Source organism: Anas acuta, chromosome 3, assembly GCF_963932015.1.
Source record: "Anas acuta chromosome 3, bAnaAcu1.1, whole genome shotgun sequence".
Classification (NCBI taxonomy): domain Eukaryota; kingdom Metazoa; phylum Chordata; class Aves; order Anseriformes; family Anatidae; genus Anas; species Anas acuta.
In genome coordinates this window covers 29,138,631-29,708,445 of record NC_088981.1, presented here as the reverse complement: position 1 = coordinate 29,708,445, position 569,815 = coordinate 29,138,631, and the positions used below count along the sequence as shown (strand labels likewise).

General features: G+C 38.6%; 6 protein-coding genes and 2 long non-coding RNA genes across 25 annotated transcripts; 5 read left to right on the top strand and 3 right to left on the bottom strand.

Moving 5' to 3' along the window:
* Window positions 1–18,885: 18,885 nt before the first annotated feature.
* Window positions 18,886–65,814, top strand: AHCTF1 (AT-hook containing transcription factor 1). Of its 2 annotated transcripts, none has more exons than XM_068676378.1 (36): window positions 18,886–19,016; window positions 24,933–25,059; window positions 26,249–26,502; window positions 29,677–29,857; window positions 30,626–30,833; window positions 31,994–32,110; window positions 33,374–33,458; window positions 37,889–38,039; window positions 38,598–38,730; window positions 38,819–39,000; window positions 39,465–39,526; window positions 40,440–40,568; window positions 42,052–42,142; window positions 42,233–42,322; window positions 42,490–42,630; window positions 43,361–43,465; window positions 44,001–44,094; window positions 45,374–45,497; window positions 45,615–45,671; window positions 46,784–46,930; window positions 47,667–47,854; window positions 48,023–48,167; window positions 48,261–48,392; window positions 49,988–50,135; window positions 50,222–50,372; window positions 50,921–51,031; window positions 51,638–51,833; window positions 52,886–53,089; window positions 54,370–54,796; window positions 56,583–56,685; window positions 57,547–57,653; window positions 58,267–58,445; window positions 59,845–61,684; window positions 62,467–62,600; window positions 63,067–63,173; window positions 63,798–65,814. In XM_068676378.1, exons 2-36 carry the CDS (start codon window positions 24,939–24,941, stop codon window positions 63,988–63,990), a joined length of 6,837 nt encoding a protein of 2,278 aa, XP_068532479.1. In that variant the 5' UTR covers window positions 18,886–19,016; window positions 24,933–24,938; the 3' UTR covers window positions 63,991–65,814. The 2 variants fall into 2 exon arrangements, with proteins under 2 accessions (XP_068532479.1, XP_068532478.1); XM_068676377.1 differs by lacking the exon at window positions 18,886–19,016 and adding an exon at window positions 19,060–19,195.
* Window positions 65,815–75,652: 9,838 nt separating this feature from the next.
* Window positions 75,653–92,179, top strand: LOC137852931 (kinesin-like protein KIF28). Its single transcript, XM_068675085.1, has 14 exons — window positions 75,653–75,793; window positions 76,924–78,584; window positions 79,520–79,574; window positions 79,957–80,080; window positions 81,103–81,247; window positions 83,346–83,464; window positions 84,197–84,304; window positions 86,034–86,308; window positions 87,215–87,349; window positions 87,985–88,151; window positions 88,508–88,614; window positions 89,432–89,582; window positions 89,818–90,143; window positions 92,021–92,179. Exons 2-14 carry the CDS (start codon window positions 78,467–78,469, stop codon window positions 92,177–92,179), a joined length of 1,989 nt encoding a protein of 662 aa, XP_068531186.1. The 5' UTR covers window positions 75,653–75,793; window positions 76,924–78,466.
* On the bottom strand, window positions 91,981–101,244 carry SCCPDH (saccharopine dehydrogenase (putative)). The gene is made up of 12 exons (XM_068676384.1): window positions 100,944–101,244; window positions 100,696–100,808; window positions 100,117–100,197; window positions 99,455–99,584; window positions 97,907–97,956; window positions 97,245–97,375; window positions 96,619–96,736; window positions 95,364–95,483; window positions 95,204–95,260; window positions 94,573–94,684; window positions 93,949–94,030; window positions 91,981–93,480 (listed from the first exon to the last, which is right to left on the bottom strand). Exons 1-12 carry the CDS (start codon window positions 101,158–101,160, stop codon window positions 93,375–93,377), a joined length of 1,317 nt encoding a protein of 438 aa, XP_068532485.1. The 5' UTR covers window positions 101,161–101,244; the 3' UTR covers window positions 91,981–93,374.
* A 334-nt stretch (window positions 101,245–101,578) lies between these two features.
* On the bottom strand, window positions 101,579–117,816 carry LOC137853703 (uncharacterized). 10 transcript variants are annotated; one of them, XR_011094670.1, is made up of 6 exons: window positions 112,491–117,816; window positions 111,861–111,948; window positions 111,599–111,737; window positions 110,358–110,528; window positions 103,018–103,167; window positions 101,579–101,822 (listed from the first exon to the last, which is right to left on the bottom strand). It is a non-coding gene; the product is annotated as an uncharacterized lncRNA (long non-coding RNA). The 10 variants fall into 10 exon arrangements; XR_011094672.1 differs by having other exon boundaries at window positions 111,599–111,948; window positions 112,491–112,556; window positions 112,648–117,816; XR_011094671.1 differs by adding an exon at window positions 106,846–106,929 and having other exon boundaries at window positions 111,599–117,816.
* Window positions 117,817–122,875: 5,059 nt separating this feature from the next.
* CNST (consortin, connexin sorting protein) lies at window positions 122,876–176,206 on the bottom strand. 4 transcript variants are annotated; one of them, XM_068676381.1, is made up of 12 exons: window positions 176,053–176,206; window positions 174,852–174,954; window positions 161,098–161,535; window positions 154,250–154,455; window positions 150,904–150,934; window positions 148,364–148,450; window positions 147,789–147,903; window positions 145,594–145,615; window positions 145,323–145,419; window positions 140,037–140,914; window positions 131,334–131,469; window positions 122,876–127,159 (listed from the first exon to the last, which is right to left on the bottom strand). In XM_068676381.1, exons 3-12 carry the CDS (start codon window positions 161,483–161,485, stop codon window positions 126,954–126,956), a joined length of 2,166 nt encoding a protein of 721 aa, XP_068532482.1. In that variant the 5' UTR covers window positions 161,486–161,535; window positions 174,852–174,954; window positions 176,053–176,206; the 3' UTR covers window positions 122,876–126,953. The 4 variants fall into 4 exon arrangements, with proteins under 4 accessions (XP_068532482.1, XP_068532481.1, XP_068532483.1 ...); XM_068676380.1 differs by lacking the exons at window positions 174,852–174,954; window positions 176,053–176,206 and adding an exon at window positions 170,037–170,130; XM_068676382.1 differs by lacking the exons at window positions 174,852–174,954; window positions 176,053–176,206 and adding an exon at window positions 164,710–164,732.
* Window positions 176,207–176,303: 97 nt separating this feature from the next.
* Window positions 176,304–185,501, top strand: TFB2M (transcription factor B2, mitochondrial). Its single transcript, XM_068676391.1, has 8 exons — window positions 176,304–176,649; window positions 177,158–177,246; window positions 178,152–178,305; window positions 178,704–178,852; window positions 180,249–180,338; window positions 181,408–181,470; window positions 182,209–182,360; window positions 183,806–185,501. The coding sequence occupies exons 1-8, from the start codon at window positions 176,346–176,348 to the stop codon at window positions 183,990–183,992; spliced, it is 1,188 nt and encodes a 395-aa protein (XP_068532492.1). The 5' UTR covers window positions 176,304–176,345; the 3' UTR covers window positions 183,993–185,501.
* A 7,073-nt stretch (window positions 185,502–192,574) lies between these two features.
* SMYD3 (SET and MYND domain containing 3) lies at window positions 192,575–569,335 on the top strand. Of its 5 annotated transcripts, XM_068676385.1 has the most exons (13): window positions 192,588–192,809; window positions 220,717–220,780; window positions 229,181–229,288; window positions 230,427–230,484; window positions 235,052–235,188; window positions 485,582–485,649; window positions 487,896–487,998; window positions 495,801–495,911; window positions 510,979–511,041; window positions 517,199–517,286; window positions 520,817–520,991; window positions 561,750–561,858; window positions 568,413–569,335. In XM_068676385.1, exons 1-13 carry the CDS (start codon window positions 192,643–192,645, stop codon window positions 568,512–568,514), a joined length of 1,353 nt encoding a protein of 450 aa, XP_068532486.1. In that variant the 5' UTR covers window positions 192,588–192,642; the 3' UTR covers window positions 568,515–569,335. The 5 variants fall into 5 exon arrangements, with proteins under 5 accessions (XP_068532489.1, XP_068532488.1, XP_068532486.1 ...); XM_068676388.1 differs by lacking the exons at window positions 561,750–561,858; window positions 568,413–569,335 and adding an exon at window positions 522,409–522,539 and having other exon boundaries at window positions 192,575–192,809; XM_068676386.1 differs by lacking the exon at window positions 510,979–511,041 and having other exon boundaries at window positions 192,590–192,809.
* Window positions 323,615–383,319, top strand: LOC137853705 (uncharacterized). Its single transcript, XR_011094675.1, has 4 exons — window positions 323,615–323,748; window positions 369,637–369,674; window positions 380,483–380,516; window positions 381,788–383,319. It is a non-coding gene; the product is annotated as an uncharacterized lncRNA (long non-coding RNA).
* Window positions 569,336–569,815: the final 480 nt, after the last annotated feature.

The following is a 569,815-nucleotide window of genomic DNA, read 5'->3' as shown; positions in this document are numbered from 1 at the left end:
GGTGATCTTTAAGGTCCCTGCCAACCTAAATCGTTCCGTGGTTCTGTGATTACTGTGGATCAGGGGCCAGCAGAGGCTGGGCTCCACTGCACTGATCCCTGTACAGCACACAGCAGAGACAGACACTCCTCACGCCTGTGAGACAGAGCTGTGCAGGCAAAGGTGAGGGCAGGATGAAGTAACGTACAAGCAGAACTGTTGTGGCTATGAATTTCACATCAGCACAACAAACATATTTTCCTTTTGTGTCCTTATTTAAATCTGCTGTGTGGAAACGCATGGGGAAGGGGACTGTAGCCTTGAGGCTCTTGTGCCAGCTTTGATGTCTGGATGGCTCCTCCCTGCATTTCCTCTTTCCCCTAAACCTCAAAGTGGTGAGAGAGCAAAAGGGCCATGGGTGCCCGTTCCCTAACTGCTGTCTCCTCCATCTATTTTTGAGTTTGGAGATTGAGTAGTGATCAAGCTTTGCCTCACTTTTTGCACCAGAACAGTGTTTTATGCAGACTCCTTCATCCCTCTTACCTACCCCTCCTCTTAGAACAGGATTATTCCCTGAATTTATTATCTCTTGCTCTGCTCCATCACTTTGAAATGTCTTTACCCACACCCTGCTGGGTTCCTGTCACCCTGGTCCAACATTCAGCCTAGGTTTAACTTCATCTTGCTACTCTACCTACACGAGCTTGTCCCATCCATACCTAAGGAAGGTCAATAAAAGGGCCATTTTCTCAACAGGATTTAAATATTTCCACAATATTTCCAGTTGGATCCTTGCTACCTGCACTGCTGTCCCCAGGCCCAGACACCCATTGGGGTGGGAGAACTGGCAATGCTCCACAATGGGAGCTGGCCCACCAGTGGCCATCTGCAGGCTGGGGCCCCATCAGCCCAGCACTCCGTGGCATTTTTGGAGATCAGAAGTGATGCACGTGTGCTTTAAACCACCCACAAGCAATGGTTGATGTTAGTAGTGATAGAGAGGAGGGACGGGCTGTCCTCACATGGAGCTCCCCAGTGGGGCTGGTGGGGGGCATGATGCTCCCCATACATTTCTTTCATCCCATATTTGTTATAAGGAGAAATACATTCAGCTCGTCTCCAGGAGAAAAACATTGTGGACATTTTCATATTCCCCTGCTCAAGCCTCTGGAGGTTATGTGCACATATTATGATTACAGAGTTGACTATAAAGTATTTTGAAAACCAGCACTTTTCTGACTTTCTTTGCAATGCCCTTTTGTTCTGCCAAAAGCTAACACAAGTGTCCTCTGCTGGTAAGCATTTACAATAATAGCTCATTCCTTTCCTCCTCCTTTTGCAATAATATTTTTCTGTTTGGTTTCCTCCCATCATTCATATGGAAGTTTTCATTTCTGTTTGAGGAACAACTCCGTTTCAGTGCAGCTCCCCTGGAGAGGGCCTTCCCGAGGACAGCTCTTGAGTGTTGCAGACCTGTCGTACGCGGAGCCGATCGCCCAGCCTTTGTCCATGCTGGCAGACTGCTGGGAAAACAAATCCTTTGTTCCTAGGACTCTTGTTAATTTAATTATTTTTGTATTGTTCAAATGCTGTCTTCAGAATCTGACTTTCTGTAAACATGCACGATACCGCTCTGGTAATACACAAGTGGCTTCCCCACACATCTGACAGTTTCCTCTGTGAAACACATTTTCTGCACCCAAGTGATCAGACAGACCACTTATTGATACCGTAATTTAGATATCTAATCTCTTCTGACAACTGAAAACAGAGTTGAAACGCTGTTCACGGGGAGGCAAAGAGGAGAACAATGGCACTTGCCATTTCTTATTCCCATCTCCCTGTGCCACACACACTCCAGGCTTTGCCTGGTTTCCGTCCATGGTTCAGATGAGGGGTCACCAAAGACAATAGAAAACTGGCTCCAGGCAACACAGAGCTTTTGTTGCTATTGTTTTAAAGAGCATATTTTACACAATACATTTACTCAAAAGGCAGAGCCCCCAGTTTTGGCCCTTGAACGATTGTCTTGAAGAAAAGTGCTCATCTGGGAGCCGCACTTCTGCTCCCATTACTCTCCCAGAACACGAAGCTTCTTAGGCTTGGCCAGAAGTTCTGCATGTTTCTGCAGAAATATCAAGCCGTGATGTGTCCTGGAATCACAAATACCAAGGGACCCTCACAGATAGGTAGAGTGCTCTAATGGCTTGCACTCAAGATATCTGTTTGTACTCTTGACATTGTCACTGATTCACTGAGGAACTTCAGCAAGTTATTCACCACTTTTTGGGTTGTTTTATTGCTTGTCCCTGGAAATGGTCTTGAGGGCCAGGATTAATTCCTATTTTATGTGTTTTATAGTACTTGGCAAAATAGGCCATTAGATACCAATGTAGCACAAATAAGATACAGCCTGCTGCATATTCTTGGGACACAGGGTTATTATAGTATTGCAAAATATTCTGAAGATATATAAGATGTCCAACTGGTGCACTGATATGTATCTTGAAATATTCTAATAAGGACAAAGGCTAACACATGTCACCCATTGAACCTCAGGATCACCTGCTGACAGCAGAGAGATTGCCTGCTTGCATTTGAATCAGTTGTTTAATTAAAAAAGTTTTTAATGCAAATCACCATAATCATTTAAATCTGAGCGTAGTCCTGGAAGCCTCGTATCCTCTCATCTGCCACCTCTGGGGTCCTCCTGAATAGGCCTCATGTCTCAGAGCTGGCTTTCTAGGGACTTCTCCTCTCAAACCCAAACACTGCTATCCCTGCAGGAGTAATGTGATCTAGGAAACACAAACATCTGACATTAATTCAGGGCCAGAGCCTGCCAGATACGTTCCTCATGAGCTGTACCATACACTGTGAATAAAGGCATTGATGGCCACTGAGCTGCTTGTGTGGTTTTCTACAGAGGTGGCAGGTTTGGGCTCTGTGGTACCAAAGTCAGGCATCAAGAAATGCCTAATGGTAACACTTGAAAGGGTAAAGGAAGATATTCAGGCCTGGTTCTGGCTTATGCTACCACAAGTTACAAGTGCCTGTTCTATGCCATAGTGCTGTGAAAGACTGAGGTATAGATACAACCCTGTCTTTAAGAGCTGCACGTTTGAAAAGTAAAAGAAAAGGACACAGATTTCAAAGGCGCATTAGATGAGTTCCTTTGCATATTCAGAAGAGAACAGACTCAGAGCTGAACTGATGCAGTGTCTGGAACAATTCCACCACCAGGCCTTTCTGCTGGGTGCCAGCGGCCTCCTGCAGAGGCAATGCAGACTTCAGCTCCTTCAGACTGTGAGTCACGGCACCCTAGCGGGAAGCCTGCAATCCCACTAAGGATGTAGGGATGCTAGAAGTACCTGCAGTGAGCCCGCATCCATTTATTAATGACATTGGCCTCGTTTATGGCCAAATGGGAGACAGCTGCGTTTTGGCAGTGCGACATGCAGTGTCATTCCCAGAACCAGGGTTATCCCATCTGAACACCTCTCACATCCCCTCCAGCACCACAGGCACCTGCCAGTTTACTTGCCTAAATTTCCCAAATTTTCGTGAATGGAGAGACAGGTAGTGTGCTGTACCTTCCATAATTCATATGCAGCATAGGAAAAGCAATGTCTGTTTTGGCTGAATTTTTCGTGTTGCAGCCATGAGGAAAGGCCCATCATGATATGTAGACACGTTACATGGTGCCTGGTAAAAGATGGGCATCTTGCAGAGGGGTTAATTTTAGTGGGTTCACAGCAGCCTCAATCAGGCCTGAGCCAAATTTGGGAGGAGGGGCCTTGCCCTGCCTCAGGTGTTGAGAGAAGGAGCAGTTCCACAAGCCCCTGCATCCCCTTGCTGATCCCACCAGACCTCGGGAGTGAGACTCCCCCTGCCCACGGAGCGCTTGGTTTCCCACCTGCGAAGGGGAATTCATCCCCCCTGGTGTCCCCTGTGGAGTCTTCATCCTCATCCTCCCTGGTCACATCCCAGCCACAGCTCTGGATGCTACACCAGAGAAAAGGCCCCTCTTCCTCTCACCTAGCGTGGCTCGGTACCTGCGAGCAGCCCCAGGAACATTTGTTTCCTCTGATGGAAATTCCAGAAACAAAGCCAGTCCCCCCCAGCAAGAGAGCAGCTTGCAGATGATTTGGAAACCTGCCTGAGCCAAATCAGCATCACTGCTATTTGACCAGAAAAAATCAGGTTTCAGACCTCTGCAGGAACAGAAAGCTTGTCCTTTTAGCAGTCACACACTTGGACAGTGTTTATGTAGAAGAAACCAAGAAAGCATTCACAGTAGATTTCTAGAGATGTGGGAAGCTGGCTCTGTCAGCCCTATGGAACAGACAATTTTAAAATACCAGCAACTACCACTCATGATAAAAAGCTGCTTTAAAACGCATTTGCATCAATGGAGCCTCCTAATCTAAACCCTCTGCTTCCTCGGCTGGGAATTCAGAGCTAGCCCTGTGGTAGGAGGTAGGAAGCGCACATTTCAGCACTGAACGTACTAATCCTGCCTTCTGTGCAGCGGGGTGAAACTTTATCATCACGCGTCCTGGCAGCCTCACACAGTAAGAAATGTTTCTGAGGGTGTTAGCTGAGCTGTGTCAGGCAGACAGCCTTCTTACGTGTGATACAACTTTGGCTTCAGAGCCAGCAAGCTACAAGCCAGAGCCCTGGTGGTTACTAGCATATCACAGACAAAGCCATAAACAGCAAAATGTGGGGACTATCCCACAGCTGAAATGGATGCCCTGGAGCTGTGGTAATGGCATTGGACTGAAGTCAGGCTTGGCAACTGGTGCTTCACAATACATCAGATGGCAAAATCCTCCCTGATTTCAGCAAGGCTTTGGTTTCAGCCGCATTTTCTCCCTTCATATATATTAGTGGCCTGTATCCAGTGATTTTCAACACTGTTCCTATCCAGCATCCAGCCATGTGTTAGCCACAGCAGCTCAGGCAAGCTTTCTTTTCATAAAGTAGTATTTCTGTTTTCCCTTGCTTCTGACTGAGATGCCATTTCACAGGTATTTTCAGAATTTCTTCTCTCCCTGTGTCTCAGTCTCTCCACGCATCTCTCCACCAGCAGGTCATGGGGGAGGTGAGCACAAGGACGGGACACCTTCCTTGTACCCGTTGTTATGGGGCAAAAGGGTCATCTCCCTGAAAGACTGTTCTTGCAATCTAAGCATATTCTGGTTATATATATCTAATCAGTCATTAATTTGTAACTGATATCGAGTGAATCCAATCCACAACTTCTGGCCAAGCCCTGGCTTCACAGTGCAGCTGGTGCTGTAGCACTGCGTTTCCTTGGATTTTCTTGCTCTGAGCCCATCTTATCTGAGGTCTACTGACACTGCGTCACTGCTGTTGCTCAGAGAACATGATGAGCCTTCTCCAGCCATTCCCACTCCCCTGGGCAAAGCAGGGATTGGGAACTGAGTAAATGGGAATTTGAGTAAAACAAACGAACGGTTTTGATTATGCCCGAATTAGTAGGGTAATTAATGTGTTATACAGGGAGACGGATGTTAAGAGCAGCGACGGGTCTGCCAGGGCTGACTAACACAGGACGGCAGTTTTTACATGGATGTTTCTGACAAGGGCAGCACACTTCCCTACCCAACACACTTTTGTTTGGGGTTTTCTGCCATGCTGAAACTCTGAGAGGAAAAACAGCCAAGGAGGGATGAGTCACGGCCGTGCCGGAGGCCTGGCGACGACTTGGAGGTGGAGCTGGCTCACAGGCCCCGCGTGGCCGACTCAGGCAGCACTGGAGCTGGAGAGTTTCCCAGGAAGCCCTCCTCACTCACAACTGCAAAAAAAGATTTAGTGACTTCTTCTTGACATCCTTTAGCACTTTCTCTGCCAAACAAGTCCTAAATGTTCACCTTTTTCAGTCGGATTTAATCATCCCTTAGCGTGAGTGTTCAGACTTCTTCACAGGATCATAGAAGAGGGCTTAACCTCTGCCTTTATGCGATGGCACCAGGGCCTGCTGAAAATGCCCGGCCTGACATATCCTACAACTATATGTACTTTGGTTCACGTCTATATTGCACTGGGGACTCATCATAGTGCTATGATTGATTAATGAGCCCACATTTTTCCTGAAAAAGTCAAATTTCAGCCCCAGCTGTGGAGATCTGGTGGTGCAGGGGTGAGCGGGACGGTGAGTTAGAGGCCAGGAGAAGGGGTGTGAGCTGGTAAGCACAGCCCCCAGCTACACGCCAGGGGAGATACCTAATGGGCAAGGACACAGCTGTGACCACCCTTGACACCTGCTCAAGGTGGGACTGAGGAGTTGTGGAGGTTTCACCCAGCCTGGAGAACTGCTCAGCTTTAGCAATTTATCCTCACAAGAAGGAGGTCTCAATACCATCCTCCAGCCAGAGCTGTTGTAGGGAAGCTGTTGTGGGAAGCAGGTGCACCGTTCCTCTCCTGGGGCGAGTGAAATGTCCTCCTTGTCCTACTGGAGATAGTCCTTCTGTATGAAAACATGCCACCCAGCTGCTACCAGAGGAAATGCAGAAAGTCCTCAGAAACATATCCGGAAGATGTCAGACTCCTTCCTGCACCCAGTATATGCAGCTGAGATAGGACACAGATTTTTTCCCCCTCTTCCTTGAGTTGAGGGTGATAACAGAAAACATGATACTTTATCCTGAGTGGAAAAGGGAAAAGAAAAGTTGTTTGGGGCCTGTTCCTCTCTGAGGAGCAGACTAAGGCAGCCAGCCTGAGTAACATCTCATCAAGAGCACATTTTCCGAACAGGACAGCCAAGCTGGGTAAGGGCTACATGTTACCAGCTCCTGATGCTGGGTTTGAATCCTTTTGGTATTTTCTCTTCTTTTCCTTCACTGGGAGGATTTCTCAATCACAGCAAAGTGTGTTTGGTGATGTTTTTGTCCCTCAGCCTGAAGAGATGTTGACAGACTCATTTCCTACTAACTGCAATTCTGCAATTGCTTAACATAAAGTGTTGTCATGAGTTTCTCATATTGAGCATTACGAGCTCCTAACCTCTCATTCAAATGATCTGTTGAAAATATCATGATTGTTTTATTGCTATAACCACAAACATTAAATGCTGCGCATGTTTTAGGCCAAAAAATAAAAAATAATAAAAATAATAATAAAAAAAATTCTTCCTTGAAGTTACCATGAATAAATTGCATCTTTCAATTTGAGAATGTGTTCACACATGTAGGGAATTAATTATTTCCAGATAAATTCACTTATTTTCAGTAAATGACTGTTATTTTGACTTGCACCAACAGTTGTTAATAAGGCAAGATGAGGGAGAGAGAGAAAGAGAGAGAGAGAGCGAGAGGAACACGTGTCTCTACCAGCTGTTGTTTCACTCTTTCCAAAAAGCATGAAGAAGTTGTTGGCAGTCATTACAAAAAGATTTTCTTTCCTCCTTTTCAAGCACAAGTATAACAGCTGTTGCCTCTGGCAAGTGTAATTTTTGCCTGATTAATGCTCATCCCATACAGTATTTTTATAAAAGACCAAACAAGAAAACAAAAAAAATGGTGAAAACTGCAATGAATCAAACTCAGTTCACAAGCTTGGAATACCCGAATAAGAAAAAGAGCACTTCAGCCACTTGAAGACATCTCACAAATTCAGAAGGAAGGGCAAAAACAAACAAAATAAATCCTGCAGGATGCTGCTTCTGATTTCCTACCAGATTGTTTCCGTTGCTGTATCAACAACTGCACTTCTTTTCCCACTTGGCTGCAAGTCACTTTCTTGATAGAAACTTTACTTATTTGTTCTACATTTAGATTTGAGAAAATGCCCATCCCGTGGCAGCTAAACAGCACAGTAGGGCTGTCCTGTGCATGGCTGGTGGTGGCAAACACTTGCAACCTCAGTCTATTTCGGAAATACAGCATCTCCTCAACTGAGCTGAAGAAGTAGATGAAAACACATGATTTTGGTAGTCAGCACAGCTTTTTTTTATAATTGTTATTTCTTATAAATTGTAATTTCTTATAATTGTAATTTCTTATAAATGTCATGGCCACAAGTGCAGTCTCCTCACTGGAAGCTCTGTTAAGGCAGCCTGGATAGGACGGCACCCAGCAGCACCTACAGTGCTAGCCCCACAGGGCAGCGAAATCTTTGCTGAGCAAACTCCCCATCCCTGTCACTATCTATCACAGGGAAAAGTCACCTTCTCAGTACAAGAAACCCCCCCGGCTCCAATTTTTCTTTATTTTTTTTTTCAGCCAAGCTGCTCAATTGCCTTCTTCAGCACTATCTTAGCGATATAGTTTAGTGGAGGACTGTTAGTGTTAGGTCAGAGGTAGGACTCAATGATCTTGAGGTCTCTTCCAACCTAGACAATTCTGTGATTCTGTGATTCTGTGATCTCCAACTCTCCTCAGTTGACCAAGGGATTTTAACAATGTATGTAACCCCTGCTGTTTGGTTCCTTGTTTCTCTCCTTTTCCTTATGAGGATCTCACCTTTGTCCCTGAGTTTGTCTCACTGGTACTTTGCATTGTATCTTGGCAATGCCCTAAAACGCTGCAGGCTGTGGTGAAACAATTTGGATCAGCTCATTGCAAAATAGTCTTAAAAGAGATTGACTATGATAAAGGGCTTTGAATTCCCTTATTAATAATGCAGAAGGTTAACCACAACAGAAATCCTAAGTAGATACTCCTAAGTACATTCAGAGGGATCAGGTTTATCAATCTCCAGGGTTATGTTTCTTGATTACAGTAGTATTTTTTTCTGGCAGGCAAAACAGACAAGGCAGTCAAAAGCAAATTCTAGACCTAATCCTCCTTCACGGGGAGCTGATTTCATTTCATAAAGGGGAAGCTGCAAAGCAGCTAGGATCTATCACATACACTAAGAAATAAAACGCTTTGTGCTTCTTTGGGATGGATCACATTCACTCAGAAAGGCGGGGGTTTGGGAGGAGGACTCCCACTCCTATGATTTAATTCCAGTTGAAGTGAGAGGAGCTCTACTAGCATGCATACTGTAGCAGTGTCATTTGTCATCCCACCAAAAGTCATGATCTTTGCGTGTATATGACTAGGTAAAATCCAGAATTTGTTCTCATGCAGAAAGGGGCATTAGAATACTGAATTTGTGTCTTAGAGTTCGAAAATCTATGCAACTTTATTTTTCAAAGCCAAGACCCAGTCACAGTGCTTATTTTTAGGTATAATTCTTTACTGCAATCAATGGCAAATTTGGACTAGAAGTCAATGGTGCCATCTGGCCCTTAGATGGATCCTTGTACATTGTTAGCTTTGCAAAATTAAAGGAAGGTGATGTTGATCATCCAGAAAGAGCAGCTGCTGTTGGAGCTGTTCCTTGGATAGAGTGCTAGTCAGCTGCGAGCTAGCAATTCCTCCAACACATATTTAATCTAGCAGACTAATTTTTTGAGCACATTTCTTAAGAGGCAGCAGCCACTGCAATGAACAAACACACAGACCCACCTGCTGCCTACTTTTGAACAAGTCTACTCGAACCGGTGATGGCAGGGACTGGGGTACCTGGCCAATGCTTCTGGCTCAGCGCTTGATCTGCTGGGTGAATTTTAGCACGGTGTTTCTTATTACAGCTGTTTCCCTTCCAGTTTGTCAAGTTGCAAGTGGTCTGTGAGACAGGCTAAGTATAATCCTATCATTGTGTGAAGCCTCACAAAACAGGACTCTGTTCTCAGCCAGCACATCTAGGCCAAACTTGTTGACCCTGAATTTTTTTATGTGGGTACGTCCGAAAGGAAGAGGAGCTTAGCAGTCTGTCCCGCAGAGGCAGGGGCATGCTGAAGGGACAGGGAGACTGCACAGAAACCTGGGGGCAGGTTTTTTTTCACTGAGCAGGTGCTACACCTAAGTCCCCTCCTCAGGCAGCCCCCGGGACCCTTATACAAAGAAGCAACACTCAGCACAGCGCTGCCGTCCCTGCCAGTGTGGGGAGCTGTCCCAGCCATAGCAGGGGCATGGTCACAGCACAAAGCACCCCACAGGTGAGGGCAGGAGGGCAAAATATGGGGGCTGGCCTCCGCAGCCTCCCATGGAGCCTGGCTGGGCATTGCCCCGTGTCTGAAGGCTACCTGGGGAGACCCTCGACCTGGTGGCACCCAGATAATTTCCACGACGCCACTTCCAGAACACGCTTTCTATCTTTGAAATGGTGGAGTGAGAGAAGCTGAAAGGACTATTTATTCACAGTAAATCTTTGTTCCAGCAGCTAATGAGCAGATTCAGCAGACTGAGTGATGTCTCCTCCTCCAAATTGCTCACACCAGAGGTCACAGTGGCTCGCTCAAGGGCACCGGCTTTGTGTTCACTGTCTGTGTTTGCAAGAGGATGGATAACCTTTATTTTTCAGCATACGTGGGTCATACCCAACAAGGTGCTGATCACTTTCTGCAAGGCGCTGAGCACCCATTGATAAATAAGGTGTCTGAGTACCTCTTGGGAGGTGATCAGCATCTGGCACGATCAAAGGCTGCAGGGCTGAGCTGCCCAGACAGCCCACACAGCAATAAATTAGAGCCTGTAGTTGCTGTGTTGGCAAATGTATTCATCGCTCACGCTCAGCAGTGCTGCTCACACAGCTGGGCACATTGACATGAAAGCTTACCTGTACAGGAAAATCACTTGCACTCTCAGACATTTTCAGGAAGCAGTCTGTTGTGGATGGTTTGAGGAAACACGGATATCCTGTGCTCCCCTGCGTGCTGCTATGAGGAACTTCTATTATTTGCTTTGTCTGCTGAGGGAGAAACTGCTGGATATTGCACGCTTTTTGAAAAATCTCTACTTGACAGTCATTTCAACATATGTCCATGTTCCCTATGAAAAGCAGCCAGTATGATTTATTTTCCTTTTTCAGCTTGTGGTTTCCAGCCTTCAGATTTTTGCTACAAAAGTTTGGATTTGATTGCTTGCAAGTTTTCTAATTTACACCTTCTGGTATTTTGGCCTAAAGCTGCGCATGGAGATGGTAACCACCAAAGAAAATGCCCAATATCAACCATCTCAAATTGATTTCTTCCCAGCTCAAGCTGTGGTAAATCAGGGCATTCCAAGTTTGAACACTGTATAAACAACCTTACACATACTGTATTTGCACTGTGATAATGAACTGTAGACAGCAGAGCGACTTCGGTGCCAACGAGAGAACAAAACCCCTTCTTAATTATCGCAGTGTTTTTATTTTAGATCTCAGAAAACATCTGCAGGCTAGTTTGCAGCACCTCAGCACAGAAGCCCCCTTCTCAGTTCCAGTGCACTGCCTGTTGCTATTGTGCTGCATAAACTGAATTAAAAAAACCCTCTACACCAGAAATCACAGAGAAAATGTATTTCACAGTTAGATTTTCAGGATTTTTTTTTCTTTTTCCGCACAAGCCCAGTCTTGCTTTGTTTCAGTGTGAACAATGATGAAGGTTTGACAGAGCTGCAAGAGAGACCAGAAATGCAATCTCAAACCTGAACAAATTCTCTTGTCGGGAAGATCTTGATTTAGGAAGTAATGACCACTGGGATTTCCCAGCAAAACCATGGGCATAAAACCCCTTACACTTGAACAGCACGATTAATTCAGCCACACTGCACACGTGCTATGCAGGATCTTCTATTCCTTTCCTGTGCATAAGAGCATCTATTATCGACACCGCAAAGTACAAACCCCACTTTTTTCAAGCTGTCAAGCTGTGCAATGCAGACGAAGTGCTGCTGCCGGCATGTGAACACTTTGCAGGGAGGTGGGTCCTTCCATTGTGTGACCTTCGCGCCACATAAAACGGGACATCATTTAGCAAAAGGGGTGGGCAAGTGAAAGGCTGGTGGAGAACTCAGGAACTTCTTGTGCAGTCAACTGAATGCAAGCTGCAAAGAAAGAAACACATGCTGGGAATTACCTGGGGTAAGGTGCAGCCACGCTGGCACATCTTACCTGTCGCTTGTTTTGATCAGTTGGTCATTTTAGACACAGTTTAAGCAATCGCCTGCCTCCCAGCCTCTGGTGGCTATCTACAAGCGAAGCCCCTTCCCTGCACTTTGCCTAGGTTCCCTCTAATGCCGGAGGAGAGACCCAAGGCACCCCTGCTGACCCCAACGGGTGCTGTGGGATCCACGAAGCCTCCCAGAGTATGTGCTCTAGCCTTTGGCGACTGGGAGCCCAGGTGACTTCTGGCATTTCTTGGAGCTGACATGGCACAAGGCCCAGGGCTGTAAGGAACGGGAATCTGCCTTACGGATCAGTCAGCACAGCTGGAGAAAAATAGGCTTTTTGGCACGCTTAACCTAGATCCTCATCCTTCACACAGCTAAAGGTGCACAAGATAAATCCTGTCATAATGACCAGGTTGCTTCTAGGGGTAATCATCTCCCTCACAGGTAGATTTGTATTCCTTCTGGGCCTCACTATTGACAGAGCTATATGCATTTTGGCTTAACATGGAGGTTATTTATTGCCCTGTGCAGAAAGACGTACTTGAGGTGAAAAAACTTTGTGTGGGCAATGTAAAATACCTGAAATCCCTCATTCCCACTTCCAAGTGACTCCTTTTTGTAAATTTTAAATAAGTGACATGGTGTCCAGATGTTATTGAAAGAAAACTAGTCAAGCTACCGGCATTGCTCAGAGGCTGAAGCCAGAGCTCCCAGCACTGGTCCCTCACTGCAGCTCAGCCACGGCACGTAAGGCACACCACACTGCAGAGTGAAGATGAGTCTGCTCAGCACCACCACTCGCATATGACCGGCTCACTGCAGCCCTTTCCCCATGACCACGCACACGGAGAGAGACAGGATCGGGCCCAGACAGCATTCCCCAGGGGGAATCCTGACTCCATGACAAGGCAGCCGGGAATACCTCTGGCCATCAGGAGGCAACATTTTTTACAGAGGAAACAGAAGTGCGACCCGTGCAGAATGTGCTGCTGAGGGAAGCAATCTTCAAGGTCTCCTAAGGTTTGCTTTTCTGCTTGAACTAAAATGCAGACACTTCTCTTGTTCTTTTTTTAATGGCTACACAGTGCCTTACAACTGCAGTTCCAGCCCTGTTTAATTTTCCCTTTCCCTCGGAAATTCTGGAGTGCCTCTCATTATATTAAATTACTGCCGCTCCAGTGGAGAACAGAAGAGATGCTGTTATACTATTTTTGGTTCATTAAGTTTCTAATCACTTTGGGTTTGATATTCAAAAGCACTAATTAATGCTTTTAATGTGTAATGGTAGCAATGCACTACAATTGAATTAATACTGTTTTCAATGAAAAATATAAAATATTTATTCCCAATGAAACATACAGTAGAATTAAAGGTTGAGAAGCTCTATAAATTATATAAGAGTAAAAATTGTACAGAACTAATTGCTATTATCTCACAACCAGGCAATCTGAATCCAGAAAGTTAAATGCAGATTAGTCTTTTAAAAACCCTAAAGCAGACTAAATGGAGACAATCTCCATTGTTGAAACAATGAAATTCTCAGTTCACAATGAAACTCCTCAAAAAAAAAAAAAAAAAAAAAAAAAAAAAGTCCTGTCTGCTGTGTCAACACAGTACCACTGAGGTATTTTAATATTTGGCCTTAAAGCCAGGATATGTTTTACAAATAGTATCCTCCTATGTAATTACTGAAGGGCAGATTTAAACTGTATTTAATTCCTGTTTTTAAACTAGTATCCTTGTAATTACATGCTTGGATAAGTATAACCACCTTTCTGAACATCCTGTGTTTACAAATAATCCTGGGTTTGGAAATAATTGCTACATCTCCAGAGCATTTTCTTTTTTTTTTTTTCCACCTTAAGTCCCTGATGTATTCTTCCAGTCCAAAGAGGGTTTTAACACAGACAATGAGGGGCATGAGGCAGCAGAGGGTGGGCGCCCGCCTCACCTGCGGTCGGTGTGGAGGGAAGGCCATGCAGCCCCTGCTGCTTTTGAGGAGCCTGAGCCCCATGGCCAGCTCGAGCCCTTTGCCTGCCTTTTCCTCCCCAGCTCTGCTGGCCTCAGTGCACTGTGGGCCCCATTTGATGTGTTGGGGCCCCATCCTGGGTGTTTGGGCCCCATTCCATGTGTTGGGGCCCCAATCCAGGTGTTAGGGCCCTGTTCAGGAGCTGCTGTGCTGATGCAGGAGTGGCCTGCTCGTTCCCTACACAACCCTGGCAATTATATTTGGCCTGGCTAAATTGACCTAGCTAAATAAGATTACCTCTGAAATATAGCTTGTCCAATAGGCTTTAAACAATTTTAACTGCACGCAACCTGATGACATCTTGCTGGCCACGCAGCCTGGCTTTTCCAGCTTGGCCGAACAACGTCAATCTGCACACAGTTCCAGCTGCTGCTTCTCCCCCTCTTCCCTACATCTTCCTTCTTCATTTGCACAGGATCCTGCTGCTTTCTTCCAGTGTTTTGACTTTGGACCCCCCCCCATCTCACATCCACTCCCATTTTCCCCCTGCAATTCTTTGCTCCTGTCACAGATGCTGAGCTGTTTTTGTCCTTGCCTCCCCTGCTTGCTCCTGGTTCCACCCTCCTTCTCCTCCTGAATTGCCTCCCTCTCATTTTCTCTCTTTAATCTCTCACCCCTCTCTGGCTCCTCAGCATTTCAATGAATGTATGTGTTAATCCTCTTCATTGCTTACAAACGCCTCCCCCCCAGCCACAACCACAAATCTTCACACATCTTGTTTCAACCACCACGCACCTCTCTTCTCCTCACGCTGCAGGCTGACAGAAAGCCTGTTTCCAGAGGATCCCAGAGCCCTCATGAGGCTTGTTCCCTCTTGCCCGGCCTCTGCCCCACACTCAGTTAATGTTGCTGGTGGTGGACCTCGAGTGACCTCTCCACCAGCTCCGACTCTGCCCTGAGCCTCCCTTCTCTTGCCAGGTGCTCCCCACATGGCGACCATGCTTCCCTCCCCGATACGTAATTCTGTCTGTCATGGCTCTGCCCTCCCTTCCCTGTCAGTCTCCTCTCCATCAGCACGTCCCACCAGCTAGGCCACAGAGTGGGTTGTATACAGCTCTGGACTTGTCCTCTTCTTCTACGCTTTATCTGCAGGTAATCTCAACCACAAACATAAACTTGACTGCTGAGCAACTTAAAGATCTAGAGCTCTGTTCTGGCCAGTCGCTCAAGGTGAGGTTAATCTCACCAAAAACAAAAGGGCAGAGTGCTGGTGTCTGCAAAAGCCATGCAGACTCCCTTCACAGCAAAGTGATCACCATCTTACCCTATCGGAGGCACCTGAAGCAGGTCAGATGCATGGCACACAGGAAAATCCTGTTTCCCTCCCCTACCTGAAAAGGGAGTAGCTCTGATGCTGATGGTCAAGAAGATTCCCAGGCCTTCTTTAACACAGCCTCTCTGGTGCTGGTCTAGGTGAGCCTTGCCATCAGCTGAAACCCAAGCATGGCTACAACAGACCACTTTATCATGGTACTCCTCAGCTATGCAGGCCAACAGCTTTACATGCCTATAGCCGGGGGCATCTTTGGTCCAGACCTCTCCCTGTGACCTTTTTCAGGCCCGTATCCAGGCCTCGCAAGGTTGTTCGCTGCAAAAAGTTCTGACAGGAAGCCTTTCTGTCTCCATCCATAGAGTTAAGAATCTCATCCAAGCTGTTACCACTTCGAACTGTGCTTAGTGCAAAAGTGCTTTTCCTTCCCTGAACAAATGCAGTTTTGTCCTGCACATCATCACGCTTCCACAAAGAACACTTGTCTGGCTGGTCTTCTGGGTGCTGCTAGACCTTTCTTTGCATTTATCCCTAATGAAGTGAGAGCTGCTTCTTCTCATTTCCAAGGCCTTTCTTAGTCATCTCAGCTCTGCCTGTCTCATGCATAGCCTCTCATGAAGAACAAAGAACCAGTCCTGACATCACCCATCACTCTGTGATACAACCACCTTGCTATGCTCTCATACACTGCTGTACAGCCTTCACAATGTCCAGCATGTTTGGGACAAGCTATCTGCACACATCTGCGAGAACACTGCATCTACAAATTCTCCTTTTCCTCACTGCCCACAAAAACACACGACAAGGGTCACATTTTTGTACTGGCACACACCATCCTGCAGGTTCCTCATATTGTCCATCACACAAGCTCCTGCGCTGCATCAGGAGCTGGACTCTCCCATGCTACTTCAGTGACTGGCATAGGGAGGTCCTTGTCCACAACCCGTGCTCTTATGTGTCACAAATTAATATATCTGAAATGGCATCAGCAGCCACTGAGTCATGATTTTCATTTGCATGACAATATAAAAAACTGAGTCTTAACCTTAAGAGGTGCAGCTGTAATTTAGAGATAATTGATGCTGTTAATAGTGTGGGAAGCTGGGAGAAACTGAGTGTATTTGACACTCCTTTGGTGATCCTGCCACTTCTTGGTAGCACTGCAGATTTGGTTATTAATACCTGAAAATGTCTGTTTTAAAAGAAAAGTGTTTTGACCATGATAGCATACCTACACTCCAAAGGATAGCATTAGCCTTGCTCTTTTTCCTTCTTATTTGCTTTCCATCCTTTCAGTGAATAACCTTAATTTTATGTTGACCATCTTGTTTTTTAGCATATGTTTTCATATTAAAAATAAGAGGACAAGTGCAGCTAAATAGCCTACTTCTTTGAAGCCCAGACGGACTGAGGGCGAGGAGGCAGTAAACAGACCAATTTAGGAAACTGGCAGGTGCTTCCTCTCCTGGAAAAGAGGAGGTGAAGAAAGAGGTGGGTGTCTGCAAGTCTTCTTTGAATCACACGCCTGGGTTGGTTGCAAAGACATATTTGAGAGTGTTTGGTGGAAGTGTTTTACAGGGAGGGTTTTTTCTGCTGAATTTGGTGTTGTCCTTAAAGAAACTCTAACGGGGAGTCCTTGCTGTGATGGGAAACAGATTAGTCCTGACAAGAAGCTATTCTTCTGAAAGAAGACATTGGAGTCTCAGGTAGGATTATTCAGTGTTAGTTACCTGGTTGTTTTTTGTCAGTCTGCCTTTCTGAGTGTGTATTTTTCTGTTTAAACATTCATCTCAAAGTTCTGCTGCTTTGCTTCAAAATCCATTGTGGATGTGCTAAAGAGGTCTGGAATATAAGAACTGACTCGTATCCTGATTTTCACTCTAATTTTTTTTAGGGTATTTTAGGACATGCACGTAGGAGTATGAGAGAAAAGGTGGGTATTAAACTGCTAGAGTGACACTTAATAGCTCTGGTATTTTCTGGACAATTTGTAGAATGTAATGGAAATGATCTTGAATGCAATGTGCAATGAATCTCTTTGTGAAGGTTACTATGTGGGCTGGAGCAAAAATAGCTTGAAAGTGAAAAATCTGTTAAAATGCCAAAGATCAAAATTCCATCTTTCTGATTTTATAGTTGAAAACAGAAGACTTAGTCCAGTAGTTTAAACTGAGGGATGAAAAGAAATTATGCTACAGGTACTCCTGTGAGTTCCGTAAGCTTCGCGTAAACTCTCACAACAGCAAAACACCTGAATAAAAGAAATTAGCTGGTTTTTATTTAAGTGTGTTAGTGACTGCATTAGGCTCTGTTGAAGCTGGGAGAGTTAATGGATTTCTTTTATTTAGCATGAATATAGGAAAAAATGGCCTCCTTTAGTAGCTGAAACAAAAGTATTACCATATATTGAACAGCCATGCGCAGATTGATTAAAAACTGTCTTCTACATGTTGACAGAGATTTGAATACACATGGAAAAGAGAACAAAACATGTTGTGCTAGGCTACTTTGAAAAAAAAGGAGGAGGGGAGTGTGGAAGCAATTACTGGGTGGGAAAGGGGCTGAAAATATCTTCAGTCATCTAATTCTTACGCAGTACAAGAAAGGAGGAGCTTGCTCATTCTTTGTACAGGAAGTGTTGCACAAGAGATACCTCAATTTATTATCACCTTCTCATCCTAAGTGAAACGACATCCAGAACATCAGGAGCTATGCACTAGGATTCACTGAACAGTAATTTATAAGTACAGATGCTTTTCTAATGTTGCTGATGTTCTCCCTCCATGAGGCAGAACCTGAAAGAGTAAGTATCTTGCCAAGGTGATGGTGATGTATAGCTTGCGTTCTGAAGTAGATGGGAAAAAGGTCATAAATCCGTTTGACAAGTCAACACAAAGAACTATCGTTGTGGTTGTAAGGAATAGTTTTATGTAAGTACCTCCAGCTGCCCTCACTCCAGGGGTGAATGTGTGGGACAGTTGTGTTCTACCTCTAGAGAAATGTTAATTTGTATTGCCCCTTGGGTATTTTTTTATGCTAAAACTTCAGGGTAGTGTCTAGAATGAATACATGTTAATATATGTTTAATTTACAGTATTATTTCATTGAAGTATAACTATGCTTCTGCTTCCTTGCTGTGTGGACCTCTGCAGTCAAACAGAACCAATTAATGCAATAAACTAGAAACCAAGGATCGAGTATGCCTGGAAGGTTGTTTATTTATAAAATATACAAAGTCGTCTCCTCTGTGGCACTTGGCGTGTATCACACACAACTGCTCCTGGCGACACCCCATTCGGGGTGCCTTTGCTTGTGTTTCAGCATGCAGCGAGCAGCCTCACAGGCACCTCGCATGGAGCCTCCCTGAGCCCCAGCTGCGTGTCCTCTGGGGCGGGCAGGCCCCAGCTGCCGCCATGTGGCGTTGGGTGTGCGGTGGGACAGCTCTGGCCCCTCAGGGTGGTGCCGCCCCTCCTGCCCCTCCCCGGCCATGGGGCTGCCCGCCAGGCCCCGAGCCAAGATGGTGCCTCTCCCCGCGCCGCGCCAGCATAGGCGCCAACCCTCCAAGAACTACATCTCCCAGCGTGCCCCGCGGCGGAAGGGCCGTGAGGAGCGGAAGCGGCGTGCCGCGCGGCACGCTGGGACACGTAGTCCCGCCGAGGCGCGATCCCGCGAATTTGAAAATTCCCGCGGCGGCGGCAGCAGCAGCAGCACCGCGGCAGGAGCAGGAGCAGCGGCAACTCTCGCGAGACCTCCGCCCGCCGGCCCCCGCGCGGTGTGAGCGGGCGAGGTGGGTGCCGCGCGCGCGGGAGGAGGAGGTGAAGGTGGGGGGGGGGGGGGAGGGGGCGGGGCGCGCGCGGCTGCGCAGGCCCCGATCGCGGCGCGGCGCGGAGCGGCCGGGCCCGGTGCGGGCGGGCGGGCGGAGGGAGGCGGCTGCAACCGCTGCGGGAGATGCCGCCGGCCTCACCGGCACGTACCGGGCGGGGGGGGGCACGGCGGGAGGGAGAAGGGAACGGAGGGGAAGGGAAGGGGGGGGGGAGGGGGGCGGCGGCCGCGCATCGGGCGCTCCCCTCGGCGGCTGCAGGCCCGGCCCCGAGCCCCTTACGTAAGGGCCCGCGGGCGGCGGCGCCGCGGCCCGGCCCGGCCCGGCCCAAGCCCCGCACGTGGCCCGGCTGAGGCCTGGGCAGCGCCGCCGGGGGCGGGCACGGCCCGAGGGGGGGCGGGGGGCGGCTTCCCCGCAGCCCCCGAGCGCGCCCCGCGGCTCCCTGCCCCCGCCTGGCTTCATTTCCCTCTCTGTTTGCCCTTTTTGGGCTTTTTTTTTTGCTGGTCCTGACCCGGCGTGGTGCTCAGCGTGTGCCTGCCGCGCTGAGCCCCTGCATCACCCTTGCATGCTGCTGCCTTAACCATAAATACTCCATGTCTTCAATCAGCCCGGTCCGGAGGCGCTGCTGGTAGGGAAGGAGGAGCGTGGCGGCTGGCTCCCGGCTCTCAACTCCGTTACGGTGGTTTGTAAAATACCCCGAAACCCAGGGGCTTGGTGAGGAGTCCTGAGCCCTGCCCGTAGCGCAGCGTGCTCATTCAGGTGCCGTGTTCACCCCGTGGCTGTGGGTGTTCGTGGCGGTCCCGGCGGGCGGCTGTCACGTGCTGGGGCACACGGCGCTCTGCTGAGGACAGCTCCTCGTGCGCTGGCTGCATCGACTCGTTGTGCTGCATTCATCTGCTCGGGGATTGCTTTTTTCACGCAGCGCAGTGAACTTAATCAGGCTCCTATTAATTTCCTGCCTTCTACCTAGTAAGCTGTCAGATGCAGTTTTCGCAAAATAATGGTGACAAGCGGTTGCTGGCGTGGTGCTGTGCTGCCCGTGTGGAGAACAGAGTGCTCAAACTGGGAGGGCACTCACCGAAAGCCTGGGCCTGTCTGTCTGTGTTTCAGATGTTTTTGCCATTCAGCTCATCCTGTTGCCCCCTGTGAAAGCGCCGGGAAGGATGTATGTTACGGTGGCGTGCCAGGAGGCTGGAAATGCCTGGTTGACTACTGGCTGTCTGTTAGGAGGCTTGTGTGTGCTCTGTGCTGCTAACACCTGCTTCTGCCCGCCCTTGGCGTACCAAGTAATGTAAAAAAGACCATAATTTTAGAACTGACTGCAGGAACTTCTGCTGGCGTAGCTGTGTTAGCCAGGGCCTGCCCCTCTTGGGTAAAAGCATAGCTAAAAGCATAACCTCGTGTTAGAGGTTAACCATAGGAGGTAGCTGGGTGAACTGGCTCCTGTGTTGGGTTCTGATCTGGTTTGGTTTCGCTTGTTCTTTGATTTAAAGGGAAACCAAATACGTGGTTTGTGTCAGGTATTGGGTTGTAGCTATTGGGGATTGTTTGGATAGAGAGCTGCAACTCTTTTTCTCCTCACTCTTCGCACTGTGGATCTGTGTTTCTCAGCGAGCTTGTGGCGCATCCGCACAGCCTCTGACTGATGAAACCTGTAGGCTGTGCTTGGGGGAAGCGGTCTAGAATTATGATGTGGATGAGTATAATGAGCAGTGGCTCTAGACTGAAGTTCAGGTCATGGTTTAAGTGTGGAGCTTTTGCTTATGACATTAGGGGGAAGTTTCTCTGCGCAGCTAGGAAAGAAAGTACCCTGTGGTGCTCACTAAATCCTCTCTTCAGGAGTAAATCACGGCAAAGTGCTAATTCACTGCACCTGACTACCAAAGTGCTGTAAGTGTCATCGTCTTCTGCTCTTCCTCCGGTGCCTGTGAGTTGCTTCCTGTTTTTTTCCACTGAAAATGTCATGGAAGTAGTCAATAATAGCTCTTGAAGTTCTGTAATTGTCAACTTCACCTGTTAGTCAACAGAGTGTACGCTGCTCATCTCAAAAGAGCTAGCTTTGTCTTTCACCTTCTCTTCCTTGGCTTCTTCCCACTCTTTGTCCTTTTTCTGTAGAAAATGTGCCTGGAATGATGTCGTGCAATGCTGTTTGTTCTCTGATCACTGAATAATACTTTGCTGAAATCAGTTTAGCTTCCCCATCTGCTGAATGAGAGTGATGCTTGTCACCTGGAGCCTTCTCAGTGAGGTAGTCTCTAGATGAAACAGGGAGTTAAAAGTTGGCTGTGTCTTGGGCAGTGACCTTTCTAAAAGTGAAGTTGATTTCAGCTCCTTGAAACTGAGCGTGGAGTTTCACACGTGCAGAAGCCAGCACAACGGCTGGCTGCCGTAAAATGGGGAAGGCCTCGCTCCCTCTGCGGATTTGCAGTGTGTTGGCCTGCCTCTTCCTTGTGTTGACTTTAGTGCTCGCTAGCTCTATCTGCAAGCCAGTTTAACTCTCTAACCTGGCAGAAAGCTGCTGGCTTTTCGGGGTTAGTTTCCTGCCTGCTTAGGGAGTTGGCTTGGCTCGCAGAGCAGTCGGAGAGGCTTGCCAGTCAGTGCGGGGTGAGCCGCAGGGATGCGGTGGGGTGAACATGAGTGCATGGAGAGGCAGGAGGCAGCAGCCAGGTCTCTCTTCTGGTGCCGGTGAATTCACCATGTTTTGTGAAATCACACCTGCTTGTGACTGGCCATGCTTTGGGCTTTTTCTTCAGCAAGCAGACACCATTTTCTTTGTCTTCGAAAGTGGTTTTCATGCACTTCGGTCAGTTAAAACTGACATCCCAGAACTCTGACTTGGCTGTCTGTGGTTCTTCTTGAACATGTGGTTTCTCATGTTTTTCTTTTGGAGTCTGTTCATCCAAAAATGGGCCATCATTCAGGGTTTTTTGACACATTCATGTCTTTGGGAATAATTCATGATGTGTGAAGTTTTAAGCACCCGGGGTGGAAGAGGAGTTGGCAGTGTGTACACAGAGCGCTTTGGTGTAGGATGCAGCTGGAAGGTCGGATGCCGATTTTACTCCTGAATGTGGAGTAAGCCTGTGGCATTTCACAATAATCTGGTTTCCAACAGACAGGAGGAATACAAATGTAATCGCTGACATTGTCTTCAGAGAGAGCAGAAACGCAGTCAGTTTTGGATGTACTTCTGAACAGGAGAGGCTTTGTGCCTTTAACCTATCTCTGTCCTAGTCACAGGGTTCTTGTGAGCAAATATTTTTCCACTGTTGTGATTTCCCAGCAGTCGTTGGTTTAACTTATCAGAATGATGGAAGTAAACCATGCTAATAACCTGATCACTATACATACTGTTCATAATTTATCATGGAGTTTATCTTCCCAGTTCCATATTGCCAGGCCAGATGTCTAGGAAAAAAAAAGTCATAAATTCATGTTGGCTTCCTAGAGGAGACATAGGCATGCCTGGTGCTGTAGCATTTTTTTTCATGCTTGTATATGCATTTAAAATAGCTGCAGCATGATTAAATGTAAGGTTACAAGAATGCTCCAGGTGTTGAAGTATTTGGTGTTCCTGAGGGGTGGCACTGGACTGACACAGGTGAGGGGACTGCGGGCAGGGCAGTGCTGTGTCAAACTGGGAGCTTCCCACCGGAGAAGAGGAGTCCACTTGGCTTTGGTTCAGGGTGGTGGCTGTGGGGCTCGTTTGTTCTTTGAAATTGCATCTCCCCACTGGATTATCTTAAAATACAGTTTGCAGTTTGGCCACACAGAGCTCAGGCCTTTTCTCTGTGCTCTTGGCCTCTCCAGGTGGGCAGTGGCAAAGGCAGGAGGGCTGAGGGTGTGCGGTTGGGAATGCCACCTGCCTGCCCTAGTGGGAGGGAGACACCTCGGTTCTTCAACACAGAACCATCGTGCGACTATTGCAAAATACCATCTTAGTAATCATGGAGTGCTTGTCGCACAAACGCATTTTTCAGAAGCATTCGTGCTTATTTATAGAGAAGATTTATGGTTTTATTCCCCATGATCGTGTTCTTTTCTGAATTGCATGCTGCTTTCTACACTTCCTTCGTACGTGCTGTCAAAATCAGTGCTCTCCCTTAGCGGAGCATCAACTGGGTGAACATTTTAAAACAGGCTACGTCAGGGTTTTTGAAGTAGTATTTAAAACAAAATGTAGTGCTTTTATTAATGATCTGGGTGATGAGGCAGAGCGTACCTTCAGCAAATAACTCTTCCGTCAAGCCATCAGCAGCTTACTTTTAACGAAACAGTGAATTAGACTGTGAAGCAGTTGCCATGTGCAAAATACCCAAGAAGTTATTTCTGGTAGTGGTAGGTCTTTGGCCTGGTCAGAATGCAGAACCTTACCTGATTCCTAGCAGAACATCTCGGATAGAAGTCACTGGGACCCTGGACAGAGACTACGTGTTTCAGATCCTTTTTCTTCCCTCTATCTCCTTGTCTTACATGTCTTCTAAAAAAGATAACAATTGCTGACAGAAAAAGAACCCAAGTAATAAGAACACATTATATCCTATTACATGAGAAGCATTTTGGGTGGGTTTTCTTACTTTTTTTTTTTTTTTTTTTTTTTTTTAAGTTAATGACATAGTCTACTTTTGGTATCTATTTTATCTGCTGCTTCCATCTGTTCTGTTTATCTCCTTCTGCATGTGCTCTGCTGAGTAGTCTTTCTTTGTTCATTCCATAGTATATCCCCATTACTTTATCCTGCATTTGTCTTGAATATGATTTTTCTGCTTGGTTGCCTTCTTTCTCTGCTCTTTCAGATGTATCAGTTGGCTGTCCTGTTGTTCCTCTCTTGAAATTTCTTCTCCTGATTATATTCTCAGGTCATTTCTACTTGTTCAGCATCACAGAGTTGCAAAGGAACCTATGAAAGCAGTTGAATATTGATGGAAATTAAAAAGATGCTATTCAGAAGCCCAGAATACCTATTAGTATTTGGCATTATGGGTTACTCATGCAACATGTTCAGTCACTCATTTATGAGTAAACTAAGGCAGACTGCTGGTTGAAATACGGAGCATTTCACTGTCTGGAGCACCTCTATGCAGTGCAAAAGTTCATCCTGTTGGCATTGCTAAATGATGCTAACTATGTAAAGGGGGCCTAACGGAAAGATGGGGAGAGACTTCTTAGCAGCGGTTGTAGTGACAGGAGAAGGGGGTTTAAACTAAAAGAGGGGAGATTTGGATTAGATATAAGGAAGAAATTCTTTACTCCTGCAATACTGGCTTTGCCAGAAACTGTTGTTTTTTTTTTTTCAAAATGTTACCTTCTTCACGTGGGGGCTCTGAATACCGGCAGAAGATACAGCAACACGTTCTCAAATGCGTGAGGCTTGTGACTTTATATAGAGTCGATTCCAGTGCCCAGGTCTTGGAGAATAATCCTCCACAGAAGGATAATTCATAAAAATTATGTTTGTTTATCTTGTCATTTCCCCTTAATATTCTGTAATTCGTCTGTTATTCCCAGAGCCTGGTCTTCAAAACTAGCTGTGACTTACGCTGTAAGAGAAATAAGTTATTTTTCTAAAACCCTGTCTTACTCTGCAGTGAGTAGACTTGAGCTGTGTGTATTGTTTTGCTGCTATTTATCTGTCCATACCTGTGCATTGCTTTTTTACTGAAACTTCTCATAGGCATTAGAAAAGCAAATGGTTGTCACTTTGCTCTTTTGTAAGGTCAAAAACTGAATGCCTTTTTTTCCGAATGCCTTTCCCCCCCTCTTGCTTATAAGAACTACACGTGATGTAAAAGAGATTATTTGATGTATATTGATGAAAATTCTGTGAATCTCAAAAATATATGTCTGACACGAGTATTTTTGCATTTCTTTATTTCTTTACAGTGAAGAATGCAAGACCTAACGGCTCAGGTAACAAGCAGTCTGCTGCAGTTTCCTGAGGTGACTATTCAAGCACTTGGGGAAGATGAGATAACCCTAGATTCTGTGCTGTGTGGGAAGTTTTCTGGAGGTGAGCATTACCCTTTAAAATGTTATTGTTGTACAAAGTCATTATTTTCTGGAGGTTACCTGAAACATAGGGTCATAGAATCAACTGCTTTAGATTGGTTCTATTGAGATGCATCAGGCTTAGAGAAGATAAAAAAAGATGTCTTGGTTATTTAAAATGCTAATATTAGAATGAACTTTGAAATCACAACAATCCTCACTGAAGGCTGAAATAATCTTGTGCTATTAAAGTCATTTACTTAAACATGCTGAATCAGTGAGCTTTCCTCAATTTTTAATTAACTAAAGAACAGTTTTTCAAGTAATAGTGTTGTCTTGGGCTATATTTATTTGCACCAGCACAAGCTATATGACCATCGTGATACCACATGTGAGAATAGTTTTACAATGTTAGAGACAAAAAAGAAAAAAAAATATTTTCCAAACTGAGTAAAACAAAGTGGCTAAGAATATTAGGCACTGCAGCCATTATTTCCAAACTCCTGAATAGGATGCAGATGAATATCCAGTGAGAGTTTCTGAAGTGGCTAAGCTGATTAGATAGTTTTTCTTTCTGTGTGATCAGAAAGTAGAGCTGGGTGCCTGTCTGGATTTCCAGGCTTCTGTTAAGACCAGGTAGAATCCACCTACCTGGCTGTAAATGCAGTAATTGAGTTAATACTTCTTTGAGTTTGAGGTAGTTCTGTGACACAAAAACTCTAAATCCCTCGGTAATCACAGGTAAGATTTGTAATTTACTAATGCATTTACCATCATTTTAAGATAATTTCTTCTCAAAATCCAAATCCATACCCAAAGCAGGGATATGTCAAGTAAAATTAATAAACCGGAATGAATTTTACAGTTGAAATGTACTCGAAGAATTGAATATCCTTATGTATTCAGATGCTTTTTTAGCAAAATCAAGCCAAATATGGCATACAGACTGGATCAATATATTGCAATCGTTGCCCCCAACAATTAAAATCATTCAGTATATGGATGACAAGTGCAAATGCCAAGTAATAAGGTTGTAAATTTTAAGGTGGGCTGCTTGAGGATTTCAACGTGTCTTTTTAAATAGTTGACCAAAATTAAGTAAGTTAGTCTTACTCTGTTAGGTACTTTTATTGGGGGAAGGGGGCGATGACTTTTAAGTTGCTTTCAGTCCTCTGCTGGAAATTTTGAGTCAGCTTTCTTTTCTCTTCCAGGACGAAATGGCCAGGCGTGGTTGGCATGTGGTCCTCAACTTGAGGTAGTGAACTCTGTGACAGGAGAGAGGCTCTCTGCATATCGTTTCAGTGGAGTGAATGACCAGCCTCCCACTGTTCGCGTGGTAAAGGAGTTCTCCTGGCAGAAGAGAGCTGGGCTGTTGGTTGGATTGGAAGAAGCAGAGGGAAGTGTTCTCTGTCTGTATGACCTTGGAATATCAAGAGTGGTTAAAGCAGTTGTTCTTCCAGGAAGGGTATGTACTTGTTAATCAGAGAAGCAAAGCTTTTATCTTACTATGTGCTGTTTCAGGAAAAGCTTTGGAGCATCTCTTTGTAGGATGTATTTTATTCTATGCTGTATTAACATACTGTAACTTCAGAGCATCCAGTCAAGAGAATCGTGATGTAAAAGGAGGGGCCTAACAATACCATTGTCTTGAGAATTATACCGGTAGTAAAATGGGTTTGTTATCTAATTCTCCAAGTTCAAAAAAAGGCATTGATTTTTTTTTTTTTCTCCTCGTCAGGCTGAAAAAGAAAAAAGTGCTTTGAAGTGTCTGTAGTACATGTTTCCTAAGTGGTTAATTTCTGTCAGAAGTACTGTCGTTAAAGTATCTCAGACTTCCATAGCTGTTGTGCAGTGAATGATTTAGACATTTCAAGTTGAAGTTTTATATCTTACATCTAAATAGAATGAGCTGGGAATAGAAAAATGAAAATAGGTTAAGAAGGATCATTGTCACATATTTAATCTGTGTGTATGGAAGTCATTTGAATATAGTTACAACTATCAGTTGTAGGAAGGAGTTTTGCCGTGGCACAGCAAACTGTTCAGGAGAAGATGTGAGGAATCTTGCAGGGGGAAGTTGGCTGTTTTGTGATAAGGGTTATGAATTTTGGGATAAAGCCAAAGCTTATCTGAATTTTTGCTGTTCTGCCCTAAATGTTTTTGATTACAAGCATGTTTGGTCTGTTGCTTTCACTTTGGTTCCTATCTTGTTGCTATTAGATTAATTACATCAACATAGACAGGGCACAGGTATTACTAATTGGAGCATAAAGTTCTTACGTTGTGTGTAGGAGCAAAGGTAAGCAGAAACAAGTAGATAAAGCTTGCACTTGACTATTCTCCATTTGTTTTGGATTTCATTATTCTGTAATTCATACTGGCACGTATGTAATGTATAACCTGATTTAATCTGCCGAAATGATTCTTCCACACTGATTATTTTTAAAAGTAAAATGCAAATCTATTCTTAGTATCACTTTCTGCAGTTTGAGTTGTTGCTTTTTTATGGCTTTAATGAGCACATTAATTTATGGACTGTTTTTACTGTGGGTATATCTTCTGTAGCCAGATATAGAGGTTAACTAGCTTACAGTAACTCTGGTCTGAGGTGTTCACCCATTGATGTATCCATACAGCGTAGTTATAGTGACTGTATAGCTGACTTTTAGTGCAAGAGTAGATTGGCCATTCAGAAAGGAAAGGATTCAAAAAACTTGTAAACTTAGAAAAAAAATGCCTTTTTGTTTTGTGGGAGCGAGCATCTCTAATTGCTTCTGGACATCCATGCAAAATGTAGCAGAAAAATTAAAAATGTTACTGCAACCTATTTGAATTAGGTTCCAGTAAAAGCAAATTTGAACTAAAACATTAAATTGTTTTACAGTGCTTGTATGTTTCAGAACTATTGAATAGTATTTTCACAAATTTTCCTGGTTTGTGTGAGGCAGAAGGGTAGCATTGAGATTCAGTGAGCTGAGAGGAGTTGTCTTTGTTCATTCCCAGAATGAGCTGGCAGTGGGCTAGGAGGATATGAAGACAGTGCAGAGAACAGTGGAAAAACGTGCTGTTTCAGGAGCTTTTACATAGAAAATTGATGTGTTAGAACCCAGAAATATTTTTTGCAAAAGTTGAAGATTCATTTGGAGCCAGTAGTACAATGACAATAATGGTCAAAGAAAAATTAGAAGTAACACGTGAACGTTGGGTAGTGCTGCAGTGAGGTGTGTACTGTACTTGTGCTCTCCTCATCACAGTCATCAAGATGCACAGCAAAAAATTTGAATACTCAAAATGCTTTTGGTACTGCTTTGAGTAGCAGGGAAGATTGGAGATTTAATTTGATTCATAGGAAAATGAAACAAAATGCAGGTCTGTAAATAGCTGCAGATACTTCTATGATTAGAAGTGTTGTGACAGCTGAAAGGTAAATTCTGTAGTGGATTGTTGGGCACTGTGGTCATAACAAATATGGGAGAGGAGAAGACTTTGAGGCTTCAGGGTTTAGTTAGTTTTTCCAACACTGGAAAAAATATATAGGAAGAGACTACCTTGTGATGGACACTTCTTTCAGTTTGATGTGACATTGTTGACGTAAAGCTTCCTGTTTTCATTCTGTTGTATTTTGCAAGAAGCTAAATGACAGCCTACATTCTTTCCTTGTATAGCTTTGCTGCAGGAGTTTTCAGGTGTTTGTATCTCTGGTATAGCAGTGAGTGCTGTCCCAGGAGGTGTTGCAGGTGCTGAAGGGTCTTAATTTTAAAGTAAAACAGCATGCAGACTGCCTTACAGCAGCCAGATGGCTTTTGAAGATCTCCAAAGAAGGAGACTACAACCTCTCTGGGCAACCTGTGCCAACACTCCTTCAGGGATCAACAGATCCCTAAAGATGTTTAACAGGGCTGGGCCCACTGTTGACCTGTGAGGTACACCACTTGATACTGGCCTCCAACTCGATGTTGTGCCATGGGTCACCACCCTCTGGGCTCAGCCCTTCAGCTGGTTTTTGATCTGCCTCACTGTCTGCTCGCCCAGCCCATGTAACAACTGTTTGTCTGCAAAGATCCTACAGTAGACAGTGTCAAAGGCCTTACAGAAGTCCCGGCAGACAATATCCACTGCTCTCCCATTGTTAACTGGTATAGTCATTTCGTCACAGAAGTTTATCATGTTGATTCTCTTTGGTCAGTCCATGTTGACTTCTGATGTCAACTATGAAGGCATAGACTATATCCCAGTGCTGATAGGCTGTGAGCACTGGGAGAACTAGATTTTTGCCTTATGTAAGGCTGTTAAATGCAGTAAAGTTTCTTCTGTAATTAATTTTAAAAATTTCCTTAGTTATTTCTAAGTAGGAAAGAGAAGATGGTAAGCTGTAATAACAGAGTGTACCACATAAGTTGGAGTTTATTGGATTAAATAACTGTAGGAAATACTGTAAATGAGAGGCAGTAGCTGATTTTTGTACAGGACTGATTTTTTTTTTTTTAATTGAAATAATTGAAAACAATGCTTTGCTTTCAAGTGTTGTGCATTTATGTCATAGTGAGTGTTTCTGATGCCCTAATTTTGGTTTCCTTGTTGAATGATTTTTATTTAGCTTGTCAGACTGGTTAAATGTTAACTTATGCTTTTCCTGTAGGTAACTGGTATAGAACCCATAATTAATCATGGAGGAGCCAGTGTGAGCACTCAGCACCTACACCAGAGTCTGCGATGGCTCTTTGGAGTGGCAGCAGTGGTTACAGATGTTGGACATGTACTTCTGGTTGATCTTTGTTTGGATGATTTATCTTGTAGTCAGAATGAAGTAGAAGCATCTGGTAAGCTTGCATTTTTTTTCAACTTGAAACACCCATTTTAAATGTAAGAAAGACTTATGTCTTTTAAGTAAACAATATAGATCCAATTTTGAATATACTAGCATACAGACTACTGATTGCAGATGGTGGTTTGGTATCATGAAGTCCTGAACTGGTTAAAGATGGGAGTGGCTTAATGCTCTTTCTAAAGTTAAAATGCCCACCGTCTTCCACCAAGATCAATTCTTGCCAGTGAGGTATAGGAACTTTACTATCTGAGCCAGTGCAGCTGTCTGATGGGAAGTTGTCAGAAGCACTCTTTTTACTGGGAATGATATTTTGCTTCTATTAACGAATATGGGGGCAAATTGTAGGCATATTTTTAAGATTAAATCCAACTTACCAAACGTCATGCATTTGGACGACTGAAATACTTGATTTACCTATTCAGTTTTCGTATGCTGTTCCGTTATTACAACAGTAGCTTCAGGAGTTGATATCCTTCAGAGAGCTTCATCACAAGACCCATGCTCCTGATGTACAGAGTTCAAGAAAAAATTCTTTCTGGTTATACTTCTACCTGATTTTGAAATACAAGTGAGAATTTCAATCGAGTTAGAGTTCTTTGAATACATATGAAATGACAATAGCAAATTACTGTTGCATAAATGGGTATTTGGCCTTGGATGGTAAAACTAGATTATCAGTGTTGTCACGTCAGTGTTTAACATGCATGCTAAGTGAAATAACACATTCTTTTATCATGTGATTTTTTTTGTATGTGTGTAGACCTAGAAGTTGTCACTGGAATTCCTGCTGAAGTTCCACAAAGAAGAGAAGCTGTGACCAGAGAGGGGCGACATCTCTGTTTTCAAGTACAAAATCCATCAGGAACAGCAATAACAACCCTGTGCTACATAAGCAGAAGCAATCTGCTTGCTGTGGGTTTTTCAGATGGCTACCTGTCACTATGGAATATGAAAACTTTGAAGAAGGAGTAAGTAGGCTTGTATGCTTGCAGGAGGGTTCAAAGAGCTCAATTCTTGACTTAAGGAAATATGTTAAATTAAAGAAACTTTTTTCAGGGACTGAAATTCTTTAGAATAATCCTGGAATGCTTAGAAAATCTCTTTTGAACTACAAATTCATACATGGGATAAGTTGACCACCTTCTCCCCAGTGGCCTATGTTTTACTTATTGTGCCTCTGGATTGAGGAATTGTGGAAAGCATTCTTGTTTGGGTTATGTTAGGCCATTGAGATGTGACAGAGCTGATTTTTCTAAGACAGTGCATTTTTCAGAACTAGTTACTGCAAGTAGGGCATAAATTGCAAGGCTGAAATATGTTAATAATAATTTTTTTTTTGTTACGATATTCTCTAAAGAGTCTAGGGTGAGACTATTGAGACATGAAAAATCGGTAGCTGACCTGTGCTTGAATATTTCTTTCTTTCTATGTTTCAGCCTTCTCTGATACAGGTGATTGGCCTCTATCAAGAAAAGGATGCATGCGAATGAAAGCTTGCTTAGAATGCTTAGAGACTAGAAAAAGGGGCCCATAAATTTATGGGTGATAGAAAAGTTAAGGGATAATTTCAAAGAGGAATCTCTCTTGAAATACTTGACCAGGTTTAGAAAGGGATTCACTTAAATAAATCTGCAGTGACTAACCAGAAATTATTGGATACGTAAATAGACAGTGGCGAAATAACTAGTTAGCAAGAATAGATTATGAAGTTACATACAAAATTCAGAAGTCTGGAAGAAGAATGCTTTTCTGCATAGTCCAAGTAAAGAAACAAGAAGCTACTTCTGTTTGGCACTGTTTTGAATTTGTTAAAAAGAACTTTAAGTTCTAAATTTAAGTAAGATACAAAAGTAGGAATCGTCTCTTGCCCAGCAATTGAAGTAATTGTTTGGGAGAAGCTAGTTTGAATTATCTTATGCAAAGGTAGTAAACACAGGTTATTACATTTGATAGACAATCTCCTTACCTCTTGAGTAGTCCTTGAAAAGTGGTCACTTCCTTGAATCACTTGTTCAAGATGCAAGTATGAGAGTAAGCATGTGGGTACTCTTCTGAGAAGATGCTTCTACTCTTCTGCAAACTTGGCCGGTAGACTTACCTCCTTTATTTTTATTCTTTAAACCTGTAGGTACCACTCTCAACTTGAAGGAGGAAGAATTCCTGTATATGCTGTTACTTTCCAGGAACCTGAAAATGATCCTCGCAATTGTTGCTACTTGTGGGCTGTTCAATCTACCCAAGAAAGGTAAATTAAAGTATATATTCTATATTTCACTGAATTAAGTTAAAATATGCTCACTTTGTGTAAATATCCAGGGTTTTCTCAAGTACAGAAGGTGTTAAGCTTACAATGCCGTTTTTATAGTTTTTAACAAATGTGAAGACGGAACTACTAGTTAAAATAATGATGACCTCAGAAATCCTTTTATTATAGAATAAATTTCTTCTTTCATTTGTAGTTTGAAACTTCTGAGAAGTCAGTCGATGAGAATGAATAAACATTGACTATCATGTTGTAGTCTTTTTCTTGAGTTTGGGATTTCACTAGGAGTGTAATGTCATTATACTTGAGCACTAGTAAATCTGTCATTTTCTTTACGTACTTTCTCTTAGTTTTGACTGTTGATGTTTCTTGCATTTATTGAAATTGCTGTTGTAGAATTGTGTGTCTGTATTTTTAGAGAGTTCTCTGGAAGCCTTGGGTTCATGCAGTTCCTACTTTGCTCAGAGTTTCAGAAAGAAGGTGAAACAGTAGTGGCTATATTTTTGTGCTTGCATGCATAATTATTTCCTTTTGTTCCTTGATGACTGCTTTATGATTTGTTTGATACTCACAGTGTGGTATTAAAAGCAGTTTAGGCTGCAAATCTAGAACACTAAATGTGCCGATACAACAGCCTGCTGTCCCTAAAGGAGGAGAATCACAGTATTGCTGATGACCGTCTGCCAGTTTTAGCATTCTTTGGAACCTCCATGAGTTAGTTCAGCTCATCTGGCAGAATACCATCCCTGTTCAGCAGAAAAGTAAATGGTTTCCTGCTGGGCTAATGAAGCAAACCAGTGTGTGGAAGGGTGCAGTATATGCAAGAGAGGGACTGAAATTTTGTGATAGGGGAGAGGAGAGATCTCCCTCTTTCACCATTAGTCAGCTATTTTGTCAACTCAGCTGTTCACAGAGTTGCAATCTTTTAAAGTTTAAATTGAAAGCAGTTTGGCTTGAGAACTCTTCGCTGTGAAGAACTATTTCCAACATATTTTAGTATATACAACATATTGAAGCTTTCAAATTACATGGTTAGCATTTACTGCTGTGGAGCTATTAGTGTCCAAATTTCCTCCTTTATGTTTTAGCAGCTAAATGTGACCTATTGTCATGTTAGGGAAGTGGTGTTTTTCTTTTCTGCCAGAGCACACTATTATGAAAACTTTGGTCTAGGTCTGATAAAGATGACAACGAGGACTATAAAGCAGCTTTCTAATCAAATTTCATAATTTGTACCTTTTTCAGTGAAGGTGATGTTTTGAGTTTACATCTGCTGCAGTTAGCGTTTGGTGACAGAAAACGGTTGGCATCAGGACAAGTCATGTATGAGGTAAGATACGTGTGCATGTGAAAATACAACCACAGCAATTTTCTCTAAGGGGAGTATCAATTAAGTTGGCAGGGTAACACCATCAAAATTCAGAGCTGCCTGAAACAATCATCTTCAGCTTATTCCTCTTGGTCATGACCTTTGTCCGGGCATTTTGAAAACAAGTCATATGATTTTAAACTCTGATGTCATGTGTTCAAACTAGATTCATTTGCTAAGAGCTCCTGTAAACTCAATTTCCAAAGAGGAAACAGGTTTTACAAATAAAATTATCCTTAACCAAAACATCAAATTAATGGGGTGTAGTAAGAGAAGAAGGGCTTTGAGTAGCTTTGTTTGTTTAGCCAAACTGCAGACTTGAATAAGCTTCTCTGTCTGTAACCCTTTTTAAAAATACAGTTGTGTATCTTTCTTTCCTGATCTTTTGTTTTATATTGTTGTTTTTCTTTTGTATTTTGTCAGCCAGACTGTAAAGAGAATGCATCTATAGTGTCTTAAGTATTGATCCTGAAGCATAGTAGCTATTAAGATCCTTCTTTATACATCTTGATTGGCTTTCCTGTTAAATCTATTCTTAAAGCCAGCAGAATATGTGAATACAGTAAGCAGTGGTATGATTTGGTCAAAAGAGTATACATGAATTGTTAAAACTGGCTCCAAAAATAATGTGTTTAAAATATAGGTGAGGTATTGGATACTGATGCTGGTTAAATCTAACAGATATAAATAAGTTTAATCTGTTTGATGACTGTCTCTAGCAAAACATAATTCTGTATGCTTGAATCTCTTCCAAAATTCCTTTAAGTCAAGTCATCTTAGTTGGAGCAATTCTTTCCTCCTATTTTGTTGTTTGTTTGTTTTTTTTTAAATTGAATATCCTCAGTAGTTATGATCAACAGTTATGATTCTTGTGTCATGGTACTCTGTTTTTATAGGGACTGTTCCCTTTGATTGTTTAGAACAAAGGCAAAAATTTGAGTATAAATTCTGACCTTTTTCCTTATATACAGCAAAGCTCCTTCCTCATTTGTAAATGTTGCTTTTTGAATAAGTTAAATTTAGGTGATTGGGAAAGGTGGTGTTTCTTTAAAAAGCATTACCTATCACGCTGGTAAGATATAAATATCTCCAAGTGATTCACTAGGTTCTAAATATGGATACCATCTCTTTATTTTTGTGTGTGTTTTCTGTTGTTACGATATTAATATACCTTGCTTTAGAGGAACAGCACACCCTTCCTGGGTTTTTAGTTTTTAAAAAGGCTTTTGCTACAGTTCACTTCTGCGTTTCTTGCAGTGCTCTAAGAACTTTGTCAGGTTGATAGGACAAAGCTTCTTTAATCTTTGTCTGTTTCAATTTTTTTGTACTTCTTTGTTCTTTATACTCTTTTAAATGTTATTTTTAACTTCAGCCTTGGCAGTGGCAGAGGTTGTACCATGTTGCATGTGCTTCTTTGGAAAAAAAAAAAAAGTCTACATCCATCACTTCTGTGGTAACCAAGTTCTATCTCAACACTTTAATGTTAGAACATGGGTCCTTTTACTATTGAGCAGTTTTTTGTCTTGGTCACCTTACTTGCCTGAACAAGACATGACAAGTGTCAATTTTTAGCTCAGAAGTTCAGCAGATTTTAAAAATGGATTCAGTTGCAATTCCAGCTGATACTTTTAAAAAAAAAAAAAAAAAAAAAAGGCAGAGTGATAACATAAGGTGCTTGTGACCCCAGAGAACTGTGGTGCAGTCAAAGAATTTAAGACACTTAACCTTCTACAGACCTTGCAACCAGTAATTCATTCATATTCTTCTAAGAGGTATCAGGTACTGTTCTCTGGATTTGAGATATTCTACCCCTATGCTGTTTCTGCTTCCCATAAGTGTTGTGGAAATGTGAAACTGGCACCAGTCTTACAAGTTGATTAAAGAGAGAATTAAACAGCTGGACATGCTGGGGAGAAAAGATATCTGACTTCTTCAGCTGGCTTCCATATGAGCCACTTACACATACAGCTTCATACCAAGACGTGATAACACATACTGTCAACAAATTAAAAAAGATTGAGACATGTCAGGACAAGGAGGTGTGCTCTGCAGTTGACATGAGGGAAACATGTAGTGTCACTTTAGCTGGTACTAGAGCTCTCAGTGGGTTTCTGAAGGTCTTAATACTTAAATATGCCTACGCAGCTGTCTGAATCAAATTTCCTGTTCATCTTCAGGGGCAGAAGGTATAAAAATTGTTCCAATTTGCCAGGTGAAGTTTGAGTAAATAGAAAAATACTATTGGCCTTTGGCCATTGAGTTGAGTTTATAGAAGCATGAAAGATTTCTTTCCTATATCAGTTTCCTATATTGCTTAACATAGATTTGCTTTCCTCAATGGAAAAATTAGCATGCGCTCTTATGCGTCAGGAGTTTTCTAGGGCAGGAATTGTTTGACTTCCACCCCCCCACACTCTCTCCCAAGTTGGTGAGGAACTGGCCTTTATGAAGTTACTCAATGTCAAGTAGGAAAGGTATACACATATTCAGTGATATTTTTCTGTGCTGAGTTAAAATAATTATAATTTCATAAACTAAAAGGTCTGTGACCTTTTGATCCTTTTCCTTATGCCTCAAGATCTGAAATCTCAAGTCAAAGGGAGTAGTACCTTTTAACCTGGCTGCATAGGTTGGCTTCTTGAATGATGCGGAAAAGCTATAATCAAAATCATCTGGACTTCTTGAATAGCAGTTTCCTTTAAAACATCCAGATACATATGCGGAACGGTATGAAAAGGGCTTGGACCTACGCACAATGATAATTCTTTAATGCAGTTGGATTCATTTAGCAGCGCTTTCTGGTTACCACTCACAGTTGTGTCCTCCAGTTGCCTCCAGGTGGCCCTGCTTGATCAGGGATTTGGACCAGATGACCTCCAGAGGGCCCTTCCAACCAGCAGAATTGTCCAGCAGTTAAAATTCATCTCTAGCAGGTTTATTTAGCTTTATTAGTTTATTGGATGAAACAAACTTTAGGAATGGTGGACTTTTTTTTTTTTTTTCAGGGAAACGTTTTATTAAAAATTGTTTGGATAGTTTCCCTCCATAATAGAAGTGAGATTTAATTAGGCTTTGTGCTAGTTTTTCAGGGGGACCTTCTACATTTTTCTCATCTGTCTATGTGTGTCTGTTATTTCTGAAGTTACTTGATAGAATGGACTGTGCATACTTCAGGGTAAACTTCAGCATTTTTCTCTGAAGTAATGAAAGACTTTTTTTTAAGCCAGTCTTGATATTTATTTGTAGTTTTTCTTCAGAGAGAAAATTGGCCTCTTCTGAGGCTAGATGAATTAGATGTGCCATGTGAGACTGTATTGTTTTGTTCCAGCTCATTTCAGAGTTCTTAAAGCTTAGGAAACTTGGGTAGAATCTGGTAGAATTGATTTTGGGATTGGTTTGTTTGTTTAGGTTTTAGGGTTGTTTTTGTGTTTCGGCATTCCTTATTTATTTGTGGTGGTGGTTTTTTGTTTTGAGGTTGTGGAGCTCTTGCTTGTCCACAATACGCAAATTGATGTGTTTTATGGCAGACTGATTAAACCAATGCTGCATTTGGAAAGGCAGTATTTCAGTTAATGCTTACTTTAAAAAATGATGCTATTGGAAACTGCAGCAGGACTGTGTTGAACCTCTGAATATGTCTAAGTAGTTTGCCCATTCTGAAGTAATTTGTGATCCCAGATGTGTTGTTCATGTCTACCCCATTTTGTCTCTGTTTTCCTGTTCTGCTGTTGGCTGTACTTGGTGAAGGAACCAAGGAATATTTCATCCATTAGTCTGACAAGATTAGAGGAGGAGCTAGTAGAAGCTTATATGGCCTGATAGAAGATTGTTAATCAGTAAGAAATTTCTCATAGCTACTCCAGAGGGATGTGTGTTCACTCTAGTGGTGTGCTTATAGTTAATATCTTTGTTATCACTATATCTCTGGTGTGCTTGTAGTTAATATCTTAATAATAAATAAAGAACTTCAGCTGCTGTGATGCCATTACTTCTCTAATTTCGTGGGTTCTGTAATCAAGACATGGAGCAAAGAGCTCTGTTTGCATCTGTATTGCATTATTGCAGGAATCTATTTGTAGATACGTATTTCGATCTGTAACAAACCCTTGTTTGGAAGAAATTCTGCAAAACATTTTTAGAACTGAATAATGTTAGAGAAATGTTGTGCTTTGAAAACGGGGAAAGTATTATCAGTTTTACCCGCTGTGATTTTACTTTTTTTAAAATTTGCTTGCAGATCAGATGTAATTTCTATTTACTATTGGAAATAATCTAGGGGGAAATACACATCATCACATCTGTATTACATTTAGATATGTACAGTTGATTTAGGTGTAATGTTTGTTTTCATTTCAAAATGACCTTTTCTCTCTTCTCTTATTCCTCCCCAGGGCTTTGAATATTGTGATGAAAGGTACAGTTTAGATCTCACAGGTGGAGCCTTTCCCTTGAGAGGACAGAGCAGCAATACTAAATTACTCAGCTGTCAGACTGTAGAGAAATTTCGCAACCATGTTGACAGAGAGGATAGCATTAATGAAGGTTTGTTGTGATGTCCATGTTTGGTTATTCCAAAAGGAATGGTTTTGGAATGTGAACAATGAATGTTCTGTACCCACGGTCTGAAAGTTAAATATCTGTATAGAATAGCCTGTTTGGCTTATCTAAAAAGAAAAATGGGATCCTTAAGTTACATTTAAAGATGGAAATGGACAGTGCAATGAAGAGATCTGGTATTGAGTAAATTGCGTAAAGTCAGAAATTGTGCATTTCTTTTTTAGAAAAATATTTGACATAGCCTTTTTTAAAATTTGCGTTTTTAAAACTTAGCCATTTTTAAAACTTAAAAAGTAATTTGGACATTGCATATTAAAGCACTATGCTGGTCTTTGCAGTTACAAAACGAGGAAACTGCAAACGAGCAGTATGAGTAATCTATCACAGAGATACGTGCTATCCTACCAATTTTTTTTATTCTTAGTAGGTGTTGTCTTTCATGAGTGATACAGAAGAATTAAAATGAAATGGAAAGTGATGCTTTAAAAGTATCAAAATTATACTATTTTCTACTACTGAGACACAATTTCTTGTCTTTTACAGTAATATCTCCTGACACCAGTGTATCAATCTTCAGCTGGCAAGTGAATACATATGGTCAGGGAAAGCCATCTACTTATTTGGGTGTGTTTGACATTAATCGCTGGTATCATGCTCAAATGCCAGATTCACTAAGGTAGATTTTTATTAAGTTGTTTTCAGTGTCCTTACAAATAACTTAATTTGAATGTTGGTATTGAAATTATATATTTGCTTCCTTAAAGGCCAGAAGAATTCCTTTATAATTGCCCCTATTTTGCCTTATGGTCATTGGATACTGTAATAAGTATGACTTCTCCAAACCGCATTTTGGATATTCTGGTACACGAGCGGAGTTTAAGTCGTGGAGTTCCTCCTTCTTATCCACCGCCTGAGCAGTTTTTTAATCCAAGTACCTATAACTTTGGTAGGTATTTCACTGTTTTTAATAAGGATAAGTTTAAGAATTGAGGTCAAATGTCATTTACTGGTTCTCTTGTTCAATGTTTGTCACTTAAAAATCAACAATAAAAACATAAACCCAACCTGTGATTATGCTGTACCAACAAGGTACTTAATATCATGAAACACGCCAGAGACATTGTGGGGTTTCTGTGCTTATATAACATAGCCTGTGAATTAGTGATGATTATAAAATCACATTACTTTAAGCTGAAGGTCTTCAACCTCAATAACACTAGAGATAAAATCTATACGTGCAGTAATTATATTTTTAAATGTTTGTAAATGAACTGGCAAAAAAAAAAAAAGGGAAAAAAAATTGGGGGGTACTCACATATTTCCAGATATATTTCTGTGTTAAAAATGTAAACTGGCTGTAATGAAATGGTGAGAGTATAGAATTTTAACAAACGTTCTTTGTTTCTGCAGATGGTACGTGCTTGCTGAACTCTGGAGTTGTTCACATGACTTGCACTGGCTTCCAGAAGGAGGTGATCTTTTATTTTATCTTCATTGAGAATGTCAAGAAGCGTGCATTTACTGTTTTCTATTGCGCTGTTTTCACCATCAGGCCATTTTGTGGTTATTCTGCCCACCCCACCCGCTCACAGAATTGCAGCTGCATCCTGCCAGTTTTAAGCAAATGGTTATGTTTTAGGTCCACTGTGGGGACTGAAAACTACCATTGACTACTTGTGAGCATGATGAAGGATTGGATGTCCAGAAAGGAAAAGAAAGTTGTTCTTAAGAACAAGAACAACAATCCTGTAAAAGTCAGGGAAAGCTGTTGCTTCTTGATTGATACATCATACAGTCAGGGTTTTCATCTGTGATGGGAAGAAAAAAAAGTTAAGATGAAATGTCTTTTTTTTCCTTCCAAACTTGGGCAAGTAATAACTTCTGAGCCACCACACAAATTGTAACAAGTCATTTTTTTCAGCTCGCTAAGTATTTCCAACATGAGTAGCTACATATCTCATTGAACACAAGTAAATATTTAAGAACTAAAGAACACCGTCCCACAGAACTGCTTGATCAGCTTCAGCACAAACAACTATGGAAAGGATCTTCCAAAATGTGGTTTAAAAATGTGTTAGTTTTCATTTATATAGGATGTATTTTGCTGCAGTGATTAAGGAAAAGGAAAGGTCAACCTAAAGAAGCTAGAAAATACCTAGATAAAATACTGTAAGGGCTGATTCGTGTTGAACAGGATTTTTATAAGCTGTAACTTAGTTTGGCTTCCATCTTTAAGACTACGTAGTAATACTTTGATCGCTAAAGCATGTTACTGATGCAACCTTCTGGGTAGTTGTCAAAACTTTTTTTTTCAATGATTATTTAGAACCTTCATGGTTAAATTACAAGGATGTCTTAATCTGTAATTTTTTATTGATGTTTCAGACCTTGAATTTTTTAAAGAAATCTGGTCCTTCAATAAGTGAAGCCATTTGTGATAGCTACAATAGGTGTCTTATAGCTGGCTTGTTGTCTCCAAGACTAGTTGATGTCCAGCCATCCAGTCTGAGTCAGGTGAGTGCTTATCAGGAATCAGGGGTGGGAGGAAGACCTGTGCGGTGCCAGGAGTTGGACTTGGTGATCCTTATGGGTCCCTTCCAAATCGGGGTACTCTATGATTCATGTTGTCTGACAGGGCTGTGGAAACTCTAAGACCTGATAACTTGACATCCACTGCTTTTTATCTGCTTTATCCCACTGCAATATTTGCAGCCCCCTCTTTCATAGATTTTCCATTTGCAGTACACCAACCGTTCTGTCATCTAAAGTGTTTCATGACAAAGGGAGCTGTTGTGATAAACAGGCAGGGGAGAGCAGTCCTCCTACTGCCCTCATGTACTAGTCTCTTGGATTCTTCACTGGATTTGGGGAAGTATGTTGGGGCAAGAAACAATTTTAAACAGTCTGACAGCTGAAGGAAATTTCTTGTCAAGTTGGCCTGGCCATTAGACTGCTTATTTTGCAAGCATGATGCATAGTCTTAAATTCAAAATTGATGCTTTGATGTCAACTATCAATTGGAAATAAGTTGGGGATTTTTTTAATCATTGTTGGATTGTGAAAATACCACTCAGACTTGTGGATGTGAGCAGGGATTTCTTTTGGTTATTAGTTAAGACGAATTTCAGGATTATGGTCAAGAAGCTTGGTTTAGAGTTTTCTTTACCACCGTAAGTATTCTTTGTTGTGTTTCCTTGTCTGAAACAATTCCAATAAAAATATGGAAATGTCCCATGTTTATTCTGATGCGCAGAGATTGCTTTGATCATAATGATTTTATCTAGAAGAGAAGCATAGTTTTGACTGTGTTCTAAAAAAATAAATAACAAAATCACAAACGAAGAGTAAATTCAGTAAAATGATACGAAGGATCGTTTTGCTTGAAGTATCAGAGCACTAGCTGCAGTAAACTACCCTTTAATATTTTATTTCTGTGCATAGTTGTTACCCTCCTAAATGATTACCACTACGTTATAATGCAATTTTTGAGCAGTTTAAAATAAAATCTAAATCTCTTAAAATTTACAGTTCACTTTGTTTCTATAATTTTAGAAAATTATAGCTTAATGTTCTGATGTTGAAGCTGCCTCATGTCTTCCCAGTCTAGAAAGCAGCTTGACCTTAGCTTCACTGCTTCTAGTGCAAACATTGCATATTAATGCATTCCTGATGCAAAACTTGCATGCACAAAATGCGTAATGGATATTAGCAGAGGATGTTACCAAAAATAGTTAATTGGAGTTCAGTAAAGACTATAATGCAGAGGCATGCAATTAGAGGTTAGAATTAGTAAGTTAAAATATCAGAGGAAAAGTTAATGTGTTCCTCAAACCAACAAGACTGATTAGAATTAAGAAAAGGGATATGGAATTAGTTGAGTATGCATGAAAAGACTTTTTGGTGTCTATATGAGTTTACACTTAGAAACACTTATTATTGATGGTTCAGACATCACAACTGTGTAAGATGATCATTTTATTTTGCCTGTTGCATTTAGGAGGAGCAGTTAGAAGCTGTATTGTCAGCTGCTGTCCAGACAAGTTCTTTAGAACTTCTGACTGGATGCATTAAACATTGGACATCTGAAGGTAATACATCTTATGTTGACTTTGTTTTATATTTTTGAGTTTTAAGTTGTTCGTTCATTCATTCCTTTTTGTTCTTTTTGTTTTTTAAAGAGCAGCCAAGTTCTGCTGCTAGTTTACGGTTTGTTCTTGAGTGGACGTGGAACAAAGTGATTTATACAAAAGATGAATTGGACCAAATCTGTGAGTATTACTGTAGTCATTTTGCAATCATAAAATTACCCTTTGAAATTAAGCATATTAAATAATCTGACTCTACATGATATTGTACACAGTACTTTAATTGTACTTTGAAATTCTTGTTTGGAATTACACTATAGACTAATGATTTTATATTTATTCTTGGAAAGGTGTTCCACTGTTCGATGGCTCCTGCAACTTCATTGACCCACAAACAATACAGTCTCTTCAGCACTGCCAGTTGGTTTTGAACAACCTTAGCACAGTCTTGAATTGTTTCCTAGCAGAAGCACAAGAGCTTACTGAAAAAGGTTTGTGACAGTATTACTAATTCTTTCATATCTTCTATTGTGAAGTTCAGATTCTCATTCAGGGTGACACTTGGGTTGTAGTTGTGGAAACACGAGTTTTTGTTGGTTTGATGCTCAGAAGACAAGTTTAAGTAGGAGAAGAGCTATGAGTGAGAAATTGTGACTATTGCTTAATATGCATCTGTTCAGGGAAATGCTTTGTTCTGGAGTTTCGTGCAAGTGAGTAAGGGAGGTTACATTCAGCAAGAAGCTTTGTAAGCAACTAGACTGAAACTGCAACAATTATATATGGTAATGCTTAAAATTATTCTCTTTAGTTCTAAGCTAGCAACTCAGTTGAATACAAATACTGCATTACAAATTATAAAAGAAGCAAAAATGAGTAACTTGCTAAAAGAAAAGTTGCTTAAGTTTCTGCAGTTTTTTATATTACAAACTGTTTGTGGCATATTGAAAAAATAAAGCTCTTTTTGCCATACTAAAAATCACTTCTGTATGAAAAACAGATGTCTTAAGAGTGTATTCAGTAGTTCAGACTCTATTTTAATTTTTTTTTTTAATTTTAACCTTTTAGTAAATCTCTTGCTTTGCAGAGTTATTTTCTGTTGTGATTGTTTTTTTCTTCAAATGAGAAAGTGATACAGAGATTTCTACCACATTGTTTTGCTGCTTTCCACTTAGTATTGTGGAGTTTGTTTAAAAAAAGTTTGTTCTTTTTTTTTTTTTTAAGGTGTTACAGACTTGACAAACAAGCAGATGGTAACTAGCCTCATTTCTTTGTATGCACAAGTAATCATCTGGTTCTGTCGATCCAGTCTCCTACCAGAGGGTTTAGGTAAGCTTCAACTGTAATTCATTTGTAACAAGGAAACTGTCCAGTGATTCCTGTAAACATGTTTTTAGCCATAGTCTTGTAAATGTTTCATCAATAACAGTGTTGTTTCCATGATAGTGTATGCTGAAGTTCTGTTGGTGAAATAGAGATTTCAGTGTTTTTTCAAATGTGTTTTGTAGAATAATGCAGCCAGTTTCTTTCCTGCGTGTTCTTTAAAAATAGCAATAAGCTTTTGACTTTAGGGAGGTAATTTGGATCAGTAACATGAAATACCTAGTATTTTAAACATTTTTTTTAATAGGTGGTTTTACTGTTACAGTACGTGTTCTGAATTTTATATCAACGGTAAACTTCAAGTGACAGTGGAGGCAAGAAGGAATTGTCTTGTGCCTTCTGTTCTAGTAAAGGCAGAAACAAAGTTAGTTTCTTTCAAAGCTGAAGGCTTGCTTATGCTTCTTGATGTTTAGCTTTTATGACCTTCTGTTTAAATTTAATACAATACTACTTTAACTTGCTCTTGCTTTACTGCCTGTAGATGATGATATGCACTTGTCTAGACCTTTCTACAATTACCCTCTGATTCAGAGCTACTATACTGGTCATCGACAGAAACTTGAGCGTTTATCAAGGTAAGGTTTACCAGAGAATTCTGGAACACTTCCACTGAAAATTCAGAAGTTAGTGAATAGCTTTGATATCAACAGTTGTATTTGCTGTGCTTAATGCATTTGTCAGCAATACTCAATTCTGTGATGCACGTGTTCTGTTGAATACAGAGGTTACTTTCCTGTGCTAAAATGTGTGTGTGTGTATACTTCTGCTTAGTACCAGTCCTTGTTTTTTTTTTTATAGTTTAAGGGAAAATGATGAGGCAATAGTTATGTTTATTGTTCTTGTCATTTTTTTATAAATGTCAACCACAAAACACAATACTCACAAAACAATTATTTTGGACATAGAATAAAGCGTGTTTTTTGAAAATAAATTTTAAAAAAAATTCTGTTTCTGACTGGTAATAGATGGTAATAATTGTATTGGCCTAAGTCTCCTACTCACAAGTAAAGCACACATTTGTGTGCTTTAGTAAGATTGCCAACTACAAGTAATTTTGACTTACCTAGCATAGTACTGGCTATTGGATAAAAATCACTTTTTTTTTTTTGCTTTTGGTCATTGGGGAAATTAAATGGCAGAAACAGTCAGTAGAAGACTGGTGGTCTATGGGACAATGTAATTTTAAAAAGTTCAGACATACATAACTGTAATGGTATGTCTATAGAAACATAAATGCTGCTTATGATGGTACTAAAATTTACCTGTATGTCCAGCTTTCTGAAAATAACAGTGTATTGTAGGATGGCTTGGGGACCTTAAACATCATCTAACTCCAACCCTCATTTTTCAGTAATAAAAGTGAGATACTGAAAACAAAATGTGAAATTTCCATTAAGTTGTGTATCAGTTGCTATACTGGAACACTCAATTTGAGGTATTATATTGCTCTTAAGAAGTTGTGGTGTTTTGATGCTGCTAAATTTCTTCTGTTAGTATAAGAATGATTATTTTTGGCACTTAAAAAACATTGTTTACAGTTCCTTTAGTATGGTAAGTAACACAGCCTGAAACAGCCTCATTGCAGTTTTTAGTGTAATAGAACAACTTTTAAGATTCTCATTTTCAACTCCTATAATAATTGAATAGAACTTAATGAACAGTTGAAATGAGAATGAAGGTCGTTCATTCTCAAATGACTCACGTATTTGCATGTATATTTCAAGTGATATTCACAGCTTTGTATGTATGTCTTCTTTCTTTGCTTTAGAAGAGTTGGCTGTTGTTTTTTTTTTCTTAAACTGAAACAGAATTAGTGTTTTACTCTGTCCAAATCCTTGTTGCTTTTTGTTCCAGAGGAAAATGGGATTCTGACTGCTTGATGATTGATGCAATGGTTTCCCAGTTAGGAGAACAAGTTGAGAAACTGTGGCGGAGGGATGAAGGAGGAACTGGGAGATACCCACCTGTTAGTTTACACGTGAGTGTTATGCTCCTTTAAAAAACAAAAAGCAAAAAAGCAAACGAGCAAATGACTTATGGAGAATTGGAGGGTTTTTTTTGTTTTTTTTTTTAAACTTTAAATTTCTCATTTCAGGCACTGCTGGATCTCTATTTGTTAGAAAACATTGAAGAAAATGACAAACATGCAATTGTATCCTTTTTATTTATTTCTATTTTGTTTTCAATATGTGCACATAAATATACTTAAATGTTACATGGGTGCCTAATAGAACTTACACTTCAAACACAGTGCAAGTGTGAAAAAATTCAGTTCAGAATTAAGTGGTAATCAGAAGCATTGTTTTACTTCTCTGTACTGTGGATTTTTTTATGCTTTGTTGCAAAGTCTTTTCTGGTATGGGCAAACAGGTGAACTAAAGAATTTTAAAGATAATAAGAAAAACATAGTTTTTCTGGAAATGTAAATGCATTTTTTTAAAGCAGCTGTATCTGTAGTAAATGGCAGTTTCCTAGTATGATGCACAAAAAGTGCTGCTTCAGAGGAAAAGGAAATGTAACAGAAGCTTATCAGTACCTTTTTTTTTTTCCCACCAGCACAGCTAACAGTGATTGCTTTTGTTCTGTTCTAAGTGCAGGCACACAGAATAATAAACAGAGAGAAGCGAAAAGCCAATGTGCAGAAACTTAATATTTAAGCTGCTGAAATATACAGAATTGCTTTCTTGCCTAAGCAAACGGAGAGGGGAGCCAAGAGAGTTCACGTGTTTTAAAAGCTGTTGTACCTTACAGCTGACTTAGAGTATGTTCCTAAAAACATGTTAGAAAGAGAGAATGGCATTACCAAAGAATCATGCTATTTTAAATTCAGATTTTTTTTCACTGAGAGCTAATACATTTTGTAAGGATTTACTTTGTTTTTGCATACTCTGGAAACGAGGAAATAAACCAGCACCAGGGAATTTGTAAGCCTTGAGTGTTTCAATGTTTTGAATGCCCATCTGGTAGCTCTTCTGACTAAACAGTGGTCTGAGTTTAAAACTGAGATATTTAAATATCTAAAGTTAACTTTTTTTGAATACCTTACAGAAATTTCTTCCTGGTTATGTACTCAGGATGCAATTTTATGGTTTAGTATTTGGCTTTCTTTGGTTTATAATAGCTTAAAATGGCAAGACTAATCCATTACTATTTTTCTGCTTTCTAATACTCTTACATTCTCATTCATTACAATCTTTTTAAGTATAATGGGATAAATTTTTAATCTCAGAAATATATTTGCCTTAATCAGATACTTGATATCAGACAATTTACTTGCTGCTAGATATCATGCATTCCATTCCGAATAAAACAGAAACTTCAATTGACTCCTTCCCAACTGTTTTTGCTATCCCCTGGGGTCTCGTTAGGCTTATTCAAGGTTTTTGGCTTCTGGATCACAATGATTATGAAGTAAGTATGTTACAGTTTGATTAGGCATACATTACAGTACAAAGCTGTAAACTAAAAAGATTTTTTTTAATTGGTGCTGAGCTCATTAACAGTTGATAAAGGACCAGAAGCTCTATTGTAATATTGTTACGATGCCTTCAGCAATAAATTATGCTTTGAAATTTGGTTTTTATTACTTTGATGGGAAATTGATTACAGAAGAAATCAACATTAATAATGCTTGTTGTTTAAATTTTCAAAGCCATTTGTTTAAGTCATTTTTAGCTGTTGAACAGTTTCTCAAAAACAATGTTTTGGGTATTTGAAATACTAAAACTGTGATCATAATAGTACAATTCAAGGCAGAAGATTGCAAAGGTGACTTTTGAACCTTATTCATGTTCTTTCTGGTGCTGAAGTTTGTTCTTCGCTTTTAATTGTGTTAATATAATCTGGGAGAATAACTTGTCTATTCAATAATGTAGTCATCAAATTTCTGTATACAAATATTACTTTTTATTAACCTAGAAATGTACAAGTTAAAGTTCTTTTAAAACAGTTCTGGATGGCTAACATTTTCTTGTGTGCAAATGCTTAAACATTCTTATTTATATTTCCTGTATCAAATATTTCATTAGTACTAGTACATTTAAAATTATCTAATACACGTTCACTATTATTTAGGAAGCTTTTGAGTGCTTTTATTGCAGAAGTGATTATTATCTATCTTAATAAACCTAATTTCTAACTTTTACAGAATTCATTGGCCCTTCTGTTTCATCCAGCTACAATCAAAACTGTGTCATGGCAACATATGAGAATTATTCAATCGCTCATGTGCCAAGGAGAGCATAGGCGAGCCCTCAAATACATGCAGATGATGAAGCCATCAGTCTCAAGCAGTAGTGAAGTGCAGCTTTTTGTCACTGTGTTGTTGTCCAATAGGTAAAGAAATATACCCCACGATGTTAGTATTCAAGGGTGGTGAAAGGTGGAGAACTACTGATGTAAATCACTGTCACTTCAGTTTCCTTTAAGTGTTCAGTACCCAGTTTTCAGACATCTTTTGGATTATATGATTAATACTCTTTCTATGTTATAAATTAATAACAGGTGCATGGTGGAAGCTTGGAGTCTGTTGCAGCAACATAGCACTAAGTTAAATGTAGAAGAGCTGTTAAGACACATGTATGAACTCTGTCAGGAGATGGGACTAATGCAAGATTTACTGAAGCTCCCTTTTACAGATAGTGAACAAGTAAGTGTGGACAAGAAAGAAGTCTTAATTACATCTTGGAAATGATAAGAGGCAGAATCATAATAGTTTTCTGAAATGTGTTATTTCTCATAGGAGTGTTTGGAGAAGTTTTTGCAGACCAATGGTGGTGTACAAAATCACGAATTTCTTTTAGTTCACCATCTGCAACGTGCCAACTATATCCCAGCACTACAGTTGAATCAGTCAATGAAAGTTAATCTTATGGTAAGCATAAATGTTCTGTCCAGGGGTGCAAGTTTCTGTAAGGCATTACTATTTTTGATGGTACTTCATAAAAACCTTGTTTTTTTATTGTTCAAATATGGTTTAAGTGTTTCTTATACCATTCTTTTGAAATACTAGGAATAAGTTTCTACACCTTAAGTTGCAGCTGAACCTAAAGGTTAAACAAAATCTTCCACCTAGTCAGAGCTATTTTGTGAACTTATAAATTGTTAGAGACCAGTTGACTCCACTTAAAAGCTTGAATCTGAGGAATCTACCTTTTGTAACATAAAGCTGTAAATTCAAAATTTCACTGTAGTCCTGCATTACAAAAATAAATTTTTACCTAATTCCTAACAGTCTAAAGCAAATTATTTTTGCTAAAGAAAAGTGTCTTTCAGTGTAAATGGTCTGGGTAAGACAAGAATACAGAAAATGCTTAAGCTTAAATAGTGTGTACACAGTGTATATGTAAGCTTAAATACTGTTTGTTCAACATCAAGGGATTTTAACCCCTTGAAGAACTCCAGCTCCAGAAACTAATGAATGAATTCTGTATGATTACACTGAATTAACATGCTTGCAAAGTATTCAAGGACACGAGCAAATTACTGTGAGATGCTATAGAGCATGGTCTTTGTTTGGTTTGAACTGTTTTTTGTATGCATGTTGCTACTACAGTAAATATCAGCCAGTCTTGCCACTTAGTTGTTCAGATATGTATGTTATATACATACTAACATAATATATACATATTAACATATTAATAACATAGGTTATTAGAAGTTGCTTTGATCCTTTCTGTGGAATGAAGAATATGTTGTATGTCGTCTCTTGCATCTTCCATGCAACTTTGTTTTTCTGAGAGCAGCCTGGATGCATATCCAGATGTAAAATTTTATTATTTTTTTTAACTTTCCAGTATGAGCTCTGTGATTCCACAATTTCCATTTTACCTCCAGTATGAGAAAAAAAAAATCAATTTTTATCTACTTTCTGTTTCTTAAAATAACTCAACATTTCACATGTCTATGTGAACTTCTCTTACAAATCGATGCGTTTGTTTTCCAGGGCCTTAATTTTGCAATGTATCAAATCTATTAGATGGTATTGGAAGTTTTAGGTCCTGCATTTGAAAACTTACCTGTCTGGAAGATGTGTATAGGTAGCTTTTTCTTACCTGTTTGAATATTCAAATTATTTTGTCTAACATAATTTGCAGGTGCCTTGTATATAAGGACATCTCAACCCTTGGTTTTTCAGAAAACCAAGGTCCATTGTTACTCTTTGGTAAGCTATTTGAGAGTGGGAATTGCAGGTGACAACATGCGTAGCAGATTGAGTTTGTACAGAGTTCCAGAACTCCTTCAACTTAAGGTTGTAGGCTTTGGAAGTCTTCCGTCTGCTTGCTAAAAATATTAGGCGGAATTGGTGTTTGCTGTTGGGTAGAACTTGCTGTTACATGCAGTGGATGTATTTTTAATGTGTCTTTAGAGGAAATGTATTCAGTAATTAGAATAGCACAGATTACAATGAACTTTTTGTAATTAGTTAACTTTTTATAAACTTTTTCCTTTATTCTTTTAATTTATCAGCATGATTGCGATTCTCGCTTGAAAGAGAGAGCGGTTACCAGAAATTCTATATTAGACCAATATGGCAAGATCCTTCCTAGAGTTCAAAGGAAGCTGGCTATGGAGAGAGCCAAGCCTTACCATTTGCCTTCTTCAGTCTTAAGAGAAGGTAAGTTTTGGGGGGAAAGTTTAATGGACAACTTACCACCACTTGGATTACATAAGGCTAATATTTTTTCCCCTCTTACTTTACAGTATCAAGACCAAAGCCATTATCAACAGTAGCAAAAAAAGCTAATGCAGAAAGTGTGCATACAAGAGCAACTTTCATCAGTGATGTGTTCTCCAAAATTGGAGAAGTATGGGTAGGAAATGAGCAGAAAAACAGTTTTGCACAAGACGATAGGTAAGAAGCGTTTTAACAAAGTTAAGTCTTCAGATAGGTGTTTGGATAGAGATTTAAAAAAAATGTTTGTGTTTTGTTTTCTTGGTGTTTGAGAAAGTGGACCTTGAATAAAGCTTTGTTTGGCTGCTTTGCATATTTAAAGTAGAGTAATTATTATTAAATGCGAGAAATAATATTTTGAGAAAGTTTTCTGTTAATAATCTTACTTATGCAAATACGTATTTTTATGGTGTTAAATGTGTTTACGGAATTTAAGATAACTGAAACTAAAACTTTGCCATCAGTCTGTTGTGTACAAATTTTGATAGATGCTGTTGTGTGATCAAGTACCACTCTTACCACTTTGTGTCTGGTTTCTGTTTTAGTTTCTGTTTTAGTTTCAGCTTTTTAACTTAGAAATAGGTAGAATTACAAACAACAAAAAGGGTCTAGTAGTAATACTAATAATAATGATTTTCTTGTAGGTGATATCAGAATTCAAGTTTATTTCACCATACGTTTGTACTGCAGGTGAATGAAAGTCAATCATGTTTTCCTTTTAATTCCAGTCCTAGAGTTACAGAACCACCAGTCATAATGAATCAACCTCTCCCTGATGCAGAGTTGCCTGAGGCATTTATTGGGACACCAATTACAAAATTTTCACAAAAATGTTCCAGGTAAAGTAGATCCACAGAGAGAATGTTCCAAAGATAAGGGGGAGGGAATATTATTTTGTGTGGCTTTTGTCTTAATACTGTAGAAAATAAGTAATACTTATTTTTGTCCTACGGAATTACTAGTTGGTACTAAATGTAGTTAGTAATACTACATTTAAATTATCTTGAGAAATAAGATGCTTCTCATTTGTTCTTGTGTTTTCAGAGTGTTCTGTTTTCAAATTGTTCAATAGACAGAAAACCAAAAATCAACATAAGGGTGCAACTAAGTGGAGAATTTGAATTGGTCCCAGCATTGAAATGCAGATTAATTCTTTTGACATGAGAATTATGCTACTTATGTAAAATCGGATTACTCTTGCCTCAGAGGCAGTAATTTAGGAAATAAAATACAAAATGTAAACAAATAGTTAATAAATAAATAAATAAATAAATAAAAATGCCTGTAGCTTGGACCTGAGCTTGATACCCTCACTGCTGCAGTAATGTATACACATTTTTTGTCCATTGTATGTTTTAGTTATGTATCATCTCAGCTGTTTTGAACACAACGTAATTTTGTTTCTATTTATTAACTTTCTTACTTTTAATTGTGTATCTTAACAGATTGCTGGATTCGGTGGTTCGCCCTGTTCCTTCATGTTCTCCATCACAGGATGATAGCTGGCAGTCACCATGCCTACCTTCTACTTCACACATGGCATCCAGCCCATTGAAATCAAACATACGTGGTTCTATCCCACAAAGAAGAATTGCAAGAGCATCAGAACTGGGTTTACTAGAGACTCCTCTTGTGGTTAAGGTTTGTGTTTTAAGAAAACAGTAAGAACCAGTGAACCAAACCAAAGCCTGTAAGATTTAAAATGAAACCGCAGTATTTAACACAAACAACATGGGTTTCAAATCTTAATTTGCATGTGGTTACTATATATACGGTGCCTTTGGAAGCAGTGCATTGGTAAGTCCTGAAAAGGAAATTTAAAATTGGACATTTAATTCTGATTTAATTGTAGAATACACGTTGTCCAATAACTCATGGAATATGCTTGTTTTCATTGCCATGGAACAAAGTTAAAACGGGACTTCTCAAAGTACTTAACATGCAGTTTGCAGCATAATCATCTCATTATTTAAGCATTTAATATCTCTGTCTGACTTGTGTATATATAGAAGCAAGAATGTATACACTTCAGTTTATTAAGTGTTAAGTGAGTAACAGCTGTGGTTATCTGCAGGTGTCGTGTCAAATTCAGTGATCGTTTGTTGCAATAACTAATAATAATTTCTACAGCAATGTACTGTATTTTCATTCACTGCCATCAAACTGCATATTTTGTAAGAAAATAACATTTGGCATATCTTCTTGGGATGTTTTTTTTTCCTTTGCCTACCTGAACAAAATAGTTGTTACTCTGAATTATAAACTTTTTACTAAGTTTTGTTCATATTGTTAAGCTATTTTCAGTATCCTTAACTTTTAAACTTTTAATTTCTGAAAAATCTTTTTTATGAGCTGGAATAAGAAGAACCGAATGCTCTAGATAAATTGGTAATTTTACAGCTGACATTGCAGCTTAATTTCATGAAATTAATTTGAAAAATAACATTTTGTTTACATTTTTAAAACAAGAAGAAAAATGGGGAAAAAAGGCAGGCAAAAGAGGCATAGAAAGCATTGTTTATCATTATGGTTTTCATACATTTGGAAAAAGAGAGCATTGTAAAGGCTAAATTTTGTCCTCTATGCTGTTACAAATCGCGTTTGTAGTTGAAATGAATGTTTTTGGCAAGTGAAGTCTTCTCTTTTAAAGATGTAACTAGTTTTAAAATAAATATTTTTATATCTTTTCATAGAGAGCTAAAGTTTTGGTGACATCTGCTGCTGCTCCTGGTTTTCCTGGGTTTACTCCTCAGTCTATTTTGAGATCCAGCCTTCGCACCACACCCCTAGCAACTCCCTCTGCATCTCCAGGGCGATCAGTTACTCCTCCTTTACGAGCAAAGGAACTTAGAATATCTTTCAGAGAAGAGAACTCAAATGTAAAATGGACTGTTGGGGTAAGCTGGGCTGCAGTTAATGATTTTTACAGTTAAAGGCTTTACAGACTCTGGTTTGATTTTCATATTCATTAAGTATTTTTATTTTATTAAAATAAATTTATTATTTCATATTTATTAAAAGATTTGCCAAAACTTATTATAATGAGAATTGGAATTGCAAGTCATAAGGCATATTTGCATTTGTTCAAAAAAGGTTGTGTTAGACCTGCGGGCATGTGATGTTTCAGGAGCATATTTTGTAATAAAGATCAGTGGCGTTGATGGTTCTTAGGTGTTGTTAAGAGCTGTGGTTGTTCCAAATTGCTAATTCAACTTCCTGCTGTATCTCATTGAATAATGATGTGGCAGAAAAGTAGTGAACATAGACTCAGCTGGTTGTTCTGAAGTGACAGATATTTTTTAAGCTTTGTGAATTAAACACCTTTGAAAGCAGTAGAAGCCATGAGCTGCATTTACTTCCAGTCTGCCTTTTTGAGAGTCTGTGTTTACTTAAGATAAAAATTGACTCCTGATGAAAAGAGCTGTATTGTCTGTTGTTCAGGCCTAAAGTTCTTAGTTTTGTTTCTTGGTTTGTACCAGGGATAGCATTCATGTAGCTGTCAAATGAAACTTCTTCATCTGAGAAGTTGCCCTGTTCTACTCCTCCCACAGTCTTACTCTGTTGCTTTGATTCCCTGATCCAGCTCATCATGCTGTTTCAGAAGTGATGTATCAGTCAGGAACATGTGCTAGTATGAATGAACTTTCCATACATGTATTAGTACAACTTGTCACTGCAATCAGCGCTTTATTATCTTTTATTAAGCCTTTTATTAGAATACCTGAGTATTCTCTGCTATGAAGAGAGATTCGGTTGTAACAAGTTCTCTTTCCTATATAAAGTTTTACTAATTGCAGACAGTGGCCAGTTTAATTTACTTGTTCCATGCTGTAGGCATACTGTACTCTGAAATAGGTTGGTAGTGCATACAAGTTGAAACAGCAAGCAGTGAAAAGAAATCTTGAGATAGAATTTTTAATTAAGTTCCCTCTTTTTGAGAAAAGAGTAGCGAAACAGTGAGCAGACTTGACACTAGAAGCAAGCACTAACAAGACATAGTTTTAATTCTCTAAGGTCATGGAAACTGAGTCAGCAGTCAAAAGCATGGTAAATTTGTGCACTTGGCTTTAAAAGCTATGATAGGTAGTGCTAGAATGAGAAATAGTTTTGCAGTACCTTGCTTAAGGTGACAGTTGTAAAACTTAACCAGACATTGTTACTTTTTTTTTTTTTTAAGGTAACAGAAGATGATAAAGCACAGTCTGGAGCTTCATCTGAGCATCATCGTAGATTGGTGGAGGATGCTTGGTCTGAGTGTAGAGAGAAAACTCCTCTGTTTACTCTGAGGAATCCTGAGGATGGTCATGCTGAAATGGAAGAGTCTTTAGAAAGCACACCTGGAGGTGGTTTGGAGAAAATGGATGTCAGTAAAGAAAATAGTAATGTCTCTGCCAGGTCAGACCAAACTACGTTGGAATATCATGATGCAAAATCACCTGGTGATTTTGAAGATGATGTCATTTTTATAGCTGCTAAACCAGCTAATTCTTTCACCGAAGAAACTGCTGATTTTCAAGAACCAGAGAGAGAGGACCGTGGAATGGGTGAAGATAAACCTTTCCAGATAGAACAAACAGATTCATCAGAACCAAGAAAAGAAGCTGGTGTGTTCCATCATATGCTAACTTAAGTTTTTGAATTAATTTTTCAAATGTCTTCAAAAGGTTAAATTACTGACGAGTGCAAGAGTTGGTACTGATGAGGGTTCACAAGTGTCCTAGGTACTTTCTTGTCCTAGGCTTTTAAAATTACCTCTTCATTATGAGTCATTTTCCAGATATCCTTGACTTTAAGAATGCATTATTGATTTGACTGGCATTTCTTCTGTGTAGTTGCAGCTAAGAGGCAGTAGTGATTTGAGGGATCAAAGTTGAAAATTCAGGCTTTTGGCTCTGTCATAGAGGTACTTAAAGGTTTATTTGTTCTTGTTTTACAGAAATCTTAGTGTAAAATGTATGTTGACTAGATATTTACCACCTCAATAGTCCTCAGTTTCCTTTTGGAAATGAATCTGTCTGCTTTTCATTACAGTTGTTCTTACTCATTTTACTGGCACAACAGCTTAGCTTATATAGCCTTTTCCAGACCTGTTTCAGTTGGTCTTCAGTAATTCATCTCAGTTCACCTCATTCAAGCAAGTACCAGGATACTTAGGATGCATTTATATGAAACAGGCCTGCTGGTAGGTGAAAAGGGGTGTAACGCACAAGCTGGCGAGCAGTGGTGAAGAGCTGAAAGTGGTAGCATTTTTCATTTTTGTGGGAACAGGAAGATGATGTGCAAACACAGCTGAAGTCAATATTTCACAATTGGGTCAGTCCATTCAACTCTAAAAAAAAGTTGCTATATGAGTGTCAGACTATTGTGTCTGAGCTTTTGAAACAGCTCATAGCAGTGAGTGCGTATACTCAAGTATGGGTGCATGGTATGTAGCCCAATTGAGTTCTAAATTTGACATGATCCTGGGGAGAGATTGCTGCTGTCAGAGTTCTTGAGTTCATTTTCTTTGTGAATAAAAGGACTGCACATACATAGGTAGAAGGGATTCTTCTGAATATTTCTAGTAAGATAGGTCAAAATGTCCTCTCGTATTTTGTCTTGTATGTGGACAAGAAACCACAGGTGCTTTTCATTAAAAATATTAGTAAGGTACTAATCATTAAAGAATAACCCTGTAAAGAGGCTTTGTCATTGCTGGACTGTGGTAGAAACAGTTCTGTACAATTTCAGTCCTTTGGAAGCATTAGAGCATAGCTCTCTTTTGACCAGAGCTGGCAAAATTATCCCAGTCTTGCATACAGTCTGCAGAGGTGATCACTGGATCTGGAGGAAGCAGGCAATAAAAATAAGAAAAGGAGGATGTGTCTGAAATTGAAGCTGTCAAGGTAAAAACATGAGCAAGCATTTGGGTTTAAACAACACCAGTTATTTATTAGAAGGAAAACTCAAGAAATTGCCTTAGATGCATTCTTGTAAAAGAGAGGAAGTACAGTCAAGAAATGAGTAAGCATTGCTGAAATTAGATGAATATCCAAAGAGAAATAAGAAAATTGACTTACTAATTCTAAGAACAAAAGATGTTTTCTCAAGTGTGTATGTCATTTGGCCAGTAATAATGTATCAAGTTCAGTTTGTAATCAAAATATCCGTTTGCCTTTTTGTTTTCTTGACTGAGATAATGCAGCAGGCTATTCCAGTTTTACTGTAAAAAATTCAGGCCTATGGATTTGAAGACTTGGTAGCATTATTTTGTTACATCACTGTCCGAGGTAAAACGTATAAAAGGCTCCCTTTAATTCATACGAACATTTTAAAAGTAATTAAGTGAAATAGGAAAGTCATCTATCTGTTTTATCTATTATTTATCTGTTTTTTTATCTATTTTTCTAGGATATTTGGAAGAATCAACTACTGAATGTCCTACCTTTCCTGAGGATGGTAAATTTGTGTTTAAAGCTGCTGAGGCTGCTGCTTCTTGGACTGCAAATGAAGGGTAAGTTTATAAAATGCATCTTTGGGTTTGTGCAACTGCTGACCTTCCTGTGCTTTAAAACTATGATGTTGGTATTGGCTATTCCCTATGTTCTTATGCATAATGGTTTTCCTATTCCTTTCTATCTATGAATATAAATAGTTTGGCACAAATATAACCCATATTGACTAGCTGTCATCCTTTCTTCTCAAATGGTTGTGGACCCCAAAGTATTTTGATAAAGACTTTTTTCAATGGGCCACACAAATCTTTTTACACTTTGAGGATAGATAGCGTGAACGTACTGTCCTGCTTTTGTCTGAAAACTGTGTAGCTAAAAAATTACACCTAAGACTCCTGTAGCTTTAGCAGGTTTATTTTGGAGTTTGAATTCTTTCTGGCATTTGTACACTTAACAGTACAAAGAAAAGAGAACTTAATTAGCATCTACTTGTTTATAGAAAGGGAAGCAGTTTTTTCACCTGCACAACTGTTTCTTAAAGAGATGAAACGGGAATGTTAGTAATGAAAGAGCCCTTAATTTCATGTGGTAACTTACGCTGGTACAAACCTGTTCAGGTTGTTCTAAGCTTCCAATATAGCAGTTGCGTTCTTTCTACAGAAAGCAAATTATTTACTAAAACTTCATTCTTATGGAACTAGTGTTATGTAGCTGGGAAGAATATTAAGAATATAATTCATTGCCTAAAATGAGTCACAAATTGGGTGTAGGTAAGTTGGGTAAGGAATTTCTAGTTTTAATCAATTCATTCAGTTTTTAAACTTGAAGACTTTACAGTGAGGGAATGTTTTTGTAAACCTCTTAAAGGTATCTTTTGAAGCTTAACAGTGAATTCCTCTCTTTTTTCTCTGTCTATGAAGTGAGACAAACCACCAAGAGCCTAAAATGGCCTCTACATCAGAAGAAAGAGACATACTGCCTGTAGTAAATCCCCAGCTTTCTGAATCCCCGGAGGCAGACAACGAATGTATGTATAGTGTGTTGGAGATGTTATGTGAGTTAATGTGACTAACCTCCTGAAGTTAAATGAGCATTTTGTCATACTGCTATGTGTCTCTAACTGAAATATTAGTAGGATATTATTGCTATTTTTTGTTAACCCATACAGAGAAGACATTCCTCAAAGGAAGTCCACGTAGAGAATGTGTGGTGAATGTTCCTTTTGATCTTCAGAAAATTGGTAAAATTTAAAATATTAGAAGGAAAGCTTCATATTTCTTTTAATGTTGTACCCCATTTTTATATTGTTTGTAATGAGGTCTGCTACTCAATTTACTATTTTAAACAATGATGCATCCTCAATATGAAGGCCGTGAAGCATAGCTAGCTGTCAAGGTACCTTTTCAGCCAACCTTTCTTCTGTTCTTTTTCTCTATGGCAGCTGACTTCCCTTCCTACTTTTTCTTTTTTTTTTTTTTTAATTTATTGTGAGACTACCTCCTAGTTTTTGGAGAAAGCCCAATACACGTGGTAGGATGGTGAACTGTATTGTTTGTTACTGGTCCCTTTGTTACTTCCTGTTGCTTAAACCTGTGCCATTCATTCAATGGTTAAGTTTAAACGATGTAAATCTCTTTCAGCTGTGATAAGTATCCTTGACAGTGAGGATGTGGTCAGTACCCATTCAGAAAATCGTCTTGAAGGAAAGTATGTGGATTTACCTGAAGAACGTAACCTAGACGAAATTGAAGAAAATCTTCCCTTTGCGCATGAAGAAATGCATGTTTCTAATAATCTTCCGAAAACTGAAGAAATTCACGTAAGTGAATTAGTTTCTCATTTTCTACAAAATAGAAAATTCAGCAAATTTCAGGACAGTCTTGTCTTAGAGTTAAAAGGTACACAAGAACATCTCAGCTTCTTGAGCTTGCTAACACAGGTTAACCTCACTATGTAAGGGTGGACAACTTTTTTTCCTCTTGTATTTTCTGTATGTATAACACAGAAGACAACCTGTCAAGATTTGGGTCACTGAGATCTCCAACAACTAAAAAAAAAAACAAAAAAACCCTAAACCCTGCATTCATTTGATTTACTATAGCTTAAATGTTTTTAGGTGACTTCTAATATATATATATTTTTAAAGAAAACATGAAAAGTTGGGGAAGCTGGGGAGGGCAGTTTTTTCAATACAGCATAACACTTAGCAAATGACAAAATTATTAGGTTAGGGTAACCTAACTCATTTTCAGAGCGACTTAGGTGCTTATATCCTTTACTAGTTTTTTCTTGCTAACATAATTCATTACTGTGAATTGTGTTTTAATTTCATTTTCAATATTTTTTCAGCTACTTCAAAGATTTTTTTTGTAAAAGCACACATTTTTTAACATCTTAAAATGTTGTTAAATACGAAATTTAAAAGGTTGCTCACATGGACTGAAAACTAGAACTAAGGTTTCTACAGTTATCCCTGATTTTTCCTGTTTTCCTCACCTTACTGGAGCTGATTTGTTATTTGGATACAGGTGCATGTCTTCAAAGTGCCATACGGAATACACTGTCAATTTCCTTTAGGATATTCTCTTATGTTTTGTGCTCAACATAAAAGATCAAGTATCTCACATGGATCTAGAAGGAAAGAATAACCATCCAGTACAGGGAACTACAAAAAATAAGACTAATTTACATCACGTGTTATTTCACCAAATCCAAGTGATTCCTTGAAGTGCAGTATTGAGTTTGCCTGCTGTGATATCTAGCCCATTTGACTAAATGTTGAATTGTTGCAGGCACAACTGTCAGGGCAAACTTAAAACTTTGGGGGGTGTAATTGTATCTTACTGTGTTGGATGCAGTCAGTCACTGTGGATGTGTAGTCAGCCCAAAAAGTACTATAGTGTGATGGTTACTGCCGGTTGTGTGTACAGCTTGTATTGTAAAACTGCTCCCCTTGTTCATGGGTGGTAGCAAATCATTAGTCATAAACCAAAATATCAGAAATGGAGCGTGTGATTGAATACACTGAATATTCTGTTCTCGGTTCCTCAAATGTACAAACCTCATCTGTAGTAGAGAGTACACTATTTGTTTTTAACTTTACATTCAGTGGTGATCTAAAAGGAAAAGCAGCATTTTACTGTCCTTAATTTCATCTGTCTCAGTTTGAAGCTAATCTGGTAATCATTAATGCATTAACATACTTTTTTTTAACTTAGGTTCTGGAAGATGATGCAGTTAACGCGCAAGCCTCAGAAGAAGCACCTGAAATGTCTCCATGTAGCGAACTACGTCCATCAGGCAATCTTCAATACAGCTATGATACTATAGAGCAGCAGTTTGCATGTGATTTGCCTGATAATAAGGATGATGAATGTGATGCAGCTGAAGGAGATGGAGAGCTTTTTATATCTCAGAGTAATTTTACTTTAGTGTTGGAAGGAGAAGAAGGTGAAGGAGAGATGGGAGACCCTGAATTAGTAGATACTTCTAAACCAGCTGTTAACACAACAGATGAAAAACCCATGAACAGTTTTGGAAATACTGAAAATGAAGAACATGTTACAAACTCAGTGTCTACTGTGACTAGTGACCAGGAATCTCAAAATATTGCCGAGTCACTCCCATATGTGCCTGAACCCATTAAGGTAGCTATTGCTGAGAACTTACTGGATGTAATCAAAGACACAAGAAGTAAAGAATTTACATCCGAAGTTGTAGAACAATCTATTCATGAAAGCATAGGTAAAAAGGTAACTAGAATGCAAAGGTCAAAATCTTCCTTAACAACTGTGCCAGAAGGAGTGGAAGATGAAACCAGCATACATCAAGTAGAGTATGTTGTCACTCCAAGATCACGCCCAAGGAGACAACTGAATAGAAGTTTAGTTATTCCATCATCAGATGATCAGCAGCTACTAAAAACAGACAAACCAGTTCTATTTGGACTGTCTCCTAGGAGAAGTACCAGGCGAACAAAAGAAGCACCTGAGACTTCTAGTCTTCTAAGAGTAGAAAATACTCAAGATGAGCAAATACCTGTAACCCCTGTTACCCCGAGGAGAGGTAGGAAGCCCAAACAGACTAATTTAGAAAAAGTAGAGAGCAGCCAATCTGATGGACAGACATTGTCCAGCAGTACACAGTCCATAGCCACTACTCCAAGAAGAGGATTAAGGAGAGTAAAGGAAGCTGCATCTGAACTCTTGGAAGAGGCTAAAGAGGAAACTTCTCTTGCTGAAGGTAGCATTATTACTTCTGCTACTTCTAGAAGGACTAGAGGAGGAAAACGTTCAGCAGGAGATCAAGAAACTGGCCAGACTGGCACTGATCTTAGGATAAAAACAGCAGTCAGTCCCAGTAGAAGTATAAGAAAATTAAAAAGCAGTAATTCACAACCTATTGAAAATACTGTCGTGGAGCAAGAGGTGCAGCCTAGTGATCAACTTCTTTTACCTGTGCCAACGAAAAGAGGCAGAAGAAGAAAAACGAGTTCATCGGATCTTTCAGAAAATTCTGACCTTGATCTGTCAAAATCATCAGTTCCTCAAACAGAACTCAAACTTCCTGTGACTCCTAGAAGAAGTGTTAGGAAGCTGGTACGGAATCTCTCAGCAGACATTGAATCTGCCTCTACTCAGGAAGACATACCTTCAGGTGAGAAAGTGGAAGTCGTTGATACTCCTAGGAGAAGAGCAAGAAGGGTTACACATGCTAAACCAGAAAAAACAGATGCTCCTGAGAGAACACCTGAGCAGCCAAATGAACAATCAACCACACCCAGGACTGCAGTAAGGACAGGGGGTCGGGGCAGAAAGAGGCAATTGCCATCGATATTGGAGGAGAGCACGGGGGAAGAAGCCTTCCCCCAAGGACCCGATGGCAGTCCTTTGCTGCTCACGGATGTAAACACATCAGGATATGATGAAGCATCAAGAACTCTAACAGATCGTATTACAAGATCCCGTAAAACTAGTGTACATCAGAAACTGTCTGTTGAGGAAAATGAATCCTTCCTTTTTTCTCCTCCTCTCACAAAGCTGTCAAAGAAAGTTAAAGGTAGGTGCAGCATGTTCCTATGCAAAACAGGGTGTGTTGCTGTCTTGTAAATGACATAAAACAGACTGTTTTATGACCCAAAGTATGGCTTTTAGTATTGTAAATAATCTAACTTTACAAAAGTAAAAATTTGGAAATTCATCTTTTTGGCTGAACTCTGCATGCTTGGCTGGCCAGTTGTGGGGGAAGCAAATGACAAGGCTGAAACATTTCAAATAGACTGAAATAAAATTTTACCCGATTTTTTTTTTTGTCATGACCTTAATTCCTATCAACTTAGAAGTCTAGGGGAACATCTTTTCAGACAATTGTCATCCATTCCCCCACATTGCAGAAATAAAGGAGGCATCCAAATTTTGTTCGGGTTTTAATGTAAAATGAGCTGCATCTTGTAACACGCTAGACAGCTGATTAATTATGTGATTGTTTCTTTTTGGCATATGCTTTGCTAGTGAAGTTACTGCATACAGAGTTCTTTATGTTAGACAACATGATTAATTTTTTTTGGAAATCTGTGAGGACACTTGATGCTGATTGAGCAAAAACATCTTTGACTACGTAGGTACAAGTAAAATCACTGCTCTAGTTCGTTGTTTCACAATTCACTAAAAAATGATGGATCCTAAGAGGCAGTTATGAAGAAGTACCTCCACACTGAGTGTTTATAAACTTGATTGGACCCTTTATTTTAGGAAGCTATTGTACTCTTTATTATCAGCTCTAATGTAACATCACTGTACTTTATAACGTGCATGCATGTTAACAATTCATTATCATTTTAGCTGGAAAAGCAGACCATCCTGTGCAGCTTAAGGATTTAGACCCGGACTTGTCTTCTCAATTTGTCTTTTCACCCCCTCTTTTGAGGTCAAGGAGAAAAAATGTCTCTAGTATTTCCCGAATTGTGAAAGAACCGGTAAGTAAAAACTGTACTTGTCTCATATTTTTGACTTCTACTCTGTATCTCTTTTTGAAATCATACTTCTCAATGCCTAGTCTTTTTCCTTGGAAGTATATCTAAAAAGAGTTTTAAATCAGTCAGCTAGCAAAAGAAGTTTGTTGCTTTAAGAAAATTAGCTACAAAAGTCAATTTTGAATCTATGTAAGTTGAGAACCAGTAAGTGTTGCCCTGCCTTTAACAAAAGACCAAGTGTCTTTCTTTATCTTTAAACTTAGGTGGTGTGTTATTTGTTAATTTCCAAATTTGAACTTTTAGGATGATACAGTAATTTGAGATGGAAGTTTTTTGTTTTGTTTTTTTTAGAGGTGCTTATGGAAATCATAGTTTTATTATGATTTCTTATTGAAAGAAACATTCATTTGTATTTTGTAGAAGTGTAAGAATGCGTGCATGTGAGTAACATTTTTTTGCCATAACATAGGAGCTTCCATCTAAAGAAGAGGAGGATACCAAATCCATAGAGTCTGTGGGAAAACAAAAATCGAAGAGGGGTAGAACTGCAAAATCAAAAGCGAACAAAACAAGCAAGTATGAAACTCTTTTAAAATACTTAGGTTTATTTCTTGTGGTAGTCATTCTGTTAATAGTCACCTAACTTGAAACATCCCACTTGGCTATGTAGCAGTCCAGAGCAGTCCAGCTCACTGGTCTGATAGACACATTTTTCCCCATTTAGTGATTGAGTTTTCTATTGCTAGCAGAAGAAGGGGATAGAAAACGGTGAAAGGTTACTCCTGTGTTTACTCGATGGTGATGTGCTCTTAATTCATCTTATTCCATCTAAAGAAACCACAGCCTTAAGGTCTTTAGTTCTTTACACAAGGCAGGAGGGGGTCAGACAATGAATAAAGAGAAGGTCTTGTTTCTGGACCTGTGTTCTGGTTCTTTCTGGAAAATAGTTAATTTGAGGACATTTGCCTCTTAGAGCTTGCAGGGGCCTTAAAATCTCATCTGAATAATGACTGGGAGTGCAGAAATTAAAGAAATTAAAAGAAATGAAAGCAAAAAGTTAATTTATGTACCTTCTCTGCCTCATTGCCGTGTAAAAAGAAGCCCATAAATTAATTTGTTGGCATTGATTTTATAATTCTACTTTTTTTCCCCTCTACTAACTATTGTTGATAATCAATTTGACACTTGCTGCTTTCACAGAACCACAAGAAAGGAAGGTTCTTGGTCACCTCCACCAGTAGAAATACAGTTCATTTCTCCTTTTACAAGTCCAGTGGATGGAAAGAAAAGCAAACAGAAAGAAACCACAGATGCGACAGAGAAGAATCTACGTAAGAACAAAAAAAGACTGTCTAATTTTCCAAAGCCAGTTGTGCGCCGGAAGATGCTGTAACTGTTTTTTAAGTTTGTAATGTACACCACTGTTTGTAAAGTCATCAAAATTGTGTGGATTAGTAAAAATAAAAAATAATCATCTAATTTGGAAGAGATAATTTATATAAATTATTGTAAAATTTCATAAACAAATGGTCTTCAATAAGTAACTCCATATGGAGTGTGATTTCCTCAGTCAATGCAGTTTTCTATTTTATATTAAGACTTCATACATTTATATAATATGTAAATACAGCTTATTTTAGGAATGTTAAATAAAAATGTATACTTCACAATATGCTTACTGTCTGATAGCTTTTTAAGGGAATAGTGGGTTGAATGGCCTGTATCTCTCAAATTTTAATGTTGGTTTGCAAAAGTTGTTAATATTGAAAAATGAGGCCAAAAGTTTTTAAAAGTTTGCTTAGAACTACTATAACAAACACTTAAAATGTACTAGTTTAAATTTTATAGATGATGTTTGACTTTCTGGCACAAATAATTGGGCTCATGAATACAAACTGGTAATTACTTACATTCACGGTTAAGTTGTACTGTATTGAAGTCAGAATGTAAACAATTGTATTTTAAGCTGTGCAATATTTTTTTTGTATTTGTCTTAAATTTGGGAAAAGCTGCTCTTCAGTTTATAAAACTAGATCACATCTCAGATGTTTCAGTATTTTTTACAATTTGTTATCAGCAAAAAACTACAGAGTTTGATGCTTACAATAGCATATCAAATTTAGAGGGATATTGCCCACATAATTTTGGCTCAAATTTCAAAATATTTTCATAAGATTGATACGAATACAACTATAATTGAAATAATTACTGCCTGTAAACATTTTGCAATATTTGAAGTCTACATATCACAGCACTGAAATGAAAGCTTGATGGTAAAGCTAACTTAAAAGTCTGAAGGTACCAAAATGTACAGAAATCTTAGTTACAAACCATATTTTTGAATAATGATCTCATTAATAATCTTGGCCTATGGAGTAAATGTCCCTATAAAATTTCAATTTGTAAGAATAGATGAAAAAGACTATTCTTTTAAAAGCAAACATGGAAGTACTATTTTGATGTGCGGTCTTTTAGACAATGGATTATTTTTATGTATGTTAATTTATATATGGATGCAACTTTGAAGACTACCAAATGGTGGAACCTGACATTAAACTTTTTGATTAGTAAAAACTGCTACAATTACTTTAAGAAATAATTTATTGGTTAACTAACACCTTGTACATAATGAATGAATGTATTAATAATAGACTAAGCTTGTAAAAAGTGTCTTTTGGGGCCATGATTTTTCTATCTCAGAGCAGGATGTTCTAGAAAAGTAGCTGCATGCACTTTAATTTTCTTCCTCTTGGGAGTATTCATGACTGAATGAAAGTTTATAAAAATGCCAAATGTTGACAGCGTCAAAGTGGCAGTTCGAGTGAGACCTTTCAGTCAGGTTAGTAGTTATTTACTCAATACTTTTTAATTTGAGTTCCAATATATATAACCTTAAAGAGGAAAAAGGGGGTGGGGAGCAGGAGGGTTCTAGCAATATTTTTTTAATGCACATTGTACAGACATGCATTGAGTAGCTAAGAAAATGGGGTAAAAGATCAAACTTCAATAACTGGTGGGGAGGGGGAACACGACCTCAAACCTGAATATATGTTTTGTGTGTGTTGTGCACAGAAGTGTAATGTGTTTGGATTCTTGATCAAACAATTAGCTGTCATGCTAGTGAAGATTGTTTAATAGGATTTTAACATGAGTCTGTCCTTTATACTTACAAAGTATTTTTGTATGAAAATAGAAGAAAACATATTAGCTAATTGTATTGATTGTAGTCATTTTTAGCCTCTCATTTTATAACCTCAGCTGAATTGCCCTCATTTGGCAGTGTTTTGGAAAAAAAAAAAAAAAAAAAAAAAGCAATAGTAATACAAGGAAATCGGCATGGGGTTTAATAACTTCAACTTTTGTAATAGCCCAGTAATCTTTATTATAAAGGAGCTTTAATTCTATTAAATGCTAAATGTTTTTCTCCATTGTTATTTAGTTGTTTACATTCAGTGCACATTTCTTGAATGCTGACCTGTATCCCCAAGGAGTGTAAAAAGAATGGGAGAGTAACCATAACACATTAACAAGGAATGGGATTTCAGAAAGGTGAAGGAAATGGAAGCAGAAATGGGCATTGGGAATGTTTTTGTTAGAGCCTGAGAAACTGAACAGAAGTAAGCCTAACGGGAAGAAAGAAGATGGCAATGTGAGGAGGGATGAGTTTATAATGAAGTGGAGAAAATAGATTGTACTTGGTTTATTTGGTGCAGGCTTGCTACCAGTATGTGGGGGGAAAAAAAAAAAAGTGAAAAACATTTCTGTAAGGGAGAGGAAGATCCAGTCCATGGGCAATGCTTTTCAATGAGGAGGCTGAATTGGGAAGGAGGCTGCGATTTTTAAATTTGTTAAAATGGCTTGGGAGCAAGTGGCTGAGCAGGCTAGGGGTCCTCTTGGACAACTGTAGGCCTCTGCAAGCACGTGTCTGAGAGGAAGGTGTAACAGCTATGGTTCCAGAGAAGGACGTGAGGGGCCTGTGAAGGAAAGAGCTGTGATGCAGCATCATGGTGGGGGTGCACACAGAAGGCCGTAGTGGTAGTTCTCTTTGAGAAACAGCACAGGAAAACTTTTTGTGAGCAAGATCAACATTTCTTAGGGACGCTTCCATGCAGTTTATCACTAAATAGAGCAATTATGAAGTCCTTCCATGGGAAATTGAATTGGTTGAGGGTTGTTCTCTTTGTTTTTCTCCCCTTAAGGAATTGCTGGGATTTCTCGTACAGACTGCTAAAAGCTGAAGCCAAATCCCATGTCTGTACCTTTTGGGGCCTTAACCTTAAGGAAAATTCTAGTGGAACATTGCCTTAGGATAGTAGGCTCTCACCTTGCAGAAAATAGAATAATATATGTAATGGCAGATTTTATTTCCAGGAAACATAGTAGGAGATATTCATGAAGGGAAAATGAATACTAATAAGCCTAAAAGCTATTGTCTCAAAAGGGCATTTGACAGGATGTTTCAGTACAGATGTTTCCTTGAGTTCCCAGATAACTGGCAAAAATGTAAGACTTTTAAAGTATTTAGAAGCCAAAGGTGATGAAAGTATTCATTCTGGGTTATAATACAAAGGAGAAATACAGCAAATCACTTTTGATAGCCACTTAGCACTTTAATCATTAACTGATTCACATTGACTTAATTTATTTGAATTAATATTCCTACATGCCCAGTGTGCAAATAAGGTCACAGATAACTATATAGCTTAAGCTCTCATCAGAAATTTCTCTCATGGAAGACCGCTTTCAGGGTTGGTTGGCACAATACATTTGTTTGCTGTGATTTCATCAGTTCACATGTAACTTATCATAAATAGCTGAAGTTGCTGATTTACAGTCTTGGTTCCATCTTCTGGTGAGGAGAAAAGCTGCAGGCAGAAGCAAACCCATAGTTTTTCATGAGGAGTTAGACTAGTACATTACAAATACTGCCTAGGTCAATCTAACAATACTGTGAAATAACGCAAAGCGTTACTCATCTGTCAGCACGTCAGGTCTCACTTGGCTTCCTGTCAGGTCGCGTGGCTCAAGAGCAGACTTACTCCACCAGAACTACCAGTACATTGTACATTGCTATTGAACTTATTTTAAATCCACACTAAACCATGATTTTTTTAGTGAATAACTGCTTGTATTTTGATACTACAATTATAATTTCAATACAGAGAGAGAAAGATGCAGGAAGTAGGTGTGTGATTTCTATGAACTCCAACAGCACGAGCATATATGATCCTAGGAATCCAGGGCACATGAAAACCTTTACTTTCGATCTGGCATACTGGTCTCACAGTGGCTTTCTAAAGGATGAGAATGGCACGTTCATCTCAGCAGGATCCAACAGTTATGCTGGCCAGGTAAGTAGCAGCAATTGTAACTAATACACAGTTGTAGACTAGTCAGTTCATTTGTCTTTGTTATTAACACTCATGTCAATGGGATGAACTGACTGATGGCATCTTGTTTGCTGGTTTGAAGCATCATCTACATTTTGTCTATGTTAGTCTTAGTTTCTTAGAACTTCTCAGTTCTGTTTCTTAGTTCTGTTTCTTAGAACAGTCTTTCTAAGTAAGTTTGCAAATCCTGATTCTTCATTTAAACTGCTAGTGAGGGCACTCTGACGTGGCAGTAGTGCTTCTGTATGTATTTGCCTGTTCATCTTTCAAGATGATTTATTTGATCATTTTTTTTAGAGAGAGGTATTTCGTGATCTTGGTCAAGGAGTGCTGGAAAGTGCATGGCAAGGTTATAATGCTACTCTCCTAGCCTACGGTCAGACTGGCTCGGGGAAGAGCTATTCCATGATCGGGTATGGTGCAAACAGAGGACTGGTTCCCAGTGTGTGCGAAGAGCTCTTCAAAGCAATCCAGAGTCAGGAAAAGAACAAGCAGTACCAGGTGGGATTAGCAACAAACTGTCATTTATTTCCAAGATCTTTCCAGATTGTACTGTGAAGACTTTCTTTAATTCAAATTAGAAAAATTAGAAACTGTGAATATATGGAGCAAATGACTATACAAACCATAGTAGGTCTTATAAGTGTTGAATAAAAAGTTGATGGAATAGAGCTAGAATTACAGATGATCCCTAAAAAATGAGGATTTCTGTCACAGGTGTAACTGAAAGTAAGCTGATTTTAATTTTAGTTATGCTTCCTAACCTCGCTCTCTTACAGGGTGCTTGTGAGAAAATCTTTCCAACATGTCTAGTAAAGAAAATCAGTGTTTTCTTCTGTATACCTGTTAAAGAGTTTTATAATGTTGTATCTCTTCTTTAGAATAGGAAAGATGTTTTTAGCCTTGTACTACAGCATCTGTAGCTGCTGGGTGCTCCCACTCCATCTACATCCTTTTCCACTTGTAGTCCAAGTAACTTTCAGGCAGCAACACTTGGCACATTCCAGCACTGCTGTAGGCATTACACTTCCCTTGCATTCAGCGGTGCCTTCTGTCTACAAAAGTGCCAGCCTGATGACCAAGGGCTACCTGTGACTCAGTCCTGTGTTACTTCCCTTAAGAAAAGACCACTTTCTATTCCGTAGCCAGTCTCCACAACTCCATCCCATAGGTCTGCGTTTTGTGAATGTTCTGTGATATCATCCATTGTGTACCTCTGTGATAAGAAATAAAAAAAAGTGAAAACGCCTTCCTTCCCGGTTCATTAGATCAACCTGCTGATCAACCTAGACCAATCCTATTTGGAGTTGTTACTGCTATTAATGACAGCAATGCGGCTCCTCCTGGCAGCTCCCAGGAGTCTGGGCTTCTGGAGCCCAGCCCAGCATCATTCCCCAGACCCATTGTCTCTGTCCCGAGGACCTTTCCCATTTGCAGGTTCAGCCTCTAAGAAGGCTGTATGTTCATCACACACACTCATACATTTGTAGCTCCTCCAAAATCAGCACAGCCCCAAGTCCAGCTAGCAGGTTGTGCCTGGAGATGGAGCTCCTGCACTCTGAGACTTTCTGGAGAGTTTCCTCCTCCCCCCTGGTTACCCCACCATGGAGCTGGCTCACAAATGCCACGTGCATGCCCACACACCTATGGTTATGGCACACAAGCACCCTGCCCCCTCTGGTTGCTGCCACCAGCACATAGGCCCTGGGGCCATGCCCCCCCGGTCCATCTGCAGGCACGTAGGCCCTCACTGCTTCCCCTGTTGCCTCCACAGGCACGTGGGCCTCTGTCACCCGTGCCCAATTTTGTTTGCTGATGCTCAGCTTGCTCAGTTGCCAGCCCCAAGGGCAACAAGGCCCACTGAGCCATGGTCCCACCAGGTCCCCATGCTGGAGCCATCACTTGCTGTGGTTGCTGGTGCCTCAGGTACAGGGGTCGCTGCCACCTGAGGTCTGACTCCAGTCACGGGATCTTAGACCTTGCAGCACTCAGTGCGTGGGGCAGTGAGGGAATTTACACAGCTAGGTTGTTAAGGAAGGGTTCAATAAGACAGGACAGGCTGCAGTGGTCAGACACAGGATTCAGGCAGACAGACATGCTGACAGGCAGCATTTTGTACACAGCCAGCCCCTTTCATCCTTCCCTCTGACTGTTCCTCCCTCATCCAGTCTTCCCCTTGTTTCCCCCCCACTTGATCTCTTCCTTAAAAGTTCCTTAGGTCCCCTCCTTCAAGGATGCAAAATACGTGCACCTTGCGTCCCTTTTCTTACCAACTGCAAAATCCGGGCTGGCCCTCCTCAGGGCTGTGCTTGCAGTTTCTTAATGCCCCCTCAGTCAGTCTCCAAAGAGTTTGGGTCTTTGCTGTTGCTTCTGTTACTGCTTCTTGGGGCTTGGCAGCCTTGTGCCTCTGCCTGCTCTGCTTACTGCTTCCCTGGTGCTTGCTGCTGCCTGTAAATGGAAAAGGTCTGTGATCTGACTACTGTGATGTAGCAGGTGCTCTCGTGCTACGTGTGCCCTTACACAGGTAATTTGTGTATGGTCACTGATGTTCACTCAGAAATCAGCAATAGGAAAATAGGATTTTTCTTTGTTAAAATAGTCTTGAAAAGAAATACTGGTTGAATCGTCCTGCTAGCTAGCAGTGCTATTAAAAATTAACATTTGTTCTTCTTGACTTTTCTACAATGCTGTCTAGCTGCTTAATAATTTTTAATACGTTTTATTGAAATATACCTCACGATGTAATCTCTATAGAGAGCAATAAAGTCTATGCATACAAGGGTAGGTTAAGGAAATGCTGGAGAGGAAACAGTTGTGATAAAGCAGTATGGATCTGATAAATAAATGCTTCAATTGAACTTATGTAATGGGTTGTGATGAAATGAAGATTTGATCTGTGGCACCTGTGCTATTTTTACAGTGGGATGACTCCATTGCAAGGATTTTTTTTTTTTTTTCAAATGCATTTTTTCTTCTCGTTACTTCTTGTTTTTACAGATTACTTTCAGTATGCTGGAAATTTATAACGAACAGGTAATGATCTCGTTTTGTTTCAGTATTAACAAATTTTAGTTTTCTATGTACGTTTCTTGATTTTCTGCACGCTGTAATTTGAAAATAAGCCTTTTTGTTCTCCCAACATGACCCTCCTGGGTGTGTTGGCTGACAAGTGTAGTCAATATCTGGACCAAGAAGAATATTTTTGCTACTTGAACTAAATGAAAGTCTGGTAGCAAAAGTCTGCTCAGGTTCATAAACTGCTTTGTTATGCTGCTGCCACAGTGGGACAGGAAGAGTCAGATTAAAACTAGGCTCTTGAAACAGTGCTGTCTTTGGGAAAAGCTGTCATACTGAGAGCCCATGTCTCCCTTTGCAGTGACAGGTCAAGAAGGATCTGTGCCCCAAGCCCCAGCAGTGGTTTGGGCAGGAGCCTCAGCTGGCCACCGCAGCCACCTTCCAGCATCACAGCCAGCTGTTCTGCACACCACTGGCCAAATTGTTTCATCCTCTGTAGTGCTTTTCTGCTTTAAGTGGCTTTTTGGGGAAAAGAGCGATTAAGATAAGATTTTTACTTTGTTTTCCTTTTGCTGTTGATGTTATCTCCACGTCCTGGCAGACATAGGAGGCATTACTAATTGCAAATGGCTAAGCTGTTTCTCTTAAGCTGGGAGGGACTTCTGAAGATGGTATAAGTCTCAATGAATTATTTCCCTTCCCTTCCCTTTCCCTTCATTAGTTTTGAGCCACGTGGCCAATTTCAGTCAAATTTGATGTAGTGTACAGGAAGGAGAGTGGAAAAACGAATGCACAGGAAAACAAACATTATTAGCTTTAGCAGCTTAATAAGCCTTTTAAAACTAATAATGTCATAATTTTACCAGCATCTTTAAGTCTACAGATATGAACTTTCAACGTAGATTAAATTTAACTGGAAAGTGGAACTCTCTGGGAATAAGTTTCTAAACACAGTAAAGTCAGAATAGCTGCCACATGATGAGCTGTAGTTTGTCTTTTTTATTATTCTGTCCTTATTAAGAATAGTATTTTTTTTTTTTTTTTTTTTTTTTTTTTTTTAGTAACATATTCTAACTACAAATCTCTCTCCACAGGTAATAGACTTATTGTCTAAGACCAGGAAGCCCAGTGGGCTCAAGATTAGAGAAGATCGGCACCAAGGTTTTTATGTGGACGGTTTGAAGTTGGTGCCTTGTGATAATTACGCACAGATTGAGAGGTTAATGGATCAAGGGAATAAGATGAGAACAACAGCTACAACCACCATGAATGCCAGCAGCAGTCGATCCCACATGGTCGTCACAATCCAATTCAAACAGGTGCAGTGTGCAGACGCTGTTTGCACTGTGTTTCTTACCACCTCCGGGCAGAGCCAGCAGGTGGGGAACACACCAGGTTTCCTCACCCCCAGGCTGCAGGGCCAGCCTTGTCAGGTTTTGGCACTCACACCTTGTCACACCGCTGCTCTTCGGGCCTAGATCACAGTAGTCAGAGATATCCTAAACCATGGCCTGTTTGCAGATAGGCTCACTATTTAAGGTTCTCTACATCCTAAATGCATTTCCCGGATACTACAAGCGGTCTTTAGAAGCATCTGGCTGATGTCCAGAAATAACCTGGGATTTCCACCCCATTTTCCATGGGTGCAAGGGATGAGTCGTATTGCCTGCTGCTTAATTGTGGGAGACAGCAGGTCTTTTTGTTTCAGGCACACCTTTACAGCTCTCACATGTCAAGTAATTCTTAATATATAAAATGTTCCACTATTGGTAAATATCACAAAATATTTACTCTGAATTTCTGCACAGTGTTCCATTTTCTGTATCTTAATACTACCCAAACCATTTATTTGGTAACATTTCCTTATATTGACACCATACCTTCACAGATTTTTCTAGATGAAGCAATCACCAAGCAATCAGTTATAAATCTGGTGGACTTGGCAGGAAGTGAAAGGCAAAAATCATCAGGATCTGAAAAAGATAGACTGAAGGAAGGAACACGTGTAAACCTAAGCCTAACCACGCTTGGAAATGTCATCAGGTAATTATTATTACATTTTTTTTTTAATATTTGTGAAGTAAAAAACAAATTTCTACATTTGAAAAACAACCTCTTAATTCACGTCTTCCTTGCAGTGTGGTTTAGTAAAAGTACTTATTAATTAAAGTCTCACTGTGTTCCTGAGATGTACATAAGCACATGAAAACAAAAAATATTAATTTTTCCTGGCTCCATATGTTGTGAGTGCTTGGACTGCCTGCTCATCTTTCGAAGCAGTGGCAGGCTGTGCAGCAGGGCTGAGGTGAGGCAGCTTCACAGGGCTGTTGCTTGGTGCATCAGACATCCAGGCCTTTCTGAAGAACTTGAACTGAGCCATTCAAAACTTTCCTTTCAGTCTGAAAACCTTGACAGCAAATTATTTAGGTGGTGCATGAAGGAGGACTTTTTGTGTTCCCATAATGAATATATTGAAGTTATCTAATCTGTCTCTCTCTTTTTTTTTTTTTTATTTTTTTTTCCTAAGCTTGCTTTATCATATTTGTACTTATGTTGTTCACCCCTTTTCACTTCACTTTGTTTTCCCGCAGTGCTCTGGCTGAGGCAGCTACGGGGAAGAAAGTGCTGCATATCCCGTACAGGGACTCCGTGCTGACTAAACTCCTGCAATCTGCTCTGGGAGGGAACAGCAAGACAATCATGGTAAATTGATTCTTGAATTTAAAACTCCTCGGTTTACCCATTGAAATAGAATTGTGTGGCTCCAACATTGGTGAAAATGGGCGTAATTTTGTGTTGAGATCGCTTCCTATCTACCATAAAGGTGAAAGCACTTCTGCCACTACTACCAGAACATAGGTATTATTCAAATGGACAGCACTTGTGGTTATCAAATGCAAATGGCACAAAATGTGAAAAATCTAATGCAGACACATGCAGAAAACAATTTTTTTTTAAATATAAAAAATATATAGATATATGTAGCTGTGAAACTCATAGCCACCTGTGTAATATAAAAGTCGTGTTCTTTATGTAAAACTAGGCTGTATAATGATTTTTTTTCCTGATTTCTGAGATCATTGTGCTGTGGATCAGATATTGCCTTCCTAAGTAGGAAAATCTCCTACAGGCTCTTTTCTTTGTATTAGGTGAATTGTGTGTTCCAGCATCTTTGATGACTTTTTTTAAAAGTACCATTAAATTAAAGATGGGAAAATATGAATAGCAAATGTGCAATTGTGTTAAATGCTTATAGTCTTAAAACAGTTTACCTGAGTTTCTTCAAATACTAGCTTTCTTAAATCATTGATGATGATGTGAACAAAGTTCAGGACATATTTTACAACTGTTACTTGTTGAAGAACCATCGATTTTTTATTTTTATTTTTTACTGATGCTAGGATAAGCATTAGTATTACTAATACTACCTGTATCTGCTCATCTTTCTTTCTCATTTCTTATAATAGTGTTAAAAAGTGTACATTCACAGCCAAAAGTGTTTAAGACTATTTTAAAAAATCTTATTCAAAATCTATTATCAGTAAATATTTTTTGTGTGTTTACAGATTGCAGCTGTCAGTCCAGCAGACATCTGTTATGAAGAAACTTTGTCAACATTACGGTATGCTGAAAGGTATACTTCTATAATTTTTTCCTTTCTGGTCTAGGTGCAAATTGCAGGCAGATGCTGGGCAACATGAGAAAAAATACCAATTCTAAGTGATCAGCAGCTCAGGATGAAGGAAAAGTTAATCTGTGAATAAGCAAGAGCGGCGTAGTAAGAGTTTATTCTTATTCGTGAATGGCTTATATTTTTAAAAAACTGAATTGTTTGGCAAGGGAACTATTTTTCCCTGGGTCTCTCTTCTGAAGGAGAAGGCTCCTGCTCTCCTCCTTCGCTTTCTCAGGCTCAGGAGAGATAATCTCTCACTTTGTAGTCCTTTCACTGGGGAAGTCCTTTCACTGTTAATCCCCGTATCAATTCCTTCTTACTCCAGCTCCCACAAGAAAAGGTCAGGCAGTTACACGTCCCTTATCCCGAAGCAGACCGTGGCTCAGGGACATTGCATCTGCAGCATCCTGGCTGCCGGCAGGTGTCAGGAGCAGGAGATTTAATGTTCTCAGCACCAGTTCAGTTCTGCAAGGAGCTGAATTGCTTTCATGTGCTGATGAGTGCCATGCATCTGAGCCAGCTCCTTGTGGGAGCAGCTGGAGTCCACCTGTGTATTTGCCAGCAGACCTGTGGTGCCCGTGTTTACTGGGAAAGAAGTCCCTCTTTGGGGTATCCTGTCCCTCATTGCCCCACACACTGGAGGCACTGCAGCTGTGGCAGTGGGTGCAGGTTAGGGTAAGATGGAAAAGATGGGCAAAATCAAACTGGGCTGTGATTGCTGTAGCAGTACAAGAGTACAAGAGAGGACATCAAATGCTTTCAGCCCTGGGGCAAAGTTTCTGCAGGATTTTTTTTTTTTTTTTTTTTTAACTTCTGAAGTTTCAGAGCTGCATGGGATATTTCTGAATAGGGAAAAGAACAAAAGAGGAAAAAAAAGTAGTCATGTCTGACAGAAAATCTTGTCCATTGCTGAGATGGTGTTACAGCTTTTTTTTTTTTTTTTTTTTTCCTTTTATGTGTTTTCATATTGAAAAGGACAAAAAAGATCAGGAACAAAGCAGTGGTAAATGCAAGTCCTGCTGAGAAGCTTATACGAGAACTCAAAGCTGAAAATAACAAGCTGTTGTCCAGACTGGCTGGGCCCGGGAGCACAGGGAGATCAATAGCTGATGAAACACGTATGTATTTCAGCATAAATGAATAACAAGTAGATTTGGAGTTTCCAAAACATTATCAGGAGGCCTTTTTGGTAGTCTGTGACATTGGAGCAGTACGATGGAAATGCAGCTGAGCTATGTCCACAGGTGAATTTCTTACAAAGTGGGTGGCAGGGGTAATCAAGGCATTGTATAAAATATTGACCCTGGTACACCAGTCCCAAGTATTTCAAAATCACAAGCTCTTGTGGGAGGAAGAGAGGACGGAGGAGTGTTGGAGACCTGCAGTAACCCTGCCCAGCCCTGACGGGAGCACGTGGGTGCTCAGGACTCCATCTGCCCCTGAGATGAGGAATGCAAGAACTGAGACTACTGGGAACGTTGTCCCAGATGGGCAGCCCCACAAGGTGGATGTTCTTCCTTCATTGCCAGCTCACCCTCTGCTTTATTTAGACACTTAAGCATTGCTGTGTTTCTGTCTGTTGATATGTGTGTAGTATCTGATAGTAGTGAATTGGGATTTTTTTCTTTTTTTTTTCCCCCCCCAGATATTTTCAAAACAGATGCTGCTTTTAAAAAGTTAAAAAAAAAAAAAAAAAAAGGCACTTTGAGAAACAGTTTTTGTTTCATTTATGCATTTGCAGCATTGGTCTGGGCAAATCTGGTCGCTCAGTCAGACCCCTTATCAAGTGTTGATGGTTTGCTCAAGGTAAAAGATCAAAGCAAGTCTAAGTAAGGACACAGCAGGCAGGAGTGAAAAAATATTTACACTTTAAGGAATATTATAACAAGATGAGTGTGGACAAACATCAGAGCTGAAGGAAGAGGTAGAAACGTGCAATTGGCTAGTATTTGCATATTCCTTTGAAGAGGATTCAGCCGAGTCAACTCTTGTGCACGTACTGGGCACAGAATATTTTAGTGATCCCCTGTTGGTTAGAAGAGGAGAAGGAAAACTACAGCTTAATTTCCAGTTCAGGATGGGGATAGCAAACCCCATGCCACCTTACAAGGTTCGGGGAGTAAGGGCTTGCTCTGCAAGAGGCCAGGCCACTTCCCAGTGTGCTGCCACCGTGCTGCCAGTCCTCATCTCTCTGGGGCTTGCTGTTTCACAGGTGTATGCCCTGGATAACGCTGTCTCTCTTCAGCAGAGCTGCGACTGCTGGCCGAGAGCGAGGGGTGGATGCGGAGCACGCAGGAGGCGTGGGAGGCTCGCCTGGAGGAAGCCCGGCAGGAGTGGGAGCAGCAGTACGCTGCCGTCACCCAGGCCAGTCTCCCAGCAGTGGGCATCGTGGTTGAGCCCAGATGCCTCAACCTCTGCTCTTTGAGTCTGATGTTTTCCCTTTCTTGCAATCTTTAAGATTCGTTGCTTGCACGCATCTCTGACAGCAGTTCCCTGACACAACACTCACAGGGCTTTTAAGCTTGGGTGAAGTGGTGATAATGCAGTCCTCTGTTAAGGGTCCACAATGTCATACTGATTCTCGCTTGAGTTTAGATAACAGAATATTCTGTCTGCTTCTACCGTCAATGTATATTATAGTTTCTTGGATTTATTTTGTGGCTATAAGAAATTATTACTGAAATAAAACGTTTTTTTTTTTTTTTTTTTTTCCTTTTAGTTTTGGGCATGTTTCTGAAAGCAACCCACGCTGACATGAATTCTGTAGCCAGACAGAAGCCTTTCAGTAGGAGGCTGTGGCATGTAAAAGCCAGGGAGTCAGGGAGGGGCTGCTGCGGGAGAAGAGGACCTAGCGGTGCTGTGATTAACAACTTGTTCAGCACCTTTTGCAGAAAGGCTGTACGCAGCTCTCCTCCCTGCTGCTCTTCACGAGCCATTCCTGCACTCCTTGCAGGTAGCTGCCACCCAATAACAGCAAGGGGAAGCCCAGATTGCAGCTATCATACTTGTATGCTATCAGTGCTATATTGAAAAGCATTCATCTGTGTGTGTAGATAGCACACGTAAGTAAAGGCATCTGGGGAATTGTTTCCCATTTCTCCAGTCAATCCTACTCTGTTCCCTGCTGTTGGTTCCCAGTCTGCTTTGTCAGACTGCTTCTAGCTGCGTGGAGTAAAGTCTCTGCTCAGACCATGCCTCAGTCTTTGGGACCCCAGTGCTGACAAGATTGCTGTTATTTTGCTGTAACAAATAATACCTATAATAGCATAAGCTGTTCATTTTTGCAGAAAGCAGCTCTGGGGATAATTCCAAACGAATAGTTCTTTCTTAGTATTTTGTTGCATGGAATAGAGCTGAGTTTTGCTAAGACATGAGTTATGAGCTTCATGCACAAAATTGAATGCAGTTCCTCGTATTAATCTCACTGAAGGTTATGTGGAGGTTAACATCATCCTGAGATGCGTGATTTGAAATTGTAACTGAAACATTAAACCAAACCTTTTTTCATCACTTTTTTTTTCAAATCATCTGCAGAGTTCCCATGCATTTCTGATAAACCAGAATGCATTTTTAGAAATTGGAGACTGTGAATGTGTTTCAGAATGCAATCTCCTGTTGAGCATTTGGCATTTTGATTTTTTTTTTTTTTTTAGGATGTTCTTATGCAAACTGCTGTATGGTCATGATCTATCTTGTACACACACACACACAAAACAAACAAACAAACAAACAAACAAACAACAAACACCTCTTTGTATAATATTAGCTGTTATTTCAGGCATCCCACTGAAATGACATATTTCTCAATTCTTGCTCAGGAGAGGCGGATGATGGAAACGTTCCCTTATCTCCTGAATATCAATGAAGATCCACAGCTCTCATGGGTTCTCAAGCATTTCATTCAGGATGGTAAATATATTTTAAAGTCCTGAAGACAACATATAAATAGTGCTTTCTGTAATTTAACACTGACATATCAGAACTGCTGTTGCACTAGGTTGCTCAGCCATGTGAGTCATGATTACCTTATTTTTTTTCCTTAAGCACTTACCCACTTTTACCACTTTTAAACGTGCTCCTCTTGTTTGAGATCAGAGTAGGCTGAAGAATTATACTGTGAGAGTTGTTTCTATTGCAAAAAATGCTAAGATACAATGGAATAATAAGTCACATGCAATAGAAAAAGAAGTCATAAGAAATACCCAGGTCTTCTGTCAGCCATTTCTTCCCTGAAAATTGTTGGCTTGAAAATGTGAACTCTTGCAAGCTGATGATCTCACACTATCCACATTCCTCCTTACTGCCTGAACATCTCACCCCTCCTCTGCAGGTTGTGCTTTGCTGGTTTTCCACCACTGACTGACTGAGTGCTGCAATTAACAGAAATGGGAATAGAGTTGTAGATCTGGTACCCTGTTGCACACAGGTTATTTACTCTGGATGATTTTCTCTGCCATCTACTTGCTGGTAATGGATCCCCGGACTTTCTGGGGTCTCCCACATACAGTTCGAATTATTTATGTGTGCAATCCCAGAGGCCACACAGAATAAATCCTTTTTGTTTCTCAGGATCCAGAGTCCTGTCTTTCTAAAGAGAAAGTAACTGATTATATTGTCATTTTCAAGTAGCAGCACTAATGTGAAAGGCTAGTGCTAAGCTGTACTGTGGGGTTTAGCTGCCCGGCACGGTAAAGCCACCACATAAGCAGAGCTCAACATAGTGATTCAAAGGAGAAAAAGTAAAAAGTAATGCAAAAACTTTAGCACTGTATACCTGTTGGTGTGCAAAGCACATATAATTTATACAGGAAAATGCCTATTTATTTATTTATTTATTTTTAAAGGTACTTGTGATGTTGGTCAATCAACCTCAAATGCTATAGTCCTAAGAGGTCTGGGGTAAGTACATCAATTTGTAGAAAACAAGATGTCTGCTTTTTTGATCTTCATGTTGTTTGGAGTTGTTTAATTTTAATTAGTTTTCAATTAAAGGAATTGCATAAACTGCATAAACACGGGTTATGATTATTTTGAGCTTTTTATGGTATCTGCTAAGGGAAAGGTTAAAAAGTATAACTGATAAGCTTTTACGTTTCTAGAAACTGCCATTCTGGTAGTGGCATAAACTTGAAGTCAGACTGTGGCAACTGCCTCTTGAATGGCACCCTAAACTTAATGAATGGCAGCTTAAACTTGTCTTTGAAATTATGATTTAATGTTCTATGATGGTTCTCAAATTAAAAACAAAAAGTGAATCACAAGAAAATTGAACATCTTTCAGCATTTCGGACAAACACGCTACGTTTACGAATGCTGATGGCAAAGTTACCCTAGCACCACGAGATATGTGCAAGGTCGTTGTGAATGGTGTGCCCATCACAGGGAAAACAAAGCTGCAGCACTTGGTGAGTATTTTCTTGGAGCATAAAACAAAACCCTGAAAGAAAAAAAACATTCTAAATCTTCAGTTTGCTCACTGTGTCCTCAGGCAGAATCTTGTGTCTAAGGGAAAACAAATTTGATATAATGTATTTTTTTTGTAATGTAATGTATTGTCATGTAATTAATAATAATAAAAAAATCCATCCATCTAAAGGAGCAAGCTCCTACCCCAGATTTTGACCCCACAGCTGGGCTCAAAATCTCTGTTCAGCCTCAGAATGATTTGTAGTACAGATGTGGATAACCTGTGTGCCTTTATTACTGAAATGTTAAGCAATTGGTTCTGTTTTTATCCAGTTAGCCCAAAATAATGCATGTGAGTCTGTACTGGGAATACAACGGGCCAGAATTAAAGGACACCAAATGAATCTTAGCAAGGTCCATGTTTGTCCCAAACAAAGGTGTAGTTAATCAGTCCTTCTTGCCAGAAGACACTGGGGAAATGATAACTGCATTACTTTGCTTCAGAGAGGATGTAGATTTTTCTTTCACGAAGGAGAAATCCACTGAGGGACGCAATGTAGAGGGATCACTTCCCAGAAAAGCAGCAGCTCTGCAGTTTGCCTGGAATGTGTACTCCTCCTTGGAAATCTGTCCCTGAGGGACAGCACCGCAGATGGGATACTGGGATGGATGGGTCTTTTTTCTGAGCCAGTGTGTCTGCTTTTATATTCTGGTATTGAGCAGGTTTCTCTTCCTGACAGATGAGGCAAAACTGATCTGGTGATCAGCTTCTCCTCATGCTGGCTGCTGTGCCAATGGCAGCGGTGATTTTCAGGTCTCTCAGCTGCAACTACCGTGGTGGGTTTAGGTCACCCTTTGTCAACTCCCTCCTTGTCCATGGGAGCACACAGGTCCTCTCCTCTCAAGCACTTCTCTTTAAAGTCTTGCCAGCTTGTGTAGTGTTTGCAAACACTTCACCCTTTGGTGACCCTTGCCATGCTGTACCCATGACTTCAGCAGCATCCTGTGTCTAACCTTTCAGGATCGTGTTATTTTGGGATCAAACAGTGCTTACCTGTATGTTGGGCCACCTGCAGAACGAACAGAGGAGGACCTTAGCCGATATGACTACGACTTCTTTCAGTCTGAGTTGGCAGCAGCAGAAGGTTTCAGTGTGGATAAACTTGGTAAGCACCACTGCTTGGGCACTGGGTGATGCTTTTCTGTTGGGACTGATGTTTTGTCACACCCTGAATCATATGCACACACCTTCCAAATCTGCCTTATTCTTTTGCAGTTCGCACGTTGTTCTTGCTGGGGGTTGGAGGCTGTGCAGTTCCTTATGAGAAAGCAGCCATGAGTCAGAAAAATTGCTTCATATCTATCTAATACTATAGAAAGAGAAATGCTTTTTAATTTTTTGAAATTACTATATGAGTTAATGTGCTATTTCAAGAAACCAAGGGTGTGTCTGTTAGCTGTTATATATGTCAGCTTACTTATACTGCCATGTTGATAAACAGTAAAATGTGCGTTTGCTCTGCGTCTCAGATTGAGCAGCCTGACAGCTGAAGGTCTGGATAATTATTTTGGGTTGTATTACACACAGATCCAATTCTTACCATAGTTTCCTTTTTATTTTTTTTTTTTTATTTTTATTTCTTTAGTGCTAGAACTGCTTCTTATATTTAAAAAAAAAAAAAAAAAAGTGAGCAGTACTGATGAGATTACATGAGATCAGATTACTTTTAATAATGCAGGAGCACTCCAGATGAGAAGGTGGCTCAGGACTGCACGCTGCACAGCACACGCAGTCAGCGCTGCCTTCCACAGCACATTTTATTGTCTGAGTAGCTTCTCCCAGAGAAGGCTCTTCCAGGCAGGATCACCAGATGTACACTGAAATAGTCTTTCCCTTTGTTTTTAACATTGCTCCATTAACTCTCTATGCTGGATTTTTTGTTGGATGTGTGATCGCATTAGGTAATAGTACAAAATATAATGTTAAATATTCTTTTGCTGTCATCCAAACCACTCCCCTTGCTCCCCTAAAATTTGCTCCTTTTTAATTTTTTTCATCTACTTATATTTTTCTCTTTGTACATTGGAGAAATGCTACCCTCCAGTACTTTTATTAAAATTACTTTTTTTTTGAAGTTCACTTTCCTGACATTTTTTAATGTGATCAGTCCAGTGAGCAAAATGTTTAGTTGGTAAATATAACATAGACAATCCTGGGTCCTGGGAATATGTCATGTAGATCTTTTGCTTTCAGATACTTATTATTCGTAAAGAACTTGGGGGTTTGTGCATTGTTTTTGAATTGTGTGCTAATCTGCAAGGCCATTTTGAGTTCCTAAATGGCCCTGACAGTTTCATCTTTTGAATCACTCTATCCCTCTAGAAATGTTCACTAATTTACAGAATGGCAGAGCGGTGACTGTAATCACACCACTGCCTTCAGGCATTTGTCTGAGGTCCAGCTGATCACCTGCGGCGAGCATCTCAGGGAGTGCTGAGGGCACCCAGAGGACTGGGCCTACAGGCCTGAACCTCGGTAGCATTGCCTCACTCCTGTGGGGAGGGATGCAGCGAATATGCACCTCAGCACTTGTGTGTAAAGAGCTGTTCTGGTACCCAAGCACACATTCTCTGTCTTAATAAATACATAAATAAATAAAATTATTCAGCTGACGTTCAGTTGCATCACCAAAATCTGTAGGTGTTCGGAACGGGCTGAGCCAGTTCTCCAAATATACCTAATTGTGTCTGCTTCAAATCCAGATGTTATGTCCATGTTTTTTCATCCTGGATTGCCCTGCAAAACCTGAATTCCTAAGAAATTGCAGTCCCCACCTGCAGACAGCAGGGAATTAATGACTGAACAGTGAAACTCTGTTCTAAGGAGTACCACAGTGGACTCTGACATCGAGTCCTGTAACAGTTTGGGGGAAATCCTTCACACATCAGACAGGACAGAAGCTCCCTGCTTGACATCCACTTTCTAATCTGATCAATTTGTCAGTCCGATTTTGAAAGAAAGGTGAAGTAGGCTGCTGTGAGCAAAGCATGTGTTTCTGCTGCTGTTCTTCCTGTGCTGCCCTCTCCCATGGGATGAGAGCAGGTTGCGTGCCGCCCACCCAGCTCAGAGCAGGAGAGCGGCAAGGGCCAGAAGCATTAAATCGTATTTTGGCAGTCAATGAGTACCCCCCTAAAGCTACCCACAGGTCAGGTGGCAGCCTGTTTACCCCTTCTCTTTGCCCCCTGGCACACCGCTTCGGGAAGGCGCTGCGGGCAGCGGGGAGGGCAGAGCAGACCCCAGCGTCCTGGCGGCGTTCCACGATTACATCAAGTTGATGCCGCTGGTGGCGGAGGCGAATCAGATGAGCCAGGAGCTGAAGAAGGTGAGTAAGGTTTCCCCAACTTCTGCGGGTTGGACTCGTTTGGTACATTTTTGAGTGTAAATAGAAATAACTGTAAGAGCATTTGCCAGTGCTCTCACTCTTCCTAGCGCCCCACTCCTTTTGCTTTCCCCAGTCTCCCTCACCATCCGGCAGGCAGAGAGAAGAGGAGATGGGGGGAACGTGAATTTGGGAATGTGAGCCACAAACGGAGTATCAGGGTAGTTGCACTGTATAAATACACAAACAGTGGCTGCCATGGTGTTTTCAAGGGGATGAAAAGTCCAAGAAAGGAGAATTCCTCCTCAGCCAAGTTCCATAATTTAGGAATAATGAGATAGATTTCCCTTGGATCAAGATGCGATTTCCCAGCATTTTAACTAACTAACTTCTGGAGAAGTTTCCTGAAGGAAAAATGGAAATAAACTTGTTAGGATAAGGATTCTCCTTTCTCTGTGCACCCTGGTGGGAGAGTATGGTGCCAGTATGGTGACAGTGAGGTATGTAAAGGAAGCCTCATTCTTTCCAAAATTTGAAATATTGGGAATGTCAAGTCCTAGACACTGCAGGAAGATTGCTATGAGAATTTCTTCTATAAGCAGGTTCATATATATATATATATATATACACACACATATCTATATAATTTTTCCTCTTATATGAAAATATTGCCAAATTATGTAGCAAAAGGTGTCTTGGATTGGAATGTGTTTAAGAAACTTTATTAATTAATAGGAGCTCAAATTTGAACTGAAGGTGAAGAACCTAGCCTTATCGGACTCCAGAGGCCATGACCTACAAAAGGAAATAACAGTAAAAGTGACACATGCAACGACAAATCAGGTAAGAAGGGCTCACGTGTTAACAGCAGGCTTTAGGAGAAGATAAGAAAGATGCAGGCCGTGTGCTCATTCTCAAGCCAGACATGTTGAATCCTTGCAATGGCTGTCTCTGCTGTGTCTTAACAGACCCGCGCCCTTCTTTTACTCTTCCACTCTTCGATGCCATTTTTGTGTGCCTCCTTACATGAAATGCACTCCTAGCCCATGGATCTGTTCACCTCTAAAAAGGAACCCATGTGCTGCTTGTTCACAGGACGGCCATGCTCCTGGGTAGCTTCTGGCACGGACAGGAGATCCTTGAGGTGTATTCTTTCTGCCCCTTGAGGACTGTGTGTGCCTTAGCATTTGGGTGCAGTTAGCTACCTTCAGACACATTCTGTCACTGAACATCACAGCAGGGATGCACCTGGTGAAGTAAAGCAGGCGTGTGTGATGTCAACAAGTGCAGGGGGAGGCTGCCGGAGAACCTCTCTGCAACAAGTCAGCTTCAGTCGCATGTGGTGGCTCCGTCACTGACACCTCCTTAGGTGCTGCTGCTCCCTTGCAGCTGATCTCTGGCTGCTTAGCAACAAAGCTTCGCCTTTTAAATAATGGAGGAGAGATCTTTAGCTCTCCCTTCCGAAACCAGAGATTTTTCTACAACTGCTTGTTACCATTGTATTTGAAATATTTGAGAGTGCTACTGTTGGACAAAGAAAAATGATTTTACATTTTCACTTCATATATTTAATAGTGCCGTTTAGACACACTCTAATTTGTAAATTGTTGGTTTACAGGAGCACTTTATGATGTAATTTATCCTCATTTTGCCATCATTGATGTCCATTAGTCTTTGAAACCATTGCAGCTGCAACCTAAGATGCCATTATATTTTTTTGTGAAAGCGTTTCCATTTGTTCTTGTATAAATCTGGCATGTGCAAAGCTTAGGCCATAGATATGAGCCCCTTATGTGCTCTTTAAAAACAGTGATGGAACCAGGAGAAGGAACCTCAGGAACCAACCAGAGTAATTTCTTTAGATTTAGTGGTATTTTCTCAGCTGCTGGTTGTAATAACAAATTATATTAAAGCTGAAAACAGTGGAAACTAAGATCAAAGGAAGACTATCGTAATGCAGAAGAAGCAAATTAATAAGCAATATTGGGCTGGGATGAAATGAAGGAATGAAAGTGAAAGGTAGTTGTGTTCTAATAAATCCCTTGAATCCCCATTCTGCCTGATCTTTCTTAGGAGCAGTCTTAAGCCTCACGCTTCTTTGTTACAGGTGAATGCTCCAAACACCAGTCAGTAACACAAACCTTCTCTTTCTATTGTGTTTGTATAAACTTTGAGATAGCTTAGTCAGAATAGTTTATTGTATATTTTAAATATGAAATTCTAAGAGCTGCAAATTATTTCAGTTGATATGAAAGGCTGAAAGAACTGAATTTCATTTGTTTTAGAGAAGAGGTGACCACATCAGCCTGCACATAAAGGATTGTTGTAAAGAGGATGATGACCAGTAATCCTCCACAGCCCCTTAAGAAATAAGTCAACAGTCTTTATCGAAAAGGAAGTTAAAATTAAAGTATATCTCTCCGGCAGGTTGTGCAGCACAGGGTAGTTTTTTCAGTAATTTCAGAGGTGACTCCAAGTTTATTCGACCATTCCTCACGATGGAGAGGTGCTTTACTGTTCTCCTTGTCCGTGATTGCCCAACTTCATCACTTCTCCTTTGCCTCCTCCATAGGTGTGGGTATGGTCGAAGGCCAAGTTCATTAATAGGAAGTTCCTAATGGAGGAACTTTACCAGCGTTTTCTGGAAGGGGAGAACACGGACGTGAACCAGGACAGCGATCCGTTCTGGGACCCGGTGGAGGTTGTCCATGTGGGATCTGCTCACGTTTGGCTGCAGGCACTGGCGTACTGCATGAAGCTGGAGGAGCAGACCGAGCTGCTGAACTCCGAAGGGCTGGAGGAAGCTGTCCTGCTGATCGACCTGTCTCCATGCTCCAGCGATGGGAGGTAAATATCCACTGCCTCTGTACTGGAGAGCTGTCAGTCGTTCCTTGTCAAAGGAACTGGGGAGCTTCACCTGTTGAAATGTGTGACTGGGAGTGAAGGCTGGCCGTACTGAGCAAAATGTGGGAGACATTCAGAGATCTCACTGCTGAAACTGGGAGTGGGCATCAGCTCCAGATTATTAGACAACACCAAGGGGCAGTCCGTCCCCACTTCTGCCTGTGCTAGAGTCCTCTGGAGGGAGGGCCCCAGAACTGTTTTTCGCACTCTCAGCCCTGCTGACTGACAGCTCTGTCCCTGTCCCCAGCTGGAGCTGGCAGCTCACAGAGGGACAGTCAGAGCTGAGCAGTCTTCTTCCTTCAGTTTCTGCAACGGGGTCGATATATCAGCAGTTCCTGCGCCTGTTCCTCAGGCCCTTTCTTTATACCTGCAGATCTTTGTAGGCTGGAAGTATCACAGTAAGTTTCTTTTAGCTGAGTAATGTTGCCATCAACATAGATAGAAGCTTCTTCATCTGATGGAGAAAATAATTATACTGCAAAATGGATTCAGGTTAGTCCTTCTCTGTTTTGAATGGTTCCTGCATCCGTATTGTCTTTCTGGACTCCTTTGTTTTCTCTTTCAAGCATAGCTGTTTTCTGTATACTAACATATGATAATGAAGGTCACATAGCCTCTGTCCTCACTTGGGGATGTGCAGAGGAAGAAAAAACTAAAACCAGCACACTAGTTGTCACATAAAACTGTCATTTCATTTGCCAGTAATTATTAATTATCAAAATGTTTAAGTCACACAAACAGCAGCTCTCCTCTCTGATCCCAGCGTCCTCCTCATTTCTGTTATCACCCTGTGATGATGTTGATTGAGGACCAGGGTCAAATTTGCATCGCTGTTCTTTCTGTTTGCAGACTCTTTGGGGAGGACGATATGGTCATTGATCCGCTGGAGCTGCTGGGGCGAAGGGTTGATTTCCAGATTCACGTTGCAGAGTGCCTTGGTGTCAAATGGTTGCGGGATGCTGCGGGAAGAGGCATTCAGATAGGGTATTGTGTTGCACCAACTCCCTGCTTCCTCAGAACAAGCCTGTTTTGTGCTCCTGGTGAAACTTAGAGCAGGTTTAGCCTTGCTTCTGTGGAAGTCATGAGCCTGCATAAACCATTATCTCTTTTGCTGGGGCCTTTAAGCTGCAGCAAGAATTTAACCTTGGATCTCTGAAACTGCAGAGAGATATGCAGTGTTGGCCTAAAAATATCCCTCCCATTTTTAAAAGGTCCGTGTTGAGCAAGGATTTACATGACTTCATTTGTTATCCTCAAAGATACGGGTGGAGCTGGAGAAATGCCCCATGGATTACTGAATAGGCAGAAAGCTGGAAGTCTCAGAATAAAAAATGGAGTTATGAATATTTTAAAGCTTTTTGTGCGTATTTGACAGCTTCCCACACTGCTGCTGTCAACAGAATAAGTACTAAAAATTAATAAAGTACAGTAATATTTTCACATGTCCTGTGGGTGCTGAATGACTGCATAAAGCACTTTATTGAGCAGGAAAGAACAGCTGACCTTGAAATGCTGCAGTATTTGTTTCTGCTCAACTTTTGTGTGTGTTTAAATAGAGACATTTTCAGAGACTGAATTGGCTTTTAATTATTTTTTACGCTTGCGTTTTTTGTCTTTAGGTATAGAGTTTATGATCTTCCACGGTCTTTATACACAAAACCTGTCTGGAAAAATGTGAATCCGAAGATAGAAGAAACAGTCCATTTCTCAGCTCTAAATGCATCCTATGAATTTTTGAATTATTTACAGAAAAATGCTTTAATTGTTGATTTGTGGGGACTTCAAGGTATTTCTTCCTGAAATTTTCACTTTTGAAAGTCTTATATTACATATTTTATGTTCTTCTTCAGTGATGGTTGGTAGATAGAATCAAACTGTATTGTCCATCATTACGGAAACAAAAACATTCAGAATGTGAAAAACAGTTAGTGGTTTCATGGTATAATTTTAAAATGAGCATGCTGGCTCTCAGCTTGGTTGAAGTGCTAAGGAAAAGGCTATTTCTGCCTTGAATTCAGAGTTTAAAAATAGGCTGTGTTTGTTTTCACCTTAAGTAATGTACACAGTGTACAATAAGGGCACCAGTAGCAAAGAGCAGTGATGGCTGAGTCCTGACCATACTTTGCCTTTCCTTTGCTGCAGAAGGTTGCGTGGAGATGGACTACTCCCTGGATGGTCTTTTGCTCACAAGTGAGGGCACTGTTGTGGTTGATAATCACAAAGCTTTGACTGCAAGCAATGCTGGTCTGGTAAGTGAACATGGATTACCGATAACTACATTCCGACAAACCCACTTGATTTTCATGGGAATATGTAATGAGCGAAGGCTGCAGGGAAACGTCGAATTAAGCACAGTGCTGCATCTGAGCCCAAAGCACTCCTTGTGTACTGCTCTGAAGCACTGTAATGGATGACAGAGCCTGGCTGGGGTGTAACACAGCTGCAGGATGCAAGTGCTGAGCAGCTCTGTACACATTTGCTGGAGCACCACAGTGAGGTGCTTCCATTGTAAATGTTTCTTGACCTTGGCAGCTTATTTAATTACATTAGAGAGTAAAAGATTATAAAAGCAATGAAAGCAGTTAAGTGATTTCTACAGGTGCATGTGTGCTCACACACATTTCAGTACAATTGTTTTATATATATATATATGTATATATTTCTGTATGTGTCTAAATACATGTACAGCTCTGTGTATGCATGCATATACACACATACGGAAAGAGATAGTAAAGCTAAAGCACTGCCCCTGATACTTGCAGAAATTCTCTTACCACTTTTGCTGATGAAATACCATGACAACAGGCCGGCGAACATTGGCTTGGCAGCTGGGGAAATAATAAATGAATGTTTGTTTAAAGGACTAATAAAACTGTAAGGAAAGAAAAAATATCCATCTGAAGCCATAGAAAAGTTTGTTTTCAAAATTCAATAACATGAAGAATGTAACGGTTCCATTTCCCCATTGGGAATATCCATTTATCTGCTTAGAAGTGTTTTTCATAGATGGGAATCAGTAAGGATTCGGTGATAATTATCTGAACTGCAGTTTTGTAACAAATACAGGATGCAGGTAACGAGGTGCCTGAACTGTACCGGAAGCTGCTGCAGATGGAACAAGAGACAGAGCTGCTGAGAGAGGTCAACAGAGCTTTAAGAGAAGAAAACGTCCTTCTTAAAGACAAACTAAAGAAATGGGACACAGGACACCACGAAAGTCAGTGCTCATCACAAACTGTCTCAGTATCTCATGCTTTTGCTACAGTTCTCCCTTACCAGTACTGCCCTAGGACATAGGCTCTACAGAAAGTTAATTTATATCCCCCTGACTTTTTCTCCTCTGACAAAGGGAATTAGCCTGCCATTTCCAATGACAATAAATTCAAGATAGATATATATATATTTAATTTTTTTTAGTTTATTAATAAAAAAAAATGTCTCTTGCATTTTAGAGAAGAAAGCTGAGTCACCTACCAAGGCAATGAAGATCATGAAACAGCCTTTGGGAGAAACTGAAGAGATGTGCAGCCATCGGACCAGCTGCGATGCAGAATTTGCTAAGGCCCTTAAAATCTTCTATCAAAACATGAATGTGGTCAGACAGCAATTCCTCCAGCTGAAGCAGTCCAGGCCACCGGTAGGTAAAGTTTTTACAATTTTTTACGAAGTTTTTGCAAGTTTAAGCATCAGAGGCCACTTTTCTAAGGAATTTTGTCCTAGCTTTAGGAATCTGAAACTGGAGGTTTCAGAACTGGAGATTCATGGAATCACAGGATGGGTATGGCTGGGCTACAGTTGGTTTCTTATCATGGAGTTTTCCAGGTGTTTCGCATGGGACCAGAGGTACTGCCAAGACCTGCAGACTGTGTGCAGTCAGACATGCCAAGTTTGAACACTAGAGTTCAACAGCCTCACTCAGGTGGGCATGTTGCTACAGAAGTGCCTGCTTATCAGGGAAGCCATACTTTAACCAGGCCTGTTGTTAGGTATTTGGCTGGATGTCTACATAGTGCTTCATGGGAGTTAGCTTGTCATCATCTTCTTTATACGGTTTCTTCAGGATGTCTCTTTTTTTTTTTTTTTTTTTTTTTAATTTACATAAGAAGTTGTACTTCAGGCTCTGACAACTTTAAGTAAGCAGTAACTCTTCAGCACAAAACTACCCTCTAGAACACAAGTCAGATTTGTCAGGAGTGTGATGCAAATGGGCTTTTAGACGTGGTTGGCTTGGTATTCAGGAAGTCTTCTAGATTGCTTGGCAACGTAGCCATTTTTTACTGAAGCTGGCAAGGAGACTTGATGGCATATGTAGGCTTTCATGGTGCGACCTTTTCATGAGGGCTCTAGCTCTTCCTGTTACTGCTCAATAGCCCAATTTCTTGCCAGCAACACTGAACACTTTTGATTTTTTCTGACTCTGTGTAACCTTAAGTTATACAGGGTAAGCAAGTCTCCTCAACTGGTTTATCATTTTCCTGTTTTCAGTGTTTACGGTTTTTCTGCAGGGAAAAAGTTAGAAACATATAAACATCATTTTGTTTTGGCTTCTTATGTATTTGGCCTAAAATGCAGCTCATAGTTGGAGTGCTGTCCCCAGCCTCTAGCAGACATTTGAAACAGCCTGTATTCAGTACTGTAAATCTGCATATGTAAAAGCAGGCTTGGACATTTGTTTCTTTAGGAAGCATTTATAAAGACCTTCTAGGCTGTAGGGCTGTTGTGAACTGTTACTGCCTAGGTCAGGGAGAAAAGCATCAATAACCTAATGTAATTCCTTTCCACTATCTCAGCTGAAGAAAAGGCTGCTCTTTGTATGGTTGGGAGCAGGGAACAAAACAAACTCTAACACGGCCCCGTATTTAATATTGTAAGTGCAGCAGTTCTAGCATCCGAGTTAAGAGTAGCCCAACAAATACTTCAGGCCCAACTGTATTAAAGAACTGTGTATTATGTTTCCTGTGCAGATGGAAGTTGGTAGCTGTTTACTGTTTCCTCTTACGCTGGCCTAATCCTTAGCCTACAGAACCATAATGCATTTTTAGTATAACTGTTGTGGGGATGCAGATCCAAGTTTTAATTCTCAGAATAAGAGACTAATTATAAAGCAAATGTAGTTCTCCCGATCTTGGTATTTGTTTTCTGAAATTGAAGAACTAAACTGTCTATCAACAAAGGTATGAGATGCTTACAGGCTATACATTTCTAAAACCCGCTGCTTAATTTCTGGTTATCCCGTAGCATGATGATTGGTGGTTATCTCAAGGACAAAAGATGCTGTCAAATCACAAGATCTCTTTTGTGCATACATGAAAAATTCATTGCCACTTAGTTAAAGGTAGCTGTGAAGTAAGCTGTGGTTTGTGCCCAGTCTTACGCCCTCAGATGTTGGTGCAATTCATCTGGCCTGGAGGAAGAGCAGAGCTGCCTTCCCAAGCACATCCTTCCTGTTGTGATGCATGTTATTCTCCTTGGCAAAAGAACATAAAATTATGACACTAATTTTAGTTTTTGAGGCTGTGGTTTATTCTAGCCTCCCCTTTTATTCAGTTACTGCTGTAGTTAAACCCATGAGACCTTCAGGTATTCTTTGCTGTTTAAGTAAAAAAATGACATGGTTGTTCAGCCCAACTCATTTATTTTATTATGTTTTAGCAGGAAGATAATTTGCAGGTACTGCGTCTTTTTACAGAGAGACAATCACAGATGATAAGTGATTTTGGAAAACAACTTGAGTCAACCATTTACAAGCTGAAAAGTGATGTTGCTCTTATAGTTAAGAAGAAGCGGGAATACACAGCACATAGCAAATCTTGAGGATTCCCTCCAAGGAAGGCATCGAAGTGCAAAGTGAGTTTTCAGTTTGTCTGTAAGTTCTATCACAAGCATTTTATATACACCATAGTTTAAAGCTAATGTTATACCCATTCCCTCAGCTTTGTTTATGATATCAGCCTCTAAAAATCGCTCATTGCAAATCTGTTTCACACTAAGACAAGAAATGAAGTTTTTCAGAAATACTATGTTCATCTGTAGCAATGCTCTGATCTCAGCAAGCTGTAACAGTGGGAAAAAAAGCTGTTATATTACTAAATGCAGATGTATTAGAAAAAAAAAATCGTTTGCTAGATGTATTATCATTCAACCACAGAGACACCTGAAAGGTAACTTAATATTTACAAACAAATACGGCATTTGTTTCAACAGTTTAGAAGTAGTTTAACTTCCTACAGTTACTATACTGACAAGGCTGCTACATAGTCACTTTGTAAATGCATTGTTTTTGACACTGCTTTGTGTACTGCATGTATTATACTAGAATGACTTGTTCTCAGTTGAAAGGATGAAATGGCAACTGGTCTTCAGCTAGCTCTATATTACAACATGGGTTTTCTCTTTTTTAGTATGCCTCGCAACAGGCAAGCTGGTAGGACTGAAAGTCAACACTATGTGTCTACTTAAGTACAGTCAACTGATCTTCATAATAACCCACCAAAAGGACAAAACTACTCCTTAAACCTTAAAAAAAAAAAGACTACTCGGATTTGACTATGGGTACTAAGCCTTTAAAAATAAGAACACCAAAAGGTAACCATGCCTATCCCAAACAGGCATGAGGAATAACTAGTGGTTTTGTCTGCTAAGGCACTTGGTATCCAGGGCCTGCCTGCTTCAAATAGTTGTGGTGAGAAGGTTGTGGTTAATTGCAGATTGAATTATGTAGTAACTTAAAATTTAGGCTGCTGTTCTCCTACTTAAGGTGAAAAAGATTAAACAATGTTCTAGAACTAGTACCCAATAAATTACTGATTTAATACATTCATGAATTAAAATCAGTATCCTGTGTGGTTTTTTTTCACTATAGCATTTGTTATTATACTTTTTAGCATATTTTTTCTGCTGTAAACAACAGCACAATGAAACTTTTTTATGCTCAGGCTTCTACAGCCAAATGAACTTTATTGGAATTAGACACAGGTAAGATGTTAGTTCATACAGTTATGTCTTGATGTCAGACTTCAGGCTGGCTAATGACAGAGAACTCAACACCACGACTGTTGAGGCGCTCAATCAGCTTTGTTTTAGAGAAAGCAGCTCCTGGAGAATACACACCACCTCTGTTAACAAGAATTGAAAGAGGAAAAACATTAGTGGTACAGTGACCAAATACTGTCTTTATCTGAAGTAAAAAATATGTTTCCCTGGCTAGGAAAGAAAAAGCCACTTTGTGCCAGATGGAGCATGTGAGCAAGCTGGTTACATTTAGAGGCTCATTTCTGCATGTAGCAAACTCAATAAAAATTTTCCATAGCTGAAAATATAGATACTGGTGCAGTGGATACTGCAAAAACATAACTAAAACCTGTAATTACATCCTTTCAAGATGAAAGGCAGATGAAGAGTAAGTGACTTTACCATGATAAACTATCTCCCTCGCATAACAAGGATCATGTTTAATAGCACTGCCATTTGAGTGAGGTAAGAATGCAATCGACAGGGTTATAGAGAATCTGTATTTTCAAAGAGAAACATGCATACAATAGCTGTAATGGAAATCAGTATGTTCTGCATAGGAAAATACTCACTGTTTAGGCAGGTAAGCTGTATCTTCCAGAAGAGCTAAGGCTGCTTGAACCATCGCAATTGGAGTTGCAACATAGCCTGGTTCTGATGAAAACCAAACATACAGGGTGTTGAAACACAAAATTCACGTTTCTAATTTTAATCTTTTTTACGTCATACTGAAGAATAATCAAACAAACAAAAAGCTTTCTCCATTTAAGATTAGTTTTTTTTTTTTGAAGTGGTTATCATCCTAAATAGATAAAAGTCCTTAAGAACTAAGGTGAACAGAGATCTGCCTCAAATATAAGCCTATAACCACACAACAACTGTGAGTTATCACCGCTAAGTGACAACAAGCTCTTCACTATAGCAAGAGCTTTGCTTATCTGTGCTTAAAAGACTTTTTGATGTGATGCTGTCAGTATCTGGCTACATATATTGTTATTTGAAGTAGCAACAGCTCATTAACTCCCTTCTGAATGTACATTCTTGCTGTCTCCAAAACTGTTCAAAAAGCAGGTTACAATGCATGCTGGTACGTAAGATAATAGTCCGTAAAGGCTGCGGGTTTAGTAGATGGTAGTGGAACCATAACCGTGTATCAGGGTAGGAAATGTGATGCAGTTAGCTGCTAACATACGTACCCGGTCCTTTCACTTGAGTGCAAATCTTTACATTTGGTTTGCCGTTCGCTGGATTCTGCCCCTCACTGTAACCCTCGCCAAAAAAGGTCATTGTGAAGGAGGTTTCATCCATCTGTAGTGGACAAGGCATGAAGCGTGGTCACCAAAACAGTAACTCACTTCTTTAAACAAACAGAAGTAGTAAATGCAAGCGTTACGCCAAATGCTGTGATACATCTAAACATGAAAGCAGTAATTCTGAGTCATTGCTAAAAAGGTACAATCCCAGTTACATAATCATTTAACTTTACTGGAACAGTTAGTTACAGCCCTAAAGTCCAATTATTCTTTCATTGCGTTTGGGCTTGAGTTTTTGCTACTTGATCTATCATCACTCTTGACATCTATGTTGTGAGCCATTCATGTGAATACATCAGACCTAGAACTATGATCCACTTTTTCTTGTATCAGTTCCACATACTTTTAATGACTTAATAACAGAAGGCATCATTACTTAAATATTCACAGGTATACGCAGTGTGCATTTAAAAATTATTTATTTCTTGGAGACTAAGTGGTAGACCACAGCTTACTATTCTACCATTACCCCAACAAACTTCTTCAATAACTAGAATGGAAAGCAGTCAGTTACCTGTTTCTGGGTTGGTCCTTTCTTTGTGAAACGTCCAGCAGAGAAAAATTCCGGATACTATATAAATGAGAGGGAAAAGGAAAACAACACAAACAACTCACATTAACGTAAAGTAAAAAAGCCTCCAAGCACTTAATTCTTTTGTGTTTTGAACACTTACTTTTGTCAGAAGTTTTCTTCCAAAGCTAAATTTCACAAGAAGAAGAAATAAAATGCCCGCAATCATCAGCTTCACAACAGAGCTAAGACCGCCTATATTCACATAAGCACCATACTGTACCTAAGACAAAAACATATTTTCAGTGGTAGAATTTACATCAAAATTTTCTAGTAGATTCATTTTTAAAAATGCAGGATGCAAGTTTTTAATACAACATAGAGCTATTCACAGTAGACTTTAAACAGCTGAGTTCTAAACAACTCCTTGAATAACACTTGACTTTATAATTCATTATGAGAAAGCAATGTAACTACAGAATGGAGATGGAGAGAGTATGGTAAACAACAGTGGAAAACTTAAAAGTTGTTTTCTCGTATTTGATTTCAGGCTTCTTTCCCAAGATACTCCTTTCCTTCTTGCTGTGTTTTAATTTAAGAGAAACCAAGGCCTTGCATTACAATTCTGGAATAGCAACAACAAAACCTTCTTATTAATAGTTCCAAGTATATTTTTAGAGCACTGTCTCCTTCAACCCTAACTGATGCCAGCGATTCTGCACAGCTGTTATATCATCTGTTAGTGCTGGTCTCCTCTCAGGGAACCATGGAAAACAGTAACTATATATCCTTCTCACCACCAACACACTTCATGTTGCCTTCACTCTGTTCCCCAAAGACTGAAGCATAAAAGAAGTTTCCAAATACAAATGAGCAGCATATAATTTATCTATGACAAAGTTTAGTACATGATACCAACCTGTCTATTGTTACATAGACTACATTTATGATGCCTTGAAAATTTTCGTTGATATAACAAAAAAGCCTCTGCACAGGTGCAAAACTGCCTTTACAGTTTCCTAAAAGCATGAAGCCCACTTTTCAAACACTTCTGTAACCCAAAGCCAAACCCAAAATTTCTTACAAACACATACCCAGAAATCAGACAGCATAAAAACCCTACAAGACTCTCAGAACTATTCTTTCTAGGAGCAGAAAGCAAGCTCATCAGACAGGATATCACACAGTATGAAACAGGCCTGGGCATGCAGAAGAACCTGGACCATGTAAGGTCAAGCAGCTTCCAAAAGATAATCAAGAGAACAAGCCTCTTTCTTTACACAAGCAAAAGCTCATTATTATTTATATAACTGCAGAAACCCTGGAACACAGATCTACATAAAGAACTATTATTACATATAGGAGGGATTTGCTGTAAAATAAAATAAAGACATACTACACTAGTAGCAGTGACTTACCGGTGTTTCCTGCAGCTGTGTGTGCAAATAACGCTGAGACCGTTTCACAACAGAAACATCAGATCCCATGAATGGAATAGCATACTGTTTGAATTCCTGACTGTAGAACACAAATCCTCTGCAAATGGAAAAAACATTCACAAAAAAAAACACATTCAAAACTTCATGCAAACAAAGAAATCAATCATAGCAGTGCTATCAATACTGTCTTTCTTTCAAGCATTTTTATGACATTATCTCTTTTCACTGAAACTAATTCAATGATTCAAATTTATCCTTGGCTCAACTTGAAATTCCATGAACTATGGTCAGGATAAATATGATAATCAAAATAATATTCTCATATTTGTTTTTTCCATTCTACATTCATCACTTCTGAAATAAAAGTTTGCCGTGCCACTAAGTCTTTTAGAACACACTAACTGAGAGACATGGTAAATGCTAACATTATTTTTCAGTGAAGTATGAACATATCTTCAATTTTACCAGACAAGTGTGTGCATGTGTAGATTTTCCTGAAGTCTTAAATGTATATTTTTAGCATTTAATAATATGCTAACATTCTATAAAAATAAATCCTGGAACTGTTAGAAAACAGCTTGTTTCACATTTTAAGCTTTTTATACCTTCTCTTAAGTTTTGCACCAACTACAGGAACAGGGGCATATCCTATCTTTTTTCGAAGCTTCTTCAGGTTGTCTTGATCTGCGAGGCCATAAACAGCAGACTTCCAAGTCCCATCATGTATACAAGCACCCTGGTAAAATACCATGAAACAATAATTAATGCAGTTAAGGCTTTAAATATTATTTTAACGATGACTTCGGAATTATTACGTTACAAAATTATTACACAAAGGTATTCTGATTACATGCACTATCAAGTATCTCAAAACAACCCCAATGAATAGCAACAAAAAAATAGCCAAAATATTAGGATTACTGGCAACACGCTTACATATCCACTACAGTTTGTGTACAAGTGCTTACCACATCTCTGTGCAAATCAACTGCAAAACCTAAATATTTCTTGAAACTGCTTAATACAACAAATTTTCTGTCAGCCCATGCAAGCAAACCTTACAAAAGGGTAAGTATCCTTGGCATACTTTTTAATTAGCTTCTAAAGAATAAAATATTATATTATATAATATATATTAGCTTCTAAAGAATACAGACTCATTGTGAAGGAACTGGCACAGCTTGTTCTGCATTAACGTAACAACAGTTACTCAAACCGGCTACGCTGATGTCATCACAAGTTCCCATGATGGTATAAAGCAACTAACCTCAGGTCCAGATTTCACATTCAGGAAACTTTCGACAGCAGTTAAGGTACCTTGAAAAGAGGAGAAAACATTAATTACTTGGGATATACACTCAGGTTAATTCACATAGCCAGAGGACACTCTGGCAGCCTCAAATGGCAGATTACTGACATCGCTAGCGGACAGGACAGAGACACATCTTTATCTCAAAGTAAACTAAGATTAAGATCTGGAGCTTTTTTTGTTAGCAAATAATAATTTCATACACAAAGTACTTCAGTAACGGTCATTAAACTTATCTTGAGTCATTAAATGCTACAGTTGTTTTATCTAGTTAATAAGATCATGTAAATAATAAATCAAAAGAGGAAAAGAATATTAAAAGCCATATTTAGATTTCCCTAAAGTTTTGAGATAAAGGACAACATCGGCTGTGAAACATAGATGAATTAAGAGAGCTTGGTAGCTCTTATTACAAAAAAAAAAATAAATAAATTTAAAAAAAAGAGCAGAAACACTCAACATATTCTAAAACAAAGTTTGCTTAGTTGTGGTGAACAGCAAAAGAAAACAACTCCAAATTCCGCTTTGTTTTACTTTGCTCAGTTCCTTCTGAGCTTATAAACTGTTCCTGTAAGGGCAGATTTAAACATAACGAGCAACTGGATAGACAGGTGATAATACCAGAAAGTCAAAATAGGAAGAGATAAAAGACATCTTTATTCAAAACAAGTATCAGACATCAAATTATAAGCTTATGAACAACCAGATACTCATTTTCATGCCTCTCCTTCTCTCTCTCTAATCAGATCCTTTTATAGATTTAGTTTTATTAAACTGAAAGTTGATGACATGTTCCAATATCAAGCATGTAATAGCAATTTTAATAGAATATTAGAGGCAAAACATTTGGATTCTCTTACTGGCCCTTCCAGTTACAAAGTCAGAATTGATGAGTAAAGTACCCTTGTGTGGGATTAGGATCAAGAACTCCTTGCAGAGAATTAAATCATTTTACATCTTTTCTCAAAATATATTTATATTTATTTATATTTATATATTCTCTGAGTTACTGTCCAGCTGCTCTTGACATAAAAGGCACTGTAAGACACTACTGTCTGTACAACAGCTGCTCAGTACTGGAGGTGGAGAAACAAAACCTATGAAACCTGATCCTCCACTGATTTGCAGTCCCTTCCCTACAGCCATCCTGTCCCCACCGTCTCTTCCGTACAATACTCTCACTGCACAAGAGAAGTATGCTGCAGCTTGCCCACGGATGCCCACACACTGGCTGAGCAGTCCACTTGCAACAAACAAACCTCTCAGTGAGCAGCATCACCTTGAATCTCACCTCTACCTGAACACCAATTTGCTTGAATCTAATGGAACGTGATTTAGATTTTCTTTTTTATCTGTCTACCAGATTTGGTTGAAATTAGTTAGCTGGTAAAGGCAGACAAAAAGACAAACTGAAGAAAGCTTGCCACAAGCATTTGTTTTAGGAAACCAGATGAAAAGCATAATCTGTGTGTCTTTTTCAGCATAAAGTCATGTTAAGAAAGTCACCTTTCAACTTGTCTCTGGTGTACAGTACTCCCATATCAGCTGGTATAGAGTCAAAGCCACAGCTTCCAATGACATATACTCCCTTCTCAGCGGCTTTTTCATTGTATTTCAGGTACATTCCTTCCAGAAACTAAAACACAATCAGAACAGATATTTTAGGCAGATACCATATTTGGCAATATCCAGTATTGACCATCAGTACTTTATTCTCAAATCACAGCAGCCTACATACTTCAAATTAGTTATATTTATATCATTATATACATTATATTTATTATATAAATTATTTATATACATCTTTAAGACAGATGTGTATCATTTGTCTTTTATGGTATGAAAATGTCACAGCAGTGGGGGAAAAAAAAAAAAAAAAAGAAAAAGTGATCTATCCAAAATTCCTACCTTGAATCACAACTGAGACATAAAGAGAATTTAAAAATGTTGGATTTCCAGAAAGAACCTGGGGGGCTCTTGTCTAAGAGTGAGAAAACTATACAAATACTACACGTTCACACATACTAAAGTTAATGCATCTTCAAACTGCACATCAGGAGGCAGAACTTGTCTGCACGTTCAAAAACGCTAGCAGAAACATAAAACTTCCTAACCAAATACTTTAAGAGAGCCTTAAGGTAAGGTAGCATTTTTCAGATGTCACGTACCTGGGGCTCTCCACTGATGTCAATGCAGCTCGCACCATTTTCAACACAAGCTTTCACGACGGGCTCTCCAAAAAATCTATACTGTAGAAGGAAACAAACAGCACACGTAACAAAATAACCCCCCCACACAACTCACCCAACCTGCTTCATCTAGTGTGTATCTACCAGATAAGGAAGCGCTTAATAGCTATTGATTTTTCTAAGTGGGGCAAATGCAATAGTCTTGCCTTCTGGGGGGAGGTGAGGGCTGGTGCAGCAGAGCAAACTTCATCACTGATAAAGGAGATTGCTGCACAAACCACTCCACCATATCCCTCTCCAAAGATAAGATCGCCAAAGCTGGTTTAATATCTTCTTATCTCAATGTATGCTTTTTGCATTTGCATTACCTGCATATTCTCTGCTTAACTAACTCCGCAGGCCCTGCCATTATCTAACTTCCAGCTCGCGTACTTTGATCTGCTCTGAACGAGCCGGAACCATCGTCGGCCAGGGCCTCGGCACAGAGCTCCGCGGGTTTCTCTTCCAACCCTTCTTTTTAAAAAAAGGGGCGAGGAGGCGCGGCGGGGGAGCACTCACCGGGCCCACGCAGTTGAGCACCAGCCGCGTCTGCCTCGCCATGGCGGCCAGCGAGCTCGGGTCGCCCACATCGCACAGCAGCACGCCGACCTCCGGCCCCAGCGCCGCCTTCCCTGCGCACCGGAGAGGCCGTCACCGCCGGCACCGCGGCCACGGGGCCCTCCCCGAGCCCCTCGGCCGCTCCCAGCGGAGGAGCCGCCGCCGCCCCCCCCCGCCCCCAGCCCCCGGCCCCAAGCCGCGGCGCGTACCCAGCCTCTCGGCCGCCTGCTCCAGCACCTCCTGCAGCTTGGTGCGGCTCCGCCCGGCCACGGCCCAGCGCAGGGCGCCGCGCAGCTCCCCGCTGCTGGCCGCCCGCGCCACCTCCTCCACCACGAACTGCCCGGTGAAGCCGCTGGCGCCGAACACCACCAGCTCGTACTGACGCTGCTCCCCCGCCCCGCCGCCGCTGCTGCCGCCCGCCGCCATGTCGAGGGCAGCGCCCGAGCCCCAACCCCAGCCGCCGCTCTGCGGGGCCGCTCCGCGCCTGGCAGCGGCCGGCACCGCCTGGCGCCGCCCCCGCCCCGCCCGCTGGGCGGCCGTTAGGGCCGGTACCCAACCCGCGCGGGCTGAGGGGGCGAGGGGCGTTTGGTGCCCTGGTGGCCCCCTCGGGGGGTGGGGGGAGTGGAAGCGCAGCGGGGTGCGGCTGAGGAGGCTTAGGGACCAGGGGGTTAAGCAGAGATGGCTGTGGAGAGGCTGCTCTCTCCTTACCAGCATGGCACTGCTATGAGGGATCAATGTCTGTCAGTTCAGGTCGCGAGGATGGACTAGGGGCTGCTACTAATCGAAAAGAAAAGCTTAAATCCTCGCCAGTAGAATAAAATGCTCAGTTGTGGCGGTGGCGCAGCCAGATTTTCAGTGCTTCCCACGGCCAGGCTGCTTGCCTGCATCCCAGAGGCTCCCAGGCAGGGCTGCCATACCTGAACCACCACTGATGGATGCCTGTCGAGCCTGTTTTTAAACCTCTAGTGACAGCAGCTTTCACAACTCTCCTCAGGCAGTATCCTCCGGCACTGTCGTCCTTACCGCTGGAGACTCAAGGCTAGATTGCCACACGATGCAGGTTCAGCTCTGTACTCTTTCTCCTCTTCCTAGAGTACATTGACGAAAGATTGGATTCCCAAGGAATATATAGGAAAACAAACGAACGAACAAACACCAACAACAACTCCACAAAGCTGGAAATTTTCTTGTATCTCTTCAGCGTTCACAAGACTAAAGAACACCAATTCTTTTTAATCGTTCCTCACAGGTCATTTCACACATCCATCTTTCCTGTAGTTTTCTGAATCTCCCCTAGCTGGTTTACATTTTTCTTGAAATTTGGGTCCACTGCTAAGTCTCATATTCACTTTACCAATGCTAAATCGATTGGAAAGGTTATGGGATGTGCCAGAATTGATCCCTGTCTCTACATGCCCAAACATCTGTCTTTTTTGTGGAAGTGTCCCACTGCTGATGCACATTCAGCTCATGATCTGTACTGCCTCACAGGCTCTTTCAGATCACCACTGCCTAGCCCATCTTCTCCCATCTCGGATGGGAAGATTGATGTCCTTCCTGAACACATTTTAAACGTGCCATCTCCAGAGGCATGTGAGATCCTCACCTCCTAGCTCAACCCCTTGAGTTGTGCTGATGCAATTATTTGTAGGCCTACACTATCAACTGTGTCAGTGAAACAACTCGGTAACAAAAAACAAAGAGTGGGGGAGGGAAGGACAAAGACAGGTTTTGTTCTTTTTTAATTTTGTTGATATGATTTACAGAGCAACCCTGCAAAACCAGTTCCTTGTGCTTGAGGTCACTGAACATCTCATTAGGCAAGCTGGTCTCTTACTACCATCTCATCCTTCCTACGCACCGGGATAGTTTCCAGCTGTGCTCATAATACTGTTGAGCTGTAAGGAGTGTGCACACTGCAGAGGGATTCTGACATAGTTTACAGGGCTGGCTGGGATCTTCCATGTGCTTTCTTCAGCCCTCTGCTCTGGAAGCTTGCCTTTACTGCTCTCTTGCCTTTTCTCCCTCATCCCTCTCCATCATCCCTTTTTTGATATCTCATCCCCTGTCACTTCCAGAAAGCAAAGCAATTTAAAAATTACTACTCGGACCAGACCACTTGTGAGGGATCAGGACAGCACAAGCTTTGTAGGCCGTACATATTTGATAAGGCCTGCATTGCATTGTTAGGCAATGACTTGGCAAGCGCAGGCTTGTATGCAGTGCTGAGAATCCTCTCTCCTCTGAGGGACTGAAATTTTACACCAAATCAGGCAGACTTACCTTGTTTAGCAAGCTGCAACCCTCAAGATTTCATCTCTTATTTCAAGTCAGCTATATTTCTTTAAAACACGTCTACTGGAGCAAAATAATTCATGTAAATTGCAGCTTACACAAGCAAGAAATCAGACTTTTAGAGCTGTAGAGGGACACCTGAAAAACAACGAGAGAGACAACAAAACACAAGGCATTATTTTTTTTCTTACACAAAATATCATTATGACAGCTCAAACTCATTTTTTCTTGAGATGGATGTGCAGTTGGCAAGTGGAAGATTCCTCTGTTTGTAGTCATCTCCAGTTTCGCTCCAGCTCGCATGGGTAAAAAAAATAAAATACCCAAAGTCTCTAATCCAGTCTACAATCCTGCCCTTGGAACCGAAAAGTAGACAGGTAGGTTTCAAAACAGCAAACATCAAGGGAGGAATGTCAAGGTTCTGATTTTAGATGGAAGGCTTACAGCAGTCTTGACTAAAGGTAAAGGTTAACCTGTCTCCCTAGTTAGTGTCGCCAACGCAGGACTACAAAAATTATTCTGTGGGAAAGCCGTAGGATGATTTACAGTTTTCCCTTGTCCAATAAGATGACAAGAAATGCCAGATCTGCTGCCAGCTGCAGCTCTCCAAGGGAGGTTCCCACCTGGATCAGCTTCAGAAGCTCACAAAAGAGACATTCTATTTCTCTTAAAATCTCGTGTTTTCAGATTTGAAGGTGCTTCTCTCTTTGATAGATGTCTGTACACAGATATTTAAAGATTTCAGTACTTTATTTAAAGCCTTTTTTAACCAGACTACCTCAGTCTAAAATAACTTTGATTGCTAAAGGGCCCTGCTAGTTTTTTTTAGGACCATGAAGCACACATGCACAATGCACACAAACCGTATCTTTTCAAATTCTTTAAGTAAAAAGGGGCTTGTCCCTTCTCTTTTTCCACCTAGAACCTCCAGCAGGATCTGACGAATCTGCATGGGCACTTATGACAGCACTTGCCTGTCCCTTCGTTTGGTACTGCTGGCATCCTGAGGAAGTCCCTCCGGTCAGTATTTATACTCCTTGGGCAACAATCTTTGAGGTAATTTTCTATTTTTAAATACTGTTATAACTTTAGGGTATTCTTTGTTTATTAGAGTGGAAGATGAAGATGTCGTTCCATGACTACTTTTTAATTAAAATAATAATAAGGTAGCAGAAAGAATGCAATATGCTATCTATTGCACAACACTGTATAAAGGTGATTTTGAAAAAAATACATCATGATAATTGTCTTGTACCCCAAAGAATAAACTAAGCTCTCTGAGTTGCGTCATTACAAGAGTTACTACAGGACACAAGAAAATAGAGCGTAAGATTAGGCTGAGAAGTTGGGAAATAATGCTAGCTAATAAGGCAAGGAAAATTCACTGCAGAGTTTGAAAAATTCTGTGGGTGAGTATAAAAGGAATAAAAAAAGAAAGGCGGGCATCTAGGTACCAGCTACAGTTACTCAGCACTGTAAGACTGTGAGAACAAATGTTCCTGGAACAAAGCCTGCAGTTCTCAGTGCTGCAGTATATCTTACCCTTAATTTATGCAGAATATGACTTTATAATTAAGATGCAGTAGGCCCCCAAAAGCCACACCATACAGAACTTTAGAATTTGTAATAAACAAAACCATTCAGACTAGGACAATAAAAAAAAAAAAAAAGCTTAAAATTAAAATCTGCATTTCCTAAATTCAGTTCAACAAGGAGTTGCTTTCTACGTGCAACAGTTTGATAATGTTTTATTTACAGAAAAGCACATTTTATGGAATTAACGAAAAAACAAAATGAAGAGCACAAAGTAGAATGGATGCAAATACTGAAATTCAAAAATATGAAGGCAAGCCAAGTACTGTAAATTGTTTCACACTTTGTAAAACTAGTATATATAATATATATATTCAACCAAACATATATTCAGCCAAATAATAATAACTGAACAAAGTTATTTCTGCCTACTTTGCTTGTTTCTAAATCTAGAGACTAAAAAAGAGCAGATGGTAGCTTATGACATCTGCAAATCCCCTCTTTTTCTTGTTTGTAAGCTGTATATACATTCCCATTCAAACACAACTCTAAGCAATCTTTTAAAAGAAGCAATAAAGGCACCTCTTGACCTGCAGAGGTAAAGCAGAAGTCAAAGGTTTTGATTACCACTGGAGTTCAATACCTTTATTCAGTACATCCTGCAGATCTTAGTTCTCAGACTGAACTTGAAACATTTATGGGTGTGAAAAGATTGATAAACCTACAGTATTTCAGTAACACTCCAGCTTTCTTTGATGGAGACCAAACAAGAAAGTGTAGGAGAAGGACACTGTTTTCTCATGACGCTAAATAATAACCAATCTTGCACCAGAAAACTCCACAATAAAAATGGCCACACAGTAAATTGGAGATAAAGAGTTAAAAGACAGTGCTCTTGATGGGTCGTGCAGGGCTGTGCCCTATCTGACATCTCACCAGTCATTTTGATGACAACAATTGAACATTTGCAAAGTGGCCATAAGGTAAGCACTTAAAATTTCTCCCCCAGATGCACAGAAATAATTCACAGGCAGCTAAGAAATTAGAAAGTGACAAGATTCAGAAAATGCAAACTAATCTATAGTGGAGAATCAATCTACATTTCAGACTTTCAGGGGAAGGTTAAAACCTGGAAGGCAGTTATGCTGAAAGAGACAGAGGGATGAAAGCTTTGCCTGATGAATAGCAAATGTGGAAGATATTAGCTATGTAGAAGCATGAGATTGCAGAGGAGGAAATAGAAAGCTGTCATCATTTGAAAGTCTCATTTAAAACACTGAATCCGGTTCAGCCACTTCACTACAATGAAAAGACCGACAAATAGCAGACAGCTCCAAGAAAATAATTTGGAAAATAATGAATTATCCAGGAGTAAGATGGAGACACCTACTAAGAAAAATCAAAAGCACCAAATGTATAGTATTAAACTAAAAATAGCTACAGAGGCAGGATAACACTTTGCAAATATCTGAGGATGTAAATTCTAGGGGCGGTGTGAAGGACTTGGAGTACAAAAGAGCTGTGCACCCAAGTAGACATGGCTGACAGAGTGACCAGCACAACTCATTCCTCACAGCAAGATTCTCCAGTTTTACAGATCGGCAGAAACACAGCCCCTTATTTTTTACCACACTTATAAATCACAGCTCAGCTAAACAGGTGTTACTGTTCTCAAGAGCCTTGTAGCTCTCCTTGAGTTTATACCATATTCCTCCAGCATTTGACCTCCACAGACCATGCTTTTTCCCAGTATTAGCTCGATCGGCTCCTGCATGAGGCAACCTGTCTTCTGCACCCATTCCTTTTACCTGAAGGGCTACAATAGTCAGTCCTCCACAAAACTCTCATCTTTGTCCCAGAAGCTACAGCTGCTCAGTACAACGCACACAGGCCCTCTCACATTTTTCAAGCAGAACACACAGTTATTCCTTCTAAGCCTATAGCAGCTTTTATGCCTTTGCCCTGTCATAGCTTCCCTTGAAGCCAGCCCTGCTCACTAACGGTACTTCCTTATTAGCCGTCAGAGACTGAAGAGAAGGCAAGGGGAGAAGAAACGTTGCAGTGGTGGAATTTTTCTCCCTCTTGCTCACACAGAAGAGAGCACAGCATTTTGTTTCATGCAGCTACTCTCGCTCTGCTCTGATGTTCTGTGCAGGAGAGTAGCTGCAGAGTTTTGGGGGTGAGAGCAGAATGCCAAATGCCCTGTGGTCTCAGCCACCATACCCTGCAGAGATATTTCTGTGCTGAAACAGGGGTGGGAAGCAGCACTTCAAAGCTGAGTACCTTCTTCTGTGTCTTCCATGAAGCTGCTGTTAAATAGCCCCTGGCCAAACTTCTCACAGGAGAGCTCCAATGTCCTTTAGGTGCCTGTAACATGGACAAAGGCAGGATGTCTTTCATCTTCCTCATAGAAAAGGTCCTAATGGGTTTCTGGTGCCTGTAATGTTAGAATGGAGCACAATTTCCAAAATCTGCAGCCCAGAAATACAAGGTTTTCTAAGAGTTGCCACAAGAATGATAAACTATATCCTTTTGTTCATTCGGTGGAAAGCAGGTTAGCTTTCAGACCACTGTCTTGCCACAGGACTGAGTTCAGAGTTAGTAGTCATCACACGTAGCATTTACTGAGAGGACGGAAAGAACAACAACAGCATGTAATGCAGAGCCAGCAAATTCCCCTCGTTTTATGGAGCTGGCCTGTGCAGCAGCGTGCAGGGCCAGCGACTGAACTTTGAGAAACAGTAAAGAACCAAGTGGGCCTACAGCGCAGGGAATATCTGCAGTGCAGCACGTTTTGCCATATTCCTGACGTACCTCCAGCACCCCCAGGTGACTGAATGCAAAGCCTGAGTAGATCCCAGCACTGGTTTGTGTCACAGCGGAGCCTCACTTACCAACACAGCGACAATCCTCTCCCCCTCTTCTGAATTTCTGGGATAGCATCGAGATGTCATACCCAGACTGAGAATCAGTTTATTTAAGGCTTTACTTCAGTAGTACTATCTCACTTGTCACCTAACAAAGCTTGCTCGATTCATGCAAAATAATGAGCTGACCATATTCATTTTCTCTATGCAGCTGAACATGTGCAGGGTGGGAAAAGGCAAGAGGCCCCAGTCTGATATTATGTGGCCTCCTTCTATAAATCACAGTGCCAAAGACTGCCCAAGGTGGTTTAGATGATTTGCCTAACTCATACTAGTGTTTTAGTGCTCTCTGGCAAAGAGGCTTTCAAGGTGTGGCACACAAACCATTTTTACAAGTGTTTTTTAAAGGAAAAAAAAACAACACACACATCTTTTGTGGCTCCAGCAGCAGATTGAAAGCCTGCAGTGTGCCAACTCCTATCTGAAGGAGAACAAATACTGCCACGTGAACAGCTACTGCGTGAGGGGAGGACAGTGACTGCCTGATGGCTGATAACTATCTGGCCACCAGAGAAGCATGTTTATAATGGTCTTTACTCATCAATTGCTTCCTGAACATTAGGTAAACACTTTCACAACAGCAATTACAGCCAGTCATAGAACCGCACCACTACAACTGCTCCTCTCAGACTGCCTGCACAGGTGGTGCCTGAACCTGCGCTTGCAGCTCAGGATGGTGGAGCAAGAAAAGATAAGGGGAGAGGTTAAAATAAAAGCAGAGGCAGAGGGCATTGGTGAAACCTGATGTGCTTTAGGTGGGTGAGTGGATGAGGTTGGGGACAGGCGGTAGGTGGGCAGAGGCAAAAGGTTTAGATCTTGGTGAGGTGAATTGCACAGACAGGAAAGTAGCGGCTCTGAGGTGGATGCATGGGGTTTTTGGGAGTGGGACATGCAGCAGTATGCACATCTGAAGAGGTAATGAAGGGGAAGGAACACACGAGGAGGTGGAGGGGAGGCAGGCAGGAATGGCAACACACTGCTTCTGACCCACCTTTATGGTCTGGAAAAACATTTTCCAGTAGTATCTACTGATGCTGACACTCAAATTAAAGTTTGAGACCTCCGTGCCCCAGTTCAGTCCTAATTTACAAATCAGCTATGTCTTAAAGCTCAGTTTGCTTTTCATGATGCAGAGTCTGTAGTTGCCCACACAGAAACTATCTCAACAGGAAAGATTTACCGACAACACGCAAGTAACAGACTGGGGTAGAGCAGCTCCTCCCTGGGCTCAGAAGCGATGTCTGAGCTCCCTCTAGCGACTTGTGCTGGTTTTCCACACTCAAAGATCACTACCAGATTCTATACACCTTTGGAGCGAATAGCTCAATTAAAACCCAAAGAGTTTTAAAACAAATAAACGGAGAAAAGGTCTTTGTATCTGCCTGGTACAGTTCATATCAATTCCACCTCACAAAGATAAGTTTGTCTTTTCAGAAGTTGCCAGAAAAGTAAAGCAGAACATAAACAGATTGCATGGCATTAGAGACAAGTTGAAACTGGACTGTTTCCAAAGCTCTTGCAAAACAAAAACAGCAAGCTTGTATAACTTTCTACTTTAGGTAACAGAAATATCTTCTGAAGTAGCATTTCTAGAAAGGGGAGTAGAAGAGGGCTTTTGCCGTCATGAATCTGAAAACAACCATCATAAACAAGGCTGGCATATAAATCGGTTCCCTTGCTATCTTACAGAATAAACATATGGGTGAATCACAACTTTAAAAAAAATCAGACTGCTCAATTTTCTACATGATGCATGGGCTCTGAGACACGGCCACTGCAATCCTAAAAAGGAGAGAGAACAACTCATTTAAGTGTCAGGATCTGGGGTCCTTTCCCAGTCACATCCTCTTTGCAAACTTTGAAAAAAAAAAAAAAAAAAAAAAAAAGAGTTTAAATCATTCAATTTTTAAAACAAACAAAAAAGGCTTTAAAACTAAAACAAACATTTTACAAAAGTTTCTCTGTCTCATTGGAAATGTGTCTTGAGACACATATGTTAATCCTGATGGCATTTCTCTGCCTGTCAGTTTAATTATGGATTCCTGGAATGAGGGATGGAAAGGAACTTTTTGTATGCAATGAGCTTCAGCTACAGAGGCTGGGAACTGTTGCCTCAGCTCCTGCATAACACCGCATCTACCTGTGCTTTTCCCCACAATGGGTGGAAAAAAGGAATATTTCAAACAAAATAAGCCTGAACTATCTAGTGGTCAGTATAAGCATGTCCTCCAGCTCTCCTGCTGTTTTGCCATGGGGTTGTTCGCTGTTTACTTCACCTGTCACTGACGTGGTGCAGAGTCTAGCATAGGGGAGCCCTCATCTCAGTTTAACCTGTCCTGCAGGCACTACTGCTACAGCAAGCTGTGGGCATCAGCATTGTTGTTTCCTGATATTGCTGTTCTTTGGTTTGTTATCAGTTCTGCTACGCTTATGGGACCGTATTTTTGTGTACTGTTGAGCCACAACCACAAATTAACTTCTGTTCATATATTTGTCTTCTGTCTCTGCCACCAAATAATTCCCTACCTCCAAGATAAATGCCACTAACAACCTTCTACAGTCCTATCCCCTTCTGGCTACAGCAGAGCAGTAATCCCCTCACAGCTCCTGTCTTCACACTGCTCTACCTGCTCTCTTTCCTGACTTCTCAAATCCAGGTGCAAATTTAGGAGGGGGCATGACAGCAGCCACGAAGTTGTTCAGAGCAGGGTGAGAGGCTGTTAGCCCATCTGCCAGGGGAGAGTGCAAGCTGTAGGGGAATTTAACTTGCCCAAATGAGGAAGAGAATGAAGAGCTGGAGCTTTACATTTAATGTTACAGAGCAGCAATGTTTCCCTGCCCATTACATCATGCTCATCATTAACTCACCAGCAGGAGGATTGTTCCTTTGTTTTTACAAGAGATCTCAGGTGGAGGGGAAGCACCCAACGGCTGGTACAGGGGAACAGCCTCTTCACCTCCTCAGCCAGTAAACTGGAGCAAGATGCTCAGACTCTGTACTGGAGGAAGCACATAATGCTGAAACCATTCTGCATGGGGCTATGAAAACATAAAAGAGGCATAAAACCAAGTTAACAGCAGCATGTCAAGGCCTTGTTAAAGAGTGGAAACAAAGCAAGTGCTGACGTAGCACCACCAAAGGCTCTGTAACAGACCAGGAGACAGAGTGTTGTTGCATTTCATTATCTGCCTAACAGCAATACCTCCCAGCAGAAGAAAGGTTATTTTTAATGATCACTCACTCATGTCCTATAACAGTTCCATGGCCTTGGCAAGCACAAAGAGCTCCAATTGTCCTTTTTTTTGCCCAACCCTCTTTCCCCACACCCCCCTTTTTTGTTTAACATACAACTTGATGCTTTTTTTTTTTTTTAATGAAAAATGACTAATCTATATAGGAACAGATCCCATAGGTGAAGCTGAAACTAGGACATTTTAGCTTAAAAATAACTCATTAGGATTTAGGCACATGAGGTCACCTCTGAAAACAGGCCGTAGATACTCTCTGCACGTCACAATTACCAGTCAAAAACAGATGCTAAACTTGCATGTCTGGTTCAGAGTGTTACAGATAACCTGAAATTTACTCTCAAGCATTAACGAGCTAAATTGGTGAGCATGTTGTTTTGCACTGAAAACCTGGAGCAGAGAAATCGCTCAGCATCGCTTAGACCCAAGGGATGGACTTGTGCTATTATCAGCTACCACATCCACGTGACATGGGCTTGGGGTTATCATCAACGCTCACATCCTTTCCCGTATCCATACATGCCCCATCTGGACACATGCAGAGGGAACCGTGGGCTGTGCCTGGGTGCAGCTGTGCTGCAGCAGCAGCCACCAGCCTGTGCTGCAGCCCCAGCAGTGCCCGAGCAGCCCACGGCACCGACAGGCAGCACTGCACAGCTGTGGACCCCTGCTCAGCTGGGCATGAAGAGGTGCTTGGTTAGCTTGGTAACCTTGGTTAGGGCTGGTGTCCAGCACTAGGGTCAGGACCGTGGAGCTGTTGTCATCTCTTTTGGTGTAAGCAGGGAGGGAATAGGAAAAATCCAAAGGGCAAAGTGAGCAAGAGGTTCTATTTTTGAAGCAGCAGTCTGGGAAAAACGTACTGGACAGAGGTCATCATCTGCTTCTAAATAAATGATCCGGGTGCCATCTCTGAGATGACAGTTGGCTTCTTTTTGTAGGAGTTCTCAGTACTCATCCCTCTCAAAGCAGCAGCCCACACTTGTGCCCTGTTTTTTCTCTCTTGGAAGTACAGTAGAGAAGAGAAAATGCAAAAATAATAATTTCTGCCAAAAATAGGACTGAAGAAGAATGTACATGCAACAAGATCAAACACAATGAGAAGGCACTGCTATTGTAGCTGACCTCTTGCTTACACAAGATTGTCCCTAGCTCTTCACTCTGCCTCCTGCCAGTTCCTAGGTGCCATCAGACATCAAAAATACTGTTGGACCTGGGATAAAACAAGAAGGATTGCAAAAACAATGCTCTCAGGAGGCTTTCAGCTCTGATCACTTTTCCAAGAAGCACCTGATTGCTTCAGCACCTGAAATCTCAGCTAACATTGTGTAATTGCTTAGCAGCAGATAAGGATTCTGGATGGCAAAAGGATATCCCTCAACAGCCCCTCCCAATAAAGCCCACAAAGAGCTGCTCTCTCATTCCAACCCAAAAGTGGTAGCTGTAGTTTTCCGTTCTATTCCCTCCCGCTCCCCTGGGCCCTTTTGCTTTCTCCCAGGCCAAGCTGGCTTCCCCAGTAAGCTCAGCTGCCTCTCCCCACGTCCCCACAGCTCCCGAGGGCAGCCAGGCAGGACAGCCCAGGGCCCCGCTGGCTGGGGATGGCACAAAGGTCTCCACGGCTTCTTTCGCAACACATGCTCTAGAGGGAAAACAGCAGAAATGTTTATAGTGAACATGTTATTACAGACCTCATCCTTAATCACTGAGCAGCTCCCGGAATGCTGCTCTGCTGATTTTGCCACCCCAGAAACCTACCGGAGGCACTTTGGGAATTTGTCCAAGCCTCCTCCAAACTTCTGGCCAAGCAGCAGCACCTTGAACCTGCATCCAAATCACAAGTGTAGTCAAGGACAGCTGAAGTTACCTTAAGTCCACTGGAATCTGTAACTAGTAACAATTTGGTTTTCCTTACCTACAGCAGAGGTTTATGCTGCCCCACCTGCCCAGGAAATTAGTCACTCATTGATGGAGCCAGGGCAAATTCCCATTATAGGTGGAACCAAAAAAAGTCATAGCCATCTCACTCACAGCTGCAACCTCTTATTCAAGGTAGGCTGGATCCAGGTCCTCCCCAGAAACCTGCTAGAAGTCAGACAAATTGCTTTGGGAGAAGCTTTGAGAAAAGTGATTGCACCTTCCAGGACTGCCAAAGTGAGAGCAAGCAAACAGCAGTCACCGGCAGGGTGGGCAGGGTGGGCAGGGAAGGATCACTCAGATAACTCAGATAACCTGTTTTTCTGTCTTCCACTTTTTAAAAGGGACATTCATTCTGCTCGGTGTAGCAGAACCAATTACACAACATAGGTTTCAAATCCCTAATTACAGTGGATGCTTTTGCCTCAATATTGCTGGAGGGAAAGATTCATGCAATGAAGCCGCGGTATCTGTGACAACAACATCATGTGCCATGCTGATCAAAAACTGGTTCACTGCTGAATTTCAGTGTCACCCTTCCTAGCGGTAATTATGCCTCACAATTAAAAGGGAATCATCAAGACTGTGTACTGACAAAATATTTTCATATGAAACAAGGAACTCACTAAGTAAAATACAACATTTATTAATAATCTGTAACACGTTTTCAAAAAGTTTAATTATTTTAAGGGCCAAAGGATAAAACTTCTGTGATAATGAATAGTCTAATCTTTTACAACTGGAACTAGGTCAACAACAAATTAAATTACCCAGCCAGCATGAAAAAGATGAATTGCACCAAAATTAAAAGATGCTATTAAAATAGATTTCCAGCCTCTCTTGCTAACCCACCTCAAAGCAAAAAAAAAAAAAAAAAAAAAAAAAAAAGAGAGAGAAAACAAAACAAAACAAAACCAAACAACCAATCAAAACAAAAACAAAAACAAACCACCAAAAAAAACAGTAATATCAGGATGTCAGTATCATGAAATGGAATTAGGAAATATCATGCTGCTTTCTAGTTTCTGAACTACAGTGTTATAGTAATCAAAGGGAGAAAATTTACTCCAGGATAGCAAGATGGAGAAAAAAAAGGAAAGTTAAAGCAGCAGGGTATGGAATTCTTTCAGTACGTCTTTTACTGAAAACATGTGAGATTGCTTGAAATTACTTCACGTTGGTATCAAACCATAGCAATAAGATCTTTTTCTCTATCTTAGCCCTTTTTTTTTTTTTTTTTTTTTTTTTTTTTTTTTTATGAGTGTGTCAAAGCATTTTTCTGGTCATAGTTAGGTGTCAAATCTATTGGAAAATAAATTCCTCTGTAGGAGTGCACTGCAGTGGTGGTAGTGAGATGAAACCCTTGTGCCCCAGCATGTCTCATTCAAGTATGGGTCAGAAATGCAGAGCTTGAGGAGCACGGCTGCTCTTGCAGTGTTATTCACTGTAGGTAAGTGCAATGTACCTGAGAGGTGGGAAAAGGGCGAGCAGAGTCTCTGTGTACTCTGCTTTACAGAGATGTAGACATATATAAGGACTGAAACACATACAGAAGCCCCATGGTATGATGTACAGAAGCCTCTTTATCTGCCAAGCTGTATGTCAGACACCTCATGTACTTTAAGCACTAATTATAATAGTAATAAAATTCATACCTCCAAGATTAGAAGATCATCAATAACAAATCCACTGAGACTTCCTGTATGAGAACAGTTGCGAGAACAGCAAAATCTGGCTCTGCTCTAGCTAGAAATGATGTTGCGACAGTGTCAAAAGTCTTTTTTTCCTTCTTTTCTATGATTTTATTTTGGGATAAAATAGCTTAGTGTTCCAAGTGTTATGTTTTGGCTTGAACTGCATATTTTAAAGCAATGCAGCTCTGCTGCAGCTTCTCTGAAAAGCACTATTTAATAACATTGTAAAGTCAATGACTCAAATCCCAGAAATATCCCTGCTTGTACTTTGTGATTTGGGCTTTTGGTTCCTAAGTATTATGATATTATCTTTAATCACATTAGCATATCCTGTTGTCTCTAAGGATTCCTGTTCACGCAGTCACTGGGAAGCTATTCAGTGTTCTTTTCACCTTCCCTACTCAATGCCTGGCTTCAGGTCTCAGAGTGCCTCCTCCCCACCAGGGTCTGCTTATGAAACTGTTCACTCAAAGTGATTCATTAGCACTCGTCTTACTGCAGTGCTTGAAGCCCTTCTTTTAACTAACTGAGATATTACCTTAAAAAGGATGCAAAGAATAGAAGTCTTGATCTCCGCCAATGAGTTTGCATAATATTTTGAGAGAAGGCTGCTCTACAATGCACATTAAACTAGTGCAAGTTGGAACAAATACAGGTATCATGTATAGACCATTAATTTCTTGTTTTGGAGATGACTCTAAACTTCCAATTCTCAAACAATGGAAATTTGCAGTATACCTAAATCAAACTCTTACTGAAGAGGAAAACTCAAAAGGAAGCAAATAACCTCCTTAACGATAATATCCTGTTGACATTAAAAAGCAAGGCTAGGCTATCAGTAATTTTCTTTAAAACAAAACAAAACAAAACAAACAAACAAAAAAATGCTTCTCACAGTAACAGAAGCATCAGGCGTCTGTGATTTTTCTTTTTCTTTTTAAACCAATGAGATAGTTGAGATAAAGAGGCAATGAGAAACAAGAAATAGCCTGAAGAAAGGACAATAGCTACATGCCTGCCTCCTTCCCCTCTCCCCTCATCACATTTTGAATAAATTGGCAGCAATTGTGAGTATTTCCTCACAAGGAAAATCCCAGTCATACGACCTACTTTCGTCTAATTACATGACCTACTCATCCTCGCCTCTTCCTCTAATGAAGGTGGTTGGTTTTTTTTAAACCATTTTCTTACCCAGGTCTTGGAAATCATAGCAAGTGCTGAAAAGCAGCACCTCGGTGGGGTGTGCGCAGATAAGTACCTCAGCTCATGAAGATGACAGTGAATTTTAATATGCAACTGGGACTGATAGGATTATTCACCTGCCATGATCATTTCTGGCTTGCCAAGGTGCCATATGAATGGGCAAGATTAAATGCTGGCTTCTCTCATCAACCAAAGAGTAGGATATGCATGGGTCCGAAACATGAGCACACAGAAGTGCCTTGTCTACATCCTGTGACTATATTCTTTCTCTGTTTTGGTAAAACACTGTGATGGCATTGCTCTTCTCTGCCACCACCTAGATTCATATGTAGAAGGAAATGGACAAAAGCTATAACCTCAGCCTCCTGCAAAAATAAAACACAAGGAGGTCACTTATAAATGGGGTAATACACAGAAACAGCAGGCAAGATGCCTGAATCTTTCTGCAGCTACGGGCAGTTTCACATCTATGACAGAGGGGTGCTGATGGAGGTGGCTGTGCTGGAGAAGAGAAACTCACTGCTTGCTCTCTGAAGAAAGACCCAGCTGTCATTAGTGCACGTGGGGCACTACATACAGCAAAGCTGCAACTTTCAAACGATACCATAATAAGCGACACTAAAACAAGAAATAATAATAAAAAACCTCCAACACTTCTGGAGATATATTCAACCAATTATAAAAATTATGCCATGATGTTTTGCAGAACAGTTTGCATAATAGATGAGACTTTAATAAAACAAGTTGTTTCAGTAACTGATTTCTTACCTGTTCCAATTTGAAAATATGCTGACTGAAATAATACTGAAGCTGCTTATTTGCATAATTTACGCCTAACTGCTCAAAACTGTTGGTTTCAAAGTCTTCAAACCCCAAAACATCAGCTACACCAATGGGCAAACACTGAAGGACGAAGATGTAGAAATCTAGTCAAGCAATCTGGCATACAGTGACTTAACCCTCAACAGCTAATTATTACCAAAGGTGCTGTAGTGTATGCTAAGAGATTTTGAATACCTGTAGCATATACTAATAGATTTTGAATATATAGCAGATATGCTTATTATGAAAACAGAGATAGGTAAATATTGCAATGAAATTTGCCACTGACTTCAGAGGAATAGTAAGTTTTCCTGTGTTTGGGCCAGAAGCCATACCTTAGCTTGTCTTGCCTTTTCCTTTATGTTAGCTGCTCTATGTCACCTTCAGTGTTTCCAGCAAATAGCTTATGATGACCCGGAGAATTTAAATCACTAAATATACCTAAATGACTAAATCCCCGCTAATACTGTTACTAACAGTAACACAGCAGCGAAAAGCCTAACCCATATAAGTGCTAATAGCATTGGGAACAGACTTTTTCAGATTCTCTCTCAAAGGCTCTAGTATGAACACTTTCAAAAATGACCTGGTCACATTGTCCACAGGCTGCTTATTTTTCAGATAACCACTGGTAATATTGAGACTGTTAAAAGCTTTGCCCCATGGCAAGTGTGAAGGACTGACAGGTCTGGGTACTGCAGATACCAGCTATTGAAATCCATCAAGCAAATGCTTTTACCCCTCACTCCCATAGGAAAATGCTAATTTGCAAAAGCATTTTATAGTTCTATACTCTTCCTCTCAGGTAGCTTAAAATAGCTGTAAAATCTCACATTATAGTCATTACAATGCTAACCAAAAAAATCACAAAAAATAAAAACAGATACAATTTCTACATCTGGCAGCACAGGACAAAAAAATGGCAGGGATACTAAAGTGTATCTTTGCATTTTTTAATACTTTTTTTTTTTTTTTTTCCTGAAGCAGCTATTGTATTCATAGAAAACCTGAAAAAGAAAGAGAGAAACAAGAATGGGTTTCTTTCTTTGTTTCTTCTCTCTTCCCCGCCTTTTTTTACCCTCTCAGATGCGGGGTTCTTTGCAAATTTACCTTGCATTGTCACAAGTAACACTTCAGACAGAGGTGTGACAAGCAAGTTGCTGATATTGCTCAAAACATTTTACTTACAAGCTTACCATGATTCTGCTCACTGCTGTATTTCCACAGAGAGCATCAGACAGTATTTCTCCCCATTACTTTGGGGAGTACTGAAACACAGGAGGATTAACTGATGTGCTTAAGACCGTGTAAGAAATCTGTGGGATAGCAGGCAATTCCCAAGTTCCAGCTTTGGTTTTATCACTTAATCATCTCTTTCTCTGAGCTACAGGAAACTGTGTCACAGCACATCAGAAAGTACATTTTTCTGATGTGTATATATATATATATATATATGCTGTAAGATTGTTTCTTCAAATCTCCTAAAATCCTTTGTTGTATTCCAGCTCACAAATTGATCACTTGAACCACTTCCATCTCAGTTGTGCTCCAATTGTTCATTTATAGCATTCTCCCTAATTTTTCAGGTTAGATAACTTAAATAGGACACTGTGGGTAAGTTGTAAATGTGCTTTATAAATAGCGCAGCACTCACAGATATATACAATATATCCCCCTTATAATGAAGTCAGCATCTTATCAGATATCTTCACTGACACTGAAAGAAAGAGTGGCAACTCAGTTGCTGGAGTTAGTGATGTCCACTTGTGTCAAGATGGTCGAGATGTTCAGATGGGTCTCACAGCTCACCACTGATACCTGGAAGGAGCCTAAAGGAAAATACTTCACACAGAAGGACAAGGTGCTAGTCAGGAAAACAACATGCAAAAAAATTAACACAGTAACACATAAGGCATCATGTAGCTTTTCAAACAGTGGTAGCTTCCTGAAGCAAATGCTAAGTTGCTTTCCTCACAGCAGTGTTTTTGGATATGCTGTGAAAATGGTCCCATCCTTTTTCAGCCACAGACAATTTTTTCCTGGCTGTATCAAAAAAGTACAGAGCCAAATGGTTAACGGGAATGTCACTTAGAGGCAGGAATGAAGGTTTGAGGAAAATAAAACAATAATGTAAAGAAAGCTGAAAAGCAACTGCTGGTTGCTGAAAAACAAACTGGTTTGCCGTGTAACCCTACAGGTCAGGACGACAGCCAGAAAAAAAAAAAAAAAAGGAATTTTAAACTCACCCTGTCACTGCACTGCTGTAACCCACTGAACTGTATTTGGACTCATGACTGTGAAGCTAAGTGCTCTGTGAAAAGAAGTGCCATAGAACATAGCCTTGTTTCTTTAAAAACTATTTCAAGCCTGCCCTTCTTACATTTGAATGATCTCAAAATCCTGAGGGACTCTTGGCATCACTGCCTCCACTGAAATCTTTTTTTTTTTTTTTTTTTTTGTGGCTTCCTCATGCCTTTGTTGCAGGATCCTCAGGCCTTCAGTCCCTTACACTACGTATTTCTTCATAAAGGAGATTAGCAAGTTTGGGTTCTTAAAATATTTTTGGTAATTTTGGCAATTGCTTTCAAAGACCTCAGAAAAGACCACGGGACAGACTGCGCACTCTCCTCTGTGCTGGACAAACACAAGCTTGGGCTCAATCCTGAAGGACACTGCTTGCTCTCCTGCTAGCAGGACATTTGACTTATGGGCATTTGGCTCCCCCAGAGGGAATTAGGTGGCAAAGAGCATCTCCTCCAGGCCTGCACGGATTACTTGTTACTGAGACCAACCATCTACCTGATCACGGGCTGTGGGGAGTGCAGGACAGACAGGCTGTTGAGCTTCCAGCTAAAACCCTACAGGTCTTTATGGCCAACACGTGGCTGTTCTGTTTGCTTTTAGGAGACGTGCAGCCGCTGGGCTTCTCTGCAGGAAAATGAGCAAAGTTTGCTTTGCAAGACGACTTGCCTCCCTGGCTGCTCTCAGCTGAGACATCACAGCTGAGAAAAGCACCAGCACAAAGAAGAACAAAGTGCCAGGCTGGGCTGGCAGTGTGGGTGGGCTGTGCAAGGCTTGTTCTGCAGTACAAAAGTCTGCCAGTTCTCTGAAAATATTGCTTCAACATCCTACTGCATGAGCCGATATAGATGGTTCTTTCTGATGGAGCTCTCTCTTGAGTCACTTACTGCTAATGGCCATCTATTTTGCCATTGTAGGTAAATTGTGGGCAGCAGTGAATTAGCTCAGGAAGGCAATACCCTATTTATAGAAAAATCTAAGAGACAGTACATTTTGAATTTTAAAAAAAGGTTTACCATTGCTTAATTCTCCTCTTTGCCTTCAACTAGGGAAGAGCTTTAATAATACAAAAATTGAAAAGAAAAGAAGGTTATTAAAGGCATTTTGAGAGATGCCAAGAACATTTGAAATTATTTCCATCTATCACATTTGCAGACAGTGATGACAACATCCACTTTATGGTCAAACCATTTCCGTGCCACCTCACAAGAACTTCATTTCTGCTGGAGGCAGCATCAGGTGACCACTGCTTCTTTCCCCATTGCTGGTTCTTCAGTAATGATTTTCCCTCTTGGCACAGTGGTAGGTATTGTATGAAGCCTAACAGAACTGAGATTGTGGCTTGATTTTTTTTTTAAATAGATTTCTCAACTGGGCCTGCTCTGCCGAGCATTGTTATGTCCCTGCAGTTACCAGCGCATGAATAGCAAGGGTCAGATAGCAAAAGACAAAAGGACTACAGACAGCTTGAGGCTCATTTTGTGATTACAGCAGTTGAAATTATGTGTTCCCAGGTGGTCTGTTGATAGAATTTGTTCTAATACATGTAAACAGCAACCCGCTACCATGGGTATGATGATATCAAGCACTAAAATACACTAGAACAGCATTTGGATGTATTGCTATATACCAGAAAGGAAATTCATCTCCTGAATCAATTTTATTCCTTACAATCATAACAAAACTTAGGAGAATTTAAAAAAAATATCTTGAAACAAAGTCCTCAAAGCTGTGTGAAGTTGAGGCTAATGTGAACAACAGGGTACTCATCTATCTTCCCTAATCCATGTTGTCCTAGTGGGCCCAGGACCAGGCAAGAGATCAGAAGGCAGGATTTATAAACTCTGATCCTGCGTTGTTTGTCTGCTACGTGACCTTGTACAGACCACTTAAATTCCTCCTAGGGAGTCCTTCAAAGAAGCCAGCGATATTTTAACCATTAGTCACTCTCTTCCCTGTCTTCATTAAATTACAGTGCCTTTTTTTTGTTTGTTTGTTTGTTTGTTTTTTTTTTGTTTCTATAAAATCTGGTTGAAAAAAAAAAACACCACCACTGGTAGATGTCATTATCCAAAATATTTTTCATCTTTTACCAATACATTTTTTGATCCTCTTTCAAATGTCTTTATTAAGTTTTCTGCAGCCCTTTGCCTATAACATTTGTACATTCTGGAGAAGTTCCTCCCTTATTTACCAACTTGTACTTAAAGATTCAGATCTTTGGATTAGGAATGCCATTAGGAATTCTCAGTGTATAGTTTTTGTTTTGTTTTGTTTTTTTCTTTGTACCTTTTTCAAATCTACCTTTACCTACTACTTGCAGTGGGACATTTTGGAGCAACACTGCTAACTTCTACTATGGTAGATGCTGACATTTTGTCTTACTGAAACTCACGGATCTTCAATGATTTAAACCTTTTGCTCTCTTTTCTCTGCCCTTTCTACAGTGTGCTGAATTCAGCTAGCACAGAAAAGTCATATCAAAATATCCTTGCTAATCCTGTAGCCTCACAGGGCTCATATTGCTAAACTTCTAGCACAGACCTGCTTTCACCGCCAGTTGCAATGTAACAAAGACTTTCTCATGAAAGCCATGCTGAGGACAGCTGAACAAGTACCGACCAGCTGCAGGGGTGTGCTGCAGGAAATGCTGCAGGAAACGCTGCATTGCCTCTGCTTCCATGGATTATCGATAGCAATTGTGAAATCAAGTAGTGTTGCGGCAAAACTGTGAAAAACAGTGACGTTTTCTCATTGCAGTACTAGGCACGTGGCACTTCCTGAAGCAAAAACGAAACATACAGTTCTCACTCTGAGAGTTGTTTTTGATAACAGCTTTAAAGATGGTAAGTCTGGAAGCACAATAGTGGGGCTTAACTTCGTTTTCAAGGCTGCACGATGAAATAGGACACAACCATTAACTGCAATGTGACAAAAGTGTTACTGGAAAACTTCCCCAAGAGCCTAGCTCTAGTCCTACATCGGGGCCTATTTTGGCTCAAAGATGACACTTCCATGCAGTTTCTTGGCTGAAAGAAAATGCGGAGAGCTGACTGACCTACTGTCATGTGAAGCTGGATTCAAGCTTGTTTTCAACAAAATGCAGCTCAACAATTTTAGATTAATGGAGGACTTAGGTCTGATTATTAGCTGTGCCTTTGAAACTTTGGGTCTGCTTCAGTACTGCCTTTTTTCACTTTTAATTTTAGTCTGTTTGTCATTAACAGCAAGCTCAAGATGCCTAAGGGCAGAATCAGACCTTTGGCTGAAATTCCATGATACAATTCTGTAACAGCTTAGCCATCGCAGAGCTACTCTTTAAAACAAAGCAGGCATCTACTCCCCATCATCACTTCCTTCATGAGACGAACACGATTCTTGTACAATGTTGGGTACAATGAACTCTAGGCTCTTATTAAGCCAGAGAAGAATTACAATGCTATTTAATCCAAAATAATAAAAACCCATAAATAATAAAAAAGAGCTTCAAAGAAGCCATGTCTAAAGATCATTAGATCTTTAGAGTTGGAGTTAAATGTCTCTTTAGAGACATGAAATACTTTAAGCTTACGAAATATTTTATATACAAAATATAAAACACAAAGATGACAAAACCAGAACAAGATTAACAAAACCAACTCATTTCATCTTAGGATTTCACTAGTTTTTCAGCCAGTCTGAGATCCTGGGTGGCCTCATTTGGTGGCTCTTGGGGGAAGAGCCAAGGCAGGGGGATGCTGCTAGACGCAGCGCTGGCATGCTCCTGTTCAAATTGGAGGCATCTGGGTTGGGCTGGGCAGAGTTGGAGTTGATTTGGTTTTGTTCAGTTGAACTCAAAGAGCAGACTGGCCTGTGATCTCTAAGCAAGTGACCCACCCTAGGGTTTCTGAAACTTACCATCCAATACTTTCTTTTGGAGCAACACAGTAAGGAAACATTTCAGCACTTTAAACACCGTTGCCTAGAGAATTCATGCTCTGTGAGGAGGCTGGGTTTTCATTTAGCTATTAAAACAAAGAAAAACCAACCAACCAACCCATGAAACTTACATTACACTAAAAAACAAACCTCATGCATTTTATCCTCATTTACCCTTCTGGTTTGGGTTTGATCATAAAATTCTCCTTGGTGATACTACTTGAACTTCACAGAACATCTTCTCAGTGTTTTCTTATACTTAGAAATAACAGTACCCAAAAAGGTTCATATATTTTCTTTGGGACATCTTTTATTTTTATTTTTTTTTGCTACAGTACTTAAATTACAAGCTTGGGTGATGGTTTCAAACAATTATTTACTCCTTTTGCTAAAAGTAGCTAAAGTTAAATTTGTTACAAATGGTTATTAATCCTTTCAGATGGTCTTGGTTTTACATTATGGTACAAAGTAGGCAAAGATATTTTCCTGGGAGGGTAGCATCCCCTTTGGTTGTTGAGTGGAATAGTGCCCAATCACACAAAAACTTGGACTTCCAACCTACTCTGCTCATTTGATGTTTCAAGCTTGCCCTTTCCTCCCAGAGAACTCTAACAAGAGTTTCCCCTTTGGTTAGGCTACTTCCCACTGTGTGAGACCAGTGCTACGCATTTTCCAAGCATGAGAGCAAAGATACCGGACGAATCTTAAAACACGGGCTGCGTCTAGATTACAAACTTCTCCTGGAGCATCTGGGCTGTGAAAACGCTTCCTTACTGACACTGCTTGAAAACGAGCCTGTGGTACAGCGTGGCTATGCTGCTGCACAGTGCTTTTCTTGGTGTGCTTCAAGGTATTTGGGGTGAGGGTGCTAATTATGTCATTAGAAAGCTCTTTTTGGCAGCTTATGCTGAATGGGCATGAAGAGCCTTGTCGGTTTTGCTCTGTCATGAGAACCTCTCTACAGTAACGACACTCACTGAGTGAACTGGAAGGTGGGGTTTCTGGTAGAGTGCGGCAGGTGATTAAATGCCCACAACTTCCATTTTGAAGGTGAGCTTCCACCCTGACATCCCAGTCATCTCTTAAGATGCCAAGTACTGAACCATTCCCTGAATTTTCCTACTGGCTACAAATGTTTTTACACTGGCAAAATGTTTCCCCTACTGCCAAGCAGAACCATACAGACAGTGGCAGGGAAGGCAAGAGAGGAAATGAAAACTTACACACAAAGGGCTTTACAAATGCACAAAGGGAAGAAAAAGCCTTTTCTCCCCTCCTTGCTTCCTACTTCAGGCTTAGCTGCAGCTCAGCACTATTTTACCACAAAACCCTCAGACGAGGATAACTGTTCAAATCAACTTTCAGCTCGGATTTCCCTAAGATCCCGACCCCTCAGGCTGCCCAGGTGGCAGCAATGTCACCAGCAATCGAGAGGGTACAGAACACATGGGAAGGCCAACACAAAGCCAACCCGCACACTTTGGTGTTCAAACAAAGCACGTCTTTTGCGTTGGTAGCTGCAAGTCTGATAACATAGTACAGACCATGCAAACTGCGTGTACCAGCAGGATTGTCAGGCGAAGCAAGAGTTAGTACTATCCGCTTCTTATAAAGGAATGCCAATGGAAATTAGATCCAGATTCAAGTCCTCAACTGCAACTGAGGAGTGAAGAGCTCAGATGAGGAGCTGGGCAGCCTGTGTGAGTGTGTTCCTTCTGCTCCCTCAAATCTTGAGACTCCTTGCAGGAGTGGTACCTTGGCATAGGCCAGGAAGGCAGGAGACATGCTCCACGCTACAGCACCAGTGTAAGATAGCTGAGCTACAGAGAACATCTGGGAACTCGTTTTTTCTCAGGTGCGTGTCATAAAGTGGTGTGCTACCCCTTCACGGTCTTCTTGTAGGCAGTTCTGCTGATGTTAGTGAATCTTTGCACTGGGAATATAACACAAAGCTGCCATACCAGGATTTGGACTGTGGATTTTAAACTGAACTGCTTATTAAAAATTGCTTTGACTTTAAATAGATTTACAGTTTTAAATAAAATAATTATTTTAAAATAGTTCTAATTAAACAAACGTAGAAGATCTTCGATCCTCATATCTCATATATTTTTGAATAAATAGTTCTATATATACCTCTTGATCTTTTTGGTGATGAAGTGCACAAAAACAGATTTTTAAGCTGAAATCAACAGTTGTCTTTTAGGAACAAACTTAATATCCTGAAACACTCAATGCAAAGTTACAGAAATGCAAAATATATTTTAACTACACAATCACTATAAATACATATTTTAACCAAATGCATGCTTTTTAATTACTCTGAGTAAATTACCAAAAAAAAAAAAAGAAGAAAATTAAGTTTTTCTTTAAAATAAAAACTAAATAAATACATAAACCGGAAATTAAAATAATACACTGAACCAGCCAGTAACACTTTAAAATACAAAAGCATCTCTCCCTTTCTCCCTTAGATTAGTCCAGCTTTATAATGCTCTGAGAATAACCAACAAAAAATATGCTAAACTACCGTTCATAAGTTTCATTGTGAAAGCAAAAGTTTTCATTAATTTGGGTATTTTAGATCTGCTACTTTAATATAGAGCTGCACATGAGGCTTCCTAAGGTATGGATAAACTAAGCCTCAGCAGTGAGAACTGAAAAAGAAATCATACATGCAGTTTATTCTAGGAAAAAAACATGATTTTAACTTTCACTTTAAAAACCCATTAAGTATAACAGTGCGTTAGGATCAATCAAGCTCACTAGAGGGACATCGGCTTGCAAATGGCAGAAAGCATGATTGTTTCATGTTATAACTCTGAGCAATACCGTAAAGATTTCACTTTGTAGTAGTTTACAAAATAATATCCTAAACCTGAAGGAACTGCATCATACAACATTAATAAGCTGGAGATGGGAGCGGAGCGGAGTGAAGCAGACCCCTCAAAACTGCTGTTTCCTGAGGTGTGAAGGACTCCTTTCACACACCACCATCGGCATCATGCTCTGCGCGAGAACAGCTGCCACATTTTGACCATAGCGTGGGCCAAAGGCCTGTGTCACTAATTCTGACCTTTGCCGTCATGTCAGTGTTTCTCTCACATACCACACAGAAAGGGCTGAGCACCAGGTGATAGAAATACCCATTTAAAACGACTCTTTTACTGATTTAAAGCTGGTAGAAAAAGAGAGCAGATTTTACAATACAAGTCTCAGATCTGGAGGGCAAATAGATGCAAATGTGCTTTCTCTGCTGGAATGAGTGCCCTGGACTACCAACATACTGTGGATCTCAAGCAAGCCTCTGAATTTCTTCTTTTGTTGGATCAGTCCCACTGTATGTAAATGCTCACTCAATGAGAGAGGCTGCAGCCACACAGTTCAGTGATCCTGTGTGCTCCTCCGGGCTGCAGGAGAATCAGACATGAGCCCTAATTGCAATAAATATTCACAGACAAAGGCAAGGATCGTTATTCCCCGTTTACGGAGGAGAAACTGAGGCACAAAGTGATTACCGTAAGTCAGCGACGTAGCTGGACAGAAAACCCAGTTAGCCCAACACCTACTACCAGGTCCTTTAAAACTGGCCAAAGCCACGCTACCATAACATGAATAATTTACTAAACATCTTGCTCCTGTTTCTGCATTTAGTGAGACCGATGATTTCTTTTTTATCCTCCTGCTTCTGAAACAGCCCACACAATACCGGGAGTAAAGTTCCAGGAAGTTTTGTGAAATCTGCCAGCAGATTTATCCCACTCATGATATTCACCATAATCTATAATATACAGGGTCAGCCTGCTTTCACCAAATGAGGGCTCTGTGAATGCTGCTGCACTCTTCTCACTCCACCCAAATTATTACATGGCTCACCAGGAGAATTAAAATGGAGAAAAATAGTAAGACGTAGAAGAAAAATAATGTTTTCGTAAAACACAGACTTATTGCATGATAGCTGGAGGCAACACCTTTGCACAAACAGCTGTAAATCAAAGCTGTCCTTTAACTAAGCTTCCAGAGATTGCTTACACAAGGTGTGGCAATGAGAGAGTATATAGAAGACAGTTAATTTTCTTCTTTCTTCTTCACTTGCTCAAGTTATCGAAAAGCTGCTTGTCTAATCTTAAAAGGGTGAAGAGAATGACTTCTTATTCTCCCATACCACGCTGCTACAGCTTAAGATGTGAACATTTTGCCACCTGAATGCTAAACTAGGATTTTTCTCAATTTCTAAGTAAAAGTGTAAGTACATCATCACATACACCTGCAGGTGGCAAGTGTTACCAAGAACTTGAAATCACAGTTTTTGTTTCTACCAATGATCAGTGGTAAGCTCTCAACGTGCTGTCTCTGTTCATTTCAACTAGGAGAAGGCTATCCAGTGTTTTAGTTCTTCCACACGCTGCAATATCAGGGTATAATAGAAATCCATGTTGGCTGCGAAATCTGTACACACCGGGGAGTCCATGTCACCAAAGGTGCAGTACAGCGCAGTTCCTCCAATGCTCAGGAAAACAGTTGCTATGCACAGCAGGATCAGCAAAATACAGGAGCCACCAGCTACTTCATCTGTAAATAGAAGAGCAGAAAAGTTGTATGAAGAACCATACAAAGCAACAGGAACATTTGTGAGAAAACCTGAGATTCTTTTTGGAAACCATAAATAATTATACAGTGCCTTTCCTGCAACCTGGGTCCCTGTCCTTGACAGGATCATTTGTGGAGTCAGTCCACATGGAAGTACAACAGTCTTAAATATGAGAATGTCAGAGAACCAAAGCCTTCCTTCATGGAAATATCTGAAATGAGATTAAAGCTTTGAAAATGCAACAATTGTAAACGTTCTCCCTTCATTTGTACTGCCACTGACTGTGAGATGGTGAACTGCTCATGTTTACTCTCACATTTTGACTAAAAGGATAGAGACAAAAACTTCAGGGTAAGCTATCGTCAAGGGTTAGTTACATCTCCATTATTCTGTGGTAACTCTTTGCATGACTGTTTATTCCCATAAAGAGGCTACAGATGTGCTGCTACACCCTCACAACCTCACTTATCCATGCTAAGCTGTTCACACAAACAACATCTACATTTTCTGTCACACTGAAGAGGCTCTAAGAACATTTCTGAACTCCTTCCACCCTACCTCTAGGAGGAGATACAGGAAAAATTCAAGGTTTTTTTTTGTTTTTTTTAAATCTGATTTAAAGTAATAATAATAAAAAGCAAGCTTCCTTATGAATCACTAAGTCCTGGGAAAAAAAATGGAACCAAACAAAAGGAAAATACTGGATTTTCACTTAAAGCATGAATTGTTTCTAAATAATTTCAAGAAAAAGATGCAATAAACTCCTTTTTGGGCAGTAAATGGATTTTCTTTTCAGTGTGTGGGAAACATCATGAAGCATTAAAATTCTGCTCAGTTTCTCCAGCAGACTGTACTGAAGTATTATGAAACTATGCCAGTATTGCGGAACAGAATTTGGCTTTACTTAAAATGATGGCAAAACAGTAACATATTAAAGGCTCTCACAGTCTGGAACACTTCACAAAAAATTAAAGAAGGGAAAAACGCGAGTTGTGTCTGAAATGACTCAAGAGCGCTAGAGTGCCTCAGCTATTAGGGACCACTTACACCAGATAGCCTTTTCTCACTCCAACTTTCTTAGGGCTGCAAAGAGCATTTGGGTCATCTCGGAGAGCTCTGATTGCAAAATACTTTTGTGGAACTCATCACCACATTAATGATACTAAAAGTTCAATATCTCGATGCCTTTAAAATTATCTGCCACTTGATCAAGCAATCCTTTAGGACTAAAATATCACTAATTTATATGAGTATAGTGAGAATGACAAAAAGGTAGAGACTGGCAGAAAGGTAAGAAAGGGTTACAATGATATAAATTCATGAGATTCCTTGAAGGGCGTGTGTGTGTGTAAGTGTATGTATGTATAAGCATACATATACATATATATATATATAGTATAGGCACAGAGGCATGTATTTATAATTATGAAATTTAAAATTATAGCATTTCAGTAATATGCTGTAGGAATTGGCAACAGCGACAGTGCAATATTTACTGAATAACCAAGTTCAGTGAATAGAGGAAAATTCCTGGAGTCAGAGATAACAAAGAAAAAAAATTAATATTTCAACAACTTAAAAGTTCATTGGTGAACCAGGAATGATAAATATTCATTTCATAGAATTTAATCACAGTATGGGCACCAACCGTGCTACACCCAAGAAAAGCAGCCGCATACATTGGCAATGTTTATGGGTCAAATCAGATTGTTTCAGCTACCTGCTCTGACCTTCTGCACAACATGAGTCACATAATGTGAAAAAAAGTGTTTGGTTCATGAATCAAGCTACAACTTCTGATGTTGACAAACATAACTAATGCAATGAGTATCTGCTTATATATATACGTATATTGCATGTAAATACATGAAAAATACATGTAGCTACAGTTCATCTCGATTTACATATTTGAATTGACAATTGTCCTCAGAGGTTGTTTCAAGTGTTAATTGCATTGCTAAAAATTGAAGTAAAATTACTATGGCACTTACAAACTCTGCTCATGGGCAAGCAGCTCACTAAGTAAGTAATGCATTAGTTAAAATCAAAAATGCTAGTCCTTATTCCAAGCAGTTTAGATGCAAGAATTAGACAAGGCAACAGACAGACCCAAAAAAGGGAAGGCAATGAGGCAACATGGATCACAACACAAAGCATTAACACGGCCCACTAATAAAGCTTCAATTCTTTTTCCTTCTACACATCTTACTCTTGCATGTTAAAAGATTCTGGGGATACCAAAATAACAAGCTCATAAATTCCCACACTATATTAAAGAATATAGTGGGACGTACCTAGCAATCTCCTTCCAGGCAGAAAACGTGATGTTCACTCCAAAAGAGGCAACTAAGCAACTAATGGACTCACTGTATATATTATTTTAAGATTCTAACTGCTTGCTTGGTTGATTTCTGCCAAGCAATGTTACCTGATTTTTTTTTCCTTTCTGTATTTTTTCTCTACATAGTAATACCTACAAGACAATATCGCTGGATAACTTTTTAGTAGTAATTCATACCAGTTTAATTCTGCAGTTAGTGTTATTTTTCCCTCTCCTTCCCCCAGTTCTCAATACGCTTTCACTTAGCTAATCATTAAGAGGAGATGCTGAGCATTACAACACTCAGAGAGGAGAATTAATAAATGTTAATTTGGAGGAACAATAGAAACCAAAGGCATATGAAAACCATTATTTCTTGAGTCCCCACATGCTTAGTTTTTTAGACTCTTCTCTAGGTCTATTTGTTCCATTTTACTTCACAAAAAGCAGACAATGTTGTGTGTGTGAAATGAAACATCTTTCCATTACATCCAGTGGCCAGTTTTCAACTTCTGGAGAACATCAGGCCTAAGAGGGATCTTTTCTACACTTGTTCCCAACCGTCCTATCAAGCAAATCTGAACATACCAGAGAAGGAACCTCCCATTATTGATCAAGCGTCTGCACTCCATTTAAGTTTAGCAGAACTGAAAGGCCTAAGAAAGTCTTCTATCAACCAAAGAAACTGCTTTCACCTCAAACACAACTTACACTGATTTAGGATGTTTGGAAATTCTGCAGTACCAATATTCACCCTCAGTACCCCAAAACAGCTTTCAGTCTCTCCGCTCCAGGGCATACCTAACTACTCTTAGTTTCAGAGTGGGAGCTATACTAGGAAAAGTCAGCACTGGCTGGTGAAAACAGTCAAACTTCCTCTCCTGAAATCTGTAGTCACAGCGAGAAGAGCCAAGTCTGTCTACCTGTGCCACTAGCAATAACCATTACCCAACAATTACCACTTCAAAGGGGAGAAAAAACGTTAAATTGCTGCTTCATTACTATACATTCATTAGGGTTTCTTTTGTTGGTTTAAGTGATCTTGGCAAATAAAAGTTATATCTAGTCTCAAAGGACAAAACAATGAGATGTAATTCCTTCAAAGTACGAAAAGTGAGTTTTTGGGCTATGTAAAAAAAAAACAACAAAAAAAACAACAACAAAAAACACAGACATTCACTTGCCTGTTCTGTTTAAAGACAGAATTTCTGCAGAAGCCGGTATTTCAAGGCTTCTGGAGTAACAACAATAAACTATGCTAAAGAAAAGGATACCAACATAATATATTGTATTTCTTGTGAGACTATTTAACCCATCAAAAAGACAAGGCATTTAGCCAAATTCTAGCAAGTTTAGCTAGCAAATTCATACAGATGTTTAATTATAAAGCAGGACTAAAATCTAATGCTCTTCAATCCCATGGTCTAATAGAGAAGGCTGGGAAGCTATCTGTGGACAAAACACAGAAGACCTGTTCCTTTTGCATTCCTCTTCATCTACATGGATTAGATTCAGGTAGAAAACCTACACCTACCGCCCCTAAGCACTAAGCATTCCTGAAAGGAGATTACATGTCCCTCACAAATCATTCAGCTAGAGGAAAAAGCTGTGACTTAGTTCCAAATGAGTTTAAAACAGAAATGTATCTGTTGTATCCTTCCTTCTGTATTCTTGATAACCACACCCGCTACAAAATAAGCTTTGATCAATCACCTTTAACTTTTACTTGACTACGTTTTAAAAAGCCAAGGTACTACATAAAATGAATGTCCACTTTGCTCTTGTGAACAAAAAGATCATCACATGCATGCCATGAATTAACAGCGTTAAAATACCTTGATCAAAAGTGTCGTCCATTTCTTGGAATCGGACTCTTCTCTTTGTTTGCCTTTGCTGGACTTGAGCAATTGCTTTTCCTTCTCTGTCATCTCTTTTCTTCAGTATGGACACTAATCCTTCTGCTGGGGCAATCTATCAGGAAAGATTATCAAAATCATTTGAAAGTGATTGGTACAACGTGAGAAATCCAAGCATGAGATCTATGTAACAAAACCTTTAAGGAGTAAATGAGATAAAGAGATAAATGGTTTCCACGCCACATTTCTTAAACATTACAGCACTTGTGAAAACCCCTTATTGAATGCATTCGTTTCTTAATATGCAGGATAGCTTCAGCATCGTTCTGCTGTGTAGTAGCTGAGTAAGATGACAATTTGTGTCTTTAATCGCAATCAAAGTTAACATGCATTGTTTGGATCCTACTGAGTATTCATTGCATCAGCTCCTTTCTAAACTCATATTAGTAAATCACATGGGTTGAGGCAGTAGTGAGAAGGCTTCCAGTCACAAACACTATCGTCAAGGACAATAAGAGGTCAATGACATTGCTGCTGCCTCTCCAAAGACATAATCCTGCAGAGACTATAAAAATACTCACTGCGAGATTAATTTTTCAGTGTTGTGATTGGTTGCCTAGGGAAGACGACAAGCTAGAGTGGGGACAAAAAAAGAGAAAACACCAGGGGAAAAAGAAGTCTTCTTGCTTCTGGATAGATGAGAGCTCCACACTGTAATAAGCTCTCAGGATAAAGTAGGAATTCAAAAACCATTCCTACAAGTTGATCACCCAAACAACTTGCACAGTGATACGTTCAACAAGTCACTTTCCTTTCCTTTCCTGTATCATTTGACTTAGCTGCAATATATTTTGACTACTTTTCTTTCTACAAAGCCATGTTAGGATGTTAGACTAACCAGCTTTGTAATTTCCTAGTGATTACAGAAAAGAAAGTAGGAGAAACATGAGGAGCAGAATGCATAATGGAGATGTGAGAATGCTGTCATGAAATGGTGCTGAGCCAAATGGATGGGCACTAATCAGCATAGGTGTTTGACTGTTGAAACAGGTCACAACAGTTTCAATCTTCCCCAGCAATATTTTCATCAGTTAAAAACCATAAAACACACACCTTTGTAAAATTATCTCCATCAAGAAAATAATTTTTCTTAATTACATATCAGAAAATGTTTTTGCTTGTTATGGCAAATCTACCATGCACCTAGATCCTACCATTCAAAAGCACCAACCAGTTTTCTGAAGTCACAGAAAAGAGGAGAGAAAACACTTGGAGTTGAAAGAGTAAAGTAGGGGACAGCATTAATACAAACAAAGGTACCCAGAACAGGTGCAGCACTTTACACATTACATTCAGCTATACCATTTACCTCCAATTTCTGCCAGCCATGGATGCAATTACACAAAAGAAAAGATCTTCAATGAAGTGGTACTTGCGTGAGAAGGATGCAGGAACGTTGTACATCTTAGTTCATACACATTGAAAGTGGATGTGACTGTATTTGTAGGATATATTACTTGGATGTATTATATCAAAAACAAAGCTAAAATTGCCAGAGCAGCAGTATATATGTGAAACTAGATAGGAAGAGTCACCTGATTAAACCCTGCACCTGGCTTTCAGGATCGTATGCCAAATGTGATAACCCACTGGCAGAATGTGCTTTAGAAAACTCACAGGGTTCAAGAACATGCTGATATTTCACAGGTGTAGCAATCTACATGCTAACGGTAACATTCAGTGAAACTACGTGTAAGACTCACTGCTTGTGGGCTTTTAAATTCTCTTCTCTTTAAAGCAGCTGGCGTTTTTCTTTCATTACTTTAACAAGAACTTTAGCTGTTTGAAGTTGTTATAAATATAACAGCTTAAGCAATGAAGAAAATCTATGGATGATACTAAGGTTTGACACAAGTATTATCTAAGTATTACCTAAGAAAAACAGATACATGCAAATCCCATTCCTTAGCTCTGTAGTCACCATGCTCTTTTTTTTTTTTAAATCTTGAGATCATCTTTACCTGAAAAAGTCTTATCCATTTCTTCATAAATTTGAGTAGCCCCTTCTAAAACCTGTCTTGTTGATCCGCAATAACCTTTGTTAAACTGAAAGGTAATCTGTATAAATTTGTGCTACAGATGAGAAAATATCACATTTGCAACTGATTTTGCAGCTCACCTGAGACATGACCCCAAATAGCTATAATTTTCACAAAAACAAAGTGAAAAAACAGACTACTTTCCAGACAACATAGCTGCAGACAACTGCCTGCCAACCACCCCATGATCTAACTAAATTGGAAGACCATGCATAAAAGCTCATTTATATTGCAATTATAAGAGCTGTAGAAAACCAGAAAACAAGTGACATTGTAACTTACGGTCCTAAACTTGCTCATACCACAAGCTTATGTAATGCATCGATGCATGCTATAATCAGAGATGGTGTGCTGCACACAGACAATGGAGAGCACAATCCAATAGGCACGGCACCAACTGTGTCATTTGGCATTTGCAACATTTCAACCGGTAAATGTGGCAATTAAATTTGCATGTCTCTGCTCTGGCAGTACTTTATACCCCTCAATTGTTGCCCTCAGCAACAAACAGGGCTGGCCATTGTGGATTTATGTCTACAGCATAACAAAATTTTCCCCAAAACACAGCTGAGAGGATAAGATTGACATACTCCCCTTTTGATATTCACTTTCACTTTTGATTATCTACTTAAGAGCTTGAATGGTTTATTTAACGAAACAAGGCAAGGAAGTACGTATGAAGTAGTGAAAGTGTGGAGGTGGTGGGAAGAAATTGTTTAAGTCGGTATGTGGAGGCACAAACCAAGTGGCAACAACAGCCTGCAAGCTCCTCATCACATCAGACAAGTGCACCGGGGTTAAGTGTCTACTGGTGATGTTAAATTAGCCTTGCAGAGCTGCCACGAAAATTTATCAGGCCAGCCAGAAAATAAATACTTATCCTTCCATGTTGTGACAAGGGAGGGGGATTGTGTAGGCGCGTATTAATTTGACTCATTTATTTGGGAGGGCGAGATGACATTATGTCCTTTAAAAGAGTGGATTATTTTAAGCTTCTACGTACGGCATCACTTTTGTAAAGAGGATCAATGGATCGTCCTGAGCCACCCACGCAGCAGGCGAGCTATTGGTGGCTATGTCTGCTCGAGCAGCTGGGACTGCGCGTGTGGGGAACATCACCTGGGGCAGGCCGGGCCCTGTCAGCCTGGCCTAACAGCAGCACGGGGCAGGCCTTCCCGGAGTGAGATGTTGGCTCCTGCCATCTGAATGGCTGTGGCACAAGCTCCGTCTCCTCCAAGCCTAAAAGCTGAGGGCTGTGCCTGATGGGATTACCTGGAAATGTGTTTCAGTGATTACAGTTACGTAAAAAGCTTGCGCAGGGAAGTCTTGCTACAACGAGGTTTGAGGTTCGCTTACTTTTGCTGTCGGCATACCCAACTGTTGCAGGATTACTTCTAAATGCAAGAGACCTAACTGATGCAGCATGAGTTTCTCTACTCTAAACACCTTCTTTTGCTTAAAAGGGGTGAGCAAGGTCTTTTGATTTTGCAATATAATCAGCATAGCTAACGTCATTCTCCTGGCCCAGCAAATGCCAACAGATCAGATTTTTAAGGCTCTCCGACCAGAATATCTTCTTTGCATGACATACGCACATACCTGGAATATTTCATCTGCCTGTCGCCAGACTTGGAATCAAGGTTTTCTTTTTGCTCTGCAAAGCACCTACAGAAGTATGCCTCCTACCCAGGGTACAGTTTATTATTAAAATGCAAACGCAAATACAAAGATACGGAATTCTGCATGAAGCAACTTTTACACCTTTTTTCCTACGATGTTCTCAACTGCAGCTGAAAATTACCTAACACACATCACAATATTTTATTTTTCTTATTTTCAGTCATTAATATGTTATTACTGAACTTCAGATCTTCACATAAGAATAGTGTCCCTCTTGCTACTGACAAAGTCTCACTCAATTTAACCAACTGTAAACACAATATTTTTTTCTGCACCTTTCTTTTAGAAAGATTTCAAAGCAATATACAAGCAGATTATATTAGATCCATCTCCCATTAATTAAATAGCCATGGAAAGTGGTATGACAGGGACTTAACGGCCATGCAAGACTACAAGTATTCCATCCCAGTGTTTGAGGCAGGAGGAATTTAACAAGGCAGAAAACATTATTTAAATTGGAGTCTAACTAGGGGACTGTGGTTAATACAGCTAACCACAAGTCAAGCCTTTGCTTGACTTGAACCACAAGAGGAAAATGTAGGCCTGCAGCAGGCGGCACAGCCAACAGCTCTGTTACATAAAAAGCTACATAAAGGACACTATTGAAACACAGGACCTTTTCTTAATTCTAAGCTAAATAATTAATACAAGATGCTGTTGGACTTTGTGTAACTGAACTCACTCTGCTCTGCTGGCCTTTTGTAACAACCACCCAGAAACTGCAAATGGCATGCAGGTGTATGGTGGCACATCGACCAGCAGGCAGCAAGGAAAGCAGCAGTGACTACTGATTTACTCAAACTGCCAAATATTTCAGCTCTTCTCTTTTTACCAGTAGTAACAGAAAGTGATCCTGCTTCACACAGAAAAGTTTTAAACTCTTTTTTTTTTGGGGGGGGGTAAGGTTTAATATACAGACTGCAAAAGAAGCAAGTAGATAAATAAATAAATCTCTAATTAAACTCTCTTCCTCTTCTCCTTGTTTAAAACAGCATGTGCTGGTAAACTATTTAAAAAGCTTCTTACATTATGCTTATTTTCTCCAAATATGATACACATACTTTTATAAATATGACACACAAAACTATAAAAGTAAGGCCCTGAACTTTGAACTCTGACAGAAAGTCAGATTACCCTTGCCTCTTGCAATCAGTCACAGCATGCAGAAGTAAATAAACCCCCAAAACTGGAGGCATGGAAGCAAAGTTCACTCTGTGAAGTATTTTGGTCTAAATGCAGAGAACTACTCAAGGAGGAGTTTTGTTTGTATATTCTTCTGTGGGATTTATTCCTGATTCAGTGACTTGGCAGAAGCATCCAATTTATTTCTAGCAATACCAGGCTCTTAAAGCAGTCACACATAGCTCTACAACAAACTGACAAAAGGCAAAACAGCCCTGGCCTAACCTATAAGAAGCAGGCCAAACTCTGCTAATAAAATACATTACGTGCAGGAATACAATGATACATTAGATATATGAATAATCTGACTTTGAAAAGGAGCTAACTAATCAGATTCAGCATTCATACCACAATTAAGCTCTAACCATTTTTCTGTTAATGTGCTTACCATGCAAGCATTGGGGCTCTATTAAACAGAAAGAACCAAATACCTCCTGCTCCTCAGACACCACATAAGCATTTCATGCAGAAATGTAATTCTCACAGACTCAAAACTACAGGACCCAAGCTGTACAAGAGGACAGGGGATCTCAGCAAGGCACTGTCTCCACACTTCCTTTCTGGAGACTTCATTTCTGCAATCAAATCAGCTGCTAGTCAGTACATACTCAGTAATTTTTTAAAGTCTTGGTGTACAAAAAATGCCATCTAGAAGCTACTACTTTATGCTGTGGTAAGGAGTCTCACTACTTTTCCTTTCAGAAAGAAATTTCAAATGGTAATTTGCCATTGAGAAAAACATCAAGATTTTATTCGTTTCCCTAATCATCTTGCAGAAAAAGCTGTATTTCATATGGCAAAATGCACCTTACGTTACTGAAGTTACAATCTGACTGCTGGTACGTCATTTGATTCACATAGAAATGACAGCAACGAGATCCAAGAAGAGGTTATACTCTTGCGAATTCTGTTGCTCCCAGCTGCTGACTGTGCCCCAAAGCTCTTTGCTAGCTGTATGAATGTAGTTTCTATATAATGACAGTGATTTTCCATCATTTGCACATTGCTGTGTATGGTTTGTACTAGTGAAGAAATATGCAGTGTAACTCCAATATGTAAAATGCTATTTCATTTTTTGTAGTTATTTAACGGCAGAGTCATAATATAGGAGATTTTCGGTCTTTAATTAATTATTGTAAATGGTAGCTGAAAAGCAAATGACATAAAATATCCAAATTAGAGAACTACTTGAGGTGACTACTCAATATGGGGCCAAAAATCCCTTCCTACCTGTAAATGCATATACAACACTTACTGTGCCCCATTTGCAATAAATTAGTATTACACCTGCACTGCTCTATCATATGATTTTTGTGCCTAGGTTATTTCAAAACAGTCATTACTTCTACCCTCTTCTAACTTATTTGTTATAATTTTGTAAATACTTGCTCCAGGAAAAGTTTTTATCACATCCAAGTTAATTTTTTAATTGTCACTGTGGTACGTTTCATGTAAGGATTTGTTGATGTTACACATGTGGCTACCAATGGATTTTCTAGGTATTTCTTTCATAACCATTGTATGAAAACATTGTAATCTACTAGATGGCCACAACCTGAACAACAGAAATTCAAAGGTGGAAAATGAAGACAACAAAGAAATGTTAAAGCTGGATGCAAAATCAGTCTGCTTGTTGTCAGTGGAATCTTTGGCACTAAAAACAAAACCACTTAAAGTAAATGCTGATAGTTTCTCAGAGGTCCCAAACCCTCTGGTGCCTTTCAGAGAAGCTGTAGGTGCTCACCACTTCTGAAATGCAACCCCTAAGGTAATGACAGGTGATAAGATTAACTGGAATAACAAAATATAAATGTATAATCAAACAACATAGGCTGCTGTGCCTGTATTGTAACTCACCCTGCTGCACCTAGCGATTTCAGGTATTGTAAAACACCTCAGAGGCTGTGTATTGTGGGTTTTAATCAGTGTTGAAATGAACCCTTCTTTGCTTTTCCCTGATTTATCCCCCCTGCCTCACACACAAATCCAGCCTCTTGCTAAGAAAGACTGGAGAAGACTCCACCAGTGCCAGCCACCATTATGCCTTATACGGCAGGGAAAATGCTGTGCAAAGGCTCAAGGTACTTTTTACCTCTCCAGAGACTCCTCTCTGCTATCAGAGTACTGGCAGTCCTAGCAGCAGGGCAGTGAATTAGAAATGACACTAGATTCTCAGTAAAGCATCAGTGTCATCAATTGCTGGGCCAATCAATACAAGCATAACTTTTCTAACAGTATCGATATGCTGCTTCCTATCCAATCCTCTAAAAGGCAAATGGCACAACACACCACTTTAAAAATAGCTGCTGTAGGGTTAATTTCGGATTTTTCTACATGAACCAGAACAGTTCTCTTCTGTGGCTTAAAATGTTGAACTTCATTGGGCTCAAAAGAAATCTCATCCCGAGGGATGGTATTTAAACTGCTCTTTTGTTATACATCCACATGGGCTTAGCACAGACTGTCAATAAAATAATCTTTTTTGAAGCCAGTGAATATAAGCCAATGGATTTAGTGCAAGAGTTTGATAACACATAATGAACATGTATTGGGGGTTCCCACATGTCACATGTTGTGAAGAGCTCATTTACAGCCACTGCTGGATCCAAAAAAGCTGAAGTAAACGCAGCTTTGTGTATGCATGGCCCTCAGTCACAGGATGTGGTATGCTTCCTGACATCCCACAGAAAGAAAAGGTGTTTTAGGGGTGATCAGGATGCCTGGTGCTGAAAGGGAGACAAAGCTGTTTAGGTCTCTGTTTCCAGCATGGAGAATTTACCAAAGATATAACAACATCAGCATGGACCTCTGGTATTTAGTTTCCTGCTTGGCTGCAGTCCCTGAGCGATCGTGGGTTCTTGGTCTCCATGCATTAGCTTCTGATCTATAGAGAAGTACTGTTACTGTATTGCTAAGGGATGCTGTATTGTTAAATGCATTAAAAATAGAGACAAACTAACACGATACCATCTTACAAGCCCACCCCTTCCAGCATCTGGAATCACATCATTTCACAATAATCTCATATTTACATTTAAAGGAAAAGCTTTTAAGGTCCCACAGAAGCAAATGCACCAAAACCAGTAGACAAACATAGCAAACAAGTAATCATACACTTTGTGAACCAGTCCTGAAGCAATAAAACTTCTGTATTTCAGAAGAACATTTTAGCTTAGGTAGCACTCATCCTTGTTGGGACCTATCAGAAGTGCAAAAGAAAGGGGGGTTGAGGCTAAGAAGCTTTTTCTTACTTTTGATTCAGTGACAAAACTTCCTATGCTTGACAAAATTAGAAGCCCATACAAGCATATACAGAGTTTACTATGTATGAAGCTCTTCTCAAATATAAGGAGTAGGAAAGAAAATCAAATTTCATTCTATGAATAGAAACCAACCATATGATACATCATTGGCATTATGTAGATCTTTTCAATAAAATCATAATTTAACAGGAATTGTCAGCTTATGTAAAAAAGACAAATGAGTTCACACTAATATGCAGAAATCAATATAGGTTTTAGAAGCACAGAGCAACACTTTGCAAGAAGGACACAAAGAGATAAAAGGGAACTTTTTTCTGAATTAAGACAACTAAATAAATGTAGGTTTCTTTTCAGAGTAAAAAAAAATGACAAGTATTTAACGCACTTTGAAGTTGGCAATGACTAAAATATTTTAACTAAGGTAACATGGACGGTTTTATAGGATTCACATTATTTACCTCTGCAATCTCTATCCTTCTTGCAAGTTCATCAAGAGAAGAAAAGCTGTCATCTAGTGATAAAGCTTCCAGTGAGTTGTAAGATGCTTGTTCAGGTGAAATATCTGGAACCGTGTCAAAATCCTCTTGGTTTGCTAAGCTTGCAAATGATTCTTCAGTGTCTATTATGTTACCATTTAAAAGTCTGAGAAGAAAATCTTCTTGTTCTTCATTTTTTACCTTCTCCTCCTGTCCTGCTGCTCTCTGCATTTCCTTGCATACTCGTGAAAGGGCAGTACTCTCATGCTCAGACACTTTATGACTTCCAGAGCACACGTTCGATGCAGTTCTGTCCTGGGGAGATTTTTCATCATCATGATCGGGCTGTTTCTGCTGCTGGTTTAAAGCACTATTTCCGAGCTGGCCACTAGCAGTTTCTGAAGAACTAGCAACATGTTTTGATCTGAGAAGATTTTTATCAGCTTGTACATCTTTATCAGTAGAAACCGAATCAGTAGGCATATAATCAGCATCTGTTAAAACCACAGCATCTACCATTGGCCCAGGAGAGATTTTCACTCCAGGCTCCCCAGCTGTCTCTTTTATTTTTTCTGCATCCTTAGAGAGCTGCCTTTCTCTCAGCTGCGAACTGTTATCTTTACCGGCATCCCCTGATGATAAACAGCCCGAAGAAGGCCTGCCCACTGTCCCTGTGGACTGGGTGTGTGGCTCCGATGTTGATTCAGCACTGCAGTGCTGCTCCTCCATGTGGTCCTTTCCTGCTGCTACTGAAAGGCTTGCTGTCTCGCTCTGTCTCTCAGTTTTGTTTTCACCTGGAGGACGAATGCTCAGCTGTTTATCTTCTTTCTTTGGTCCAATGCCAGGACAAGTTTCAGTACCTAAGCGCAACAGGAAAACAGTTCCAGTGTTTTTAAATGATTTAAAGCACCAGCAGAGGAGAGAGAGAATATATTATCATTTGATAACATTGGAAGCTAATGCTTTAAAACGTGCTCCCGTATCGGGAGGTACTTAATGCTCCAGGCAGAATGAAAGCTTTGTTAGTCTCAAGTAGTCTGAAAAGCTGACTCCTGATTTAACACAGTGTTTACACACATTCTTGCAGGCTAAGCACATGATACTGTGCTCTCCTGAAGAGAAACAGACTTACCCCCATGCTTCAAGCAAAATATGTATTCAAGTGTCTTTCTGAACAGCTACATTCCTTCTAAAACGTATTTTATATGACTGCACATTATGGAGGCCTGAAGTACAGATACATGCACTTGACTATTAAAAAAATGTATTTTGATGCTGGTGTATCTAGCGCACAAGATCTCTGTATTTGCTTGAAAAGAACTGAAATTATACTGATTTAATACATTTTAAATTAAATTCTTTTAAGTGGGTAACTAGCTCCTTTAGTTAACGGTAAATTAAAAATCTAATTATGATATTTTACATAGCAGACTGCATAATGATTTACTTTTTGGAATTGAAAGTTAGTTTACATATTAAGAATGCAGCTGGATTCGTTTTATTTCTGTATTCATATTCACAATACAATTAGAGACGGATTTTTCTGATCTGAAATTTCAGAGAGAACTCAGAGGAATTCTGCATAGTTTGTGAATTCACCTACTACTGACATGATCTGCTAATGAAAGAGTAGACGGTTACCCTAAATTGCCAATAAAATTACGAGACATTAAACATTATGAGAAGCTCAAAGCCAGATCTTGCCCTTAAGGCTTATGAAGAGAGAAAAGGAGTATTCAGCATTAGAATACCAAAGCAAGCTAACTATAACAGAAACTCACTTTTGCTCCATAACTTTAATAAAAACTAAGTTAAGACAATGCTACAGTAGGACTACTGTTACAGTAATAGTAGTAACTCCAAACAACAAATTCATACCTCCAGAAAATGCTTGTTTGCATTTTTTGGGTCACAGCCAAAAGCAGAAAATCTCATGAATATATTAACAAAGAGATCAAACACTGCCCTGATTAACTGTACACATCCTGACAAGATGGACTGAAGATATTACCATATCTCTATGATAATCTTATCCTCCCTCACCTGTTAAAACACTTTAAATCTGAGCGATTTCCTCTACTTGTTATATGAAACAGGGTCACATTCTTGTGCCTTTTAGGAAATAGTCACATTATTTCAGTTTATGGCACAATTTTATTAAATTCTAAACTATTTCCATAGTGAAGTACAAGGCAGCATAGAAAAGATAGGCTTGAGAATTGAAGAAGAATATCCAGCCGTTTCAAAATGCAGACAAAAAGAACAACATTAATGGTTGAGAGGGTATGGGGAACCTAACTTATGAATGAAGAAATGGGTACGAGACTGGGACTTCTTGAAAACTAGATACAGATGAGTAGATAGCCCAAGGGATTTGTAACGTGATATTGAGCCCTTCACATATAGGTCATGAGTTCAAACACAGCCTGGATTACTGGGGCAAGATTTTGTTACCATCTGTCAGTTTCCCCCAGTGGGTACATCCACATTACAGCAGGCATCTTTGTTGGTAGCCCCAACTGCAATATCAAAGATTAAATGGGAACGGAAATTAAATCAAATTCTTTACCAAGAGAGATGGCCCTTGAGCTCAGGCTTCTATTGCTAAGAAAGTAATAAACGATGCCAGCACTGTTATCTGTCTGTGAGGTACAGGAACTGAGAGGTAACAATCACCATTACACTGCACATCACATTTTCAGCAGCTTTCAGTACGTTCTGTACACGTACTTCAAAACACCTGATTTAGACAACTCATGCCCGCTACATACTCAAGGCAAGCTGAGACAAACACTTGAAGACTTACATTACAGAAGATGCTTTTTCCTACCAAGTTAAATGAAGATGTACCCACCAAGGTAGCAGCAATTTTTATCTGTCGGAGATGTAACAAAGTGTCTACAGAAAATCTTCTAGCAGCAAAGCACTTAGAGCAATTTAAGATTTTTCCCCCCTAAACAGTTACTATTAAATTGCCACCAGCTTTGTTCATCGCAGAAACCTGTAGTCACTTCATTCTGTTACCCCAAAGCAGTCTAGCAGGGAGTGCTGAGAACGCGATGGCATTCTTCCAGTGGACAATTCATACTTGCCCAGTCTTTGTCCCTGTCCATTTAAAAACAAATCCTTTTTGGCTTAAAAGAAAACAGGGTATAAGAAGTTTCTCGACACCTTGAAAATAAGGTTTTATGTACACACTGCAAAATTATGCAAAGTGTTTTATTAAATTCATCATTTCACTAGAGAATATTTCATAAAACACACAAACATGATTATCTTTAATTAACACTACGGTTTTCAGTTAGAAACCAAATAAATTAATGGATATAGTATGCATCAATTCTCATCCTTCAATGCATACACATAGCTTTAAGGGCCCAATTTTTCTGTCGGTAGAATCAAAGATAAAATCTGCCAGGGAGGAAAGTGTAACAGAACACGAATTCACATGAAGGACAGTCTTCAAACTACTTGTGCATTTCCTTTTACTGTCATACTGTAAGTCACACCTTTACTACCAGCAGCTGAGTTCAGTAGTTCTCCCTTTCATATTGGCAGATACATTTCTACGTAGGATGTTGGGAGAAAAAAAGAAGAAAAAAAAAAAGGTTCTTTCTGATGTAGGAAAAAAACTGACAAAAACAGAATATAAGCATTGTAAGCTCACAGTGAGAAGGCCCATGAATTTGGGCTCATGCTGAACAGGTTAGGTCAGGAGTCATAGCTTCCTCAAGAACATACTAATTTGTGAAAATCATCTCTTGTAAATCTTAAGCATTTAATCTTGAGGTAGGCTTGAAATACCCCTATCTTTGTACTGACAAAGTATTCAGCACTGATGGAAAATTCTCAGCAGGACAGCTTTATAATGGAACACAGAGTTTTATTAATTTACAAACACTTCACGGAAAACCAAAGGTTTTGATGACATTTTGACAAGAGTTACATTAAGAGAAAGACACGAAAAAATCCATTTGCACCATTAATTACTTTCACACTGATTTTAATATTTCTAGATGTTGTATCTTAACATTTACAAAAAATGCTACTTAATTCAGAAGTTTCAAAAGGTCAGAATTTCTGCTCTCCAGAAAGCTTTTGCTCCCACTTGGAATAAAAATGATGTAATTATATGTACCTTCCTTTTTTTGTTGTTTTTTTTGTTTTTTTAAACCATCCGAAACCAAAAGGACATTCAGTTCTTTTGATCTGCTTTCTGAGCTGTCAAGCATGTTTGCTCCATGTTTTCAATGTTTTGTTTTCAGATAGGTTGCCGCGATAACGAAAGATCAGTATAGTGGTCATGGTAAAGAAAGGATGAAGATGAGGAGAGTCCGCACACCTAGAGAATTATCATTTTGCTATTCTGTATTTTCATTAACTCCAAGTTCTGAACATCCAGGCTGATAGGCATTTGTTGGACAGCTTAGGTTGAAGGGGACTTCTGGAGGTCACCTAGGCCAACCCCCATCTCGTGAGAAATTCTGTCTGTTTTTGAGGAAAGGTCCTCAAGTTCAAGCTGTTTTTGGCAACTGGACTGCAGCATAAAGAGAACATTTTTGCTCAAAGAGAGAAAGATAAAGCACAGCCTAGTAGCCTAATGATGCTGTTTCCCTCTCTGTCTCCATTTTAACAATTCATTAAATGGCAAATGTTTCATAAGACCCCAATGATTCTAACATATTTCTCAAATAAAGCAGCTGCTCCCCAAGGCAGGAGGATGAAAATGACATAAAAGTACATCCCAAAAAAATTAACAGAACTATAGTTTTCTCTTTAAGAAACCCAAAAGGCTCCTCAATTTTCTGTGCTGTTATAGAAATATATAGCCCCAAATCAGTGTAGCATATATAATTAAACTAGTTAATAATATTTTTAAGTATACTGATTGGCCACTATTTGTATAATTATTATTATCTATCATCAGATTGTACACCATATAGTTTTACATGTCTAGTTTTACACAGTTTTGTACCTTATGGAGGCTGCTGTAAACACATGCTCACATTCTCATTCAAAAGTAACTCTTTTGATGTGGTCTAGAATTGCTAATTACAATTCTGAGTATCAATGACTAATTACAATTGCATAACATGTCCATTGCAGAATTATTTTTGAAAAAAATAATAAAATGCAAAAATGGATGAATCTGTGGGAATCCAACTGCAGCTTCAAGTGAAAGAGCTTCATAATTTTTATAGGAATACGTCATTACAGGACAATATTTCAAACAAATGCACGTACACGTACATACATACACACACATACCTGATTTAAAAGCAGTAGCTTCTCTTTTCTTTGAATCCTCTGATCCCTTTAACTGGAGCAAGCAACCACTTTCCCATGTAATTTCTGCAGCTACTGGCTGTAAAATATGATAGCATTTCCTGTCATTTTTGAACTGGAATACTGTGACTTTTTGAGACATTCAAGCTTCAAGTGGCTCTGTACTAAACTGTAAAAACTATGTCTAATAATATTAGTAGTATATTTATTAGCAGTCTTTGGCAAAGCAAAATTCACATAAATGGCTCCTTACCTTGTTTTTGGGTGCCTGTGGCCTGCAGCAGTAAAGAAAAAAAGAATAAATTAAACTACTCAGCAACAACATTCTTCATAAAAAATGTCACTGAAATCCTATTAGCCTTTTCTCTGCTCTAATATTAGCACAGAACTTTTCTAACATTGAAACAGCACCAGCATGCTAAGACAATTTCAAACACAGATCCGTACCATATGTAAATATAATCAAAAGACCAATTAGCCCAAACACTGCCCCACCTATTTAAGAAAGCAGTTAAAAGATAAGTTACTGCAGCATATCAAGCAATCTAAATTCCTGTACAACTTTTTGCTAAAAGAGAGCGTTGCCAACTTTCAAAATCACGTAAGGACACAGGATCTAGTGATATTAAAAATACTGATTGCTATAACAGAGGTTGAGGAAGGGAAAAAAAACACAACAAACACCACCACCTTTCTTGCCTCTCCTTAGACTATTTACACTGGGACATATTTTCTGGCTACTGTAAGATAGAATAGCTCCTACTGACTCCACTGGGATTCGCAGGTGATTCAGCATTGCTAATACTGTGGACTTTGCAAGCTGTGTAAACATTCATGCACAATGTGTACCTTGCTTTCAACTTAAAAAGCAAAAAGCTCATATTTTCCAAGACCCTGTCTTAAAGTATTAGTTTAATTGCAAAATAAATTGAGCATAAATCTTAGAAAAAAAATATATCAAGTAGACTTTTGCCTAGAGAGTTCTGGAAAAGTAATAATTTTCTATACAGAGAACTAATAATGGCAAATGAACAGAATCCTCATTTTTTATCAAGTTGCAGGAATGATTTACATAACTGAATTTTTATTATTTTAAAGTGAGGCTGCATAAAGTGAGTTGGAAGAAGAAAGCAAAGTTATTCTCAACAAAGTGAGAATTCAGTGCCTAGGGAGGTGCTGCTAGTTGTGGCATATAAATTGTAATAGTCTTGAATACTAATCTTCATGTGAGCTTGCAAAGTCACGTATATAAAATGTAGCTTAAGGAACCCTGCAGGCACACAAAGTAGAATCTTGCAGCAGCAGCAGGCTCTGGGAATAAACTTGCAGCTACAGTGCCAGAGCTGCCTCTACCTCCCATGGAAATGCAGGCTTATGCTTTCTGGGGATTCCCCCCAAATACATTCAGACTACAACAAACAACCTCAGCCTGGACTCTGATGATTGGCCTGGGTGTTCTTCAACTTCTGTATTGTCATCCACAGAAAAAACGTGGAAGCTACATCATACTCTGTGAACAACGGGAATATTTTTGTTTTTGTTACATCTAACTGACTAAGCCAAAGCAAACATATTTGAAAAAAAATTCTGTCTCCATCTGATAGAGAACATCTTTTGGATGATGATTTTTTCAGTGGTAGCTAGTATCCTTTTTTTTTACCAGTCCCTTAAAAGGCCTAGTAGGTAAGACATTCACCCATGAAATAACAGATCTTCACCTTCCTGATGGGTCTCTTATCCCTTATCTAGAAGTGCACCCCAGGCACTATTCAAAAGTTTGCTATATTGTGATAAAATTGTTTGCGAGGCTGCTGGATCAGGCAAAGCAGGTACAAACAAAGATTTCTTAACTTTTCCAAAGACTGTCACACTAGTCAAGTACAGAATTTCTGCTTCATAGTGTTTAAGCAACCCATAGGAAATCAACAGAAGGTAACAAGAATGACTCAAAGCATTAGTGATTGTCCTAAAATGTCAAAGATTGTCAAATACGGTCCTATTGAGTAGTTGTGAGTACTGGAGTTTGAGGTGTTAGGCAATTGTATTTAAAAACAATGATTATAATAGTAGGTATAGGCACAAGCACCATCATCAGATCTGCAGTCTGTCTCTTCCTAAATTAACATTTCTCAGTTTTTACTTTGGCTGAAAATACAAACTAACTCAACACTCCGTTTTTGGCAAAGTAATGACTTGCAGAAAACAGTCCAGATCTAGTCCCTGTACATTCCTCAAATCGTATGAGAGCACTGTGAAAACTGATGGTAACTGAAACATGTCGATTGCATATCAGGAACAGCAACCACTTCATAAGCACATTCACTGAAGTCAATGGGATACAGATTTTATTTTGGGATTGACTTTTTAAAAACAACCATAGCACTAATTAGACAACAGCTGCACTGGCATATTAGTACTGTAAAAGTAATGATGTTTTCTTTTACTTACTGTTGATGTGAAGAACAAACTTTAGTAAGCTTTTCCAGCTCTTCACTACTCAGTTCTTTAGCTGAATTCCTCGGCGTTCTAACAGGGCTAGAAACTGCTGTTTTCCATTTTCTTTCTAAATTAAACCAAAATATTTTATGCAAAGTACTATAAAAGTTAAATTTGCTTAACATAAAACATGCATGCTAAATTAATTCATAGAGAAATATTAACAGCTCCTCTGCACACGCTCTACAGTCTTGTTTCAGACTGTGTAAAAAGCATCACATTTTGTCACAACGTGCTTCATTTTCGTAATATCATATTAATCAACCTTAAAACAAAAATAACCCCCAAACAACTGTTGATCAAAATCTCAATTGACAGAATAAAGGATAATAAACTATTTGCGCTTTCTTCATGATATGTGCAAAAAGGAATCCAAAGAAGGATTGCTTTTCTCATAACAAGAGAAATTCTGATATAAATTATACTTTTGTTGTTTCACAGTTTTAAGCTGTAAAAATGCAAGCTCTATTAATTAGAAAGATAAATCAAACTCTTCCTTCTACTACATTAGTTTAGCCTGTACTTACCCCACTGTTCCTGTATGGAAGAAAGATTAGCAAGCAGCTGCTCATGATACAATCGTTCAAGCTGAATGAACTTCATTGCCTTCTCATCTTAATGGAAGGTTAAAGAAGAAAGCACACGTATACAAACATATTATGAATTATTTGTATTTGACACTGTATTTGAAAGGACAGTCATTATGTACCTGAAATTTGACATTATTGAATCAAACTGAGTAATAGTATCTAGATTTCTACGCAAAGAAGAAAACAATAGCAGACATGAATACAACAAACGAGAACCAAATACATGTAAGTTCCAAAAATGAAAACCCTATTCTCTTCAGCTGTTACCTATACCCATGTCTTGTGGCCAACAAGTTGTTCTAGAAAAGAAGTGAGCAAAATGTTACTATGCTGACAAATGTTTTCAGAAAATAAAATCTGTGGGAAATGAAAAGCAAAACCATTGCACAAATCCTAGTATGCCTCTCTCAAGATATTCAATTGTATGTCAATAAACATAAACATAAATACAGCTCCTTCTTATTGATCAGCTGGTGACAGTATTAAAAAAAAACACAAAACCAAAAACTTTCCCAACTCAGACTCTACAAAGACACCAACCCTCTTTCGAACAACTGCATTTAACACTGTTGGACAGCTGAGACACATTTTTTCTTTTTTCTGAAGATTCTCTTTACTTTTCTTCCACATGAAGAACTCTTTACCCTCCCTTCAAGGTTATCAATGTATTCAGAAAGGTATACTGATAGTTTTCTAATTCGCAATAGTTTAGGACAATTCTAGTTCCAGCAGTGATCAGTTGTTAGTTGTTTTGTTTAAAGCCACGTTTTGTCAGCTATTTCAAATTTAATTCTACAGTACACAAGGATAGCAGTAGTCTGAAGTTCACAGTAATATAGTAAAAAATTCCATTATTCATTCTCATTAAAATACTAAAGTAACCATTGTGAATACACCATCAGTACTTGTTATTTTTGTTAGCTTATGCAACACACACATAGCATGGCTTATAAATGACAATATTAATGGAAGGAATATTCCCTGCCTTCAAGATGTCTGTTATTAGAAACAGTATTACAGATCAGAGAGAGAGCCTTAGAGGAGATCACAGCAACAAACCCTGAATTATTGTTAAATACGCAGTTCTACACTGGATGAATTAAAATGCCCATCATGGATAATTGATACTATGCAACATGATGAAGTAAGTTCTTTATTAACCTCAGGAAATTGATGGCTGCAAGTACAGATGAGATATCCTTCATAAATATGCATTATATCATGGTGTTGAATTCCACACATCAGGTGTATACTGCATTTTAAATTTACTGTATTTTTCCATTAAGAGCGGTAATTTCTCTACAGAATTTTTCAATTTTTCTAAGTTGCATTACATATATACATTTTTTTTTTCTGATGGATGTTTTCTAAGATAGTGATGAGTATTTCACTTAATATATTCCTTTTAAAATATTGTTACAGTTGTTTCTCTGTTTTTGTACTACAGCCTAACATATTTTGGCTAGATTTCAAGGATATCTTTCCGAGCTTCTTTTGCTTTGTTATTTAATCATTATAATTGCCCAGTTGCTTCATTTTGTTTGTTTTTACAAAGGTAACAAATTACACAATAAAGAAATAATCTTGTTTTTCTTAATCTTGTATGCACAGATTTTTTTGAATTTATGATGCACCTTAGTGCATATATACCTTAAGGGCTTACCACTTGCCTCTTCTTTTTATAGGCTGAAAATTTTTCTTCAGGAGCAAACAGAGAAAAACTCAGTACAGGTTTTCTAAAAATATTATTTCACTTTAATGTAAATATTATTACCCTCTCCCAGAAATACTGAAATATATCGGAGTAACTATTAGCAGTTCAACTATTGGAACTTGCTGATCAAACTTGTTTGCATTATCTATGAAGAAATCAAAATAATCTTAGCTGTTCCCAGAAGCAATTACCCACAGTTTCCTGTGACAAGGTTCTCAAACTACTTCGATGTGACTTGGACTAAACAGCATTTGACAAAAACATGCTGCTATTGTATGCAAGTTACTGATCTCCCTTAGCTCAGTGATTGGTATTTTTATTCTAATCTAGACACTAATAGCACCTATTCTAATCAACTGTTGTGATAATTTTGTTCTTGCAACGATAGTGCCCTATTTGATATAAGAGAATATAAACGCTATCTGGATTGGACATATTCCCAGTTACTAGTACTTAAAACAAAACTTATCCTATAAAACAGATGTCCTTTGGAAACATTTCCTTACTTCCTTGTTTGTGCACAACTGCTAATGATTGTATCAGCACAGGTTTTGAAAGTGGATTTATTACTTAACTCATATTCCAGATGCCTGATTAAGAAGGACTTGCTAACATATTATATATTCACTCATGGGTAAATTAGGGCTCTTATTTCTTTCTACACCTGTCCCACAACCTGTGAGTCAATTGTAAAGTATGTCTTTTATGTTTTATCATGACAGATTATTTAAATACCACATAATTTTTACAAGTGAAAGGATACATTCCTCCTCTTGAAAATAGGTCTCAGCTATCTGCAAAGAAAAAAAGCAGAAAAATTAGCATTCTCTATTTTTATGAAAGTGGTAAGGATGTAATAAGAACTTTTTACCATAGTTTTTAAACATCTGTTTTGTAGGTTTGTATTTAGTTTCAATAGAACACAAGTGTTCAGACTAAATGCATGTATTCTTATTCTAGGAAAGATGTTTAAAAAAAGTGTCAAACAACAAAGAAATTTTAAGTCTACTCACACAAATTAATTTGCCCAAACATTAGTTGGACTTTATCTTGTTACAACAACAAATGTTTATTTCAGCATTTTTTGTTTTAATTATCATATTAGAAAGTTTTAAGATAACCTAGAACAGAGGCACTGTATTTAATGATATGAGATGGGTCAAAGAGTTTGAGTTCTATTATTGACCATTGCTTCCTTATGTTTGACAGAAGGGATATTGTTGAGCTCTCCTGAGCATTACAATGCAATGAAATCAAATAGAGAAGTATAGGCTTACTGACAGATGACAGAAGAACAATCTTTGGATCAAAGAAACTGAAAATATCACCTATTGCAAGATCAGAGACATACCAACAGGCTTCCTGTTTACAGTATTTCACATTTAAGCATTGGAAATTCATGAGATAAACATAAAAGGACTGATTATTTTTCTCCCCCATGTTACTCCTATTCTGCCAACAGAATCCAGACACCACCATTGCAGCAACCTTCTGCCACTTTCTTTCATGAAGCTTCTGTTCTGTATTAAAAAGATCTAAGGACCTTCTGCTCCATGTCAGTTCACTAAGCCTAGCATCTTGATATCTGAAGCTCTTGAACAACAGAGCAAGAAGTCGTGTAGTTAACCCAGATGGCAGCCGTTTGATATGCACTGTAGTTGTTATGACACAGAACAAATCTGAGGCTTTTCCTCCTTAAATTGACATTTCTGTAATGGAACAATTAAAATCGGATTCATAACAAGACAGCTCTGCCAAAAAGAAGACCACTGGAAAGAAAAAAATAAAAACCAACAAAACCCTAAAAAAAAAATCACAATTTTCAAGACTTGTTCACCTACACGGACATTGAATTTATACAGATATGTCAAAACAAAGAAATACCATGTAGCTGACACAAGAAAAAATCAAGTGGCCCCTAGTGCATTATTTAGACCTTAAAGTGCTAAGGGAGTTTAATATGAGAAAAAAAGATTGTACCAAAGCAGCTACTAAGGTCCAAACATGAGATACTACTTTGAAATAACACATCAAAGAACATACGAAATACTTAAAATCTAAGTCAGTCTCTAACACTTGTAGCTTAAAAAAAACCTGTAAACTGACATTAAATTCTATAACAGCCATCAGCTTAGCCAATGGCTAGGAATTGAAAAAGAGATCTCTGTGGCCAAGCATTCAAGATCTCTATCTGTGAAATCTTAAAATAAACTTCACCTTGGTTGCGTAATTTTGCAACTTTGATCTTTAATAGATCGCCACAAAAAGGAACAGTAAATATATGCTTACCAAGGCATTACTTATATTTACACTAAGGAGGACTAAATGGCAAAGGCACCACTTTATAATAGAGTCCAGGCAACCAGATGAAAGAAAGCAGTGTCCAAAGACATTCGGAAAAATAAGAGTGTTTTTAAGCAGAACCTAAATTTTGCTTTGTCTCTGAGTTGTTGATGGAGAACACTACAGAAAAGATAGAGCTGATATTCCAGAAAGGAAAAGGTTTAAAGCTATATAGGGAAACTAAGCTGGTAACTGAAACGTATTTCTTTCCATTCCTCTCTTGACAAATCATCTTTGAGATATGCAACAGCAAAAAACTTACTTGTGCTTGCCAGAAAACTGGGTAGACTTTCCAAGAAAGCTGATGAACACTGATGGATTTGTTCATAAATGGAATAAAACAACAAAAAATATAAACCTCAAAATTAAAAACATGTCTTTCACACATTCCAATACAATACGCTGATATGTGTTAGGAAAAAAGAGAAGGTGTGTGGTTAACATGTTTGAGCCTAGAAACTCAGATTTTGTTTTCAGTTCTGTCACAGTTCCTGTATGACTTTGAAAAGGTTGTTCCCTTTAGGGTTTGGCTTCCTCATCTACGAAGCTGTGAACAGATTTCATCTCCATTGTGGTCAGTGACACTCCTTAATGTTTGTGAAGTGTTTTGAAATTCTTGCCCTAACTGTATTGTTTTCCAAAGGAGACCTTTCTACTGACTCATGGACAAACACCAAATTAAACATGGCTACAAGTACAAATGGTTTACCCTAATGCTAAGTTTCAAATAAGTTAAGGAACAACATAAAATCACGTAAACACAAAAATTAAAAAACAAAACAAAACAAATGCCCTGTATCAAATGTGAAGTATCTAGAAATTGTGATATGAAAGGGAAGACTCTCATATCACCTCTTACACACATCAAAGAGAACAAGGATGCAGGAGCGTCATCAAAGTGAAGAAGCTTAAGATATTACAGTCATCCAATTTTCTGCAATAAGGATCACGAAACTAAGTCAAAACAGACACTGTATCACATCTCTCTCTAGCCTGGGAGAGGTTATAGCCAAACCAAATGTTGTCCAGTCCATTCTCAGTCTGACAGAATCAAACTATGTATTAACAATGACACATACTCATTTTGCACCATGATCTTCCAAAAGAAAAACATACTTTGCCAGTTAGTAAAAAAAAAAAAAAAAAAAAAAAAAAAAAAAAAAAAAAAAATTGCTTTCCAAATCACACAGTATTTAGTATTTCCATTGGTGTTGCACATGTGGTGACTGTGCGATAAAGAGTAGATACTAAGGAACCGTGAATCTCAGCATTCATGCATGTCTGCAATGGTTAAAATAATTACCGATATAAAATATAATTTAAACATCATCAGTCTTCTATTTACACCAGTGTCCTACAAAATGTATTTTAGGTATTTTGAAGAGTTATTTTTCTAAATCTTTTCCTAAAAATTTCCCTAAAAAAAAACTTTCCTAAATCTTCCTGACCCACTCCAGGACTTCAGTGTCTGGGAAAAAAAAAATAACATTGTCAAAAAATCTTCTATAGACAAGCAAGTCTGTTCTAAAGTGTGTAAGACTTACCCTTGAGTTTCAATTAACTGCGGAATATACTTTCAAGGTAATTTATCATTTCACATATATTAGAAGAGGAGATATCTGCCATGACCCTCTGTTATATATAGAAACTTCAAACTATTCTGTCCAGATACGAACATTGATATATGTTGAATTAATGCGTCTTTCTCTTAATGAGATAAAGTCTCAAATCACAAAGCTGCGTGCAACAACCCAAAGTGATAGTACCTGATGGAGACACAGGGGCAGTATCTTTGAATCCATCTGCTCAACCTCTTCACGGAGCAAAGAGAAAAGGGACTGCAACGTTTGGTTTTGTTCTTTTTGGTGAGAATGTTCATTTGCTTCAACAGCACCTTCAGCATGCACTGAATCTGTACGTGTAACAAGAGCATTTTCCTCCTTGATTGCTGTGGTTCCCACTGAAGGAACTCCTTTAAAAAGAACAAGTATTTAGGTTAGGAATTCAAAATGTCAAGTTGCATTTTTAGGAAATTTCAATACAATAGCTGTGAATAAAAAGCTAGGATCTTAAATAACAGTTCTGCAAATAAATAAAATATTGGCCTTGTCAAAGCTAGCTGCAATAGGTCTGTCTTGCTGTCAGCTCACCTACCTGAAAAGACAGACACACAACAGCTGTTCTTGTACACTACTATCTGGGATCCAACTTTAACTTCGGATGAAAAAACACCTAGCCTAAACTGTTTGATAGTGATTAAAGGAGACCAGGATGACCTAAAAAAAAAAGTGTTGTGGCTGACGTTACATTTTTTGCAACACAGTTTTTTTTTGCTCCGATGGGACAAAAGAAGAACGAATGAACGGCAGGCAGCAGGTAGGCAGGGAGCAGTTTGTGTGATGAGCAGGGGTTCAGGTGGTGGCCACCTGAGCCAGGGGTGTGCCTGTGAGTTGGCTGGGACCAACAGAGGATGCACAGAGTGGCCGTCCTGGGTAGGCCAGGAGAATGTGAATGAGGTTCTTGGTCGGTCCCTTCATGCCTGCTAAGGAGCTTGTAGAGGAGAAGCCCCAAGGAAGGAAAGGTTCCTGCTGGGAAAGTGAATTTAACCTCCCTCAGATGATAACACGGCATCTCCTCATGGTTATGACAGGATCTTAAAGGACAGAATCAAGTAGATGATGACAGTGGGAATTCTACTGTGGGAGACAGAAACACAGGAGGATCGTACTGCTGGGTGAAAAGGAAAACACCCCCAAGTAGCCAGGCTATTTATTTGGGAGTCCAGGCGATGAACTACTAGCCATGATCCCTGTTGGTACCAATGACACAAGGAAACGCAAACTGAATTGAACCACCAGAACTTCCTGATAGGCCGAAAACCAGGACCTCCATGGCACACTCCCTCCCAGTTCACTGTTGCCTGCCTATTTTTAGAGAAGCAAAAAAGGTGGGCATGCAGGTGAAAGACTGGCATGGTGAACGACCATGTATTTTAACAGAGTAAAAATACTACATGTAAAAATTTTCTGGGTGCAAATCCCTGTTTTCTTCTAGAAATGAAAAGTGGCCAGCACATGGGAGGAGAGGTTCTTGAAGGACTGGAAGCAAAGGTAGGGCCTGATGCTTCCTTTTGAAAATGGAAAAAAGTCAGTGGTGGGATACTCCAGGGTGACAGGGACTATCATGGACCATTTTTAACTCAGTATCTTCACTTCCTTCTCCAAGTCAAAGACGGTCGATGAAATCCCAAACTGTGCAAATGATACTAACGTCTTTGGAACCAAGGTGAAGAAGTTCAAAAGGACCTCAAAAACTTGAGCAGGCAAGAAGGTGGCAGATGAGATGCAGTGTAGGTAAAAGTAATAATTCTACGAGAATTATCTAAACTATTGCCTGTAAAATTCCAGTTTCATAACCAGATGAAAAAAAGTCAGGAAAGACCTTGGAGTCACTGTTGGCAGCTCTGTGGAATCATCAGCCGATGTGCAGCATGTGCCAAAAGAAAAACCAACAAAACGTTGGACACAACCAGAGAGGCTGCAGAGAACAAAACACAAGATACGATTTTGCTGACTTGCACTGCCAGCATTTTGGCAGCACAGTTCCCATCTCTTATCTCAAGACAGGTACACAGGATTAACAGCAAGTACAGAGAACAACTGAAATGATCAAAACTGAGTAAATTAGGAGTTAGGGTGCATTAGGAAAAACTATTACATCTGGACTCTTCACCTAGGAGAAAAGAAAAGAAAGACTGGTGGGGACACGATAGATACTTGTGAGGTAGAGAAGGTGGGACAAGCTGAATGGACTATCTTGTGGTGATTAAACCAGCACATGAGAGCAGGTGCTTACCCAGAATCAACTAGAGTTGATTTCTCCAATTCATGAACAATTTATATTAAAAAAAAATCTGTCCTATAAATGTATCAAATTCAGTGCATTTTTATGAAAAGAAAATGTGTAACAAATATAACAAATAAGTAAAGAAAAAAGAAAAAAAATAATGCCACTCACAGCTCCATAGATATTTTTAGTCACCAAATATGTTTGTGAAATTAAAAATTTATTGAAGTTATCTTCCCGATTAGTTAGACAACATATAAAATGCATCCTGCATAGATGATACCAAGACGCCAAGAAGTGCACAATAAGAACTTTTATTAACTCAAGTTATGATGAGTATGTTATTCCTGAACTACACCCATTTTCTGGAAATCACGTTATCAGTTAAAAGCAGGATGCATGGGGACACTGTGTCAAGCTAACCTACTCCCAGCAATAAGCATCTCTTCTTGGAACCATCACTCTGGTGCTGTTTCAGCAGCTTGAGCACTCAGCTGTTTCAGACTCCCTTGTGTTCACTGAAACCCTTCAGTGATGATTCAGGTTGGAGATTTAGGGCTTAAGAAAGGCACTGACTTGTCTGCTGAAGGCTCTACCGTTCTATTTTTGGTTATTTACAAACTCTTTATTGTAAACTATCCAGGTCAGGAGCACTAATAATCTCTGTGGGTGGCTGTTTCTGCAGGGCTTATTGCCAGACAAAATACGGGTGTAATTTAATAGTGCTTTTTCAATATTAATGTACATCTCTGCTCTTCAAGTATTTATTTGCACTTACTGTGGGCCAAAAGCAACAGGAGGCATAAATGGATGCAAGATGCAAACAAGAAGGTGTTTTTAGTGATGGAATGAAGGCTGTATTTAAAGAGACAAGTGTCTGTTCAGCACATGGTCATGAAATAAGAAGAGGTCCAAGTATTTTAGCAAACCTTTCTCTGGAAAAAAAAGTCACTTCAAACTGCATTTGATTAAGGAGTTAATAAACACCCGTCACATCAAAACACGAAACACTCACAATGGCAACCATCACAAAAAACAACTTCAGTTTAATGTTATTTTGGTACCGCTGCTCTAATACATAGTTGATACACTGCATATTGTTCCTATATATAGTTGAGCTGTCACCCACCAGGAATCCAATTCTGCCCTCAACTTACTACACTGAAGTTGAAACAACACATTGGAGCCATTCAGGATCATTCAAAACCCAGGACAGCATTTGTGCCTTGGTAACTACAAAACCAAGAATGTTTCTCGTGGCAACAGCACTTAGGAATATAATTTTATCATAAAAGTTTTATGGGACAAGATCCCACTTTATCTATGTATTCTCCACATTCTTAAAAAGGACACACACCACCACTTCTTCATCGAACTCAATCTTACTGTCTAAAGCAGATTTGAAAAAAAAAAAAAAAAAAAAAAAACATGACAAAAGGCAGTTATCTTACGTATATGTCTGATATATAAAGAAGCAAAGATTTTTTTTTCCCGCTTTGCAAAACATAAACACTGAAAAGCTCACTCTTCCATTCTAGAGAGGAACCAAATCCTTTGTGAAAAGGAATGTGGAGAAAAACAAACCAACCAAAAAAACACGACCAAACAGAAGATACCACCTCTTCAGTGGTGAGAGCACTCATTTGGAATATGGCAAATACCTAAGTTGAAGTCCCTGACCTGCCAGACTCGTGAAGTTTTAACTGACATCTTCTGTGCCCAACTGGGAGTGCCAACAATTCCTAAGACAAGGGGAGATGCAAACTTTCTCATAAGTTTTCTAAAAGTTCACCGAAGCAGCCCCGTGTCTGAACAAAATTCCAACTTCGACCGACCTTCTGAATGGAAATAACAAATGCATTCTTCCATGTCTCACTTATGCTTTTGTCAGTACTTCCAGTATATGAAATCAAGATGTTCTTCCCACCTGCTTGGAAATGTCAGATGTGCAAGTATGTAGTATTTGCTACCAATTCAAGCTATCAAAATAAACTTACAGATACTGTCCTCTATTTTTCAATTCAACTTTAATTTTCGTATTTGATAACATCAGTTTTGTCTCTCAACAGTAACAGAAGTTTCTAGTACAGAACATTATTTATTTTTTTAAAAGCATTTTTGGTACTCTGGTTCAGACTGAGTCATTCGAGAACCATAAAAAAATACCACCACCACCACCCCCTGTAGTATTTTGAAAATACCTAATTTTTAAGAGATTATTATTATATTTTTTAAGACAAGAGTATCGGGGGGAACATTGTTAAAGATCAAACTACAGCAGAGCAAGCCCAAAATCTTGTTTAGCACAGCAAACAGGTAAAATGACTCTGCTTGGCTGTCCATAAAATGTGACCAGTTTATGTTCATGTGTTTAATTTGCTGCAACACCAAATCCATCCCAACCGCTTCACTTTCTCTCCCGTCTTTATGCTACTTCATGAAATAAGTTGAATAATTACAGGAAAACTGTGTGTTGCAGAATTTAACACCAGGAAAAGCAATCAAGTGCAAGACACCATGCTACTATCTTCATGAATTACACAGTGTGATTCTACAATATGAAGTTACCAATTATGCCAGGGATGACCTTTCAGAAAAAGACTAAATTATTTGCAGGGAACAGGGATAATTTGAGATCCGCATTTATAAAAATACATTGAGGCAGATGATGCTCCATGAATCACCATCTCTATCACACTCCAGCAAGTACGATTCACTACAAGGAATCCAAGGATGAATAATCATCAAGGTTTAAATTGGTCCATTTATAGTTACATCACATCTTTGATCGCCAGTGGCCTCCTTATCAGATATATTTGTTCAAAGCTATTATTAGTGTACAAAAAGAATGGGAGAAACAACTCAAGTCAGGCGGCAAATTCACTGGAAACCATTGGGTTCTGTCAATCCTCACCCAGGGAGCTCCTGAATGGGCAATTTCGGGTGGCATGGAGAAGACACTATCAAACACCTCTCCTCACCTTCTCCTTGTAACTCTTATTTAGCAATCCTCTACTGACCACTGTGAGAGGCAGGACATTCAACAAGATGGATCTTCAACTGCTACAGTAAATCCTGCATCTCTGCCACTGATTGTAGAAGCTAGGATAATTGTAGCTCCTACAGCTCCTACACGTTGCAAATATATACAGAAACATAACAGTCAAATACTTGTAGTTGTTTACACCTCATAAGAAAATATTTAGACGGTTTCAAACACTCTGCAAGTGGCAGTACTCGCTCTTTCTTCTGAAGTAAAAATATGTGTTCAGAGTGGGATAGTGACTTCTCTAGTGATCGCCAATCTTCTGCGAGCAAGTCCCGAAAAAATAGAAGGTAGGTTTCCGTACTCCAAGTTCACTCCCTTAGATACCAGCAAGTGACTAGATACAGACGTGTTATTTAAGTCAAACATCAGCTTTTCCAGATTTTTTAACACTTAACAGCGACAGGAACAGGTTTGCTTATATAAGAAGAGAGGACGATTCGTAACACTCTTCTATATCTATGAGTCAAAGCCAGCTCATCCATGATTTTTCAATAGTTAAAAATAAAAATTAAAAAATATCACTGTAATACATGTCCTGCAAGTATTCAGTCTGAGATTCTAACTGGATTGTGTAACTCTCTGCTGTCACCCATTCAGTGATTTTCCTCTGTTTGATTATTCTCTCTCTGAATTGGTGTAACGCACAGAAAGCTGGTTTGGTTCTTTATGTAGAGGGACACTAGAGGAATACTCAAGAAATAGTTAAAATAGCTGGTGTTAAAAATGAAAAAGGAAGGTTCTCACTAAAATAAAGACATCTGCAACATCAAGAAATTGTGACAGTCACTGCACTGTGTGAAAACAGGAGAACCACCATGTGATGATAACTACAAAGCTTAATGGAAATTAACCCAGAGTCAATGGGAAACAAGATGTAATTTTGTATTTTGATCTTCCTACTGTAACGATCCAGGTTTTTATTAATAAAGTAGTTAGCGTTTGTTCACAGGGATTCTATTTTTATTCCCAACAAAACTCCTTAAACTTTGCAGGCAGGATATTCTTCCCATTTGTGGTATTCTGCATCTCTAGGTTTTTCAGGAAGTTGTCTTTATTTCAGCTTTCTGCCTTAGAACTCACATCTACTGTGCACAGCTGTTTCTGTGGTACTTCTGCATCTGGTGATTGCATTTATCATCAAGAATACAAGCTAGCAGAAAGAGAATATGGGCAAAGCATAACTTTCAGTGTTTGGATAAATTTATTTATTTCTCCCTCTCACCATACTTCAGACACTTCTGTCCACAGATCTATATTACATTTCATTTCTTTTTTTTTTTTTTTTTTTTTTTTATTCCACTACTAGTCCTCAATTACTTCTTCCAATCCCTCTTTACTCATACCAGGATGTCAAATCTTGACTCTATATCAAGACACCAAAATCTTGCACTTCAACACCTAAAATAAACCAAAACATACTGCCTGAATTTCTGGCCATTATGATTTGGAAGTCAGCCCAGTTTCCATACTGAAACTCTGCACCTCCCTCTACTCATCCTTCGTTAGTGTGTTCCATGTGTTACATAGCTCACTAATTCAAATACAGACAATGAAAACTTCTAGAACTGAATCTGATTTGGTACTATTAACATATTTTAGTGAAACATGAAAATAATTACTGTGGCACCTACAATATAACTTGCTTACCACTTCACGGATTAAAACTACAATTTTATTATTTTAAGTAAACAGAATAAAAACATGTTTTTTAGAAAGTACCTTTAGATTTTTTTCCGGAGCTTCTTTTGCTTCTTGGACTTCTTTTTCCACCTTGCTGCTTTTCTATAACAGGCTTTTCCTCCAGCTGGGGGTCCATACGGACTTTTACAGATGTCCTTTCAGTCTCCCTTTCCTTACAGCTTGGGGTACAGTCTCCACTGTCCATATTCTCATTATTGTTGATGCTGTCCTGCTCACCTTTGTCCTGCCTTCCCATAGCAGTTCTACTACTGGTCAGAACCTCATTCCCGTCATTGTCAAGTTGATTTTCATTTTCATCAGGTGAAGAAACCAAATACGAAGCCAAACTTTCCACCCTATAGTCATCCTGAAGATTGTCTTTGGAGTCTATTTGTAGATCATTTGGTGGAAATTCTCTGTCATCCATTAGAGCGTTACTTGTTGAACCACTTAATCCCCCTCCAGATATTTTTAGACCTAAAATATAAAACCAGAAGCAGCATTTATAATACATATTATGACAGATGAATAAGCTTGTGCTTAATTCCAGAAAATAAAGAATCACATTAGCTAAGTCATATAGTTTAAAGGTATGGGGAAATTGTTTCCCATAGTTGCCCCATTATAAGTTTCCAACCCATTACTCCATTGTAAGTTCTAAAACAAAGCGTAACTACATACTAAAAGCTATCTGTGAACTTGTGCTTTTATCCAGTTACAGTTGGTTCCAGTTAAATGGCCAGTAGCACAGCTGATCTTCACAACAGTGCTCACAGTGCTATAACTGAGACAACAAGGAAAACACAAAGATAAACAAAAGCCACCACCTCCGTTTAAACCCATGGCTAAAATAAAAGCGTTCTTATTGCGTAAGATCATAGTTTGCCTGAAAAAAACACAACACACAAACCAAGACAGGAAGGAATGGAAGCAGAACTTTCATTTCTGTCAGTCACAGTACCACGGCAAACATGCAGATAGGTTAACTCTTTTACAAGAATTAGATGCCAGTAAAACCTGTTTATTGACTCAAATTGTCACTTTATTTTGAAGAGAACATCCAACGTGTCTTCAGTACACACACAAGCAGATGGTTTGTTAATAAAAAAAACTAATCCACCACCTACTCTCAATGGGGGTCAATTTTCCCTTTTAGTGAACATGCAGCTCTAATCAATGCTGCAATTAGGCACATACTTACAGGAAAAAAGGATAAGTCTTAGTAGCAGAGTTATGTGGAACCTAACAGAGGACTGTAATTTTGTTTGTTGCTTTCCTCAGCTTTTGGAAGCACAGCACTACTGCTGGTTTAACTTAGCAACTATATAGATGAAATATAATTCCATTACATACATCTAATTAGATTCATCTCACATATTTTAAATAGGAAATCCAAAAAATGGCAAGCACTCTTACATTGCAGAAGAGCTTTGACAAGCTTCCTAAGGCAGCTTCCTATCCTTTCCTTCAAAGGAAAAGGCATTTTAGGAAACCTGTTTCACCAAACTTTCCTTGAATTTCTTCCCCAATACATACAATTGATATAACTAAAATACATGCTTACTAGATATGCAAGATACCATTTCATTTTACGCGCTAGAATAATTCAAATTGCAGAAAAATGAAAAGATACCTTAGAGGATAAGCATTCCTATACAACCTTTACAGTTGCTAAAAGGACTGGAAGGAAGAAAATTTCACTCATCTTAGAGAAGGACTAGAAGAAGGATTCACGGAGCTACAGGCTGCTTGCCCTCACCTCGATCCCTGGAAGATGACGTAGCAAGTAATCCCGGAAACCATTTTCAAACATGTGAAGGACAAGAAGGTCACTGAGAGTACTCAGTATGGATTTATGACAGGTAAATAGCACTTAACCAACTTACTGGCCTCCAATGACATGACTGGTTCAGCGGCTGAGGAGAACGGTGTATGGTGTTTACCTTGACTTTAGTAAGGCTTTTGACACTGTCTCGTGTAACTCCCTTATAGACAAGCGTTCAAAGTATGGGCTACATAAACAGTGAGGTGAACTGAACACTGGCTGGATGGCTGAGCCCTGAGGGCTGTGATCAGCCAAATAAAGTTCAGCTGGAGGCCTGTCACGAGCCGTGTATCCTCAGGAGTTGACAGTGAGGCCAGTACTATCCTTTAATGACTATTCATTGAGTACTATTCATTAACTTCATTAATGACCTGGGTGACAAGTCAACTGGTGGTAAGCTTGCGGATGATACACCAGAGGGTTGTGCTGCCATTCACAGGGACCTCAACATGCTGGAGGGAATGGGCTGACAGGAACTCCATGCACTTCAGCAAAGGAAAATGCAAAGTCCTGCACCTGGGAGGGAATAGTCCCATGTGCTGATACAGACCAAGGGCTACCCCGCTGGAAAGCAGCCCCACAGAAATGTCACCAGGGCTTCTGGTGGGCAGCAATGGACCATGAACCAACAACGTGCATTCATGGCGAAGGAGGCCAATGGCATCTTGGGCCACATTAGGACAAGCAGGTCAAGGGAGGTGATCCTTCCTCCCTACTCAGTGCTAGTGACACAAACCTGGAGTGCTGGGTACAGTTCAGGGCCCTATGGAAGAAATATAAGGACATACTGAAGCAGTTCCAGGACAGGACCAAAGAGATGATTAAGGGACAGGAATATCCATCAGAGGAGGTGAGGCTGAGGGAGCTGTGACTGTTCAGCCTGAAGGCTCAGGGGAGATTTTATCAACATATGTAAATGTGACAGGAGGAAGTAAAGACGAGTCAGTTTCTTCTCAGTGGTATCTAATGAAAGGACAAGAGGCAATGGACACAAGCTATGTATAAGGAACACTTTTTGAACACAAAGGGAAGCTTCACCTGTATGTACAATTGAGAACTGGAACAGCTGCCCAGAACAGGCTGTAGAGCTGCCGTTCTTGGAGATATTCAAAACCCAGCCGCACACAGTCCTGAGCAACCCACTCCATCTGACCTTGCTTTAAGTCAGGATGGGGCATGGACTAGAAAATCTCCAGAGATCCCTTCCAACCTTACCCATCCTACGATTCTGTGGCTGTGAACGGTGGGATCATTATTAAGATAAAGGCCACATCACGAAGCGAAAGCTCCTGTATCTGCTTTTTGTACAAGGCATACAATAATTGTTAATTAAAATGCTCATATTGAAAATCAAATTCACTAATTCTGAGGGGGAAAAGAGGTATGACTCTTATGTTCCTTTCACCAACGACTCACTCAGACGCTGTTCTGAAGCCAAATGTGTATGCAGAGCTGATCTAAGGAAATGGAAAGAAGGTGTCAATTCTAAAGTTTTCTTCAACTTTTGTCCATTTTTAGGCTTTGCAGGGAACAAAAGGGAAGGGCACAAGACTGCAGAGGTGGAGAGGCCAGCAGAGACGCTACCCGTGCCCACATGCACTCCGGCTACTGCAACTGCTGTTAGCCATCTATGCTGGCTAGTTGTTGGGCATACAGCCAGCAGAGATTCTAGCATTAACTCTTCCTAATTGTCCACCTCTCTTTCATCACTGCTTCAGAGAGGGCTCACAGGCTGTAGTCACTCTCCATGACTGCCCTTTATACTTGTCCTAAAATTATTTCTGCTACTATTCCTGAAAAGTTTATTTATAAAGCACTATCCTTACCGCAACATCAATTTTGCCAAGCTAACAGGTGCCAGGAAGTGCACAAACATCACTTGGATAGTCTGCCCCTTAGCAGCACGAGTTTACTTCTCCACTCGGGTGTTCCTGGGTCACTCCACCGAGCACTGCTCTACTGGTTCTACAGGAGTGGCGAGACACCGGCAGCTTCCCCTGCCCTCAGATACCACTGCAACCCGCGCGTGCTCTGTAAAGGAAACTGGAAAGGGAGAGTTACGGTGACGGTGTGCCAGGTGCCCGGGGGTCTCCAAGCAGGATGTTTTAGGAGTTCCCGGTAAGCACATGGAGATGATGAGCCATAGCCAGCTGGGCAATGCAGAAGCAAACTCAGGACAACGCAGTTTCTGCTTGCTACCCAAAGGACTTGTTAGCCATTTCCAGCCATACCAGTCCAGCTAAGAAGTACTGCCTGCCCTTTAGCATACATGCACCTTAAAAAAAAAAAAAAAAAACACTCAATCTAGAAGACTAATGAATTGTACAAAGTGGGAAAGACGTAAATTGTGTCTTCCTCTGGCAACCAAACAAGAGAAATGGCTTTCCTTGAGCATAAGACAAATAAGGGATCTCAAGAGGAGATGGTTCTGCAGAACCTATCTGTTCATTAGAAGGATGCTCCTTATTCCAGCTCCTTGCCTTCAAGGAGAGTTAAACATGAAATGAAAAAAGTTAACAGGACGACAGACAGCAAGAATCAGAACTAGAACATATTCTTTACAGACATCAATACAATAATAACAATTTATAGATGGTAACTGTTCTAAATTGTTGAAAAAAAATCCCAAATACCACGTTAAAGGTTTACTTCTTACTCATCCCAGCAGATGAAATACTAACTATTGCTGCCCTTCCCAGCTCAAGGATTAAATGGGACCTCAGATAAAACAGGATAAAGCAAATTGCCCAAAGCCAATGAGGAATTAGCTTTTACAGCAATAATTAAAAACCAGGATGTCCTACCACTGCTCTTTTGCTCCTATCAGTAGACAACAGCTTATCCTTCCAAGAGCTAACACATGGAAAACAGAGAACTGAATGTATCTGAACAAGATGTTTCCTATTAGATTGTGCAAAATGAGGAAAAGATGCTTTTGACAAGTGACATTTTATATAGAGGAAGCTAACTTTTTGATAGAAAATATTAAGTCATTTCCTTTCAACACAATATATGTGGCTATAATGATAGTCTCTCTCTAGCTGAGAGGCTGGAGAGCCTTTGCAGCTCATCCTGATAAACTTTTCCTGGCTTACAGTCTGAAATTCAGTATTTCTCCAAACAAAAGTAGCCTTTAAATCTACTCCTTTCTACAACCCTTGTGACTCAGAGGATGAAAATCCCAAAAGAGCTAGTTCAAAGAATTTAGAATAGTCTTGCTCTTGATATTTTAACAGGATTTTCCCTCCCTGCTGCCCCCCTCCCCTCCATGTTTTCAATATTGCGGTTAATCCTTTTGACGCTGCCAAGACACCAGGAAGTCACAGAAGCACAGCTAAATCCAGTGAGAATGAACTTGAGCTCTGCCTACAAAACACAACTAGAAACACATATTTATAAACAAAACTGGAATTAAGCCCACTAGTGATTTGAGCTATATTTAAAACACCACTCTCATGCAGTTATTCTATTTACTCTTTTGCCATTGAAATGAATTGTATGCAAAAACATACGAAGAAAAAAAACCACGTTTGCTTCTTTCCAGGCACATCCTTCCTCCTTTCGTTATTTGTCCAAAATTGACATAAAAGCCAACACTGAGCAGAATTGTGCAGACCTGAATTAAAACGAGATGATGAATGGAAGTGCTTCAGTTTCAATTGCCACACAGATTAATCCAACTGGCATATAAAATCATGGTGATTATAGTACAAATAAAAATAGGATGGAAAATACTTGCCAAGTGGCTAAAAGTAAGTCTGAACTGAAAAAATTAGTTGGGTTTGTTTGAATACGGACAGCACGTATGTTACAGAAATACCCTGACACTCGCTTCTACTTGAAGTAAATCAGTATCAATTTTAAAAAGTCCATGCTCTTCAGTGTTCTCTTTCATGTAGTTCATATAATTTCAACAACTTGTTTAGTTGCTTGTTTTCGTATGTGCATACAGTCATTTTCTTCCATCAGTCCTTACTAAGGAAACGTTACCTTAAACAAAGCCGTTGGGATTGAACACTGAAAAAAAGAAAGAACCAGGATCTTTAACCAGGATCTTTCCTGACCTGGCACAGCCAAAATTTGAAAAGGGAATTAATGAAAAAAAAGAAAAAAAAAAAAAGAAAAAAAAAAGAGCCTCATATAGAAATTCAGCTCCTCCATCCTGAAAAGCTAATGGTTTTTGTGAATGCTTACTGAATACATTGCATAGTACTTCATTTACTGATCTCAAATATCTCACAGATATTCCTGAGATAATGTAACAGGTGTTAAAGGCACAGGAGGATTCATTGCACCCTACCAGACACTAATCAATTACAGATGTGTATTTTTCTTTTGTGGACAATACACACACACACTGTATGCAAACAAGAACCTAGAAAGGTTAAGAGTTGTAGAGGGGAAGGAACAGTGCTGCATGTGGTAACAGTTGCTCAGCCTAGAAAAGGTTGCCAAACGAACAAGCCAGCTGTCAAGAGATGTGGAATTGCCATCTTTTTAAAGAAGAAATTTAGCAACTTTTAATTTTAAAGACTGGTAAAAAGTAGATAGCACCTAGGATTAAGGGAACTTTTTTTTTTTTTTTTTTTTGTTTGTTTGTTTGTTTTTTAATGTTGTGTGACTTTTGTCCCTTTTATATATATTTAGTATTTTTAATATAAACATCATCTATGACAACTAATCCTAGAAAAAAAAAGCGCTGATACTGTTAAGAGGAAACAGGATTTTTTTAAACAATACATATTATACACATATTAGGGAGTTGTGGCTTTTGTTGCTAGATAGAAAAAGAAAAAAGGAAAAGAGCTGAAACTGGATAATTTGAAGAATGACAAAACCTTACATGCATATTTCTTTGAAGAAAAAACAAATCTGATGATCTTTCTGATAGCCAGAGTGAAGATACATTATAGAACATTTAAATATTAGTATCTCGTTTCATATTTATAAATAAATACAAAGCAATGTGAAAACTATAACGGCCTTTCAAAATGAAAATGTGCACTGCAAATTGTTATTATTGCAACTTAATTTCTGCATACGAGAAAGATCATTGATCTTATTTAACGAACAATTACATTTACTTCCAAAATGAAGGTGCAATGATGGAAAAACTCTAGACAACAGAGCAACTAGTTCTTTTGAGAAAGTGCAAGAGCAATTTCTCTACAACTGCTGGCTTTTTCCATTGATCTGGAACCCAAGACATCCCTGAAGAAATGTGGAATATTATCACCAGATGGCTTCAGAGTGTCCTCATTTTATCACAGCCAAGAATAACAGGGGAAGTATCAGATGCTGGAAATGTACTTGACCATCACACGATTTGCTGCAGATGGAAAGAGACAGCAGACAACGAGGGTAGGCATTTCATTCAGCTGTAATTGTCTCATAAAGCCAGACTACTTCTAGCTAGCAGAATCCTGCTCTGCACTTGTTTTATGTGCAACACATAATGGTAAGAATCCTGCTGTCCTAAAGGAGGGGAACAAATCCGGACATACTTCTGTTTCCCAGCCTGACGCCCCTGCAGAAAAAACCTGCCATGCTGTGAGCACGGACTCGGTAGCAGTTTATCGCTTCACAAGGCAGCCTTATGTACAATCCCATTACTGGACAGCCTCACTACGAGAGAATCTCATTAACGTCCTTCTGCCTGTTCAGTTTGCCCAGTGTCCTGCTTTGAAATAATGTACTAGACGAAAAAAAAAAAAAAATCTTCCTACATGTTTTCTGCTTCCACGTCAGACATGTGGTTCAGGAGGTCTCTCTCTTCAGACATGTTAAGTCTGGTACCTCCAAGAGATACAGAAGCAGGAGTGGTTTATCTAATTACACTGAATTTACAAAACATCTGAGCATGAACAGCTTGGTGATTTGGCACTTTCCGACACTGAAGTGGTATTTCTCAAGTGACAGTGGCATTTAGCAGCATGACGATCTCTTACATTTATAAACAGCAGGAATGGTGAGGTTTTGAGAGGAAGTTCCACATGCTATTTTCAACTGCGAAGCTCCCCAATCATTCCGCTTATTCACAGCTTTCGTAAACAATGATAAACATACGCTGCCAGGCATAATCTACTCTTCCACATTTACCATTACTATAAAAACATGGTTCAGACACCAGCCAAACACAAGAGGTTTGTCTGGGAACAAATAATATCTGTTATTAGAACATACGACAGTTTAGATGAAAATTTCATACAAACAAGCTCTCGTTCAGCACTCAAAATGCAGTGATCAGCCTTGTAGGTCTCTGAAAACTTTCAGGTTCCAAGCTAGGACAAACCTCACGCTTGTGTACATTGAATGGTATGAGAATAAAATGGGACCTCATCATTTGATGGGTTAATTTTTTAGCTTCTCTGCAGCAAAATACCCAAACATATCTCAGGTAGGGGATGTAAGGCAGGGAACAGTCTGTGGTAGGAGGATGGAGAACCCTCATCACTGCAGCACCTGGTAAAACACTGGTCAGAAGTAACCTATATGTAACTGCTCCTGCCTTAGGATAAAGGAATGTCCTTTGAAACCTTAAGAGCAGAAGTAATTTGCCTTTTTTCATTTTTGTATTTTCCTTCTAGTTGAACAACTCCCAGATTGCTGTTACTCGTCCGAATATGTGCACAAGTTTGATTACCAAGCTTAAAAAAATTGGAACTTCCCATTAGACGAGTTTGTGCATCTTTCTCATCTGAGTAAAACTCGTTACAAATACAGTACTAGCCAAAAAAGAAGCAAACACAGAGAGCTTCACACATACCTGCCTAACAATCACCAACCAGCATTTTCTATCAAACAGTTCTGAACAAGAAGTTTTGGTTACCTAGCAAAAGGCCAACTAAGAGTTATCCTAAGATCTTCCTAGGATGGGTACTTTTTTCTTGTTTAAAACAAAAACAAGAGCACAACCTAACTGAAAACTGACTAACTCAACTTACTCTTATCTAAATCTTTGCTTTACCAGGACCTAAGAAAGCTGCTACACCCTATCACCTCAAAAAAGGCAGCCAAAAAAAAAAATAAAAATCACACAAAGATCTAAACTGTCCCACTATCTCAGGTAACAACTTTAAACATGCACAAAAAAGGCAGAAATGACAGAACACAGTCCTTCAAAATAGAGGTGCAAGAAGAACTGGGTTATTACCTAAAAATTGCCCATCTCGGGAAGCAAGAGTGTTCAAGACTTTCTGTGAGTTGAATTTCATGCTGAAGTTAAATTCCATAATTTTCACCTGAGGAATGAGCAAGTTTTATAGCCCTGACCAACATGAAGATAACTGGCATGGTTAAAATATTTAATTAGGTCCTAAATCACATCAAGGCCAGAATGGAAAACTTGTCCATAAAATCTGTGAAACAAGTCTCGTCTGCAAGTGTTACATGCTTGTGGCTTCTTTGTTATCAAACCTGCAGGCCCAACTGAAGGCTAATTAAGATCAGAGCTAATTGTAAGAGCTTCAATAGCTCTCGTCATTAGAAGCTAAGAGCACCCAGCAGCTCTAACAAACTGTTGCATCAGTCTGTTTTCTGTTTGAGGGAGGAAGGATGGTTCAGCTGCTGCATAGTTCAGCGTCAGATAGGAGCGAGTGAGATCAAACCCTTTCTTTGCTCTGAACCTCTCACATGAGCTGGTCACACTCCCGCTCCTACATTCTCTTTAATGCATTTCTGAACTGGAAATTACTGATTTATTTCACAGGGGTATAGCAAAGATTAATACATTTAAAAAGATTGTAAAGTAGATCTTTTAGTAAAGGGCATAAGTATGGTAAAGAGATACAAAACACACATTTAACACTCAAATTTCTTTCCCTTAAATGCACACAAGAACTTGATCATGTATTAACTTGTAGCATATGTTAAACAAATCATAACCCCCAAAATCACTTGCTGGTGTAACTTGATTGAAATTAACGAAGCTGCAACCACCTAGCTCAGTGGTGAATTTAGCCTTGATGGCATCTTGGGTCCTCCCCTCTCCAAGGGGAAGTTATTAAGTTAACTCAATTCAGCTCTAATTGTGTAAATAGATGCTGGCTATAAGAGCCATCTCTAATAATTTGCACATGCTTTTGGAGATCTTGGAGAGGTTTTCTGAAACACTCAGCTTTCAGCTTTTCTATTAGAATTTGGATGCAAGTTTGTAATACATCAATATGTCAACAGTCAGAAATTTGTTTTAAATCACTTTTTCAGAAAATACTAGTTATCAAGACTGTTTTAAGTAGCAGTTTCCATTAAAAAACACACATGTATTTCCATTAGAAAGTCACAAATGACACAAATATTAATAAAACATAGCGTCAGTACTGTAAGAAGACAAAAACTCATTTCATTTAAAAACCAAACCCAGATAGTTTATATGGTACCATGTCAGGAAGAGAGTTACAACTGAAAGAGGCATTGTGCGATTGCTATTTCATCCTTGTACTAATGATGTCACGTTTCAGCACTAAAAGATTTTTAATAGTCACTCTTGAGAAAACAGAAATCCAGATATGAAACTTAGCAACCGCCACAACAGTGGAGTAAGGGTAATTTTATACACCAGCAGTAATAAAATCTTGCTGGGATCAAATGTGTAAGCTTTGCAATGTGAATGTCACTTTCTTTTTTAAATACACAAATGAAAAAAGATGGCAAAATATTACTGAACAACTTACAAACTTGTAAGTTGCAGGACAGGTGTCCTCCAATACGTTTATTTTGATGTAAGTGACTAAAACACAATTAACAAACAAACACCAGAAATGTGATGCCCTTACTTATTAATGTTGGTCTAAAATGATAGACCACCATAATCTTATTTCAAGACTGCGAGAGTATGATTCTAAAATTCTGTGTTTCAGTCAGTAGGACAGAACCCCCAAAACGTATATTACCAATTTCAACATTGTTTCAATGACATATTCCTCAAGTGAGCCGTGAGCCTAAAAATCTTCCTAACAGATGGTGATATTGCAAAGATAAATATCCAGATTATTCATTTACTTATTTAAAATCCCAAAGTTATTTTGAATTAATCTCAATTTGCCCAGTAGTATAATATTTAAAAAAAAAAAAAACAAAAACACACAAACAACAAAAAACACACACACACACAAACAAACCATAAAACCTAATCCACAGACAGAGAAAAGCAGTGTTAAAACTCAGATTGCAAGGTTACACATTAGCCATCCAGTTTGGAGAGAGGGCACAGCTTATTGGAACAACCACAGAAAAAAACTTCATGTTCCTAGGCAACTCTATTCCTAACAAAATCAAACGTGTAACCCACCAAAGTTTGTATACAGAAATACTTGACAATAACACCATTCATCCTCTACACTCCCCTTGTAAGTCAGCAATGTATTTTCAAAGACATCACAGTTAAACAATAAGAAGATAAATAAGTTTAGAAAAAGAATGAAAAAGATGTTAACATGAAAAACCCTTGAGCAAGACTGCATTGCCAGAGTATTCAAAATAGACTTATGAAAACATACACACACAAACAGGGGTGAGTGAATCTGAGAGTGTGCAGAATGTGCCGATGTGTATGTATCAAAATTCAATGAAGAGGAATTCTGAGAGAAGTAAACAGAAGACGCGCTTATTGGAATGTTTTACTGCTGTCTACAAAGGTTTTAATAGCACTTTTTTGCATGCGCACAAAAAAATATTTGCAGTACTTTTACTGCTGCTGAAAGATGCCAGATTGATAGCCCTAGGGACTGAGTTTCGCTGTATACACAGACAGATATAGCACAGAGTGAGAAGGTTGTACCCCTGCCAAAACGCTTTACAATACACAGCTTATGCAACAGTCTTCACACCACAGAACCCTTGCTTCTCCTCTGAAAATGTTAAAAAATATTGCTGCTTAGTGTTCATTATAAGGCAAAATAAGATGGGGACACTGCTATTAACATCTGCAGGGCCAGAATTCAAGCCATCAGCTCATTTTAAACGTTTATTTTTGTGCTGAATGGCTCTGTTGTTAGCTGTGAACTTTGCTGCGCTGTTTGACAGGCTGGAAAGTCAAACTGCACCTGGTATGAAAACAGTTTAGTATTAAATAGAATGTTATTACAGCAGAAAAGAATGCAAAGGAAGAGTGGCTTAACAAAGTTTTTTCAAATAAGCTTATGGTCACATACATGAGCATACACCTAGTGCTCAGAAATGACCTCAAAGAACACAGCACTTAATAGCTTCACCTAACTGGCGCTCTCCAGTGATCTGCACATTTGATCTAGGGCATTTTTAAAAGACAATAATTTCCAATTAATAAGGTTTTAAGCGTTGCTAATACTAGGCTGGAAGCTACACTGTCATATGGAGCAGGCAGGCTTCCAAGGAACCTTGGACTCCTGCTTTCCTTACTACTAATAGTTTAGCCAAACACCAAAAAAAAAAACAAAAAAAAAAAACAAGAACAAATCCCCTGAATCCAAGAGCCTACCTGTTTTTCACCATCAACAGATTACACATAAAATCAAGGTTTATAGAGCACAATGGGTCTAAATGCAATTTACTGACCTCATTATAAGGAATGATTTTCATTTAGCAGGAAGATTTCTGATACAACCACAGGATTGTAACTACTCTGCATCTCAAATCAGATTGTGGCACAGGATTAAAAGCTACTTTAGCCCTTGGGACTTCTATTGTGTGCTTATATGGGCTTGCAACAGAGGGACAGTGTAACAGGGGAATAGGACAAAACAATGAGGCTACTCAATGATTTAAAAAAAAAAAAAATCTTCCTACGGGACTACTTCCAAACTTTTGATCATATTTTGCCACCTTCTGAGTGTAAACACTTACAGAGCTTTTGAGGAAATCTCTTATTGCTCTTCTCCTTGGTCACAGTATTACAACAAGATTAATGAAACACACTGAATAAAACTCAAGTGCAAACAGTGACTCTGTGACATTCTGCATCTCAGCAAGGCACAGAACGGTTTCTGTCAATTCAACCATACAGCAAGTTACTTCCTTTTCATACTACTGAAGAGAACATATTTAAGGGATTCTTCCACCTTATTTTCTGAACATCAGTTCTATTGCAGGCCTTTCTTTAAAATTAGCACCAGAGGCACTGTTTGGTAACAGGTGAGCTTTTCAATATATGCATAATTTAAGTAAGGAACAATCAACATTGACAATAGATTCTAAGATCAAATTTTCCAATGATGCAATTGGAAATGCAAATATGATATGGTGAATAAAACAGAAAGATAAAGAGTTTCTAAAACAATGCTAGCAAACTTAATCTGTATTCTAAGCCAAAGAGGAGCATCTAATGACAAGTATCACTACCAAGACAAGAAAAATTAAGATCTTGAAAATTTCTATTCACATACCTTTCGTTTATGTGCAAGACAGAAATTCTACTGAATTTGTACAGAAAATGAAGTATGGGCGTACAGTTTGAAAAATGGAGATCAAGATATACATACTATGACAACTTTCCCCTTCAGAAATGCTTGTTAAAATTTCCTGTTACTAAGTGGGTAATACTACAAGACTAACTCTTCAAAATTAATTTAAAAAATAAGCTTTACACGGAACAAAACGAAAGTAAACGCAAAAGATATTTAGAACTGTTGAGAAGAAAAGCATCCCTTTATTCATCTTCTTAACCCATACAAGCAATGAGCTCTTTCGGTTTAAGCACAGGCTGGAATCCTTCTGATTCCTTCTCTGTTTCAAAAAACTGTAATTAGAAGGAAACAACTTCAGAGCACCCAACAAGGAACTTAAATTGCAAAGACATGCCTATACAAGGTAAGACTGTAAGTTCAAATATTTGTTTGTGATAATAGCCGGATTAAAAAATATATGCCATGTGATCAGTTGTTAGCTTATAAATAGCCCCAAGTTGACTGTTCAAACGTCCCTGGGATATACATTACTGGATTAAACAATTTTCTGCATTGTAATTTCTAAATGAAAAACATACAAAACTTACCATTTTCCTAAGGTTTCAACACGGATAACAACCAGGTCAGAAAGAGGTAGTCAGGTAGTCCCTTACGTGTGCAAAATTCAGTATATGAATATAGGGCAGGCTCCTTCATTAGGGGGAAAGAAAAATAAATAAATTAGAGAAGCATAAATGTATCCTATAGATAGATAGATCTATATAGATCTAAAGTTCAATGTAGGTACGTCCTATGCTGAAGTTAAAAATAATATAATATGAAAATGCAAATAAAAAACACACGTCATTTCTAGTGTATGAAGAGTGTCAGGGCATAGCTCTGGGTCTTACCTAGCAAGCGTTCTGGAGAATAATCTCAGTTACTCTGAATAGCCCATGCAGCGATGACCCTAAAATCCTGAGAGCTGAGAATCACAGAATCATCCAGGCTGGGGAAGACCTTCAGGATCATCAAGCCCAGCCCTCACCCAACACTACCAAGTTCTGTCACCAAGCCATGTCCCTAAGCACCACATCCACTCCTCTCTTAAATACCTCCAGAGATGGCCACTCCACCACCTCACTGGGCAGCTTGTTCTGATGCTTGGCCACCTTTTTGGCGAAGACATTCTTCCTGATATCCAACCTAAAGCTCCCCTGGCACAACTTGAGACCCTTTCCTTGTGGCTCATCACTTGAGATAAAAGGGACCGACCCCCTCCTCACTGCAAGCTCCTTTCAGGCAGCTGTAGAGCGCAACAAGACCTCTTCTTAGAGCAACATTTTCCAAAATCCTTTGCTTATCCTTACAGTTTATGGAACACAAGGCGGTGACAGAGTGACCGTGCCTAAGATGTCTGTGGCCACAGCACGGACTTCAGCACGGGATGCTGAAATAGGGCATTGCCCAACGCTTCGCCTAGGAAAACCGAGCTCCTTTTGATGTGCCCAAAGACCTACAAATTACCGAATTAGCAGCCTAATTAGCGAGAGGAGGAGGAAAAAAAATAAAAAAAGAGCTATGAAAAACGCGAAGTCCGGCTTAAAACCGGACCGAGCTCTACCCCAGCGCCCTGCCCACCCGGCAGCGAGGGGGAGCCCGGCTCCCGGCTCCCGGCCAGCCCCGCTATGGGGGCGCCGCGGCGGTACCGGGGCAGGGGCAGGGGCAGCGCCCGGTGCCGGCGGGGGAGCAGCGGGAGGGCGCCTCCTGCTCCTGCTCCTGCCGCCGGGAGCGAGCCCCGGCACTCACCTGGGCTCCGTCGCGGCTCAGACACCCGCGGAGGGCAGCGGGGAGGCGCGGGGAGAGGCGGGCATGGCGCGGGCACGGCGCGGGGACGCGGCGGTACCGGGGTGGGGGGGGGGGGGTCTCGGTGCGCCGGGCGCCGCTGCGGGGCTGGCACCATAGAGAGGGCACCATAGAGAGCTCCAGCCCCGCCGCCGCCAGGGCGGAAGAGCGCTCGAGAGGCGCCGTGCCGAGGCGGAAGTGACGCCGCCCGTTGCTAAGGAGCCGGCGCGGCCGGCGCTGGGCAGCGGCGCGGCGCCATGCGGCCGGCGCGGGCCCCGCCGGGCTGCGGCCGGCTCCTGGCGGCGGGGCTGCGGCCGCTGCTGGGCTGCCCGCGGCCGGTGCCGCCGCCGCCGCCGCCGGGCCGGGGCGTCGCGGGGCGGTGGCCGAGCCCCGGGCTGCGGGTGCCGGAGGCGGCGGAGGCGGAGCGGCTGGTGCAGGAGGCCCGGCGGGCGGGAGGGCCGCTCCGCCGCTTCATCGCCTGCCCGCGGCTGGCCCGCACCGTGCAGCGCTGCCTCGGGGCTGCGCGCGGCCCCCAGCCCGTCGTGCTGGAGTGCGGCCCCGGTGAGTCGGCTCCCGGCCCGCCCCGCCCCGCCGCGCCGTGACCTTGCGGGGACGGCGGGGCCGCCCGCGGTGAGGGGCCTGGGGTTTGGAGGCGGGCTTGGTCGCTGCCGCTAACGGCAGGCATAGGGGTGCGGGCCCTTCAGACGGCTGCCGCTCGTAATTGCTTAATGCTTGTGTGCCACGCTCCGTGGAGGGTGTGCTACCTGTAGGGGTAATGTGGGTAAGGTTCCAAAGGCTGCTTCATTTGGCAGCAGAAAAAGCGGGGAAGGTATTTGAGATACAACTAATGGCCCTCTGCATCAAACTGTAACACTGTGCTTACTGCAACTCACTCAGTAATCTAAGGGACACTGTGCAAATTTGTTTTCAAACTGTTATTTTGAAACAAGCGACATGAGTTACCTCCTTTTTGAAAGTGCTATACCCCAACTGTTGTGCTGGAAAAATCACTCAAGGGAAATTGGTTTTAAAAATGCGTATTTCCCCCCCTCCCCCCTCCTCTTTACAGGGCCTGGAATCTTGACCCGGACTCTACTCAATGCAGGTGTTAGAGTGGTAGCTCTAGAAAGTCACCCAGCTTTCCTTCCAAACTTACAGGTACGCTTTTGGTTTGGTAGCATGTTTCTAAAATTTTAATTAAGAGGAAAATGAGACATTAATTACAAAATACATAGTAACTGTGGGATCAAAAAGGAATTAGCCAGTCATTGTTACTTACAACATCTGAAATAATGCTTAATAATAGTAAGTATTGTTTGGTTTTACACTGAACAGTCAGCAGCAGCCTGACTATTTTATAACCAATTAATTTGACATCTTGAGTATGTGCAAATTCAAGTTCATAGTTTCATATATAAATTTTTGAGGCTAGTATTAAGCAGAGTCATTGTAATTGTGTATGTTTAGGCAGGATGTCCACGTGTAGCTTCCAAAAACCTGTAAAGATCCTCTTGGTTATTCTTATTGTCTCACGGTATTAGTTAATCTATTGTCTTGTGGCTGGCTGGCAATATGAAGACCAACAGGTGTTAACTCTTGTGTTCACCTTAACACTGTGTGCTTTCAGAGGTGGTCAGACAGAGCCTTAGAAGTTGCACAGAAGGCAGGTGTTACAGTAAAGCAGAGATTAGGAGCTTAAGACTCTAACCTCTTTAAAAATGTGCATAAAAGGCATGTTTTGTGCCTAAGTCTCTCATTCGCTGTGTATATGAAGAATTTCAGCTGGAAATTACTAAATGTAGTGGTTTGCTCAGTTTAATATGTATTTTTTTTATTTTTTTCAAAACACTGCAGAACATACTACTAGTATGGGGAGGGGTTTAAAGCTCCAGCCGAGCAGCACAGAAACGCCTTGCATAATAAAGGAAGTTATTTTTCCTGTCAGTTATAAGACCCAACTCTGAAGTCTGTCTTTTTCTAGTGCTTGAACAACTTCATGTCTTGGTTGAGTGTTTTGTAAGGCAGTTTACTGCATTCTTCAACTGAAACTTAATTTGGTTCAGTCCTTAGAGAACAGCCTGGATGGACAATTAAAGGTGATTTATGGTGACTTCTTCAGACTGGATCCTTTGGTCACTGGAACAGTGAAACCGCCTGCTGTGTGTTCTGACAAGCTTTTTGAAGCCATGGGTGTAGCAGCAGTTCCTTGGAGAGCAGGTATGTGTATGAGATTGCACATGTTATAAACACATTTGAAGGCTGCATGGGCGGTTTGGAAAAATCTTTGGGTCTTGAGGTGTATGCTCTATCTTAATACATGTATTGCATTCATGGGTATCATTTGATCATTTCCTAAATTTCAGCTTTATTTAGGTAGATCCGTAATAGCTCCAAAAAATGGCAATATGAAATCTCAGCTATTTGCTTATTGTAATAAAGGCTTAGTCTAATGCAAACAAGGCTTAGCTTTGAATAAAGCTTGAATTTTATTCATTCTTGAATAAAATGAGCTGACTTTTTTTCTTATTTGTTTGTAAACTACACGTTAGCATTAATGAGATTTTCCAGTACATATTGCAAAATTTTAAAGTTACTTTTGCACACTATTGAAACAGATGTACCTGTGAAAATTTTTGGAATCTTGCCACAAAAAAAGGAAAGGAACACACTTTGGAGGCTGCTTTTTATCCTGTATGAATGCAGTTCCATATTCAGATATGGAAGAGTAGAGCTCAACATCTTTATAAGTGAAAAAGAGTACAAGGTATGTGCAAGAGATCTTGAAGGTAGTAGAGAATAAGTAGTGCTTCACAGTTCACCCAAACAGTTACATTGCATAGTTAGTCTTTTTGCTAGTGATTTTTTTTTTTCTGGACAGAATTTTAAAATCTTACAACTTCTGATGTGCTTAAATGCTGTAACATGCTTTTGCAACAAAATCAGTTCCTAACTGCAGGTCAGTGAAGAGGGAATTGACAAGTTCTCTTAAAGAGTATTCAGTTACTAAATTGCATGCTCGATTTTATGCACTTGTCCACTTGAGCAAACTTTGCATGCAGTTCTGGAAAAAAATATTGAGACAAAATATGAGTAAATTATACGCCTTTTTATTAAAGTTCTGTATGCTGAGGGACAGAACAGCTTTCTGGACTATGTGCTCCTAATTTGTGCTGTCTCAAACTTTTAGAATTGTACTTTTAGTTCAAGGCTACTTTTTTCTTTTTTTTTTTTTTTGAAACTGAGATTTGTAAAGGTACTAACCTTGAGTTACTCAAGGTAAGGAAAGACTTCCAGGTGTGCCAACACAAGCTGTGTTCTGTCACCCTACTGGAAAAAATTAAAGTCTATGTATGTTCTCTTGCAAAATGATAGGCTGGATACCTATGTATCTGCTTGTTACATTTTTACTGGCTAGACGTTTGAACAAAGAGAGGGCAGCATAGTCATTTTAGTGTAATTTTTAATTAACGTTTCTGTGTTTATTGTGAATCCTCTTAAATGAGTATTGTGTACCAAAGTAAAAGTAATTGGGACTGTTTTTCAGTGGGCACTGTTAATTCCTAAATCTATGATAAGTTAAATCTTCATTTTGTGACTTCTTTGCTCTGTTTGCACATAACTGTGTACGGGGGTTTCTTTTTGTTTTGTTTTGTTTCACTGAGTTGTCTAATGTGTAATACTGTAACATCAGGAGGATGACTGCAAGGTGCTGAATGTTCAGGGAGATGGTTGGCTTACTCTGTGTGTCTTAATGGGAATATTCTCTTATCAGTGGGGAAGAACTTAGGCTATGAACTCTACCCACATTACAGTTTTAAAACAAAATGTGATCAATCTTTCTCTATTGTGTGAAACTTTTCTCTGCCTTAAAAGGGGCCTGAAAGTGTAAGCTGAAGATTCCTACTCAGTTATCCAAATAATCGCTGCAAAACAATACTTAGATTGCCATAACGTCTTCTAATTGCATTTTCTAATAAGCGTACTAAAATGACAGAAACTGGGGGTGTAATGTAACTTAGTCTTGGAATTTCAGACTTAACAGGTGGTAAGAAATTCATAGTTAAGTTTATAAGGATTTTCTTAGATAAAGAAGCAGTCTTGTTTTTTTTGTTTTTTTTGTTTTTTTCAACAAAGATGTTTCTGCTTTGACATTTTGTTAGGTATTAACAGCAAAGCCTGGGGAATCGAGGGCTTATCAAGCACTTTCTGTGCTTTGCCAAGTAGGATGTGAAATTCAGCTACTGCATATGGTAAGTTTGTTGTACCAAATGACACGGTCTCATGCTATAAATGTGCATATACAAAAGGGTTTGTACTGGTTTTGCTATTGTAATCAAATTGGAAGGTAATTTGATGTTGAAATTAGTAGAGCACTACTGAAAACTTCTGGATATGGACAAGTCTTTTCTGTCTTGCTAGGTGTTGTGTGAGATTTAGGCTGCTCTTCCAATCTGTCAGAGTCTGCTCTTTATGTCCTCTGTGTTTTGGCATCATGTGTGCTTTCACCTTCCTGAGCAATTTTCAGTAGAAATACTTTTTCAGTTTTAGTGCTTCTACTTGCAAAGCAAGCCTGCTTCTCATGCTAGTCAAGAATCATCTTATCTTGTCAAATGCGCTACGTTTTAAAAAGTTTTTTGAAGTTGTTCATTAGCTTCCACTCGCTTTACTCTTTTAAGATTTTGTTTGTTTGTGCCCTATTTTTTCTAGGAGCTTCTTTCATAGTTTAAATGCTATGCTGATCTAAAATCGTAAGTTTCATTATCTGTTGTCCTCCAAATGGCTTGTAACATGAGGTATAGAGAGGACATTTCTAAATATGATGAGGTTGAAGAATACGATGATGCTCAAGGAACAATTATATAGGCATGGCCTGGTCATACACTGCCTGCCTTGCATCTGCTTGTAGCTGCTTCTTGGAGTCAAGTTGTTGGGCTGGTGAGACTTCTATTCAGACTCAGTACAGCAGATCTTATGGTCAGGTGTTTCTTTTCAGTTTTTAGCTTTGGTTCAAATTTTCAATTTGAAACCAATGAGCAGTCCCAGTTATGCATGGTAATATATTCAAAAGCTATTTGATTATAGTTTTAGCAGTGCTACTCAGATACTTTGTCAGGAGCATGGCTAAATAGCATTTTCCGTCTTGCCTTTTTGTGTATGTTACTTGAACTTATATATACATATATATTACTAATGTATTTACATGGTTTTAAAACAAAGTTTAGAATGGAGTATGCTTTGAATTTGATAGGATTGATGGTAAATGTTTTTCTAAATTCTAACAAAGCACTTCATTTCTGTAATGTTCGCTTCTTCTCATAGGAGCCCTGGTCATCCTTTGTAACTAATTTGAAAAACAAGGGACTGGCAGTTTCAAAGAGCATGGTAAGATCATTTTCTTCTTTCAGAGATGCAGCTAAGCCCCTTTAATTAAAGATTAAAAATAACTTTATAACAGTGTTCACACATGTATCTTTTGGCTGTGAATAGTGCATTTTTTTTTAAGTGTTCCAATTAAAACTCATGGGCAGCATGTAGAAGATGAAGAGGGTGAAGGATTGCTCCAATCTTAAAAACTGAGATAAACTAGTGTCTATATGATGAGGAAAAAAATACAGTAAATAAATATCATGAGGACATGTGAACAGGTAAAATCTTATTTAAATTTAATGTCAGGGTCACATCTACCAGCTTGAATACAAAAGCTGTTACCATGATTAATAACATAGTCAGTATGCTGCTGGTTTTGATCAAAGTGGTTGTTCACATGTCCAATGTACATTCTGTGTGCTAGTTAAGTGCTGGAAGTCTGGATCTCAAAGCCTGTATTGTCTATTTCAACTAAGAAAACACAATCTTAAAAAATTAAAATTATGTCATAGTGTATCTGCTTGATTTCCTATTTCGTTTCCTGTTTAAAAAAATAAAAAAGAAAAAAGGTAAAGCTATCTTAGTTACAGAACAAAATTTGATAGCTTCCGCTTTCAATGTCATTATCTTTTTACCTTCTAAAACTCTAAGAAGTGTTACTGCTGGCCCAGTTGAAATGCTTTCTCTTAGAAAAAGACAGGCAGTGTCTTAAAAATGACTAATTTTCAATGACTTATTTTGTTTTTCTTGCAGTGGCTGCCAAATGACCATTTATGTTTGGTACGACTGACTCCCCAGCGAGATCTATTTTCAGAAGGCTTGAAGCCCACAAATTCAGCTACCTTCATTTTCATGGTGAAGCAGTGTCTTGCTAAACGCAAATCTAGACTTACTGATAGATTAAAGTAAGTATGGAAGTGTTTCAAGTTTTTATATGTTTCCTAAAGAAATAAAGGGAAAATGCTGAAATACTTTCTCAGAGCAGTATTTATTTTAGATGAAATTCAGCATCTTTTTGAATTACCTATGTGTAGAAAAGAACACTTCATTTTTTCAGCCCAAGTACAATGTTTTGGGTACCTGGACTTTATCCATACAGGATAAAAACTTGAGGTTTGGCAGGAAGGTAGGCAAGTACGTAGACTTTGGAATTACAGACATTCACTGCACACCTAATGGAGGTGAGCTTGTGTACCTGCAAGAAATTTTTACTCAGTTTAGACATAACAATAAAGTCACCGAGTCTTTGCAGGTATAAAAATTAAAACGCTGCAGAAGAGTTTTGGATTATAAGAAACATCAAAGCAGTGCTAATGAAAATAGCTGAAGGTTATTGAAGGTTGAGTGGGGATGTCCTCACATGGCTTTCTGTTACTGCATTCAAAAATTAGACTTTGGACTTATTTACCAATTATGCAGCTCTCTTTAATTATTTATTCCCTTTGATATGACATTGGAGCTACTCACTTGGCAGTACGATCACTAGATTTCTGTTCCCATAAATGTGAAGTGTTTGTATTCTCTGAAGTATTGACTTCAAGTTGTTGATGAAAATAATTAACATATTTCTCATTTATTGGTAGGGGTTAATGGATGCTAATTTCCAGGGAGGAGGTGGGGGGATGTAAGGGGATGGGACACACACAAAAAAAATCCTGTGCAGAGAGCCTTAATGGATTTCTTTCTTAAAGCTCAGTGGTTTATCTAGTCTCCACTTGATCTTTCAGCCAGGAAGTGGAGCTAACCTTGAAGGCTTCTAATGTGCATCTTTTGTATATTTATATCCCCTTTTCTTGTCTGGGAAATAGTTAATGTATATGCACATTTATAAAAGGCCCAGTTTTCATAGCAGTGATGTGAATGTGGAGACAGTTTATAGATCTGTTTATATATAGAAGAAAATACCTGTGAGGTTTAAACCACGCTACCTCATGCTGTACTCAGCCATCCTCCTGAAGATGACCTTGGCTTTAATTCCCCAGGAACTGAAGAGCAACCCCCTTTTATGCAGTAATGTCGGTTGCTGACAGCTGGGATAGGGGTTTGTCTATTGTCTAGGACAGGAATGTCTATTGTTGTGCAGCTGGAGGAGGGGACCGAGGGAGCTAACCCTCTAATGGGGTGGGTTATGTGGTTTGATATCCTCTGCGTGTGTGCTGGGGGTATTATTGGGTATTTGCATGGCTTCTTAGTAGAAGTTTTTCTGTTTGTAGTATGATTGAAAATAACTTGTGTCATAGGGAGAAGTTGTTAACTTGTGGAAGCTGTGAAAGGATGAAATTGACCTTCAGATACTGTTTCTTCACAGGGAGAAATGCTCCATTATAATTTGTTTGTTTGTTTGTTTCAGTTCATGGAGCTTGGACAATAGTGGCCAATTACTGAAAGCACTAGAAATTCCAACAGATGTTGTAACAGGTAATTTATACCCAGAAGACTACAAGCGTCTTTTTGAGGCTTTGCAAAACTCTAGTGTGTTTACTGAAAGCTGGTTCCATGATGAGGTCTTGGAAAGTATAAGAAACATAAACTTATAAATTGAAAGCTGCTGTCTTTTAGAAGATCATCTTTGCTTCTGGAAGATTACTGTGATAAGAAATGATTTAAATAAAATCGAAGTATTGTTAGGGAGATGACTTCCGGTCCAAACAGGAAAGTAAACTTGGCAAGAAACTAGAGCTCTTCCATACAGCATGGAGCTGTGGGATTTACAGTGTAGGAGTTACTTGGTTACAATCGTATCCCGACTGGATAAAATCTGCGTCTTCCCCAGGAGCATGATAGTGACCTGCTGCTTTTGGATGTGCCACCTAAACTGAACTTCTTACTCCATTGCTGTATATCTACAATGTTTGAAGAAATAACAGACCAAATAACAATTTGCGTGGTTTGTATTTTAGTGCTCAGTGCTTTCAAAGTTCTTTCAGATTCCCAAAATACACAGGTCTGTACAACCACTGAATCTGTTTTATCATCTGATCTATAAACCTTGCAGGCTAAGATATTAATAAATAAAGAGTGGTGGGCTTATGAAAGGCAAGGTAATGACAGTATAATAAAACATCAACTGAATATTTTGTTTAAATAGACTGTTATATCTGTGGTTGGGGGAAAAAAATCAATTTTTTCTTTTGAAAATTTTAAGTGACAAAACACTGGGTGTTCTGTTGTAGTTTACCATATGTAAACACCTATATACGGATGAGCTTTATCTTATTTTAGGTCTGAAACTCAAGTCACCAGAACATTCAGTGTTTTTATAAACAGCTGTGAAAAAGAATCATCTTACCTGTAACCCTTGCAACATAAAATTGTTTAATGTGTATGATGTGTATATAAAACCTTATTTTAAAGAGATATGCTATTAAAATTGTCTTTTCAGTCATAGTCCTCCATACTCCAACCTGTTTCTCATTCCCCTTGTTGACTTAACATGAAACTATTCTGTTGTTGTCTGATACTGTTGGCAAGTTCTACTACTGGCTGTGTTTCTTACATTGTCTCCCCTGGGAGGCCGAGTGAATAAAATACTTTTTCAGGATGCTCTCTTCAGGATTTGGAAAACATTGGCAACTGAAACGATGCAGTCGGAGGATATTATTTCTTAAGCACATTTGGAGGTGTATATATGTGACAAACATTCATCTCTGTATTCCTCCTGCAGTTCCTGCTGCAGAAGAAAAATTGACTTGAAGCAGCCTCAGTTCATTGTTAGCCACCACTGCGCTGTTAGCTGTGTGTTTAAACTGTCTTTTTCATGGTATTACGGTGAAATTACTGGAAAGGCTGAGATTTAATTTGCATTCTGCTTCAGAGCAGCATTGCTCTTCTGGTGCGGATCTTGAAGATTTGGGGCTTTTTTTCTGTTCAGATATGTTAGTAGCTTAGGAAACTTGCATTGTAAATTAACTGTGAATGGCAAACTTGCATTAACAGAAGCAATTCCTTCTCTTCAATTCCAGTGGATGGTAACTATCTTATCTACACTTAAAAAAAAAAAAATCAGGCCAGGCAACTTTGAATTCTAATTCTTTTTTTTTTTTTTTTTTCTTTCTTGAATAAAATAACTTCATCTTACTGCAGCAAGTTATCACATACCAATATATCAGGGAAACTATTCAGTGCATGAAATATGAGATGATCCCATAATCTTCCTTAACTGCATTGCTAGTAACATTTTGAACATTAACTTAAAAAAGGAAAATTGCTCACTAGGATTTATTTTTTTATGTTGTTGGCCAATAGCATTTACTGAGCCAACGCAGAGACTTCTAAGGTAACAGTAGGCTAAGGTAGCAGTAGGAGTCTGTAAATGTATGGAATATTGTGTAACTGGGGACTTGAAATGAGGAGATGGAATGCTAACAGGAACTTTGCCATTAAGTCTTAAGTGTAAGCAGCATGTTTACATGTTCCTCCCTGACTGTTCCACAGTTTACAAGTGATATTTTCACTATGGACTTTGTAAGATTTCTGCACTTTCATTGTTGTATTCTCTTAAAAGTTCAAACTACTTATTTATATCAAGATGTGGTTTAATCCAGCCAGCTAGCCACCACACAGCTGTTTGCTCACCCTTGCCCCTCCTCAGTGGGATGGGGAAGAGAATAGGAAAAAAAGTGAAAGGTTGTGGTTTGAGATAAAGACAGTTTATCAGGACAGAAAAGAAAGGAAAATAATTATGGTAATAGTACTAGTAATAATAGCGTGCACAAAACAAATGATGCACAATGCAGTTGCTCACCACCTGCTGACCAATGCCCAACCTGTTCCTGGCATATGGTCCAACCCACCCCAGCTAGCCACCCCGTATAATTGCTCAGCATGACCCCATAATGGTATGGAATACCCCTTTGACCAGTTTGGGTCAGCTGTCCTGTTCTGTCCCTTCCCAGCTCCTGCTGCAAGCCCAGCCTGCCTGCTGGCAGGACAGTGTGAGAAGCTGAAATGTCCTTGGCTTAGTGTAAGAACTGCTCTGCAATAATTAAAACATCAGCATGGTATCAACTAAATTCTCATCCTAAATCCTAAACGCAGTACCATACCAGCTACTAGGTATGGTACTAGGAAAATTATGATAGGGATAAACTCTGAGCTGTTTTTTTCTTAGTGCATAACAGTGTTCCACCAAAAAGCAGTGTCCTAATTTCACAATCCCCTTCAGTACTCCAGTAGTTTTTATAAGGTGTGGTGGTGGAATGAAGGAAAAAGATGGTGTTGGAGGTTCTGTCAGGAATGACCTGAGGAAGTCTGACGTAGTTGTTCGATTTGCAGATTAATTCAGTTTGCATTTGAAATTTGCACTGAAATTTGTTTCACCAGAGTTTGAAGTATGTAATTTATTATCCAGTTATCAAATTAAGTGTCTAAAAAATGTTTATAAAAATAAAAGGAAAATAAGAGCCACTACTAAGTCTTGTGTACGTAGTTGTAAATGACTGCTAGTTGTGAGGGTTTTGGACATTGTGTTCTACTTTAAAATACCTTAGTGGTGCTTTGGAAAAAAAAAGGGCTTCCCTGACACCAGTGTAGAACTCTGTCTAGATCTGTATTCCACAATACATGCGTTTAACACCCTCTGTGTTATAGACTGCATAATTTAATAATTCTAGAAGCTTAAGGAACAAGAATGTTTGTCATCTTTGCAATACCCTAAGTTCCAGATTTCTGATTTCAGTCACCAGGTGGGAGATTTTCAGAAGGCAATTTGATAGATTTCAGATGTATTACCATATAACTCAGAATGACAGGAAAACAGTGAGCGTTAAAATCATAAACCTATATACTTCTTATTACAGATCAGCAGTGTTTTTTTAAGGAGTCATCAGTAATCATCAGTCGGTGCCTTAAAATTTCAGTCTTAGTAATTCTAATTTGCTGGACTTTTAAAATGATATTTCCTTCTTCGTTTTGGATACAGTTTATTTGCAAACAGTAAATTACCATGGCTTGCCAATCCAGTTTTTATTGTGTCAGTGTTATGATTACTAAGTAAAAGGTAAATATGCTGATGAGTAAAAAAGTAGGATGCTTTTTCAGAGCCTGTTTTCTAAAATGCCTGGCCTGCTACATCGATTTGAAGAAACAAGAAAATACACAGCCTTTCTCTGTAATTGATATTATCAGTGCTCTCAAAGTTCATTGTATAGAAATGAAATTCTAAAGAGTGATTTTGTGGTGTTTCTGGCTTTTATTTTAAAACGCTCCTGTTGTTCAATGATGCAGGCATTTTATGGTCAGATCCAGAAGAAAACTATGGGTATATATATATATAGATATAGATATACTGTACAAAACAGCACATTTGCCATGTTTCTCAATACATTCATGGAAAATTGACTCAAAATATCTCCAGTTATTTTTGCTTCATGTCAATGCAAAGGTAGGATCTGAAAATAGAAAAACAGTATACAAATGTAGGTTAATATTTACATTTTGATTATCATCCAAAATGCTATACAAACAGAAAACAAAACTGTAGGAGGAAATTCAGTCAACCTTTCACTTAAGACCTCAGAAGAGATCTTCACACTTTGATACAGCAGGGTTTACAGGAACTGCTTTCCTATCATGGTGGGATAGCAAAGTTTCCCATTTCTGAAAGTGCATTGCTTTGAGATGCAGTAAGCAATAAAACATATTTTGAAATTCACCCCAACACTTGAAACTGTTTCACAATTCTATTGTATTTTAAATAGTTTTGTGTTATGACACTTTATATCAGATATAAAGGACATGAATATAAAAATTACATTGGTTGATTGCAAGCTTCTTGGGGAAATTTCTTTCTTTGTTTTGCTGTCTTTGAATTTGTCATCTTTACGTTAAAGGTTGCAACATACATGCAGCGTTCTTAAGAGAAGATCCCTGGTATAGCACATTCCTTTCAATTGTTTCCAGGCTATGTTTTTTTTTTTTTTTTTTTTTTTTTGTTTACTGATTTAATTCCTGGAACTTCTAAAATATGAGCCACATCTACCAAGTGGGATTGTTGGATTGTTTAAGTATTGCCTCAATTCTTTAGATACTGGTTCCTGGAGGAGCTGCCAAGAAAAGTTTTTTTGTTTTGTTTTTTTTTTTTTTGTTTTTTCCATGTGCCATAGTAAAGCACCAATACACCAGTTTGTATATCAACAGTAACTTCAGATGTGATGAGTCTTCTGATGGCCCTCATCGTTTGTGCCATCCATTTACCCATAAAAGAAAATTGCATGACTTTGATAGTAATTGCCAAAAGCTTTGCTTCTTAACTATATGAAAATCTTAGCAAGCACAGATACAAACAGAAAGAAACTTAGTCCTTATGCCCAGTTATTGAGAAACTTTGCCCTTTGGAATCAGATCAGTTGAGTTGGGTTTTATGGTTAGTAGCTCACTTTTGATCCAGAAGAGGATCACAAGGTTTGTGACCCTGTACTGATAAACACACTAGGTGATGTGATAAGGGGTTGTTATGGCAGAATGTGCCTATTACTGCTTACCAGGCTTGTGCAGCATTGGGCATTTTAATAATTACAGCTTAGCCTTGCTGGTAATAATGACAATGTTGATAGAAATATCAACATAAAATTCCAGAAGCAGATTTTGTAATGTAGTTTAAAAAGCGTGCGTGTGATAGGAAGAAACTGAGGCTTCCTGAGGAACTTGCTGAATTAGTTCTGGCAGACTAAACACAATCTATGGGTCTGTGGATTGAAAACTCCATTTAAGCTTTGCAAGCCTTTAATTAGCAAAGCTGTACCTTTCTTCTGTAAAAACGGAGGGAATGGAAATAACAAGAGACTTTTCCAGCAAGGATAGCCAGTCAGAGGGAGATGTTTATTCATTCATGTTAGAGCCTTGCTCAATAGCTCTTGCGTCTTTCCTTGTGTATGCTGTTCTACAGGTCACTGCTAAAAATAGACACTCCGTGTCCCCAGCTGATAGATCACAAGACACAGCAAGCACAGGAAACCCGAGCGAAATGAGGAGTACCTAAGGTACAGCGAATGGAACAGCCAATTACTCATAAAGTAAGCAAGGCTTTAACACCTGATGTGTTTTATCACTGTGATCAACTACCAAACAGAGCTTCAGCACTACCTGTTTACATAAAAATTGTTGTGCAGAGTTTGGGATGAATCATAAATTTGAATGTGTTGTAAGTTACCTTACCAGGATGGCTGCTCCTGATGCGTTTCTACAGAACTGCTATTATCTTGGTCTCTGTTTCTTGGGTCTTATTTTTACAGCAATGGCAAACCAGGGTGTTCCCCTGGTTTCAGCTGCCATGTGGTAGACACATAGAAAGACTTTTATTTCTCTGCTACAAAATCACACTCTGAAGGTAAGAGGAGCCATCAGCCAGTTTGGACTTGGCAGTGATTTTGTTTGATTTTATGCAGGTCTCCAGCAAGTGATATATGAATGGACTCAGGAATATTTACCCATTTGTACCAGAACTGATTAAATTAGAAAAATCAGTTTTTAAAGAAAAGTGGGAAACGAAGGCATGCAACACTAAATATGCAGGGTTTTTAGAAGTCTGTAATAATAAAATTAAATGTTTCTTGTCAGAAATTTTCTGCAGGAGAAAACAATTTTAAGAACTGTTTGACTCATTCCTCTCTGTAAAGATGTGAGATTTTATTTTTATATATATATATGTCTTGTAATTATGCCAGGGGATCTTTTTATTTATTTATTTATTTATTTATTTATTCATATAAAGTACAATTACAACTCTTGTCTTTTGGCTAAGGAATTATGTTGACATGAGCTTCAGAGTCTTGTTCTGCCATCTGAAGGAAGTGAATGTGCAGGAAAGATTTGAAGAAGTAGAAAGCTTTTTGTGAAGCTCATTGTAAAGAATCAACAGGTACAATCTGCCTTCGTGTGAGTGGAATTTATTAGGAATTTGTGCTTAAAATGTTTCTGCAATGAGTTTTTTTTTTTTTTATTTTTAATTTTACATTTAGCATAAAATTTTAACTAGCTCAACAAGGTTACAGAGACATCTTCAAAAGGTTCCTGTGTTCATAAAAGATCTGTCTGTGCTTACAGGCTTTCAACTACTCTGATACCTTCTCCATACCTTTAGTGGTATAGATTCTGTACTAATTTATAACTTAATATTGGGCATTTTGAGCAAAATCTTGATCACAGAAAATCCAGTTTTGTGTCTTGCTGGTTGGAATGGGCATTGCGTGTAAATGAATAAAGTTCAGAATTTGATTAGCTGTCTGAGTCACTTCATTACTGCAATTATTTCTGTAAATTCATTTTGTGAAATGTGTTGTCTTGAGATGGAAAAACTAGGCTTCTACTACAATGTCTCATCTGCAGACAGTAAGGAAGTGTGACTAATTCAGCAGCATCAGCCACAATTAAGTGGTATTTCCCACAAAAGTGCCTCTACTACGTGTCTGGACAGCTGCATCTGTGCAGAATGTGTCATGCATTTCAAATAGCTTTTGGGAAGTCTGACCAGTGGATGACTTGGTCACGTAAAAGAACACATAATAAATAATGAGAATTAATTCAACTAAGTGTAGTCAAGTGCTAGATGACCATTTAGTGGAATATAAAGCCACAGTATCATTATGCTCGTTAAACATCTGAGCTGGATGTTGAACTTTTCGCCATTGCTCAAATTGCATTGAATGGCCCTGTGTAGGCAGACATCCGTGTAAACTATGGATGTAGATATCCAGAATTGTAGATACCGAAATAGATGTTGAAATACCCAACCCTATTACTGTTTTTGTTTGTATGGGTAATGCCTGCTTAGACAGTCTATAACATAGCATATACAAGAAAACAGAGAAAACTAAATAGGTGAAGGAGTAAAGCATACAAGCCAAGTGCAGAGGTAGTAGTTTGATATTTCAATGATATTTGAGAATAATTCTCAAGTATCTTGCAGTATCACTGTAATCAAACACTTGTAACAAGTTTGCTTGGCATACTTAAGTGTAGTAATGTGTGACTGTCAACCAGTTTGTTGTCAGTTCTTTTGGTAACAAAGTACAAAACTGCAGCGTTTAAGTGAATGTCTAAATGGATACATTTTTCCGTGGGAATCTTTTTTTTTTTTTTTTTCCCTGTGAGAATCTACCTTGGTTCTTCCCAGCAGCAGTGTTTTGGATATGTGCATTGCTACCTGTGACTACCCTGTTGTAGCTTGAATGAAAATATTTGAGGACTAAAATAATTGTTATTGAGAACAAAAGCGAGTGCATTTTGGAAACGGAACGCTGTTTGGCAGAATTGTTGGGCCTGTTTCTGATTTTTTTTGGCAGGACAACTTAATGCTCCTTTCCAAAACAGAAGCCCTGACTCCCTCTATAGGCACAATAAGGAAGAGCAGACTAAGCTTATCTGTAGACTTCACATATAGCAAGCATAATGTATGTTATCTCTTAAATGAATGAAAGCTGCATAGACTCAGTTGACACTGACAACCCTTTGGGTGGCAGTACAAAACGAGTTTGTTTTTCCCTATGTTGTATATTGAAGGATGCAGCAGGCTGGCTGTGGTCAAGCGCACTGGTGGCCAGGCTGGAGGAGCACTGGCTGGGGGACACGGCCCTGGGATGAGGCCTGAGGAGACCACTCTGGCAGGAGGAGGCCCAGCCCAAGCCCAGAAGTTAATTTCTCTGCTATGTGTGATGTTGTGGGTGTGCAGCCTCCCCCTGTCCTCATGCCACTTCCATTTCTGTATACATTTTTTCCACATCCTTGTCAGTGTTGAGGCTGGGTGGGCGCTGCAGTGAAACAAGAGCAGCGCAGAGTCAGGCTGATGTGGCAGTGCAAGCTTCATTACTGCTTCAGGTGTCTCCTAGGGGGGGACTGCTGGAAGTGTGGAGGCCAGAAAAGGAGCTGCAGGATTTTTCACCTCCTTGCTCATGACACTTGCAATCAGAATTTTGATTTTTATGAGTGCCTTAGTTCCATTAAAACAAAAACAAAGAGTCACTGAGAAAAAGCCCCAACCACCACACCGCCTATTTGTCATTAGCCACACGGGCTGCAATTAACGAGAGCGCTTCTAATCGCTTTGTTTAGCGCCACGAGGTGAGTCGCGACTGGGCGCCCTGTCACGGGCAGGCGCCTCCACACGCGTGCCCCCGGTTATAAGCGCTAAGATGGCGGCGCGGGCGGCGTGACGTGGCGGGAGGGGCCGCCCATTTTGTGTGTGGCGGCAGCATGGAGGCGGCGGCGCTGCTGGAGCGGTTCTGCAGCCCGGGGAAGGGCAGCGGGCTGCGCGCCCGGCGGCGGCTGCGGCCCGGCGAGCTGCTGTACCGGGCCGAGCCCTTCGCATACGTGGTCAGCAAGGAGCTGCTGGGCGGCGTGTGCGAGCGCTGCCTGCGCAGGTAGGGAGGAGCGGGGGAAGGCGGCCGCCGCCATCACTGCCCGCCCAGCGCCGCCCCTTCCGCCGCTGTGCAGGGCGGGCGGGTCGGGGAGGGCTGGGGGCAGCGCTGGGGCTGTGCAGGGAGAAGGGGGATGGCCCTGCCCGAAGCAATGTGTGGGGTGTGGGGGGATCTGTGCTGCACGTGTGTCCCCGGGTCTTTGCCAGGGGCATCTGGCGAGCCCAAGTCCCGCCGGTGGGAGGAAAGCAGCGGTGTGGCTGTGTGTGGGTACCGGAACGTGCGCTGGCAGGCAGTCAAAACTCGTCTGGGGTCACCGGGATGTTGAGAGGAAATTCAGTATTGCCAGTTTTTGCCCTGCCTCATAAGTACCTGACGCGTGGTTTTTCATGTTTCCGGGGCTTCGCTTCCTGTCCTCGCAGAGCCTCCCAGCTGCAGCTCAAAGAAGTGATGCTGTGATTGATCCCCATGTCCCTGGGGAGAAGCTTGGTGCTGCGTGCCAGGTTGCACCTGCATCCAACCTCAGGGTATTAAAAAAAAAAAAAAAACGGCATAAGATTTCTAGGTGATGTTTCTGGGAAGCCTGGCTCGTGATTTCGGGGTGCCTCAGGAGGGTGGCTGCCTGCACCTTGAGGCAATGAGGGGCAGCTGGCCTCGGGGGCAGGCTGGCACCAGCGGCTGCAGCGAAAATCCATCTCAGGTGTTATGCATTTGGATGTTTATTGTTAACAGTGGTATTAGTAGAAAGTGCAAATTAGATAAAACTTAATTTACCACGGTTCAGATTCCACTGCAAAGTGCACTTGTTGTGAAGAGTTAGTAGATCCAAACTATGCGAACAGATTTTCTTATTTATCCAATTAAAAATAGTTTCTACTTATTCAAGAGACTTCATTAAACTAATGATGTGTATTACCACACACAGTTCTTACACACGTGGAAGTTAAATAAAAATAGTCTGCACCTGCTGAAAGGGGATGTGAAATTGAACTGTGTCATGGCTCTGGCTTAAATGCAGGATGCAGCGTGATCCTTATTGAAAGCCAGCTAGGAGAAAAGCAGTTACTGCTCGTTTCCAGGGCTACAGATAGGATGCCTTGGGTGCAACTTTTCCTGCTTTTCATTCTGGTCTTTAGGGGGCAGTACAGGAACACAAATCCCCCCCCAAAAAGTCTTGCTTGAAATTGACTTAGCATTTATCCTTCTTACTGTATACGAGTGGATGTTTGAGGCTCTGTGCAATTCTGTGCTGACTTTGCCTCCCAGCTTGTGCTAGCAAGCGCTGTTGGTTGCAGCTCCTGGCTGTGTGGGAGGTGCTGGCTGGGCCAGAAGATGGGTGGCAAGGTGCAAATGTGTTTCTGGGGTGAATGCTGGGAGGCAGCAGGCTTGTGGTAGGGCCAGGGGTGTTTGCTGTGTGTCTGCCTTGCTGCGAGGCCTTGGCTGAGCCCTTTGGGGCAGGGGTGATGGCTGCTGGGGCAATCTGCTGCCTTCCTTCAGAGAGGACAGCCTGGCTGCTGCCATAGCTCCACCTGGTCCCGTCTAAATTAAAGTGAGTAGCAGTGAGAATTTAGAACAATGAAGTGATTTCATTTATTTACTTCCTACACCTGCTAGTGGAAACTGTAACATCCCCTCCTCACTTTATTGGCATGTTGGCAGTATTTGTATGGTGTGGTGAAATTTTTTTGGTCAGTGTTATTAGGTCTTTCTCATGTGCAGAGCAGGTGGCAGATAATAGTAATTATTTCCACTTTTGCAATTTCTTCTCACTCCAGAGACAGTCCTGTGTTTTCTGATGCCTATGTTCATACTAGTTTTTATAGGAGGCTGATCCGAAATGTTCTACTATGGCTGATTTAATATGATAGTGTAGTTCATTCAAATAGTATCACATTAGCAACTAAAAAATATAACGTCCTGAAGTTGGGTACGTAGTATAGATCTGATTAAAAATGTAAATTTTGATGAAGAAGTACTTGTCAGTGTTCATTTCTAGTAGAAGATACGCCCTGGGAGCACACGTGGCAGTGTTGCGTGGCCGTACCATTTTTGCCAAGGAGCATCTATCTGTAGGAATAGAGGTGATGCCTTGCTGACAGCGTGCTGTTCATGCCTTTATCCAAGTCTGACAAAATTTGGTTGTCATCTTCTTCCAACAACTGGCTGGGGAAAGCAACAGAAAAAAATCCTTTGTTTCTGTTAATTAACAACTTTCTGTATGGCTTCTTCCCATGCGCCTCTAAGGTGGGTTCAGTGTCAGAACAGCTCGGTACAGATTTCTACAGCAGGGGATTGAGTTCTGTAAAGATAGCTTAATTTCATCTGCAAACTAGGAGCCGTCATTGCGTTTTCTGTTCTGCTGGGTGTTGATAAAGATGTTGAGCGAAGCTAGTTGCCAGCAATCCCCAGAGATCTCCATCACCTTTCTCTGTTCCGGAAAGTGACTGTTAAGACCCCTTAATATATGTGGCTATCAGTCTATAAAAGGACCTTATTTCCAGTCCCTGACAACTTAGCTCTTTTTTAGCCTTTGCACAATTATGTACTTGTCAGTGCATTGATGCTCTCATTGAGCAAGCTACGAAAGGAGGCTTCCCTTTCATGGGAGCTGTGCTTTCTCTTTCCTGGCAGATCTTATTGATCTGAGAGATTAATAATCTCATTCTTCATTATATAACTTTTAAAGTTTAATGGTGAAGACTAATTTGGCCTTTTTTCTTCTGTTAGTTATTTTTAATATTCTGTTTTGCTTAACCCTATGGTTTTAAAATGTGCTTTTATGTAATTGATCTGACTAGTGGTTCCTTTACAGTCTGAATATTGCCCATTACTTCTTGGTTTAGCAAAATAAGTCTGTACTGACTTTTAACCTAGGAAAACTTAACTGCCAGGTTTGCTTGCGCACATTGATTTATCATCCCTGAGTTCAATCATGCTGTCCATTTTATTTGGTGCTGTTGCTTAGTTTGCTCAGCTTGTTAAATCTGAACATGGATTTTAAAGATGTTCCTTGTCTGCGAAGTGAATACAGAAGCGGTGTCTCGGTGCTTGGCAGAGTTTTATTCCTTTGTGTAATCAATGTCATACTGGCCATTAATCCCTGCTGATTGACTTTCCCTCAAATTACGTGGTAGGGATGGCACTGCTTGGTCTGACCCTCATATCATGCATTAAGAATGTACCCGGCCTGTTATAGAATGTGTGGGTAGTTAGGGTCTGGCGGCCGGAAGATGTCGCGATGTACGGAAAGGTGGAGCCCCTCCCTTGATGGGCAGTAGCGTGTGGCCTGTGCTGTAAGCAAGTGGAAGTGACGCTATGGGCCTCGGGTATATAAGCCCATGTGACTCGACAATAAATGCCATTTGCCATCCACCACATTGGTGTCTGTGAGCCGATGGACCGAGCGGCCTGGGTTTGGTTGCTGTGCCGTTCCTGAACCAGGTCGCCACTGCCCCCTGAAGGCAACAAGAATGGGAGTCAAAATGAGGATAAAAACCAGTTATTCCTTTTTGGTTTGATTGCTTTTTATAAAACATCAACGTGTTGCATTGTGACATGTAATGTCTTGCTTTTACAACAATTCAGTGCGAGAAAGCTTAGGTTCTGGATGACACCTGGGAACAAACAAACAAGCTTGCTGGAGTCTGTCTCAGAGGAAGCTGCAAAATAGAGAACAAAAGCCTACTCCCAAATGCTATTCTGTTTATGCCTTTACAGGAAAGTGACACTGAAGAAAAGTGAATATTTGAGTATGTTTGATGTATGACACAGACCATGAAATAAACCAAAGTGTTTCTTGTACGGTTAGGGTCAGAGGCTGTTCAGACTTTCCTTTTTCTTTTTTTAAAAGAAAGAAGGTGGCTTTGTATGACTGCAGCTTTTGTAAATAGATCTGGAGAGGAAAAAGAAGTCTAGTTCAGGACTGTTGGTAAACATGATTTGGTGCTGTGAGGTTGTTGGCAATACATTTTTTGAGATTTAAGAAGTCTGGTGTGTTTCGTCATTTGATTGTCAGAGGTTGAGATTTCCAGTAGTTCTTACAACACGTGACTTTGTGGGATGCAGAGGAGTTATAACAATGTGTATCAGGTTAGTGGTAGTCACCGTGGTCTTTCCAGACTGGAAACGGAAATAGGGTGGCTGTTAGGAGATTCATTTTTGTGCTTCCAAAGTAGGATAATCCTGGGAATTATATGCTCAGACTCAATTGAGCATTTCTGACTAATCACTTAGGAGTGGAATTGCAGGGATGTTGTCCCCTGCTCTGTCTGCTCTCATGTGGAGCAAGGGCCAAGGACGTGAAACAATTGTATGTGACATGTGAGCTATGTGATGTATCAGAACTTCAGGTTCACTGCAGATGTGTGAGGAAGCTTCACAAAGCTTGAAAAATCACACCACTGCCACCAGCACAAGCGTTTCTATCTGTAGCTGAATGACCAATGCCCCTAGAAGTAGCATTTTCCTGAGAAGCTGCTCTCCCTTCCCCTCGTCATTTTACTGCAATAGTAAAGTGACCTTACTGTCAGTGAGACCTGATTTTTTTTCCTGTCTTCATACCAACTGGAACCATAGGAGGGGGGCTTCCGTGATGCTGTCGTGTGCTGCCAAGGAAATCTGCAAGGAAGAGTGAAGAGAGTGGACCATCAAGTGTCCTTCCCTGCAGCACCTGCTTCAGAGAATGCTTTAAACTGCCTTTTCTATGTGAATAAAGCCAGCATCTGATGGAATATTTGCAGTCTCCACCAAGGTGGGGAAGATGGAAGACCTGGTATTCGTGGCAGTGTTTGTGGTAATTCTCTTGACCTATCCTGTGACTTTGTTTGCCTCCCTTGCAGCGCCCTTTGGGGTGGCCAGGGAGTTTGCTGTGTTCCTGCTAGGCATATCCTGTGGTCTGTGTTTTCCTTGTCTAACAGGTTGCTTGGTTTGTTTTTTCCTCTTTGAGGTGTGCTTTGGGAAGGTGATTGAGGTCCTGTTTGCTGTAAGCCCTCTCCTTTCCTTTTGGCAGTATTTTGGTTCTTGCTGTGCTCCTCTGTACTGCTTCGGATGCTCTGGGCATGCTTTAGGCAAGGTGGGTCCCTCCCCGTGTCCTTCCTTTCGTCCCCTGCCTTGCAGCCTCGAGGCTGCTGTTCATGCCTCCTGCTGCCAGCCTACCTTTGCCCGCCTTCATAATGTAAGAGGAGAAACTGGAAAGGCAGAGACATTACCGAAATAAATTCTCCTAGGTCAAGTGTTCATTGCAGTGTCTGTCACTTATGGAAAACCAACATTCAGGTTCAGACGTGCCTTGAAAGTCCTTACGATGTTGTGGTTCTGCGTGTATAATTTTCGTGCTTGTAGTGGTCTGTAATTTGAAAGGTATTATATCAAAATTGTTGTCTTGTCATGCTGTGACTGACAATTTAAGTTGCAGTCTTGTAAATTCATCTGAATTTAGGCTTTACTATGGATCTGCAATGCACACCTGGTATTGCTCTGCCTCCCTGCACAGTGCAGTCCATAATATTATTGTTTTAAATAATACGCTCCACAGGAATGCTCTCTGCTTGTAGCAGATGATGAAGCCACCAGAATAGGTTTGTGAATTGAATTATCTTTAGTATTCGTGTTCTTAAACTGTAATTGTGCAAGTACAGAATTAAAATGAACCCTGTAAGGGAAAACATAAATAATTAAAATATGGATAACTTCTGGCTAACGTATGTGGTGACAAAATTAGTTTCAGATACCTCCTGTCTTGTTGGTAACTAGTCTGAGATGGTCAAAGTCATACAGCTGAGGGAGCTAGAAAGGCGGAACCATAGCTTAGCAAACATAAATGCATAAATACATCTGTCAATGTCCTTCAGTCGAGGTGTTGCTGAGGGGGAGAGGGGCTGAAGTGGCCCCTGCAGGGAAGGGGAAGGTCAGGCAGTCCGGGCTTTCCCTCTGGTGGCAGCTAGCCTTCAGCCTGGTGCACTAGGAATGGAAATGAAACTATAAAAAGGGTGTGGGGGGGAATTGCCAAGCTCCTACAGGAGCATGCCTGCAAGAAAGGGGATTTTGAGGAGTGTGGGACCAGCTGGCTCTTTGTAGGGGGGAGGATGCTTTCTGCTTTGTAGCCTGGGACAGTCCTGGCTAACCGTGCCCCACAGGGAAGGTTTATTCCTTCATCCATCCTGTTGTGGTTCTGCCACGTTTTCCTCCCCCAGAAGCATTTCCTAACATTAGCTTCAACTTGGTAGAAGAAACACTGCAGACATGTGGAGTTGCTTCTTCATACAGAGAAGAGATTATTTTTGGTCAACATCTTGGCTGTGTAGGAGTGCCTTCTGTGACATGATTTCTGTGACTGATCTTACTGATTTCGGGGCCTGTGCTACCTGCTGTGATCGCAGTTCTTCCAGTGCACCTCTGTGGCTGAGCAGGTGGTTCTGCTTGGAGATCAAGACAAGATTTGGACTCATGCTCAAGGGTGTCCTGGTGACTGTAGGGTCTGTGCCAAGTGGTACAATCATAGAATGTCAATGCGTAATTCCTGTGTTAAGTCAAGCTATGATCACATGTTCATAAAGTATTTACCTTCCCCGTTTATCATCTTGATATTGAGCTCAGGGCTCATTCATTCTGTGACTAGCTCAGCTGCTCAAGCTTACACAAAATTCAAGACTGAATATTTCTTTGAAGCAAACTGTCTCCTTGACTCTTGTGTGTTGCAGTTCCCACTTCTGCTGCTGATAGGGAGGAAATTCAACCCCTGGCTTTGCTGGGGGAGGCTTGTGTGTCTGGGTGCTCCTGTGGGGTCTGTGTGTGTTGATGAAGCATTGCCCTGGAGGGGGAAAGATGCTTGTGTCTTGGGGAATGTTGAAATGTTGAGTGTGAAATAAAACTATGTATGTTTCCTGTGTAGGATCTTTGTTCAGTGGCCAGAAACTTGTGTGTTTTTTTTTTTTTTTTTTTTTTTTGTCAAGAAAAGGTTGCAAGCATCTCACTTTAGCATACAGGTTCAAACTGTAGTGCTATCCTTTTTTTTTTTTTTTGAATCCTAAATTGTTTTATAACAGTAGTACTCTTTGTTTTCTAACAGGAATGTATTTGTAAGTCCTGTTGTTTCCAAATACCTGTGGAGGGACACTACCATTGAAGGCACACTTCTAGAAGGGAATGCCACAAGTATGCAAGCTACCAATATTTAGACAAATTTTGAGAGACATAAAGGACATAAGCTTTACCCTCTGCATTTCTTTGCATCTTGCCCTTCCTCACACCCTCATCAATATATTCTTGGGGGCCCTCTATGTTGTCCTTGTAGGAGGAGTAAATGGAAGTACTGCTTTGAATGTCACTGTGCAAGAAAACTTTACTGAATATCACATGGGATGAGAAAGGTTTATGCGAGGCTGATGCCCTGCATTTAATTTCCTTTGAAAGAAGCTGAGGCTCTTTTAATCAACCTCTGGATCCAGCTATTCTAAGCATTGGTTGAGTATTGCTGTGAATCCGTACTCTGTGTAGCTCTCTTTGGGTACTGCAGTGTGTTGGCTCCAAGTCCTCCAGCTGTTGAACGTGTCTTAGTCCAGATTTCTGAAGAAGCAAAACCAGATGAGAGACGAAAAAGAACAAATTGAATTGGCACAGACAACCACTTTCTCCTCAGCTATTTAGGTTCCTAAGTGTCTGTTTTAGTAAATGAGTCTGAGTACTCAGTTATTTACAAATTGTATCCACTTGTCATATTAAAACTGTCTTATTAGTTACTAATGATGTACAGCAGACGGAATGGGTATGGAAACATTTTTTTGGAGTAGTCTGTGAAACTCTGCATGTGATGATAGATTTATCTGAAGTTTTTGCCCCGGAGGGAAAAGAGGCTGTGTGGTAATCTACATAAGAAATGCGTGGTTTCAGCTGTAAAAGAGAGCCATGAAACATATTTCATCGTAAGTAAAATCTATTACAGAATCTTGGGCTTTTTCTAAAGACTGCAGTGTTTGTTTTTTCCCCTCAAAAGTATGGAACATGATCTCTTACTCCAAGAACGTTACTCTCCAAGGCTGGGGCAATAGATGAGTTGTGCAGATCAGCACTAAAAAGCATCACGTCAGGCGTAATAATAGCAAGACAGTTATAAAGGTCTTATTTAGCATCTCCATTACAGAGGAAGTTCATCTTGTTATGTCTGCTAGATAGCCAGCATTTTGTCAGCCGTGCAGTCAGTCTGTATATTGCTCGGGTGGGGGTTCTGCTGCCCCTTAACAGCCTTTGCTGCTTTGGCAGTCATGTTCATTGCATTACACTCATTATTTGATGTGGTTAGTACCTCACTGCATTGGTCTAATCAGCCAAAACTACTTTAGGTTTTAAATGAAACTTTAAAAGGAGAGTGAACGTGCTCAGTGTTGTGCAAAAGCAATTGGGCCCCTTCAAAGCCACTGTGGAAGTTTGGGGTGGGGTTGTTTTTATTGATTTTACCTTTCTGCTGGAAAACACGACTGGAGAATCCTGTTGCAAATATATGAAATGTTACCCAGGCTGGATTCACTTCTGCTGAATTATGCTATTATGGATTAACAAATTGATTAAAAAACGAAGTGTAGAAGATGGTGTCTGCTTGTGCTGAAGTTCATATTCAACCAACTTCTCATAGGTTAGGAAGTAACTGGGATTATCGAGATCTAAGTGGCTTTATTTTTATGGTGTGTTTATTGGTGTGTTTCAGGCAAGGCTTACCCTTCTGTTCTTTAATGCCTTTATGGAAACTCCCTTTGTGATGCTAAACATCCCTGTACTCAGTTTTGTGCTTTAATCTGGAGAGACCATTGTAAGATTTCCCACTTGTAAGGATCAGTTGTCACTTTGCTCTCTTTCTGCCACCAGTCGAAGCCTTTATGGACAGCTTTCAGAGCTTGGGGTAGGTGGTTAGTCAAAGTGGTAAGTGGTAGATCTGTCTTAATTCACCTTGCTCATGTGTACAGGTGATTTTCTCAGCTGATGGGGACACTTTAATGGATGCGTGAAGAATACAGCAGATGAAGGATGACCTTGTATTTGGATACACAAGTGGAGGGTTAGAATCCATGTTTTGACACAAGCATCTTCTGTGAATTTGGATAAGGTCTTTTCATTGCTTACTAATCTGAGAGATTTGAAATTTATTGTTCACACATATACTTAGTTGCTGATAGTAGGCAAAATAGGAAAAAAAACAAAAAAAAAAAAAACAAAAAAAACCCTTGAGTTGTAAACTTCTATATCACATTAAGGGCAGTATTTGACCTGTAGTCCACTTGAGCATCTTAAACAGTGATTTTAGGCAGCAGATGGTGAATCTGCTGTAAATTTCCTAGTACTGAGAGGTGAAAGTCCAACACCAACAGGTTTATACGTACATTTAGGATTAATGGAGCTCTCTAAAATTGCCAAAATGTGTCCCTGTTATACCGGAGCTGAGAGCTTTCCTGTGTGAAACTTTATGGCCTGTGCAGTTTGCCAGATCAGAACATTATTGTGCTAAATCACGAGGGTTTCTTCCAGCTTCAAGAGCTATGAAACTTGCCTGTCCTTAGGCCAAGAAAAAAGTGCCTGTATTGAATGAGAAGCTTAACTGATACCATAGAAGAAAAGAGAAGGGGCCAATGGGATCTAAATTACAACAGACCAAAGGGAACGTCAGTGTGAAAAATTGTTTACCTGGGATGGGCTCAGTAGATGCAACGTAGAGAGCTGCCCAAAGCTGGAAGGATATCAAATGTTTCAGGAAAAAAATGATTGTAATGGAAGAACCTGTCAGGCCTTAAAAATAGTGGTCTGCCGTGGATGATACTGCAATACAAATCACTTAGCAAATCAAGGAGTATTGGTGACTGGAAGCTGAAGTAGCAGCATATGGTATGAAGGGTTGGGAAGCATGCTTCATGATTTGTGCCTGCATGTGTAGGAATCTCAGCAGAAAGACTTTGAAAGGTGGTGTGTACGAACCATGTTTTCCCTGGAGAGCGAACAGAGTAGTGAGGCTGTGGCCCCTCTACGTGGCTAATGACAGCATCTAAAATAACAAAAGGAAAGTGGAAAATGCAGCTCTAGAAAGATTTGTGCTTCCTGCCCAAGACTGGAATTTAGTGACGTTGTGAAGCATCGTAAGGAGAGGCTAGAGGCTTCCTAAATGAACAGGGTTTCTTGCTGGAAAGCTTGTATGGAACCTGATGTGGAGGGAACTGGGTGTTTGGTGGGAAGCAGGATACCAAGCCTGTGTATTTGACGGGCAGAGCTGTGGGCTGGGAACATGAAAGCGAGGTGTGTAGCTGGAGACACAGCCTGGGGCTGAGGGCACAGCAGCAGCAGGGATGTGCTGCCTGTTGGTGGAAGAGCATGTGGGTGTAATGGTCAGTGGCAATGGATGCGAGTGTTACCTGTGGTGCTGAATATTCTTTCAAACCTGAGATTTTAGCCCCTTGTGTCTGAATCTCAGGAAGAGCTGAGTTGTCAAAGGACATAGTCTGCCTTTGAACAGGTAGCTCACAGCAGTGTCAGTGTTTGGTGGGCACGAAATACAGTGGTATTTGGCTTTCTGTGGGGAGGGGGGGCTGTTGTAAGCTTTTTTCCACCAGCTTTTGTTCTTTTACAGAGTGGCTTTGGAACCGGTGAGATGATGTACACAACTCCCAACTGCTTCAGAAGTAATTGCAGAGCCAATTCTGTTGTCCTTAGAAATTACCATGGGAGTTGTGACTTTGGGAACAGACTTGGCCTGTTCAGAGAGACTGTACTGTGGACTTATTAATTTTTAATTTTCTTTTCTTCTTTTTAATGTCCCCCTTTGGAGTCTTACGAGCTGTAACTGTCTGTACACATACGAGTTTATGACCCTTGTAGTTAGGACCGCTTGTGAAGCGTGTATTTGGAGCTCGTTCTCATACATTCTTGGTTTTAACCATAAATTTCATCTGTACTGCAGAACATTTTACCAATAGCTGTTTTTATTAATTGTAAGATTGTTTGCTTTCCTGCTGGGTAGCACATAAGGATTTGGCATCCTTTTTAAAAATGTCCTTTTTTTGGGACATCTCAGTGTCAATGTATTGTGCAGATGAAGGTAACAGCATTTTAAAGTATCTATTTTATTTTCCAGGTACAAAGTCACCCAGTCTATGTTACCTTTCTCCCTTTTTTGCTATAAATTCTTCCAGGCATGAAATAGCTTGCCAGTTGTTTGTTACACAGAAGCTAATGAATGGTTATCTGTTTATCGCCGGTAATAGCATAGCTGCAAAGTGCGATGCACATGTAAGTAAGCTCATTGTGTAGAATTTCTGCTGTAAGACTATGTTAAATCAGCTATTGCAGGCCTAATCACGTCAGCCTAGTCTGTGCTTTCCATTAGGTCCCTGCAACAGAAACCACCTCACCTGCCATCCTGCCTGCTCTGGAAGCAGATGGAGCTAGAAAACTTTCCTCAGCTTACAAACGTTCCCAGTCTTGTCCCAAAGTTTCAGTAGCTTTTAACTGTGCAGGTATTTTGACTTCATCTTGTGATGGGTCCTTAATATGCATTCTAACTGGTAGAAGTAAATGATCACCAGTTTCACCCAGGCTTGTTCCTATAAAGGCAAGTTTGTCCTTGACATGTAAACAAAACATTTACTGCTGCTGGGGATGTGAGTTCCCAGTCAGAAAGAACAAAGCCTCTGTGGACTCACTCCTGCAAATACCTGCTCTCAGAACTTGTAATGAAGGCAGAGCAGAAAGTTGCATGTCTTCTAGAGTTAGTAATTTCCCAAAGCGCATTTTGTTCACTTTTGTTACATTTCTATGTGTATATCTGCTTCTTATGCCATAAAAAGTGGGAATAATTTTAACTGGAAGAAGAGTATGTTCTCCTAAGCTTACTTTATAGCTGAAATAGGAAACAGTTTTAATAGTCTAAATTGCTTTTTTTTTTTTTTTTAGAAGTTGTTTTCAAACTGTTAGCTTACATGGAAAAAGCAGTCTCGTTTTTTATTTTACAGTTACTGACAATCTATTTAACAAATAAATATGGTGTCCGTTTGGTGGAACAAGCTTGTGGGGTCAGAAGTGGAGCCCGTCCAAGGGCAAGGTGCTGCCTGCCCCAGGGGCTTGGCTTTTGGGGGGCCTGAGGCCGAAGTTATCCCTTAGGGAAGGTGGATGTGTGCCTGCTCATCCTTTAGCTAAGATGTTGTTTCCCAGTAGCTGAGAACTTTGAAGTCACCTTGCTGTAGGGAGCAGTTGTGCTGGTGAGCACGGGCAGCAGCCCAGTGGTGTGAGCAACCCTGGGGATCAGCATGGTCTGAAGACAAAGGGAAGGGGAATGCTTGGGGGAGAGGCTATTTAAAGACATTCTTTTGGGTCCTGGTATACAATAAACTCATCCGAAACTAACTTTGGTTATTGGGAGGAGAAAATATCGCCCTGTGAAATGTGATTGCTAATTTCTGTACTGGCATGCAGATGGCAGCAGTCATGCCTCTATTTCAGAAAGACTTCTTGCGTTGTTTTCAAACACAAATATTTTACTTGTGAGGAGAGGTTGACCCAGGTATGTTTTAACCTGGGAATGTAGTCAATGAAAACTTTGGATGGCTGAAATAAAAATGCAAAGAGTAGGAAAAAGTTGTTCTAATAAAAGGTCTCATTGTTGATAAAAAAGAAAATGCTTAACAAATGTGACTTTTATTTTCAGCTAATATGTTTGGAGAAAACCTGACATATAACCTTGTTTTGCCTTTGGAGTTAGCCTAACATAAGGATTTTTCAGAAAGCCTATCCTTTTAGTCTACTAAAACCACTATTCTATCTTTCTTTTTTCCCCAAAGTAACAATTTTTAGCTGCTTTTGTTTTTTTTTTTCCACTGCACTCACTTCAGTTGTTCAACATTAAGGAAGTTAATGAGTCTAAAGAGGCATAATAGTGAGCTCATTTTTTTTAATTGCATGCTTGACAAAAAGTTTTTTAAAAATTATGCCTTCTTTGTGGGTAGCCAAAGGATGGCAGTGAGCTGGACAGATTCCCCCCCTGTTTTTTTGCAGGTAGGTGCACTACCAAGCTAAGGCTGTGTCAAATTCTTCAGATGGGTACACTTAGATTCATCCTGGTACTACAACGTTTGGTAATAAACCTGTAAGATTTTTTGAAAAAAAAACAAATCCTGAATATTTGGCTTCTTGACCACTGCTGTGTCTATCTGAATGTGATTTTTGATGGGTTTATCCCACGTTCTAGATGTACCTGCTTTAGAGAAATGAGTTTTGGATTCATAGAGCTGCAGTGATGCAAGCCTGGTTGCAAGGTGCATCCTGACTCAGCGGTAGGGATGGTGGCAATAAAGATATTTACATGCTCAGTGAAGTGCATGGATTTTTCTGTAGTCTTGGGGAGATGGATTGTTCTCTGGATACAATTACAGTGTAGCTAGTGGAGAAAGGTTGTATTGGTTTAAAACAAAGCAGCACATGGGTTCTGTCATCAAGACTGGAGTCACCGTGTGTCATTGTCAGCTCAGGTAAATTTGCAAGTTGAATACTTGCACTGCAGACACATCGTTCCTGTGGGTGAGACTTCTCAAAGTTTTGCCTTCAGGTTCTGTATTGGCTTTTGAACTCCTCCAGAGTTTGTATGTTGGTATCTAGTTCATGTGTTCAAAATATCTTCATCTTGGAAACCTGATTGTCTTTGTATGGCCTCAAATAATTGGCAAAGCACACTGAAACTAGAAAATGTTGAATGGTGTTTTGATAGTCTGCCTGCCTCTCGAAGTCTGTATTATTTTGAAGTGTTTTCCTTAAGCATAAGCATTCCTATGAACAGACCCATCCTGAGATCTAAAACCTTTGTCAAAACCTCCTGAACTTTTAGTGTTATGGGTTATTTTCAGCCACTATTTTATTACCACAAAAAAGTGGATAGCTGATGTGTTTTTTGCTTGTGTTGTCCCATGTACTGCAAGTATGACATGGCTTAATAATTTAATCTGCTTATTTTCTGTGAACTTGTTCTGTTCGTTGTTTGATAACTGTTTCCAGCAGGTCTTGATCCAACTTCAGTAATTATGAAAGTAGTTTCTATACTTAAAAATTATGAAAGTGGTTCCTATATTTAAAACTACTTGGATGCTCCTTTGTGAGAAGAGCCAAACTGTAGAAATGCAGAAGCAAAATGATAATAATGGAAAAGAAATACTTCAAGTTTAATGTTTTTGCTGTACCAGTGTTCTCTCTCATGAGATGCCATATGTTATTCTTGTAAAGATTTTTGGTTGCATGTCAGTCTAAATGTCTTAAAATTTTGATCTGAACTGAATAGTGTTAAATATTTGTAGCTGAATGTTGTCCATAACAGTGAGGAAATGCAAGAAGGATCATTGTGTCCTTGACTGGGGCTTCCAGTTCTCTGAAGAAGGGTTAGCCCATGACACATTTGATTGGTTTTGCTCCTATTATGGATATTAAAATCCTGTCAAACAGATGCTTTTTGTTGTAAGTGAACTTAAAAAAATATTAGGATGACTATATTTGCCTTTTGTTGTTTATAATTTCTTGTGTGTGTGGATCCTGGTTCTTTGCAAAAGGCCAATATGTGGGGAAAACTCTTTACTTTCATCTTTCCTTGTCCATTTTCTTAAATTAGAGATTTAAAACTTCTAATTTGTGATAGAATAGGATGCAGTTGACTTCGTTTTTTCTAAGTAGCCATCACATACCATTATCTATTTTATACTACATTGAGTTAGCCTAAAATAGAATGCCTATCCATAAATCAAGCTCTTTGTTCCTGATTATTGTGGGCAGTGATGCAGGGACCGATTCTAATAGAATTTGCAGGGAAGAAGTCAATGTGTTTCTCCAGGGGTCATGGAGAATCCATAAACTCCCACGGGGCAGTTATTGAAGATGTATCTGCATGCAATAGAGCATAACAGAGCTAAAGCTTTTTACTTAGTGCTTCTTGATGGAACAATTAATTTGACAGTGGTCACCGTGCACTTTACCCTTCTTAGATGGACTTGGTTGTACAGTCTAAGAAGACACTTAAAAGCTTCAAGGTGAGTTGAAGATCACAAATCTTCCAAAAAGCTAGTTGAGTATCAATCATGGGCAATTTTGGCAAGGCGGGCAGCTGATGCGAACTCCTCTTACTCCTCTTCTTACCCCACCATCAGAGTGTTTCCAAAGAGTATTTATCAATATGGTGATAGTTGCTTTATATATAAATATCTTTTTTTTAAAACAAACAAACAAAACACACATTACCCCAGCTAACTTGAGTAGTCAGTGCTTTTTACAGTGTGTCAGTGTACAGCTGATCAGCTATGGTCTGACCTGAAACACAAAGATGATTTTAGTGTCAAAGCTCATTTACTTTTTCACTGGTCACAGTACAGCAATCCTTGCTCCAAGAAGCTCACCTGACTGTGTCATTTGTTACTCTATTACTGCCTTCATCCTGCACTGTTGTAGTCAGTGAAAATCTTGTCAAAGACTTCAGTGGTACAAGGGAAGTCCATCACTGAACAGGAGGATGGTGTTATACAGTGTGTTGTCCACTGCACTCAGAATTCATTATTGGTGTAAACTCTAGCTTTTGTTCACAGAAATCCACGGCTTTCCTCCTATTATTTGCATAGTAAATGTAAATCCAGTATCATTTATCCAGTATGTTTATCTGCAGCTGTTAACTCACCTATTAAGTATTTTCTACTAGAAAACATTGATGCATGAATGGTTTTGATACATGCATCCTAAGTATGCTTTCATAAATAGAGTTTTTGTTGTCTTAGAAAGCATGCTTGAACAGTTTTAACTGTAAATAAAGTATTTGTGAGCTTACTTGATCTCTTCAAGTCATTCAACTAAGAGTTGTCCTATTCTTAATAACATAGGATGAGCAAATTCTAGGAGTTGAAGATATCCAAGAATGAGTAATTCCATCTTAAAAACATGCTTCTCTCATACACAAATGAACTTCAGCTGCATTTTGGTTTATTTCTTTTAAAGAATTCCTGTTGAATATTATATAATGGTAGGATGCCTTATTCTGCCAGTTTATCTGTTTGCAATTAGTTTGGGATACGCTTAGTATGTTATTTTAATACTCCACAAATTAATTGTAATGATGTACTGTGTTTAGGATATGTTATTCCTGTGATGATTCTAAGATATTGAAAAATCAAGAGGAAACAAATGTCATTTTCTTTTCAAAGACAGTATCCCTGTAAAAAAAAAAAAAAAATATATATATATATATATATATATATATATATCACCTTCTATAGCATGTAAATAAGTTCATGAATTGGTTATCCATTATGTTTTTATCCTTATCTAAGGCTCTGATTTTTTTGATATCTATTCTGAAGTATTTTACCGAATCAAGGTCTCAGTTTTAGTTTTCTTCCCACACAGGTTTTTTTTGTTATGTGGTAGTTCCATTAAGTACATAATCTTTGCTTGAAAATAGTTGTAACATGTTCTTTTACTGTCATAAAAACAATTGTCTTGGCACTATCATATATTAATCTGTTTAGTATTTTCATATGATGTATACTTTGGTTTAGGGTTATGTGTTTATATATATCCAGTTTTAGCAGATGACTGCCTATTTATTTTTTTGGCAATGTCATTAATTGTTCAGAAGCCTTTTATCCCCAGATCCCATAGTTTTCAGACAAACCTTGAACATCTGTTTGTAATTCTGTCTTGAACAGTGCCAACACAAATTAGTCTTGCAAGCTCAGTTCATATTTTAGCTCAAGTTCATGAGTTTAACAAGAACAATTAATACCAAACCAATGTACTAATCTGGATTTCTACCCTGAGTTTTTGAAGGCTTTGCAAATACAAACCTTGCAGTTTCCAAGTCAGGTAGATGACTGAATTTCTACTGTCTCTGGGGTGAGACACTGCTGATGTCTACTTAACTTATGGGTTAGGATGAGGAATACAGAAAAATCATTTTAAAACTGTGTGTGTATTGGAGGGGGATTGATCCATCAGTCCTTGGCATATTGTGCTGCTTCAAAAAAATAAAAACACAAATAAAAACAAACAAAAAAACCTCCACCAAATTTATAAACTAAGAGTTCAGTCATCAGCCTTGGTTTTCTATCTTCCATGGAAGGCCTCATCTTCAGCAATGCAACAACCTGTTATCATGCTGGGAGTTTTTTTTTTATCGAATTGGATGAAACAGTCACTTCGCATCAAGTGCAAGCACATGGTCCTGAATCAGCAGATTATTCTATGTCAGCATCTTAATGTATCGTTTCCCAGTTTAAAAAGGCTTAGTTGGGAAACATCTGCCAGGTCTGCAGCACAAAATGCAGCATAAATGCAAGCTTTTCAGGTTTTGTTAAGGTTTCTCTCTGTTGTGAAGAATTCCTGCAAAATGAAACGTAGTAGATGAACATTTCAAGCAGCAAAACGAGCAAAGTGTAGAGATTACACCTGCACCTGCAGAGCTGCAGAAGGGGTGGGTGTCTGAGCTGTTGTGGGCATGCAGCTCTGAGTTTGGGCATCTTGCAGTGTGTTACTCCTGGGGTGACAGCGGGCAAGCCCAAGTGGTGATGAACTGGGTGCAGTGTGTACATGAGGTATGGGAGGAGATGGTGATAAGCAGCCAATAAGAGGTGAAAAGTTGAGGCTAGGAAGAAAGAAAACAAGGGGAGGTTGTGTATGTGGATGAAAAATATATATATGTGCATGTATACACTTGAGAAACTTTTATTTTGCAGTCTTAATGAAAGTGAAGTTTTTACAGACCAATATGATTGTGACTGATTATTCTTCCCCGTGCACTTTCTCGGCTCATTGGTTTGGGGCATGGATGACTCTAGAAACTACGGGAGGTTCATGTTTTTCAAATAGGTGCTGCTGGCACTTCTCTTACTCTGCAAAGCATAGCACTGCTGTTAATTTTAACACTATTATTTAACTTGTGCTGAAAAGCCATATCATTTCTGATCCATGTTAACAAAAACTCCAGTGCTCTTCCAGCTTTTGCCCATCACAATAAACCTTTGAAACCTTTGCTCTATCCATTTGCTAATAGGGAATAACATTTCTCATTTTCTTGTACCGTACTCTACAAAGTCTCATTCCATGGTTGTTGAACTGAAACAAATAGTCTGATTTTGCTCATGACCCATCTCTGAAGCTACAGTACAGTGATTAAAGGCTCACATTTCTTGGCCATGGAGAAAATGAGATTTAGCTGAAGACTTACAGTGATGTAAACATAAATATATGTTCCAGAAAATGCTAAAATAATAATTTTAGCTGGATAATCAAGTGAAATCCACATCATTTTATGACAAATCTACATCGTAACTCTTCATATTAGTTCAAACCTCACAGTGTCTATGCTGCTTTGAAGCTTTTTTAATACCAGTTGCAGTTTTTAAAATGGAAATGTGTCCATTGGTGTGCCAATTTGGCAGGAAAGTAAGTGACAATCTCTCATGACAAATACTATGGCTTTATAGCTCCTTCTTTTTTTCAGTATTGGCTATTCAACCTTGTTTTAAGAAACAAGAGCCATGTCTAAGTGTGTGGATGCATGTTGTATGTTGAAATTCCCAAGACCTCATTAAAAATTGATTCCATTAATGAAAATTATGGCTTCAGATTTTTAAAAAGCACTTGGTTCTTTTTCATGTTAATGCCACATCATTTTATTTTGTGAAAAACAGATCTAGAAATGGAGAAGGCATGACTTAAAAATAACTTGGGATTTTTATTAAAAATTGAACAAAATTAGCTTATTCTGATGGTTATCCTACCCAAGTTCTATCTCCATTTTTTACATTTTGAAGAGAATTTATTCCAAACAATTTTTTGCAAGTGAGAGCTGTGCTCATTCTCCTAACATGAAGAGTAGTTTCTGGGAGACACTATATTATTCTGAATCTTCCATGGTTGAAGTAATTATCTGTGTTGACTACTGCTGGTTGACTACAGTCAGAAACATAACAGTACTAATAACAGATCTAGTCTGTGAAAGAGGGTTGTCATTTGCAAGTATATCTAAGCATGTGCACACCTTTAAGTCTATCAGTGCTGCTGAAATTTTCAGAATGAATCCCAGCATTAACTGTCTTCCTAGTCAAGCTGTTATTTCTTAACAAGGAAAGCTCTCCTGAAGCTGGTGATGACTTTGAGTCCTAAAACGTACTTATGACTTTGGCCAATGTGTTTTTAAAGACCCTTCTGTTGGAAATCAACAAACTTGGAAACCATGAAGGATGTACTGCATTTCCCTATCTGACTAATTGGTATGTAGAATAGCTGGTGAGGACACTGGGGCAACTTAACCCTAGTGCTTTTAACTGTTATAAGTACCTTTTTTTTTTCTTTTTTTTTTTTCTTTTTTTTTCTGAAAATGTGTAGGCATTACTATAGCTGTGTAGGCATTTCTTTTGACTTTTTAAAATTTTTATTTAAACGGAAAACAGAAACTGGTGTAACTAATCTTTGAAACTGAAGAAATATCTATTACACTTTTAGCCATAGGATGTCACCAGAGTACAGAGAGTACTCTGTGATTAAGTATTGTGGAGTTGATTTATGACTTTCCTTGGCTGTTTATTTTGCAGTGTGAGAAATGCAGTCCTGCAGAGGCTTTCTCAGATCAGTTGTTGCAGCATCTTGACCAGTCCACCGTGGTTGTGACTCAGATTTACAGTATTGCATAAGACACAGGTTTGGGACCTAGTCCTGCTTCTGTAGGGGCATTCCCAGAGGATGGATTGGGGGCTGAAATGAGTGAGAAGTAAATGCATGTCGCTATATACTACAGCCTTGGTATTTCTGTGCTATTGTTACAGTGGACTGTTTTCTCAGAGGTCTTGGAAGCAACTTGTGTCTCTGCTGGAGTATGGTTTGATTTTTTTTTTTTTTTTGGGTGGTCCTGTGTAGAACCAGGAGTTGGACAGGTTGATCCCTGTGGGTGCTTCCATCTCAGGATGTGCTATGAGGGGAGTCAGAAGGGAAAATGCATCTGTTTCCATCCAGAATTGGTCGAAGAAAGGATTGAGGTGTGACATCATAGATTTTAAGCAGCTGATAGGAAGAAACTTTGTACAGTGCTCTCAGATCAAGTTGTTTGAATGTGGTCCCTCTGATATAAAGTGAAAATTACTGTAAGAGGTGTAAAATGAAAGAAATAAAAAAGTAGTGATATAGCAATAGTAATTGGTACTGTGCTATACATGTGGAAGTCCACTCTTTACAGGTATTTCCAAGTTACATTTTGATTTGTTCTTGGCCAGAAATTATTGACAGATAAAAACATTTTAGGGCTGATGGAAAATCAAGTGAGACTTTTCCGAGAAAAAAAAATTAAAAAAAAAATCTCCTTTTATCTAGAAAATGGACGAGAAAATCTGAAATGGGAAAGTTGTTGAAACATGAGGAAATTAGGGAAAAAATACAATCAGTGGCAAGAAAACCAAAATGTGTTAGGCTCGAGATAACAGTGACAGGGAAGTGTCTGATGAAATATAGAAGATTTGAAGAAAAGTACATGTTTAAAAAAAAAAAAAAGTTGGAAGGTGTGTATTTGTGGCAGTTTAAGAGACAATTCAGCTGAACTACAAAAGTGAATAGGCAGATACTTGTAAGTTTGTTTAGGTGTTGGTAAGTCTGCTAAAAGTTATCTTTCCTCAGGTTTTGCTAGTGCCTCTCAGTGCTATGGAACTGCTTAGGACAGCCAACAGCAGTCCTGTGAGGAGTAGTCTGTGGCTCTGACAGGCCAAGTTTAGACTTGGCATTAGCAGTGCTTTGTGTCCGTGCAGAATTGCTGCCTGAGGAAAACTTACAGGATCACAGCAAAGTCTGGGTAGGAAGGGACCTCAAAGACCAGCTGGTTCCAACACCCACCATGGGCAGGGACACCTCCCATCACCCAAGGTTGCCCAAAGCCCCATCCAGCCTGGCCTTGAGCACCTCCAGGGATGGGGCATCCACAGCTTCTCTGGGCAGCCTGTGCCAGTGCCTCGCCACCCTCAGAGTGAAGGGTTACTTCCTAATATCTAATTCTATCCTTTTTAAGTTTAAAACTGTTACTCTTTGTCCTATTACCAAGCTTCCTTACAAAGAGTCCCTCTCCTCAAGTGCCACATTGGTACAATTTCCTTGCTTGGGATATTTTAGTTCTTGTTCATCACTTTCCAGATGTGTTCCATCAGGAATGAGGGGACTTCTAGATGTATCAGTTCATATTCAGAAATGGAAAAGCAAATAAGGGGAAGATGCAAAAAAAGCCTCTAAAATGCAAAAAGCCTCTAAAAATGTGTCCCAGAAATGTAAATATGGGCAAGAAGAGAAAGATATTCTTCTGTGAGAGGGTCAGAGAGGTTTAAATTTCACTGAATCATAGATCCATATGATCCAAGAGGCAAATACTAGCTGGATGAAAATATAATGTTTCAGCGTAACCACATTGTTTTTCTCGAATGTTGACCTATGGACATTGTATTTTTCATTTTTATCAGGGAAAAAATGAAAGATGGGATGTTTTGTAATACTTGCGGCTGCGTTGGATTGTAACCACATGGTCAAGAAACGAGCCTTTAAAAGTATCGCATGTGGCTTTTCTTTTTGCATGTTTTTCAGTTGTACATACGACCTTTTGATATTGTGAAATATAATCTTGGTTTTCATCAGTTTTTGGCATTTTTATTTAATTAAAATTCCAAGGTGTAATGAAGGTACTGTGACTGAAGTTAATCAGTTTAAGCCTTAAATTGCTGAAGGCATGTTGGCGTGCCATCTGCAGGCAAATGCTAAAGATTGCCTTCATTTGAGGGAAACAGTGTCAAAGTAGCTTTGCAGGGCAAGTAGGCTTAGGAGGCAATTTGAAACAGTTTGCCTTGTGCTCTCAAAGCCAAATTTTCTTGTGTTTCTGCATCACTGCTCTCAGTTGGGGATAATCACTGTGTTTGCACGCAACTATTGATTTTTGTTGTGATAGCATTTGTTTTATTCATCTTTCCCTTTGATAAACTGGGTGCATGTGCGTGTGTGTGCATATATATGTATTTATATAAAAGGTAGAAGTTATTTGATTTTAAAGCTAGTTTGTCTTCTAGAATAAAAAGGTGCTGTTCTGGGACATACTGAATGCTTCTCCTGAATGATATGCAGGTAGGGGGAGCAGACTGGCCTTGTACTACTGAAGTTGCAACTTCTGGAGCTTTCTCTTTGTTTTTAGTAGACCTATTTTCCTGTACATTTTTCCTGTACATCCTTGAATTGGTTAGGATCAGATGTAAATAATCAATAAAGAAGTAGGATTCCAAATAAAGACGAAATTTCTTGCCTACTGAAGGTGATAACTCTAAGATATTTATTGGAAAGGACTGTATCTGAAACATGTTATCAGGTACCAGCTCAACATCAAGTTGTATAATTTTCTGTTCTTGGTTGTATCAGAATAAGTACTGTACTTCCAGTAGCTGTATTTTCAGGAAAGTACTTTTTTCTTCACTGTAACAAAAGGAGAATCTTCTACTTGTGGCTCTAGGTAACTTTTTTCAATTTCAGTGAAGAATCTTACACCATTTTGTGAGTGTTGGATATTTCAAAAGATTACATCTTTTAAAAATAGGGTAAAGTGTTCTAAAAATAACTTTTTCTTATCAATAGTTAGCAATGCTGCTACTACAGCATGAGCACAAAGACTAGCTTCTACATGACAGCAAACAAAAATCTACCCAATGGGATGTCTCAGCCATGGCTACTTCAAATCCCAAAAGAAGAAGAAAACTAAATATCCAACATAAATCAGATAAGAAAACATGATTCTGGAACAAAGAAATGATTGTAGACTACAACAGTTTTATTTGGAGAACACTTTTTAGAATTTTTGGACCAGGCATTCTTTGGAAGAATGAAGTTGCAGGAGGAGAATTAGGGGAGATAATAGCAGATGCACAGAAGCAGACAAGGAATAGTATCCGGAACACCCAGTTTGTTGAAATAATAAGACCCAGCATGTTTAAGCCAAATAAAGGTAGCATATATGTAATAAAGATGATAGTTGTAAAATCTGAACAGAACTGAGGCTCATTCTAAGCTGAAGGGTGCTCTCTCCCCTCATCTATCTGAATTATTATTAGTTTTTTTGCTTATAGAAAGTATCCAAAAACATTTCAGGGTGTTAAATACAAGGTTGGCAGTAACAAGAAATACAGAAAATAGCAGAGAATGTGAGCAATTGAGGTGGTACGTGAGACTTCAGAAGCCAAGACTTGAGCAGTGGGAAGTTTACTTGGTATGCCAAATAAGCTGTATTTTTGCTTGTGTTACTAGGTGGCTTGCACGAGAGCACAAGTGTCTGAACTTTTGCTGCAAGCCAAGTGCTTTGGTTATTCATGTTTTCTCCCTTTTCTTTCCTGGGCAAATACCACTTCTTTAGTGTGTTCAGGTGTAAAGTAGATGATCGATGTACTTGGAAATAAAAAAAAAAAAAAAAAAAAAAGTATTTTTTTGTATATGAAAGGTCTCTCTTAGATTTCACTTGAATAAATGAGTCTGGGTAGCTGTGGTGACTATATTTTAATTTAAACATCGGGCATTCTAACTACCCCTTGAAAAGCTACTTCTCCCTAGTGCTGCTTTGATGTTAAAATTAATTGATATGCTTTCTTAAGTGTGCAAGTGGGGCATTTTGTGGCATTTTTGTATGACTTTTGGGGCATGGATTTCAAAGAGTTCTTGCTCATAGTATGCATGTAGGCTCCAGGGGTGAGATGAGACCCCAGCAGCCTCGTAAGTAGGGACCACAGGGCAGAAGAGCCAGTGGCTTCTCTTCCACCAGCATGTCTGTGATGGCAGAATGGGCCTGAGGCTGGAGGGAAGGGGAAGCCGCATGAAGGTGGTGCCCTGGGCTTGGGTTGCTGCCCTTATAGCTTGCCAAGGGCTTGGATTTGGGGTGTGCCAGGGGCTTGGCAGGCTTGGGAGTGCCCAGGCACTTCCCCTGTCCAGGCTTTCCCCCAGCATGCTTTGTCCTTGTCACTGGAGCCATGCTATTAGTTTTGGCATGCTGGAGATGCCCCCACCATTGCTGGTGCCCATGTGGATGATCACCTGTGCCATACCATGACGTTACCCATCTGCTGGGAGAGGGGAGGAAGGAAAGTGGTAATTGCATTGCATGTAACCCTGCTGCTCCCGTATCTACTAAGTTAAAAATGCTGTTTGTTATTAGCATCTTTATTTTTATTTCTGGAAGACAAAAATGTACTAGTAGGATGATGAATAATGTGTTTATTGTGGGTATCGATTGCTTTCACTTTGTGATGAATCTGAAATGCACGCACTTAGAAAATCCAAGTAGGCATCATGCACTTGATGTGTTCGACTGAATCAGAGGTCCGATAATTTGTTCAGGAAATTAGCCCTACCTGACATGCATCTGAAAGAGCATCTCTTTTGTAACGTGTACTGTAGAGCAGGATTATTAACTGAAAAACAGTATCAACAACAAACACGCAGTAGGGAATTTGCATGAGATTGCCCTTTTGTCCTGCAAGCTGTGGCAGCATCAGAAGTGTGAATAAATTGTACAGCAAGGAGTGGTGAGAGTAGCCTGGTAATCAAATGTTGTGTTACATCTAACACTTGTCTGGTGAGCGGGGGCTGAAAGTCAAGTGCCTGCAATCACCAGAGAAGTGTAGATGCATTTTCATTATAAATTAAGTAGCCTAATCATGTTTGGTTGGGTTTCAGTGTTTTTTAATTATCTTAGGCTCTTCCCCAGCAAACCAAAATACTCCCATTCACTGGGGCCAGGTCGTTATTGGAGTGTGTTGATTAACTGCTCATTTGTTTCCAGCAGGGCAAGGTGTGGCATTGGTAGGGCCTCTGCAGCCTGACTCAGGTGGATCACATCAGCTGAGATGTCATCCATACCCTGGAGGTAACCTGATGTCATCTCCAGGTGGTATTTACAAGTGATGGGAAATGCACAGCTGTATTTAACAGTGACTTTGTTTCAATAAAGTCTGTAACAGATTTAGGTTGGAAATCAGGAGACATTTCTTCTTAGGAAGAGCAGTTGAGCATTGGGAAGGGTTGCCCAGGGAGGTGGTGTCATCACTGTGCCTGGGGGTGTTTAAGGAAAGGTTGGCTCTGGTGTTTAGGGACATGGTTTAGTGGGTGACAGTGGTTGTAGGGTGATGGTTGGACCAGATGGTCTTGGAGGTCTTTTCCAACCTTAATGATTTTATGTTTCTAAAATACTGAGAACTACAGGAATAAACTAGGCAAATTATCCCACTTTTTAAAGTGTTCTAGAACATATAAATCATGTATACACTATTTTTTTCTTGAATTCTTTTATTCAGGTTAAGTGTGTTAGATCACACTCCTTTTCATTTAAAATATCATGTTGCAAGACCCATGGATACTCTAAGATCTTTCTTTTAGTCTACAAGGGAGGACAGGACTGGGGGTGGGGAGAAGCAACAACTTGATCAGTAGTTGCAGCATTCAAGTCTGTAAGTGCCATCCTACATCTGAATGTCATTCAGAGAAACCCCAAAAGATGAATGGGTTGTTCATTTGTTATGCAGTGACAGCAGGGAGTCACCTTATTCAAATAATCTGGCTGGTGGTGTCAATGTGGCAAAACTCCAAGTTTCAAGTGCTGATGCCTAGATTTTTCTGCATATTTGTTTGTTACTGCAGCATTGTGAAATCTATAGGGAAAAAAGGTACAAAGGATCTAATCCTGTGAAGTACTGAAACTCCAGCAGGTGCTGAAGGAGTTCGGTGCTTTGTGGCAACAGGTCCACTAATTGTTTGACCAAACAAAGAGCAAGTAAGTGTTCATGACTTCACATCAATGATCCCAGTAAATCCTGGCGTCTTTTAGAAAAAGTATACCAAGGCAAAGCCTGTTTGCAGTTTATTAATGTTGTCAGATTTAGTCTTCTGATGGAAGGATGTGAAATCAGTAGGGGTGAGTTCTCCAGTACTTACGGACATTCATTCACTTAAGTTCTGGCTGCGAAGTTAGAATTACTCTGCTCTGGGAATCTGTGTCCTGCTGGTTGATACTCTGCCAGATTGGTACTTTAATGTGTATGTGACTGACATTGGAAATGCTGCGTTAGCTAAATCCTAACTTGCGTTTAGATGGATAGTATTTAGAATAAACAAAGGCTGCCTTAAATGTTCTGCTCAGTCATTCTGCAGCAAAAAGCAACAGTTGAAGTCTGATGGAGTCTGCTAGCATAGGTGTAAAATATTGAGTATAAAGAAGGTATCAAGGAAGAGGTTGGAAGAGCCTTTGTGCCTTTCTGTGATTCTGTAATGCTACATGAAGTAGAACTATAGAGAAAAGCAGAGGCAACCTGCGGAGTGTCAGTCATGAAGGTTACGTTCATGCAGATGGACAGCTAAACATCAAACCAAAGTTCTAGATGTTTTGTTTTCTCTTTTAATCTTGGTTGGTAGGCAGATTTTCTTAGTGACAGCATTGCCAATGATGAATCTGATTTGGAAAGTTTATTGGCAGACTTGAAAGGTAACAAAGCAAGTTAAAATTCTTGTAGCATCATCTTTCAGCGATTTGAAAGGTTTGAAAAGTGTTCGTCTATGCTGTTAATTGAAAAACATCTAGAAAGAAGGTGCGAGTGGTATCTTAAAAATGATTCTTTTTGTCCCTGATGAAATATGCTGCTCAGTATTAAAAATGTCTGTCAAAACTTGTCTTGGTGGGAATTCAGTTGCGTGTGTTGTTTGTGAGCATTTATTTATACCTGGACTGCTTCTGATATCCAAATCAATGAGTAGTTCCAAACGGCATTTCTTTTCATTTTCTGTTGTCTACAGTAATTTTTCTACTGCAGTATTTTTTTTCCCTAAATAACTCTGATATGCACTTTTAATCTGGAATGGGAAATACACTTCTCTGTCATAGGCTGGCTAAAGGTGTGTCATTGCTCAACCTTGAAAATGAAGCAGCTCTCCCTGGCTGGCAAAATGAAGATTTCAGACTTGTTTCTATCTCTGAATTGTCCTCAGGGATTGTACCTTAAAATCAAAAACCTATTATGCATGCACAGGGTTTTAGATTTGGTTTACAGGAATCTAAGAGTTGCTTAGTTTTTTTCAGTCTCCAGGACTCACTTATCAGGTGGGAAGGTAAGGGAGGCAATAGCAAACATATGCTGATATATGAAATGTTTCTATATTGCATTTAACCTCGTAGTTAACAGGAATACATACAGAATCTTGTGCAACAAAATTGTGCTTTTCATACAGTAGATATTAAAAGATTGTTACTTGATTTTAATGATCTGTACATTCAATTTTCTACAGGAAATTGAGGGTATGGGAGCATAAAAATCTGTCTTGTTTATACTGGTCTGAAATAAATCTTTTATTTACTTGAACCAGAAATAGAACCAGAAATATTTTCTTAAGACAAATTTTTGTTTACAAGTCAACCTCAATGAAGTTGTAATTTGATATCATAACTGCAGTTTCACAGTAAGGTCTTCATTAAGACAGATAATGACTCCTGCTGCAAGACCCAAGACCGTTATTTTCTACCTGTTATGCTTAACTCCAGTTATAATGTCTAGTTATACATCTACAAAGTCGAACTCGTTGGGACTGTAGCTGTATGGCACAAAAAAAGGTATGTTAGATATCTTTGCTGTGGATCCAAAGTGGCCCCAGGTATACTGAGTCCTATGTGTAAAGGATTGTGCAAATCGCTTTGTATTTAAGTGTGTCATTTCTTCTCATGCTACAATGCGTTTTAGACTACTCTTTTCTTTTGTTCCCCTTTTATTCCAGATACTTTTTTTTGCCTTGGAATATTTGAAAACTGTCAGTTATATAAGTAAGATAAATACAAATAGAGTTTTAATGTTTATAACTGATTTTCTTTTTTGTTTTTTTCAAATAGGAATGAACATCTGCACAGATGCTCTCAGTGCAAGGTTGCTAAATACTGTGGTAAATCTTGTCAGGTAAGATGAAAAATTACAGCTATAAAGCACTGAAGAAAAACAAGCATTTGAATGCTTAATTTACAGGGTCTCCATACATTTTCCACACTGTCACACCTCCAAATTTTTTTGTTTGTAGTTACAGATGGAGAGCAAACATGTCGCCTTGTTTAAATTTTCTCATAGTTACAAATATAAGACTGGCAAATACCTGATTGTAATCAGAGATAAAGAAGGAACCAAGATGAAATGTGTGGTGTTTGGCTATGCTTGGTTAGAGGGGGAGGAAGACTTCTGGTTGCAGGCTGAAGTTTCTAAGTCAGTTTTGCAGTAAAACAATCTGTATTTCAAGAATAATCTTTTCCATGATAAAGGATGCTCCCTCTTTTTTAAGAGGAAGAAAGCTGTGAGAATCTGGAGAGAAGAGAGCCTTGGGCAAAACTGTAGCTCTGAGGAGGGTATCACAAAGATGGAGCCAGGCTTTCCACAGTGATGGGTGGTGGGATGACAAGGGACAATGGAAATAAGTTGAAGGAAGACCGCTGCAGGTGCAATAAAAAGAAAAGCTTTTTAACCTTGAGGACAGCAAAGAAATATAACAGGCTGGCTAGGGTAGTTGTGCCATCTGTGTGTTTGGAGGGTCTCAAGACCCCGCTGGACAAAACTCTGAGTGGGGTCTGACCCTGGAGCTGACCCTGTTTTGTCACTTAAAATCTCCAGAGATCCCTTCCAATTGTTAATTATCCTATGATTTTATCCTATGAAACCTTTCTTAATGGTGTTCAACCCTAAAACTTGAGTTTTAATGTTTGTGTTGTTTTGTCACTGGAGCTCGTGCACGGAAGTTGGCAGGACATGGTATCAAATGGTCACACGGGTAGGTGACTGCGTAAGGTGTGATATGGTATAGAACCTGGCACCTGAGATTGAAACCCTATAGTTTGCCTTATAGAACCCTTCAGGTTTTACATCATTGCTCCTAGCATTGCGTGGTAATTTGGTTGTTTTTCCTAAATAAAGAAAAGTGAAGAAAGACAACTAATGGTTGAAATGAAGTAGTAGTGATCCTCTATCAAAGGTATAGGAATTTAACTGTCGTCATTGACCTTCAAATGATCCTTTCACATCTTATGTGCTTTGGAAGCAATTCTGCCTTAGTATGATCTGCAACGTTCTCAACAGGCCAGAAACCCCTCCTTTTTGGGATTAAAACATATGGAGGTAGAAAGGAGGAAGATATGTCATCTTGATTCATTGTACAGCAAATGCGCACAATGTACATTAGGTGCTTACTGTAGCATCCATAATAATGCCACAAGTAGATTTATTATGGAAAAATATCACTGAAGAATATAAAAGACCAGAGTTATTTGTAAGGTAAGTTCAAAACAAATGTGTGTCAGGAGAGTCTTTGAGAAATCTTCTGTTGGCAAGTCTAATGTGGAATGCAACAGCATGCAGCACTCCCTGTGCTGGCACTGACCTGCACGAGCAAACCTGCAAGGTGTAACACAGTAGCCTCTTATAGCCTAAGTTGTAATAGCAGTGAAACTAGGAAATCGGGCTTCCTTTGAGAAAATAATTACATGTATGTGAACACACTTCAAAGATTTGCACTGGATCATCTGAAGTCATCTGGGGCATCTTTGCTTTTGGCTTCCAGCTCTAGGCATCTTGTGCTTGAAGCCAGCTCCACAACTGTAGGTATTGATTTCAGTGACGCAGGCTAGAGCTCCTGTAAGTCATCTGCACTTAACATGTTATGTATTTACTGTTACATAGTATCATGTGCTATTAATATCAATACATTAATATTGAATTTATATTATATAGTGATTTCATATATTAGGTGGCAATTGAGAATAACTGTAAAAATGTTTTTTTTCTAGACAAAACGGAATTTATTGGGATTGACAGCTCAGGGCAAATGATATGAATAAAACTCAGACCAACCAAAAACTCAGACCAATCAGATCCATTTTCTCTTAAGTACTGTCCACTATATCATATTTATTTTGAAAAGCTATCTAAACTGCTCTGCAGCTCTGCTTTTATAGCAGCCCTTAGCAAAGCTTTTCTCAGCCAAGCCCAAGCTTTTGTACTCAGCCTCTGTAGATTTAGTGCAATTGCTTAATATGTTCATTTGTAATTGAACTAATTGCTGAGCAAAATAAACAGCAGGGTATTAAATCAAATTGCAGTTTTCAGATTTAAAAAGAACATTGGCAAAACAGGACAATTTTATTTTTCTAAATACAGACCAACTTAGAAATGCATATTGTACAGCTGGATTTACAATTTACACTTTAGTTGAAGAAAGATTTGATTCTGGAGTTTTCTGGTTAATACAGGAAGTCAAATAAGAAAGTAAAACTGACTTTCAAAAAAGAAAAGTCATTAATCTGAGCAGCTGAACTAGGTTTATGATAAAGGTAGATTTTGAAGGAAGCAACTACATTCAGCAGGGGATTTCAATGTTAGGATGTACCAAAATGAGCCATTTTAAAGCTCATTTAAAAGATTTTAACAGTTCATTTTAAAGATTTCTTGTAGGAATCTTCACTTGCTTAAAATATCAGGTGGTTAAGAAAGTGTCTTTGCCCTAGCATGTAAAGGAAGAAACACAGTTTTGAAAGATGCTTCACTTACCTTGCGAAGTGTTATCCTTCAAGGAGGTGTGTGGGTATGACAAGGAGTAGAGAACAAAACTACATGGGAATTGGAGTTCAAGTTGCAGAAGTCTTCATTATGTTGAAAATGAATATTTTGAGTGTATTGTGCCAAATTCAAGAAATCCCTGTTATCTCTTTTCAGGCCGGTTTGAACCTGTTTGGTTTCACTTTAATTTAAATAAATAAATAAACAAACAAAACAAATGTGGGACTGGAAGTGAACATGAGATTCTTTAGGCTGACCTGTTACACTGAATTCTCATTTCAGAATCACTTATATGTAGGTCTTTTTAATTTATTATTTTTTTTTTTCAGTTGGACCTCATTGACTTTTGCCCCTTCTTGACACTTCTCTGCTGCAGCACCTTTCCCACCTGCTGATACCTATTTTACCTAATTTACTAGCAGTGTTAGATATGTTTTGTGTCTCTCCAAACATAGTTACCACATCTGCTTCACCTTATAAGCACTGTTGTGATCTCCTCTGGCAGTGTTTATTAATTTGGTGTGTCCCATATACTGGGGACCAGTGATGTAAATGAAAATCCTCAACAAGTGGGGGAGTCACTTCAGGAAGAATTCAGAATATGCCATCATGAAATATTTTTTATGAAGTCATTTCAATAATAAGACACTTTGTAAAAATTGAACAATCCATTGGAAACTACAAATTCTGACATTTTTAATTAGCCATTACATCCCGATGGGAAAATATTCAACTTTTTTTTTTTTTTTTTGGATGAGATGTAGTCTTTAATTGCTTTCGATGAGTGCATTAATCTGCAGGCAACATTCCGCTTTTCTTTTGGTGCTGTAGAGGAGATGAGGGGAAACCTTAATTTTGTAAATAATGGCTTAGGGTCTTTCCTAGGATTAGGGACTATTTGGAGGTGGGATAGTATACCTCAGTGCAAGAACAGACATGCATCTCTGTGCTCTGAAACAGGTCAGCTGAAAGATAGGCAAGATCTTGTGGGCAGATGGAGGTGTTTGTGCCGGTGCCCTGAGCCAGCAGGAGGTGATGCTGGGGCTGCATTAAGTGACACATGGTTGTGTGCTGGTGTTTGCATATTGGTTTGGCCAGGCAGGCTCTCAGTCTGCCACCAGTAAACAGCTCTACACTGCAGTAAGTTCTGAGCAGTTTGGGCTCTCGTCCCTTCTCAGTTGAGTAAAGGCTGAGGAATTGCAGATGGGATACACTGGGCTTGAATGAGAGACACTGACCTAGGAGGGATTTTCTTTTTTAGTTTCTAAATGAAATGAAGTCTGCGGAAGGACGGCCAGGTACTGTCCTGTACTTCCCTGCAGTTTGCTTTGCTTGCTTCCTTCTGGGAGCGTTTGTTTTTGATGGGGAGGGTGGTGGTGGTGGTATATATGTCGGAAAAACTGGAAGGACTTCCCTGACAGGGAGGGAGCAGGGCCAGACCAGGTGGTCTGCAGGATAGTATTTGCACTCATGCTGTTTTGGGGATGTAAAACCCCTGCCTGAAATCCAGAACATGCAGAGTTCAGAAAACCTCCTGTGGAGAACTGTGGGACTAACATAAACCCAGCAGTAACTATCATTAGAGACTAGCTTTAAAACTAAGTCTCTCCAGGATTGCAGGTTTTCATAGTCCATATAGTTCTGTAATTTGTATCCTTGTTGTATTGGTAGTGAGAAGGAATAGCACTGCAACTCATTACACCTGATGTATTTGGAGCTTCCCCCCTAGTCAGCTGGGAAGAAGTGAGTGGCAGTCCCTGTTCCAGCAGGCTTCCTGCAGAGGAATATGATTCCTTCTTGGCATCAGTTGCAGCCAAACACTGCTTAGAAGAAAGCATCTGGTATAACCATTGTTCTCATAGGGAAATGCATCTCCAAGAAACGTGACATATTATGCTGTGTGGTACTGCATATTTTGTCTCATTAGGGCTTTATTGGTTGGGTATGCTATTAATCATTTTAATGTCACCTTTAGCATACTTGAAATTCTGTGCAGTATTTATGTAAGGAAAAAAAATGACAGATAGAGGCTTGTTCCAAAGAACAATTTTAGTTTAAGTGGTATAAAAATGCCAATATAATTATATTACAGAGAATGACGTCTGGACATTTACAAGCATGACCTTGTTTCTTCTAGACAAGAGTAATTCTATTCACCGGTAGATACTTAGCTTTTATTTGTCAGACAGTGTGCAGCACTAACTGTTTTTGGATTAATGCCTTCTTGATGTCATTTTTTTCCCCTTGTAGAGTTATGGGTAAAGGAAATGAAATCAGAAATCTCTTATGTATCTGAAGGAAATAAAAATTACAATTTATTTATTATGTGTAAGCCAAAGGTGGAGGGAAAACCCACAATGAAACAGAACAATGCTACTGGTGCTGGTCTGGTTACCTGAAACAATTACCCTGCTTCAATACAGCTTAAAAAAATATATTGCATTATATTGCATGATAGGCTTTGTAATCTTTATAACTGGAATGTCAGTGTCTACAGGTGTGATGTGGACTTGTACATTTCACTGTTGTTCCCTCTTTTTTATTGCTGAATGTATAATTGCTTTGTAGTAGATATTTTATTATTTTCCATGTGGCAGTTACCTTACAAAAGCTGGTGTTTTGAGTTTTTTTTCTTAATGCATGTCTGTGAGAAAATGTCACCTTCACAAGCTTTTGGTTATTCAGAGTTATTGTCACCTTAACAATTGTTTGCTGTGTCCTATTTTTCCAATTTGCTTTTAAAAAGGTATTAAAAAAAAAAAAAGCTCAGTGTCTTCAAACCTATACTACAAATATATGTATTAAATATTAACATAGTAAGTCTTTACATAAGATGGTCTTGAAGACGTTTTTTAAAGTATAAACAGAATTTTGAGCTTGGAAAGACAGAAGGCAGAAAATAAAAAGATGATCAGACATTGACTCTGTATTCCAGCATGAGTTTCTTTTTCCTAGAAACTCCTTGTTGCTCTTCTGCACAGACTTGGGGGGGGAGACACATTTCAATATATAGCAGCTTTGCCTTCCCTAACCTTGTCATTCCTTCTCTGCTCTGACAATATTACTCATTGTAAGCCATTCTGATAAAAGTGATCCATGAAATAAAAAAAATCAGGTCCAAGTAGTACATGCAGCTATATCCTCTTTGGTTCCTTCTATTTTGGTCAATTTTGGTTACTGCAACCATTCCTGGTCTCTGAGCTCTGGACATATCATCACTGGTCCTCCCAACAGTGGATGTTAATGCCTAACCAGGTCAGGTGGCTTTGGGAGTGTTTTTTTTTCGGCATGGGGAACTTGATCGTTGCTATAGAGCAGCTGCATCAGAACTGGGATAGCTCAGGGAGTTTTAGCCTCCTTTCTAGTTATCTCCAGTCTTGAGGAACACACAGCTCCATCTCTTCTTGCCACAATAAAATGAGAATCAGAGCCCATTTACTTACTGAATTAAAAACTCAGCTTGAATGGGGATATCAATTTAAGCTGCTGATGCTATCATTGCACAAATGAGCATGTTGCACAAAGGTAAAGAAAATTGTATAGGGGGAACATGGAAACAAAATTAGAGGTATTTCTTCTAGGTTTCTGTACAGTTTTAACATTATCTTTACATATTCACAGAATCATCTAGGTTAAAAAAGACCTCCAAGATGACCTAATCCAACCTCTGACCTAATACTAACATGTCCATATCACTAAGCTCTACAGCTAGACATCTTTTAAAGACCTCCAGGGATGGTGACTGAACCACTTCCCTGGGCAGCCCATTCCAAGGCCTAAAAACCCTTTCAGTAAAGAAGTTCTTCCCAATTTTCAATCTAAACCTCCCTTGGTGCAACTTCAGCCCATTCCCTATTTTCCTATTTCTGGGCATGTGGGAGAATAGACCAACCCCCCACCTTGCTACAGCCTCCTTTAAGGTACCTGTAGAGAGCAATAAGGTTGACCCTCCTCTTCTCCAGGCTGAACAAGCCCAGCTACCTCAGTCTCACCTTGTTAGACTTGTTCTCCTGACCCCTCACCAGCTTTGTCGCCCTTCTCTGGACCCGCTCAAGCACCTCGATGTCCTTCTTGTAGCAAGGGCCCCAAAACAGTACTTGAGGTGTGGCCTCACCAGAGCTGACTACAGGGGGACAATCACTTCCATAGCCCTGCTGGCCGCACTGCTTCTTATACAAGCCAGGATGCTGTTGGCCTTCTTGACCACCTGAGCACACTGCTGGCTCATATTCAGCTGACTGTCAACCAATACTCCCAGGTCCTTCTCTGCCTGGTAGCTCTCCAACCACTCATCTCCCAGCCTGTAGCTCTGCTTGGGGTTATTGCACCCCAGGTGCAGGACCTGGCATTTGGCCTTGTTGAACTTCATGCAGTTGATCTCAGCCCATCGGTGCAGCCTATCCAGATCCTCCTGCAGAGCCTTCCTACCCTTGAGCAGATAGACACATGCACCTAACTTGGTGTTGTCTGTGAGCTTGCTGAGGGTGCACTCGATCCCCTCATCCAGATCATCGATGAAGATATTAAAGAGGACTGGCCCCAGTGTTGAGCCCTGGGGAACGCCACTAGTGACCGGCCTCCAACTGGATTTGACTCCATTTACCACGACTCTTTGGGCCCAGCTACCCAGCCAGTTTCTAACACAACAAAGCGTATGCTAGTCCAAACCAAGAGCAGCCAGTTTCTTGAGGAGAATGCTGTGGGAAACAGTATTAAAAACCTTACTGAAGTCAAGGTAGACCACATCCACAGCCTTTCCCTCATCCACCCAGCGTGTCACTTTGTCATAGAAGGAGATCAGGTTCGTCAAGCAGGACCTGCCTTTCATTAACCCATGCTGACTGGGACTGACCACCAGCTTGCCCTGCAAATGCTGTGTGATGACTCTCAAGATAATCTGCTCCATGAGCTTCCCTGGTCCTGAGGTCGAACTAACAGGCCCACAGTTTCCCAAGTCTACCCTCTGGCCGTTCTTGTAGATGGGCATCGTGTTTGCTAGCCTCCAGTCAAGTGGGACTTCCCTTGATAGCCAGGACTGCTGATAAATGATGGAAAGCGTCTTGGCCACTTTGCCACTTCTCTCAGTACCCTCCTTTTTATGCATTAAAGAAGATAGTATTTGAACAAGTATGGTAAGAACTGTGTTGTTGGAGAGTAGCATGCAACAGACAAAGTAAGGATTGCATAGATCAAGAACTGAATGGGGAACTTGAGAATGTTTTTGTTTTTACTACTCTTATTGTTGTTAAAAGTAAAGTAAAATTCTGGGGCAGCAAAATGGCAGTCCTCTTGTGTGACCTGCACTACTGTAGCTCCAATGTCTAGTACACAATTAATCTTATGTTAAAGGAAGTAATGGCTTGATGAGGGTGTTTTGAATAGATAATCCAGCCTGTGCTTCTCTACAATTGAGTGATAGCTGCAGTCTTAGGCTGTTTTGGTACAGCATGTGTGCTGCTGTTTTTTTGGCAGTCAGCATGAGATGTTGCCTGTGGTAGCAGCTGCTAATTCAGTAGGTGTCAGTACCTGAGGAAGGGCTGCCTCCTTCCTGCCCGTGGGAGCTGAGGGGGGGTTCCTGCCCCGGCCCGATTGGCCTTGATGCTGTTCTGGTTCTGTGTCCCTGGTCCGGCCAGAGGCCAGGCTGACTATGCTTATTGCTGTGCCTGTATAAGTTCGTGTGTGCATATATAGAAGTACATAAAACAGGGTATAAGTTTTGGAAAATAACGTTTTTTTTTCTTTCTCTTTCTTAAAAAAAAATAGAAAGAAGCTTGGCTGGACCACAAGCAAGAATGCAAGTGTCTTAAGAGCATCAAGCCTAATTTTCCTCCAGACTCCGTCAGACTTGCTGGCAGGATTGTTTTTAAACTAGTAAGTGACATTTTTTTAGATGTATTCAGTGTAACAGTTCCAGATAAATACTTTTTTTCCCGTTACATTTTTAATGTAATTAAGAGATAGAAAGCCGAAGTGACTAGGATTGCTGAACAAAATTGGGCTGCATATCGCATTACAAGGCTACCGATTAACTTGCAGAAATGCTGAAAGTATCAAGAGATACTAAAATGGACATAATTAACTTTAAGATGTCTGTTTAAGAGGTCTTAAATTTAAGAGGTCTGTTTGTGAAGTTTTCTGCCTGTGAGTATGGTATCATCCTAACCTTATTTCTGTCTAGAAAGAAAGCAGAGAAGGACACACTTTTTTTTGGCTCATACTCTTGAAGATATTGGTGCTTCCATTAATTTCAGTGGGAACCTCTTCTTTTTTTTTTCCTTCTATATGGGTAGTAAGGACAGGCATGCAGTTAGCTAGTCCTTTCTTTAGGGGCACAATCCCATCCTTTTATTGTTGAGTTCTCTTAATCTTGATTTGATTTCTTTTTCTCTATACTTTTTTGGAAGCCCAGGATGTTTGACATTCCAACAATATGATTAAATTATGTGGACTAAATTTTCAGTTAGGTAATTAGGCTTATGATTGGGATGGTAAATCAAAAAGGACTTACCGCTTTTTTCTTTTATTTATTTTTTCTGACCCTGCCACGGTGCTGTCCTTGAATAAAAATGTGCACATTTGTAGTGGTCTGAGATGATAAAATGTGAGTTTAATATCTTCATTTGTACGTTGTTGGGAGGAGTGTGTGCATGTTTTTTAAAGGGCAAATATGTACCTAGCTATGCTATGCATTAATTATAGTCTCATGAAATCTGAGATTGCTAACCTCATAAATTGCTTTCAATTATAGTGTGAAAGGCCAAAGTAAATTACTAGGGGTAAGCTGCCAAAGTCAAGAAAATATATTAGTAGAAAGTGTCGTAACACCAAAAAAAAAAAAAAAGTATTTTTATGGTAGTTTACAGAAAGCATGGATTTGACCAGATTTATGTTGATGCTGTTACCCTTATCTAATTATCTTACAGGCATATCACATTGAATAATCAATTTGTAGAATGTTTTCAAGATAAAACATGCTGTGTAAGTGTTAATTATCTGTTTTTCCCTACAGCTTAGACAATCAGTATGCATTTCTGAGAGACTCTACTCTTTTTCAGATCTTCAGTCAAGTAAGTAATTGCCAACCATATTGCAGGAAATGATTCCAAATTCTGTTTTACAGAATGGCCAGCCTATCTTATTGCACCTTGCCTTCTGAAAGTCTGCTACTGTAGTATAACAGAACATGGCATGAAAAACAGAATCAAAGGAGAGCTACAGGCTGGGAGGGGAATGGTTGGAAAGCTGCCAGGCAGAGAAGGACCAGGGAGTGGTAGTTGATAGTCGGCTGAATATGAGCCAGCAGTGTGCTCAGGTGGTCAAGAAGGCCAACAGCATCCTGGCTTGTATCAGAAACACTGTGACCAGCAGGGCTAGGGAGGTGATCGTCCCCCTGTACTCGGCTCTGGTGAGGCCGCACCTCGAGTACTGTGTTCAGTTTTGGGCCCCTCTGTACAAGAAGGACGTGGAGGTGCTCGAGCGAGTCCAGAGAAGGGCGACGAAGCTGGTGAGGGGCCTGGAGAACAAGTCCTACGAGAAGCGGCTGAAGGAGCTGGGATTGTTCAGCCTGGAGAAGAGGAGGCTCAGGGGCGACCTTATCACTCTCTACAGGTACCTTAAAGGAGGCTGTAGTGAGGTGGGGGTTGACCTGTTCTCCCACGTGCCTGGTGACAGGACAAGGGGGAATGGGCTTAAGTTGCGCCAGGGGAGTTTTAGGTTGGATGTTAGGAAGAACTTCTTTACCCAAAGGGTTGTTAGACATTGGAACGAGCTGCCCAGGGAGGTGGTGGAGTCACCATCCCTTGAGGCCTTTAAAAGACATTTAGATGTAGAGCTTAGGGATATGGTTTAGTGGAGGACTGTTAGCGTTAGGTCAGAGGTTGGCCTCGAAGATCTTGAGGTCTCTTCCAACCTAGACAATTCTGTGATTCTGTGAAAGACAAAACTGCACCTGCTTAAACCTTTGTGGGGATGAATACATTGTTCAAAGATCAATGGAAAAAACATGCATGTCTTGCGCAAGCAAGATTTCTTCCACATTATTTGGCTTTAATATTTCTCCTTATTTTATCGCATATATTTTGCTGGTTTGGTTTTTAAAATTTACCAAATGTCTGTTTTTTTACATATATTTTCAACATACCTTTTTTATAATAAGGTTTTAGTTTTTCAATATTTATGGGTTAGTATATAAAGCTTCAAAATAAGTTCCAGAAAAAGGAAAGATATTTAAAACTTACAAGGGATGTGTCTGTCTTGCTCATGACTTCAGTGGAGGAAAAAAAAGATGAAATTGCGCAGATATCTTACGCAGATAAAAATATAAATAAAATAAAATTTTGCAGATATCTGTGGTTTAACAAGTTTCAGCTGCTGGGACAGGAAAAGAGGTTCATCACAATCTCTTAGCAGAGCTGTTGTTGAACTAGAAAACACTTTTTCCAGACATTGCAGTACCTAGAAGTTTGAAGACATGCAGGGGAAGAAATACATCCTTAGTTCGATCTTCTGTCTTGTTTAAAGGGATTTTGTAGATGGTAGCGTGAACTTTTTGATTATATCAATTTTTAATGTAATTCAGAGGTTTGGATTTAAAACAGCTTGAAATATTGATATAGTTAAATAGCAATAAATAAATACCATAAACTGGAAAAATGCAGTAACTACTAAGAAGTTTTATTTCTTTAGATCGTAACATTCTGTTGTCTTCTCCTAAATTGCAAGGAGAAAAGACCTTAAGGCAACAAATTGATCAGGATAAAGGGACTGCATTTCAATTAAAACAAAACAAAACAGCATTTTCTGCCATGGATATTCTAAAATTCTATAATACATTTTTTTTTGGAATTAGATAAGCATCTGATTTAAGAGCAGCCTTTCCAGGTGTTCCAATGACGTTAAAAGATGACTACTGACTTCTATACCCCATAACACAGCTGAGATCCAGAAAAAAAAACAAAAACAAAACAACAACAACAACAAAACAACTCATTTTGGTGCTATGTCTTGCCAATGGCTGGTTGGGCAGTGGTAGAGAAAGAATTGGGGTAAGAGGTTTCCTTTAAAAATTAAATACTAATAATTATATGGCAATTTCTGTAGTGCAGATTTTTGTGTAATTGGTAATTGCATAAAAACTGAGGTTTTAATAGTACAGCTGAGGAGGTGCTCTCAACTTCCTTTGACTTGGCTGGAGGCAAGGGGAATGGCGTGATACATGTCTGGAGAGAAGGCGTGAGCTGCAATGGAGAGATGGTACAAAAATCTGTAAACATGTCTAGAAGCTTCTCTTCAATCCTCATTCTAAAGGCAATGCTGCTACAGCCTGTGATACAGGTCAGATGGGCGCTCTCACCATTACTGAATGAGCTGTTCCCTAACCTTATTTTACAAGGAAGCAAATGAGAGACCCACATCTACTGTTTCATCTGCGTTTACTTAAGAGCTTTAATAACAATTTGTTTGTGATCTTCTTAACTCCAAAGTGTTTGTGACTCCTCAATAACCAAAGCTGGTACTTCACAGAATATAGTGCAAATGGATAATGACACTTGCATAATCTCATGCAAAGTTTTTGGCTAACCACTTTTGCTGATTTCACAGCTACCTTGATATAGTGAAAATAATGTCTCAACAGTTTTGCTTTTAGAATGAAAAGCAAAGTCCAAAAGAATATCGTAGCATGGTGTCACAGCCTGGAGTCACTGTAGTGCTATTTGCTGCCACTGTATCTTCAGCAAGCTTCCTATTTACTGCACTATTTACAGGTTGTTGATGATAATTTGGGATTTACTTTCCTTTGTTATTGGTAGAATGCATATGAAAGTCACAGAAGTTTTTTTCATTAGAGATCTAAGTATAAAGGAAAAAATATTTCATTGAAGGAAATCATATGAACTGGAAATACAGGTGGTGATCTCAAGCAAGCAACTTCTCGGGAAGCATCTGTATAATACAAGATTGTTTCAACGCTATCATAAATATTATGGGTAGAATTCTAATTGATTCACATTTTTGTTGTTTTTAAAATCCCAAATATACAAAAATTGTCACTACACTATCTACATGTATGTCTACTTGACAATACTACTTTTTAAGTGTTACTTTATATGGTTGGTTGATTTTCAGTGTGGGTGACCTATATGCTTTTATTCAGTTTATATGATGTTTTACACACTTAGGGATTCAATATCTGGTGAAATGTGTAACACATCTATTAAAAGCAAACAAATGAGGAACATTTGGCAGCACATAGCCCTTTATAAAGCTTTATTCCCCACTCCATAGTTCCTTCAAATTCATTGCTTTCTGAAGTGCTGATTAAGTAGGAGATTAAGTGCTGGTTCGGTTTTATTATACAATGTTTTGTTACTTGCATGGTTTCACTGGCTTGCTGTGTGTTAAGATGATTCAGAAATCAACTTGGCTTATGCTTAACTAGTTTCAGTATGCAGGAAAGTGTTTGTGTAGAGTAGTATGGGCAGATTTTTTGCTAGTTCACTTGTATCAGTATCAGGGATGCATAATTAAATGCCCATGCCTCAGTTAGAAACCATTCCACAAGCCTTCTATAGCATTTTTTTTTCCCATACCATGGTTCTGACAGCAAAAAAATGTTTCTTAGAAAAACAAAATGAAAACATTAACAAATTTTGTATTCTTTTTTTTTTTTTTTTTTTTTTTGGCCTTGGTTTCGTGATGTGTTGTGAAAACACAGGGAAGAACCTTTCTTAGTGAAAGGTTATTTCTGTTCCCAATAAAGATATATATTTAAAAAAATAATATATATATGTAAATCACTGTTATACAGAGATGAAGTTGATTCTCAGTGCATAATTATCTACTTAGACTTTTGTTATGATTGATGCTTGAATCTGTGCATTGTCCATTCTCCAGTTAGGTCTTTTGTGCTCACTGGCAGAAAAAAGGAAATGTGAACCATGTTGGTGAGGCACTGAACTTATGAGGACAGCTGAGTTTCACTTTCCATGTTATCACTGATCTGATGCATGGATGATCACTTCATTAGAAAATAAGGCACTGTTTTTTTTGCTTCAGGATTCCAGGATTCCTATCTGTGCAGCATAAATAATGGTGCTTTAATATAGGAGTGGTATTTGCTTAATATTCCTTCATATCAATTCTGTTTAGCAGCTGCTGCTGTGTATGAAACTCTGTTTGTCTCAAAAGTACTCTCCCTTTTTATCTGCTGGCATAAAGTGTTTGACACCTCTGGGAAGAATACAGTATAAAAATGTGCACTTCTGCAAGGAGGAAAGAGCTGCTGCATAACCTTTCAAATTCATTCTTAACATTATAAACCCCTAGATGCCTATTTTTTGTACCTAATGTCTTACATCTGCTTACACATCTGCTTTATCTTTTGGCTTTTGATCTTTAACTCACCATTGAATTTATGCAATTTGGTAATAGCAACATGATAAACTCTTCTTTGTGTTGATAGGTAGTTGTCAGGAAAAAAAGACAAATGTTTGCCCTCTGTCAAAATTGCCCTCTGTCAAGATTAATTCTGAGACTGGAAATGTCTAGACTATATAGCTGCCATTGTACATTTTCAAGATGTTGGCGAAAGGTTCTGTTTATGCCTTGGTGTACTTTTTTTCCTGTCCCCTTAAGATACTGAACAACTAAGTGAAGAAATGAAAGATGGCCTCAGGCACCTTGCGCACACCTTGCAACTGTATCTGAAAGCAGAGATCCAGGATGCGTCTCACTTGCCAGCTGCAATTGACTTTTTTCAGATCTTCACAAAAGTAAGTGTTAAAATGTGATTGCTTGACAACTCATAAATTATCCTTTCATTGTGTTCTTGATTTATTTTTGAGCAGCAGTTCAGTAGATGCATCCAGAATGTGATATATAGCAAAGCAAAATCAAACTATTTTTTTCTGTTCAGTCACCATTTAAGAAAAAGTGTAGGTTTTATACATGTATAACACTTCAAAATAAAAGCAGCAGCCAGATGGGGGTTCTTCTTTTCCATTTTATATTGTCATGTTAAAGTTCTTGGAAAATAAATAAGTAATGTTGCATTAAAAAAACACACAAACAATTTAAAAAAACAATTGAATTAATTAACTCAAGTAATTTTTCAATGGTGATAAAGAGCATATAGTGTCATTCGTCATCCTGGAATTTTTTTGTAAAGTGTCTTATATTTCTAGATATATTAGCAATCTGTTTTGCCATTCAGTAATATATGCTAATGGGACATGTTTATGGCAGTAGCATGTCCCACAAACTGTTATCGGGAGTCATGTGGATCATCTGTTCTAAAATGCTACATGTTAAAGTACATGAAATTCATTTCCATGATACACAATGTTTGTTTACTAAATAAATATTTTTGTGTTTTCTTGTACATATTTTATATCTTTAACTTCAGAAAGTTTGAGTTAAACAGTTGTAGTAGAAGTATACAGAGAATGCTCATAGTTTTAACTTAATCGAGCTGTTTGATTTCTAGTTGCTAAATTCTAGCATGATTTCTCAACTCAAGCACATTTCAGTAGTCTTAATGCTTTGTTACGAAAAAAATCAAACTCAGATGTTTTTCTTTGGATTTAAAGAAGAGGAAGAGCCTCTTTTAGAAAAAAATAAAATGCAATATGATTTTTTGGTCTGCTAGCACACTAGTGGAATCTTTTTTTGCTTGGGATGAAAGGATCAGATGCAATATAATCATAAGTGTTTTTTCATCCGGATTTTTTATTGTTGATTGGACTGCAGTGCGAAGTTTCAATTTTCCCGTCAAAAACACTCAGAATGAACTATACTCACTCTTGGAAGAAAAACAACAAACAAGCCAAAGCATGCACTGCTTAGTCTCCACTCAAACTGTTTTACTGTCTTGCTGTGGCACTCTGGTTCAGCCTGCACTTTGCCAGATGAAATGCTCTGTGTTAACTGATTTAGAGAATCTGTACAGCTGAAGGTAAGGCTGATTATCAGACGATCATTACTTAACTGCTTTGAACTGAGTCACAGCTTGCAAGAATGTTTCCGAGTGTTGTTGCCCTCTATTTAACAATAATTGTAAATTGGATACTGGCCATGGTTCTTTCATTGATTTCTTTTATATCATTATTGAACATATGAGATGAAATGCAATAAGTGATGCTTTGGTGGACTGTCATGATGATGGTAATTACATAATTATGACCTGTGATAAAAAAATAAGTAATTTCAGCTCATCGTTAAGCTTTTCAGTACAGAAAGTGTTACAGATTTTTTTTTTTAAGTGAAATTATTTTAGATTGAAATGAGACACCCAAAGCATTGTGAGGAGAAGGTATGAGTTCTGTTCTTTGCCTCATCCCACCTGTTCGTTGTTGGTTAATGCTCTGGCTCTAGACTTTGCTGGACCTCTCTGTACTTACTCTGCCCAACAACCCATCTACAAGAACTTTTCCCGGCAAAAGAAGTCACGTATTTGTCCTCTGTGGCAGACTCAGCAAACCAGTCTCTGACAAATACAGAGAGGGGGCAGGGCTGCACAATGCAGGAGAAAGGTTTGAACTCTTCCTTTTAATGAACTATTAATTAGTTTACCATTTTGCACATATTCTCAACCTTAGGAGAGACATTTGAAGTTGGACAGTGTGTTGGCTTTACAGGAGCAGTGTGATGGCTGCTCAATATATTGGCACACTGGTGAAAAATATGTGCAAGCTTTTAAAATGTTGATGTACATGCACGCGGAAGCATCTGCATGTGTGGTCACCTCCTCTTCCCTCCCATGTATTCTACTAAGTTGAACCAAGAGGGCATCAAGTACTGAGTGTAAGTTAGAACTTCCCAGCTCCAAATCCTGTTAGCTGGAGAACTAGAATGATCATTTAAAGTAGTAGATGATAACATTTGTCCCACTATACCTTTGCTATGATAAAGACATTGTAAACTTGGGGTATTCCACATTTTGCCTGGGACTTTGTTCCAGCCGTATTGAATGCACTCAATTGTCAAGTTGTTGCTGATTTCTTTCTGAATTCTAGAAATTCAAAGGTGCTGGAATGATTAAAGTAGGTCTCATTTCCTTCTTCCTTTGCTCATATAACTGAGCCTGTGTGGTAGTCTGCCTCAGGGAAAGGGAGAGCAATGACATAGACCTATCATGGCTGTTACTTCATATTGTTAATAATAATAAAATTGACACAAGGGAAAGAAAAATCTGACTAAGCAGGTGAGCTCATGGGAGGAAAGAGTTGTTGACTAAGTGTAACCCTGTGCTTTATGTGCAAGCAAAAATCGGCATCTTGCTTGGATTCCTGGTCAGGCACTATGCTTTTTGGAAGCTCTAATGTCACTCTCTAATTTTACATGTGGTAGTTTATAGCCTTCCCAATTTGGTTGTCAGATGAATACATTATGAAGTGTAACACTGTATTAAAATATGATTTTAATATGACCCCATCCCCACAAAGGCAGCAGCAGGAGCCAGCATTTTCTTCCACTTGTATAAAATCCTTCTTGGAAGATGAGCTGAATGTCAATGGAAAAAATACTGGGGAGTGTTTTGTCCCATTCTTCCTCCCCCAAGCTAAATAGGGATGCTTATTCCCAGCAGATAAAACTTAAGGCTTTGGAACTGTAAATGTCTGATAAAAGTCTTATGAAGACTTTTGTGGTCTCTTAAAAAAAAAAAAAAAAAAAAAAAGGACCAGCTGTGATGACTTCTGTGTGGTCACAGATACAGATACATGACTTCAAGATGTAATCTTGTTTTTTCAACCTCTTCCAACATTCTTTTCAAGTTCAGTAGGTGCCTATTCTAGCATTGAACTATTTTGGATCAGTCCTCTCATTGCATGACAAAAAAAAAAAACAAAAAACGGAAAGCAACAAAAAAAAGTCAAAGGTCATTTTTATTGTTTGATGCTGGGTCCTCAAGCAGGAAAATAAGCAACAGGCAGACAAAAGAGAAAAACCATCCTGCAGTGAGATAACTAAATTCCAGATTGTTCTTGGAAGTTCTCCAACCTGAATGAGGTCAAAGGAGTTTCACGGAAGCTCTTTTAAACAGTCTTCCTTCTCTCTTGGTCACTGCTCTTGTCTTTGTGGAAAATTAATTATAGTTTTATTCACTTTCTTGTGACATTCAGTAGACTGAGTCCCCTTGACTGCAAACTATGCAAACTTCCCATTGAAAACCAAAGAAAGCTCTGCCATTTCTTTAAGTGAGGCTAGAATTTCAGTCCAATGTATTCTTAATTTACATAAGACCTGTGGAAGATATCAGCTGTACTGGATGGGGAGGTGTTTCAGAAGGGCCATGTACCTTTCCTTTCTACAATTTTGCCCTGTTCTCGCTAGGCAGTTTGTTCATGTGTCAACTGTCCTTTGAGTTGGAGTTGGATTTTTTTCATTCTTGCTATCTGATCACTCTTTGGAAGCTCCAGTTTATTTAACATGCCATTTATCAAGGTTGTGGCTGTTTTTAAATTCTGATCCTCAGTATTAAACAGAATTATCTACAGTTAATTATGTGATAAGGTTTTCAACTCCACCGAGACTTTTTCAAATGTCAAGATAAATTTTTGACACCATAGTTTTGTGGTCTAATGGTGTTTCCATAACCTTGAGATAAAATCAGTCCTTGCTTTTTTATTCTTCAGCCTTTGCATACGTGTGTGAGGAGGTGGCCTAGAATCCTATGAGAAATTTAATGGATGAGGAATAATTTTTGGTATCCATTTATGGTTCTTTTCATAATAACAGACAGAGCCACATAAACTACTTAAGAAACTCATACATGGCATGTTGACTGTAAAACTGAGAGTGGCTCTACTGAGTGAAATCAAGCCTGAAACAATTCTTATTTTTGGGACAAAATGTAAACTTGGTGTCTTGCATAGAACAACATTAGTCAGAATATCCTGAGTTGAAAGGGACCCACAACATTGAATCCAACTCCTGGATTCCCAAAAGACTACCCAAAAATCAGACCCTGTGTCTGAGAGCATTGTCCAAATGCTTCTTGAACTCTGGTGGCTCAGTGCCATGACCACTGCCTGGGGAAGCCTGTCCCAGTACCAAACCACCCTCTAGGTGCAGAACCTTTCCCTAACCCCCAGCCTGACCCTCCCCTGTCCCAGCTCCATTTGAGTGAAGTGGGAAGAAATGTTGCAGCAGTACTCCAGAATGGGGATGATAAACACCCTGAGAGCACTTCTCTCTTTCTACTTCACCAAATAAAAATCACATCTTTACAGGAAGTGACTTTTGTCTAACATGATTTTTCAGGATTAATTATTTCCTGTTATTTCCCTATTGAGTTATGATAGGGGGAGATAATTTTCCATAGCAATTATCTTAATTTTTAGTCACAATAGTAACCTTTCAGAGCAATAGGATGTTGTACCGGAACATGAAACAAGGCTTTAACCATAGTATCTGACTTGAAATTAGAGCAACATGGTTACAATTAAAATATTAGCTTTCACTAACAAAGCTTGGAGCTCTGTAGGTAAGACTGTAATACTTCAAACTGAGGTTGTGGTGTAATTTGAGTTCCCTCATCTAATTGTTGAGTACACCTTCTGTTCTACAAACTACATCTACATATAACAAATACTGGGTGTAGGAAACAGGAAAGAATAATTACAAAACATGGAATGGCTAGGTAGAATTTGTATTGATTTATTGGGGTATGGAAGAAGAGAAAGCTTTGTTATTTAGGTGTGGGGGTACGGAAGAAAAAATTTTAAGGACTTTTTTCATCTCTGAATAAAAATCATAAGCTTCTAGAAAAGTTACTGCCTTGGGTGGACACTGAGGGGAAAAAAGGTATGTATACATCTTGTTCAGTTAACTTTTTTTCTTATGCTCAAGACAAGTAATAAAAAAACAGCCAGGAAAATAAAATGACAGGGTAAAATTTGCTATTTTGTACCTTTTTTCTTTGGTTGCCTTTTTTTTTTTTTTCCTTGCTCTGGCTTAGGTCTAGAGCTGTGATAGTGTTCTTCAGAACTGAAAAGGATCCAGGTGGTCAGGGACTTAATAACCATTGCTTTATCTAATTCTGCTCAGACCATATCCAAAAAACACAGTGCTTAAGAAGTTAATGGTCCCTGACATGTGATATACATCAGTCTCTTTTCTGGCACCCTTATGGAAGTGAACTGGAAACAGTAATGATAAAAAAAAAAAAAAAAAAAAGCTTTAGTGGAAAAACTTTAGTAATTGTGGCAATCAGAGTACATGTAAAAAAAATGTGGGGTGAGGCACCTTCCATGTTTAGAAAAAGCCAGCATGAACGAGGTCATGGAGACATTTCGTAAAGATTTGAGTAAATGAAAAACATTTACATCCTCTATCAGCAATTTTAAAAGCTTCTAATTGAGCAGGATAAGCCTGATAACTGCTTGTAAAGCTGTTGGCAGCAAACTGTTCTATCCTTGTCTTTAGGATAACCCGCAGTAGGGTTGCTTAAAGCTTTTGAGCTTGTTTGTTTTGGCTGAGAGCAAAGCTGGAGTTCTGTGTGGCCAGATTATTAATCAACTCAGACTTGTTTAATAGATGAAAAGGCTAAAAATTGATTTCCTTCCAGAATGGCGTTGGAGTAGATTGATAGTCCACTAAAAATACCATGCTCTTTGAATATAGGATGGGGAACCAAGAATTTGTGGTATTGCTGGTGACTTGCTGTTCTCTCAGCTGGTTCAGTGCTTCAGAGTCTCTGTGAAATTGAGGGTAACTTTGACAATAGTATGCTAGAGAACTAAAGAGCTGTTTCAGTCCAAATATTGACAGAAGGTGAGACACATTCTGCCCAATATCATTTAAATGACATCTCCTAAATAAATGGAGAAAGAAGCAATAGTCATACTGGGTCAGAAGCACAGTGTAATTGATTCCCTATCCTGTATTTTAGTATGGGTGGGCTGCAGTCACAAAGTGGTTGTAGCACTGATAACACTGTGAGCTGGCTTGAGATCACTTAGCTTGTACCATAGCAACCTGAATCTGACAGAGACTAATTTAGACAGTTTCTTCGCATAGCAGTGGTTATAGATATTCTTTAGTAGAAGTTGGCACTAGATTCTTGGGAGCAAAGTGCAAGAACTTTGCAATCAACAAGCTGATGATTTATCATAGTTTTCTTCCATATATCTCCCTGCATACATACCCTGGAAGTTCCAGTGCTGTTCTCCAATGCTGTAGCTAATTAGATGTTCATTTATACAAAATGAAACACGAAACTTGCAAAATTTTGTTAGTATTAACCTTAAACATGGAGTTTTACTTTATTGGTGAAAATTAACTTTTTTTTTTTTTTTTTTCCTTTTGTTCCCAAATGGTTCTGTCAGGTAAAAAACTGATTTCCCAGTTTAGAGTAGCTATCCCCACACTGCTCCTCTTAGCTGCTGCATGTTAAAAAAATGAGAGCTCTGTCTACAACAGTTTTGGAAACTTTTGAGGTTTAATCCTTTTGATTTTTTTTTTCTTCTGTGAAATGCTGGGCAACTACATTTCTTATTACATTATATAGCATCAAATGCCTGATGCAGAAAGACTTTTGAAGTTTAGTTTTTACAATTACTTCTGCATGGCATACTCAAAACTTTGTGTCTTCAATTCTGCTTCATTGTTTTCTTATAGAAAAACTGGGATTGAAGCTCCCTTCCATCTCCCATGCCACAAGAAAGTTTTTTCAGTCTGTCAGCAAACCTTGTCCTTTGCCTATATTCACAAGTGTAAGCATCTTCTTTCCTCTTGCTTTACCATCCAGGCCAAGGTTTCCCTCAGCTTTCAGAGGAAACTGGATTGGGCATCTGCTCACTGGTGGGTATTTCTACACATCACAAGGTCACTGACATCAGATGTCTGATTTACACGCTCATCGTGTAAATAAGCAGGATACAGTTTTGTGTTGCTGGTGGTGTAGGTAGAAAGAGCAGGGTCAGCCTCCTGGTTCGACACCATTTATCTTTTGCTGTGGGGGAAAAACACTTTACCTGTTTGGGCCTCTAGCCTGAGAAGACAGTAAACAGTGATGGGAGGTGCAAAAATTGTTTGCTTTCTCTGACATTAACTTCCTCTGCTGTACAGAAATTATGTAGACTAAGTAAAGCTGAAATTCTCATTCATTTTAGTCATTTTAGCCTTACTGAATACATTTATACTCAAATTACGAGGTCTGTATTGGAAACAACAACTTGCACTATGTATGTTTGTGCTGTCTAATCTTTTGAATAGTCATATTTGCTTTTATGTTTTCCAAAGTAGGTAAAAATCCACGGCTGGAAAATTAACTGGCTGGTAGTGAGAAACTTGTGTGACAGAGGAGAATCACCTTATTTTGCTTTTAATCTTCCATTGTTTTTTTCTTTTAAACTTCAGACAAACAATATCCATCATTCTGGTGATTTTTTAAGTGTTGTGAATTGGAAACAAGAATCTTGAGAGATTTCACTTCCCTAAATTTTGTTTACTGCTGCATGTGTTAAATGTATTTTATCATGTATTAAGAAGAGAAGCATGTGTATAGTTTAAGGAAAAAGTTAAATACTAGCTGAAGTAGCTCATGTTGAGAATGCAATGATAATGCTGGAATTTTTGTGGTGAATTTGTGGATTTGGACCAATGATAGACATAAATCTAACATATGTTAGACATTGGACAATTTTTGTCCAATAGTTTAGTTTTTGAAAATATTGTTATGGAATAAGAAACATAATCTTATAACCAAGACAGCAGTTTATGTCAGATTTATGTCTATCATTGGTCTAACATATTGGACAATCAGCTAGTAATTTTCAATATAATCTCCAGTTCATTTGATTGAAAAGCCACAGTTCTGAAAATAAACTCCAGTGGTAAAGTCCAGTGCAGCACTTCACCAGTTTACCCCCCACTCTTTCAGTCTGCCAGCAATGACACCCAGGACCAAAATTTGTACCACTACTAGGATGACACAAACAGACTGACCCCACAGGAGCAATTTGTGACTGATGGCAGGAAGGATCAAGAGAGAAATTTAGCTTACTGTTTTAATGTCCTTGTACCTCCTAGCTAAACATAAAAAAACTGTATTTAACCATCTCTTATAAAAAGATAATACTTGAGATGAATTAATGGCAGCTATTGAGAACTGCAGCAAGATTTGTACCATCATCTTCAGCATGTATGAACCACAAGGTATAAAAGCAAGAAGCAATTTAATTGTGTTAACTGTAATTTTGAAAAGGTTGGGTTTTTTTGTTTGTTTTTGGTTTTGTTTTTTACCTTTACACAGCTCTTTAAAAGACGTTTTGTCTTAATGAAGATGTTAGTGGGCACATTTCCTATCTTTTATTTAACTGTCCTTGCTATACCTTGTTATGGCACAAAATCAGAGAATATAAGAGCCAGGCAACAAAAAGTGTTCTGTAACAGCAGGATCTTGTACAGCAGTTCTTATTTGTAGTACCTGCCTCTTGGAAACAGCTGAATTGAGATAGATTTGATGATGTCTCACAGTGGCCCCTGCTGCTGCAGGTGGTATCAGTAGATAATGAGTCATGGTCTGTGTTACTGTGTCAGGGAGATAAAACCTGCACACAGCTACAAGATCAGGGAGATAACTTCTCCATAACTGCACAAATTGTGTAAGCGTGGAGGAACCCTGCCAAATGAAACCCTGCCAAATAGATGCAGATGTGTCTGGTGGCTCATGTATGCTAGAAGAAGTGGGACACAGCTGATGCTTCTCTGCAGAGATCCATTGGTATGGCTCTGCTGTGAGAGTGAAGCAAAAGAGCTGGCAGTATCTGGAGCTGTGGATTGTGTGCTGTCAGTAAGTATTTTTTTTGGTTTCAAAACAACCTGCTGTTTGGGAGAAGTGTAAGTACATGCACATCTGCTTTCCAAGCATGTTGTAAGTATATATGCGTTTTTGAAAGTCTTTATCTGCTAATCAAGGAATTGCACCACAAACAACAAAATAAATGTAAACCATGCTGGCAAACCTGCCCATGATAAAAGCAAAACAACTTCCTTTTTTAGTGGGTACATACTCATATGACTTATAGTAACTATTTTTGGTACTGTCTAAATATTGCCAATTCACAAGAAATTACATTCGTAAATTCAGTTTTCTTGAACTCTGTTTCTGGATGAGAGGTATGAGAGAAACATAGAGTTACATAAGAAAGGTACTGAAAGAGAAAAATGAGCCCAGTAGGCTCATTCTCAAGGAGAACATGATTTCCAATTAATATTGAGAGAACATCTGAGCGCTGTTGTTTGCTGCCAGAGCATCTCTTGATTCTCTGGGATAAGAATGCAGGTGTTTGAAGAAATTTAACAGAATTTCTCAAAATGTGAGAAAAGAACTGATGAGGGGAGAGTGGGCTGATGGGTTTTCTACACAGTTATCTAGTTTGTGTTGTATTAGGTTTTTTAGTAATCTTGGTTATTCTGTGTATATAAGAGGAGGTGGGAAGCTATGAATATATGCTATAGTATGGTTTTTAATCACTCTATTATGCTGATATACATTTGCGTTTTACTGTCAGTGTGAATCTGGAGAATTTCCCTGGGCTCCATTTTTGCTTTACTGGGATGGAGGGTAGAGGTGGTTGATAGGCAGAAATAAGATTCAGCTTATCAGATCAAGCAAACATTATATTAACCATATATTAATATATGAAGGCTTGGTAGGACTGTCAGAATTGTTATTTAGTTCAGTTAGGATTAAGTTGAAGGCAGTTCTGTAATTAGTATTATTAGTGACTAGGAATCTCCTTGGGTCTCGTTTAATAACTTGTTGTCATGTAGTAACATGTAACAAGGTGTGTAGCTGCAGTTGGACAAATTTTCTCCTGGTGTATATAATCTTTTGAGTGTCATACATCTCCTGCCATTTCAGTGGGGAGCTGTTAATTGTCATGCTCCTTTACAGCAAAAAGAGGAACGACTCTTTCAGACCAATAACATTTTCTCTATCCACCGTAACCTGTCACTGCAGCACAATTTAACAGAACTACCCCTCAGTCAGCAGGTGAGAAGCCCTGAGTATACGAATGCTGTCACCACTCTAGAATCAAAATTGCACAATGTGTCTGGAGGAAGTTCAAGAGAGAGCGGGTGGCTGTTCTAGCTCATGCAAGCAAATGACATTGATTAAATTCATGGAATGATAAACAGTGGAATTTAGAATAATGAGGTAAAATGGCTTTAATTTATTGTTCTAAGTAAAAATGAGTTCTTGGGGAAAAAAGGTACAGTAAAAGATCTGACCATGGGACCCTGCAAAGTTCATTTGGTCTTTTTAAAAGCTGTATCTAGCTTTGTTAAACAGTCAGTCTTGCTCCTCTGCCTGTAACACTAATTTTATAATAGATCTGCATGGAAAGAAAAACAATATATTTATGTACACAGTGCTTAAAATATTTTTTAAAGCTCAAAGATAACTTTTCTTAGTGATGCTTATCTACCATTCTGGCCCAGATCGTGGGCAAGCTTGCAATTCCAGTCGACTTACTTGCTCTGAATTTTCAGGGATATGGTCGATCTCTGCAATTTCTATTTTTTATTGCTCATGCTTTCAAAATTTTCTGAGAAGATTGACCTCAGCAGATAGGGTTATACCTGTATGGGCTTGTTCCTCCTCAGCCTTTTCTTGGCAAAAGGCAAGCAAGAGGGATTCCTACTAATGGTAATGCTCTAGGGCCATCTTCAGGAAGTCTCCAAACTTGGACTAAAGTTCAGAATCTGTCCTCCCTGAGGTGGGCCCTAAAGTCTCATGCGCCAAGGCATCCTGTTCTGCCATCTGCTCTGTACTTCACCACTGGGGCTCGTTCATTTTCTGCATTTACAGGTTCATTTTGTCATACTGCATGTGCTAAGTGTAGACATGGGTGGGGAGTCCACTGATGTGCCTCATGTGATGTTTGGAGGAGGTGCGGCTGTCTTGCTGGAGGGCATGACTTCCAGCCACAGCAGGGCTTCAGGGACCATGCCCTGCCTCATGCTCCCCTGTCCCAGGGCCCGGTGTCCAGGTAAGTGTGTGCCATCTGACTTGAGTATCCATTCCCACTGGGGGGCCTTATGTTGAACTGTGTTTAGGCTCCAGTAATTTGAGATTCAGTCACTGGGAGTCCCACTGTTGATTTTGTGGGATCAGGGACAATATCTGTGTGTGCTTAGTGCTGCTCAGGGACAAATGGGGAACTGAACGTGAACTCTTCAAACCCTGATTTTTGTCAGAAGCTACCTGCTTCCTCTCACGTGTTGTTCTGTCTCAGTAAGATTTTCCGCTGCATCTGCACGTTAGTTCATCTGTGTTCTGGGAGACATTACAATTCAGTTATGTTCAACACCATGTGAGAAAGTTCAGTGTGAGGACTATTCATGCTGTTTTGCTATAGGTTAGTATGAATTAATTAGCACTGCTATTATTGTAGTGTTGCTAATTAATCTTACACTGTAATCTTATCCTATAAAAAGCTTTCAATAATCACTGTCATGTGTTCCTGAAATGTGTTGTTATGCAGAAGAAAGGTAAATTAAATCAGGATTGATTGGGGTTTTCACTTTTAGCCTTAAAATTAATTAGAATGCATTTTCTAGCTAAAATAGAACTGGAATCTTATAGATCACATGACTTTTATGCATGTGGGTTATACAGAAGAGTGTAAGTGAAACTGAACTTTGAATCGCTAAGATTTTATAACTGTTACAAAGCTTGATCTCATGCCAGAGCAATTTAAAATCACTTTAAAAATATTGACATATTAGTTATGAGTTAAGGCACTCAGTATCTTAGAGAAGTGCTACTGTATTTCGGAAATTGGGATGAAAACTACTTTTTAAAACATCTCATGCAAAAACACTCTTGCTCTTTGATGCTTCCATATGGCTGTAACAAATGCTTGAGTCCTTCTTTCAAACTAGGAGGAACCTGTAATTAAAATACAGAAAGATGCACTGGAAAACAAATTGTCTTTACTTGCAGAATGCCACTGAATTTTTCCTAGCTATGAGGCTATTTTTATTTGTAGTAAAGTAAGACATGCTTGGAAATTCACAAGGCAGCTCTGATATTCTCTTGAGACATCTGTCCTCGATTAACTGTTTGAATCAGGACTGTTATGTGTATGTGTCCCGTTGCCAAGAAAGCTATCGTTGATAGCTTCTTTTGAGAAAGAAAAAGCAGCACAAGAAAATGTGCTAAATTGCATCTTCTTTCTGATGTTGAAACATTGCTCAGATTAACTCTTACGCATTTCATTTTTGAATTGTTTGTGGTTCTGACTGAGTACTTGGGAAATAAGTTTGAAGGCTTTCATGCAACAGCATAAAGGATAGAAATGTACTGTTAAAAAAAAAAAAAAAGACAAATTGAGCAACTGTGTAGAACTATTGTGGTGTCTAAGAGACACCCTGTAAACAGAATTTGGTTGTGCAGTTCTTTGCCCTAATGTTTTTTATCTATGAAAAATGATTTCAGATGTATTTGTAGGAGTTTTCAAAATAGAAGCTAATTACCTCTTATGTCTTCTAATGTGAGAAAACTTGCCTGGTATCTCATGTTTTAAGCTTCAGCAGTTATTGCCAACAGCCTACCTGTCTAAGCTCAGTATCTTTTGTATCATGACAAAATACTTTTATGAAAAATTCTTTTCAGAGGTGAATGCTTTAGGGGATTTCTGGAATTCACTTGAATATAAGGATCTGGCATTCCCTAAGCTGAAAAGGTTGTTGGAATGAAATAGTTTTTTTTTTTTCTTATTTCAAAGAAAATGGATAGTTAAAACCTTAATAGGTCAGTGGCAGTGAAATAATTAATGATTGTAAAGCAATTTTTATATTTTTCCAATGGTTCTGTCTTATACATATGTAGAGTGAAGGCTAGGATGATGATACAGATATTCTTTTAGAGTGTTGGATTTCTTACAAAAGAACTCTAAAGGACTTTAAATGAATGGGGTTTTCAGTTGAAAGACACCATCTTCACAGAACGGAAAAGGGGATATTGCAGTACTTGAAACGTCATGAAGAAGGCTCTTTTGTTGGACTTGCTCTTAAGTCTGCCTCAACTCAGCTTGGTAATACCACACTTATAGGAATGCTTCTTGTGGGAATTGCTGGCTGCAGGAAAGCATTGTTGCAATCTGCAATCAAGAGCATCTCCTATGGGCTAGGAGGAACTGGAAAGAGCAGAGAGATAATGCCAAGGTTATTTGTGCAAGATTAAAAAATAGATTATGTATACTGTTTAAATAAATGCAAAGAAAAAAATTTGCTACAGTATTGGTTCTCCTCTTACATCATTACTTGATTACCAGAAAATCCATCACGTTCATATCAGGGATGGGAAGCGGGGAGGAGTTGTTCTGCAGGCTGTGTGTGTGAGCAGAGTGAGGTGCAAGCCTTGTCCAGAGGCAGAATTAGATGTGGGCTCTGTGTGGTGGAGCCATGCTGCTGCTTGCCCACAGGGCTGGTGGCGGTGGCTGGGTTGTGCATGACAGCGTAGCAGGGTCTGGGGCTGCAGTAGTGCAGGGAGTAGAATGAGGTTTCCTTCTCTCAAACACTTTTCATTTTTAAAGATGAATGTAAATCACAGAATCACAGAATTGTAGAGGTGGAAGGGACCTCAAGTCCCTAAACCGTTCATGTTAGCATGGTTTGTAACTACTTTCTACTCTTTAGATACATGCCTCCCTTTGTGTGTCAAGAAACTGCTACATGGAGATGAAAACATATTTAAAAAAAAATCCATTCATCTTTGCTGTGGACTAACTGCTTCTTTGAAGACAGTGTAAGCAGCTTAAGTTCAGGCAGGCCATGATATGTTAATTTTTTATTTTTTTTTCAGCAAAACCCCTGGTGAATTTTAGGGCTACAGTGGTTATTTCTACACTTTAAAAAGTATGTTGTCACAGATCCATAGCACTTAATAAATCTCTTCATTCATTTCATTTAAAATGCACCATTAACTTTCAGTGGGAGATGAGGTAGAAAACAAGAAATGTCGATAATGTGACACTATCTAGGATTGACTTTTGTTTTTATTGTTTTTGTTCCTCTTGTCATTCAGAATTTCTTTGAAATCTGCTTACTTTAGCATTAGAAAACAAAGAGTAATTGCAATACAAAATTATTATAATTGGTATTTCTCAACTTTGTCAAGAAAGCTATTTGTGACTATTGGTTAATTATGGGGTTCGGATTGCACTTGGAAACCTGGATGCAGCAGATTACTGTGCACAAACAGAAAGCTGGTAGACTTCTTGGTGTTCTTCAAAGGATGTTGTTGGTGATGGTGTCTATATATTAAATAGAACCCATTTCAATAGATGAGTTTCCAACCTCGTTTGTCTTTATTAAAAAGGGAATATGTCAACTTCTTGCAGGCCAACTTGGATGGTTTTCAATAACATGAGCAGTGGTTAAATGCTTCCTTCAGAAAGCTTTGTTAAGGGAGACTTTCTTTTTTAAAAACTTATTTACACGATTGGTGTTTCCTGAAGTTTGAACTTGAGAAAATAAACTCGTATATTTGAGTCCAACCCTTTTTCTCTGATTTAATTGCTAACTGTTCTTATGGTGAGAGAGCAAGAAAGAAGGAACTAAGGGGTAGGTGGTAGGTGGCCTCCTATTCTACAGTTCTCTGGTAGACAGAGATCAGATCAGTAAGAAAAGGAGTTCCAGTCACAGGTGCATTTTATCTAGGAATCAGTATTTGGCAGTAAACAGGCTTTGCATCTTATCACAATAGCTTTAACAAAATCCATTTAAAAATAGAGTACAATTTTCCACTTACATATTTTATTTATTTATTTATTTATTTATTTATTTATTTTTACATAGTTTGGTGTTTTACATGTGGAGATCTTCCCTGGCTTGGTAACTATACCAAAGTGCAAGAGGTTTATGAGATTTGGAGACACTACAGAGTATTCTTAATTAGATTTATTCTGTAACACGCAATCTAAGATCTTTGTAAGTAGAAATAATTAACTGTGAAGCTCATGTTTGTGTGTTTCTATAACAGTAGAATTACCATGTCTATGATTTACGTTGGTTTAAACCAATAGGAGAAAAATTCATTTGTAATGTAAAGACACCACCTCTGGCTTGTGATGTCTTTGAGAAGCAAGTTGAGAAAGCCTTGGAGAGCATATCAGAAAAGTTTCGCCCTAAGTAGCAATTGTCTTATATTCATGTATTCTGCCCTTGATGTCTGCTGTTGGCCACTTTTGGAGACAGGGTAATAATGGTGTTTGAGTCTCCACTGGTAGAGACATTGGTTGTTTAGAAAACATCTCAGGCTGCTGAGCAGCTCCTGTCAGGTGAAGAGGTTCCAGCCATGAGTTCACGGTGATGATGCAGGCAACTGAGCGAGTCACCAGGCGTGGGTCTGGTGCTGTCCATGCTCTCTGGCAGCTGTGAGCATCCCTTTAAGACCCTTTAAGCAGCTGTGTTCCACCAGACCTTTAAGATGGGAAGGACTTGCAGAGGCTTAATATAGTTGAGCTGTGCTGATGGATGGCAGCTCATCGGTGAGACTGAACCCCAATCCTCACTTTCCTTGATGTGGACAAAAGAGACAGAAAAAGGGAAAGGCAGTGAGGATAATAAGATGAGTAAAGGTTTTTGTTTGGTGATTTTTCATTTATTGATTCATTTTGGTCTGTATGCACAGGATCCAAGATGCTGGGTAGCTACAGAAATGTTATGGGCTGGCAGGTCTGCAGTGACAGCTGTCACCTTGGACTTTGTGGTATCGTCGCTCTTCAAAAGTACCATCTGGTTGGTCTGATCTGAGCTCTCTGATTCATTAGTTTTCTCTAAGTTGGGTGGAGCGGTGGAGAGCCATTTCATCCTGTCTTTCTCACACTATGTTGCTGTTGTACAGTCAGTTGTATGTAAGAAGTTGAGAGATTGGAAAGTAAGGAGTGAGGGAAGAAGATAACATTTGATATGTTGTGTTTTAGACTGATGTGACTGCTGATCTGCTATTTTTAAATGCATATGGTCTTTGGTTTAGGAAATTCCTAAGCCACGGATTGGTGGATGCTGGGATGTATCAGTGGAGGCATCTCTCTGTATCCATGCTGTAATTGTGCCTTTTTGCAAAGAATCTTGCTTGGGGCAGTCAGAAACATGATTTGGTGCTGCATATGGACCTTTGGCTCAAGCTGGAATAGCTGCCCAAAAATGATGATTTAGTGATCTTTGACATAAAATAGAAACCTGATGATTCTGCCTACTTCTGAAATTAACAAAAAGCAAAGAATGATTTTCCCGTTATTAGTGAACAAAACAATGAGATCTGACTTTAAATGGCTAGTTCGTTCCACTGATTCTGGATCCAGACCCTTCTTTGCTTACAAGACAATCTTAACGTTGTCTTCTGACTGTACTGGTATACCTAGTGTGTGCTACTTGCTTTTCTGTACTTCCTACACCAAGAGATGTAAAGGAAGAGGTGCAAAGTATAATATTTAATGTTTCATTTACCTCAATTTGAAATCTGAATTGAGACTTGTTGAATCTTAGTTACAAAAATGCTGACAAGTAAATTAGCCAATAGTTCTCAGTCACTTTTTTCCACAAATCTTTTTTATTTTAAACATTACATTTTAGTAGTGTGCTAGAAAAAATTGTTGAGCACTCAAATCCTTAAATTCTGGCACTGATCTTAGGGGTATAATTAATTTAGGGTGAGAATTAAAAAGTAATAATTGTATTGGAACTTATATTTGTGGAATAAGAATTAAAACTCCTTGATAAACTAAGTTTAAATTTTGTGCATTTCAAATGCTTAAAAATCCATTTTAGATAGGTCATGTTACAATACAGGATGGATATTTAGAAAAGTGACGAGCTTATAGTGATTGCTGTAAAACTTTATTGTTATAATATGCAGTGGTAATTTTTGTACTCTGTTATGCTATCTGCATACCTTGTGAAAAATCTTTAATAGATATAAATTTTGGTAGCTCCACTGATTTCAGTGGATAACTAATAATTTGCATTTGGATCTTCTGTTGTATTTTTTTCCCTGAAACAAAATACAATAGTTGCTAGCAAGGGGACAGCTGATTAATAGCACAAGGATTTTATGGTCAGTTGGCGAGAATAACCTGCATTTTATTTTTATGTGGAGAAATGAACAACTAATTTTTTTGTACTTTTGTTGATTTCTACGAATCTTGTTCAGGCTTGCTATGGTAAGCTCGTCTCTGGCTAAGAATACAGAATGGGTGTCTAAAACACTAGTAGTTATTGTTGTATTTATAAACAAACAAGGTAATATTATACAATGAACATGATTTTTTAAATATATGTGGTCTTAAAAAAACAAGAAACCACAGTTTCTCTGTTTTTTGATGCCACATTATCTTTTTATGTCTATAACATTAGAACAACCTGTTGAACTTAACAGGGTGAAAGTGTTAAGAATATTAATACTAGTTGCCAAGTCTGGTGAATTTTTAGAAAACTGAACAAAAGTTGATGTTCAATCAGTATTTGAAAAGAGTAAGTTTAGCAAGCATCAGGTATTTTCCAATTTGTCCTGATAGTGCAGTGACAAAATAATCTCACTGTCAAATGGAAAATACTGTGTCAATCCAAGCATATGGATAGAAATGAAATCTCATCAAATCAGTCTTGATTGACCATATGGAAAATAGATTCTTGATAAACTAATGATATGTTCTTTTAATGAATTTATACCTTTGGTGGAAAAAGATGATACTGACATTGCTAAGCAAGTTTAACTTTTTTTCATCACGTCAATTAAAACAAAAAAAAACGTAGTCTCAAAACCTTGTAGAATTTTAAATGCATCTCACCTTTTATTCTGAGTGCTTATTTACTGTATAGACATGCTTTTGGGATGCCTCTCTCATAGGGATAGATTCTTGATCCTGTGCTATTTGAAACTTCTGTTAGTGCTATGGAAAATGAATAAAGCGATCACCACCTGCAAGCTGACTAAAGACTAAGGAATGGTCAGCTATTTAGAAGGACCTATATTGCTTGGACAAGTAGGTAGACCAAACTTTTTGTTTCAATACAGCCAATATTTATTGCATTGTATTGTCACTCAGTAAATCGCATCCTTAATTTTCCAAAAACCTACTTGTACTGTAACAGGAGTTGCTTATGGCATTAAAGTGACATTCATACAGGGGATTTTTATAGAGTAAGGACTAAAATCTTTTTTATTCTACTTCTGTAGTGAGAGAGAGAAACTGACATATTTTCATTTAAATGTTTCCACTTCCTTAGTTGTCTGTAAATAAAATAGTTATGGGAGCAAAAGAATGATGCAGGATTTTCTAATGGAAGGAATTATTTAAGCCAGTACACGGAAAACATTGTCTTCTGTTTTAAAAGCTAGTGTGAAAAAGAGTATTTCCTCCCTCCAGCTGACAGACTACTACAGAACTGTGCCTTATTACAGTTGAGTGTTTTCATAATGCTTGGAGGACCTTTCATGCTACTGTCTTTTAATGGAGTTTAATCACATTTTGGTTACTTTTCTTTATAACAAGGACACAGAGGTCAAAAGGAGGATAAACAAAATAGTTTTACTTTTGTGTTTAAATGCGTATTTTATATTTTAGGTCAGTTTCTTTTATTTATCCTTTGAAATGCATGATAGAACTAATTATTATTATTATCGCCACCACTATTATTATTAAGGAGAATTTAGCATTCGTGGTGGATTACCATGGGACACAGGTTAGATACAGCCTTAAAAGTCTCTAAGAATCTGACATGATGCTAGAATGGCAGCTGATTTCAAGGTAAATTGAAAACTACAGATGATTGTAGAGTTAACTAAATTATTATTTCCAAAACTAATCTGAGGTATCCCAATACTCAGAATGCATCCCAAATTCCCCTGAAAATATTTTGAATTTCCTTCACTTTTCCTTCGAAGGCAGACAAATCACTGAGTTTTCTGAGTTTCAGTAGACATTGCCAGGAAAACTGCTTGTGACAAATCCATCATATCACAAACTATGCTATCAGAATTGGGCAGATTTTTTAATTTGCTCTGTCAGAAGTGTCCTAGGCAAGATAAAAGCATTCTTGCTGATTGCTTGTGAAGCTGCAGATGAAGAGTTTGTGAGCTGTGTTAGGAAGATCTAAACGTTACGAATGTCATAGCAGGGACATATTCCTACCTAAGACGTTCTCTAGGATTTAAAGGTTTCATTTTGGGGAGTGGGAAGAAGACCAACACTGGGTGTTCATGAAGCGCAAAGGCGTTGTGGTAGCACACTGTATGTGTGTGTGTGTGTTCAGCTTTTTTCACATCACAGCGCCTGTTCTTGGGAAGAGAGCATGGAGGTGGTGGTGTCTTACAGTGGAGAACTGCAAACCAATGTTTCTGTGGGGAGGGTAGTGCAGCCTTATGGTGCACATCTTATGGTTAGTATAGAGTATGACAGAAGCCTTCCTCTCCTGTAGTTCAGGAATGAAATTATGCAGGTGGAGAGATTTGTATACAAGTGATTGTATATTGAACCTTACTGTCTCTAAAACATAACAGACCACAGAAACAGAGAGAACGCTCAAGATGGACTGGGAGGTAACTTCCCATTCCTTCCTGAGAATATTCCTGCAGTGATGGTAGTCCTATCCCAAGAGATTGCCCTGGTCTTGATATCTGGAGGTTGTGCTGCCTTATCAAGTTTCTTTACAGACAGATTAACTATTTTCTGGTTATAGTTTTCCTTGATGAATACTGTAGTGCCTTTTTATATATTTCTTTAATGTCTAATGAACTGTGTAGTCCAACGTGAAAAAACTTCTCAAAGTTGCTGAGTCCACACTAGATGTGCATTTCACTCTGCTGCTGTGTATGTGCTTTTTTCCTGTTCTTTTGAGCTGGTGCGGCACAAGAAGCACCAAAACTTCTTGGCAAAGCTGTGCCATCAGAAGGTAACATGAATAATACTGAGTATTACACAAGATAGGCTATGGAGGATGAAGTACAGCAGTCCAGTACCTCCATGATTTCTCTTTCAGAGTGTTTGAAGTGATCTTAGTTTATGTCCCAAGTCCTTGTTTTGCTTTGGCAGCTTCTCAGTGGATCGAGGAGTCAGTTCTTTAAGGTTGCACAGTGAATCATTCAGCACTGTGTGTGTGTGAATACAGATTTTTCATCCTTGTAATTTAAGGCCAAAAGAACTCAACTTCAGTTGCTGGCTTCTCTGCTATTACTTCTTGAATATAGCTTTTGGATTTGGATAGGAGAACGTACATTTTGCTCTCTTTTGTCTCTCCACAGCATGAATCCTTTGGGGGCAATCCTGGTATGCCTGAGAGATGTGAGAGGAGAAATACAGTAGGGCTTATTTCAGGTTCTTTCCATATATTTATGTATATTGTTTTCTACTGCCAGTTAAATCAGCAGGAACTGTGGAGTGACAGCATATTTTGTGCAATTAGCTTGCGAGAATTTTAATTAATTTAACTTCAGGTTTTAACAGTGAATTTTGTTTAGTTATGTATATTTTAAAGGACTTTCATAGATTTCTTGGATTTTTAGCACAGAAGATACAATTGTCAGAGAAATACCATGAATGGTATTAATCTAGACATCATTTTAAAAATGACACTAAGATTGTAATAATATTCAATGATTTCTTTATAAGTCTTCAGATAAGATTAGCTGCTGTTCACTTGCATAACTAGATAAAGATTTTGTCTAGAATGTTTTATTTGGGAAGAAATCAAATGCTGACTTTGAGTAAATGAGAACAGCTGAGACTTTCCAAAATATGTCAGTAATTTATTTTCCAGTTATTGTGATAGTAAATCATGGAGTTGTGCAAATGTAAAACTATTATAATAGGAGGTTAAAAAACTGCTAATAAAAGGATATTTAATAATTATATAAAGGCTTATTCTAAACTTCTAAAATTCTGCTTGCATAGAAAGAAGTAAATACGAATAAGTTGTACAATTTCTTGGTAGACTTGAGACTAGGAGAGAAAAAAGTTCAAAAAATACAGTAACCTCATTTCCTGTGTTTGACTGACTAAATTTATGATGAGGTTGTATTTGGAGATAAGCAACCTTTTGATGTTCTTCCTGATGGTCAAACTGTCTGGGAAAATTCTGTGTTATCATAAATTCATGTCTGTACTGTCATTCTAAGCAGACAATTTTTTTAAAAAAAAGTAGCTCTTTGACCAGATAGAAATGGAAATATTTCTAGAGGCAAGAAGGGAGCCTCAGTAAAGAATGTATGTTTGAGATTCTTCCTTTTCAAAATCTAAAAGGCAAGCATTCTGATTTTTTAGAGACACTACATCTTCATGTCATATCTGTAGGAAAACCTTGACAGTCTTGTGCAAGGATGCTTACCAGTTTTCATAACAATCCTTGTGTCCCCTGCGACATCCCATGTGAAGATGAAAATGGGGATTGGGTGACTGCAAAGCTGGCAGGCTCTGCCTTCTGTGAAGAAGTGAGTTCTGATGTCAAGGATACCTCATGGCAAACACCTGATCATTGATGCCTTTGCTTTAAAAAGGAGTGATGTTAGCTGAAGTATTACTTGTGTATTTGCAAGTAACCTAACAGTAACCTGTGAAGAGCTGTAAGAAGTAAATGCCATCTGAAAATCAATATATAGCTAGAGGCTAGTCTGCAGAGGAGTTTTATTGTGTTGCCAGCAAAATTAAACAGCAGCTGTATTCTGCACCAGCTTCAGCTTTCAGCTGGCCTCATGTGGTCTGGCTGGATTATGTTGCAGAAATTGGTTCCTGATGTGAGTCTTCGGCAAACGTAGCAGTGAACATAACTGCCTTTGTTTACAGTTTTCTTTGTATGAATAGAAGAGGAAAAAATGCTTACAACTTCTGGCTCTCCTTTTGAATACAAGTGTGTGAAAAATTAATGAAACCCATAACTGGAATCCTGTACAAACAGAAACGAAGTGTGGTTCTTCCCCTGAACAGTCATCACTTGGTTCAAACTTATGTTTCTTCTGGCTTTTTTCTCTTTATTATTCACTTACAAGTTGTTGTAAGAGTTAAATCTTGTATGTATTTCAGGTAGACATCTTAGTTTGTCTTTACAACAGCTCAATAACAGGACCATTCTTTTGAGCATTGCTTTTCACCTGGCTCTCCTGATCAGTTTACACAATTTTCAGGTATTATTTCAGTTTTGCCTTGATAGCTTTAGCCAGCTGAATCTGGTCCAACTTCTGGCTGTATCCCTGCATGAGGGCAGGAGCTCTGGTGAAGGAGGTCGATCACAGTCATGTGCTCTAAGCCTGAAGAAGTGATTGCAACCCATTGGTCTTCTGCTAGAAAGTCAAACTGAACAAAGGATTGTTTGGTAAAACTGTGGCTGGACATAATTCCTTTCAAACAAACCAAGCAGTTGCATAGTCATATTGAGCTGAGGAGTAAGCATTAAAACTTTGCACCATGCTGATGAGGGGAGCAGTTTTCTGTAGCTACCTCATGGGAATTTCCAAAAGCAAACAGATTCACCCTGTGCTGGGAGCTGTAACTTATTCTTGTTGGTTGCCACTAACTAATCCTTCTTTTAAAGTGTTGCTGCATTATATGGATGCAGATCAATTCAGTTTGTCCTTCTGAATAAATGATTGCAAATGCACTGGTACTGATGTGCTGTCTTAAATTCATCAGATCCCTGGAAGACAACTGTATAGAGGGTATTATGAAAGCCTTTGGTGGATTTCAATGTGACGTTCTGTATTTCTGTCTTTCTCAAGCAGAACCGCCTCCCTTCTCACTTCCGTGTTTCTATTTTCTGGTGAAAAAAGTTCTAATAAATTACGTTTTAGGAGTTAGGGTGTAAAAAATGGATGCTTAAAATGTGGTCAGAAGTCACAGAATGTCTAAAACAAGATGAAGTACAAAAAAGTTTATAATGCCAGTTTGATGCAGGATTTGGTCAAGTTTTGAGTTGTGACGGGGTTCTGCTGTGCTGCTCATATGCTTACTGATGGTTTTTCATGCCCTGCTTGATTACAGATTGTAGAGTTGAAGCCTGAAAATGGAAAATACTGAATTAGCCTTCCCCCAGAGTGGTACTGTTACTTTAGGCCAAGTATACAATGCAGAGTAGAGCACTGAAAGACATGGGGTGTAGTCCAAGGCATGCCATACATTTTATTAAATGCATTTCCAGCTGCTTTCGACTTTGTGTTACGGGTTTCAGTGCTCCAATTTGTTTCAAATGAAAGAGTAAACAGTTCACTATTTATAGTCACATAAAATGAACTTCTGAATTTCTTTGAAATAGGGAGACATTTCATTTAAAAAAAAGTAATCCAAATTATGGTATCGTACCTGTTGGAAATAAAATCCTAATGGTTACGAATTAAACTCATCTAAACCATGACATTTCTGCCTAGTTGGTCTTGCCAGAGAGGACTGGTAATATTTAATATTTTCCACTTTAATTTACACTTGGAGTAAAGTCCTATTTAATAGTTTTTATTCTAAAGTATATGAGATAATAACTTTGTAACCTTATCCATACCATTTAACATCTGTAAAGGTACTGTCTGTAAAGGAGGCACAAATACTGTATGCATGGAGATCCCCAAACACACTTAAACCAGGGAAACAAAGGGCAAAATTAAATAATTAGCAAGGACGTGATGATTAAATCATGTTTCTTAACTTTTCTAGAAAAGGTTATTCATCTTCAAGAACTTTTACTGTGATATAGACAGACTTTCCTAGGAAATCTGAAAATGTACTGAGTGTGACACCCAATGAAAACAAAAAAGAATCCTTGTCCCCCCCCAACTAATATTTGGAGTTCTCACTAAATACTGCATAAGTAAATACTTTCAACTTCATTCCTTCAGTCTTCTGTGCACATGTTAATGAAGGAAGGCAATATTGTGTCACAGATCACATATTGTATCGAATGTTTTTTCTGATGAATTGTCATAAATAGAAACACTTTCAGCACTACTGTGTGCTACCAGTTAAAATAATAACATCGAAATTATTTTTGTATGATTAAATATAAATGCATTTATGAGAAGTTACATAGGAAAAATGTTACATACATCAGAAGCCACATACAGTTTGTGGAAAGCAAACAATTAAAATAATAGCTTGAATTTTACACTACCTAATTCTAGAGTTCTCAACAACAGAAGTTGATTCTGCAACCTTCTGAGCTCATCAGATGGTATTTTTAAGTGTAATGACTGAAGAAGGAAAAAAAATTAAGAGTAGCCTAGCTGTGCACAACATTCCAGGTTAGGCTGCACCAATGCTAAATATAGCAGGAGAATCATGTCTTTTCACCTCATTTTGGCTATGTTGTGTCTAATGCATTCCAAAATACAGTTTGTCCTCTAGGCTTCCAGGGCATAGCGCTGGCTCATGTTGAGCCTGCTGTCGACCAGCCCTTTCTTCAAGGGCTCCTTCTCTAGCCACTCTAGCTGTTCTTACTGCTTTTTTTGATCATGCTTCAGAAAATGTGTTATTCCCAAAGTTGGATATTCCAAAGCGTGCAATGCAGTCTGTCATACAAAAATGTGAGAAAATTTGAGATACATAGGAGGAAAACAGACTGTTGAAATCAGTCCTTGGCAGACAATTGGAAGTGTTGCCTCTGTGCGGGTTCCCTGTCCTTTCCACCCCCAACATTCTTTCTATATTAAAAAAAAAAGTCTTACCTGAATTGACTTTATTTCCTGTTATGTATAAAATGTGCACTTTGATGTTTTTAGTCTAATGCAGTATGTATGTGCCATATTGATTTGTGATTCTAGCAAACATTATCAATGATTTTGATGTAGTAGAGACAGCAAACAATAGTTTGCATTCACAATGTTATTTCTAAATCTCCAACAACAAAGTGAAACTGTTGAAAAGCACATTTTTCGATTAGATTTCCAATGCATTCTCTGTAATGAGAGAATCTCAAGAGGCTTCAGGTGAAGGCAGATATTATAAAAAAGTGTGCCAGTCAGCTACCAAATGAATATTATTTTTGGATACTGATCTAATGTTGTTTAATTATATCAGAGTGGAATTGACAGTTTTCAATTATCTTGTTATAGGAATAAAACAACTTAGCTCACATGGGATTAATTATGAGAGTATATTTCTAAATGAGCCAGTACTCAAATCACTATTGTGATGTCATTTCAAGACTTCAAGTTTTTTTTCTTTTCACAGGTGACTCTAAAATCATGAAGGAAAAAGATTGATGAATTCTGTCATGGAGAACTACTTAATCTTTATTTTGCTGGTAACCTTGACTCTTAAGGACCCTCACAGGTATTAGGTTGTTCTGGGTTTGTGTTATATAAATAAAGCATCTGTCCTGGCTGTTGAGGATGCATAGCTAACCGTAAAACAGCCATGCAGTATCTTTACATCTGAAGTCTTACTGCTCTCTGAGTTTTTGAACTGTAGTTTTTGTAGGGCCACACCAGTGAGTGAGAAAGTGTTTAGTGTTTTATGATTAGACCATGTACCTAAGCCAGAAATGAAAATGATCTGAAGCATGGTGGTGCTGTCATCCTTACTGCTAAACTGATCTAGCTGTGACACACTGCCAATAGGGAGAACTAATTCTCCAAGGGGGAAGGTGCTGCTAGTGTCGGACAGTGGAAATGTCTCATCCTCCATGTACAGGTCTGTGAGATCCTGCAGAGAATCTGTAAAGGGAGAGCAAGAACATGGCCATGACTGGGCAGGATGCTTGAGCTGGAGGCATTCGTCTCTTCTAGTGATAAAACCTACCCGCAGGGCAAGTTATACCTGAAAGCATGATTCTGTGACAGTAAGCCAAACTGAAGTGGTTATACATCTGGTTTCCTTTTCTTGCCATCTTTGACTGTAGAGTTGCATCTCTTCCTTTTCTACAGTATTGGCACTCAACCAAACAGAAGACAAGGTGAGTCAGGAGTTGAGCCAGCTAAAAACTAATCCAGAGAAAGAAATCCTCATCAGCATGCATGGAAAAGCAGGTCATAGTGTTTAGCAGTCTCAAAGTCTGTGAAAGTGATAAATCAAAAGAGTAGGCAATATATTGAGAAGAGGACTGAGGTGGCCTCATAATTATAAGTTCAGGCTTTGCTGGGTGGTTCTGAATTACTGTTGTGTTTGTTTTTAGTGCATCTGTTTTTCAGTGCTTTCTGCTGTAACTAATCTGTAGGTGAGCTTTCAATAAGCTAATCGGCCTGATGTTTGTCTGAGGTTCAAATAATAGCATTCTTCCTGTTTTTTAAATTCTTTGTCAAGAAATCCTATGTTATGGAATACACAGTGATTTTAGAAGATGATTTTAGAAGACGAAGATGATTCTAAATCTCTCTTAGTAAAAGTCTCATCAAATGTACTGATACTTCTGAGTGAGAATTCGTTCTTGTTAAATCTGATTGTTTTTAAGCAAACCATACTAATTATTAATTGTGAATGAAAAACTGGTGCTTGCTGACAAGTAACTAGGATTTGAGATGTTTTTGGCAGCAGAAAGCCAGGAGAATATTTGAAAGCAATGCAAAAAATGTTAGGCTGTATTTTTTTATGAAAGGAACATTCATGCAGCTGTTTAAGATGGGACTGATAAAGTAGAACTTCGCTAGAGCATGAGATTAGACCTATCCTAAACTTGCTTTAGAGAGAGATTGAGCTGTTGATACTCTCATTTACAAAGAGAAATAATTTTTTTCATACTAAAATTAGTAGTAAATATTTAGATAAGGTACTTTCATGTTACTACTTGCCTGGATCTTCTCACGGAGTGGCAACAGCTGTAGGTAAACTTTTCTTTTGTTCCCCATCCTCGCTCTTTGACAGTAACCAAAAATTGTAAGAAAAAAAAAACATGTAAGCAAAGCCATGTGTGGGAATGTATTCTAAACAATAATACATCTGGAGACCCCCATAGTTTAATGTGTTTGCCTAGAGCCTAATTTGCTAGTACACCCTCAAATGCCAAGTATAGTAATGCTGGCAAGAATGTATACTGGTAGTTTATTGTGGTATGATATAAACAAAAGCAAATAAAAATGCTAGCTTTGTGTTCTTTCCTGAGTAGAGCATTTTGTCAGTTGAACACATCTGGTCTTTGACAAGATGTGTTTGTGTTTGCTTACCTTCTGAAAATGTGGTGTGGGCACATGCAAGTTTGGTAAGCATGCTGAGTAGACAGTTTCCTAACCTCCTGTGAAGAATGTGCTTAACTTCTTTTGGATGGAATAAAACTGAAGCAGCTTTTATCAGTGAGGAATTCTAACAAGTGATTATTGATGTGAATTGCATACTGTACTTTTAATGAAATGATTTTGTCTAATATATTGTGAATATATTGAATATATTATATTATTCAATATATTCAATACAATATATTATTGAATATATTATGAATATATATGTTCATGCAGTGTTTTTATGAAATGGTAGACCTTAAAATAAATAGGAAGACGATACATTTTGTCTCTCTCTTTTTTTTTTTTTTCCTGCAGATGATGCTATTACTCTGTATAAGAGACTACATAGAGAATAGGGCTAGAGCGCATGAAGTTTAGCAGAAGATTTGTTGACCTTGATCCTCCTACTGCTTACATGAGCAATGTCTACAATGGGACACAAGAAAGCCTTTTCTTAACCAACATGGTTCAGTAAAATATATCTGCAATATTTCCTTTAACATTTCTTGTTATGACAGTCATGAGAGATTTATGCTTCTGCATCAGCTGTTTTTCTATTCTTTTAGTTGCTGTGATTTGATTTTTCTTAAAGGAAAAAGATGCATAACTAAACATAATGATCTACATGATGAATATTTTTAATGTAACAAAGAAATTTAAATAAGACTTGACAATTTGAGTTATGATGTATGGCAAAGAGAAGGGAAAAATGCTCTAAGGGTGCCGTACTGCTCAGAGACATTCAGAGAGCTCTGCAAATCAATGCTGAGAGTGACGGGCTCATATATCAACCATGACTCTGCACCAGCTTGAATGTAATGAGAACTTCGGTAATATGGCTTTGCTATGGTTGAATGCTGCTTCTGGGTGGAATTTCATGAGCATGTTAAAAGAGAGAACAGGACTCTTCTGTCTTAGCAGACAGAGGTGATTTTAAAAATAGTAATACTTGCCCTAGAAATAAAAGTTGGGTGAACAGCAAACTGTATCTGTACAAATACATGAGAATAAGTGTATGCATTATACTTCAGCGATTTGTTTCCCACTTTTCTGTAGTGATTTTGAATTGACGCTTTCTTATCAAATAGATTTAAGGGAAAACATAAATAAAGAGGTTAAGAAAAGCATTTACTGGCAAATTATGAGAAACTTTTGAGGTTTCTATTGCAGGTTATTGGAATAATTCACTTGGTGGGAGACCTTTTAAAAGAAATGGATAAGGAAATCTTTAATATCCTTACTATTTCTGGTGCTGCTCTCTTTGTGCCTTCATTATGTTTAAAATGTGACTTATTTGACTTTCTTGTAGTTATGTGAAACTTTATTATAGCCTAGATAATGCAAAATGAAAAAAGTGTTCTCTCATCTTCTCTCATTGATAGTACAGAAAAAAAGTCTCTGATTTGGGCTATATCATCTTTTTGACAATAGTTCAACTTTTTTTTTTTGCATTAAGACATTCTTCTAGTGTAATAATACATGGCCACTTCACTCTGAAAAGGTTATAATGGCTTCTGAGAAAATATTTCTATTGTAGCAAAATGGGTTGTAATCAAATGACATTCATGTGGAGATGATAGTCCAGCAGGAGCCTCTGAAAGCCAAGAGAATTGGCTTCTGGTAATACACAAATGATGTTTAAGTCTCCATTCTCTAAGTTTTATGCTGATGTCCAAATTATGCCAGTGTTTCCAGAAAACACGCTTTTGTCAGAAGTCTAGCTATGTTTTCAAAAATTGTCAGGGGTGGGAAATCACTTGGATGAATGATCGGAGTTATGTTTTTTCAGAGGTTTTATTTATTTATTTATTTATTTATTTATTTATTTTTCTCCTGGGCTAAAATGTAGCATCCTTCCTTCTGTCCCTCTTATATGTATTTATTAATTTAAAGTTCAGATAGAGTAATCCGTGCCTATCCCTCTGTCCCTGCCACAGTGTACTGCTGCAATCTGAGATTAACTCATCAAGCACAATGTGGAGCTGAACTTTGTCCCTCACGTTAATAAATAGTCAAGTTTCTGAATTTTGAGAAAGTGAAATAAGAACAGCTTGCATCCTAATTTAAAATTAGTTTATGATGTCCTGCAAAACAGCTCTTTGAAATGATTTTTGAAAATTTATCTCAGCATTTGCAAATGATATTGTCAACTGTTTTTCATGCATTTATTTTCCCCATAATGACATTAATTTAAAAATGTGTAACAATAAAAAGAAGTTTCATTACAGCATGAACAGATGGCACTTCAGTATTGCAATGACCTTTGAATAGGAAAATATATTTTTATATGAGAATTTTCTGACTCTCCCTTAGCTTTGCAAATGGAACTATTAGGAGTCTGTGCCACAGATTGCACTGAATTGTGATCCATGACAAGATCTGATTTCAGGAAGTAATCCTAATTTAAAAATGTGTAGCAGTATGAAATCACATTTCTTTAAATCCTGTCTCATGTGATGATACCCGGGGTAAATACAGGCAGGACCTAGCATGAACACCTCCCAGTGCCAAGAGGGCTGTAAGTAAGGGAGTCGTTGGGCATTTACCCAAAGTTAACTGAGGTGCTAGTGGTTCTAAGACATGTTACAGTCTCATTTCTTAGTAATAAGCTTTTCCAGTAATAGAACTGCAGACTAGTTAGTGTCATCCTCCTGAATGGCAGGTGATTAAATGCTAGCTCCTGCAGAGTGGAACAAATCAATTAGGAGGAGGAAGGAGACATTTGGCCTTTTAGTGCTCAGTCAGGTTGATTTTCAATAATGCAGGTGGCATCTGCATGCTGGAATGATAGGCATGGAAGAAAAAACTTCAACTGCTTTGGCTCTGTTTCAGTCAAAATGCATAGGTAATTAATGGCATAAGGAGCAAACGCCTCTCCATTAGACAACTGCTCAGCACGTTAGATTAAAACATGAGTCACTGAGTAGGACAGAAATAGTCTGTGCAGAGGAAGCTAGTGGGCTTTGGCAGCTTGGATGAGGAAGGTTGTTAAAAGTTGTGACTTCAGAATTCTGAAATGAAGAATATTGAATGCGTTGCCAAAAAAACAAAAACCTTTCCAGAATGAGATTGTTCCAGCTTAAAATTAATGTTAAAATGAGGAAATCTTATGTACAGAAAATGAAGTTTATCTTTTGCTTTTGTCCTGGTTTCAGTTAGCACAGAATTAATTTTCTTCCTAGTAGCTGGTGGAATGCTGTGTTTTGGCTTGGGATGAGAAGAGTGCTGATAACACCCCGATGCTTTAATTGTTGCAGAGCAGTGCTTATACTAAGCCAAGGACATCTCAGCCTTTTGCTCTGTCCTGCCAGCGGGCAGGCTGGGGGTGCAGTAAGAGCTGGGAGGGGACAGACCCAGGACAGGTGACCCAAACTAGCCAAAGGGGTATTCCATACCATCTGACGTCATGCTAAACAATATATAGGGGTGGCTAGCCGGGGGGAGGGGGGGGCCGGACTGCTCGGGGTTAGGCTGGGCATCGGTCAGCGAGTGGTGAGCAATTGCATTGTGCATCACTTGTTTGTACATACTATTATTACTTTCCTATTATCACCATTGTATTATTATTGTTATTATTTTATTATTATTTTGTTATTATTATTTTCCTGTCTTATTAAACTGTCTTTATCTCAACTCACGGGCTTCACTTTCCATTTCTCTCCCCCGTCCCAGAGAGGGAGGGGGGAGGGTGAGCGAACGGCTGCGTGGTGTTTAGCTGCCGGCCGGGTTAAACCACGACAGCTTTTAAGAATGAATGCTCTCCACCTCATTCGTTATCCATACTTCATTCGTTTGTCAGTAGGAAATCACTATCCTGTGATAAGTGTGTGTTCCATTCCCACTGCCTGTTGGTCATTCTGAAAGCGGGTGCTTGCTTGTCAGTGCCTGAGACACAGCCCCTCATTCACCAGAAGTGCTTCTCTTTAGGCTCTGCAGTTACCTGAACAGTGGAGCCTGTCTGGAGAGGGTTGGGTTTTGTGTTGGGTTTTCTGCTTTTTCTTCCTTTACGAAGACGTTTAGACCTTACGAAGTCCTTTTCTTTCCTCAATTAACTTTTCTGCTGAAAAGTACATTGAGAGAGATTCTGACCAGTCGTTCTACAGCGAGGCTTCATTACTAGTAACTTGCACTGTCTTACTGCTACTGTGATGCTCTTGTCACAAATGGCTCTTACCTGTATATGTTAAAAACTGATGAGGAATTTCATCAGTTGCCCGGACAAGATGTGTAGCCTCTCTCCTTGGAGATCTTCAAAAGCCCCCTGGGCATGATCCTGGGCAATCTGCTCTAGGTGGCCCTGCTTGAGCAGGGAGTTGGACCAGATGACCACAGAGGCCCCTTCCAACCTCAACTGTTCTGTGATTCTGTGATTCATCCCATTGTCCTGTACCAGCCTTACTTTTAAACAGCACATGCCTGATGCTGATGATGAAATTTGAGGCTCATGCTGCATGCCTCTTCACTTCTAGCAGTGGAGGAAGCTGAACCGTCCAGCTATTGCTTGGCCTGAGTGGAAGGAAGTGCTGTTGATCCTGATGGTGCTGCTGAACCTGTAGAAGGTTTCTTGTGGTTTGGGGTGCCCTCCCAGGAAAGGGGAAGTGATAGCTGGACCAGAGGAGCTCTCCTTGTCCTTGCAGCCCAGTCCTCTTCCCAGGAGATAATTTCTCATGAGTCAGGACCTCACTGACCTACACAGAAGGCTAATACAATGTGTTGTGGGTATTTCAGCGAGAGATGGATACCACTTTACCCTTCAGTCTCCTGTGATGAAACTAAGTGTGTCAAGCCTAAACTGAACATGAATTAAGCTGCACTGAGAAAAGCTGGTGTTGGGGGGAAGAGCTGACCTATTCCCATTTGTGTTGTTTTAAGAAACACTGCTAGGGTCTGAAAGATTGCTGCTTGTCAGGAATCTATCTTTGGTTTCATCAATACGCAGTTGTTTGATTTCTAGTCCCTCATGCTTTGTGGCAGACTTGTAAGAAACTGCTGCTGCTGTGACTACTCAGAAGGAACAAAAGAAAGGGATGTTACCTAGAGTTGTACTGCAAACTTAATTTCACATAAGGACCCCCATTATGTTGTTTAAAGCTTTTATCTTCCACTGTGTGCTTTATGTTTTAATCACACCTCGTCCAATTCAGTTTTGGAGATCTGTTTATTTTATTCACCCTGGAGAAGAAGATTAATGAGCAATATAAATATTATACATAAATATACATTTCACCTGCTGTGTATGCAGTGCTGCATGCCACTGCAGTTTCTCTTTTTTTGTATCCACTGGATAACTGCCTTCTTTTCTTCTCTTCTTCCTTCCCCCTGCCAGTATAAGTCTGTTTAATCTTGTTGATACCTTCTAGGAATATTTGGCCTCTCTAAGAGTTTGTGTGTGCAGGTGTCTATACATGCACAAAATACGTGTGTAGATGTTTGTGTATATTTTAAATTAGATATGTACAGTATTTAGTATGCAGGTACAATAGTTGGCTTTGGATATGTAAATTAATTATGAAGCAGATAGTTAGTATGTGTCTTTAAGAACAGAGAACAAAACAAAAACCTACTGTATTTCTGTTCTTTTCCTACAATTACCACTGCAATAAAAATTCAAGTTCATGGAATATTTGTCACACAAACAACTGTTCCTGTAGTTATAATTCATAAATAATGGCAGCAATTAAATTCCAAATAGCCTCTTGGCAGATGCAACAAAAGGGAAAATGGTCTGGTTCCTTAATGGGGAGTCTGTTGTCCTATGAGACAAGCCTGAGAAGAGATAGCGTGCGTATGGGACTGATATGGAGGTCACATAAGGAGGACTATTTTAATTTAATTAAAAGCATAATTAATCCTACCGAGATTCTGTAACCCTCTACAGTTAGATTTTATGGACCTGCACTATTTGCAAGCCAAAAAGGAAAGGAAATTTTGACATTTAAAGATGAGAAAGTATCGCTTCTTTGCCAAGAAATTTATCTGATGGAGAAAGAATTAGCAAAATATTAAATGTCAATTTGCTGGCAAACAAAAAATGGGCAGTGTAAACCATTGCCTTTCTCAGTAAAAAGCTAATAATAAAAAGTGTTTTTTTTTTTTTTTTTTTTTTTTTTCTCCACACCAACTTGTTCAGAGTTCTGCCTCAAGGATTTTGCATAGTAGCGTTATATGCTACAGTGTTTGTAAATGGCAGCACGTTCCGGTGTTTATATAGCAGTGTGCTAAAAGCTACCTCGTTAAGCGTACATTTTGAAATTAAATGATACATTAAGAATGTAACAAAATAATGTTTGCATTTTGGTACTGCACTGTATTTTTTGTGAACCAGCCGAACAATATACTAAAGTTAACCTAATTTTAACTGAAACAATCGCTTGTGCTGAAGTGAGAATTCTTTTGCTTGATGAATCTTCATTCTATCAACTGCTAATGAGTCTCAGTTGTATTTCTCCAGCTGTGACAAGAGGAGTGGTTTGTGGTTTAGCATGGTTCAACACCTTAGCTACTGTCATGCTACTGGTTCAGCATTTCTTGTAATTGGTCTGATAGCAATGGGTCATCTGTTATGAAATAGTTGCTCATCACCTCCATCTTGCTGTAATGACATCTATTTATGTATCTACTATAAAGTTACTGGACCAGCACTTCGAGATCCTGATGGCTTATTTCAATATATAGGCATCCTGAGATGTAATGAATTTACTTCTTGAATTTCTCAGATGCAATACTTACAAGTACGTAAATCTTGAATAGATAAAGTAGGATGGTGTTCATTTGTTTTGTTGTCTCTGACTTTTTGAGGACAGCATTTACATACTTTGCTGTAATGAATAGTAAGAAAGTATTTTTTTTTACCATGAGAAAAGGTACTAGATGAGGTGGTGAAACTGGGTACATGGCAACAGCTGAGGAAAAATATGATGTGGCTCTAACGACAGAGGTGGTAAAAATAGAGAAGATGTTTATTTCTGATTTTACATAAAAGTGCAGGGATTGCTTAGCAGATTTCTGTCTTAGGCCATCCTTTCTCTTGATTTATACGGTATATAGTGTGTATTCTGTAAATGTGGTTTGAGTTATAAAAACTCAAATACCTTAATGCAAATCTAAAAATCTGTTTGAAAACTGGGAAAAGCTTAAAGACAAAAAGAACATCTTAGCAAAAATGAACTTTAGTTGTAAAATTTGTGAGAAGACTCATTTTCAAATCTATGTGCTTCCTCTGAGCTGTGTCATTTGTTCTGTCTTTATGGGTTTGGACACCTCCTTGTCCTCTCCTCCTCCTTCTCCCCGTCTTTGGCTGTCTCCATTGTTTCACAATTTATCTTTGCTGCCCAGGGAATGCAACCATCTGGGGCTTATGGCTTCATCCCGCCTTGCTGTCAAGGTCAAAATCTTTTAATTTTGCAGGTAGAGTGGCTAGCATGACCCCAGGGTCTGCTGCTGTATATTTAAATCCCGTCAGTGTTCTCTGAATGACAATGTCTTGGGTTTCTGCCTGTCAGCGCTTTTTTTTTTTTTTTTTTTTTAAGCTCTTTGGCTGTATTTTGTCTAATTTCTTTTGACAAGAACAAAACATGAGAACGTTAAACATTGCAATAGAGTATGTATTAGTATTTTCTTGTTAATAGAAAAAGCCAGTGGCATTAAGAACTTTTCACCTAAATAAAAAGAGCTTAACAACATTCTTATTACAGTTGTCAAACGGAAAAGTGTATTTACAGAATGTAAAAACAATGTAGTTTTGGAAACACAGAAGAGATTAGTTTGCCTCAGTTGCTTTATGAAGTTAATTGTTCTCTATTTTAGAGTTTCTTTGCAATTTCTTTAGCTCATTTTGGAAACATTAATTATGCTAAGGATGTCTTGTATACATTTCCATTCTTGGAAAAGTCATTGCAAAGGGGGAGAATTTTAAATATCTTTTGTGTATACAGGTTTAGGTATTTTAGCAAGAGATTGAGATTTCCTGTAGTCAGTTTTTACCAGTACAGAGCCTAAATACTTAGACTTTGTGGCTAGATTTAATCATCATTAAGCAACAAATGGAACTTCAACACAGTGTAGTAGAAATGTGAACTGAAATGTATGATCTATTGTGTGTTTTCAGTGTCACTTGAATGTTGACATTGGTCATGGTCTGTAGGAATTCACTGAAACAAATGTGGTAACAATGGATCTTGTACTAATTTAGTCACCATAATGAGATATTCTCAAAACCTATAAGGTAAGTAAATTAAGAAAGTTCTCATGGAAAGCCAGGAAGCTGCGGGCTCTCCAAACATGGCAAGTAACTCTTCAGTGATACTTGGGTGTTGAGAGGCTTGTACATCATCTGGAGCAGAACTGGAAGGTAGTTGAACTCTTAACAAGTTGGTACTGAAATATTTCATGCTGACATTTTCCCAAGACTTCTAAACTTGGTTTATGGTGAATTATTTTTAGATACCACAGATAACAAGCCAAGGAAGAATTATGAGCCTCTGAGAGCAGCTTATAGTTTCAAGTGGCTTCCAATCTGTAGTTGCTGAGAACTTTATCTGTTACCAAGTAGTAGCAAAAGAAAAATGAACCTACAGATTTTTCAGAATTGTTTTCATACGTAGGTTTCTTGTTGACATGCTATTTGAGCTGCAGCAAAGTAGTTTTTTTTATCTATTACATGCAATTGAAAATCTCCATTAGGCATTTAAATATGCCAGCTGAGTGAATGTTTTGAAAGGTGGTATGCAAATTTGCATACACTGATGTTTCTTTCACATTCTTTCTGCTGATAGTCTGGTGAATAACAGACTGCTGCGCTTGTGTAAGCTAAACAAACCACAGGAAGCAATTGTGAACTCACAGATCAGCTAAGAGAGAGATAGCAAAAAGAAGCATGCCTAACCGTCCTGAGTTTAAGAACAGGTAAAAGCATATACCAGGTAACTGATATGTCAAAGTAGTTGTCAGTATCAGAACTCACAAGAAATCTTATATCTTTTTAAATGATTTAAGTGACCCAAGGCACAACAGGTGAGAGTCTCCTAAAGAAGTTAGTAAAACTTATCAGAAATATAAGAGTTATTGGGTTTGGTCTGTTGAAGACTTGATCTTTCATATTGAAAGTAGATGTTGCAGTCACCATAACAGACCAACTCTGGAAACAACTCTGAGAAAGCTGAAAAAGATTTTCAGCAGAATCTGTAGGCATCCATAGAAAACAAATCCTACTGCTGTAATCAGTTGAGTAGCTGTGTTGACTTTTAAAGAGTATGACGTATTTATGTGGATAAGATGAATTATTTCTGGTCAAAACTGTTTGTCTGCTCAGTCCAGAATAAGATGGATTACTCATGCTGTATGTGCAAATTGTGGTTCTACCCAGTGGTCTAGACATATGGGCATTTGTGTTGACTAAGCTATCTTATCAACTCTGTCAGCAAAAAGCTTGCATTATTAATATAGCATTCCAAGTTTCTCATAATTCATCTACCTTTCTTACCATATGTAAGGATGATTTCTGCATGTTTTTTTTTAAAGAATCATTATTTATTCATCCATATTTAAGATATTACTTTATTTGAAACTGAGCTGAAGTCCACATATAAATAACCGGCAAGACCTCGATCATAAAGAGAACCAGATGCAGTGGGCCTCACGCACCCAATGGCCTTCAAACATGTGGTCTCGTACTTCTGGATAAATGCACATCACAGATTAGGCTTTCAGTACAAGTTCTGTCATTATATACCACTGGTCTGAACACAAATACAATTTACAGAACAGAACATCAAATTTCAGTTGCAAATCCTGTGTGATAACCATATTTTAAATGTATTAAAAAGGAGGGACCAAAGGGACATAGGTTGTTAAGAAACAATTCTAAGTATACTGTTTGCAAATAGTGCTGTTCCAAACATACAGTGAAGCATGCTCCCTTTGCTTAGTTTTCATGGGTACTCAAAAGTATTGAAACTGCAGAACTACTGCTGCTAATTCTTTTCTGGAAATTGTCTGACAGTCTTTAAATGTTTCCAATTCAATGTCTCATTTTTAAATGTTTCCTAAAGGTTTGACCCAGGTTTTGTCAGTTTTGACATCTGCTTTATTTTTTTATTACTTTTATTTTAAATAACCAGAATTGAGTCAACTTTGCTTGATACCCTGAATGTAGTCTTTCTGAAGAGATGCCTTTGAGCACTTTGGTACAGTATTTTGCAGGCAGTTTTGAATGTGTTTTTATAAAGCTCTCAGCTAGCCCGTATAGGAGGCTCTGTGACCAGCACTATTAGCGTGGTAATGAACCCAAGGTGTTCCCTGAGTGGAGTTGGTTAGCTGAAGCTCAGTGCTGTGCCAATCCTCGTTTCTGAGTCGGAGTATGGGCAAAGTAATCTTGCATTTGCTCTCACAGCACCATTTATTCTTTTGTGGACTATGGTTTACATATTCCAGCAAAACACTGAAGCCTATGCCCTAATGCAACTGTGTGAATAGTCAGAGGACTTGCTTCCTCAGCTAACTAGCTGAAATAGTATTTCATGTCATAAGCAGAATTAATCAACTTCTGCAATTCACAAGGTCAGTGCTCTATTAGATGAGCTTATGCTTTTTTTAAAATGTGTGTGTGATTAATAGAAGATCCAAATGACAAAGCAGAGACAAAATAAATTAAGCTTCTGTTTTTACTGTGGAATGATTTGAAATTTTAGTTGTATGTTCAGAATGTTCCTGTGTAACTTATTATTAAACTCTTCAGTGTTTACATTATTCAAAAGGAGAAATTGAGGCAGAAATTTGAGTATATTGAGAAAAAAAAAATAGAATGAGCTGTAATTCTTAACCTCTCTTAGTTGTTGGGTTACTCTTTTTTTATTATTATTATTACTTGCTTGCTCAAGATCTTAAGATGAAACTAATATATATATATATTTAAATAGTTAATCTTGCACTATGCTTTCCCCTGCTTTGACTTTTTCTTTGAACTACAGTAGTTAACTTCAGAGTGTTCCTAACTCATTTCCTCATAGCATATTATGTATTGTTCCACTTGAATGCTTGGAAATATAAAATATTTGCCTTGTAACAATGAGGTTGACATATGTCTAGAAAAATTTTACAGCTGGTGAATGACAGCAGCAAGCTTGTGTTGCTTTTAAAGAGGTTCACAGGTTTTGTCACTGTCCTCCATGAGTTTGGTTTGAGGTACTCCAAAAACCCTAGAGTATATATGCACAAAAGGCAATTGCTTCTTTGTACAATCTCTGGAAGAATTTCTTTAGACAGTCCAGTCTTCTAAAGGGGTCAGGTTGTGCCACTTCATCAAAGCAGAACATCAGTCTGAACCTCTCTGATCTTTTTAGTAGCTCTGCACACTTTGAAAACAAATGTAAAACTTTGTTTGCTGAATTACTTCAGCATTTTCTAAGGAAAACCGGGATCCTGCAGGATGCTTTGATTTGCTGTAGTTGTACAATAGTATATGGTAGTGCTAATTGTATATGATGCTGGATATGTCCAGTATCCATATATATGTCCATATGTTAATATGTCCATTAACACTATATTGTCCTGTAGTAGTATGAGCTGAATAAACACACTACATTGCATGTTGTACTGAATATACATATGTATTGGAGTGTCATACTAATTCTAAAGTGGGGAGTAGAAAATGTCTCTTGAATGAAGAAGCATGTATAATTTGTCACTTGCTAGCTGATTAACTCAGTTTTATTCACCAGGGTTATCTGTTAATTATTGAACTGTGGTTGTAATTCTGAATACTACCACTTTAAAATAAATGATTGCTTGAGATCATCCTTTCCCAAAGAAATATGATAAGACAATTTAATAAACTGTTTTATATTGAAGCATTTTTGATGTACAGGAGTGACTTCCAGTCTTGAAGAACCAGCAAAAATGTGTTATCAATTGAAGATACCAAGAAATAATTAAGTACCTGTTTAAATGTGTGTACTGGGTAGCATGCAGAAATGGTGGATGGGTATAGTTTAGTCAGAAAACATTTTTTTCTGTAAATGTTCTGTAAACTAATTGAAGTTATTTTTGAAGGTTTATTTTAATTCCAGTTGTGTACATGTAAGAAGGGAGGGAATTAATGTACGTAACTGGTGTCGGTTGTGTCTCATGGGCACAGGGAGTACCACAATTCCATGTCTGAAGTAACATTTTTCTCAGTGCTTAGGATGTTTCTTCTCTAAAAATAATATATATATATATATATATATATAATTCCTCCCCCACCCCCCCCGCATATACACCTACACTAAGCCTTGATGTGAATTGTATCTCTCAAAGAGAATAAATATAAATACACTTGAATGGAGGTGGAAGATATGCCTGGCTTTCTACAGCTAAGTTTTATTTAGAGATGTCACTAAGATGTCTAACACTGAGATAAACTGGGGTGTGTTATGTAGAATTGATATGGTTAACTGAAGCTGGTTTACCAGCCATCAACTAAAATTCAGTTAATTCCATCAGCCTCTTGTCACTTTCCCCAGGAAAAAGAGCATCAGAAGTAGTTAGCAGAAGTGAAGTTGTTAGCTACCAAAGGCCTTCACTCTTCTATTTCTGTCTGCTAAAACATTTGTCTTGCATAGCAAAACTGTATTTTAAGTTCAAAATTTGCAGACTTTTAATGCCCAAAGTGGCTGTTATTTATCTGTTCTGCTTATTTGAATGATGTAAGCCACTGAATTTCACATGGTTGGTTCTGTGTTCATCATCCTAATATTTTTTTGGCAAAAAAGAAGAGTTTGTTGTGAAGACTACATTTGCTTTTAATAAAATAAAGCATTTCAAAGCTTTGTGGTATAAAATTACAAATACAAATGAAGTATCTTGAAAAAATCCTCATTTAAGATAAGATTTCTTTTGAAGTAATTCTAATAATTTTGTAACATCTCCCTGAGTGTGTGCGCATATTAACGATCTTAAATAGCAAATAAAAGCAGGTAATGTTTCAGAATGTCCAAAGACACATGCAATAAACAGGAGATAACAAATACAAGGCCTGGCTAAAGAATTTTTTAAAGACTCATTTATAGGGTTGTGGTCATGTTTTGTAGCCTGAATCTGTGAGTGATATAAATTCCTGAGCAATTGTTAGTTATCAGGACAATGTTCCTGTTTTGCATTATCTAAAACAGGCACATATCCACAAGTGACACTTCATCAATCCCAGCTATCCAAATGTTTCAGATATATTCTCAAAGCTTTTTATAATTATACTTCACACACATGCACGTGACACTTGATCGCATATGCAATAGCTTGGTTATAGGTTACTGGGGAGATGTGTGCACATATGTCTATGATAATCTGCCCTTAGCCTGGTGGGATAAATGAGAACAGAATAAAAGGCTTCTTTGACAACACAGTTGCTCTTTCTAGTTTTCCCAAAAGTGTCATTGGAGAGTGTTAGTTTGTTTTGCCTGTTAAATTAAACTTCACCCTCCATCTTGGTATTCTCAGTATTTTCTTTCCAAGCTTATATAGCTTTGTATGTTACAATTGTGATTGTTAGAAAGGACTAAAAATATGGTACAAGTAAAAAGGGTAAATGAATTTCTGGACAGTCAATATACAGAAGAAACATACTCTGAAAATGGGGGTGCTTTTTGCCCCTATTTTCCTGACACTGTTACTTCACTGTTGTATTTCACACACAATTGCTTCATGCCATTATGCCACCCATTAATTATTTTGTCCTAAGAAGAAACATTACCTTCTAGCTCTTCTCTTGTGTAATTACTTCCATTTTCCTTCTTTCTGTTTCTGTTTTCAATTCACATCCATTTTTCTTTGGCTGGGTTTCCTAAAGAAATATGTGACTTAGTTGTACTCTACATTGTCTGTCAGATGATCTTTCTACTTTCCCCAGCAATTTTTTGAACTGCTAAGGAACACCACGTCTGTTAGAGGGACAGTTTTCAAAGCCATTCCTGCAAGTTTTATGAGAATACATCTATAAGAGAGTAGGAAAGAGACCCCGTAGTGTTTTTGTTAACAGTCATCACAATATAGTATTAGATGTAAGACAATTCAAGTAGAGAGAGATGTTATGACACCTAGACTCCTTGGCATTCACTTAGGAGTTCTGCTGTTTGTGGATTCAGTTGTTTTGTCTAATACACAGTTTTTGGTGTCAAAATATGTAAGGATGTTTTTTCACTGTGGAAACCATACTCATTATGGAAAGGTGGCCTTTTATTAGGATATTATTAGGTGACATTTATTTTGATTTTTTTAAAAGATGCACAAGCAAAAGCTGCACAGGTCTGTCTATACATACTTACATGTGTGCACAAGAAGACCTTGTGATAGCTTGATTTCTCCCTTCTGTGCTTCCCCCCGACTGTCATTTAAGGTACGAGGAATAGTGATAAAGGAATGTCAACAAAGAATAAGTGGGGGAGAAGTGCAATCAAACCTATCTCAAGAAGCACTTTCAAGACCTGTAGGAAAACACATCAGCACTTTCTCAACTTTTGCATGACTTTTCTCATGATGAGTCATTTTATTTGCATGAGACATTGAAGTCTGGGCCAGGCCCACAAAATCAGCTTTCCCTTCAAGTACGCATTTCTGATAAAATTTGTGATAGGATCCGTGTGGGGGAATTTTATTACCCTACAACATCCTTATGTGGGCATTCTATGGAAAAATCTAATTTAACAGAGGAAAAAATCTCCAAGAAAACCTGTCAGTTTTAACACTTGTTGTTAACGTTATGGTAACACCAAAAAAGTCAAGTATCTTAACCCTTAAATACTGTGACTTCAGAAATGTGGAATTGTATCTGTTAATATTTTTTAATTCATATTTGTTTATATGACACTGGTATGAAGAAATTATCCCTTTTTAAGATTGAGGAGAAAGTGTTAACTCTTATGCAGGGACAAGCTGCATAGCCACGTAATCTTAGGTGTCTGCCTTCATTTTTCCTCCCTATTCTCTGATTGCTCCGTTCTGGGTCATGTCAGAAACTAATTTTGTGAGTTCCCTGGGTTGCAAAGATTTGTACTAGGAGGTGTATTAGCATGCTTTTGGGTGCTATTAAAAAAATTGTTTCCATCCTTATAAACCTTTGAAGAAATCCAGATGTTTTCAACAACTACAAGTCATGCCAGCAGGGGTCAGTTTAGTACCAATGGAAGCTGAAACTGCCAGATTCCATACACTTGAGGAGTTAGAACAAACGAGAAGTTTGTATGATCAGACTACAAATAAACTTGGTAGCCGCTAAAACCATCTCTGGTATTCCTACTAGATTTGGAGTCCATTTCTTAAACACATATGAACAAATAAGCTTTTCTGGAGTTTCATCGTATTTCCCACAGTATTTTCAGTATTTTGTTGTCAGATTATGTGAATGGGGTATATGATGCTTTACAAATAGAATCCATATTCATTACAAAAAGGATAGGAACAATAGGTAGGGAAAAGACTGACTTCTATGATGGCTGCATTTAAACTGAAAGAAATAAAGTCTGATGCAAGTTATGTGAAAATTTTTAGGTCAAGTTCTCCAAAGGCAGAAGTACTGGTATGTGTGTAGTGGCTACCCAGCAACTGAAGTTTCATTTCCCTCCCACCTTCGTTCATCATGTAAAGAAATTTGCATAAAGAAATCTGCACTGACTTTTTTAGGGCTACCGATGAGCTTTTGAATTTCTGCCATTTTTCCTGTGATCATGAGTGACTAGCCATTCACATAGATTAATGTGCCTAACAATCAAAACCAGAAGTCAGGAGAAGGATGAAATAGGAAAAACAATAAATCTGTCATAATATGAAGATATTCCCTATTAGCTTTGTTTTACATGATGTTTCTTTTTCAGTAGGTATCTAGCTTTCCATGTTTGTTTTTGTTGTCTCTTTGATGCATGCTTAATTTGTCGAATAACTGCATAAATGCATCCCATCCATTTTTACGTTATTTTTCCACTGAAAAGTAAATTGTAGCACGTATCTTTTAGAATGTTTTAACTTTCTTGTTAGTTTAGCGGTGACATCTACAGAAATTCTTGGCTAGCATTTGATTGCTCTTTAATGAATACGTAGACAGCTCTTCCATGAATTTTAAAAATTTTGAGTGGATATTAAGAATCATGTCATCTAAGGTCAGTAGAGTTACTAAACTACTTTAAAATGATTATATTTATGGCAGTATTTATTTTCTCTGCTTTTGCATTCTGTTCTGGTTCCTAGTTGCTGTAATCAGACTAGGTCCACTATTCATTTTAGTAACATAATTGGTGCAATGTAATAACGTAATTTAAGCCAGAATTACAATAGACTGTTTTAATTAAGGTGTAGGAGACCTAATCAGAAAAAAATGAATGTGGGAAATACAATATTGACAATGTTCAAAAATAATTTTGGATTCAGACTTGTTGTCTCGTCTTTATCTTTCAAGATGTCCTAGTTTTTTCTGGGATAGTGTTAATTTTCTTCCTAGTAGCTAGTATGGTGCTGTGTTTTGGATTTATTCTATTGATAACATCCATGGAATAGTTGTTACTGAGCAGTGCTCACAAGGCTTTTCAGCTTCTTGTGCTGCCCTGCCAGCAAGAGGCTGTGGGTGTACACGAAGCCGGGAGGGGACAGAACCAGGACAGTTGATCCCAACTGGCCAAAGGGATGTCCCACACCATGTGGCATCATGTGGAACAATTAATATGGGGGAGCTGGCCAGGGAGTCAGGCTGCTGCTCCTTGGGGGCCAGCTGGGCATCAATCAGCAGGTGGTGAGCAATCATATTGTGTGTCACTTGTTTTGTATATTCTATTACTATTTTTTATTTTCCCTTCATTTTCCTGTTCTACCTCACAGAAAATCAGTTGATACAGTGATCTGTTAAAGACTTCACAGAGCAATGGGTGCTGACATATTAAAGTACTGGGATACACATTTAGCAAAAGCCATCTGGTTAGTCAGCACTAGGGGTTCTTTTATTGGGCTGATTCTGCCCAATAAAAACTCTTACATACTGTAGAAGGGGATAAAGTCCCTGTAGTGCATATAAAAGAACGAAGCTGGGGAAGACAGTCTGGGTTATTCCTGCCTTGGGTGTGACCCCTGCGACAGACAGTGCAGCAAAATGATAATCTTAAACCAGCTCCCAGAGATGGTCAACAGCACAACAGGGAGCACATGCAGCAAGTAAGGTGTTACACAGCATGACTCTGGAAACAAATAAAACAAATGACAGAAAAAAAAATCAACATTATTACCAGCAACTATTAAACTAAAATAATGCTTATAACAAATCTGTTTTAACATGCTCTGGTCTCAACCCTTCATGCTCCGCATTGGGTGCCCAAAGGAGTGCTGTGGTTTAGTCCTTTGCTCACACCCCTACAGTGAGATGGGGAAGAGAACTGGAAAAAAGGTAAAACTTGTGGGTTGAGCCACTACTTCCATTATGCACTTGCACTGAATTAAGATCATTAAGAGCTTTTTTAGACCTGCCTTTACATGCTGAGTCTTCATCATTGCTTAAGTCTAAGCAATGGGGTTATTTGTTCTCAAACATTTGTGGCTCAACACTTTATCTCCTGTGAAGGACAAAACCTTTCTTTACTTGATTGCTGGTCTCCTTTTGAATGAGCAAGATTTATGCTGTAAGGATTATTTTCTTGCCATTTCCAGACTTAGGAGAGAGTATTGCAAGTGTCTTGAACAAGCATGGCTTTGATTTAAGTAATTTTAGCACCAAGACTTCTGGACATTGTCTCCTGTTCTTCTGCTCATAGACCCCAAATGGGCCAGGGTCTCCCAGCATTTGGTGTTAGGGTGTCAGTGGAGGAAGTGTAAGGAATATCCTGGAGCATCAAAACTGCTAAGACTCTCAATTTCCTTTCCAAACCCTGCAGTTGCCGTTAGTATCTCACCCAAGAAGTAGAAATCCAGGGTGTCCCAGTTGGTGCTCTGTTGCAGAGGTTTTTGCTTTGCAGGATGTGTCAGATGTGCAGCGTGGTGCCTTCAAGATGCAGGAAATGGTTCTAGAGGAAAATATATTGCAAAATTGGCAAAACTCTCAATGATATGGAAGTAATTTACTATAATCAGCAGGTTTTCTGTAGCAATCACTTGATAATTGCATACTTTGAGACTAATAACTTGTAGTAACAAAGAGCAGGAAACCACTACGTTTGTAAGCGGAAATGTTTCTTTAAAATGTATATAAGCCCCCAGTGCATAAAGTGCCCCACAGGATGGGAGGTGGTATGTGGGAACTTCTTGTTCTGTTTGTTTTGAAATCAGCGCTAATAAGGTAGGTGGTCTGAGAAACAATTTGCAAAGGACTCTGAAGGTCAAAAGTTTCTCAGGAGTTTGGTGTTTCATTGCAAACCTTGAAAAGGAAGAATTTCTATATGAAAGAGCCTTTAGGATAACAGTGGTGTTCCAAAATATATACTGATAGGTGAATGAACTGCTGCACTAGAAAACAGAAGATAATACTTAGCACATCACAACCCTGTCCCTAGCAACACCTACACTCCCTTAGACCAATGAGCCAACTGAAAGATGGCTCATTTTAAGTGACCAATTTCTCAATCTTCTGATAATTGTTCCTTGTCAATCTAATGAGATGTTATTTCTCTGTACAAATCTTGCCACTTCAATTCAGTTTCAAATTTCATACAAGTAAAGGGTAATCTAACCAGATGCATTTATTTGGAAGCTGCGTAGAGGAAAAGGTAACTAAACTAATTAACAGAATTTTGGGGTTGATTTCAGAGTAGGGAATATCAACAAAATTCAGGATAGTGCTTATCCAAAAGGAGAAGAAAAATATAATAAAATTTATGGTATAAGAAATGAATTGAGGAAAGGATGCTGAACTTTTTGAAGTGCCAGGAGAAAGGTGAGAGTGAAAGATGAGAGGAGTAGGAATAAATAGGGAGTAGGAATGTTGAGACCTCTCTCTTCTTTCGGACCATAGTTGTTTGAACACTTTCTATAGCATAAAAGAAATGTTTTCTCTTCCTGTTTCCAGCCCATTAGGTCAGAGCAAACATTTATACCGTTGAAAGCTGGTTCTCTGATTCATGCTAAACATGTTAAAAACTTTCTTTTGCCAGGTTAGCTTTAACTTAATGCAATATGCAGTTCTTTAATCCAGTTCACTCCACGTATGTGCAAGTGCTTATGGCAGGGTAAAGGAAGAATGGCCAAAGGCATGTGATGGGATTGCTTCTTCTGGTAAGAATTCCTTATGAAATTTATTTCTTTATGAGAAATAAATTCTTCTGAGAAATACATGTTTCTTCTGGTAAGAATTCCGTATGAGTTTATGAAACTGTGGACCAAGAAAGTGTTTTAGAAAGGTGTGTTTTCAGTCTTTTCTAGAATGCTACTAATTTATTCTGAAAATCCATTAAAGGTAAGGCAGCTTATTGGAAATTTGTATGAGTGATGCATTAGAAAATCTTCCAAATGTTGCTGTGGCTTTTTTTTTTTTCTTTTGAGGGGAACGATGATGTTAAGAACTCTCACTGCCTTCAGAACAAGGTATAATGTCCTGCCAAAGTCATGTTTTGCTGTTCAGTGAGAATCGCAACTATCTGTATCATCTGTAGTACAAGATGGTTATTTGTTATTACTTCTGATGCTCTTTAAGCAATATTAGTTAAATGTATGAACAGCTATTAGTTAGACTTGTTTCATCTCTGCACTAAGAAGATGGCTAAACCATTGATTTTGAATTAAGCTTTTTTTGATTTAATGAAGAAGTTACCACTCAGATATCCTATATGCCAGCCCACATGCTTCAGAAGTGTAGCTTTAAATGATGCAGGAGTGATAGAATCTAAAACTACTTTGTGCAGCAGTTACAAAAGAGATGTTGACTGACTCTACAACCTTTGGAGTCAATTCCTTATTAAAAGAAAAACACTTTATAGTAATCTGCGCTTTGAATTGCTTTTTGCCCTCTGAAGGTTAGAATTTTTTTTGGTAAGAAGAAAGATTTCATAATATGAAGCTGTGCATGTGATGTGTTCTGCTTGTTTCTAATTTCTCATTTTGCCCTTAATGTTATTAAACAATTAGTTTTGTAATGGTTTTATTTCTAAGGCAAGAAGAAAGTGTTCTCAGTTTTCTTGCATATATAAAAGATGTGCTGTGTGATGGTGAGCAAGCTACAGGCTGTGTGGAAAAAGATGAAATTTCTTTGTGATGGAAGAGTAATCTAAATTGCATTAGAGGAGGTCTTCAGAAGAAAATCAATGGGACTCCACCTTATTACTGGTAGTAATTTGAATGACCTTGTGTTGTTGAAACTTTTTCCATATTTCGTATCAAACTAAACAAAGCAAAGTCAAATCTGTCTTAAGGGAGCTTCATTGCATTGATTGTATAACTTAATAATTTACCCAACTATATATTAAAAACAAAAAAGCAAAAAAACAGTAATAATGAGTATAAATATTCTCTGTGCATTCTCTGTGCATCAGCCTATGCAGACCAGAGATAAATCAAAGGGGTTGCTGGAAAGAATGATCTGTATGCTGGTTAATAAGAAAACACACTAAAGCGTTGTTAATCCAGTAAACTGAAGTCTTTTTAGTTCATTCTTATCCCTTTCTGCATTATGCCTATTCTCATGGCATACACTTTTCTAAGTGTAAACATTTGATTTGTTTTTACTTTTTGAACTCTTTCAGAGCAAGAAAAAAATATTACATTAAGATAGTCATTGAGATTCTGCCACTGTAAAATCTGAAAGTCCTACCTTCTGCCTATCTGGTCATTTTGGAAGAAAAGGAGCAGGACATGAATTGTTCAACTTAGTTAAAAATTGGTTTAGTTAAACTAGTGAAAAGTCTTACTGAAACACATTTAGATTTGTTTACAGGTGCCATTAGCTAAATCAATATGAACTACGTTATACTACTGTAATTCAGACCAAATTGTTTTACTTCAGCTTAACAAATCATTTTAAAACTAATTTCAGTCAGGCTGGTGCATTTGGATGCTGATGATTTACAGTATCCCAGATTTAACTTTTTATTGCAGTTGAATTCAGTGGAGAGGTATGTCAAGTAATGCAAATATCTTCATTTTCTAATAAAGTTCTTGAAGTTGAATGATCAAGTTAATTTAAAAACGAATAAATAAACAAGGGAAGGAATAGAAAAGTATCCAACAACAAATCTCATTGAACCAGTCCAAACTGCAAAAGCATAAGGATTTAGACACAAGAAGAATGTGCATGCTGTTGACTGCTTCACAGTAGCTGTCCATAAACACTCTAACCCCAAATTGCAAGAGAGTAAAGTAGTAAGCTCCTGCTCCTATACTGCCAAAATAGTGAGGGTGTTGAGGCTGAACTGGCTGATGCTCTTTCAGCTTTATTTACAAGAGCTTATTTTTGTAATGCCATCTCTAAGAAACTTAAAAAATAATAATATTGTACTTTAAAAGCATGAAGCAGATTAAAATACTTAACTGTTCTGAAAGTTACAAAGGCAGTTTAAAGAAACACTTCCTGTTACTTCTGTTGAAGGTAAGAAGTTGGCTTCATGGCATCTTTTCCTTTCCTTTCTGCTTCTGGAGATCTTGCAATGAGTATGAGGATGGATATCTGTTTGAAAGCAAGAGCCAATTAATTTAAATTTGGTGGCCATCTACAGCAGTCACCAAATTCCAAGAGTAATCAAATCTTTCTGCACTGCTAGAGGAATGCATGAGGTTTTAATAGAGAGATATTTGGACTTATTTTCACAAGCATTTGATTTAAGGGGGATTAATATCTCTCCTATGAATTAACTTGAAATCATATGGGTATCTTTGGCAAATGCATGGGTATCTGTTCCTGCTTTGAAATGGTGAGTTCTTCTTGTCACTTAGATGTTGGTGGAAGTGTGTTTAAATCATATAATTTAGGGAAACTATTTGTTTTATCCGTTTTGAATTTCCCTGTTTTGTGTGTTCTCTGAAATTGAGAATTCCTTTGTTTCAATGGGAGAAGTTGATGACTGATTTTCTAGACTATTCAGAGCATTATGTGCTTTTAGGTTTTTCTCTCTGAAGGTAACAATCTATTTTTTTTTATTCATATGGCTTAAAGTGGTATTCTTTTATTTTCTTTCTTCCAATAATTCAGTAATATCCTTCAAAATTTTTTCTGTGTGTTTTGCCATAGTATTCTTTATACATTACTGTTGGTTTTTAACCACAGCTGCTGCTGAACAGAGTTTTTTCTCTGCCATTGCTGTCTGTGGTGCAACTTTCTTGAATTGAAAGTTCAGATGGTCATTTTTCTCCCTTATCTTGTGTTCATCAACATTGAGTGTGTTTTGCTATTGCTTTGCCAGTTCATTTGCTGTGCTCTGAAGTGCCTCACTGTATCGTCTGGTACACTGCAATAACTTACCTTTCTCCAACTATTACTGCCATTTTTACTTTATCTGTTTCCCCCTTTTTTCTTTCTTTGCTGTTCAAGATCATTGTTAAGTATGCTGACGATGGAGAGCTAAAGTCTGTCTATCATCTGACCTGAAAAGGTACCACCAATGCCTTTTTCTACAGGCAGTGTTATCTCTCGTGTAGGTTTAGCATTACTTGTGTCAAAGACAAAACTTAAAGACTGACAGAATTCATTGTGCACCAAATTTATTGTCTTGTTTAAATGGTGAAATGTGTGTGAGGGCTAAAAATGTGAAAGAGAATAATGCTACCATCTTCCTCCTTTCTATTTTCAAAATGCAAAATAGGTAACTAAAATTGAAAACTTTTGCCCAAAGATTACAATTCCCAGTAAGTAATTACTGTATTACAGAATAATTTTTAAAGCTCAGTTAAAGAAAGAAAATGGGAGAGAGAGAATTGTTTTAAACAATGTCAGTTAATGAATTTGGACTTGAGGAATTGCTCTGTTTACCATGCTTAATTTCATGCATCAATTCAAAACCACCTACTTTTTGACATATCACAGTCTCTGAAGCAATTAATGGTGATATCCTAAATTACATTTGTGAATTTAGATGAAGAATAAACTGCTGGGACAGAAGATATATGAAACAACAATTAAGATCCTGCTTTTCTTTTGATATTTCTGGTTGTTGATGGGGATGGGGGCAAGACATGACCAAACCAGGATCTCTGACTGTCTGAAAGTGTGATACTTTTCTTGGTGTCATCAGTAGGCAGTGCATGTCTCTATTTACGTTTCACCTCCTTATTCTAGTATTTGCTGCACCCAGAAAATATTGTTTACAGTCCATAGATTGGTCTGCAGCCAAGGACAAAGCCAGATAAGCACAAATGCACAGGTGTTTTCTCTGTGATTCAAAGCACAACTCTGTTCAGTACATGTGCATTGCTCCATTAACTGTCTAGATTGGAGACAGGTATCCACATCAAGTAAGTTTCCTTTCAAGTTACAGTTGTGGAGAAGATTGCTGCTGCTTATATCATTAATTAGATTATTTTATAGAATTAATCTCTGCTACAGTTTGCAGAGAAGAAAACTGGTATGCAAACTGTGAGGAGGAAAAGGAATCACTAACTTATGTTTCCTAAAGTCAACTCATACCTTGATAACACACTTTATTTTATATTTTTACTATCTTTTCTCATTAGCAGTATTCATATATTCATACTTCCTATTTTTCTAATTTTCATCACTTTCTAGATCATTTGATAAACATTTGTTAAAACTTTCAGATTGATAAACTTTAGTAAATGCTTTTCTTTGAAGATCATGTAGCTTTGATGGGAGAAAATAGAAACTCTATTTCTGTAAGTAATTTTGTTAGCTATCTCAAGATCAATCGCCAGTAATCAGTGGCAGAATATCATATAAAAAGTTCTATTATATTAGAGCTACCTCTTTAGTCCATGCATTTTAGAATCAGTTATAAATTAAGTTGTTAATACGATGATACACAGATGAAAACATTATTGATTTTCTCCAAAGACTGCAACAATATTCAGTATTAAAAATTGGTTTAATACTACCTCTATAAAATCAATCTTGCATTTTGAAATTATATTGCATATGATTTTCCCTTATTTTTTAGTGTGATATTGTTGACTGTATGTTGGCTATTTCAAGATAGTTATCAAACAGTCATTTCTTCTTATAGCTGATTTAAGCTTCATTGGTAAATCACTTAAGACTCTTTTTTACTAACAATCTTCAAGGATAGAAATTCTCAAACTCCAATTGTAATCACAGATACGGTTTCTTCTGGAGTTTCTACTGATGGTGTTAAGGAAACTTGCTGTTCTTTTGTATTTATCCTACTGCTTTCCATGATGCTCTTTTGATAGTCATGTATTTTCTCTGCCATCCTAATAATTACAGAATCACACTGTGGTGTGGAATGACAGTCCTCTTCTGGAAGAGGATTCAAATGCATGGATTCCATTGATGACACCACACCTTTTTTTATATCAATTATCATGTAAAAACTTGCATGGATACAATGAAACTACAACATGACTTTTTTAATTTGTGTTCTTTATTTGAGGCTTAATTTTTCCTAGGGCAGTAGGGAAAGATTTAGGTAATTATTTGGGTATGTAATATGTCTAACCAGGTCTATCCAGGTCATGCCTGGATAGCAGATATGAATGATCAGGAGAATGACAGCATTGTCCAGAGTAGCACTAGAGGGAAACCTTGTTAAAAGGAAAAGTGTTTGGTCAGACATGCTAGACAGACTATACCATAAAATATCAATGAAGAGGTTTTCTGAAGTACTTGTTTTCCTTATCCATTGTAATGAGGTCTAGGTAGTACAGGCAAAGGTAAGCAGAGTTTCTCCTTGTTTGTATTTTGTAGCCTTTCTTTTCTGTTTTTTTTTTTTTTTGTTTGTTTGTTTGTTTGTTTTAAGTTCATGATTGAGTACCAGTTTTGCAATGGGAATGCAGTCTATGTATGTCACTGATAACAGTAGGGTGTGTATAATTCTCAACTATCCTATCATTTTAAGGCTGTTTACCTTTTGTCAAAGAGGAGTTGGTATCCAGTTTTTTGACTGTTTGAAATTATTGATACCACACTGATGACCACACTGGAGTGCTGCTTTCATGGGAAGAATCAGTCCTCTGACATCTCAAGTTGCTTACATGCATGTCTGCTGACATGTACAGAGAGAGATAAGCACAATTTTCTGAACTTGTTCATGAAGGAGATTACTGTTTGTTTTCATGAATTGCTAGGCCTGTCTACAAGCATCAATGAAAGCAGTAGTTAAAGCTAGGAGTGATAGGAAGTATACTGCAAAGCAAATTGAGAGCAGTAGCTTACCAATGCATAAAGCATCTAAGAGGACAGTGCTGGAAATTACTCTGCTTCCATAGGGTTTGCCCTATGGAAGCAGATGCCCTATGGATTTACACAAGGATTTCCCTGTGCCCCTTTGGGAACTGCTGACAAAGTGAGGGGGTAGAGGTTAGGACAAAAAAGCCGATGAGCTTTCTCTTTCCATGCCCTGATGAAGAGTGTCAGCAATGTGGTGTTTGCTATGGTGAGGATGTGGCAATCAGAATATAAGAATGGCTCAACTTGGGCAAGCCAAAATCTACCTTGACCACTCTTTAGTCTGATAGTGTTTGACTGGAAGTCAAACTTCAAGATACTTCAAGACAAATACAAAATCATCTTCCCTTCAATGTACCTTTCTAGGATACAATATATTGTAGTTTGGGTCTTTCCAAGCAGTGTTGAATCTGGATTGTTTTGTTTAATTGGCCTCAAATGACTTTTTTTTTCACTTAATTGCCTTTTTCATTTTGTTTTTATCCTTCTTTTGTACAACATCCTACAGCAAAGCAGGATGCAATTTAATTATACTTTATGTGATGTTTAATTTGGTGTGAGCATTCTGCATGATATTCTATTCTGCCTAATAGTTCTCTAATGTGAAAAAATAAGTACTTGTTCCTTGTTCATCATCCCCACCCCATGAGTCATTTTGCATCACGTCACACCAAGCTGTCTTTTTCTGAGGTGAACCTGTTGATCTTCTCTCCGTATAGAAGTCACTCCATATCTTCCACTTCTGGCATTGCTCTTCTCTATGACATTTCCAATTCTGTTACAGTGCCTTTGAATTGGGGCGACCACAGCCGCGTGTGCTTTTTGTATTGACCTTTTTCTGTTTTATTCTGTTCCACTCCCAGTAACACTTAAGATTTAATGTGGCATTTTCACCACTGTGGTATGAGAGCTTTGTGGGCATGAAGCTTTCTGCTCCTTTGCCCCTGTCTGTCTGTACCTGCTGTATTGGGCTTGCACTGCTTATAACTGTGTTAAAATATATTCAAAGATATGTTCCAGTTCAAAATTCCTCCCCTCCTATTTTTTTTTCACCTGAATCTTTCTCTTTTCTGGTTCATAATGGTTAACATCTGTGCTGTATGACTGAAGATTATGACTGGGAACAGGAGAGGAGGGAAAAGAGTTCATAAAATGCTATTGCCATCCAAATCCCTGTATTGTCAAGTGAGAGCGTATATGGACTGCAATCAGAAGGAGTGCTTAGTTGGAAAGGAATTAGTTTATGGTGGAGCATAGTGATAAACAGTACATTTTACACCTAGCCAAGGTATACTATGAAAAGCTACAGTGACTAATAAATGATAGTTACTAATAAATAATACAGTTTATCACTTATTACCTAGTTCTTTTTAACACTAGCCTGAATATTCAGTGTCAGGGTTATAAAAAGTTATGAGTCTCTAAGACTGCTGTAAAATATTCTGCTGAGCTCTAGCATCTGGCAAATGACAGAATATCATGCTGCTATAAGATCCCTAGGTCAAATCCTGAGGTGGTTCTGAGTGTGGTTACTGCCTCAACGTCAATAAAACCTTCCTGACTGATGTTGCTCATTCAGGAGTTGACCACTGCGTTGGTTAAGGATCAATATTCCTTACTCTTAGATTCCCCGGGTGGTGATAGATTTCCCATAGCTGCAGTGTATTTGTGCAAAGCCAGATGCTGTGAAGGTACTTCTTGTACTGCACGGGGCCTGAACTTCAGACTGCATGCCAGTCAGCTGCGCAACATGCAGCCTGCTATAAAATGCAAGCAGGTTTAATGGGATGTACCAGCTTTGAATGACAACTAGAAGGTAAAAATTCCTTGGATGCATTGTTCCTCCTTATGGTGGTAATTGATTGGACTTCTAAGAGAACATTATAAACAAAGGACTGCATTAAGTGGCTAAAAAAATCCACAAGTTGTTGTTGAGCAAGAGGCTTCCAGAAATGACACGGTTTGTTCTGACCACAGGAGTGAGTGTTTCTTTTGCATGTCTGCCATGGCTGTAGTGCTTCTTAATAAATCTCCATTAAATGGTTTCAAAGAGTACATTGGGTTTTAAATAATGCTTGTTGTCTTGTGTGTGGTATTCTTTCTGGTTTCCACTGCTTATATGGAATAGAAGATGAGTTAAGGGATGTGGGTTTAGGGTTTAGCTTCAGGTCAGGTTATGATTTCTCTTTGAAACGAGGGGAAGGATTTTCTTGTGAGAGGAGCACTTGGAGTGAGGTGTGATATGCCATCTTGCCCTCTCAAGTCATTTATTTGTTTTTAATGTCACTGTACTCTGTGGCTTGTGGGGGAAGGAGGTCTCCCCGAGAATGGCTATGGGAACCCTTGCTGCTACAGTGCTGCTGTGGGACGGTCTCACCTGGACAGCTGTGGATGGGCACTCCACCACTTCTGAGGTGGCTGCTGCTGTCAGGAGGTCGGAGGTGTGCTTTAGAGAAAAGCAAAGGTTTCTCCCAAGTTTTGAATACAGCTGCTTGCTCTGGTAGTCAGCTGCCTGCTGGTTTGCTGTGCTCAGTGTATTCACAATTCTGCTTGTGCATGCTAATTCCTGTGTTTTTGAGTGCATATTCAGAGTAGAAGATAGGTGGAGGAGACATAAGGTTCGTGTTTAGCTATAGAAGGTGCTAGAGAGATGGGGGAAGCTGTCTTAAACCTCATTAGGGCTTTTGCTTATTGAGAATCAGAAGCTTCTGCCTCACAGCATCCCAGCTATGTGGGGGTTCCCTCTTTGCAATGAAAGCAAAAATCTGTGGATCAGCTGATAGGTGGTATCATGTCACTGCATAGAACACAAGCAGCTACATTTGAAACAGTATTTCATTTTTCTCACCCTTCAATGCCTGGTTTTGCATGCACTTGTAGAAGAGTGTCAAGGTCCCACATAACACCAGAACAGTAAGAGGGGCATAATCAAAAGGGCTTTTCATGCCTTCTGGCAGAGTATACCCTTGTGCTGATGTGTTTTTAGTCTTGTGTTGTAATAATATCTCCATCACTGACCGTTTTTTCAAAGCACAGTGATGATGCTAAAATGTCTGGATGACCCTTAGGGTTTTGGGTTTTTGTCATCTACTCCTACTTGATTCCTTTCTGATTACTGAGATTTGATTTCTGCCTCAGTATGCTATGGATCCTACTAAAAATGGCAAAGTCTGAGCACAATGTTATAACATCTGAAAAGCTCTGTCTTTCACTGTGTAGTGAAATAGATATGAGCGCCATGATAGATGAGTGTCTTCTTAGGTTGGTTGATGAAGATCCTCTTAGCTGGAAAGGAGATGAAAATGCATCTACACCCATACACTCCCACCCTTTTGTGTACATGATTAACTTCTATTGATATATATATGATATATATACATTATATATATATATGTATATATATATATATTTGAGTTGCTATGCAATTACTCAGGTTCGGAAACAAATAGAAATTGTTCAGAAACAAATAGAAATTTCTATATAGAAGTCTTTTGGCTTTGTAGTTGAGGAGTTGGCTCAAAGAAAAATTCTGTTTGTAAAATAGAAAATCTCATTTATTCACTGACAGCTAATGATGGCATACTGAAAACCTGAAGTCTTCTAAAGCTTTGAAGGTTTTTGTGGTGCTGTTTTTTTGGCAGGAATTTTTCTTTTCTTTTTCCTTCTGTTTGTTAGTTTGGTTTTGTTCTTTGCTTTGGTGGTGGTTTGTGGTCTTTTTTTTTTTTTTTTTTTGAGACTGTCATCAGAGGAACACAGACATCATATTATAGGTAAACTAGAAAAGATAAAAGAGCATCATAGGATAACTTATGTCCAGCTCCCGGCTGGCTTCTCCTTGAGGTCAGACTGCAGTGCTCAGGGTTTTACTCAGTCAGGCCTTGAAACCTTCTTCTCTAATCCATAATCCTAAGTGAGGCTGCCATTGCAAGTTTTGATGCAAGTCTTTTATTTTCTATTTTATTTCAGGACTGCTGTCTAAATTTAGTTAGTGTAATGCTACACCAGCTGCTGTGCCTTTGTGAGTTCCTATACATTTTAATAAAGCTCTATTAACATCATTCTTAATTATGTGTAGGCAATACAAGTCAGAAGTGAAGAAAGCTTAACGTTTTCAGTGATGCCAAAAGACGTTTATCACCCTTTGTGAGTTGTATGTCTAGCCCTTACTATACTTATGGCAAAGAGATGCTATCTTGTTTACTTCTGTTGTGTGCCTGAATGCTACTCTGCTGCAGTTAAATTGAAATGAAGTTTTAGGATTGATCCCCTGCAGAGCAGCTGAGCAAGATTAATGTTAATTGATGTTTTCAGATAAGCGTCAGTGATAAATAATATACATACATTTAATTTTTAGTATGACTTAGGCTTACAGATATGGACAGATGGAAAAAAGGAACCTGAATTCTTTCTTCCCTGTAAGAAGTTCCCAGCATTTTTTCATTCATAAATTTAAATGAATGATGTCTTATTTCTGTGGATTGCTCAAGTCCCACAGAAAAATTACTTTAAAATGTATCTGAAGCTGAGAGCAAATACTAATACATAAAGCACAAAAAAATGGTGGTACTAGAGCAGTTCTGTAAGTGTGTATTATAATTGGAAATTATGAAATTAAGAACTTTGGAGTCACTAACAGAAATTTAGTTCCAACTCTAGAAAAACTGGGTAGATACAAAGCCTCTGAATACCATCAGCTGGATTTCCGGTGATTTTATTCAATTAAAAAAAAACCTGTTTTAAAGTCAGTTTTAGTGTTTATTGAATGTAGGTTACATTACAATGATTTTATTTTTTTTTTAATGGGGCTATAGATTTTTTACACTGTGTTTCTCCTTATAGCCTCACTTCCAGACATTGTGTATCTAAAATAGCATGCATATTTTTAAATATAAATGCAAGTCTGAGTTTCCAGTAGTTAGAACTATTAAAAGGCCAGGTAATTGCAACTCCTTATATTTGTTATTACTGGCAAGATTTGATTTATTAATTTTCCTTTTACATGTAGCATAGTTTATTACTGAAATGCAGATGGTAACAGCAAGCCAGATACTTTAAAACATGCTGCTATGTGGTCTAGTTAATGACTGGAAGATACTCTAAATGTATTTGTCTCAAGCAGAAATCATTCACAGAGCTGCACTACTATAGTGCATTTCTAACCTCTTGCCCCTGTATGAAGGTGTTAGGGTGAGATATATTATTTTCTTATTATATAGTAGTGATGACTTTCTGCTCATAGCAGTCTTGTACAGCTTGTGAGACTCACCCAAGCCTGTTTCTGTTTCATGTGCATCTTGGAGAGTCAAGCTCGAGTGCACAAAGCTTTCTGCGTGATGCTGCAGCAGATTTTGTGAGTCAGCAGTTTTAAACCATGTTAATGCCAAACCCATGCCAATATACAGTGCAAGGAGGTTTTAATGTTTGGCCATTTTCTGTTTAATGTGGAAATTTTGTAAACCTGACCACCTGTGATCATTTGAACATGCATTTTTCTCCCTGTTGCAGTGTTTTTCCTTCTTTATGGTTGTCCTTTTTTTTTTTTTTTCCTGCATCTTAGTGTCACTTATACTTCATGCTCCCCCATCTTGCTTTTCATGTGTAAATATAACATTAAAATGCAGAAGGCCACACAGTCTTTCCCTTTGCATTCTCTGTTTTCAGGCTTCTGCTACCCCCTAATTCTGTCTTCAGGTTTTTATTTATTTCTGCTTTATGCACTTCTGTTTCTCTCCAATTTTGTATAATTTGTGTCTTCTCAAAGCTTGCTCTTTAATGCTGATTGTCCTTGTTGTCTTGGCTGTTCCTTACCCTTCTCCCTGCTCCTACAGCCCCCCACTGCACCCTGCTTTCCCAGCTGTGTTCTCCTGCACCCCGTGGTGTTGACCTGTGTTGGTGCTGGGTGCCTTCAGCAAAGTCCTCAGCAGAAGCCGGCTCCACTGCGTTTGGACAAGTTTAGCAACCACACCTCATGGTATGAGGCCAGTGTGCATGTATCTCTTATTTTTAATGAGATTTAACAAGAGTTCAGGTGTAACAACCATGAGAGGAGGAGGCACTTCTTATTTTTTCTTACTGGAGTATCAAGGTCACCTTATCTGCTGATAATGGGAAGAATAAACCCTTAATTTATGCTTGGGTACAAGCTTCTTTGTTTTTTATTTCATCTCTCCAGTTTGTCTGGAAGTCTTCACAATCAAAGTTTAAATCAGAGTGAGGATTAAGTACCTGTGATATATTCCAATGGCCAAATGCTTTTTTTTTTTTTCTGTAACAGAATGAAAATGAAATAGAAATGGCTGGAAGAAAAAATATACTTTAGAGTTCATAACATCTCAGATGCAAAATACCTCCATACTTCTGTGTGTTGTGAGATAGGTAAGGGCTGAAGTTAAACTGCCTGCAGTCATTTTAATAAACAAAAGCATAGACAGTGCTATGAGCAATTAATGTTAATTTTGCACATCTCTACATAGCCAGGGATAAGTACTTACTAGCATAGGTATGAATCTTTTTTATGGAAAAGGAAAAAGGGCTTGAGGTAACAGAGGAGTCTGACTGGAATGTGAATGTTCAGCACAATGGAAGGGGGATAAAAGCACGAGTTCATTTGGCGGCTTCTCTTGAAGGGGATTTCAGCCTCGAATGGTCTGAAGTGAAGCAGACAGAAGAATGCTGTTAGGAGCAGTCATAATAAAGGTGATCTACAGCAGCAGTTGGTTACGAAGGAGGAGTTAAAGGAGTTAAACTTACTTAGCCTTTAGTGGCAGCTCCAGGTTGCCATTAGGATGCTGCTGCATCGTACCGAGGCAGATGGCAAAAGGAAGCGCTGGGCTCCTGGCACTGTGCGTGTGTCCTCCAGCCCAGAGCTGTCTGGGGAAGATGCAGGTTCCTGTGCAGGTATGGGAAGCATTTGAAGAGCAAAGGGTTTTGACAACCCGTTAGTGCAGTCAGCGTGGTCTGTAGTCCCCTGTAACTCCCCACTGCAGCCTCCAGGGAGAGATGCAGTAGCTGGCATGCTTTGTGGGAGCCTCCTTGATAAGTGCATTGAAACATGTAGGAAACAGAATTTTGAAATCAAACTGCTTGTTAGGTCTTATGTGTCCTTGTTATTTTGTAAAATAAGGAAGCAAATTTGAATTGCTTACAAATACCAGCACAGAATATATAGAGAGCAATCTTGTGAGGCTTACAGGCTAAGCGCCTTTTTTTTTTCTCCCCTCCTATGCTGTGAGTGCACCTTGAAATGCCATTACCTGCTCAAGCTGAGAACAACGTAATTTGTAATGTGGTACAGCTAATTTTTCATTGTGGTTCCACTGGGGCATAGTGCAAAACAATCTGGTATAGCTACAGTGGTAGAGCAGTAACCTGAATTCAGAGCAGGCAGCACTATGTCAGTTGCTGTCTCCTCTCACCTTTGGCCAATAATGAGGCTATTTGCAAAATTACTGTTAGGCTTTTAAATATATTTGATATATTCTGCTTTTCACATAGTATGCAAGCATATTCAGAAAAAAATGGAGGTTGGGTGATTACAAAAAATAAATACAAAATGGAAATTGTAGTTAGCTGACATCCGTCTTCTCCAGATCTAAAAGAAAGATAGGACCACAGAATGGTTTGGGTTCCAAGGGACCTTAAAGATTCTCTATTTCCATCCCACCTCCCACCAGACCAGGTAGTTCCTTAATTATGTTGAGGAGCCAATTCTGTGGCCAAGATAGGAAGAGAAATGTTTTCAGAGCCAACTTAGACAACTTTCTGAGATTTTTTTTTTTTCTGCCATTCGCATAACAAATTGTAGTGTGTGCAAAGGAGATGAGAAACCCCAGCTCTTTTAGGCTGTCAGTGCCAAGTGCTGTGTTGGCTTTGAGAAGAATCCAGCTTGGAACAGCTCTGAACGGGATGGCAAGCTTCTGTAGTTTGGAAGCATTAAAACACAGCTCCTGAATTAAACTTCTCCGTGAATTTTCTTCTCTTGTCTGGAAGCTCAGCTTTCAGCTTAAAAGTTTTCTTTTTCTTTTTCTTTTTCTTTTTCTTTTTCTTTTTCTTTTTCTTTTTCTTTTTCTTTTTCTTTTTCTTTTTCTTTTTCTTTTTCTTTTTCTTTTTCTTTTTCTTTTTCTTTTTCTTTTTCTTTTTCTTTTTCTTTTTCTTTCCCCAAAATATGATAGATTACACCCTGAACTCCACAGTTTCCTCTGTTGCATTTTAGGTCTCTCCCAGGTCACCTAAATGCAAAGGTGAGAGGCAGCATGCTCTGTGTCCAGAGAGCTAGTGTGGTCATTCTGCTGACCTTCCATCTGAAGGACAATTTCTTGTGTTTCTCTTGTCTTACCCAGCCTGTAATTTTCATGGAACTTGTTAAAATGTACTGCTGTTCTGTTGTCAAACTGAGCTGAAATTGGCCTGAAAATTCAGGAGTTACTTGGGGGAAATCTGATAGGCTATGTGATTGCGTAAGTATGCTTTCTTGTATCCTGGCTGCAAAAACTTCCAACCCTCAAACAACAAGGGGGGGGAAAAGCCTTAATTTACCACAAAGGTGGTTTTCAGATGTCCCTATGTGTCTGCTCTGTGCATTTGGATTCAGCAATTAAAGTATTAATGCATGTAGCAGCATCTGTATCATTAAACTACTGGTATTCTGCACTGGATTTTTCTTCCCAGCAGAGCAAATTTTGCTGTATTATATTGAGTTCCTGGAGAATCCCAGAAAGGTGACTAAAATTTTAAATCTTGCATTGCATCATAATTTCCTCCTTGTGAGACAGCCAGCAAAGCCATGCTGCAGAGGTAGATTCTATCTCCTTTCCACAGATAACAGGAAAAATACTCTTTACTGTGTAATCACAATCCTTTTACAAGGCTGCCAGAATTAGCAATTCTGATAATCCTAAGTAGCGTGCTTCCTCAACCACTGTATTTACAAATGATTTACTTATTCAAGGCTTGCCTACCTGAATCAAAAACAAGAACTCATCTCTCCTCACAGAGAAAAGGATTACAGACTCTGTAATCTCCTTCTCATATCGATTCTGCTGTTGTATGGAGACGATTACTATTTTCCTGGCTTTAATCAAGGTTGCATTATTCGTGATATCATTTGATATGCAAAAGAAACTGGAAGCTCTTAAAAATAAAAGTAATAAGGAAAAGGTAATTTCTTATTCTAAGTTTCACTCAAAAATTGAAATTAAAGTCATGTAAGTTAGCGTGCCTCGAGTGAGAATCTGTCTCATTAATATTAATCTCTGGACTCTAATGAGGACGCTAAGCTGCTATGTAATACTAAAAGGGCACAGGTGTGACATAGTCTCAGAGAAGGCAGCAGCCCTAAATCCCATATGCTATTAAACCATAAATTGCAATACGTAATTATTAGGCAATTTCTTGTCTGGTTATTGAAAGGACTGGGGTTTTGAGTGTTTATCAGTGAAAAATAAATGGTGGTAGAAGACAATTTATCATACGTGGAAGGATCACTGAAACTCCCTGTAACAGAAAAACATGATGGAGTGGAGTCTCCACTCCATGATGCCACTGTTTTATCAATATATATATTTATCAAATATATTTAGTATATTTGAAGGTTAGTTATGTTCTGCACAGCTCAAACATCTGTCATTTGGCCTATGATCGACACATAGCGCAGTTCAGTCTCAGGAAGAAACACTCAGTTTGCTGTTTTCAGCTGTACTCAGGCTTGAAGGGATGAATGGGAAAATAGACTCCATGGTTACTTTCCTGGGCAGTGTCAATGACAGCAACCTGGATGCATTTGGGGAGTGTATTTAATATGTTTGTGCTCTCAGACTTTGCAGTGATGGATTCTGTATAAATAAATAAAGACTCAGGAGATTTAGTAAGGTGCCAGAGGAAGGCGATCACAATTTGTCTTGACTACAAGCCTTCTGGAAGCAACATTCATAAACTCTGTACTAATATGTTGTCCCCTCCACCCTGAAATTAAATAAAAATTAAAGGAAAGAAAAAACTTTTTTAGGTTTATATGCCCTGTCATTTCTCTGCCTGCTAGCGTAGCTGTTGTGTTCAGTGATAGTTCTTAATGGGATGGTGGAGCAGAATTGGGGTGGGAATGTGCCACAAGTAAAAATATGATTCTGTTGTCTTGAACAGAGAACTATTTATATGGTGAACTGTACAGATGTCTTGTAACGGAAAATTACTCTTCCTTCCTGAAAAACCACTTGATAAATCACAGGCTTCTCTTTATAGTTGCTTCTCTCTTAATGTCTAGAAAATCCAAAAGTTATGCAAATGTGTAGTACTCCAATCACAGTAAACACCTGGAAAAACAGAATAAGCACTCTTAACAGATTACCTTAATATGCACTTTTTTATTCCTAACATTTGTTGAAAAGCTTATGAAATCCCAGGCAACATTTTTTTTTTTTTATTGGAAATTAGAAGTTTTCTATGTGGTTAATGAGTTTTGCAGCTTTTGTAATTGACAGAACCAACCCTTTTGAATGGTTCACTAAATGCAGCACATTAATCTATTGCTTATTATTGCTTCCTGTAACTGGCAATGGTAACATGAGTAAAAGTCAGTCCCTAGGTGTTTTGGTACGTCAGACTGGACTTAGATTTGATTTAAAAGTGGTGAACTGGCTAGGTATTCAGATGCAACAAGGACTGAGGTCCTAGCTCCTGACTATTAGTGGTCACCAATAATGCCCTGGACTGCATTAGAGTCAGGAGGCACTGCAGTGTTGCCATTCGGGATGTACTGCATGACTGGTACCTTACATATCCCTGCTCTGGTTCTGCGTTGGAATGTCGCATGTTCAGTGTCCTGTCCTGAAACACTCAGCACAGCTCTGTCTTCTGCCATGCCTTGCTCCCAGGTAGCCAAAAAGATCCGTTTATGAATATTTTAATGTGCATTTAAAACATAGTGGTTTAAAACATACAATCATTGCGTGTTTCAAGGCAAAAGTAATCCTCATTGGTGTGCTGGAGCTTAATGGTGTCGTGACGAAGGGTGGATGTACTGCTTTACTTCCATGCGGAGTTGTACCTCGAGGTCTTTTTTTCTCTGAGCTGTGGAGAGAAACTGAAGTAAAATACAGTGGAATGCTTTTTTCATGTGCTGGATTTCTGCAATTGCAAGGAGAGTCTGTTGTTATTGGTATGCCAACTATGGGTACCCCGTGTCCTTCCTTTGCCATAGCTGTTTGCCTGATATTAGCCAGGTTTAATAGGAAAGCAAAGCTTTGTAATTTGTCCGTGTTGTTGCCCCCTTCTGTGTGACCTTCTAAAACTACTGTCAAGCTCTGAATAACACCAACAGTTACGTACCTGCGTGAGCTTCCTCAGTTACGATAGCTTGGTGGGGGAGTGCCCCTCAGAGAAGAGGCCAGGGCACCAGCTGCCTATTGTACTGGAGATGCCAGTGAATCAATGTGAATGAGGCCCTCAAAACTATGCTTTGTATGGTCTATAAGCCAGAGAGTACGTTGGGCTTTCTGTCCTTGGAGGGAGGACAGACCTTGTGGATGGGTTATCTCCTCCCTGTTCAGCCAAGCCATGCAGTGTTTGAGTGGTGACTTCATTCACAAGGGTCTCCATCATGACACAGAGCTCTTCTGTGGTGGTTTAACTGTTGGTCTTGTCCTTTGCTGTTCTGAAATGGGAGTAAACCGCAGCAGATCTAGACCTGATAGACTGCTTGGTGTCCCTTGCCTGCCTTGTCCATCTCCGATTGTCTCTTGCTCAGTGGGGCTGCGTGACTTGGGCGATCCCTGCAAAAATAGCCCATGTGAGCATGTTCTACGCATTTTTCTGATCCCTTCAGTGCCACTAAAGTTTGACAAAGTTTTTATACTTAAATGTACATACATTGAAACAGCAAACAGCATTAAAAACTCATTTTTACTTGTTGAGATGTATTTCTTTTTCTTCAGTGAATATTTCATTTTAATGAGTTGTAAGCAGCTTACTGTTTGTGTTTGGGGGAAAAAAAGAATCCCCAAGAGAACAATATCAGATCATTTGTTAGGGAAAAAAAAGCTTTAATGCTTGCTAATTGCATACTTTAGAGTCTCCTGTTATTAGCATTTCTGGTTAAAGACAAGTCTTTCCCTTTAAGCTTTGCTGGAGAAACATCGAAACATCGTGTGGTTTTACTTCCTTTTATTAAAAACCAGCCCGACCAAACAAAATGCTCAAAACAAAGACCTGGTGCAAGAGAGGCAAGTGCCTCTCTCCATGCTGAGAACAAGGTGGTGCAACATCAGAAGGCGGCGAACAGTGAGGCAGTGTTGGAAGCAAAGTTAAAACTTGAAAATAGCAATCTGAAAAATGCAGTTCCTCTACCTACCCTAGAGTTCCTCTACTTACCCTAGAGTACATCTGATTAGAGAGTGTATGAACAGTGAGGTGAAATGTTAATTAAATGTCAGTAGTTTGTATTCCCCACGGCAGGTTAAGATGCTGTGTGCAGACCAGTGACATGGTAGGTGGGCAGTGCGGTTTCCCGCAGGGGGGCTAGCACAGGACCCAGGAGTGGGACAGTCACTTCGTGCTCTGCTCTGGCCATGCTTCATCCATGTCCTAGAGCCAGGCTGGCACAGCTGATGCAAAACTCTCTACTCCTTGGTTTATTGCACACCACTGAAGAAAAAGGTTGAGAGAGTAGCCTTTGCTGTCCTTGGGGCTACTGGGTGCAATGGTTCTACTCTCTTGAGGATGAGATTAAGCTCAGTGCTGCTAAAAAATAAGAGATACTGCCAGGTATGAATGGCTTCTGTAATAATCACAAATAAAACCTTTTTTTTTAAAAAAAAATAATAATAACATGGACATCAGCGTTTTGTGTATTGGCACATAAAATAAATTTCATTTAGATGAAGCACAATAGAGGAACCTGTTCATGTGGAAATCAATGGGATTTGGGCTTTCAAACTTTGATTTTCTTTTAATTATTTTTAAAAAGTATTTAATGAGTGTGGGATATCAGGTCCATGACTGATATCGTGCTTGCATCGTGTTTCTGATACTAGCCACAAGTCTTACGATTCATTGATTTCTTACCCATTTTTTTGTAAAATGGAAATAGGAGGTTGTTTCCTAAAGCAGTCTGAAATTTTTAAAATCAGATTTATTTATAGGAACTAAGTACTGAGTACTAGAATGCATTATTCTATTCCAAATTTATCATAAAGGATATTACCCTGTCATTGTTAACTGAAGATTCAGTCACACCTACAACAGCGGGAAGCATGTTCTGTTCAAAATCAATGCCAAGTGTAACTACACTAGCAAAACAAACAAGAAAAAAAAAGAAAAAGTGGTCTGCTTTTAAAATCATGGCTAGTATTTGTGAAGATGCATAAATCAACCCTCAGCAACATTGCAGATGATTCAAAATGGGGTGGATTAGTTGCGCTGCCAGTTAGAGAGACCTGACCACCAGTAGTTTCATGTGGATCGACAAAGGCAAGTGCACAGTCCTGCACCTGGGCAGGAACAACGCCAGGCACCAGAATACACAAGTGGAAAGCAGCCTTGCAGAAATGGACCTTGAGGTACTAGTGAACAGCAAACTGACCATGAGCCAGCTGTATGCTCTTGTGGCAAAGCAGGCCAACAGCATCCTGGGTTTTGTTAGGAAGAGCATTGCTGGCAGGTTGTTGGATGGGGGTTGTTCCTCTGTATGAAGCACTGGTGCTCATCTCTGTGGTTTTGTGTCCAGTTTTGGTCTCCCCAGCGTAAGAAGGATGTGTACTTACTGGAGCAGTTCCAGAGTAGGGACACAAAGGCAATGAAGGGATGGGAGCCAGTGCTGTCAGATGCTGTCAGAGCTGGCACTCATCAGCCTGGAGAAGATTCAGAAGGATCATATGAGTGCATATAAATACCTGATGGGAAGGAAGGAACAAGTAATCAAGAGCTTTTTCTCAGTAGTGCCCATTGGCAGGATGAGAGATGATGGTCACAAATAATAGTAAAAACAAACAAAACCAAAACATGCAATTCCATCTGAAGACAATAAAAATCTTTTTTCACTGTAGGGGTGATCAAACACTGGAACAGATTGCCTTTAGAGTCTGTGAAGTCTCAATCCGTCAAGATATTAAAAACCTGGCCTTAAATCAAATCAAATAAGGTTCTAAGAAAGGATGCTTGCTACAAAATGTACTGCATGTGAAACACACTGCTGAATTCATACTAGGGTCCTCCCAGTGGTGTATTACAAGCTCTACACAATTTTGTTCAGGCTGGCTGAGTTTCTTAGGAATGAGAGGCTCAGGTTTTCCACTGGTAGTGCAGGTTTGTCTGAGCTTGGTCTTCTAGATAGTGACAGCTGAAAATAAAAATCAGTGCACAGCAAATGGACAGGGAGTGCATCTCCTTTTTTTTTTTTTTAAAAAAAATATATATATATTATTATTTTTTTAATTTATTTTGACCTGTACCTGTAGATGCCCCAAATGAATCTTTGGGAAAGTCAGGCTGAAATCTGGATCAGCTCAAGTCTTCCTTCAAGTGTGGATGGTGTGTTTAATTCTTAAGGAGCTGTACAAGTAGTGGTTTCAGGTAAATTACTAGTTCTGTACATAAAAGCTTGTTCATTTCTCTTCCAAAATGAACTGTGTTATTATGATACTCTAGTTGCTCTGCTCAGTTTTTATTTTATTTTTTTTTCTTCTGATGAATAGCTACTATCAGCAGAACAACATTCTACATTAGAAGCTTATATAAACCTAAATTTTGGCCTCTTGGCCTTTAGTCATCTCCTTAATATTATCTTCTGCAGTTGTTATAATGAAAACACAGTACATGTCCAGACTTAAAAATATCCACCCAGGGAAAGATTTGCTGCAGAATGATCCTTCTACAGATTTATATCACTGTGCATACTACTAAACAAATATTTACCTTACTATGGGGTTCATTTTGAGAGCTGCTAAACACTTACTGTTTTGCAGGCCATGTGCAGGATTCAGTAATGGAGAGAAATAGAATTTCTAAGTGCTAAAATGTGTACCAGCATATACAAACCAATAACCAGCACAGTGTGATTTGAAGAAATGACTTCCCGCTATACAGTGCATGTTCTTTAAAAAGAGCAACCACTGCTTTCTAGCTCATTGTAATTCACACTGCGTCCAGCACTACTGGAAAACTAATGAAAATGCTGGGAGTACAAGGCTTTATTTTACTGTTGAGAATTCTCGGTGGTTACAATATTATGTTGTGCCTAATTCTCCTGGTATCACGTTTTTTTTAACAGTGATTTTTATTTTCAGCCCAGTGATCCATTTCATGTGTTAACCCCCTAACTCCTGAATGTACCAAGTAGCACAAAGGAGATTTCATAGCAAAATGTTTTTGCTAGATTAATTGTAAACATGAAAATTCTTCTCAAGCAGCTAGAAATCTTGTATGCATAGGCTTACTGGCATGGAAATCTGGGTAGCAGGAGCTTTTAAGTCAACCTCCAAGATCAAAGTGCTGGGATAGGAGGAGGAGGTGCTGGTTTTATTTTTTCATCCAAGACTGTGTGACATGAAACCATGCAACTGTTGCCATAGTAAAGTTATATTAAATTGACTAAAAGCCAGTCAACAGTAGTGTGCAAAAAACAAACCAAACCAAACAACCCTTCCCAAAAACAAACCCAAACAAAACATCCCCTCCCAAAAAAGAAAACCAGAAGGATAAACACTTTGTTTTCCCTCCTATAATATGGAACTGTAGGAACTCATTTTACAACTCTCTGTGACTCTTTTTAAAAAAATATGTACATGATTGCCAGCAGTGAAGTCATTGAGTGTTTCTGGGATTTGGGGTATGTTGTGTTTCAAATATAATTTTTGTTTTTCTAAAATTTATCATTCATGAAGCACCTTCAGTTGTCAACTGTATGATAAAAGAGTCGTCTCCTCCTTAGCTGAGTACTAAAATTCAGAAGATATTATCACTAGAATGTTATAAATGGTATTTTTGCACATTTCTTGAAGTTTTGGAAGAATTTACTTGCATCTTTGCTGGCTTTTGCTTTGTTATTCATGAGTAATTTAGAGTACATCTAATGAACTACATCATTTCCCTCCCTGCTGCACCCTGCATATGTGCAATTGCAGGGACTGAGTGCATGTCCCAATCTCTTTGCATCTAATTTGAGGAAGACAGGAACATGTGGTTATGAAATAAAAGAAAAGATAATTTTTGGTTGTGTTAATCTTTATATCAGAGGTATATATCTTTGGTATCTGGCCAGGGGGGCCAAGAGATTAAGAGCAAGAAAAAAGAAGCTGAAGGACGGTTGGGAGACAAGACCTGCAGAGAGTGTTCTATAAACTTGGAATGGTGCCGAGTGAGTACAAAGGTGAGAGGAAGACTACGAGCCTTCAGCATGAAAGACCCCTAGAGACCCCCAGAGGAGACTGATGCGCATGTTCCAGTAGGAGGAACTGGACCCTGGAAGCTAATTATAATAATCTGTTTTTTTAGAAGCAGTAATGAATATGTATTAGTCTAGGTGCATAAAAATCAGCTGCTTGATATAACTGGTGTGCGTCCTGGTGGAGCGGAGACTCCCGGTGCACCCAGCGCTGTTTGCTTACCTCTATTCTTTTATATTCTTTTAATAAATCCTAATTTTTATTTAATCCTAATTTGAATCCTGAGCCATTTATAACAGTATGGTTCAGGAGTTCTGTTAAAAGTGAATGATACAGTCAATATCTGCAGCATTGCTATGCTGTTCAAGAAAAAAATTCAAACCTGAGTTCTTGTGACTGGAGCACCCAGACACCAAGTGCAGAGGTTGATCCCTGTCAAGGTCCCTTTCAGAGAGATGCTCTCCTGATACCTATGTAGGTAAAGAAGAAGGATAGCAGCCTTATTACAGACCCCTTGTTTAACTTCAGAGGTTCTTAATTTCCTCTTGTTTCAGCACCTGAAATCTTTGAATTACATGTTAGGGACCTAGTGCTGCAGTGTGAGCTCAAGCATCTACTGCCATTTGAGATGGTCTTGGCCCCCAGTTGCTTGTTCCTGCCAGGTCCTGCCAGGTCCCGTGTCTGCGTTAGATCATGAGTTTGTTTTAAATGCACAGGGCATCTCACATGGCACTCAGGTAACTAAACTTGCTTTGAGCTTCTAACACCATCACAATTTGCCTTTTCAACTTTTCCAGAGAGGCAGGTGTACTTCGAAGGGTTTATTTATTTGAAGGGGCTTCAAGTGTTTATTGGCATTGTGGCCTTAGGAGAGAAGGTAAATTGGATAAGTGTTTCTTGCCCACTAAAGGCAGGGAGGTTGATGTTTCTCATAAATTTGTCAAGAAATTGTCTCCCTCTGTAGCTGTACTGTACAGACAGGCTTCTCTGTTACTGCTGAAAGTTCAGCCATGTTAGGGGGTTTGACCATAGCCTTTGTTTTGGAGGGAAGGTGGTAACTTTTGTGCCTAGGACAATACCCATGATATTCTCAGGTGCCTAGATGGGATTTATTTATTTATTTATTTATTTATTTTTAAATGAGCACTCCAGCAATCCCCTTCTTAACTTAATAGGGGTCTGAGAAATCACAGTTACTCTCTGTTTTGGCAGGGAAATTATGCAGGTACTGATAGCCACTGTTTTTGTGACAGGGCCAAGTGTCTTAAATTAGAAGCAACAATCCAAAGTCTCTGACTGGAATTGGCCCCAGCACCTTGAGTTTGACCTGATGCTCCAAAGGGAGCAGACTTCAAGAATAGATTGTTGTGTTGGAAGCTTACAATCCACACAAAAAATGAGAAATGATGAATAAAAGAAAAATAATAATTGAAATGGGTCTGGGGAAAAAGGGAAGGACTGAAGGCTAGAAGACTAGCCCACCTTCTCCTTCAGGGTCTGCTGTGATACATGATATTGGTCAGTGTGTCTGCCCTCCCCTTTTCCCTTAATTTAAATTATTAATTTATTTAGTTAAATTATTTAATATTCCCCCAATAATTATTTTTCCTCTAATTAAATTATCCTTATCTCAACCCATGAGGTTTTTTTTTTTTCTTCTTCCCCTCCTCTTCTGAGGAAGGGGAGTGAGGGAGAGGTTGCGGTGGCATTCACCTACCTAGCAAAGTAAAACCACTGCAGTGTAAAACAGTGGTAGCAAGGCCCTAGTCGATCCTTGAGGAAAGTGTGAAAAAGCATGGTTGAAAATTTAACTAATGGACAAAGGACCTCACTGTCATTACCTAACTGGGGAGCAAAGCATCAGGGAATAAGAGAGAGGTGAGGAGGGGCCAGAGAGCAAGCACCTTGATGGTCCAGTCAAGGAGCCTTTGTCAGAGTGAAGAAGGGAAACCAAGGTGATCCCAAAGAGAAGGGTGGCCTAGTCACGGCGATGGGACTATAATCCCCTGTATCACCATATGGGAGAGGATATGAAGAAGGAGCAACTGCATTTGTCAAAGGAAAAGCTAGCTCTTGCAGCCTGATTTTTATACCTAACAAAAAGAGGAAACTTTCTTGTTGCTGAAGTCTGCATGCACAGATAAGGTTTCTGCAGTGAAAGTATTTGAATATGCTTAGAAAAATGGTCGACCTGAGCATGTTTCCATTTCAGTTGAATTTGAAGCTAATATCAAGTAAATAACACTGACGTTTTTTCTTCTGCTTTGCTAGAGAAATCAGAGCTGTGGCTGCTCAGATGTCCCCTTTCTCCAGGTGCTGACGTTCTTCTGCGTTCTCTGAAAGCATGTTATCATGCTGAAGTGTTCAGTTTCTTTTAAAAAGGAGTGTGAACTCTTCACGTGTCTTTCTCCCTCATATAAAAATAATATTTCGGTAATCAGGACTCTCGTTAAAGAGGTCTAGTCCAGATGAAACACTTGTTATCTGCAGAGTACATTGAATAAAACCTGAAGACTTCATGTAACATTTAAACATGTGCAATAAAATGCACGTACAATATAGTGTTTTCTAGGTACTCCAGATGATTGCCAGTAATTAATTGGCCTTTCTTCCTTGTACAACATAGTGATCTCATGAGTGAATACATTTAATGTTTTGTCTTTACAAACCGTGATTTTCAATTTTATTTTCTTTCTTTCTTTCCCACCACTTATTTTCCAATTAGGAAAGGGAAAAAGGGAAGCCCAGGAATTTCTGCCTTTAGGGAAAGCTCATTGTGAGTGAGCAGGTACAGTTCTTCCAAAATAAATGAATTCTTCTGTGACTTCTAAAATAATTGCATGCACCAGCATTACAGTAGATCTTTCTTCTGCAAAACATAGTTGGAACAGAGTTCAACATCAGTGGTACATAGTGGTATGGCACTGTCCCATTCCTTCATACTGCTGCATTCTAATACACCAAGTGACTCTTATTTACACCGTTTGCCTAAGCAGTTGTTGAAGAAACATCTGATAGCTAAATTGTACTGACTTTATCTCTATTGATTAACAAGCGTTTATTGTGATGTCTATTGACTACTTCTGTGGACTGGAGTTTTTAAGGGGTTATTTTATTTTATGGCATCCTCTATAACTGGTGAGAAAAAGCCCTCTGTGTTTAAAATAAGTTCATCCATTATTTTTCATTGTCTGTCCTATTGCAGCCATTACCTTAGATCACGTAGATATAGTAGAAACAATATTTATGGGAAACAGTTCAATCTCATCCATTAAAAGAAAACCTTTCCAGATTCTACCCCATGAAAAGACAAGATTGTTGTCCTTTAAAGGAGACAAAAGGAGAAAAAAGGCATACCCACAAACAAATTGTGTTTTTACATAAAGGAAGTAAATAACAGAAAAGAAAAAAACAGAAAAGACTTTTCTTGGTTCTTTTGGTACCTTCCTAACCTTTTAGTTGAGGTTACATGGTATTGTCTTCATAAGTAAATCTCACTGGATTCATCCCTCATATTCTGGCCCTGTGTTTGGAGAGAAAACCCAAACATTAAAAAGAAATAGATATCCATTTCCTGTGGTTATGAGTGAGATTTATATTGTGGGTGATAAAAAGCAGGGGAGGTACAATCTGTTCCTTCATCAGAAGAGATGATCAGCGACAAATTTCTTGAGGGTTTTCCTCATCTGTAGGTGTTGCAGAGAAAGCAGACCCTGCTAAACCCAGTACACGGGTCAGAAGTTTCTCTTGGTCTGAGAGTTGATAATGAGAATACATTTCACCCTCTAGAGATAACCAAAGTAGGAGGAGTCAACTGACTGAACTGACTGCCTGTTACATAATTTTGCTTTAAACACAGACATTTAAAGCTTTCTGCCATGTAAATTAGAATTTCTGTTTATGGGATTGCATTTTCACTGAATATTTTTCTTATTAAAAATGCAGAGAGCCTAAAAGCCTCATTTCACACAGCACCTAGAAAGAAGTGTTATGCTGTTAGGAAAAGAAATGCTGTTTCACAAATGCACTTCAGCTTTGTAGTGTCTTTCTGCATGCACTGTTTCATTCATTGCAAGAGTATGATTCGTACCGACTTTCTCTTCTTATGAGACAAAAAAGGAAAGAAAAACTCAGAAAAACTCTTTTTTTTTTTTTTTTTTTTTTTTTTTTGCCTGGAGAAAGAATATCCATCGGTGGGAATTTCAGACAATAAAGGTAAAAAATGAGATACCTGTCTCTCTGATCTGCCTACACTTATGTGAAACTTGGCTAATGGCAGTATAGTTCTTGATCACTGAGTGAAGGGCTTACATTTTGAAAGGCAACTTTTGCCAGGAAAGATGGAAGTTGAAATGGGATTTTGTCTCCTTTATAAAATGCTTTTGTGCCATTAGCTCAAAAGCTTTATATGATAGATGAGCCACATATGTTATTACTGGAAAGAAACACTTGCCAAAGCTTACCGAAAACTCTCATAAACACCCCATATGGAGAAATGCTACAATAGTAACTCTCTCAGACCAGCAAGCTTAAAAATATATACTGGATATATCTAGTACCATTGACGACCAGTACAAAATTAGGTCCTGTTTCTGCAATTTTGTCTTTGATTTTACGGACATTGGGGTTGGCAAAAACAACTTTCACGTTCAAATCTCAGCACAGTAGGCTAAAGACTACTTGCCATGAAGGGAGATGAAATAGAGGACAGCATAACATTGGTCAGTCAGCCTTTTTTCCCCCTCTGCTGTTCTGGTTTTATTGTCTAGTGATTCTTTCAGAAATCTGTCTGGTTGGTCCTGTAATACTCAGAATTGTTTGAATGAAATGAGATTTTCTTCTTGTTTGCTTTTCCTCTGAAGGTTTATTTTCTTCACTCTTTGCTACTAAATGTAACAACTCCTGGAGAATATATTTTTGATTATGATTTGAAAATTTGGAACATTTCTGATGGTTGAAAAAACACTAAAATGTCTACTAGGGCAGAGAAGCCTAGAAACAAACAGCCATTGTCATAATTTACAGGCAATTATCCTCAACTTTATTCTACCTTTTTATCTCTCCGACATTCTTTAAGAAGACTTCCAAGAAAAAGAGCGGGGGTGCTGTGGAACTGGTGCTTTGTTTTTTTTCTGTGGAGGGACAGATGTATGTGAGGTCGGGTAGGCACTGGTGGAGGAGGCACAGAGGGTCTTCCTCTGGTGAAGGAGAGAAGCTGAAACAGCACAATGAGGGCAGAGGGAGAAAGCATGCTGCATTCATTTCATCTTTGGAAAATGGAATTATTTCCAAAACTTCCTGCAAGTTGAAAATAACACATAAGATTCAACTTGAAGAAACTTATTTTCTGCTTCAAAACCAAAGTATTTTTCATATATTTTTTTAATATTTTTTAGTGTCATGAAAGTAGTAGCAGTTCATGATGTGTTTGCTGTTGTACAGAGTAAATATTCAGTTGAAATAGCCAAGTGACTGTGGCATCTTGTCATTCTGGGCCATCAGTGGGAGTCTCCTGTCAGTGATTCATTCAGTATCAGTGACTAAACATTGGGAACACTCATGAGTGAGTAGGGTAAAATACGTATTAAAACAGACTTTGCTTTGAAATAAAGTATTTTGATTCAAGGAAAAGCAGGTTGAGTGTAATTTTAAATTAGTCGATGATTTTTAGCAAAAGCACAGTGCCCTCAAACCTGTACCGTGGTAGAAAATGGTTTTAATGGAATTGTTTCAGTCAGCTGTAGTTGGAGGTTTTCTTTTGCAGGAAAGCTCTCCCAGCATTATATATATACTTATATACGAATTTATTCAGTAAGTCTCTCTGACAGAATTGTGGAAGTCAAGAAGATGTGACAGGTTAACATAAGAAAAGTAATGCTAATGACTAATTATATGCATTATGCTATTAATGATCATTTCTCCTTTACAGTGTAGGAAAGTAAGTGGGAGGTCAACAGAGAGAAAAAAGAACAAACAAATGAAAAAAAACATGGTGAGCCCTCCTCAATTCCTCCTCCTCAGGCCTCCTATGTCTGAAATCCTTTCTTGTGTTAGGAAACTAATTATACGGGGGTTGCTGACCCAGTTCTCTTTCAAGTACTGAAATTGTGGAGAGTCTTTCTTGGTTCAGGTAGCAATTAGCAGTCACCTAGCTGTACAGCTGGCATTGTCCTGTTATCAGCCTGCTCAGTGAGCCTTTCTGCTTTGATGCAGATGGGAGCAGGCTGCTGCTACAAGGAAAGTTCTCACTTTTTCCTGATGAAATTTTTGTGGTTCTTCATTATATGCATAATTTCCACTATAGCTTTTTCTCATGACACCTCTCTCTCTACTCCTGTCACAGTTTATTTTCCTGTCTGTTGTGTAAGTTCATTCACAGGGCTCACAGATCTGCATGACGTGGTATCCCCTCCTTTTCCAAGCTCATGTGCACCACACCACCCTTAGTACCTCCACTGAAGTCTGTGGACTACATCTGGGTGAAGCAGCCGTGAGCAGGAGGAACAGCCTGCCTTGCATGCCTGTATTTCCTCTGTGATGTGTGCAACATGCTTTTGGTGCTCCATGTGAAGGCAAATAGATAATCTTAATAAAAACGTGTAGCATGTGGCCGACACATCACAGTCATCTAGGAGACTCCCCCTAATTCTCAATGTTTTTGGAAAGTTGTAAGTTAATTAACTCCATTAGTATCAGAAATAAATAAATAAATAAATAAAATCTCCATAGCAGCTACCAGAAGTATTTTTAATTATGGCATGCTCCTAAATCAAAACCGTGTGTATTTTTTGTGTTTTTTGAAGTCAGCTGTTCTGCAGCAGCCTCCATTTTAATTAATTTACTAAAGTTTTAATACTTAGCACTGGAGCATATTGTTGTGGTTGAGCTTGTTAATCACAAATGGGTAATTGACTTGTTCTAATGTGTGCATTTGTTCTTTTCTTCTTTCCTCACAGACTATAACTGCTTGTTAGGGCTCTCATGCCATGAAGGATCTTTATGGATCTCCAGGGCTGGTTGTGTGTCCATGTGTGAATACACAGTCATGTGCTTGAAATCAGTTTGGGGATTTCCTCAAAATTATTTCATAGACATGGTCTGCTTCACAGTGAAATCAAATGTTATATAAACACTTACAATCATATTTTTGATGTTGCAGTTGGTGTTTTTTTTTCTTATTTGTTTATTTTTATCTAAATGACAGAGGGATTGTTTAAATGAATGAAAATTAAAACAGTCTTTCACAGATTTTATTCTTTTTTGAATAGACCATTATGAACACAAATTACTGAAAAGTCCGTGACTGAATTTTACTTTTTAGGGAAACACAGCACGGAGACGGACTGTAGGTAAGGCATTCTCTAAATTAAGATGAACTAGTTCTCTAAAATGCAGTTATTCATTTTAACACAAGATTGAGTTAAATTTGTTATATAATTAACGCTTAAAACTCAAGCCTTAATACCATTCTGAGAATAGAAAACACAAACAGACTTCACTGACCATTTCTTTGATTTCTAGTAGAGAACTGGGGAATAGTAAAGAGAATCATATATAAAAAAAAATATCAAAATTAATTTGAAAAATCAAAATTAATCAGGAAAGTTATTAATGTAATGTGATTCAGATATTGGCAGGTTTTTTTTCTGCTCAGAATTACTTTTGGTTTGCCTGAACTGTCTCTCCCTTTCATTCTACTTGGCATGTATTTTATGGAGATGATGCTTAGTGGTATTGACTACTGGTATATGCATCAGAGTCCTGGTAACATGAACAGTTCCCCAGAAATCTATGGCTCAGTACCTCACCTTTCCCTAGAGTGCTGTGGAACATCACACAAGCCATTTTCCACTATATGGCATTGGTCCTTTTGAAGAAGGAATAAAGAAAGAGGAGGATAGTCTATATAATGCTTAAGAAATTCAAAGTCATTAAAGAAATGCTTGCAACAGTTTCTAAATATTCTTTTAAGAAAAGGACAGCTCATGTACTTTTTAAAAAATTATTATTATTACTTGTGGTTTTGAAGTTAAACTTTCATGTCTCTTTGTATATAATTCCTTAGGAAATCAGACTCGAGATCCTTGAAGCAAGTACCACTTTATGGCAATGCTTACTGTTGAAAGCCTGTGTTAGGTTGCTGTCTTATTTTATCCTTATTATCACTGTTTTGTTTCATCCCATTTAGACCAATAAGTAATTCATGATGCATGTTTTTCAGGGCCTGTGGGGGTTTGTTTAAGAATCTTTGGAAAATTGATTTAAAATTTTGTGGGGCTTTTAGTGTAGAGAGGAGAAGGCAGAAGGTGACTTTGTCAGTGCCAGGCTTGGTTGGCTATGCATGACTTCATAAGTTTATGTCAGCTCTTGTGTGTGTACTGTTATCTTTGTCAATGATGGACGTGGATGTAAGCTTGGTGGTTTTGTCCTCAGTTTTGCCTAGGGCTTTTTTGGAGGTGGGAGCGTGTTGCACCCTTACAGCAGCAGTAACAGTGGCAGGATAAAGAGTCGATGTGTGCTGGTAACAGCAGGACATGGTACATGAACAGATTTCTGGTAGCTTAAGTGAAATGCTCCTATTTTGTAGTCTAAATTTCAGTGTGTGGGATAAGAGTTTAGAGAGGAATGTCATGGGTCATTCTGTTGTTAACCTAGTGGACACGGAAAGAGAGACGCTTCCCACTTCTCTAGGTGATATTTGGATGGCATTTTAATTCTGCCATCCATAAAAATTAATGTAATTTTCATTCACTGTTGTCTTCTGTTTTGGTTTTGTGGGATTTGAGGATCGGCTTAATGCCACTACAATTGTTGGCAGGTATTCAGGCCTTAAAATAATTGCCCATCTGTGTAATTTTCCATTAACCATTTGGAAATAGTAGCTGTGACATAATGTGAAATCTGATTTGACAATATGTAATATAACAGAGGGAAGTGAGAGGTAACATAATCCACTGTCTATCAAGTAAGAATGTTTATGGATCTCTGAATTTGTGATTTACAGAAATGGTAAATTCAACAATCATGAGCCAAAAGGATCCATATGGAATTTAAGGAAACTCTGAACAGCAAGACAGATGTAATCAAACATTTCCTAGTAGAAAGAACTCTATCGGTAAGAATGCAAAACCCAGTGCAAAAAAAATAAATAAATAAAAATCTAAGTGTATGAGAGAGATAGTGAGAGGCAAAGTGAGCTTGGTGATACTGAGCTTGTTATCCACATGCAGCCAAAGGTGTGTGAGAGTCAGTTTTCTGATAAACAGCTATCATTTCTGAGCTGTGATTAAGGGAAATAGGACCAGAAAATGCCTTTTTTTTTTTTTTTTTTTTTTTTTTTTTTTTTTTTTTGTGTGGACTCTTACCTTGTTACTGAGAGGAATGTCAATATCCTGATACAGATATCGTCTGCAGCTACATTTGTGGATGTTACACGCTTGCTCCACTCCTTTCTGGGTGAAATAAAAAAGCCTCTAGTCTCTGGCAGCACAACCAGTGCTGTGTGCAGCATCCTCCTGCACTGGAAATGGATGGACGAGGCAGGCACTTCTGTCTTACTTAAACCAAAATTCTTTAACATTAATGATTTTTTTCCTATTGTAACTGGATATATCTTCAGGGGTTGAGGTAAGGTAGTACTTAGAGAAATTGTTATGTTGAAGACAGAGCAGCAGGGTGTGTGTGACCAGCTCTGCGTCCCTGGCTGCCTGCCCTTCTGGCCCCACCACAGTTGCCCAGCTGTATGCCCCAGCTCCAGGTTATGGAGTGCCTCAAGGTGCCTGAAAGAACGGTGTCACCAGAAATTCTACCTGTGTCAGTACTTGTCACTATTTCCATTGTGTTTTGTTTTCTTATTGAAGAATACATTGTCCCAGTCAGCTGTGCATCCCTGAAATCAAGGTGGGGCTTGAGATGGAAGGGCAAAGCTGTGTCTGCTTCTGTGATGACTGTAACCACAGCATGCACATTTCCCCTTCTCATCTTGTGATCTTAATGGGAAATTCACTGGGAGTATAAGCTATTGCTTTGCCCATTTAGCAAATAACAGAATAATTTTGGAAAGTATCCTGGGAGATATCTTCTAGTGTGCTACACTGTCTCTCCAGTGAATTTTCCTACAGGAAAATGAATGTTTTTAATGCATTAATGTTTTGGATTCAGCCCTGTTCCAGAAGTGCTTAGATATGAAATGACTGTAACTTGTGAATGACACATTAGTTTGTGCATGTGATGCAGTCTCACATATAACTTGCATCCAAGGAGAGCATATGTTCACAAACAGCCAGAGAAAAAGGAGTTACTTGCCAGGTCAGCATCTGATCTTCAGATTACAAATCTGTATACATTTGGTTTCCTCTTGTGCTTTGATTAAATTGTCCAGTATATTTAGCTCTCTGAAGGTGTGTGTGTCTATGTATGTATGTAAATACACATATATTTCTGTGTGTGTATGCATGCACATATATTTGTGTGTATAGGTATACATATATTTATGTACGTATATATACATACACACTGGTTCTAGTAGGCAGCCTTTATGGACTGAACTACTGCTACTGGTAAAATCTCTCAACTAGGACACATGAAGTGCATTTCCGTATGTGTGGGAACAAAAAATGTCCCAAAGAACTTAATTCAGTTATTAACTGAAAAGTAACTTTATCTTTTTACTGGTTAGTAAATTTACCAATTTTTACTAAACATCAGATTTCTGAATGTCAAACAACTTTATCCATTGTTTAATTTATTTATTCATTAGCCTTTTTTTTGAAGATTAACCTGTTGCATGAAATAATTAAAATGAAATGTCAGAAAGAGTAAATGATGGAGAAGTGAATGAATAGGTGTTACAGATGAGTCACCGGAGCTCTGATAAGACAGTAAGAAAGAGAAAACAGCCATCATTGCATTCCAGATGCTTTGATCACTGTGTCAATTCCAATGACAGCTTAAATAGCTCGACTGCATGCAGGATTTTGCAAGAAGAGCACATAGTGAATAGGTATATAGTCTATTAATTTAAACATTGCTACATTATTTTCTCATTTCCTTGTCCAGGAAGATAAGTTGTGGACAATAGAGATTACAGTGGAGCAGTAATTACTGTCATTTTTGTTAAGATTGTAGATTCTTGAAAAGTTGTTTGAAAAGTAATGTGCATAGGTGATTTTTTTTGTTAATTTTTCACAGTCTACTGAATCCTTAGGACTAGAGAGGACAACACAGCCGTATTATTTTTGGTAGTTTTTCCTGATATTTTTTCTTTATTCCCTAGTATGTAGTGTATAGTAAACCATCTGAGGGACTGTACAAATCTGACATTAAAAGCCAAGCAAACTTTTAGTACTTCTTTAACTAACTGATGATGATGTTTTATTTAACAACCTATACAGTTCCCTAGGTGGTTAGAAGCAGTGGGCATCCTCAGTGATTACAACCTCAAGAGAAGCTTAGTATGATATCAAATTTGATTGCCTTCATCTAGCAGAATTATTCTGAGTATATGACCATATTCCTTTTGTTACTCATCTCAGCAAGAGTCATGCCTCTCAGAAACAGTTGTTCTCTAACCTATCTTCATTTCACCTAAGCAAATTACAAAAACGAATTGCCTTTCAACATTTTTATATGTCTACAGTAGCAATGGTGTCACTGCAACGCTATAACAGCTGTGTTATGTGTTAGCTGTATCAGCTGTTACTTGAGATACCTCGTAGGAATGTGCACAGTGAACCATGCTGTTTTTAAACTTCTTGAACGTGCAAAGAGTATCAGGTTTTAATGAACAAGCTACATTCCACTTTTCCAGGCGATGATGACCTAATTAGAGCTATAACATCCTCTACTGGAGACTACCCACAAGCTGCCTTCCACTTGCACAAACAAAATCAATAAATCAGAGAGAAGCCTTCATTTTCAAACAAAGGGAGGATATAAAATAAATCCTCAGATGCTGGATTGTATAGTACCATTGACAAGCCCTAAAGCTACATAATGCCCTCTGCTAATGTTGCATTGTGCTCTGAGCAGTGTAACCCGATAATTTAGTTTTCTCTGGTATTTTTAACATGAGTCCATATAAGGCAAGGAAACAAATGTTCTGTTTTATCTCTGAAAAAGTATCCGTCAGCACATTCCCTCAGACTTAGAAGCTTCAGATGGAGACTTCTGTGGGTGATCCCTCTGAGAAATTTCTAAGACAGCTTAATGGAGTGCCCTCTCCTATTTCTCAAATCCAGTTGGACGCTGGGTTTCTTGTGTGATTGGAGGTAGATCCTGAACCAGCTCCAGCCTGTTGCTGTTACTGCCCTCCAGAACCCCCCAGAAATGTCGCAGTACCACCGCAAGCCTTGTGCTCAGGCACATGTAGTCGGGCATTAGGGCTACGTGTAGGGCTCTGCATGGCCATGTGCCCAGCCCAGTGCTCAGGAAGGAGGTGACCTTCCTCTTCCTAAGGTGCTGAGAAGAGGGGGGCACCTCAGCTTCCAGCCATTTTTGCTGCTCTGCATCCCTGGGTGGTGGTCTCGGGGGCCACCAGTGGCAAATTTCTTCCATACTCTACTTCATGCTGGTCAGTGTGGTGCTGCGATCCTAAAACCTGGAGTCAGCTGCCCTTCTAGGCTTTGTGCGGCACTCCTGCAGGGGATGTGTTGGGTTTCCTTCACGGCTGGGATGTTTATACACATTGAATAGACTGAGATCTAATTTCGGCTAATAGATTAAATCTTGGATCACCCAGGTGTCCACGTAGAAACAATTTTTTACTTTTAATTACCCTTCAGAAAGGGCTGTGGGAAAACATGCCAGGTCACAGTTTGGTTCTTAAAGATACCAGGTATAGAGAAAATGAACTGTGTGAAAATTACTGGATAAGGAGAAAAAAAAAAAAAAAAAAAGGAAGGAAAAAGAAAAAAAACAAACAACATGTATAAATAGCTTAATAGCTTAATATAAATATTATAATGAAGCAATAAAAGATACCAATCCCATAGAAGTAGCTCAATAGAATTTTTTTCTAGATATAATTATTCCCTGATAGCAAAGTAAAATAATGCCATGTAGAAAAGATATAGGAGACACCACAGGGAGCAGGAACAGAGACTATGGAAGTATTTAGATGACTTTTCAGAGGAAATTGCAAGAGAAACTGTTGTGAGAGTAAACTCGTTTTGTGAAATTATAATCCAATACACCATCTGGGAACATGCATAGTTCCAGCTGAGCAAGAAGTCTGAGTGGTTTAGTGTGATAAATACCAACTCATTGTAAAATCCCATTTTCCTGATGCTGTTAATTTATTTCTTCTGTTGAGGGGGAAAACCAGACATATATGTACATAGCTTTATTTCCCTGTAGTGCAACAGGTCCTACTTACTCATCAATTTGCTTTGGGTGGAAAACTGTGATTTATTTGAAATTCTTTTTTTTTTTTTTTTGAAAAAACATTAATAAAATTGTAAAATGAGTAAATTAATTCTATTCACCTCTTTTTAATAATTTTGCTTTACTCTTTGGTATCCTTGTGATAGTCAGAACTAGATTAGTGATAAATCTAGCTCATCATTGATTATTATTGTTGTTTATTTCTTCCTGGAGTCCTTAAGAGTGTTGATTATGGACAAAGAATGCAAGGTGCCAGATAATGGGAAAAATAATTAAATAAAAAAATATATAATTTATTTTATTTTTTATTATAAAAAAATAATCTTTGCACTCAAGCAGTTCACTGCTGTGTCTTTCTTGCATTAAACAAGCTCTTAGGATATTAATGTTGTTAATAACAGATTTTTAATTGCCTGCTAATATTTGGAGATGTATAAATGCCAGGAGAGCTGCAGGTGAGGCAGAATAAATAATATGCCATCTTAAATTATTTAATTACAGTAAAAAAATTGATATAGCAAGTCTCTTTTTCTGTGTATAGGGAGGACTGGAAGTGGTAGCAGCAGTTATAATCCATGATAGGTCAAGTCATATATGAAGAAAAAGCTTTCATTTGTAAACTTTGGCAAACCCAGGGGGAAGCAATTACTGATGAGAAACAACTTTCTTCCATGTCAAACTCATCATTAATTGTTTTTTGTTTTTCAATAAGGGTTGCTCTTTTTTGCTGTTGTCCCCAGAAACCAACATAAGTGACACGCAATATAATGTAGATTGAAGAGGAAATTCAACTGTCAGCTTTGTGAACAGATTAATACTCATTAAATGAATGTAGGTCTCTGAACGTAGGTTTATTGTAAAACGAAGGGCTATGTTTTGTTTGTGAGCACAGCTGGAAGTCAGTATAGCTCCTAAATGTCACTAGAGCAGCAAAAGCCTGCAGGAGCAGCGTTGCCACTGAGGCACCCCTCTGATGTATGACCTTGTCCCATTTTCTCTTGCTGTCCACTTGTGTAGTAGTTTGCTCTGGGCCTACAGCAACCTCACATTACAACCCCTCCCCAGCCATCGTAGCCATGATGGCTGACTAGTTCGGAGGGGTAAAATCCAACATCTGTCTGACCTTACCCATCTGTTCCTATCTGTCTATCTGTCCTTCAACCATCTGAAAGTGAAGCCTTAGCACCCCTGGGGGACTTACTCCGTCGCAATCCTGCCTCAAGTGAGGAGACAAGAACACAGTAGAGCTGCCTACAGAGACGAGTAGATATTTGCTAAGCATTTGTTCGGGAGGAATGACTTTTAGATTTCTGTTTCAACCACTTCTTGTGCTGCCAAAGCGTTTCTGCTATTCTCTCTGTAGGTCTCTTTTCTTGATCAAAGAAAAAAGTGTCTTTGAGATATTAGTGCTACCCCGTGTCTTTGCCATAATTGATTTGTTGTTAGTCTTTGTCTCAGTATAGGACTTTTTACAGGATCAGTTCTGAGCATTTTTGACTCTCAGATAGGTTTATGTACACGTCTTTGCATGGGAAGTACATATACATGTATATAATGTACTTTTAGATGCTACGTGGCTGTTGTATGCAAAATTTTCCTTAGCATTTTGAAAAACGTGCTAGAAAGCATTAGGTGCAGGGCATTCTGATTCACAGGAAAGATCTTCAGTTTGAAGAGCTAGTAGAAGTTGTATATCAGATAAGCAAAATTAACAGGACCTCATTACTAAGAACATGAAGTAATAGCTGAATCACTTATTCTGCAACTTGTGTAAAACTACTTTGATTCATGGCAACTTCAAGAGTCTAATGCCATGCTAGTTAAAAATGGGGAAAAAAAAAAAAAAGGTAAATGACAGATGAGAATTTTGGAGAAAGTGGATAGGAGCTTTAGTAAATAATGGAATTCTTTATGGACACATGGTCCATAATTTATAGGGCTTTATAGGCCATATGGAAGAAGAGCCAACACATTTGTAAAGAGAAGTGGTGCTTCAGAAGGTATATTCAGGGGAAGTTTCTCATTTAAGGCTCTCAAAGAAATTAGAAGCAGGAGAATGATCCATTGGCTGAAAGATAACAACTTAAAAGTGAAGCAGCCAGTTCTGTCCAAGAATTTAGACGTTACTCCAAAGTATGTTTTAAAGAGAGCTGTGCATTTACTAATCAATCTCATCTTAGACTTCCACATTCTGTAGCTTTTAATTATAGCCATGTCCATTCACTATTCTTTTCATAGTATGTGCCCCAGTACTTCTGCCATGGGAATTGCACAAGTGGTGTATGTCATAAGAGGATGAAAACTGGTATAAACACAGACAGTGCTAAACTGAAGTCAAGTCTCCAGTAGCTTCTGAAGGGATCAAAAGTCCATCTCCCATCCAACTGTATGGCCGGTTTGGTGCAAATTCCTGACCTGGGATAAAATGGCGTATTACGTTTGTTCACCCCTTAAATAGACAGCCACAGCAGAAAAAATCCAGGATTTGCTCTTGTTGGAACTACATTTGATCTTGGAGCTCACGGAGCACAGGTCACTAACGTGCAGAGAGCTCTGCAGAGCAAAGCCCCGCTGCTTCCTTGCCTTTCTGCCGTTAGGGTCAACACGAGGCATAATGGTCCAGGCAGTGGCAGGAAATAACAGATGTATGTGCTTTTGTGTAAGTACAGGTACATTCTTCTATCTGGTGCTTCCCTGTGCTTGGTTTTGCTCTGTCACCATTTGTTTAACCACTTTCTCCACTTGCTGCTGTCAGGTGAAACGTCTGGGTCTGGCAGATAACAAAATCATTTTTCCCTTTAAGAATTAATATAGGGAAGGGCGAGGATGGATGCAGGAGCTTAAGAAATTGCTTACAGTCTGAATACACATGAGCAATGAGTGTGACATGGAAGATGGAGAGGTAAGTGCAGCTGCAGCAGGTGGAAAAAATGCTGCTTTAGGGGGCTGGCAGTGGGACAGGAGGTTTCCAGGTGGAGAAGCAGACCTGGTAAAAGTGTGTCAGAACATGGGGGAAGAAGAGAAGCATAGGGGGGCACCAGGGCTTTATCAACTCATTTGATTTTTTGTTGTTGTTGTTGGCAAAGACAGTTTTGTAATGAGGGTGGAAGGGTGCTTTAATGTTCCCTATTAGTCACCAGCAAGCTCTTGACTTTTTGGCTCAGCATCTTTGGTAAAAGCATTTAAAATCAAAACTCTGCTCTCATTTCAGTGTGGTTTGCAGTGGAATTTGCTAAAACCTAGGGAAAAAAAAAGGCTCTGACAGCTTTCTTTGCTCTACATTTGATTGATTTGTTCCCTCACTTGCATAGCCTGTTTAATATCTCAGATACTCATTTCTTTTCTGTATGTTGACACGCGCTCTATGGTACATATTCTGGTACTCGGCTATTACACACATGATAAATGAACACCGTAATGTCAGGAATAGTGAAAATCATTGCTGTGAATATACAAAGGAGTAACAGACCTGTAACCTCTCTAGAGGAGAAGCACCACAATAATGACAGGAATCAAAACCTTCACAATTTGGTGTTACCTTGTGCAGTTTGCATTCAGAATGATAATTCAGGCTAATGGCTTCAGGCTCCCACGGGGCAGCTAAAACAGATTCTGAAAAGGCAGAAGAAAAGGGTGTAGTAAATAAACTCAACGAGCTGTCAAAGAATATTTCTACATCAAACAAGTCTCTGAACCTTTTTGTGCTTCGTAATCTGACCTTTCCTGGCTGCTCATTTTTTTTCTCCTGACTGAAGCAGATCACGAAACATGACATGGTAGGTACAAAGTCAGTAAGTAAATAAAAACATTTATAGAGCCATTAAAGCAGAAAATGTTAGAAGATCGTGGGGAGGTTTCTGTGAATTTACAGTTGAATGGAAACCCCCTCCTTGCTCCCAGTTGCCAAGCAACACATCTTGGGATGCACGCTCACTGAGCAACGAGGATGTTTGAAACAATTTGGGTCTTGCATCCTCCAGGAACGAGTAGTATGAATTAGGTTCCACAAAGTATGGCACCTCAGAGAAAATAAGCTTGTATTGGCTTAATGTACATTTCCACCTGTTGATCACAAAGTCACTTGTATAGAAAAAATATGTTTTTTCCCATTCTGCAGGTGCAGAAACTCCTCTATGAAACGCTACTGTAGCTTTTTGCCAGGCTGAAAGCAGGGCCCAGGTCTTCCTGGTCCCATGTTTCAGGTATCTGGTAGCATCTGCAAAGCCTCAGTCCTCGGGGTACTTCAGCCCAAGCAGCTAGGTAGGATCATTGTGTGGCTTTGGTCTTACAGAAAACATCATTACTGTTCAGAGGACTGTATTAGTGCTTAGAAAATAACCAGAGTGCACAGAGAAATATGACTTATGCTTGTGTAACATGTTTTTGTCATTTTTACTGAGCTCCCACATTGTGTATGCTTAAGTTGTTTACTTTTACAGTTAAAAATTAAATACATTTAATTCCCGAGAAAGACCAAGAGAGCAGTCTTTCTAGGTTAGTCACTTGAAGATTCACATTCAGTGTGTTAAAATGAGGTGTGTTCCTTCCAGGAGACCTCAGCTGCAGAAGGCCAAATGTATGCAAAAGCACTTGTTTCAGAAGGTCACTATTGCTGGGGGTGGTGAAAAGAGCACCACATTTTTGCTCATTTGTAGGTTTTTGAAAAGTTAGGAGTAATAATGCAAGCTGTAAACACAAAATGGCTTTGCCTGCAAATTCAAGTGTTTCAAAGTGGAAATTTTCTCTGATGATGGATATTTTTAAAGCTTATGCAGCTCAAGAGGAATGGGTTTGACCTCTTAAATAAGTTTACGCAATAATACCATCTGTATACTGTGAAGAAAAGTGTGTGTTCTATGAAGAAATGAGTTTACAGTATAGCTGCAGTTTTCCAAACAAAAAATGTAGTTTTCTAAGGACCCACGTAAGGGCCAATGCTCTATGATTACTAACTTGTCCATCAAGTCACACTTATACAGTCATAAAAACTAACTGTGCAGATGTTTTTATAAACATCAAATACGAAAAATACTTACTAAGTGGGCATTGAATTTGATTTCTTCTAATAGTAATCCTGACCTTGTTTTTTTTGTCCTGTAGAATAGTTCTAGTTTCCCTTGTGTTGCGTAATATTTATCTTTTCTTTGTTCTCAGTTAAGCAGTTTGGCAGGTGTGGTTAAAGTGTTGTACTAATCAGGAATGAGAATTAGGTAATGTTCTCTGTAGTGAAAATTAAAATCAAACAAAAACAAAACAAAACAACAACAACAAAACACATTTCTGAACTATCATTTCTTCAAATTGGAATTGAATATATTTCAACTATAAAGCTGAAGGGAATAACTGCATTATGTCTGTGAGGAGCTTTCAGAACTCATTTTCTGTCATCCCAACTATTAAAACCCTATGAAAAGAACAGGCCCTCATGGTGCCATCATGAAAGCTAGCAGCTCTGAAGCATGCTTTAATGTTATGTTGATGTGATATAAAAGAAATACTTGTACTTCAGTTGCATGGTAAGGATGGCAATACCTTTCTTTTCAGTTTAATGAAGAAGTGCAATACTTTGTCTCCAGGCATATATTCTTCCTTCCTTTGTACATGTACTTTACAGTAACAGGTGTTACACGTGTAGATTATGGTCAGGATATGCTGGAAAGACATTCAGTGATTTGTAAAGTGAATTCCTTCTTAGTGTTTCGAGTATGTTGAACAGTACAGATGACTTCAACCATCAGTCATGAATATAATGTGCACAGTTTGTGTGGTTGACACCATTTAAAAGATAGAAGGGAAACACAATTTGAAGCGAAACCATTTTCATTTTTTTGAGCGGAAAAAATATCCCTTTATCCAGCCTATAGTTTGGTCAGATTGGCTTTCTCACAGAAACATCTGTGTGAGAGGCTGCCATTCCCCCACTAAGCCAGGTGCTTGTTAGCAGGGCAGAAAAGTGAAAACTATAGGAACAAGTAATTAGAAATAGTTGTATCCTGTCTTGGATCACCTGCCAGGTGGGTGTTTGCTGGCCATAGCCAAAGGGGGAGAGCCGAACACTTCACACCTCGGCTTGGTGTTTTCTGCTGTCCTAGCAGGCTGCTGTGCTTGGGCTTCCCATTGACTTCTTCCAGACTCTGCACAAAAATGCGTAAGTCTGGAGAGCTGGAAACTAAGGCTGTCCTTGTGATTTTGGAAGCTACAACATATTACGTCATGTGGATTAGTTTCTGCATGTAACTAGTAATAAAGGTGAATTGACATAATAGATGCAGATAGCCTCAGTGCTTGTGCTGTAAGTTTGCATTTTAGCTCTCAGAAATCCATTTTGAATCTTTTTTTTTTTTTTTTTTGGAATAAACTGCAGCCAGATTTCTTCACCCAAACTGTTTTGCCCTGTGAGACAACCAGACTCTTTTCATGAACTTTGTGGACAGAATTCATTTTAATTTATCTTCTGTAGACCAACATAAAATTCAGCATCTTTCTTGCTTCTCTAGCTTTAGCCTACAAACTAGGCAATATCACTGGCAGAGAAGCAATGATGCCCTTCATGCAGAGACCTGTAATGTGCAGTCGTTATTCTGAGTAGTGGGTAGAGACAGCTAGTTGTGTCGCTCCCTCTTCTTCCTAATTTTTGTGCTACAATTTTTAGAAAGCTGGTGGACTCCTGAAATGGGGGTGATTTTGGTAATGGGTCATAATGGCTGATGCTATTCCCAATGCTTTCTCCTTTTAGCATTAGAGACAAAACCATTTTTTTTCAAGAAAAGTTGTTAACTTCATGTTTTGCTTACATTTTGAAGATGTACTAAATATAAAACATACTTGATTTGCCACCTGTTATCTATCGTTTGTCAGAGGGAATGACGAATATACTTGTCTGAGAAATGCTGAAGTAAGGATTCACTGCATCCAGTGCCTAAATTGCTTTTGTGTACTACAGTGGATAAAAATCTAGAAAAAGAATTGAGTATTGATTTTCCTAATCTTTTTTTTTTTTTTTGCGTGTTTCTACAAACAACGCATATACGTGTAATACCCATACTAAAAAAGCTTCTTTACCTTATAAACTTTCTTAGATATTTGAATTAATATATGCACAAGATATATGAAGATCTCCCTCGTCTCGTTTTCAAATATTTTGCATTAAATCCTCGTTTAATTTGATATAGAAAACTATATAGCATTCCTTTGTAGCTATTAGAATTTTTGTTACCATCACTAGACTCTGAAATTGCATCCTAGGTTTGCAGAGCCTGTTACTTAAGTAATATTCCTATGGCTTAAGGACTGCATCTCAGCTTCTGCTTTCATTTATATTTGATTTGTTTTCTTCATGCTGAGTCTGGAGTGGTGTATGCTTCTGTAAATGATTTGGTTTTGCTAATGCAGAGATTTATGGATAACTTATTTACCCTCAGTAAAACACCAGAAATTAATATAAAATGGCTGTTTTACCTGTTCTTAAAATAACTATTTTCTAAATATGTGGGAAGTAACTAAACAAAAAGCATCTGTTTTGGTCAACAGCTAGTGTATTTCTATGTTCCCATAATATAGACTTTCTATAACCTGAATTGCGGTTATTCGTAAGCTTGCCTTTTGGGGAAATTCATTTAAAAAACTTTTCTTCCTTTTATTATTATTATTATGAGATCTAACAGCTGCAGTCAGGTTAGGCACTTTGCTGTGCTTAACTGCATGATGGCTGATGGGGGCAATTTAGGCTTTAAAACAATTTTCAAGAGTACTGCTAGGGCTGCTTGTGTTTGATCTGGAGCTTAACAAAAGCTGGTGGCAGGGCTGCCAGATGAAGCCACTGTGCTGAGAACAGTAAGGCAGCAGGTCTTTACAGAGGTAAGCTGGAGTGGGTTAGTGTGGGGAAAGATGGGAAGAAAAAGGCTGCAAAAAAGGGTCTGCTCTCTGAAAATCCTTTAATGAAGGTCTAAAGCTGAGAGCAAGTGTCAGCTTTGAGGAAGTTTGGATGTGCCTTTAAATTTTACAGCTGAAGTTTAGCTACAATTCTTTAAAACACCTCCTGATTGTACTAAACTAGAGAAAAAGCAAGATACCAGCAGCTGGGTACGATTAACATACATTTACGCCACTAATTTAGCACTATGCAAATCGTATTCCTTGCCAGCGAGCTCATTGAGCAGCACATGCTAGGTGTCTCTTGGCAGAGCACAAGTCCTCTTTCTGTAATTGTTTCATGCTCTTCACGTGCAGAAATTTAATTTGCTCTGTCTCGTCACACTTTCTGCCATGGTTCTTTTAATCTTGTAGTTGCTTGGAAGGAAGACTTCTAAATGAGAAATGCAAAACCAACTGGTGATTATTTGAAGAAAAAGACTTTGAAAGGTCTGGATTTATTGCCTCCCCCCAAAGGCTCATGGACTTTGATTTTGGGCCAGGCTTTAAAGAGATGTTTTTTTGTTTGTTTACAGTGAGCAGGGGTTATTCTGATCTCGTACGGGTGTACATCAAGCGCATCTTTGAAGTCTGTCGAGGGTGCAAACCTGTGCAGCTCGGATGAGGCTCCAGGTTGCATCGCTCCTGCAAGCATTGGGTGAGAACCTGCTGCTCATGCTGGGGGGCCTGAGGCTGATACCATGTCCTGCTCACTTGCTTCCCTGCTCCTGTGGTGCCTTTCCCATCGTGGCCCATGTTTATGGACACCTGTGCTTGCTGAGCCACTGGAAGGAGCTGTGGCAGAAGCACTGCAGACATTTTTCCTTCCCTTCCATTTGAAATGGACAAAAAACACCATAATGACCTTAGTGGAGTGGCCAGGTGCAAATTGTTGCCATCAGGGCTCCCGTCACAGCCCTGGTGAAATGAAATAACAATCCCTTCAGTTTAATAGCAAAAAGCTGGAGGAGGGCAAATAGCCCCTTGCTGATCTCAGCTGTGATCTGCGTGCCCTCTGGGATGCTGGGGGCAGGAGGCAGTCTTTTTCTGTCAAGACCCTGGCTGTGGTCATCTCTCTGTTCTCCATGCTTTTCTCGGTCATAATTGAAGACCCCAGTGGTTGCAGGAGGCTGGTGTGTTGGTGCAGCAGGCTTTCTCAGCTAGGGATGCTTTTGCTCTTGGGTTGCTTTGGGTGAGCTCTCTTGTTCCTGCTGTTAACAGCAGGGGGTACCCCCAACGGGGCCTTTCTGCTTCTCCTGGTGGGGAGAGTGGGTTTCCACCCCAAGAGGCAGTGTGGTGGTAGTGGTATGCTTTGTAATGCGATCGGCTGCTGTAGAGGGGACTGTGTGACTGTCAGGAGAACTGGCTTTGGTTTGGAGTAACGTCTTTATAGGTTGTATGTAGCTGTAATAAACTGTGCAATGTATCTTCAGCTGTGGCAGGACTTCTAGTACCGTAACAGGTTATGTGCTGTAATGGGGAAAAGACACTGCTAAAATGCATTTCTGCTTTTTAAATGCTTTTAGTTATACCCCAGCTTGAGTAACTTCTGGACACTTCTGAAAATGCTATATAGGAACTGCACCTCCAATGCATACATGAGCATGGTGCTGGTTGTTTTTTTTTTTTGTTTTTTGTTTTTCCTTTTTCTTATCCTTTCCTGCTTTCAAGGGATTGTTAGGAGGCATACGTCATCCCGTGGCATTGCAGTTAGGGTTCTGCATGTTTGCCCGGTGGAAACAACTTCCTTTTTTCAACCAGGTTTCATGCGATTAGCTCAGATTCCTTGGCCTGAAATTCTTACCCTTGTGCTTTCTGTGTTAATGACGTTAATCCCCTCTACTGTCAATGGTGGTATTTCTGCTCATGTGTGAGGCAATCACCTGCGAAGTCAGTGGGACCAAGCATGTCGCATGAGCTGGGCATTGTGGTGGGTGTGCAGGCAGCACCAGGTTAAGTTAAGCACTCTGGCACCCGGTGAGATGACAGGCAGTGTAAAAACGTGTAAAAATGCAAAATATTGTAATTACTTGAGCAGGATCATTGCCAAAAGCCTCTCATTGTTCTAGTATGCAGGAACATGTGCCGCTCTCTTAATTTAAAAAGTAATTCAGATAGCTTAATGAAGGCTTATTGGCTCAGGGAGTGCTTTAGCTAAGAGGGATGTCAGAAGCACCTTTTGTGGGCTCTTCTAAGAAAAAAAAAGAAAAAAAAAAACCAGGAATCTGAGATTTCTTGAAGTTTGGGGAAGCACCATCCAGCAATAGCCGTGTGATATGGCCTTGCAAATATTTTTCTCCTCCATTTACTGAGAACACTTTGCTAAATCCAGCTTTGTGCTGCACTGTGTGTTCATTACAAAGAAATCTTTATCTTGAAATTCTTAAATATTTTTAAAGATTGTTGCTTTTGCCAGAGTTTACAAACCATAAACACATTAAAAAAGTGAAGCAGGAGTGAGTTTTGCATCGTAAAGTCAACATGAAGTATGACAAATCATGAGACTAGCTTAAGAAATAGATTTCAGTACCTTCTGCCCCAGATTTGGTTTAACAAAATTTTAGCTTTGACTTGTCTTGTAATTTCATACTGTTCTCAGCTGCTAATGCTTACAATCTCTGTTGTTCTGACTGGATTTATTTTACTTTCTAGGAGTTAAGATTTTAGGAAAAATACTGGTCTTTGGGAAACTCTCAATAAAATTGAGTATTAAATTGGTGTAGGAGGGCAGAATATTTTTTAACTCCCCCTTACTTCTATATCATGAACTGCCTTGTGCTTCGAGCTGGAAAACCTGGTCCAAGGGCTCTACCTACATCCATCCCCTCTGTGTCCAGGAAGGGATGCTCGCTGGTGGCAAACCAGGATCCTGCAGTCCCTTGCATTCAGGGGCTGCAGCTCTTTGCTTGGTTTTGTGGGCATCCCATAAGTCCAGTGAGGTGGGCATTTATTATCCTACCTATTATCCTGCCAGTCCATCAGTCATAGTTCAACTGAGGGTGATCACTTGTGATAATTTATTGGTAGCTTCAGTTTATATAATAGTCTGTAGCCAAATTCTGGTCAGAATTGATGCACTATACAGAAATCTGGCCAAAGGCCTGGAAACAGCTGTGGAGGCAGAACCACCTTTAGGTGCCAAACTCAAATGTGAGAAAGATAAAATTATGTGGGCAAGGTGATAGGTGTGGACTGCTTTTTTCATTTGCAGCGTATCACGCTCCTACTTTTAGCTTCTGTTTGGCTGCAGTGAGACCGAAGGAGGACTGAAGATGGCAAACAGAGGGTAAAATGGCATGTTTTTTTTTTTTTTTTTTATGTTATTTACACTCAACCAAGGTCAGTGGGCCAGAACAGCTGCTATTACTGTACCTTAGCTGGCATAGTTAAATGTTTTGCACAGGACTCTCATAACATCTCTTTACTTGTTGCATTTAGTGGTAAAATAACCAAAATAAAAAACAAAGCCATTTGCACCAGTATTCATTGTACAAAAATTCATTGCTCAAAGAGCTGAGCATCAGTGAAAACTCACACTTTTAAAAAGCCTGACTACTCCAAATGAATTATCTTGCTGCCTAAAATGACACAAAGTTAGAATTTGTTTCTTGGTGGTATCTGCAGAGCTTGGAAAAATTCTGGCCAGGGTGGGAGGAGGCAGGCAGCTGCTTGTCTCTTGGGTTGCTCATTTAAAGTGTGTGTACTCAGAGACAGCCTAAGGCTGTTCAGGAGCAATGACCTCCTAACGTACACTATTACACATAGAGTGAAGGGAAGCTGGCATGTGTAGAAAAAAGTGCAGATTGTCTTTCTAGAAGTATATTCAACAAAATTGCTTCTCGTCTAAAAACCAGGAGATCTTAAGCAAAAAGCTATTTTTAAGAGAAAGCTGTCATTCAGATGTCCACTGAAGTGTCAGCAAATGCCAAAGTTAAGTTTACACATTGGATCTTGTTTCTGCCCCCTTGAGCTGTGTTTCTCAGAAGGCCTGCACCCAGGAATAAAGGATTCAGCGGTCACAGCCATGACATTACCTCAACTTCATCTGAATTGAGGCAGAGCCAACTAGCTTTTGAGACTGGATTATTTGCTCTACTTTTCCAATTCGTACAAATGAAGCAGAGAGGCATCAGAGGTCATCAGCACTGATGAAAGCATCCCTGATCTTTTCACAACCCTTCCCAAAAGCTTTCTGTATATGTTGACTGATGGGATGGCAACAGAGAATCCTGGGAGTAAGCATTTAGTAGGAGGAAGAACTAGGTTTTATCTCTGAACTTCCCGCTGAGGAGAGAATATATAATTTCTCAAGAGCTAACTGTGTGTATTCTTTTGAAGTCTGGACATGAAAACATGATTACAGAAATGCAGAGGGCAGGGTGGGCAGTGTTGAGTAGCAAACTAAAATCAATTGAATTTATATACAGATATTTAATTTTGGACCTCTTTTCCGGTTTATTAATACCAATTTATTAAAAAAATGCAGTTGTTAAACGTGGTTCAATCAGGAGTATATACTTGTATATATACACACATTTATATATTTAAAATACTTATATTTGAATTGTATACAACTGCATTATGGGTTTCTCATTCTTGGAAATATTTAAAGCCTATATGGCCATGAGCCTGAGCAACATGTCTAACTTCTGAGTTGCGTCCAACTTTGTAGAAGGTCATACTTTGAACAGGGTGATTGACCAGACAATCTGTATAGATCTCTTCCAACCTAAGCTATTTTACAATTCTGTATGTGACCTGTGTATAGGTGTAAAATGTTAAGGTGATGGATCGCATATTCAGCAGAGTCCTTCGGCATGCCACAGTGTAATTAAACATTTGCTGGCACTTTCAGAGAAGAAGTTTTAAATATCCAGTGTTTCCCTGAGGTAGCCATGGAGTTTAAGTCTTCAAATAAGAAAGTTAAGTGAAAGTAACAGGAGCCAGGCTGAACGCAAATAAGAAGAGGTGGTTTTTCATGCAGCAAGGATGGGGACTGCTTGCTAAGGGACCCCACAGTGCTGTCAGCTTACATGGGCTCAGCAGGAAGCTGAACAAGTGGAGCACCTGGAAGAGAAGTCCATGGCTGCTTTTTATGCAAGCAGACCATATCCAGACCAGAAGGTGCAGGACAGACATGAAGTTGGGACAGCGCTTATAGGAAACACAAGTGCAAGTGCAGGGTCTTAACCTTTACTCAGTGCAAGCTTACGACTCCTTTTGGAGGCCAGGTCTTCAGTTTGACTAGGACAGCTCTGTGCTTTTCAGCATGATTGGGCTAATAAAGTGCAGTTGTGAGATGAGTTTGGGGAGTGGTGGAGGCTTCACTGTTTTTTGTGCCTCTTCCATCCTCCCCACCACCTCTGGGCACTGGAGCTGGGCAGGCACAATGCCATCCCTCCCTTTATTTGTCACCCTCCTCCCAGTGCCTTTCGTGGACACCCTGACACTCCAAATGCAGTGGGCGTAGAGTGGCAGCAGCTTTTCAGCCAGGATGGAGGCCCACATGATGTTAACACACTATCCTGCATGCTGATTGTGGAAGGACTTGTCATGGGGGACCACTCTGGATCAAGAGACCTTTAGTTAGCCATTGGTTTTTACTTTTCTCACGGAAACTGGTATTTACGCAGCCTTTCTGCTGCAAGATTTCCGTGGAAGAGAAAACAATGGAGCCTTTATTCCATTTCTGCAGATCCTCATCTGATTTAAGATGACAAATGTTAATATTACTGGAATATCTGCTTGCTGACAATAGCAACATCACGAAATCTAGCAACAGAACTGGTAATGTTTCAAGGGAGGTTCTCTGTGTTTGGTCTGTTCCAGAATAACTTATTAGTGACTTCTAACAGAAGTGTGTGCTGGAGGTACTATGGAAATCCCAATTTACTCATAAAAATTTTAACCTTTGATAATTGATGCCAGTAATTTATTTTTCTATTTTGCACTGAGATTAGCACTTGCAGAAGGAGAGTTAAAGTTCATAATTTACACGTGCCAGAGGCACCAGTGGGTTATGATGACAAGCCTTTTAATGACTCTGCTAGATGTGATATTAAGCAAAGCCACTGGAAGTGCCACATGAATATTCATTTTAATGACATATATTGGTAGGCAAAGAATTACAACTTGCATGATATAGCTGTGGCTCTTAAAATTAAATGAACATATGGTAAACCATAGGCATTTTAAAGAAGCTCCAGATAGTTCCATTACATTTGGCAGTGATGGAATTAAATAATAATGAGGAAAAAAGAAAAGCTTTCCTCTGTGTGCAGACTGAAACCATGATTGCATCGCTATCACGTGTATATGGTAAGTGGGAAGGGACTGCCCATACCATCTGAAATTGCTGACAGCTGTTAAAATCAGTCTTGTACCATGTGCAAAGGCATTAATCATGTTGCTGACTACATCTGTTCTTGGGAAAGAGGACACGTCTTGCCTTTGAGGACAGTTACCTGGCTATAAAAGGCTTGTTTGCAATTGTTATGCAGAACAGCATGTCATCCCATTACCACAGACTGCGAGCTTGTGATAAGAACTAATTGACTAGCAATTCCTTATTTGCATCACATTTTTGATTCCCAGAAATCAATGAGTAACCTGAAAGTCATGACATTGTAGAGGTCAGTGTGTGTGCATCCACCCCAGCAAGCCACAGAGTTTGATGAGCTGAGATGGTAATGGGTGTGTGTGAGTTGTACGTTTTTTTCAACTTTGATGTGCAGCACAGCCAGCTGAGGTAAGTCTGACTGTGAGAAGTGTTTGCATAAAATCTTTTTTTCTATCTTAAAACTGGAGGCAGTGTACTTGGGCACCATTTGCTGACATCAAATGGTGATCTTGGGGCTTGTGGTGAAGTGTCATGATGCTGAGGAAGCAAATTTAATTATTTCTGATGTTGTTCTGGTTTGGCTAAAGAATACAGGATTTTCATGTTAAAGTAGGTAGTTCACTGGTGGAGATACTCTAATAGCAAAAACACGTATGTTGAGAGCCTGAGCAATACCTTTTTGTTCCTGCAGAACAACCAGCCATGCTTCATACTAAGCAGGATTTGTAATATGGCAATTAATCTAGATTTTCATGTTCTGCCATGCAGTGTATGGTATTCTGTGTGAGTAATGAACACTTAAAAAGCCAGACGTTCTGCAGCAAACTTAAAATCCAGGGTTGTTGATTAAATATAATGCACTGTACATACATATCATAAATGGTCTTGATACCACACAAAAGGTTTTCCTGTGCAGCTCATTTCCATAGGCAGGTTCCACAGGAGAAGGGAGGTCAGTAATCATTGTTTGTGCAGCGCCTCTAAATTGTCCATTAGAGCACTTGTTAACAGTGCCATGTTTATAAGAGGGCAAGGCTGTTTGTTTACCTCAGTTGTCAATAATATGTTGAATGGAATATGGAATTGAGTGAAATGAAGTAGTGGCTGGAGATGAGGAAGAAGGAGGGCTGATGGCAAAGGAAGAGAAATGATAGAAAATAGAAGCAAGTAGAAAGCTGTGTGCAAACAGAAAGATCAAGGCAGCTACAGATGATTTGATGACGGTACGGAAAGTAGGCTTTTGAAGCCTTCTGCTGGGCTTTTGTTTCTTTTCTCTTTAAACAAAAGGGGTGGAAGAACAATGAAATGAACTCCTGAAAAATATCACCAAATACAGGAAGAAACAGTCAAGATAAACTATGGAAAAGAAAGGAACAGAAAAAGGAAAAGTGCCCTGGAGAAAATGAGTGTTGTAAACACTCTTATAAACACTCTTATAAACAGAAAATGTTGCTCTTCCTCTCCCTGCTCCTGTGCTGCTCCCAGACAAATGAAATGTTAACTAAAATACTCAGTTATTTGAAAACTGCCTCAGAAAAGGATGCTAGAATAAAATCTAAAAGGTGAAGTAAGGGAAAACACACAACAGGGGCATATGTGAAAATTCTATCTATGTAAGGGGTTCTGAATGGTTGCCAAAAGTTAATAATTATGATTTGAAACATTCTACGTAGGATTGGTAGGTATGACCCAGGCCTTATGGCTGTAAGGTAAGATCTGGTGCTGTAACTGTAGCCTTGAGATGGGTAGACTCCAGGTCATGTGAGTATCCTAAATGACATTTGATGCCTTTGGACAGTAGAAATCTATCTTAGAGGTTATGACGTCTAACTAAAACCAATACCACATAGACACATGTGTATGCATGGTGTGTGCTTGGAATGTGCCCAAATCAGTGTTTATTTTGCCTAATCTTGTTCAATGCATCTGTTGTGTTATGTACTATTGAGCAGTTAAAGAGTATATATTCAGCAGTCACATGGGCACTGCATGTTTGTCAAATGTTCTAAGCTGTGAACCAAATATGTGGAATGTGCAGCCAGATCAAAGTAGTAGATACTTTATGGGGGTTTCTTTACAGGCTCTGTGTTTTTTTTTTCTAGTTCAGTAAATGTTCTTGTATCCTATCATGTTGCTTGTTCTCCAAAAGTAAGCAGAAATTTAAGAAAAGAATAGAAAGCAAGTTTACAGAAGATTTTGATGACACACACATACAAACAAAACCCCTGTAACCCAAAACTCAAAACTCCTATCTAATTTGATATGGAGCAATACTGACGATGTGCAATGTGGATTAAAAGGGGAGGGAAGGATGAAATACCTTACTGCGTTCAATCAGATGGCTAATGAGCACACTAGGACTTGGGCCTTTTCACTTATCGCATTAAATATGACTAGAAGTTATATATTTGTTTACTATTTAAACATTACCTCTTTTGGGAATGAAAGATTTCCATGTTAGTGTGGCAGAAACTTCCTCGAAAGAGTTTTATAATTTTACTTACTAGGAAAATCTTTTAAATCCTGTGATTGAGAAGAGAACAAAATATTTTTCACCTATGTAGCTAGCCATTATTATGCAATATGCACCTTAACACATTATAAATAGACTTCATTTCTGTTTATGAATTTCTTACACAAATAGTGTTTTCACCTATGTGTTACAACACGCCTCTAGCAAAGAATATCGTATGTTTTCTGAATTCTATATTTGCATGAAACATAGGCATCTTTTTAAGCACAGCTGCATCAGGTTTTTGTAGAAAAATTACATAATACTCTGAGTTCTGAATATTTAAAAATATGGAATATTTCTATTTTTTTAGTGTTTTCAAAATTTATTTATAACAAGGAGAATTGTCACCATTTTGAACAGCAAAAAATAAATCATTTGATAGGAACCACTCTGGTACTGCTAGAAACATGTTATGAAATGGTGCCTTAAGTGAACTGGAAAGAAGATGGAAAATATCTGAAAATCCAATAGCATGGTAGCCAAAACTAACAATTTATTTTATAGTTTCTACTGTGTTCAGATCGTGGCTTAAGATATTTTTATCCATTCCAGAATGAGAAGCCTGCTCCGTAAGACAGAAAAGCTTCTGAAGTTATGATTGTTATAGAAAGTGCTGTGGTATGTGAACTCTGCAGAACTCAAGCTGTTAGCCCTGCAGAAGTGTGGAAACAGGGCTCCTGCCTGTGAATTCATTGATCTGAAGGGCTTCATCATGGTTGCTTTCATGGCACATGGAAAATACTAAAATCCCAGATGTCTTACCGCCTGGGGGATGAAGAAAGGGCTGCCACTTCCTTGGTGCTGCTCCTGTGCACTCTGCTCTTTTCAGCACTGCTATAAGGTTTTAGGGAAGATGATCAGCTGTGTGTTGTGTGTGTCTGTAAACTTCATGCTATATGGGGGGACTAATGGGTAAATAGCGTATGATATCATTGCTAGTACTCTTCTGCCTTTGATTTCTGTAAGCTAATCTTCAGTATTTTAGGAGATTGAGCAGAGAGGCAGAACACACAACAGTGTTGTAGTGGTAGATGGTAAGGGTCTGAGTAAGGTCTGTAACATGAAGCTATCTGTAGCTTCTCTCTTGAGTCATATGTCTCCTCAAGTGGTCTTTCAGAGTGGTCTTTTAGAGGACTAGGAAAAGTGAATGGATTTTTAGTTTACTTTTTTTCTTTAAAAAATAGTACCTGATATTTCATTGCTATGATTTAGTTTAATTTTGTAGATACATACTGAAGGTCGTTGCCTGATGCTTTCCTGGAACAGACTGCATATTTCATCTTTTATACCATAGCACCTAAGAACAGTAATGTTTCTAAATACAGACTTGTATAGTCTACTACCTTTAGAAAAGTATTCTTTGCTTGAAAAGGCATATCAATGGACAGTCATTAAAGCAATAGAAAGGAGAGTAAATGTTTCAGTGTTAGCTAGGTCAAGTATTATTGATTTCTGTTGATTTCTCTTGAAAAAACTTCATTTGGTGCAATCTGGAGGAGGAAGTGCAACTGCTTGTATGGGCAGCGGGCTGAACACTTGAAAGGGAATATTTGTCAGCAGAGCAATGAGGGCACCTGAGCTGCCCCTCACAAAGCTGGGAGGAGAGGTATTAACCTGCCCAGCTGAGGGAAAGCACCTTTGGAATCTGTTTCTCAACTTTCCCGCTCTTTCTCTGTTTTCCTTGGGTGTGCTGTTAGGAAGAGTTGAGAAAACCCTTTGCTTTTACTTAGTTTATAAAAGAAAACAAATGCTCCTCTTCCCATTGGTACTGTTGTTTTTAGCAGCTTAATAAAATAAAGGTTTTGCCTCATCCTCTGAGCTGCCAAGAGTCCCTTCTGCTCCATGACAAGAGACATGTAAGAGACAGAGACGATCAAACGTTTTAAGGGACCAAAGCAGTGCTCTTGTGCAATGGCATGGTGAATTTTTGCATAGAAATAGTAATTTTCTCCTCTCCACTGAAAATCTCACACTGCTTTCTGAGCAAGCGCTCCTACCAATGTGATGAATTCAAATGTTTGCAACCAATGACAACCTTGTCCAACAGATACTTTTCATTTTGTGTTCCAGACTGTGTAGGTGAGATTATTTTTTGTTAAATGTTTTGGTGATAAGATTTTAGAAACAAAAGGATTTGATTCTGCAGGCCTTTACTCTTTCATTCAACCCTGTTAATTTAAGTGTTTTTTTTTTTTTTTTTCCCCTATTCCAACAATATAAAAGATTGAAAAGTTGTTTTTAATTGCTATTCATTAATGTACCAAATCTAGAGTGTTTCTTGCTGAATAGATCTTGAATTCAAAATGTCCTAAAATATTAGTATTAGAATCAGGTAGTATCTCAAATATCCCTTTCTGTAATATGGGAGCTGACTTCAACTTTTGTAATACTTAAAGCTTCTGCCTCGTAAATAATGCATATGTGTTATGCCTCTATTCAGTATTCAGTGTATTGTTTTCTATTATCTTTCTTCTTTATACTGTCTTTCTGATGTAAAATGAAGACTATTTTGGATGTATTCCCTCAGGACAGGAAAACTGTTGGTAAAATTCAATCCCCTCTCCTGCAGAAATTTGAATATAATCTGAATGCATTAAAATTAATCTTAAAAAGTAACATTCTTTGCCAAAAGGTATCAGTAGTCATTTTTGCACCAAGTTTAAAAAAAAAAAAAAGAAAAAAAAAAAGTATTTTGTATGTCCTAGTAGTCTGCCGTTATCTTTCAACAGTCATAAAGAAAACTTAATGACTTTGAGAGGTTGTTTTAAAATTTATTTGAATACTAGTATAACTAAAGTTTTTACTTGTTACAAATATAGTTCTTGATATCATTTTGCAGGCCCAATGCACTGTCTCTAGTGCTGCAGCGTATGTTGAGAAATAACTTTCTGGGGAACGGCAAGGAGGCAGGTTCAGCTTGAATTGGTTTCCAAGGTACTTCTGGCTCTGAAAAAAAAATGTAGTGTCTCTGCCAGGTTCTCTGTATTACAAAAGGGGTCAGCTGAGAGGCAGTGTGCATCACATGATTGTATTTGGTGTTATAGATGCAGTTTCCTCAAAACTTCAACATTTTTGAAGTAAGAAGATTCTCCCTTGAGGCTCAGCCTGGCATTTGTCCAAATAGATCTTGTGCAGCCTTTTCAAATGAAGGTGGCAACATTTTGTATGTAAAAATTACCTACCTGTGTGAGGATTGATAGAGTAGGTATCTAACTTTACAGTATCAAAACGTGATTAAGAATGGACATTGAGAGTCCAACTGGTTTATAAAAAAAAAAAAATGAAAACGAAGTGGAACAAAACAGAATGAATCCCTTTTCATTAGACTTTAAACTACCCCAGATGTAGTAATACCAACATGGTAAAGCCATAAAAGTGAAACAACACAACTGAGACAGGACTGCGTATAACTGCAGTTTCCTGGGGGGGGGGGAGAAGCAATAGTGACAGATTCTCATAGGCCATTATTCACAATTCAGAAGACAGCTTGCTAAATATTTTTAGTTTACAGCGTACAAACAAATCATATGCTAAAATAATTATATGTCAGACCATATGCTATCAGAGTATTATTCTGTGTAAGGGGCCTTAAAGAGTCTGTATCACTTACTCATTTTGTAAGTATGTGTTGTCATTGAAGATGAAATATAGATGAAATATATGCACAGTAAAGACAAGGACTGTGAACAGTCAAAAAGTGTTGCATGTTACAGTAGTAAATAATCCTGATAGTTGAGTTTATCTACTCATGTATGCGTATCTAATCTATGTGCTTAGGGTTGTACCAAACAGTTATGGTGGTATATATGTCGTCTATTTGCAGCTCACATAGTAGGTGAGCCAGAGAGCACTGCCTCACAGTTTTTTTTTTTTTTTTTTGCAAGCTTTGTCTTGTTCAAACACATCTTGGAAAAAAAACAAACACCAGTAATGGGGTTGTATTTAGCTCCAGCGTTTCTAACCTCTGAAATGCTCCTTTTTCATCACCTTCCTCTGAGAACTGCTATATAGGATCATGATCCTAAATTAACCATTCCTTCAGAGGTGAGCAATAATTAAGCTAAAAATAACAAAGCTTCTTCTGGTTTTATCTTCTGTGCTGCCTTATTGCATTTAAGATGTTAAACCCTTACCTTTATGGAAGAAGCCCAAATGCAGAAAAATTGTGTATTTTTTCTCCATTATATTTGCCTAAATTCCTGAATAAACATATTTGATGAGTATTGTAAATTGCAATTTGTCTCAAGTCATATGTCATCGGGAAACTTCCATGAGTTGCATGAAAATTTAAATGATTTTTATTAGTTGGAAAATGGAGGGAAACTTCATGTATAGGTCAGGAATCAGAATTTTACTAAAAAAAAATGAAAATGGCTTTTACTATTTTTAATGCAGTAAAGTCTACAAAAAGCTGTTACAATATTAAGTTTTAGTTGGCATTAATTAGTGTTAAATTTAAGCAGTTGGTAATTCTGGCTTCAGTCCTTCCTACTGAATCATCATCCACTTAGCTGTTGGGGGCTGAAATACTCTCAGGATATGAGTACCTGTCAAGGGAGTGCTTCATGTGACATTTCTGCATTAAAGGGTCTCAGCTGTGTTTCTAGATCTAGGTTGGGATGTGTCTGTTCTCTCTCATCTTCTCTTTTATGCTTGTGCAAGTGTTCTCACTGCAACTAAATGTATTAAGGGGCAGTCAGAGAGAGGAAAGGAGTCTGATATTTATCCACAGGCTGTAGTCACAGCCTTTTTTAACCTTGATCTATGATGTGCAGCTTGCATTAAAGTTGCTGTGGGTGTTGTAGATGCTGTTCCTATGAGAGAAACCATCAGACTTGGTCTTCATCTTATCTGAAAGATGTTTTCCCTGCATCAGTGGACTCACAGATTCACAGAATCACCTAGGTTGGAAGAGACCTCCAAGATCCCCTAGTCCAACCTCTGACCTAACACTAACAAGTCCTTCAGTAAGTCATATCCCTAAGCTCTAAATCTAAACGTCTTTTAAAGACCTCCAGGGATGGTGACTGAACTGCTTCCCTGGGCAGCCCATTCCAATGCCTAACAACCCTTTGGGTAAAGAAGTTCTTCCTAAGATCCAACCTAAAAAAACCCTGGCGCAACTTTAGCCCATTCCCTCTCGTCCTGTCACCAGGCATGTGGGAGAACAGACCAACCCCCACCTCGCTACAGCCTCCATTAAGGTACCTGTAGGGAGCGATAAGGTCACCCCTGAGCCTCCTCTTCTCCAGGCTGAACAAGCCCAGCTCCCTCAGCTGCTCCTCATAGGACTTGTTCTCCAGGCCCCTCACCAGCTTTGTTGCCCTTCTCTGGACTTTCTCGAGTACCTCGATGTCCTTCTTGTAGCGAGGGGCCCGAAACTGAACACAGTACTCGAGGTGCGGCCTCACCAGAGCCGAGTACAGGGGGACGATCACTTCCCTAGCCCTGCTGGCCACACTGCTTCTTATGCAAGCCAGGATGCCGTTGGCCTTCTTGGCCGCCTGAGCACACTGCTGGCTCATATTCAGCCAACTAAACTCATGCATCATACAAGTTGCCTCTTCATTAGCTCAAGTATGCGATCCTTAGATCACCAGATTTTTTTTGCTACAAGATCAGCACTGATGTGTTCTGTATTTGCTTAATCCAGGTTTTGCAGTGAAATATAAAATGAATGTGGCCAATGCAGGAGCTTTGGCTGGTCTTGCTAGTGAATGGCACTGCTCAACAAATGGCACTGCAGTGCTGCATGCTGCATGCCCTCCCCTCCTCTGGGCTCCCCCATTTCTGGAGAAAGGTTATAAATCTGTCAGGTTCCTAATGGGGCCAGACCCAGTCTGTTCATTGTACCCAACTGGATTGCACCAGACCATTCCTAGTGCATACCCTGTTCCTTCTATCCACCTCCACGTAGCTTTTCCCAAGACCAGAGAGAATGGAAGCTCTACTGATCTGTTGCTCATAGCCTGTAAAAGAGATGAAAACCAGTACACCAGTGACACCAGTGTATAGGAGTGCTCAATTGGACACAGCTGTGTGAAGATAATGCAAGCATGTTTATTTCAGCACATTTTACTATTACAAATATCCTCTAAAAATAAATCTCCACTTTATTCTGAAACATTAACAGCCCCTTTTAACTTTCTCTTTTTTAAAATAAAGCATAAAATAATAGTTAAAAACACAAACCAAAGTGCTCTATTGCTATTAGAGTATTCATAGCAAAAGCTCTGTGATGAGCTAGTCAAGCATGGAGTTTTCATTATAGAAATTATTTGATTTAAAAGTTTCATCCTGAGGTTTGGATACAGATACTTTAAGTCACAGAAGCTAAAGACAGAGTAGATTTTACAATATTTAAATTTCAACATGCAAAACTATGCCATTGTTGCTTGTAAATATGCTAAATGTCTCCTGTAATGTCTTGTAAATATGCTAAGCACCCCCTGTAGTTAGTTCCCCCACTACCATTATAAATGAGAGCAAAGAAAATGTATTTCTTACATTATAGCTTCTTTTCCCAGGTGTAAATCTGCTGTTTTGTTTGATATTACCAGCTCAGCTGCTTGACTGACAGGTTTCAGAGTCTGCTGTAATTGTGAACTGTGCTCTCAGTCGCAGTGCTTTGGAGTCAGCAGGGAACAGTACTGCACACTATATACTTTTTATTATTTTTTTTTTAAAGAAAGGGCATTACAGTGCCAACATCTAATCAATCTTGAAAGCTCTTTCTCCTGCTCCCCCCCTTCTTTCCTCTCTTGGTATCTTTTAAATTACCGTAATGGCGCAGTTGCTTTTACATTGCAACATCACAGTCTGAGCTGCTGTACTTATAATTGTCTTAGCACACCCATTATGAACCTGGGTTTCTATGTGTTATTGAAAGGTTTGTAGATCTGTCTGACAGACTGTCTATCAAGTGTTATTCTGTGCTTGCTTCCTAATATTAATAACAGTAGAAAAACAGTATAGGTAGAAAAAGAGAAAATTATTTCCAGGAAATCCTAGTTAAAAACAGTGAAAGAAAGGTTGATATATAATGGCTGCATTGATAAAATGATGCCAGAGCAATTGTTGGCCAGACACGATGGGACAAAGCTGTGCTGGAAAGTGTTTGTGTGGTACCAAACCCAAGCAGCGCTGTGGGGGTGCCTTTCTGCAGGGGCTGCAATGTGGAGCATTGAGCCCACTGACTGCAGCACCCCTGTGCCCCAGCCTGCTCTGCTTCCATGGTCTGGCCACAAGAGCCTCCTTTTGACTCATGCACATGGACATAGAAAAGCCCTGCTTAGGACACGCTGGTTATACAAGGGCTCCTCTGAGGGAGGTTCAGGTTGAATGCAACGAGCCCTCAGCTTGTTCCTCTGTTTGCAGAAGGTCCACAGTGCTGAAATCAGTTCCACTCTTCTTATTTCCCCTTCATTTGGGAGGGCAGCCAATAAGTATTTAGTGGCAGTTTGTGGATCAAAGAAGAAAATATTGCTTGCTCATTGTGCAAGTCTGTTTTTCCCATTGATTTGCACAGGCCAGCGGTAAGTGACGTAGTTAAAATCAGCTAATTTATAATAATAAAGCTAATTCAGAAATCATTTATTATGTGCTAAAACTGGAATATCCCTACTGAGTAATGTACTGTGGTCAGTAGAGTTAATCTGAAATGATGCCAACCTAATGAAGGACGTCATGGTCATAGCTTGGAGTTTAGCCTTTAAATTAATCTTCTCCCTTTTCTTCTTTGAAAAACAGCTGTTGCTGTTGAAACAGTTTCTGATACTGATTGCCATATCTTTGTTCTAATGTATTGCTGTGCGTGTTTTTGCCAAAAATTTATTATTACAGTTTGGTAAATGTATGATTCTAGGTCTCTGAGCAGACCACACAGTATAGCCTAACTATCCTCTAGGTTCCGCTTAAATGGTATCATAGTTCTCATAATATGTTTGTTAACATATATAGCATATTTTGCATGCCTATTTAAATACCCTATTTTCTGCTATTTATTATTTCATGTGCTGTTTTTCTGCTTTCAGCACAAAAATATTCGAGCATCAGGCCTTCCCAGGCCACAGGCCTTGGAGCGCTGGGTCTTGAGGTCTAGGGTGGTGGTGGGTATGGAGCTCCAAGTTTGTCTTCCCCTCTGGTGTCCATGAAGAAAAATACAGGTGGTAGTTATTTACACTAATTATTTCCCTAAATGTGTTAAATGTAGTATTTGCTTAGAAGAGCAGCACGCTAAAATATGTTCCAATAGGTTTACTATATGGTGTATATTTCATAAACAAAGACAGTGGGTGCATGAGAGTTGAGCATCTTTTTCCTCTCTTCTTATCTCAGCTTTCTGTTTAAAAGCTTTTAATATATCTTTGATAAACAGAATCTCTCAGTTCATTAAGAATATAAATGTATTTTTCTCTTAACTGGTGGAGATCAGTTCTGGCCTGCTGGTACGATGTTGGTAGATGGGATATGAAGATTTTAGTTGGGCGCCTGCTGGCAGGGACAGCCTGCTCTGGCAACCTCCTGCTGGCTTGCTGGTCCCTCAGCAGCTCTGAGAAACTGTGGTTGCTTTGTCTGCCAAGTTTTTGCTGTGTGTATCAATGTATAGGCTGGCAGGGTGTTGAAGATTGATTCTATCTTTTACTTCCTATCACAGATCATTCAGCCTTATTTTTAGTGTAGGTTTCTTTGCTTCACGTGACTCCGCATCCACAAAGGGAAGAAAAGCAGTAAATTATGCTTTGCTGTTCTTATTTGATTTTCTGATTTGTGGTGCTATGCCCAGGCCCTGAACCTTTTAAAATTTGTTATGTGCCCTGTTTCAGGTATTATTTGTACTGATGCTTTGGGCTTTAAGTTTCTACTTTTTCCTTCTGTCTGTCGGCATCTGAAATGTTTACTTCAGTATTCCCCCCTTACATAGGATTTCTATCAAAAGTGTTTTAGAGGTGAAAGGAATTTATCCTCTGTTCACATGGACTTCCCTGTGCAATTTCGCTTGTGATGCAAGAGCTGCTCCTCTCTTGCTGAAACACTCATCCTTGTGCATTGGCCCAAGTGCCCTGGCCCTTTGTGCAGGCCGGGAGCTGGCAACGGGGCTGAGGTGCCTGCACCCCCTCACACACCCAGGGCACCAATACTGCTGGGGAACTTGTTCAGTCTCAAAGGGGGTGGTACAGGTGTACCAGCCCCAGGGTTTGGGTTCAGGACATTGCTGTGAGCTGCTTTCCAGCTGGTACTTGTCCTCACACCTGATTTTAAACAAGTGAGCAACTGATTTGCAATAAGTGTATTTAAAAATATGTTAAATATGTTTAAGCTTTCTTTGGTGGAAACTTCTACAGAAGTTGTTCTTCTAATTTAAGAAAAAAATAATGGAGATTAAATAAATAGTTGGTGTCATGCAGTGTGCTTTTCACTGTGCAAGCAAAGGGAGTATAGACTAGCCATTAGAATGAAAAATTGCGTTTTGCTTCAAGCCTTCTTTTATTTCTTTAATTTTGTAAATGTTATGTCATTTGCTGTAGACAAAACCATTTTTACATTTCTATCCCAGGTGATGAATGCAAACGTTGCCTCCAGTCCCCTGAACTCTGAAGTCATGTGTGTTTCAGTTACCCGATTCCATTTTACAAAGAAACATCAGTGTTGTATTTAGCTGTTAGGATAATGTTTGGAACCAGCTCCTCTTTGTAAATTTACAGGAGCAGGTTGCACTTCTGTATTATAATCATGCATAGACATGAGGATCATAAGAGTTTTGCTGGGGTAATGTCCTATGCAAAAATCAGACCAAATTTTCAGCTGATGGGTAACTTTATTTGTATCAATTTGTTTTTCCATATTACGTCAGCAGCAATAAATTCTTCAGTCTCACTATGAGATAATGAATAACGTGGGATTGTGATCTCTATGTAACAAAACATAAAAGGAAAGGATTCAGATGTAGAAAATGAAAATTTGGTGATAACATGAAAGATGCAACAAAAACAAGTAAGTGAAGTAACCATTATATTTGGAGTTATCATCTAAATAGAAAATTGATAGAAGTGTACCAAGAACTGGTAATACAGAATGAAGGAATGAGATGGACATGATGCAAAGGCAGAAATATTACTGGAAAACAAAAGACAGTTTAAAATATTCTTTAAAAGTTACAAGTGCTGTTTATCGCAACACACAATTTTCTCATGGTATTCACTGCTCCCAGAGAAGTGGAATTGACTTAAGTTTAAATAAACTAAATATATACATGTATATATGTAGAAATCCGTTTCGTGGAACATATGTCTATGTGCTCCTCACACATCTAGATTCATACAAAGACATTACAAGATTAGAGAGATCAGGTGGGAGGACTGAGAAGAAATGCTCTCAGTGCCCACAAAAATAAGCAATGAGAAGGTACTCTATTAGCATATAGTAGAGATGAGGATATTTTTAGCTAAAGGAAAGTAAAGCCTATCCTTTTGACTGGAGATGTCGGACCTTTGTGCAGGGGATCTTCATCTGAGCTGTGAGGCAGAGGAGTTGAGCTGGTGTAGGGCAGGTTAAAACAACCCTATTTTGATGGGCTGGAAACACACAGGCCTCCACATGCTGCCTCATCATTTCTAGTGAAATGCATCAAAGTCTCTTCTTTTTATTTTTTAACTTAGGAGAAATGTTTTGGTTGCGAAACACGTAGCTGCATATTCGCTTACACTTCCCAAGCGTGCAAATGCATGGGGTGAGATGGATGACAGTAATTTTCACAGCTTAAGTTGCCACTTTATCACAAGGAAGCAAATAGCATCCATGCAATGTACATGCTTTTGTTGAGTTCGTTCTTCCTGTAGTATTCGACTGCAGTTAAAGCCCATCAAATCTCATTTATGACTTCTTATATCTTGAGACTCTATTTATGTCAGATTTAGGGTGTGTAATTCACTAGTAGCTGCATTCGAAGCAATGTGCTCCAGAAAAGTGAGCAGCTGCTGGCTGCTGCCGTGGATGCCATCCTCGCATGGGAATGCAGACCGAGAACATCTGCATAAGCAGGAAAGCTTGAATTCCTAGCGCTGAAGGAGACGTCTGATTCAACAAAGGGTTTTCTTTAGTAATTCTTACTGAAGACTGGAATTTGCTATTTGTTAATCTCATTAGATCAGACCAAATGCTTTGTGTTAATGTGATTCATACTATGAAAAAAAAAAACAACCTATGCTAATAAAAAGCCTAAGAAAAATGCATATGACTGATTAGAGAGCACAGTTCTTTAATTGTTGAAGGACCTATTGGATCCTGGCATGTTTTATACCCTGTTTCTTGTAACAAAGGGGATAGAGATCTTAATAAAACATTTTAAATACATTGAAAATTATTAGTGATTGCCAGAAATTCTGGCTTGAAATTCCAATACTGAAAATGTTTGGAAGCAGCTTCAATTTTCCTTCATTAAGAAAGCAGAGATAGTAATTCTTAGGAAAATATATATAATATCTGTAGACGCTTTGAGGTTTTGCAATAGTCAGTTTGGAACTGTTGTCAGTTTCATAGCCCATACCTATTATTTTATTGAGGGATCTGCTGCAAGGACTCAAGTTGATTATTAAAAAAAAATAACTTAGATAATGCACTTTCTCAGGTCTCTGCAATTCTACTTTGGTTCTCATGCTCCAAGTATCTGTGCCATAGTGTAAGTGACAATGGTTTTGGATACACAGCTGGGTTCAGTGTGTACTGCATCCCCTGTGGGCATGAGGGTAGTTGCACACTCAAACCTTGTCTCAGGTCTCAGTCATTCTCTTTAGGCTGTCAGGTGCCCTAGCCCCTTGGTTTCAGAGGAAAAAAAAATATCTTAGATTTAGATGCTGCTATTTCTCCTGTGCCCAAAATAATAGCCATTTAAAAATGCAAGTGCGTCTGCCATGGCTGTCTATGAATGTATACAGTATTAGTGTCATAAAATTACAGGATCACTTTTAGCAATCTGATAGTGGTTGACAAGAGCTGTATGTGTTCCTCCTACTACAGCAGCTCTTCTGAGCTGATGTTTTATCTGTAGCAAGGGGAAATTTGTCGACTGTTTGGTGTCCTTTTTCACAGAGGGCCTAGTATCTTGCCTACTAGTGATTTTAAGGAACATGGAAATTCATGTGTGTTATGCTGTGCTGATATGCTTGAAAAGTGGTTACTGTAACAATTTGATTTTTAGAAATGAAAGCAGTCAGTGTTTCAGTTCTGTCACAGCCAAATGCTAACCCAATGATAAATAGAAAGCAGTGACAAGCTTTTTAGGAGGATTTATTAACTTAAACTTGTGCTACAAAATGATCTTAAAGCTGTCATATGTCTTGATGAGGATAATCTAAAGAAAAAACATCTCTGCAATCTAATTTGACAAATTGTTTGCTGAGCTGCTTTTTATATTTTATCCTTATATGTACAACATGTACTGTAATCCCAATTTGCATTTAAAAATTTTATTTTTATAATACAAAAACTGAACATTTGCTTTTGAATAGCAAATTCAGAAATTCAGAAGCTAGCCCCAGCTTGCGTGACAAAGCAGCACAGTCCCTCCAGATGAAATCTTACCCTTGGCTTTCCTTCCATAGTGCCAGCAGCCCTGGCTTTTTAGCCATTGCACAAGCATGCCCTCACTAATGCATGTCAGGAGACATTGCTTGCATGGCACTGTAATATGCTCTATGGACTAATCTGCACTGTCCTATCTTGCCTTGTCCTATCCTTATATAGTTAGCTAGGACAATTACATATTTTTTTGGAGACAGGTACGTTGTTTTCTTCCTGGAAGAAGAGAAGTCTTCTCTCACCAGAGAACGTATCAAGTGGTCAATAAAAGATGAGGTATCATTTCTGTAAGCTACCTATGTATGACCTATTTGCTCACATTCTTGCATCAGCTTTGAAAATATTCTCATTCATCTTTCGAAGTACCTGGAAAAGGCAAAGAACTACCCTACCTGCTCCCCTTGCTCCTCACAGGCGCATGTCATAGCTTTGCAGCCGCACGGCCTCTGTGGCATGTGGTTTTGGGCTGTGTGTGCATTGCAGACAGGTCAGGAGTGTGAGACAGAGCGCTGGGACTTATTTTGGAGAAATCATCAAACACTTGGTGATTTTTAGCCCAAAAGAGGTTAAGGGCGAGTTGCGGGGATAGTCTCTGTTTGAAAGATGAATGCTCAGGAAATACAAGGGCAGGAAAATGAAAGGGGGAGGAGGAGGGTGAGGGGAACCTCTGGATATACTCAGGCTATCAAATTACAGACAGCTTGGTGAGAAACAAGTTATGAACTATGCTAAGCAGCAGCAACACAATAGACAGAAAAGATAAAATATTTCTGCATCTGAAGAAAGAACCTTTGCTGAACTTATTTTTGTTTTGGATATTGATAAACTATGCATCGTGTGACAACAGGACTTTTCAGACACCTCTGGAAATTTGCATGCTAAATCGTACTCTAATCAGGGCTAATTCATTTAGAAAATCTCATAGGGACAGGACTCTGAAATGAGATCTTATGCTCCTGGGGGGGAGGGTAAAGTCCTCATCTTGAGAAAGGAAAAAAAAGAGGGGGGGGGGGCATGACACATTAGGCTATTTTCTATCATTCTGATTTGGCATTTCAGTGGATGTTGAAGAATGGTGGCCATGTCTCAAGTCTCCAAGAACCTGCATTACAGAGATTCTCTATATGCATCCTTATGGGCTGTTGTGCTTCCAAAAAATGTTCCTTGCATAATATCCCTGAGGCTCAGCTCTAGTACAGGTTGTCTTCAAATTTGGACCTAGTTGGAAAGGGTTTTTTTATGTACCCCTTTAATCTGTCCAACCACTTGGAGAGGCTGTGTTAAAAATCAAGGTAAGAGAAATTTGCCTTCTTGAGAGATCCTTGAAAAGATTCCCATAAGACATAATTTCCACCAAATGCAAGAGAATTTCTCTGCATGAGGGTGGATTTCAGTCACTGCAAAACAATGTTTTTACTTGTCTGTGATGGTATCCAGCCCATATTTGCACTTCACTAATTACAAGTACAGAAACAGTATTTACTGCAGGCTTAAAGTATAAGCAATTGTATGCAAATGTGTTAGCTTCATGTTTGTTTTGCTGATCTTCAAACTAAGATGTACACTAAAAACAAAGCAACAGCAACAACAAACAGCCAGAGGGGAAAAACACAAGATGAAAATAAGTGTTTTATTTGCAAGAATAAAACAAAAAAGTAAAATCCGTTGAAATCGCTTCTGTTTTTAACAGCTTTGTCAGACATCTTTTAAAATCTCTTCAGTCAAATTGTAATAAATAAAAACACAACGAACCCCAAATTCTTCTCTATTTTATTAAAGACAGAATGGAAGAAATAGACTTTTTTTTAAGGAAATCTGAATTCGAAGAGTTGGGTCCAGCTGTGATACAGCAAACATACTAGCTCTCTACATTTCCTTAGATAGTAGATGTATCTATAGTTGTGGGAACAAACCAAAACCAGCACACAGCAGGAGCTGCTTAGCAATGTTGTTTCTCTGCTCTGAATGTTGCAGGTTGGATCAAACTCATCCTGGGGTTTCAGTGGGCTTGTGTAGAAGCTTGGAACGGCAGACTGATAAGGGTGTCTGGCAAAGCACCTGGGTCAGATAGGGAAAGAGCTTTCCAGTCCTGTACTAAGGAAATGGTAGCTGTAATTGTAATTCTCATGAAAAGGAGCCAAGCTTTAAACAGGAATTTATTCCAACATATGAACTAAGAAAGTGTGGTTTTAGGGTTGAGATTTGGGCTCCTCTGTAATTACTGTGCAGCATGGAAATGATTGAGGTGAGATTGTCGCTAACTGTAAAGACGAATCATTAAATTCATGGGAACATTCAGCTCTCCCTTTTGTGCAAGTGTGTGCTTGGCAGCTGAAAAAGTGCCCTCCTCTTAAATGAGTATATTCCTAACAGTCAATATGTGATCATAAGATGAACAATTGCAGTATATTATGTTTCTTTATCATTCTCTTTACTACATTTTTTCTTTTTTTTTAAACTAAGACTTTAACAGGATGTTTATTTTTTTAACACATACCGTGGGACATATTGCAAATCTATACATGATTAATGATTTTTTTTTTTTTAATTTAGAGTATATGTACTACTAAGGAATCATTAATTTTGCAGCAGACATACCTGAAACAGCCTTGTAATTTTAAGTAATTATTGAAACCTGCAGCCAGCTTTCTGCTTCTTTTTATACTCTCTATTAAGTTACAACTTGAAAAGCCTCAAAGCAAAAGGTTTCTGTAATAAATTTTTGAAATGTAGAAGTGCTTTATATTGTGTAACAAGTCACAAATAGAAATTCTATTCTGAAGTGTTTGCTGCTTTGAGAACCAGCCAAAATTTTCATATGAAATCTTGATATCTTTTTGTTTCCCAAAGAGTTGGTATGTGACCGATCCAGAACAAAACTGAGTGTGTACACAAGGGCTTGCTCACTGCTGGTGAAGACCTGCCCAGCATAAAGCTTATCACTCCTGCACCACGCATGTGTTGCTCCTCCAGGTGTGTCAGACATGGTGGCTACCAAGTGCTGGCATCACTGTGCTGTGTCCCTTCCACATAGCCAAGGCACAGCAAGCAGAATGGCTTCTGGTGTGACTGGCGAAAGTGTCGTCATTGATCACCTACTTAGGTTGTTTTCACAAATTAGAAGAAAACCTGCAGCCATGGGTTGAGAGAGCTGGTTCAGTTTTGCTGATGGAAGTAAAAACTTTTAGTTTGCTCTCAGTCAGCAGATCTGACTGTGTATGTGCAGGGAGAAGATTTCCTGCATGATTAAATTTTATTTTAAAATTTTCACAAATGGTTTTTATCCTGGCACTACATTTAAATGGGGGTTAGGGTACTGTTTAGCTCACATGGAGTGAACATAGCCCAGTGATAGAGTTATCTTTGTCCCCCGGGAAACATCCTCCTATCATGGTGAACAACGTTTGTGACATTTTTGTTGCGGTAGCAGAAATCTTGTATTTTGACGAGGGAGAGGGAACCACCACTTTTCAGCTCAGTGAGATCTTTCTGGGGATCTACGGTGGTTTTACCTGGCTGGGCAGCTGAACACCACCACAACTGCTTTCTCACTCCTCCTCGTCAAAGGAAAAGGGGAGAAAATGTGATGGAAAGGGGTCAAGTGTTGAGATAAGGACAGGGACCATACTCAGTAATCATTGTCACGGGCAAAACTGACTCAGCATAGGGAAATGAATAGAGTTTATTACCTATCACTAGCAAACTCAATCTGTGAGAAACTAAAAACACCTTGCTCCCCATCTACCATCTTCTATCTCCTTCCCCTGCATGGCACAGGGGAATGGGGGTTGCAGTCAGTTCCTGATGCTTTATCTCTGCTACTCCCTCATGGTCACTCCCTGCCCCTGCTCCCTGTGGGGTCCCTCCCATGGATGCCGTCCTTCCCGAAATGAGCCTGCGGGGGCTGTCCACAGGCAGCAGCTCTTCAAGCACTGCTCCCACACGGCTCTGTACCATGGGGTCCATCCATTCCCCAGGAGCAAACTGCTCCAGCACGGGTCCCCTATGGGTGGCAGCTCCCCCTAGACCCCCTGCTCCTGCATAGGTTTTTCTCCACAGGCTGCAGCTCCGACCTGGGGCCTGCTCCTGCGGGGGCTCTCCATGGGCCGCAGCCTCCTCTAGGCCACATCCACCTGCTCCACCGGGGGCTCCTCCATGGGTCAAAGGAGAACTGATGCTCCATGCCCAGAGTACCTCCTGCCCTCCTTCTGTACTGACCCTGGGGGGCTGCAGGGCTGGTTCTCACTCCTTTCTCTCCCAGTTGCTGTTGCACAGCAGGTTTTTCTCTTTTTTAGACCTTCTCTCCCAGAGGAGCAAACAACATCGCTCCTTGGCTCATCTCTAGCCAGCAGCAGGTCCCTTCTGGAGCTGGCTGAAGATTTTGCTTACGTGAAATGGCATAGCTGTTGGGCTCTGCTCACAAAGCTCATCCCTGCAGCCCCCTACTACAAAACCCTTGCCACAGAAACCTTACACAGGATCATTACAATGTTTGCATATACATGTACTGTTTTTAAGACAGGTTGATCATTAATGAATATAGAGAAGAAAACATGATGATACTATTTTGAGCTTCCTACCAAAATGAGAAGCAAACTTTTGTCAACCCATTTGGTATGTATGGTTTGTAGTTATGCAATAAAAACTAGACTAGCATGTGGGCTGGTTCAGGGCCAGGAGATGAATTCTCATCCGGGGGAGATTTTTCTACTTATTGATTTATTTTTGCCCTTCCACATAGAGTGACCATAAAAAATACCTTCAGCATGCCCTGCTTACCACTCTGGTGTTTTCAGCAATTTTCTCTCTGTCTCTAGGGTTACACTGTCAGCTGCAATAAAGTGTCATTGCTGCCAATTCTCAGTTTATTGAGAGTTCTTAGATATTTAGTGCCCGGTCTCTTGTACCCCTGTCTTGTGCAAGTCATGTGGGACATTTCTGAGCAAGAAATGTATGTGGCTCATCCCTGCATGGTGGTAGTAAAATACAGAGCCAAGGATTGTCTCCTGTCAGTGACAGGCAAGTTCAACTAACTTTCTTTTTCTCTAGCTTTGTGCAAATATTTGGCCTTTATGATTCAGAAGAAAGCTTGAAAGTGTTGTCCGAGTGAATCATTATGAATCAATAGCCAAATAACAGGAATCTCAGCTTTATTACTCACAGAAAAATCCTTGCGATTTTTTATAGGTTTCTTTACTTGTTTCCATTACAAGGAAAATGGAAACAAGGAAATTTTTGATCGCCTAAGTGGGGTTATACTGCAGCTGCTGTTTCTTCATGACCTTTTGGGAACTGGGCAGATTAGATCCTGGTCTGGCCTCAAAAATGCAGACACAGACATACAACAGCTGAGAACTACTGCACTGAGGGCAGCCCTGCTGTATGTTGTCTGCTCTTTGTAATGAATACAGGATGTTTCCTGATGCCTTTCTGGGAATTTGTTTTAAAAAATAAAATAAATCCGGTGGCAAGATTGCTTCTGGTACAACTTCCATTCAGGCCAGGTTGAGGTTGAGCTGCCTCATGCCCCAGTCCCCTGTTGAGTTTTGAAGCAAGCAGTGTGTTGAAGGTTGGGCAGTTCGGCAGCTCGTAAACATTGAGCAGTTTAAATAGAAACAGGCTGCAGAGGATTTTGGGGCTGTGTTCTGAACCTTGACTATTTTGTGGTGTTACAGAGTAATGAGGGTACTACCATTCTTCACTGAGCCCCAGTTAAATAACCCTCTGATCTTAATTACCTTCAAGGTCATTATTTTTTTTTTTCTTTTACATCTGGCTAATTTTGTAAATGTCAAACAGTATGGGACTAAGGAATGGCATTTTGAGCCATTTTTTATCTTTTGGTAATTAAGATCATATCTTTCTCAACAGAGATTAGTTAGAAAACTTGGAAAACAATGCTCATTTCAGTTTAGGCAAGGTAGGACTGCTGTGATGTTTACTAACCCTTTAAGATTTTTGGAGTCAGAGTGGTTTTAGGATCCTTTAAGTTTTAAGGACACAAAATGTAGTGAAAATAATATGAAAGCTCCAAACTAGACACAGTGCTTCATTTATGTCTTGGAAGTTAAACATACATTTATTTTTTTTCATTTGCTGTGCAGGAGTGTTGCAATGCAGTTTTGTTTTGGCCTGGCCTCAATGTTACTTCATAAAATTCACCCTGCAGAGAGAGAAATCTGCACAGCAGGTGAGCGTAAAGACATGGATCTGTTCATCTAGTCCTGTATGCACTGCCCGCAATTGCTGGCATGTGATGCACATGCAAAATGGAGCTGCAACTGCAGAGCCTCTTGTGAAGTACCACCGTGGCAGTATGTTGTGGAAAAAAAAAAAAAAAAAAAGTATGATCAGGAAACAATTACAGCAGGTAAAACATTGCATGCAGTAGAGAAAACATCACGTGCAATTTAAACATTGGTTGTAGTTCCTGGGGAAAGAAAATAAATCTTCAACCGGTCTTGGGCTCCTATCTATTGCTCAGTTGAGGGAGTATGATTCAAGAAAAGTTTTGTGAGGTATGTTGAATAGTCTGGTTTTATTGCTACAAATGGCTTAGAAGTTCAGTTAGCAGCATTAGATCTCCTAGTGAAGTCTGGAGTTTTTCTTGAGTGAAAGAGGGAAAGGCCAGGTGGGTGTGCAACACTGAGACTGGAGGGCAAAGGGAGATTTATGGAATATGTCTCCTTGGTCAGAGGAAATTCTCACTACATCACAGTCTCCAAAAATGGGCATCAACATAGGGAGGTTTCCAAGCATTATATTGAAAATACATTGGCTGAAAAGATGGAGGAGTGCTGAAATTTATTACTATTACCATTACCTGTAGTAAAGGATCTAGTGGAGTTCAAAAGTAAAGCTCAAAAAAGCTAAAGAGTAAAGACAAGTGGAGCCCAACAGATGAAAGCAAACAAGCCATGTTAGCTAGCATTCTAATATTAGAGCACTTATTAGGTACCAAAATAGTCATGCAACTCTGAGATTCTGCCTCCAGTTCAAAGTATTTTTTTTCAAATGAGTGATGTCTTTGTCATATATTTTTCCTGCTTACTCTTATTGCTAGGCTAAGTCAGAATTTGGGGATTTTAGACTAAGTAACTACCAAATAGTGCTGATGTTCAAAGAATGACATGCTGATGAGCTTTCTAGTAAAGAAGTGATTCTTCGCGAGGTTCAGACCATGTGACAGCTGCTGCCATCTCTTAAGCTATAAGCAAAAGGAATTTATCACCAACATTTTGTTAGGCATTTTCATAATGTGTTGTTTTATGTTTTGTTCTACTCTTTGAAGTTTTGAAGCTGGTTTCTTTTGAGACAGGTGACATGTATAAAAACAGTGAGTGTAGAGATGCAGAGTTTGACAGCCCGTGAAAACTATCCATGGTACTAACAGCAAATCTGATTTGTAATTCTGATTTATACATTGCAAAACAGTGGAAATTCTTAGGAACAGTTGCATACTTCTGGAAGTTTCTTCTTTAAAAATAATGTTCCGCTGTGTTGCAAGTGTCAGCAGCTGCTGCTCCAAATTTGGACAAATCTAAGGACAAGAATTTGTATTTTGTTTTCACACTGAGTTCTCTCTTCCATCATCTCTGCAGTTCCTGTGACTCTCTGCCCTGAGTTTCCTTTGTTTTCTGAATAACTCCATGCTTTTTGATGGCTATGTAATTCCTGCATCTGTTTTGATAATATAATTTTGGTGAAGGCCTACTCAAATTGCTTGTGGCTTTGCTAGTAATGCATAAAGTGCTTGTTAAAACCATGATGCCCAATGCTGACAATAGTACAGAATTTCTTTCCTTGTTCCTGTGCCCACATGGCGGTGAATCAAATCCTCATGGCCGCTATGAATTTCTTTGCAGACCCTGTGAAGTCTTTGTGGCTTGGCTTGGTCATGGTAAGACAAGGTGCTGCCTGCTGCTACCAAAAACCTGCTTCAGGTTCCCCTGGAGCTCACTGTTAGGCATGCTGTCGAGGGTGTTTTCATCAGCTTGTATTTTCTTCACCCCAACTGTTGCCAAGTAGACTGATTAATCATTATGCCAATAGTAATTTCTGCATGTCCTCATTGTGTGTTAACATGGTAAAAAGCTAATTAGGACTTCATCAAACCATCATATTAGTTGTAACTGTTCCCTTCAAAATACATTACTTTGAAATTATTTTCACTGTACGGTGAAGTCCTGTACGGTGTCTGAGTGTCCTAAAGAATCTGTTATTTAAAAGTTGTCATTCTAGAATCAGGTAATAGTTCAAGATAATAGTTCAAGGACCCTGTATAAATTCTCTTAATTTAATGAAGAAGATGGGATTAGATTAGGCAGCCGTCTCAGCTGCAGGCTGGTAATGTTTGCACTGAGAGGAGAGCTGAACCCAAACCAGATAACCAGATGATTTCCAAAATCAGTGGCAAGAGAGAGAACTTCTTGAAGAGGTTTTCCTTCTGAGAACCCTGTACTTTTTGTTTTCTTTTCTTTTCTTTTTTTCTTTTTTTTTTTTTTTTCCCCTCTTCACAGTCCAGGGTATCTTTATTTTTTTTTTTTTTCTGTGAAAATCTGTTGCTTCTTCAGAGCATTTTACGGGTTGCCATGATGACTGTGGCTTGGTGCCAGCCGGGTGCACAACCTGACTTGCTGTGAGACAAGACTGGGGGCTGTTCCAGATAGCTGGCAACTACAAATATCTGCAAAGCCGAGACAGGCAACCTTGCTGCCAGCTGTCTCTGTCTGACAGAGTGCCATCTTCGGTTACATGTAAGGAAAAGAATGAATTTTTTTTTTTTTATTTTTTATTTTTTTTATTTTAAGCTGACCGAGCTAAAGAATCAGAATTTTGACAGCTCATGTAGGATTTAAGAGGGATACAGGCTAGGGTTCTTGCTTCACTCTTTAACAGACAGATTTGAAATCTTTGTTGTGATCTTTGCAAAATGAAAGTTGTTATTCTTATTTATGCAATCCATCTATTGGGAACAAAATAATTTATGTCCAACTGCTCCATAATAGAGACGATATTCATGTAATTATGAAGAAAACTTAGTCATTGGAAAGGAGGGAGAAGTTAAGATCAGCATGTATTAAATATACATTAAATATAAATAAACAATAATAAATGGGAAACTGCTCTTACCACTGTGCAATTGTGTCTATTAAGACACAGAAATGTTTTCTGAGCACTGGAATGGATGGGGAATTAATTTGCATTTAAAAGTTAAGTAGATTGTTTTAAAAACTGAAAAGCAAGTTTCTCTATCACTAAACTGTGTTTAAAAGCAGTCATAAATATTTCAAAGCAGCATGCCCAGAGTGGGAGACAGTCTCTTCACCTAATTGCCTGTAAGAGGTGTTTTTTTCCCCCTTACACACCAGTATCAGAATTTACAACATGAAACTTCACCCCCATGTCTCCAAGGAATGACATGGAGTGCCCGGCTGCTTAAAATTCCCTTCTACCCAGAAGTATTGCAGTTCTGCTTACCCAGAAACGCGGGATCATTGCTTGAACTAGCAGCAGCATAATCCTCTGCGGTGCTCGTGTGTGAGGAGCCAGGAAAGCAAGGAAGGCTCCGGTAGGTGTGGTAGGAAAGCTCCCAGGGATGACAGCTCCCAGGCACGCAGAAGGAGCAGTGCTGTATTTATTTCACTGCAGACACGGGTCTCGGGCAGGAGTGCTCTCACCTCGCAATGGGGACAAGGACGATGAATTGCAGGGAAGAAGAGCCCTGCTGAGCTGTGAGGTGCGAGTGTCCATGGGGGAAGGTGGTCCCTGCCAGAGCTGGTTGTGGGGACACGTGGAAGACCTCAGGCATCATAAGCAATGAAATGCCAAAAGAGAGAGAGAAATGAACAGACAGTAAAAATATATAACAAGGAGCTTCCATTGCCTCTGTCATCTTTTTCCCCTTGGGGAAAACAAAACAAAAAACTTCCCAGACCTTTGTTGCCCTGCCCGTGTAATTTCTATTCCTCTGCAGAGGTCAGAGGAGTGGTGGTGGTGCACTGAGGGCAGAACTGGGAGTTCCCTTCAATCCCATCCACACTCACTCACTAGAGGAGTTCATTTTCCAGGTTAGTCCAAGGTCTGAAATTTATAGCTGGGTTGAGATTAGATGATCTTTGAGGTCGCTTCCAACCTAAAGCACGCTATGATTGTATTCCATACATAACTCTGTAAGACAGCAGTGCTAGAAAGGTGCAGAGGTGCCCTATGTGGTGGCACTGGCACACAGTTACACCAAAAGGCCCTGGATGCAACTGTCCTCTGGGTACTTGGATGCACAGTCTGCTTTGTGTTTTTGTCCCAGCCTCCAGGCTGGGAGGAGTTTGTGTCAGTCTCGGGTTGTTGCCATGCTATCAGTAGCTTGTGCTTGCCTTGTCTCGATGACTTTTCAAGTAATGCAGTAAGAAGAGGTACCACTTCTCCCACACTACTTCTCTGATGCCAAAGCAGATGATGAACAGTAGAGCAGCACGTCTTGTTGGAGTGAGGTTAAACCTGTTAATGAAGACCCTGCTCCTCTTCCTCAGCCAAAGCCTCCCCATCAGTCCTGTGGCACACGGATAAAGTGGGCTCCAGGAATAAGGAGCCCACAGTGCAATGACTGAGTTTGTGTTTTGTTATTGACTTCACGATTCACTCTGAAGCCAGAGCAACCATTTGCTGACATTTTAAGGAGAGAAAAACAAGCTGAGTAAAGCTGAAGTTTCCAGTTAATTACTGTTCAGGAAGGTGGCAGAAAACCTGTGTATTTCTTCCTAGAGCTAAAAGCTGTGAATGATTCCTCCTCAGGAGCAGAGAAGCTCTCCTCCCAGCAGAGCCAGAGTGCTAAGTGCTAATTGTACTGTTTTGCATGTCAAGCCAATTTTCCCTTCCTATGGATCTGCTCGGCATGGTAGTGGATCCATAAGCTATGTGTTTGGGTGTTGTTTTTTTAAAAGGCTGCTTCATTTTACACGAGGCGGGAATAAGATGTAGAAGGATAATCTCTCTACTCCCCTTTGATCTCTGAAAAGTAGTATCATTCAAGATGAGATTCTCCACTTGGGAATCCTTCTTACACAGACTTGCTTATGGATTCTGGCTTTTCTAATTCATCCAAGGATTACACACTTTGTTAGTTTCCATAGAGCTCTTTTTTGCTCCTGGTATAAACTTACAATTCCCATTCATGAGAAGAAAACAGCTTGAGGTACATCTACCCAGGGTAAAACTGATTTTATTATGTGGAATATTTTAACCCCTTGAAGGCACAACCCTGCCTTTTATCAGAGGGAGCACCTACATCTACGTGCAAAAATCTTCTATTTAGGGGTTATCCTGAAGATCTCTGACATCTCCTAGGGGGTGAAAAGGAGGTTTCTGTAATCCTTCACAGATTCCTTCATTTAATATTGCTACTAGAGACAGTTTCACAGATAAAATCTTTTATGTGTGTTTTTCATAACTCTGTATGTGAGAGAGAAATCAAGATGGAAATTGATTATATGGAATATTTCAGTAACACTACTTATACATATTTCATTGCTCAGCTTTGTGTACAGAATATGGTTAGAAGATTTACAGCTGAAGTAAAAGAATAAAACAAGTATTGTTTTACATTAATGATCACATCAAATAAGCAATCCGTTAGTTAAGGTTGAAGTGATGCCTGAATTTAAAACCTAAAGTTCTGACATTTATAACTTCTTTTAAAAATCTGTATTCTGTAGTTTCACTTGTATAATCTCAACCTTGAGTTTTATGTGAAGTGGTGTTTGAAGAAAAAATAGTCATCCATCATTTCTTCTACTAAATTCAGAAGAAGACGTTTAGGAATAATTCAAAGACTTTCAAAAATCCCAGCCACTTTAAAAACAGAATTTCCAATACAATTTTCTCAGCATGTGAAAAATGGGTCAGAATTTGTACCTTTGATCTCATCTGAATGTTTTGTTGTTGTCAGATAGGCAACATATATATTGCAAAATGGATGTCAGAGCCAGTTTTCTGGTTCTGATGCCTGTGCAACTTGAGGTTTTTCTCAATCAAAAAATTCGTCATCTTCAGTACAGCAAATGTGAAGGAGCTGAGATTAGGGAACTTATTATACGATAACTCCAACAATTACGGTTGGATTTTCAGTTCTTAATGCTCCCTTTTATTTCCTATAAAAATTAACATGTTCAACAATTTGTTCCCTGTTGAAATCTAGTATCTGATAGTTTAGACAGAGACTTTCTTCTTCTGCAACATGTAGTTTCTCTTCCTATATCAGAATCTTTAAAACATTCATTTGGCAATTCCTATTATAGTTGCTTACTCGGACCAGGCAAATTGCCGAATAAAAGGTTTGTAAATTATCTGCTTTATATTTGTGCTGTCCTCAAAGGACTGAAATTTGCTTTGGGGAAAAGCAAAGGACCAAGTAATAACATTTTCTTTTTTAAAGCACTGCCAGAAACTTAATTTCAGAGAGCTTTTTATTATTAAATTTCCCAGCCTTCCTTTCAAACACTTTATTAGGAACACAGCTCATTTATTTGGGAGGGGGAGGAAAGCATTGAGGAAGGGGGAGATGAAGGTGAAAAGCAAGCTCATTAATTTTAATTGTGATCTAAGTGTACTTTTCAAGTTGGCAACAATTTCACTTTTCTAATGCAGAGTCATTGTCAAAGACTCATTTTAATATCGAAACCTTAAAGTATTGGGGAAATTGTTTCTCTTGTACTTTTTTTTTTTTTTTTTTTTTTTTTTTTGTGAAGCTCTTTTATACTGAAAATTTTAAGGCCTTTGGAATGTTTAAGTGGTTCTCCTACAACAGGTGAAAAAGACAGACCTTTGGTGCTTTATTGGTGGGAACAAGAGAAATCAAAGATTTGATTGCTTTAATTATGAGCTAGATTTAGCTTTTAGCACTGGGCTCAATTCTGATGCTGCTAGAGAAGTGAAGGGAAGTCTAGGTAGTAGATGCAGCGCCAGGATAAGTTGATTCCACTTAAGGGTTGTATTTTGCAAATGCGTTTTTATTCATTTACATCCAAGGCTTAGCATCAAGGCACCTAAATTTTAAGAAGGGACTCTTTGCTTCTAGGTTGCAAAAGAAAGGTGTCCTGGTAAGATGCAACAGAAGAAGAGGTCAGTGGCTGCCTTTAGTTATACAATAAATGCATAAGTTTTCTCAATGAAAGACAAAAGCTGTGAGCCCCTTAAAGAAAATGCATAAAACTTAAGTGTGAGGACAATCCAAAATGCTGCTATTTTTCATCCATGTATGGTTTGAGTCTTGGTAGCTGAATACTGATTCTGTCTCAACATACTGTTTTGACAGTAGAGACGGAATTGAGGTGCTGGTGATGCCTGAGAGAGCTGAAAGGAAGCTAGAATTTCCATTCCCCAGGAAATCCAAACATTTTGAAATTTTATCTCATTCCAGCTTGAAGCAAAGTCTGTCAAAATCAGTATTCTAAGATATTCTGGTTTAGGACCATAGAAACATTTTAGCTTTAGTATTGTCCAAAGAGATAAGAGCACTTGTTTTTTCTGTTTAAATGCTTACCAAATCAAATCTAATTAAATTAAAAATTCCAACAGCAAATAGTTCACTCCCAAAACTCCTTCACTATTTGATAGCCTGAGGACTGATGCCATGTTCCTCTCAGGTAAATCCTTGATCTTCTGCCCTTTGAATTTAACCAGTTTTCTGCCCTTTCTACTAGCTGTCCATTCTGGATCCTGCTGGAGCTCTCAGCCGTTCGGCTATCCTTTTTAGGCAGCTGTTTCTGAAGTGCATGGGTCCTGTCAAGGAAAATGATGGAACAAATTTCCACTTTCTTAACACCATTAATGAGTTGTTTTTAGCTTCCTGAAAGTAAGGCGTGAGGAAACCTCTGAGGAGTTGTGAGTCTTTGGTGCTTTTAGAACTTGAGATAAGGAACATGCTTTTCTTCTACTCTATTTTATGTTTGCTTTTAACTCTTTCCCTAAAATATTTGCTGCTGACTCATCTATATCACTTGTCAAGCCTCCCTTTCTTGTTGCTGGTTTTGTCTTACACAGGGTTGATTTTTTTGACTGCCTGATTTGCATTTTATTTGCTTGTTGTCTCTGAATGTGAGGTATGATCCTTCAGCAGTTACTGTGGCACAAGGTTAGGGTCAGGATTGCTTTAAGACTTTTGGTCTTGTTTGATGGAAAGGGTTGTGTCTGCAATGACATCTAGGTGGAAGGAACGGTGCAAATGATGTATTTCTTCCAGGTGGCACATTGCATTATTTGTAGGCTAGAGAAGTGTGACAGCACAGACTTGAAGGAATACACCATACTGTTTTATAAATTACTAAAAATAATAACAGTGAACTGAGAGGAGGCAACTGGAGCAAGGCAGAACAGGCACATCCCACTCTCTGTGTTGCAGAAAGCTTGTGTGGGGCACAGCAGGAGACGTGCTGTCAGCTGTACTTTCAGGTGTTGGAGCAATGTGCCATTACAGTGTTAGTATGTAACTCAAGAAGCTATTGGCACTTTTGCAAGAAACAGAGAAAAAAAAAAATTGCTACTGCTATTCCAAAATGCTAAAAGGTTTTGGTGGATGCTTGCTGCAGAGAAAAAAGCTGGATAATAATCTGGCGATAATGTGTAGCATATATTTAGTGTGATTTTCCCGCTGTGAATGCAGTCCTATTTCACCGGGTTAACTTCCCTGACCATCATCTTCCTATATGAACTTTTTAACCCTATCTCAGACGACGAGAATCTTATGGGAAGGCATTTCCACAACTTTGCCATGAGACATTTTTTTTTAGCATTTTGTTCCAAAATTTGTACTTGTGTGTCCTCTAGCTTAAGTTCCTCCTTTGGACTGTTAAATTTGCCTGGTCAGACAACAATATGATCCTTCCTGTCCTGGTCTTGCTAAATAGAAAATGAGAAGGTTTAGTCCAGTTTAATTAGAATGTTATCTTGATAATTTTTGAAGTATATTTCTGGCCCCATTCTAATTTGAAGGACTCTTTCTGGAATGTGGCTGGCACTGTGCATAATGTTTCAGAGGAGGAGCTTTCAAAGGGGCCTTTACCATGGAAATTAATCTTCCTTTGCTCTCCTGAGGATACATCACCTGATGGATTTACTCTTTTCATAGCTGTATCACACCAATGATTTACAGAGAGCCCATATTCTACAAATGTACTGTCTCCTACATAGCTCCTCCAGCTGACAGCTTCATAGTTTATAACAAAGTCTTGTTATGTTTTGAAGCTTATGACCTTGCACGCTGCTATTAAATTTCATCCCATTTCTATTACCCCTCCAGATCATCCAGCTCTTGCTGCATTCTGTGCTTCCAGTCCTCTTTGTACTGACAAGGCCTCCAGTCATTTAGGCTTCAGGAAATTTTTTTGCTTTTATACTTCTGTGCCAAAGTCATTAATACCAGTATTAAGTATTAATAGTTATGACTGAAGTGTATTTTATTTTGTTACAACACTTGTGAACATATCAAAGTGGAGAGACCATGCCTGTGCTCATACTTAGCACTTTGCACGTTCCCAGCCTTATACAAACATTAAAGAACCAACATAAACAGTCATTTTCATAATGTGGCTTAATATTATGTGGTATTGTGAACCTTGCTTTGCCTCTTTGTGCTCAAGGGATTATAATTTGTACCCTTTTGCATGTGTAATGAAGGCTATACCCGGCATTTACTCTCTCCCATTCATCCTTTTCCTGTGGCATTCAGACCAAAGGGGAGAGCAGCTTTGAATTCAGACAGCTCCAAAAAGCCCAGGCCGTAATTTGTCTCTGGCTCGCTTCCAACTTTCTTGATGGTGCCAGCTTGCTCCAGGCTCCCTCTGGTGCTGTATCATTGCAGGCCCCCCCTCCCCTTTTTTTTTTTTTTCCAGAGGGCAAGGGTGGTCTTTCTCCCACATCTGGAACTACCATTGGCATTGCACTGGCTGGAACAGAAGACCACCTGTGTTTCAAAAGTGCATGTCTGTTACGTTTTCTTACATGCTTGTCAGCAGGAAAACACTGCCTGGCTTACTTTTAAAATGCTAAAGTTATCCTTTTGCCTCAAGTTAGAAATATGTACATCTATTTTGGCAACATGACTTCAAATAGCTGTATTTCAGATATTAAAAAAATGTGTGTTTTCAGGATTTGCAAGAACCAGGAGCAACTGAATGTGAGATTAGCAGATGAGAATAAAGGCAGGTGAAAATACTGAAGGGTTTGAGTCAGGTTAAGGTGACAGCAGAAAGCACAGTTTGAGGGCAAGCTCTCCCTGCTGATGAAAGTGTGCTTGGAGAGAGCTGAGAGCAGAAGAAACCAGCATCTACTTTGCAAACTACTGCAAAGTAGGGTAGGGAGTTGTCAATTTTATCATGTTAATAGACTGCAGGCTTCTACGTTGGCTAAAATGTGATGAATTGAGCAGAAATAATTTAAGCCTTTATCCTGCAGTTTGTTGAGGGGAGACATGCACCTGACAGCTGATAGAGTTAAGTATTTGCAGCTTAAAGGTGTCGATCCTCAGCACTTCTGAAGAGCAAACGGGGGCTGAATTATTTACATTACTGAGTGAAGATGTCGTGTTGTTAGTCTCATCATTCATCATTGCTCAGCAAGCACCTGTGTTCATACATTGCATCATAAATACTGCAAAATGAATATGTAATTTTATATTCTTTGAATGTGAGTCTGATTCACAGCCGCATAATGACGTGCACAACAGCCATGCTGTATTAGTTGTCATATATATAGGGGAATTATGGTTGAGCCCAATTATGCCTGTATGTAAGAGATTTCTTTACTTAATTGCCCCTGTGCCAGCAGGGGACAGTGCTTTTTTAGACCGGACTTAGGCATGCTGGAATGATGTTTGGGAACAACCTACCTGTAAAACTATTTAAATTAAATGATCAGGTGAAAAAACAGCAGGTCTGTAATTTGCTTTATTTTCTAATATTGAAAACATGAAGTTTAAGGAATCTCATTCATGCCAATAGCTACAATAACGAGCGCAGGACCTGAATACAGAGCAGCACTAGTCTTCTATAGGTCAGGGCTGCAAAACCTGTAGAAACCTAGAAGTCTTGCTTGGAAAGAAAAGGTGAAAGAATCCAGATCTACATGGATGAACGACCACCTCTAAAACAGACATTAAGATTTTGACAAAAAGCTGACAGCAAATGGAAAATACAGTTTTCTTGTCAAAGAAAGGGAATACAAGAATAAAATGAAATTGCCAAAGTAGTTTAAATATTACAAAAGAAATTTGAAGAGTACCTCATGTATAGGAATAACAACAGTGAATGAACAACTAAAGAAGACACAGAACTACTCTGTCAACAAGTGGGTTAGGATTAGGTTAGTCCAGTAATCACAATAATGAAGACCAATATTAAACTATAGGTTTTAGTAAAGACTGTGATGCTGAACACAAGAATAAAGAGAGTATACATCCCAGACTGGAAACAAGCACATTAACATCAGAGGTGGATGTAGTAAATGTGGATGATGTCTATCCACTCATTATAAACAAGCTAGCACATGATGAATGGTAGAAAATATGTTTAATAGCTAGCAGTGGCATTAGGAAAAGGTAGAATAGTGCTGATGTGTCGGTGGCAAAATTCAAGTTATCAGCAAAAGGAATGAAAACTCAGGTCAACAAAGAATGTGTATGAAAGTGATTGATTATGGGGAATAAGGAGGAGTAAGGGTACTTGATTTGTTCTGCTAGGTCAAATGAAGATTTTGAAAGGCATCTGACCATTCTCTGTACATGCATTAACACCATTAGCTATAAGTGGGAAGGAGTAGATGAAAACTGTTACTGAGAAAAAGATTTTGAACATGCAGGTAGTGGAGCTTTTGAGCAGGGTTCAGTAAGAGCAGTTGCAAAATCAAGTGAAAGAGGAACAAAACGTAACTGACTATCATGTGGTGCTCTATCATGATAACTTTTTTCTGAATACGCTGTTTGGCTTTTCAGGTCAGACATTCTGTTCAGGAGAAATTTGCCTGGCCTTTCAGGACAGGTGGTAGTGAGCACACTTGCATTTTGGTTGTGTCTTTTTCAGTATTTAAAAGTCAAAAACAGACAGTAGAAAATAAAAATACTGATCAGAGATGGCACAGACAGAGGTTTGGAAAGGCATGCATTGCTAAAAGAGAAACAAAATCTGCCTCCTCAAAAGGGGGATGCTTGACAGATAATCAACTGATGTTTGCATCAAGGTCAGTCACTGGAAGTGACTGCAGTCTCTAAATTTTTAGATTAAAAAAAAAACTTTACCTAGATTGATCCTTAGGTGTATTTACATCGAATTAATGGAACTGAAGTTTGGATTGAATGAGTGCTAGTTGTTGTTTTGGTTGAGATCAGATTTTGCCTAGCAAAGCTCAGCATTATTGTATTTTGCATCATGGTGAGATTTTATTAATGTGCAAAGCTAAAAATAATGGCATAGCTGCTGCATTTCAACTCTCATCTTTTGGCTGAAGCACAGAATTTTAACTCCATCAATGATTTTGCTTCTGGAATTATTTCGTGGGATGCATGACTTTATCCAAAGTCTAGATAAAGTCTGGATAAATCCATACAAGTGTAAATCCATGACGTCTGTAACAAAACTTTCATCAATTTCTTGTAATGTAATTTTGCATATGATCATAGCTCCTAAGTGCTTTTTCGGCTGGTAACATGAACAAGTGTTTGATGCTTGGAGGAAGGAGTGTTTTCAGAAATGAAATCTGGAGCTGTTGCATTGTTGTACTGGGAAAAGGTGGGAGCAAGAGGATCAACCATGCTTCAGCTTTCATGTATCTGCTTTCATCTTCACACTGATGACTTTTGACACGAAGGAGGGGAGCTTGTTTATAGGGAAAAGATGCAGATTTTCTAAAGCTAATCAACTGAGTTTTTATCATCAGAAAAAAATGTTGAAATACACATGAGAATTTACCCAGATTAAGCTAGACATGTAATGCAAAGCGTTACTTAAAGATCTGTTGTCAGGAAGAATTTCCCTAGTCAGCTTCTGAATTTGAGGCCAAAATCTGCAGTCCTTGGCCCAGCAAAATTAAGTGGATTATTTTTCACCTGTTTGACTAAGAATGATAGGATTTTGCCCTGTCACTTAAAAAGATGTAAGGATTTTTAGGAAAAGAAAAGAAGTGAATTGTTATGATAAATATTCAGGTAGTGAAAGTACACTGAGCTCTAAGCTCAAAGGAGGATGTTAGGATTAATAAAATTTTTGGTCAAGTCCAAACGTTGCACATTTACAGTAGAAGGATTACAGTAGAAGATGGGGAATCTTGAAGGAGAGCTGTAGAGATGATCCTTACCCTTTATAGGTAAAGCTTTCCTGGTTGTTGTGCAAACAGAAGCATCTTTTTTACTTTATATCTCAGCAGGCATCATAATTGTTAATGTGATTAATGTGCATGTATAAAAACCTGGAAACTGGGGACCCAGCAATCTGTAGCAGTGTGGCTTTGCCATACCTGTTAAAAACTTAGGGAAATATTCTCATTCCTTGCAGCTGACAAGTGAATTAAAGCCTGTTGACCAAAAGCACATCCTTGCATCGTGTAGCCTCTTACAGCTATGCTGGAGGTTTGCATGATGAGCTAGCCATTCCGTGAATTAATGGCTTCGGAAAGCAAGCCAACACAACACCTACAGTGTCTCTGTTTTTCCCTCATTCTTTAAACCTGCTAAAAATACAACTTCTGCTGATTTCCTGAGGTTGGTAAATGCTTTTCAACATCTCTGTATAAATTATTAAAATTGTTATCTTTCTGCTTCCTGGAGGGAAATGTGCATGGCAGTATTCAAACCAGCCATTGAAGTGATCCTTAGGGGCATGGCATGAGGTTGCACTGTTGATGCCTTTTTATTGTCATTGTATGTTGGCAGCAGCTGTTACAGAAATGGGATTTTTGTACAAACCAGTTCATAGGGTCAGATCCTGGGCATGTTTCTGTGGCCAGCTTTCAGCAGAACTTGAGCAATGTGCAAGAGGGAAGAAGACGTGAGGTGCTATAAAGTGGCAGGTCTGTGAAGGCTGCAAAACCATGTCACATCTTCTTGGTTGTTTGTGTGCTGAGTAGAAATAGATTCAGAACTGTCATTCAGCTTTCTTTTGGAGAAGAAATGTAATATTTGAAGAGTTTTGTGCTTCCTTAAAGCAGTGTGCCTTGGAGCATGGTTACTTACAAACAGCATGTAAGCAAAAGCCCTATGGAAACACCAGAGTCAGATCTGGAAAATAACAGTTGTTTCCTGAACTTGCTCAAATTGGAGAGGTTGAGGCAGATAAGGAAGACTCCTGGCTTTTTGTAGCACATTTTCCTGCCCTCTGATTGGTTTGTGAATTCAATGAAAAAGTCAATTTTTTCCTGTTCCCCAAAGACCCTGTTTTCACCCTGTGACACAGGCTGCAGTCCTATTGTCTGTGACACTCAGGGCCTTTACCATCACTTGCCAGCTCCTTTCCTGGTCTTCCTGTACTTCCCAGGTGTGCATTCATGCTGGAGTGGGCACCAGTGATGTCTGCAGCCCCTGGAGCTATGGGGGCATGGGGCATTGGGATGCCTTTTGCCTAGGGATGGTTTTGGGGCTGAGCTTGTCTCAGAGCAGCAAGGCTGAACACCTCTGGGCACAGTTCTGTTTCCTCCGCTGAAGTACATTTCTGAATACTAATTACCATTTACAACTGTTTTAATGTCTGCTGAGCAACTTAGCTCAAGGGGAGCAAAATAATTGTGGTAATAGTTTGAAAAACAAGTACAAAAGCCACATTTTTAGCACAGCACTTGGCTGGCTTTACATTAAACTTGCCCTCAAGTTCCATATTTATTTTTAATATATTACTCCTACAGCTTCTCTTCCTCCACAGTGATTTTCCCTTGCTGCACAGCATCCGCTCAGCTTTCCTTGTCCCAAGCAGAGCTGTCAATCTTCAAGATTAAATTGGCATCATCTTTTCCCCAGCTCCATCTGTCCTTGGCTTCTTTTAAGTTCTTGTCAGTGTAATCTCCATATAGTGCACTATATAAATATAATATATATATATAAATCTATCTATACTGGTTTTGTTTCCTTTGGATTGTACCCAGTCTATCACAGTGGTCAAAATTGTTTCTGGCACCCATAAGAGATAATTAAAGTGTGTCATAATATTGTGAATAGTATATTGCATTATATACATCACCAGGGGAATTCTGGATATGAAAATATAACTGTTAGGCTTATAGTCAGAAATCTAAATATTGCCATATAGACCTTTTTGTCATGGTTGAGTAACACATTTGACTTAAAAGTAGAACACATCTATGAGCCTTTTCCAGATCTATTTAGACTGCACATAAGAGCTGTTTTGAATTTTGAGCAGAGATGAAATGCATTTAATAAGAATCAACCTAAGTTAATCGACTAGAATCCAGGAGTAATCAATGGCAAAGCTACCTGGGTGAATGTCTTGCAATTTTTAAGGCTGCACTGCCGATTCTGTCTTCACCCCAGTGGTTTGTTGTTGTTTGGTTTGTTCTCCAATTTTTATTTACTTCCAAAAATGTTTTATTATTATTATTATTATTATTATTATTATTATTATTATTATTATTATTATTATTATTATTATTATTATTATTAAACTATTTTTGCCATGGTGAACTGTGACAGTTGATATTTCTAAATGCTTTTATTGTCCGGTAGTCAGTCTTGTCTGTTGTGGAAGCTGCCAGGACCTCAGTGTGAATGCAGGGAGAGTTTGTGAATTTAGTCTTTGGACACTGTGTATACGTTGCAGAAATGAGAACTTGGTACATGTGTGGCCTGTAGGTATATTCAAAACTTTGTGGTATCTTTTTTTTTTTACTACTTTTGTTTGCTTTAAGGAATAAATAGCAAAACATTTGATATAGCAGTGCCAAGGATGCTAGATTCCAAAGAGTATTCAGACAATTTTTTATGAACTTTGGGTTTAGCTGAACAACCTATTAACTCCATTAACCTCAGTCTGTTGTATCTGTGAGCAAGTACCACAATAACAGAGTGACTGCTGTACTAAGCTCTGGTGTCTACTGTTGTCATTATTGAGAACAGTTTAATTGTAAGATTGCTCCAATGAAACATGGATTATTCCTTTATTGATCTCCTTGTTTGATATTTTTATTTCAAACAACACTAAACTCAGCAATTTCTTTAATTTTGTGAAAATGCATTTAGCTCAGAAAAGAAACTTCCTAGAGAGTGTACATCTTAAGAAGCGTGTATCCTGTATTATAGAGGCTTATGTTACATGGAAGAGAAGCAATGCTGAGAAGCAAAGCAAACAGGTCCTTAGGCAAAGAGCTTTGGCTCAGTGGTCGCACCACCTCCTTGGGGACAGTGAAATTCAAGTCATATGGCAATTTTGCTGAGACTGAACTTTGCACAGTCCATCACAGTGGAAACATCACCTGGAACTTGTAATTTGAGTTCCCTTTTTAATAAACCCCTGGTTCATTCCTTTTTTCCATCTAACTCCATTTTTGTATTTTAAAAATAGGAATGATTAAACAAGCCACCTAAATGATATCACTCTCCTAGCTAGTCTATTACGTGTTTAAGTAACTAAGTTTGTTTTATTTATTTATTTAAGTTTGTTTTATTTATTTAAGTTTATTTATTTAAGTTTGTTTTATTTGTTTTACAGGTAAGTAGCAATTGGCACCTATTTATCAACAGTTTATGGTAAGTGTATTTTGTATTTAGCAAAAACCGTAATTAAAGTTGTGCTTTGTTCTTTAAAGGGACAGCATAAAAGTTAGTCAAGCAATAAGATTTGTTTCAGGTGCTAAGCCTGAAATTACTACATGTCCCAGGTCACTAGCAGCGCTCTGACAGTGCTCAGTGTCCTCTATGGTAGTGCACGCATTCTAAAATACATCTGTTTATCTAACACAGCATTTGTCCCATTAGTATTAAGCCTTAGTATGGTATTTAGTTGGTGTCCAAGCAGATTTTAAAAATTGATTTGTCTATTTTTAGTGTTTTTTTTTTTTTTTTTAAACTTCCCAGCCTCTTCAGAGTCAGTTATTGTATTGTTGCTACAGTGTGAGAGGTGTAACAGCTTTGTGCTGCAATGTTTGGAATTTTATAACATGTAATGATACATTTTTTCTTGTGGTAAGACTGAATGGCTTCCGGCACTTGGCATGGATGTTGCTTGAGCATTTGACCCCCTTAGAAAAAGTCACTGTGTTTTTCCTCCTCGTATTTTAATTTTGTATAATTTTTTGCTAGACTACATACAATTCTTACTTTTTTTTTTTTTCAACATCTTCTCCTTTTTTCTCTTTGTATGTCCCTTTTCTTTTTTTTTTTTTTTTTTTTTTTTTTTTTTTTTTCCTGGAGCATTTTTTATTTTGAATTCATATTGTTCTCTTCAACTGATCACACAACTCAGCCCTCAGTCACAGAGGCTTTTTCTTTCATCCTTACCGTACCTTGACAACATCCGTAAGTTTATGATCTAGTCTACTTTCATTCAAATGTATTTGTTATACCAGTGGCTTAATTAGCTGATTTTCTTTGAATATATTTTCTTATTTTCCCATGGTATCTTCTCCAGAGGTTTCCCTTGGTTGTGCTGCTTGCTCTCTGTCATCTTTTGTAAAATGTGTTTCCAGAGGATTTTTGCTCTATGTCAACTATCATTTTCTTCCTAAAGATTTTTCTCATGTGTACTTGTGCATGTACATGCAAAACTGAGGTAGATTTATTTAAATACAGACCAACAGGGATATAAGATGTCTGCTAAATTTCTCTAGACACAAACCTGGATGTGGAGTTGCGTATTTTCTCCAGAGGTCAAATCTGAATTCTTTCTGCCCCTTGAGACACCATTATCATTCTGCATCTCTATTTTATCTGTTCTATGAAAAGTTGGTTAGATTGTTCTGTTTCCATAATTCAAATGTTTGATGGCATGTTACAGGGCTGGTATGGTCAAATAAGAAGACTGAATGGATTACTTGTCATTTGTTTTCTTCTTTGTTCTGCCCAGTCTGGAGTGGGGGGGCCGTCTTGGGAGCTTATCCTGGCAGTCTCAGCTTGAGGTCCAGCAGAAGGGAAGGGCTTCAAGAGCTGATTTCCTAGATCTGATGCCTCATGTTAAGCCTTGAATTAAGAAGTCCAAGATGAAACTGCTGATTACACCGTGGTTATCATAGCTGAAAGCACTAGCAGTCTGTTTGAATGAAAAGGTTGCCTCTGAACAGCAGTAAAAAAGAAAATAACCCTGGTACTAATTGACTTGGACATATTTTATTTTTTGTATTTTTATTGTACTTTTTACATAACTTTCAATATGTTTTCCCAACATTGAACATATTTCCTAGCATATTTTTTCACCTTCCAGTGGAAACAGAGTGTATTATATAAGCAGGTCAGATTCAAAAATAGATCTTAGGGTATTGTGGTCTCAGAAATCTGTAGCATGCAGTTCTGAATATTGTTTCTGAGGCAATATTTCCAGAAAAGTTGTAGAAATATGGACATTTGCAGTGGTTCAATCCAAATTGAACCACTTGAATATGTTCTTTGAATATATTGGAAATAGTAACAATTGAGACTTTTTTGGTATAATAAGCAGAAAAAAATAATTAGAGTAAAAGAATCATCTTTATTAAAAATAAACCCATTGCACCTATACAATGAGTTTTACACTTAAAGACCAAGATGTACATTTTCTGCAAATTTGCCAAAAGACTCATTGTTTGGAATGAGATAAAATCAATGTTTTTAAAATGTCTTGTAGGCAACTATGTTTTTTGCTATTGGTGGAAATGATCTTAGCCAAGCCAATGCCTTACATGCATGAAATTTCCTAGAGTGACTAGCGAGTGCACTTTTTTAGTTTATGAACCTATTTCTAGAGTTACTTTTCCTTTTATCTGGGAGCTTCTATGCTGAAACTGTTGAAAATAAATTACTCAAACTCATGAAGAATTGCCCTCTCAGAAAGTGTTTTTTACTTCCTATGCTGGATAAGCCTATTAATTGAAGATAGAAAGATCACCCTTTATTAATCTGTGTACTGTGCTCTGGTATGGGCGCTGCTACGCACCTTCCTCAGGCTTTCTGACTGTGAGTATATGGGAAAGGAAGACCAGTCTGTTCTTATTTCCTCTGATAGCAAGAAGCAGCCGCAATCCCAGTCCTTTCACCATAAAAGTTCATGCACTACTGAATTTTGCTGTCTTCCTTTAGTATCTGTTTTACTGTTGTATTCTTTGTTATGAAACAATACAAACTCTGGTTGTATTTAATTTGGCTTTAATTTAAAAAGTGAAGTGGGTTTAAATTAAATTGGCTAAAAATTTCATTTGGCTTTAAGTTTTCCCAAAAGTATTGTCACCATGACTCTTAATAAAACAAGTTATGTTAAATACTGAACATCAGTGGAAATAATGGTGCTGTTTCCTTTGTCTCAGTAGTTGTAGAGTACCTCCCTTTTATAGGCAGTCAAGATTATATCTCCTATTGGCTTCTTATGGCAGGGATTGACTCTGATATAGCAGCAAAAACCATAAGCAGGTGGTTTCAATAGAAATAATTACACTGAATCCAGCACATCCCATTTCATGTCTTATCTGAGTAAAGCAGCTAGATTATGAATTTATTAAAATAACAATCAAATACTGGTTCATCTCTGTGTGACTCCATTTTAACAAGCAACTGTCACTTTCAGTGTTTTATAACTCTTTCATTGCTATGATTTCTTCAGAGCAGGAAAGGATAAAAGCAGTGGCTGTCTGAGGTATGTATCCATGACTATCTGTTCTCAGGGAGTTACCCTGATATATTTATGTTTGGGAACTAATGTGTTAACTGGCATTAAAACATGAATTTCACCCTTGGTGTATTTGGCCCCAAGATTACTGTTAGCTCTTGTATTTTAAATAAGTCATATTACATAGCCATGTTACATCTGTCTTTCTGGAAGAATATATAATATTGCATTGGAGTTGACAGGAAAAAAAAAAAAGTCTATTGTTATTTTCTCTCCTGACCTTCAGTGCTTAAACACAGTTTTATGTCGGCCATCTTCTCTACAACTAAGCTTTTCCTAGTAGCTGTTTACTTATACTATCAGACTGAAAAAAATGGCTTTAACAGTCTTGGGATTCTTCTCAAAAGTTCCTGCTAGCTGCCTCGATGGAATATGTAACATGAAAATTCACGTGCTATCTTGGGAGTGTGAAAGGTGTTAACAACTGAAGTAGCTGCCTGCCATTCTTGATGTAGTTGGGGAGGATCAAGCCTGTATATAAACCTCAGTGTACACATGGCATCTTTGTGTGCTTTGGCAATCTTTTTGAAACTTCACAGTTGTACAAACCTTTATCAAAATGAACTGTGAGCTTGCTATAGCCTGTACAATCACAAGGGATGAAGCTCTCTCAAGCTGTCACTTTCACTGGGCTTTCTGAAAGTTTTGGGAAAGATGAGAGCAAATAGGGGTATTTTGTTTAGCAAGAGGACAAGGCACCAATTTCTTCCTTGCAAAAAAATTAAATCCTACTTTCATATCAGAGAATAACTTTTGTGGGGATTGTTCTTGTGGAAGATGAAGGAATTGATCAGTGGTTTTGTAGCTTGGTAGCTGTAGAAATGTAACAGGTTACTAATGCTGTTTTAATTGTTTCCTGATATTTCATTTAGCATCCTTGAAAACTAACACGGTTTTGATTAGTCTGAATGTTAAAACTCATGTAAAACAGGGATAAGCACAATTGGTTTCCTGAGTATGGAAAGGTCCCAGTCTGATATTTTTTAAAGTTCCCAATTGCCAGATTAAAGGAACAAACACCATTTAAAGGAGAGTACCAGTGACAATTTCTCTGCACTGTTTTGTCATTATGCCTCAGGAAGCAGATCTGAGAGACCACATCTGGGTGTAAGGGAGGCTGTTTCATGACTTTCAGATCCTTTTTACTGTCTGCAGGCACTTTCCAAAAGGTTGCAAATTAATGCTAACTTCAGTGGTGACTTTGATGACGCTGGGTACTTTTCTAGAGGCTGAGCTGGTACTGCAAAGGTACTGTCACTGAGCAGTCAGGTGCTGCTAAGTTGTAGTACTAATGAAAATGTTTCATTGGGCCAAATTTATTATTAAGTGTATATTTTTTGTGTGTTTGCTTTGTAATGCTTCCAAAACAACAGCCATTTTACTAACTTGACTTTGAAGCTGGAAGCATCAGATTGCAAACTAGAACCCACTGGTGTGGTGCCTATGCACTGCTTAAAACACCAGGGTGCCTGGCACTACTCAGGTCCTCTCTGCATCAGTATTGCTCTGCCATGTGCATGAGGGCAGGACCTCATCCTTTAGCCAAACAGTGCAGACTGGTTGTTAAGTGCAGATGCTGGTGTCTGTGGTACTCTGCCCAAGCCTGGTACCCCATGCTCTTTACTCCAGGCCTGTGAGTAACTAACATGTACAGTTTGGCATGCTTTTTGATGATAAAAGTAGCAAGGGTCTTGGAAAGAGAGAGTAAGCAAACTGCGGTGTAGATGCACCTGCTGATATGGTAAGGTGTGTTGAAACAAAGTCTGACAATGATTTAGCTTTATGTGGAAGGAAACAATTCAGCATATATATGCCATAAGTCCTGGGGGTTTTAGTCACTGTCTTTTCTGGCAACAACAAATACAAACCCTATCATCGGGATGAGCTTCCATGTGGTTATTACTGAGATATACTCGTTTGTAAAAATGTAATGGGCCACAAAAAATTGGAGTGTCTCAACAAGTGCATCTATATTCATGTTTTAATTCAGACCAGGAGTGCACCTCCGAAGTGAATTTCACCTTTGGTTGGTTTTAGTTTAGCAGTAGTCCTGGAGTGCATGATCCTGTTGTATTTTCAATGAAACTAAACTGGAAAATGTGCTCTGGGAGTCCTGAATGCACTCCAGGTGCAAGAGGGCTTCAGGCCCTCTGAAGTTTAAACAAAGAAACAGAAAAATCTGAAGTATTTACAGTAGGGATGACAACATATTTTTTTTTTTCCTCTGCTGAACTTTTACTATTTGTCCGTAATGCCTGATAACATAATCCTAGCCAGTGTGACCATATATGCCTTATAGGCCCTTACTACTTTATGGAGTTGAAACATCTTTGTGTTAGACCAAGGTACTGTGTCTATTTGAATGATTTATACTGACACAGTTCCTGCATAAAATCTTCACTCTGCTCATTGTGCTTGGTACTGATAAAATACAGCAGAAATGTGCACCATTCTGCAGATGAGAAAGATGCCTGTTAGTAAGGAATTGGCAAAGCTGAGAATTATGAAATGCATTTTCTGCTCAGTTTTTAAATGTATTCATACATATTTTATTTGAAAAACCCAGTTGTTGATTGCATCTGCAAAGATTAGTCAGGATCCTTGTGTTAACAGCAGAGATGCATGAACCTCTTCCTTCAGTTTCAGGGTGAGGGCTGTGTGTTGAGCACTCTGGAGAGCTGTGTACTGATGTGCTGCACCTTTTCTACATGCCCTGAAGAATAATTCCAAAGCAAGAATGAGTCTTTGGAGTTAATGGCTGATAAATAAACCTTTGCCCCTGTTTCCTCACAGATCGTCATTAATCTCCAGAAAAATCAGAGCGGCTGGTTGTGTTGTGCCATTGTTGCTGTGTCTTGCTCTTTTGAATACTTTGGAAAATGAAATAAGGCTGCTGTGGGTTTTGGTGATATACTGTTCTAGGCACTGTGCAAAGCTTATGCACCTTTCTGTATGCCAGCTGAGTGTGTTGAGTAACAACATAATGGCTGAGCTCATGACATTCCTGAATGAAGTTGAGTGTTGCTGAATGCTGGGGGAAAATGCTATAAATTTTCTCGTATGACAAGTGTAACCTGGTGTGGTAGTGTTAGGAAGGAAGGCTGTCAGTGACTGTAAGAGAAAATCTGCCTGGGGAAAAAATAAATAAATAAAAAAGCAGAGGAGCTTAGTGCACTGTAAAACAAAAACTAAACCAAGAAAATGCATTCAAAGACCATAACAATTTTTTTTTTCCAATTAGTAATGCTACAGACAGGTTAAAAAATTGCTCCTGAGCCATTGCTATTCACATATGCAATGAAGTTGATAGGAATTTAATTACAGCAATAATAATTTCCTCTTATAAATAACAATCTCAAACTGTTACCCAAGGGAGGTTACTGTCATTACTCCATTTCTGTGTGGGGAAATGAGAGAATGGAGGGGTGAAATGTCTGGGCTGAGGTCATTCTGCAAAGCCAAACAGGTTGAGCAATAGTTCCCATATGCCCCTGAAGTCCCAGGCCAGTGCTCAGTGTGTGCAGTATCTGGGAAAACAACAAGCACCAGTTTGCAGCCCCACAGAGTAGGATGGGCTCTGCAAGGGAGTGCTCACCCAGCTTCTGGGAGCTGTGGCTATTCTCATGGCCTCCTTGGCCTACATAGGCTTCACAAACCTGATCTGGGACAGGGAGGAGGAAAGCTAAGAGTGGATTACTCCTCCTCCTTACTTACTTATTTACTCCTCCTCCTCTTTAATTATTCCTTCATAGGTGGCCAGTGCCATTGTGTTGCTATTGCATTGTGCAGTCATGCAAAATTCATATGTGATCTAACTCTCTACTTTGAACTGGTTGCATGAGTTATGATGATGTCCAAACTTTGAGTGGAAATATTGCCACCACGTTGTCACTCATCATTTTGTAGGTATTAATAAGTTCATTTTGTGTTCTTTGATAGTGCTTATTATGTAATTTATTTTAAATGGTTTGTGTCAACTCAGAAAATGACGGTTCTGATTTTAAAAGCATATTCACAGGTGCTTTACTGCATTTGTATTCAAGAGGCATATACTTCTTTTGAATCCATTGGATCTAATCACACACATACATCATATGGATGTGAAGTTATTTTCAGAAGCAGATGTTTCCACCCACATACTGATGGATTTCTGTAAGATGAAGTGGAGACTTCTGTATCAGAGAAAACCATTGTCACTGTCAAATCCTTTATTCTTGTAGCTCTCCTCCATCTTCTCCAAGCTTTAAATTCATTTCCAAAGTGAGCAAATGGCTTCCAGACGGGAGGGAGAGGTGATAAAACATTTTCAGGAAGCCTGTATAAGTTTGCATCAGGAACACAGTCCAAGGGTTTCCTTCTGTCAAAGTTGCTGGAAACTAGATAATGTGCATGTAGCTTGGCAGAGAAGTGGCAGGCTTTAGTTCACTGTACATGCTAGATGTAAGACTAAAACCGCATTTGTGGCTTGGAGGTGGGATATACATTAGCTACCAGATGCACTTTCACACCTTTGGACTGGTTATATTCTAAACTTGAGAGGAAGGTCAGATTGTGTTCAGGTGGGTGTGTGGAGGATGAGGATGAAGTAATGATGTAGACAAGAAGCCTTTACAGGATTTCCTGATGGACCGGACAGCCCCAGGTGTCTGTTCGCTTGGTCTCGACTCTGATCTGCATTTTCCCTGGTGTCCAGTAGATGGTGATGATGTGTTTAAAAACGCTGCTTCATTCATATTTTGATCGGAGGAAATACTGGTTTCACAACGATGATGTACTAAGTTCCCAAGCATTATATTTTCACGGATTCATTTTTACTTCTCTTTTGAAATCGTTCTTAGTTCTTTAAAAAAAAATACTTCTTTCATTTCTTGTGAGTTAATCAAGCTGCTATGATAGCAAGGTATCATTTTGTATTGTTAACATAATATTTTGTCTTAGATTTTGTTAATTGTTTTCACAGATGTCACTGATTCTATATTATCTGTAGACCTTGTATGAAACATAAAGGAGGATGGGCTACATGATTTAATGGCCCCTTTCAAACTTGAAATTTTACAAGTCTCATTTTTATGATATATTAAAAAGATAACTAGGTCAGTTATCAAAATTGTCAGAATACAAAGGAAAAAAGGGGGGTATTTGGAACTAAAACTTCTAACTGTATTTCTGCTTCCACAATCTCAGAGTCAACAACTTTGGTGACTGGAATAGAAATTTTAATTTCTCTAAGTAACTTGCCAGGGACAAACTCTATTTGTGGGGCATGCCTGATACTGTTGTGAGACCATAAACAAGGTTTCTGACATCGAGTTTCTATATAAGTATCCTAAAATACCTGAGTTTTGGAAATGCTGAAGTTTTGTACGTACTGCTTAACTACATGAAAATTGGGCTACGTATTTTAAGGCTTCTCTATAAACCATTCTTTCCATTCTTTAGACACATTAATCAATGATAAACAAAACAAAAACAAATAAAAAACTGCAACAGCAAATAGTACTGAATACACTAAGAGCAATTCTTACAGATAAAAGTATACCTTCCTGAAATGTTTGTCCATCTGCTTATTCAGGCTTTTCTATATTGCCTACCAGCATAATTCCCAAGTAACAATATAAAACAATATAAAATCAGCATTATAAATTTGCTGGATTCTGATACCTGCTTTAATGGTTATGTTTGTCTCTTGTAAACAGTATTTGTGAAGACACCTATTTATAAGCACTGTTATAAGTGTTTTTGACTTCGTTGACTATTAGTATTGTTTCAAAGCTGTTGAAGTTGTTTTTGTAATGCAGCTCTTTTAAAGCTATTCTGAAAGGAGGTCCAGTCACCATTAATTCCTGTGTAAATTAAGCACAATCACTTATGAGAAGAGACCCTTTATTTAGTCAGTTTAAAGCTCATTATACAATTTTGTAGGGGGAAAATTACCATGCCTGCAAATTAGCTACATCTCCTAATGAAATAACTTTTTTTTTTTTTTTTTTAAAAGCTTTCTTTGATAGGAATAAGAATTGCAGTGGCACTGGAAAGTAAAATCATGCTATTCCTACTGGCAGTTTTCCCAGTTCTAGAAGAAATTATAACTGTGAACACATTTTGATTCAGTTTCATCTCAACATCTAACAAAAGCATCTTTTGTCCCAGTGTTTTTTGAGCTCCTCTTTTCCCACCTCTATTATTAGAGCCTAAATAAAGTCTGCTCCACCAGCCTTGCTTGCGGCTTATGACATACATTCTCTGGGGGCATGTGGCTTTCTCAAACAATAAAGCATCATTACAGTCCTCATTCCTGAGGATACCATATTTCATGTGTGAATCATATTTCAAGAGACGAAACAGCAGAACTCACCGTGCTCATTTCCAGCAAAAAATGAGGCTTGCACCCTCCCATCAGGCTTGCAAAGGCACATACAGTTATGATAGGTGTCTGTGCTTATCTAGTTTTATCCTAACATATGGTTTTAGATGGCAGTGAATAGATGGCATTTTAAGTGCTTTGGATGCAGCTACCACCAACAGAAGTGGTAAAAGACAAACTAATTGTTCTTGGTCAGTCTGCCTTCTTCCTCACATATGAATTGATAAGCCAGCACAGTGTCTGTAACTCTGCAATGCACACACAGCTGTCTGCTAAGCCAGTTGTTGCCACTGCACTTCAGCAGCTAAAGCAGAGATGCATGGATTTGCTGTAAACTTGATAATTTTAAGAATTTTAATAATTCTTTTTTTTTTTTTTTTTTTTTGCATTTTCCTGAAATCAATTGCATTTAATAATATGAATATTAATTATATGTGCTAATAGAGCATGGTTGTTTTTCTTTCATTTGGGAAAGGTATAAGTACATTTAGAGACACAATTTCTTTTTTTCCCAGTCTTTCCCAGTCCGTTTTCATCTGTGTAAAATAAAGATTGAGAATAGTTTGGCTTTGGAAAGTAGCATTAAGTTAGACCATAAAGAAGTAGTCAGAATTTAGAAGTAGGTTCCTATTTTTCATTTCTTAACACAACACTGTTATACAATAACAACAACATGCAATGTTCCTTGAAATCTTTTGTGGTACATTAAAATTAATGAAAGATTAAATAGGCTTCTACTATGTTTGATCAGTATGAAACTTTCCATCAATATGAATGATATTCCTTCAACAGTTAGGAACCACTGCTGAAGTTCTGCTGCTGGCTAGTGCTTACAGTTGAGTATTTTTCAGGAGGGATTGAAAACTGGTTTTGGACTTGCTCATGATCTAGCACAGAAAAGCAAGGCTTTTGTCATTTATTTTTTTTTTTCTGGGTAAAGTCATGTTTAGAACACAGTGCTGTCCATGCTTGTCAAAAAGGTTGGCAGGGCAAAAACCTTGTGTTTTTGTTTGGGATGGTATCAAGATGTAGTTTCCTGAAGTTAGTCAACATAGGTATGAGTTCTCAGTGTTGTGGCTGTACAGCTGCCACTGGTTTTCAGTGCTCAGTCGTAGCTGCTCAGCACTTCTCCAAAGTGGAGTATTTCTGTTCAGCATTTTGAGCCTCTGAAAATTAATCCCTGAAACAGTACAATATTAAAACCCATTAGTTTGGAAATGTGATGGAAATAAAGTGATCCAAATTTCCTGAAACAGCTGTTTCTGGAATTAAAGAAAAAAAAAAAAAAGTTTGAAGTATATATTTTTGACAAAATTGAAGGTTTTTTTCTTTCTTTTTCAGCCTGGAGACACTTTATCTTATATGAACTTAAAATGTAAGTAAGGTTGGTTGTTGCGCAGAACCAACACTTAACATCAGCCCTGTGAAAAATGCCAGATACAGCAAAGCCCCCAGATTACAATCAGCATTAAGGAGGAGACAAGAAGGTTTTGCATTGGCAAAGCAATAGGATAGAGGAAAGGAAAAACAAAAATAAGCAAATTTGAGGTGAAGGGTGCATTACTCTGTCTCTAGTCTGATAATTAGAAGGAAAAAATTCATAGTTGCCATAAAATATTTTAAATATGAGACTCTTATTAGTTCTTCCAGGGTGCAATTAATCACTTGCCACCACACGTGCTCTTTGTGTAGCAGTGTGTGGTGGTAGCACTTCATCAGAATCTAGCTGAGTAACAACTGGTTACTCAAGCTGCCACTTTCTCTGGTGAAGGCCCAGAAGCTGAAGGTGCGTTGCCCCTTCGCATGCTGCTGTGCCTGTGCACTGAGGTGGGGAAGGACGGGGCTGGTGCAGGCCTGAGGGCTGCAACCAGTTTGGAAAACCCCCAGCTGGGGGTGCAAGTGGTGTTGAAGGTCCTGCGAATGGAAGGCAGGGCCTAGGGCAGCAGGATGGCAAACATGGCTGGGCCAAGCCATGCAGGGCCAGGCTCCTGTGGGGCCTCAACCACCCTTGGTGGGTGCTGCCATCAGGTAGTGGTGGAAGAGCAACTGCCGGAGCTGCTTGGCAATGCTTATTTGTTCCTGTTGTTTAACTAGATTCTGAATTCTGTCAAGTGCATACACCAGAACACCAAAATTAGGCTGCTGAATTTACCTAGCTGAGTGTTGGCTGTGCCACAAAATTATTGCAATTTTGCCTTTCACAGACATCTGATTAAGACACGGTAAGTCATAGTCAAATTCCCACTGAAAGGATGGTCTGCTATTATGTAAAAATATTTAGCTAATAATATAAAATAAATGCAGGTAATATATAGCCCTAATTACAGAAGATTTTTGGCAGTAACATTTTTTTTTAGCAACAACCATAGGATAGACAATCCTACCTACAGATAGTACTGGAGAGGCTCTGATGGTTGCTCATAATTATTACTCTCAGTTCCATCTTACTTCCAAGGGGTAGGATGAAATATAAGTAAGGGTAAGAGGTGGCCGTGGTGCATGCCAAGAAACTGAGAAACACTTTGGCAATGTGTAGTTCTCAAGAGACCCAGGTATTGGTATTGCTGGTTTCCTAAGGGTAGGTGTCTGGGGGCTAAAAAAAACGGTTGGATACTTCTTCATAAATTCATTATTTTGTCCTCACAGGCTATACTATGGAAGTAATCAGTAAATGTTTTCCCAGTTATCTGAAGGAGCTTCAAGCCTTGTCCTGCACCATCTACCTGTGAATTACTTTCCTTTTGAAACACATCTCACTGGTGTTACAAGAAAACACTTTAAACTCCTGGAGTCATTCTCGCAATAAATAAAGAACAACATATGTTGTATAGTCACACTCCAGTGTTTTATATTTTTCTTCAAGAAGAACCTTTAGCAATTAGCTTGTCGTTGAAGTCCACAATGTACACACACAGAGAACAGAATGTTCTAGATGGGGAGGGGACTTGTCAGTAGCTGATCAAGGATTTATTTTTTTAATCTTAAATATGATTTAATGCTCTGTGAAAAGAATTAAGAATCCCATTTTACACTGAAGCATGTTCTTAATGTGCATATAAAAACCTCAGCAGTTTTATTGACAGTTATAAATTCACAGCTGCTGTTGGTGATTTTTTTTTAAAAAAGACTGCTTCCATTTCCCTAGTTCTTTGCAGACCATTGTCATAGTTTGCTATTAGCTAAGGAAGAACCTTATTTAGCAGAAATGCATTGGACTTCAATTTCACTGTATACATCAGGAAGAAAAGAAAATCAATGTGAAGCCCAGACTCAGTCTGCTGATGCCGGAGATGACTATCTATAGAATATAGAAAGGAAACCAGGCTCAGATTATTTTTTTCTTACCGTTTGGATGCTAAAAATGACAGAAGGAGGTTACTGCTAGTGGGAGTTGTTATGACTATTATCTTCTGTTCAGATTTGAGGTTAAGCCTGGAGACTGTCAGTGTGTGCATCAAATATTTCAAGTACCTAGTAGTAATTTCTAGTTAATTGATAGAAGGATGACTATTAAGAAACAATATATGCAGTTGCAGTTTCACGTTTGCATTGCACATCCATTGTGTGCATGCATCAATGATTCCCATGTATTCAGGGATATGTCTGTACGTATATATAAATCATATCTATGTTTATGTATGTATGTATACATTTATCTAACCTTCTGGTCTATTTATATATAAGAATGGGGGTCTGAATGACTCTAAATTGTGAATCCATGAAAAGTATAAATATCTGGTCAAAAAGAGGTGAAGATAATTTTTATTTCTAAACAGGATGTTTGAAAAACACGACACCGTTTGAAAAACACGACACCCAGCTTGCAGAGCTGGGGACTGTTGCAGCTTCACAAGTGGGGTCCCTTTCTTGTACATTGCAAACACAACTGTAGCTACAGCAGCAGTGACCTAAAGCTGATGATAACTGATTTGTGTGAAGATTTGTGTGATGCTGTTAATTTCTGGTCTCAGTGTAGCTTCTGTTAAATTTACTGTCACTAAGAGGTATTCCTATAAATGATGGCCTTAAGGCTGGCTGAAAATAAGAAAGAGATTTTGTGATTTTTTTTTTTCTCAAAATTCTTGTATGTTTACTGCAAAAAAAAAAAAAAAGTTTCATTGAATTCAATCAGACTTTTTTTTTTGTTTGAGAAACTTAAACTTATGATGCTTCTTACAGAAATGTCTTTGATATATTTTCTTAGATGTGCATGTTGATCAAAATTATTATTCTTTGTAAGAAATCATGTTTGATAGTGAATGAGATTCTTAGTAAAACATTGTACAAAGTAGAAAGGTTTGAGTGTAGCAATTTTGCTTTAGAAAAAAAAAAAAGTATTCATTTATTTTTTTCCTATCCCCACTGACGTTGCTAGTCTCACCTAAGGAAAATAACATTGACTGGTCTTTCCCTGAAAGTATGGAAGTATTTGTTATAATCTTAATCAACAAGAAGTTTTAGTTTCCCAATAAATTATTTCTACCATTAAATTAAAAAATAATAAAATCCTATAAGCTTCTCTAACGTTATTTCAAGTGTTTATATTTGATACAGTTTTCATGGGATCAGGGCCTGTGAGTCTCATATACTAACATTTACAAGAATTGTTACTTTTGAATTCTAAAGCATTACCTACAGTTCACGGTAGACTCTGTAAAGAAAATGAATTCAATAATTAATTTCAGGGGAATTTTGAGCTATTCCTTGCCCAAACTCATTCTGTGGTTAAAAAAGGACTTTGGTTTTCAAAAATGTTAATTCAGCATATGTCAGCAGTAAGTCTACTTATGAATTCTTAATAAAAAGATGGAAACTGAATTTCCAACTATGTATAAATGTGCATAACTAGGCTTGAGAACCTAGCTCTGAACTGGAGCTTGGGAAGTGCTAGTTCTAGACTCAGCTCCGATGCTCTTGCCAGCTGACCCAGATCACTTAATCTGATTTCTTTCAAGTACCCCAGGATTTCTTTGAAGTACCCCCAGTAAAATGTGTGTATATTGTTGTTTGCTTCCTATGTAAAATTATCTCAAGATGCTGTAGTTTGCCATAGTCCTTCAGATTTTAAGATAAGTCTGAGATATTACATACTTCAGATAACTCCAGTGTGAGAGTCTTAAAAAGCTATTCCCTATTTTAACTTCCTCCATTCCGCTCATGTTTCTTTCCAAAAGTGAACACACAATTTGATTTTTGAAGGTGAAGGATTTTGGAACTTCTTTTAGAAGGGTTGTTTGTTTGTTTGTTTGTTGTTTTTGTTTTTGTTTTGTTTTCTTCTTTCTTTTTTAAATACTTTCATAAAGTTACTTTTTATGTAAGGACCCTCTCAGAGGTGCTAATACATTTTCTCATTCTTTCCGAAATATAGAGCCTATATAAAATGAACCTCATGAGAAACTATACTGTAGCTTCATTATTTAATATATGGGATATGTGTGACAGGAAAAGAAATGCTGGGTCTGGTGTCACACACTGTATGAGATGCTTTCCTATACCTAATAATCTGTGGTCCATTCCCAGAGATGACTGTTAAGTTCTAAGTGAACTGTACCTAATTTAAACACTGTGAGTTAAGTTTGAATAGCAGAGATTTGCTAATTTTAATGATGATTCGGTCTTAGAATTGGAGTGGTTGCTTATTTTTTTTGTGGAACTAATTAGATGTAATCTCATTTTGTCTTCATTGTCTTTAATCAGGTTTTTCTGACCAGATAGCACTCTAAATTCAGTTCCTTGTCTTCCAAACTGTAATTGTGTTTATGTGTTAGTAAGGCATTTATGTTAACGTTTGGGCTTGCTTGTTTACAGTAGCCCCAACATTTCCCCAAAAAATTCCACATGGATTTTGATTCTTGCAGTGATCATAAAATAGTGGGAGAAACTGTTGCAATAATGCATACAGCAATTTTATAATAATGCAAATAAGAAAATGCACTGCTTCCTTTACAAGATCTTGTTTGGGATTTGATCTGTAGGAAAGAATTGTTTCGTGTACTTGTTTTCACTCACCGTTTCAAAGCTGACAAGTTTGGGTGAAATTTATAATATTCCAGCCTCAATTCTCTACCTGTTTGGTAGAAATGACTTCATCCCAACAGGATGAGTTATGAGCATGTCTGCCGCAACTAGGAAATGAATCAAGCCTCTATCTAATCTGTGTATCAGAGGAAGCTCCTTCTCTACTCTGAACAAATAATCCATGTCTAGTTTGAGCAAAAATATGGATATTTTGGAAAACTAATGCCTTATTATGTTTTCTGCCTCCTTATGAGTGTGGCACCTTAATTCCCTAAACCCATGAGGATCTGACTTACAATGAATAAATCAAGTTCTAAAAATGAAGAGAAATGGAGAATACTTTGTAAACGTTACATACGAAAGATTTAAACGTGATTCTAGCAACTTCCAGCTTGAGGTTAATATAGAGCAGAAACACTGCTAAACTATGATTCTGCTGATTGAATAGTAACATGGAAGAAGGACTCGTCCCAGGCCCATAGAAAATGCTGTGTTCAGGCATGAGGCCATGTGCAGTAATTGTGGTCACACAATGAAACGCATATTCAACTCTGCCACCTGACTTTCTTCTGTTCTCAATACCTCTGGTTTGTGGTAAAGCAGCAGCAGAGTACTCTTGTGCCTGTGGACACCATGAGAAATTGGTGGCTCTGCACCAAAAACATGTCTGTTCTGTGGTGGCTGATTGCTGGGCCCGCCACGCTCCTGGGGATGCTGCATTCCCCGAGTGCTGCAGTGCCCTGGCATGAGCTGGACACTGCTGAAATTAGGCTCTGTTTTCCTTTACTAACAAGATTTTGCCCCTTTTTCTTCCCGAAGGGGTCACTGTTGGAACAAGTACCAAGTATCTGGTACTTTCTCAGTGGTGCATCCCAACAGAAGCATTGGAGCCCTATAAAATACCTGGCAACTTTCTGGATGTTTTAAAGTAGTGTGATTCATGCCTGAGCACCTGATGCCCCTGGAGCCTTGTCTTTTGACATGCTCAATTACTTATACAGAGCCATTTTTATTAATACTGTAAATGAACCATTTAAAAAGAAAAAGCCATCAAGTGGGAACATTGCTGTGAAAATTGATCATTTCAATGAAAAGTCTTTCAAGGGGCTAAAGAGCAAAAAATCCTGTCCCCCTCCCCCCTCCTTTATTTTGCTTTCATTCACTTTTTTATTTGCCTTTAATGTTTCCAAAACTTTTAAATCCAATGAATCAACAGTTCATGTTTTTTAATTCTCTTTTCAGAAACTCTAGTTGTTACCACAGAGAGTGGAATTGGCCTGAACTTTTAAACTTTCAAAATGAGTTTTGGAAATTCTGTTGTAAGTTGTTTAGAAATATTTAAAAGTGAAACTCCTTGAAACTCGCTGCCATCAAATGAGCATTTCCATCCTTGCTGTCTTCAGAAAAAGCAACAAAACAAAGGCTAACTGAGCAATATTTCAGGTATTTAGATAATCAATTTTAGCACATTTTTGAATAGCTTTCCATCAACAATTTCAGCTAGACAGTATTGGATTTAAATTATCCATTATGCTTAAATTAAAAAAAAAAAAAAGAAAAAAGATTTTATGATGTGATTTGCATGTGAAGTCAGATGTTTATTTTGATCTCAGTGCAGGGACCAGTTTTGTGTCTACCAGTGTTTGTCTGAGTTAGATCAAGTGCTGAGAGTTTAAAATGGCCAAGAAGTATTTGAAAGTGGGTACAGGATAAATATTTGCGTATTGCACAAGACACATACCTGTGATCTGCTGCACTGAGATTTGCTTTGCTGGTTTTTACTTTTTCCTCTCACTAATTAAGGGACCAAATATAGCATTTGCATCAAAGCTTGTTAGTCCAGCTTCAGTTTATTGATGGCAACACACTTTCTGAATTTGCAAGCAAGCACCTTTACCCAGTTACAGCAGCAGGAAGCATGCCTGCTTGTTGGAAGGAATCCAGGACATCCTCAGCCTTTCAGCTTTCCTCTGTGTTGGATTTTCTTTTGTTGCTGAGGCTGTTGTTGGTTTTCCTCATTTCCTGTACTGCAAAAATTTCTAAATGAGGGCTGGTTGATTTCTCCGTTTGTTATTTCCCACCTCAAAGTTAGGGTGTTCACTGATCCACTGAACAGATATAGACTTCTCTTGAACAATGCTTACAAGGATCTCTTCCCTTTTCCTAAGTGTAGAACCTGATCCCAAGTGTGCCAGCCACACTGGGTGGTCCCCCAGCAGAAAGCCTGTGGACTGTGTGATGTGCTGTGTTTAAGGTTATTGAAGTTTGCATCTTTAAACAGTACTGCGTGCTTATTTGCAAACCGTACCAAGTCATGAATCAGAAGCAGTATACCTAGGCACTGATGACTGTTGCCTCCAGAGAAATGCGTGAGGGGTTGTGAGGGGAGGAGAGGGCATGGCTGGGCCGCAGGCATGAGGTGCTAGCTGCCAGTGGCTCTGCGGCACCGGGGTGAGCCCTTGTTCCCTGGCTCCATGTCCGTGAGGACCTTGGTAATGTGTCTCAGTTATGTGTTAAGATTACTTTGTGATGGGCTTTCTGCGGCTTTTCCTCCAGCTTCTTCCTTTCATCTTCAAAAAATCCATCAAAAAAAATAATAAAAGTCTGTCACTTGCACACATACTCAATTTTGGAGGTGAAGGCTGCTATTTGGGCCTCTGCTGAATAATGACACACATTGTTATGTGGTTAGGGTGACTTTCTAAAGGAAGAAACTTCCTTTAAAGAAACTTAAGTCAGTGATGAGAATAGGTTTGAATTCTGTTGAGCAAAGTGGTGATCCAGATAAGCCATTACTTTCTCTGGATGGGCCTGTCTAAGGACAGAAACTCTCAGCCTGTTTGATGATCTGTGCCAGCATAGCACTACCGCACCAGGCAAAATATTTTTCCAACTGTCCATCTAGAACCTCTGAAGCTGCAAGGTGTGGTTGATGTCCTAGCTGTGCTGTCTGGCACTACCAGGGGAACTTTGGTGCTGTTCTAATAACTGCCCTTCAACTTCATCTTCACCAAACCTACCGTGCTCAGGTCCCTCAGCCTCTCTATGTAGGACGTGCACATGGTGGCCCATTGCTGGACCTTTCTCTGGATCCCTTTTGATCTGAGAGTTCCAGGGCTTGCCTCAGTCCTAGCTTCCCTGGCCATGGTCCTAATGCCATTCAGTGAGTAATTTGTTTTGTTTGTAGTGAGGACTCACTGTTGCAGCCTGGTGCCTACTGTAACATTAGATTCTCTTAAAGGCTGCTGCTCAGTAAGATACTTCTCAGTTTCTATCACTCTATGGGGTTATTCCACTCCAGGTGCAGGATTCTGCATTTTTCCTCATTGAGAGTCCTGTCGTTTCTGTTGGCTCAGTCCTCAGATGTATTGACATCTGTCTGGATTGAGGCTGTGGCATTCACCATGTCAGCTACTTCCCCTAGCTCTGTGCTGTCTGAAAGTCTGCTGAGTCTGTTACCTTCCTATCCGAACAGAGGTCGGTCTATAAAAGCCTACTGATTTTTTTGTGTTTGTAGCCTCCTAAGATTCTCAACAGTGGTTTTAGGAGGAAGAATCTCCATTATCTGTAAGATTATACTCCTGCTTACCTGAAGAGAAGGAAGGACTCAGTAGTACAGTACAACCCAGTGTTTCATTTCTTATGCAGAAATGATGTAGATATATTTAGGTGAATGTATGAAATTTTATAATTCCTTTTTTTTTTTTTAAAAAAAAAAAAACAAAAGCTTTTTTTGTTGTCTTTATTTCACTGGCCAGTATAAACAGGCTGCTGTCTCTATATTTAGATGTAATTTCTTGCTTCAAACAAAAGGATTTGGCTTGTTACGTATACATAAAGCAGTGTTATGTGTGTTAAGAAAGAATTTTCAGGTTAGATGCTAAGTCTCTTTTAGGGGGAGAAATGCCAGCATCACATTCCACCTTCTAAAATCTTTTATCTGACATCTAGTTTCACATTTATGTGGGACTTTGTATTACTTTGGGCAGTATTGGACAATTTCAGTATGAGTAAGGGATACGGGTCAAAGTTCTGTCCTACCTTAAAAACATTAAATAGTTAAAATATGTTTTATGTACCCTTGCCTTGTTGCCTTGCCCTGCATTTGCTCAGTTGCGCTTTCATTGCATACAACTTACCAGTTTTCTGGAAGCATGAAAAACATAAGCTATTTTACTTTATCTGTGTTTACTGGAATTGTATTGGCATGTTCAAAATGAAAGAGCATTGCACAAATGAATGTATGCATTCATGCAACATGATACCTGAGTATATGTTGTTTAATACTGTTTAGAAGAGGGTTCTTTGGAAGATGACATTAAAAAGGACCTTAGAAGGCTTCTAAGGTCCTTAGATACTCAGCGTCTCATTCTGCAAAGTTTTGAAATTACAGATGTTTCCACTGTTTAATGTGAAGGTTGCAAACATCTAATTTGTTGGCTGATCCACCTACTGAGTGTATATGTGGTGTGAATTTGCGAGATCCAGGCCTAAGGAAAAAGTTCAACAAAATAAATATTATTTCTAGTTATGCATGCAGCATATTTTTTGAAAAGTACTTTCTATATACCTTGATTATTTTTATAACAATTTTATATATAATGTACAGGGTCCCCCCATACTAAAACTTGGTTAAATTGGTGTAGTTCCAGTTTGCAGCGTATATTCTTAATTGGTAATACAATATGAAATCTTATAAGACATAAGAGTTTGAACTGAGGCAAAGAAGGCAAAAGAATGCATCTTTTTTTGTGTGTGTGAGTGATATTGTTTATCTTACATGCTAGCCCCAAGCCAGACATACGTTTATTAAACTCTTTATATTTGCAAATTTTAATTTAAGCCAGGGAAGAAAAGCCTGGCAAAACATGAAAAGCAGCTTTAATCTAATGTATTTGTTATGGTGTGTTTTTTTTTTTGTTGGTTAACTCTCATTATTTGAACCCATTAACTAAATGACCAAGTGTTTCCAGCTCCCAGTTTACAAGATAGATGATGGATGCTTTATTATTATAGCCCATTATTCTGAAATAAAAGTGTTGTTTTTTGTAAGTTAAAAACTGACATTTAGCGACTGAAAAATGGTGGTTGTACATCATGCAAGCATTCATGGAGCTGGAGGGAGGAGGAAGGTCTACACAAATAGAGAGGTGGCCTTTCAGGGCTCTATGGAGGAGCTTGTGGAGCTGAGCCCAGCGGTGGCCTCTTGTTCACTCTTCCTGGTGATTGCCAGGTCCACCTGGATGGCTAAGGAGGCTTCTGGTCTTGTGTGGAAAAGTGGGCTGAAGGCGAGCTTCTGTATAGGGGTGGGGATTTCATGATGGGATTCTACCTTTGCTTCAGTTAGAGGTCGTTCCTTAACCTCATCATCAAAACTAACTTATCTGGTTCACTTCACCCTGAAATTTATCTAGACTTCCTTGAGTGCTCAACATGGATATTGCCATGAATACAAGGCTAAGCATGGAATGCATTTATAAAAGAGCCTCCAATAAATATATCGTACTAAGTTCTTGTTAGCTGCAAATACACCAAACCCTAATAGTGGAGACTGTGTATAATCTATACAGTAATGTTAAAGAAAATGAAGAAAACTTCACCTCAGTTTACCTCCTAGAACTGCAAATTCGTGACTTATCCTACTGGTCCACATTAGGATCTAGATTATAACATATATGCACGTGATTTAAATACTTTGTGTGGTTGCTGTCCAGTACTTCACACATTTTTGTGTACATGTGTTAAGAAAAAAAAAAAAAAACAAAAACAACACCCTGAAGTGAGAATTTTATTATGGTGGAAGGTTGAAAGTTGAACCTGATAGCATTAATTACTTTTGAGAGAGTTTGATTTCATCATATACAGTAATGTTATAAAAACCCTAACCACCTATAGAACATACCGTGCCTTTCCTAGCTCCCAAAATAAACAACAACAAACAGTACTGTTAACTGAAATTGTATTTTCTTTATTTCAGCAAATGTAACCTCCCACCCTGCTGTAGAGAAGGAGGTAGAATGGGCTGTTGTTTGATCAGGAAGCAGCATTCAGTTTAGGCTGTTTCTCACAGTGATTTCTTTGCCTACAGCTTCTTATAGCTGTACAAAATTATTGAGAGAATAATGGCAAATGGGCTCTGATGATAACAGATTGTTGACAGCAAATCTTCCAACACCGTGCAAAGAAGCAAGCAAGAAAAAGACATAATAACAGGAGGAGATTTGCTCTGGTAACCTTGCGTGGGCAGTAGGCTGGAGCTCGGTGTTCCTTCACCTGAAAGCCTTCACAGGCACACCTGCTGCCTTGAGTGCTAAGATAGAAATCACAGGTGGCTTCCCTTTGCCTGCACAGGCAGCTGAGGATGTTTCTGACCATGAAGATAGCATGTTGGCTGCTGGCTGCTTGTTGGCAGCCCATGATTTGCTGTTTTCCTACTCACTGCCTTGTGAGACTGCTGGTAGTGTCACATCATTGTATTTGTATTTTAGTATGCTGAAAGGACTTGCTTTGTGGATTTGCAATTTAGATTGATATTAAATTGAAACCATTTATAGTTACAAGTAGTTAATATAATATTTGAGTTTGGTAACTTTTATATTGTTTTATGCATTGGTAATAAAACACAAGCCAACTGTATTTAACTAAAAGTGTGCCAATTCTTCATCCTTTGTGTCAAATATAGCAGTATTTTCAAATACTAGCCATGTATGATAAGCCTTTGAAAGCAGGTGTTTCTAAGGGTAGCTATATTTTGAAGTAAAAAAGCAGATTTGTTACTTCTGTTAGAGAATCTCCACAAAAGAGCAGTGACTAGCTTGGCTTCACACCAGTCAAAGTGGGACAAAACATTAGTTTTCTTTAAAAAATAGCTTAAAACCTCAAGACCTTAACCTTAGGTCTTACTTACAAATCCATACATGTCCTTTCATGCATGTCCTGTCCTCTAATTTTTCCATACTGCTGAACCCCAAATATTGACAATATTTTTTATAGGTAGCTGAACAAAACTTGCCTGCAAAGTACCCTTTCATAACAACATATAGCACAAATGAATGTATTTTGTTTGTTTGTTTGTTTGTTTGTTTTTTCTCAATTATGGCTGAATATTCTTGGGGACAACACTAGAAAAATGTGTGTTGTTATGTTGAGAGGGAAAAAAAAAAAAAAAAGGCAAGTCTTTCCACAGCTTGCAGTTCTGTGCATTCCCCCCAGAAATGAAAAAGCTTTCCTTTATTCTCTCAAAAATATTTTACTTGGGGACGGTCAGACAATGTTCTCAAGTGTTTGTAGAGATGAAAGTAAATTTAAATAGTATACTATATGCGTTGCATATTTTCTACCTCTTTAGGTAAAACGTTTAGCTTGGAGGCTGTAGATTACTCCTTTCCAGTTTCTACAGTTATGGAGGAAGGCTGCAGACATAGTGCTCAGCAGGAGCTGATATTTACAGTGTTGTAGAAACATGTTCAGATTTACCTGACATTTATACAGAGGAAGTAGAAGAACCTTTGCAGTGAACTTTTGTGTCCAGGGGCTGTTTTGGTCTCCACAGGTCAGTGGTGTGATTGGCAGCAGATGACTCCATCCTGAACAGTGCTGATCAAGACCAAGTCATCCATTTCCCTTGGAGTGATTCCTTCTCTCAGGATGATATCTGTCTTCCCAATCTCTTTCTGTGTACATCATACGGTTTTCACTTCATTGACTGCTGGTTTTGGACATGGAAATCAATTCTAGCTGAAATGCTAGAAAAGCCATTGGAAAATTTGACTGCTGGAGAGCTTGATCAATGGCAATAGCTCTAGAACAGTCTTGGGCTGATGGAAAGAAGTCTTCTTGAAGTTCAGAAATAAATCCCCCTGCTTTTCTTCCATCAGTTTAAATTTGGCCTCTTTTTTTTTTTTTTTTTTTTTGGTGTACTCCTCTGCATTTACCTAGGCGCTCCAAGCATGATGGGGCTGTAACCCAGCTTGAGGGTGTTTGCCACAAAACTTCAAGGAGACATACCTGATCTGCTGAGATTTCTAGGTTTGCTAGAAAAACTCTTCCTAGATAAACATGCCTTTCTAAGGGATTACAGAACAAGTGTTGCTGAGCTCTACTCTGGTTTCTGCCAGCAGCCCTGCAGCAGGCCACTGCAGCGATCCTTGTCACAGCCACAGGGGTTCGTGTCATGGCCAGTGCTGCTATCACAGTGCTCCACAGTGAAGCCAAAGCTGCTGCCAGCTCTGTTTGGGCCAAGCCTGCATGCAGGCAGGGAGCACAAGCTGTGTGTCCTGCTGGAAACATCGGGGTGGCCCAGCAGCAGCACATGCTGTAAAGTCATCAGCACAGCCCCAGAGAGGGTGTGCTCAGCAGAAACTTTTAAAGCTCACTGGATATCACCTGCTACATCATCACGTTGTTCTGAACATAACAGAATGCATCAAGGCCCAGGCCAGTCCTTGGTGAGAGAGGAAAGGCTTTCTTCAGGCGGCTCTTCCTCCACTGGCACTGGTGGGTCTGACATGTCAGGAAAGGTTTAAAGAACTAAAGGTATAGTAGAGCTTGTTTCAGTGAATCACTGGAGACATAATAGCAGCATAGGTATATCTGAAGCATGGAAGGAGTTTGACCTACTCCTTTGTCCCCAGATGTACAGACTAATTTTGGATCCAGAGCCTGCCTTAGCCTACCTGCTACCTGCTTAGCCTACCTAGCCTACAGGTGCACCTCTGTGATGCTTCATGATACTTTCTCCACAGCCTCTCTTGCTTGACGCCCTTCCAAACTCCCTGTGGCCCTGGCAAGGTAAAGATATGCCAAGGGACAGCTATCAAGCTTCATACTGTTATGCAGGTTCACTCTCTTCATTTCTGAATCCCACTCCTAAGTTTTTCAAACCTTGAGAAACTGGAGAAGACACAAAATGGCATAACACAGTTATGAATGCATGTGCCTGACCCTGGATGCCCTTCACAATTTGCATCTTTCCTGCTGGCACAAGGCTGATTATAAAGACTATTAAAAGGCACTTCAAGGTATATTAAAATCTTATGACTTTGTGTCATGCATCACTGTTCATAGACAAAGCTGGAAAAAGTATTACAAAGTACAAAAGGCAGTCCATTTTTAATGTCAGTGGTAGCCATTTGGTTTGCTGTACTGTAGCATCCCATAAGATATATTTTATTAATTTCAAAGCTCAATGTCCATACAATGTGCCTGCACAGGATAGTTAGGAGTTTTGTAGGTAGGTGTATTTCCGTAATGATTCACTGGTGTCTTGCTTTTATCTATGCTTCCCTCAGGATTGTGATGCAGAGCTTCAAACCAGAATGGCAGAAAGTCTCTCTTGAGTATTAGCAACTGTTGTGCAGTGCTTTAGCCACGTATTTCACTGCCTGCAAAAGAAGAATAAAAAACAATCTTTATGATACTGATTGCTCAAGTTGCTTTTTTTATACAACTGGAAATGATCCTTCTGTTTGATTTTGCAGTAGTACTTTTATATCTCTTGATAATACTTCCCCTTTGGAACTGAGTGTAATTTATTTATTTTTTAAATAATGTACAGTGGTAGCAAGAATTGCACGTATATTACCATAATTATTACAGGGAAGGGAATTCAATCTCTTCCCGGTATATCATGAAATTGTCTTTATGGTGGAATTGTTCTGATTACTCTTCCAAAAGATATATTCAGTTTGACCCTCTTCTTTTTCCTTCTGTGAGACTAATACAGCTAGTACTTCCATGTAAGTGTATGTTCAAGCAGCAGTGAACTAATCCTGTGTTCCCTGGCAACAACTTCCCTTTTCTTTCCTTTTCTTTCTGAGGTGCTATAATGGTTTGATCCAGGGCACCATTAGTAGAATAGACATAATGATTCTATCAGCTGATTAGAGACATCTAATGTATTTGTTGGACATCAGTTACTGCTCGTTAAAGGAAATAGTTCAAGGGAAGACTTCATGAGTCTGCGAAAGAAAAGTATTATAGTAGAACAAGAGGCTAGAAAAATGGTATTTTTCTCAGAGGCACGTAGGCAAGTTTCCCATGTCCTCACTGCCGTGTGAAGGGTTACTGGTAGAAAGGCAGCTTGTTTTTTGGTTTAGCTTTACCCATCTGTGTGATGTAATTTATACAGCTTCCAAGATATAGTTGCCCTTTGGATTCTCAGTGGGTGATTACATTGGGAATCTCTTTTCCCAGGCTACATTTGTCTTACTTTGCCAGAGAGGTGTGCTGGTGGCTGCTGCTATGAATAATACTTAAGTACTTAGGTATCATAATTGCATCTGTGCACCAGTGTGGGTAGTTTAGTATATTGTGGTTTCAAACTCCTTCACAGCTGTAATAGGATTTTTCAACTATTATTTACTTTGATTTCTGTGGAGCTGTATTAATTACCAAATTATATGTATATACATATATATATAAATTGCTTGTGTTACTGTATTTTCTTGCATCTATTTGGCTCTTGCCACAACTATTTCTAAACAACAACATAATTTAGTGGAGGAAATCAGCTCAGCTGGACTATGAAAGCTTTATTAAAAGGGCTGCTCTCCACATGCAGTGAATATTTAATCATTGCCTTCATTTTCTGTTCTCATTTTCAATTCAGTGCATTCTATAGTTTTTAATTATAAAAATAACTGATGAAGATAACACTTTTCTTTCTGTTGAATTGTCCAAACATATTCTCATTTGTATTCAATACTGAAAACTGCATTTTACTATTTTGAAGTTTGTTTTGGAGTCATCCAGATTCTCAGAAATTATATTATGTCCAGCATTTCTAGATCCAGGAAAATACTAATTTAAAACATTGATGTTGTTTAATTCAATAGAATTTGCCATTAAGTAATGCTAAGATTTACGTATGTATTTGGGAGTAGGTTAACATACTGGTATAAGTTTATGATAATGCAGGATTTGTACTGAAAATTATATAATATTTACAGATTTTAATTAGTTGATTTATGGGGTACTAGCAAATTAAATTACTTGATTTACCAACTTAGAAATTTCAAATTCTGATAGATACAGTTTAGGTTTTGTTGTTGTTTTATTATATATATAAAAAAGGATTCTTTAGGATTTTTCTATTTTCTCATTTCATCTGATGAATATTTTTTAGTTCAAATTATTGATTTTACTGAGACCTCCATAAATTATTAAACAAATACCTTTTCTTCATTTAATTTTCTAGCTTTTAAAATTATGTTCCTGTAGAAGGTGGTAAGATGTCTAAGTTCAACTCTTTTGTTCTGCAGTATATTAGATCTTAACAGTATTGGCGTTCACAGTGGCCTTTTGTTCATCCATGACCTAGCAAACTGTGCAAGTTACAAATCAATACTTTGAGCTACAAATGACGATTAAATGGTCAGATCCCCAAAACACTTTCTGTTTAATTCTATTCTATTTGATACTATTGAGATCATGCTAATGGAGCGACTACAAACAATTAGTACGCATTACATTCCTCAGAAAGAGTTCACAGTGACTTAAGCGTAGAGGTGCTTAAGTTGCTGAGCTGATTCCCACTGTTGGGCTTGGTTCAGTTATTTATATCTGGGGGCAGTAACGTGCATGCTGGTGAGAGGAGGATCAGAGGAATTTCATAGTTTCTGCTTCTTGATGGCTCTTCTTGCTTGACGTATCGCCAGTGTTTTTTACAGCTGCTTTTTTTTGTAATCATTTGCAAAAAGAAAATTTTAAGACACAAAGGAAGGAGAGTTAAATTATAATCCAATGTCAATGTATACAGATCTTGAATTGTTTTGTCCACCTCTATCTAAATCCCGCTCATCAAAGAAATAGCCATTGTCAGCAGTTGTATTGTAGTTACTCAGGTTGGAAACCCCCTAGAAATACTGCTTCTGTGGTTCTGAGTATCTCTCTTTGAGGTGAAAACCTGTGAGTTTTAGGATTTGGCCTTATGTATTTTAAGATGAATGATTGAAAATTGCAGTAGCTGAAACAAACCTGCAATGCTTTCTTTTCATGGTCAATCTGTACCCACAGAAGAGTCCTCATCAGCTTCAGCGAGGGTCACACAGTTATTCCATACTTTTTATAAGACTTTGTGTATGAGCTCAGGCTGTTTGCTGTTCTTGAGTGTGAAGATGATTTTCATTTTCCAGTCTTAATCTATTCAAGACCATGGTTTGCACTGGATCAGAGAGGGCCAAGAGAAGAGTAGAAATTTTAGGCGCCCTTTTTTTCTGTTCAGATACTCATTCCACAGGCTCAAAGTGCTGATGAAGCTCTTGAGGTAGCAAAGCTGTACTCATCCAACAATAGCTGCATCTGTGTACTGAGACATACTTTATGTCAGAGCAGTAGCAAAAGGTTACTTTCCCTATTTGGTTTGTCTGATCTAGGCCTTGTAAAGTGAATATTAGGTAGCTGCTAAAAATATTAATATAAAATGGAGCATGTGAGGGTTTTATGGATTCCGAGCTAAATTACACATACTGTATTGCAAAAATGCATAGCTACCTTAGCATCAAAATTTGCAACATCAAAATAAAAGCAAAGGTTTGCTAGGAAAACAGAAAGCTGATTATTGATCTGCTTTTATTATGATCATTTATGCTTATATGCCTGGGTCACTGTTAGCTCTGGGAAGTTCTCAGTATTTTGGAACTCAATCAATAATTGCTTATTTCTGCCTTATAATTACTTCAAATTCAGATAGCAGTTGTTATTGTGGTTGTTTTTAATTTCTATGCATCAGTTTGTTTTTTAATTTGATGCAACAAAATTAGAATTGATCTTGGTGTGAAAAGATGCTGGTATTAGCAGCCACTGATGATACTGAAGAACAAAAGTTGTCAATATTGTTTGTAACTCTCAAAGAGATCCAATTAGAGAATAAAATATCTTCTTGCAAAATTAAAAACTGGTATTCTTTATCCATGTTGAAGTTAAAATGTTATGGAAAAGACATTCTGAGGTTTATAAGCCCAAAAACCTTTATGAAAATGTCGTTCATATAAGGCCTGTATTGTGTTAAAGCAGGTAACAAAAAAGCTTGCATTGAACATTTTTCTGGTTAGTTCCTCCAGTATAATAATGCAAGCTGCAATGTGTTTCATTTTGTGTATATTGGAAATATTATATATGCCTGATTAAATGTGCTGTGCTGATATTGTCGTGAAAAGCATTGAGTCTATAAATATATTTTTATCAATCATAGAATCACAGACAACTTCATAATTGAAAGGAACCTCTAGATCAGAGGAGTGGACCTCTGGACCAGAGATTGTGTGGTCCTACTCCTTCTCAAAGCAGGATCAGGGAGATCAGGTTGGCCAAGGACTTTCACATGTGAGATACCTTCAAGGATGGACCTTACACATTTGTGTTAATTATATCTGGGAAATGTCATTCAGCTTTGATTATTTGAACACATTATTGTGCTGAGGCAAATTATGATGAAGAAAGTCGGGTTTCCTTCAATAACGTCGTAGTAAAGTTGGTGACTCCAAAATGCTCATGTAAATAAAAAGAAGGAAAAGAGGTTCCAGAATGATGGTTGAAAGAGTTGGATGTAACTAGTGTGTAATATGGCCTGTAACACACTCCCTCCCCTGTTGCAACCTGAGTGAATAGTCTGTGAGCGACTTTATGTCACAGGTGCTGAAGGGAAGAAATGCTTTCTCAGGACTTTTGCCCTGGTTGAGAGGGGGTGGAAGGAAGTAGCTCAGTTACTTCTGATACGTGTTCTGTGTTCTTGTTAACTCTTGTTGCTGTCTGATGGAAGCAGGTTCATTTCTATCACACAGTAACCATCAAACCCCTTAGTCTCAGGAAGGTTTTCTCCTAGACTTTTTATTTACACAGAAGTCCAGGAGAGGAGCTGGGGCAACCTTCTTAAGACTCTGAAGTGAACAAGTGAATGCACCCTTGAGTCCATAAAGTCCCAGAAAACTGGACTTCTCTGGGACTCTTCTACTCCTCCATTAGACTATAGTCTAATTCATTTAATTTTATGTGGACAAGATAGGCTTAACATTGAATATTTCAGTTCATGAGTGGAATATATGGAAAGTAGCACTGCCATTTGTTTTGCTATAGCCCAAATTCTGGGAGCTGAACCGTGGTCTATACTGGACTGTGGGCTTTTCTTTTCTTTTTTTTTTTGTTTGATAATGGACCTTAATACAATGTTTTACTTGGTCCTTTAAGCTCTCTCTACTTGTTCCTGGTATGGAGCCATGATTTTTTGCCACCTTCATGTCTTAGAGTCTAATGAAGCAGAGCACTGCTCCCTGATTTTATGGGATAGAAGGAGGGTTTAAAATGAGCAGAAATAATAATTTGTATTAGTTTTTTACATGCATTTTTCATCACCTGAAAAAAAAAAAAAGCCTTCACAAACCAACTTTTTAATGAGAAAGCTTCTAGTGTTGCTTGTAGCAATGAGTAAATGTCTGAATACCTGTAGCATTTCTTGTTAGTTCATTAAAAGGCTAGCCTTCCTAATTACATTTGCATGTCTTTCCATAATTTGTACAGACCTCAATAATTAAATAGTTGATAATCTGTCAGCAGAATTGCAAAATAATTCAATCCTTATATTTGCAATCCCTCTGGCAGTATTTACAGTTATATAATGGTATGTTGCCTTTCTTACTTGATTTTTAACTGAATATTAGATGCTGTTGCTCTCTTCACAAATGATGTGTTATGGAATGGTTGAAGACTCTTTGGGGCTCATATAAGACATGCTGTCCTCTTGTTCCCTGGTCATGCCGAAGACAGATCTCATTTTTGCTTTAGTTATTTGAATCTGTCAGTGTTTTTATTTCACTCAGTCATTTCAAAATATGGAATTAATGTTATTTTTTTGCTGTTTGAAGGACAATTCTCTTTGTGATGCTTGAGTGGCCAAAAGATGGTGAGCAAAGCACGTATTAGATACCTGCAACATAATTTCTAAAGGTGCAGAGGTGAGGCTGGGGAATTGGTGCTCACCCTCTAAGGTCAGAGCACAGATTGAGTTGCAGGACTGGAAGCATTCAGGGCTTACAGTGATGCTCTAAGTGCATTCACCTGTTTTTTCTTTTATTTGTTCTTCAGACAAATAGAAAAATGAGCCATCCTGTTATATTTTCTTTTTTTTTTTTTTTTTTTTACCCAGTCTTCAATTTTAGTGTGATTTTACCTCTTCAATACTCCTGTGACTTAAATGCTTTATGTTGGTATTTCATGTGGGAATTGCCTCCATAGGCATTCATTTAAATATAACACTTTCAGTGCATTGTTCTTTGAATAATTTAGGGCAAATCTAGTTATCATTTTGTGCACACTTAGCGGTGCAGTGGCTCTCTTGTGATCATCAGAAAGCCTTTGGACTCTTACCCGTAAGTTCTGCAGTCCTTGGTGCTCAGTTTCCTGCAGCATCCTCAGATCCACATGTGCCACCCACTTGTGGCTCCCCAACTCTTCTCTTAGACTTCTCTCAGAACAAAACAGGGTGATTTCATTTCTAACTCAGTTCAGTCACATCTTGGAGAGCAACGTCAGATCTTTATATCTGCATCATTCTCTTCAGAAATATTTCAAATTATGCCATTTTAGCACTGTATTAGGCATTCTGTTCATGGAACAAGGGAATCAAATTGGAACATGGAGAAAGGAAGAGAACCGCTGTGTTTGACGTTAATGTTCACACCTGCTGGGACATGGCTTTGGCTCAGGGTCACATGAGGGTGGCACCAGTGGTGCAGGAAGGCACTTGCTGAGGTTGGAAAGACAGATCACAGGCTAAAAGTGTGGTTTCTGACCACCTGCCTGGACAAAGTGATTTCATCTGGGATTTCTGCTATTGGAATCATCCCTGCATGGCTTGGCAACTGTTTGCTGTATCCTCTTTAAATTATTTCAGTTTGTACACGTGTTGTGAATAAAAACAAACTTGGAGAAAATAAGAATGGGTATCTTCTTTTCCAGAAAATCTTGTAACCTATAATTGATTCCCCCAAATCAGTTCTTTATGCAAAGGGGCAACCATATGTTGTAAAAACACACTGTAATGATAAAGCAACTTAGGTAAGATACATACATTAAAAAAAAATAATAATAAAAATTAACGTCAGAGAGTTTTCATTGCATACAAATCCATGTACTTTATCAGTTCAATATTTAAATTTTTAATCACATTTCATTAGAAGTCTGTTTATTCTGACTGAAGGGATAGAGCCAATGCTTACTACACATCTGTCTATTCTGTATGTTATGAGCTATGAGCTTTAGTGTTGCACTGAGTTCCATGTTAGATTGTCATGTAGTGTCACCATTAGATTTTTAAAAGGTCTGTTTAAAAAAAAAAAAGTGTAAACTTTTTTAAAAGAAAAAGAAAAAACTTTTTTAAAAGAAAAAAAAAAGTGTAAACAGTATTGCCTGTTAACTGTACTTAGGAGAGGTCTTCTGCACCTCCAACAGACTTTATGAATGTTTAGGCTTAATCTCCTTTTTGCTCTCACGTGGATTGAAGTGACCATATAATTGATCAATGTATGAATTTATCTGGTCAGGAGCTCCTTTCTTTCAGCATCCTTAGAGCTCAGCAGCATCAGTAGTAGAACAGAAAGAAAATCAGCCTTTATTTCCAATACAGAATTGATAGATGAACAGCAGAACCTGCCAACCCACTAATATAACGTGATATGGAGACTGTGATGTTAGGTGTAAAGAGCTGGTTTGGCAGTTTTTTGAGTATAAATCAAGTGATTTGCAAGATGATACATAAAATGCCTGCCTCGGTATTTTCCTAAGTATCCATGTGGAAGTGACAACATGGCTCTTCCTCTTCAGTTCAGATGTTTTAGAAACTTGCCTACCTTCCTGCTATCACATTATCAGCATGAGGAATTAAGATTGGGTACCTGCATGATGAGAGTGTGAAAAGGGTTGCTCGTTGAATGATGCTAAGATGGTATGCAGCAGAGCATACTTGTTAACCAGTCTAGTCAAAGCTAAAAACCATTAGCTTTTAAAAGCATATTTTGATGCTTGCATGTATGCTGCTTGCATATGTTTTTCTTTCTCTTTCTCTTTTTCTTTTTTTTTTTTTTCCCCTTTTCATCTTTTCCTTTTGCTCCCTCTCTCTCTTTTCTTCTTCTTTTAAGCATTGTGACTGCTAATTTTGTTTCAGATACAATTCCCGTCAAGGTTTCAGGAATTATTATCTAGGCTACCATGGCCTCCATCAGTGCCGTGTCACAATGTAGACAGTCCTTGTATAAAATGCCTAGAACCACTCAAAATTTTTCTACCAGAAATGACAGTAATATTAAATAGAGAATATTAAAGGCAAAAACTTCTGGCATTTCCTAAAAATTCTTCACTCTGACTCTCAAAAGGAAGAAATATCTATGATTCTGTGAAACTTGTATTTCAACTCCCTTAGTGCAATAAGTGTTGGCTAAATTAGATTTAGCTATTTGACTGTGTCTTCATAGATGAAAATTAGAACCGCATATTATATATATAAATAGAACCACATATTATAAATATATATATATATAAACATTATTAATGTTTATTTGTTTGTTTGTTTTCCCTCAGGAATCAGGAGGGTAGTTTGTACTAGCTTTGTACTAGCTAGAAGGAACACCTAAAAGGTTGGTGTTGGTACATCACATTGATTTATAACACTGTTTTATGAATCTTGCCCACATTCAATTACCTTTTTAGTCTTCTTTTCTCCTTCTTTGCTGTGACTTACTTTAGTTTACCAAGGGCCAGCCAAGTAATGTTGGTGCACTATTCCCCATGCATGCTTCAGCCTTGGTGTCCATTGCTCAGTGATGTGAGTCCCATGTACTCAGTCTCACCAAGAATATTATTGTACCAGTTGCTCTAAGTTTATATAGACTTTTTTTTCCTTCCTGAAATTGGTCTAAGGCATTTCAAAAACTTAGTCTCAAGGGAACACTTGATTTCTGGGAGCTTTTCAAAGCAAAAATGGTAGTAATGTGTCCAAATTCCGTTTCCCTTCTGTGGGAATAGGGTACTGAAACGACTGTACCCTTGAAAATCCTCTACATCACCCATTTATTTTTGTTTTGATTGCTTAAATATTGCCCTTGAAATATGTGACAAATATAGTACTTGACTGAATTATGAATAGGGTAAGCTAAAAAAGCATAGTTCTTTCATGCTCCTTTGTGTCATTCAATGGCTCTGATCTGATTTTTGAAATAAACTTACATATTCTTCTTGGGGTTTAATGACATCATCACATCTGTACATTTAGTGGTCTGATGCAAATGATGATCTGATTCTGTTATAATGATTAGTCTGCCAAAACATTAACAGTGTTTCGTATTCTGTCCATCTGCTATATGCCTAAATACATTCCAGCATTTTATTTATGTTATGGACTTTATTTTGAATTATGTTCTTTTGCTGCATGCATGAAGGTTTTATTAAACTTTCTTCTGGTATATCACCACTGGGAACAGCTGGTCCTCCCTTCATTATGCACCTGGTGCTTTTGGAACACTTTTTTTTTTCATTTCTGTATTTTTGTTCTTTGGCATAATTTTAGCGTCATGTCATTTATGGTTAATTTTCCACACAAATGAAAATGAAGGAAAGAATAGGGTGAGAGAAAGTTATTGTTGTGAAGTGGCATCCTTTCTTCATGCCTACATGTAACAAATCATTTCTTTACACCCTGGATATTTAATTTCATGTGCTTCCTATGAAAGCTCTAATAGGAATGACTCAAAGAAGTTTCATGGATTTCATTTTAAAAGTAGTCCCTAAAGACTATTGTAGTCTTTACTGTATGTAGCCTCTGAAGATTACTGCTTGACAGTTGTTTTCAAAATGCCACGCATATAAAAGGTATATATATAAAACAAGAACAAACAGACAAACAAAAACTTTACCATGCAGTCAAATATTTCATGAAGCCATTGCAAGTGGACATAATTTAGCGATGGGACTCCGTAGGTCAGGTTGATGGTTGGACTTGATATTGAAGGTTCTTTCCAACCTAGATGATTCTAAGTATGTATGCTTTCTGCTTCTGCTTCAGCACAGAGCATTAGAAATCATCTTTGGATTACCACTAATAGCTGTATGATGAGACTCAGAGAATTAGTGCTTCCTGGTCTAATCAGAAATATTAGTAGTAATGTTGAGGATTGGGGATTTCATAGATTAGTACATGGACAGAGGTGTCTTTTTTTTATTTAATTTGTATGTTTTGTTTGTTTGCTTTTCTCTTTAGTATAGAAGTCATCTAACAATTCTGTTGAAAAGATTTAGTTTTAATACTAACACTGAGATATTGCACTGAAACAAAAACAGATGACTTCAGAATGACTGAAGTAAAGGCAATTATGCTTCAACCCACAATAATCTTAAATGAGGTTTTTTATTAAATGTTAATAACTTTGGGGACTTCACTGGTTTCTACTTGGGTCTTTCAAGTAGGAGTTACTCTGTGCAAAAAGATGCCTGTAATATAAAGAAGGTGGAATGTGTACCAAGGGATGTTTCTGACTGCTTAAAACCATTTGAGATTTATTAATTTTCTGGATTTGGGTTAACATGGTTCTGTGAATAGGCACAAGGCCTGGAGAGTGGGATTAGGAAGGTTTCCAGAGGCTCTGAACTCATGTCAAGCAAAACTGTCATGCCAAGCAGCTAAGTCAACTGCAAAGGGAAAAGCCTTGAAAGTGCTTTATCAGTGCATAATGTTTGTAAATTTTATTCAATTAATTTACAGCTGCAGGGCTCATGAGGCTGAAATTAAAGTTTTGTAAAGTTTTGATAAGGAAGCAGCCAAAAACAAACACAAAAGTTTGATTAGCTCTGGATGTGTTTAAACAAGTTGGCAGGGGAACAAAATTACAAGCAAGTGTTGCAGAAAAGATGCATCTAGTCTTAGGAAATACTGTAAAAAACTGTACTGGTAGCAGAATGCCTGCTAGCACCTCACATGAAGTGCCTCAGGTGTGCTTGCCACTTGCTTTTGTTTCTACTTACTGGTACCACATAGAAAAGTTGTGTCCCAAAGAAAAACCACTGGAAGCTAGTGCTATCAAAAATACATAACAAATAAACATTTTGCTTAAAATTACTGTTATTTCTATGACAACATTAAATGGAGTTTGCTTTAGGCAATAAAGAATAGTGAAAAAGAGGATATGACAGAGGACAGCCAGACTACTAAAATACCGCCTTTGCCCAAAACATCAGTGCGCCTGTTGCAGGCATGAAGATGACTAACTCTTGAATAGACACTAGCCATGTCACTGTTGGTTTTTTTTTTTTTTTTTTTGCTTTATTTTCTTTTCTTGGGGGAACTGGGGAAACCCTCAACTGCTGGGAGAGCCCTCAAGATATCTATTGGGAAGATCAGAGTTAGGGTTGCTGCTCCACTTCTCTGCTTCTTGTAGGTGAGTTAGGAGAAGTATTGCGTATTGCAATCAATTGCTCAAGTAGATGCTTCTATCACTTTTAGTCATGTGTGTTTGTCATTTTACAGTATGTTTGCATTAGTGAGAAGAGCAGTATTTTTATTGTTTTCTTACATGCATTATTAATTTTTAGACTTGAGATCCAATTTCTAGTATTGTCTTTTAAATTAAGATTAGCAAAGTGGATTATCCAGAGAGCTAATTTGCTTCTAGTCATTGTGCAGTTTATATTTTGTTGGGAATCTTCTGTCAGTGTATCTACAGTGAAAAGGGAAAATTCTGTTAAAACTGAAATTTCACATGGGAACCTATCCACTTTTGCTGAAATATTTTTATTTGCTTTGCAAAAATATAAACAAAATACAGAGGTATTTTTATTTCAGTCGGGTCATTTTAGATTCAAGTATCTCAGGTTGTTAACAGCATCTTTTAAGGATGTTAGTGGTATAGGTTTGATGCATCCCAGTCGCATCAAAAGTTGTGGCAGATGCATTTAGACAATGCTGATCTGTCTGAAGATGAAAGCTTTAGCTTAGAAGCTTAGCCTGCATCTGGGCAAAATGTAAACTGCCTTTTTTGGGAACAGAACAGAGTCTCAAGGGGAGAAATGCTGCATCGGTGTTGCTTGAGTCTCTGCTGTGTCCATAGTTTAAAACCTGTGATTTTGAAGGAGACCTAGGGACAACAGGAGGTTGCTGAAGGTGGTGCTTACTAGGATCTTTAATGCAGAGGACTACGTGTGTGCCCTGGGAAGCACTTTTGGGGCCAGGAAACTGCTGTCCCACCTTTCACCAGGGCTTCATTGGGTTGTTAGGAGTTTACACCATGGTAACTCAGATACTATCTGAACAGAACTTGGATTTTTTTCTGAATTGACAGTATCTGTATTGAATTATGATTCAATATCTCTGCAATGTTGATGATCTGGAAGAACTTGAAGACTTTCTAAGTGTAAATTGTGCCATACGCTATTCCTATTGACTTTGAACTCATTGTTCATGTTGGATGCTGTTTTGCAGTCTTATTTCCATACATATTTGAAAAGAAGCAAATCTTTGTTTATTAAGTAATGCTTCCTTCCAAAACTCTCTTGACGTTTTGGGGATTGGAAATGGAATACAAAAACAATCAATCAAACAAAACAGCTTTCAGTGAGACTTCCTTCTGATCTTAGGACAGTGGGACAGGGCTTCCAGACTTTCGGGTGGGGTTTGCATGCCTTCCAGTGAGTCTTTCACATCAGGACAGCTGGTGACAGACAGCTGGGCTTATACTCAGAGGTTTTATACAAAGGACATTTTTTAAGATTCTACTAAATCTTTAAGATTCTACTAAATCTACACTCATCTGCAGTACAGAAGAGATACCAGAAGTTCATTATCTTATTGCTTTGGCATGACCGTTTTCAGTTTTATATGCAGTTTTCCCAGTTTAATAATGGTTTTCCTTATTTCATTCTTCAAATCTATACATAGATTGGTCCAAAATAGTTTAGAAGTTTTCAGATGCTGATCTTAAAACCAAAACAGGGTTTTGGTACACTATGACAGCTTATCTGTTATTCTCTGGTATCTGTCACCACAAAGAGCAAAGCAATCTTGCAGTGCTAAATTGCAGACTTAAAATCAAGTGCTGTGTTTATGTGGAGCTGTACCTGAACTGGATTAAAAAATATACGTTATCAAATTCTGGACAAGATACGAATTTTTCTATTCAAAATTTGCATGAAATTATGAAGAAGCAGCCTTCTCTGAGGAAAATATTTTATTGATTTACAAATGCACGTGTGAATATGGAGATAGCTTCTGCGCTTCAAAAACATGTTCCAAGAGCAATATTTCTTTCGGGTGTTTAGAATGACCATGCTTCTCATTTCATTCAAGTGACAGTAAGTTTTCTAAAAAGTAGTCGTGATGTACTGACTTCTTAGTCACAGCACTAATTGGAGATGATTTTTCAATCTGTTGTGGTCAGTCTGTTTATTTCCATGTCAGAAAAATAAATTATGTTTCCATATAGGATTCATTAATGGTAGTAGATGAAATATGCAAAAGCTCTGCTATAACATGCATTTATTACTAAGAATCTCAGAATATTAAAAACATTAGAGTAATAACCTGTTACAGTAAACCTATGACTGACCAATGCCCTCCCATTTCAAAGGGGAGAGAGCCTTGATACATCACCCAGAATGCCACAGAAGTCAGTTATTTGATACATACAATATATGGTGATTCTATAAAAATAATAAAACTTCAAAATTAAATGCATTTAAAGAAGCAAGTCATGAACTCTTTGAAATACCAGGAGTCATGGGAACAACTCATAAATAGGGATTTGGTCAGGACTTCAATGAGATCAATTTATAGCAGAAACACTAGAATATTTTATAAATTACACGGAAAATATAATGAGATGAAAACTTTTTATATGCCTACACAACATACCTGTTTTCGGATAGCATTTATAATTTGACTGATTGGCTCAGGGCTCCCATGCTGTCTGGTATACAGTTTGTCTCTGTCTTAGGAACAGCAAGTCTTTTAGACATATTTTTTCTTTTAAACATTTGGTTGCAGATGTGTTCAAACATGTCCCATCTTTGTACAGCTGCCTTTATCCTTTTGTTGTACAGATACTACAGTTCTCTGTAGCCTCTGCACTGCTCTTAGAGTTGCTTTTATTTGGCTCTGACCCTGAAACAACTCAGGTACCTGGGGGATGTCAAAAAGCCACCATTCATTTCAGCCTGCAATTTGTGTCCCCAGTGCACTGCTTGTCAATTTTGTCCAGTGCCGCTTTGACTTGCTGGGAAACATTACTGACTGTCAGAGGTGTTGCCTGAAAATGGTGTATTTGTAAGAAGATAATGGAGGTGAACATTGGACACGGACACTACTGCTATCTTCATTTAGGCTAAAGAACTGCAAGAACGATACTTGACGAAGGCTGACTTTCAAAGCACACCTGCTCAATGGGGAAGGTGGTCAGTGAGGCTTCACCTTTAAGAACTTTTCCTTCTTAGGGGAAAACAAGGAAGTAACAAGATAACCAGACAGGCTGATATTGTTTCAGGAAACTGGCTTATTGATTAATAATGTCAATAACACTCTAAATGACATAAAATTCTGTTGGGCCAAAAGCAACATTTGATAAAGTTGCTCATCCTAGGGATCTCTAATACTATACTTGGTTGTCTTATAGCTGAGATTTTACCCTGTTTTGTAACCTCTGTGTAAAGAATATTGAGTTTTTCTTGGGGTTTCAGGAAGTTACTGCATTTTGCAGCCATTCTTTTCACTTTCTTTTTGTTTTTATAATCTGCTAGTATGCTCTTATAAAAAATAGCTGTCCATGGATGGTAGATAGTGTGGGGGAGATAAAGTTGCCTGCAAACTTTTGTCTAGTGAAATATAACTCTCAGTTCAAGGAAGTCAGAATGAAAACAAGATAAGTCACAGTCAGGAGTGCATTTATGAGTACAGAGATCTTCCTGCTACAGGGGCACTTGACAAGAACCAGAGAAGGCATGTGGAGAACCAAATGCACTGCAGGATTGTTTATATCTCTGTGAACAGTTCTCTCCTCTGCCTGGGCAGAAATCTCTAAATATTCTGTCTTTATTCTTCTCCTTGATTTTAAGTAGCTTAATTCAGGATTGTTTATGGCAATTTACCATCTCTTTATAGTGCTAATGTTTTAGACTCTATTTGCTATGACATGAGTTTCCCCTACTGAATTATTTTCTTACCTTTGTGCAATCTTGGCCCTACATCAGGTGGGAACTAAGGGAGCAGATCTACAACACATACTTTTCACTTCTGCCTGCAATAGTCTTCTGTTGCATTCCAGAGAAATTTGGTGTGCTGGAGTAGTAGTTTAGTTTAACACTAGTTTCTATTGGAAAGTAGAAAACAAAGATTTTCAAAAGCTTTATTAACATTATCCTGTGAATATTTGCTGGCATCCATGTCAACATTACCAGTTGTATCCTACTGAGAATAAAATCCTTGGCTCATTTTCAAAATACATCTTGTCTACCAGCTATGGATCACTGGCACTACTTCCTCAGAAATATTGGGCAAAAGCTGGTTCCTGAAAAACAGTCTGGAATAAGGGTCTTCTTCATAGTGCAGCATTGACAGGAGGTTGCAGAATTCAGTTGTGTTCAGTAAACTTTTTTAGTTCATTGCTAGAGAGAGAAAAGTGCACAATGTTTGGTGGATCTTCCTATCACTAGACGATCTGCGAAATGTGCTAATTGAAATGATGAATTGGACCCAGTTCCATTTTGGATAAAATTATACTATGTCTGTCAAGCCCAGAGAGTAAAGCATATAGTTTTTGACAAAGCTGTATGTACATGTGGTAGCTCATCAGACTTGGGGCTGGTGAAAGTGCCTGCAGCACACCATTTGCAATCTGTTCCTCAGAGGGATCATGCATGGATTGGAGGATGTGAGCTATTACTGACTGGATCAGACTTGAAAGATAGTGTAATGGGCATGCCAGAAATAAAGCTAGATTGGCATTCAAGAGGTTAATTAGACTGGGAAAGAGCAATTAAAGGGACTTGAGGAAGTCTTCATAAAACTGTAATTGAGTGCTCTTCATTCTGAGGATCTCATTAAACTAGGAACAAGATTTTTTTTGTTATTGAAATTGTGAACCTCCCATTAAGATTGTCTAATCAGCTTTCTGAAAGAGGAGATATTGCAATACTATAATTTTTGAAACCTTTTGTTTTTCTCAAGATACTCTGTGTATGCTTTATATGGGTATGTTTTCCTTGGACTCAAAATGTAGAAGTGATAATATTGCTTGGGCATGAATGTCATGAGTCTGTTATTTTTATTTGCCCAACCTATGAGACAAATGAAGATTTAGCTGTTAGTTTCAGTAATTGCATGGTTATGTTATGTATATTGTGTGATAACGTGACAACATGTGCAGAATACAAATCAATACCTCAACAGCAAGTAACAGATGGATGGCTTCTGTGAAAGAACTTTGTTGTCCATTTATTGATTGCAGTTAGTAGTTTATGTTAGCGGAGACATACCATAACTACTGGTGCCAAAATAAACATCGGTTTGAATACTGGTCCAGTGAGAACAGGTTTTTGCTGGTTTACTCAGTAAGTACAGTAGTGCCGACTGCTAGGCTGACTCACTGATCAAACTTAAATGGAGTGCTGGGATTCAGAGAGCAAAATGAAGGTCCAGATGCTGAAAGGAAACTGATGAACATTGCGTTTGAATTGTTATAAAATACATTAGCTATTGTGAAGTAGTAAATTATTTAAATCACAGCAAATAAAGCTTGTCAAGGAAAAAAAAAATAAAAATACACACAGTGAAATGCTGCTAATTTAAAACCCAACACTAAATAATAGCTTAATCTACTAAAGATGCTATTTGTACTACTTCTGCAAATTATTGTGTCAGTGGTTTCAGTTGTTTTTTCTTTTTCTAACTCTGCATGAAAGACCCACAGAACTGCAAGAGCACATATGGGGAAAGGACAGGTAAACTCTGTGTGCACAAAACGTTGGTGTAGAGAATAAGCAAAATGAAAGCAGAAAGAAAAAAAACTTAATTTCTCTTTATCTCCTGCACCATGACCATGGGTACCATGTGCTGTAAATACCCACACTTTTAAATCTTTCAAAGCTGTTTATGTGTGTTTGAGTATGTGACCCACATCCGAAGGAAATGTTTATGTTGATGTTTTGACTCACTCTGTTTTGCACTGTGGCCCTGGCTCTCTGATTGTCTGGTGTCAGTTATCTTCTGGCCTCCTCTTGGCATGCAGTCAACTCCTTCCCTCTTAGAGGAAACCCTGGATGCTGAGCACAGATATATTGACATATTTTCCACATATCCATGGGGGCCTGCTTTCTACAGAGTAGCGTAAATATAACCAACCTGGAACAGTATGGATGCAAGCCAAAATATGCCATTTCCTGCCAATTTTTCTTTTATGTTGCAAAAGCAGTCTAGGGGCATCCACATTATACCCTTACTGTAAACAGCGTTGCTCTGATTAGGCATAGGAATAAATGCCCATCTTTCTTAAATGGCCCTTCAGTGAAGTACTAATTAACTTTAAGGATTTGGGAATCCACATTGTGTAACTTATGTTTTCTATTACCGACATATGTAATTTATTGAAAAAAAATATACATGGATGGGAGAAGAGAGATGCTGTACATTTTAAAAGTGACAAAAAGTTAGTAGTTTTTAGTCTCAACCAAACTTCTAGACATAAACAAGGAAGGGCTCTGTAGGAAATATGGCTTTTCCTCTCCTGTCAGTAGGAAATTTGAGGGGGTCTTACATATGTTTTCTCTTGCTATTTTGATCTGGAAGTCCAGCAGAAACTATCACCGCTCAGTTGTGTCCTGGCAGCTTCATGCTCTGTTTGAATCCTCAGAGTTCTGGGAATATATGAAATTATTGGAGGAAAGAAGTGGTAGAAGTAAATCAACCTTTTACTCTGCTAATTTAGCATGTATGCCCTTTATCTATTCTAAGTAAAGTACTGAAGGAACTAGGCATATACAGACTTGCCCTGAACCCACTACAGGTGCTGGAAAGTGGCTATGGCAAATACAAACAAAAAGCATAGCAAGTCAATTCTCACCCCTTCTCATGGACGTGGCTGCTTGTTTAGGGTTGAATCTTGTGGTCCTGGTGAAGATTAGGAAGGTCCCAAAGGTCATTGAGTTATTGCCCTGCCTTTGTTCCTTTTTACTGGGAAGAGGAGAACATCCATCAGCCACCTTGGGTGCTGTGACATAGATCACACATGGAAATAATGAGAACCACTACTCTGGTAGCCTTCCAGATGTATGGGTCAGATGTATGGGAGAAAAATAAAGAAAAAAAAAGGAAAAGAAAAAGCCCAGACTCTATGGTTTGCATCCTCACTACATTATATTGTGATTTACTTTCATAGATGGCTGAATTTGACTCTAGAAATGTGATTGACATTGTGTGTATTCTTGGCCCTTCTTTATCTTCTGCCAAGGAGGAAAGAAACAGATACTCCATCTCTGAACAGAGATCTTGAATAAGAGAGCCAGAGGCACACAGCACATAAAATTGGATGATTGTAATAAATAAAACTTGGTACTTTTATTTTTTTCTGAATGCCCTTGCCACACACTCTTTGCTGATACTTTGCAAACTAATTAGTATCTTGTGATAGTAATTTCATTTCAGGGTGATAGCAAAGTTTAATTTGTGCTGTTAATTACTTTCCATCAATTTTCCCATCTTTGAATGGACAGTATTTGTATCTATACCATCACTGAACAGAAAAAAACAAACCTCCTAGACGAAGTGGAAAAAAAAAAGGTAATTTTTCTCTCAATAATTTTGACATTTTAGGAGAATGAGACTGGATTATGACACATACAATTTTAATTGTAACAGCTAATGCAAATCAATTGTAAATTCTAGAAACAACATAAAGTAATTATGCAACTGAGAGAAATGTTTCCAAAACCATTTCTGGAATTATTCTAGAGATGTTCTAAAACATTAAAATGTTTTAAGTTGTTTACAAGCAAAAAATATTGACACAGAAAAATAATTTTTATTTAGTTACTACCCAGAAAAATGACTTCAAAACAATGAGATCTGTATAATATGACCTATTAATGATATCCAATTGAAATAATTAAGGAGACAGCATAATATAGCTATGCAATGAATACTTTGAAATACATGATGGTCTGAACATTGATGAAATGACAAGCTGGTTAAAATTGCTGTATAAATATAACTTGACTACAGAGTACAGACATAACTGCACACTTAATTGTAGGTTTTGATTTAGCTTAGCTCATATTTTATCTGTGCTTATGCTCCCTGATAGGCACAAATGCAGCACTTTGTGAATATCTCTATCCTGTTAAGGTCTGCCTCGCTTCTTTGCTGTTGGATAATGAGGAATTGGGAACAACTGGGAAATGAAGGAAGGCTGCCAAAGTGGTTTGTGTTAGTGGGATCATTACAAATCTTACGGAGGCTCCTGCTGAAGTGCTACCAGGATAGTTACTGAAGCCTGTGTATCTTGGTCTGTGTAACTGTGGAAGTTTGCCAGTAGCACCCAGAGGTGGAGAACCAGCTCTTGTGCATTCTTCTCACTGTATGGATTTGCAAAATTGTCATCCAGCTCCAAACTTGAGGTGATGCTGATTTCCGTGAAGAGTGCTGTCTATAGTTTGCTGTTCAACCCACCATTGTGGTCCCTCCCCAGGGAGGAAACCTGCCTCACCCAGCATCAGACAGAGGAGAAGCACATGGATGGACATGACCCCTCTCTCTCTCTCTGCCCCTCATTAGCACAAGCACGCAGGCCTGTGCTCGCTTGTACCCAAGTGTGTGCTGCCTGTGCATGTGAAGGGGGTGGCCAGGCCATTCAGCCATGGCCTGCTGCTTTGAACAGGTTCTCACAAAGTGTTCAGAACCTGTTCAGACTGGTGAAATCTCCTCTGTTGACTTCAGCTAGCTTTGGACCAGACCCTTTGAAAAGAGACTGCTTACTTTTTGCAGGTACACTTGGTATTGCTAGCATCTGCTTCTGATTTTCTCTAACTCAGTAAAAGATATACGTAACCAGAATTGTATTTATGTGTACATTGCAAATACCAAAGCTAAATAAACAACAGCATAGCAAACAAACTTGGGAAAAGCCAAAGAAAGGTATGTCAGTTGGAGCAAATTTTACTTTCCTCGTTGATGTGCGAATGGGGTAAGATTTACATGCGCATGATACAGCTGTTGTGTTAGAGCAGGTCAAGCTATTCATAACACCCATTCACTGAATTTGTCTGTGCTGTTAGTTAATTGCCTAATTCAGCCAAAGTTAGCTGAAGAAAGAGGAGGAGGTTAGACTTCAATGGTATTTATCTGTTAAAAATGCTATAGCTATTGAATGATAAAGGTAAAGGATATAAGATGAAATTGTAGGTTATTAAAAAGCTAGTTGTCTGCATGATATGTTGTTAAGCAGTAGAAATCCTTGTCAAAGGGCACTGTGGTTATTTAAAGTTTCCGTGGAATCAAGGTAAGATGGCACAAATTCTTGAGAGCCATTCTCTTGAGAATTACTAAATGCATAAAAGCATGCTTGGCTAAAGGAGAGCTGTAAATGTTTGGAGAATAGGAGAGTTACTTGTAGAAAGTGTAGTTTATCCTCCTCATATGCTCTTTCCCTATGTTTTTACCTACAGCCGCTAAGGGCATGGCTATACTTGTGTTTTTGTTGGATGCCTTGCCTGCTGGATTACTCATAAACTTTCTCTGTCATTATTTGCTTATAGCATTTTGCATCCAATGGTTTCTAGTCCTGAGCAGATGGCTGACTTTTTATTTGTTTGTTTTAAGTAGGATAATTTCAGAAAGTTGTTTCCAGATGAACTGTTGCAGGAAATAAGTAAGAGTTTGGGAGACCTGCTATCAACAAAGGTTTTAGAGAAGAAAAGTCAAATTAAGAGAACATGAAAGCAGCAGTTGCTTTCAGGTGCTGACTGGACGAGAAAAGCTGGGACAGAGAGGCCTCTCAGCACTCCTTTCCTCCCACAAATATTCTTATGCAATTCTTCCTTTTATAATTTACACAATCTTGCCCTCAGCATAAAATCAAACAAAGAGACTTTGCAAATGAAAATTGAACTAGAAAGTATTTTAAAATATTCTAAGAATTTTCAAAGATATCTTATTCATGTCCTATCACTTAAAAACAAAACAAAACCAAAAACAAACAAACAAAACTAGGCCTTAATCTCAGTCTATACCGTCACAGAATTATGCTAGAAACAGTTGCAGGAAGAAATGAGAAATTGATAAAGCCTGTGGCAGGGTAACTATTGATTTCACATACACAAATTCTATGGGCTGTTCACTGTAACAATATTTTATCTAATTTATCAATTGTTTTCATCTGTTTCACTTAGAAAATTTTAAGATGTTTTTGAAGGTAAAGTTCTCTTTGCTCTGTAGTTATGTGTTGTGAACAGAGCTAGCCCAAAGGGTACACCCTCTGTGACTTAGCTAGAATAACTTTAAAAGCATTTTGATGGTTACTTTCCACCCTTCCTTTCCAAATATGCCAAGTTTTCCACAGTTTGTAATAAATAGGCAGGAGAACCCCTAGTGATTATCTCACCAGTCACTTATTTGATTTGAATCACCTGCTTATTAATAATCCCAACGGATGATAAATACTGAGTCATTCTCCTCTTAAAAAAAATACACTCAAATAGTGAAAATAGATATTAGAATATCCTAGCAAAAATCCAATACCATTAAAAGAATTTATATCTTTTTAGTCTTCATTATATGTTTAGGCTAGTGACTCAAGCTGATATCCATGACATCCAGACTGATTCATTTTAGGTTTACTTCTGACATAGTGAAGGTAAAATGAAGAGCACCCTAGATTAAAATGTTCTATGGCCAGTGGTATAGCCAAGAGATATATTCAGAGATAACTTTTATAATATTGGAAAACAAACCACAACAATATTTACTATGTCAAGCCCATGGATGTTTGTTAGAGTTAAAAACACACCTTTGAAAAGATAACCAGCTTTGATTTAAAGCCATCAGTTAAAGAGTGGTAAAGGAACTCCATTTAAGTGCATCATTGCAGCAGCTGAACTTCATTTGGCTTCTGTTTTCATTTATGTGAATTATTATGAGCTTGTCAGAGGAAAAAGCAAAAGAATCTCTTCCACACTAAGATTATGTACCAATTAACACCTTACCATATAATAAATAGACCAAACAAACTGTTTGAAGTATGTACTTCCAATTTGAGTAGTTTGAATAAGATCACTGAAGCTTGCCATGGGGAAAAGACCCACACCTTGCCGGTGCATAAGTCACTGCTTGCCTGATGGTGATTGGAAAGCAGCTATAACGTGAGTCTCAGTTTGCTAGACATTGCTGTGGATAAAGAATGCCCTCAAATTTGCAAATGTGATTTAACAGTGCCCAAGAGCTGTAGAGAGGAGAAAAAGCTTCCCAAACCAAGGTTTCCTATAGAAGATCTGATGCTGGAGCTATCAGCAGCAATTTTCAGCAAACTAGGGTTTGCTGAACAATCATAACATGAGACTCAGTCTTTTGTCACTTTGAAAGTGTGAGACTGAAAGACGCACAAAAATTCTCTCCCTAGATGTGGACTAAAATTGGTATTGCTTTCCATGGACCTCCTGTGTAATCTGCTTATTTTTCAGTTTTGCAGCTGATCTAATTCCTTTTGCAGTGCTCATCCAAACCTTTTCAACTTTCCTCATAATCTGTGCTATGTCAGTGTGGCTGAGTAGAAAAGGCAAAAATATGGCTTTTGCCGTCCATATGTTTAGTCCTCATATCCATCTTGTCCTAGGAACAATTTGGAGCAGTTGCCTCATATATTTTCTTCAAGTCAGGGCTGAAAATAGCTGTTCTGTTTCTGTGGCAACTGTGATTTTCCTTTATGCAAGGTGAATCCTATTTCTTCGTTGTTCTGGGTTTCTAGAGCCAGGTGGATGATGCATCCTCTGTGATCCAAGCTCACATCCTAGTGAGTACTTATTTGTAAGCAGATCATCTAACATCAGTGGGGACATGCTGCATAAAGTAAATTGCTATTTAGCTATTGACATCTTGTTTAGTCATTACCTAATTTAGTTGACATTACATGCTTGAGAGATTGTTCTTGACATCAGGTTTAGGGACCATCAACTTTGACCTATGACTGAGAAGCAATTTACAGTTTTTTTTACAGAAGCAATTTAAAGTTTTAGTTTTGCCTTGTTCTTGGTATAAGGGAAAAAAATATATGTTTATATGTGTTGCTTAAAAAAATAGTACTAATTTCTTAATGAATACCATTGTTCATGCAAAAAGGTGATAGGTCACAGATTTTTGGATCTTTGAAAGAGTCTGCTTTTGAACTTCTAGTGTGTGACTGATTTAGAGGTTACAGTGATTCAGTTTGAATCACTTCACATGTATCATGGAATTGCAGGTAGATTTATTTTATTTACATCACTTTAGACATGAAGAAGAAAAGAAAATAATAATTAATCTGCTGAACCTGACCTGAAGGGTCAAGATACTAGAGATGAAAAAAGTTTCTTCTCACTAACTGGTTAGCTTGAGGGAGTCCCTTTTTTTTTTGCTGACCCTTTTAGTGTCCCAAATGCTCTGTCTTTGGATGGATAAGTGTACTTGTTCTTTTGGGCTGTATCACTTCCTTACAGCTACTGATGTGGAACGGAAAAAGGGGCTCTTCAGCATTAGTTCATCTGGGTAGACTGTTACTGCAAACCACTTCATCACGAGTCAGCATCAGCCTATGTCTTGATCTATATTTTCATCTGAATAAGTTCATTGAGTGATATCCTGATCTTTCTGTACGTTGTGCAGAATAACTTATGTGGCATAGATGCTGGATCACATCTGTTGAAATCGTGCGTCTGTAGATAATGTTGCAGTGTGAATAAATTCTGTAGTGTGAGTAGATTGTACCCTTCTTGATATGTATTTGGTCTGATCAGCTATAAGATTGCAAACATTTACTGTATTTCCAAATTCTATGTTTAATTTATATATACTCAGGGGAGTCTTGATTTTTATGAATGTTTATCTCACAGAGTGTTAAGTATCTTGCAAGCAGTTCTATCTGTGCTTTTCTTTTTTTTTTTTTTTTTTTTTTTTTTTTTTGTAGCCCACTCAAGCCTGGTCTCAACAAAGGAAATGCTGAAAATGCACAGTGCTTCAACAGTGTATGAACTGTTTATCTTTAGATTTGCATTTTTGTGTCTGGTTTGTATGGCACACTCAAGAAAACAGATCAAAGTGACAGATTCTGTTATTTCATTACCTTTGTGTTCAACAAATTCTGTTTGTGCCTGTTCTCAATAGAATAGCATTGGACCAAACCAGAGCTTTGAAAAATCTTTGAAGTTTTGAACATATGGGAGGAAGAACAGTCTTGTGGCAGTAGACTTTGCTTGAAAGCAAAACTGGTAATTTAGTACACAGATTGCATTATGGAAACCACTCATGTTTAAAAGCACCAGTAAAGCATCAGTTCTTAAACAGAAAAAACAAATTCTGTCTTAGGTTTGCACAAATTTCTGTTCTTGTGTTGGGAATGAATGAGCATGGAGTCTATATTGAAGACCATGGTGTTTCCCAAGCTTAATTGAATTGTGTTTATTTTGAAAGGGTGAAGAGGTGTAAAGGATCTCTGCAGAATCAGTTCTTAATGGGGGAAAAAAAAAAAAAAGGCAGTTTTTCTACACAGATTAATGAAAATGAACCCATATGGGCCTATTCTCTTAAGTATAAAACCAGGGAGAAATATTGAAATATGAAGAGCCCACTCCCATTAAAAAGTTCAACAAGGTTTTAATATAATTATTTTTGTCCTAGGACCATCTTTTTGATGTTCCTAAGCACTTTGCATTTTTGCATGATTATTAGCAGCAAATTTCATATAAAGCAGCTAAGAAATGCTGCCAGACCTGAATCTAAGCTCTGGGTTACATCCTTTTGAATGTGTTTAAACGGTTTACAGAGAAGGAGGCTTCTAGTTCAGGTGCATAATACCCATCTGAAAATTGTTCATTTTCCTTAGTTCTCACATAGCACAGCAGAGTATGCAACGTGAAGAGAAATCCTACTAAAGGTATAGTGCTTATAATTCTCCTTGAAATCAGTAATGAGCATTAAAGATCAAGTTTTCAGTTGAATCTGGATTGTTTTGTAAGATCAGTTTTTTAAATTTGTGGTGGGATTGTTATTTCAAAATTTTTGCCTTTTTGTTTTGGTTTCTCTGAAAAACAAGTTAAACTTAATTCATAACTAGTATATTGTTTTATCTGTGATTATTGAAGTATGTGTTTGTAGTTTAGAAGTGTAGATTTTTGTTTCAGGATTCCTAAATGCAAATTAATTGAATGGTCATTTATGGTTTTGTTTGCTTCTTTCTTTCTGAATAATTTTACAGATTACTGAACATTACTAAATTATGCAGATACACTAAATAGTAAAATTATAAATGTAACTTCAGTTTGTATAGGAATAGATGACTGAGCTACAAAACTCAACAGGTGACAATTTGCCTTTTATAATCACTTCAAAAAGTGTTCATGGTTCAATATTTGGTCTGATACAGAAATGTGTGACACAGTTGATTTATCCAGCCATTTTAATTGAAGGTGAATATCCTACAGTCACTGTAAATGTTCAGAGAAAATGGTGCGTAAAATGGGGAATGAGTTAAAAGAAAAAAATGGAAATAATCCTTCTGTTAATATTGTCTTCTGTTTGATTCAGGATAACATTTAATCTTCAAATCTGTCTGAGTTATTAGAGCGAGATCTCTGTATGTCCAGGAAAACCCTGAAATATTTGATTGATGAGCACTATTGGCTAGAATGTAGCTTTCCATGCAAGCCACTTTTAAATTTAGGAGAAAAAAAAATCATTTTGAAAATATTAAGGCTGAAAATAGATGCAAAATGGTAAATGTGATCCTTCTTCTGATCTCATTTCAGATTACATTAAAGCTAAGTTTAATACCATTGCTTTGGCTGGTGATATGTTTTGCAAATAGCAGTTTATGACCAGTATGTTTTCCTATTTTGGTGTTTCTGAACATAGTTATATGATATACTGTAATAAGGAATTTATATGTTATACATTTTCAAATAAGGAAACCAAATGCAATGTATTCTTCTGAATTGTGGAGAATTCCCTCTCCACGTGAGAGGGATTCGTTGATTTTTACCTCTGTAATAATAAATGCTCATAAAATCAGGCTGTGATTCACTTAAGATTTAGTGATCTGCAGTGCTTTCTGTCTGTGCTCCCAGGCCTCAGCTTCTTCCCACCTAAAGGATATTATCACTTTTAGAGCACTTAGGTCACCCCTCTTCATTGGCTCTGTGGCATGGTATCACCCTAGTGGATACAGAAGCAATGCAGGAATGAACATGAATTATCTGAAACACTCATTAAATTACCTTGCTTTTAACTGGAGGCTCTACCTAGAAGCAGAAGGGGCCACTTTTGTACCTTTGCTTGTGGACAAGAAGAGTCTGTCCCCTATTCCCCTATTCCTGTGAAATAATGAGACCGTTTCCTGCTTGTGGAGGGTCAGCCAGGTGCAGGCAATGCTTTCATCCTGTTTCAGAGATCTAAATGGGATGAAAATGGTCCTGTATCTCCTGTACTTTGTGTTCTGTCTTCACAAGGCAAGTGAGGGTTTGAGCCTTTTTTTCTCTCTCTCAAGGAACTGAATCAAGAGACATGCTCTGGCTTCTAGGTCCTCATCTCAGATCAGTCAGCCAGGCAGGCTTCCCAGCGTGCTCTCCCAAACTGTATTAGAGCCCTCTCCTCGTTTATTCTTTTCTGCTCTTACTTCATATTCCACCTGTATGAAAAGTGGGGAACTTATCCACATGGGACTGTTGTGATGCTGAATGCTTTGCAAGATTGGTGCATTCAGAGGAACATGGACCAAGGAAATAACCAAGATTAATCAGTAATCTTTTATTATATAAATGTTTGTCTGTGCCTTGTGATTCCCTGTATAGATTTTAATTTATTCTCAATATATGCCTTCAAGTCAAGAAGACATGCCTGTCGCTGCTTGTTACTGGGGGCCTGCTTCTTCCCACACGCACATAACAATGCTATGATCAGCATCACAGAATCAACTGCCTTGCTCGGCCCTTTGGTCACTTCAAGTATTTATAAAATGCAGAAATCCGCCTTACAGTTGTAAAGAAATATTCATTGAAACTCTTGTCATATCATCTAATATGTCAATAGACACTCACATGCCTTCATTTTTGCTACGTGGATGTAAATGTCCAACGGCGCGGACCTTTGTTTATCTTCCACAAAGTTCTGTTGCTGATCACCTGCACAGCAGAAAAATGTGCATGCGATTTTTTCCCAGATAATCAGATTTTAGTTTTAATATGTAAAGCCTGTGTTTATATCTGGTCTTTTTGTTATAGTTATGTTTTGACCTCCTGGGACACTCCACTGCAATGAGATTTTGATATCTGGAGTATGGCATTTCTATGTATAGCTCTTAATTTCAGATAGAACTGACTAAATGTATATAGCTCATAGGTTAGGAAACTATTTAAAGATTTCTTAAGATATCTCAGTTCTGAGTTGTGACAACAGTTTTGTTCTCTGACAGTTCAGCCTGAATAAAGGAAAGCAGAGATGAACAGATAAACTTGAACATATTTTCAAACCTTAAATTTTATTTATTTTTTATCTGTTATTTGGGAGTTATTCCTGCTACTTTAGATCCCATTTTTTCATTGTTATGCTTACAGCTATTGTTTAATTTAGTTAAAATCCTCAAAATGTCTTTTAAGTTCTGCTTTGTGTCCAAATACAGAGCTCCTGAAAGGAGCTGATTTTAGCACAGTAAGGATGATCTCCATCAGCTCCATCTATAAACGGTGGAGGGGAGGGCATTTCTTTTCCAGAGGGGGACTCAAAACAGTTAAATTAGGCTTCAGTCATGAATGTTTCTCTCTCCATTGACTGTTGAGACTGTTTTTAGATACATTAGCCACACGTGATTAAATTAGCCTTGATGAGTATTCTTTCTGATAGGCTAATCTATGAACTAAGTTCCAGTCATTAGCAAAGCTGATATCCAAGTGGGATCTCTGTATCTTGGACAATTTATCCCAAAGATGGGCAAATTAAGCAGCATTATCAAGTTCTTTGTCGATCATCTTACATTAGGATTGCATATTTCATAGTGGACTTCAATCCCTGTTACCATAGACAGGATAGTTTAATGAAGGCATGGAAAGAGAGAAATAATTATTAAAGAAATAGGAAGATGGAATGAAAGGAAGACAGTCTTTCTTGAACCCCACTGGGTCTCTGTCACGAGATCTTCAATTTGTTTTCATTATTTTTTTCTCATTAAACTAGATGTCCATATAACTTTCATTTATTGAGTAAAAATGGAAGGGTAGCTAAAGTGCTCTCATAACTGAAGGAGATGTTTGTGCTGAAGGAGATATTTGTGCTGGGAAAACTCTCTAACCCCTTACAGCTGGAAAGTCTTCAGGTGGCAGCTGCCCAGTATCTTGAAAATATTGACCTTGCACAGTTTTGTGGATTACAAGAGAGTTTATAAAAAATAACCAGGGCTAGCGAGCTGGATGCTAAGGGAATATTAAATACGAAAGTTAAACTCTTGCAATGTTATGACTACAAGTGTAAAATCAAATTGGAAAATGTAATACAAACATATATAATATAAATATTATACATTAATTACATCATTGAGTACTTTTGGAGATGTATATGTTTATATATTATTTTAATAAAGAAGGGTGTGCTTCCTCTTATCATTTTGGGGGAGAGAAGAGGGGTGTTCCATGCAGGAGAATATCAATATCTATATTTTCTTATGTGAAGATTTATCCATTACATGAAATGTTGTAGGAGAATGAGAACATGAGTGACACAAAATACTCTGTTTCATATCAGTTTTTTTTTTTTTTTTTTAAAAAAAAAAAAAAAAGCTGTATTGTTTTGCATGAGATGGTGTTTTGACATTCTCTGTAGTAGAGAACAACTTCTTTTATAATGCAATGTGACATACCTTTATGAGAGTGTTATGGGAACCCCATGCCTGGGGGTTTCCTTGGAGGTGCAGGTGCACTGATACAGGAAATGTGCAATCTTGCTGGGAAGCCTAGCTCATTCGGAAAACTGAGAATGTCATGTGCACAAACTGTCATGCTCACAGAGCTGGTGCATCACAACAGCAAAGAGCAGTTTTGTATTTGTGCAATATTCTTAGGTACAAGTTAACGGGAAGATTGTGTCACACCTTGTAACTTTAATATAATGTGCAAATTAGCAAACATTAAAATCTGTGAAAGAAAGACGGTTGAAAGAGCAGTGGCATTCTTCGTGAATCATACAAGATTCTCTCCTACATTTGTGTAAATTTGTGTAAATTTTTGGTAAATTTGTGCCTGCCTGGGAGTTAATTGTATTTCTGCCTTTTCCTCAAATAGACAGGGTAAGAGGAGCAGATTACCTTGAGAGTCATCACGCGGCACTTGCAGGGCAAGCAGGCGATCAGGCCCAGTCAGCATGGGTTTATGAAAAGCAGGTCCTGCTTGACGAACCTGATCTTCTTCTATGACAAAGTGACGTGTTGGGTGGATGAGGGAAAGGCTGTGTGTGGATGTGGTCTACCTTGACTTCAGCAAGGCTTTTGACACCATTTCCCACAGCATTCTCCTCAAGAAACTGGCTGCTCTTGGCTTGGTCTGGCGCACGCTTCGTTGGGTTAGAAACTGGCTGGATAGCCGGGCCCAAAGAGTTGTGGTGAATGGAGTCAAATCCAGTTGGAGGCCGGTTACTAGTGGCATTCCCCAGGGCTCGGTGCTGGGGCCGGTCCTCTTTAACATCTTCATCGATGATCTGGACGAGGGCATTAAGTGCACCCTCAGTAAGTTTGCAGATGACACCAAGTTAGGTGCGTGTGTCGATCTGCTCGAGGGTAGGAAGGCTCTGCAGGAGGATCTGGATAGGCTGCACCGATGGGCTGAGGTCAACTGCATGAAGTTTAACAAGGCCAAGTGCCGGGTCCTGCACCTGGGGCGCAATAACCCCAAGCAGAGCTACAGGCTGGGAGATGAGTGGTTGGAGAGCTGCCAGGCAGAGAAGGACCTGGGAGTGATGGTTGATAGTCCGCTGAATATGAGCCAGCAGTGTGCTTAGGTGGCCAAGAAGGCCAACGGCATCCTGGCTTGCATAAGAAGCAGTGTGGCCAGCAGGGCTAGGGAGGTGATCGTCCCCCTGTACTCGGCTCTGGTGAGGCTGCACCTCGAGTACTGTGTTCAGTTTTGGGCCCCTTGCTACAAGAAGGACATCGAGGTGCTCGAGCGAGTCCAGAGAAGGGCGACGAAGCTGGTGAGGGGCCTGGAGAACAAGTCCTACGAGGAGCGGCTGAGGGAGCTGGGCTTGTTCAGCCTGGAGAAGAGGAGGCTCAGGGGCGACCTTATCGCTCCCTACAGATACCTTAAAGGAGGCTGTAGTGAGGTGGGGGTTGGTCTGTTCTCCCACGTGCCTGGTGACAGGACGAGGGGGAATGGGCTTAAGTTGCGCCAGGGGAGTTTTAGGTTGGATCTTAGGAAGAACTTCTTTACCGAAAGGGTTGTTAGACATTGGAACAGGCTGCCCAGGGAAGTGGTGGAGTCACCATCCCTGGAAGTCTTTAAAAGACGTTTAGATGTAGCTTAGGGATATGGTTTAGTGGGGACTGTTAGTGTTAGGTCAGAGGTTGGATTCGATGATTTTGAGGTCTCTTCCAACCTAGAAATTCTGTGTGACTCTGTGTGTGTGATTTCAGGTTGGTTTACGAAATGAATATGAACTGTTACCACTTTGGGAGTCACAAAATTGGTTCTCATTAGGAGTCATCATATTAAGCAGTTGTTACTTACCATTAAAAAGTGTTTTGGAGAACATACGATGCAAGAATATCAGCAATTGTATTTTATTTTTGTAATTAAAAGAGAGGCGTGTCTATCCTGTTCTTTATATGTGTGTATCAGAGGATGTTTGCAATTCAGTGCCTTAAGACTTGACTGGGCACATAGCACTCTAATGCTGTTTCAGCCAAGACCTGAATCATACACTGAACTTTTGCCGGGATTATGGCAAGAGCATTATTTAAACATTTAGCAGAAAATAATAATAATAATAATTAAAAAAAAATAAATAGCTGTCTAGAAGTATTATATAGAATATAGTCAAATTTTTATATAATAGGATAGCCATGAAGATCATGTGAAACTGATCCCTTGACTGATAAGGAATCATATCAGCAGGATTTTAGCCCCTGACATGCCTCTTTTCTACTACTAAATATCTATATTTTCCCAGTTCCACAATAGTCACATGAATGAATACCCTTTTTAAGCGATGACTTAATATAGTTAGATTAAAACCAGAAAGACAGGAAATGAGATGAGAGACACAGATCTCAGCTTTCACTTTGATGAGAATATTTCTTGTTTAAGAAAAGACTGTTCATATTTAAAATATTATGCCACGACAAGTGATTCAGAAGAAAGAATAACTATATGAGCAGATTTACTTAAGTAAATGAAATTCTCTCCTTCTTCTCTCGAAAATTCAGTGATGCTGATGAAAGAATTTTGGAAAACACTGATGAAACAAACAAACAAAAAACACAATGTCTTTAAAACAGTTCAACCTAAACATTCATTTTTGTTACCTTGTATGATTGCAGTAAGTAATCAGGCAACTATTTATAGATATTGAAATTGCTTTCCCTGAAAATACCACAAAATTGGAAAAAAAATAAATTGATCAATCTTTTCAACATATTTCATCATTTCAAGAGTGATGTATTGGATGGTAGTAGTCGAGGTACCATACACTTCAGGAGGGAAATGGTGATAATCAGAAAATGTCTTGAGCTTTTACTCTTACATTCTAATTAATTCTCCAGTAGCACCTAGAGGCTTTGAGTCTGAAGTAGTGCAGTGCTGCCCTAGCACTCCCCAAACACATTGTGTGAGATACTCACTACCTGGAAGATCCGACAGAAACAGACAAGGTAAATAATGGAAAGAAAAAGAGGTGCAGGAAGGTGAAGAAACAAAGGTAATCCAAGAACTGAGGTAATGCTAGGAAATTAATTCAGATTTTATAACCCTGTGATTCAACGCTCAGTCCATTTACATGCTGCATCCACTCTCATTCCTGCTCTTTGTTCTGGGAGTTTAGTGTTTGCTGTAAGAATTTTGATGATGGCTCAAATTAGCATGAAGAACTTAGGGTCTAGTGCAGAAGAGCTTTACAGTAATTTGATAGATTCACTGTGTGTAATTCAGTACTTAAGACAGGCACAGCAGTTCAGCTGAGGTGCTAATATTTCAGTTTAGCCCATAATAATTTGTTTGAATGTGAGTTGCCTCAATAACGTGTTAGGATCTGACTCAGACAGATGCATATCAAAAAGTATCATTACAGACATTGGGACAAATTCTGGTTACATTTCCTCAATACCAACTCAAACAACCCCATAAATCTGTGTTCTTAGACCTTTAGATAGTTATAATTATTTTCAGAGTGCACTGAAAACCCAGCCCTATGGCCTCTGCTGTCACTGCTAGAAGTCAGATTACAGGGTGGCCATTATGAGTCTCACAAGCTGTTCCTATCAGTTCTCAGTGAAACACATGTGCAAGAAAAGGTTAAAAAAATGAATCATGACCTTAACGGTCTGTGCCTACTTTGCAAAAACAGGGTAAGTATACACTTTATATCCCAAAACATCTTGTTGAGGCCAGTGTGAGCCTATCTGGGATAGAAAATGACTTGTGTATTGCAAAGGTTTCCTGGGACACAGCTGCAAGGAATTGGGTTGTAGGGGTTGGTAGACTATTAATGAATGGGTCTGGCTTCACTTGTGCTTTGCCTCTGTTCTGAAAGGGTAGGACTGTAGCAACACCCATTTTCTCTTCTGTTGTGTTCCACTGTCTAATCAAAGGCTGTTACTGGGTGCTCATTAAGCACCCAGGTTTGGATCCAGCTCTTCACCGGGTTTTGATCCTAAGCAAACCTTGAGCATAAGTAGGATTTAGCACGTATGTATAATACAAATATACCTAACTAATCTTTGTTTCCTACCTTATTTTAAATGATCTCATGTTGCTTCTTGATATTATAAATATTTGAAATATTTGTCTTAACATCTCTTTGTAGTTTATGGCTTACTATAGAAAATATTGCAATTGCCTGCATTCTTAATTATTCTTCAAAATAATGATCTGCAACCCTGTCTGACCTTATTTTCCCCAAGCTAAATAATAGAACTCCTAAGAAAATAGAAACTCTGCATGCAGTATTTCAGAATCAGCTTATAAAATTACCCCTGTCTCTGTACTGTTACAATTGTTAGCACTCTACTCTTGAAAATGCAGCGTAAAATTACATGTTAAGTACTGACTTTTTACTTTTTTTGTTATTCATGAATATGTGAGCCTGTGGTTGAAAGATGTTATGGTTAATCTCTGAACTTAATCCTTTGAAGGAATGAAAAGTAGAGAGGACATTATTTGGCTCAGTGATGTCAGATGACAAATACTTGAGTGTTCCAGCACAGAAACAGGCAGCCAGATATGCTTTCAGATCTTCCTTTTCTTAAAAATTGAGTGGACAGTGAATAAATTCTTTGGAGTAGCTCCTCTTTTTGCGTATCAAAACATTCAGCAGATTAAAAGCATGTTACCGGAAAATCTTTAGCCTCTTTAAATCCTAGATCAGATACAATATTAGTGAAACTTTCCATTTAAACAAATAAAGCTAACTGCTATGTTACGTGGCAAGTGAAGTTGTATAGGGCTTTCTCTTAAAGTATTGTTTTCACAACAAGGTACGGGTGTGGAATTCCCCTGCTGATCCCTCCATTGTTCCTTGCTTCTTCTCCTACCTTCTGTATAAATGCATTATTATTTTTGACCCAAGAATTGCCCTGTACAATAGTGCAATAGTATACGCTATTAAAGTTAGATAAAGGCTTCTAAAGCCTGACCTTTAGTACTGGAAAAGAGGGCAATTAAAATGGATCAAGTACCAAACTGTCCTCAGGTACCTGACGCTGTATCTACCCAATCTCACTTGAGGTGTTATTCATATTTATTTGAAATACTTGTCTAATCTCTCTGAGTTTTGAATCCTATACTTTTGCTCTGGCAACCTGGACTTTGGAAAAAATCTTTTGTTTCCAGTATGTTGTGAGATTCAAAATAACGTTCGTTCTTTCACCCAGGAACTCAGGTTGTTTTCTTGCTATTGTGGTATTTTGGCATTTAAGTTATTGCTCGTTAAAATGGATCAATTGTATTTGCTCCAGATCAATTTTCCCTTCTGTCATCTTCAACTGGGAAAAAGGTAGCATGCTGGATAGATAACAAATCGGCAATTTCAGAACTGACCTCCTCCTTATGAGGAGCTGTGAGTTCTTGGGCTCTTCCACAGAGCTAGGCAGAGTCTTGAAAATCATCTGTTTAAGAGGTGTTGCCCTCTTCCAAGGACAGTAAACCTTTGTTGTATACAAAATGAAGTATGCAATCAATGCTCTTTGACCAATATTTCATGCTATATCTTCATCCAATTTCTCCTTTCTGAAACCTGGTCTTAATTATGGTACGCAGTCTGAGATTGCAGAATTAGAGTTGCATATATTCACTACAAAGTCATAGAAAAACTACTCTCATGTCAGTGAAAAGCTTGCCCAGTTTGTCTTCCTAGAGACCTCGAAGTTACAGGATTGGAGAGAGATTCTGTGCATGCTTAGTACAGCATATGTAGCCCCCTGCACAAAATGTGACTTTTGCAGGAAGAACAAAGGAGGAACCTGATGTAAAATTTGAATAGGATTTATTCTTGCACTCTGATATTGAGTTTTCTTATTGCTGGCATTGCAAATTATGTCTGTTGGCACTCCAGTAGAAGGTTCAAAAACCTTCCGTTTAAAAACATTAATAAATCTAAGGGCCTAAATATATTGTTTATATATGTAGTCAAATGTTTCTTTCATGGGAGGACACATCTAACGCTCAGATGTTTCAGTCAGCTATTTTTGTCTGTCTACATTATCTGTGATAAGTTTACAACTGCAGTTTTTAAAAAGATGACTTTATAAAATTATACTCAGCTCTGCTAAAAGAGAACAAGTAACCAAAAATAGGGGCAAAAAAAAATGTTTACTAACAATGCATATTGTAAATTCGGCCACATCAAATCATTGGAAGTGTATGATGGGTTCGTCATAAGGTGTGGTGTATCTACCTGTGTAAGGCTAAGCTGTGCCAAAATGCCCAAACCCTGTTAGAGCAAACAAGACTAAGAGAAAAGTAGCAAGTTTTACATGACTGTCACAGTCCTTACTTTTCACAGTGGTAAAGGCAGAGGTGCTGTTGCATAACTGTTACAGAATTCGTTTCCAGAAGTGAGGTGCTCTAGGTTAAAAGAAACATCATGAAAGTCTATCAAAGACTAGGATGATCTATGAGCTTTCCTGAGGCACCACTGGTCAAATGTGTTGATGGCACTGCTTAATATTTAGTGTAAACTTCTCTTGTTCAACATAATCTGCCTTGCCTTAGGGATAGAATCTATCCTGTGTCATTTCAGATCTTTAAAAGATAGAGATATTTCAAAGCAGGTTGTTTGGTCTCTCTTTGCAGTCAGAAGTTCAAAAGTAAGTTTGGATGCAATTCATCAAATCTAAACCAGACAGCAACTTTAAAACAAGATGACTCAGGATCTAGAAAAGGCTATTTATCTCCAGTGATTCTAAAGAGGGGTTGGACAGCTCTCTGAGATGTATGTCTAGAATTGACTTCACTAATCCTAGCCTGGATTGTTAGTTCCTCATGCTAATTCTCTGTGAGTGTGTGACTTTGTGATGAAACAACTCCCATTTAGAGGTTTTCTTCTGTTTTTGATCTATAACTCTAGCTTTGATCTCCTTGAGTCTCATAGTCAGACTGTAAATACTATAAAACGATCTCGTCATCCATGAAACTTCTGATGTTATGTTTTTTGGCAGATCCGTGATCTGTAGCTTGAAAACAGGCAATGAGAAGTAAGAAACAAGACAATATTTTCATCACCAAGTGGTCTGAAGTCCTGGTTTTCTTTCCAGGGATTGAATCACTGATCCAGCTGGTTCACGTATGTGCCTGCATTCACACTTAAGGGTTACATATTCAAATGCTGTTCAGATCTTTATTTATTTATTATTATTTTCTGAAACCTCTGCATTACCTATAGCGGAAAATCTGGACTCTCCAATTTATGTGGTTCACATGATAGTAAGAGCATAGATAGCAGTTCATTCCTCCTTCATTTCCCTCCCATTTATTGTCTGTGTTACAGTTTCTGTCTTTTTCCACTGTTTAAATGTATCACAACTCTTTTTTTTTTTTTTTTCATTTACTCTAGCTTCTCTTTTAATACCTTGGCTTCTCTTTTAATACCTTGAGGACTTCTAGTATTTTATTCTCTTACTTTATAACTTTGGACATTGTTTTGCCCATCTCATTCTTTAATCTCATGCCGTACCTTCTGGCTTCAGCTCAGGAAATGTGTGGTTATGATCTCACCCAGCATGAAGGACTGTGGTAGAGAATTTTGGGTCTCTAATGTGCCCGCCCAGTTATCTTTCCTGTCTGGAAGAAGAAAAGGTCACAATTAAATGTCCTGCATGGCATTTAAATGCTGGGCTAAGGAGAGATGAAAGGGGGTATCCCTAGCTGCTTGATAGGTTTGCCTAAAAAGGTGTATATCATGTTTTCCTTCTCCGGCATTCCTAGAATCACTTCTGAAGAAAAATAAACCTAATTAAAACCATTGCTGGTTCCAGGGCTGCTCTCTGGCATAGGTTCCTTCAGATGCAGGAACTTGTGCTCTTGTCAACTAGGTTTCAAAACCAGACAAAATGGTTCATCAAGAGAAATCTGTTAGTACCAGAACTGATTTCTTGGTGGCAGCAAGAGTAGTTCTCTTCTGGAGGACTGGGCAGATGGACAACATACAATCAGTATGACTTGTGCCATCACTTAACCTGAAGGGTGCTGCCAGTGCTTGTGGACCCGTTGCCTGTGAAAGAGTCCACCTCTCTTTGGTTTTGTGCTTGTGGTCAGAATGCCCTAAGCCTGGTCAGGTAACTTAGACTTGTTTCTAGAGAGCGGGGATCCAAAGTGTCCATCTCTTCTAATTTCTCCTGTTGTTTCTGTCTTCCCTTCAAAAAAGGATTTAACGGAATACTTTGACATCCAACATTCACAAAAAAGAGTTTTAACACTGGAACGAGAAAACAGGAGAAAAAACATGTCTGGTGTCCAGCTGCTCTGTCTTCAGTCATATGTGTTCAGAGGTCTCCTCTTGATTGATCTAGTTACCAAGAAAAAAAGAGCTCACTTGAGAAAGCTTACCTGTGTACTAGAAGCCTTTTTCTTGTGACACTCTGAAATTGCACGTGTTAAGGAGCTTACAATGCCACTTTACTAGCTACCATGACTTCCTACTTCTGCCTTGTTGTTTTCTCCTGTCTTTTCCCCTAAACAGTATGCTTCCTCTGCAGAAGTAGCCACATAGATCAAAGATGTTAAATGTGTGTTTCTATATTGATAAAACAGAACTTGTCAGAGGACTTCTCACCTTTATGTGTCTACAACAGGAGTATCAAGCAGGCCCTTAATTTCCTCAATAATAATAATTTATATATATATATATATATATATATATATATATATATATATAAATAAATTGTTTTTTTTTTCACATCATAGCTTTGCAAATCCCCACAGCCTTCTTGGCTGTAGTCCTGGGGTCCTGGTTGGAGCCATTCACAGACTGGCACTCAAAAGAGAAGGGAAGGATACTTGCTTGTATCTCTTCTGCTTTGAAATGTGCTGTAAGCATGTACATTTACAACCTTTTCTCCTGCTCAAATTCTCTTGTTGAAGAGTTTGATTTGATCTCTGAATTCCCTGCCTGAGAGGAAGGGTCCCCCTTTGCCCCTCGCCTTACTGTATGAAGGGAGGACAGTATGCCACATGCCCTCTGCGTGTGCTCCTGGAATGAAAGTCCTCCCAGTGCCAGATCTGTACCCCGTGTGGGAATTGCATATAGTACCAGATCATAAAAGAACAGTTAAAGGTCAGCAGCATGTCTTTTTACTTTGGCACCTACCCTTACTTTTAGAGTCTCATCCTGGTCCCTTCTGGGCAGGAGCTTTTGTGTGGGTACGAACGCGGCAGTCTGAGTTGCCAGTTCTCCTAGAAAATTCCTCAACTACCATAGGAGCCAGGTGTGTGTGTTTAGAGAAGAACTTGGCCATATATGGATGATATTAATAATTACTTGTGATTCACTCTAGTTAATTTAAGAAAATAAAATCTTTATCTCGTGTGTCATCAAATATTCCACAGAAACGGCTAAAGAATAATGTCACTAAACAAGCCTGGGCAGCCCAGCTGGTATTTGAAACAGCAAACCTGTGAGATATGCTGTTTCCTAATGTTGTATTCTGACTCCCATAGCTGTGCCTGCATGTGCACACCCACCCACCTGTACACACCTAATTTAAATTGCCTGACAAAGTATGCATACACACCAAATATCAGCCTGCAGAATTACTGTAGCAGTATTTTCTCCCCACAATTCCTACCTGACAGTAGGGCATCTGCAACCTTTGCTAAACGTAAGCGTTCTAGGGAAGGCACGTGTAGGATATTTGGCTTTCCCTCACAATTTATGTTGACTCTTTACTGGAACATTTTTCATATATAACACACTTCCTAAAATCCCAGTTGTTTCTTATTTACTCTATTATAGAAGTTCATTATGTACATATGTTTTTTGATTCAGATGGGATAATAAGGGCTGGTTTAAATCATGTATTTTTTGTAATTTTCTTGTTAATGGAAATTATCTACTTTAAGGAGTTGCGTGGCCAGCAGCAATGTCACCTTCATTTAATAATATTTGGAGGCAAGTTCCTTTTTCAGATGCCTAGAAGGCCTCAGCACAGAAAAAATGTTGCCTAATCCTTAACAGAACTCAGAAGTCTTGCTGAGAAGTTGAAACAGGATTAGAAATCTCAGTATCTGATCCTTTGAGGACAGCTTCTTCAAAGCAACTATGCAAAGCTGGGAAAAGAGTGAATGAGCAAGCTTCAACTCTTTGAAATATTTACTGTTCAGTGAGTTTGGAGAGAAAGGGAGAACATGATGCCTTCCCTCTCCTAAAAGTTGATAGCATCCTCTTGTTTTATTAATAGGAAAAAGATGATGCTACTACTTCGACAATTCTTTTGATGGACAAAAGCTGGAGACACTGATCTAAGTGTTATACATTTTATATATATATATATATATATACACACACACACATGCACCTAGAAAGTATTATCCCAAGTGTGTGTATATATATACATGGTAGAAAGAAGCTGTAAGTTTCATTTGTTCCTAAATATTAAGTTTTTTTTTTTTTAATTTTTTAATTTTTTGGAAATCAACTTTCTTCAAAACACATTTAATAACTGGATCAATAACCATCATACATTGAATAGTAAACATTAGAATAATTATTTTACAAGGTTTGCACTGTTGCTTAATGACTTGTAAGCAATTCATTCAAATTTCAAAGCAGTTGTGGAGCTTGAATTTCTCTTTCAGTTCTCTGCATCAGATGTAGGTCTGTATGCCCTGATAAAAATTCAGACTTGGCAGGAAACTAGTCCCCTTGTCACAAAGTGTGTACCTACTCCCATGCTTGAATTTATTTACACAGTCACTATTAGCAAAGAACAGCACAGTTAGTCTCCATTTTTTTCTATCCTCAAATCATTTTTTTTTTCATTTTATTTTTAACCCAGACCTCAAGTTTTTGTTTGTAAATCTGAATGTTTTCATGATATTTTTCCTTATGCTTTTCTTTGGAAAGCATCTTGTTCGATTTCTCATTTTCCTATTAGAGAAAACTACCGTAACATAAACATGAGTGGGCTTGAATCTCTCCAGGTGACTATTTTCTTGTCAAGATATCTTTCCAAAGGACTTAGCATAAAACACCTTAGTTGTCTAGGGACTTTGTCAGCATTAACATTGCAGTAGTGTGTTGATATTAACTCCTAAATCCAAAGGAAACTTACTGTATGTGATTACTATTATTATTATTATTATTATTATTCAAACATGAATATGGTCTTGGAGTTCTTACTTGGGGACTTCATGGAATTGCTATATGGAGCCAACAGAACTCAATATGAAGGAGGAGCTTTTGCCAGCTCAACCTGACAATGAGAATCCCAGTAATCAGGTATGCCCTTCCTGTGTGCATGGTATTGTTTCTTTAATTGCATTTATTGTAAATGTAATCGGAGTTTACTAACAGATTTACAAAAATAATTATTGAAAAAAGAACCTAGTTTTGAGTTCATTGGTTTTGAGAGGATTGCTAAAGTATTTCAGGGGAGGCCTTAAATTCTTGAGTGGATTGCTATTTATCTATGGTCATACACAGGCTAAATAATGATATTAAATAAATTACTCTACTATTGTGTTTTCTAATAAAGCAAAGCCTTCCAGCTATATAAACAACACTTTGTTTCCAACATTATGGAATAAAATAGGTAGAGGTGGCTTTGTGGGTTGACTATTTGAGGTTCATGACTGCACATTAATTTCCAAAGCTGAGCCTAATTGTGATGATCAGTTTTGCCTTTCTGCTGTGCTCAATCATGCAAATTAAGGCAACTTCTGAACAACCTGCGCACATCAAATTTCCTATTTGGTAAACCTTCTGTGTTTCCCATCATGTTGGATGGGGCTGCCAATGTTTTAAAAAAGCAATTTGTTTTGCCATCTTTGAAGTACCTGATGCATTAGTAACCCTGCCACCTTTGAAATTAAACAGGGTTTTGTCTGCAGTTTAAGCACTCTGAAGAGTCTTCTATTTTTAAATCTCATCGGAGTATTGGAAATGCCTTTAGCTCTCTTGCAAATGGGTTTTGTTTAATGATTGTTGTCTCTAAATTGGTCCTGGCATTTTTAGTCATTTTGCAGTGAAGCAATTATTTTTGCTAATTGAATTTGCTGGGGAATGACTTGGGACAGAGAGCAAACAATGTCACATAGTCATGGGCACTTTAGGTTGAGAAGTTCATCCAAAATATGGCATGCAGCCTTTTTTTTTCATCTTATAAATATCTCCATATATGAGTAATTTTAATGTCTGTGATCCAAAGGTTTTATTGCTTCCTCAAAATGAAATATTCACTTTGCATCCGTAAAGCTTGCAACATAAGTATCCTAAGTGATTTTTTCCAAAGTGCATTGGTTTTGATACACTGCATATTTTCATTAACTGCTCGAGTACTCCATTGGTGGGTGCAAATGCTGGAAAGATAGACATTCTGTCAGATTCCTCTGATCACCCAAGTTTTTTCCACCAGCAAATCCAGGCAGTGGAAGAACAGATGCCACTGAGCCAGGCCTATGGGTCTCAGCTGCTCGCAGCAACAGTAGATGTTCAGTTATGCTAGGAATATAGAAATGTCCCGGTCTGTTTCCTCCCTGTCTCTGATGTTAGCTTAGAGCAGTGTTAAAGATGCCTGACACACCTACTGCAGCTCTTCAGGCATGGATCATCATTGGTCAAGGCATTAAGTAAGTTTGGGGTTAAATCAACCATTTAATTCCTTCAAAAAGCCTGCAAAACATAAATTTCTGCTGAATTGTATTGATATCATAAGCTAAGGAAAGAAGGAAGCTTACTAGTTGCATAACAACTGAGCAGTAAGATAGCCAAGCTGTGGAGAGAAGATGAAGTTAACAAGAGAAAACTGAGGTATGTTTTAGAGAGATCTTGCTTACAAAGTTGAAATACTGCTAACACTGCAATGCGATCTGCTGGGGAGTTTCTAAGCATCGCAGACTGTAAAGGGCTGATTCTTAGAAAGTGCCAGAAAGGAAAACAAGACAGAAAGCCATAGAACCTCTTTAAAATATGCTAAACAAACCAAGAAAGGACAAAAATCAGGTGGCAGAAATGACATTTATTTTTGTGAACAGGCAAAGCCAGTATTTTGCTTTAAGCGAAATGATGCTTTGCCATCACTTAGCACCATTATTGCTGCACTGATGTTCCCTGAAAAGACTCTCTTTGTGAGAATGTTCTGTTTTGTGAGAATGTGTTTCTGTTAATTTGACAGCCTCCAGTAACATTCATATCTCTCTTGGAACGTTAATATGTCCTGGGCTGAAATGAATAGTGTGTGTAAGCATGGTTTATAGCTTGTTTTTAAATAATTTTCTTCTCCAGCAGTTAAAAAAAATAAAAATCTATGAATGGTTTGAGATCACCACCAGGCAGATGATGGGGAATAAGGTAAACACAAATGAAAATGGTTTGACATCTGTGCTGTGGCACGATGTACAAAGTTGTCTGTAGTGCCCTGTGAGGGGAGTCACATTGCTGCAGGGTGAGCCTCCCGGTGGGATCAGGTCAGGTGTGTGTAGAGCTGTGGCACAAGTTTTCTGCTGTCTGCCTGTGGATGGTGGTGAATCCCCATGTTCTTAGGGGATGAATGTGTGTGTCTAACAGCTGCTTTGAAAATATCAGTCCTTTGAAAATACCAGGGCTAAAGAACTGGCCGAGTCATTGTGCTCTGAATAAGGCATTGGAAATTGTGTTTTTTTGTCTTCCATCTGATAGTTGTGGTCTTGCTCTTTCATTACATTTCCACACTCTCATGAAAGTGAAGCTAGGATGTGTACGGAAATGCCATTGTTCATTTTGTATTCTTTGCAGCATACTTTCCGTCTACACATCGTGGAGCAGAAAATGAGAGACATGCAGTACCCCAACTCTCACAGGGGATCATTAGGATTCCCCACTGCTGTCTAATCATGTGCTGTCCTATTGATGTGTAGTCAATTGATAGGGTAATTGTGTTTGGTGCACTAGATCTTGCCTGAATATAGCGGTGTTTTGTTTTTAGTTATGAAAATGCAGCATGGTTTTAGGCTTTAAAACGAACAGCAGATCTTTCTGTGCTTAACGAAGCATAAGCACAAATTAAGGAGGGATTAAGGGAAAAAGGAACACTTAAAATACATATGTTTGCAGACAGGTTTTTTTGTGTGGAAGGATGCTGGGAGGAGTTGCTGGGTGAGGCCATCGGTCCATTAGGGTGCTGCTGGGCAGCTGGCACTTGCCTGTCCCAACACCCTGGATGCATGAGAGCCGAAGGGTCTGCTGCAAGCCAGGGGCTGTGGGCCTGTGCACTACCAAAGCACTGCTGAGCGGTGTGGAAGGAGGCTGTCTTGAGCTTGTTCTCCCTTGTGTCGACTTCATGCTTGGAGCTACAGTCATCAGCCCATCAGGGGCTGTGGCTGGGCCATGCCAGCTAGCCAGGCCGCTCTGGGTTTTTTAATGCTACAGAAGTTTTTCTGTAGACTCAGGGAGCACAGGATATTGTGGTCTAATTTCCAAATATTTGTTAAAGGGAATAGTCCCTCAGTGCCAGGAGGTTACTGTGAGCCCCACAATGCTTCATAGGTGTAACATAAAGTTTACTGCTAGAATCAAACATTTTCCTCACAAAGCTGAAGGCAGGCTGGGTTGAGGGAAGGCTCACATGTTCGTGCAGGTAGCAAATTTGCTGATCCTGCCAACTCCATTTCCTACAGTCTGGCTTGGCAGCCCTGAAATCACCAAATCTCCTTTTCCAAGTTCAGCTAATAGACAGGCTGCCCATGGGTTTTCCTCACAGTGGTTTTTGAGGTTGTGTTTGAGATGAAGGCATGAAGTAGGGCAGACTGTTGTCGATCACCGACGGGGTTGTTGCCATGAGATGTGAGCTAGGGATGGGGGAAAAGCAGATAACGCCCTCGCTTTCCTGTCTCTTGTCGATGTGGCACTCCCTGTGTTTGAGCACACGTACTACCCGTAAGTCAGCATGCTGAGGGCTGCTAATGGGAAGCATGCAAAGTCTGCAGACTTGTTCTGGCTTCTGTTGTACACAGAGATGCCACAGTATGAAATTATGATTTTTTTTTTTTTTTTTGCTTCCTCTTACTTTGATGTACTTTGTATACTAATGTGTTGTATTACAAAACTCCATTTTCAGTGACCATATGTTTTCCTTTGATGTGTGGTGCCTTTCTCAGTTGAAACAGACACTTTTTTTTTTTCGTTTTCCCAGTTGTTTCAGCAAAAGCAGAGAAAAGGAGTGTATGGTAAGAGATTTTTGGATACAATGCTGAATCAGTAAATTAGCAGAAATCAGGCTTAAATAAGAGTTGTAAAATATACAAACTGCTTTGCTCCATCATAAATTTTATTTCCCTTACCCCTTGTTCTTTTTTAAAGACTGGCAAATTCATAATAGAAGATCTATGTGAGCATAAACTGATCATTGCTGCCCAAAGTCATCATGACATCAAAATAAATGTGCAACTTTTTCAGTCTACTGACTCTACTGATTTAAAAAAATAAAATAAAATGTATTGCAGATTCCAGGAACTAGAAAGGTCTTGTAAGATTAAGTGGTTGGATTTTTTGTTGTTTTGTTGTCTTTGTAAATTTAATGACTGAATAAACAGGTCCCAAGAAACTGGTTGAAACTGAAACCAGATCCTCAGTTTGCCAATTAAAGTTGACTTCATGATTCCTCAGTGAAATTATTTTTGCTGCTCTAAGGTAAAAATGTAGTAAATATTACTGTAGCATCGCAGACTGTTAAACGTGGAGGTAAAAGCAGAGTATTCATGCTTCATGAAAAGGTGGAGGAACAATGCAAGAGGTTTGTGAATGTTATTCCATATTTTTATTCCTTGACAGACAGGCTGAGGAGATAGAGCATTATTACTATCTCTTTTTAGTAGAAAATACAGGCATATATGCCAAATAGAAGTGGTTCCCTGTTGTTCATTTTGGCATTTTCAAGACATCCCCCAACTCTCTGTTCTATTCACCACCCTCTTATTGCCGGCAGATAATTTTGCTAATGCTTGGTGAGTCATCATCTGATTTTGGAATTCAAAAATAAATAAATATTCATTTGATGTGAATGGGTCTCTTCCCACCAAGAGAACTTTGAGCTTTGCAGATTTTTCCTAAGTGTACTTTTGTGTCTTTAGAGTATGGCTTTATATGTTTATGTAAGGATGAAGAATGTAATCTATTACTACCTCTTGACAGATAGTAAAACCAACCTCTTAACAGGGATGGCTGGTGTATTTGAGGTAGCCAGCATGCTAATTACATTTTTTTCAATTTGGGAATTCTTGCTTGTTCATCAAATACGAAATACCAAAGCCTGGCATTTAACATTTTCATATTTATCATTCCACTGTTACTGATGAAGGTTTTTTTTTGTTTGGTTGTTTTTTTTTTTTGAAGTCATATTTTACATGACTAGCTGCAAACAAGAGTTGGTTTTCGGTGTGAGAACAGCTGGTAACAGCAGATTGGGAACACGGGAAAGCAGAGATGAATTGCCCAGGCCTATCAGTTGCATACCAGAGGGACACAAGAATTAAAATGTCAGTGTTCTGGAGGGAGGAGGTGATCAGCATGATTTTGAAGCCTGCCACCACCTCACTTCAGGTGACAAAATATTTCTGACATTGGTGTTAAAAAAACAAAAACAAAAAAACACTTCTATTTTGCTACCTGTGAATTGGTTGGAAACTTACTTGTGTAAAGAACCTTTTGACATGTCGTAGCTGAAATTCTCATCAGACTTATGGGAAAACTGCTGTATTGTTGACACAAACTCACCAAGATTCAGTGTTTTATAATACACATAGAGAAGAAAATGGAAATCTCAGTGGTAGACTCATACTGCAGGAAAGTCGGTAAAGACCACCTTGTACACCCCAACACAGAAGCTTGAGTTTGCACCCAAAAAGTGACCATCTGTTGACTGGAAAAATGTAATTGAAAGTGTGATGAATTGGGCTTGGCATAAGTTATGTCAGAAATCACAAATCTGTAATTTTACATCTTGCCATGCTGGAAAAAAAAAATAAAAAAATCTCCAGTCTTTTGACCTAACAGTTGCTTAGGCTAAATCAATTGCCCATTATATACATAGAATTATGCGTTTCAAGAAGCATTACAAAGCAGGTATATTTTTATTTCCCTACTAAACCTTATAGGCAGGATTTGTTCCTTCTGCAAGATGTAGGAAAATTATAAATTTTGTCAGGATATGTGTCCTGACAGATACGTATATTTACTAGGAGCACACAAATATCCTACTCCATATGTGTCCCTGAATATTCCTTGTATATGATTGCTGCTTAAGGGATACTATTGACTTGAGTGTAACCATTGAAAATGTTGTACCTCACATCTGCTTACCTAAATGAGATCATGGACACGATGTAAAAAATTCTCATGGATTTCACCAACCAATGGAGCCATTTGGCTGCTAAAGGAAAAAAAAACTACTCACAAGTAATTGTAAACAAATAGCTATAATATTAAGATTGTGGGTAGTGTCTTGGTGCCTGTTCCCTTCATGTGCTGTAATACCAACATTTAATTATTAAAGCAAAGCAGTGTATTGCTGACCAAAATAAACTATCCTTGTGATTAGCTGTTTTCATGAAACATAGTAGAGTAAGTAAGATTTTGAAATTATCGAATACCTGATAAAGGTGTAAGACTGGTTCAAAGAAATAGGTGATTTCTTTCAGTGTACAGAAGGCAGGAAAATCTTCAGACATCTCCAGTTACCTTCTTGGTGAGGACAGTGCTTTTGGTTCCTACATAGCTGAAAGAGAGAAAAACATGTCCAGACTTGTATCGAGGAAACCCTGAGTACATCTGTCAGTGGGTTGGATTGGATTGAATATCCCAGAAAAGTACCGGTCAAAAGACAAAACCACAAATGTGTTTAAAAACTCAGTTACGTTGGTAACCTGGCAAACAGAGTCCAGAAAGACACTTGTTCAGCATAGGGACAGCTTGTCTCTTAAGTCCTAGAACACTTGTACCAGTAAAATTTCTCCAGATGTCAGTAGGGATTTCTGCATCAGAAGGGACTGCAAGATATAATCTTATTAATGTCTATCTGTTTTGAGGTATATCACTGCTTCATTCTGTGGGGATTTGTACTGATGGTAACTCGCTGTAAGCCAGCTGAACTATGCACCCTTTAGAATTTATGATGGCTGTAAAGTTTCTCCACTGAAATGAAGTCTTTCCTGTGAATTATTAGTGTAAGCTTTCCTAAGCCCCATCTTACATTACATTTCCTAAATTCATGGCAAAAATGCTATACTTGTTAGGCATCTATTTCGAAGGTCAGTATGGAGTTCTGCCTCAGTTCATATATAAGAAAAATAACTGCATGGAAGCATCATTTTCTATTGGCTTTTCCACGTATCTGCTTCTTATTTTTACTTCATTTACAGCATAAGTTTTCAGAGTGTAAAGCTAAAGTGGACTAGTACATCAGCTAATCTTGCTCGTACTGACAATGCCTTAATTAGCTATTCCTTTATTGTGCTCCTTAGTTTATATTTAACCTAAGGATTGCTTTGAGTCAGACATCTAAACTGAGTATGAATGTGTTTGGAGATAAAAACCTGCATGTTAATTTGTTTCCATCTCCTTGTCTTTATTATTAAAAATGTACATCATTTAGAAATCTGAATGGAACAGGTTTGGGCACACAACTGCCAGCTCTTGCTGTCTACCAAGAGTTTGAAGGCATACAAGAACTTTTGCTAAAGAGGCTGTGTTTAATTATTATTTGTATGCTAATTTTGCTTTGGAATTTTTAAGACACCTCGCTGTAGACCTTATTAGCTTTTTCCCTTGTTGCACTTCTGTGCCTATATGATCCGAGCAGAGAGAATGAAATCATAATTTCCCCTCTGCTGGGGAAAATATCCTTGGTGTCTTGTTATGTGTTGTTGTTGTTTTGTTTTGTTTTATTATTATTATTATTGGAGTCTCTTAACAGGAGTTAAGCCTCATTGCTTTAAAGACACATGCATCTAATAACAAGGGTTTCACGTTTTCTGATTTCAGTACCCATATGTAGTCTCCTACAGATCAGAAGCAGTGCACAGCTGCAGATATTTGTGCACATGTAGTGCCTTACAGGATCACTGCTTAGCTGCATACATTTTTATATGCTTTCCTTCTGATATGGATCTGAAGCTGCCAACAACAGCGTGGGAGCGGCAAAAATGAAAAAGAAGGGAGGAATGTTTTCAATAAAACTCTGCCTCCCTTGCATAGTCTAAGTGACAGCAAGCATTCCAACTTTGAGGGCTCTTAGTTGGCATTGTATGCAAAAGGATTTCAAAGTAGGGAGAAGAAGACAAATATAAAGAGGGGGAGGAAAGGGCTGCGGCACCACTGGACTTCATTCAGACTTGCAGCCAAAACTGTGAAGAGAGAGGTGATGACAACCACAGAGTTATATGTGTGTAAGAGCAAAGTTTCCCACACGTGTTCTCATCTGTATCACAGCTTGGGGTGCTTGGTAATGGAGCGTTTGGGCTCCAGCCATTAGGGAGGCAAGGCCAACCACAGAGTTCAGATCTGGATCCAAACTTCTTCATGTTTGGGAATAGTTATCCCTCTGGCCTGCAATTCTACTTAACTATGCACAAAAATAAGTAAGAAGCTTGAAGAAAAGATTATTTTCAAATTGCAACTGTAATACTGCAAGCCTCTTAGCAGTTCTGGTTAACCAGGGAACTATACAAGTTTTTGTATTTTGTTTTTAAAGTTTGTTTTAACAATTTTACTTTGTATGTGCCAAATGCTTTGTCATTGGTATTGCATTTCAGCCTCAAATGAGCCTGAAATCAGGTTTTGAGTGAGTGCCGCTTGTGCCTCTATATTAGATCTTGGGCTCTAGGGAGTACCTGGTTATCTGCAAAAGGGAGTCAGCTCTTGTCCTACTCTGAAACCAGCTCTTAAACCCTAGCTAAGGGAGCAGAGACCAGCCAGGAGCCACTGTGCTGGCATTCTCACCAACCTGTGTGTCCTGCATAGGTGGCTACGTTGGGGAGTAGCATGTTGTGGGGCATCACTGCCCCCCTTTCTGCCTGGGAGGGCTGATTTTACCAGATTTCTGCGGACTGTGCTGCCATAAGCATAAGCCTCTTTCACTTGTCTTCCTGACCTGATCAAATGGAGTTTGCAGAAGATGCTAGAGGCTGCTTAATTTGTCTGAATTTGAGGGAATGGCTTTGGTTGGTGTAGTTTTCCCTTTCCCTTGGAGTTTTCCATTTTCCCTTGTGCTTCTGTTGTGGCAGGAGCTGCTTGGTTCTTGGAGGTGCTAGAAAAGCCCTGTTTCTTGTAAAAGAGACACATTTTTTCCAGAGTTTCACTGCCTGAAATCCTAGAAGACAATCTCACTGTAGACTGAGTTCTGCCTGATTTTGCCATGCCTCTCAGACTGTGACCTCCCAAGAGGACAGTGGACAAGAGAGGGGCTGATTCAGTTTCAAGCTTTCCAGTACTTTAACCCAGCATGGTCTACCCATCCCAAATATACTCTGTATCTCACCTGTGAAGAAAAGGGCATTTCAAATCCAAACTGTGATCTTGTTTAAGTAAATGGCATTCATTAAAGGCTGAGAGAAGTCCAATACTGCAACAGCTGGAGATACAAATGTCTTGAAATGTGGATTGTATTGTTGAGGCCATTGAGGCAGAAATGATGTATAATGGTAGATACGCATATTGGCAGTTTGATAAGAAAAAGTCCTTTAACAGTCCTTTTGTCTATTTGTCTTATTTGCAAAGATGAGGAGAACCTATTAGAGAAGCATCTCAAGTCCTAAGGTTTACCAGGTGGGCATAATCTTTCAATGTTTTCCATTCTTTTTCTTTTTTATTCTTTGGATAGTTCTTCAAAATCATAAACAAAAGAACTGAAGAAGATAAAGGATGGAATTAATGAGACTGGAATTGTATCAGTTGCTTTTCATTTCATTCCATTTGAACCATTGATAAAACTACCAATGATTTATTTAAACAATTTCGTAGTTGTTTAGCAGACTCTGAAATTTGCATTTAATGCTAAAGCTGCAGTGATTCACAAAATGTTATATAAAATAGATTTTAAAGATATAATCTTCTTTGTAATAAAGGAAGCTAGTCACCCTTCTTTGGAAAATCAGGTACATTTACGTAAATGGCAAATGTTCTCTGTCCTAGAAATGAATGAGACTGTCCCATGTTCCCTCTTGTTCTGATGTCGAGCAAACACAGTGCAGAAGTCTGACACTAGATAGCTACCTGTGTGAAGTGGTTCATGGGTTACTTTATTATTTTTTATTATTTTAGAGAGTATCATCTTTTTAATGTAAAACTTTTTTTTTTTCACTAACTGCTGGCTGTGGATTAACATGGCTCATTCCATTACAGAATGTTCACCTTAAGATACAGTTGGAATCAAAGTGATCCTATCTCATGACTACTATTGCATATGATATAATTTAATTACGGGGTAATCCCTTTTGGAATTGGTCATTAGCATTAGCTAGCAATTTGCTTTGTTTGCTTCAAAAGGTTAATGCTATAGCTTGGTAAGCAATAACTAATTTCATGAGGATTTATTGCTATTAAAAATATAATCAATTTCTAATAGCAATACTTCATTATTTTAAAAGGCTGTAGGTTGGTTGACTGCGCTCAGATTACTTTACAATGGATATTTTTATGGCAGATGAATAATTCTCTGCTAGTCAATTCAGTTTTGAGCTCTCAGATTTAGCATTTCAATTATGCATTCTTCATTTGTTTTATTAATTGTTTGGTTATATTTGACTATGCTGAACTATACATGCATGCATAATATATGACATATTATTCATGAACTTTTCCAGTGTGACAGGCCCTGGTTACTCATGAGTAATACAGTATCTGTCATATAATAAATAGAGTAAAGCTACTTTATGTAAGCTTGTTCTAAGTTCTTAAGCATAATTATCTGAACTGTTGAAAGGAAATAAGTGTTTAAATTACTCTGATGCACAATGTAGTAATTTGAGGTAAGAAATTCTTATGTGACAGGTAGAACTCTCCTAAATATATTTATGACAGGAACAAATGAGATAAATGAAGAGATTTTTTATTTAATGCCAAGATTGAAGCTGGCTGAGACTGTGGCCTTGATCTTACTAATTAGCGGTTCATTCTTTTCGGGCCAAATTATCTACTGCTGTAAATGTATGCTGCTTTATTAATTTCAGTAAAACTAGATTGGATTACATAGGCATAGAAGTGGTGAAGGCTGAAGTGGTGGATGATAACATCTAGCTTTTTTCACATCCGTTCCTGTGTGTTTCCTGTAGTTGGAAGCCATCAGCTGTATGCCCTGTTAGGCTAAGCCTGTTTACGCTCACTGAATCATTAGGAAAATAATAATAATTTGTGTAATGTCTTTTCATCTCACTTCCAAGCTTTCCTTAAAAGCAAAGGAGGATTGAGGATTTGGCTACAGGACCTTGGCTACAAAAAAGCATTGCATCACCACAGAAAGGAGCATCAGTTAACTTCAGGCAGTTATCACCCAGGCTGTCACAGTCTAGGTGTAGCCTGGCTGTGAGTGCATAGTGAGTGCTAATTTTCCTTGCTTCATGGACAAGACCTTGGGTAGTTGCTGACTCATTTGTTTCTTTAGTTTACATATCCTCTGGAGGGTTATGCCAGTTTCATTAAAGCAAGGTGAATGAAATATAACAGTTCTTTCCTGTGTTTCTAAAAGAGAAATTGCAAATTTTATATTTTCCCTTGTAAAACTTAAAATTTGATCAAGAGAGGTAAACATTACTAAAAATAGATCACTTGTGGGGTAGCTTCTACCAAAGAGGAAGATTCAAACAGGTGCTCTTTATGTGATTTTAGTTTGGAATTTCTGTGTTTAAAGACAAGCTGATAACATTGACAATGAAATGTAGCCCTGCAATAAACTGTTATGGCTGAAATCCACATGCATTCATAAATATTGGAAGTTAATTTTGAAAAACTTCAGGCGTAATAATATGTCTTCAAATGTTTCTACAGTATGCTATGACTTTTGTAACATTATTTTCTGCTAGTTAAAACTGCTTTCATTTATTACAAATGCAAACCACTAATTGTGTAGTTCATTTCGTAGTGTGAAAAAGTGCAGCTTAGATGCCATCTCTAGTTTTGCCTTCCTGGTGCAATATGGAAAGAAATCTGACTTCCCCCCAAATTTCTTACAAGCAAGTGGAATTTGGGGATATTCTAATATAGTGAAATCAGTGGCTTTTTATAATCTGTATTACACACTCTTCTTCCAGAATTACACAGAATAATAGTACTTATTTCAGCCAGAAGTAGGTTAAGCTTTCAAAGCAGAAAGCCACAGTTTAGTAGGAAAAGTGTATAAAAATTCATTGCAAACATAAATAGGAATATCTCCATTGACTCCACTGGCATTGTGCATTTCAGGAGATAAAGCAGTCAGCAGACCAAGGAATCAGTACCGTGCACAGCACCAATAATGTATATGTTCCATTAATCTGACTATGTTGGAAAAATGATTTAACTAGCTAGCATATGCGCTTGAATTTTTTGCACTATGGGATACTAGTGTATCAGTGCCATTGACATACACGTACCAATGACCAGTTCATCCAGCATCTTGACTTTTCTGACACAGGTATGAATGTGGTTGTGGAAGGTTTTATTTTGAAGAGCATGTTGTTACATTAGTCATGAAGTCACACATTATGACATCTATTATTTTACAGAGAAGTATGTATGAATGATACCCACTGTTACTATTGAATAAGTAAACTTATCTACTGCAATTTTTATGTAGGAAGAGCATGAGAGGCGATCTGTCTATCTGCAACATGTTGAATAATAATCCTGAAACTTGCCAAATTCCTAGCAGAAATGTGGTTCCCGGAGCCACTCTCTTATACTGAATGCTAAATATAGTCTTCTGAGATGGAAGGATAAAATCAGCATTCAAAGAATATTAGTATTAGGACTGCTAAAAGATTTACTTTCCATTCACTACCAGCATTTTTGCTCTCACGTTTTTCATGTTTACCTACAGACTCAGCAAAGGGCTTCATTGTGCACCCTCTACCTTCACGCAAATGTGCTGGCTAACAGAAAACCAACAAGAACATTGCTGCATTGATTTTCTCTCATGCCTGCAAGCCATGAAGTTTCTATGATGAATATAAATCAATATTTGTGGTAGAGCAGAAGGTGATCTGCATAATTGCTGATGAAAGAGTGAACACTGAAACTTTCATTCAACAATCTTTGTTATTTGTAAATACTTACTTTCAGATAATTCCCACTGCACCAGGCTTCATACTGTGGAGCCTCAAGTTTTTGGTGTGGTATTGGCAGAGTTCCCCCAGCTCTGACGCCCTGAAAAGATTTTAGAAAAAGTTAATTAAAAAGGAACTAGGATCTGCCTGAAATGCCCTGCTTTCTTACTGCTTGTTGGAGGGGAAATGCAACAAAGGCCATTGAATCATTCCTTGAAGATTGACTGAGCTATGTACGTAGTGATGATGCTGAGCTTTTTTTTGCAGCCTAGAAAGCTGCAACCCTAGCTCTCCTCTGGCTTATCTGGTCTCCTCTCTGATAATGGGAGGCCCCAGTCACTGTTATTTCCTTTTTGCTTCCCTCACATAGGTTTCTTTTCAGTCTCCTTACCAATCCTCTACAAAGGGATAGAAAAACAACTGTGAACTTTGAAATTGTAACTAATACAATTGCAAGTAATCTTTTGAAGGTGTGTGTTCATATATTGCATGTGTACAAGTAAGCACAGTGTGAGAGTGTTGCCCAAGTGATGGGGAATGTGAGGTAAACTCATTATAGATATTGTAGATGTGATTCATAGTTTAAGCTATAGCTAAGCATCCACTAGAAATTTCTTTCTTCCTGTGCCCGTTCTTCAATGAAGAAGAAGCAATTCTGTGAACTTTGTGTATAATCATTTTAGCACTTAAAGGAATGTGTACAGATTTTGAAACATTAGCTGCCAGTTTTCGAAATGGAAGGACCTCAGAGAGTGGTTTTATTTCACCTTTTTTCAGCTCCTTGTACAAATTCTGCATGGAAAACTGGCCTGCCACACGTGTGGCATAATGTGAGCCATAAGAAATGGCTCTGCAATACTTTGCTTTGCTCACTGTTACTAACTGGCTTTCTGTCAAAAAATCCACCTTTTAAAAGCTTCACGTGTTTACATTTTAAGTATATAGGTAGCTCAGTAAAAACAGGGGTCTTTGTGAACCAGTAGCTGAGCTTACTGGAAATAAATACTCATTCTGTATCACTTTAAAGTTCTACATTAGTTGAAGGAAAACTTTATTACAGCTACGTTAGTTACACTTGGTGGATACATAAGCTTTTTATGTGTGTATTTAAAGAGCATAGAGTAGCAAATGGCCTAATCTGACTATCACAAGCTGTCTTTTGACCTGGATAAGTATGTGAAATGTTAGTGATCACAAAGATAAGCTTTGGCAGTTTGCTGTGTACAAAAAAAATCCCAATCTTAAATAAACATCAGCATTTTAAAATTTTGTATAGTTTCAGCATTTCAATGTTAAGACTTATAGTCTTAAATTTTAGACATGAAAAGGCGGTCACATCCACCCACCCTGTCTAGAGCATAAGCTGAGAGAGGAAAGAAATATGTGCTAGTACCTAGATCAACCTGATGTAGACATCTTTTCTAATGGGGCTAAGTATCAAAGAAGAATTTGGGTTCTTTGTTGCTTGGTGATAGAAATGGAAATTTTGTGCAAGTAGGATGCATTATTAGTGAAGTCAGACTGTGCATATGTTTTTGGCTGGAATTAAGACTGAGAAACATAGAAGGTGAATCCTTGCATGCTAATGCTGCATTCAATTGTGTGAATTATGAAATATGCAAATTGCAGTTTACTGTAAGTAGTGATTTCCTTTTAATACTAAGGATTCTTCTCTGCTAGCTCTTGTACTTATGTAATTTGCGTGAAAGTTGTAGTAACTGGTGCGGCAATTTTTACTGTAGACTAACAATTCAGCTTCTGTAGGACTGCTGCATAAGTCAGTGCCGAGGGAACAGTGATTTGCCCAAGACAGATAAGGAGTCAGTGCTGATCTAATACAGAAATTAGGTTTGCACAAGTCCCAGCCATCCATACAATCAGTGTGACCACACACCATCTGCAATTTTATTCCTCTAGGTCTGTACTTATCTTTTGATGCAGTGATATTCATCCCTGCCAAATGTTTGTCAGTCCAGTACTTTTTGAACTACTAGCTTTATTTATTTATTTATTTATTTATTTATTTTGAAAAACAGCAAGAACAGGTGGCTGGGTAGTTTCCAATCAAGAAAGAATGCTAATGAATTATACAGAACTTCTGACTTGCATTAAGCAGCACCATAACATGTTATAACAGCCTGACAAAGGCAGAATTTCCTATAAATCACATTTCAAGGGGCAAAAATATCCACCTGTCATAGCTGAATAGCTGAGGCCTCTGCAGGAATCGGTATTTGAAGCTGACATGATTTGCACCATCTCGTAAGGTACCTTTTTATGATGTATGTTTCCTTTTTTAACAGACAAAATAAGATAATTTAATCTTTTCTTCCTGCTGTCCAGTCAAGACAGCATTGTGCGCTTTGCTTCGTTTCTGGAAACTCTTTATTGTTCTTTCACAAGAAGAAAACCTGTTTCAGGGATGGTGTTTGCAGAGTCATTGGCCACATGCCAAAATATTGATGTTCTCATCAAGAGACTGTACACTTGTATGTCCATGCAATGTCTTGTCTCAATTAGTAAGAAATTGATTTCATATAAGTTTGTTAAATTCTATCTATTCCTACATACTTATCTTAGTGGTCATACAGAGGACCTGGAGACCAGACATACGATTGAGAGAAACACTGTAAAGACTGATTATTTTTATCCGAACAAATGATTGTACAAGTAGTTGATGTAACATATGAAATCAGATTCTGCCTCTTCAGTAGCCAATGATGTGCATCCAGCAATATAAAATCAAATAGGTAAAGTAATTTTCTGATGTAAAGCAGGGAGTGTTTGTTTCATAATTTATCCTTTGGGCTACGAATTATTCATCATTTCCAGGTTTCAGAGGATCATAACTATAAATTTTCTTCTGCAATTTGACCTGAAAAACAGATTTCAGTAGAGAGGTCAAGTCATCCGAGAGTTATTTCTGTCTTACAAGTGAAATAAGCAGGAAGGAAGTGTTGGTACTTTGAGGAAATGTTCAGCCATCTTAAAATTTTCTACATTTTCTGTTACATACCTGTGTAAGAGATCTGTCCAGCTCAATGAGATACTGTTTGAATTCATAGAAACAAGATAGGCTAAATCCCCAGCTGGTATAAATCAGCCTTGTTTTACTGAAACAGTAGAGCTATGTGCTGGCTTTATGCTAGCAGACAAGCTGGTTGAAATTGTACATTAAAAGGAAGCTTATGAGCATGCATGTATTACTTATTATGTATATTAGTGGTAATTATCAGGAATATAATCCCAGTGGCTCCAGGGGATTCATGAACAAATTTAAAAATAAGATTAAATTAGAAAGTAAAACAAATTAACAAATTTAAACGATAAAAAGAGAATTGGGGTGGGGGAAAAAGTAATGCCACATATGTTCAACTGCCACTGGAAGCTCAGACTTGGTATTTCTATTTTATATATGACCCATTCTGTAATTTAATTCAGTTTTTGGTGTGTTAGTTTGGGGCCTAATTGGTTTAAGGGTAAATTGCACTCCTGTGCACTTTGATCTAACATCAAGATGCTTTGGATGCTTTTTGAGAACTATAATTTTATTTTAGCTCCTCAAACTGCTGCAGGATTTATTAAAGCAATGAAAACAGGATACTAAAGCCATGCTAGAGACAGGAACACCTCAGTCTTGTTGGAAGTCCCTTTTGCTGAGAGTTCTATCCTTTTCAAACAGTGACAAGCATATCATAGTGTACAGAGTATTGCTCACAAACCTCTGACTTGTGTAAAGGCTTAGAGAAAGCGTTAAAACCAAAAGAAAAAGGGAACTGTTGTCACTTGCACTTCTTTTTAAGTGTGCCCTACAGTCTTGATTCAATCTTCTTCATCCTTCCCAAGAACAGGTTGGGGAGTTTTGAGAGTTTTTTTCATGGAATATTGTGTACAAGCAAAATAAGGTCACTCCTGCCTCCTTTCAACAGCTCCATCCTCAGAATGCTCCCAAGCAACATCTCTTGGCAGCATATACACCGATGTGACTCAGCAAAGGATGTTATCTAATAGAGAAAGATATTGTTAACTGAATGAAAGTCATTTGTACAGAACAAACTGTTTCCTGTAGTCCTCATCATTGCCCTACCTTTTGGACCAATGCACATGTTGATTAACTTGAGAGCTGATGTGAGATAGAGTTCACTAGAAAAAAGAGGTGGCTGGTACAGATGCCATAATAAAGAACAGGACGCAAAAATAAAAAACGTGTGAGTGCATACATCATGAATTAATAGCGATAAATCTATGCCATGAGCTCCATGTGTTCAAAGATGATGAAAAAATACTTTAAATATTTTTCAGTTTCCCTATGGAGTTACGCTTTTCTTGTGTCAAATCTTGATCTACAGTTCTATTGAGGGAAGGAGCATTTGCAATGTTAAAACCACCCCTTTCACTTTAGATTTAAAGCAAGATGACAGAAGTATAAACATTGTATTAACTAATATTGATTTTATTTTATTTTATTTTTTGATGGAGAGGCATACAGCGATGAAAGTAATGAGAAATTCTGAATTTAGGTTCAAAGCCAGTCCCTTCACCTTTGTTCTGAAAGCTTAGCCTTTTATGGGAAAGAAGTGCCTGCTGACATTATTGAGTACATACGTCAATGACAAATAGCCCACTGAATTAAATGGAGCCACAGTTTCATCTCAAGATAGCAAAACAGATCTTTATGTATGTGCTCATTTGCTTTCTCTTGTAACTTAAATTGAAACCTTAAGAACTGCGTGGTATCCTATAATGTTTCTAGACTATGCTGAGGAGCAAATTAATGACTACAACTCGGCACGTACTTTAACAGGAAGAAACTAAGCTGTTTAGCACTTTCCTGGAATATTTTGGATTGCTTCCTTGGCCTCCTCTGAAATTCATTTCCTCTACAAGAGGTCAGTTATTTCTACTTCAGGTTAGCTTGATTTGACCTCTGTCTTTTCTGCTTCATTCCTCAGTAAGCTTAGAGATAATATTAGTATTTGTAAAAACACCACGTAAGATACATGCAGGACTGAATTCAGTGTGATGGTTGTTGTTTGCAGCATTCCTGACAGAAAGTTGTGGTGGTGGAAAGTCAGAGCTATGTAATTCATACACACTCAGACAGACAAAGAGCAAGCAGAATCTGTCATTTGGGAACTAGTACCCAAGCAAAAGAATGTTTTTATGTGGTGGACAGGTCTGCACACGTGTTTAGATCCAGCTGACAGCTAGACAGGTGTTTCTTTTCAGGGAAGAGTAACATAAGTGTTTTACCACATCCCATTTACATTCTCTCTGGGAGTCCTCCTGCTTTGTGAGAATCCTATGTGCCCCTTCCTGTCACCCAAGTTTGTTGACTAAGCTTCCTTGCCCCATTCTGGGCATGTATAACATAAAGCTGTCTTTATAACGTATCTCTGCATAGCTGAGAATTGTGCACTTGTAAACACACACAGATGGACCAGAACCATGTAATTATCATAGCGTATGCCCTGCTATAGGCTATGAAGCCTTATCTGCCCATGCCTAATTGGCCAGTGTCACAGTTGAGCTGCTTTTACTGCTATTGGAATTTAATCGAATATTAATTGTTGAAATGAATCTGACTTGCTTAGATGTGCTTGCACAACTTGCACTCCAATTGCTTTGTCAATACACCACAAAAGAACCTGACGGGGGTTATGTTAGGCAAATGTTACAGTGAGTCTACCTCCCTGCTTGCTTGGAGCACTCTTGGGGAACATTTAACTCAAAATCTCAGTCCAGAAACACCCTGTTTCAGTCCCAGAGATAGATGAAATACTTAAAGTCACTGAAGAGTGTCCCAGGTGTTGCCACAACGATGCATTCAGTTACTGAAATTGGGATTCTGGTCAAGTTTTCCGCTTTCAGCACAAACTTCACAACTGACTGTTAGATGATAGTAATACCACAGTTGCCAAGCTAGCTATATACTTAGAAGCTGTTAATTGTTAGGAAGTTACTATAATAAAACAATTAGCAAATTCTAAAAATTCAGGATTATGAGGATTGCCTTATTGCTGTAAATGCAGAAGTAGCTGCCATCAAAGATAAGGACAATTCTCAGAAGGTATATTCTGTTTTATCAAAACATTTCCCACGTGAAGAAATAACAGAAGCGATAAAGTGATAAAAGCAACATTAAGCTGGTACAAAGATGTGATATGCAGGCAAAGAACCATGTTAGAAGGAAGGGTCCCAGTTATATAAGACATAATTATGGCTGTTTGGTCCCTTCAGAGTTCATTAACAAACACTTGGGAGCACTGATTAGAGCCTGTATCTCTGTTTTTTTCCAGTGGCATAACAGAAATAATTAATGTCAAAAATGTGAAAAAGATTGACTGAGAGTTTGATGTTAGTTTATGGGGCATGTTCTTAGCTCTAATTAAAGTAAAACTCTGAAAAACTGCTGCACAGGTTCACTCTGCTGATTGTCAACAGTTGAAAATTTTCTCTTTTATGTTGTTTGGAGACCATTTAACAATACAGATCTCATCAGGGGATAGCAGAATGGTTACTTAATTTGCTTAATCCCTTTGCTAAAAACTGGCTTTCAAGACCTTTGCTAATCTAGATCTTTACAGAGCTCTAAGAAGCTATAAGCATTGTTTATTTCTAATTTTTCTTCCTGTTATTATGCTTAGGCTTCAGGGTCTGGACAAAATGAAAACAAGCTATGATTATTTTTTTTTAATAAAACAAAAACAAAAACCTACTTTAGATTCTGCAGAGTTTTAAGATGCATTATCAATATATCTTTTCTCATGGTTCCTAAATTTCTAACAAGCCACAGAAAAATACATGTATTCCAATACCACAGATAATCTTCAAGACCATGTTAAATTAAACACAGCCCAATTTATTATTAATTATTTTAAGCACTTCCTCTTCAGGCTTCATTTCTACTTTTGGCAGACTGGATTTGAGAAAAGAAAGTGGTCTGAATACCGAGGAACACTTGCAACTTAAAACTGGGGAAAACAGCAGAGATATTTTTGATCTAAGCAGCGAGCAATGTCAGTCTGTTTAGCTTCAGGGACTTCCTTAGGATCATGAATTTGCTTCACACATAAGATCTGACTGAGAGCCCTGAAGAAAGTCCCCTGAGTCAGTAGGTTTACCATGGACTCTGGGGTACTCTGGACTACACTACCAAACACTTCTGGATATTGCTACAGGTAGAGGCCATCTTCTAGGAACCTGTTGTTTGTGGAAAGGACATGACTACTTGCCAAGGGCTACTTCCCTGTGTGGGAAGGTATCTTCTAGATGTGTCCCTGCCATTCCCTGTGGTTCCATTTACAGCTGGAGGGAAGGACACACTTCACGTTCTCTGAACCACAAGATAGGTGTGTTGGGTGTATGCTCACAGCTGGGGTAAGCAGGATTGTTGTTCTCTCAGGAACACTGCTTTTCTCTGTAAGGTAAGTGGAAGTTGCTTGTGTTACTACGCAAAGTCAAGGAAAATAATGTCAGATTTGGTTAGATATTGAATTACAGAATCAAAAGAAGTGTTACACATTGCAGAAAAACAGAAAACGTGCTGAGGTATACCTGTGAATTCACTGTCTTTTTATGAGTATCTCATTCAGGTGCAAGAGCTGAGGGGACCATCCCTCCTCACACACTGCCCCAAAGTGTCACATCTCAGCAACTCACCTGAAGAAGGGCTTGTACTGCTAAAAAACTTGCCTTTTTTTTTTTTTTTCTTGCTCCACATGGATTTGTTCTGATGATAGGCATTATGTACAAACTTCAATGCCCTGCTTAAATACTTAAGCCGTTGGGAATACAGAATGCTACTTCTTGGCCTCTGGACTTACCTTTTTCCTTAGTGACTGTGTCTCTTAGTTTTGGCTGGAATGACTTTGTCTGTCCTTGGACTGAAGCTGCAGAGTGAGCAGAGATAACTCCCTGCCCTCGGAGCAGCTTCTGCACAGAGCTCTGCTCCCTTTCTTTCTCTTTTGTTGCTTTCACTTTTCTTCTTTTCAACTTCCTTCCTAGATCTTTTTCAATAGGAAGGGTGCCTGGGGACTTGCACTAAATAGAGATGTGAAGGATCAGTGTTTCCCTCCCCTGCTAGCTGTGGCTGGGCCCTGGGATATAATATGCAAATCTAGCAAGCGGTACACTCCCCCCTTCCTTCCTCTTTGAGGCCAGGATTTTCCCTTCCCCTTATCTGGCTTTTTTTAACTTACATTTCGCTTGTATTCTCTAATTAGCACATTCCTTCTAGCTTGGCTGGCTTTTTCCTGTTTACAGCATCTCCACAATTGCTACTCAACTTTATAAATCATATACTTCATAAGAAGGACTCATTGTAAATACCCATGTTACTAGACTCATCAATTCTAGTTCACTGGGAGCTTTGAGTATAAACTCCATATTACATATTAATAATGCAAATAGTAGCTTAAAGCTGAAAGTGATTTCCTAAATGGCCTTCCTTTTTGCCATTTTTGGAGGTGCTGTCATATCTAAGTGGGTATTTCCAAAGAAGATGGTAATGCTCAAATATATCATGGGGAAAGATGTACAAATTAATGATTGTGAAAATGAGACTAGTCATCTTCTAGAGCAGTTTGATTAATAAGTAGTGGAATGTGAGAAGCAGAAAATTATTCTAAAAGGCAGAATTCAACTCATGTTACTCGTCCAGAGGAAGGGAAGAAGAGTTATGATGTGAATCCATTAAAAGTCTGCAAATAATAGCATAACCAAGAGATGGAAGGAAGGAACAGGAACAGAGTAATATTTTCCATTTGAGGGCAGTGTGTCCACTTGGGCCGGCCAGACTTGGAGAGTGGCAGTTCTTTGTAATAAAGGAATCTATTCAACATTCATTGGTGTGCTGCTCCAAGAAGCTTTCATTTAACACATTTCAGCACCAAGCAACAGACGTGTGAAATACCCCGTATAATGAATTTTAAAATACCTTTGGATGAAAGACTATGTGCAAATGGTAGTAGATGGCTCTATACTTGTTTAAATGATATATAAAGATTATGGAGCGGTCCTAGTAAAGCCTCTGAAGACTTTATATATGAGCTAGCAAATCAAAAAACTAGAGTATATTTCAGAATAGTGGAAAAAAATTGAAAATAAAGTTGATCTGTGGTTATAATTGTTAAGATAAATACATTACTTACATAAAACATCCAGGAATACATTCAAAATATGAGGTGCAGTTCCACTGTAAAATAGTACTGCACAGATCATAGCAAAGTCATTAAAAGCTGACTATGCATCTTAAAGGCAGAATTTGGCTTGTGTTACTTCTGCAACTCAATTATGGATTATGTATATATATATATTTAAATATCAGCTAGAAAATATGAACAGTTGCTGCAGCTTTGAGCTGTGCTTGACATACAGTGCTGTGAGAAATGGGTTTAGGAACTGTGCTGTAGCAATGTAGGCTGAGGTTAGTCTTTTGTTTGTCCATCTGATATACTTGGAAAAATGATCAGAAACTTATCTGTTTTTTTCCTCTAATATCAATCACTGTTAAGAAAGATATTACTTTTTTCCTACAGACCTTTACTGTTATATTTAACTTTCTGAGTGTAGGGGAAATATATTCTTATGTCATATGTGCACTTTTAATATTGATTAGTTGAGACATTGTATGTGACAAAGGTAAAGGAAATAAAGAAAAGAGCTTTGATGAATGTATAGCAGAGTTTAACCCAGGCAGGTTCTCCAGGCTGTGTTTATCATAAAGTAATATCTGATGTTCAGAGACTGCAGTAAAGTGACAAGAACTGAAATATACAGGGGCACAGAGCTACATACTAGAAAGCTTAAACTGATTTTTTTCAGATTTAATTTTGAAGCAATTGCCAAAAGCTGGAAAAGAGGTCCAGGTTTTGTTTTGCACATTCTGAAAATCAGGATTCTCAGAAAGAATGGAATGTCAATTCCTGTGCAACACAGGTTGCAGTATTTTGCTTCCAATTCCTTCATCAAGACCAATGATTTAAGGCTGAAATAAAACAGTATCTTTTGGAAAAACATAAAGTCTGGATCTAAGAGTGCAAAGACAGAAGAACTTTTCCATGTCTCCTAACTTCTTGAAAACTGTCTCTGCTAACTTGAATTTCCAACCATTAGATCTTTCTGCATCTTTTCCCTTCAGGCTGAGAGCTGTCTGGTAACAAAAGATTTTTGATAGAATAGATCTCAAACAATTACTGTAAACTTTCTTTTCTTCACGTGGCTAGAGTTTTTAGCATAATAATTCTTTATGACTTCAACCTGCATGTGCAATTCCAACTGTAAATTCACAATGATACACCTTTCTACTCCTGATGTTAGTCTTACTGTGCTAGGCATCCTTTGAGCAGCCCAGATCTTCATGCAGTGCCAACTAAATGGGAGATACAAATGTCTGAAGATGTTGGGTTTCAAGCATGCTGTAGGTTGACATGAATCACTGGCTGGACTCTTGTTAATTTTGGTGCTTTTCAATGCGTGAAATGTTATATGAAAAATTCTATCAAATGAGTTTTTGGCCTTTTATAGACAGAATGAAGGATCTGAAATTTGAGGCTTTCACAGCTCAGCTGAATGACTTATTTGCCTGCTGAGTGAAGTCAGACAGGTTCACCTCCTATTTCCTACACAACAATTAATTTAAGACCTTAAACTTAACCGTAGCAAGCATATTAAAAATTATAAGAAAGAAAAATAAGCAGATCACTTTTTCCACGAGGGTGATCAAGGGGCTGAAGCACCTCTCTTGTGAAGAGGGTCTGAGGGAGTTGGAGCTGTTCAGCCTGGGAAGACGAAGGCCTTGGGGAGATCTTATAACAGCCTTTCAGTACCTAAAGGAAGCCTGCAGGAAAGCTGAGGAGGGACACTTTGTCAGGGAGTGGAGTGATAGAACAAGGGGGAATTACTTTAAACTAAAAGAGGGTAGATTTTGATTAGGTATTAGGAAGAATTTCTTTACTCTGAGGGCGGTGAGGCTCTGGAACAAGTTCCCAGAGAAGCTGTGGATGCCCCATCCTTGGAAGTGTTCAAGGCCAGGCTGGATGGGGCTTTGGACAACCTGGTCTAGAGGTATCCCTGCCCATGGCAGGGGATTGGAATTAGGTGATCTTTAAGGTCCCTTCCAACCCAAGCCATTCTGCGATTCTATGATTGTCTGAAAGCTTTGAGGAAGGAATATGTTGAGGCAATTGAAATAGGAAATGATCGTATAGTCTCTGACAGTTGCGAAGAATGACAGAAAAAGACAAAACCAGAAAAATCTGTGAAGAAGATATGCTGTGGATTTTGAAAGCTGAAGATATATTTTTAGTCCTGCCAGAATTGTATCCCTGCTCTACTAAGCAGTCAGGAACAGCATGGGAGAGCTTTAGAGACAATTAGTTTGTAAAGTTTATCTATGACTGTCTTTAGCTTGAGTAAATAACTGCGGAAGAGAAGAGCAGTGAGCACTTGAGAGCATAGACAGCAATTTTTCTCAGTTTATTAGCACTTGGAGTAAGTGCACAGTTGCCTGCACTGGGTTAGGCTGTGGTGGAGTCAATTTTCTTCCTAGCATTATGTGTGGTGCTGTGTTTTTGATCTGTGACTAAAACGGTGTTGATAAATGCCAGTGTTTTGTATACTACTGAACAGTGCTTACGCAGTGTCAAAACTTTCTCCTTTTCTCACTCCGTCCCCTCACAGCAAGCAGGCTAGGGGTAGGCAAGAATCTGGGAGGGGAAACAGCTGGGACAGCTGACCTGAATCAACCAAAGGGTTTCTCCATGCCATATAACACTACACTCAACAACAGGGGCAACAAAAACTGGTGGTGTCGGTGTGGTATGTTTGCCAATATGCAGCTGCTTGGAGCCTAGGTGGACATTGGCTTGCTTGTGGCATCCGATGAGTGGAAGGCCTTTGCACAACCTATTTTTTTTTCCTCTTTAATTCAGTTGTTAAACTATCCCTACTTCAACCTACAAGTTTGCTTTTGCTTTTTCTGTTCTCATTCCTCCACATCCTGCTGAGTCTGGGGTGGAAGGTGGGGAATGTGTGTTTACTGCTGGCTGGGGTCAACCCACCACACAGCCCTTACTGGACAGGTTAGTGGACTGTGCTGTTCTGTGCTCTCTGGCTCCTGCAGGCTGATTTATTTAATAAGTACATAGCCATTTAGTAGTTTTCAATGAACCAAAACACAAGGAAAAATACTGTGCAGCTAAATGGCAATGCACCATTTCTGCCTAATGTGTCAGGATATACATTTGTGTAGGTGAGTCATCCTGTTTTCTTCCGATGCAATTGAGTAAAACACAGACACAAGTGTTGTTTGTTGGTAGTGATGGTGGGTTGTTTTGTTTTTGCTTGTTTGTTTCCCCAAAACTGTTGTTTTTAGCAGATAGTCGTATTTCATAACTGTTCAATAAATATCTTCAATAAATATGTTCATCCTTCCATTTTAAATGCTGTCAAGGTGATACCACAACTAGATGCCTGTCCCTCACATTATTTCATTCAGTGTACCCACACAACTGTAACATGCAATTTAGTCTTTGAGGACCTGTTCTTCACAGGAAGAAATGGACATAAATGTGTGCTCTCAGGTACAGCAGAAAGAACAAGGGCCCTTTGTGCCACAGCTAACGCTAGCAGAGGGTACTGGCCAAGGGCAGTCTGGAAGTTGGGATGGTTATTCCTAGTGTAGGGAAGAGGTTGCAGCATCCTAGCATAGTAGCCTATTGGTTAAAAAGCAGATGGAAGATAAATTGAGCACAGCTGGTGAGACCAAGAAAATGTTGTAGCATCATTCAAAAGATCAACATCATTTCATCTCCTGTTTGCAATTGAGGAAACTTTCCTTTATGTGATTGAGTTTTCTTGTCTTGTTAACTATCTTGTGATGTGCAGTCAATTAGAAAGAGTCTAAAACTTGCAATCAGCATTAATAATAACAACAATAAAGTAGGTTTGAATTTCATCTGTCATGGACTGTTCTAAAACTAGCTTTTTCTTGTGTTGATGAACTGGTAGCACTACTTGGCACCACACTGGATGCAATGCTTAATGAGAGCAAATGTGTGAAGTGCAGTTATGCTGGTCTCAGTAGCTGGTGCTGTGGCAAGTAGAAAGAGGTAATAGAGTTGAACCTTTTCTCTCTCCTACAACATAGAACATAGACAGTTGTCTTAGAAACCGTGATGATCTTTGTAGCGTTGCTTTTTTATAGTGATGAATGCATTTGACTGGACCTTCCTGGACCAGAAGAAAATGAAATAGAATAAGGATGGTAATGATGAATATGTAGGCAATTGAATATAATTTTGCTTAGCTCACTAGGTAATTTTGATACTGCTGTTGAGTGCTTCTGAGGATGGTTTTAACACAGGGGTTTTTTGTTTGTTTGTTTGTTTTCAGTTACTTTCAACGTATATGTGATTGTTTTTTAAGGAAATACTCCTTTTACCAGCAGCAGTGGAAATGCTGTTTCATAACATAGCCAATATTTAACGGATTATGATCTTTGTGTTTTGAATTTTTTTTCTTCAAAGAATATTGCTATTAAAATACAATATTTTAAAAATAAAAATTAGAGGAAAAGTCCTTAGGAACGTGAGGCAGATTTCCTTTTCAGAGCACAGATGTTACTCTGCCAAAGAACTGCATAAATAATACTATGAAAATGTATTCTCTTTCATTTTCCACAAATCATCAGCTCTCAGAAGTGCATATGAAAATAATGTATCAAAAGACTTTGAAGTTGGGAATTTTTCCATTGACTGCCATGAGCTTTGTGTTGGTCACTCGTGGTTTATAGCTTGTGTAAACCTACTGGACATGGGGAATGTGTTTCTTCCCTACTCTAATGCTGCAAATGGAGAAGTGATGTTGTTTTTCTTAATCATAGGATGCAGGACAAGATAGGTTGTACCTAGTTCTGTGCTGATGAGCAAGCTAATGGTGTTTGTTTGTTTTGGTTTGGTTTGTGACTCCTTTTGGTCTGTGCAGAGACCAAGTGTAATGTTTGTCCTAACTCCAGCACGTGATGGTTTTGAATATTATAGCCCAGACACTAAAGACAAAAAGCTCAGTCACGTCAGTACTGGGCATCTGCCTGCAATAGCAGATGTTATTATACTCTTCTCTACTTCTGGTGGCATCACACTTCTCATTTGAAAGGACAAAATGAGCCTTAGAGACAGAATTTACTTCTCAATAAGTGAACTGTTTTTTGCTGGGGGATGCTTGGCACACATTAGTAAGGAATTGCCTGTAGGAATGTAAATTAGGTACTTCTTACCCACACATTACCACACACATTAAAAAAATGTCAAACTGTTTGCTTGATGATGGCATTGGTTCATGATTACATTTCTGTGATCTTATTAAGGGCAAAGAAACTCCTCAATAGGATTCAAGCATGTAAAATTTCAGCATGGATTCAGGGTCTCTTTTGAGAGAACTTCCGCTATTACCATTCTTTCCATAAACCACTGAGAGTTTCTTTAAGCACTTCATGTCTGATGTTTATACTGTTCTTTCCTCTTGGATGGAAGTATAATTGAGTTAAAACAATCTTTCACTGATGAATACTTCATTTACAATAGGCATAACTATAGTAATTTCACCTGTCACTCAAGAATCTGCTACCTTGTAAAGCTATGCTTAGGAAACCCTGCTGTTTTCTTCGCTAGACTAATTGGAAATAACAGTTGGTTAAGCAGCATCACAGAAGGTCATTGCTCTTACAAATAAACAATACAAGATAGAATTATCCAAAATAGTTTTTTTTTTAAAAAAAAGACCTCTGGATATCTTTTCACATAGAAGTACATTTTTACAAAGCAGTGTTTAAGAAATTGACATCTGTATATCAAACGTGTGGGGCAGTCTAATCAAAGTCAGTGAATTCTGCTTTGCAGTTCAGATACATTTGAAGCACTGATACTTACTTTCTTTGGATTTACTTCAGATTAACACCTTTGGCATTCCAGGAATTTTGTCTGTAGCTGGACTTGGGGCTTATTTACTGCAGAAAACAGGGTGTGAAAGGGCAAGGTGTAAAACATAAGATTAACACTCAGAGAAATACAGCTCATTTCTTGTTCTTTTCTGAAAGATGGTATTTGACTTTTTTTTTTTTTTTTTTTGGGGGGGGGGGGGAGATTCTTCTCATAAAAGTTGAGATTTATTTTTTTAATTGGTATGAATGAACAGCCTGAGTTTTTGTTGTTGCTGTTGTAACACATTGTTTTGAAATGGTGTTGTCTTCCATGTCCAGTTCCATGTCCAGGACATGGGAAAAAGCAAAGAAAACTGGGGTACAGAGCTATAGCCTTGGATGAGATTATTTCTGTTAAATTCAGAGCTCTGGGTCACATAGAAGTTAAGTGATTTGCTGAAAGCCACAGAGAAAGTAGGAGGCAAATAAAAGGTTTGAAAATTGGTGCTCAGATTTTCACTCTTCCTTAACTGCAAAAATTAGTGAGGATTGAAACCAAACAACACCATGCCTTTTCACTCCCTCACTCACTGTCTTCTTCACTCTCCTTCTATATCCCCTGTCTTTTTGTTCTATTTTCTTATGTGACACTGAAAAAGAAAATCAGGAAGGCAGTAGCTGGCATATTTTTACTGATGAGCCACAGTTCCTGGAAGCCCTATTTGCATGTCAGATATTCTTCATTCTATTCCACTAGAATAATGATTTGTGACTGAATGTATAGCCAAAGGCCTGTCCTAATTTGCATTGTTAAAATTTTAACTAATACAATAATATCCCCACAGGTCATTTGCAACCTGCGTAATATATTTGCTGAGGCAATGTCATGTAAATTAGAATAATGAGTAGATGATTGTAAATGATTAAGTTAGCATGTCTTAAGAAGTTACCACCCTTGAGCTGAGATGCAGTAACTGATTGCTTCATGCTTCTATGTCATGACAAATAAACTTTGGCTAATTTTTAAGTTACTGTGCAGTTCATGATCATCTACCCATACTTTACAATTAACTCTTTAAATATCTCTTTTTTTTTTTTTTCACAATGAAGTCTTTTTTTTCACAATGAAAAGTGAAGATTTTTTTCACAATGAAGTTGCTTACAACTACCTGAAACTCAGATTCATCTGACAGTGCAAATGCAAGGTTGCACACTTGACTCTTGGAAGTTTCAGAAAATGAATTTTGTTCGGGGACTGGAGGCAGATGATGATTTTATATTCTGTTTCCAGTCCAGGTGCATGGCAATATACCAGCCAGGCCAGTGGCTCTGGCACAGGCATTGAGCATTGTGCACTTGTGGACAGTGTGGTCTCTGTACCCTCTCTACTACCTGTGCGTTTGCTGTGTTTACTGAAGTCATTGAAATGTTAGATGTTGACATCTTTATATAAGGAACATGATAAAATGTGCAAGCAATCAAAGAACAGGGAAGTTTTCTCAGGAAATCTTGAAAGTATTGATATTTCTTTATTAAAAGGATCTATATAAATATAATTTTGGCACATTTTAGAAGGAAGAGCAAGTCACAAGCCAGCATACTCATTTAAGATTCATTTATCCAGTGTGAGACATGCTGATCAACACAGGCACTGTGTTTTCTTGGAGATTAGTGAAGCGCACTGTGTAGCCATAGAGCTCCCTTCAAAAGAAAGAGGTTTACTGAATAGGACCATAAACAGAAATGTGCTTGGTTGGAGCAGTTTTTGGAATGAGATGGGCTTCCAGGATACAGAGTGTAGGCTGATATTCAGGAAGTGCTCAGATACTACAATGAGTGCTGCCAAAGTAGGGCTCCAGCTAGACACTTAAAAAACCTAGACAGAGATTGTATCTGGCTTATTTTTAGAAAATAATTATTCACATTCTTTTGAATATTTAAAATGATGGTGAAAATGGTATCATTCATCAAGCATGTTGGTTTAAAAAAAAAAAAAAAAAGAAAAGAAAGAAAAGAAAAAAGAATTACTGTTAAAGCCTGAGAACAGAGACATCATATCTTTCTGAGAGATTCACAGACACTTGATTTCATTCATCCACCCACACAGTCTGAGATAATCATAAGAAAATTTTTCTTAAATTTCAAGACAGAAAGTTAACTGGTTTGAAAAGCTGTTTTGGAGGTCAAGGGCCTCTGTGATAAATCTTCTACACTTATTTGATCGTTTTGATGATTTTTTCCTGAAGTCCATAAAAGAGTTAGTTGGTTTTATTTTTTAGTGTTCTTGGAGCAGAGAATTCACATGTTGGAAAATACACTATGCTACATTAAAGAAGGATGCTATCATGGATCTGCTGTCATTACCAATTAATGTTCTTATTTCCATTTTCTTTCTTGTGATAATGTTTAATTCATCCCAACCTTAGCAAACATTTCTGTCAAAATGAGAGTGAATCTCATACAAAAAGAATTCAACAAATGAGTTGGGCCTAGGTAGGATGTTTAACATTACAAAGAAAGCAACCAATTTCCTCCCCAATTATACCACGTTTTCATCACTGTTTGATGGATCCTTTGCTGTTCTAAATTGTAACAGTACCATCTGAAATCTTCAAATGTACCGATATACATCAGTTAAGTATATGGTTCAGTACTGCCAGCACCTCAGAAGATGGATGGGCCTAACCTTTACACTTATGACTACATTAGTGCAGTGGTTTCCTGGTTAGTAGTGCAAATGAGAAATAGAATTAGTCTAATAATATGATATGCAGCCTACTTAGCAACACTGTTAGAAAAATTTATTGTAGTTCATAGAACCATTGAATATCCTGAGTTGATAGGGACCCACAAGGATCATCAAGTTCAACACAGGCTCTACACAGGACCACCCAAAAATAAAGACCCTGTGTCTTGAGAGTATTGTCCAAACACTTCTTGAACTCCAACAGGCTCAGTGCCATAACCGCTGCCTGGGGGAGCCTGCCCAACCACCCTCTCAGTGATGAACCTTTCCTTAACACACAGCCTGACCCTCCTCTGTCCAGCTCCATGCTATTCCCTTGGGTCCTGTCACTGTCCCCAGACAGCAAAGCTCAGTGCCTGCCCTTCCACTCCCCTCATAAGGGAGCTGCAGACTACCATAAGGCCTCCCCTCAGCCTGCTCTGGGCTGAACAAAACAAGTGACCTCGGCCACTCCTCATGTGTCTTGCTCTCCAGACCTTTCATCATCTTTGTTGCCCTTCTATGAGAACAGTTTTATTTGTGATGTTGGATGTGCTTTGTTGTGTTGAAACTGGTGAAGCTCTAAGTGCCTGACTTGTGTCCATTTAGAATGAAGCTTCACTATAAAAATTTTCTTACAAAGAGGAAATTCCTAGGGAAAAAAAAAAAATCAGAAAACTCCCCAAGTCTCGTGTAGTCTATTGCTCTAGTTAAATGTGCTCTCTAGTATTACTGCAGCAGTTGTATGAATCTGGCACTTCTGCAAAATAGTTGGATTTTACAACAGGGCATTTTCTGACAAAATATCAGTTGAATTTAGCCTACAGATTATCCTTAAAGTGTTTACTGTCAAACTGATTCTCTCCTTCCCACAGAGATTATTCTTCTCTGGCTTGTGTAAACCGCAGCTGCTTTCTGATATAACTTCCAAAACAGGTATTATCTGGGTAAAACATATGATCAGGTACCCTCTGACATCCAACTGAAAACACTACTTCAATTAAAATCATACGTTTTTGATAATGTAATTTCTGTGATGGTGATGTGAATGCTATTGCACTCTTTTAAATTTATGGTATCTACAGAGCTGTTTTCAACTATGTTTTGTTTGAGGGCTGAGGGACATTTCCTGAAAGCAACATGAATCATGCAGGAATTTTTGCTTGTCCTTTACTTGGTGCTGTCACTGAGGCTTATGGACCATACCTAGAAGAGAAAACTCGTATTTCTGGTGAGACTATGATTTCCGTGTAGCACAATTTGACATAACTATATTAGAATTGTTTTATTTTCCTGAAAAAAGCCCTGTAATTTTGGTGTAATTCATAGAAAGCTCTACAGTATGCTTTAATACCAGCTTGCATAACTTTTAAAGCATCTATGAAGGTTTCAGAGCACCAAAGATTTGTTGACATTGTTAATTTTTGAGATATGAGGTAAAATTTAGAAAATGGGTATATGATCTGAAACCAAAATAGACCATGTATTTTCTCATTCTCTCTCTCTCTCATTTTTTTTTAAAGTTACTTATTAATTTGGATTAATATCTATGTGGCCTACTGTGAAAACAACCCATGGAAGTCAGTTGTATCATTCATCCCAATCTGCTTCCCCTAGAGTGGCAAATAACATAGTTTCATAGTGCACTTTCAATGATTCCAAGAAAAACAACTCATATTATTTGTCTACAGAAAATGGATAGTAGTGAATGCTTTCCTACATGTATTCCAACATTTTTTTCCTACATGTATTTATAGATGCCCTACATATATATTATTTCTCTCACTGTCCAGTCTTAAAAATACCTTATTTCTTCTAAATTTCATTATTGATATGTTGTATAGGAGCCAGAAACTGTGCGTGTTTTCAATATACAGAGAAGAGTACAATTCTGGGAAATACACGTCTGGTGATGGGGTCGTCTTCTGTCATAGCAAAGCTTTGACAGAAGGGTTATTTCTTCATGAAATTAGGGAAAGGGGAGACAGTCTTGTCTCATTTTCTTTTTTCAATGTAAACCACACCAAAACAGCAACAAAAACCAAAACCATAAAGTCTTAGCATTCTACAGAAGCTCTGTGTTTTTCTAGTGACACCTGTTTATGCAGCAGTTTTCCAGTAGACCTTCTTTCTGGAGTTTAATTTATTGAGCGTATTCCTCTAGCATGAACGTAGGGAGGAGGACCTGAAAGTATTTGCTGTCAGTCTAGCATAATTATGTGTCACAATTACGTCTTAAGTACTGTAATGTTTTCATAGCAGTGTTTTGCTATGACCTGACTCACCAAAGGAAGTAAGCAATGCAAACTGGCATTGTGTGGACTGGTGACTCCATGTGTCTGGGGTTTCACCTCATCAGGGTCCTACCACCCCAGCCAGGAGCAGGAAGCTGGGGGCACCAGGGCAGCCCCAACCCCAAGCACTGGGCACCTCCCTGCAAGCTGGGAAGGCCTGCCACATCTACGGTTTGCCCCTGGGCAACCTTTGGCTGCCTCCGGGCCTCCTGCTGGCTGCCACGTGGACAGCCCTTCCCTAGAGGCCTCTGCTCCTCAAAACAGGAGCTTTTACTCAGCTCTGTGGGAGGCAGGAGTGGATGTGGAGCTTTTTATCTGCTGGTACAAGTGTTCTGAGAACATGACCTCTAACAGGGCATACAGAAAAGCATACTAGCTGTGTATTAAATTGTGGCCCTGACAAGTTCAGTGCTGGGTGCCTTCCAAGGTACCTTTCTGCCCTGACAGGGTCACCTGTGTTTGAGGGCATAGGCAGGGAAGTCCAAGCTGCCACTTTCCCCTTACCTAGTGTGGCCCAGGTGGGTTGTTGAGCACAGGGGGCACCCCTTCACCTTCAGTACCACAGGTGCCAAGAGGCAAAGCCCCACTGCACTGAGTGCACAAGGTGGGCTGCAGGGAATTTCTATGGCAGTTTGCTCTCATCCCTGATTCTTCGGGATTTTCTTTCCAGGTTTATGGTTAAGCTTTAAAAAGAGCTCTGGTGCTTTATAAATTTCAGCTGCTGAGGAGATTCCATCCACTACTCTTTTTATGTTACTTTAATTTTTACTGTATGATGAGCGTGCTCTGTAATGGCAGTTAACAGCTAGGCAGCAATCTGCATAAATGGAGAAAGGCAAATGCAGATTGAAAATGCACTAGAGAAGTACATTGGAGCTACCAGCCAATTTCACAGCTTTACGCTGTCAAGACAGAGGACATGAAATAATACACAGCCCCTTAACTGGCATAACATTACCAACACTGTGCCTGCAGCTGTACTGCAGCACAGAACAGTCGACGTCTGCCACAGAGAAATGTAAAGACAGAAATCCAATTTCAGTTGCGGATTTTGTGCTTCTATTATTTTCTAAAGAAAATTGTTTGTTGTTTTTCTTTTTAACTGTAACCTTTTGGATACAGTCAGAGATGCTGAGCAAAATTCCTTTGTATACCTAACTGCTGCTGGTGTGCTGTGTGGCCTTGGTGTTGCATTCAATTCCTCCATGATTCAGTTCTGCACTTGCGTTCTTCACAGGCCTGTTATGACTAATTAACACTTATACATTGTTTGATGTCCTTGAGCAAATAGAAATATAAAGCTACATATATTCAAGCAAATATTATTTCAGGCCTTCTGAACTCTGGTTTCAACTTGTAGTTACACAACTGAAATGCTAAAATGAGAAGCAAGAAAGAGAAGCTTTGTGAGAAGCTGGAAGGAGTAAAGGTTCTTCAAAAGCATTGCCTTTTTTTTTTTTTTTTTCTGCCTTACATAATGTAATATTCCATTATTTTACTTCATAGATTTGAAGCATTATTAATTTTTGATTCCAGTTCTACTCAAAAAACATTTAAGGAGTTTTTATTCCAATAATGAGAAGATGATGAGAGGGAAAAAAAAAAAAAGAAGAAAAATACCCCTCCAAAATACTTGAAAACATAATTTACAGGATTCTCTGGGTAAAATTTATGTGTGGGGTAAAACAAAGAAACAAAAACAAAAAAAGAATATTTTCCAACATTCATTGTTCCATTAATTGGTGCTATTTTAGGGCAGGGCAGTTCTCCAGAGGCTTCTTCAAGCTTGCCTTTTGATGGTAATTTACATTCAGCGTCTCTGCTGCAATGCAATCACAATAATAAGCCACAGTATCTTCAGTTTTTAAGCCACCAAATGTATCTACAGACTCAGCAACTGTCACAATTTCAGTATTTGAGTGTGAATTTTTACTGCTTAGTTCATGATTGGTTCCTTGAGTTCAAAAATAGTAACAAAAAGGAAAGGTTTGAGCTGATTCTGAATGAATTTTGTCAGATCCATGACTTTTAGGCATTCCAAACGTAAAGGCAGAATCTGCTTTTGAAGGGTACATGATTTGTTGAAAATTAAATGATATACTGAGCTCTAATTAGGATAAACTTTTTTTTTTTTTTTTTTTTTTTTCATGGACTTAGGCCCATTAAATGTACAGGCTTAATTCAAATATGCAACAGTTTCATTTGTGAATAATTTTGAAACCGATAAATACCCATGGTCAGTTATTGTGCAGTTAGTTACTATGGATACTTGGTTTGCAAAATGTGTGGCTTTGTGGCTAAATTTCAGCCAAAGAGCATATATCATTAAATAACATTTCTTTTTTAGACAAATAACCAGAGTGACATGATAGTATGTTTGTAGTCATGCACACAAATCCCGAAAAGATTTTTGTAGAGAGAAGTCTGGGTAAATAGAAGTGAGCTTTATTTTGCAGTGATCTCTTTGTGTGTCTCCTTGGAGCAGATTTGTTGGTTTTGTATAAATAGGGCTTTTTTGAAAATATTGGCTTTACATAGAAGTCCAATTTTTTTTTTTGACAAAGTCATCTGTGCTTCCATCTCTCTACATGCCAGTACTAATGCAGCTCTCCTAAAACCCTTCAGCTTTCCTGCCCTTTGCTGTTGCTGCCCAGTCTCATGGGAGTATTATGGTATAAACAGATCATCCTTTTGATATCAAAACTGAGTTTGCTACACTTAAGTTCTCACTTTAACATACTTCCTCTGTTAAAAGACTTCTGCATTCAGTTCACTAAATATTGCTGAATATTACTCAGTGATATGTTTTTCAAAAGCTACCCTGCACAGTTTTTATTGTCACATCCCCATCTCCTGCACAGGTCCTGGGGCTGACTCTGACTCTTCTGGTTTGGGAATCCTCCCAATGGACAGATTCATCATGAAAATCGAGTGGCTGTTCAAAAAAAAAAAAAGATTGATTAATATTACTTTTTTTAGAATAATCGCATTGCAGGGTCTTCAGACACAATTTGACATAACCAGAACCTCAATACTTAAGGAAAACAGATGCACCACTCCTGAGCCATGGGTTGCAGAGTGGTTCCTTTGCTGAAGTGGAGAAGACACATCAGCAATAATCCATGAACCACCTTTCTGAGGTTGATGAGAAAAAAGCTCAGGTGAAAACAAAACTCTAGAAGTGCTTCCAGAGGCAGGGCCTGTTTGTTGAACAAGAGTGAAGAGGGAAGAAGTAGGTCCCCAACTTCAAATATCTGACTAGTTTGCACAAAGTTAGGTGATGATATTAAATTAACTTTTTAGTTGCAGAACAGCAGAAGAGAATCGTTATTCACTCAAGGTACCAGCATTCATTTGTTCCTGTGATATGGGAGTTTGAAGCGCAGTCTCCATGTGTAGGAGCTGACTGGGTGAGAAGTTCTCAGTGGACAGACCGCTGTATTTATGCAGCCTCCTTCACAAGGCAAGGCCTACGGTTTATGTACCCTCAGTTGTCTGGCAGTTATAAAGCATCCTTAGTGAGAGGCTGCTTTTATGGATTGGTGAGCATGGCTTGGAGTCCTTGAGAGCTGCAGGTGAGTGAAGTTTGAGCTTCACAGGGCTGAATTCAGCTCTGCAGGCAAGTGTGGAGGCAGCGCTGCTCGTGGTTTTGTTGCCGTGCTGGCACTTTTGAGAGCATGGGCCTGTAATGTGTCAGAGCTGGCTTGCTGCTCAGAACTGCTGAGCAGCTAAACTGTGTAGCAATTTTTAAAACAAATCTCTACCTTTTCTTTTATTCTCTGTAGGCCTGGGTACTAGATGACCTTTGAGCCATATATGGTGGAAATTCAGTGCCACTGGCCTTGGCTGCCATTTTACAGGGTCCTTTCCTCCATGCTCCTCCTACAACCAAACTGTTAATAAACGCTCACTAAGAAAAAAGTTATTTATTTGAACTTATTTTTTTGAATGCATTAGCTCCTGTACTTTTGATTTCTATTTTATTTCTCTTAGTTCAGTCATTTTATACTTTTTGTGACCTTCCCTTTTCTGGTTTCTAATTTGTTTAAAATCACAGATGTGTAACTGGAGGGTTGGCAATGTGATTTGGAGAAAGAGATTCAATGTATGAATTTGCCCCTAAGGAATAAGTTACATATATTTTTAAATATCTTATACAAACTGAATAGTGTATTTAAATGATCCAACAAGTGATAATAGCTTAACAGACTCTTCAATATGATGCTACCTTCACAGTGAGTAGAAAATGTTAAAAATGTAATAATTAAGTTTGAGAGAAGTTGGTGCTTCATTGATGAATAGGAGGACCCTCACCGGTATCTGTTTCAGCATCACAGAGGAAGTGATGCAATTGACTCTCAGTGGAAGAAGCTTGAACTCAACGTGGAAAGACTCACAGAGCCTAGATCATAATTAAGACTTTCTAAATGTTTTGTGCTTTCATTAGGATGAGCTCAATATTAAAAAAAAAAAAAAAAAAAGGGGGGGGGGGGGAAGGGTTGGGGAGGGGAGAAAGTGGTCAAAGCGGAAGTGTTTGAAGGCTTGATATTCGGAATTCTTGTTTTGGGGTGAGCCAAAGGTGACAATTTTATAATTTCACACAGTTGATTTATAGTTGGGGCCAAAAGTACCACAGCATGTAAAATATTGAACAAACAAATAAAACATTTTAATTGTATCTTAAACAGGATTTAATGTAAAAAAAAATATTTTTTTCTGTCATAAAAAAAAAAAAAAAATCAACATTTTGCTGGGGGAAAAAGTATGAATGTACTTAATTTGTTCTCATGTGGCACTCATCACAAGAACTACCAGTCAATGAAACCTTGTGTAGTGTCATTTGGTAATTTCTGTTTTAAATGCATGTTGTATCGTGAATTTGTATCATGAATATACTGTTAGGGTGAAAAGTCTGGGTTTTAGGAATTAATTTGCAGTTTTACTTCATTCTATTATGAAAATATAATAATTCAAAGGTAAAATTTTCATGGGAAGTCAAATAATATGAGAGACAAGTCCTACATGAAAGGAAAATGTGCTCTGACACAATAAGTCCTTAAATAATCATAGCCATAATATTGAATTTTAAATGATTAAATTCATCAAGTAAGAAGGTATTTTGGCATGTAGCTTTTTGGCATTACGCTGGTTTTAAAAAAAACCTGTATGAACATAAGGAGAAGCCAGCATCAAAATGCCAAGTGTGAGGAGAAACGCAACAGTAGATTTGAATAATCTCATGCCTTGTGGCTCATATTTCTAATTCAGTTTTGCCCTTTATTTAGTTTTGTCTTGTTTTTAAGAGAGTTTTGATATATAAACTTAGATTTTTCTTTGGATGTGGAGGTGGGGAGCTCGCTTGGCTCTACTGCTATAGTATTGACCAACAATTAGTATGTTCTTTCCTGTCACCCAGGTTTTGTCAAGTGTGGCAGAAATGCCAAGTACTCCTTCTTGCTTGCTGAAATCACAGCTCATCTAGCAGGTTTGCTTGTTTGAGGTGTATGTAAAGATCTGGTTTGTACAAAATAAGAGAAGCTCAGAGGAATGGGTATGTAAATTGTAGATAAAGATTTGCTGAGAGCGAATCTGCATATCAGTAAAAAAAAGAGCATGAAGCACTAGGAGAGTGCTGTGTATCAGAGGGGTATTTTGTAAATCTGTAATTAGTTTTCTAGAGTCAAAACATCCATATTTCTTTCTTGAAATATGTAACACAACACCATTGTAATTTGCTCAGACTGTAGTGAATGTTGGGACTTTGAGATGTAAATATTGAGTCTGTTCTCAAAGTTTCTGAAATCATGAATCTGGATTATGAAAACAATTGAATTGGGTTAAAAATCACAAGATAAAGAGAATTAAATGAAAACATATTGGTATTCTAAAGAGAATTAAATGAAAACATACTGGTATTCATCTGCTTACTAGGGTTTACTACTGGTATTTATTTTGCCTGTCTGCATATAAGAGGGAGGATGATACAACTTTTCCTGTAAAGAAATGTTGATACTTGTTGGCAGGCAAAATTCTCACTTTCACATGAAAGATTGCATGGCTGTAGCAGTCACTTTGCAAATGGCAGTATATCATTTACATGCTGAGAAAACACAGACGATTTTGAAAAATGCAGTTTCAATTCCTTTCACAGTATCTCAAGATAACGGTGAAACAAAACTGCATGCTATTTTTTAAATACCCTCCAACTTTGGCTAGTCTGTTTATTTAGTATAATCACATCAAACACAAAACAAACAAACAAAAATATTTTTCCTTATTAGATATGAACTTGAGACATTAGTGGTACAGAGCTTAGTTAAGAATTAAGCAACCCAAAGTTTGCAGATGTTTAATGGAAAGGATTTGTTATGTCTGAAACATTCAGAATTTTAACCACAGGGAGTTGGATCACCCTATTTCAGTGCTCTCAGAAGTTCTCATTCTAGTTTGTCTAGTGAACTTTCTTGCTATCTAATTATTGTTTTGTGTAACTCATCTGATGCCACTGAAGTTCGTGCTAATTTATATTAATGTAAGTGCAAATTTTATGTTGCAGTTTAAATAAGGACAAATGAACAGTAAATTTTGTTTCAAGCCTATTTGCATACAGTTATGTTATTTACCAATTAATAATTGTTAAAATCTTGCTTCTGAGAAGTTGCAAGATTATATTCCTGGCTGTTAGATTTAGTTATTTAGTTCATCTCATACTGACACCGTCCTGTTCATCACAGAAATGCTCTTATAATGTTTCTTTGCTGGTGAGTTTGTGGAAGGGCAAAGGTGAAGGAGTGAGGAGAAAATTCTTTCTTTGACATAAGTATTTCCTGTAGACAGCAATTACATACAGGTCTGTGAACTTTAGTTAGCTACCCACAAGCATTTGAACTGTGTGCTCAACATAATGTTTGTCTAACCTTCCTTTAATAATATATTTCAAAGACATCTGGTAGAGACATTTTGAAATTAAATACTTTTTTTTTTCTTTAAGAGTGAAAGATCAAATAATGTAATTGTGAAGGTGGAAAGTCTTTCTTCAATGTTGTTATTATTATTTACAATGCCTAATTTATATTTTTTTGCTTCAGGTACTCATGCATATCACATAGTGTAGCAGGTGAATTAGAATCCCATGTTATTTCTTTGAATTATAGAAATATACTTTATATTCACAAATTACTTTCAGATCTCTATCTCTTTTGTACTCTTCAGTGCACTTGCTTATTATTCCAAACTTCCTGTCCTCTAGCTGATTTCCACTCATTTCGTTTCCTTTTCCGTTTATCTTATATCAGAAACAGCAAGAACGTCCTGCTGCGATGGTTTTCAACTTCCAGTACATGGTGGTACATAGCCTTCTTAATGAAGGATACCAGGAGTGATGTGAAATCAGAAAAGGTTTTGTTGGCTGACATCTGCTGTGGGTGTGGATAAGAATCTTGGACATACAGAAGCCACAGGCCATCTGAAAGGAGAGCTTCCTGACACCTTCCATTTTCTAGTCCTAGGAAAGTAGAAATGTTGCCTACCAGCTGATTGCTTAGTTATAAACTTCATAAAGTGAAATCTCATAGAAAATGGCAATTACATAAGGGCTAATAAACTGTTTCCACTTCTTCTTCTAAAACAGGCTTTTAATATCTAATGAGGACCATTTGTTCCTTTAAATTAGATAGATTTGAGGTTTGTATTTACATACAAAGAGCCAGAAATATGAACATGAGGCATCAGTGGAGATTGAATCAGAGGTAGAAAGGGATCTTGAGAGATCATTTCTTTACATGCTGCTTGAAGCTGGGCCAACACTGAATTCAGAGCAGCTTGATTACAGCTTTCACCAGTTAGGTCCTGAAAACTGCTGATATCCCAATATACCTACGATCCTTAGAATTTCTGATACAATTTATGCTAGCAAAAAGTCTTCCAGTAAATTTCTAGCTCAGCCTGCATTCTTGAGAATTGTGGAACTGGTTATACATTCCAAGTGGCATCCCTCTGCCTGGAAGAGGAAACACAGATCGTTTTCTCTTCAATTTACAGTCTGTATACTATAAGAGAGTTTGTTAAGCAGGAAGCATGGCTTTTTATTTCTGCAAGCTATGATTCTAGCTGTGCTATTAAAAGTTACTTTATGTGTTACTTGCTATTAAAAGTTACTGTATATGTAACTGTTTTGCAATTCTTTTGTCAGCTCATTGTTTGATGTCATATTAATGAGGCATTCTCTAAACTTGTTTTATGAGCTTATTTTGGACTAAGTCATATTTTCTTTAATCTGACTGCTACTCTAATGAAAGTATGGCTTAATACTACTTTCAAGTGTTGTCTTTCTTCCTAACAAGTAATAGTATATAGTAATGATAAAGAAAATCTGTATAATGGTTACTACTAATTTGGTACAGTAAAACATTATTTCAAAGGGAGATCTACTCAGATATAGGTAGAATGGTATATTAGAAGTTATTATCTGTTCTACTGAAGCAGTGGTGCTTCCGAGGAGTCCTGGTGGATTGAACAGTGACATTCGCCCTGCTAGTTTCTGCGGTACTGACTTTGTGGGGTGCTGCAAGCCTTGTTCACCCAAAATATCTTCTACCAGTACTTTCATTCAAAAGGCACAAATGGCTCCAAATGAAATATGAAAGGGAGGTTCCTCCGTAGCACTCGCTGTGTGCAAAGTATCCAAGCTTTTCTGAATGGAGCAGGTTGTAGCGAACAGAGTCCCTTCAAGCAAAATCCCCCACCTTAGCCAACAAATGGGACTTGCAGCTCTGGTTTAGATCCTGGGTGCAGATCCTGCAAATGCACCCTGCAGATTCAAAGGAGTAGAGCAGGATTATTATTTTTTTTCCCGACTCACTCTGTCACTTCCCAATATGGTCAAATGTAGTCCGCAATGCTAGCAAATTGCCTTCAGTAATGTTAGATGTCATTGACTGTCTGTGTTTTATTATCACGTAGAATTGTCCAAGAATGTCAGACTAACATTATGGGAATGAGAAAACTAGTGGCATCAGCGTGAAAGCTATCCTCACAGTAACTAGAAGCGTATGCACTGTGTTGAGACTAAACATATCCAATGTTATGGAATTCCAAAAATTAAATTATTTAAACTGTTTCCTGATTAGAGCAATGTTTGAAATAGCCCAGCAAAACAGAGTTGTAGGAAAAAAAAAATCTTGCTGGAAACCCTTATGGAGGTGATTTTCTAGAGATACTATGGGTACACAAGTCCTATGAAAATCCATGAACTCTTTGAGTAGAGAGGACTTGAGTTATGCAGGCCTTAAAATTACTGTTTTGGCTTTAATTTGTTCTATGCATCACATCTTTACCTTAAACATAATAGCATATTTTGTCCCCAAAAGGAAATGGAGTTTGACTTACATTTTCTGCCTTTCTGTATCGTGCTATTTTCTGATACAGTCATATTCATGCTTCTGTGCCAACACACACTCATACTGAGTGCAATCAGTCCTTCCTTTCAGTCAGATCAATTCTTCCTTTCAGTCTAGAACTGGGGTCTGGTTTAACCACCTCCTCAGTGCCTGGATTTCTTAAAACCACCTCCAATAGGCAGTCACCCTGTTTTACCAAAAAACATCTGGTTAAGGTCATCAGCTGGCTGTTTCAGTATTTCAAGATTACCTACATAGTGGGCTTTTTGTTTCAGTTTTACTTTGTCCTGTTAAACTTCTAATTGCCACCTGGTCTTAATCTATTTGATCGATATCATCTGGCACTCCACACTTTTTAGCTGGCCACAGCCAGCCCTAGCCTATCTGATGCAGAACACCTCCTAGGGGACAGTAGCATCAGTCATTGTGTCTGATGATCCTGTTCATATGTTTTCTGTGGAAGAAAGAAGCAAAAGTGAGTGTAAAAGCATTTTGCAGCCATGTACTAATAAGTTGCTAACAAACTTAGAGGCAAAGAAAAGTATTTTCTTTAGGAAATTCTATGCTGGCATTTTGTGAAGAGCTCATGTAATATTCAAATTATTTTTTTTGTGTGTAATTGAAACTACCTGCTCTCAGCAGATGTTTGTTTTGCTAGCTGTCAGGAAGGAAGAATGTTCGCCATGCTTGCTATTGTCTTATTTACAGATTCCTAAAAATCTTTAGTGGGGAGAAAGGGCTTAGACCACTGACAGACAAAAGGGTATGTCTGGCCCCTTGGTTTTTAAAAGTAGTAATGTCACCCAGTTTGAATGATAGGAAAAAGTTAAAAAGTAAATGATATGTAAATAACTTAAATTCCTTTTTGTTTTGTTTTGATCAAAACCAAATGATTTTACAAAATAATAATAATACTTTTTTATGAAACTATGTGTCAAAAGAAAAGTAATAGTAGTTCATCTGGTGGGAAAGCATGTAAGAAAAATAGAAGGAACTGGAAGGAATAGTTACATGAGTATTCTTTTGGACCTAGATGTCCAAACTTTACAAAAGCCTGAGATTTCATCTGGTTAATATAAACCAGAGTATATTGTAGTTAGCCCTGCTTGCAGGGATCATGGACGCATACATGTTTACAATGTCGCAAGTTGTTTCCATGCATTTTTCACCCTAATAAACACAACAACAACAAAAAAAAACAAGTTCAGTTCTAAAACTCCTCAGTCATGTGTTTCAGGATGTAACTCAAGTAGCAAAATAAGTATGGGTGTTTTTGTTTTTTAATCATTTTCAAGTAATTAAAATATTTGGTTTATGCTATCACAGTTTGGAAGAGAGTTCTGAATTTGTTTTTCTTCTCATTTTGAATTTTCTTCCTCTTCAAGTTTTTGTGCTTTCAGGAATTTCCTTTTAGAGACAATTTTAAAGAAATTGCATGAAAAGCATTTTCCCCAGGCTTTATCTTCCCTCCCACTTTTTTTTTTTTCTCCCCAGTAGAAAATATATTGCTAGGCAGTAAGTGAAAACTGAAAAAGGAAGGAGGAAGTAGATGCAAAAATCCACCAAGCCAAGTGACCAAATCCAAAGACTTTTGGTCAATGAATCTTAAGAGAGAAATACACTTGAAGGTCTTGCTCAACAAACACCTCCAGAAGGAGCAACAATTATATGGCAATTGTAAGAATAAGGTCAGCCAAGCCCGACACATTTGGGCTAGGTTTCATCTCGTCTAACATAGGCTGTCTAACAGTTATGAGTCTTGTATGAGGAAATCATCTGGGTACCGGAGATGACATACTCATTTATTCCACCTTATTTTTAGCTCAAGATTAGTTCATTAGTCTTGTTTTGCCTATGCCATTTTCACACCAGAAACTATAGCCGAGTCTCACCTTTATTTTTCATATTTAGTCCCACATTTGATTTTTGAATATTCCATTGCAGAGCAGATAAACAGAAAGGCAAGACAAATACCAAGTCACTTAACCACTCCCAGATGCCATCAAGTTTGATCTCATCCAAGAAGCAAGTAGTTTTACTTTGAGCAGGTGGGCATGCAGTGGCTGCAGGAATCAAGTTAATAACTTTGCCCCATCTCACAGGAGTGGACTTACCAGCAGGAAAATAAGGAAGAAGAGATGGTTGTCATGCCTCTACTCTACTCCAGTTAATAATGCCAACTGCTGCATGCATACTGTAATATGGTCCATTAGTGACTTTGCAGTTCCTTCTGTCCAGTTCTGCTCCAGAAATAGATGTGTTTTAGTTCTGTTCCAAAAAGCAGTAATAATAGTATTTGCAGAGCTAGGTAAAAGCTAGAGTTTCTCCAAAGGCAACATGAGGTTTGCTGACTGTTGGCAGAATAGTCTGTAAAAAGAACACAAGGAACACAATTTTTTTAAGTGGGAGTTCTATGGAACTTCAGGATACTTCATTTTACCAAAAAAGTGCAATGTTTTTGCATGTTTTGGGCTTTAGCTATTCATGTCTTGGGTCAGTAACTACATCTTACACACACACTTTAAAAAAAAAAAAAAGTGCCCATAGCAAACATAACATTTGTCCTAGTAATGATGGCTTTGAAATTCTTGATGATCAAATATATTTAGCTACATAGCTAAATATTTTCATTTGAAGGATTGGAGAAGTATGTGTGGGGATAAGAAGATAGGAGGTAATTTGCCATGACCTATTTTCATTCCATTCCAATCAAAATTGCACCACTTAGCTGAGTACTAAAAAGGGATGCCTGAAGCACACTCGCATTAAATCATCTGTTAATGTCAGGCCAAATTTATCTGGTCTACTGGCTGGTAGGTGGTGACACCCATCTGCAAGGGATACTGGTGTTCTGCAGGCTCATAAGAAACTTTTATTTGCTAGGGTTGCTAAAAGTGGCCTGAAATTTTGACAGTTGATAGAAGAAAGATCTCCAACGATGACAAAAACTAAGAGAACATTTGGAAATCCGCATCTTTGCTGTAAGTAGCTCTGAAGCAGTAGTCTTTAATTCACCCAAAACCTTAATGATTTGGCACAAGAGATAAATAGGATGTATTGTTCTTAAAGAAAAATGAAATAATTGAAAATTCAGTCCTGGTGTGAAAGGAATGTAACTCCTATGAATGCCATGATATTGCAGCAAAATTTGGCTTCTAAGCATGTATCACAAAAAGTTAAGTATTTTTCCCATTTCCATAGTCTGAAAATCTAAATTAGATAAACCTTTCCCTAAACCATCCTAACATGTTTTGATTTCAGTCTAGAACTTTTGTTCTAGAAGAATCTTTTTCTTGGTTTATTTCAGTTCTTTTAATGCTTCCTTCCTCTACTCTTGATTTTGTGGCTCCTATGGAAGCAGGTCGGTCCTGAGTACAATACAGCAGAGAATTGGATTCAAAGCTCCTGATTTAATAAAACCTGTGTGTACACACACCAGCAATATACGCCTTGTGGCAGGACTTCTTTCAGCACAGCACTCTGGTAGCAGACGACTTACTTTCCCACCTCATCCCATCTCCTCTTACCCCTCTCTGAAATGCTGTCCATTGGACACAGCTGAGGATTCAGAGCAGGAGGAGCTCTGCCTACCTGGGTCTTTTTGGGGCCATGGGCTCTGGCCACGAGCAGCTAAATGAAGGATGCTCAATACAGGGCCTTGACAGGTCTGTCGCTGCCGTGGCATACCATGCGTTTGCACTTGAGCACTGCAGCAGTGTTTAGCACTGTTACCCTAGCACTCTGTGTGCCAAATGAAGTCATTAGCAGATTTGAGATCTATCAACCATCTGTGTCTTGTGTCTGTTCATCCTCAAATGGGAAGAAGATATCACAACAGACCTACAATGAGGGCGGTGGTGCTAGGAGGTCTCTAGGGCACGTCTTGGTCATTTGAATTAGTCTGTCCCTTGCATAGCATTTACTGCCCACCCCTTCCACCTGGCTAATGCCTGAGTCTCTTGAGAAGCTTGTTTACAACATGCCAACTGGTTACAACATCTTTTGTTAAATATTCGCTAGTGATCAGGAATATCCAGCCAGCTTTCCTGTGGAAGGGAAACTTAATAATCCATGAACTTGTTTTTGTTTTTTTTCATCTTTAATTTACATTACATTGAGTTCATAAATTAGGGGGAAAAGTTCTGGCTTTCTTCCTGCTGGTGGGTTAGAATATGCCAGCTGTGACGCACCATTTACAGAGATGGCTGGAGTCATTCTAGATCAAAGCTGAAAATGATATTGGCCTTATTGGTGCAATGTGTCCATTGTTAATCCTTCTTTGAGGTTTTCTTGTGCACATTACAAGAACTACCTCACGGTGCTGCAGTAACATACAGGGACACATGGAGACAAAATGATTATTATTAGTCCAGGTATTTGTAACTTGATTTGTGCAGCAATCTTTAACCACTAATAATTTTTTTTTTTCTTCTCTTGCTTCCCCTATGCAAATTTTCCGTTGTCTTAGTGTCTGAAATCCCAGATCTGGAATGTCCTGCTGTTGGGTCTACGTCTGCTTTATTTAACCCAAATGCAAATCTGTAGTGTAAAGTGATACGAACGAGGTCTGAACTGTGGCCACAGTCACCCACAATCAGTAGGAGGGCTTTGGATTAGGATAGGCAGAACTGAATGCAAATCCAAGGCAATATATTGCCAAACTGAAGCCTTCATACCCTGTCAAATGCGAACACCAGAATTAATCTTCATGGCTCTACATTGGACTGCAAGTCTGGCACAGGCAGAGATTGCTTAGACAGTACCTCCAGATGTCCTGGGAGTAGAGACCTCCTTACGAGGTAAATTGCAGAGTTCTCGTATGCTATTTGGAGAGGAAATAAAACATAACAGATTGCAGCAGTTTTTGTTTGCTGATGAAATATGTGTGAGAATGGTGGTCAGTCAGTAAAGCTGTTTTACCCTCTGTGTGTTTACCAGGCTGGGAAGGATTATGTCATCTTCTTGGGTTAACTTATGGGGTACAGTATACCTCTCTAAAACACATGCAGTCTCTCAAAGAACAAATCTTTTTATTTAAATCAATCAGGATACATTATAATATTGTTTGTTGCTTGAAATAGTGATTCTTTTTAAATAATCTTGCAGGATTTATTGTCACATTTAAATTGTTGGTGAATGGTATGGGCAATCAATCTATGATGATAAACCTTGAGAGCTTTGGGATATTCTTAAAGTTTTGCATTGTGGAGACTTGAAAGCCTGTGAATCTCCTGTGAGAATTTGCCCTCGGTTCTCATGCTGGGAAATGTGTTATTTCAGAAATTGTAGAAATGGCAAGGAATTTGACTTTGCAACTTTGGAGTTCCAAAGTATGTGGACATTTTTCCTTATTTGTAGGTCTAGCAAACTCTGAGTACTCTGTTCAGTCTCCATATGTAGATATGCATTCATAGTGCTATGGCATTGGACAGAGAAGAGTTTTTAGAGGAATCATAAGGGACAAGTTGAACTGCAGCATAAATTAAATAACCAAGATAGATGATTCTACAGGAGTTAAGATGACAAAGGCCATGCCTCTGTAAGGAAGAAACTCTATTCTGAAGCAGCGTATTGCCCCATATTGTTTATTCTTCCTTATTTCAAAATCTGGGTTCACAGAGAATCAGAACCTCAAAGATCATTGTATCAAGAATAAGATGGTTCAGTAAAGGCAGAAAAAAAGGCAAAGTGATGATGGAACCTGAAAGCAACACAATAACAGAAGAAAGGCATTGTTTGCTTTGTTTTGTTTTCCATAGAAATGGGGTTAGTTAACTTCCAGTCACAGCAGGTTTTGATCTGTAACCAATTTCCTCACTTTGTCTCGAAACAGGCAGTGTACCTGTGGTCTTCTCAACAGCACTGGATGCTCCAGTTTTAGCTGGTATCTGAGCTACACATAAAAGTCAGCAAATCCTAGGAAGCGAAGCTAGGAAAATGGATTTTTCTTCGGGTTTTGTGTAAAAGAAATTCCTTCTTTTTTTTGTTTCTTGTGAGATGTGGTCTAAAACATTAACTCCTATGGTGGCCGTTGGACTGAAATCCCAGTACTGCCCTTGGCAGGACTCACATTTAACTTTGAGAAATTAGAAACTTCTTAAAAGTTTTGTGAATAGAAATGATGTGGAGAATATTCAGATTTTTAGAAACTTCATGAGAAATTTGAAAGAGAACCAACATCCCCACCTCCAGGTGCCAGACTGTGGAGTTTTCATCTTTGATTCCTATTACCAGCTGCAAACTATCAGTGCAGGATTGTCATTATGTCAGAATTTCATACACCATAAACAATGAGATACTACTTCCTACCTTGCTTCCTCTGTCTGCATTTGTTGAGGACAAAGAACAACCACAACAAAGGGCGATATCTGTAATGCACTCCGTATGAACACTGCTGGCTAATTCTTGTTTCCATACCTGAGCTTAACAGTGGGGAAGGATTGTCTGCAAGGAAGCTAAACAAATCCCACAGCACTTTAAACTTCTTATGCCTCTGGTTGGACTGTGACTAAAGTTATATAGCCCAAAATTCGTAGATTTCTGCCTATGTTTAGTCTAAAGCCTAAATACCTGTTTAGATGTGGTCCTGAATGCTTCTGATTCCCAGTCCCCTATGTGAAACTGCAAATAGTTAGAAATTAGATGGTATTGCACTACTTCACTGGGATATTGAGATGCAACTGTATACTCTGAAGATATCTAAACTGGAGAAGTTAAAAAGTGCCTCACAGAGAGCTACTTCTGAAAGACACTCTTGATGTCTGAATCTCAGAGCGTCGGTTCATCTCACATTTTTCTTTACATATAATCTATAAAAACCTAGTGTGTTCTTACAAAAAGCAAAACGCTTGTGACTTCTGTGTATGAAACTTTTCACACAATAGAATGCATACCTATGTTAGGAAATGATGAAATAGTCTCTATAGCTCTTAATTCTATAACTCCAACATTCAGTGTTGTTAATATAAACAGTTTTATGGTAATAATAGGAGATCTGCAAGGAAGAGGGATTCATTTACTTCTAAGAGATGTCTGACCTCTGCTACTTCATAATCCGTTAGAGAGCACTGAGGTCCACATAAGCGGGCTTTCTTTCTCCTTTACCTGGAAGGCATTATTTTTTCAATAAATACCAAAATCAAGTCAATATTTTTAAAACTACTATAATTGCCACTTTAAATGGACTAATCTTTGCTCAGAAGTTGTCTGATACTTTGTGTCCAGTGCCAGTAGAACAGAAATAATTAAGATGTATGCATTTGGTAATTGATGGGGAACATTTGAATGGGTTACATAAATAATAGACCAATCATAGTATTGTCTAACCGTTTAAAAATAAATAAATAAACACAAGCCTTACTGCATGTGCATTTATTTAAATTACCGTTGCTGTCAGAATTTATGAGAAATTTTGAAAGAGGGTTTCTTTCTCACCTTATGGTTAATGTTCTCATAAATAATAATTCATCAATTCTGTAAGGTAAGGTGTACGATTAAATTGTTCAGTGTACCACTTTAAAATAGAGGTGCGCATTTACTGTTCTGGGCAATTATTCTATGGATAAAACTACAACTTTCAGATCGCATTTTCAGATCTGCCAAATCATACTCTATCTCATTTCTGTTCTAAAGAAAATAAATGGCATTAGTAATTGAATGTTATGCAGAACAGGCATAGGACTTTGCATAATACTTGCATGTACAAGAAGTCTTTTTCTTTATCAAGTGTTTTATTAGTATGTCATTGATAACTGAACAGGAACTAATAAAAAATATATATTAAAAAAAAAAAGCAAAGAAAACAGTCATGTCCCTTCCCCATCCTCCCCACAACAAAACCAACAAAAAATAATTGAGACATATTAAAAGTTCATTAGGAACTGCATTCTGGTTCTTGTTTAAGCCCATGAAAGTGATAATTGCTAAGCATTTACAAATTTCTGATCTATCACCAGGACACTTCAGTCTGATAATTTGGGGTTTGGCTGTATCTTCTTGCAATGAACTTTCGTTCTTCTCCACTGTCTTCTAAAACCACTTTAGTTTTGTATGAGTGTACAAGGGAAGAATGCACTATCAAGCTGAATATTTGAGGTGAAGTGAAAAATTATAGTTCTCTTGAACAATAATTTGAAGATGATTTTGTGTGATCTTATACATGCAAACCAACATATCCATAGCGTGAAAGATGGACTATTGCACAAACTTTGCATGTATTTATGCCTATATCACATTGCCAAAGTCAAAACTGCTCTTTAATTCAAGGCTCTGCCATATATATTCTTTGGGCTCTTGTAGTACTCATTAAAAGGTCTGTGACAGCCTGGCATCAATAGAGTACCAGAATGGAAACAGCCACGCTTTTCACCGGCCTTATCTGCTGTTATCTGCTGTGTTGTTTCCAGGCTAAGCTTCTCAGCCTCTGTGTAGGTTTTTTCCCCCCTCTGAACAGGAAGATAGGGCCTCTGCATGTGTTTAACCCCACGTTTTTGCAGGATACTAATATTTCTGCTTTTAATTGACTGCAGTTTTACAGGAGAGTGTGTCCCAGATGTGATTGCTCTCAAATGAAAGAGCACCAGTGTTGGACTTGAATGTTTCCCATCCAATTACCAGTTGCCCCTTCATTTTATTTTGAAAGTTTTTTTTCATCTGAGTATGGAGTTTCCAAGTTACTCTGGTAATCCTGGATTTTTTCCCTTGTTTTCACAGGTGACCTGTAACTGTTTCACCATCAGTAACGGAGAGATGCAGGATGTTGGTGTTGGCCTGTATCCCAGGTAGTGTGAACACTGTTTCATTCACAGGCAAAATCTGTGTTAGGTTTTCTCCTTTTTTCCTAGGTAGCTTTAAGGGCCATAAATGTAGCAGGTAACATGTCCAAACAAGAAACTGGGAAATGGGAATAAATTATAGGAGAATGAAAAAAATCATCAAGTTGAAAAAATTCTTAATAGTCCCAATTACAGATTTAAAACAGTTTAAATAGAATATGTCTTTAGATTTTATTTTTATTGAGGTGGTAGTCATTTCTAAGTAAAAAAAAAAAAAAAAAAAAAAAAAAAAGCTAATGTTAAAAACGTGTGACTAAACATTCCTAACAAGTAAAAGGAAGTGTGTTCTATGTTGCTTTGGAAGGCAGATATTTTGCAGCCAAGAGTCTTCTGAATTGGCAATGAAAAGAAAAAGATCAAATGTGTATATTAGCAAATTACCATAACTAAGAAACCAGTAAAGTGAAAAGATAAGCCCCTTGAGAGATGGATGTTAGTATTCGAATTATTTCTTATTTGTATTAGTTAAGAAGGATGTATGAGGGAAGGTTTTGCCTTCATAGGTACCTGCAACTATTAATATGGAGCACATAAAATTGAGCAGAAAAAATATAATTTTCGATTTATTTTTTTGTGAATATAGGGTTGAACCGTGTTGTCAGTATCTAAAGGGGCCAGTCATTGTTGTTGCTTTTCCTACTAAGGTCATGTGTGCAAGATTTGACTGAGGACAAACGAGGCCTACTTGTGGTAAAGATAAGGCAAAGGCTACTAGGAGGACATGGGAACTGGTGTTATGAAAAATACGGAACATTCATCTGATTTCATAGTGGAATGGAAACAAATCTTTTCACATACTTCAGAAAAAAAAAAAAAAAAAAAAAGGAACAGTATTTTAGAGCATTGTTATTAGTGAAAGGTTTTCTTTTGGTTGACAAAAAGCCCCTGACTAGGAAGAAAGTGGCTATCTGTGTTCTGTGATAATGCCCCGTCAGGGGATACAAGGGACCCTTTCCCAATTCAGTTCACAGCAGCTTTAATTTCACTGCTTCAAAACATTCTGAGATGGGAAAATTGTGAACTTAAACTGCTGGTTCCCAAATTCTAGGCAAATGCCCTTCCATCTGGGCTGCAGCATGTAATAAGGTGAGACAGTCTACACTTCCAGGTGAAATTGTCATTATAACCATTAGAGTTTTCCACAAGATGAAATTTGATTAAGAATGCTTCGTATAGTCTCGTTAAAAGGTTGTATGTTGTTGCATGGCTTAATAGCTTCAGCATCCCAATATATTTTTTAAAACAAATAAAATCCCATGGTACCTCTTTGCATCATCTTGCCAGCAGGAATAGGCCCAGTGATCTCACTTAAGTGAAATGGAGACCGTCTCCCGGAGTATGCTATTGAGTTCATGCGGAGACTCACCACTGATATTTTGTGAGGCTTGAAGGGCTATCAAAAGATTTAAGGTCCTTTTTATAATCCTTTAAGAGTCAAGAACTGAATAAATATGGGCCGTGACCCTTGGTAACATCCTCCATTTTGCCAGATGGATTGGGGATCCTGAATTGCTGAATCAGGCAGATGGGGAAAGTAATAAAGGCAGCCAAAAGATGGATAAGCCAAAAATTCTGCTTCCAGCCTGATGATGCCAGAAATGGTCTTTCAGTGGGTCATTCCCATAGAAGAAGAAACATCAGACCTGAGTCAGCTATGAAACTGTTCTTGGTCTGGCAGAGTCGATTGTTTCTCAGCTAGTAAAATGTGGAAATCAGAAGTACATGGAGGAGGATGTTTTTATGTGCCCTTTTAAAAAAGGGAAGGTCCCACTAAGGGCCAAGGTAACTGGTAAGGTGTATGTTATTAGTGCCCTGAAACTGAGCAGAAGCAGCAGAAATAAGACACAGTTCTACTGGACAAATCTTTTATTCTGAACTGTTCTAAGCTACGTTGTTGTCAGCTTGCCTGCTTTGCAGTCTTCCCTGAGAAAGGCTTCTAAGAGAGTCACTGGGAGTCCATCTCCTTCCTCCCCTGCAGAGTACAAAGAGGGAAGGAACACGTAAACAGGTTCAAGAGTGGCTCCTATTAGAAGATTCATATTCATTGCTAAACATTAATTTTTCTCCCCTAACCAAGAGCAGCTGATTTACCAGGGATTTTTTTGGATAGCTATTTTTAAATTATGTCCGCCGTAATGGCAGTGAACTAAAGTTCTTTCACTCTCTTTCTCCAACTCTACCACCATTTGCAGCATGTCTTTACTGAATCACAGCTGTGACCCAAACTGTGTGATCGTTTTTGAAGGATACCAGCTTTTACTTCGCTCCGTCCGAGAGATCCAGATTGGTGAAGAGGTAATTAACTTGTCCTCCCTTCCATCACAGACACCTGCAACAATGACATCTCCCTAAATAAATTCCAGACTGCAGGGCCACCAGCTTAATATTTTGATGATATATTGATGCCAATTTCTAGCACATAGCTATCAGGGAGAAAATGATAAATAGAATCATCTCTTCACACTGCCTGAGCCCCATAATCATTACTACTCATAAATCACCAGCAGTCTTGATAAATTCTTGTTCCTCTTTCCTCCTTTAGGCACTTCATTTTGTTTGTATTTGGATGTCTTTACCCTGATGGAAACACTTAGAATATTTCTGGGTGGAATGCAGTGTTCACTAAGTCAGGGCAACAATAAGCATTTGTCAGGCTGTAACCATGCTATTGTTGTAAACCTTTCATTGACAGAGAAAGTAACAACGTGAGGTTTGTTTTCTTGTTCATTTTACAAGGGAAGACTTCAAAATATCCCTCTCGAGAGATTTCTGATTTTGATCTAAGTTATTGTCAGTTTTGTTTTTAAGACAGCATTTGTATTTCTTTTGAAAACAATCATTTGTGGCTAGGTAACCGTTTCAAAGGAACTGTCTTTCAGAGCAATGCAATGCAGAATTTGCTTAGTAAGGCCTGCAAAAACAGGTATATATGTAACTTCACATACACCGACGACCTATGCAGGTCTAAGCTCTTGGTTATTTCAAAATCATGATCTTATGTAAATGCAGTTCACGTTTGTGCTTCAATTTCTGGGAAGATCAAGGATTTATGTACTCTAATTTAGGAACAGTACCTCCTTTTCTCACTATAAGTTGTTTTTTGTTTGTTTGTTTTTTAATGCATCCTTTTTCTAAGATATGTAAATGGTAAAATATATTTGTAGGCAAAATAGTGTGGAGAATCAACAGAAATGCTTTTGCTTGTTTACTTTACCAAGAGAAATCTTCTAGGGTACAATTTTGTAGACCTAGTAAGTGTAGCCATTATTCTGTCTGGCATTCTTGTTCAAGACAAATTATGTGTGTTTTTCTTGCATTTTATCTATATATCTTTGCTTTCCCATTCACCAAGATGTGTTATTTATCTAAATATACAGTGGATTGTAATGTTTTCCCATGATGTATTCAGGTTAATTACTAGAGTTCTAAAATCTTATTTTCATGTACACGGGTATATTTTTCCAAATAAATTTTGTAAATCAGTTCTTTGTAACAAGCAGCTTTTGCACAGTGGAAGAGGCACTCAGGTAGCCTCAGAGTGGTTCTGGAGTGAGAAGTGAAGTAGAACATCCTTGAATGTATGGATGTCACTTGGTAGTTCTACAGCTGTGAAGCAATGACCCAAATTTCACACTTTGTTTTAGGGGTCTATGACCCACAGAAGTCTGCAGGTTAAAATCAATGGTGGAATAGATATTGTGCAAGTTATAAGTCATTTGTAAGGCTATAAATATAAATGGTAAAACAGGGCAGCTAGAACCACTTAGTTTACAGTGACTTGGACAGCTGCATGAATGTGAGCTTTAAAATGACTGCACCTTATGGGAACATACCATTTTCTAAAACACTTTTCCTCAGAAAGTCAGAATTTTCTTTAGAGCCCAGGTTCTGGTTTACTTGGTGCAATAATTGCTCCTAGTTTTGGTGCTTAAAGGAAAATTTGCCTTGAAGAACATCTAAGATATATATGTCCTGGATTAAACTGAGTGCTATCTTGATTTATCTGGAAGAAATAAAAGTTGCATCTGTGTTTCTTCAAATAAGGATGTGTCTAAGGAAGAAAAAGGAGCATAAGTGAGAAAGATGCAAAGGATGCATTAGTTTAGATCTATTAGGGTAATTTGAAGGGGAAGAAAATTATGAGTGTATATATACAAGTTAGCTGTTGAAAATTATTTTTAACACCCAATTAAGTTTCTTCTTATGCAACTGCTGTTGTTTTTCATTCTATCTGTGCTCTGCATGCTAGCTGTGGTAAAGCTCCTTTCTACACTGCCTTACTGCTTGCCTGTGGCAGGGTGGGTCTCACTTTTCTTACTAGCTGTGTATTGAATTTAAACACCCGTGCAAATGGAACCATGTTACCTGTTCTGGCCTGAATTTTCCTTATATTACTGAGGTCATGATCTGAGCCAATAGGAGAGAAAATACATGTTAGGGAGGAATCTGATTGAGTTTTCTGAACAAATCAAGTGTTCTCAGATAATATGATTGGCCTTGTGTCAAGCCATGAGGCAATAAGGAATCTTAAATAATTATCAGCAGTAGAAAAGCAGGTTAATTCTGGAATCACACTTATGCCTCAATCATACATTAGAGTGCTTGTGCTATGAACAGTAATTACATTGATCATTACTGAAAAAAAAATGTATGCAAGACTATGAAAAGCTCAATTTTTATTTTTTTTTTTTATTTCATGATGGGAGTTGTTCCAGTTCCCTTTTGGTCTAGTGTCTACGTAGACATTGTTGATTTGCATGTTTTTCACAGGAAGCCATGTGGCATTTAGTGGTTTTTAATTAAATTTTGGTTTGGGCTTTGAAATTTGTTCAATGCAAAATGTATATCAGGTAGTAGGAAATTAGGACTTTTCAGGCAGAAGAAAATGTTTGCCTAAATCCTTATAGAGTGAAAGCGCTAAATTTCATGGTGTTGTATATTTTGAAAACTAATCACTCCTAAAATCACATTCTACCCATGTAGTCCTTTTTTTGTGGTAAAGACAGTGTTGCAGTCCTGAAGCGCTAAGAAATTATGAGTCATGAGTGTTACTTTTTCGTAGGATCTGAAAGAAGTAATTCATGTGTAATCACTTGGTTTCCAGAGCTGAACCTTTAGGAAAACAAAATGTATTGCAGGAATCATAATAAAATACTGGAAGTTGGCAAGAAAGAGAATTGTCTGTTCCTTACATTTTGTTTTGTAAACCAAGTAAGTTCAGATTTATCTTCAGGTAAATTGTTTGGGTTTTACATTAATGTGGTTCTGAGGAATTGCATGCTTTTTGAGAGCAGAAAGTTACAATTTTAAACAAAAACACAGTTTTCCCATTGGCTTTTGACTGTGAATGCTTTATTCAGTGTTCAAAATAACAGCTTTCATTTCTATCATTATGTAACTCATTCATCTGTTTAAATGGCATTTATAATCCTCACTAAATGTAGAATTTTTAAAGTGAAACTTTAAAAAGGAAAGGTTTTTAAGAAGGCAAGGTTGAAGGAAACATCCTTCAACCTTGGTAGCCTTTTGTTTTTTCTTCCTGTCCTGACTCATTCTCTTATAAGTCACATAAGGCTGTATGGTTCTATACTAATACCCCCAAATTCTAGTGCTTGACCAGTTGGCAATGATCACTACTGAATTTAAGTATTTTCTGTTCTGCATCTGGCATGAATGGAATAAAGCAGGTAGGGACAAAAGAAGTGAAAGGAAGACAAGGCTTCAGTGCAATGATTTATCTCTCATGCGTGGATGGGGGAGGTTGGCCTAGAAAGAGTCTCCTAACAATATATAGATTCTACCCTGTACCAGGTTTCTGAGCATAATTGTATATAATGGCAGGAAGAAAGAAATAAGGATTTTTGTAGAGTTTTTATTCTACATGTCCCTACTTAAAAAGCTACAAGACTTTCTGAAATTTGCTTCCAAAAACTCAAAACTAATTATAACACCTTTTTCCTCCTCAAGATAACAATTGTTGTGGTGCTATCAGAGCTTTTGTTTCTTTACGTAATATTACTTCAACAGTATATAAAGATTTCAATTGATTTTTTTTCTTCATTACTGTGTCTACCTGGTGTTTTGCAGACTAACATAAGTTCATTTTGCCTATTCTCCAGTCATAAGTTGCATAGTTATGGTTAGTTTAGTGCATAGCTATGGCTAGTTTAATGCATAGCTCAAATCAATTAGTCCTGCTTAAGAAACAGGATGTATTAGCTAAGGTTCAGTTCTGCGCCAAAATGGGTACATGGTTTCACATCAATTTCAGATTTCAGTTAGAGCAGATTTGTATCTTTCCACTGAAAGACGCATAACAGATGGTCCTCTTACGGTGCAAGTAATCTTTTAATGAATACTAAATAAAATTCATAATTTCCTATGACTAGCAATAAATATCTTCTTAATAGGTTTTCAACCAAGATGTATAATATTTCTGTTATTATAATTCTGTGAGGTAAAGTTTTATATCGTTGTATTTGTCACATTACATTTCTTTTCAATAATTTTTTCCTTGAGTTAGAAGGCATGTTGATCTCATATGCCAAAACAGAAAAACGACAGCCTGTTCACCACTTACATAACTCTATCTCAGGAACACATGTTTGTACACAACCCTCCCTAAGACCCCAAGACCCATGCCTGCAAAAGCAAGATGACTCACTTTTTTTTTTCTCCTGCCATTTGCATTAAAATAATTCACTTGAAATTCCTACAGAATCCTCCATCTAGAAATTTTGTAGGTTATAGCTTATAACAAAAAAAATAAAAGTAAAAAATCATAAATTAAGTCCTCTGCAGCATGGCAGCACTGGAAAATTTTGTCCATGTCATTTGGCAGATGAGGAACATGAGAAATGAACCACCATACCCATCATTAAAGAATTTCTGTGTCATAGAAAGAAGTAGGGTTTAGACAGTGATGCATTTCCAAGGAGAAAGTCTTGAGAGTCAGTAAGTCTCATGGCTGTTAAATAACATTTATGAAGGCAGAGATCTATTTAATATATATTCTTCAGTTTGAGGTAGAAGATTTACTGCATTCTTTATAAGCATTGCAATGAGGAGGCAAGCTTTGGTCAGCTGAAATAATGTTTTAATTAATATCATACAACCCACATGCAAATACCATTAAGACAACCTTTGATAAATAGGGATACTTCATAAATATGGATAAGTTAAATGAGCCTTGCATCTAATGAAGGGATCCAAAAATTAAAACAAGTGTAGGAAAGAGACTTGAATACAGAATTTTTATGTTTAAACCATTAAATGGTTAGTGTAGATTTAGTCACCATCAGGTTGGTCATATTTCTAAATATCCTAACTGCATTTTCCCACTCAGTCTGCCAGTTACAAACATCCTTTTCACTTATGGATTTCTCCTGGCAGGAACTGGAATTTGGACTTGGGCCTCTAATGGCAAGAGTGACCCTAAATCATTCAAATGTTAAAAGGAGATGTCAATGTGATGAAGCTTCTTGTCTTCCTCCTCCTGCCTAGTCATATGTTCAGAGCAGGTAGTTAAGTGATGTTCATATCCACTGCCTTTGAGAAAATAAATTACTGATTTCAAACTTATTCCCTGCACATGTGGAAAAAAAGACAAAAAAAAAAAAAGGAGAAAAGAATGAAGCTGAAGATATGAAGATACAGCATGGCTGTGTGTTGGTTTTTTTTGGTTTTGTTTTTTAATGCAATATTAGAACTGAACCCTGCCTTATGATGGCTTTGGCAGTAATTAAAAGGTTTAAATCATTCTCTTATGTATTTTGGGGAAAAAAAAAAAAAAAAGTAATCTCACACACAAGACTTTTTTTCAGAATATTCAAGATGTCTTGCACTGTGCCTAAACTTGATTGCATGCCTCTTATTGCTGGATGCCACCTGAACCTAAATCCCAGTAGGACATTGGTCAAACCGATGATCTTTTTTTTTTCAAAGATAAGAGACAGGGAATGGGCCAGTGTGGGGAACAACTTGGACAGGAAACACTTGTGAATTGCAAGAAGGCATGAAGATCAGAAGAGAGGAGAGGACAGTTGGGCTTGGAATGGCTGAAGGATGAGGTTAGGGCTACAGCTTGACAGCAAACTGCTTTGTGAGAAGGAAGAGAGACGGATCTTTTTTACCATATCAGAGAGGATGCAGAGTAGGACCTGCTAGGGGAAGAAATGAGGACAAATACTTGGTGGGGATCACTGATGATGAAACCAGAGTAGGGAAACAAGGACTGCGTTAGTGATCAAATATGGGGAAAAGATGTAAAATGAGGCATACAAGGGAGGAAGAAGGGCATATCTGGGACTAACACAATGACTAAAATCAGTCCATTGTCTAAGAACGGCTATGTAAGGAGCTAGAAGCGAGGGCAGGAAAGTAGGATTAGATAACCAGGTGCAGAGAATAAGACTAGAAAATTATACAGCAGCAAAGAACAGAGAAGAAAAAGATGGACAGATTGGAGAAAATGGGGTAGGAGAGTTTGGCAGAAAAGAATGGAAAAGAAATAGGCAAAATAATTTCCATCCATTCCCCACAGAAAGCTCAGAGGGAAGCCTACTGTTCCCATGTAAACGATTAGTACAGACCCATTCTGCTGTCAGCCAACAGCAGTGAAACAACTTCCCTCTCAACTAGAACACAAACAAGCTGTGACAGAACATTATTTAGAAAGCAAAGCTGAACAAAGTTCTCACACTTTCTAACTTTTGATTATCTGTGGAACTTGAATTTGTCTCTTTAATGAATTAAACTATTAATCTTCAATTCTGAGGCCATATTTTCATTTTTTCCACAGGCTTTCTGCTTATTGACTTTACCATCTTTGGAAAAAGTGCTTGACTTTACCATCTCAGTAATCCTTTAATACAGTCCTCCTTCAATAAATAATCAAAGTAAACTGTAATAATAAATGGAAAAAAAATGCAAGCATTATTTTAGTTGCTAGTTAATTGCTCGTTTAATTAGAATACTCATTAGTTTTCAAAATGCAGACTCTGACAATAGATTTCATGGTCATTAGTACAAATTGGTCAGGTTTTCCTGTGATTTTTTTTGAGTGGACTCTCATGATTTAACTGAGAACCATGTGAAAATTCTCCCAATTAGTTGAAGTGTCTAGGCTGAGAATGAAATAATGTGACCTGATTTTTTTAGTTCTGACCTCTATGGAGTGTTTAAAAGTGTGTTAGGTGTATAGTATAATCACTCTGTAGTGTGTATATCTGAATGCTGGTTTGAGCCGGAGTGTTATTTTGTTATATTCTTTCCCTTATCATTAGTTTGTGCCTTAACAGCACTTTAAACATTTGAAGAACTCTGCAAATGGTCAGCATTGTAAAATTCTTTCTGGCAGGCATCAAAATGAATGAACTAAAGAGTTCTCAGTGATTCACTATACAATTTAAAATGGCACAAATGTAAGCATTTTATTTTATTGATCATTTTACTAAATTTTCCTGTCAATAGTTTCAACAACTATGACTGCAATACTTTTGTGCTACTTTGGTCATGAAGGAGACATCACAGACAAACTAAAGGTGAGCATAACATAAAAGAAGCTTTCTTCAGGCTCAAATGGAGCAAAAAGACATTTGAAAGAAAGCACAGGTTTCCCTGAAACAAAATTTATGGAGATAGTTGGATACTGTATTACACCAAAGTTAAATACACATTATCTTTAGAGCTATACAGAAAATGAGGTTCCATGCACAGGGAATTCAGATGCTGAACTTCCTTACTTTTTTTTCCTCTATTATGTATTTCTCCTCCAAGTTTGAATGAAAAGCTGCAAGAGTCGTTGGTTGATTTTTTTTTCTTTTTTCCTGAATTAAAAATTTAAAACTATATTAATCTGGAATAGTGAAAAGGTGTTCCTCTATGGAATTTATATTTGGCCTTTTTTTGCTTTTGTAGAAGTTGTCTGTTTTGTTTGTTTGTTTGTTTGTTTTCCCTATAAAATAATCTATTAAAATAAAATTTCATTTTCTGCAAGAAGAATGTTGTATCCAAACATATTATCTTAGCTATACTTTAACTAAATATGGAATTTTTGTAAAACATACTAACTCTGCTTTTGTATGTGCTACACACAGCTCACCATCAGCTATATTGAATCACTGATGCCCACCAGTGAACGCCAAAAGCAACTGATGCGCCAGTATTGTTTTGAATGTGACTGTCATCTCTGCCAGGATCATGAAAAGGTAGGTTGGACAAAGAAATTCCTTGTCAATAAAACAGAATTTTCCAGAATTTGCCTGTCAGCACCTTCCCTTACTTTATGTAATACTTATCTTTTGTTACTAAATGAATGGTCAGAATACAGCGAAAAAAATGACCTCTGCCCTCAGTCCTGTTTATGTTTCTATGAAAGGCAACCATGAAGGAAAGGAAAGCAGGAGATGTTGACCACATGATAAGAAGACGTTTTTGCTAAAATATGCATTCTTCATAAAGCTAGGAACCACTTTCGGTTCCAAAGTGTGGTTCAGATTATTATGGGATTCAAGGACCTCCGAAAATGAGAGTCAACATAACTTTAAGATCAAAGGAAAATATTTGGTTTTTGCTATTCAAAATAATAATATTGGAGCTGAAACTACTTCTCTGGTGCCAGAGGAAGACTGTGCTTATCCTCCTAATAATGTTAAATTAATTTTGATGAACACCTACACCTACATCACCTACATCAAATTCTCAAGAACTACCAGACATGTCCAGGAGTTGTTAGAGCTAGGCTACATTCAGGGTGGTGAATCTCCCTGGACAACTATTTGTTGCTTTTGTGCTCTTGTTTGCAAGTTCTTGGAGCAGCATGTCAGTAGCTGCAGTAGGTAAAATTGTGTTTGTTGTGACCTTTAATTAGAGTTCAGCCTAGCCTGGATTAATTATTTTCTGGGTTCATTGCTTCATATTTACATAGCCCAGCCAGACTAATTCTGGGCTCCAAGCCTGAGGTGAGATCAAATAGAATATGCTAAATGATGCCAGCTTCACATCTACTTTGTCTCTCTGGTTATATGTATGCTTGTTCCTATTTTCAGAAATGCCTATTTTGGATGAATCAATATGCCATAGCTAAATGTGCTTTAAGTAGATCAGAGATAATATGAAAGACATCAGTGAAAATGTGATTCCAAGGAGCATGGTGTGATTCATAAAGTAATTGCTGTACTGCAAAAAGATTTAAAAAAAAAATAATTAACTGCCAACATTTAAAAACTTAAAGGGAGTACAGTTGTATGAGTGCATAATTTTGTTCAAGCCAGGGTACACCAATTAAATACATAATGTATCCTTTGATTCATCAGTAAGCAGTTCAAAAAAGATACAACAGAAAAGTTCCAGGCTTACGACATAATACTAAATGACTTCCTGTCTATGTGCAAAAGTTTTTGGCATTTTGTGCCTGATAAAGATTGCTGCACTGCTGTTTGGAGGCAGTGAAGGGAAGCAAAGACTTCTGTTTGTCTTTCTTTTAAAGATGCTCACTCAAGTGTCATGAGATCTCAGATTAGTTTTGGGGAATGGCATCTCAACACAGATGCAGTGATGATTAAGAAACATAAGCATGCTAAGGAGTCTTTAAGGATTGCTTAAAAGTCTGTGGAAGGGGAAGCAAGTGGTGGAAAGACCTTTCAGCACATAGAATGTTTTAAGAAACAAGATCCATAGGTTGGCATACACATCACTGTAAGAGCCAATGTACCACATCTACAAATATTGTAGTGAAATTATAATTGTAGTGAAATTAATTTGTACTTATAGTAATAGTTTCATCAATATATTTAAATTAAGATTTTTTTCTGCTAAATTTTTAACTGTGGTTTGAATTCAACAGATTATTATTATTATTATTATTATTATTATTATTATTATTATTATTATTATTATTATTATTATTATTATTATTATTATCTTTTAGCAAAATTCCCTGTGGGGATGATACTGCAAAGTGTTTGGAAAGCTCCTTCTGATTTAATTCTGAAATTCTGTAAATTTTTATCATTGTTACCATGTAAACACATCTTTGAAAGGCAAGGAATCTCACGTCAACATTGTTGATGTCTGTGAAGACACAAGCCTTTTATCCTTAATTTCAGTTTAGGATGATTATATCTAATCTCCAGTAATCCTCATAGTACTGCGTTTCATTGTTCTGCAGCAGAGATTTAATCACTTAACTGTTTACATGACTTACTTGGAAACAGATACTTTTCTTCCATTGATTTCAGACTATGTAAGATGGGAGACATCTAACACAGAAGCTACAATGGCAGAGAATTTTATTTGTTTGTTTGTTTTGGTTGGTTGGTTGTGTTTTTTTTTTGTGTGTGTGTGTGTTCTGTTTTGTTTTTGAAATTACAGAATGGCTGGATTTAAATGCCTTAAAGTAATCTGTTGGCAACATTATTCAATAATATAATTTCTGAAATGCCATGGATATTGACACAACTTCTCAAGATATCTTGGGAACTTTTTAAAAGGTGAAGTCTGTCAACAGAATAGGCAATGGCTGCAGCTTTGGGTCATCAAGAGTGGAATATTCAACACTGAGTCAATAAGTAATGATAGCTTACAGTAATTTTCTGTATTACAATGTTGCTTTGTAAATATGATGGGCATCATCAATAGCAATCTAGTTCCTAAATCTTTGTTATAAATAAAAATACAAGTTTGAGTTTGGCTAAGAAATGCTATATGCCTTCAAGTAAATTATTCATAACTTACTTGAGTAAGTTATATACATGTATATAAGTATATATAAGTAAGTATATATACATATATAAGCTGTTTTTATTTCCCTTCATTTTTCCCCATTTATTTTCCAGTTATAATTATCTCATAAAAATGCTAGCATTCCCTTTATAACATTGTAGATTGTAGCTTTTCGCTACTCTCAAGTTCTAGACTCGCTTAGTACACCTGCCAGCTGCTGAGCATCTACTAGAGACCAGTGATAGCAGACAAACCACTCTTGAGATGCACACATCCATTTAAAGCAGAACTACAGATCAAATCCTTTCCATTGTACCTTTTATTCTACATCTAATGTAATTATTGAAAAGTAATCCTGAAAAGTCTGTTTAAAATACATTAAAGTTTATATGAAGAGCATATAAACCTTGTATGTATTTGTTCTTGCTTATTTATACAGTACTTTACAAGTTTGTTATTAATGAAATTCATGTCTCTTCTGTTAAATTTTCTAAAAACTTGTTCTTTAGTCATCTTCTGTGCTCAGCTGAAGAAGGAAGATGATGGTATCAGGTTTCTGTTCTCAGGTCAGTCACTGACTTCACAAGTGACCTTGGGTAATCCCTTTCATTCAAAAGCAACCTTACTGTTTTCTGAGACCTTGCCCTTATTTTTCATAATTAGTGAGAAGCTACCATTTTAATTGGAGCTGGCCATATTTTTCACTAAAAACAAGACCAGTCTGTCTGAACTGGGGATAATTTTTAATGAATATTCTTTCATGCTCTGTTTTGCTCAGTTTCCCCATATACCACACAAAGACTGGAATTCTTAATTCTGCTGAGTATTCTGATGTACAAATAATGATAGAGAATGATGCTGCATTTTCCAAGATCCTTTAGCTTTGAGTGCTGGATTTGCTTTAATAATTCCTTGAAGCGGAATGATTTGAGGTTTGTGTGTTTTGTACAGTTCTCATTCTCATATGGTTAATTTAGCACTATTAAAAAAAAAAAAAAAAAAAGTCATATTTAAACTCAGAGAGAGCTATGTGAACAAATAACAGGTTTAGCCTACAGAATGCTATTAGTTTCTCCCATTTCATTTAGAGATCTAATCTAAGCCAGTTTTTAGCCTGTCTCCATATCCAAAGAGATGGGCAACTCATTCATACACTCTTGTAGTAGCCATCTATGAGAACTAGAATGGATACAGAAGGCTAAAGGAAAGCCTTCAAACAAATATCCACACGTTAGACAGATGAAGTTAGGTGAGATAAATTATGTTGCTCCATAAAGTATGTATAAACACAAAATCAAGAATTGCATGATTGTCTGCCTGTGCTAGCTGACAGGGATAGCACAGTGTAGTTGCACCTACATAGGTTTCAGCACCCTACCACTCACATTGTGGGCAAAAATCTGTTCACACAGATCACTTTGAGCATTTGCATCTGATTGCTACTGTGGACATATTTATCTTACAGCCGGTTTTACCATTTCTTCACCGTTATTTGTGCTAAAATTGATTAAAGTAGGGTAGTGGTTACATAGTACTACAATCATGCAGTTTAACTGTGCATAGAATCGTTTAGGTTGGAAAAGGCCTCTAAGATCATCTGATCCAACTTTTAACCTACCACTGCCAAGTCCACCATTAAAGCATGTCACTAAGCACTACGTACAAACAAGAGTAGCATGTCAAACTGCTCTTTTGCCAATCTAGGTTATGTGATTTTGCCAGGACTTTTTTTTTTTTTTTTAATTATTATACCAGGTTTCTGATGAGCTATGATTTAAGGTGCAGCATGTCTGTCGAGACATTTTTTTCATTTGTCATTTACATGTAGTATAAATACATGTAATATTTTGTGCCTTAGCTGTATAAAACAGCAAAATTCACTCTGACACCACCAGTGACTTTCACATTCACAGTCACTTTGTCTTTATGGTGAGGTGTGGCAGCTTCTTCTCTAATTGCTGGCAAATTACAGTTTACTTGCACATTTGTTTAGATCTAAGTCTATTATATGTCGAAGTCCACATCTTCAGGTATACTTACGCAGCACCCTATCCACAGTGATCCTGTTCAGCTGCAGCTGATGCATGCTGACGCCCTCAGGGTGAGCAGTCATAGTGCTAGAACAAGTGGAGAGGTCCTTGGCTGCACAGATGCCCTGCCATTAACTATTGTGGGAGCTAATGTTCCTCACTGCTGTTGAGAGGACTTCATGATGAATCTCTGCTTGCATTAGTTGTTTTCTGTGTGCTTGTCCCACTGCCAGCACAGCCATGGACAAATCCAGGTGTCTAGCTGTCATCAAGGGTAAGAAAATAGGCAGGGAAATAGTGGCAGCTAGCTCTGGCTTTGGATCTCAAATGATTAGGCCCCAATGTCAGCTGCTTGTCAACTCTAGGAGGTAATACCATAATGCTGGCCAGTCTCTTTCGGCAACTGGTTCAGCAGCCTGATTGCTGATTTAACAGGAGAAGAGAAGCATGTGCTAACACACTAGTGTAAACAGGTTAAGGTAAGATTAGGACGATCCTTTTGGCAGCACGTTCTGCCCAATTAAATGGTATTAACTGCAAATCTAACTAACATTTTTAATTGATTGTGGCTCAAGACAAGAAACAATCAGTAAGTAAAAGAGGGACAAAAGACCTCTTTTTAAGAATGTGTGCTGTCAGTACTTCAAGTTTTTGCTACTGTAATGTCTTCAGTTCATTGTATCTCTGACAGCTTTATAAATTATTATTATTTGCTCCAGACATTTTAAGATCAATCTACACCATAATTTGGAAATGCGTTCCTTCATAAAAGCTGAACTCTTGGCAGTGAATTACCATCCCAGCACATAAAAGCCCCTTACATTAATTATAATTAAAGATGGGATTACACCGATGACAAACATTTTAAAAGGAGAATTTTTTTTTCCACAATCATGAGCCAGAGTATTGTTCATATTTTACATTTTCAGCCAAGGATTTGAGGGAGATTTGTGCTTTGCTATGAGTCGTCTTTCTTCTTTGGAGCCAGGATTTAATATTTTAGTCTAGCTTGCTTTTGGAAAGCTTTTATTTATTACAAGGTCACAAGCAATGGGTTTTGAATCATTTTTACATTTGTCCAGTATTTGATAGTTGCCAAAGCTAATAATAACATAATGCCAGTAAGTACTTTATTCCTTTAATCAGTTTATTGCTTTGCTTAGTACTCGCTCATATTGCATCCCGAGTTTTTTTTAGAGAACATCACAAGTCCAGTTTCCAACTCAAGGACTCTCAAAATTAGGTCACCTGAATAGCAGCCAAGCCATCTACATGAAAATGTCACCTATGGCTCTTTAGCTTTTGCACTTCCATGCACTCACCAGCTCTCTCTCTCTCTTTTTTTTTTTTTTTAATAAGACCAGTAAACAATCCCCTAAAGTTACTAAATGTATTTACTTTTTTTTTTTTACTTTTTTTTTTCTTGTCTGAAGAAATAATGTAACTGTAGTTTAGGATTGTTATTAAACATAAATGCTTGTTTAACTTACTTGATCAATTTGTTTTTTGAGCATGCGTCTTTGGTTGATTTGTCTCACAGGTTTTTGAGAGAAACGTCAATGTGGCCAAGATTTACACATTTTCACCTTTTATCTTTATGTTTTTTGTCTTCAACCACATTGAAGAACATGTGCTTAAATCACAGGGGCATTGTTACATGAAAAACACTATTATTGATGGTTGTGAATTAGAATGTAAATGCTTCACATGAGATTACTGTACTATTATTAGTACAGAAATACACCCCGTCCCTCAGGGAATGTATATTTAGGACATAGGAAATATAAAATAATCTGTTAAGAAGTGCCTTTTTAATTGGCTGAATTGCCAAGTTCTAGAAGTTTGTGTCCCAGCTTCCACAATATTTACTTTCAGGTATTTGCATTCCCACTTTTCCAGCTATAATGAAAGATGAGATCTCCAAACTGATTCAAAAGATGAAGTCTGGGAACAAAGGAGTAAGCAAGATTGTCAAAAATAAGTCTGTTCATACAGATAGCTGAACATAAAACCCCTTGATCAAAGCAGAGTGAAGTAGGAGCATCTGTATCTCTAGGGATGATTCTAAGGTGCTTGCTATTTAAAGGTATGTTTAAAAAAAAATAAATCAGGACTTTGTTCCAACAAAAAGCTGGTTTAATAGACCTACTATCAAACAATAGAGTTTGTGATGTCTTATTTTATAAATACCATGTTCTTTCCTCATCTTTTCACTAGTTTACCCCTAGAACAACCCTTGAAGCAAACTACAAATGAAAGTCAAGTCACAGCTATTTCACCCATCCACCCTTTTGGCCCAACATTAGCATCACCAGTGCCTTCAAAAGCCAGTGGCACTAATTAGCTGCTCATTGGGACACTTATTTTTTTCCATAGGTGGTTGGCTGATTAACCATTCCTTCCTTTTGGCAAGACTTTTGATAGTGACTTAAACCCTGGATCAGTTCCTGAAATCCCGCCATCAGTCTGACAGTCTTCTGTTTCCTTTCAGGGATCTTACCCTCTTGGGATGTATTTCCAAACAGCCAAGGACTGAAAGGTTTTTTTGTTTGTTTGTTTGTTTTCTTAGAGCCAAAAATGCCACAAAAAAAAAAAAAAAAAAAAAAAAAAAAAAAAAAAAGCAATCTTTTCTAATTTCTGAGCTCTTTTGTTCATTAACAAAGGCACCATCTCTTCAGACTTTTCTTACACTTCAGACATTTCTTATGCTACTTCTGAGGCTTCTTCTATCTTTCAACATTTTTTGCCATCAAACGGCAGTCCCCCAAACAATGTTAGACAGTGACAAATTGACTGTGATCATTCTTCCATGACAACTTACCTTGCCCAGTTACTTCAGGACTGCTTCAATGTGCTCTGGTCATGACTTGGCAGAAGTCAGCCGGAGCTCACTTGGGTTGTCAAAGGTCATGGAAAAGATACTGCTGTTCACATAAAAAGACTGGAGTTCAGAGCTGTATGCAGACTCTTTTTCTTGTTCAGGGGATAGTCAATAGGGAAAATAGTATCAATCTGGTCCAAAAACGTTGTATTTGGAGTCAACATAGGAGTTGGAGTGTGGTGCTCTCCAAGGAGTCCAGCTTTATGCTCATCTGAGGGAAGAAGAACCTCACTCCTTTTAGATCCAGCCGTCTGAGAGGAAATATAAATCCTTTGGCAGATGTTTTAAGCAGAAATATTCTTTTTGCCAAGGGAAGAGAGTCTGTTCCCACTGCTGTTTCAGGCTGTTGTGGCTACATTTAGGTGCCCAGCTAGTAATTTCCCCTTTCCAGATGTCCATCTTCCTTGGAACTGTCATTAGAACCAATTACTAGTCTTAGGATTTTTCTTTTCAGTTGGTGTCATTCATATAGCATTCACTCTTCCGTCTCTGCTGAATGATGAACAGAAATAAGAAAAGTCTTTCTCTTTATTTGCACTCCAAAATAAGCATACAGAAGATAGAATATGCTGAGAGAAATAGCAGCTTTTTTAAGAAATAAGATTAGGTCAGACAAATCTTACTCCAAACCCTTTTTCCCAGAGTGATTCTGGAAGACTGTTTTGCACTTTTTTTTTTTTTTTTTCTAAATAGATACTGAATATGGTGGTTGCTTTATGCTCCTTTTAAAGCACTCCATTAATTACTCCATCTAAAGTTTCTGCATTTGATAGTTGACAGGAGAAATTAATTTTGCTTAAGGAATTTAAGCACATTGTTAATACACTGTCAGAGGACAGACAGTGCATTACAGCCCAGAAATGTTATGAAAAATTGTCACTGTGCCCTAAAGGAAGCAGCCTGAAGGCTTTGTTACCTCTTTGGGATTCCTAAAAAGGTATTTCCACAAAGAATTATGATTTGATTCACTGTAATACAAACCTTGAATTCTCTTTCAGTGAGGTTACCATAATAACTTGTGTATAATACCTCGTGACATCCAGCTTCAAACACTGATTTGTGAATATATTGTTGGGTTAGAAGAGGCTGGGATTGCTTGGGGTGTGTTTCATCTTCCAGCTAAAGGGGGCCTTCTTTATTTGGAATATGCACTAGATATGGTTGGAAGTACCATGATGAGGCTGGTATTAGGAACAGAGTAGAGCAAGTGAGAAACTAATTTAAAAGACTATCATCACAATGTGTCCAACGAATAGTAAGTAATCGTGAAGCCACTAACCGATTAAATTTAGGGAAAGGAGAATATGTTGAGCCGAAGTATCCATTTTAGTTAATATCTGAATAAAGTTGATATTTGATATAATATATTAATATTATATTAATAGCCCGGAGTATTGAAGGTTGGCATATAAATCAGCTTGTGAATATAGAAAGTATTAGATTATTATATAACTCAGAATAATTTATATGTATTTAAGTGAATACTGTCCTATCTTTTTGGATTATTTAATTTCTTCAAAGACTAAACATTATGGAAAAGATTTTTTATTTTTTTTATCATGAAGTCCTCTGACACCTATTAGTCAAAGGCAATGTGTGGTGAAAGTTTGTAACATATCTGCAGCTTGAAATTAATAATAATATATATAGTTCCATTTAAAGAGAACATAGTTTGTAAACCTTATCTATATGACAACAGAACAGTGCAGTTGATTTGACTGAATTTTTTAGGAGACGTATGTAAAAATATGGAATTATTTATATTAAATTTAACCAATATATTAATTAGTCACACTAGTCATAAGTCCACAATATATACAGTAAATGAGAGCTCAGTATCTCCAGATGTCTCTGAGTGGAGACTATACAAATGCAGTTCCTGTCAGGGGAGAGGACTGTTGGAATTTCTGTCAAAACATTTCAGTGATTCTGGAAGGGCCAAGCCAACCAAAGAGCCATATAAATGCAATATTCTTTCAAATATAACAACAACAACTAAGCTAAAAGTCCTTAATCTAACTCTCAAGAGTCTTCCATGTTGTTCTGGGCATTATCAAGACCTCTTTGTAGGGCCAGCTTCAAGAAATACCCATTATACAAGTAAAATGAAAAAGATGAACTCTTCTTTAGAACATCTCGCTATGAAACATACTACAATGATTCATATAGCTCTTATTTCCTGTGTCACGTTGTTTAAGTGTGCCCCATCCCTGGAGGTGTTCAAGGTCAGGCTTGGTGGGGCCTTGGACAACTTGGTCTAGTAGGCGGCATCCCTGCCTATGGCAGGGGGGTTGGAGTTAAGTGAGCTTTAAGGTCCCTTCTACCCCAAGCCATTCTATGATTCTATGAATTGCACCTTTCCTTCAAGTTGTCTTACTTAAATAAAGATGGCTTTCCTGTTAGCTGCCTCTAAACTTTTAGAAACTCTTTGCAAGCTAAATGTTATTCTTCAATGGTTGATCAATTGATCAATTTATTTAGGCTCCTGTAGCAAAGTCACCAGGTATCATGCCTTTGTTCTAATTTATTTTTGACAGTGCAAGTTTTTGACAGTTTCAAGTTTTGGGGCTTTGGCTTAGTTAGTAGGAAGCACTATAGATAGACAAAGGCAAAATCAGGCCCTTCAGTGCCTAAATCAATTCCAGTCATTAACTAATATTCTCCAAGGTCTGTTAAAGAAAGAATGAGCTCATGTGAATAACAAGGAAGTCTATAACTTTTGAGATTGTAAAGCCACAGACTGCCTGCTTTGGAGTGAAAAATTGCTATCATAAGCAGTGTGCCATACCAATTTCTTGCCAGTAATTTAATTAATATCATAACAATGAAGTAACTAAAACTGTAGCTATAAATTTTGCATTTGTGAACTTCATTTTTAGACATGAATAGGAACTTTTTGTTGTGTAAAAGGCAGCAAGCTTGAAAAGGCTGAATTTACTCTAGCCATGTGAATTACAACAGAGGAATGTGTGAATTGTTGACCTATTGCAGGATCTCCTATTATTTTCCACAAGATTGCTCAGTAAATTGTATTACTTAGGCTGTTGATTACACAGCAGTGACCTGAACTGGGGAGTGTGGTAGAACAGTGAATCACAGCTTTGCACAAGATTTACCTGACCACAATCTTTAAGAAAAAAAGTGCTGCTGCATCATAGTGCTTTAGAAAAGATAGGGGACTGTCTTAGTGCTGACAAGTGTTGGTCCTAACCTAACGTTTCTACTCTTTCTTTGGCAATACCTAGACAACTAAATTTTACTTTCAAAATATGTCTGTATGTTAAAGTTGCAATATTCCCAGGCACAAAATGAGCCATTCTGAGCTTAGAGAGATTCTGATGTGATTCCAGCTACTGCCTAGTAACACAGTAGTTTGAATCTATAGGCATTTGTTATAGGGAAAAAAAGATACTGTGAAGTTTGATTACTTAGTACATTGCATTTCATTAATGACGGTCGAGTTGCATGTTTAGAATGTGAAGTGAGCTTCTTCTCCCAAACGCTTAACCGCAAAAGAAGTTTTTAAAAAGAGGGGTTGAGATACCATGCATTTCAGAAGTGTGAAACATCCATGTGACAGAGAAAAATATTTTAGGAGAACAGTATCCCTGTTTTCTAAGCAACGAGTAAAGTCCTTAGTGGACTGTACTTACCAGGAAACAGAAAAATAAATAAATTGCTAGTACTGTGAACTGTTTTGGAAAATTGGAAGTCCAATATAGATGATGAATCACCAAATAATGTTGTTCTGGCAGGTCCTATAAACAGTTGCTTACATGTAAGTCAAGATGTGTAACTCTCTGTACAGGTTTTGTAAACTAGGCTACCTCTCTTTGCTTTGAATTACTGGGGCTTATCACCACTGATTGCTGAGACACATAAAAACTTGTGCAGCTGGCTCCTGTTGACTGCCATTACTACAATAGCTATTCAAAAAGTAGATAAAGTCTCTGAGAATAATTCATAGGCATTATAGTAGTTTCCGTGGCACTATGTCATTTTATAGAACGTCCTCTTCACACTCTGGGATCTGGCCATTTTCCTATTTTTCATGACAATGACTAAAATGTCAGCGTTATTGAATCAGGATAATAGACATGTAGAAAGGTACTGGCAGCAGCTTGTGTCAAGCACTCATTTGCTTTACAGAGCAGTTCTAGCTGCTTCCTTTAAAGACTGGAAGAACTTCTGCCTTAAATTGGGTAGTCAATAATAATTCTCCAAAGCAAAAGTTCTTGAAATGACTAAAATGCTGGATGACATCTTTTAAGAGTATTCATATACTTCTCCTTTGATGCTCTGAAACTGATATTCAGCTAGGGAGCAATCAAATTTGTTGGCAAAATTCTAGAGGCAGAACTCCAGATACTGTGCTCTCATAAGAGCTGTAGTTGTACAAAATGAATTCTACCTTTTTTATTCATGACTTCAAAAAAAAATAAAAATTGAGTGGTCAGTGTGGATTTGTGCAGTGACATTGAACATTGAAGCAACAAGCTAGTGAGATAGGCAGTCAATTTTTATCAGCTCTCCGGGAACTGCTACTTTCACTTTTGAGATTTGTCAAATATTTTAAGGTATAGAGTAGATTAACAACTGTGTATGATCTTAATCATCTTGAATGTTTTTTTCCTAAATCCTAAACTCCCTGTGTTTAATATCCATTTATTCCGAAAACAGTATGCTCCAATAAATATTGTCATTTTACATTGCAGTTCATATAAAAAAAAAAAAAACTAATTACTAAAACTACCATTTTATCAAGTGATATATCATGCATTAAAATTTTAAATTGTTTTCAAATGAATGTTCAAAATAAATATCTAATTTTGTGTCAGTATATTATATCTTCAGATGGAATCAATAATTCAATGGGCACAGATTCTTCAATCACTGAAGCATAAACAGAACTTTAACACAGGAGTAACAACACCTCTACTTAGTGAAGTGTTTAGTCATCTGCAAAAATACTAACTTCAACGGTGTTTATACATGCATTTAAACTTACGTGCACTCATGATTGTGGATCAGATTATGTGTGTAAATACCTAAATATTCTGAGAATTTTGGACCTACATGTCTCATCTGAGCCACTAAATGTTCTCAGTGGCACCCTGCATCTCCACAAAGTACGGTCTTAGAAACAAAGCAGATTTGCCTTGTAGTTGTCAGTTCAATTGTTGATAGAGCTAGAAATTGCCTTAACAAATGTGTGATGTCTAAGACAGTCTGAAATACCAACTACATGGTTACTAGGGATTAGGCTGAACAGTATCCTTCCTCAGGTAACCAAATTACCCTGAGGGTTTTTTTGGACTGAAGCTGGAAATTACAATGGAATTGCAAATGTGCCAAGAATTTTTGGGTGGTCTGGCATAGAGCCCTAATTCTCTGATGGTAAACTGTAAATACCTTCCTTTCCTTTTCCTCCCTTCCTCCCATCCTCTGGCTTTTATGAGTTGATAAGTAGTGAACTTCCATTTATTGCTCTTCCCATGGTCCAATCTATTTTTATTTCAGCTTGTAACTTATGCAGCTCGGATGGGGATTTTGTAGTCAGCTCTAAGCTCCTGAAATTAGGAGGTTTATTGGCAGTGTTCTTACAAACATAAAATTTGGTCCTGTTGCTTATGGAATGAACTACAATTTCCATTGTAGACATAGGGGTTTGGGGCCTGCAAAGTGCCAAAGATCCTGCAGGGGCCTCAGTGGTGGGGACCTCTCAAAGCTAAACTGTGTCCCACATGGGTTTTCTGAAACAGTACGGAGAAAGGACTATGAAAATAACTGGGGTAGCCCTTGTGTGATCATGACTCCTTTTTCAGCAAAAGAAGGATATAGGGGTCACAGCTGAAAAATAAATATGGGAAATATTTTGGTCAGCCACCAGAATAACTAAAACTTCACTGAAATGACTACAGAATGTGTTAAATACATGTGCTTTTCATGTAAAGAGTCTCCAAGTCTGGGCTAGGAGCTATGGTGTAGTTTAGTGCATTAGCCCTATGTATTGTTTATATTCTCTTTAGATATCATCTTGCTTTCTTGCTAAGTAACCCAATATCCTTGTATGGTGCTTTTTGAGAGAAAAAATACTCTCTGTAGTGTTTTTTGTTTAGATTTTTGTCACAAAGAGTACATGCAAAACAGGAAAGTTTTAATAATAACTCTTGACCTGTGAGCATCGTAGGTCTTGGGGGGGGGGGGGGGGAGGGGAAGAGAGAGAGAGAGAGAGAGAGAGAGAGAGAGAGAGAGAGAGAGACTGTGATATTCAAGGCTAATGTAAAGCTTTCAGGTGTTTTTTTTTGTGTGTGTGTGTCTTTTTTCTTATTACAGGAATTTTTACATATACACTCTAAAGATTGTTCTGATGCCACACTTACACATTAAATCACCATAATCATCAGTTATATATAATGCTTACCAAATAGCTTCAGAGAGTGTCCATAATGACCTTGTTTCTACAGTTCCTAGCATTTTCATGAAAGAATTGGAAGTAATTGCAAAATCATTGCCAATAAAATTTGTGGATGACAAAGACTGAGAGAATAATAAACATTAAGGAGGACAGGTAAATCATACAGAGTAACTGGAATTGCTTAGTAAATTAGACCTGTTGAAATAAAATACACCACCACTGTAAAGGTAGAACATGTTCCACATCTGAAATGGAGATCTGCAACTGTGATTTATTTCACCAAGCCTCAGACAGCTGCAGTGTAAACATCAGCATCTGAGCTAGTTACTCTAGCCTTCTTTTATGGATAAAATGGGGGAAAAAAGGACACTCTTTGACTGCTATTCATCTGATGTATTTTAGAAGTTTGTTTTAGAATAATACAGCTTTCACCCTGAGAGTGCCTCTAAATTGAAGGCTAGTCCAAATGTGTGCATTTGGTCTGATGAATCTCAGTACAGATATCTGAACAGAAATGAAAAATGTTGTGTTTTTCTCTGGCAAAGAAGGCTAATGTGATCATTGAGTCTACAAGCATGGTAGTCAATAGGAGGAGGGATGTGATTTTACTGCCTCTGTAACATAAAAAATACAGATGCAGTAGTCTTCAAAAATGCTGTCTAAAAATAAATCACAGAAACAAACAGAAGTGGGTTGCAATGAATAAGAGTGGAGTCTGAGTCTGAAAGTAATGCATTTTTTTAATGTGTGCAGAACTGTGAGTCTGACATATTGGACTTGCAAGTAGAAGAGGCAGAGAACTCTTTCCTCCTCTCTAACCTTATGCTTTAAAACTTTATTAACTTCAAGGTGTTTATGGGATAAATTTGTCTGAGTCCCATTTAATTTTGTTAGATTAAACTGGATTTGTTTATCTTAATTTTCTCTTTATTAAAAGCATTCTATTGCAATAAATTTCCCATGGTTTTTTGATGCCTTATTTTAAGTTTCCAAGGAAACACTATAATGTTGTAGCTAAGTTAGATAATGTTAAAGAAATTATATTCATGCAACTATCTGAAGGTACTTGTTTTTTTCCACTGATTGTACACAGGGTTTAGAGAAACTCTCATCTTGATTTGATTGCCTAAGTAGTGTGCTTAAACATAAATGGTGTGAATGACTTAAATATTCCAGTACAATTTAGAGTATTACTAGCCTGTGCATTTCTTTTGGCATTCCAGACACCAGAGTCAGTAATCCGTGAAGATAAGTGCTATATGAACAGCCGATATCAATTACATGAGGTAATGCAGTCTGTCTCACAGTGTACTGCACAACTGCAATATGGCATGCATGTGATGTGTCTTGTTTACTTTCAGAATTCAAAAATAAGAAGTACAAATTGAGTTTGTTCAGAGGCAGGGTTCACCCCCTCCCTGTAGCTTTACATGGAACGTAACACTGCTTTTCTTCTGCAGACAGATTAGCCTTGGAATCGCAATTGTCACCCTCTTCATAGCTGTATGGCAGAGCTGAGCTGTATGCTCAGCTTTTGGGGAGGACAACCTTGTGCTGGCTGGATGGGATAGCCGAACTGGTATTTGTGGAGCTGGCGTTATTATTTTTCATGGGGCAGGGCAGGGGAAAGTTTCAATCTTTAGAAGTCACAGGTGAATCTTGGTCACAACAGTCCATTAGTCCAGGGCTCTGTGCACTGCCCATTTCTTATACACACAGTTCAGAACATAGTCATTTTCAAGTCTGAAAGTGAGGGAAATTGTAAACCAAAGCTTTAGGATTCAATAAACCACAGCCTTTGTGAGATCTGCAACAGGATCTGCAATATCATCTCAGTTAATGCTCTGCTCTGGCCACCATGTATAAAATAGTGTGTTACTGGGTTACTAGAAGCACACTTTCAGTGATTGCTGCGGAATTAAATAGAATTAGAAATATAAAATTGCTATTTATGTTTTCAGAGCATTATGTATTAGAGACCTATTTTGAAATGTCATGCCATTTTTCAAATGTCTGAACTCTTCTGACAACTTCTTCAAGCTTCAATAATCTACCTAAGAAAAACTTTTAATTTGAACCCACTGAGTTCAAAATTGTTGGTCAAAAATTGTTCTTCCAGGTGCACATCGGAACTTGCCACTGAAATCTTTAGAAATTAAGCAAATCATAAAGTTGTGGTCAGCACTTTATTGTGAAATGTTCACATATTTCAGGTATCCATAGCTCTTAAGCTGTTAAAACATTAAATTCCACAACACTTCCTTTTTAAATATATTTTTAAAACTTCCACAAAAAGAGAGCAGGAACAGAATTACATGGTGCTGCCTCACAGGATTATCATTATATAGTCATAGATTTTGTGGCCAGAAGGAACCATTGTCATCATTTAGTATGATTTTTGTCTTGCAAAAATATACCCAAATATATTTCATATTAAATCCATAATTTTTGTTTAAACTATAGTTATAGGCTTTTACTATTGTAAAACTGACATTCCTTAGTGTTTACATTGCACATGTGTATTTCATTTGTGTGTTTAGAAGAGAAGATACTGGCCATGGAACACTTTAGACTTTGTTTTTCTCTCAGGGCAACCTAGCACTCTGTATCCCTTACATAGTTTTGCTCATTTCTACCTCTATGGGACTAGACAACTGAACACCAGATGTCCCTGTGTCACCTACTTCTTCTAGAGAAAGGATGGGAAGGAGAAAGAGAGATGTAGGAGGTACCTATTGTGTGGAGTCCCTGTCCCCACTTCTCCCTTACAGACAGAGGCAGGGAGAGTTTGATGGTTTCTCTCCATGGCAAATTTCTGGTTTGTTTCTCTACCTCTATCTGTGACAAGGAGAAAGAAGAACCTTGTAGAGAGGAGGTAAAATCCATTTTCTATTTCTATGCTGTAGCCTAAGTATGAAAGGAGGACTAGCTCTTAATCAACCCTTTCATTGTAAAGAGACTCTGATGAGCACCTCTGAAGAGCAATGGTGGGGCTGCAGGAGCACATCTGTGCAGAAGAGACAATAATGTCTCTTACGAAAAATATGGAAGCAAAGGAATAGGAGGGAATGGAAGAGGTGATACATTTTCAAATGCTTATTTCTGTGGTGACTGATATATCTAACTGCTTCAGGAGAATCATAAATCTTCTTTTATCATAAATCTTCCTATCAATTAATGCCAGACCTGTAGAACTCTTAAAGTTTGATCACCATGTCTATAGGTTATATTCTTCATCAGATATCCTGTAGTTTTCTTATTCCACTCTTTTTTGTTGTTATTGTTTCATTTTTGTAAGTGTCACTAATGGAACCTAAATTGTGGAAAACTGTAGTATTTAAAGCAAGTATTGACATTTAGTGATGTCTTGTGTATCACAGACTATTTTTATGAGCATATACAGAACATGCTGGACAAAGCTGCTCGTGTGCTTTCTCAGGCTCCTGAAATACATATCATAATGAGTATCTACAAATTTAAAAGTCAAGAGGATAATTGGATAAGAAAGGTGGATACAGTCTGAAAGAAAAATAACAACCAATGTTATTTTCATCTAGAAGCTGTAGAAATTATGATATTCAAGCAAATACTTATATATTAATATTTTTCTTGAATTCTTTATGCAGTTAAACCATTGCCACATTTAAGAAAGGAAAAAATGGTACTTTACAGTAGTAGAATTTTCCTTTACAGAATGTAAATTTTGTCTGCCCATTCTGAAAAGTCAAGGAGGTTTTAAGGGTGGAATTTTGTCTGGTCAAATTTTGTAGGTGAACCTTTGTGTTTTATGCACCCTAACTAAATTCAAGAAGATGTGAATGCACACAGCACCCTCCTTTTGGTAGATGTCAGATGGGAAGAGTTTAGGTTATAGCTTATTTTACTAGAAGAACCAAATATCACTGGAAATTGTTTTGTCTAAAGGATTTAGAAGCACTGGTCTGTGCAGTCTGGGATACTTAGTCCAAGGGATAGGTAATTAATGGAGATTTTCAGAAAGCTTCAGTATTAAGATGACAAATCCCCAGCTGTGTTTCATCAGGAAAGCTGTAGAAGCACCTGCTGCAGTACTGGAAGAATGAAGAGATGGAATTGAAATGTTACTATTGCATTTTAACTCACCTTTTAATAGACAAATTTCCCCAGCAAATGCTTGGAGGAAGTGGGAAACAGGTGCTGGAATCATCTTCTGTCTGCAATAATTTGCTCAGAATAAGTCACAACATCAATTTTGTCTTTCTCTGTGCCTTAGATTGTAGATTCAACTAGCACATCCTGTGATACTTCTGCCTCCAATAGATTGTACCTATGTTATTAAGAGTATCATGGGGTTATGCTCTTGCTGTAGAAAAGTGTGTATTGCAGCTGTCTTTTCTGCTCTCCCCGTGAGCCTTCAACACTTCTACTCTCAGTTTTCTCCAGCACACCTCAGCGTGTGAAATGAATTGTAAAGCATGCCAGCTGAAGTCATCATAAGTTTGTTATGCATTTTTGTGACTAGATTATTAATAAGTAATTATTTTTTTTAGTCTAAGACACAAATATTTTGTTGTTTTGTAGAACAAATTCTTCAGTTTAGTGTTGATGTTAGAAATAAGGAAATTAATTAGGCACAGCATTGCTAACTCTTTCCTTTTATTCAGAAGCCTCTTTCTTTTCTTCAGCTAGTGTCTCCTTTTCTACAGATGACAAAAACTTGTCTTCCTTTATTGTTGGCAGCTCTGCACACCTGGAGGTTTGACTGGGAACATGTTCTGAAAAGAGGTGCTTTCAATGGGTGTTGCTCTGTGGAAAGCTAAATCTCACATAGCTGTTACTGCCATGCTCTTAGACTAAATTAAACAGTTTGGCATAAATATTAATCACTTCAATTATTTCCATAATTCCAACTACAAGGCAGCTTTGTATTTTTAGCTGGCTTAGTCATACCACGTGTCCGTGACTTTCAAAGCATTGTCCAAAGGAGAGAAACAAGTTACTTGGATAAAGCTTATTAGGCTGGGAGGCAGAAGTGTTTTCAGCGACAAGCCTTCCTGGTGGTTTTGCAGCCCCTGCTTGGCTGCCTGTTTTGGAGCAGCCACTGCACCTTGAACAAGAATGCTTGGGAGAGGACAGGACCTCTCTAGTATTTGAAAACCTGATGGAGAACAGTGTAAAAGGGTGAGCTGACCAGGCCTTTGTTTGTTCTTATGTAAGGCAATCCCCAAAATACCTCATTTTGAAAACACAGAAAAAATATCATTGAAACCTGGGACTGAAATCATTCCTAGAGCTGGGCATGATGCCCAGCTCCTTCCATCCTTAAGTCTCTTACAGAAGGGATAAAGACCATGAATCCAGAGAGGGTTTTGAGGTTATTTTTCTAACTGACACTCCCTATCCTTTACCTAGATATGAAGCCAGTGATGACTGAACCCTATGCACTAGTGTAAAGGTTAGAGGAAACCCCAAACTTGGACTGCTCGGTATTGTTAATGAAATTCTAGAAGACAATGAAAAGCAACTCAAAAGAGTTATGTGAATGAACACTGTAACCTGATTTCATCCATCAGTCCCACTGTGAGCAAAAGTCCTAATGGTGCTTCATATCAATCATTGGCTTGTAACTTGTTGCTTAGGTTTTTTTCTTTCAATTACAAATCAGTCCCAATTTCCCTGTTTCTGAGTTTTTAGTTGTAAGGCTTACCGTGTGCTACAAAAAGACCGAGAATTGTATTTTGGCTTAAAAGAATTTTTCTTTTTCACAAAGCTCCTTAAACCTAAAATTTCACAGAAGTCATTATTAATATCTAACAGGCCAGATTTCTCTTTCAGATCTATCAGCGAGCAGCATTTGATCTACAAAGGTGTTTTAGAATTGGATTGTTACAGGTTAGCAGCCTGAGTTCAGAAATTGATGTGCTCCCACAAAAACTGGGAGAGGTTATGCTGAAAGTAACAGATTTGGTTTAAGTCTCTTCCAAAGCTGTAACAGGGCTGGGTATGTCCATTAATTGTGCTGATAAAAAGTCTACAATATAAGCTTGTTTCTCCTGACATTCACCTTTTGTCTTTTGGTGGTAAATTCAGCTATGCACAAAATTATTTCCAGGTGAACTTTTTGATTGGAGAACTAATTGTGTGGGAAGTGCATGCACCAAATGCAGTGGGTTCAGGTTGCCCTCCTTGTAATCTGTATCTTACAGATAAGTGGGGCAGCTGATACCAATCTTGATTTAATCATCCCAGGAATGCACAGAGGTTTGCTGTTTCATGGAGCAGATGGAAAGACAAAACTGCAAATTAAAAGTGAAAGTTAGTGCTGATTCTCACTGTAAATATTTCCTGATTTGAATTTATGGTAAATAAGGAGCAGTAGAGTAAAAAAAAAAAATGCTGTTCTAGACAGATAGAGCTTGCAAGCTTTTTAATAGAGGTAGTGCTGTGATATACACAGTGAGCATCTGTTGGCTACAGAGTGGTTGGTTAGATTCAAACACACTTCCTCTATTAATCTCCAGGCCTCCATCCCTGCTGAAGGGATCTTTGAGAACTGTATTTAAAATATTTCTGAAAGAATTTGCACTTACAACAGTCTTTTGAGAGTAGCAGAGCCTTTGTAAGGAGGGAGAGATAATGAACTGCAGTGTCTTAAAGGCCAGATTTTTAAAGGTACTTAAGCGCTTACAGCAATGGAAATTGAATATCTAGATGCTTTTGGAAGTCCCTCAAGATGCTTAGCTGTGTCTGTAGATGCTTTAATAAATTTGTTCCAAGTGGTTTGCCTAAGGTGCAGTTAGTCCCTGCTAGAGAGCTGGAAAGAGAAACTATTTCCCTTACTGCTGTAACCATTAATCATTTTTGCCTTCTTTATTATGACAAAGTGATAGGACAATATAACTGTTGTAATAGGGAAGAAATAACAATGAATTATAAAATAAAACTAAAGCTCAGCTTTTTCTGAGTAGCAGACATTTCCTGTAAGCTCATGCTTACAACTGTAATGAGTGAAGGTAGGTTCCTTCTGCTTGTAAAGTCTCTCTAATCAGCACAAAATTATATGTGAAACCCTTTCTACATTGCAGTTAAGGGTCTGTGAAATATTAGGTAGCAGTTCTTTGAGAGAATTTGATCTTATGCATGCATTTTTGATAGTAAAATTCACATGCCACTGGTTATCTTTTCCAAATGATCATAGTTCTTGTTATAAAATCTACTATCTGGTTGGAGTATTTAATATTTCCATGTCTGTGTTCATTTTCCTTGATATCTTCTCATTTATTTTCAGATACAGGATGAATATGAACATCAAGTGAAATTAATTTTTGTGCATTCTCAAAAAATAGTGATAAAATCCCCACAACTTGCTTCTGTCAATGTGATCTTTTAAGATAGTTTTTCTTCATTACTGCATACTCTGTTTTACTGTCTTTCTAATCAAATGCTTTTGTTCCCTTTAACCAGGATGCTGAGAAATTGGCAGGTGAAGAGAGTGCCTGGAAAGAAGTCAAAGATGCTGTAAATGAAGTGAGATATCCGAAATCAAAAGAAGGTATCCTTTCAGTGACAGGCAACAGACTGTCATTCAGCAGTGAGCAGAATCCAGAGAGCCCTTTAGTAAAGCAGTTCATCTTTTGAGATTTATTTCCTAAAAGTTTCCATTCTTGTGTTGTTTTAAAAATAATTGTAATTTGTTGTTTGGATTTGATGATCTTAGAGGAGGTCTTTTCAAACCTACATGATTCTATGATTCTATTTGATGTGAGTACATTTAAAACGTAATATTTTGTGATATTAGAGCCTCTGATTACTTGGACTGAAACTGCTTCATGATAAGGCATAGCAGGTACCTGGGATGAAGAAGCAATATTTTGGCTCAGGTTTAGACTTCTGGCATCACAGTCTACTACTTCATATAAACCCATTGCGAAATGAAGTAAAGCTCAAGCTGAAATGCTGTTAAATTCTTTGTCCCATTAGTTCCTTTGTGAACAATCTAGGTTCTCACTCCTTGCACAGCATTGACAATAACTAGGGCATAATTACAGTCAGGGTAACTGCAAGCGTTATGGAATCATTGTAAGTTATAGTAGTATATAACAATAATTGATAATTAAGTAAATTGAATGGGATGATCGTCACTAATAAACAGGAATGGAGCCTAATGGCCATCACGTAGATATTCCATCCAATTAAAACACTAGCAAACATCAACGACCAAAAAAAAAGACAAGTATAAGAGAAGTGGAGATTTTTACTATAAGAGCATGGCCACATTGATCCATCTCATCTTCATCTGTTCGGTGATATTTCACTGACCATGAATTCCATCATATTGTAGCAAGATGCCTTACTGTTTTCCAAAACCTAGGATACCTACTGTATCTGGAGTGAGAGAGAATGAAATCTTCCAGTATTTCAGTTCTTCCAGTTCCTTTTTAGCAGCATAAAAAAACAAGTTTGCATAATGATATTCCAGAGTGGAAACCTATCATCACATTTTTTTCTGTAACAAAAATAATAATAATTTAAAAAAATGTTACTTTCTAACCCAGACAGATTCACTTTGTTAGCACAAGGACTGTTGTTAAGGGAAATACTTACCTAACTTTAACACTCATACAGTTTGTAGTCTGGTTTAAAGTCCTTTGTAGTCACTAGCTTGAAATGGGCAATACTGAATCTTCAGGCATTCAGCTGTAGCTCAGGGCCCATGTTTTAACCTGAATATTAGGTTGTAAATATGCAATATACAGCTGCAATCATGTTGGTACCAAACGTATGGAGCCAAAATACTCATGCAATTTAATGTCCCTGTATTTAAATGCAGGAGAAATTGCACCTACTGACTTCTGCTAGGATCTTTAATTAAGTTTGCTAATTCACTGATATTTAAAAATGAATCAAATGTACTGTAGTAGAAGGTATTGGGATTGGTTGAAGAAAATGTCACTGCTGTCTGTTCAGCTTCTGTTCTCAGATTTGGGCACAGATTTGAAATGGGAAATCTTTTCCTTCCATTGCAGCACAGTGCTGTACCAGAGCTAATTGTTATGAATTGGTGAATGCAATACCTGAAGAGGGGGCTTGACATTTGTCCATTTGCCAAGAATGAATATAAACCTTACTTGCTGATTGAGGCACATAGTCATTAGTTTCTGCAAATGTATTTTTATAGCAAATTAAATGAATAGTGTCCACAGTTTAGCAAGTTAGTGACTCCCAAAATCTGATCTACTGACTATAACTGATACAGTGCTGTAATGCTAAATCTGCAGTTAAGAGAACTTGAAACATTGTGTGTGTGCAGACTGTTGCAGAACCAAATTCTAGTTTAAGCATTAAAATTGAGATGCTAAAGCCAAGTCTGAGGGGATTATTGTGTGCAACACAACAGCAGCAGAGATGCTTGGGACTAGATGTAGGACAGTCAGCTTCACTTTTGTCCTGTTGCAGCTGATAGTTTTCTAGTTTGCAGTTTATGTACGTGAAAATTTGGTCCCAACTGGTTTTGCTATTAGATGCTAGTGAATGAACAAAGTAACGTAATATAAATAAAAGCAGAGTACTACTATGCATCAGCTAAAATGGTAATCTTTAGTGCTGTCATTGGTGGTTTATACTTACTACAAAAATTGTATCAGGTGGAAATGCTATCCATCATTCTTCTGTTTGTCTGTCCTTAATCAGTTTTAAAGAATACATGGATGTTTGCCAGAGATATAGAGGTTAAGGTGCAATTTTATAATAACACATTCTTTCCCTTGTATGGTTCTTTCAATCCAAGGGCATGAGAGCAGTTCACAAATAATTAGTTTAGCCTTTTAACAACCATGCTATAAATTCTGGCCCAGCCACAGAGTGGTCACATTCTTAAATTTAAGTATGTAAATATTCCAGTGTTCAGGAAGGACTAATTACTTCATTACAGGGTTATCATTGCACACTTAAATCCATTGCTGCATTGGGGTGAATAACATTTTCAGTAATGTCATGAAGATAATTGCTGAACGTCCTTGAGTTGATTGTATAGAAAGACCATGAGAGAAGCAGTGTTATTACTTCTCTTACTATAATTCTTCTGTTGCTTGCTTGATTTGTTCTTACTGGTGTGTATGGTAACATTTTAGTGTTTAAACTGCTTGGTTAAACTGTTTAAACTGATTACCTATTTAAATCTGGAAATATTAGTGTTCATCTTAGCTGTGGTCAGCGAGAGGAGAAGCTGCTCCATAGAGAGGCTAAACCAGTTTAACGTACAATGAAAATACGTGGTTTGTGATCAGGAACATCCAACTGAAGTGAATGCAAGCCCCAGATTACTCTCTGCCAAATAAAAACAAACAAACATACAAACAAAAAAAACTCTTATAGTGTTGGATGTAAAAATCATCTTTACTGCCAAGATCCTTTAACCTGAACAACAGTCAGACATCAGAACTGTGATGCTTTTCTTTCATATGCATGAAGCTTGCATCAATACATGGAGGAAAAAAAAAACAAAACACAACATCAAAAAAAGAAACCACAGTGCTCTTTACAACTATTTCAAGGAGAAAGAAACTTAATTAATTGCAAGAAAGGTTCTAATTTATGAGAATTAAAAAAAATAATAATAATCTTGGGCAGCTTGTACGTATGTGTCATTATTTTAGTACATAGAAAAAAAAAATCTTTTTTTGGCTGCTGAAACCTTTTGAAAAGACACATTTCCATGGGTTCTTGCTGTTGGGCATAAGATTTTAAGGAGTATCTTAAGTAAATAATACTTTTTCAGCAGCTAAAAAATGTAACATTTTTAGTTTGATAGATATTAAAATATCCTTTAATTTTGTCTTTTTTCTTTTACCTCTTATTGCTGAAATACTGCCGCCTTTAGCAGTTCTGCTAAGTATAAACAAAGCATAGTTACCTAAGCTTGCCACTTATGAGTTCAAGTATGTTTTCAAGAACTGAAGCTGTCTGGAGTGATGGCAGCTTTTTTAATCTTAATGCTCTGTAGCTCCCAGTCCTTCCCAACAACATTTAGGACTTGTATTTTTGTTTGGTTAAAGATATTTCTTTAACTGAGGCCAATAACAGAGTGGGAGCAGGTTCTGGCAAGATGTCAGAGTCTCTTGAGCGGTGACACAGGTCGTCTTCCAGACACAAATATCTACAAGCTCAAAATGCTGGACTGTGCCATGGATGCCTGCATCAACCTTGAAGCCTGGGAACAAGCTTTGTGTTATGGCAACAGGACTCTAGGACCATACAGGTAAGAAATGCAGTGGGTTCAACTGTTTTCAAAGACTGGCCTGTGGGTCAAGGGGTGTCTAATTGCATGCAGAGTGTTTTGTCTAGATGCTGCTTAGCAGTTTTTATTTCTTGCTGTAAATCTTGCCTTGCTTTCCAGACTAATGAATGAGGGAGAAGTCCTATTCTGCTTGCATAGTAAGGCTGAGAGCAAATAACATGATAATAGGAACTGTGATAACTGATTGTCAGCTGCTTAGATGTACTCAGATGCTGCTCTACAACTCTGACCAGAAGCTGACTTTCTGGTTCAGACTGCGTTGCAATGAGGGTATCAGTATATTTATGCTGAACTGTGTTAAGTTTGAGGGACAGTGCTGGTTGACATAACATATATTCTCAGTATACTGAGTACATGGAGTTCACAGAATTATTATTTTATTTATTTTTATTTATTTTTTTTTTATCTTGTGAAATGAAGTTTCAGGTCAAAGTGAAAAAGCCACTATTCCCTATTTTGGTAACACCAAGGGGCTAAGGTGGTAAAGTATTTATTCTCTCCTTGTCAGTACTTGATCCTATGGTACATGCTGGAAGAGTTTCTGAGTCTGATATCCTTTCTTTGGTACGTAAGGATGCTCTAGAAGATCCCACGTCATGTGATAGGTCTTGAAATTGATTGGAGGCTGGATCTGTCATGTAACTTTGGTCATTTACTGGAGATAGGGTGGCTGTTGCATGCTTTGGTTTGCTCTGTTTTAAAAGCTCTGTGTTGCAAGTCTTTGGGTTCTGGATATTTGATTTGTGACTAAACGTAAACCTGTGCTGAATCTCTGGATATAATGTCATTCACGCATGAATGTTTGTTCTTGCGAAGCTATTTGTCAGAGTATCCATTTCTTCTCTTAGGTTTTGCTACACCATTTAGAACAATGTGTGCTGCTGTGAATATCAACATTTCAGGTTTTACATATTTTCCCTAATCAAACCAGGCTGCCATCAGCATGCATTATTTTGCCTGAGGAAATTTCATCTGGCAGCCTGTTTCTGAATGAAACTCTGGGCAGTAGTTGAGGAACAGCACAGTGTTTCAGAGTTTTCACCGTAATGTAATTAGTAAGAAATCTGCATGTGCTCTGCTCCACCAGTGCTGCAAGAAGCTGTATGCTCATAGCCACTATTACTTCACATACACAAGGGCATGAGTGCCTACAAATTCTCACATTTCTTCAGGGTGAAATTCCCATCATGCGTGTCCCACTTAACCTTTTAAACAGGGCTAATATAGCACTGCAGCAGTACATGCTTCCTGCCAGCCTTCTACCATGTGGCACACTCCAGATGAGTGGAGTAGCCTGCCTGTTTAAATGTTCCCTTATTTAAAAAAAAAATAAATAAAAAATCACTAAATCACTTGGTGTTTTTTTTTTTTTTTATAGCTTGTTAACTCAGTTCTTCAAAACTGAACACTAAGGATTTTTCTACAGACATTTAAGAGAACAGAGTGCAGTGAAACCAAGTGCAATTTTATCAGATAATTTAATAAAGGTTTCCCTGTTTTGCCTACTGACGTGTACTGTAGTTTTAAAGCTGTTAATGCAAGAGTTTGGAGATGAAAGAAAGGGTTTGACTTTGTGCATTGAATTAGTATTTCTTAGGGAATGCTATTTGCATGAGACACTTGACCTTTTTTGCACCTTGACACCTCAACAAACTTGTCCTTATTCTCACTTCATCCAAAAGCATTATTTAAGTGAGATTTTCACTTTTAGTTTTCTCTTTATACCCTAAAGTCATCACCGCAAGTTTTGACATACCTGAAACAAAATCCTCAGTTTCTCATTACAACAAATTGCGCCCTAAGCAGCAGGAGAGCAAATCCTAGGAAATCTTTTGGGATGCATTGAATTTCTCCTGTTGAATCAATCTACTGCTTGGCTGCTCCTGCAGTTCCATTATAGCTATCTATTTTCCTTTCCTCAGCTCTGGAAAAAATATTCATGGTGCTCTCCACAGGGTATCACCTGAGATTTCTAGAAGTCCATATAAATAGGAAATCATTGTTAAAACTTTAAAGCTCAGGAGTATTGGTCGAAAACAATTTTAATTTCAGGTAATGTGTTTATTGTTCATTTTCCATTTCTTTAGCAGCAGGGTTGATTTTCAGTGCTGTGTGACGCCTTGTATCATAATGCATGTTTTCAGTGTGATGGTTGCTGATTTTTCTTCTGAATCATCCACTTCATTAACTGGTGGAGACAGATGGTTAAACTGCATAAAACTGGTTTGTCATACTGAATACCTACCTCTGTATTTGAGGTAGTGACGATGACGTTTTAGGAGGAACATTGTTTAGGCATATATATCAAATATATCAAAGCAAAAAGATGCCTCCTCTTTTTATGCTGAACCGTAATTGTCCATTATTTGTTAAAATCTATGACATGTACTTTCACTAGATAGTCTAAGCCAAGTGTATGTACACAGCTTTTCTTGTAAATGTCACAGTTAATTGTCTGTCTGTCCAAGAGCCTTAACAAAAGCTGAGGCATTTGCCTAAGTGAAAGCTGCCCCACATCAGAGTCAGCACTCAGCAGCTTGCTAAAATAAACTTCCTTTCAAAAATCCTCTAACCACAAAATAACAGAATATCAGGAAGAGGTGTTACATGGGTTTGTCATGTCTCAGCACATTCACACTCCAGGCTGACTGCTGCTTATGAAGACTCAGATTAAGAGATACTGACCTTAGCAGACTTCTTCTAGGTTACCTCTGGGGAAGGACCCCCTAAATTGAAAAGAAGTCATTTATGTTCTGGGGATTTGGTTTGGGGGTTCTATTGTTTTTCTTTTCCCTTTATCTCAAGTATCTGGTGCTCACACTGCAAACAGTGGCAGTATGCATCTGTTATAAAACTCTGCTCGATGTCCTAAGAGACAAGAGAACTAGAGAGAAAAGTAGTAGCAAAGTGACACCATGGGTCTTTTGGGTTTATGAAGCTGAGCTGATGGGGTGAAGGTGTGCTGCCTCTCTGGGCATCTGTGGCATCAGGTCTGAGGAGATTCTGGTGCAGAGAGGACAAACGCCTCTGTTTCTTTTCTGCACTGCTCATAAGCTCTGGCTGAACTTAAAGCTAGTGTGCAATTCCCCCTAATTCTTGGACGGGCTGTTTTAATTAGCAACCCTTCATCTCCTGTGCTGCAGCATGAGGAGTTACTGGAGGGCTCTAGCATTAAGGAGAGGAAATTCCTCCCTCTCACCCCACAGAGAGAGTTGTGCAGAAGCACTGTTGTCTTTTCCCCCAGGCAGCCTCGCACATCTTTCCCCCTCTAACCTCCCTCTGCCGAGTCAGCACCGACACAGGGCTTGTGCTGATGTGGCTGTTCTGCTTCTGGATGGGAACGAGCTGTATAGGTGCAAGCATCACACTTTTCTGTTAGATGTGCATCATTTGTCTGCTCTTCTCACTCCTTCTATTCTCCATCCCTTCCAGCAGCATTCTGCAGTATTGCCTTACTTGACCTGTCTTCAGTGACTGACATGTTTCAGGGAACAGGGAAGACAGTCCCCATTAACACAACCTCAGATTATTTTGCAAAGGGTTGGATTTAAGAACAGTGGCTGGGATGTTCTTTTTCAGAATATTTCTCACTCCCCCAGACTACTCCTATAAATAAGGTAGGTCACAACAAGGCTCAGGGTATATTCTGAGAACATAGCTGAGTTTTCACTGTGGGAATGAAATGTCAGCCAGGAATTTTTGATTTAGAATTCTATCAGTAGACATGATGGATGGTGGTTTCTAAGTCTGTGAACTTCAATCAAAAGGTAGATTAAAAATTAATGGTTGCTACAATATCTTTTCCATGACTCATGATTTTGTAAAAAATAAAATAAAATTTAAAATGGCAAAAAAGCTGTAGAACCTAACATTCTCAGAAGGGGTTCTCAACCTCTTTTTTCTTCTTCAAATGCACTCCAATAAAGAGCCTGGTTCTCTTTTTGTCTAATTTTCACCCCTTTTTGAAATATGTTTTGCAGAAACATCTATGCTCTTACAGGTTAGTGTTTTATAATAGACACGTTATATATTCAATGACTGAAGATATATTTTTTGCATCTTTATATGTGATATATGGTTCTTTACTGAGCTGAAAAGACTCCCAAGTACTGGCTAGTTCTGAGACACCTTGCTTGAATTTACATTTCTTCTGAAAGTTGGAGTACCTAGAAAACTAACATACATACCCCCACCCCACCCCCAAAAAATAAAAAAGGCCTGAGCTGCAGTGATGGATAGGACCACTGGGGGATGCTAATGCTTAATGGTTAAGGTCTAGATTCAGCACCAATTGGCACCCTGGTTGTGGGAGGCCCCTTGGGGACTTGTGCATGGCTGGCAAATTTCTGAACCTATAGATAGGAGTAAGTCACTGACCAAAGTTCAGTGTTTTAATCATAAAACATCAGTAGTAAACATACCTCTTCCTTCTGGGATCACCTGAGAGAGAGGGAGACAAAAATGTAAAGATGGAGAAAGCAATTTAGAGGAAGAATGAAACAAAGAGCAGAAATAATAAAATTTAGCGCTGCTTTATTTTATGGGGTTTTAGAAAGTGGCATTTGTCCCTAACATTTAGAGCAATATGTGTTTGTGTTGGGGGGGGGGGGGGGGGGAAGGGGGAGGAATGGATCTTCCCAAAGAAAAAAAGATCTTGCCAAAGAAAATCTAAAGTGCTGGGGTATCCTTTCTTTCCACTGTCTAAATACATAACCATGAATTAAGATTTGGGAATTGATAGGTGGTTCATCAATGTTTCCGACATCATATCATCTAGAGATAGTAAAAAGGCCAAGTAAACATCAATGGTTTGCAAAGCACATTTGCGAAAAGAATAGGTTGTGTCTGTGTGAAGGTGCAAGGCTGGAAGCATCGCAGCTGATCAGAACCTCAAAGAGCTATTGCTAGAAACTGAATGAAGAGCACCACACAGCCTTGGTGTACCTTCAAGGTAAGGAAATCAAGAGAGGGAAGAGAGAGCTTGATAGCGATAAACTGCTAAAGCTCAAGAAATGATGGACAGCATTGGGAGCAGAGTGCCTCTCTACTTTGCTTTCTTTCCAGGTTATTGATAGCAGGTCACTGTTTAGTGAGTTTGTGTTCAGTAAGTTATATGAAATTAGCTGGCACTATTAGCATAAATCATCAGAAGCCAAACTGTCTTTACAAGCCACCACAGCTCAAGAAGCTGTTAGATATCTTATGAGAGACCATTAATGTTGTGAGTTATCTTTGTAGTCTAAGAAACACATTCTTCACCTCTGTGACTGCTTGTTAAGACTGTTTCTTAAACAGCTTTGTTGCTGTAAAGTTTTCCTAACAGCGCCCAGTCAGGAGCTCTATATATGTATATTGGTTCTTTCAAACTTCAGTTTATGCTTCTACTTTCAGTTTTAGTTTCTAGTTTTACCTTTCACTTATGTAAACATCAGTGTCTCCTAGTGTAATTCAGGCCTCCCAGTGCACAGTACTCTGCATATTGTCATCTTACACAGGTTTCCAAAAATGTAGGATGTGTTTGAACATTTATATCATCTGTATGATCGTGGTATTTGTTGCTATTTTATTTCCTAACATGGGTCTCACAGTAAAATTTCATGTTGCATCCTTGTTATTTTAGTGAGAAACTGAAAGGTAGCCTGTGTTCTGGAGAAGTTTGGGTAACTCTTGTGCAGATCTGAAAGGACAAAAATATAAAACCCATGAAAACTCTAAATTTTAGTTGGTGCTTTTTGATGGCTATCTGGTTAGGAAAACCTAGTATACATTGAAGAGTGTATTGTGTCTTGGTAGTCTTAGGTAATTCCCCCAAAAGACAGCTTTTTTTGTAGCAATAGTTGCATAAATTCTGTCTTCATTGTACCTGTTTTACAGATAAGGGAGCATGCTTGCCCATGGCCTGACATCTCTAGGCATCTCTTAAAGTACCTCAGCAGTCCACTTCTACCCTCCATTCCTCTCTACTTCCTCCCCACCATAGCCCTCTAATCCCAACAGCCTTACACAAAAATGAAAGAAATGTTTTATGTCTGAAGTCTGGTGCCTAAGTTATCTATGTCCTGATCAACCCATTTCCCACATAGGAAATGGATTTTCTGGTTTGCTGCTTGCTGGCTACCTATGTCTGCACAGCACCACCACCTTTGAAGCTTTGATTCTTTCTAGTTGTTTTTCTTGTATCCTTCCATTACAACCATTTGTCCTCCCCCAAAGTGAAACTCAGACATGTAAACCTCATTAACTTCTATAATGGCAAGCTCCAATTAGTGCTCCACCATCTACCTTTCTCCATTTTCATGTGTGTGCATGAAGTAAAATTTCTTATGATTGTCTCCAGTCATGCCAGCTATTTTTTCAGACATAATTTAGATATCTTTAGGTTGTCCGATATACTCTATCACATACAAAAAGTTCACCAACATTGCTGTTAATTTGAAGTGCCTCGTCCAGTATACATAACATTTCTAATCAGGTAGCCTAGGACTGTTTCTTAAATGGCTTTATTGCTGCAACGTTTTCCTCACAGTGTTCAGCCAGTAGCTTTGTATACGTATACTGGTTCTTTCAAGCTTGAGTTTAAGCTTCCATTTTCAGTTTTAGTTTTTAGTGTCACCTTTCACTTACACCAAGAGCTATTTGAACCCTAATTTTGCTGGTTGTGATCTTAGTGAACTGAATTACAGTTTCCCGGAGCTGCATTTTTCTCTGACTCAAGTGTTGATTTCTCTGTCTCTTACCTGGCATTTCCAAGATATTTTAAGATACCTCTTGAAAGAACTGTGTTCTCTGTCAATGATAACTTCATCTGTAAAGATTTTCTTTTGGCATTGTTGGATCTGTTTCAGATTAAAATGTTAGATCATTTAGAACTTTATGCTTTATCTAGAAGAAGCTAATTTAATTCTAGCTGATCTGCCTATGAGAACTGAAAGATTTGGTGTGTTTTTGTAGCCCTTAAGTGGGAATGCTTGGTATCTTTGTTTTATAATCAAAGGATCTCTTCTTTTTTTACTTGCAATTCATTTTATGCAGTCCTTGCTAGATAGAGTTCTTTTCATTAGTCTGCTGGCTGTTACACACTAATTAAAGGACAAAAGCAGCAAGAATAAAAGTGAATACTAGACATTAGTTTTACTACTATTGCTAGTATACTCACCTACAAATACACGAGCAGGTGTTACAAAGACCTTTGTGCTCTGAAAAATGCAGCTTAGTTCAGCTGGAAAAATCTGGAGGAGGATATTTGGGAATTCACATCTTTTGTATGAATGTCGGTGAGAGGAAAAGGGGGAAGCTGATGGCATACAGATTCAAAAAAAAATAGGTTTGGTTAGAACTTGAGCTAAAGTGAGATTGGGAAGTGATATCAAGGGAATAATTAACAGGTAAAAATAGATACATGGAAGCATATGTAGAGTTTTGGATTGCTTTGATGGTAGTTGAGCATTGCTTTGAAAAAGCTATTTTAGAGACAGAAGTGGTGAAAAACGAAGACAAAGGGGAGGGTAATCATTAGAAAAGAAAGATAAACTTACAATACCATCTCTGAAAGAGTCAAAAAAAAAAAAAAAAAAAAGAGGGCATGCAAAAAATAGCAGTAGAGAAGGTGTAAGGAACAATGTATTCTCTAGGGAGAGAATTAGGAAGATTTTAGTCATAAAATATATATTTCTTTTTTTTTTAATAAGTTGTCAATTTGAGTTGAGGAAGCAGAGACTGGAGTCTTAGCAATACTCCTAAGGAGGAAATCAATTAAGAAATCCTAGTGGCAGAGATGTGAAAGTTGGCAAAAAAGGAAAATTGTAGTATTTAAGTAAGAAAACATCCTAAGCAATCTTACAGTAAAGGTTGAGAAAACTGAAAAGCAATATTTTTTTATTTGAAAAAGTGGAAATATCACTGAAAGGGAAAAACACAATTATGAGGGAAGGAATTGGACAAGAGCAGTAGATGAGAGGAGCACAGATATTAAAGAACATAGAGGTCTATTTAAAGGGTGAAACAATGAGGTTGGCAGGGGAAGACTGATGGAAATATGGTGCTTTGAAGAGGGGTGTGCAGTATTAAAAAATTGAAGGAAGTATTGTCAAATGAGAACCAGGTTAAAGAGTGATCAAATTCCTGATGGGATGGTCCATCCAACAGGGAAAACAGAGAGTGAGGGTCAGAGAGGTTCTGCAGCAAAATAGGTGAGCTGTGTTGTGTAAAGCTGAATTTTCCCAGACTGATATTGAGAGGAAAGGAAGAGAAGAAAATTGAACACCCAGGTGAGAGGAAAAGGTAAATTATTGCAATGAGCAAATCCTAAAGGCCACACAAATGCTGATGTGACAGTAGACCAGAAGTTCACAGACCCTTGGATTTACCACTTATCAAGGGAGAGAACTAAAATGTAAAAGATCTGATTAGGAATTTGTTGAATGGATGTCTCTGAAAACTAGAAATATCTTTATTTTCAGGTGCTGTGTTTGCTAAGTTACCTTGGTTAATCGTTCATACATATTTCCACCATGCCATATCTCGGTAAGCTCTATTTCTCTTGATCTAGTCAAAGTCTGTTAGTCAGTTTTCCTTATCCTCATAAAAACATAAAATCCAGTCATCCCACACAGGGAGCATCTCAAGGTATCATAACTAGTTCTAAATTATCTAGTTGTGGTATAAGGAGTGACACAGCTGAATTAGAATAACACTGCCTAATATAATTGGCAGTAGGATTGTGCTATAGGGAACTGGTCAAAAAAAATGCTGAGAATATTGACTGCTACATGAAATCTAGTTGCGTTTTCTCATAAATACAACAGATCTGACCTTCAAAAATTTATTCAATGTCTAATCTCCTTACTTCTCTACACATCTAAATCTTGGATTATACAATTTAGAGGATAAGGGATGACAGGGATGTGATGTGACCTTATGCTCACCTGCAGAACTCTTGTGTATGTATTCCTTTGGTTGCCATCAAAGCTGCTTCTTCCTTTCTTTTCTTTCATTTCTTATAGAACATCTTTCTCCTTTTGGCCAGAACCCCAGACACTGCTGATATGTCACCCTGAAATATCTGCTGAGCCCCAGATAATCCATTTCCATGGTTAAAGAGGTGATTCAGTGCTTCTCGTCTCCACCCCTCCTTTTCCACCTCCTCCCCGCCCACAGATGCCCTACTCTTCCTCTGAGTACACTGAAAGATCTTTTCTTTCAGTGTATCATTTCATCATCAGGCGAGACACGGAAGCCTGAGCCACCTTTAGTAATGTGACTTTGAAGATGAAAGTAAGATGGAAGAAACAGAAAGCAAATGTCTGTGGATAGAGAGCTGAACAAAGACAGTAACTGATTATAAATGTTGGAAGGGTAACAAAAGATTTAGCACTGCTAAGGAAAACCGCTCCAAAAAATAGAAAGTAGGCTGCCCAAAGGACCATCAAAGCTGACAAAAGTGAGAGTATGATAAATATATCAGAGAGAAAAAAAAAAATCACCTTGAGAAAATTATGCAAGTCTACTAGTGAAAAATAAAAAAATAATGTTTTACAAACAAAGTAAGGTCATCTTGGAAAACTGAGGAATGCAATGCACACATGACCACTAAAGGGAGAAGAAAGAGTATAAGCAACAAAAGGACAATTAGAAGGAGCACAGAAATATCAAAAGTAAAGAGGAAAACCATTCCATTTAAAATCTCCCATCATCACAGAAGGTAAAAAAGAGAGAGGGCAAAGTAAATGGATACTGAGAGAGTTGCAAATACTTTCCTAGGAGGAAAATCAGCTTTCTCTAGCAGTGCAGTATGCTCTTGGAAGATACGGTTGATGGGCTGCCAGAAGTGAAGATAAAGTTCTGGAATCAAAGTGTGTTCATTACAGCAACATCATGAATACATTTCCATATTAATTCAGGTATGTTGAGTGATGCACACCAAGGATTTAATGTGCTTTTAAGGCTGGCCAGCATTTCAGAAGTCTTTTGAAAACTGGCAAAAGTGACAGCCAACAAGTAGAAGCATCCTAAACCTGGTCTTTCTAGTCGATTCATTGTTGATGAACTAGAACAGAGAAAGAGAAAATAGAATCTTTTCATGCAGTAGTGTGTTTGGCAGACTTTGAAAAATTGAATTAGATCCTACATTACTATAAAACAAAAGGCTGAGTATATACAGTCATAAAAAGGAAAAGCATTTAAGAGATTAATTTTGTTGTCATAGAAGGAATTTGCAAGATTTTTCATAGCATTGTTTGGAGAACTTTGCTTTAGACAGTGGCACAAAATACACATTTTAAAAATGTTTATGTTAATATGACTGAATATCTTCCTTGGGAAGAATTGAAAATTGCTGTATGTTGTATTGTCTGAGGTGTTCTGAAACACAGGCATCATGTCCAATGAAACACAATGTAGCTTCTCAAATCTTACAAAATTCAAACAAAATAAGATATGACCAGGGGAATGTTCTGCTAGTTGGTTGCTTGCTCTCATCACAATAGCTAGAGATAAGTTATCTTAGAAATTTGTCTCACTACTGCCCCAGAGTTAAGGCCCTCTATTTTTCAAGGGATTTCAAAATGTGTAACCAAGTTGAGTAACATTAACTCTACCAATTCAACATCTCAGAATTTTGAGACGTAAAGCAGGTTTATGTGCTTGCAGTGAGATAACATCCTGAACGCATACTCAAGTTTTATCTGTTTCTGCCCATCTGGATTCAGTTCATCTGTGTATTGTCTTGCTGGCATGTTTGCAGTGCAAGTGAGCTCTACCAATACTGGATATTTATCAAGAGATGCTATCAAATTGTGCAAGTTTGCTTGTGCCAGTGGAAAGAAAGAAAGAGAGACAGGGGAGTAAAAAAAGATCATTTTCCTCCAACAGAACATCAACACACAGGTGTGAAACAAGTAAAAGTATGCTGGATTTCAGCAAATAATTGGTAATTTTATTAAGTACTCCATGCTTTCAACCCACTGGAGTGCTTTGAGAGCAACATTGTCCTGGGGAAGTGCTTGTGTCTTCTGATACCTTGAAGAGATCAAGGAAGTACAATGGCTATATGCCTCTGATGGGTTAAACTGTGCCTATCAATTAACAACCAAGTCCAGATATCGAAGTGGAGAATGGCTCTTCCCCTCCTGTTTGCAGTGACAAGGGCTGTCACAATGCATGAACATTCTGAAAACACCAGGGATAGAGCATTTAATGCATCCAGTGATACTAACAAAGACCCACAGCAGATTGTACTCAGACCCTGCTAAGTTAAATGAGGAAAATGGGACATCAGATTTGCTGATAAACAAACATGGAAAACCTCCACAGTGGTGGTTTGTGGACTCAGCAACATAATGTTTGGTGGCATAAGGCTTTCACTGTTGGTGATAATGGTGTGGTGTATATCATGGGGACTGGAGGGAGTTCTGTCTGGTTAGGGAGTCAAGCACTAAATTTTCTTCTCTACCACCTATCTAGACAAATAGAACTAGACAAATATTTTCCAGGTTTCAAACATTAAAAACTATCTGAATGTGGAAGAAAATTTACTCACAATTTCTCTGATATTCACCACTGAAAGTCTGTCACTTAATTTTTTGCCCTATTTTTAAACATAAGACCAGTTCAGGTTCTTGACTGTTCTGAACTGATTGGACTTGTTTTATATCAGTTAAGGATGTAAAAGATTCTCCATGAAATTCTACCTTTCTCTGAGGCACAAGTGCAAATACTCGGGATGTATTTTCATGTTTGCGTATACTGCTTCCATGTGTCAGTTTTTATTGCTGTTGCTGCTACCTAGCTAAGTAAATTCACAGTTAACAGGATTGCTAGTGACTTTAGTAGGGGTAGCTGTATTTTGCTTCAGTTTTGTTGATGCTGGTTTTTATATCTGCCCATTCTTGCAGTCATTTTATCAAGGTCTCTTTGTAATGGCTTATTTCAAACAAATGTAGACATTCTTAAGCTATACATCATGCATTCCAGTAAATAACACAAGCCTTCGGCCACTTCTGAATGTGCCTCAAATGGCTCATCTCTACCTGCCAGGGCTACCCTTTGGCAAATTTCTGCTTGGTTTTGTTTAACTGAAGTTTACAAAAGTGATTTGATTTCCAGGGTCTTTGGCAGTGCTACTGACAGCAATGGCTTACAGAGAGATACCTTAGACTGTTCCTGAAACAAAGTTAGTGCGTTGTATTCAATACAATAACACTACCCCAACTTGTGATTAAGTGCTCAGTGAGTTCCATTTCCTTATAAGAACATGTGTAAGAACCCAAGAATGTATGCCACAAGTGAACTAAGCATCAATCTGTCAGCAGCTTAAGTGTGTTTGGGATAGTGCAATGGAAATATGCAGTACAGTGACACAGTGTTGTTCTCTGGGAAGCGTTTAAGAGCAGATGGAACCTGTAAAATAGACTGATTCATGATAGTGTACAGCTTCTATCAGATTTGTTGGATGCTTCCTTGATTTAATCTAAATAAACACACGCCTTGTTATATATATTGTTATATATATAATATGCTTGCATTTTCAGTAACGTGCCAGTAGCTGCAGGTGGGGCACCCAACATTAATATGGTTCACAGAACTTCATCACTGAAAGTTTTTTACTTAAAAGGTACGCTTACTTCCTAGAATAATTAGATGGGTAAACAGTACAGTATCTTTGTTGAAATATCCTGAGGAACTGAGAAAAAGAAAAAAAAAAGAAGATTCTACAACATAAAGAAATAAAATGCTGGAGTCTCATTCCAGCTCAATGGAAAGTTAGCTCCTCTGTAGGCATCTCTTAAAATTCTAGCATAACATCCATAAAAATGAGGTAGGGTTCTACAGAAGTAACAATACAAGTCTGCAGCATTTAACAGAAAAAGGTTAAGCATCCTTCTGATCCGTTGAAGCACACTGTAAAATCCTGCAAACAATGTTTGAAAGAAAAAAAAAAAAAAAAGCTGCAAGTATATATATAAGGGAGATGTTACATTCATGTCCGTAAAGAAGACTTTCTAAGCAACATCCCTTGCTAATCAGAAGAAATAATAAGCACGATATTGAGATCTGGGAAAACCATTATATTTGTGCAAAGCACCACCGGAGTCACCGCTTTATGGATTTTGAGTTGCATGCCATTGTGGCTGTTACAGTGGTTTAGTTGCAGTGTTCCAAAATCTGCACCAAGTTGAACCTTGGGATGGAATTTGCAGACAGCCTACACTGGCAGTTATCTCACTATTTTATACTGGACTAAATCAGCTAAAATTTATATATAAAACATTTGCTTTCCTTCCTGCTTTTTGTGCTACAGAACTGTTGTTGATTTGGTTCATTTATTTTGTTTCATCTTTAATGTCTGGTGCAGAAATATGTCTACACTAAAAATCAGAGGAAATTTTTAAAAGCAAAAAAGATCCTGAATCCTGCCTGCAGCTTCAGACATTTTTTTTCACATAACTTGAACATAAGGGAGAAAAAAAAAAGTCAGTGCCTACATAGCAGCCCTTACTGCACTTGAAGGACAGAGTTTGTCAAGTCTGCATTCCTTTATATGTCAGAGTAAACACAATCTTTAGTTAAAGTATTTGGATAAAAATCAAAGCCATCAGGTAGAATCCCTGGCACTGATGTAGTTATTGGCTAAATTCTCATGGCTTCATTAAGGCTAGAGTTTCATCTGTTGGGTTGGTCTTAGATCAGTCATCTATAGCCAACTTGTGGATGAGTCACATGGAAGTGTCCCCAGTATCTTCAGAGCTGTCAAGTTTCATACACTGGATAGGAAACTTGCTTGTCTGACCTCCCCCTTGTACTCCCTACCCCTGGTGCAGTGGCTGTTGCTTGTCTCCAACTCTGTCTGTCACATCCAACAGCGAGGATCCCTGGGAAAAGTCAGCTGGAGTAATTTATTGCCAGATGATACATTATCCAGCAGCAGTGCACTGACAGGTCCTCCTCTCTCATGTGCCTGAAAGCACAGACAATCACACGCTCGTACCCCCATCATCCGATGCATGAATCTTGTGTGTGCGGATTCTGTGGCATTTCTCTTCTTCATTTTTTTGGCTAAGGATACTTGCATAAATTCAAGACCTTATTCTCTTTCATCTACATCATTTTTAAATTAGTAAACAGCTCTGGAAGCAAGAGAGATGTAGATATGGCTCGTTCACTGTAAGAGTTTTTGTTGTGATATGTTGACAGATGTTTCTAATTCTGCCTGAGTTCAGTGAAGCATCGTCTGCTTTTTAATTTTATTGTGCCCACGTTTTGCAATTTTACTTTATTCTCAACAGTTGAAGCTATCTGCTTTTCACAGTCTTATGGAGATTACAAATTATTTTATCATGTAAGCCAGGTAAAGCAGGGATTTAGAAAGCAAAGATAAGATTTCATGAGGCATCAGTAGAATGTTCTTCACTGTGTAACACACCCTTTTCTGCGAAGTAAAAGGGTTTTGGATAATGCAAAGAAAAATGCATTATCAAATCTTTTTTATATTTGTTATCTTCCTTTAAGTTAGCAACAGTGAAGAAAATACTAAGGGAGAGTTCAGGGAAATAAAAAGAAAACCTGGAATTAACAATTTTGAAACTCTTCATTCTGTGTATTCTTCAAGAGCACATTGTGCAGTATAGGGAGTTATCATAGGTTAGGGAATTTATCCAAATGGCAGTCCTTAATAAAGTGGTGAGTATGTATTTGAGTAACATTTATCAGAAACTTTTTTAAAGAGAGATTATGTGGGGCCGAAACCATCTGAAGATTGTATATCAAATTTGGTGAAGATTGATACTTGCATGACTGTTGTCCTTATCTATACCATTTCACAGCTTTTGGCTTTCATTGACTTCATTACAGTGACTCTCAATTTCAAAGTATTTTAAAAGAGAAGCCAAAGATGAGAGAGACCAGAAGTAATGATAGCGTCTAATGTGAAGTGATAGAGAAGTGGAATGAGTGTAGAGTGTAAGTCTAAATAGTGAAAATAAATCCAACCTCTGGCTGACACTGGAAGTGAATTTCGTAATGAAAGTGTTGTGAATGGCTCATCACGGTCTGAAGAAGCAAGACTTGATTTATATACTGCTTTGCTTTTAATAGCTGCTACCATTGGTCTTTCTCTAGTGTGAAAATATCACTAATTTTGTACATGATCTGCCTTCTGTATCACTGCCTGTTGCCCTGTTTCAGTCCTGACAACACCTTATACACGCCCATTGGCCAAGCTACCATCAACAGTAACTTTCCACCAATACAAATCATACACATGACCTCATCTGTTATCTGTATAAGATGCATCTAGACCTGTAAGTGTCTAATAAGAATAATACATTATTTAAGGAAAAAAAAAAAAAGTTATTAAATAGACATACTTTATAGAATCTTGCCTGGTATATTCTCCTCTTGAAGACAGCTTGCTAACAACAGTCTCTCAGGAGATCTGTTTTTCTTCTTTGCATTTAAATGTTTGCCTTTTGTAAGCCACAGATTTCCCTGAAGTGTTATCCATAAATGTACAAGCATACGGGAAAGTTGGCTGCAGACATGTGCAATAAGCATATTGGAAACTTGCAGTCTGCGGACTCTTCAGATCAAAGGATTTCAGAGCACAGTGCTCAGGCCAGCTCAGTATATTCCTCGTAGCCTCCCGCTGCTTGTTAATGTCCTTGTTGAAGGACTGCACAACAGTCCTTCATGCTAGCTGTGAGCAACACCAGGACAAGTTCTGGCTATAAGAAGATCAGGGCAGTGGCCTGTCAGCTCTACCAGAAAAATATCACCAATGTGCTCTAAAAATTCAGGAGATGTGCTCAGCAAATTCAATCTCTGAGCAAATTCCTGTAGACAATGAGCCGTATTCTACTTTAATGCATATTGGCTTCACACTAGCATAACTCTGGTGACTTGTTATGAGTTCATAATTTGTACATTCGTAGCTCTAAAGAGCTGTAGCAACAAATGTTATGCTAGTATGCTTGGAGGCATGCTGGCACTGAACAAGTGACTTGCTTGCTGGCCTCCAGAACTAAGGGAGCTATTTTTCCATTAGATTTTTGTCTTTGACTGACTTTTTGTGCTGATTGACTGAATGATAGCTGTGCTGCAGTGTTCACACACTGCTTATTACACATCAGAGAATTCACACTAGAGAGTCAGCATAATGTTTTTTGTAGTGCACAAACCAAGGTTTCCCATGGTTGGAGAATTTACAGTATTTTTCCTGCATGCATTCCTTTATACATAACTCAAGCCAAGCTTATACCATGTTCTTTACCTTGGGGAAAGGAGTATTGGTATCCTTCTCTCTCTCTCTCTCTCTCTCTTTTTTTTTTTTTTTTTCTTTCCAGAGTACTAAAACATCTTTGAGATTACTATTCCACACCAAATTTAGTTGAACTTGGCCAATGGATTCAAAACTTACTAGAGAAGAACTGACAGACAGATGATGGATCCATAAATTATGTTATCAGGCTGAAAAGAAGATAAAGCCAGCAGGTCAGGGAAGGACAGGCTAACAATGAGATAGAATATGACCAGACCCTTCCTTGGACAGCCTGACTACTGGTGGGTATAAGTGATATGTTACTAGTTCCTACATAATCTTGGTTTTATCCAGGAACCATGAGAAGGAGGAGTTTTAATGAGGGATTTGCTGAAAGCTAATGAAGTAGTCTTGTGGATGCTTACAGGAAGCTTCTTAAAGGTATGAAGAGCAGCTTGAGAGGAAATATAGCAAGGAAAAATAGAAACCTTAAACTCAGGAGGGATGCTTGTCTTATTAGTATAAGCAAGCATAACTATTGAGTGTCTCAGTTTGTTAGATGCCCTGGTACTGATTAGAGAGCTTTACTGATGGCAGTGGAGCATCAACTTCTTCTTTTCAAAGACAATTTTGCAGCTTTCAAATGTCCAGAAGTTATTCTGCCACCTGCCTTGGACACTCATTTCTCTGTCTCACATAACACCAAATGTCATCCTCCTATTTCACCACTTTCCTCAGGACACCCACTCTCAACCCTTCCCAGCTACAAGCATGAACTTTCATTTCCAAATGCTAGCATTTTTCTCTTAGAAGGTAAGCTACAAATGACAAGCTTCCTGCCTCAGTGTTTACCACAAAATACTATGTCTACTTCCCCAGCCCAGGTGGTGCCCCTGCTACAGTCAATATTCACCTTTGGATGCTTTCCCAACATTTAAAATTGTGGTATTTGATTCATGGGAAAGACCCTTGCATAACCCAACGCCATCCTAAAGGAATCCCACCCTGGGAATTGCTGCATTAGGATATATCACCATCCTGCATTTTGTAGTTCCCGGTAACAATTTTTCAGAAGTTGTGTGTGTGCCAATCCCACACAGCTCGACTGAACTCAGCCAGAGATTAAGGGCCTCCATCCCTGATGCCAGAATTGGGCCTCAACAAAGCAAATTATGACTAGAGCTGAGCAAGCAAAAACTAACAACAAATTTCTTTCCCAAATTCACTTCTTCTTTGCCCTCAGATCAGCCATGAGCAGGCTTCCAGTTTTCTCAGCTTTATTTCTAGTGTAGTTCTTTCAACAAATGCAGTTTAGAATATTTCACTTCATGACTATATTGTGAATCTTTAAAATCTAAAGCTCAAGTTTTAGCTCTTGGGTAAAATTTTTCCTTCCACACTAGCTGAGCATTAAGATACTTCCAGCAAAGCAGACATTAAAAAATAGAGATAATGCTTCAGCAAGTTTCTGCACAAGTACAAACCCATCTTGGAATCCTTGTTAATGGCTTTAATTATGGGAACCAAGCTTTATCTTACAAAATTCACACATATGAGTGGAATATGCATGCTATGAATACTTATTTTGGTAGAATTCAAGTTGTTATGGACTGTGAAACAAAATCAGGGTCCTGATATGTTCAGTTCAAAATGCAAGCAAATGCATTTATCTTGATAGCAAGGATCTGAGTATTTTGTGCTGTTCCTAGCACACATCTGAAATTAGGAGAAAAAAGAAGCAATACATATGTTTCCAGATGGCTGTTTAGATGGTCAAATACTTCCAATGTTTGCAAGAAGTTTCAATTTTTTGTGTGTGACTACAAATGAACACTATCTGTGTTCATTTTACCCATTTAACCATATGGGCTAGTTTACTGTATGGTCTAGATTACAGAGCTAGCTTATGTCTCTTCTGTGTTCCCACATTTCCTGAGTGGTTACTGACTTCCCTGAGCTATAAAAGTTACTCCATCTAGTCAATTCATTCTGAAACATAGACAAGAATATAGTAATTGCGGTGTGTTTGTGCTGGATCCAGTGTCACAACTAGCAGCAATGATTAGAGTCAAAATCCAGCTGTTCAAAATATCTTAGTTAACTTGTGGGTGAGGTCAGGGTGGTACAGAAACCTGATACTGGACCTGAGAGAGTGGTTTTGATTCACCAGTCGCACCAACTACCCTGCAGGATCACGGACTCAGGTATATTTTGTTAGCCTGTAGGCCTAAGAAGAGGGAACTGGTAATGTGCAAGGATATTCATGACCCTGTGTAGGAGGGCTGATAATGGCTATTGTCTGTTCACTAAAAAGAGCACTGGGAGATGAGATACAGGAAACCTTCCAGGAAGGAGCGTTTTGCATTTTCATTCAGGTGTTTAAAGATCCGTGAAAGTTTGCTGTTAGAGGCAGTATAAATTTCCTATCCCAGCCTGAAATTTTATCTTTTTCTCTTTGTCTCAGCAGCTCACCTCAGAGAGGTGTTTTGGATTGGGCTCCTTCCCTCTCCCAAATTTGTTTTATGCTACTCTCTTCTTCTCTGATTCCAGCCTGTTTATCTTAATTTCTTTGACTCCTCTCTCTACACCATAGTAAAGAAAGAGTTGAGGGGAAGGGTAGGTGGTATTTTTGTAATTTCTTTTTATTTTTTCCCCCCATCACCTTGGCAACCTAATATACAAATGTATACCATCATTGGTGGCCTCTCCTTTTACTACAGTCTTTCATCTAGTAGCTCCTGTGGAGAAAGGATGAAGACATCTTTTCTCCAAGGAAGTGGTTGTCCCTGAAAACAAATTCTTCCTTTCAGAATCTGTCATTCCTCTAACCAAGGTAGCAGCAGATCTTTCCTGTCTTCCAAGGCAAGAGAGGGAAACCTTCCCTGCCCTGCTCAGGCAATTCAGGAATGAGCAAAATAGTCATCCTGCTGGAACTTGGTGGCTTCATTCCACGTGGACAGATGAGCACTTGGTTAGAGGGAAGTGAAGCTTTGTGAGCACATGGCCCAGGCCTCATTAATTTCCGTGGGCTTTGGAAATGGTTGTCACAACGTATTACTTCACTATGGCCCACACATGTCACACCCAAATTGCAGACTGCCATATACTAAAAGGACAGTTTCAAGAAAGACATTGTTGGAGAGTAGCTCACCTCTGTTACTTTTCTCCAGCATCCACATCCCCAGGTTTATCTGCTGTCTTGATGGGGGGGGGAGAGGGGAGAAATATTTAGCATACAAAACGAGGATTTCTTGTGCTATAGTTGCTTAGTCCATTAAATCGTGACTTGACCTATGCTAAATCCCTGTAGATTATATGTATTTTTGACCATCAGCTCCCATGGAGCTATACTTTCTGGCTACCCTTTATATTACTATGCAAGCTTAGGACATGGATGACACAACAAATGCTACCATAGTGTTGCTGTTGGTTTGCAGCAATTGTGTGTGTGCTTCAGTGGATGATGGAGGGTTAACTGTTCCCCTGTGGTACGTGCTTTCTTATGAGTTTTCAGAGTTTTTTTATGAAGCTCTTTTCTTTTTACCTCTTTCATCTATTTGTTGTGTATGCCCACATGACCTCCTGAAAATACAAACACACTCTTCTATTTGCAGAGCCCATTATCAGCCTTGTCTTTAGCCTCATGATAAAGGTCAAGTAGATTAGTTAGGGAGGCTCTTGCCTTTCTAAATCCATGTTGGTTATCTCCTTTTAGATAATTACTATCCATGTACTTCTCTAACATGCCCCAGGGTATAGTTTCCATTCCTTGAATACTGCAAGGTTAAATTCATCTACTTTTGACACATTTCGCTTTGTTTCAGCTCTGCTAACTGTTTTAATGCCAGTGCTTTTGTGATTAGTCATTTTGGACAGGGGAAATAGAGTAAGTGCTTAGGAAGAATATTATTCTCCAGGAATAATCCTCTAAGAAATACTTGTGGTACAGCAGCTAATGTTTCTGATTTATCATGTAAGTTCTTCAGGTATCCATGGTCTATTCTATTCCTTCAGCACTGTATTGCCTATGCAACTTCATGCTGTGTACAGAAAACCCGTGGGAATAAAGGAGCACAACAGTAAGAACAAGATGACTAGTATTAACCTCCCTGTAACCTCTAGTCAGACTTAAAAATGCCACTGAAACATTGAGGCTTTTGAGGTTCTCATTTTAAAGAATAATATTCTGCTTTTAAGATGCCCACATTTCATGCCTTTCAGAAAAAAAAAAAAAAAAAAAAAAAAAAAGTAGCAGGTTTCTTGTATTTTACATTCTGTCTTCATTAATAATAATTTCAGCAGAAACTTGAGGGATTTAAAAAATACTTATACATGCAAGATGCATCTCAAAATTACTTGCTTCCAGTGAATATCCCTTATCTATGGAATAATCAAGCTCAATAACTGTGCTTTAATAGGTGCTTTATCCATAGTTAAATGTGTGCCTTTTGCCTGGTTTTCATTACCATTCTTCATCACAACAGGACATTTAAAATACTATATAGGATAGTATGGCATAAGCAGTATGGAGAAAATATGGCGTTCCTTTCAAGATCTTTCCTCTATAATCTTCAAATGAAAATATCTGTCTTATTTAAACTTTCAGTATAATAATGATTGCTGATGTGATAACAAAGTAGGAGCTTTTTGATATTTTGGCTCTGACAGTTCTCTATCTTTAGAAGCTGAATGTTTTCCTGTGTGGTGTATCTTTTCAGCAAAGCAGTGGTGAAGATTTATCACAGTGAGCAACACTGGTTCTTCATCCCCAAATATTTTATATTGGGCACTGTGTGACTATTTTACTAGTTAATGTCTCTTTTTTAAATCAGATATCATTATAATAATATTTTAATAAAATTATCTACATCACTGTGCCTGGTACAGATCTTGCAAAGATAAAATTTCCGCATCCCCAGAGTGCTATTTGCATTTGTAACTAATGTTCATTTGTAACTAATGCATGTATCCTGTGGTCAAACAAATCTATTACATTAAGCAACATGAAGCTTCACACATATGTTTTCCTTCCATCCTCTTTTCCATGACAAATGATTTCTTCGTATCACATGCTTTCTGTTCTTGCTAATTCCCCAGTGGTGTGCCATAGTATGTATTGAATTAAATAATTCAGCTTTAATCTTATACTTAGAAAGCTCTCCTGTGCTTGAGGTCAGCATGAAAAAAAGACATTGGGGCCAAAAATAAAGACATGGTGTTTTTCCTCAGTTTCTTCATAAATCTAAAGAGAAACCCTTTTAAATGTATTTTTTTTCTCAGTTATGAGAATATGTAAACACTACAGAGACTTTGTCAATATATTGCCATTTTGCATGCTGCTCAGATGCAACAGTATGTGGGATATTTTATGAAAGCCAGACTAGACTGCAGTGTATCCAGATTAACATTTCTCATTGTCTATACATCTTTTAATAAAATCCTTCAAAATACTGGTATGTTTTTGTTCAGAAGGGTTTCTCTATATATGCATTATTCTGTGCTACTCGTGAATGATTGAAACTTCTCTGTAGATGAAAATGTGGTAAATATTGCAATAGACAAAATATTTTTCAAATGCTAAAACTCTAACCTTATAAAACAAAGAAGCAACCTTGATTCAGCTGGGTAAGAGTTTTTTTTAGCAGTTTAATGTAGCAGAACTCAACCAAAGGGGTAAATTTTTGCTTTAGCTTTCCACTGATGTGAACACTGCAGCTGCATTTGTGTTTCCATATTCATTATTGCTAGTGTTCCTCCTGGATTATGACTTATCCAGAAGAATTTGAATCCTCGTTTGATGTTTTTAGTCTTTTTTTAATTTTTCTTTAATTTTGGTACAAACAGACAGAAAGAATACTCATGGCAGCCATTATTTCTTTCCACAATTTGTTGGAAGTGGCAGAAGCTATTAAAAAATGAAGGCATACATATCTCATACTATTCAGCTAACTGGTAATTAAAGTGCAATTAAATTTTTCATGGTGTAGATTGTGTCTCTTTTCCAAAGAAATTAGAAGCTGTGGCCCTTTGAGAATTGTATTCTTTGTCAATAGGCATTTACTGCTACAGCATTTATTAAATGTGATCATTGATGAAGTTTGAACATTCAACATACTTATAGGAGGAAGTTTGCAGTTAGTTGGCTTTTTTTTTTTGGAATTGTGGTGTTCCTATAAAAATGCATTGTCCTGAAGCTTCCCATCTGTGTTAAAGATTAATAATTTGCAAGCAAAATTAATCACTTTGTCTCCCCATTTCAATTTGGAGAGTCAAAGTGTGGTGCAAATTGCCCTCACAGTTAGGGAGTGAGTCAACATGATGGATTCCTGAACCCATAAGGTCATCTTGAATTATTAATCCTGGGGAATAGTCAGCAGCGCAAGCTAGGTATTCTGAATTTCCTCCTCGAGGAGACCTGGACTCTGCACTGGCTATACTGTGAACATGTGAAAATTAAGCTTTCCATTTGGGCATCAAAAGTTAGATGTAAAAGTAAGCTGACTACATGATTTATACTACCAGATAAATTCTACTCTCACTGTTATGTGAAAGTTTCTAAAATCTTGTTCAAGTATAGTAGCAAAACTGAGTATTTGCTATTTTGAACCAACTGCAGGTAGCTCTAGAAAGGATTTAGACATGTGGGCAAGGCCTACAGAAGTCAACTAAGCAGCCGTTTAGGTACTTCTTTTAAATGCTTTCCTGAATAGAGATGGAATTAATGCTTAAAAGCTTAGATGTGCAGTGTAACACGTGCTATAATGGCATGAAATGACTGCAGAGCTCAGTCTGAAAAATAGATGGACAGAAGACAAAGTTTCTCTAAAAAATCCAAAGGTAAGGGTGACTAGAGGATACAAATATGAAGCAACTTTGATATTTTGGCAATTTGGTACAAGAGGAAACAAAAGGAGATACAGAGAAAAATGCATGGAAATGAAGTTTTGTGTTTTGTTTTGTTTTAAAAAAAAAAAAGGTGTCTCAATTCAGGTATTATGAGTAGATCAAATAGGATCCAACAGAGGAAAGTCCAGTGGAACACAAAGCCTCAATTCTGTAGTGTTGTCAATGTGAATTCCACACCTGAAGTATTTTCCAACAGGAGTTACAAGGAAAATTTTTCCACTGGAATTTTTTTCATAATTTAGTATGGATCCAAGTAATTGAATACTTGTCAAAATGCTTCATATTTCAAATAAAAAGTTTGTTTTCTGTTCAGTTGTGGGGCTAAGTAAAGGTTTCAGATTCATTTTTAAGGAAGGAAGAATCCTGGACAGCTAATTCAGAAATGTAAAGCAATAGAGAAATTTGTAATTGCTAAGAATCCATGAATCCTAAATAATTGCTGATCAGGAATCAAACTTAGATACTGAAATTTAATCATGCATTTAAAGTCTTACATTCACAAGAACAAAACATTAATCGAAGGCTTGTGTATATTGGGAGCTCAGTATAGTGGTTGCCCTGCCATGCGCTTCCTGACATAGAAATGAAATTTATTGAATCACAGAAACACACAGAATCACAGAATTTCTAGGTTGGAAGAGACCTCAAGATCATCGAGTCCAACCTCTGACCTAACTCTAACAGTCCCCACTAAACCATATCCCTAAGCTCTACATCTAAACGTCTTTTAAAGACTTCCAGGGATGGTGACTCCACCACTTCCCTGGGCAGCCTGTTCCATTGAGTACCACTAAAACTTGTTCCTTAAAGAGGAAAAGAGAAAGAAACAATCCTTTTCTTCAGAGAGTACCATCCATCTTGCAGCATAAAAGGGAAAGTTTAGTACTGCAGCCACCGTTACTTGCACTTGCTTTATGCATATAACCACTTTGTTTTGCTATAAGAAAGGGAAGATGACAAATACAATTGAGGTGACAATGTCTGAGAATTTAGATTTTTGACTTGCTAACAACCTTCTTAATGTTCAGGTTTCAGCTATCTTGACAGTTATATTCATAGAGGATGAAATTCACATGCAGCCAGACAGCCCCAGGCTTATGCACCACATAAATCCTGTCTAAGCCCCTAAAATGCGTTATAAGTGGGCCTAATTGATGCACAGGACTTGTACTGGCCCTTTACACATGGGAGAATTTCTCCCAGTTTTTTGGCTTGCGATAATTAACTTATTGTTTAAAAATCTTTTACCCTTTTTTTTATCTATTACCATTTTTCCTAGTGAGCTGATTTTGCACTTCCTTCTGTTTAAACATAAGCACAGAGGAATATTTGAGATCACAATGTATATATTAGATAGGAACACAAATGAAATGTATATTAGAAAGGTCAGCATTCAATAAAAATTCAAATCAGATATTTAGATTTGATTATACACAGTGTGATCCATGCAGGATGCACTTGGGGATTGTGCAGAAAATCCACTAAATGTGGTGATGGAAAAGCACGCATTTTGTAAAGGACTAAATTCATCATAGCTTGTAATGATTCTTAAGACATTGGTGGAGAAGAGAATTACTATAGCAACTGATTCTGTGTTTGCTGGTAGTTTAGTATTTGCTAGTACATTAAGCACAATCTGCCACTTCTAATTAATACTTCATAATTTATATTTATTGTACCATCAACTTTGAGTCAAAAGGTAGCACAACCATCTTATTAACCTAATAATGCAAAATATATTATTGTTTCTAGTTTGTGCCTTGCCCCATTTTGTCTAGTACCTTAAAGGACAAATCTTTATTTTTTTCCCCACATAAACCAATTTTCTAGCTAACTCCTGACCACCTAAAGAAAATCAGACCCAAAACATCAAATATTACTCTAAAGAGAGGAATGTTACATGATTTTATATTTACATACATTTTGGACCAATGTTGTGAAGACACGTGCTTTTGTTTTTTTAAGGGTACTGTTTTTATCTGACCAATGCATTTGCCTCAAGAGTAAATAACCCAAAAAGGTTTTAAAGTAGTTTAATTAATCTTTTCAAATACCTGTGTTTCTCTTGATTTAATGCAGCATGACCTAATTTACTTTGGAAAAGAATCAAGCTAGATGTGAAATAGCTCCACATTAGTTTTCAATGAGAGCATCTACACGATGGTAGAAGTAATCTACCTTAAATTCACATCATTACTGAAATCAAATTAACCTTGAAAGTCCAGATGTAGACAAAATCTTTTACTCTGGTATTTATGCAGAAGAGTCATGCATTTATGCAAGAATTGCAGTTATTTACAAATTTCTCCTAATGGTGATTGTGCTTGCCTACATATTATAAGTGATTAAAATTATGAATTGTAATCCAAAAAGTGTTTCAGATTGGAGTCATAATTTCAAATCAAGGCAACCCAGGGTACATTCAGATAGTTCATTGTACCCTGGCAAGTGTAGAAATTAGTTTTGATCAAACACTTTTTTAAGGTATTTGTTAATTGTCTTTTAACCTATTTTAACTTATTGGCCTATCTGTAAAGTAGAGGGTTTTGTTGGAGTTCACATAGTTTTAAATAAAGTGTTAAAATTAAAAGTGATACAGTAAAACACATACGGTGAGGTAATCAATACCAACATTGTAGAACGGTTACTGGGTGACAAAGACATACTGGGTAAGCTGCTCTATAGGTATTGAAGGCCTGAACTGCCATCAGTTTGTTCACTATGATTTATGTAATCTATTTTTCATGTAGATGGTAGTTTGCTGCTTTTAAAAATAAAGGTGTTGTTTGTAGAGTCATGCTACAAAAGCACTGACAGTGAGAGTATGTGATGTTTTGATACCCTAGTCTATACATGAGGCTTGTGATGCAGTCAGCAAGCCTGATAACTGTGGAGGTTACAGATCTTGTCAGGAGCACTTTGTAGGTAAAAACATAGGAAAGAAATTCAGTGAAGGAGCCTTGGAGGAGGGCAAGCCATGGTAAAAGCTAGAGGAGATGTGGTGGTGGAGGGTTTGGAAGAAGTTTGGCAGTTCCTGGAATAATTACACAAGGCTGCCAAAAGGGAAGAGAGAAAAAGAATGGAAGAGATGAGTGTAAGTGCTTTGGAATGGAGACAAAGCAAGGCATCTCTTACCCTTTAAGCCAATAATCTTTCCATTTATAGCTTCTCTGTTAAGAGGATAAGCATTTTCAGTGGTTGTTTTCTGATACAAATATTTGTCCATATGAAACTGGCTTAAATTGTTATGTCTTGTATGTTGCATAATATTGCATGATATACAGTGTGAGATGATTTGACTTATGTTATATGATGTAGGAATCAAAAAAATGTGATATTTTTATATGTAATCTGTCTTTTCTCATATTTTAAAATGTTAAGGAAATCTGCATATCTGTATGCATTCATTTTAAATCTACTTATGTCACAGTGGAAATACTTTTACTATACAGTAGCATTCATGCTGTCAGCGTACTTCCGTGCACAGCAAAATTTCCTTCTTGGCTCATCTCTATTCATAAACAAATGTCATGGAGAAATTAATATTCTGCAGTTTTTAAGAATCTACTGTATCGTGCCTCAAACTAGCATTGACAAAAGATGCATATTTTGCAAAACTTAGTTGCATGGTTAGCATTATTTGTACTTTATAGTAACGTATAAAAATTATCATTTACATGGGTAAATTATCCAGGCCTTCTGCTGTATTGTAATTAAATATCTGTGTGTTTGAAAGTGGACTTCATTCATACTTCTATTCTGGATGTGCAGTGGTAAAGAGAATGGTAGCATCCAGCAATCTAGCAGTGAATAACTTTGGGTTTCCTTTTTATGTACTTATTTTATTTTAACCTAAAATTTAATTTGTGCAAAAATTACCACAGTAATCAAGGTGCTTTCTGAGGAGGCTAGATGTCAGGTCTCAGAAAAGTGGCCTAAACACCAAAGTAGTGATCATTTGGATGTAAGATGGCATCTAGAACATGCCTGGGGAAAGTAAAAAGTACACATGGCAAAGCTGCCCAGAAGGACAAAACAGGAGCTCAGCCATCAAAATGTCCATCTTGTTGCATATCCACAGTATAGCTGGATGAGAGCAGATGTGACGATTCGAGGCTAAGGACAGCAGCTGACAGTGGCACCAGTCATGTAAGGGCTAGAATTGAGCCACATACCTTCTCATATGAAGGTACAACTCTCATCAGGTTTTCTTCTGATAAGGGGCAATGCAAAGAACTGCTCTAAATATCAAGGACTGTAATGAGGTATGTGATAGTTTGTGCAGAAATAAACCCCGCAGGAAGCCAGCAATAATTAGCAGAGCCCTTTCTGAGAACTAGTCTTTCATCTCAGTCAAAGTTGCTGTTCCTAGAACATTGCTTGGTGTAACAACATGAGCAGAGAAAGAAACAAGATAAGCTCCAAGTAAAGAATGAAATCTCTTTATTAAAAAAGCGTGTATCACTGTGGTATGTAGCTGCAAGGTGACTCCAGGGAAGAGCTCCATGTTTCTGGGAAAGAAACTGTCCACTGAAAGGGGAACATAATATTTTGCTAGTGAGGTCTTTTTTCTGCATTTTGTTGAGAACATCTGGTCCAGCATAAAATACAGACTGATACATAAGCCCTGAGAATGGATGTCATGAAAGTTGAGAGATGTCTAAGACATTTCAGAGAAATCACAAATTGACAATGAAATGGTGAGGTCCTATTGTGCTACAAGCAAAATCAGATAGGGCTGTGACATTTTGTTTTTTTGCTTGAGGCAAGTAAATGCCATTTTAGATTTTGATGCCTGCCTCATGCCATGGATTCATATTTAATAGCAAAGACTAAGTATGTGGTTTTCCTATGCCTCACAAAAGCGTATTGACAGATTTTTTTCATGGCTGCCTCCTGTACCAATTTAGAAAGATGCCCTTTAGGCTGCAGAGATTAATGGACATGTCGTAGATCAATGGGTAGTTTCCTGAGGCTTTATGCACAGCACACCATTGCATGTCTTAACATGTTGTAATTTTCAGTGCGTACAGGGAATTTACTTTGCAACAGCTGTTAGCAGTCTAGCAGTTGCTTCAAAGATGTGTATCTTGCATGTAGCCCAGCCAAGTGAGCAATCGGCCTCCGCAGGACACACCACTTTTGTTATGTGTAGGTAGACAGGGCCCAGGAGTGGAAGAAATGTAAAATCATGAATAAAAAGATGAAAGAGGAGGTTAGAGGGGGAAATAAAGCAATTTGGTGGGGGAAAAGAGAAGGATAGAGAAACCAGGAAAGAAAGACACAGAACCTAGAGGAGGAAAACTGAGAAGAAAATAGGAAACAGTGTCTGGGGAAAGGGAGAAAATGGAATTTCTTCTTACTGTTAAAAATAATGACTTGTGAGATAGACCAAGGGTTCTGCCTCAGACCTAGCTGGTATGTGTAATGGCACACAGATAGTAAATATTGCTGAAGGGTTTTAGCTGACGAAGAGGTATGACCTGGGGCACAGGGTGATGTACTACTCCAGGACCTGCAGATTGGTGACCCTGGCAGCTTTGCTGCACTTGCACAACAGCTTACTGGAGCTCTTCCCAGTGTGCTGACTGTTAATGCTGAGCTAGAGCTATGAACCTTGTCTCAGTGTGCAGAAATTGTCTACTGGGAACTGTGGGCCAAGTAGTACCGAGTCTTTCTTTAGCTCAGTGGGACACAACTAACATTTGATAGAAAAAATAGAGTTTGATGGAGTCCATATGTGTTTCTTTTGCTCATTTCCCCTCCTCCACTCAGCCATAAATCAATGTGTTAATTGCCTCCACACAACTGGCTAGAAGAGAAATGTGGTTGCTCAATGTTTTGTAATTTCAGACTGTTACAAGCCTCTTATTCCTGTGCCTGTATTGCAGTTGAAGCTCTTTCTTTGTGCCTGCTGTCCTCAGTGAATGGGAAGCAAGGTAAACATTTATCAGGTTGTTTCAGATGATCCCTGTCAGAAATGTGCTGCATGGACGGGATGTCTACCCACTGGCAACAGGGAAAGGCAGTTGGACACAAAATGTCTGTGCCTCCTCTGGTGTCTGTGCAAGCACCATTGTAGGCCCTAGTCAAGTAACTCTTCAGAATTTCCTGCACAGATTAATAGGCTTTTTGTTTGTGTGTTTAATTTTATTTGTAATTCTGATGGGCTCATGGCCATATTCTTCAGTGTCATGTTTGGTCATTGTTCTTGTGGTCTGGCACAGAGAGGCAGCCACTGGTCTTGTTGGCAGCCACATGACTCCCAACAGGCCCATCATGTATATTTATATAGTAGCCACTAAGTGAAATCAAAAACAGCTAATTCCTTGGGAACTGCATATCCTGCATATCATACACGATATTTTGACTCTGCGAAGTCTTTATTTCTGTTTATACTCAAGATATTTATTAAGTAGGTCCTTGAATGCATTGCACTTTATCTTAAATCAATTGTTCATGCCTTATCTTGCCTACAGAAATATATTTGTCATGTTAAGATACAAACCTGTAATGCTCCAATCTAGAAATGCAATCAAAAACCTCAGACTGAGGACATTCTATGCAAAATGCCTATTGGAAAGTATCTTTTATCCTCCCATCTCACACATCTCTAAACAAGCCCTGAGTGGCTGGAGTAGTGACATAGCTAGAGTCAGTATAGTTTTGCAAAACCTCAGAGTCTCTTAGAACAACAAGATATGATTACAAACTGGTGGATCAAGATTGCAAATAATCTTGTATCAAAATCTGGGCATAAAACTTGGTTGTCCCAGAGAACATTGTAGAAAGAAAGCAGCATTTGAACAAAAAGTGAAACAAAGATCTTTTAATCCCAAGTACTGTGAATTTTGAACGATGTTTTGGAAATTTGGCTTTGATTCTGTGATGCTGACATTAACATTGTGTTATAGCTCTTAGACACAAGGTGTTCCATGTACTGGCAGATGATGGTGTACCCATGTCAGTCAGTGCATCAAGCATTAAAATCAGTGATATTATATCAGGTTACATCTGTAGAAACTGTCTTGAGATGTTCTGCTATCTGTAACATGCATGTTGTATTCAGCCATTGGAGATGGTAGCTTGCACACTAAACTAGGAACTGATATGAGACACCATGTAAAGCATGAAATCTTGAAAATTTCTTTACTTGGTGTGAACAGAAACATTCTTTTCATAGATCTATTTCCTCCTCAAGCAATCTTCTCAAAATTTTTTTGCCCCCTGCCTGTTCTGCCAAGGTACAAATGTACTCATTAATCAAGGTGTACAGCAAACATGGCTTTGCTTGAAAAACGCTTGCTCAATGAACATGCTAGTTTCAATTACAAATGGAGAGTTCAAGCATGTCTTGGTCTTTTGAAGCATTGCATACCCATGAAGAGGCATAGTGGTGTTACATGAAAAAATCTGGCCTTTATATTCAGCTAGCATTTCAGGCAACCCTTTAGAGCCTTGGAGAGATTATTGTTCATGATTGCTACTCATAAAATTAATAGCAAGTCTTTTTTTTTTTTCTTTTTTTTTCTTTTTTTTCTTTTTTTTCTTTTTTTTTCTGTAAAGAATGCTATTTCCCCCCTCCCCTTTCTTCCAGATTGTTTTGTTTCTAGGAAACTCTGGAGCAATTTACATGCCTTTTGGGTCATGCAAGATATTTTCTAGCCAGCTGAGTGACTGGATGGAAGGTAGTGTTCTTCAGTATAGTCAGATGGTCCTGTTTAGCTGCCACATTTTAACCACGTAGCTTACCAAGGATTTATAATTCTCTATAGAACTAGTGCTAATACATTCAACTGCTACAGAATCTTCCTACTGAAGCCTCAGAGCTTTCCACAAATGTAATTGAATTTATCCTTCAGTGATAGGATCACTATGCTCACATTACAGATGGAAAAGCTGAGACATAAGGAGTAAAGCCAGATAGCTAACTGAGATATCTGATGCAAGGCAGTAGAGTTCCTGTTCAGGCATGCTGGTAACAAGTTATGCATAAGAATCTCACTAAATTTTGTAAATGCTGCTTCAGCTATTATTGTTGCTATTATTGTTGAATATTATGATCTGGGAAGCAAGGAAAATTGAAATGTCAGCTGGTAAAGCACGGATCTGAGAAATTCTGAAAGGTGACAACATGGTGGGTGAAAGCAGAGAAACCTGTAAGAGAAGTAAGTCTGGGAGGCATCTGAGTGGTCAAAACTGAGGAGATAAGCCATACAGAATTTGGCAGGTTCAACGGCTAACCAGCCAAATCAGAAGCATGTACACAAACAGCTGGATCAAATGTCCACAGTTGGGACGGCAATGAACCAGCATCTTGCTGATTTGAAGATGGTAGAGGGCAAGGAGAGATCCCTGGCTTTCCTTTGTTCATAACCCATGTATTGCTATTAACATAAAACTGGGTTGGTAAACACAACGCCACTGCAGTAGTTACTGCAAACAAGATGATGCTTACTGAGGGAACAGCAATGGCACAAGGTATCACAAAGCAAAAAGGGCCATCTTGCTAACTGGATGCAGAGTAAATTCCTTTCTGTATTTACTTAGCTTTACTAATAGCTATGGGTATGGTACAGAACACTTCCAAAGTAAAAGTGGTTCCCAAAGAACATTAAGTCAGAGCTGACACTAAGCAATTGAAGAATAACAATTATGTTGTTCCTGTACTTTGGAAGGGGGAACTAGAGGGCCATCAGCTCAAGAAGATTTAAGAAAAATTCTGAAGGCAGAAAAAATGAAATGAACGGAAAATGCTGTAAAAAGTAATGTAGGTTTAACAAATATGGATCGTGCAAGACTATTTTTGATAATACAACAAAATCTAAGTGAAGGACAATAACATAGAGTTAAATTTCATTAAATTATATAATGAAGTATAACAGAGTTACTGTCATTCTAGATGCATATTTGCACACAAAAAATTAAGGTGGATCAAGAACTGCATAAGAAAGAGGCAGACTGGGAGGAGATACCAAAAGAGGCAAACGTTCCTATGAGTTCTTTCATAACCTTTCACCTTTCCTAAGCTGGAAACTTATCATTTGGAAATAGCCAACAAAAGAGGACTTGATGATCATAGGTACTGGGTTAACAGTTTAGCTAGTTTCTGTGTGAGGCAGAACATCCATTTCTTGGTTCTGAACTTGTCACCTGTTGGTTTCATCTGCTATCTTCTAGGTCTTATGAGGGGCACTGATCATACCTTGCTTGTGAGGGGCACTGATCATACCTTGCTTGCCTTTTCTATGCTCCCTTTGATTTTGTAGATCCACTGAGCCCTTCCACAACCATTTCTGTTGCAGACTTGTCCTAGTCTATTTACTCCTTCATTATACTGTATCTGACTGTCCTCTTCAGCCCTGTTTATATCTTTCTATTAAACTCTTTTGAGATGATGGGGTCAGAATTGCATACAATGCTCAAGATGTAGTTGTATGGTGTATTTTTTTCAGCACTTTTCTGTTTTCTTTTCCTAAAAATATCCTAATATTTGTTTTGGTTTTGTTTCGTTTGTTTTTAGTTTTGTTTTTGTTTTGAACAGAATGTTCATAGAGCTAACGTTTTCATGGAAATATTTATTATAACTCCAAGATCTCTTTCCTATATTATGCAACTTACTTCAAACCCATTACTATATATGTGTGTGTATATATATACATCAGCTTACTAAAAGAGTGATCTATGTTAAAAAAAAAAAAAAAAGTCTGTGATCTTCAGAAGTGGAAAGTGACAGAAATCCAGCCAAAGGACATGTTTCTGTGATTCTTCTCTGACCCACAGCTGTCATGAGAAAAATGACTACGTCTCTCCAAATCACAGCCACGCTGTCTGAAATGGCATTTGTAATCCTTTCTCTAAAGAGACGGAGTTGTTGCACTGTACCTGATAGTTTCCCTGCAGAATTATCTGGAGATACTGTAGAAAAAGGAAGAAGGACAGTATGGTGTAAACCAGTGATCTAACTCACAAGTTATCAGTCTTCTGTATTACAGCACACTTCTGAGGTGATCTGAGATTCTGAGGAGTGGAGAAAAGATATTCTGCACTGATGATGGCAGTACTGCCAGCTGCATCCTTCCTTGTAGAGTTTGTACTTGCACACACTCGCATGACCTCTCTGAAGTTTACTAACACTAGTAGCAATTAGGTGTGCGTGGCTCTGGTGCTGAGGGAGTTCCTATCATACTGGAGGGGCAGGGAGTCAATTAGAGCACTTTTTGAGCATAGGGGATCCAGCAGTGCTTTTCATTCTTTCCCTGTCACTGTTCTGTTGCTGAAAGGATCAGCATACAAACATGCAGGTTCATGATCTGCTCACAGAAAGCAGAAAGTCTAAACTTGCATTGCTTGTATCTGCAACCAGTCTTGTAGCTGTGTTCTAGCTATATAAGATACTGAGGGTGGGTTATTTCTCTTAACATCAGTGACCTGTAGATTCATTCCTTGAAGAAGAAGGTAAACATCAAGGTCTTCGTCACAAATTAACACTTCTCTAGTACACGTTTCCCTTCCATATTTTATTTTTCTTCCTATGCATGTTCTCTGTAAGTAGTTTTCCCATGCTTTCTTTGCTGTCTTTCCTGCAATTACTGTATTTTCTGGCATTCTCTAAACATGCTCCATTTCACTTTTTAATTCTTTTTATAAATCCTTTGAACTAAACTGTTGACCCTAACCTCTAGTTTTTCCATTTATGCAAGGACTGAGACAATATGTTCCTATCTGCAGTGACAGTCCACCCTACCATCCGTAGCTGTAAGGATGGAAACCACATGATGAAACTAACGAGCTACAAGATGCTGGGAAGATTGGTCAGGACACAGGGACAACCTATGCCAAGTTTTTCCCTTCTTCCATTCCAGACTGAGCACTGTTTGTTACTGTAACATCTCTTAACACCAGAAGCAGACAACATTTGAAGTGGACCATTCAAACAGACAGCATCAGCTTTTTAAATGGATTAATTAGACTTAGAGACAAGATGAAAATTGTGGTTTATAACACATTGTGATTTTATTAAAGTTATCATTCAAATCTTGGTAGAGCCAACATCTGGAATTATATCCATTTTAATGTGACATAAATTATCACCATAAGGAATATGGCAGAATGATCAGTAGCCAGAGAGAAATTATTTCTGATGAACAGCTAATATTTCTTGTGAATTCAGTCGATTAAGAAGTGTGATTGCTTATTTGATCACATCAGTTAAATTACTGAAACAAATAATCATAGAGCAGTATGAGACACAGATGTGATGAAAAAGATTTTGAACCATGATTTCACAGATCTAAATCCTAAACTATTTGCAGAGGCAGTTATTTCACTGAAATAATGGGACATCTCTTGAGTGAGGACAGAATAAAAATAAATAGGTAAAAGAAGAAGAAATTGTCAATCTGGCACAAAAATTTCTAATGCTGCTGTCTCTACATTCCATTTCAAAAATACAACATGCCTTTTAAGCCTACAAAACTACATTTACTTTCATCTGGGTTGACAGAGCCAGGTAGCCAGACAAAACAGCATGGATATAAGACCCAGGCTCTGCATGAACCTAAAAAAAGTCCTTTTCCCTGAAGTTACACAGTTCTTGAGGTCCAGGTTAAATTCTTCGCTTTTCCAGGGACTTTTCTCTCATAAAATCGGACATATCACTATATCACTTCATTTGCCTGTGCCTCAATTTCTCATCTGTGCAGACCAAGGACTGTCATGTCATGCTTTTTAGTGCTTAGTATAACGAGGTGCTTAAATATGTTGTGGTCTTTGGTGAAACTTTCAATACTAAGGATAACAAGAATTTTGACAATACAGCAATAATACAGGTAAAGAACACATATAAATTAGAATACACGAATGTACAGCCAGGATGTATTATAGTCAAGAGTTTAGAGACTTCCAAGTGAGGTATGATGAGAGGTGCTAGGTCTACACATCTCTACTATATCAGACACAGCTGGCTCAGAAAATAAGGTTGACTTTCTCTTGTTACTTGGTTAAATCAGAAACATATTTCCAATATAAAGATTTTACTAAATATGTTTTCTCATCAGTGGCAACGCTGTTCAGTAATGCTTCAGGGATGTGCACTAGTACTTACCTGCAGGAAATCCTCAATACTAGTGCTGTGGAGCTGCACCCACAAGTGAAAAAGGTCAAATCTGGGTTAAAAAAAATAGAAAAGGATGATTTCAGCATTAAACTGTTCAGTGATGCTTTGATTATGTCAGTGAGGCACTGTGATGGGGAGATAAAATGGACAATGAACATTTCAGGGCAGCTGGACTATGTATCAGCACAGGTAAAAGATTTAATCTGCTGCTCCAAAAATGGCATGGCTGCTGCAGAAAGTGTAAGGGGAGTTGTAAGGTCCTCAATGGATTTAAACGTACCTGGTTGTCCATAAGGAGTTGAAAGAGAAGAGAAGAAAAAAAAAGAGAGAGAGAGAGAGAGAGAAAGGACAGAAAGAATAACTGTATAAAATCATTTTTATTGCAAGAAAAAAATGTGATTAATATGTGAGCCAAGCCAGTAATCTGTTGGAAGGCTTTCACAGGGAACCCTAAAGATTATATGTAGGTTAAAATAGATATGCTGCCCTGAGAAATTATATAGTTCCAACTAGACTTCTAATGCTTAGCATGCAAAACAAAGTCATTTATTCTATATCAATAACATTTTCCCACCTCCACCAAAAATAACCCTATAACCTTGTTCCATCCCAGACAAAACTCTTGCATATGGCTGGTGGTTATTAAAAAAATTATGTACAAAGCTCTTTAAGGATATTTTCTATAAATAAAACATTGCTTGCTAAGCACTATTCCAGCTTCAAATTGCAGGGTTTGGTGTAGGAATTGCCAGGTGAAATTCTGTGCAGGAGATCAGACTGAACAGCTGCAGCACGGTCCCTTTGGCATTAAGATCTGTGAGCTCCTAAATGAGCACAGATAGTTGTAAATGAGCACTGTTAGTTTACCTGTTTTATACTCCTGAGGAATACACTTTCTTTGACTATTCATAAAATAACTGGTTCATTCTTGGAACAGTTGATAGATACCAAATGTTTCATACTTTTTATCATAAATAATCATTTGTCTTTAAATTTGTCCTAAAAAATGCTTCTCATAAGTCCCAGATGTGGAACCCTTTGATCATCCCAGTCAAGGAGTGGAACAAATATCACGCGAATTATGAATGACCAGTCTTACATCACTAAATAATAAAAAAATAAAAATCACTGGACAGCATAAAAATAATCCCTTGGCTGCAGTTTAGTGAAAAGCTTTAATGAATGTACTCAAATACTGAGTAATTCAGAAATCAAGAACACATCAGAAAAAGAAAACAAGGCTGTGCTGTATTTGTGGTGAACATTTCCACCCACTGTAGCTAGTACATTTCTGTCAGGAGACTGATGCTGTCCTCTTTGCATTCTGCTCACCCCTTTCCTGAAGCCCAGGAGCCTGCTCTTAATTCCTTCTCTGTTGCTGTGGCTCCTAAAACTGCTTTATGTCTTTTATGCTGTCATATTTACTTGCATGAAAAGATACTGCAAACCAATTTACAGTCATGTATAGCATCACTTTTTACATGTCACCATATTAAAGAGCCTGGTAACATTTCCCCATTCTAAACCCTTATTTCAGGTTTTATACATCCTGCCTGCTTCTAATTACATCAGGCTGAAGACAAAGGTGTAAATGTTAACCCTGCAGACAGATTTACAGGGAATGGATATTTATTTTAAAACATGAGGCATCAGAAAATAAAGTGATTTTGCATATCCTTTTTGATAGTAGCCGTTAGCTCACAACAGAACACAAAAGTTGCTGATTGTTTACCCTGTAATGAGAGATAATTTGAGTGTAATTAGAGGAACTGCAGTATTAAAAAGTAGAAGGATTTAGCTAAAATTAGTCAAAAGTGTTTTTCTTTTTTATGTTGTTCTATATACAAGAACACAAAGGATTTCTTGAAGAGATTCAGAGCTGATACAGATTTATGGAAGGATTTTTTTTTCTTTTTAAAGTATATGAACAGTAATTGCATGGAGGGTCATCAAGGCAAACCTTGGGGCTGAGCTGCAAATAGGAGCTATCAATTTCATGGTATATTAGAAACAACTATTGCTTTACCAAGTATTGGCCGTATCTTTGTTTACTGAAAATTGGTATCCGTGTATTTTGTGAATGAAGTGCAGGAATTGCTGGTTCCTGGAACAGTGAAACACTAAAGCAAGCTACCTGGAGACTGGGAAATAGCTTTCAATTGTGGTTTTGAATAACGAACTAGACAGTGCTTTCTTTGCCTCACTCTTCACCTATGCAGTGCTCCAGGCACAACCCAGAGAGAGGGCTGAGTCAAGAGGATTACCTGAGAGTGTGACCCATACAAACCCATTGGACCTCTAACAAAGGTGTTGAGAGCTGGCCAGCTTTCTTGTTGTCCTCTTTGAAAGGTGGAGAGGATCAGGGAGTTACCACCCAAGTTAGGATATCACAGTTCAGATGAGTAGACAGCTTGACAGGTAAAAATCTGGTTGGATGTGGGGGTCAGAGGGCCATGGCTGACGTGCTGTTGCTTGTTTGGATGCCAGTAACAGTGGGTACCACAGGGGACTGTCCAGGGACCGGTCCTGATTAACACCCTTTAACCTGCAGGAGGCAACGAGAGGCACTCCTGTGTTGTCTGCACATCACGCCACATGGGGGGGACCAGCTGACAGGCAGAGGAACAGGCTGGCATGAATGATGATAGTCATAGACTGGAAAAAAGCTGTGCTGCGGAGGCTGTGATACAAAATGTAAATATGTTTTTCATCCTCCTCTAGTTTTCTTGTTTACAGTGCATTTTACTTGTTAGTTATTGTATTCTGTTTAATCTCTCTTTGCAAGTGGACTGATGGGCATTGACCAGTGCCAAGGAGCAGGAAACATCACTCCACAGAACCGTCTTTCTTTATTTCAGCTTTTAGTGTGATACTGTTCCCTTTCCTGTCCCTCAGGCCTTGGTAAATCTCATAAAATCCTTTTCAGATTGAAATCCTATTCTTTCTGAGCTGTTCTGTGTTTTACAGCATGTATTTCTCTCTAGTTGTGTTATTCTCTTGTTGACAGTCTTTAGGTGCTAGTTCCCTGGCTGGTAAATGTCTTCCTTAGTCTTAAAATTATCCATTTGTTTTGTTCAGAGCAATGCATGGGGATAGCAGATAGGCTCACAAATACCTGACACTGCTTCTTAGCTCTTTTTGCCACGCCAGATTTTCATAATACTGAATCCTAGGGATGCCTGGAAGAAGCCAGCAGCATTCTGCCTGCTTACGCATCTCTCAGAAGAGCTGCAAGCTGCCTGGATTTCTCTTATAAACTCACTCAATGGATGCGCTTTCACAAAAAGGTGTTTAATAGATTTATTTCAGAATATGATAATAAATAGTTGTTTCAAATGTCAATTTTAAGGCTTGCAAATGTAACTATATACATGCATAAGATCAGAACATAAATCAGCACAGTAAAACAGCTTTGTAAATATTTATGAACTCAAGGCTCTTTGTTTCACACTTACTCCTTCTGTGTCCTCATCTTAAATTTTCAGTTGCTTTGGTTTATGGATGGTAGTCTGGGCTGAGTCTCTGACATTGTTAAATTGCCTCCTGTTTGCTCTGGCATTGCATATACCAAACGATGCTAAGTCTTTATTGACTTCAAGTGAACGTATGCTCTATAGAAAGAGACCCGTTTGCATGCAGGGGCAGACTCTGCTTTCTGATGGACTTGTGTGAAGTTTAGCAAGCCCCACGTTGCCAGACTGAAGCACACCCTGAATTTGTCCTTGTGAGCTGCCACCCCCATGGTGGCTGCTGGCAAGGCAGGACCCAGATGGTGTTGGTATTTCAGACAGGGCTGGTTATTCAGGAAGGAGAGGGAAAGGAGAAATATTAAAAAGATGGTTGAAAGGATGAAAAGTGGAGGTTTGCAATGAACATGTGAAGGCCATGAAGGAATATCAGAACTGTCAGGGCACAGCACAAACAATCTAATGAGTACTGCAAAAAGTTCTCTCATGAAAAGTCTGCCTCCCCGTCTCCTGTTCCCACGGCTGTGATATTTGACCCAGGCATCCTGGCATTCCAGTAGCCCAGAAAGAGAGGGAATGACCTTCATGCTCCGTCCATTGCAGCAGTCACAGGTGAAGGCAGAAGTTTGCAACCATCTGGGCATTGCTGTTTTGCAAATTTTACAAAGTTGTGCCTGTTATCACTACTCCCATTTGTGCCATGTTATCTCTGCAATTTATATGACTGTTCACTAATTCACAACAAAATCTCTTAGTTGTATTTCCTCCTTGCTTAACTACTAGCAGATAGCACCATGTTGATTGATATAATAATCAGAAAAAGAAAATAAAAATAAATCTACTGATATTTTTCCAGTATTTGTTTAACTGGATCTTTAAAGTTCCTAAGTGGTCAGTTTGGATTGAGACAAGGACTATCATTTTTCTTCTCTCTAGTCTACTGGCTCTCAGCCTTGTTGGATTGCAACCCACAACAGGTTTGAGAATGCCACTGTGCATGTCTTGTAGTTTTTGTAGTATAAACAGTTGTTGCTCGTGTCAACTCAGGATGGATTCTTCACATTAAGGAGTTGGTTTCTGTTACTTCATGAGAGAACTTGATGGATAAAGATTCTGAGAGGAAAGCAAACCAGGCATGCTTCCCATGTGTTTCTGTACATCTTCACTGAAACTGGGGGATCAGCAGAAAAAGGGGAGGTTGGGTGTGAAAACATTTTCCATGACATTTGCACATCTTCATTTAAGATTTATGACATTTCATGAGCATCTTGAAGGAAATTAATGATGATGTCACCCTCCATCTACTTCCTAGGGAAAAGAAAAAAAAAGAGAGAGAGAGCATAGTTATATCTTTATATATGTGTTTCCGAAGTAACTCCAGTAAGATTGATGGAAAACTTCTGATTGTGGAAGTGAGGAGTTTCTCCTCACAGTAGCAGATACCATGTCTAGATGCACGAGCCCAGTCTGAAATGTTTCCTTGAACATGCATTACCAGTTCTTTTCTGCACCAGGGAGCAGCTAGCAAACCTTCAGAAATGGTGGCCTTGATGTATGTACCTGCTTTCTGTGCTGCCCCTCTCCTTCATCCTGGAGGATCCAAGAGGTAGTTTCCTTCTGAAGCTTCCCTTTAAAATTATAGCTCTTCAGGGACCTGGGATTGTGAACGACCTCTGTTTGCAACACTAAGTACAGTAAATTCTATTGTGTTATCCAACAGTAGCAAATGAAATAATCCCACTCCCGTCACTTTCTAACAGGATAATGTTAAAGGCATTCCTTTGAGATGGAGAGTAATAATTTGCTAATTCCCCTCAGTATTTCATGCTTCTCAGTAGTGTAGCTAATTTTCTCTGAGTACCTTATTAACATTCACAATGACTCTGCGGTCCCACCCTAATAGCTCTCCACAGAGGCAGTGACTGTGAAGGTGAGAGCTGACACAGTGACACATTTTCCTCCTTTTTTCTCTGCAGACTGTATTATCCTGGCTTCCATCCACTGAGGGCTGTCCAGCTGATGCGAGTGGGCAAACTGCAGTACAGTCAAGACATGTTTCCTCAAGCACTGGAGACTTTGAAAGAGGTCAGTGTTGTGAAATGCTACGTCCTCCCCCAGCTCTCACTAGCCCCGAACCAGCCATGTATTCCCTCCCCTTCTCCTCTGACTGTACCTTGTGCCTTTGCATATTCCTCACGAGTTTTTCCATTGTCGGTGCTGTTTCCCCAGGCTGCAGCTGAATGTGATGATGGGTCACTGTTGCACAGAGTTTCAGGCACTGCCTTCCCTCAGTATCAGTCAATGCTAATTGCAGTTTGATAGCTCAGAAGTGCCTGAATGAAAAATTGCTGTTAGATCTGAAGAGATAAAACTATCTCAGTGCCTTCTACTCTCCTTATTACCATAGCAAAGGGATTCTGGGAGCACTAGAAGTACAAAAACAGGTGCGGAGCTGCGGTTTCTACCCTCCTTATAGTATCTTCTTAGGTATTTGTGATTTTGGATGGAAGAACTTTGCCTTTTCATGCTTGTATTTTATTGTGAGCTACACATTCAACAGGCATGCTTCTCGATCCCCGCTGTTTCTGTGTCACTCACCATCTTTCCATTCAATCTGTTTTTGCAGCTGGTGCTTTGCTGGTTCCTTTTCAGTTTTAAGCTGTCCCTGTTGTACCTGAACTTATTGTTCAGGTTTAATGAGTTTTATATTCATTTCCTCCTACCCCAGGCTCTTATTTGTCCTGCTGTTATATTGCTTTTACTATCTGGCTTGGAACTACAACCTTAAATATACTGAAGAATCCCCTTCCGTGAGCAATGTTTTCAGGACATAGGCTCTCACTTGCTCCATGTCTCAAATCCTAAGCCACTGTTGGGGTATTTTTCTCCTCCTGGAGGATGTGCTGCCTCAGGTCCCCCTCAGAGAGGTCTCAGGCTCATTCACGTGTATTTTTGATTGTCCTTTGTTGAAGGTGGCCTGAACACACTACAAACTCTGTGAGGTTCCCTCACTTGTCTCCCTGCCCACCTCCAGTGCCTGATGCAGCCTCCTCACCTTTTGCTCAGTACTGCAGATTTTTTGCTCAGTATCTGCAGTTTGCCCTCTGCGAGGAACTTGTCACAATACTGTCACTTCAGGCCTTGCACAGCTTGTGTTGTCTTCAGGACAGGGTATTTCACATGTTAGCAGTGGGTTTATCCTTAAGACATCCCACTGGAGAAATCCTGTCATCTCCATTTCCAAATGGGGAAATTGCAGGACAGAGGGCCTGAAGAGCTTCTAGCACAACCTTGGGAAAGTTCTCAGCACTTGCTCCTCTCCTCTCTTCTACTTGAATGTCTGAAATTAGATGCCAGAAATTGATGGCTTATGCCCCATTCACAGAGTTGAGAACAAAATAGCTGTAATTACACGGGCCTGCAATTTCTGGTAGGCATTGATAGGATTCTCTGCTTCTCCATTTACACCGTATATTTTCTTAGCACTAATTAAGCAAGAGTGTTTTCTGGTTTTTGTTCCTGCACAGTCCTCTCCAGTGCAGAAGTTGGCTGTTTTGTCCCCTTTGTTTAATGTCCATATTGTATGAAGAGCTAGCTGTGTTGCAAAGAGGGGCAGCTGCTTGGGATAGAAGGGGATGGGAGTCTGTGCTGGGGATGGGGAGGAAGTGTTTTTTACTCCTGTCTGGATCCCCTTTAAATAGCAGTCACAACACAACTGATAATTTACTGTTTTGTACTTGCTTTTCTGAACCACCGTATCTATTAGGTTTTAACATCTGATTACATATGCAAAGTGAATAACTGATCATTTTCACCTCTTTAAATAATAAATCAGTATTTGATATTGCACCTTTCTTACCAAATCTTAGTAACTTAAATCTTCACTTGATATATTTAACATAAATTGTGGCCAATTCTGATCATTAAGAAGTTGATGGGAGCGTAATCAATTCTATTTCCCATTCATTATTCAGAAGTAAGCCATATATCTGCCATGTGCCAGGTAATCTGCTCTGCCATTTCCTCTGTAATATTTATGATTTCCAAACATTTGGACCTTCCCTTTTAGCAAATGGAGTGAGCCCTCAGTCAGAGGAGTTTCTGTTTTCATTGATATTGCTGCAATACATCAACAGGCATGCTTCTAATTGCATTTCTAATATGATATTGCATTAAACGAAACTGGAGTTAATTCCCCTAGAGCCATCTGAATGCTGCTCATTGGTGAGGGCAGAAGTTGTGATGGGTTTTTGTATGTGTTTAGTGCAGTAGCCCATTGCCAGCCAGATTGTTACTGTATTATTCTTTGAGTGCAGACCAATACCTAACACAGAAACCATTTTTTCAAGATTTATCTCCTCTGTCCCTTAAAAAGGAGCACGTGCTGTTTACTGTTTTATGCCATACCTCTGTGCATCTCTAACCATGCTCTCCAAGACATTAGTGGTCCAAAAGGACACAGTAAGTGCTTTGCAGCTGGGATGCAGAACCATTGATAAACCAATCCAATTGCAGCTTTGTCTACTCCCCATTCAGTCTCCACCTTTTTAACCAAATGTGTCGTACAGGGAGAGACTCGCCTCTCACTCTCTGCGAGCACTGTTAAGCAGACAGCAAAGCTTCTTGTCATCCTACTTCCCCAACTTGCATGCATGGGATGCAGTGCTTCTTCGAACGGGATCTGAAGCTGACTCCCTCATCGCTGTCTACACAGGAGCAAATTACAGCCATGTAATTCCCAGTTTGTTGCGAGTAAAGGATGTGATTCCTAATATAACTCAGATAATGTCCTGGAGTTATATCAGAACACAGTTTGGCCCTCTGTGATTAGATGTGTCAACAGAGCATGCCACATGCTCAGAGCAGAAACTCGATTGCCTTCTCTGCTTCATTACTCTTCTTAATACACTCTGACACTGAATAGCACCCTGTTGGAGCTCTCGTCAGACTAATTTCAGCCTGGCATTAAGGAGAAGGATGGGGAAGGTGCAGAGGAATTGAGATCTGAGTGAAATTCACCTCACTCATATAAATCCTGTTTAATCAAGCACAGCCTCAGAGCTGCTGTGGATTGACAGTGGCTCTGCAGCAGCCCTGCAGTGTGTTTGCACCCGTAGATCTTCACACACGGCCGTGCAGCCCAGCCCATATTTCTGCACCCTGCATCACCTGAAAGTGAATCACAACCACCCTGCCCTACTCTTATCACCCTTTGGTTTTAGCTCTCTCACCTGCACCCCAAAAGAAGGCTTAAATAATGTGAGGGACCTTGTGTTACCCATTAAAATGAAATTACCTTTTAAAAGTATATTATCCCCTGCAGAATCTAATTTGCCAGGTCTTGGAAATAGAAGTATTACAGAGAGGCAGTAATCTACTTCTGGAGTAAAACCTAAAGGTAGCCTTTGGTTTATTGTACAGCCAACCTATCATTTTTAAATTTATATATATATATATGAAAAAATGTAATGCTGGGAGAACAAATGGAATTATAGATCAGGAAAACCTTTGTCAGCAAAACACCAGAGCTGGAGCCTGGTCTGACAAAACTAATTTAAAGAGCCTTGGATGACTGTAAAAGTGGCAGTAACGACAGTTGCAACAGGCTGTCTGGGGATGGGTAAAGCTTCTCGACCTGGAAGCAGCGCTCACGCAGGAGCCCAGGACAGGTCTGCATTTCTGGAGCTCGTGGGAATCCCCTGGTGAGTGTCTGTGGTTTGTCCCTGTGCACATTCGGTGCCCTAAATATTTGGTAGGGGTCATCGTTACCTTCACAGCACTGCAGACTCCTCTCTTTGGTTGACCATAACCTGAGTGCAACCATCCTGTGCGAGGACAGGCAGGGTGTACAGGGGAAGACTTGGACCTGGTTTTTCACCCTTGCCTCCTTGAAGTGAGTCCCAGTGGTAGTGGTGGTGGTGGCAGCCTGTGCCCATGGGCTTGCTTGAGCGATGGCTGGTGGGGACCGAGGCAAGAGGGGCGCCCAGAGCTGTGCTGCCTTTCATTTGCATTCATGGAGCAACTGCTGTACCTCTGATCTAATGGGTTTTATATTCTTCAGGGATACAGCGTGTGGTTGGTGACACTCTGTCCTGAGCTGCTGTCTTGCGATTACTGTAGTGTTTCATAATTAGATTTCTTCTTTTGTCTGAGAGGAGGACCACACACATCACAAGACTCTGATGCGCCTTGGCTCTGCTGGTTAGCTCTAAGATATACAAGAAAAGGGGGGGTGGGGGGCTCAGAGAGTTGGCATATTCCTCCATATTTTTCATACATCACCAGTTAAAAAATCCTTGCTTTGGAGGTGAAATTATCCCCGTTTTTTCTCTGATCTTTACAAAAATAGCTCTGTAACTTCATGTCAGCGTAACCTGAGAATTAGGGAAGTCATTGCTATTCTACCTTCAATACAGCGTGGTTCTGACTTGTAGTGCACTGTGTAAGACAGAACATTGCATGAGAATGATTTTCTCCCTGAAGGAGACAAAAGGATAAAGACTGTGTGCATTTATCTGCCGTACTGAGGACAGAGACGAAATGGAAAAGAAATGTTGCAGGTGAGAGAGAAGTCAGCCACAGTAATGGTATCTCAAGGTTAGGTACAATATTAGTGAATTTTGCCTTTTATCAGATATATATCCTTACAGACATCTGTAACATCAGGGTGTTGATGGCCATCACTACTTGCCTGACCTGTGTCCTGTAGGTGGGCTAAAGATCAGGGTCAGCTGCCCTGGGACTATGATCCAGCCCAAATGCACATCTTGTTAACACAGGTCTTTCCCAATAAATCCATCAGCTTTCTCGGCCAGATCATGTAAACACCACACACCAAACATGTCTATATCTATGGCCAGTCCCCCTCACCCTTTTGCCCTGGAGTCATCCTGACCATGCTTAGCCTGAGCACAGCTGCTCTGTGCTGCACAGCAACATGCCTGGGATCCCACCTGCAGCTATGCTGCTTTGCACCATCCAGGGATTCCTACACTGTGCCCATGTTCTTATTTCTCCACTCCACTGTCTCTGCCAAGTAAGGACTGGCTCTTATTCTCGCCTTGTACACTACCTCTTCAGTTATTTATATTAAAAAAGCTCTCGTACAGCTTAACACTTCATGCTCAACTATGTTGAAGTACTTTCGTGATCTGTTCTTCACAACATTTTCCCCTCACGTTAAATTAGGAAAAACAGAAGACTAAGAACAGCTTAGTGAGTATTTTCAGGGAATATAATTATGACTTCCTTGCAAATGTTTTGCAAAAACATGAACAGATTTGTATTTCTCCTAAAATAGATATATGCAAAAACGAGGATTTCTGATTTTATTTCACATTTCTTAGGCATTTCTAGTGAAATGAAAGAATTTCCATTGTTCTGTGTAACAGTATTTTACCATTTAGTAGTAGGAAGGCACTGTGGTAGCTCAGAACATCTGATTCTTTGTAGAGTTCCTTGCTTACTCTGATTTGTTTTGACTGATACTTCAACTTGTTCTTTCAGTCTTTTGCTTCCTTCCTCTTATTCTAAAAAGTTAGCTAATTGGAAGCAAAAATAAATTATGCCAGAATTTCCATATGCTTGCCTGTTTCTAGAAGTTGGAAGTAGAATTTGATTCATTCTACCAAAGAATCTTTATTTTTATTTTTATCTTTGAATTTAAATGAGGTCCCTTCCTTGACATATTTCCAAAAAGATAATTTTTCTGCAATCTAAAGCTGATTTAGCTGAATTTTATCAGCCGACTGGACCAGGAACTTATTCAAGCCCAGGCTGCATTTACTTTTTGATGATTCCTCAGCTTGTGATGAAGAAAAATCTCTGATGTTTTTTCTTCTATCGGTGCACTTGGAGCTCCCTTGTTCTTTCCTTAGAAGTGCTGAGTCTGTTTCCACCTGGTACTTCCCTTCTTCCATGAAGAATTTAAAAGAATGAAGAAGCCGAAATGTCGTATGAGAAACGGTGATTGAAACATGAGCTGGGCAAGGAGTATGTCAGACATATCTGTGGCAGGGAATCAGCAATACAACAGACAATATGAGCGAGCATAAATTGGGCTAGCAATGCAAGATGACCAACACAGAGAGAAAATAATCTATGGGAAATGGAGCAAAGAACCATTCCTCACATGTGCCTTTTTTGAGTGAAACTATTAATTTACATATTTGTTTGATGCTATGTATACTTTCTCCTTATATAGTCAGAGCACTTAATTCTATTTGTTAAGCATTAATCCATTTATATTTCAAGGACTTTGAGGCTATTAACAGCATAAATATCACAGTCATCTTTTAAATAATGTATCAAAACCTTGGGTGTTGTAGTTGATCAATCTTAAAATTGCCTTCATGCCTCAGTGCAAAAGCATCTCCCTCTATTACGCCAAACATCCCTCTGTGCAACACATTAGGGGACTTTAATGTTTTAACATCTAAGAATAATGTGTCAGTACCTCCTCCTTTGTCAGAGACAAATTGTTACATGCTTTGGGATACTTCACTCTGATTTCTACTATGCCATGCTTTAAAGCCCCCATCTTGAGAGCTGGCACTGAAATCCATGCCCTACCGCAGTTACCAACCCTTTCAGATGTCCTGCGCAATGACTAATGTGTCCCTTTCTGCTCTCTTCTCCAGGCCTATAATATTATGAAGGTGACCCATGGGACAGATCACAGGCTGATGCAAACCTTGATGGACTTAAAGGAGCAGTGTGAGGCCATCATGAAAATACAATGAAGAAATTATCCGGTCTGGAAAACAAAATATTCAAGGAGAAAGGAAATCAGATGTTTTTTATTACATTAGGAAGCTTTTCAATGATTTTGTTGTCTTTTCATCAGGCCCTACTTTGATTACAAAAATTTGTTGGTTTTGCTGTATCTTCTGAATTGAGTTAATGGTTGGAGGAATATGTGCTATTTTCAGAAAGTTTCTAATTTCTACAAGGCAAAATGGTAGTGGGTAAGCCTTAGTATTTGATCTTAAAGATGCTGGTGATAAAAATACAGACAAACATATAGCGAGGAACAATTTTCTTAATTTTTATTTAATAACCAGAATCTTCAGTCCAAATACCACTGAATGTAGGAAGAATTGAGACTTGAATTGTAACTCAATGATACTTGACCCAGCTTCTCCCATGTGTTTTAGGTATTGATTTCTGTATCCGTCCCGTTATCTCTGGAATGATCACAAAGTCTCACCTTACCACCTGTTTTATGTCTGTTTATCAGAGCACCCTTTGGATTTTTTTTTTCCTACCAAACACCTAATTTAGATGATAATACTTGATTATCAATTTACAACACCCAATTTAATTGATAACAAATGCTGGGAAATGCATACAGTCTTAGCTTGTTACAAAATAATGTAATTCCATTGACATCAGCAGCCAGTTTTTTGTGCCAGTTTATGCCAGCAATTGAAGATCTAGTCTCAGAAATATTCTATGTAGAGAAAGCATATTTTTCCCTTTGACTTACCATTTGGTGTGTTTTCCAAAAGCCTGATCCAATACTATTTGACATTAAATAAAAGACTTCCAGTGTTCTAAATGAGATTTTCTTCCCTTGCATTTTAACTTTTGGGTTCTGTTCCTCTTTTTCTTGCTTTTTATATGTTATAATAGTGGATATTAAAATGGATGAAACAAAAAATTTAATCAAATATGTATCTACGCAGAAATTGTTTATCCTGATGTCTCACCATTTTGACTGCTTCAACAAGTTCTCAATCCATAACAGTGTTAAAAAGAGAGATTTGGACCTATGAGCTCAAACCTTTGTCTGCAGGTGCAAGTTTTTTGTGAAGCTTCCTCAAAATCAGAGGTTGGGTATCAGGGGCAGTGCAAAAAGTAGTATGGGTAGTATGGGTTAGAAGTTCAGTGACAGGCCTGCTGATAATCTGTCCATATAAAAGGAATTCCAGCTTTTTGTTTGTTTGTTTAATTAAAGTAAAATTGGAGAAACTACTTAGTTAACTAAAAAGCCAAAAGAAATACAGGAATGCTGTCAACAGGACCATGCTTAAACTACCTC

Coding starts and splice junctions, on each gene's coding strand:
- AHCTF1 (XM_068676378.1), top strand. CDS start 24,939: ATGCAAGACCTAACGGCTCAGGTAACAAGCAGTCTGCTGCAGTTTCCT. Junction 38,731..38,818: donor CAAATGCCAGATTCACTAAG/GTAGATTTTTAT, acceptor GCTTCCTTAAAG/GCCAGAAGAATTCCTTTATA. Junction 42,143..42,232: donor TAAACATTGGACATCTGAAG/GTAATACATCTT, acceptor TGTTTTTTAAAG/AGCAGCCAAGTTCTGCTGCT.
- LOC137852931 (XM_068675085.1), top strand. CDS start 78,467: ATGACATATTTCTCAATTCTTGCTCAGGAGAGGCGGATGATGGAAACG. Junction 80,081..81,102: donor AAACAAAGCTGCAGCACTTG/GTGAGTATTTTC, acceptor CTAACCTTTCAG/GATCGTGTTATTTTGGGATC. Junction 88,152..88,507: donor TGATTTGTGGGGACTTCAAG/GTATTTCTTCCT, acceptor CCTTTGCTGCAG/AAGGTTGCGTGGAGATGGAC.
- SCCPDH (XM_068676384.1), bottom strand. CDS start 101,160: ATGGCGGCGGGCGGCAGCAGCGGCGGCGGGGCGGGGGAGCAGCGTCAG. Junction 99,585..100,116: donor ACATCAGTGGAGAGCCCCAG/GTACGTGACATC, acceptor ATTGTGTTTTAG/TTTCTGGAAGGAATGTACCT. Junction 96,737..97,244: donor GGTGCAAAACTTAAGAGAAG/GTATAAAAAGCT, acceptor TTCCATTTGCAG/AGGATTTGTGTTCTACAGTC.
- CNST (XM_068676380.1), bottom strand. CDS start 170,115: ATGGAATTTAACTTCAGCATGAAATTCAACTCACAGAAAGTCTTGAAC. Junction 161,536..170,036: donor CCGAGATGGGCAATTTTTAG/GTAATAACCCAG, acceptor TTTATATTTTAG/GTCTAAAAATATCTGGAGGG. Junction 148,451..150,903: donor CTATTTTCAAGAGGAGGAAT/GTATCCTTTCAC, acceptor CCTTCCATTAAG/ATGAGAAGGCAATGAAGTTC.
- TFB2M (XM_068676391.1), top strand. CDS start 176,346: ATGCGGCCGGCGCGGGCCCCGCCGGGCTGCGGCCGGCTCCTGGCGGCG. Junction 176,650..177,157: donor CGTGCTGGAGTGCGGCCCCG/GTGAGTCGGCTC, acceptor TCCTCTTTACAG/GGCCTGGAATCTTGACCCGG. Junction 182,361..183,805: donor AGACTTACTGATAGATTAAA/GTAAGTATGGAA, acceptor TGTTTGTTTCAG/TTCATGGAGCTTGGACAATA.
- SMYD3 (XM_068676385.1), top strand. CDS start 192,643: ATGGAGGCGGCGGCGCTGCTGGAGCGGTTCTGCAGCCCGGGGAAGGGC. Junction 230,485..235,051: donor TTTTTCAGATCTTCAGTCAA/GTAAGTAATTGC, acceptor TGTCCCCTTAAG/ATACTGAACAACTAAGTGAA. Junction 235,189..485,581: donor TTTTTCAGATCTTCACAAAA/GTAAGTGTTAAA, acceptor TTGTTTTCACAG/GTGACCTGTAACTGTTTCAC.